This window comes from Thamnophis sirtalis, unplaced genomic scaffold (genome assembly GCF_051295495.1).
Source record: "Thamnophis sirtalis isolate CommonGarterSnake01/CBP01778 unplaced genomic scaffold, rThaSir2_p1.2 scaffold_1, whole genome shotgun sequence".
NCBI lineage: Eukaryota > Metazoa > Chordata > Lepidosauria > Squamata > Natricidae > Thamnophis > Thamnophis sirtalis.
Genome location: NW_028261381.1, coordinates 141,683,922 through 142,232,608, shown reverse-complemented (window position 1 = coordinate 142,232,608; position 548,687 = coordinate 141,683,922). Strand labels below are relative to the sequence as shown.

At 38.8% G+C, this 548,687-nt stretch overlaps 8 protein-coding genes and 1 long non-coding RNA gene across 21 annotated transcripts; 4 read left to right on the top strand and 5 right to left on the bottom strand.

Annotated features, from left to right (window-relative positions):
- Positions 1–4,141: 4,141 nt before the first annotated feature.
- Positions 4,142–25,169, bottom strand: SLC25A47 (solute carrier family 25 member 47). The gene is made up of 6 exons (XM_087727921.1): positions 25,000–25,169; positions 11,454–11,497; positions 10,700–10,771; positions 10,080–10,262; positions 9,316–9,592; positions 4,142–4,848 (listed from the first exon to the last, which is right to left on the bottom strand). The coding sequence occupies exons 1-6, from the start codon at positions 25,025–25,027 to the stop codon at positions 4,568–4,570; spliced, it is 885 nt and encodes a 294-aa protein (XP_087584047.1). The 5' UTR covers positions 25,028–25,169; the 3' UTR covers positions 4,142–4,567.
- Positions 25,170–34,498: 9,329 nt separating this feature from the next.
- On the top strand, positions 34,499–49,769 carry SLC25A29 (solute carrier family 25 member 29). The gene is made up of 4 exons (XM_087726353.1): positions 34,499–34,873; positions 39,958–40,001; positions 43,250–43,333; positions 47,414–49,769. The coding sequence occupies exons 1-4, from the start codon at positions 34,840–34,842 to the stop codon at positions 48,170–48,172; spliced, it is 921 nt and encodes a 306-aa protein (XP_087582479.1). The 5' UTR covers positions 34,499–34,839; the 3' UTR covers positions 48,173–49,769.
- A 6,367-nt stretch (positions 49,770–56,136) lies between these two features.
- Positions 56,137–70,880, bottom strand: YY1 (YY1 transcription factor). 2 transcript variants are annotated; one of them, XM_014057044.2, is made up of 5 exons: positions 69,864–70,880; positions 59,899–60,061; positions 59,183–59,243; positions 58,299–58,457; positions 56,137–57,327 (listed from the first exon to the last, which is right to left on the bottom strand). In XM_014057044.2, exons 1-5 carry the CDS (start codon positions 70,576–70,578, stop codon positions 57,145–57,147), a joined length of 1,281 nt encoding a protein of 426 aa, XP_013912519.1. In that variant the 5' UTR covers positions 70,579–70,880; the 3' UTR covers positions 56,137–57,144. The 2 variants fall into 2 exon arrangements, with proteins under 2 accessions (XP_013912519.1, XP_013912520.1); XM_014057045.2 differs by having other exon boundaries at positions 59,899–60,049.
- A 54,935-nt stretch (positions 70,881–125,815) lies between these two features.
- Positions 125,816–155,448, top strand: DEGS2 (delta 4-desaturase, sphingolipid 2). Its single transcript, XM_014059360.2, has 3 exons — positions 125,816–125,962; positions 141,475–142,217; positions 153,097–155,448. The coding sequence occupies exons 1-3, from the start codon at positions 125,881–125,883 to the stop codon at positions 153,241–153,243; spliced, it is 972 nt and encodes a 323-aa protein (XP_013914835.2). The 5' UTR covers positions 125,816–125,880; the 3' UTR covers positions 153,244–155,448.
- Positions 155,449–157,012: 1,564 nt separating this feature from the next.
- EVL (Enah/Vasp-like) lies at positions 157,013–321,555 on the bottom strand. Of its 7 annotated transcripts, none has more exons than XM_087726316.1 (15): positions 321,210–321,555; positions 226,744–226,912; positions 223,684–223,864; positions 184,701–184,764; positions 180,249–180,313; positions 177,787–178,665; positions 168,934–169,151; positions 168,655–168,770; positions 168,033–168,093; positions 165,199–165,262; positions 163,837–163,903; positions 163,673–163,735; positions 161,439–161,505; positions 159,188–159,245; positions 157,013–157,651 (listed from the first exon to the last, which is right to left on the bottom strand). In XM_087726316.1, exons 1-15 carry the CDS (start codon positions 321,212–321,214, stop codon positions 157,614–157,616), a joined length of 2,115 nt encoding a protein of 704 aa, XP_087582442.1. In that variant the 5' UTR covers positions 321,215–321,555; the 3' UTR covers positions 157,013–157,613. The 7 variants fall into 7 exon arrangements, with proteins under 7 accessions (XP_087582442.1, XP_087582424.1, XP_087582430.1 ...); XM_087726298.1 differs by lacking the exon at positions 321,210–321,555 and adding an exon at positions 283,574–283,727; XM_087726304.1 differs by lacking the exon at positions 321,210–321,555 and adding an exon at positions 283,574–283,727 and having other exon boundaries at positions 168,033–168,090.
- Positions 321,556–324,634: 3,079 nt separating this feature from the next.
- EML1 (EMAP like 1) lies at positions 324,635–452,949 on the bottom strand. Of its 5 annotated transcripts, none has more exons than XM_087726292.1 (23): positions 452,706–452,949; positions 368,921–369,103; positions 367,341–367,473; positions 361,205–361,339; positions 358,427–358,455; positions 355,920–355,946; positions 352,650–352,779; positions 351,218–351,367; positions 350,682–350,751; positions 345,455–345,565; positions 344,569–344,664; positions 343,741–343,875; positions 342,517–342,616; positions 340,852–341,006; positions 339,876–340,001; positions 339,057–339,188; positions 335,524–335,591; positions 333,056–333,144; positions 331,059–331,156; positions 330,006–330,093; positions 329,742–329,837; positions 328,894–329,024; positions 324,635–326,773 (listed from the first exon to the last, which is right to left on the bottom strand). In XM_087726292.1, the coding sequence occupies exons 1-23, from the start codon at positions 452,734–452,736 to the stop codon at positions 326,648–326,650; spliced, it is 2,439 nt and encodes an 812-aa protein (XP_087582418.1). In that variant the 5' UTR covers positions 452,737–452,949; the 3' UTR covers positions 324,635–326,647. The 5 variants fall into 5 exon arrangements, with proteins under 5 accessions (XP_087582418.1, XP_087582403.1, XP_087582412.1 ...); XM_087726277.1 differs by lacking the exon at positions 452,706–452,949 and adding an exon at positions 420,188–420,209; XM_087726286.1 differs by lacking the exon at positions 452,706–452,949 and adding an exon at positions 381,430–381,676.
- Positions 452,950–493,353: 40,404 nt separating this feature from the next.
- On the bottom strand, positions 493,354–503,395 carry LOC106543350 (extracellular tyrosine-protein kinase PKDCC). The gene is made up of 7 exons (XM_087726262.1): positions 502,846–503,395; positions 501,027–501,149; positions 500,214–500,485; positions 497,418–497,497; positions 497,205–497,309; positions 495,740–495,916; positions 493,354–493,637 (listed from the first exon to the last, which is right to left on the bottom strand). The coding sequence occupies exons 1-7, from the start codon at positions 503,317–503,319 to the stop codon at positions 493,534–493,536; spliced, it is 1,335 nt and encodes a 444-aa protein (XP_087582388.1). The 5' UTR covers positions 503,320–503,395; the 3' UTR covers positions 493,354–493,533.
- On the top strand, positions 503,301–504,974 carry LOC148049758 (uncharacterized). The gene is made up of 2 exons (XR_015698182.1): positions 503,301–503,395; positions 503,678–504,974. It is a non-coding gene; the product is annotated as an uncharacterized LOC148049758 (long non-coding RNA).
- A 5,662-nt stretch (positions 504,975–510,636) lies between these two features.
- Positions 510,637–537,090, top strand: CYP46A1 (cytochrome P450 family 46 subfamily A member 1). Of its 2 annotated transcripts, none has more exons than XM_087726256.1 (15): positions 510,637–510,873; positions 513,854–513,931; positions 516,251–516,332; positions 518,182–518,255; positions 519,861–519,947; positions 520,527–520,665; positions 521,059–521,169; positions 523,268–523,424; positions 527,028–527,087; positions 527,617–527,689; positions 529,558–529,642; positions 530,422–530,532; positions 531,391–531,479; positions 532,432–532,498; positions 537,031–537,090. In XM_087726256.1, the coding sequence occupies exons 1-15, from the start codon at positions 510,746–510,748 to the stop codon at positions 537,067–537,069; spliced, it is 1,380 nt and encodes a 459-aa protein (XP_087582382.1). In that variant the 5' UTR covers positions 510,637–510,745; the 3' UTR covers positions 537,070–537,090. The 2 variants fall into 2 exon arrangements, with proteins under 2 accessions (XP_087582382.1, XP_087582376.1); XM_087726250.1 differs by lacking the exon at positions 537,031–537,090 and adding an exon at positions 534,127–537,021.
- The last annotated feature ends 11,597 nt before the right edge of the window (positions 537,091–548,687 follow it).

The window sequence follows — 548,687 nt, the reverse complement described above, 5'->3', positions numbered from 1 at the left end:
TTGTAGTAGGCTATATTAGGGTTGTATGATAATAGAATTTTACTTTATTCCAGCTTACTTTTTTCCGCTTGAGTGAAAAAAAGTTACTCTTCAGGAAAATAGAGCATTTATGCATTAAATCTCTCTGCAAAATCCATACATTAATATGCATTGATTTGGGAATTGGTTTTATACCGCCACTCCCCAAGTAGCTGGGAATTGGAATTTGGATTGAGTTTAGTTTTGGTGACAAAAAGAAAATCCCTTGGGAACAAGAGAATGAGTGGAAATGTAAATGACACCAGGACAAATTAATGTGAAGATTACTCTCACCCTTCAAGAGAAGCTGGGTTTTTTTGGGGGGGGGTGTCAATTTTTATAACACAGGACTTGACTCTACTCTTTCTTTCTGTTCAGTTCACTCTTGCTTTTTCGCCATCCAGTTTTGTTCCCTTCCCCCTTCCAAAAAATCAATTCTCTTCTTTTCCCAGTACAACACTTTTCTCTTCAGTCTTATTTTCATGCTAGATATGGAGTTAAATTTATTATTTTGGTTCTTTTTGCTGGAAAGAGAGGAGAATATATGTGTTATATGTGAAAATATGAAAATGTGGAATCCATTTACTATATGAGGTTATTCTGTTAATAGAAAAATTTATCATTTTGTCTCATATTAACTTTTCTGAACTGTAGATTTTGACACACGCTATATATAAGGGTATCATATGCACCTATGTATTTGGCACAAATAATCTTCAGGGCTGCTTTAGCTGCAATTGTCAATCCTAGGCTGACTAGGTAGAGAAGTTGGAAACGTAAAGCACTTCCTTTTTTTCTTTCTTTGTGTGGGATTGTCTAGATTATCTGAAGTTCAGGTTCCTCTTCCTTTGAGTAGGTATGGTACACATTAATACTGCATATATGGAGAAATAACTAGAATTATAAGTTTCTCTAATTACTCATTGTACATCTAAAGTTTGATATCAACAACAGCTTTAGGGCACGAAAAAAATTATGTTGAACATACTATATATAGAGAGAGAGAGAGAGGAAGAGAAAGAAAGAAAAAGAAAAAGAGAGAGAGAGAAGAGGGAGATGGAGGAAGATACAATAGGGAGAGAGAGAGATGGAAAGAATGGATCCAGTGTACATTTGTGCATTTGTATTTTCTTTTTCACTTTTTCTTCAATAGTACAATTGTTAAAAGTCCCACTTAAAAATAACAGAATATTATCATACTTGATCATTTTGTAGAACAACTTCGCAATAAAGACAATTCCTTGGTGATGTACAATAATACTGTAAGATCTTGTGGAACACAATTTCACCATGAATACTAATGGTACATGTGTATATATTTGTTATCAGAATCTTCATACATACATGCATACATACATACAAATACATACACATGCACACATGCAAATAAATCAAAAGCTGTAAAGTTCTTTAAATTTGCTAGTGTGTCTCTTAGTTTATAATCAGCTGCTTACATGATAAGTTATTGTAAATAGCAAACTGTTATACATAGTAAATATGCATGCTGTTCATTCTGGTGGCCTCAATATACTGTAATATTGATATAGCTCCCTAATGCCAAATTCCTTAAAAATATGTAAGTATCACAATAAATTTTACAGTTTATAAAACAGGATTTTGAATTTAATAAGATAGTTAAGATGTACATGGAATCTACTTAAGGGTTTCAAAGTGATTCTTGTAAAGATCCTTGTAAACTGAAAAGCATGAACTTTTTATTTGACATCTTGTGGATTATCACCAAAATCTGTACTGTACATCGAATATTAAATTAGGTAGGTTTTGTTTGGCTGATGTCCTTGCGATTTTCCTATTTCTGAAGACATCTGTGTTGCTTTATTACCAATGAATGGAGCAAAATCAATGCACATTCTTACAATTCAGTATTTGGAGATGCAACCATTTCTATATCACCTGCACATTTTCTGTATCAACTTTTAATAAGCAAGTTCCTTGGTACAGCAGTTCGTGTTCTTATTTATAAGTATAGGTGTAAGTATAATATTTATTATCATTGTACTTAAATACAACGAAATTGGTTTTAACCTCACTGGTGCAAAATTCTAACAGAAACGAAAAAAGAAAGGAAAAAAAAACTAGCGTGTGCATGGAGTGATTGTGGTTGTATTTAAAAGTCTCACAGCCCAAGGATAGAAACTTTATTTGTTTGAATAGAGAGACCTAAAAGGAAAATGTAATAAATAGACACTTCAAATAAGGTTTAAATGGTAGTGTGCAGGGGTGAGTTGTTATAAATAGGAGAAAAACTGTCTTTTAGAAAAATGTAGCACTAGTTGGGGCCTTTTTGAGAGTTCCTTATTCTTTCTCACAATGCCCTTTGCATAGCATAGCTTCAGAACAATGTGGAAAGTATGCTACATAGTACGTTTTATACTGGGGTGCAGAACAGATGTCCTTGCAGGGGTATTGTTATCTCAGGTGATATTCAAGACAATAGTATGGCAATATCAATCCTAGCTTTGTCTACTGTTAAGAGAAAACAGAAGATTTAAAGTAGAATAGAACTTCCCTTTTCTCTTTCTGTAGCACAGATTCTAAAGATGATTTATATGTATTTCTTGGGCAGACAACTGTAGCTGAATCACAATCATAAAAGGAGTGAGTCAAGCATAAAACAAGGAGTAAGTCAAGAGTACATCTTCAAAGCAGAATGAAAAAGGAGATTGACAGGGTTACAATGCTTTCTTCTTCAGGAGCAGTTGATGCTAATAGAGCATTGACAGATACAGAATGCCCTAGGGCAGCATTTCTCAAACTTGGCACTCAACCACTAAGTAGTAAGCACTTAAACTTCCAGAATAATTCCCCAACCAGACACCTTAAAATTGCCAAGGTTAAGAAACATCGCTTAAGGACGTGGATTTCCAACATGAAAATGATGTTCTTGGGATTACAGTATATGAGACTAAAGGCAAAAATAAAAAAAAGTTCACAGCCGATTTTTCCTCACTAGAGTTTTGCCTCCTCATCAGGAGTTGTGGGAATTGTTTTTTACTACTGCACACTATGGCCTGAAAGAGTTGGAAGGACTTTATTGTAGGTATTGTAGTTGGGAAAAGGTCATAAATTCAGGCAAAACATTTTTAAAAACCTGAACTTTTTAGGAAAAGAAAAAGGAACTTTCACTTTTTAAAATCCTACAATATTAATCTGGCATTCTCACGGTCGCAATCTTAATTTTCCCTTTTTGTTAGGTATCTTTTGGATGGAATGGCCAGAATTATTAGAGGGAAGGAAGGAAACTAGTTGTCATCATCTCATAATTAATGAAGTACCGTATTTTTCTGAGTATAAGACACACCTTTTTGCTTCAAAAAAGAGGCTGAAAATCTGGGTGCGCCTTATACATCGAATACAGCATTTTTTGCCTCCCGAAGCCCCTCCCCCTTCACCAAAATGGCCGTGCATACCCTTATGGAGGCTTTCAGAGAGTTTCTGGGGGCTGGGAAGGGCAGAAATGAGCAAAAAAACAGGCCATTTTTTCTAGCCACAAGCAGCACTCTATAAGCCTCCATAAGGCTATGCATGCAATTTTTTTGATGAAAAACAGGCCGTTTTTTGCTCATATTTGGCCCCTCCTCCAGGAGCATTCTGCAAGCCCCCCCCCCCAAGTATACATGCCTTTTTTTTAAAAAAATGGGTCCGTTTTCGTGAAAAGAGCTTGAGAGCTTTGCAGAGTGCAAAAACATTTTTCCTTTTGGAAAGCTCTTTAACTGATTGTTGAGAATTACATTGATCAAGTGCTGTGCCAGCAGAAACAAAGTCTTATGTGCTGTAGATTATCAGTGATTTCCTTCTCCAGCACATGGATAAATAAACCTGGAAACAGCTACCTACCTACCTAGTCTCTCTCTCTCCCTACCTATCTACTGTATTTCTCTATCTCTCCCTCTCTATCCCTCTATCTACCTACCTACATTTTTTAATTTGCTTCTTCAAAAGCTTGGTGCGTCTTATACTCTGGTGCATCTTATACTCTGAAAAATACGGTAGGTAACACAGTCATTGTTGAAATGTATATAAACCCTCCCTCCCCCTTCCAATGATTTTAAAACATAGGTGAAATACATATAAGATTGAAATGTTATCTTATTTTTAACAGTGTCTTTAATCGTCAAAAAGTCCGTTTTAAAAGCATATTTAATAAAAGAAAATACAGTCAGGAATGAGATACAATTCTGACCCTCTTGGATTGATTAAATGAATGTGCTACAGTAAGACTTCAACTTCTACAAGAAGCTCATGCAAGATTAGTAGTTCTAGCAACAAGAACTCACCCTAACTCATCCTTGTTTGTAATTATAATTCATAAAATAAACAAAAGCATCCTAATTTATTCCCCTCATGCTACACAAACACACACACACCAAAAAAAACCTATTGAGAGCATAATACAATTTTAATACATACATCCAATCCCAAAATTTGTAAACATAATTTATCACAAGAGTTTTTTTTGAAAAAGATATTTAAATAAATTGCTTTAAAAATAGGCAACCACTTCTAGAATAATGCTGAAATAAAATCTTCATTTCTCCAAACGTTTCCCAAACCTAAGAACAGCTTCGTAAGTTAAGAATATCATCATATTTGTAGGAAATGCACGAAGCGAGTTTAGCCCAAGGCCTTTAAAAAGAACTCGTACTCCTCCTTCCCTTATGCTGTCTCTGACACAGTGCATTAGTCCAGTATATTTACGCTGCCCATCACCATCTGCTTGCATTCGGGCTTTAATAACATCCATTGGGGTTGCTGTACCCCAGGCAAGAACACCAGCACAGCCTCCAGATAGAAGCACAGCCCACAGGTCTATGAACGTAAGTATAAATATTGTAATGTCAGAGTTTGTTGCGGCAATCAAATCCAGAAAGCACACACAGGTAACTGATTCAGCAGGATTCATTAACTTCTCTTTATATACATAATAACACATGAAGTAATACATACAAGTGGTTCTTCCAATGTGGTAAAGAGAAGAGATTGGTTTCAGTTCCAGCAGCAGACTAGTTTGCAGTTTTCGAACAGACTCAGTGATGCAGAACTAAGCCATGCCCAGCAGAGGTGGGTTGCCCATTTTTTTTACTACTGGTTATGGCGTGCTACACTTCTGCACATGTGCAGAAGCGTCCAGGTAGGTGGGTGGAGCCTCCTGCCACCGCTACTATCAGTTCAGCCGATCTGGGCCAAACTGGCAGCAACCCACATCTAACGCCCAAGCTCCAAAGTATTTCAGCTCCCATTGGCTGAGCTTGTTGCTATGCCTTATTCCAGTTCATGAATATACTCTGACACATAACTTATCATTAATACTCCAAAATTATTAAAAATCCAAATGTTGGTAAAAGAAATGTCCAAAACTTTCTATTAATATTAGTATAAGTTTCTCAGAGAAAGCCATTTTTCCCACTTAACATAGGAGGGTTGCTTATATTGGTTGAAAATAAAGTAGTCAAGTGTGACAAGTTTTTTGTTTTTGTTTTTTATCTTTTTTGAGAGGATGATCTTAAACTCAGTGTCATCTTCCTTTGAGTAAACAAAACATTATGTAAATTAATATAATCCTCATAAAATATCACTTTAGGGCAAAACATGAGCCACTGTGTCTTTTTCCAAGCAAAGAGAAGATCTTCAATCCTTATTACCAAATCAAATTCCATCTAACACACACAGACACATGTACACACATGAAATGTGTGACTACAGAATTTGATGATAGTAGCCTGATATGGCTCTCAAAAAGAAATTAAACAAATTCATGGAGGATATCAGACATTTTTCAAGGGCATGTGGCTGGCCCCTTTGGATTCTGGATATTGGGACAGATCCAGTGGTGGGTTCCAGATCCCATTCCAATTGGTAAGGTTGGAATGGGCCCAGCAGCATCCACATGGACATGCACAGTGCACGTGCACATGTGCATAGTGTGCACATGTGTCTTAGCACCTCTGCGATGCTCCAGCTGATCAGCAGAGTGTCACGCAGGCACTGTACATGCTGTGCGCCGAAGCGCCAAAAGACCAGTAAGGAGTTTGGGCGGGTGGGCCCACCGGAGCACCGTACCAGAATGGTATCCGGTGCGCTGGGCAGGCTCCAGTACCCCCATACCGGACAGGACCGCCTGCAACCCAACACTGGACAGACCCTATAAATAACCATATTTAAACACATCATAGAGTGATCACTTGTAATTAGATCTGAACCTTAAGAAGAATTTGAGATACTTTCCTACATTGACATAACCCTTCATACCATGTATCATATATTAAGCAAAAAACAACAACCACCCAATCCTCTGTAGGTGAACTATTAGATAAAAGGGAATAACTAAAATAAAAAAATGTCATAATGCCTTTTTGACTTGCTTTCCATAGACCATGCCCAAGATGCCTGACATTCCTTTTGTGAAACATAAGATGAGACATTCAAGAAGTTCTCTAGTTCTATTAATCATCATGCTTCCCATTTTTCAAGTATGTGACGGTAGTTTCCCTCCCTCTTCAAATACTACCTACATTTGACTGAGTTTGTTGAAAAATTCCAAATAAGGTTCACTGTGTTCCTCTCATTATGATTTTTATGGTTTTCTGTTCAATTAAGCTACAGGATTGTGTCACAGATTTGAGTAATCTGTTTACAATGTTAGTTCAAATATAGTGCGAGAGCCAGACTATTAAGGTGTTTTTGTTCCCCCTGTGAGGCAACATACTTCAGTGAGTGGAGAAACTGGTATTTTCTTCAAGGCTCAAGCTATTGAAGTTTAACCTTAAATAAAACTTTATTAGAGTTTTGTAATCTGCTATAAGAAGCTGTTAGCCAGAGTATCAGGCTTTCCTCAGTGTTTTGGGATTGCTGGATGGAAATTCTGGTAATTGGTCATTTGTAGGCAACAGATACGAAGAGGGCGGGCTGTAATATTTATTTATTTGTTCATTTATTTGTTTGTTTATAAGCACCCAGATTGACCCTGGGACCCTTCTAGTAAAAGTAATAATAGTGGGAAGCAATCTGAGTCCACAACTTCACATCATACTTCCCATGCAATTTCAGACACAACTCTTACATTATTATTTATTCTTCTTCTGAAATCTGATTGTATTGCTCAAGCAAGCAAGAGTGTTGAACCAAAAGAAAAATCCTTAAGGCAAGCAAAAAAGAAATCTTAACTCTATTTCTTACCATATTGAATAATTATTTTCTATGCCTCGTACTCAGAAAAGCTGATACTCCTATATCCCTTGTAGCTTCCCTTCACTTCCATAGATGAAAGCTTCTTGAACAGTAATACACAAGTCCATTTTTTTACAGTAGACTAATCTCTCCTTAAGACCTAAAATGATTTTAGAAATCACCGCCAGAATTAAGTGGGGACAATGAGGGCTGCTGCCTTAAGATCAGAGGTGGTATTCAGCAGGTTCTCACCAATTCTGGAGAACCAGTAATGGAAATTTTTAGTTTGGAGAACTAGTAAATACCATCTCTGATTGTCCCTCACCCCATCTATTATCAGCCTGCCAAGTCGCAGCTGATTGGGAGGGAATGGGGATTTTGCAGTAATCTTCCCCTGGACTTGAGTTGGGAATGAAGATTTTGCAGTATCCTTCCACTGCCATGCCCACCAAGTGATGCCATGCCCACCAAGCGATGCCCACAGAACTGGTGGTAAAAAAAATGAATCTCACCACTGCTCAAGATTATTATTATTTTTCCTTTTTCCACCTCTTCTTCCCTTGTTTATTGAGTGTATACATATCCTTCACCCCATTCCCTTTCCAGGTAAACAATATTAGGCCAGAAAAAGCTAAACCACTATATGAACACTATTTACTAAACCCCTTCAAACTTTTCTATGCTTGTAAATCATCCATGCTTCGACCATATCTATATATCGCTTCATACAACTTCCTTTTGTTCTCACCAATAAATTTTTAAAAAAGAATAAATCCACAATTTATTTAATCCTTGCACAATTCTTGCTGCTTCAGTAACAGATAGATATGAAAACTTAAAGATACATGTCAATTTTACAATATATTATGAACTTTTGCAAAATATATGCATATTTAATCATTTAAATTTTAAATGCAGAGAATTAGTTACTGTAAATTCAAGAACAAATCTTTTTAAAAAGTCCTTCTTTGCAGGAACAACTGATTTCTGACATCAGAGGACACATCCTCTGTCAAACAGTTTCATAAGAGTTCAAACAGAATTTTGTAACAAGCTCTTTAACGATGTTACACAACCTGTGTAATCTATGTGAAATATCACTAAGATTATTTTACTTTATTTTATATGCAAAGGATCCGCAACATCTACTTATAAAAACCAAGGATCATAGTGAAAAAATGGGACTAAAATTAAATATAAAGAAGATGCATTAAATATAAACAGAGGCATAGTATCAAAATCATGTGAAGTATTAATCCCATTTGATAAAGCTTTAATAAGACCACACCTGGAATACTGCATCCAGTTTTGGTGACCATATTACAAAAAAGATATTGAGACTTTGGAAAAAGTGCAAAGAAGAGCAACTAAGAGGATTAAAGACTAAAACATATGAAGGAAGTTTGCCAGACTTAGGTTTGGCTAATCAAGAGAAAAGAAGGACATGATAGCAGTATTCCAGTATCTGAGAGGCTGCCACAAAGGGGAGGGAATCAATTTATTTTCCAAAGCACCAGAAGGCAGGACAAGAAACAGTGGATGGAAACTAATCAAGGAGAGAAGCAGCCGGAACTCAGGAGAAACTTCCTAACAGTGGGACAATTAACCAGTGGAACAGCTTGCCTTCATCACTGGAGGTTTTTATGAAGAGACTGGAAAGTCACTTGTCTAAAATGGAGGGAGCTGTACTAGACTGGACAGTCATCGTCTGAGGGTCCCTTCCAGCTCTATTCCGATTCTGAAGTTCGCCAATAGACATCCTGAGAAAGTGCTTTGTTTAACTCAATGGAAATAGGGTGTGGGAATTTGCAATATCTGGTATCAGGCAGACGAGCATCTCTACATCTCTATGAAAATATTCCTAGTACAAAAATGTGTGGTCATGTAAACACTGGCAGAGATCTGAGGAAAGACAGCCTGTATTCAAAAGATGAACATATTCACCCTCCAGTATCCTTAACGATACTTTAAAAAGTTTGCATACCACAGGGTGGTAAAGAAAAATGCAAGTTGGAAATGAATATATATCAAGCTATCATGACACAAACAGGCAAGATATACATCTAAAGCTTCTGAAACAGATGATTCCCATTTAATACACATACATACCTGGTTTGTTTTTACCAGTTGGAGTAAGCCAATCACACAGGACAGAGTAGGTGAGAAAATACAGTCCACATGAATGGCAATCCCTGGCCAACAGAGCCAAAGATCCTTTGTACAGACCTCCAAGGCCTTCTTTTTTGACTATTGTCCTCAAACAATGCAAGGAACCTTGATACTTAGGTTGAGAGTCAAAGGGATGAGATGATCCTATCAAGTAATATGGTTCTTTCTGGATCTGTAATCTTACTTTGGCTATTTCTGCAGGTGATATTAGCACAACCTAGAGAATAAAATTAAGAGTTAGAGTTAGAATATGGATTAGAGTTAGGATATATATTAGAATCAAATCTTGCTGCCCAGAACCTGGAAGACCACAGCTCAACTTCATGTATCCTTTTGACCAAAATATATTCTTATATTTTCCAGTCATGTTTGCATTTTGCATATCTGCTCTGAAAATTTTCTGTAACTAGAGGAATAGGCAACATTTTAGTAGCAGGGAGAACCAGCCTAATGTTTCAGGGTTTGTGTGAGAGGTGCATAATGAAAAATTTGAATCGTATAACCTGAGAAGAGCAAGGATTTTTTCTGATTTATTATAGAATGCAGTTTCTCTGCATCTAAACAGTGGGAAACTGCAGAAGGTGGAACCACAGATTGTCCATCTCACATCTAAAGATTTGAAAATAAATAGGATATGCTGACAGATCCTGTTCCATTAGCCCACAGATAGATTTAGCCATGTTATTTTATTTTTTTTAACCTACCCGCACAGCTCCAGTAACACAACCTGCAAATGATATATCCACTTTTGATGGTTTTCTGTCTGTAGAGCCATATCGTAATCTGCAGATACTATAAAGGAAGTTTTTGTAGATTCCAAATGAAAATGATGAAATCAGTGATGCCATTAAAACCGTCATTGACATGCCTTTGAAAAAACCTGGCACCTGAATGGAACAGAAAAGTGAACAAAATGCCTTTATACAATAGAAAAATTAAAAACTTAAGATTCCTTGTAAGGAACTCTAACCCTCACAGCTTCAACCTTAAACTGTCTATGGTGGACCTTACCGCATTCCTAAGAGGTCCATAAAGGGGGCATGCATAAGCGCACCAGCGTGCCTAACGTCCCTGTCCTACTGTCCCCATTTATTTGTATTAATTTCTTTCATTTCTATCCATGTTTATATTTATACCTGCTATCTTGTACATGTTTGACAAACTATTAAATGCAAATTCAAAATGCAAACTTATTGAGTATAGCCTAATACAGGCCTGTCAAACTGGCAGCCCATGGGCCGGATGTATCTTTAAGAGGTAATAAAGCAAAAAAATGGATTCTTTGATCAAGATAGTTAGGGTTATTATTCTTAGTTATACATACCCTTTCATTTCTATATATATCTCTGATACAGTGCCATATTCCACGATACTGTGCTTCTGTCTGAATTCTCACCTATCAAAGCAAGGTGAAGCAATCCATCATACACATCAAATGTATAAACGAAAGTACCAAAATTGGGCATTGTATGAAACATACATTTTGTTTACAAGCAATAAGGACAAGAGCATTGTAATAGTTAAAGGTGCAGAAAATTTGTTTTTGAAGAATAGTAGAACTCTATAGCTCAAGCAGTATTTACGCAACACACCAAACCAGCCAAGAACATTTTAAATTAGCCAACCACATTTTGTCCTAGCATGCTGTGTAAATCTTGGATGGGCAGGGAGGGTTTATAATTCAATGTGATGCATCCATTTATAAATCCAGGATCGTGTATGGGTCAGTTAACCACAAGGAACAGAACTGTAACTGTCTACTATGGTTCTGAAGCACTGACAGAATTAGGAGGATGAACTTTGGAAATCCTTCTGCTAAATTCTTTAACTCATCCTAGAGCTTTTATTTGAAAAAGAACAAAAAAACTGTGTACACAATGAGCTAAACCACTATAGGATTTGTTTGCTTTTGATTTGTCACACTATGTGCACCCACCCACAGTGGATTGTAAAATATAGTTTATTAAGCAAAGCATCAGCTACACAAAGTGCTAACTCAGTCACAAAGAAGAAACCTACACAGTTTCCCCTATGGTAGAGATTATACACAAAATAGTTTAAGAAACTGGCTGACATACCTTTATTGTATCCAATGGATAACCTACTGCAGCACTAACACCACCTGAAACAGGTAATTTGTATGTGAATTTGTTTCGGGAGTATTATAATTAAAGTGTTATAATTAAATAAGCCCACAGAAGATAGACCACATTCTTCAAGCTACCACATTAAAGCTTCCCAAGCCATCCCATGCATGTTCCACATTTACCAAATTCCTCCCTCTTGCTTTGAAATTATTGTTTGTATATACTTTTTGATGGACTATGAAAGTTAAGACTTTTCCCCCACCCAAACCAACAATACAATTTGTACAACAAAATACAATTAGATGTGAGCAGCCCCAAAATGCACTGCAGAATGTGTCTGGGATTGAGCACTCATACTTGGAATACTGCATTCAGTTTGGTCGCCACAATGTAAAAAAAAAAAGATGTGGAGACTTTAGAAAGAGTGCAGAGAAGAGCAACAAAGATGATTAGGGACTGGAGGCTAAAACTTATGAAGAACAGTTGCAGGAACTGGGTATGTCTAGTTTATTGAAAAGAAGGACTAGGGGAGACATGATAGTAGTGTTCCGATATCTCAGGGGTTGCCACAAAAAAGAGGGAGTCAAGCTATTCTCTAAAATACCTGAGGGCAAGACAAGAAGCAATGAATGGGAATTAACCAAGGAGAGAAACAACTTAGAACTAAGGAGAAATTTCCTGGCAATCAGAACAATTAATCAGTGGAACAACTTGCATCCACAAGTTGTGAATGCTCCAGCACTGGAAGTTTCTAAGAAGATGTTGGATAACCATTTGGCTGAAGTGGTGTAGGGTTTCCTGCCTAAACAGGGGGTTGGACTAGATGGCCTCCAATGTCCCTTTCAAACTCTGTTATTCTATTCTATTCTAAAAGTTACTGCAGCCACATTGTGAAGATTGTTTTGTCTTACATTTATCATGCATTGAGCTTATATTCATAACTCTGAAACTGAGTTGAGAAAGGAGAAAAAATATACTATGTGGATGAATGTCCTCGGATTGGAGAAGCAATATATACATCACCTTGAATTCCTGGTGGAAAGGGAAATCTTAACAAAGAAACCAGAAAATGCTATGCATTTTACTAGAAGTAAATACTGGTGCTTAATAAATATGAAAAAATGGTGGGAAGGCAGACATCTTGCGGTAGTTCATTCATAAAATTAAAATATTAGAAATACAAAAAGATCCAGCAATCAAGAATTTCAATGTAAAATTTCAGTTCTGTTTTTTTCTTGTCTGGATTTTGTAAAGCTCTTTTCTCTTTAGCTGCTGTTCCTTTGCTTTTATTTTGCAGGATCCTCCCACTTTTCCCCCCTGCAGTATTCTATTAGACAGTCTCAGCAGAATATTGTCAGAGAAATAAAAATATATCTAAGCTTTTAGGTGTGACTCTTGATTCTGCATGTTGATTTTATGTGTCCTGTAAATATTTAGCATATGAAGAAATGTTAAATAACCAGGACTTCTTTCAAAACATTTCTCTAGGAAATTAATGTTCTATATCCACAGTGAAGAATGCACCCATAACTTTCCTAATTCAGTTTGTGGAATTAAAACATATTAAAGAGGGTGGATGGATGGGTACTTGATATCACAGCGACACGATCTTGGGGCTCCAGGATTGCTGTCGATATCTCTGTTCCTGGATGGTCCTTTTGGACCTAAACAGTGGGAACAGTGATAGAGAAGAGCATGTCCTGCTGATTTCAGGGACATCACAAAGTCCCTGATTGATCCAGGAGAAATCTCTTTTTGCCAGCTACAAGAGAAGCAGCCAAAATGGCTGCAGAAGGTTGGGACAAGCCCCTGAAACAGAAGCAGTACAGGAAAGACAGTGTGTCGAAATGGAAAAATGCAAAGAATTTTCTTAGAAATTCAAAAAGTTTTAATAATTACAGAGAGAATTGAAAAGAGACTTGAAATTATAGATCAAAATACAGAAAGAATGGGGACAGTGATGAAGTTTGAGGACAGAGCTCAAAAAATCACAGAGACATATGAAAGTGGTAAGAAAATTGTTGACACTGACAGGAAACTGAGAGTGGAGGGAAATGATAAGTGTGAAATATGGAAAGGAGAGATGGATCAACTGGAACTTTATTTCAGATGTCAGAACATAGATGAAGAAAGGAGAAAAAATTTGGCAGAAATAATGAGAGTAATCTTGGCAGAAGCACTAATGATAACAAAAGTTAAGCTGATAAAAGGAGCAGATAGAGGGTTTCAAATGCATATAAGACATGCAATGAAGAACAAGTTTTTAAGAGAAGTCCACATAAGACTTATCAAGAAAACACTTAGAATACAGACTTTACAAATGGCAAGAGATATTGGACTACACTATTTCTGGAATGATACAAGATGATGAAATGAAATGTCACAATAAAATTTAGTTAAATGTAGTTACATTTTGAGTGCTATATACAACGTAATAATAGCTATAATCAAATAAATGATTAATAATGATAACAAAGCATTTATATATACTAGATTGAAAATATGAAATTTTATACAAACTGAAAGTGAGGATTATGGAGATGATGTTGAAAAGCCTTTTCATAAAAGATAAACAATTCTATATAGAATAGAATATATAGATGTAATATCATTGGATGATTTCAGGATGATGTAATGAAATGCCATAATGTAAATTTACTTCAAATTTAATATGCCTTATGTTGAAAGGATGTAATAATAGCTAGGCTTAATGGATGTTTAATAATTATAACAATTTGTATACATGTATATGAAATTGATGATACTAATAATGGGGGGAAAACATGGAATTGAAAATTATTAGAGAATGTTATCAATGCTAAAATAATAGAATGACTTAGAATAGGATAAAAAATAACTTTATTATTGGATATATTGAAGATGATATAAGGAATAATTATAATATTAATGGTTATATATTTAGAATACCTTGTCTAAAATGGAGAAACAATGGTGATAATCAAACAAAGGAAGCATAATAACAATGTATACAAAGATATCTTGATTGACAATATGTGGATTTTGATAAAATTCAAGTGATGACTATGGAAAGGATGCAGAAAGACCTTGTAACCAATCGACACACTGTATGTAGTTGAAGAGGCTTTTATGTTATATGTGTTGTGTGTTTGTGTTTGTTTGAAAATAAAAACATTATTTAAAGAGGGTTGATGGTTATTACCTTTGATCGACACCAGCCAGAATGGCCAATGGAGGATGAGAGCTATAGTCTAACAACAGAACCTTCTGCTTAGAGCTCAAGCAAGTTAATTCACTTCTCTATCATAGGTACATTTCCATTTTTCAGTTGATACTTAATGTACCATGCCTTCTAGCAATTATTGGGACTACTCTATTCCTATTGGCTTATTCTGGGGGTGTAGGTGTTTGTGGTTTGTAGTTGATGTTCTAGATATCAATTGACCTTTTCTAATATGCCCTGAATGTCAGTAATTATATAGCTTTTAAACAGTCTCAAGGGATTTTCATACTCCAAATATAGCCACCATCAGACATTTCTATGGCCCAAAATAGTCTCTGGATCTGAAAAATTTGAGCTGCTGCCACAACTGGAGAAGAAAAACAAACAAGTCATACAATCCATGAGCGAATTTTCTATTTTCCATTAACAGTTTAAGTAGGTGTATATTATGAAACATACTAAAACTGTAGTGGTTGAAGTGTTGGATGTAGACTAGGAAGACTTAGGTCTTTATTGCATTCAACTACTGTAAGCACACTAAGGAAGGTCAGGTCAAGAAACCAGTATGGAAGGAATGTGCCTTAATGGTAGCATATCAAAATCTTGAAGGCCTAGTTTTTTTTATGCCCTATCCTATATGAAACAAAATGAAAGCAGAGTTATTTTGTGTTTCTATTTCACATTTTCCTCTTTCTCAGGACTCTGTAACCTTTTCTGCAACTGCCCCCTTTTTGTGTCATTCATTCTGTCCCTGACCACAAGATTAATTATGCATCCTTCACAATTGTAGGCTCATTGGATAATTTGTCACTGTTTTTCACCCAACCTGCCTTATCTGCCTATGGTAGGCATAGAATCAGGGGAGATCTCTTATGTACATTCTCATGGGAAAAGTTGCAATGTACTGTATTTTTCAGACTATAAGGGACACCTTCCACACACACACACCCAAAAAGAGTGTGGAAATGTTGGTGCGTCTTATACACCAAATACAGCCATTTTTGGCCTCCTGAAGCCACAAACCCACATCCCATTTTTGCAAAAAATGAGTCATTTTTTGCAAAAAATGGAGGTATTTTTGCCTTCCCCAGCCCCCAGTAGCACTCTGCAGGCTTCAGCAGAGCTGGGGGAAAGCAAAAACACCTCCGTTTTTGCAAAAAACAGCTTGTTTTCCACTCATTTTTGCCTTCTCCCAGCCCTGCTGAAGCCTGCAGAGTGCTCCTGGGGGCCAGGGAGAACAAAAACCTTTTTTTCTTACTTACCTCTTTGAAATCTTGGTACATTTTATACACCGCTGCATCTTATAGTCCGAAAAATGCAGTAAAATGAGGCTTTAGGACAGATGCTTTTTTATCATAATATCTTAGATACATGCAACAAGAAATCAAATACGTCATTCAGAGAAAAAATAAATTCTGAATCTAATCTTTTCAATTGTCTTTTTTATATGTACATGGTTTTAATTCAGGGTATTCAATGCCAGATAAAGTATTCCTTATACTGTAGTCATTTTTACAGTCATTTGTTCGATGTTCTCTGCTTGAAGAGCTGTTCAATCCATGTCTGGTTTAAGATGAAGACTCATTAGAACAAAGAACATGAATTGTCCATCCGAATTTAGCAAGTGGATAGTAGATTGAGCACAAAGGTTTAGAGCAGTGGTAGTCAACCTTTTTCTAACTACCGCCCACTAATGTATCTTTCTTGATGGGAAAATTTCCTTACCGCCCACCAGTTTTTGCGCAAGTGTGGAACATGAGCATATTTCTTTTTTTCAGACATGGATTCTAAATTTGTTTCACAATTTAACAACTACTTTTACTCTTACATTTTGATCTGCACTCCACACAGTGCTTTTTTCCCTCCTCTTTTCCCTTTTATTACAAACACCAAAAACAATGCTATATTAGGTGCCAATTTTTATTAAGTGTCGCCATCAAAACAAAATTCCTTTTCCTGCTTTCTTCTTCTTTACCTTTCTTATAGTATTTCACTATATCAAGGATCTTTTTTCCCTTTTTTATTTTCTCCTTCTTCCTTTACTTATTTCTTTCTTTTATTTTATAAGATAACAAAACTTAATTTATGAGCCAGACTAAACACTGCTTACTCTCCTCCTTTATTTTATCCCCTTTTCTCTATTTTTCTTCCTTTTGTTAATTTTTTTATCTTTTCCTTTTTATCTCCCTTTTTTTACCTTCCTTAGGGCAATGTACAAAAGTAAGATTGAGCTAGTTAGCCCACTTATTATTATTAGCCAACAATTCTCTCCTGTCTATAACTTTTCTTTCTCCTATTTTGCAACTGCTCTGCTCCGCTTCTGCCTGTCCCTACTATCAGTTTCCACTCCTCCCCTTCCTCTTCCCACGTGTTTCCTTGTTTGCGTGCACGCGCATGTTGGTTTATTGATGTGTGCGCTCATGCCTGCCCACTCGCTTAAAAGGAGGTTTTAACTTCCGAAGTCCCTACCGCCCACCTGGAATCCCGAAACACCCACTAGTGGGCTGTAGGGACCAGTTTGACAACCCATGGTTTAGAGGTTATTTAATATATTTCTAGTTAAGACAGTCTACTATTTTCCACATGTCTATAAACTGAGGTTTGCTATCATTAACACTAAATGTACTATCAATCTGTCAACATGAACCTAAGATTCCTTGTTCATGAATAGGGAACAGAGGGGGGAAGGGGGCCAAATGATAAATATGACTGTGTAATTGTGCAAATGCTGTGACCTACATACTTGCATCAAACATTGGGAAGTACATAAAGTGCATTTGTGTGATCATGTGCATATATCTTCATTTTTGCAATACTGTGGTTTCCTGCAGACATTACTGTCCCTGGGTTTTTTTTAAACATCCTTCCAAATGTAATTTTAGAAATAAACCTAACTCACAACTTTATTTTCACTATGCCAAAGCTCGGGATTTCTAAAATATTCCTTCTTTTTGGAAGTACTTCAGTCATGTTTGTAGTGGTTATATTTTTTCCTAGGCCTCCCTCTTTCAGTTTCTCTACCGAGATAACATACTTTCGTCATCTTATTTCTATCTGTCAATCAAGATGCATTCATGAAAATAGCTCAAATCCTCAGCTGTTCCCAGAGTATATTGTTTACTAGCACTTTCCTTGACTAACTGGAAAGGGGTGACTTGATACTTGCCTCTCCCAGCTGGCCACCATTTTGGAAATATATCCGATTAAAGGTTTCACAGAAAGTGAGTGAATAGACTGGGAAAGAAGAAGTGGAAGAGGTGAGGTTCCTCTTTCCTGTAATCCTTTGGTAATGATGCTTGCAATATAGGACCATAGACTGAAACCTGAACAGACTTCAACTTGTTAAAACAGATTGGTGGGGGTGGGGAGAGAGAGTTAGTCTTACAGTTTGCAGTTTTAACATTCAAAGATTTAGGAGAGTATGTGGGGAAGTACAACAGTTGAGAAGATTTGTTATACCAGCAATACATATCTAATTCTAGCCTATTCACACTTAGAGGGAATTCCTAATGTCAAATAATCAAAATGTAACATTTACTGGACCAGATAAACCAGCTATCTGAGGATCAAAATAACTGCCCCTCAACCACATAACCTGAAGAAATAGAACAGTCTAAAATAACAAACAATTTCACAGTATTTGGAACTCTCACCTAAACTAATAATTACACAAATCAAGCTGCATAGGATAGGTTCTAATTATATAATTTCTCAACAGGAAAAAATGTATTCCTGAATAAAATCATCATAATTATTCTGACTGGTTTTCTACTTCCAAAAACTCAAAAGTGTTTTTTTTTTAAACCAAGGACATATTCATCCTGACCTCCCTTAAGTGTGCTTTTTAATTCTTTGATCAACTTCAAACAACAGCTGCTTAATACAAGTAGTCCTCATTTAGCAACCACAATTGGGATCCACTATTCCGGCACTAAATGAAGCAATTGCTAAGCGAAATCATGACTGTGCTTATCAACTTACTTCAGTTTTTCTTTGTTTTGCACAGCTTTGAGGGTCATAAATGCTATGATTGGTCACAAAATTACTTTTTCATCATCGTCATAACTACAAATGATCACTGTGCAATACAATGAGGACTACCTATATGTTATCAAATGTATTATGAATGGAATCCGAAAAACTCTGTGCTGAGTTCCAGATTAAGAAATCTATACTGGTTGCTTGATATTCATTGCCTCCTTAAACCTCACTGCAGTAAACTGGATAACAAATCACTATTACATTCAGTAAGATTTCAGTAAGATTAGCTTCCTCTCTGCTATGGTCTTTCTCCTTTTGTTTTCTATGTACCTTAGAAAGGACTGTTTGTACTGTATAAAAGCTCATGGGATGATCAAGGACCAGAATTTGTCAAATTCAAGAGGAATGTCTTCTTCAGAAGTTATCTAAATCAGGGGTCCCCAACCCCCAGTGTGTAAACAGGCAGCAGGCAGAGGCATGCCAGAAACTGGTCTGTGCAAATAAGCAAAGCCCCATCCGTGGGATGCAGGCAGTACATGAAACTACACCCCCTCCAGTCCACTGAAAAAGCTCTCTCCACTGAACCGGTCCCTGGTGCACAAGAGGTTGGGTGTGGGGCTGATCTGAATGATATAAATAGAGTTTCCCGCTTAAACTAGAAGAGTTCCAAGGTCCCTTTCAACTCTGCTATTCTGTTATATGTGCAATAAGTATCCAGTAGAGATATTTATTTGGTGCAATCTCCCTTAACAATGCCACTTATTATATAGCAAGGACTGGAAACAGTAATATTTCCAGTTCTGAATATCAGAGCTGTTAGTCTGACATCTGTCTACAGCAGCTTCCCTGAACTCGGCTAACTTACCGTCATCCTTAGCCAACGAAACCAATAGCAAAAGCAGTGAACCTGTTATAAATAGTACCTAGAGGGCATCAGGTTAGGCTGATTTAGAGCAAAGCTGTGCTTTCTCTCTGGCCCATCCCTAGTATAGGCCTGTTACCACTTCCTGGCTGTAAAAAACGAATGCTATCATCTTCTTTTTACTCCCAGCACTTATCCCATGCCTGTGTTTTCCAGCTTCAGTTCACAACTCAAGTTTTCCAACTTGAGCCATCTTAAGCCTTTCAGAGCCAATGTCCCATTCTAGGAGCAGCCCCAGTTTAAATTAGCTTCATGGCCCGCTATGTCCCATGCCTTCCAGCATCTTGTAATTGCCCAGATCAGCCATTTAGCTCAGAGCTGCTAAGCTGTTGCATTCCTGGCATTTTAAAAATAATTTGCAGTTGATCCTGCTGTGACCTTTTAAGTCAAACACTCTTCAAACATAGAAACATATACTCTATTCAACCCTTATAACATGTCCCAGTGGGCATCCTTTTAGCTTCTGATGCCCAGTTGGAGGGAAGGATCCTCCTCCTTCCTGGCCACATTACTGCAATTTTTATTTGCCGTTCAAAAAACTGAGACTTCCATGGTATTTTCTCAGTATGTACCACATTGATACTTTCCAGATAATTGTATTTCCAGATAATATTTTCCCTAGGGAAAATGATATCTTGAATATATTCAGGGGATGAAACTATTGAAACACAGTGGATTTGGATTTTTTGAAAGGTTATCTTTGTTGACAGTCCTCAGTTCTTACGTAACTGTATGGGAAAATTATCTGCGTATTTAAAAGCATTCAAAATTGGAGTTTTCAGTCCTGGAAATCTATCCCTGGTAGCGGGATGGTTTTGAAAAAATAACGGAATAATTAAGATAATAATTAAGAAACAGGTATGAGATAGCCGTGTGCTGCTGCAGCCAAAAATGCTAATACTTTAAAGATCATGTGAAGTGAAAGTACTGCTTTATGTTGCACTGGTGAGGCCACACTTGGAATACTGCATCCAATTCTGGTCACCACAATACAAAAAGATGTTGAGACTCTAGAAAGAATGCAGAAAAGAGTGCCAAAGTAAAAATTCTGCAGTAAAGATATTCATTCTATTCTGTCACAATGTGGCTACATTGCTGGGAGCACAGAAAACTTTCTTTTCCACTAGCAGATCTGCTCAGGTTATAATTGGATTAAATTGTTTCAAATAGAAAATAGAGCTTCATTTTCTTACCTGTATCCAGTGATAGAATCAGCAGCACCAACTATGCTGCTTTTGCAAACAGTTTACAATACATGTTGTTGTTGTTAGTTGCGAAGTCATGTCCAACCCATTGCAACCCCATGGACACCGTTCCTCCAGGCCTTCCTGCCCTCTACCATCCTCTGGAGTCCATTTAAGCTAACGCCTACTGCTTCAGTGATTCCATCCAGCCACCTTATTCTCTGTCACCCCTTCTTCTTTTACCCTCAATTGTTAGGGTAAAGAGCATTAGGCTCTTCTCTCTTTTCTTCTCATTAGGTGGCCACAATATTTGAGTTTCATCTTCAGGATCTGGCCTTCTAAAGAGCAGTCAGGGTCGATCTCCTCTAGGACTGACCAGTTTTATCGCCTTGCAGTCCAAGGGACTCACAGAACTGTTCTATATCAGACTTAGACTGCACTGAGAATGATTAGGTTTATTCTCCTATCTGGGGTTTAAGACTGACCTTGCTTCAACTGCTTTGTAAAATGTTATATAAAGGCCAGACTGATGATTTGCATTACAAGTATCTTTCCACATTCATTTGCATTACAAATATCTTTCCACATTCTGTAATTAATTTAATTTGCATGGTAATCCTAAAGGCAATGGAATATTGCCAATGCAAATATTCTAATCAAAGACAAACTTAGTTTCAACATATATGTCTTCTGTCACTATAAAGTAAAGGAAAAATGTTATAAATATCAGTGATTAAAAAGGCTAAGTCTGAAGTTTATGAATCCTGCCTAGCATGGCTTCTGCATATTTAGAAAAGTATATTTCAGTAAGTTAAAAAGAACTTATGGTCCGTAGGTAACTTGCAAATAAGGTAGACAATGTAGTGTGGTTTAGAACATTATTGTAAATAAAGGTGGGATTAAAAATGTAATAAATAAATAAATGCCATATTTAGCTAAAAGGGGAAGTGAGAAAACTTCTGAACTGGGAAAGATAAGGGACTTTTCTCTTTAAGGGAAACATTACACTGAGTTTAAATTGTTTCATAATGACAAATAGACTTTTTTCTCCTGATATGTAGCCAGAGTTGGTTTTTCTATGTGGTTTTGTAAAACATTTTAGTTAGTTTTTATCCCACTGTTATTTTTATAAATAACTCATGGCAGTAAACATACTGCCAGTGAGATGGGTTGGCCTGAGCAAGAGCAATTGGCCAGCAGGCTCTCATGCATAAGGTGGACCTGGAACTCATAGTCTTTCATTTTCTAGCCTGATGCCTTAACCACTAGACCAAACTGGCATGCCCTATATCAAATATTCCCTCTTTATTTCTTGGGTCACTATCACTTCAACATATATTTTCCTGATTTCACCCAGAAATAAAGTAAACATGGGAAAGGGGATACTTCTTATCTGTCCTAGAATAATCCAAATGAGTCTTTGATATCTGGCATCTGTGGTGGTGCAGTGGTTAGAGTGCAATACTACAAGCTACTTCTGGGCTGCCAGCAGTTTGGCAGTTTAAATGTCACCAGGTTCAAGGTTGACTCAGCCTTCCATCCTTCCAAGATGGGTAAAATGAGGTTGTAGGGGGAAATATGCTAACTCTGTAAACCGCTTAGAGAGGGCTGTAAAACACTGTGATGCAGTATATAAGGCTACGTGCTAAGTACTATCTTTTTGGATGGCACAAAATTCTGGATATATTGGCAACAATTTTTCGTTTCAGTAGGATTCAACACCATTGATCCATCTTGACTGTAAAGTCATAACCCATATAAATATTCAGCTTTGCAAAAAAATAATTCTTTCCAAAAATAAATATTTAAAATATCACCTTGACTTAGCCTTATTGTGTATAAATAAGGAAAGTGAACATATAAAGTTCAACCATAGGTTTTGTTTGGCCTAGTTCTGCATTAAGAACAGGGAGAGTAGAAAAAATCTCCTAACGTTTTCACTCTTCACTCTTTCACATTTTTTAAACATAGACTCTTCTTATCTGCTGAATCATGCAGTCCCAGGAGCACTGAACCATGACATTCTGTAGAGTGCATTAATCAGTACTAAACTGGTAATTTCTCACAGAAAGCCAAAAGAGTGGAGCAAAGGCTAAAAAGTAGCTGCCAGAATCTTGAATAGATTGATCAAGAATATTTCTACTTTTACAGAATTGGTAAAATTCCTCATTTATGCCACCCTCGCCAGAAATCACAGCATCAGATGCATCCCCCCCCACCCCCAATAACTTCTTTACAAATTATAGTGGTAAAAATTAGAAGTAATTAATTCCAGCCTTATTTATAGCACATCCTGATTTCACGGGGACAAAGCAGGACAAATTTCATCATTGTATATTGATGAATGCATTGTACCAATAGACAATGGTGAGGGCAACAAACTTTCATTTGAACTTCAATGGTCAATTGAAATGCAGTTCAATCTTTCAAATGAAAAGAAGCCTCCAGCAGTGAAGAATTAAAAATAAATGTGATGGAATTAATTGGGATGAAACTGAAGTGAATATATTGGGCAAGAGGTATTTTGTATGGAAATGATAGAAAAGTGAAAAATAGTAAAGCTAGAAATGCAGATGATATAATTGGAAGAAGGCTAAAGTAGTCATATTTATAGTTAAGCAATTGGTTTAATATGTGTGATGATTATGCCTAGGCCATTGAAAAAATACTATTATGGTTCCAGTCTATAAAGGAAAAAGTAGCAAGATAGAATGCAATGGGAAAACTGCAAAAAAAAATGAGTTTTCTAAGTATGGATGGCTGAGGAAGGTTTGGGCTGAATTTTGATCAAAAAGGTTATGAGATGAGATGGTGAGCAAAACATGGGAAAATCGGTTTGTGCTTTCTTTGAGCAAGGGAAATGGTCTTTAGCAGGTCATTCAGAAATGTGAGAAAATTTATTGTACTTTTTTTAGTGTAGAAGAAAGCTTATGATAAATCAGGTTGAATTGTAGAATGCTTTCTATTAATATGGAGTTGAAAAATGGTTGCTGAATGTGATATAAGTGGTACATAATGGTGGTAAACCATGAGTGCAAAATAATGTTATACCTAGTGAATGATACAACACTGACCTTGGATTAAGGCAAGGATGTGTGATGTCCCATCACACACACTGTAACACATACTGTAAGATGATGTGAATAAGAAATATAAGGGATAATATTACGAACATGATATTTTCGGGCATGAATGTACATGTATGCAAAAGGTAGTCGAGAAAACCCAAAAAGTTTGCAAGGTTTATTAGATAAATTGTATGAGTCACAATTACTAAAAATTAATATATGGAAGCGTAAGGTAATGGTGATTGTAAAGAGAAATGAAGTGAATGATTGGAAGTTATACATAAACAGTAAAAAAAATAGAGCAGTAAAATGATACAGGGCATCCCCAGTGACACTGGTTTCAAAATGGCAGATGTAACCCACTGTCAAAACCCTCTTTTTTAAAATGTGCCTTGCATACATACAAATAAAAAGGGTTGGGCTTGGATTATTCAGTTGCACCCACTGTTTTGAAGCCAGCTAGCACAGTATGGGGAAATACTTGAAGAAATTTTAAAATATGCAAACGTTATTAGAAAGATGGTAGGCAATATGTAACCTATTGAGAAGAATGAATATTTGTCTAAAGAAGTGATAGTGGCTATGTTTAAGAGCATGCTATGGCCTACTTTGTTAGATAGAAGTAGACTTGAGTATATTAAAAGAAATATAAAATGGAGCGCAGTGAGAATAGGTTGATTAATAAGGATAGAAGGGAAGGTGGGTTTTGAATTATTACAGACAAAATAAAAAATGAGTAAACACTGCAAAAGAAATATGTTCAAGTATCTTGCTCAATTCAGTAAGAATTGACTTGTGAATTAAATATGTATATTTAAAAGAGTAAAGGGCTAAGGGGAGAAACGAAGAAAATAAACATCAGATGGAGTTGATCAGATCCTCAAAAAGAAAGGTGAAAACCTAAAACAAAGAGCAATGTCTGAAGTAATGTATGGTTGTGTTGGAAACAATGCTAGTCTGTAAGATTAGAAAGGAAATACATGGTCATATTAAAGAATCAAATGTAGAAGGACTGTTGGCACTAATCTCAAATCTGCTACTATCTTCAGCTAACTTCTTGTCTGATTAAGTTCTCATTCCTGGATGTTCCAAAACTCTTTAACTCTAATGCAGGGATATGGCCACGATTTCAAAGAACATCTGTCTCTCTTCATCAAAATACCATCATATTATTTGTTACCTCCAATGGCTCCAGCAACGAAGTCCATCTGCACCAAGTCAGCTGCGTTTGCTCCTCCAGGAAAAAATGTTTGAAGAAAATTTTTCTAGAAACGAGGATTCTGGGGGGAGTTCCTGAACAATAGGTGCTGAAGTCAGCAGCAACAGCTCTCTGAACTTCTCTCTGAAGGTGAATTGAAAGAAGTATATCACCAGAATTTGGAAATTGTCCCCGGAACATGAGTAATTCATAACGTCATAGTACCCAGCTGCAATTGTTACAAAGGACAGAGACCTTTCTTCTGGTGCCTTTTGCCCTGCAAACTGAAGTGTTAACTTTGAGTTGAACCAGACCAGATAATGGATACAAAGTCTTTTAACTTAAAAAGTGAAATCCTGCTTCTTAACTTGTTGAATCTGTTGCCCCAGCAGCTGATACAGCCCAGTCTGGTATTCAGATGAAATGGCCCTAAATAAACTTCTCTCTTTCTCCTACCCTCCCTCCCTCTCTCTCTCTCTCCATCCCTCCCTCCCTCCCTCTCCCTCCCTCATAATCTTTTGGGGAGCTTCTGTTGGGCACATGTTTAGAATTCTCTGGGTGCCTGGAATCCAAACTGCTACTTCAGTTATTTCAGTAGTAAGGCTGGGATATACCTTTTTTCTGCAAAATATTCATTCAGTGAAGCCAGTACTAGACCAAGTGAATGGATTACTTGATTTAGTGATTACTGCATTCACTCATAGTTTGAAATTATGGTTTATTGTCTAAGGCACAGTTGGATGGATTTGCACAGTATACTGTGTTATAAACTGCATTTTGTAAACCATAATTGCTTGATTCATACAGTAATTGCTAAATAAGCAAGTAATTCAGATACTTTGCTTTAAAAGACAAATTGCTTTAAGTCAGTCTACTCTAACCTGGTGCCCTCCAGTTTTGTTAGAACCCCAATTACAAGCATGCAGTTATGGATGTTGCAATTCACATTTGGTGGTGAGAAATTTTCCTAGCCTCTTGGTAGGTGTCCAATATATGTAGACAATTCAGTATGAGGCAATTGTCCTGGGAATAATGCTTCAAATCAGAAGGTAAGCTGAGAAAAAGTTAACCAATAGCTTTGTCCAGTTAACACTTAACCATTCTAAGTGAGTGATTAACAAGGTTACTTCTCATTTGGTCCATTTGATTCTGTACCTCTTGCCAAGTATGAATAGAAGTGTCTCATGATATACATTCCTCCTAAGATTCTTGGTTTTGACTGAAGAGTCATTTGAGTTCTTGTGTCCAATGTACCTTACAAGCATCTCTAACCTACTGCATCTAGTTTGTGTCTGTACTCTATAGTCCCCTGATACCTTAGTTAATATACCAGGTGCATATCTTCCAATCACTCTTTCTATAGAAAGAGCTGCAAGTATTGTATTATTAGAAAAAATTGTAACTAGTTTCAGCTCAAATCTACAAGATCAGTGCTTTTAGCTGCTGGAAAAGATGCAAATAAAGTATTTATTTCACTAAGAAGTGATAGAGCCATTGACCAGACAGAGGTTAAAAAATGAGGAATGGCCACCAGGTATAAAGGAAGAATTAACTTTACCAAATCACATGGAACATTCATCTAAGCCAGCTTTCATTTTTTGTTACTAGACAATTTCAGAAAATATAGATAAGGCAGGTTTTCCTTACTGTTCATCCTCAACAGCTCATGAACTTCTATGTGTTCTGGCTTGAATGCCAATTGGATAAAGTCTATGGTGATGAATGAAGACATACCTTGTGGAGTAATCTGGCATTCTTTCATCAAGCTTGAGAAAGTGAATAGGGTCCTTGGTAGTTAGACTGGTATTACTCATGGACTTGATCCATGACTTTTCTGGCTCTTTTGCAGCATTTAACAAATGGATGTAGGAGGTTATTAGCACTTCATTAGAAAGGTTATAGTTACAGTTGTGCTATCTCCTGAAAAAGCATATCCTGGCTATTTTTCTCCTCGTTTTTTCCTCAAATAATTTTTAGCAGGCCTGCTCATGAAACACTGGTTGATCTGTAGATATTTATGTTGGGGCTTATATTGCAAAAGTGGGTCCCTCTTGGCCCTATTAGATTTCTTGATGGTGTTCAGTATCATTGACCATGGAACATTCTGGACTCCTCACAACAGTTGAAAATTGGGGGAATCATTCTTTGGTAGGTTCACTTCCACCTACATGAATGGTTCCAGCAGGAGCAATGATTGAACCCCTATCTTCTTCTAGGTGTGCTAATTTCCTTTATGTTATTTAACATTTATATTCAACCTCTAAGGAAAATCATCCATTGGTTTAGGAAAAAGTTTCATCAACATATAGATAATACCAAGCTATAAATTATCACCTTGAATTGGGGCCAGAAGGCTGTAAAGGTCTGAATGGGGCAAAACAAAGTCAGATTAAACCCTTCCAAGATGGAGTAGTTATTTATTAATGAACATCTCAGAAGTCTAATAACAATATTCTGGTAGTTACTCTTGATGGAGTCATAGTTCCCTTCATTGGGAAAAGTTACTTTATCACTTGCAATTTTCTCATCATGTGTGCCATTTTGAGAATTTGAATAAATGCAAATCTAGATTGTGTTTAAAAACACTTGTAGCTTTCAGCACAAGAAGTATTTTATACACAGGAAATTATAGGTAAACATAATCAGAAAATTGACATGATATTCTATATTTTTCTCAAAGAAAATATAAAATAAACTCAAGGGAAGGGTTGATAATGGAAGGATATACTTGCCAATCATATTCCTCTGTACAATTATTTAAAAGGTTTGAAGAGGATAAAACATTTTATGGTTTTGACAATGTTTTAACAGAAATGCGTAAATACTGGAGAACATTATTGCTACAATGTATAAACTTTTGTGAAAACGTGAACAGAAGAACAAGTGAGAGTGCATGACAAAATGGGCTAAAAATAATTTTGGTTACAATATACCAAAATACATGTATAAATGTATACAATAAATGTATTGAAAGGATTGAAATTTACAGTATGTTTGAAAGAATTTTTAAATAAAATGATATACCGTTGGTATTTGCCATCAGAGAAATTGTCTAGCAAATGTATCTTAAATTTATGTTGGAAATGTGAACAATATGAAGGGACATTTTTTGGGTCTGGTGGATGTGTAAAAATAAAAAATGTGGATATAAAGTATACACTAATTCAGAAGATTTTAAAGACTAATATACAATTGAAACCAGAGGCTTTTATTTTGGGTCTGGACAGACAGAAAAAAGACATGGAACTTTGTTTTTATATATGACAATTGCAGCCAGATTATTATATGCTGATTAAGGTAAAGACATTTACATTTATGGCTGACAGGAAATCCTTTACAAACATTTTGCATGAAAGTGAAAAAATGCACTTGTGACATGTGGTTTTGATGATTAGGGAAAAAAAGTGAAAAAAGTGAACTTTTTTGGAACTATAGAGTAAGAAATAACTTTGCAATTATACTTGTATTTGCTGTAAAGAAAATCAGAATCTGGGCTTCCGGTTTAGGCGTTACCTGCAGGAGTTGTTTTGTTTTTAACAGCTCCGGACCCTTGGCTGCGTTAAGCTGTCTAAACAGCATCCATCAACTGTTTGACAGTTTGATTACCTCTCCTTCGGGCATAGAAGGAGGGGTGAGAAGCTGTGTTTGGGAAATGCTACATTCAACCTCCCCCAGAACATAAATCTGGGGTGTGGAAGGTGTGAGCCGCCCTATGACCCAGTGAATTCTCTGCACCAAGGATTTTTTCTGCCTTTTTGCAGAACGTCCACCCTCAGCTCAATGATTGATTTATACCTGATTCCAACACGGGCAGACAGATACAGGAGAACTTCTAATTGTATGTATTACAGACTTTAACTCCATTTTTTTTTAAAAAAATTCCTTCTGATAAACTTCGTGGCAGAAAGACAAAGACAAAGATGGCACCAAACAGCTTTGTAGGCATGGTTATGCTGTGATATTACATATTTTAACGGAGCTTAATCTATTATAGAGTTCAAGACGGGACTAAGAAATTCCAGATAGTTTATGACTGAAAAAGTGAGGAATGTTATAATCTGTTTAGAGTTAGCCTAACAAAAGAGGAGTTAAAGCTCAAATGAAAGATGATACTAACTTTCTTTAAGTTTATTTTAGAATATCTTTGTTAAAGATTTATACCCTGTATCTGTTCTGGGAAGTCGGTGGGGGGAAGGTTGAGGGGCGATTGTGCTTGGGTGGGGAGGGTGGGGGAGGGGAGATAAATATTTGTAAAAGTCTTTTTTTCCAAAAAAATTCAAAAAAAAAAATCAGAATCTGCTTCTATTTCTTTTTAACTTTTCTTTTTCTTCCCTTGTCTTGTTTCTTTTTCTGTGTTCCTTTTTTATTATTAGGTTTAGTTAGTTTTATCTTTAAAATATTTAATAACATGTATGTATTTAAAAAATCCTCCTTAATCCTTGGTTTCCAGGATGCCAAAATGACATTACTCATTCCGCAATCATCATCTATTAGACTATCATAACATTTTCCATGAGGAGCAGCCTTTGGAGATGATCCAGAAGCTGAGACGGGTAAAAAACAAGGAATCAAAATTATTTTGCTATCACTATATAATTAGATGTTAAAGTTCCTACACAATTTACCAGCCTATGTAAATTATAGAACTGTGTTGATTGTGGTGACCAAATAGAGCAGCGATGGTGAACATTTTTTGGCTCATGTGCCAAAATCGAGGGGAGCACAGGGGGGTTGTGCATGGGTGTGCCACACCCATAGCACAGGGGGTTCGTGCATGGGAGTGCCACACCCATAATGCAATGTGCAACCCCCAGCACACATGAACACATGACAGGCCCTGCCCCCCATTTTTTGCATGCTTTTTTTGCCCTCCCCAGGCTCCAGAGGCTTTCACCTGGGGAGGGCGAAAACAGCCTCCCCCACCCCCGGAGTGCAAAAAAACGGCTCTACAGGAAAACCAGAAGTTCGAGAACGGACTTCCAGTTTGCCTGTAGGGCCAGTTAAGCCCTCTAGAGCCTTGAGGCCTTCCAGAGGCTTCCCTGAAGGCCACAGAGAATGAAAAACGACCCTACGATCAAACCGGAAGTCACTTCCTGTTTGTCCGTAGGGCCATTTTTAGTCCTCCGGAGCCTTCAGAAACCTTCAGGCGGCTTCCCTGAAGGTTCCGGAGGGCTTAACCAGAAGTGACTTCTGGTTTGCTTGTAGGGTCCTTTTTCGTTCTCCGGACCCTTCAGGGAAGCTTCCGGAAGGCCCCTGAAGGCTCCGGAGGGCTTAAACCAACCCTACGAGGAAACCAGAAGTCTGTTCCCGAACTTCCAGTTTGCCCCTAGGGCTAGTTTTTTGCACTCCTGAGGCTTCAGGGAAGTTCCTGAAGCCTCTGGAGGGCCTCAAGGGGAGGGTGTGCCTATAAAGCCTCTGGAGCCTGGGGAGGGTGAAAAATGGCCTCAAAAAAAGGCTAAAGTTAGCAGGCCAGTGTGCTCATTCGTGCTGGCCAGCTGACAGGGCAGCGTCTCCCGTCCCCAGACAAATGGCTCTGTGTGCCACCTGTGGCATGCGTGACATAGGTTCACCATCCCGGACATAGAGGAAACAAATGTAAGATCAATATAATTGAAATGTATACTACATTAAAATTAAGATATAGTTTAAGAGGAATTTCAATGAATGTGTATTTTAAGAGGGATTAACCCCTGATAGGTATTTCACATACAAATGAGAAAAAACAATATTTAAGTCCTTGCCAGAGAGTAGACCTTTGCCTGGTCTTTCCCATTGCTTTCAGAAATTATCAATGCCTTTGAAAATAATGCCATGATATGTTGTATTAGTTGTATAAATATACTTTATATAATAGTATTATAGAAATAAATTATATTTATTTTCTTTTCATGCAGCAAAACATGCACAAATCATGTGAAAAGATAAATAAAGCTCCATCATGAGCAACTCTGGAATAAAATAAGGGATTGCATTTACATTTCACAGATGAATACAAATGTTACTTTGACAAAGAAAAAAAAAGGCATCTGTGATTTACATGACATAAACTAAACAAGTTTATTTGAAAAAGACTCAGGAAGCAACTGTCAAAGTTAGTGATATATAAATTGTCTGCTAGATTATTTCTGGATGTACAAAGCCAAATAAAAGCAGGATTAATGTAAAGGGCTGCAATTTTAGCCAGCTATCTTATAGATCTACTCCTTTCAACTTCCTCATAAATGGAAAATTACTTTAAAATCAACAGTATTCTGGCCTCTGGATTCATGAGTTTATGAAGATTTATGAGCAACTATAAAAGAAAATTGCTTTCTTATCCAGCTTTTTTTCATGCAGACACATAGGAGCAAAGCAGAGATGAAAAATGGGCAGAGAAGCTGCTGTGTGACATGCTATTCCTGGGGACCACGATGCCCACCAGGCTACCACAGAAGGGCATTTGTTGGTTTTACAATTGGTTTCTTTTTTTAAAAAGGCAAGGAAACATCAGTCTGCCAGCCATTGCAAAAGCAGCTGGAGTACCAGCCAAGGCAGCTGCTTCCAAGCAAATCAAAACTATCCTTCTTTTGCTGGGTCATTTGGCATCAGCTCACTGGATACACTTACTCATGGACTGAGCCAGATACAATTGAGCATGTCATACATACGCACTCTCTGCACTCTTTGCATTCACTCTGAAGTGTAGTTTGTATGATTCTGAAACAGTATCTTCTGTATACCCAGCTATGAACTCTTAGCTTATGCTACTCCCGGTTGTGTTCTATAAAAAGTTATACAATGAATCTAAGTTGCCCTAGACTAGTGTCTATGGAGATTCTCAGTCATCCAGGTCATGCTTGCCCCAAAGGTGCTTTTTCAAGAAGCAACTGGGCTTTCTTGTTTTTCTTTGGAGACGTTTTGCTTCTTGTCCAAGAAGAAAGCCCAGTTGAATATAAAGAGATTAAACCTGTTGATGTGTATGGTAATTGATTTGTTCCTGAAAATGAAAAGAATGGAATACTGAAAGAGGAATTAAATGGAGAGGAAATCTATTCCAAAGGTCAAGAAGATAAAATTAAAGAATCTATGGACTTTCTAAAGAAAGAAATTCTATTAACAAAAGCATTGATAACACTGCTGACAATCAAAGAAAGCTGAATAAGGGAACAGAAAGAGAGCATCAAGATTATATGAGAGATCTTATAAGCAAGGAGCTGCTAAGAGGAGTCCATACAAAGCTGATCAAGAAGATGATTAGAGGATTGGTACCACAAATGGGAGAAGATATGAGATTGTTTTGTTATTGGAAAGATACAGGTTGATAGATGGAAGAATATAACTTAAAACTAATTAAACTTAGTGAAATTTAGTGATAATAGATATAGTTAAATAAATAATTGATAATGATAATAATATATACAATGTGTAGTGTTATGATAAGTAATAATTGGATATGAATATTGAATGGTACCCATGAAAGGAAGATTAGAAATCCTTTTGGATTATATACAAAGGTTAATAAAAAGAACTAAGTTAGATACAGTTAAGTTTTGATTATTAGGGGAAAAATGTTATGATACAGGATATAGTCAAATAAAGGAGGGATAATGATGACAACCTATATATAGATATGGGTATAAGGAAACTGGATGAAAATTGCAAATAGTGATTTGGAAAGGAGGATTAGAAAACTTTGTTATTAAATATTCTGGATGTTTAGCTAGAATAGGACATAAGGACTCAGTGTTATTGGAGGATTTTAGAAATATTAAATGAAATGCCAATATGTGGTTATGTATTAAATCTTGGTATATTTTATGATGAAGGACGTTTAAACAATTATAGTCAAATAAAAATGGAGGTATGATAAGGGTAACGTATATAAATATCTGAGTTAAAATACTTGAGTTAATATGAATTATGCTTGATGACTGTGCAAGAGATGCACGAAAGCCTTTTGTAACCAACTGATACACTTTCTACAGTATGTAAAGAAGGAAGATTTTATGTGTTGTGTTTATTTTGAAAATAAAAAATAAAAAAATAATTAAAAAAAGAAAGCCCAGTTGCTTCTTGAAGAAGCACCTTTGGGACATTGAAGAATAGTGTTTTTCAACCTCAGCAACTTTAACTTTCTCCGGTTAGCATGGGGAATTCTGGGAGTTGAAGTCCACGCATCTTAAAGTTGTCAAGGTTAAAAAAATACTCCCTGTTGAGGGGTTTGGGGTTTTGTTTGTGAGACTAACAAAGCTTCCCTCCCAAAATATTAACAGGCAGCATACATCTCAGGTGACGAGCAATGAGTAATACTGGTAGACAAGAACAGATGTTATTGTGAGTTTAACAAAGCTACCCTCCCAAAATATTTACAGGCGACAAGCATTGAGTAATACTGGCAAGCAAGTCTGCATGACAGACATACCCATGGTCAACCATAATTGTTTATTTTATTAATCCTGGGTTCCCAGGACACTGGGCTACAAACTAAAATTCTAATATTTTCCCCCCAAAAAAATTGCTTCATGGCTCAATATGCCACACAAATGCAACCATTACATTCTCCTTGGAAATTCCCAGGGCCACTTTAGTCTCTGAAAACCAAAATCACTTCCGCTTCATTGTGTAACTTTTGTTTTAAATTCAAGCAAAGACAAAAAAATCCATGTGTTTTTAAGAAGGTACAGAAACAAATGATACATATATTCAGTGTCAGTAAACAGATAATAAAATGATAAAATAGACTGATTGCTTATGAAGTTTGAACCACAGAAAACATTGATTCTGGATAGAATAGAATTCTTTATTGGCCAAGTGTGATTGGACACACAAGGAATTCGTCTTTGGTGCATATGCTCTCAATGTACATAAAAAGACAAGATACATTCGTTAAGAATTATAAGGTACAACATAAGGACAAATAATGATAGTCATAGGGTACCGTTGTGCATGTCTATCGACAGGAAGCTTTATTTTTGAGGTTAACGACGAGCACGGACTGGCACATTTGACCTTCCAGCTCATCCCAACTTCTCCTGCCTCCGTCTGTCCTTTCTCGGTTTCCAATCCGCATTAGCTTGGAGGGCGAACGATCTTCTCACCACTACCACCACCACCACTCCCCCCGCGAGCACGAATTGCTGGGCAGGAGCCCCCGCGCCCTCGATGCGTAACTGCCGCGCACCTTCCACTGAACAAGAGCCAGCGCGCCACCCCTAAAGCGGCCTTAAACCCGCCGCAGCAGCTGCCCAGCTTTGCGCAGATGCGTTGCCACAACAGCAGAGGCTGACATTCGCCCGGCTCTAGTAGGCGGCGCTCCCTCCTTCCCCACCACCCGGAGTCTTTTGCAGCCGCTGCCTTCCAAGTCGCAGGATGCCGCCCAGTTGATCGCCCAATGAACGGCCGGAGCGGAGGGCTTCACTGGAAGGGCGTTGTCTCGCAAGCGGCCTCCTATTGGAGGCTGCCTTTTCCCCATAAGGCTCGGTCTCCCCCCCTCCTCTCGCTGGCGTCAGAAATAGAAACGACTCGGTCCAGTTTGGCGACAATCGAGAGAGGAACGCGCCGGCTCGAAGGGCGCCCTGGATTTTCCCTGGCTCGCTGTCAGAACGCAAAGGGAAACCGAGGAGCCAAAGAAAGGACGAGTTTCCCGCATCGCAAAGAGCCTCTGGATTGCTTTCCTCCCTCCGGCCTTGGAGGAAGCCCAGCTCCCTCCTTTATTCCCTAAGAAAACGCGTTACGGTACTCGGAACCACAAGGTGCATCGCAACCCTAAAAAAAAAAAAAAGCCGGAGCAAAGGGCATTTTAAACCCTTCAGGTTTGAAAGCACGCGTCGGGCAACAGCGATCATGGCGCTGGATTTCCTCGCAGGCTGCGTAGGAGGTAAGAAGCGGCGCCCCGAGCGATGGGGAGGATCGAGGTTGACAGAGTTCATGCCACGACGGTGAATGGTTTTGCGTAGATCCGGGGCGGGGGGGGAGGTGGGGGGGAGGCAGCTGCGGCAGGCAGGCGATGGCCACCTCTCCCTCCGCGGCTTGGCGCACTGCAGTGAAGATGCGCTGCCCACCCGCCCGGAGGAGGCCGGGAGGGGTTGCATTCATGCGCAGCCGCTTAGAGAAAAAAAATGGGGGGTTTAGGAAGAGGCAACCCGAAGCCTCCACGCGGAGCGGTGATTTTCGTTTGTGTACTCGATTTGTTCGGATCGGTACGCCTGGAGAGATGCTTCTCTCTCCGCTTCTCCGCTGACCCCATTGTCCCTTTCTGAGATGGGTTGGCTTTCACGCTGCGCAATCGGCGAATGGCTGCTGGGAAACGGGCTGGCTTCGGGTGGGTGGGCTACCTCTCCAGCACAGCCTGGCGAGGCTATTGTGCTAAAGCGGAAACCGGCTCTTCCTCTTTTATCTTCTCCTCTCGACCACTTTCCAGGCCGGAGACTGATTTGGGCTTAGGGCTTGGCCCAAACCCGTAAGGGTCTGTTAGGAGGAAAATCCTGTTGAGTGTAATGGGAACCAAATCCTAGATGTAGTCTTACATATTTAAAGTCACACTAAAAACAAATATATCTGGATTCCCCATTTGTGGGCTGGGGAGAGAGAGCTGAGGTACTTTGAAGGCCAAAGCGGCCCAGAATTAATTTCACCCATCTCCTGATTGCTCTTTTTGCATGATCTCCTCCCACACACACCCCAGAATAAATGGGATACACATTCATTTCTTGAAAACTAAATAAATCCACTGGGGAAGAATAGACAAAAAATAATTCTTACAGGAAAAATTCTTGCTGTTGCTTCCACCAAAGTATACCCAACCAGACTTCTCTCTCCACTGATTGTGGGACCATTTGTATTTTTCTTTTTTTAAGAAATGGGAAGGCTTATTAATTTTCCTACTAAGTGTTTAAGGTCCTTTCAAACTATGATTTTTATTTGTACTGTCTCCGTATAGATTCACAGTACAGTATCTCTCCAGTCCTTTTCATTGTGAAATCACAGGAGAAGCAGCTTCTACTAATCAGTTTATCTGAAGCGGGAGGGTGATGTTAACTCTGAGCCCTGGTACAGAGCAAATGATAAATCAGCTTTTCCTAGCTAGATTTTCTCTTACATTTTATAGATGGGAGGGAAGGGGAGTGTAGAAAACTAAAAAACTTTTTTTAAAAATTTTAATCAGTTTTTTTTTCTTTTCTGACAACTTTCTGGTTTTAGTCATAGCCTCATAGGAATTTTGGAATTTGTTCAAAACATTCAGAAAATACTTTTGTGGGTAAATTAATTTCACTTCCTCATAGTTGTTTTTAATGAAGTCCCAGAACATAAAACAAGGTTGCTTTGTTGTCATGATGATATAAGTAACCTTTTCCAGTGTACTCGCCCTTGTTTTCATTTCTAGCACAGGAGATTTATTTATTTGCTTTCCTCCAAGCTGCAGCTGAAAGTGGCATACATAGTACTCCCTTCTTAAATTTTTCTTGCAAGCAGTCCGCGAGTAGTAGGTTGGACCGAAAGAGACAAAGTCATTTTTGTGCCTTAAATTTGTACTTGAGGCTTTCGGGTTCTAGCCTGTGGTTGCATTGATTCAGAGATGCTGGTAATCTCTAGCCAATTGAATCCTTCCCTTAGTTATTAACTTCTCTATATCATTATATAGACAACCACGCTGTTCTTCAGAAATTCAGCTCCAGCATTTAAGTCATTTAAATGTAACTTAGAAATGGTTTGGCATTTAAGTTAAGTTTTAACATATTTAATGCTGCAGGACACATTTGTGTTTTTAAAAGAAGAACTTAAAATGCTAACTTGTTTTAGGATTTATCCCCGCCTTACTCCCAAAGATAAAGGTGTATGTATGTGAGTAAACTTCCCCTCCAAAGCTTGTCCACATTTCCTATAACAAATGCATACAGTTGTATCAGTTGATTGTAGTGTAAGCAACCCAGATTTGTAGATGGTTGCCTTCCTTTTAGCCTATGTTGGAATTGTTCACAAGATGCAGGAGTCACAAGTGCCTTGCAGGCAGGGTGTATCTGTCCTGCCTCCTACAAAACAGGCTGTCAAGATTTGGGTGGAAAAAATAAGCTCTTCTGAAGAAAAGATAGAAGCAAGATAAGGGGGTGAGGAATGTAGGGGGAGGTGTAATTTACATCTATTCTAGCAAAGAAAGAGAAGGGGGTGGGATTTCCTCCCCCTCCCTTTGTCCAGATAAGGAGTATGGGAGGTTTCATTTGGCACAAAAGGTTTTTCTTTAGCCCAGAGCATCAGAGTAACTGATTTTGTGAAGATAAAAATAAAGGATTGAAATTTTTAATAGGATATTTGTAATCTTTTGGAAAAGGATTTGTATTAGAGCTATGGTGATACTTTGTATTTTATTTTCCATCATTTAAGAATACTATCATACAAGCCATTTCTGTTTGTTTTTTTTCTCATCACACTAGTGGTGGGTAAATTTACAGTTTTGCCTGTACAGAAATACTAACCTGTGCTGGTTTAACTGCTATAGCTGAACATGTAGAGAATGTATCTACAAAACTTACAAGGATGCAAGTGACGTAGTTTTACATATTGAAAAAGTAGCTTCATTGATGGAACAGGGATCATGTGACACTATCCTAGCTTTCTATAGGCCAAATACCCTAAACCTGGGCAGATCAAAGGCAGCATTGGTTCCCTTGGAGCCAAAGGCCTTCTGGTCCTTCTGAAAAGTTTCCAAGATTGGAGCCATTAACTTTGCCACCCTGTCTATTTCCTGCTTCCTCCCCATTGAAACTAATTGATGATAATGTAGAATGAAATTGTTCCCCATCCCTTTCTTACAAATGGAAAATGGGTAGGAAATAAGCTGCCATTTAAGTTCCTTTCTCTTTAAAATGGCAGAAGTACCCTCTAAAGAGTGGAACTTTAAGTTTGCCCCAGGGAGTAAATATTTAGCTTTGTTGAGGAAACCAATCATTTCCAACCCAAGCTTCTATCATATGCAATGAGAATAGGTTTAAGGTTGATGAAACATTTGAAGTTACTGGGTTTTTTTTAACATAGTTTTGGAATAAGTGTGTATTTTCCAGCAAAGCATGGAGTAGGGAAACCTGTTTATTAGACAAAAAAAAGTTTTGGACTGCATGATGGGTGCATATTGGAAGCATGGCTTTCTGCGCTCAGGAATACTTGCCAGATTGAATACTCAGGCTAGTTGTTTTTTTTTCCTTGGGGGAAAAAACTAATTGTTTAGTGAAGAGTTTGAGGTGGCTTTTCCCCTGCTTGATATTTCCCTCACTTCATTTGACTTTTAGCCACATTATATTATTTCAAGTTGCCAGTGATATGCTCTTAAATCATGAAACTTTAAACATGTCTGTCTTTAGCAAACTCGGGTATTCTAGATGAACTAGATGTTATGTGATAAGACAGGAAGTAGTTTGCAGAAGTATAGTAAGGACTTAACATTGTTTTATCCCAGATGTATTGTCCGCAGATGGAATCTACTGTGGTTGTTTTACAGACCCTGTGGCAACATTTCCTGTACATTTTTTCAACTGGGCTTTTGTCAGCTAGAATGAAAAGTGAAGTGTCTGTCATTTGACCTTCTCTAAGTTGTCACCATAGTTTGCTCAGGTGGCTCAGTGGCTAAGACACTGAGTTGTCGATCAGAATGGCTGGCAGTTCGGCGGTTTGAATCCCTAGTGCCCTGTAAAGAGTGAGCTCCCGTTACTTGTCTCACTTTCTGCCAACCTAGCAGTTCGAAAGCAGGTAAAAAAATGCAAGTAGAAAAAATAGGAACCACTTTGGTGGGAAGGTAACAGTGTTCCGTGCGCCTTCGGTGTTTAGTCATGCTGGCCACATGACCATGGGGACGTTTTCAGACATCACTGGCTCTTCGGCTTTGAAATAGAGATGAGCACCATCTCTTAGAGTCAAAAACGACTAGCACATATGTGCGAGGAACCTTTACCTTTAAGTTGCCATTGGGAAACTGCAGCTGACAACAGTTGTGATGGGGCATGCGCTTATGGGCAGGTCTCAATATGTCCATGTAGCACTTCAGTGCACAGGCTGCACTGGTTACCATAAGCTTCCAGGTCCAACTCAAGGTACTTAAGTAAACACCTTATGAAGCTTTTCATGCCATATGGGGCCTGGTTGTTTAAGGGACTGCCTTTCTCCCAGTTACATCTGACAGATTGGGTATGTCCCAGGAGCAATCTTTAAAGCAGTGCCATCTGGTGGGACTCAGGAGGTATGCCTTCCTCTGTCACAAAGGCTGCCTGCCTCCTGGAAATAGCCCACCGCCTCAGGTTTGAGCAGGTTTCACCCTGACTTGTGGTTCTTATAATAGGCCTTGAAGACCTAGTTTTTCCCCCAAAAAATCTTTAGCTTAGGTGGAATATATGACCTGAGTTCAATAGTGCTATTGTTGCAATTGTGGGAATATTGGCTCGCTAGTTACTGCTATTTTTTTTATTTTTTTTTCTTGTGTTAGCATTGATTGATTGATTTACTTGCCATTTTAATGTTATCCTATCCTTTTTATTTTCTATCAGGGTCTGCCCTATTTCACCAACTGTAGATGGATTAGTACCTTGCTCTAAGGCAGGAGTGACAAACTCTCGGCCCACGGGCCAGATGTGTCACACACTGGCCTCACCCATCCCCATTTTAGCAAAGGGGGAAAAAGTTGGGATACGTCACATGATGACGTGACGCAGTGCGTTTGACACCTATACCCTAAGGCAGTGGTTCCCAAACTTGGCAATTTTAAGACTTGTGGACTTCAACTCCCAGAATTCTCCAGCCAGCTCTGTTGGCTGGAGAATTCTGGGAGTTGAAGTCCACAAGTCTTAAAGTTACCCTAAGGTGTATTTAATACCCTAAGGTGTATTTAATGTTTCTATTTTGCAAATTCCTTAAAAGATTCATCTATTTTAAATAAGGCCTCAATTGCATGGTCTCATTGTGCTCTCTTGTTTATTTCAGGTGCTGCTGGTGTACTGGTAGGACATCCATTTGATACAGTTAAGGTGGGTTTCTTTTCACAAGGTTTCTTGGAATATGTTATTAGACTGAAGGCAGTACTTGCCCTTACAAAGAGAATAGGGAAGAGATCTAGATATTTGAGGCCATTTAAGTATAATACCTCCAAGGGACCTTCCAATAGATTGCAGTTATACTAAAACACTGCATCCCATGTTGCATTCAACGTTCCACAGAAATGGAACATTTAGAGTTTCAGATTATATCATCTCTTGTTCAAGGCACTTAAAAAGTCTTCTGATGTATATGTCTTCAACCATATTTTTAATATGACATCTCAATGGCATCTAATAAATCCTAGGTATAATTTTGAGTGTACATAACTCATTTGTATTAAAAATAAAATTTTAAAATGCACTTTCCTTAATCCTGCTTTATCTGGTACACTTATTTTATTTTGCATTTGAAGCAATTAATTTGTTAATTATATTGACCAGATGACTGTTTGCTGCATGATGAAACAGTCTTGCTGATTTAATGTGCTTCTTCCCATCCAAGAAAAGATGTTGTGAGTTTTCAATGACAATTTTTATTTTCTTGTTTAAGACATGGGTGTATATTGACTGCTGTTGGAGAGTTCAGTACTAGATTATTTGTCAAGAAATTTTTTTTAGTTTGGGTAATATTCGCGGCTATAAGGAAGTCAATAATATTCAAAACAGGACTGTGAAATAAGATATTAATAATGGGAGTACAAGGATTCCAAGTTGCAAACATATTTGCATCTTTAATTCAGGGAATTCCTCACTAAAATATATGGGGCTTATTTTGGAATATGAATGTGCAGGGTGAAGCTGTATGCTAAGAATGTAAATTAAAACAAATGGGCTTAAATCCAAGTGTTTCAGCTTGTATGAGAATTACATAACCTTTTTTGAAGAGAAAATATGCTGAATAACACTCTGTAAATAACCTTAAAAAGTAAAGGAATAGTTAGCCATATAAGCCTTGAGAAATGTACCTTCTTGGCTTATAAAGCATTTTCTAATTATTTCATGCTAAGAAATAATCTTTGCTATGGATTCATTCTATTAAATTGCACAGAACTTCTTTTCACATTGTTTCTTATCAGAACAACTAGGTTTTAGGAGTTACACTTACTCCTGCATATATTATAACTAACAGGTTCACAGAATGAGTTGGCACTTCTGAATTGAAATTTATTTTAGTTTAATTGTTTTGGTGTATTTATATTTCACCCATCACCTATCACAAACATGGTATCTGTGGGATGTTTAAGTTGATATTCACTGGCTATCTTAGTTTAAAAACAATTATTGCATCACATACCCTCAAACTGTGTCTGAGGACCAAGTTATATGTATTCTTGAAAACATGTTCAATATATTTGCTTTGTAAGAAAACTCTATCATATTTGGGAGGTTACTTAATTTATCACAAATCGCCGAGAGACTTTTATAATTTGCACAATTTCAACATGGAAACATAAACAATTTCTATAAATACACATACCTATAAAGCATTTATCTTAAATGCTTAGCTGGCTACTGTGTTGTTAAAGGAACAGTGATATGGCTAGTCACACGGAGGAGGGGAAATCTGTTTTGCAGATTTATTTGAAAGCACTGCGGGATTAGCTTTCAAGATAATATGAACAGGATTGTATCATTGCTTTATTATAATCTAATTTATTTTAATTGCTTTTGTTGTTTTATTTTAATAAAACAACTAATTTTACAGAAAGACATTTATTAAATCTTTGTTAAGCCTTACCTAATATGACAGTCTTTTCCTGATGAAGCTTTAATACTGCAGCTAGGCACTATTTTTTCTTGAATGCTATTTTTTTTAAAAAATAAATGTAATGGAATTTAAAGCAAAGTTTAATAACTTTCAAGTAGCTGTAACGATTAGTTTGTGGGACGGGGAGGGTAGGGCTTGTAAAATGGGGAAGATGCTGAGCTGTTTTGGAACCAGCTCTTCAAATGGAGACTCCTGCCCCACTTTGTTGATGTAATGTGTACAATTGCTTTGTTGCTTAACTGCCTTTACTTTTTGAGCTAGGGGCTGTCTTCATTAACAGCAAAAGTGTTACTTTGTTGTAGATGACAGATAAGCCTCATCACGGGAGAGTTACCTAGTAAGTATAGACCAGGTGAACATTCTGTTTCTCTCGGTCTTAATTTTTTCCAACATTTATGATTAGTTCAAAGCAAAAAGTACTTTCCCCCCCTTTTTTTAGTTTTTAAAATGTTTCTACAGTGGAGGGTGTGGGGTATGTAATGCCTTTAAATATAATCTGTATTTCTTTTTAAAGAAAAGTCTAACATTTGCAATTTGTTCCCTAGTGTTTTTCTTTGTCCCCTTTGTGCTTAAAGTTTGTATACCTGTGCTAACAAGCAAAAGCCTCTTAAATTGTGAATTCTGTTTCAGCCTTTCCTTAAATCAGGAACCCATTTTTCATTTTCCCCATACAGCTATGACTGCTTTGTGTTAATGAGTTTTAGGTATTGCTACTGGAATGATTTCTGAGCCCACTCTTGGTATGCTTGTTAGTATTTTGAATTGCCAACATTTGATTGCTACTCACCTTTACAAAATAAGAAGAAAAACTAGGAACCATCTTAATAAAAATGATTTTTTATTAAGAAATAACAAAAACGGAACTCTTATTCTAAAGATGTAATGCTCTTAAGGTTTAAACTATTGTTAGTCTCTGAGATCCTTAAATAGTTTTAAATTATCCAGGTTCCAAATTGTTCCTCCAAACAGGATTTTCTGACCCTGTGTATAGATTGCTGGAATGCATTGTACTAAGATTAGGTAGACTTTTGGCATATTTAAGTTGTGAACCTAAGCTTGTAAAAGTCTTGCAGTTGTGGTTCTATAGAAAAAAATGTAATTCTATGCCTGGAGAACATTTTCACTTACAACTGATACATTTTGAGCTTAGCTATTCATGATTCTATAGATGAGCAACACTTAATTCTTTAGAAGCATCAGATGTACTAATTAAACCAGCAATAACTGAATAGCCAAGTGAGGATTTGCCTCACTGAAGATCTTAATTTAACATCCTAGCAAATGACCATTCCATATAGGATATAACATAAATCTGAGTGGCTCCCAAAACGCAAACTGTGTTCTCTTTAATTTATTGTGGCATCTTGTACATGTACATGTACATAACTACATTTTGTCTATGCACCCAAAGGTACTATCATACTATCAGCTGATTTTTTGCCATGTCAGTAATTTCTAATTGCATTTATAGGTACGTCTTCAAGTTCAAAGTGTGGAGAAGCCACTCTACCGTGGGACTGTACATTGTTTCCAGTCTATCATAAAGCAAGAATCTGTAAGTAACTTCCTGAATGAATGTGCATGATGGGCAATTAAGTGGAGGAGGAGCTATTTAACTAACAGGAATGTGGTCCCCCTTTTATATTATGCTAGTAATACTGGAATTGCAAAACCACCTGATAATTTGAAGGTACCCAGGCCACCTGTCAAGAATGGCCTCGTCCCAGGATATAATAAGAATCATAAACAAATTGCCCAAAGATGTTGTAGCAGTTCAACAAACTACCATTTTGTTTGATTATTTTTGTTGTTGTTAGTTGTGAAGTTGTGTCCGACCCATCGCGACTCCATGGACAACATTCCTCTAGGCCTTCCTGTCCTCTACCATCCTCTGGAGTCCATTGAAGCTCACGCCTACTGCTTCGGTGACTCCATCCTGCTACTTCATTCTCTGTCGTCCCCTTCTTCTTTTGCCCTAAATCTTTCCCAGCATTAGGCTCTTCTCCAGTGAGTTCTTCCTTCTCATTAGGTATTGATTATTTTAGATACAGCTTAATTATTATTGAAAACTATTTAAACCAATATTTATTGCTGAGACTGTTATCCACCAAGATTTTTGTTTGCAACACGTTAAAAAAAATCTAATTAAAAAAATACTGTGTTTTCCCAAAAATAAAACAGAGTCTTATTTTCTTTTGACGTCCAAAATAAGCGCTTGGCTTTATTTTCAGAGAGGCAGCGAGTGTGGTCACTTTATGGCTGCTGCTGTGTTGCAATATTTTCAGGGAGGGATTATTTTAGCGCATGTGCTTAAAAGCGATTGGGCTTATTATCCAGGGAGGTATTATTTTGGGGAAAACAGGGTAGTAATGTAGGAGATTAAAACATTCAGGAACAGCTTGATTTAAATAAAATCCAAGTCAGTGCTATTCTTATTTTTGTAAGATAGACATAGATGAATACATTTTAATTGTATAATTACTATATTTAAATGGATTGATGAATTGATTGTAGATGGTTATACTTCACCCTCCTTGTACCTCAGTTTTCTCTTGCTAGTGGTCACCAAACTGCTTTCTCACAACCTGAAATGATCAAGACCAAGACTTGACTACACTCTTTTAAACTGCTTCTTCTAATAACTAAACTTTAGCAGGGAGTGTCAACAGTTGACCAGCTTTAGTAAGATACAGAAAAACATTTAAAGAAATAAAGACCGAAAGTTAAAAAAAAAGTAGGCCAATGGAAAGTGAATATGCTTAATAAATGGGGAACATTGGGTTTCTTGGGGAAAAAAGGAAGAAAAGAAGACCCCACTTAAAATATTTATATTTCTGTGATTCAACTTATACATGATTATTTGGAAATAAGACATCCTGAGTGTAATAGGACTTACTCTCAAGTAAGTATATTCAGCATTGCCGTGTAAGACACATGGTATCCAGTTGAATACAATAAGACACTGGTATTTGTTATTGTGGGAATGTGAATGTAACATCTCCCTGAGCCTTCTGAAAGCAACTGTGTCCCATGAATGTCCCAGAATCACATAACTGATACTAAGCACAGAACTATGATCTTGGGAAAAGGCGGGGCTCCTTTAAGGCATAGCAGATGGATGCTAGGTACATGTTCAAAATATAAATTCTGAAATATTGTACTCTCACCCTCACTAGAAAAGATCATAGTATAGTACAAAAACATTCATAACAAGCCACAAAACAATACCGGCAGCAGTAGCACTAGTGGCACAGATCTTACTGTGGCTGATAATTTCCAAAGGGCTTCCAGGCTTCACTGTCATCCAAAGCTATGAGATGAGGCCATTCCTCCATAGTTCCATCTATAGAGTTTAGTTTAATGATGCAAATGGGGTGGATGTTTGATAACGTCTCGCAGGTAGTGTATAAATGCAAATTCACTCATACCTAGTTGTAACAGAAGTATTGCTGTGTGGGAATATTGCAGTAACAACTGGCACAAGTTTAGAGTATATCCAGAGAGATGCATATATATCCAGAGATATGCAGTGCTGCTGGTGGCTGTGCTTACTGTGTCTGTGGCTTTCCCATGCAGGGCAGTCCCAGGGAAAGGGAAATCACATGGGCTGCAAGGCTGGGCCAGCGAGCAGACCATGGAGGCCCTGGTGGTGGGCACGGTGATGGATAGCGGCTATCTGGCCTAGAACACGGTGAGCCTTAGAGCCATGCCTGCTGCCTTGGCCCTGCACCCTGGCCATGCGCACAGGAGGTGGCGAATGCCCAGAGGGCAGGGCTGAGATGGCATCTAAGGCTGACCGTGTTCTGGCCCAGATGGTGGCTATCAAATTATAGATTAGTGCCTGGTTGTCCTGGGCCGGCTGAGGCACCAGTCCTTTTCTGTTTCAAGGGCAGCCCCCCACAGGCCAGATCTAGCCACATCTTGAGTTTGACACCCCTGCTGTAGACCATACATGTAATGTGTGCCTGTTTTAGGACAGGATGCTTAATTTCATTAGTATCCATCTCTGCCTCAAAGTTTTGGAAGGGGAAATGCAGAATTGTTTCCATTTATGCCCCCAAACAAATCTTACACAATATTGATGCTTTTCTTGCTACTTTACTATTGATCTCAATTCCTCATTTGCAAGATAAAAATTTTAGGATCCATATAGAAAGGAACCTCCGCTTCCTCATAGCTGTATAAAGATGTGGGTTTGATTCCTAAAGGCAGAAACAGAGTCAGTCAGGTTTGCGCTAATAATAACTCCAGCAGTTAGTAGTAATAATTGTTGATTCATCTCCTGATCATTAATGTTCTCTATTTTGTTAGAATATGGATCCAATCCAAATGAGGGAGGTGGAATTGGTGATAATTTTCTTTGCTCATATTCTGGTATTAAATAAATAGCTGCCAAGTTAAAAAAAATGCAATATTGGGCAGAATTTCCCAACCTTTCTGGGTTGACAGCCTAGGGATCGCAAGGGATACTGTATTTTTCAGAGTATGACGCACCAGAGTATAAGACGCACCAAGGTTTTGAAGAGGCAAATTTAAAGAAAAAGTAGGTAGGTTGATAGAGGGATAGAGAGGGGGAGAGAGAGAGAAATACAGTAGGTAAATAGGGAGAGAGAATAGGTAGGTAGGGAGATGTTTCCAGGTGTATTTATCCATGTGTTGGAGACGGAAATCACTGACAACCTGCAGCACCTTGTTTCTGCTGGCACAGCACTTGATCAATCTAATCCTCATCAATCACTCTAACTAAAGAGCTTTCCGAAAGGAAAAAAAAGTTTTTGCACTCTGCAAACCTCCCAAAAACTGCCCGTTTTTAGTGAAAAGGGCCTGTTTTTTTCAAATAAAAGGCATGAATAGTCTTGTGGGGGGGGGGGAGGTTGAAGAATGCTCCTGGAAGGGATAGGGGGGCAAAAAAGAGCAAAAATGGGCCTGTTTTTTATCAAAAAAATTGCATGCATAGCCTTATGGAGGCTTATAGAGTGCTGCTGGAGGTTGGGGGGGGGGCAAAAAATGGCCCATTTTTGGCTCATTTCTGCCCTCCCCATCTGCCCTCTCCAGCCCCCAGGAGCTCTCTGAAAGCCTCCATAATAGTATGCATGGCAATTTTTGTGAAGGGGGTGGGGCTTCAGGAGGCAAAAAAATGCTGTATTCGATGTATAAGACTCACCCAGATTTTCAGCCTCTTTGAGGGAAAAAGGTATGTCTTATACTCCAAAAAATACAGTAGATGCCTTTATGCATGCATGATGGAAACAGGTTTGGAAACCCCTGATAAAGGGTAAGAAATAGCAGAAAACAGTATCCGCACATTGAAATGTGTGGATTTGGGAATTGTGGGGTATCTTTGGCATTTGGGGATTGCACACAAATATTCAATTGTTTTGCTGCTGAAAAAAAGAGCAGATTCAATTCAATTCATTAGAGTTATAGGCCGCCCAATCCCATCTTTGGGATGTGATTTTGGGGTAGGGCAAGTTGTGCTGCCCCAGTCTAGGAGTGCCATGCCCAAAGGATAATTGAGATCTATCTATTGGTGTGCAAAACGAAACATTTGCAGAATGTTAACAGCTTATTGTATATTGCTTGAGAAAAGTCTTAAAATTCCTATTCATCACCTATTTGTTTCGTTTCCATCTAGGCTCTTGGACTTTATAAAGGTATTGGATCGCCTATGATGGGTCTCACCTTCATTAACGCCCTTGTCTTTGGCGTTCAAGGAAATGCTCTCCGTGCTCTTGGAAAGGACACGCCTGTACATCAGTTCCTTGCAGGTTCAGCAGCAGGCGCCATTCAGTGTGTGATCTGCTGCCCTATGGAACTGGCCAAGACACGGATGCAGCTGCAGGGAACAGGGGAATACAAATTGAAGTCCAAGAACTACAAAAACTCTTTGGACTGCTTGGTGAAGATCTACCGAAAGGAGGGCCTGAAGGGCATCAACAAGGGAATGGTTTCCACGTTTCTGAGGGAGACTCCCAGCTTTGGTTTCTACTTTTTAACCTATGACTGCCTCACAAGGTATCTGGGGTGTGAAGCGGAAGATAGTTACATTGTTCCCAAACTGCTTCTGGCGGGTGGCATGTCTGGCATCGTCTCCTGGCTCTCTACATATCCTGTGGATGTAATCAAATCCCGCCTTCAGGCTGATGGAGTTGGAGGCGTCGTACGGTACCAGGGTATTCTGGACTGCATCAGAAAAAGCTACCGGGCTGAAGGCCCAAAGGTATTCACAAAGGGCCTTACATCCACCTTGCTTCGGGCTTTCCCCGTTAATGCTGCAACATTTGCCACTGTTACAATATTCCTTACATACATGAGATCTGAGGATGGCCAGATCAGAGGTGATTTAAGTGGATGTGAGGCTGGTCCAGTGATCCAACAACCTTCAAGTTTTTAAATTGACTGGAAGATAAAAGTTGTACCTGTTACATGTAAGACGTCATCATTTTTTAAAAAAAGAATATTTGGATACCAAGAGTATAGAGTTTGATCTGTATAAAGCATCTTTTTAAAAATCTCATTTATAAAAGCAGCTTAATGCTTTAGGAAAACTGAGTTGACTCTAGAAACTCGGACAGTAAAAGGATTTGCCATTTCAACGTGTGCTCAAACCACATCTGCTGGATTTTTCCAGTGTAGCCTTGACTTCCAATTCCCACAATCCCAGGGCAGCACATTATTAAGGAAATCCAATGCAGTCATTAGTTGGAAGTCAGTTTCAGCATATTGCAGACAGCTCAAAATGGCTACTACATCTATCAATCCTGATGCTAAATTCCTATTCAGACTTTGTTTCAAACAGGAAGAGAAGAAATGGGGCTTTGAACAGATAATGGAGGCTTGTATGCACAGATGTTACGCCCCTTTCATGTTTATTGGGAGCATAGGACTAGGGCCAGCAGCCTACTTCTCTCAACACACATTAAAAGGCCTGGATGATTCTCTGTTCTGATTATTGCTCAATCTGATCACTCTATTTGATTTAGAGCTGATTATCCTGGTAAATGTAGAGCTAAAAAACCCATTTGTTTCATTTTCCTGCACTTTATCTTAGGGGAGCTTGTGTTTTTCCAAATAATTTATCTTATAATTTGCAACCATCTGATCAGTGGCCCTCCTGATGGGAACTGATGGAGATGAACAACTGGAGAACGACAAGCCTTTCCTTGATTCTATATTTTAACAACCCGTCACAAGTCATTCTGTAGGTGATGTAAGCCAATGTTTTTCAACCTTTTTGTGCAAAGGCACACTTTTTTCATGAAAAAAATCACGAGGCACACCACCATTAGAAAATATTAAAAAAATTTAACTCTGTGCCTATATTGACTATATATAAAGTAATTCTCCCACGGCACACCTTACACTATGTCACGGCACACTAGTGTGCCACGGCACAGTGGTTGAAAAACACTGATGTAAGCTACAATTTTTACCATTCTTGTTAATTAGCAATACTTGTCAGGAAGCCTGTAGCCTCTTCCTGCTAATTGTGAATATTTTAGTGCAGTGTATGAACAGCCTGCTTTTATTATTTGATCAGTATGCAGTAAGATCAGTATCTCAGTCATGCTGTTCAGTATGTAGATGCTTTCCCTCCTATTTTTAGATTATGGTTTGATTTTCTGTGCTAATATCTACATTTGGCTTTTAATTTTTTTTAATGTATGTAGTTGCATCTTGTAAATATTTAAACATATTTTAGTTACTACGTTTTGAGTTGGAAGCTAGAGTATATCTAGCAACATTTTTACAACTCAAAATGTAGGCTATTGTTTTTAGGGTGATGGTGATAGATGTGTTTTAAATTATCATTTCTCCGTTACTGAGGTGTATGCGCATAATTATGAACTATATGTAATAAGATAAAGGATGAAAGTATATTTAAAAGGATTTAACAGAAGTGTGTTTTAGAGAATTCAATGATGAAAACAGAAGTCAAGCTCAGCAGTTTTGGGAAACTTTGGTGAATAAGAGACCTGACCAGCTATTAAGCCTATTGCATAGCATCCTGAAATAAGAATGCTGCAACATTGTCTCACTGACATCAGCAATAATACTAAGTTAATTGGGTTTTATTAACAAATGTTTAAAGTTGCAGTGCTATACACGCTATATACAAATATCATTGGCCTAGTCATAATACCTCTCAAGGTGTGCAAGGTGTACAGTCTGGCCAGTCAAACATCTGTTCCACATCACTAAGTGAAGAATTTCTTTTTACACTAGATCAGAATTTTGGCATCTCCTTTTGTAATAATGAAGTCAGTAGGGGTTGCCTATAAGTATTAAGAAATTTTAATTAGCTTAACCCATTAGCTCAATAGTTTGACATTGAAAGTTTCTGTCCATATCCACCTCACTTAAATATCTGCTCATAATTAATAAAACTTTTGTGAGCAGAAAGAAAACATTTCTTAATTTTATGCCAACATTTTCACATGTACTTGAATTGGATTCAAGTGGGAAGGGGAGTTTGGACATGTATTTTTCCAAACCAGTTGAGGAAAATCAACTTAAACCGATTTGGTGTTGTAATTCAAATTGAAGCCATTCCGCACAGTACAATAGGATTGGGTACAATGTCTGTTCCGGTTAATTTTCTCATAAACTGTCCCACCATAACAATGTAAATGTGCTCATTCAATCGAGTTGGGCAAAAAGATGTGAAATTCCTCAAGTGCAAAGCATGGATTGATTCTGCCACTTACCCATTCAAGAAAAACAGTATGTAATGTGAGATTGCCAAGCAGCAAGAACTCGGTGTAACATTTAGACTGAAACTTAAAAGCAGGATCCAAGACAACATCATAGTATTTTTCATTGCCTCTAAGGCCCCTTGACCATTTGGCACGTATAGTGGGTCATTAAAGAGCCTTATAAATGTTTATAAATTGCAGTTGCAACATTAACTTGGCGCTGTAATATACATTGTTTAAACGCCACATTTCTCACATGCTTTTAAGTACTTCCTATTCTTTTTTCCATTGCTGCCATGAAGAATATGCAAGCCCAATGAAAAAAAAGATACCATTTGCAGATTTAGCTTTGGATCAGAGCCTACATAGTTATGGGTCCAAAACATCGGCTGAAGGCCATTATTATAGCTGTTGAATTGACAAGATGAAGAAAAACAAGCAATGTGATACAGAACAGAGGCTCGAATGTAGAATGTACCTTTGACTAACTGCAGTGGAAGATATTTTTGGGGACAGGTGCAATATGTCTGTTTGAACTCTTTTTAATAAAAATCTAGCCGATTATTTTAATAATAATTCTGCTGGAGAAACCTATAAAACTGGATTGCTGCTTCTATACCATGCAGGTATAGTGGATGTTTTGTCACTACTTGCAGGGACATTCAAATTGAATGTGAAACCCAAGTTGTTTGTTGTGCAACGACACTATCTTTTTTTGTACAGTATTCTGTAATGAATGTACATAAAAGTAATAAATCTTTTTTTTAAAAAACGTAGTTCTTTCTTTGGTGGAACTAAGATCACCTGTACAAAATCAAGGAAAAGCGACTTATGGGCAGTGAAACCCCTCTGGTAAGAATTTACAAAAACTCTTATGGCTCCTGCAAAGTGGAAAACAAACCTAACAAACACATAGTCCAAACGTTAGGTTTGTACTATAAACATAGTCCAAAAATCTAGAAAATTTTCCATCTATCTTTCCCATTTGGCAACTCTTAACCCTTCAATGTTAAATGTTACCCTTGGCCTGCAAAAGATTGCCCACCTTAGTACCAAGCCAAGATCCCTTTATGGTGAAGCATTTTTGTAAATCAAGAGCTAGAAGAGAAACCGTACGTATGCTTTGTTCTTCATGTGGCAATAGTAGGTATCCCAAGATTCTACAAAAGTCTGAGTTTAGACACCAATCTATCACTATGCTATGGGAAGTAAAAGATTTTATATCTTAAAAGATATTTAGCAGGTGTGGATCTAATGGTTGAAGATTATTTGCAGTCTTTTAATTCCTTCCTTTCCTCCAAAATATCCCCTAACAGCATGGGCTGAATAATACAGAATTTCAATACCAAAGTGGCAGAAAATCGGTAGATAAACTGGCACTGGTTTCAAGAGATTTGCTTTTGTGTTACTGGTCTATATATTGCTGAGCAGGAACAAGACAAAACTGCATTACAGAGTTACTGGCTTCTGTTCATTAACCAAATTAGTAACTCATGTCCGGGTTATGTAATCCCACTTGGTACATTCTAAATTCTCGTCATCAAATATTATTTACAGAACATAGCAGGCAATTCAGCAAAAATACATGTGCAATGGAAAGTGCCACTTGCTTTCTCAAGTTTACACAAAGCTACAAATACAGGAATATCACAACATACGGCTCTGCTTGTAGTTTCATACTCATTTTTTGTATGTAAAACAAGTATAAAAGACTTGAGCAATATATTTCTTAATGGGAAATATTTTTCTGGCCACCAACAGGAAACAGTTAATTCCCTCTAGCTAAGATTTCTTCCTGTTCTGTAGAGAAAACTTCCTTCAGTCTCAACTACTGTTTTTAGGTGATTGTGGGTTAGCTCTTCCTTTAGTATATATTCTGATAAACTTGTTGTTACAGGTTAACTGTAACAACAAAAGTTGAAATGAAGATGTATGGAAATGGAAGAACAATGAATAAATTTAGCATAACATAGTAATTGCACCACAATTCTCGACCTCATAATTTTCTCCTAGAGTGGAACCGTATGCTCTAACCTGATGGGAAAGGTAATTTGATAAGGTCAACTTGTGTCCTGCCACCAGAACATCAGAAAAGGGACATACAAAAGGCAGTATTCCTTGGAAAGATCAGTGTCACACTTTACAGTCACACAATGAAAATCCGTCAGAGGATACAGATTTATCTATTTGTTTTGTTTTAGAAAGTATATGGTTCTGCCCTGGAAGCCACCCTACACGTTATTTGCCATTGTTACATCAAAAAGCCATTGATGTAACAATCTCTCTTTAAGAGTGCCGTGAAGCAGGAAGAGTGTTGTCTCTTGCTTGGTGCAACACATCTAATTGTGTATTGGAATATTTGCATTGCCTAACTTCTGCACTGTAAGATTAACAATTATTGGCCTTTTGTCACCCAATGTTAAGTACTCTTATAGTTTTGAACTCATTTAACTCAACCTAAGTGCATTTTGGAGGTAAGGACTTGAGTATCGCAAGGCCAGGTTACACACCTTTATGCTTTTCCCAGGGGTGTCCTTCCTTCATATCCATTCTATTTTTGGGGATTAATCCAGTGGATTTGCCTGTGTTGGGAAAAGGGAGGCTGGGTGATACTGCTTTATTCTTCATAACCACTAGTCTGCAGCACTTCTGGCATCACTGATTACTTCATATACCATGTTTCCCCAAAAATAAGACCAGCATTAGGGCTTATTTTCAGAGAAATACAATTTCAGGGTGACCAGCTGGGCAACTCACCTTCCTGCCGCATACACAAAAGGCAGCAAGAGTGTGGGGGGTGATGTTGTCCAGCAGCAACTGCAGCCCACTGGCCCCTTGGTCGGAGCATTCAGGGGCTGCATAACCCCTGCAGCATAGGTGAGTTACTTACCTGTCCAAGCAACAAACGGCGGCAGAACCACGGGAAGAGGCACGTAATCTGGATGTGCCACACGTCCTGCAAGCAAGCCAAGATGGAATGGGTGGGCAGTTGCGGGAGGCTCATCTTCATGTCTCTCAGCTTGCCTGTGGCCTGCACAGAGCATCCGGATTGCCTGCCTTTACCCCCCCCCCTCCCCATGCCTCTGTCTCCATCTGCTGCCAGTGCCACTATGCAAAGACAAGCCTCCCATGGCCACCCATCTGCTATGGCTCAACTCTTAGCTTTCCTGTGGCCCACACGGCATCTGGATCATTTTCCTCCCTGCCTGCTGGACAGGTAATCAACTCACTCGTGCTGCGCAGGCTGCAGCCCACACGCCTTCACCATCTCCAGTGCTGGCCACACAACCCCAAGCTGATGACAATCTTCACTAGCACTTATATTTGGAGTAAGTCTTATAATAGGCACATGCTTTAAAAATCAGACTAGGTCTTAGTTTTGGAGAAACACAAAATTAAGAGGTAGTGAAGAGGACATGCCATGTTACTTCCCATTGTTTTGCCTATCTGAACCGGAAGCAGACACTTCCATAACTGACCTCAGCTTCCTGGCTGCCTCATTATTCTTAGTACTCTTTCTTGATTCTAGTTGGGAACATTAGAGGAGTCTTCAACTCTTTGTGTGCTAGGAAATCAGTGTCTTAATTGCTGCTATTTGCTCACCTCCTGTAGTGCATTTTTCTTTTGTTCTGGAACTAGACATGTATTTGATTAACCTTACTTTCTTCCCTTTGGCCAGATGGATTTTACCCACCTTCTGGGAGGTTCTCCAACTTAGTCATGAAACTTGCTTGGCTGTGGCCTTCTTGTCGGCATGCCAATCAGCTCCCAGGAACTGTTTCAGAGCATCTGGCCCAGCTTTTTTTCTCAGGTCCCAAAATAGAGCTAACAGGGAAAATCTTCTACAAAGACTGTTCAGATGGTATTCCTTTATGGGACAAGGTGTCATCTTAAGTTTTTCCTTCTAGCTAAAAGTTAATAAGCTTTCAAAATTATCCTCATCTTTTGAAATTCTCAGAACCCTGTATTTAAAAAGCCTACAAAACCTATTGAAATAGATCTGTTCAAGAATTACTACAGAAAAAAGTATACCAAAAGATAGTTACTTTCTACTTCTTAATCTTCCTTAAGAACGATCTATTGGGGTGTTAGGGGGGATATATAGTATGTGTTAGATTTTATAGTAACACGATTGCACTTGTATACTGTTGCTCTTTAATTTCACTGTAAAAATAGGATAAGCTGAATATATTAATAGATAGTAGAAATACACCGAAGGGAGGAGTAGAGGGCTAGAAGAAAAAGGGGTAGAGAGGGTGGGAGAGAGGACGGGAGGGAGGGTGAGAAGGGAGGGAGGGAGTGTACTGAGAGAGAGGAGTGATAGAGGGGGAGGGGAAGTAGGGTAGAGGGGAATGTTGGAGGGAAGAAGGAAAGTTGGAGGGGGGCGAAAGAAAGGGTGTATGGAGGGTCGAAGTGGTACATTGGGTTTGTATTTTGGGGGGTATTGTTGACAAGAGGAATGGCTGTGTTTATTGTTTAATGTTATATGGCCCCGGTTATGCACAGTATATATGTGACTGTACGAATTGAAAATGGAAAATAAACACATTTACTGAAAAAATAAAAAAAAAATAAAAAAAGAACGATCTATTATATTCAGAATCCACTTTTTAATAAAATTAACATTTAATTATAACATCCAGCAAATTTCTACAACCTCCCACCACTTCCACGGCCTGATTCCAAATGATTCAAGTCCCAGTAGTGGGCTGTGGCCCGGGGATTGGGATCCCTGCCATACAGGAAATGCAAGTTCTAAAATTAGGGGCTTTTGTTTGCATTGGACACAACTTTAGCATTTTAGGCAGTAGATTGAACCTATAATTGATAAATGTCTTAGTCATGCCACATTTTATCTCTATTATTTTATGTGTAAGGGCAAGTACCACCATTTGACTTGAACCAACTGCTTAATAGCATTAATTAGATGTCCATCTAGAAGACCATATCCTTTCCACTACAAAAGCAGTAATGTTGCCAGAATTATGGACAAAAGGAAGACAATAAAAATTATCCAAAACATTTTTTTAATATAAAGAACGTATTATTTCCTTAACCCAGAAATTTGGTTGGCTGGTTATAAATTTGGTGGTTTTTTTTAACAATAGACATGCCCTGCATAGAACAGCTATTCTATTGCAATTCAATCCAAAGTATTCTAATGCCAAGTTCCAGCTTTCATCTGAGAACTCTCAATTACATTGATATGTTAGAATTCACAAGCCCAGTGCATCATACCATACAATTGATACCACCTTACCTTGAAGCAACAGCATTCCATGAATTACCCTGTCCCACCGTTCACTGATTGCAGGGAATATGGGTATATTCCACAGTATTTGCTAGGAAATAATGATCTGTTGAAAACATAATCTCCTTTTCTCTTGCAATCATCAGATCTGTTCTTGAAGGTAGAGACCCTGTGGAGCATTATCTGAGAGGTTGAAAGTAAAATAAAAGGAATGGGAAATAACACAGCAAATGTTTGCTTACGTAATCCTGGAAGGAATCCAATAAAACTTGAAATTTTACTTCAGGAAAATCCATTATTATCTGGATAAACCAGAACTCCATACTCTTTTAATGGAATACTATGCAGAAGACAAGCACACTTACATTTTTTTTAAAATTTTAAAAAAATCTAATTGAATGCAAAAACAAGTAAATGTAACTTGAGTTTTATTTATCTTCTAATTTCTGGGAGGTTAAAGAACTATAATTTGTTTTGGACAACAGAAGAAAATAGGCTGTGCTTACAGATAATTTTCTGCCATATTCTTCAGGACCACTGTTTTATTGTTGCCCACTCTATTACACGGGATGTACATATCAGGTGTTGTTAAAAGGTCAGTGCCTGTACAATACATTCTACAACTGAGCACCACTTTCCTTAACTGAACAGGCAAAGAGAAAGTACACGGAACATCAGCATCTGGCAGTATTTTTCCAAAAAAAGAGACTAAAATGGGTTTAAGTTGATTAACACTATTAAATCACATCTAATATTTGTTACTACATGATTTCATTACAGCTATACGATACAATTATACAAAATGTGTTAACATCAAAGAATACAACCAAAAAAAATTTAAGATAGCAAACAAAACCTATATAACTTTTTTTTAATCTTTACAGGAAAATACTTTTGAAGTATGCATGTAACTGCCCATTCTTTTAAAGAAAATCTACTGCAAGCAAAGTTATCAACCTCCAGAAAAAAATCACACATAGCATTACTAAGCATATCCCCAAAAAGTGTACAATATGCACACTTTGAAAATACAAAATTAAAAAATTGTAAGCAACAGGTGAGCATCATATTTATAACAATGTGAAAAGTCCAATTTTAGCACTGTTTGTAGAAAGAACTTTCTTTGATGCAAGTCCATGAATTGTCTGTCTCTTCCAGGTAGGATCACACTTTACAAAAACATCATGCTCTTGAAACCAAATTACAGAGCAAAATGGAGCATTGGAGCAATGCTGCCTTAAAGTTTATTTTGCTACTTTATCAAAAACAAGTCCCTTAGGCATGTAAGGTTCATTTTTTTGTGTGTGTTTTTTAAATTCTTTCCTAGAAACAATATACAAAGGGGAAGCTTATTTATTTTCAACCATTCTCCTGTAAGGTAAAAGATGTTTTGAGTTCAAGAGCTTTCTTCTTGCAGTTTCACTGGTTGTTTTTGGCCTTAGCATGTGTTAAGATATGAGATTTCAGATTAGTTGATTGAGCAAACTTCTTATTACAGCCATCAAAAGGGCACACATAGGGCCTATCTCCAGTATGAATTCGCACATGTGTGCGTAAATTGAAGTCCAGTGAAAAGCGTTTGCCACAGCCTTCAAATGTGCACTGGTGAAAAGAAAACACAAGAAATTAGCAACTTATTTACAGATTTCCACTTGCAATATTAGATTTACATGAAATAAAGGTTCTATTCTATAAATTCCAAATTGGGTCTTTGTTATTTATAAGTAAGTTCCATGAAATTGGAAATGTTCACTTGTGCTGTTGAACAGCAAAGAAATACATAACTATATCATCTTTGCAGAGAGATCACAAGATTTTCTCTGAGATGGTACTACTTTGTATAATTCACTCCAAAGACAGATCTACCTAAAACCCTTTTCAGATATATTTCATCTAAGTCAAAACATGTGAACAAAACTTTTTAAAAAATTCTGATGGTCTATTTATAGTTCCATTTGTTAAAATATTCAGAAAGAATTGAGAATTTCTTTCCTTCTTTTTGCAATATAAAATAGGCAATATTTTTTAAAAATCTTATCAGCCTCATCTTATCTACTATCCCTCACTACATGGGTGATGGCCCATATTTCAGTCGGGGAATTAACAGATATTATTTAGAAAACATTAACTGGAATCTGATATATTTTAAATCATTTGAAACAAAATACTAAATTACCAATGAATTACCAATAAATTACCAATGAAGATTATCATGAACATTTTAACTTCTTACTACAACCATCCAGCTAACATCATCTATGTACATAAGTAAACGTTCAAGTAGCATCTTTTTATTTAAATATTATTTTTTAAAAGCATACTTCAATAGGAGAAATAATAGGAGAGCCAGAACATACTGATTAAAATATACTTTTTAATATTTCTCCAATTATCTTCTAAATACGCAAATTAGTTCTAAACAAATTCCTTTCAGTACTTCAACTGATATTATCTATCATACAATTTATCTAGCTTCAGAAATAAAACAAAAACAGAATACACACCAAAGAGAAACTAACTAGATTCTCATGACAATCTAGATGATTGTCTCATCTAGAATATTTGAAAGTTACCTGAAAAGGTTTTTCTCCAGTATGAACTAATTGATGCCTCTTTAGCTTTGAGCTCTCAACAAAGGCCTTTCCACATTCTGCACAGACGTGTACCCGAGGCCCATGAGTATGTAGATGCTTCCTCATGGCCGAATTATCCCTGAACATCTTTGTGCAGCCCTTCAAAACAAGTAAATTATTTAATTATCAAGGCATCCAAATATCAGAATTATCATCATCTTAATCCATATACACTGACTAGGCTTACAATTATACTGAACCAAAATATGGCTTGATTTTAGTATACTGCAAAGCCCAAGCATGGCCACTGCTGCCTATATGACTTAATTATGTATAAAGGGAGATTTTGCTAGGAAAATAATTCTACTTCCTTGAAAACAGGAATTAGAATTTTTTATATACTACAGCAGTTATGGTGAACCTTTTGGGTTTGGCATTTCAAAAATTTAGAAAATGGCTTACATAACTCTGCTAATGTGCCAGTGCTCCTCAAAGAGAAACATATTCTTTACATTTATTTTTTTTAAAAAAATACAGTCAAATCATGTATGGTGCTATGTATTATACAAAGAAACATTAAGTAACTACAAAAATGAAATGGAAGTATAAAACAAATGCATTTGGGTGGGTGGGTGGGTGTGGAACAATGGAGCATGCTTTTGAAAATAGTTGTCGTGTGATGGTGGCATGTTACCCAAAACATTGTGGTGTGTCACCTTTGACACATCATAGATTTATGATGACTGTAATATGCCATAGGATAAATTTAAACTACACTGCAAAATATTGGCAAAAAAAGTCCAGAACATAAGCAAAACATTTATGAAACTCCTATATTAAAAAGGTTCTTACTGAAATAAATTGCTCAAAATCGCTTCACTCACTTTATGAGGACATGCTATCGTTCTTGGTGCATCATCTTCTTTGATTTTTCTTGGTTTCATTCTTACAAGAAAAAAAGAAACAAACATTGATCGTTGAATAGCAGATATCTTCTGTTATACATCATTATACTATAATGCTATTGCTTCTTGATGAACTGCCTTTAACTGCTTTAATTAAGAAATTTAACAATTTACAATTCAGATTCTATGAGATAAGAAAAAGCTGCCAAGTTTGGTTCAGTTAAAAACTCAGAAGTATACCGAGAGGAACAATATATGATTTGAGGACAGTAGGACTGACGTAGAATTAACTGCAGAAATGGTTACTTAGCAAGTGATTGTAAAACTAGACAGTAGTTTTTGCTTTGATGTGCTTGTTTTAATATTAACCACCTCTTGATGGACATTAAAATCAGATATATAACAGGAAATAATTAAAAGCCTGAGAATTTGAGACCTTTCAAAGACCAACCACAAAGTATCTACCCAACCAGAAGTGCAATCTAGAGACTGGGGCAGCTAGTCCAGCCAGCAAACATTAATATTTAACATCTGTGAATTATTCTGAACCTTCTGTGAATATCAAAGTGATTATCCCTGTATTGAAATTATATCTCTGCATTGAAACAATTCAGCGATTTTAATTGATAACAGAAAAATCACATATTGCTCAAAATAGGAATAATTATTTGTTAAAAGAGTTTTAGAATACCAACCTTGCAAATTCAGCCAATTGTTTAGGATCAGAAAGATCAATCCCAGGTATTCCTCCAGGTGGTAGCTTCTTTCCCGTCATGTATTCAGAGTAGTCAGGAGGGGAGTTCTCACCAATGATCTGTTCTTCCACCACAGTCTCATGGTCAATGTCTTTTTTGTCATCTGCAATAATTAGAGAAAACTGAATTTTGATTTAACATCCACGAAGGACGACACTGATAGTGTGGAAAATGTTTCTTAGACAATGTTTGTACTAAGAAACAAATTCAACTATTTTTTAGACAAAAATACAAAAATTTACACTTAATAAGTTATATATATATATATATATATATATATATATATATATATATATATATATATATATATATATATATATATATATATATATATATATATATATAATCAATCATCCATTTTTAGAAACTAATTTCCTTAAAAGCATGCATTATGAATTATTACATTTAACATTTGATACATAATTATTCCAAATGCACTGTAACTAAAGCGAGACCTCTTTTGCAGAAAAACTTTTTTAAGATATCATAAGAATCTATATATTATAATCTTTGCTATTTATCTTAATTCAATCATGCATTTACAAAGCATTTTCTCCCTTAACTATTCAAAAAAATTTCTGAATACTTGTAATTAACACCAAAAAACCCCAGTCTGGCAAGATATGAATAAAACAACACACACATTCTTACTATAATTAGGCCAACTTAACATCTGTTGCAGTAACTTTTAAAAATATATTTGAGCAAAATTTCTCCGGCAATTTGTCTTCCTTTTATTTTTTATTTTTCAAATAAACATATTTAAAAAATAGTTTCCACTAATAAATTATCAGAAGCTTATATTGCTAAATCAGGTGAAGTTTTCAATCTTTCTTTCAATGAGGACTCAAGTAGCTTAATAAAGACTAAATAATTCCAAATTTATATATTATTTTAATAGATATGCTAGGATAACTAAATTACAAAATTTTGATGTGTGCACGATGTGTTGGTGTAAATAGATAATACAAAATGAGATGACTCTCTGTCCACTACCTTGAAAGATCCAGCAGCAGATTGATAGCTATATAAATTTGTCATAAATATAATTCTATACTGCCCGTAGTTCAGAAAGAAAAATAGTTTGTAGTAGGATGGATGGAGGAAGATTTTAATGGAACACAGTATATAATCAAACAAAGAATATAATCTGACTTTCATTTCCAGCTTTGTTTTGTCCCATTAGGATTTTGTTATTCACTTTGGTTTATAATTATTCAGGATATAGTCACTTAGATCACTAATTTTAAACAGCTGTTTTCCCTCTATTGTGATTGTACAAATAATCAATTTCCTTTAATTCCATATGGATGAGGAGACTAGACATTGTTCCTGGTTCAGTTCTGCTCTCTAGGCAAATGTATAATCCAATTAAATGAGATACAGAACTCATACTAATGTAAATGTTCACATGAAGTATTTACAAATCATATTTACATGGCTGCCACCTGACAGAATGTGACTCTGGGCAGTGTATAACAAAATCATAACAATATTAGAACATAATACCATTAAAAACATTTAAAGTTATTATTAAAAAAACTAAGAGCCACCTCAGCAGAGCACTATTCCTTTTAGACTCAGGCTTGTTTACACAGCCACATTTTGGGGGATTTCTGGAAGGATGGCAGAGAAATGGCCAATCTCACCTGGGGAGGGGATGATATTCCACAGGGCGGATACCACAGTAGAGAAGGCGCACCACCTGGCTCCTGTCAGATGTTAACTCCTTAGTGGATGGGACCCACAACATATCTCTTCTGCTGGATCTAATGGGATGGACAGATGTATCGGGAAGAGGCAGTCTCTCAAATAACCTTGCCTACCATCATTTAGTGTTTTAAATCCACCTTAAATTGGATTCAGAAACTGGCAACCAATACAGCTTGCAGAGCAGAGGTGGAAGGTGGGCCATTCTAGAAGTACACATAACTACATGCACCACTGATTCTCTGCCACCTGAAGCTTCAAGATACACTTCAAGGGTAGCCTTATGTAGAATGCATTACAACAGTCTACTCAGGAAATTACTGGGGAATAACTAACCATGAGTAGAACTTCCCCATCAAGAAACAGGAGCTACTAGAGCACAACATAATTTGCTTAACAACTGCTTTTCCTAGCAATGCAATGTAAGCCGAAGATGACCTGTGGGCTCATATTTCCTGAGAATGGCTCACTCTCCATTTCTCGCTATACCTTCCCATGACCATTTCCACCATAATATTCCCACCTATCCAGTCTCGTGAAAGCCCAAACATTACCCAATCCAACTCATCCGATGCCCAATGCCAGAAGTCTCCTCCTGTCCTACATCCCAAAGAATGAGGGTTAAGTCCCTTGAGACACTACAGTCCTAGCTCTCAGTGCCATCAAGATACAGTCATTCCTTCCCCAGCTGTTCTCATCAGACTCCTCAGGGCTCTCTACCATTCACACACTCTCTGTCTCTTGTTCTCAACCCAGGGGAGATAATTAGTGCCTCCGTGGGAAATAATATTCACCGTCCTTGAGAAATGAGGCTATGCGGCAAGTCACTGACGTTTATTGTCAGAGATTGCATCCTCCTCTGTAGATTTGAACTTTGTCCACAAAAAGAGAACATAAGCAAACTTTCTTTTATGAACAGTTCTCAGACTTGGAGAATGTGTGCTAAAGCTTCTACCAATTTCAATAACCCTACATCTCTTCGCTTTTTAATTGGAGCTTGAAAATGTGGGCATTGACAAAGAAAACTAGAGTCTGAGGCAGAACTGCACGCATTAATCATATTTGACACATGTTGGAGAATTTGGTCTGTTAGGACTTATCAAACTCACTGGTCAAGGATTATTCCTGCATTGCAATGAGAAGATAGGTGGAGGAATAGAGGTAGGGAGGTATAATAGCAAATAGAGAATCCACAGCAAGTAAGTACATATTTAAATTGGAAGAAAGATGCTAAGTTTAATTTTATGCTATGTGGAAGCTGAAGTTGTGAAGTAAAATTCCAATAGGCAGATGGTGGCATATAGATTTCCTATATGTTGTGCTTTGTACAACTTTACCAAGTACAGGAATTCAAATGAAATAATTTCTGGCAGATGGCTATCACACTTCTGCTATAACATATCCAATAAATGGAAGCCAATCCCCTCTCTGGTTAACTGCTCAACTATTAAACTATTATTGCTTTTAGGAGGACTTTGTTTTAAAAAACTTTTTTTAAAACTATCTGCTTTCTTGTAACTTAAATCCATTATTCCATGTTCTACTCTCCATAATGATAAAAGAATAGATCCAGGCCTTCATCTGTATGATATTCCCTGAGATATGTGAATGGCATCATATTCCCATATTCTGTCTTTTCACAAAGCTAAATCTTTTCAGCTACTTCAAAATTCTCTTCAAGGAATTAAAATTTAATTCCCCAATAATCCTCATTAGCATTTTCTGAATTTGTTTAGATTTTCTGAATACTTTCTAAAATTATGATACACAAGTTAAATGTTATTAATATAATGATGAAAGAATACAGAATGCATAGCCTTCTCCTTCATATCTCTCTGCAAATGACTACTACATCTCTAACCACTCTTTTTCATGCAGTTTTCAAGTGACTTTTATTTCTACTTAATTGTCACGAATACTTGACCACAATTAAGTAATTCACTAATCAGAACATCATGGGTGTTTTATCAGATATTCATCTGAAATTAAGATATGTTATAGCAGTCCTATTTCTACTAAAGTGGTTAGCTGGTCAAACAACAATCAATCAGATGTTAATCTCACAAATTTAATCTCACAAGAGCGAGGTAGTCCCATGGCAAGATGGGCAGTAGATAAATTTAATAATAAAAAAATCATGACAAATCTATTCATTGTTCTACATGCATGATTGGAGTGGAGAAATTTGGCTGTAGGACTTTTAGTGCCATCACCTCATGTAAGGTAACATAAATACAATGGTGCAGGAAGTTTAACTAGTTACTAACAATGTTGCAATCTATTTGGCAATCTATGTATGTAAAGTCAGAAAATAGTTATGGCATTTTACAAATCCCTATATTATAACTGATTTGACTGTTTGGGTATCCAAAAGCTACAATGTTTACTGCAAAGTAGTTAATATATTCTAGCAAAATCCAACAAAATCCCAAGCAGGTTCAAGTATCTATGCAGCTTTCCTCAATTTTCATGTTCAAAGCTGATACCTAATTATGAATCTCCCTACACTATGAGGGGATTATAATATAATGTCATATACAATACCAAGCCTAACATGTTTATATGTACTTAACTTAGTGTGACAAATGCATCTTTTACATACACAAAAATATATACTAGGTCTACGCTGGTCTATGCCCATTATGATTTCAACTGAAACAGCCAGTCTTCAATTAACGTTTGCCCTATTTAGTCACCATTCAAACTTACAACTGGCACTGAAAAAAATAATTTTATGAATAATCCTTGAAACTACAATGGATGCAGCATCCCACTACCATATGATCACCATTTACAACCTTCAAAGCTGGCTTCCAACAAGCAGTCAATCAGGAAGCCAGCAGAAATCACAAACTGTGGTTGTATGACATTACATTTAATGACTGTGGTTGATTCACTTAATGGCCATGGCAGAACTTGCAGCACCATCTTCCACTTAATGGCCATGTCGCTCAGCAATGGAGTTGCCAGTCCCAATTGTACTATGTGTATATCAGGTCACTAGAGCATATTCAACAAATAATCATTTTAAAATCATAACATAGTGTTACATACAAAACTCTGGAAGGCCCAGAACATCAAGGGGTAAGCCAGAGCAATCTGCCCTAATTCTAACAGTTGTACAGTGCACCTATTCTGAGCTTGGCAATCTTAAAATAGGACCATGAAAACTCCCAACTAAGTCACAATATTAAGATAAAAGCATGGCCAAATAGACAATACATTTTGCAATTATGATTATATATTCTGAATATTAACAGAATTCTATGAAATCCCTTGATGTAATTATTTGAAAATATAACACTACAGCAATTATATTAGTAATACAGAAATGGTTATAGTGTTTACAAGTTTCTACAATGGGAGCAGTAAAAAAAATAATTTGAAACCAAAGGGAAAGCCCTCTATCCAATAGGATGTCTAGGAAACAGCAGTGTATAAGAGCTAACTATTTCTATATACTGTGTGATCGGAAAATATTTTTTCAAATCAAAGGCCCCATCTCTACCTTATATGGAAACCAAAATGTTCATTGTCATTTTATAATACCCTACACATTTGATCAGAAACCAATATAATATTTGTAATATGCAATGTTCTTTGATTAATTTTAGGATTCATTCAAAATTAGAGCAAGTTAGGGTAGAATAAGTCCAGTATTGCACAGTGAAAATTATACAATATTTTGGTGTGCGTGTTTATTTCTATGATATTTAATAAATCATTAATTTTTAACTTGGGTACAGTCTAGTTTCCATTATTTCATTTTCTGTGTATACAACTACATCATGATAATCTCTCATTAGGCTGGATTCAGACTTAATTCCAATTTAAATCAACAGGATTTGAGTAGTAATTTAGCCCACTGATTTCAACAGAATGAAAACTTAAAACTAATCATACAGTACAATTCTATCTTGGAACATAATGTCTACTTAAAAAATGATCATTTTTCCCATTCCAAATTAAATTTATGGAAAATCCAACATGAAAAATTGAGAGACAATAACGATATGAAAAAATTGGTTGGAAGTAGAGTATGAACTTTGGATCAACAGATGATGAAGATGAATTTGTAACAAACGGTAACATACTTTTAAGTGTTATGGGACAAATATCATCTACCAGATATATAACTTAATGGCAATATTAGTAATTAAGCATTTGTTAACAGTATTAACAAATGCCTTTCAGTTTTTGAGATACCTGAGATACTAGAATAACTTGATAAATCCTTTAAAACAAAAAAAATCTATTGGTTTTTAGAAGTATTTGTCATCAAAAAATCAATTGGATATGCAGATATTAATAAATGAATAAAGAACTAGAAGTTCCTACATTGTCTAGAATAGGGATGTCAAACTTGTGGCCCAAATGCCTCAAGTACTGGCACACCCACCTACCCCCAGTTTAGCGAACGGGAAAAAAGTTGTGATACATCACGTGACATGATGAGTTTGACACCTGTGGTCAACCATCGACATAAGTCTTAACTTCTATAGCAAGACTGTCAATGGACCTCAAATTACAACTAACAGAACAAACAGATAATACTCAGAATTTATTCTCTGTGTAGAAAAGGACTGTCAAAACAGCACTTTGCTGGAGTTGTAGTAAGGATAATACTTCTTTAAAACTTTTTTTCTGTAATGTCCTGTACTTAAGTTTTGGGAGAAAAATGAATGCATTGGAAAGATAAATGCATGGATCTGTTTATTTAATAGATTGAAGACTTGACTGTATTTGCCACTTATGAGTAGATTTCCTATGGACATAGACCCATGATGGCGAACCTGTGGCACGTGTGCCATTTCTGAAGGCATGCAGGTGTTGCTGTTAGCTCCAGTTCACATGCGTGTGCTGGCCAGCTGATTTTAGGCCTTAATTTTCCACTGTTTTTTGCCCTTCCGAGGCTTCAGGAAAGCCTCCTGAAGCCTCCAGAGAGAGAAAAAACAGCCCAATGGGCTACCCGGAAGTCAGCTCCCAAACTTCTGGTTTGCATATTGGACCATTTTTTCGCCCTCCATAGGCTTCTAGAAAGCTTCTGGAGCCTGGGGAGGGTGAAAAACGGACCTACCGAGCCCACCGGAAGTTGGAAAACAGACTGTTTCCAGCCTTCGGAGGGCGTTGGTGGGGAGGCAATTTTTGCCCTCCTCAGGCTCCAAGAAAGCCATGTGCACATGCGTGGGGCAGCGTGGTGGTGGTGGTCATGCGCACATGTGCAGGGGGGCACAGCATGGGGGCATTAAATTATGGGGTGGGGATGTGAGCACGTGCACACTTTTGGCATTTGTGGCGAAAACGGTCAGCCATCACTGACATAGACTTTGTATAGACAAGTATAAATATAGAACTCATTTATATAGTAAGTTAAAATGGTTGTGTGTGTGTGTGTGTGTGTGTGTGTGTGTTTGAACATTTGGATTAGTCAAGTATATAGAATAACTTTTTATTGTTATATGCATTTTATTGTATTTGTCCTTTTTTTTCTTAGAGCATTTTTTATGTATTCTTTCCTTTTGACAATGTTTACATAGTACTTCCATCATTGTTACCATTGTGTTTTGTTCTCAATTAAAAAATAAAAAATAAATTCAAAAGTACAATTCTATGTTTACTCAGCAAAACCTCTGAGCTTGTTGACGTTTTCTGGATTGAGAGGCCCTGTTTACTGTCCTAACCTTGTCACCTGTCATCTGGATTACTACAATGCAATCTACAAGGAACTGCTCTTGAAAAGCATTTGAAAGCTCCAATTGGTGCAGAATGCATCTGCACAGGTATCAATAAATGTTATCAATTATTAAGCACATATAACAACATTGTATCCCTCATTGGTTGCCAGTGTGTTTCTGAGTGTAATTTCATGGTGGTCATTTTAAAAGCCCTTCATGGCTTAAATCGCATGACCTGAGGGTCCATCTTTTCCTAGTTGTTTTTAACCATCCACTTGGACAGGATCCAGATCCTGTTGGTAGCTGGTGGGGCCCAGGAAATGTGCCTTTTCTACTATAGACCCTTCGCCTTAAGGAACATTCTCCCTCCAGAGATTAGAGTGGCCCTGACCCTGCTGATCTTTTTTGCAAAGCATTAAAAGACCTGTTTCTGTGCCAGAGCTTGGGGCACTGAGGGTGTAAAGGGTCCTATCTCATGGCTGTAATAACAACCAACAATATAGTACTATTTTCATTGGCTGCTGTGTGTTTTAGTTGTTATACCTAAGTTTTTAATTTAAGATTATTTGCTACCCAATGTTATTTGCTGAAATCAGTAGTTATACAAATAAATAAATAAAAATAAGCAAACGAAACAGATACGTTTTTCATGGGCAAGTATGCCTTGTGAATTATCAGTTTTTGCTTTCAAAACTAAGCAATTTCATTTAGCTTTAGATGAAACTATTAGTTTCTATTAGAACTATTAGAAACTACTAGTTTCTAAGCAACACAAAACTAGAGCATAAAGCTAATGTGAGCCACAAGGACCTTGGGCCCCTGGATGACATGTATTTGTAACGTAAAAACAGATTAAAAGAATTTCCTTTGCAGAATTTAGTAAGGACATAGGCCTTCAGAAATCCATGAATTTAAAAAAAGAAACTTTTCCCCCTTTTACCATTAATTATTCTATTTCTAGGGATTATATCAACCCATCAATTGTTACATTTTGACTTTTCAAACTATATATTATCTCTGAAACAAAACTAATGAATTTTAAATACTGATCTTAAAAAAATGCTTAAAATATCATAATATAAGCTGTTCTAATCAACCCAGTAGATATAGTGTGCTCAGAAAATAGAATTTCCTCCACTAAATAAGCTGCATTCTTTTTTGTGTTTCTGCTAAACATAAAATGAGAGGCTGAGAGTATGAGAATTCAATGCCTTTTTACACAGCTGGGAATCACAATAAAACTTAATTTTTTAAAATTACCCTTAATTTTATGCACTTAAAAAATATTTTTACATAAAGTCATTTAAGTTCTAAAAACCTGCAGGGTCTTCACAGTTGTCACTCAGCCTACCAAAACAGAGAAAGGGTGCAATGTCTTCCTCCCCTTACTTTACTCCTCATTCTAACCAGAGACAGAGTCGCTATCTAAAGCAGTGGTTCTCAACCTTCCCAATGCCCCGACCCTTTAATACAGTTCCTCATGTTTTGGCGACCCCCCAACCATTGGTCCTAAGACCATCGAAAATATGTGTTTTCCGATGGTCTTAGGAGACCCCTGTTAAAGGGTCATTCGACCCCCCAAAGGGGTCCCGACCCACAGGTTGAGAACCACTGATCTAAAGGTTTGAGGAAAGGAAAGTGGGAGGGGGGAAAAAGGAAGATGCCAGGAGGAAAAGGAAATGAGGAGGAATCTGCGAAGCAAACCGCTGCGAAGGCATGACTGCCGATGGGAAAGGAAAAGGGATATTTAGGAGGGACACCCAAAGGAAGACTTGGTAGAAGAAACCTGCGCGTTGAGAAGACTTAGAAGAAGAAACTATATTGTGAAGCTCGCCAGAAACAGCTGGATAAAACCTTAAGGGGGCGCCAAGAGATGTCGAGCAGAAGCAGCGGTTAAATAAAATCAAATCCGACTCAGTTGCGAGGAGAGACAGTGGGGGTGGGGGGAAGGCAACCGCCGGAGAGGCGAAGGCTGCGCGCGCTGAAGCGACGGCGGCAGGAAGAGCGCCAGAGCCGGCGAACGAGAAAGAAACAGGGAAGCAGGGAAGGCGAAGGAAGGAACGGGCCGCCGAGGTTCGCCGCGCGCCCGCCCCGCCCCCAACCTCCCTCCTCCTCCTCCTCTTCCCTCCCTCCTACTGCAGAAACTACGCCATTGCGGCCTAGTCCAGGAATCAGCCAGTGAGGGAGGGAGGGCGCGCGCGCGCTGTATCCCCTCCCCCCTCTGCCTGTCCCAGCGGCCATCTTGGCGGGGCCGCCGCCATCTTTCTTTCCCTTTCCCCCCCGCCCGAGGGAGCCGGGCAATCAGGCAGGAGCAGCGCAGACCCCGCCATCTTTTCGGGGGAAGCCGCCATACTTGCCCTGGCGAGATGAACATGGCGGCGCCCATCACACACATCCAAACATGGCCTCCCTTCAAAACAAAACGGGGGCAAGAAGCCTGCCGGGCACTGTCCGGGGCTCCCCAGACCTTCCCTAGTCCCCGCCGCAACGTGCCGGACCCGTCCAAGCTGTTCTACTTACCCGAGGCCCACATGGTGACCGAAAACTCCCCCTCCAGGGTCTTGATCTGCACCTGCTTCTGTTCCCATTTCCTGGCGCCGCCGCCCCCTTCGGCTCCGCCGCCGCCTCCCGTCAAATAACTCTTCTTACTGCTCTTCTTGCCGCTCCCGCCGCCTTTCTTCACCCGGCCACCGCCAGAGGAAGAACCTCCGCCCGAGCCGCCTTTACTACCCGCGGCCGCCACGGTGACCAGAGTCTGCTCGATGTACTCATCCTCGCCGGCCGGAGCCGGCACTGGAATGAGAATCTGGTCCTCGAAGCCATCATCGGCCCGCAAACCGTCCGAGTCGTCGCCTCCTACCACCTCCTCGCGCGTCTGCACTAGGATCACCTCCTGATGGTGCGGGTGGTGGTGCAGGTGGAGCTGGCCCCCGCCGGCCCCGACTCCCCCACCACTCGGGTCGCCGTCGGTGACCAGCGGCTGCAAGGCGATCATGGGCGGGTGGTGGTGATGATGGTGGTGGTGGTGGTGGCGGCGGTGGGGCGGGTGATGAGGGCCGCAGTCCTCGCAACACTCGTCGTCCTCTTCATCGTCCTCGTCCTCCTCGCCGCCCACCACAGTAGTCTCAATAGTCTCCACTGGGATGGTCTCCACCTCGATCTCGTGCAGTTCCACGATCTCGGCGGGCATTTCCGAGCCATCTGTGGCAATGTACAGGGTATCTCCTGAGGCCATGGTGGCTGAGCCGCCAGCGGCGGCGGCGGCGGCGGGCCCAAGCCTAGCACAGGGCCTCGAGTCCACTCCTCTGCCCGACGTCGGTGGGACTCAGGCTTCTCTGGCTTTCCTTCCTTCTCTTCCGCCGCCGCCTCCTCCCCCTTCCACACAAACACCACCAGTTCTTCGTTAGGAGGGTGGGAGGGAGGCAAGCAGGCAGCAGCCTCAGCCGCCGCCAAATCCCGCTTGCGCCGCCTCGCGAGACTACCGCCGAGAGATGCAGACACCCTAGGTCTTCCTCACCCGCCATCCACACCCGCGAAGGCCGCGGTAGCCGCCGAGACACGCCCCCTCCTAGCCTTGGGCCAATCGCAACCCTCGGCTCGATTTAAGGACAACGCTCCTCGAGCAAACTCTCCGGCTTCACCAACTGGCAAACGGGCCGGTTACTTCGGGACCGCCCCTTTTCTTCCTGAGCGCGACCTATCACCATGAAGTTGAGCAGATCAGCCCTGCCCCGCCGATTCCACTTAGTTGGCTTCTGGGAGGGAGGGAGGGAGGGAGAGCCGTTGTTCCTGTGGTCACGCCCACTCTTGTAAATGAGCCGTGAGAGAAAGTTCCCGTCGGCGTTGGCGGGTGCCGGTCTCTTCCGCTGCCTTTTGCGCCGGGAGGTTCGGGAATGCGTTTTCTTTTCTCTTCGTGTCCTGAGAGCTTTTGTGGCTGGGTTGATTGGTTTACGTGGGGGAGCAAGACGGGTCGCCTCGGCCTACTTGGGGACTTGAAAAGGGTGAAAGTTAGCTCGTCTTCAGCTTCCTGGTTGTTGTTTTAGGTAGTCGCGAGAGAAAAATGCGGTATCGCCCCTGACGATTTTCTGTCATCTTAAATTTGGTTCGTCCAAATTATTTTATTATTATTTTTCTGCCGGCGGGGCCTGTGGAATCTTGCTTTTCATGATCCCAAACAAACGCAGTCCGGGTTTGCGCAACACCCTACAATGGCTGAGTTTGTGGGTCCTTGGGTTGTGCGAAATGAACAAACGGAGGTTCCTTAATAGACTACAGCTCGGTTAGCGACGATTTACGCGTGGCGCGAAGAAGGAGGTTTCTTTTTCCGTGAAAGAAAAGGGGACTTGAGGTAACGAAGAGACCACCGCCCCTCCCCCCTCCGACCACCCGCAGGACCGGCGCAGGGTTTCCTTATCCTCCCTGTTTTGCTCTTCGGGCTCTTCGTTTCAGGGATCCTCTGAGCTGACGGGGTTCCCACTCTGTTACTCGATGCGTTGCGGTATGGGAGAGGCATGTTTCTTCTAAGCTTTTCATACGGAATGTCATTTTTCCCTTTTGGGTAAAGGGCAATTAATGTTGCAACTTGGCTGGTTACTGTAACGTACATCCCATATCGCTGAGTGCAACTGTCATTAAATGTTTACTCAATGTTTACCTTTACTTTTTGTTGTTGTTGTTGAAACCTTAATAGGAAAATAAGAATAGTATTATGGATGTTCACAGAGTTCAGTTACTTCTAAAATAAGAACGACAACATTAAAAAAATCTAACAAATTAATTTGGCCTATATTACTGTGTGTGTTTAATTTCCAATAAAATCTCAGTGCAATTTCTGTGTCAAGTTTTTGTTTGAAATCTGTGAGTCTTCCGTGCAAATAGTAAGGTAACTGGATGAATATATGTTAAGGAAGACTTAAAGAGATCTTCAGTGAGAGCAAGCTAGAATGTTAGTTTTAAAAAATATATCTCAAAAGAAGACAATGGCAAATAATTCCTCATATTCACAAGAAAGCAAACTAGATGGGCAAAGTCCCTAGGAGCTGAGTTTGACTTCAAGAACATTCTACATTTTTATTTATCTTCCAGAATTGTGAAATAGAAATTTATGCATTATTTCAATCACAGTATTCTCCAGAATATGTTATAAATAGCATTAATATGTAATTCTAATTCAACTCCATAATCAGAATATATAATGAGTAAGATAAAAGGAGAGAACAAAGTTTTAATTTCAGTTCTTACCACCTCTTGCTGGGATAAAATGTTGGTAAATAGTGGAATGTGTGATTGTTAAGGAGAACAGATAGATAGCAGAGACAACAGAGACAATAGAACAGCTGTGTTTTTCTTTCTGTTCTGTGTTATTTAATATTTAAGTGCCTCTAATCATGTCAACCATTAGTAAAGCTCAGAAGAGAAAACTTTCATATCCATCTTTCCTTGTGCTAGCTAACAAAATAAGTTGAAGATTTAGCTGCAAAGTTGTGCCAGGGGCAGCCTGTTAAGTTAACAGCCTAAAAGTATAAGAAATGATGACCTCATTAATTTCAGAAGCAGTTACTGGCCTGTTTGTTCAAGCACTCCTACAGTGTTTGAGCAAGGGGGTGAGGGTAGATATCCTTGAACATAGAGTGGCTAGATGATGAAGGTCACTGGATTTGAGAGAATGCAATATTATGTTCATGTTAAAGACACTATTTACCTAAAATGGGCTCAGGAATGTGCAGTATGGAAAAGGGTTCTCTTACTTTCTCTTGTTTTATTGTGAATGCCCAGAGACATTGTGGAGTCAGAATTGTATACACAAAACACAATCACACAAATATTTCTTTTTATGTAGTTCTACACCTTAGGACACACAGCTCTAACATGCCTCATGTAACTCTTCTGCTGCTATAACGTTTCACACTTTGGCAGTAATTGTTGAGTGAGCACTGAGAAAGTCTATTGAAACTATTTCAAGAGAGATGAACATTGCCTTAATTTCAACTTCCTTAGTATGCATTACCTGATTATGCTTTATCGATTGCCAAACTCCCCTGTTATGTTGTTTTAAAAATAGCTTTGCAAGGATTAATCCTCTCTCTCTTTCTGACTAGAGCTATGAAATGATAATATTTACCCCAGTTTTGGACTATTTTATACGAAATTGATTCTAGTTCTTAATATTTATATGGAGATTGGTTTTCCAGCATATATTAACTAAAAAGGTAAACTGATTCCCTCAGCATACCTATGATTCATTCAACTGTCAGCTTGGCAAATAACTGTACATGAAGGAAGAAATGAACAGTAAGAAATACCGTCAGGGTTCCAAATAACACCCCCCCCCCCAACCAAGTAAGACTCAGAGGTAAACAATTCCTCAAAGATCCATTTTATTAGAGATGTTATATTGGCAAATCTGGAGAAACCTGAATCTGAAAGTTTCCCCACCTAAAAGAAAGTCAAAAGTCCCTTCCCCTACACCCACATGTCCATCACATGATCCAATCAATCCAAAAAACGGGCCTGTTTTCGTGAAAAATGCACCATTTTGGGGGGGTTGCAGAGTGCAATTTTTTTTTAAAAAATCCTCTTTAAAACCTTGCTGCATCTTATACTCTGAAAAATATGGTAAGTGTGGCAGCCCTGAAGATCCAAAAGAAAAGATGGCCTCCAGATCTGACAAATATTGTTTCTCCCTGGAAATAAGACCTATCCAAAAATAGCTCTAGCTTGATTTTCCGATGTGTGCCTAACATTAGCCCTACCCCCAAAATAAGCCCTAGTTAAGACCCTCACCCACTCCATCCCACTGTCTAGCTGTATGAGGTGAGGCCAGGCACCTGTGTAAAAATCAAGCTAGAGTGGGGGTGAGGGGGTGGAGCTGCCCAACAAGCCCCGCATCCGCTTACCTTAGGACTGCCATAATCAGGCCTACATCCTAACACCTGTGGCGTTGCTGCCTGACTTCGGCTGCTTGTGGCTGGAAGGCACATAGCACATTGTACCGGTGCCACTGCTTGCAGACGGACACCATGTGGTGCGTTGCACCATGCCGCCGCTCATGGAAGGATGCATGGTGCATCATGCCAGTACTGCCCCTTGCGTGTGCAATGACAAGATATGCAAGCAGCAGCTCCAGCACAATCCGCCACGTGGCATCTGGCCACGGGTGGCTGCAAACGGCCACAGAAGAAGTCAGGCAGTGGCACAACAAGTTTTGCCTGACTGCAGTGGTTCTAATAGCAATAGCAATAGCAATAGCAGTTAGGCTTATATACCGCTTCATAGGGCTTTCAGCCTCTCTAAGCGGTTTACAGAGTCAGCATATTGCCCCCAACAACAATCCGGGTCCTCATTTTACCCACCTCGGAAGGATGGAAGGCTGAGTCAACCCTGAGCCGGTGAGATTTGAACAGCCGAACTGCAGAACTGCAGTCAGCTGAAGTAGCCTGCAGTGCTGCATTTAACCACTGCGCCACCTTGGCTCTTGGTTCTAAGATAAGCGGGTAAGACATCCCCTCAAAATAAGATTTCATGCTTTTTATATAAAACTGGGTCTTATTTTCAGGGAAACATAATAGTTGTTTGGATGATAAAACTAGATAATTAAGGACAATAAACTAGAACAATTTTTTATATATACGCAGAATAAGGCCATTAATAGCTGTCAGATTCAGAAGCAAGATACTGCTGATTACTAGTTGGCATATAGGGCAAGCATGATTGTTTTGCCTTCCTATTCTAATAGTTGGCTTTTCAGAAGGTGCCAGCTTGGTCCTTGATACAAATGCTACATGCTTCATTGTGATCAATTTTTGAATATTAGGGCTGCTTTTTTGAATGGAAAGTAAGGCAAGATAATTTTACATTTGCTTTTTAAACAAGTGCATTTAACAATGCTTTAGATTTTCCACACTTTAATAAAACAAGTTATATGCCCATTACCTACTTATTTTGGCTTTGAAATAGCACCCTTATAACAGAAATCTCAAGATAATGTAATTTATATTTTACAGGTATACTCATTCAACAAATTGTGCATGTTTTTTTTTCATAACAGAGTTAACTTTACAACTTGGATGTAGAGAATTCCAATATTAGTTCTACAGGTATCTAAATTGCCCAATAAAAGCTACAAAGGTGTATAACAAACTTGGACAAGCAAGTATTTTCTTTGGAATTGTATCCCATATTTTTGGACAAGAGAAAGCATGAAAGTTTCATACTGCTATGGAGGAGTATGAACAAAAACTACACTTTCTTTGAACACACTATGATTTGATAATCAGAAATTCAACATTTGGAAGATATACCTGCTGATCATTTTACTGCAACTGCTGATTTGGCTTTCAGTGGTTTACTTCTTTTGGTCCCTGACTTGATTCACAAATCACATATGGAAACCTAAAATTCAACCATTTGTTATGGGAGCCAATTTAAAAAGTCCCAGTCACTACGTTGACGGGGTAACAAAGTAGAATATGGAGTTCTCCTACACAAGAAATGAAGTGAAGAGAAAGGCAGAGTAGAAATAATTTCTACCGTATTAGTAACTGGTAGCGGAAGAACTATATTTCTTTTGCTGAATTTTTGTTGTCCTCAGAACTATCACTCCATCGCATAACAAGGCAGGCATCAAATGAGTCATTTCCCGCTGCTTCTCTTGTGAAATCCGTTTCTCCTTTTGCTTTGTTCTTCCCAGCTGGTTTCCTAGCATCCATTGCAAGAAAGCAGCCCCTCCCCCCAGTTTTCCAGTTCCATGGAGTGATCAGCCTGTGAGATCAGAAGACTCTTTCCCCCTGCTTTTCTTCCCTTTCCTCCTCCTGCTCAACTGGAGCCCTTTTTGGTACTGGTACTGACTCAATCCTCCCAATACTCTTTCCATAAAATAGAGGCCGATTTCTCCAGCTTCCTTTCTCACTAAAGCAGCCTGCAGTCTTGGAATAGCACTGCTTATGTCAGGTTTCCGAAAGATGCCCTAATTGATTCATGAGCCTCAAGCCAAGTTTCAAAAGAAAACCAGTCATTTATTAGGGGCACCATTTCGGCAATACCCTAATGCAATCAGATCTAAACCTCATTTGAATTATGGCTGAACTTTGCTCCTGTTCTTTCCCTCCCCTCAGTCTGTGTTATAAATCATGTTCTCCAACGAGGTGCACCCCTCACAACTCTGCTGTAGTAATCTGAGATCTGGCTCTAGCTGAAGGTATGTGTGGAATGCGCTCCTCCCTTTCCTCACCATGGCAACTTTATGAGTTGACAGCTTACACTTTTCCTTAGGGAGAGTACCCATCTCTCCCCCATGTCTTTTTGGTATAATGGAAGGCAAATAATCCTGCAAAGCAGTGGTCAAGAATGAAGGTGGGTGAATATATGCCACACATATACATGCCACAGCATGTATATGGCCAAGAGGAGCAGGAGAGCCCTCCCCATCCCTACTCTGACTTTGGTGTGATATGCTTCAGAAGACTCAGAGAGGATAGGTTGTGCTGGAAGAAAGTGAAAATGCTACTTTGAAGGGGGACACAAAAAAATGGTAATGGAAACCAGCTTCCCAAGTACACATAGGGCAGTTTGAAGGGGACATTGTATAGTCACGACATCAACAGGGGACTTGTGGAGCATCTTCACATTGTGACATTAAGATGAATCCTAAGCTGAAATGCTTGTTGCAGGGACCAAGGCATTGATGATAATAAAATCATTAATTAGCACAACATATGGATCTAATCAGTGATGGGATTCAAATAATTTAACAACCAGTTCTCTGCCCTAATGATTTCTTCCAACAACCAGTTCACCAAACTGCTGAGAAAGTTAATAACCGTTTCCCCAAAATGGTCCAAACTGGCTGAATCCCACCACTGGATCTAATTACTATTTCAGGAGTAAACAAAATTGATGGTCTACATTTTTATAAATATAATTCTGGAGCACTCTGGTAATATTTTTTTCTGAAGACTTTCCTTTTTAGCATTAAATTTCTTAATTTAGCATCTTAATTTGATCCAAATTCATTTTAAGGTGCTAATCACGGGTGGGTTCCTGCCAGTTCTAGCCTCTTCTATAGAAGAGGTTCCACAAATCTACAGTGCCATTTAGAACCGGTTCCAGCTCTTCCCCCCCCGCCGTCCGCACATCATCAAGATGAAGAGCGAGAGGAGGAATTCTGGGAGTTGAAGTCCACAAGTCTTAAAGCTGTCAAGTTTGGACACCCCTGGGTTTTTTTTCTAAAGGATTAGGGGTGCAAGGGTCTTGTAACTTGACAGCTTTAAGACTTGCACACTTTAATGCCACAGTTACTGAGCCAACATGACTGGAGGAGGAATTCTGGGAGTTGAAGTCCACAAGTCTTAAAGCTGTCAAGTTTGAACATCCCTGGTTTTTTTTTCTAAAGGGTTAGGGGTGCAAGGGTCTTGTAACTTGACAGCTTTAGGACTTGCATGCTTCAAATGCCAGAGTTTCTGAGCCAACATTTTGGTTACTAAGCAAGAGCATTGTTAAGTGACTTTCACCACATTTTACAAGTTGGCCACACCCACCCAGTCACATGGCTGGCAAGCCACTCCTACCTGGTCACATGGCCGGCAAGCCACTCCCTCAAAGCTTGCCACACCTACAGAAGAGGTTCTAAAACGTTTTGAAACCCACTACTGCTGCTAATAGAAAATATTAGCTTTGAACCATATCAAAGATTATATATATACAATTGCATTCCTACTTCCGCTATTTCTGTTTACAATGACTTATGGTGTCTGCTGGCATAATTCAGCCATCAAAGATATGATATAAAACTCATCCTTTGTACTGTTGTATTAGCAAAATGACACCAGTTTTTTAACACTGCTAAAAAGGTACAAAAAATTTAAGAATATTTTGCAATGCTGAAAAGCTGTTCAAATTAGAAAAAGTCCCATATACTGTCTGTCTGTCTCTGTCTTGTCTCTGTACCTACCTACCTGCCTACCTACCTACCTACCTACCTACCTACCTACCAGGGGTGGGTTTCTCGCCCCGTTCCAACCGGTTCAGTTGGAACGGGGCCAGCGGCGTCCTCGGGTACGCGCACAGTGCATGCATGCGTACTAGCGCCTGTGCGATGCTCCAGCTGCTCCTGGAGGATCGCGCAGGCACTGTATGCGTTCTGCGTATGCGTGGGAGTGCAGAACTCATCAAAACTGGGTAAGAAACGCGGGCGGGCGGGTGGATCCTTCGGCGTTCCCGGAAGTTACTTACTTCCAGGTTCGCCGACCAACCGGTTCGCGGGGACTGCCGCGAACCACCTGAAACCCACCCCTGCTACCTACCTATGTACATACATGCATGCATGCATACATACATACATACATACATACATACATACATACATACATACATACATATATATATATATATATATATATATATATATATATATCTGTAAAGTTGGATTACAGAGAAAATTACAAGTAATTCTTGAGTTAGTTCTATTTCTTTTAGGTATTTCATGGCAATACACATATTGGCCCTACACTAGGAGGTCTCATTAAATTTGAACTGACCAGTATATATTCTTATAATTTCTCATATTGTGTTTCCTACCGCATCCTCTCACAAAACTGCATGTGATGTTCAGTCTGAAATGAAAGAAATATGTTTAGGGTGATGAAAATAAAACAGATTTTAAATAAATATTGTGTGATAGATTGACTTAATTGTCTGCAAGAGTGAAACTGCAGCCTTAAACAACATGCATTAACTTGAAAGGAACACAATTAAATTATTTCTTCCTTTTATACTACTAGGAATTACTTCCTTTTATACTAGCCATGCAAATCTGATAAAGATGTGAATATGTAAAGAAATTACCCTAGGTAATTGTTTATATTATTTGTATGGCCACTAATCTCATAACAATATTTGTGGGTGATATACAAGGATTAAAACAATAGCTCCAACCAATGATTCACGGCATCCTAGGTAAGCAATTTATCCCAATCAGAAAAACCATATCAACAGCAAGCCTGGGTCAAATGCCTAAGAAAGCAGCCAGGTCTTCAAAGCTTGACAGCAGGCTAAGAGGGTCAGGGTCAGAGAACAGAACAGAGGGATTCTGTTGTGTAAGGCAGGTGCTGCTATTCAAGAGGCCTAAAGCCCGTGTTCATCCAGATGACATGATAGAAGGGGACCTGGAATATGCCCCTTTGCGAAATCTGGTGAGACAAGCAGAAACAATGGGGGAAGAGAGGGGTCTTGCAAGTAGCTTGGCCCTATGTCACACAGCTTTATATAGGATATAATCAACACTTTGAATATTTGCACTCTCATCCACCCCAAAGTACTTTCTGGAGATCAAAACGGATGTTACGCACATTTGTTAGAAGTTTAGAACTGCAGCTTTCATGGTATTTTAATGACCAGTTGTGATTTAATGCATTTATCGTGGATCCAGCTAAGTTTAAAATGTACTGTAGCTCCTATGAATATATGAGTAAACTGAAAAGTTGACTACATTCGCAGAGTTAGGCAAAATTAAGCGTTTTTTGTGGGGGTGGGAGATACTTTTTTGTTGTTGTTTTGCTGATTTGCACTTGTTGCAGTTAGATTTTTTAATCTATAACATGATTTGTTAGATGAGTGCTGTAAATCATGGTACATGACTTAGAATAGTGTGCTAAATCCAGCTAAGATTGTTTATTCAACAATGGCTAAAGCAAACCATGGCTCACAGAAGTGGGTTGCTCCCGGTTTTGCCCAGTTCAGCCAAACCAATAGTGGCAGTGGCAGGAAGCTCCGTCCACCCACTTGGACTCTTCTGCACATGCGCAGAAGTGTTGCGCATGCGCACAAGTGAACCAGTAGTAAACCAGTTAGCAACCCACCACTGATGGCTCAGCATAAGCTTACCTAACTTTTCCAAGTCAAATATAGACTCTAACTTTGAGTAGGTGAGTCAGGAAGACTCAAGAAAGTAGTAGATAGGAAACAAAATCTAAAATTGATTTCATTTATACTTTATTTAGCTAATATGATTACTTTTGTCATGTAATCAATCCTTTTTTTCCCTTTTTTGTCACAAAAATTGCAATTGGTAATTATTTTTGAAAGTTTCGAAGAACCACTCCTAAGGTGTTCCAAGATAGGTCACATACCAAATTTATTTTACAACTATTTTTATCTTATGATTGGCTGCCTTAACTATTATTATATATAATTATTATATATAAAATAAAATTGTTTTATGTATCCCTATGCTCTTCTTTGACAGAACTACAATTAATAAATTAAACAGCTGCAGCTTGAGGTGCAATTCTGAAAATCGTCTGACAAGTATTATGTACAGACGTGTAATTATCTGACTAAGCTGTAAAACAGCAATGCAATTAAAAAGGTAAGAAATTTGTAGCCAAAAGTGTGTGACTGAAGGATATCAGCTTTTAATAATGAAAATCTGGATTAATATTTTTGGAAATATGCTTTTTTTTTAACTTTATACTTTAAATTTTTTTAATCGCTTTGAGTCAGGGTTGACTTCTGGTGACTGTCTAACTAGTTCCTGCAATTTTCTTGGCAAGATTTACCAAGTATTTTGCCATTGCCTGCTCCCTAGGACCAATGTCCAGACATGGCAAGAAATCATGGCCACCTGCTTTATAACCTGACATGTTTAACCACTGCATGTGGTCCTCCATTTATGAACTCAATTTGGGGCAAAATCTTGGTAATTCAGTGAAATGGTCATTAAATTAGATATCACATCACCACTGCATTCAAGAACTGCAGTCCTGGACCACGGTAGAGAGGAACCAGGCTTCTCACCACACTTAGGAAGCCTGGGGCTCTCTCCACACTTCACCAGGGAGAATGACTGTACAGATGTGACAGGGATTCACCAGCATTTTCCCCACACTTCCAGATGGGAAAACACTAGCAAAAGCTAGTGTTCTAGCATAAAAACTCAAAACTTCAGTAGCAATTTCCTCGGAGCCTTTCTGACCTTTTAGTGAGGAGAGGAAAATGCTAGCCGATGCCAATATTCTGAAATTCTGATGTTCACTAGCATTTTTGCTAGATTTGAGGTCCATTCTTTCAGTGTGTGGAAGGCGACTTCTTGCATGGAGGGGAAGGGAAATCCCTGGGTACACTGGGGAATAATAGACCTTCAATCCAGCATCCTTTCCACTGGCAAATTTCCCTGTCAGCTTTTACCTTGATTTCTGGGGAAACCAGCAGAGAAAATTGCAAATGGCGATCATACGATCACAGATCACTTGACAACTGGTCAAAAATGTGAACAGGTTGCCAAGTGCCAGAAATTCAGTCATTCAACCAGCCTGCCCCTAGTCCCCAAGTTGATGTTTTATAATGTCTGGAGGTGCTTTTACGGACTTTAGTATTTTTTTTTAGTATTTAGTATTTATTAATACTTATAGGCCGCCCTTTTCCCTGAGGGGACTCAGGGCGGCTTACATAAAATGAAGGGAGGGGGTATACAGACAATAGACACAAACAATACATAGAAGTAAAATAGTAAGCAACATTCATTCATCATTCGGGTGGGGGCAATTATCTTTGTCCCCAGGCCTGACGGGCTAGCTAGGTCTTAAGGGCTGTGCGGAAGGTCTGGACGGTGGTGAGGGTACGAATCTCCACGGGGAGATCGTTCCAAAGGGTCGGAGCTACTACTGAAAAGGCTCTCCTCCGTGTAGTTGCCAGTCGGCACTGACTGGCAGATGGAACTCGGAGGAGGCCTAATCTATGTGATCTAATTGGTCGCAGGGAGGTAATTGGCAGGAGGCGGTCTCTCAAGTACGCAGACCCACTACCATGAAGGGCTTTATGAGTGACAAGTAGCACCTTGAAGCGCACCCGGAGATCAACAGGTAGCCAGCGCAGCTCGCGGAGGATAGGTGTTATGTGGGTGAACCGAGGTGCACCCACAATCACTCGCGCGGCTGCGTTCTGGACTAGCTGAAGTCGCCGGATGCTCTTCAAGGGCAGCCCCATGTAGAGCACATTGCAGTATTCCAGCCTAGAGGTCACAAGGGCCCGAGTGACTGTTGTGAGAGCCTCCCGGTTCAGGTAGGGTCGCAACTGGCGCACCAGGCGAACCTGGGCAAATGCCCCCCTGGTCACAGCCGTCAGATGATGGTCAAAAGTCAGCTGTGGATCCAGGAGGACTCCCAAGTTGCGAACCCTCTCTGAGGGGTATAAAATTTGACCCCCCAGCCTGAGCGATGGAACACTGATCGAATTATTGGGAGGAAAACACAACAGCCACTCGGTCTTCTCCGGGTTGAGTACAAGCTTGTTAGCCCTCATCCAGTCCATAACGGCCTCAAGACCCCGGTTCATCACGTCCACCGCTTCATTGAGTTGGCACGGGGCGGACAGATACAACTGAGTATCATCCGCATATTGATGGTATCTTATCCCGTGCCTCCGAATGATCTCACCCAGCGAGTAAAGTACCAACTGCAAACAGTTGTTATATGACTCATTATAAGTTAAGAACCACCTGTACACCAAATTGTCTCTTCAATCCTAAATATAAATCCCCAAAATAAATTATGTAGAGATAGTGTTAAACCAGGTGAATGGAGGAGACAGACTCAGGCTTCAGTGACAAACAACAGCTCTTAATTAGACAGCTATTTACAAATACAGCACTGGCCCCTTTGACAGCTAGCCCTTTTATAGGGAGCTGTCACACGGCTCAGCCAATCAGCTTGGAGTATTTTCCCGCCAGATTGGAGGACCTTAGTGGAGCCTGCCATTTGGCTGTCAGTATATAACAGATAGGTTTTAGTAATGGCAAGTAAATCAGGATAAAATGAGAAACAATTGGCCCCAGACTACTCAAAGGTAGTGCTTTACACAACATAGAACTTTTCCTTATATGTGACACTTCGCAGAACACAGCCCTTCTCTCATAATAAAAACTGCCAGCATAAATATGCGTTATCACTTTAATCATACATCCTCCATTCATTGTAGCTGTCTAATATTTTGTACTATAGAAAATAGTAGGCTAAAACTACATTACTCATGGTCTGATTTAGACTTACCACTAGATGTCACACTTTCACAAATTAAACATACAGCCTGGAGCAATCGGTTGCACTTGGCAAAAGAAAACCATTCTCTTTCTCGCTGCTTTGTAGCGTAGAATTGGAAAATACCGTATGTCTGAATCCAGCCTCTTGCTTAGTGCATAAATCCAAGTTAATGCACCCCAGTTTTCATGGATGTACTTTGCTAGTCTTCTACCTGGGTCTCTTACATAGTGGCTATTAGAATTGTTACACGCTGTTCACAGATAGGTTGCTCCCAGTTTTACTACTGGTTCACTTTGTGCGCACTTTGCATGCGCAGAACAATTTACAGTGAACTGTTCAAGAGCGTGCGCTATTAAACAACATGCTGGCAACTGCAGCAGTGATCCAGGAACCAGTTTAGGGTTAGGGTTAGGGTGGCCAGACTGGGTCGCTGCCAGTTCTGCGACCCAGGCCAAAGTACCACTACCAGTTTGGCCAAACTGGTAGCAACTTACCTCTGACTCTCTTGTAGATTACTCCTGTTTTATTTTATCCTGGGCTACCTGGTCTTTTGTTTTACATTAAGATGTTTTCGATGCCTTTTGTTTGTTTGCATGCTATGATGATATTACATGGTTGTAATAGTCTATTGGTTGTTTCTGAAATGTTTTTGAAGTATGTCAGCTTTGCTCCTTTTTGTAGCTTGTGTTGGTTTGTGTGTAGTGGATTGAATGATCAGGCCTTTAGATAAAATTGTATGGAAATCCATGTTGTTGGAAGATGTATAAGTGGTCTACTTTCTTTTTCTGATGTTCTGGTTTTTCTGGTTGATGCAATACATTTGTACTCATCTCAGTTCTGTTCTTACACAGCTCCTCTTGTGGGAAGTTGGGTTGTTACTTTGATAATGGAGCACTTCCTTAGCATGGGTGATTTTTCTATACCCTGTTTCTTTAAAAATAAGACCTCTCAGGATAATAAATCCAATTGGGCTTTTGAGCAAATGCACTAAAATAAGCCTTCCCAAAAAATATTGCAACACAGCAGCAGCCATGAGGTGACTACGTTTGTTGCCTCCAGCAGCTCAAAAATAATAAGACCTCCCCAAAAATAAGGCCAAGTGCTTATTTCGGGATCCAAAGAAAATAAGACCCTGTCTTATTTTCAGGGAAACACGTTAGACTTGTATTCATCAGCAAACAACATCCAGACAAGCAGGGATTAACATCAGGATTTACCACCAGATATATAATCAATTGGTAAACAATCAAGGAGCTATCAACTCAGACGAGCAGTTAAACAGCAGCTAGGAGAAACCAACACCTTTCATCAACATTGAGAGGGGAAGCTACTTTACATAAACAGAAAGCAAACCCCACTCCCTTCTAAGATTGAAGATTTTACCAAGTCTGGTAATGAAATATCTGAAAGCAAACAACCAAGTTCAGAGAACCTTAATTCCAAAGTTGAGAGACTTCTGAGCTACATAATTTTCTATTGATAAACATGTTGATCTATGAAACCTAAGATTCTGGTAGCATCTTTTTCCAGCAAACACATTTTATTCAATTCAATTTTGTTTATGGCCAAAAGACCCCAAAGCAAGTAACAAATACAAATTTGGCATTGGGTAAAACTGTTTAATACATTTTATTAAAAGACCTAAACTTTGTGAGTGACAGAATCCTGGGGGTTTGGGGCCACATTGATCGGAAGTGATCATGCTGATAAAGAACACACAAATTGTAAGCTTACACTTTTGTGCATCTGTAATTGGCCATACAAAATTATGATCTTACACATTAGGCTTTTCTTCATGCAAAGGACCGCATATGCAAATACTTATCAAGTACACATGCAAATACTTATCAGGTCCAACTGGGGGTGAGTTTTTTTCCCCATTGCATTCATTTCCATATTTAAGGTCCACTGATGTAGACAAGTCTTAATTATGATTCAGTACCTCAAGAGTTGCAGAGTTAATCATGGATGTGAAAAAAGAACAAGGCTTTGATTGTTAGAAATAGATGTTAACATTTTTCATTCAAGGTGTTTCCATAAGTGAATGGACATGATAGCCTCTAACTTTTGCCTCGCAATTTCCATTTTAGAATAAAAGCGAGAAATAATCTTTCAGATCACAGTCTTTCCCCCACCATTCTGAGATAGTAACATATGTGACACATATACCCTTTTAAACAATATACATTGGAATAAGCCCTAAAGATACTTACCGTAATTATAATTATTTAACAATAGCTGGAGGCAAAAGAAGTCAATGGTAGTATTGTGAGTTAGCTATCAAAGTTAATCAGAATTGAATGGTGAATATGAATATTAACTATTATATATGGTTACTTGAAAAAAGGGACGCGGTGGCTCAGTGGCTAAGACACAGCTTGTCGATCATAAAGGTCCGCAGTTTGGTGGTTCAAATCCCTAGAGCTGCGAAACGGAGTGAGCTCCTGTTATTTGTCACAGCTTCTGCCAACCTCGTAATTTGAAAGCATATAAAAATGCAAATAGAAAAATAGGAACCACCTTTGGTGGGAAGATAACAGTGCTCCATGTGCCTTCAACGTTTAGTCATGCAGGCCACATGACCATGGCGACGTTTTTGGACAGCGCTGGCTCTTTGGCTTTGAAATGGAGATGCGCACTGCCCCCTAGAGTCAGGAACGACTGCGTGCAAGCAGAACCTTTACCTTTACCTTTATGCTTACTTCAATGTGCTCTGATTAGAAGGATCTTTTCTTTTCAGAGAGGAATGGCTAAGGTCACCCAGCTAGTTTCCATGCTTAAGGCAAGATTAGAGCTTCCTGGTCTTTCTAGCACTTCAGGTTCTTAGTAATATCTATAATGTCTCATGCATCTGTTTGACAATATTCATATCAGTCAGAGAACATAAAATTTACAAATTCAAGCTAAACAGACATTATGTGCTGATAATGATTTTCTTTGAAAGTTCTCCAAGAGTCATTAGGAAGTTTGGTTTGGTTTTGGTTTGATTTATTGTATTTATATGCCGCCCTTCTCCCAAGGACTCAGGGCGGCGTACAACATTAAAAAAACACATATTACAAAAGTTTTAAAAAAAATTAAATAGAATATCCAAAAAACAAACCCAATTAAGATTAACAATAACATTTTTTTTAAAAAAATGATTAAATTAACATTAATTAAGTTAAGCAATCCATGCAATAAACAAATATTCTTACTAAGTGACTTGCACAATTTTGCTGTAATGGTCATATCTTGTGTGAATAAACCCTATCACACTGGTCTATCTGCTTTCTGCATGTATTTCACACAGGGGTGGGTTTCTCGCCCCGTTCCAACCGGTTCGGTTGGAACGAGGCCGGCAGCGTCCTCGCGCACGCACTTGGCGCGCGCGTGCACGTGCGTGGTGCACGCATGCGTACTAGCATCTGCGCAATGCTCCAGCTGCTCCTGGAGGATCGCGCAGGCGCTGTATGCATTCTGCGCATGCGTGGAAGCGCAGAATTCGTAAAAAACGGGTAAGGAGCGGGCGCGGGTGTGTGGGCGCGCGCGGGCGCGGGGGGGGGCTTCGCCGTTCCCGGAAGTTACTTACTTCCGGGTTCGGCGACCAACCAGATCGCAGGGACCGGTGCGAACCGGTCGAAACCCACCCCTGATTTCACATCAACATAAGGCATACATTCCGGTAAGGAAATCAGGAACAAAGAGTAAGAAGGAAATGCAGCATCAGAGGAAATGATTGGTTAGTGATCTGGAGAAAGCACATAAATACTATTATAAAACATTTGTCTTACAGATAATTATCTAGTTCATTTTGTTGCATTGGTCATGATATATTTAAATGTTCAGATTGCCCTACAGCTGGGGTGTCAAGCTCAATTTCACTGAGGGCCGCATCAGATTGTGTTTGACTTTGGGGGGCTGGGGTGGGCATGGCCAGCTCAATATCACTCGTGTCGGGGGTGCCTGTGCTTGCCTGATTGCTCTGCCAGCGAAAATGGGCTCCCAAGCTCCGTTTTCATCTGTTTTTTTAAAAAAAATTATTTACGAACATGTAAATACACATACACAAAACTTAGGCGTACACCACATTTACACAATACAATACGAACAGGAACTTCCTGTTCTTTCTAACAGCAATTGCCAATCGATATTGCTCACCTTATATTATTGCTTTCCCCTTCTATTATATTTCATTTGTATTTCACCATTCTTAACCCTCTTATTTTACTGCTCTGTCTGCTATATTGGCTGATTACCTCTAGTAGGTTTAAACCACTTGGATACATATATATGTTTTAATTCTCCTTAACTACTATTTTTGGGCTTTGTTGTCTTCCTTCATTGATCCTTGTTTCTTTCCTCCATCCACCTATACCATTTATCCCATGTCTGGTAGTATTCTGTTTCTTCTTTTCCCTGGATTTCTTTTGTTAATTTATCCATTTCAGCCCAGTCCATAACCTTTCTTATTATTTCATCTTTGCTTGGAATTAATTTGTTTTTCCATTTCTGGGCAAAGGCAATCCTTGCCGCCATAATTATATATAATATTAAATATTGAATTTCTTTTTTATATTTCACAGTCATTATTCCTAATAAAAAACTTCAGGTTTCCATTCTATTTTAACACCTGTTATTACCTCTAGCCACTTTTTGATCCTTTTCCAAATTTTTTTAGCCTCCTCACAGGTCCACCATAAGTGGTATGTTTCATGTATTGATTCACATTTCCAGCATTTGGGGGAGGTATTTGTTGAGATTTTAGCTAACCTTGTTGGTGCCGGGTGTCATCTGTAAAACATTTTGTACTGATTTTCCTTGTATGCAACTGATAGTATCATATTTAAGTTTGTTCCCCAAAATTTTTCCCATTTATCAATTCAATATTATAGCCAAAGTTCTGTGCCCATTTTATCATTTGTTCTTTCACGATTTGCTCTTCCATTTTATGCTTCAGGAGAAATTTATATATTCTCCCTATCATCTTTCTATCCGAGCTATGAATTATTTTATCCAATTCGTGTGGTTCTGTTTCGATGTCATATATTTTAGTATCATTATTGTGTTTAGTTTTGAGCCGAGGTGGTGCAGTGGTTAAATGCAGCACTGCAGGCTACTTCAGCTGACTGCAGTTCAGCAGTTCGGCTGTTCAAATCTCACTGGCTCAGGGTTGACTCAGCCTTCCATCCTTCCGAGGTGGGTAAAATGAGGACCCGGATTGTTGTTGGGGGCAGTATGCTGACTCTGTAAACCACTTAGAGAGGGCTGAAAGCCCTATGAAGCAGTATATAAGTCTAACTGCTATTGCTATAGTTTTGATTTGCAAATAGGTTTTTTGTTTTGCCAATTCTTCAATTGTTTTTAAATTTCCCTGTCTGTCAATTATGTATCTGCATCTTAGCATTTTATTCATATCTATAAAATTTGGATGAATCGTCCTTTCTGTCAGTGACAGCCAATTCGGGATTTTCACATAGTGGATTTTTTTTTTATTTTGAGCCAGTTTGCAATAATGCTCTTCTAATTAAATGTTTTTGAAAGTATTTGTGTTTTATTTTATTTTTTATCCCATAGGAATGTATGACAACCTGCTTGCAAATCATGGCCTTCTAAGGTCAAAATTCTTTTATTCCTTAGCTCTATCCAATGTTTCATCCATGTTATTGTTACTGCTAATGTGTATAATTCCCAATTTGGTAATGCTAAGCCTCTCCTCTCCTTGCTATCTTGCATTGACTTTAGTTTAATCCTCACTTTTTGTCCTTGCCAAATGAACCTAGCAGTTATTTTGTTTAATTCTTGAAATAAAGTTTTACCCAGGTTAATAGGTGCGGCTTGCAACAAGAATAAGATTCTTGGTAAAATATTCATTTTGACTGTGGCTATATGTCCCATTAGTGATAGCTGAATATCAATACCAGAGGCACTGTGGGACGCTCCTATGCTGTTTCCGGGGCAGCCCCCATGGGCCAGATCTAAGCACCCTGTGGGATGGATCTGGTCCCAGGGCCTTGAGTTTGACATCCCTGCCCTACAGACAATATTAGAAACAATAAGAATATTACCCTATCCAAAGTTTTACAGAGATATAAACTAAGGCTATTAGGGTTGAAGACCATTAAGAAAAGAGACAGAGAGAGAGGGGGGGAGGGAGGGAGGGAGGGAGGAAGGGAAGGGGAGGGAGGTGAGAGAGAAAGAATTTCAGTTAAAACTGGATACACTGAATTTTAAGGGTGTGCTCAACAGTTACTGAGCAAGATGTCAAGTGAAAGAGTTTCTGGTGATAAATAAATGGGAAAATAAAATAGAAAGGGAAAGAAAAAGGCTAGTCTGTTCAAGTTATCAATGTGCTATCTTTATTTTAAAAAATCTTCTATATGCATAAAAGGAGGTGCAAAAATATTGTCAAACAACACAGTTTTAAAAAAATGTCAACATGTTTATTCTCTCATGTTAGATTTGATTTATTTTTAAGGTCACATTCCCACTGAGGTGATGCCATCAACTGAAGAATTCCCTTGTGGCCTCTAAGGGATCACTCAGATTTTTCTCCATGATGATCTATCTCTAACTTGGTCTTTTTGCTCTTTCAATGGTGCACTCATAAACCCTGTATCCGGTCTATCCATCTTTCTGCTGGTTCTCTTCTCTTTCACTTTTCCACCACTGTGTCCTTCACATCAGAGCTGGGTCTTCACATAATGTGTTTGATGTAGGATAATTTGAGCTGATCATTTGTACCTTGAGTGAGAACTCTGCTCTGATTTACTTCATGATCCATTTGTTTTCTTGACTGACCACATTATTCCCAGGAGGCGTCTCCCAAACCAAAGGTCTAAAGCAGGGGTGTCAAACTCGATTTCATTGAGGACTGCACAGGGTTGGGTTTGACCTCGGGGTGGACATGGCTGGAGTGGACGTGGCCAGCTCAACATCACTCATGTCTTTGGCACCTGTGGTGGCCTGGGCAGAGCTGGGGGCAACCATTGTCTCCAGTAAAGGAAGGCAACACCAAGAAGAGCTCCATTTTTTAGTGCAATGCCCTCCTGCAGCCCTCTGCCAGCAAACATAAAGCTCTGTTTTCACTGGCAGAGGCTCTGGGAGCCAGTCCTTCCCTCTTTCCAGGGTGGCCCTCGAACCACATCTAAGCACTTCGTGGCCCAGATCCAGCCCGCAGGCCGTGAGTTTGACACCCTTGGTCTAAAGTATTAATATTTATCATATCCTGCTTTTTCAAAGTCCAATTTTCAGTTCCATAGTGTTAGTGCAGTGGTCCCCAACCCCCGGTCTGTGGAATACCTGGCACCGGGCCGCGTAGCGGCCGGGGGCCATGATCGCTGCAGCGGCCGGGGGCCATGATCGCTGCAGCGGCCGGGGGCCATGACCCACCGCCCCCCTGTGTCCAGCGCCGCCCTTCTCATTCCTTTTCAGCGCTTCAGCGCCATACTGAACTGCGCCTGCGCAAGGCTACGCTACTAGCGCTGCCTACGCTAGCCCTACGTAGCTGCGCAGGCGCTCTTAGTTTTTTTTTTCAGGAATCGGCGTTTAATGCTAAATTAGGCCCATCTTTGCATGAGTTTTTTCAAATGAAAGGATTCCTAAAGGAATTCCTTCATAATCATCCTTAATGGTTTTCTAGGGATAACAAGATTAATGCTGCCAATTGGATTTTAGGTCTCTCTAATTTTTAAAGGTAATCTTCAGCTTTTAGGAGGTAAGGATAATAATGACATATATCCTTACACGCACCACTCAGCCCACTCTAGTAGCCTCCTGGATCTCTTTTGTGTACCAAGAGATAAAGTTGATCTTTTCTCAGAGGTCGTTGTACATTTAGGTGAGGAAAGTATCCACCAGCCTGTGAGGGTGACATCGTGGGGTCACTCAGATGTAAGACCATACGGTGCGGCCGAGAGATGGCTCCCTAGAAACTTGGAGGTGACCCGAGATAGGAAGTGGATCTGGGCTGAAGTTGATGCAGGGGCCGTGGTAGACAGTCTTCACATGGAGAATGCCGTTAACTGAGCCAAAACAATCCAGTCCTCTACTACTGACTGCCTGTCAGTCTCCAAAGCATTCCTTAATCTTGGTGAGATGTTGAAGAAACATCTAATAACCAAATCCCCTGCTAAAAGTTTTCCAGCGAGTAGATCTCTCTGGTTTGATTTTGAAGGCCGGTTGGTGAAATAGAAGTTGAAGGCAGCCATGAGACTCGCTCAGAGGAGCCCTACTGCCAGTGGTGGGTTGCTAACAAGACACTTCGGGTGTCATTGTCTCCTATTACCCCCAGATGGAACCGTCTCGTTGCAGAAAAACAAGCTCAGGGTTCTCATTGATTCACTAGATTCTAGTAACTAGAGTGCTTAGTTAAAGTTTAACTGTTAAAATGTTAAAGTACTTTATATTTATGTAATTGTATTTTATTTTGTAAGGCATGTTTAAATACAATAAAATAAAAGTTGTTTAATCAAAACAATCTGATATATAAACAATCAATGTGTCGTCGCGAACAACGCCCCCCCACTCCTGCGCACGCTCAGCGGGCCACGGTAAAATTATCAAAGGCTGACTGGTCCGCGGCGATAAAAAGGTTGGGGACCACTGATCTATAGGGTGAATAAATAAAGGAAGACTATGCAACGTTGTCCATTTCTTTGCCAATCTGGGTGTTCTGTCTGTACTGTGGCTACCTGGACTCTATATAGGTGTCAGTCCTGCCCCAACCTGGTCCCTTAAACAAGAACAATGATCAACTTCATTAGATATGAACGGTTTACTTTACTAAAGGCCAGGTGGATCATAGTATACCAAAGCCATAAGTTCATGCAGCAAACTTTTCAGGTTAATTTTCCCCATCCAGTTCCTCTCCAATACCTCCTCTTTGCGGGTCCCTTGTTTTCCAATTATCTATATAAATAAAAATGTTCGTTTGTTCAAAATCTTAAATTTCTGAAAGTTCTTCACCGATTGCTTTGAAATTTTGACACAACGTTGCATTCCAATAAGCGTGTGTTTTTATATACCTATATTATATAGATGTCACACCTGTGACAGGTAAAAACATGCTTTTTTGAAAACCAGCACCATCTGTTCGACGTAAAAGGAACACATGCTATACTAAATATTTCACGATTCCATTTCCCCTCCCCTCCCACCGGGCCTTTGCTGTCTGCGGTGGGGCAGTGCCTCCGCCATCCCTTGGCTACCTCCCCCTGCTCTTAAGCCAGCCTCCATCCGCCCAGCCCAGCAGAGCTCCAGAGGAGGCGGAGGCGGAGTGTCTCCTTAGCCCGGCGGGCACTCTCCACCTCCCACCTCACAGCGAGCTAGCTACGGCCTCACCAAGGCGGCTCCAACGGGGTGTCAGTGGTGTCAGCCTGAGGCGCAGCATGGCTGGGGCAGCTGCTGGGTGCCCCGTGAGAATCTCTGCCTCACTGCCACATCGCCAGGGGTGGCTCCTTCCTCCTGCTCCTCTGGGGACACTGGCCACCTCATCTCGCCGCTGCTGCTGAGGAAAGCCGGGTTGGGGGTGGTGGCTGCTGCCTCCTCGTCTCCTCCTCAGCCCGGCCAGGCCGCGCCTGAGGGAGGCATCGTCATCATCGGTGGCGGCGTCGGGCCTTCCTCCCACCGGTCCCATTGCAGCAGCAGCAGCCTGACTCAGAAGCGGAGGCGCGGGAGAGGAAAAAAATGGTGCAGCCCGCGATGCTGCCTCAGCGGGCTGGCAGCAGCAGCAGTAGTGGCACTGACATGCAGGACTTCCCACCTGGCCTGCTGGCCCAGCTGACGCTGCCTCCCCCGGCCTCTGCCGCCGCCTCTGTCTCAGTCTCCTCCTGCCCTCCCAGGGCGCCTCCGCCACAGAGCAGGGCACTGCTCTCGCAGGGAGGAGGAGGCATCGGGGATCTGGCGGATGCCCAGTTGAAGAAGAAGAGCGGCTTTCAGATCACCAGCGTGACCCCGGCGCAGATCTCGGCCAGCCTCAGTTCCAACAGCATCGCCAAAGACACGGAGAGCTACGATGACCTGGATATGGACGAGTCACACACGAGGACTTCTCCTCCGAGATCCTGGATGCCTCGCTCTCCTGGGCCACTGACTCGGGGGAGCCTGAGTGTAGCTCCTCCAAGGAGATGCTCAACAACTTCCAAGAGGCCGACAGCCCTGGCGCCGTCTTCCCCAACCAGCCTCGCCTGGCCCAGCTGCCCCGAGGCCTGACCAACGGCAACACCCACCCGCCACCCCACTCTGACCACGGGGGACATTCCCAGCCTCCCTTCCACACTGGGGCCCCACCGCCCATGTCTGGAGGGGCCCCATCCAGCCTGTCGTTTCGGAGGCTGCCTGTTGTGGGAGCTTGGAGGGTGCCAGGCTGGGGCCTGCAGGAGCATCCTCCATGTGGCTCTTCACTTCCATGCGTGTTCACTTCCATGTGGGGGCCACCTCTGCTGGGGGAACTGTGGCTGGTGCAGTGAGTGGCAGGGCCCGCCAGGTGGGCAAGACCCTCATGAATCTTGCCACTGCTGGCAACGGCATGAGCCTGCCCGGAGGGAACCACCCTGGGAATGTTTCTTTCTTCGCATGCTGTTGGTAAATGTGCCCGGTCCAACGTCTTTCCAGCAATTGAAAATTGTTTCTCACATGAACAATTATATGTTGCTTGTTCTAGAGTTGGTAAACCAGACAATCTCTATATCTGCATAGACAATGGAGCATTGCAAAATTAAACATATTAGAAACTTCTGCTTTCTTTTTTCTTTTTTTTACATTTAACCAGACTGGGCCACAGCAACGCATGGCTGGGTACAGCTAGTATTTGAATAAAATGTTTTGAGAACTGCCTCTTCAACAGTGGGTTGGTTGATGAGCCATTGCATTCCATTCCCAGAGCTTTGACCTTGAACTGGTGTCTCTGAAAGGTATGATGAGTCTTTAGCCTTCTCACTTCCCCTCTGGTTCCCCCCGGCCCATAGTTCATGGCAGAATGGCAGCTAGTGAATGCGAAAGTCAAGCATATGATGGCAGTTCTGACAATAGGTTACTCATGGAATGTTCTGGGACACCCAATTTTCTAAGCAATTCTACAGCTTGATGTGATTGACACATCTATAACCAATGAACCATATTGACTTCTTCTTTTGGGGGGTTATTCTTTGGATTTCTCAACTATCCACTATATATCAGCAGTAATGTCTAATGTTCCTGAGCCTTTTCTAAAGCCAGTTTGAACATCTGGCATCTCTTTTTCCATATATTACTGAAGTCTGTGTTAAGATATGATTTTGCTAGCATGTGAAATTAAGGATATAATGCAATAGTTTACATTTCTCCGGTTTTTTTGGTATTGGCATATACTTTGACCTCTTCCAATCTGTTGGCCACCGTGTCATTCTCTAGATTTGCTAGCACAGCTTGGTTAGAATCTTTACTAATCCTTTTCTCTGTTGCTTGCCATATTTTTGTGGTTAATTAATCAGTTGCTGTACTTTCTGACTTGGTCATGACCAGAGGGCTGATCTAACTTTGTCTTCTACTACTTCATCTTCTAGTTCTGGATGAAATTCCTTATAGACCAGTTGTGGGATTCTTTTTTTTTACTACCGATTCTGTGGGCGTGGCTAGGTGGACATGGCTAGGTGGGCATGTGACTGGGTGGGCTTCCCTAGGTTGTCACGATCCTAGTTCCCCCTACGAGGATTCCCCCATCTGGACTTTTTGCAATCCCCCCAAAGGGTCAAAGGAAACCAGATTCCATACAGCTCTGAACCCTTAAGGCAAACCAAATACAAGTGGTCCTCGCTTAATGGCCGGTTGCTTAGCAAGTGTTCTCATTTACAACTGACCTCCCCAGAGCTACTTGACCTGTTTTTGGAGTTTTGACAGACATGCGCACATGCATACACACACAGAGTTCTGCAGTATTTCTTTATCCAGAGACACTCATTATGATAATCTCTATCTCCATCCTCCTCTCATAGAGATGAGCTAAGCCTACCCATAGGCTTTGCACACTCATTTCTTTTTTTCCAAAGCTGGGAAGTTAAGTAGAAAACCAGGGAGATAAGTAGAAAAACAGAACCTCTACTATGATAGTTCCTTGCATGGTAATCTTCATTTGAAACTCTGATGCATTTTCTTCCCACTCATTTCACATGCATATGCCTATATGCCCATGTCTCACCAAACATGTTGATGTCCTTTTTTAAAACAAGGGGAAACCAAGGGAGATATCCTTTAAGATCCAATCCGTGTTAAAGAGTGTTAAATAACAAGAAAAGAAAGATCTGGACTTGAAAACTTGGAGGAGAAGGGCTTTAAACCAGAAAATTTAATGTTCTACAGAATGAGGAAGGGGAGCCATTTCATTGGTTCATGGCTGCTACGTTTTGCTGTGCTGCACGAAGTGCTTTCCCAGCAAAAACAGCAAAGGGGAGAAACAGACAGCAGCAAACACATGGAGCAGCTCCACATTTTTTCCAAGTGAGCGGCTGTTTCTCTCCTTCACTGTTTTTGCTGGGAATGCGCTTTGTGCAGCACAAGGAAATTAAGCAGCCATGAGCCGCACTTTCCTCTAAGCCTCATTTGAAAAGTGCTGCGGGCGGCAGAGGGAAACAGCATTCAACCTAGATGCTTCTCTCTCCGGGGCAGGGCAAGTGGGCAGGGTGGGTGGGGCCACCCAGAATTTTTACTAACAATTCACCCAAATAAGACTGAACCAGCTGAATCCCACCACTGTTCTAGACTATCTTGAGTGTTGACATTTTAACGTACAATATACACTCTTTCAATGTTCCTTTGATTTCACACCCTGCTAGGAATATCTTCATTTGATTTCACATCACATCCTGCTGGCATTAACTTGGCACATGCTCCTGAAATTCTTTCTTCATCCTCCAAGGAAGAAGACCCACTCAATCATAATGAGGCAGGAGAGCAAGCTTGGAGAGGGCAGGGATGAATATTCCCACCATATCAGTGGTTTTTAAAATTATATTATATGGTAATATTTTTACTAAGTTTTTTATTTTCACATTTTGGGATATTAGGGTGGTTTATTAGCTTGTGTCCTCTAGGCCCGAACTTATATACATTTCACTTGTGAAAAAATTGCTTTTTTCCATATCAGTATAGAGTTAGCTTCCAATATTGGTGTTTTGTTAAGAGCATGGTTTATCTATTTCAAATAACAATAACAATAATAGCAACAAATATTCTACTTCTTGCATTTTTTTTCATTCCACCCTCCTTTAACAATTCAATTCAATTTCAATTTCAATTTAATAAAATTTGTATGCCGCCCACTCCCTTGGGACTCTGGGCGGCTTACAGGCAAGATAAAAGAAGCATTTAAAAATTTAAGATAAAAGATACAGTTATTAAAATTCCACACCATCCATTCTGTCTAAGTGGGGCTGGTATTGATCAACAGCCCCAGGCCTGCCGGAACAGCCAGGTCTTGGTGGCTTTACGGAAGGCCAGGAGAGTGGTAAGGGTCCGGATCTCTACGGGTAGATCGTTCCACAGGGCCGGTGCAGCTACAGAGAAGGCTCTCCCCCGGGGGGTTGCCAGCTGGCATTGTCCGGTCGACAGCACCCGGAGGAGGCCCAACCTGTGCGATCTTGTTGATCGTTGGGAGGTAAGTGGCAGGAGGCGGTCTCTCAGGTAGCCAGGTCCTAAACCATGTAGGGCTTTAAAAGTAATTACTAGCACCTTGAAGCGCGTCCGGAGACCAATGGGGAGCCAGTGCAGCTCGCGGAGGATGGGTGTAACATGGGTGTATCTAGTACACCCAATATCTCTCGCGCGGCTGCATTTTGGACCAACTGCAGTCTTCGAACACTCTTCAGGGGCAGCCCCATGTAGAGCGCATCACAGTAATCCAGTCTTGAGGTGACGAGGGCAACCCTTAGGATAAGAAAAGGTAACTTTCTAAATCACCCAAGAACTTTAAAACTTAGAAATTAGAAGAAAAAGGATGTGGTAATTGCTTGGAACAATGAAAAGGACTGTGTTGCAGATGCCACAGAAGTACAAGTAGTCCTCAACTTACAACAGTTCATTTAATGACAGTTCAGAGTTACCATGGCACTGAAAAAAGTGACTTACGACAATTTTTCACATTTACAACCGTTGCAGCATCCCCACGGTCACATCATCAAAATTCAGACATTTGGCACGTAGTTCATATGTACAACAGTTGCAGCTCATGTGATCAGGTTTTGCAACCTTCTGACAAGCAAAGTCAATGGGAAATCCAGATTCACTTAAGAACCACGTTACTAACTTAACAAATGCAATGATTCATTTTAACAAACATGGCACGAAAAGTCCTAAAATGGGGCAAGCTCACTTAACAAATGTTGGACTTGGGAACATAAATTTTGGGTTCAATCGTGGTCGTAACTCAAGGACTACCTTATGTGGAGTTACTATAATAGGACGTATGGAACAGGATAATGTGACTGAAGAGAACAAGCACTGATCAGATTTAAAGAGGCAAAGAACATGCAGAGTGATTTTAATGAGGGGTAGGGGATTGTTTGGGAAGTGGTCAAGAGGCTAAGCAAGGAAACTTCCATAAAAGTGATGAAATTATTTGGGATGAATACGGGCATATGAGTCAGGAATTTTTCCAGCTTCCTTTTATCTTCCTCTTTCTTCATCGTTGCCATTTGGGAAAGTTCCAGAACTTTTTCAACATAATTTGTTTCAGTGAATGCACGTTAGTAGTTCCAACTTCCTCCAAGGAAGAACCTGTAACTCCTCCCAAGTACGCAGCAGTGGTCCTCAGCCTTTCTGGCTTCATGGACCAGTAGCAGTAGTGGGGGTGATGGTGACAGCAGGGGGAAGGGATAATTTTGCATGCACAACCTAACTCCTATGCATGTGCAAATGCAGCTTCACATGCCTGCCCACCCCTTGTGCAGCCCTGTTTACGACCCTTCTTGCCACAGTTGTTAAGTGAAGCACTGCAGTTGTTAAGTAAATCCGCCTGTTCGCATGACCCCCAGGACACTGCAACGATCATAAATATGAGTGGCTGAATTTTGATCATGTGACTGTAGGAAGTTATCACCCAGCCCTCTCCCAGAAAAAATGAAATATCCTAGGAAATATTGAAAAGGCAGAATATTTCTCTGGATGCGAAAAGGAAGAAACATGTTTTAAAAGACAGAATAGCTGCCTGCAGCTTCCTGCCCATCCTCCTTTTCAATGAACCATTAAAGTTTGAGCTAGTCCACTTTACATAATAAAGAGTTCTCCCCTTCAGCTCCAGAGTGATGGGATTAAGGCATGATAATATTGGCCCTTTACCCAACTCGCCACATAGCATCTGAGAACTCAACCAAACCTGGATTCAAAACGCAGCCTAGAGAGTTGCCCCTGCATGGCCCATGGGAGTCTGACAACCAATCAGAATACAAGATCAAGATCAAAGGCCAGAGAGGGTATAAAACCAGGGACTCAGCTTCTCTTCCTCCCTTCTCTTCTCCACCAACATTGAAGCATGTGATCATCTTTTCTGTTCAGGACTCAAGCCATGTGGTTCTGTCCACCATTAAAACCATCTTTCCAAGCCGCCTCCATGTCTCCAGTGTGTTTTTCCCCACCTGGAGCCGAACCCAGAAGGACATTTCTTCCAACATGACTATGGGAGGGTGAGGAGCTAAGTGTGAAAAATGTTCATAGGTTACTTTTTTTCCGGTTTGCATTGTCACATCCTGCTATTGCATTTGTTAAGAAAATTTCACAACTGTATAGGAAGTTAGAAAAATGAAATATTCTGGGAAATATGAAAAAGGCAAAATATTATATTTCACCCGATGAGAAATGGAGAAACATGTTTTTAGGCAGGAAACAGAAACTCACTCTTAAAGCCACCACCATCCTCAATAGTCCACAGCAGATCCCTGCACTTAAGAGATAAAGAGATAGCTTGGTCTATTCATATGCAAATGCCCTCACCCAAGATCCAACAAAGGTAGGATTAGCCCTCTACCAGGTGGGGTAAAGGCATAGTCCTGTATCCATGCATGATGTTACTATATACCTGATCCAAGGTATTTTCCCCTCTAGTGGAACAGTCTATATACTGAGAGACCTTAGGGAGAACAGTCTTTAAACTGGCTTGATTGAAATCACCTGCAACCACCAGCACTCCATCCGGTTAGGCCTGTTGCTGTTTGCTAATAGCAGTTAACAGGTGACTCATGGTTGTGGTCACATTGGCATCAGGAAGTATACATACAGTACTGCGGTTATTATTACAATATTAAACCCACAAGGCAGATAAACCGGTTGGCTTTTCACTGCTAAATGTTCCAGATCAGGAGAACAGTGAGTGTCCATTATTTTAACATTTGTGCTCCAGTTATTATTTTGTAAACACAAAGGTTTAGGTTTAGGTTTATTAGATTTATATGCCGCCCTTCTCCCAAGGACTCAGGGCGGCATACAACTTTAAAAGAACACATAATACAAAAGTTTTAAAAAATTAAATAGAATATCCCAAACAAACCCAATAAGAATTGACAATAACATTTTTTTAAAAAAAATTGAATTAAAATTAACCATGATCAATAATTTATTTTGTTTTGTTCAGGCCAGGCTGGCTTGTTGGAAAAGCCAACTTTTTAGGGTGCGTCGGAAGGATCGGAGGTCGGGGATTATACGAAGCTCCGGGGGCAGCTCATTCCAGAGGGAAGGCGCTCCCACAGAGAAGGCTCGCCCCCTGGGGGTCACTAGCCGACACTGTCTGGCCGATGGCACCCTGAGGAGGCCCCCTCCCTTCTGCTCTTCCTGGAGATAATGATTCTATCCGCTCGATATACTGAGCGTCCTTGTAATTCGATAGCCTCCCTTTAATACTAAGACTAAGTTTTGTCCCCCTCCCTTCCACCTGGTAAGTACACAGTGTGGAGATACCCGATGGCCGGCCTCTTTGCCCTAGGTCGTTGCTGCCGTATGGTACTCATCTCCAACATGGCCCAGCCCAGGTTGGATAGGAGGGAGTGGCCTCATCTATTGGTAGAGAATAATTTGCCACGGGTGCTCAGGCTATGGCCAAACACATTTGCTCTACCTGTTCTATTTGCCAACAGCACAATGTAGGTCGTTCCACTCCCACCACTTCAGGATTCCATCTACCACCTCGGGGACCCTTTGTGCACATTCAGATGGACTTTATCCAACTACCCAGGAGCCATGGTTGTGATGATTTAATACACATAAAGGCAGATAACAAGGAGCTGGAACCAGAGGCTTGTCTTTACTCAGCAGCAGCCATCTTACAACAACTTCCTGCCCCCAGATCAGATGACTAAACATGTTAACTGTTTCGTAACATACATAAAGAACTGGGCATAACAATTGAACTTGAAATATAACATAAAGCATACACATCATTTAATCTTCCCTCTTAAGTATAAAACATCTAATGTGATACAAAGTCTTTCCATATTTTTGGTTTAATGGCTTGACCATAGCAAGAGAAAGTAACCGCTGTCTCATCAGCAATAGGATTGCTGTCAAGTTGAAAGTCACTCCCAGCATTGTCACATGCTGATACGCTTGCGTTATCCTTGGTGTCCTCGGTAGACTGCATATCCGTGTTGAGGAATTCTGTGCCATCATGCATTTGAGCTTCATTTTCCTTGTTATTTGCTTCTTCTGATGAAGTATCAGCATCAGTGTCTGGATGAAGATGATGCCTGTTTCTTCTCAGTTGCTGTCCACACTTGGTTTCAACTACATATGATTTTGGTGAATTGGCTTCTCTGACAATTCGAGCAGATTCTCATGTTCTCCCAGTGACTCCGTGTCTCACAGCTTGCCCAGCACGCAGTGGACAAAGAGACTTGGTAGATTTATCAAAATACAGTTTTTGCTATCTCATGTTTATGATGCTCTGAGCTGTTACCCGCTCATGTGAGATAAAATGAGGCTGCAATTTATGTGGTGCAATAGGCACTGTGGTCCTCAGTGTTCTCCACATTAGCAGCTGTGCAAGTGAGCATAAATCCTCAATGGCTGTTGCACGGTAGTTTAACAGGCCTAAGTACACATCCTGCCCTGATGATTGTGTTCTCTGTATAATGGATTTGGCTATGCCAACATATTTCTCTGCTAGGCCATTGGCCTGTGGGTGATAAGGGCTTGTGGGTTTGTGCCTGATTCCCCATTCATGCAGGAAGCACTGGAATTCAGCACATGAGAATTGTGGCCCATTGTCAGACACAAGTTCTTCACACACTCCATGTCTTGAAAGTATTGTCTTAAAAGCCCATATGACTGTTAACGCTTTTAGACTTCCCAGCTGCACTAGTTCAAAGTATTTGCTGTAGTAGTCTACTACCATCAGGTAGTGGATGTTTTTAAAATGAAAAATATCTGTAGCCAGTCTCTGCTACGCCTGTGAAGGAGCATTCCAGGGTGTAATAGGTTCTTTCACATTGTTTCTTTGAAATGTCTGGCAGGTGTCACACATCTTCACGAGTGTTTCAGTATCAGAGTCCATATTAGGCCAGTAAACCAAATCCCGTGCTCTGCGCTTGCACAGAGTAATGCCCAAATGTCCCTGGTGAATTTGTTCCATTACTTCTGCCTGCTGTGACTTAGGAATACTGCAACCCAAGGAAAAAACTCCACAGTGCAGAGAAAACTGTTTGATGAGAGGAACCAGTGTGGAGGTGAATCTGTGAATGAATGGGTGACACAGCTGCACTTGCTTGCCAAAGACTGTGCTTTTCATGATGCTGGAGATCTGATTAAAGACCGTATTCTGATGGGCAGTAAGTTTAAGGAAGTTCAGGAAAAATTGCTGCAGGAAGAAGACTTAATTCTTGAGAAAGCCATAAGGATTGCCAGAGCATATGAAATGTCACGAAAGGACATGCAGGTGCTGGAAGGAACACAGCACCAGATCAACGCTATAGAAACTCAAAGCAGTAGATATGGTCGAGGAAGGGAATACAAAGGAACAAAAGGCATCTATGGCACTGGGATGAGTAACAGAGAAGCAGCTTGTGAATATTGTGGAAATATGCACCATAAAAATAGTGTCTGTCCTGCAAGGGGACAGATATGCAAGAAAAGAAGAACACTTTTCCAGGGTATGTAAACTGTCTTCACAATCCGGAAGGTCACAAACACGAGCTGTACATGCCATAGAGGACAATGGTGACAATGCAGTGTCAGACTCAGACTGCTCCCTGATATATCTTGCAGCGGTACAGAAAGCACATCACTCTACAGATGAAGCATATGCAACATTACAGATAGGGGATAACAAAACTCCAGTCACATTCAAAATAGATACTGGAGCACAAGTAAATTGTGTGCTAGTAACCTCTGCCCCCGATCACCCTACTATCTTTGCTCCAGGTGGAAAAAGGTCAGCATGATGACATCTTTGCCCCTCATTGCAGAGTGACTTTATACAAATCATGGAAGCTCAGTGGCACCTGCAGGCCACAGCATGTATTAGGAAAGCCTTAATGCCTGCCATATGGACAATTGTAATTGATTAGGCCTCCTCCGATTAGGCCTCCTCCGAATTCCATCCGCCGGCCAGTGTCGACTGGCGACTACCTGGAGGAGAGCCTTTTCTGTGGCTGCTCCGACCCTCTGGAACGAACTCCCCATGGAGATTCGAACCCTCACCACCGTCCAGGCCTTCCGCAAAGCCCTTAAAACCTGGCTGTTCAGACAGGCCTGGGGCTAAAGAGCTATTGCCCCCGTCTCGAATTGGTATGACTGTTGTGTATTTTAAATTATGTATTGTTTTGTGTCGTTTTAATTTTCTGTTTGTATCCCCCTTCCCTGGTTGAGTTGTGAGCCGCCCTGAGTCCCCTTTGGGGGAAAAGGGCGGCATATAAATAAAATCAACATTCAACATTCAACAATTGTGGTGTTACTGTTAATTAGCATTGCTTTCCATTTTATCAGAGTATTACACCTTTTAGGAAGCAAAAAAACTTCTGTTGTTTCAGTTATACCTAACCCATTTGTCGATGCCACTACACTACTATATCATACACTACGTGATCAACAAGGAATTCCCAGAGCCCCCCTTTAACACCCACTCAGGGACAAGGTCCTAAGGAGGATTTTACGCAAAATACTTACTTGTCGCATATTGAATCCTATCGAGCAGCCCATGGCAACCACCGGTTGTCTAGCTGCTGGATATGTAACTACGTTGGGGGTGAAGATAAGGTTATCTCCATGTTTGCCAGGCCCTTTCCAAATGAGTGGTATAAACAGAGGGTGAAGAATAGCAGATTGAAATTCATTTCAGGCTATTTCCTTCCTCTGGTTATGATGGAGTCAATAGGGAGGAACTACTGATCCCCATCATGGCAATTCCCCTTCTCGACACAGGGAAGGGGAGGTTATTGCTTCGAATCTGCAGGAATTCTCACTACGGACCAGCTCATCACTACTGTCGGATACAGCTCATACACTTTCACTATTAAAGCCTCTGTTGAATGGAGAGTGTTTCCTGGGGACAAAAATGTAAGACCATGTAAATTTGCAATTTCCCATACATATTTGCGCAATGCCAAGTGGTGCATCCCTTCTGAGGGGGACTCCTGCGCATATTCCCCATGGCATGAATATCCTTGTTTTGATCATTGGTTGCTGCACAATAAGATATCCAAAAATGTGGGATGTATCTGCTTCAGAGCAGGGAAATCCAGGGGTGGTCAAAGGGACCATACATTACTGCATGTTGTTGTAACTTCAACTCTACTGTGTGAACATTTGAGATCTGTGAAGATGAGGTTGCCATGAGCCGAAGCACAGGCAATGCATTGCCCCCATCTCTCAGGCCTGTAGCACAAACACGGGATCAGGCAACCATTGAGGAGATTTTGGCCTTTGCACTTTCAAACTTTGTGTTTGGTACTACTGCTCCACAAGGGTCATACTTCATTTGTGGGTACGTAGCATAGCGTTAGTTTCCCCCAGATGGAAAGGCAGGTGCTACATGGGTGCAAGATTTCCTGGCCTTTTGCCTGTGATGGAACCTCAGGACCTTCGCAGATCTAGGTTGTCCCTTCCATTCCCCCAGCATAACATCTTGGCTGATGCCACATCCCTAACCAGTGGGTGGAATACATTTTTTGGCTCGCTTATCTCCCAATTGGGTATCAACATGCTGTGAGAACAATGCAAAAGATTCTCTTTTCTACTCGAATCCACTGCTAATGCCACCGCTTTAGGCTTCGAGATAGTAGGAGCGGAAATTTCTGTGATGAGAACAACTGTTTTGCAAAATAAATTGGCTCTTGATATGATTCTTGCTAAGGAGTGGGGGGTATGCAAGCTCATAGGGTCCTCTTGTTGTGGATATATACCTGACAGAAATCACAGTTTGTTCAACAATATCAACAAACTCTGTCCCTCAGATGCTCAAAGAAACTGAAACAATATTAGAAGACAAAATAACTATGATGGAGCTAACTGAAGCACTTAAGAAACAAAATAACAGAAAGGCCCCAGGCCCAGACAACTTACCAGTAGAATTTTACAAGACATTTCAGGAATCATTGTCCCTCCCACTATTAGAAGTTATGAATGAGGTGATGTCCGAGACCAAGATACCCAAATCATGGTTAGAAGCATATATTACACTTCTGCCAAAAGAGGAGGCTGATCTAACACAAATGAAAAACTACAGACCCATCTCTTTGTTAAATTCGGATTATAAACTATTTGCTTTGATAATAGCAGAACGACTTAAAAAATATCTAAACAGTTTTATCCACCCTGATCAAAATGGGTTTTTACCAAAGAGACAAATTAAAGATAATATGAGAATAATTTTGGACACTTTGGAGTACTATGAGGTGCACCCCGAAAAACAAGTGGCTTTGATGTTCTTAGATGCACAGAAAGCATTTGACAATGTGAACTGGCGATTTATGTTTCTACAACTGGAACAGATGAATTTTGGTAAGAAATTTACCCATACAAACCATATACCACAAACAAACAGCAAAGATAATGATAAATGGAGAACTGACAGATTCTATAGAAATAAAGAGAGGAACGAGACAAGGCTACCCACTATCACCTTTACTTTTTGCCTTAACATTAGAAGTTTTAAATAGAAATATTAGAGTAGAGAAAGAAATAAAAGGAATGGAAATTAAAAAAGAAGAATATAAACTACAAGCATTTGCAGATGATTTAATTTTTATCCTTGAGGACCCATTAAAAACTGCATCAAAATTGATAGAATAGAGGAATATGGAAAAGTAGCAGGCTTGAAAATAAATAAAGATAAAATGAAGATTCTGACAAAGAATATATCATTGAGACAAAAGGAAGAATTGGTGGAAACTTTGGAGATTCAAGTTACAAATAAGGTTAAATATTTGGGGATATATTTAACTGCTAGATGTGGTACACTTAAAGAGAACAACTATCTTAGACTCAAGCAGCAGATTGCGACTGATTTAATGAAATGGGAAAACTTACATTTATCAATGATAGGGAGAATATCTACAATCAAAATGAACATTTAACCCACAATACTATATTTGTTCCAGACAACCCCAATTAGATTGAGGAAAGACTATTTTGATGAACTAAATAAAATAGTGTTGAAATTTATCTGGCAAGGGAAAAAAGCAAGAATAAAATCAAAATTGTTACAAGACACTAGAATAAGAGGAAGATTGGGCCTACCTGACTGGGAATTATATTACCAGGCAACGAACTTGATGTGGGTTAAGGAGTGGATAACATTAAGAAATTCTAGAATATTGACTATAGAAGGACATTATTTGCTGTTGGGATGGCATGCTTTTTTATGGTATAAGGGAACTAAAAAACAGGGTTATTTTAGAAGACATTGTATACGAGAGGCTTTGTTACTAAATTGGGAGAAGATCAAAAGGCAATATTACCTAAAAATTCCAGGCTGGCTATCAACTATTGAAGCTTTTTCATATTCAATAATATATAAAAAGGAACAAACAGTTAGATATAATGAAATATTGAATGGAGAGGGTGACCTTAAATCTATGCAAGAGTTGAAACAGGAGGGAATAGGAATGAATTGGTTTACATATGTGCAAATACAATCTAGATATGATAAAGATCATAAAATGGAAGGTTTCTATGATAAAATGACTGAATTAGATAAAATTTTGACAGGTACTGATGAAAAAGTAATTAAAAATTATATGGACATCTACTAGAGCTTAAGCTAATTGAAGAATAAGTCAAAGAAACCATGATAGCTTGGAGGAAAAACTTTGGACAAGGGATTGAATTAGAGAAATGGCAGAAATTGTGGTCTCAAAATTATAAAATGACAATGTCAACAGCATATAAGGAAAATTTGTATAAGATGTTTTACAGGTGGCATCTACCCCCAACGAGAATAGCAAGAATGTTCAAGAACAAGTCAGAAAAGTGTTGGAAATGTCATCAGACACCAGGCTCATATTATCATATGTGGTGGACTTGCATAGAAGCTAAAAGATACTGGACTAAAATCCACACATGGTTGGAGAAAATGATACAAAAACACATGGACCTTAAACCATTGGGAATTATACCAGAAACATATAACAAAGATTTGAAATATTTGATTGTAAATGTTTGAACAGCAGCTAGAATTGTATTTGTAAAAAATTGTAAAAATGAGAAAATACCAATGCAGGAGGAAGTTATTCAAAAAATAATGGAATGTGCTGAAATGAGTAAATTGACACTTGAAATTACAGAACAAGAAGATGTACAATTTTATAAGATATGGGACTTGTTTTATCAATGGCTAGATAAAAAAACATGGAAATGAAAAATGTTGGAGAAGCTTTTCATATTGTAAGAATAATGGAATACGATAGGTGATACTATAAAACATATTATTATTAAATAGACTAACAATGATGTAATGAAATATTGGTATATACATGAATCGAATATCTAGAACATTTTGTTTAAAATGAAGGAGTAACAATTATAGTTGAACATATGATGTACAATGATAGCAATGTACCTATGTATACTCGATGGATAATCTGTGATTCTATATACAATTGAAAGTAGTGATGCATAAATATAAAATGTTGGAGAATTCTTTCATATTGCAAAAATAATATAATGAAATAGGTGATTATATAAAGACATATTATTATTAAATAGACAAATAAGGATGCAATGGAATATTGATATATATGTGAATCTAGTTTCTAGAATATTTGTTTAAAACGAAGGAATATCAATTGTAACTGAACAATATGATGTGCAATGATAATAATGTATCTACGTAGCTTGATGGATAATCTATGGCCTTATATAGAATTGAAAGTAGTGATGCACAAATGCTTGTAACCTAACAACATGTTATATGTAATTGAAGAGGGTTTTATGTTTCATGTTTTGTGTGTCTTTGTTTGTTTAAAAATAAAAAACTTTTTTCAAAATAAACCCCTCCGTCAGGCCATAATAGACTTTAAAATAGGTCCCATGAACCCTTATGGGTCCTTTACTGAGGAAGGGTTTTCGGGAGTGTTTGGTGGGATTTTTTCTGGGTTAGGAGGAAAGATCCTGCTCTGTCTGATATCTCTTTTGGCCATGGTGTTTCTATCATGCATCATTATTATTGTGCTCAAGCAGTGCGTGTCTACCATTAGAGCAAAGACTTCTCCTACTCCTCTTATGACCGTCACTGATCCTGCAGTGGCTAGTGAGGTGGGGAGTTGCTCCTTGCTTGAAGCTAGCAGGAAGCCTTCCATCAAATCTGTTTCCTCCGAACATTCAAAAAAGTCTGTGCGCACCACACAGGAGGCTAGGGCCTCCCTTGGTGGCCTTGTAGTTTCTAACAACTCTGATTGTGTTACCACAAAGAAGGCCGTTGCTTCCCAGCCAGACCATGCTGGCCATGAAGACAGGTGTTATGCTGCCATGAATGTTTCTAGCCAGATTAAGTAGCCTTAGTTTACTGCACTCTCATATGCACTCTCATTAAGTTGGCCTTTCTGCTTGTAACTATGTAATCTAAGTAGATTCCTCCTTCCTCTTACATGGAGAATGTCTTTATTATTACAGCTGATGTTGTCCTCCAGGAAAACAGGAGGGAGTGTGAGAAAAAAAGATTCCTCCTGTATCTACATTGCTTGATTCTACACCTATGCTCCTGTAATCCTGTGCCTTTATTGGGAGGTTTATAAATTGGCATATTATAGTGTGTGCTAAAACCTGCAGATAAAATTGTAATTCTTATTGTGAAAGCCTTATAATATGCAGTGTAAAATCAGTTTTGTAGTATTTTAAAAATAGACTGTCTGGGGCCAATGTTCCCTCTAATTTTTTTTCAGTGTGAGCGGAAAAGTATAGTGTTTGAGCGGTACATTTTCTTGCCTGAGCACCTGAATTTTTTTCACAGATGTCACCTAAGACAACAACGAAATCAGTGTTATTTGAAACTCAAAGTTATGTTTATTCAAGGGACCCGCTTAATTAAAGTGTTCTATAATATCAGTATGACTTATAATACTGCAAGTCTGCAATATTAAAATACTTGTATAGGGGATCCCCGGGATCCCCCAAAGAGATCAAATCACAACCAGTATGCCACCTTCTTGGTATATTGTTTTTATTTTCATTGAGTTTTTTAAAATGAGCATTATTTCATCCTTTTTTTCTTTATTTTTGATTGGTATCTGCAATTTGTGTTAATTCTGTTCATACATATAATATAAATGAAAAACCCAGCTCTTTTAAAAAATCTTTTAAGTTCTTTCTGGTGCTCTCTTTTAGAATTGGCCAACTAATATTTCTGTTCCCCCAACTAATGCCAGGCAGAGTTAACTGAAAAAGTAATTTTTCATGAAAGGACATTTTCCTACGACTTTTAATTGTTCTTACTGTCAGATTTCTCCTTATTTCCAGCTTGAGTCTCCTTCTGACAAGTTTCCATTGCTTCTTGTCCTGTCCTCAGGTGCTATTGCTGCCGCCTCCTCCTCCTCCTCCAACAGCACCAGCACATTTGCTGCCCAGCACTGCGGCTGAGGTGAAGCCGCCAAAGCTCCCGCTGGCGCCCCCGCAGCGTTGGGCGGAAATCCGGCAGTGCTGTTGGAGGAGGAGGAGGCGAACCAGCCTGCCACCGCTGGCCACCGCCAGCCCCGCCGCTCTTCCCGCCCCCTTCCAAGCCCCACAGTCCAGAGGACGCAGCAGAAGCAGCCCCGAGGCTCCGTTGCTGCTCCCCGCATTTTCTGGATGGGGTCTCGCAGGAAGGAATCCCCTCTCCAAGGGATCCCTGTCCAGAAAGTGCAGGGAGTGGCAGCGGAGCCCCGGGGCTGCTTCTGCTGCATCCGCTGGACTGTGGGGCTGGGAAGGGGGCGGGAAGAGCGGCGGGGCTGGCGGTGGCCGGTGGTGGCAGGCTGGTTTGCCTCCTCCTCCTCCTCCAACAGGCAACAGCACTGCCGGATCCAGTTGTAGCCGCCTGCAAAACGTTTCCTTTACAGAAATCTCTGCGCAGCAGATAGGAACTCTGCGTGGGGCTTTCTTGCAAGGTGCGCGGCTGCGCAGCCGCGCACCTTAGAGGGAACAGTGTCTGGGGCATCAAGTGGACGAGGAAGTGAAAGTGCAGGGAGCACGAAATCTCAGATTGCACATTAAAGTACAGTAAAAGGAGGAAAAAGAGGATGTTAACTCTGATAATATTCCAGGGGAACAGAAGAGATGTGGAAAAGGTATAAAAATGAAGGTTTTGATCATGTCGAGGCCATTGATGGTAGCTGCTCCTCACTGGACAGAGCTGCTATCTCTGACCCATGTAGATGGAAGACTAGCCTTAATATGGTTCAACACCAGTCTCTCAAAACATTTCATGACAACAGATGTTAAAGCTACTGGTCTATAATCATTAAGAGATACCACTACTGTCTGCTTAGGGACTGGCACTATAATGGATTGTAGTTTCAGAAATCCAGCATGGCAGGTTGTGTCCAAAATGTCTGTTGCCTACGCAGAGTTTATTTTGCCTTTTTATACGGGGATCCCTTGGAGAGGGGATTCCTTCCTGCGAGACCCCATCCAGAAAATGCGGGGAGCAGCAACGGAGCCCCGGGGCTGCTTCTGCTGCGTCCTCTGGACTGTGGGGCTTGGAAGGGGGCGGGAAGAGCGGCGGGGCTGGCGGTGGCCAGCGGTGGCAGGCTGGTTTGCCTCCTCCTCCTCCTCCAACAGGCAACAGCACTGCCGGATCCAGTTGTAGCCGCCTGCAAAACGTTTCCTTTACAGAAATCTCTGCGCAGCAGATAGGAACTCTGCGTGGGGCTTTCTTGCAAGGTGCGCGGCTGCGCAGCCGCGCACCTTAGAGGGAACAGTGTCTGGGGCATCAAGTGGACGAGGAAGTGAAAGTGCAGGGAGCACGAAATCTCAGATTGCACATTAAAGTACAGTAAAAGGAGGAAAAAGAGGATGTTAACTCTGATAATATTCCAGGGGAACAGAAGAGATGTGGAAAAGGTATAAAAATGAAGGTTTTGATCATGTCGAGGCCATTGATGGTAGCTGCTCCTCACTGGACAGAGCTGCTATCTCTGACCCATGTAGATGGAAGACTAGCCTTAATATGGTTCAACACCAGTCTCTCAAAACATTTCATGACAACAGATGTTAAAGCTACTGGTCTATAATCATTAAGAGATACCACTACTGTCTGCTTAGGGACTGGCACTATAATGGATTGTAGTTTCAGAAATCCAGCATGGCAGGTTGTGTCCAAAATGTCTGTTGCCTACGCAGAGTTTATTTTGCCTTTTTATACAGTTTCAACAAGCAGAACAGAGCACAGACAGCAATAGTATTATTTTTGGTTTACTCCCTCTTTTTTCCCTTGTGAATCCAGAAGGCCATCCCAGCCAAGGTTGAATCTCACGTAACTCCCTGATACGGCCTGTCTCTGCTCGGTGAGATCATACCGTGTTTCCCTGAAAATAAGACATGCCATGCTAATAAGCCCAATCAGGCTTTTCAGAGCATGTGCCATAATAAGCCCTCCCCCCAAAATAAGCCCACCCCAACTATTTAAGTGCATGCGTAACCGGTCCTGGCCATTACCACTGTACCACCTGTACAGCTTGTGGGGAAAAAAGAGGGCCCACCGCAAAAACAGTGGCAGGTGAAGCAAAGTGCTTCCACCCCTGCCCTTCCCTCCCATGCAAAAAGAGCCCGCCACAAAAAGAGCGGCAGGCCAGCAATGTGATCACCCTCTCCCACCTGTTCCTTCTCACGCAAAAAAACACTGCCCATCCCCACTCCAATGGTAAAGGCAGTCTGCCTGGTTCCTTTCGGCACTGCCCCTTTAGTGGGGGGGGGGAGAAGTGAAGTGCGCCTCTTACCTTTACAGGTCTGTTGCATTCCTTGCCCTTTCGTCCAGTGAATTCTAGTTGAACTCATGAGGTTTTTTTTTACAAGGGGATTCGCTGGATGAAAGGGCAAGGAAGGCAACGGACCTAGAAAGGTAAGAGGCGTGCCTCGCTTCTCCCTCCCCACCTGCCACCCCTGGCTAAAGGGGCAGCAGGGAAAGGAACCAGGCGGCTGCCTTTACCATTGGGGCGAGGTGGGCGGTGTTGGGCCGTGAGACACGCATCTTACCTTTCCAGGTCCATCGTGTTCCTCGCCATTGTGTCCAGGGAAGCCCCTGGTGGGGAAAAAAACCCATCTCACGATTTCAAGAAGTTTGATTGAACTCGCGAGAAGGTTTTTTTTAAACCAGTGGCTTCCCTGAACATAATTTTAGGATTTTTTTTAGGATTTTATTGGGGATTTATATGCCGCCCTTTTCCCTGAGGGGACTCAGGGCGGCTTACAACAATGAAGGGAAGGGAGTGCAAGACAAGACTTAAAAAGAAAAAAATCGTGATTAAAAGATTAAAAGAAAATTAACCATAAAAACACAACATTCACTCAACATTCGGGCGGGGTGAGAGTAATCCTACCCCCAGGCCTGACGGGATAGCCAGATCTTAAGGGCTGTGCGGAAGGCCTAATGGTGAGGAACGCGACGGAACTGGAAAGGTAAAAGGCACACCTCGCTTCTCACCTGCCCCAGAAAATAATAAGCCCTCCCCCTATAATAAGCCCATATTCCGTGGGGCAAAAGAAAATAATAATTATTAAATAATTAAATAATTATTATTTTTGGGGAAACACAGTAGGTTAATAGGTAAAAGACACTGAGATCATGGCAGTTTGCTGCACATGTCTTTACGTAACCTTTCCTCTCATTCATACATCTCACTCTTTTTTGTTTTGTTTGACAAGGCATCGTAGGAGGGGCTAGTAAAAGAATCAATCAAAAAAGGAACATCCTTGCAATTGTTTATACAGGGCATATATACTTGAATCAATGCAGGAGAGGGTTTAGGGCAAAAAGCTGTGATAGATATGCTTTGCAAAGAGAGGGAAGACACTGAATAAAACAGCACCCACCAATCAAAATAGCACAAATGATTACTAAATAACGTAGAACATTTCCCAATAGACCTGTGGCAACCAAGCCTAAAAGCTTTCCCACCAAGATCCTAAAGTATCAATTTTCAAATCAGAGGCCAACTTGTGTAAAATATTGAATTGGTGCTGGATAGTTCTGGATTCAGCTGAAAGATTAAAACAACACATCCCTTCAAAACTTTCACAACCCCATATGCTGGCGAAGGAGCAAATAATCAATAGCAGCACGATTTTGCAAAATAGCTTTACGCAAAGCTTGTAGCTCATGGTTAATGGCTGAAATAGCTAAAGAAGTAGCATTAATTGTTTTTTTACCAAATTACACACAACTACATTAATATTAAAATGAGCGCAAGCAACAAGCGCTGGCACACCAACTATGAATATAGCCAATGCTACATATTGTACTTTATTAACCAAAGTTATCTCAAATCACAAGTGCTATCTAGCGTGACTCCATGTCGAACACGGCTGGAATGAAGTTGCTGTTTAAAAAGCAAAACAGGAATTAACTAGCTAAGGCAACATTGTACTTCACTAATATTAGCAGGAATGTAATTAAAAGTTTCTTGACCATATGTAAAAATCATCCTTGCGGGGGCCAAACATAAGCAAAGTGAAAGAAACTTCCCTCAAAAGCTGTACAATTTAAAGCAATTGCACCAGGGGACAGATCATAAGCAATCACCCTCTAACTAGATATAGTCTTATAGTTAAAGTTTTCATCAAACCAGTGAAGTGTTGAATTACTGCAGACAGGATACAAACAGGAACCAAGCATGTTGAAAGCAAATTTTCCATGTACAATTCAGATAAGCAAGAGACACCAGTGTGGGTGATTTTAGCTAGCTGCACCCATAGATTTTTCTTCAGTCTCTGTTCAAATGAGTTTTTGGGTGAGATAACAGCAGCTATTGCTAAAGGGAAGCAATTAACAATTAAACATAAACAAATGATGACTAAGGAATTGGCAGTTAAAACCACAAAAATGACAGCGCATAAGTTCTTGGGGATTTGTTCCATGTGTCATTGTTTCAGCACTGCTTGCACTTTCGTGGTCAGGTTTTTCACATCACTGGATAGCTGGTCTGACAAGATCGTATTGGCCACTGTGCAGTCTGTAGAGTCACCTTGGTCAGGTGGAACTGGATTTGGGGACTGGTACCATGATATCCTTAGCTTGACGAATGTGCTAGAACCCACAAAGATTTGTAGAAGCAAGCACAGCATATCCTCGTCCCCCTAGAGGGGGAGGCAAAGAAACTTTTTTAACCTGTTCTGTTACCCACACCAAATTAGCCAAATTGGGGTAAGCCAAATTGTTAGGTACCCGAGATCCCTCCTTTTTTATTTCTTTGTGAAGACAGTCCTTAAAGGACCAATTAGTACAGTGTTTCTCAACCTTGGCAACTTGAAGATGTCCGGACTTCAACTCCCAGAATTCCCCAGCCAGCATTTGCTGGGAGTTGAATTCTGGGAGTTGAAGTCCAGACATCTTCAAGTTGTCAAGGTTGAGAAACACTGAATTAGCACATTCCATGATGGCTTGACATGTGGAAGTATAGGTAACCCATGGAACAAGTTGTACAAAATTGTAAAAAAGCCAACAACATATAGGCTGGGCCATTAGCAGTTTTTAAAGAAGAGGGTTTACCTAAAGCAGTAATAGCTGAAAAAAGATGAGAAATAACATGATTAGCTGTTCCTCCTCGTTGAGATGTGGCCCCAAACACTCCCAAATAGGTAAAAATAGATAAATGAATATACTTTCAAAGAACCAGAGAGGAAACATAGGTGACATCCATTTGCCATAGTTGATTAGAGACCAAACCACGGGGATTAACTTCTGTGTCCCCAGAGCGGGTGCCCCAGAACATTTGGAACAAGATGAAACAATCTGCTTGGCCTGGTCTATTGGAATATGGCAAGCTTGTGCCAGCCTCCTGGCTTTCTGATGGAAGAAAGAATGACTGAAGAATGGATCTGAAAAGAGATTAGGTAAAACTTGGACAGCAGCATCTGCTTGACTGTTACCTTCAGAAAGAAGTCCAGGGAGAGGCGAATGACTACATATATGAGAAACAAAATATAAATATTTTCAGTCTTGTAATAATTGCTGCAAAGTTAAAAACAAAAGCCGTGAGATTAGAATTAATCCTGGGTGTGATGTAAGAACCTGGAAGATTTAAAATAAGTTGACACACATAATGAGAGTCACAAATTAAATTAAATGGTTGTTGAGAAAAGATTTAGAAAGCTAAAATAGCAGCAAACAATTCTAAGTGTTGCAAGAACATCTGTATTGTAGAGTAGGAAACTTTCATAAGAGTCTTTATAAGCAATCGCTCCTCTTGTTCACCCTCCATGTGAAAAAACACCGTAACAGCTTGCGAAAGCAGAGAAACGAAAACAATAGGCAAATAGGGAAAAGAAAAGTCATTAAATACGGAAGCCAAGGATCTTTAGGCAAATGATATGAAATACAGCCCACGTAGTCAGTTAAAGCACACTGAAGAGATAAATTATTCTGAAAATAAGGTTGAAAACAAATTTTGGAATAGGAAAAATAATATTAATTAAGTCAGTCCAATTTCTTTCTTTTTATTTTTTTTTATTTTATCCATTTCATATATACATTCACAATTATATGATCTCATAACTGTTATTAATAATATGTATTTATAACAATTTTTCCCTACAGTTGACAATATACTTGAAGATTGCTTTCTTAACATCCCATAAATCCATCTTATCTTACAACGGTCCTACTTCTTCTTCCCTCCCTCCCTCTTTCCTTCCCTCGTTTCTTCTCTCCTACTCCCCTTCCTTCCCTCCTTCTTTCCCTCCCTCCTTCCCCTTCCCTCCTTCTCTCCTTCCCTCCCTCCTTCCTTCCCTCCTTTCTTTTCTCCTTCTCTCCTTTCTTCCCCCCTTCCTTCTCTCCTACATTCCCTCCTTCCTTCCCTCCTTTCTTCTCTCCTTCTCTCCTTCCTTCCCTCCTTCCTTCTCTCCTTCTCTCCTTCCTTCCCTCCTTCCTTCTTTCTTTCCTTCCCTCCCTCCTTCCTTCCCTCCTTCCTACCCCCTTCTTCTCTTTCTTCTCTCCTTCCTTCCTTCCTCCTCTCCTTTCCCTTCTCTCCTTCCCCTTCATCCCCTTTACCCTTCCCCTCTTCTTCCCATTCCTCCCCTCTTTCCTACTCTTACATTCCCTCCCATTCTTCCTCTGCCTTTTCCTTTCTCCTATTCCTCTCTCCTCTCCTTCCTATCTTTCCTTCTACTCTTCCCTCCATCCACTCTATCCGTTGTTGTGTTTACATATTCTCCTCTTCAGGGGATGACCTGGTTCTCTTTTTTTTTTCCTTATTTGAAAGTTATATAAAAAAAGGCAAGATTTACAAAATACAAGATACAAAAATAGATAAAGCTCTTTACATATTTTCATCTCCCATAGCTCATCTCGCCTTACCTAGTATGAGACTAGGTTGCTAATTCCATGCAGGTAGTTATAATGGATTACTTATCAGCTTTTCAAGTTTTTCCAATGTTGTGGTCTAATGGTATTACTCGACGGTGAATTCTCACCTCTAATACATTTCTACTCTCATTTGTCCCTCTGTCTTTGTGTATTGTTTATTTGAGTTGTTGCTTAGATAATTTTAAGTTAGTCAGCTATCTACTTTTATATCTGAATCCTCACTATCTCATCAAGCCATTTGTACAATTTCTCCCAGACTTTGTAAAAGTCTGTGTCTTCTTTATCGTTAATCCGCATTGTCAATCTGTTCATTTCTGCTAATTCTAAGATTTTATTCATCACCATTGTGCTAGTGGGGGCATTTTCACTCTTCCAGCACTGCGCGTAAGCGATCCTTGCTGCCATCAAGATGTGGACGAGAAGGTATTGATTGGTTTTACCTATTTTTTGATCTGTTATCCCTGATAGAAACATTTCCGGCTTAAGACTTAATTTAATTGACATGATTTCATTCAGCCATCTTAGCGTTCGCTTCCAATATGTCTTAGCCACCGGACACGTCCACCACATGTGGTAGTACGTGCCCAGTGTTGTTTTGCATTTCCAGCATTTGGTCGATAATTTTGAGGAAATTTTTGCCAGTCTTGTCGGAGGGAGATGCCAGCGGTAGAACTTTTTGTATGTATTTTCTTTATAGGCCATTGACTTTGTTAATTTCAGGTTCCACTCCCATCTTTTTGGATGTTTCGTAATAGTTTATCATAGTTATCTTCTTTTATAGAAGAGCATTTCGCAGATAGCCAAATCCCTAAGTATTTGACCTTTTTAGTTACCTTTAATTCCATTGCTTTCTCTAGTTCTTTTATCTGTTTTTTAGGAAAGTTCTTTATAATCATTTTTGTTTTTTCCTTATTTATTTTTAATCCGGCCACACACCCAAAGTCCTCAATGTCCTTCATTAATTTCAGTCCTGAGATTAGAGGGTCTTCCACAATAAAGACCATGTCGTCAGCGAAAGCCTGTGTTTTATATTGTTCTTTTTTTATGTTCAAACCCCTAATTTCCTGATTTAATCTTATCTGATTTCGGAGTACCTCTAACGACATAATAAATAGTAATGGGGAGAGCAGACACCCTTGTCTAACACCCTTTCCGATTCGTACCCTCTCTGTTAATTCTCCATTAATTGTAATGTTTGCTAATTGCTGTGAATATATAGTTTCTATAATCTTAATAAATTTGTCGCCGAATTTCATCATTTTTAGTTGTGTGATTAAAAAATTCCAATCTAAGTTATCGAATGCTTTCTGCACATCGACAAAAATTAATGCTAATTGTTTCTCAGATCTTGTTTCATAGAATTCCAAGGTGTTAATTATTATTCTTGTATTGTTCCGAATGTGTCTTTTAGGGAGAAAGCAGTTTTGGTCCGAATGGATGTTTTGATTTAACATTATTTTTAATCTTTCTGCCAAAATTGATATAAAAATTTTGTAATCCGCGATTATCAAGGATATAGGTCTATAGTTTTGAATTTTACTACTATCCACCTCTTCCTTTAGTATTAGGTAATGAAAGCTTCCCCCCATGATTTTGGAACCTTACCGTTTTGTAGTGCCTCATTAAATAATTCTAATAATTTGTCTTCTACGGTATTTTGGAGTTTTTTATAGATTTCCGGCGGAAGGCCATCTGGACCAGGTGTTTTATTGGTTTTTTTTGTTTTTGAATGGCCTTTTCCAATTCCTCTTGTGTAATTTCCTTGTCAAGCATCTCTCTCATCTCCTCCGGCAAGACTGGAAGTTTCTGTTCTATTAGGTATTTTCTGATGTCTTGTTCACTAATTTCGTCCGGTTCATATAGTTTCTTATAGTAGTTCTGTACAATCTTTTTCTTTTCCCCTATTTCCTGTTTCAAGTTCCCCTCCTCGTCCCTCAGTTGTTTAATAGTTCTTTTTGCATCATCTTTTCTTATTTTGTGAGCCAGCCATCTCCCCGTTTTATTTGCGTGTTCAAAATAGTTCTGCTTCATTCTCTTAATGTTTTGTGCTACTTCCTCTTGAGAAATCAGATTTATTTGGTGTTTAATTAACTCTCCTTTTTCCCTGTATTTAATATTGTCTGGCTCTTTCTGAATCAGCAGTTCTATCTCTCTTAATTCTTTGTTCAATGTATTAAGTTTTTCCCTATGCATTTTATTTCTTCTTGCTATATAGGCTATTGATGTTCCCCTCATGACTGCCTTCATCGTATCCCACATGTTTTGTATTGATGTCTGCTCTTTACCGTTTTCTTTGAAAAAGTATCCCAATTCCTTTTCTATTAATTGTACAAATTGTTTCTCCACCTAGGTTTTATCCTTGTCTTTCCTTTCCATTGCCATAAGACTGGATGATGGTCGGCCGACTTGTTTGTTGTTATTTCAATATTTACAGTATCCATAAGGAGTGCTGGGTTTGACCAGACCATATTCATTGTTTGCCAGACATCATAGAGGTCTAGTTCCTTCACCATATTTGCATAGGCAGTCGGTAGTTTCCTTCTAGTACTTTTCTTGTGTATACCCTTGTAATTCATTTTACCATCTACTACTGCGTTGAAGTCCCCTAGAATACATATATTTTGCCACTTTATTTCATTTATCCTCTTGTGTAAATTTACATAGAATCTTTCTTGTTTTTGGTTTGGGGCATAAATTCCAACTAGTAAAAATTTTTTCCCACCATTCGTTATCTCTACCATTAATATTCTACCCTCCTTATCTGCATATATTAATTTTGGGTTCAACCATTCTTTTATATACATCACAATTCTCCTTTTTCTAGTTTGTGCTGACGAACAAAATGCTTTACCTAATTTTGGGCATTTAAACAGGTTATTATATTTCTCTTTAATGTGGGTTTCCTTAAGACAGATTACATCTAACTTTTGTTTCAATAAATCCAACAGTACATGTTTTCTTTTTGATGTTATGTTAAGACCATTTATATTTGCTGATAGTATATTCGTTTCCCAGACCAATTTCTATGACAAACCCAAGGTTATTAATTCAACAACTGCCTATGTTTAACTACGTTTAAGCAAGAAAAAAACTGGAGAAAGAAAATGTTATAACATTTCATACAGTTGTATTTTTTCAGGGCAATCTGCAATCCATAGACACTTAAATAATTTTTTTTATTTCTGAAAGGCAATTAGGTTATATCTTTGGTTTGAGTTTTAATCCACCATCCAATTAAAATATCACCCATATAATGATTTACCAAAGCCAATGGATAACGCTTACGAAAAGGATTCAATTCTGCAACATAGATCTGATACTTTGGGCATTTTGTTTTTAGCTTTGACCATTGATGGAAAGGACCGTGGGAGGTTGCAGACATAACTCTCCCTGGATTATGACATCCCAAATTAGTTCAACAAGAGGCTGTTTCTATGTCTTGACACGCTTTAATCATATCTACCAAATCAGGATCGTTCCCAAGACCAATAATTGCCCTCCAGCATTCAAAAGTAGCATTTTCCTTTGCTAATTTCATCAACAACTTCATCTGACCCTCAGAATTATCTATTTGTTGTTTTAAAGCATCCTGCAATCTGTTAACAAAACCAGGATATGGTTCAGTAGCCTTTTGCCTGATATTATAGAAGGGCTGCTGACGTTTGCCATAAACAGGCACAGACTCTTCCTGAAGAGGGGGAGGGGGAGGGAGGGAAGCAGCAGGTACAGAGAAGACAGACTTTTCCTGACCAGTAGTATAGTCAAACTTTTCCTGAAAAGCGGAGCAAAGAAGGATAGAAGAAAAGCAATCCTTTAAGCCAATTACTTCATGATCTTGTGGAATCAATTTAGGTGGACCGACAGAAAACATATCTAAATAGCCTGTATTGCACAATGGCTAACCTCTATTTGGTGTCACAAAATAGGAGCAAGGGCAAGTTCAAAAACAACCCTTGAAATGGGCAGCCTGTAATTTAAATCAAAACCATACCTTTGAAGAATTTTGGGACTTGTGCTTGCTTGAAATCTGACTGGAAGCGCACAGAAAGTGATATCTGACACCTGAAATTAATTGGCATAGAAAATTGGATACTGTAAATTTCTTTCAAGAACTTTTGTCCGGGGTGCTAAACCTTCATGGTTGAAAGCTCTCTTTTGGGAGCCACTGAAGGAATCCTTCTTCTGCTGCCTTTATCAATGCCTTCCCCTTTGCATCAAAAAAAACTAAAAGCACCCATTGAGTCTCCCTGATCTGATTAATTTTTAACCTTTTGCCTTGTGTTCCACCCATATATTTTGGCAAAAAGGGGGGATTCTAAGACATTAGCACCCACCCATCTCCTAGAAAAATAAAATATTCTGGGAAATAATAAAGGCAGAATATTATATTTTCCTGGATGAGAAATGGAGAAACAGTTTTTAGGCAGGAAACAGACTCACTCTTAAAGCCCCCATCATCCTCAATAGCCCACACATCAGATGTCCGCACTTAAGAACTAAAGAGATAGCTAGGTCTATTCATATGCAGATGCCCTCACCCAAAATGCAACAAAGGTAGAATTAGCCCTCTACCCATCTCACCATATGGCACCTGGGAAGATTACATCACCCAGCAAGGTTCAACCAAGCCTGGGACTCAGGACAGCCTACAGAGTTGTCCCTGCATGGCCCCATGGGAGTCTGACAACCAATCAAAATACAAGCTCAAGTTCAAAGCACAGAGGGGGTATAAAGCTCAGGCAATCTCAGCATCTCTCCCCATTTTTTTCTTCACCCAACGTCTTCAAGGCATGCGATCCTGTCCACTATTAAAACCATCTTGTTTTCAGTGTCTTTCTCTCCACTTGGAACTGAACCCAGAAGGACATTTCTTCCAACATTGCTGACTCAAAGTTGTGGAGTCACCCCAGGTGCCCAGTAATATAAGTAGAATCAAGGAGGTTCCATCTAGTTGAAATAAAGTTGAGATTTTTATAGGTTTTTTAAAAAAGATCTTCTCATTTTGTAGAAGAACATGAACATATTTTTATACATCTGAAAAATATATTTTAACTTGAGAATTCTTACTTATACATGGCATATATAGATTTGGAGATTATGTGAGGGAAAGGAGATCAAGACTACTCCAAATCCACCTAGCTAGATGTGCACCTAAGATAAGATTAGAATTCATGATCTTTCCATTTCTTGTCTGGTGCATTTATCACTACATCCCACTGGCTCTTAATTTTGGCATACTTTCGTAATGCACATCTCTAAAAGATAGGGCCATGCCAATATATGTAACATGCTTGCATTTTCTTCCTTTTTTCAGCCATTTGATGTTCCATAACTGATTCAGAGTGACACTTCTGACTTTGCTTGTATTTTTCATCAACTTTGTAGGGGAAAGGAACAGCATTCAGTTATCAAAGCATAAAGGGAATCTCTGGAATGGCAATTTCCCCCCCTGCCAGACTCAAAGTAATGTCTAACAGGTTTCGAATTCTGTTATGATACATCTTTTTCTCTGTTAATTTTGATGGAGACTTTTCCAGAAAGAGGATTTGCCATATTTTGCTATTGCAAGTAGTGCTGAAATTGACTAATATTGTCTTCACAGCTCTTTGTCATATACCATATTTTTCGGACCATAAGATGCAGCTTTTTCCCCTCAAAAAAGAGGATGAAAATCTGGGTGCATTTTATACACTGAATACAGCATTTTTGGCCTCCCGAAACTCCACCCCCTTTGCAAAAATGGCTGTGTATAGCCTTTAGGAGGTTTCCAGAGTGCTCCTGGGGGCTGGGGAGGGCAAAAATGAGCAAAAACTGGGCTGTTTTTTGCTCATTTTTGCCTCCCAAGCCCCCAGGAGCACTCTATAAGCCTCCTAAAGGCTATGCATGCCCTTTTTGACAAAAAACAGGCCTGGTTTTGTGAAAAATGGTGCATCTTATACTCCAAAAAATATGGTAATTTCCTCCAAGTCTTTAGAGATTCTTAATCATCCAGGTCATGGTTGTCCCAAAGGTGCTTTTCCAAGAGCCAACTGGACTTTCTTGTTTTGTCTTTTGAAGAAGTTTCATTTCTCATTCAAGAAACTTGTTCAGCTCTGACAGAATAGTGGGGAATGGATTTACATTCCTTGAAGACAGCTGGTCATTTGTATCTTTTGGGGGGGGGTCTTTGAAACACTTGGAGGTTTTTCTGCATCCTCAGGGTCACCAGAGAAAAAATAGCAGACTACAAGAACCAGGAACACTACTCAGGTAACCCTGAGGGCACAGAAAAACCTCCAAGTGTTTCAGTAACCCTCTAAAACAGCAGCGTCAAACTCATGTCGTCATGTGACATATCATGACTCCAAACCTTCACTAAATTGGGGATGGGAGTGGCCAGCGTGAGATGCATCCAGCCCATGGGCCATGAGTTTGATACCCCTGCAAGGAATATAAATCCTTCCATTCCCCACTATCCAGTCAGAGCTGAAGAAGCTTCTTTGATGAGAAGCAAAATGTCATCAAAAGGAAAAACAAGAAAGTCCAGTTGTAATGAATCATTTGAAATTTGAACAGACGCCATATTTGTACGCAGTTAGTATTTTCCCTTTAGAGGCTTTAAGGTATTTGCAAGTAAAAACAAGCTGGGAGCTGTACAATCTTATCTGATCTTAGACCAACCCAGCCAAGCAATAAAAGTGTCAAGTTGTAGGGAGCCAAATTACAGTAAATTGGTTTACAGCCCACTTACAGAGAGTCAGAGGAGTTGTTGAAGTAATCTTTCCTTTGTCCATGTAAGTAGCATTTAAAACATTTAAAAAATAGGGTAACCACCGTCCATAAACCCATAAAGAGATCCAATCCGCCGCTAGATTCTTCTGTTCTTTGGTTTCAATTAGCTTAAATTTTTATGCGGACCGTGTCTCTCTGAGTAATAAAATTACCTTACCAGCTGGAAACACTCACGCCATTCTTAGGGGCAACCTGCAGTTTCAGTTAGCTTGCGGCTAATCCAGAAGTCACTGGCAAAGGAGGTTAAATTCCAAGCCCCCAGGGACTTTGCGAACATCTCTGGGGTCACTGGATCTCCTCCAACCTTTCACTGTCTCTCCGGGACAGCTTAGGTTCAAAAATGAACCGTCCAATTCCTTCGGAATAGAGGAATTTCAGGAATAGCCTGAAAATCCGTCTTCTCACTGCTAAGTCCCGCCTTCTTCCCACAATGATTTTTTCTGCACTACAAAAGCTGTCTGACACATACGACAGATTTGAAAGAAAGCTGGATTACTTGCTGTTTTTAACATCAAAATATGAAGAAAAAAGTGAGAATGTTGAATGTTTGAATGTCCCTGAAATACAAACGAAGGATGTCAGAGATGAAGATTTTCAATTTGCTGACATTCCGGGCATCTGGTTTACCTCTGAGGGAGAAAAAGATGGAACGTTTGAAGGGGGGGCAGCTACGCAGAAGATTTACTTCGAAAGACAGAGCGTAGGAGGAATGAGAAGCATTAAAGAATTTATACTTTATGAAATATCATTTGCAAAACTTTTGATACCACTACTGAGAATTAAAGACAAGCTGAAAAGTGCAATAAACGTAGGACAACAACATTATATGAGAGGCACCTTAAGCAAAAAGGTGCAAAAATCTTCTTGTTTGGACTTGCTCATAAAGACGTTTGGAGAACTTGATCCACGAATGGCAACAGGATTAAGGAGGTTTTGTTATTGGAGAGACACAGGCTGATAGATGGAAAATACAATTCAAAATTAGCTAAACCTAATTAATTTTATTTGTAATAGACATAGTTGAATAATAATTGATAATGATAGTAATGTATATAATGTGGAGTTGATATGATAAATAATAATTGGATATGAGAAGGGAAGGTTAGAAATATTTTTGGACCATATACAAAGGTTATTAATCATAATAATTATCACTATTAAAAAATAAAATAAAACTATATACAGTTAAATGTTAACTAATATGGAGAAAATGTTATGATATACAATATAATTACATAAAGAAAGGAGAATGATAATAAACTATATACATGGAGGATGGAATTTTTTGTATTAAATATTATGGATGTTTAGCTAAAACAGGATATGAGGATTTGATGTTAATGGAGGATTTTATAAACAAGTAAATGAAATGCTAGCATGTGGTTATGGATTAAATCTTTGGCATAGTTAAGGATGAAATATGTTTAAACAACTGTAGTTAACTAAAAGTGGAGGTATGATGATATCAATATGGTAAACATTTGAGTTAAGATATTTGAATTAATATGAATTAATGGAAGAGATGCACAAAAACATGTTGTAACCAGCTGATATACTTTTTTATAATATATACCTGTGTTCTTTTTTTTCCCCTGCCTTGTTTTCTGTTTTTTGTCTTTTTTGTGTTTTGATTTTTTTCCCCATTAGTGTGGGTATGTGTTGTTTATGTAACAAAATAAAAAAAATTAATAATAATAATAAAAAAGTCCAGTTGTCTCCTGAAATGTGTCCTTCGGACAATTTCCTACAATTTATACTTATAACGCCAATTCTGCAAACTTACCTTTTTGGTGGATCCCACAAAAGAACCCATAGAAAGCCAAACAAGTTACGTTTTCACATTTTTGCTTCTTAGATGGATTCTTAGGTGGAAAACTGATTAACTGCAACTCCTGCCAGTGGTGGATCAGGAAGCTGAGCGCCATGCTTTGATCGGAGCCAATCTGATAAATGACTGTCCCCTTTGTTATCTTTGACATCTTCCTCAGGAGGATTCCTACAGGATCATCTATCTAGATCCCATATGAATTTTTTCTCCTGTTCTGGACTGTTCATAACATTGTTGTTATAATTTACAACCATGCTAATCTGAAGATTTTTTTTGCAGAAGTCGTTTAAATTGTGGCACACTTCTGCATTCTTCTTGCATCAGAATGGAATTGCTTCATATTTTGAGTATCTAACCTTGTGTTGTCCATCAGCCCAGCTGTTTTTTGCTCACTCCCTGGTCACCTCCTACTAACTCCCCAATCACTTCACTCCACAGTTACCAAGCCCCTCTTGTCTATGGAGCTTCTCAGTCATCCAGGTCATGGTTGTCCCAAAGGTGATTTTTTCCCAGAGCCAAAGAAGCTGCTTCCAGGAGAAGCAAAACGTCTTCAAAGTAAAACCAGAAAGTCCAGTTGCCTCTTGAAAAAAAAGCACCTTTGGGACAAGCATCTTTGTTTGGGTCCCCCCACCCAATGTTCCTCCAGAATTGCTGAGCCCAAGCCCACAGCCTCCTGCTTTGTGCGGGCCAGGACTTAAACGATGGACGTTCACCAACCTGCGCCTAAGGAAGCGGGGGTGGGGGGGATGGTTTCCGATCAGCCGGCAAAGGAGGGCGCCCCGCCGGCTCCCCTGAACGCAAAGGGGGGTGGGGGCTGACTTAGCAAAGTCAGGTTAGCTGGGCGGGCCTGGGAGCTCGGTGGCTGAAGTTCCGTGGGGCGGGGTCTGCCTCCAGGCTGCTCTGGGCTGATATAAGGTGCCTCGCTGGAGCGCGCTTTTCTGTTCAGCACCGGAGACCAATTTGCTTAGTGCGATAGTAGTAAGGATGGGAAACAAGGTCGCCCGCGAGGATTTCGAGTGGGTTTACACCGACCAGCCCCATACGCAACGGAGGAAAGAGATTTTGGGTAAGTCAGGATTGAGGCGCTGGCTTAACGTTTCGAATAAACGAGGTGGAGGCGCTCGTCCACCTTTCTTTCCCCTCTTAAGCGAAAAGAGTTGCCGTTTATTCCCAGTTGGTGGTCGGGTCGATCACTTGGGATGACATAGGAGCGCGGCTGGATTTCTCCCCATTGCTTCTTGTTCTTCCCATCTCCCCTCTCGCGCCCCCCCCCCTGCAAACTCTGAGGTCGAGTTTGTCTTCTGACGCCCGTGAGGAGCCTTAATAATTTCCTCAGCATCAAGGAGAAACTGTTTTGCCACGTCCTGTTGCAGGGCACTTTTGTACTTTCCCAACTAATGCAGAAGCCTGGTTCCTTATTCAATTACTGATCAGCTCCAGACCTGCTTAGTTTGATACCTACGATGGGCTGGGTGCTGCAGGATAATTTTCTTGGTGTGTGTGTGAGTGTGAGAGACAGAGAGGGAGGGAGAATGAGAGAGGGAGGGAGAGGGGGAAGGAGAATGAGAGAGGGAGGGAGGGAAGGAGAGAGAGAGAGAGAGAGAGAGAGAGAGAGAGAGAGAGAGAGAGAGAGAGAGAGAGAGAGAGAGAGAGAGAGACGCACACACTATATGAGACTTTTTCTAACTTGAACAGCTTTGCATTGCAAAAAATTCAATCAACCCCTACAGTGGACATTAAAAAACACAGCTAAAAAGATACTTTTAACTGGTGTAATTTTGCTGATATCACAGTACAAAGGATGGGTTTTATATCATATCATATGCATCGTATGCAAGCAGACAGGGAGGGAGAGAGAGGGAGGGAGAGAGAGGGGGGGGATCTGGGCCATGGAGATAAAATATTTTTAAGGTTTTAAACCAGTTTCCTGCGTAGACTCTGCTTCCTTCACAAATTAATCTTCAACAGGATTGCTCATAACAGGGATCGGATACAAGGGTTTTGTGGGTTTTTCTTGGTGGACTATGGGGTAGGCAAAAGAAGTCGAGTGGGCTCAATGATTCCTCTTTGTTGCAGGCATGCTGAACAACAACTAAACCTGCTATCCTCTGTAATATAATTAAAACAAATAGAAAGGAGTGACGACAGAGTCAGAGGTTGTCAGAGCAAGTTTTTGAAAGAAAGATCCCTAAATGTAGCAAAGCTGATTTATTATCAGATTTTGAAAAAAAGCAAAACAGCATATACATTAACATCTAAGGAACCAATGCCTCATATTTTCTGATTTCCTCCCCTGGCCCATTATTAAAACCATACTTTCCAGTTTAAAATGAACCTAATCCTTTCTCCCTCATTCTATTCTCCCTCTTGTCCCAAAAAAATTCCTTGATACATTTTGGATCCCTAATCCTATCATGTGAGATGGTTACTGGGATCTAGTTTAGCCACACCAAACGGACTAGATGAAACAAGGATGAGGCTTGCTACCTTTTTAAAATAAATAATATTATTTTTATCCAGTCTTCTTCCTCCGATAAGCTTATTTTATGCAGTTCTCTAGCCATGTCTTTTTACTGCACAGCAGTTCTGTGGGATGATTTAGCAGAATAGTCATGGCCACAGGCTAGGGACCCATGATCCTCCTCTGATTACCATCACTTCCTTTATTATTATTATTTTCATAGCAGGTTAAATGACTATGTATTGTGCAAAGTCCTTCCTGAACTGACTCTTTTTATTGGCCGAAGGGAGGATTGTATAAATTCCTTTCACTTACCACCTTTCTTTTTCGTTTACGAAAAATGGTTCTCCTTTGGTTGCAATAAAGGATATTGTGCAAAATTCCTGCCTGCAGCAACTTTGTCAAACCGTATTCTTTCCCAAGGGAAAGAATGTTCTCTTTTAATTTGTTCTCTTTTAATTCCATCTGCCTCATTTAGTAGGCAGAGGCCTGTGTCACATATACTTACTTTGAAATGGGTTGACTTGAATTTAAATTTCTGCATTTAAGGCATACTCTATAGCAGTGTTTCTCAACCTTGGCAAGTTGAGAGTTGAGAGTTGAAGTCCGGACATCTTCAAGTTGCCGAGGTTGAGAAACACTGCTCTATAGCCATCGTGTGTCCAATCACTTTTCTCTCATGGTTCTTGTGGCTAAATCAGAGCCCCTTTTTATTTTTACAGGCTTAAGTAAATGTAGCAGAGTGTCTGTAATTCTGGAAGGTTCCGTCCAGGGGCACGTTGCTGCAGGCATTACTGCTGGTCCGGTGCACGTGCAATTTTGCGCACATGCGCAGTTGCCCATAAATAGGTCTGCGCATGCACAGAAAATTAAAAAATGGGAGGAAAAGGCCACACTGACTGGGGAACCAGTTCGGAGGTATGGCAGGCCTGGGTCGCTACCAGTTCCAGTGATCCAGGCTGACAAACCACTACCAGTTCGGCCAAACTGTCCTGTTTGACTCGTGAAATAAGCTAATTTAGAGTTCTCCAAGTATCTCACACACAATTCTCATCCCCTCTTGTTGACTGGAAGTGGTAGGAGTTTTAATCCACCATCTCTGGAGGGTGATAGGTCAAGGAAGACCAAACTAAGTGCTTAGGGCTGTGCGGGTTGGATGATTGTGTAATACACATGTTCCTTGTTCCGTCCCTTGGGGCGTTTTCTTATATTCCCTTCCCAGCATGGCTAACCTGATAATGAACCCCTGTCAGGAAAGTATATCAGAGGCTCCTCTTTATTTCATCACTTAATCATTAGCTCAGACCAAGAAGCATCTACTCCAAGGTGTAGGGAAAACTTCCTGTGGAGACCGTAACAACCAAGCAGTCACTCTTCCCCAGAATACTTCCTCCCCTTCATCTCAGGTAGTACCTAGTGTTTTTTGCCCTAAACAATTTTGGATAATTTTGAAGTTCTTGAAGTTTTAGGAGATGAGTCTCAGTGGGGCAGTCATTAAAGTGCAGTACTGCAGGCTACTTCTGCTGGCTGCCTGCAATTTGGCAGTTCAAATCTCACCAGGCTCAAGGTTGACTCAGCCTTCCATCTTTCCAAGGTGGGTAAATGCACTTAGCTGCATTTATCCACTTAACAACAGTGGTAAAATGGGATCCAATTCATTTAACAACTGCCTTGCTTAGCAATGGAAATTTTGGGCTCAACTGTAATTGTAAGTTGGGGACTACCTGTATCCCTTTTAAGTTTTCAAAAAACAGTAGCGAAGCAACCTGAAATCTAAAAACTGATTTGAGTTACTCTATTCCCTACATTAAAGGGAACTGGTACAGCATTAGGCTTGACAGCATACGGGTAAGTAATGAATGAGACCTTCAAGTTCAAACTATTTAATAGTAATTTTATTATTTACAATTAAAATGATAAAAACTAATACAAAATAAAGAAAAAAAGACAAAAAAATAGAAAAATAGAAAAGAAAAAATTAAATATAGTAAAGAAAAATAAAACATATACGTATATAGAAATTACTTTCCCATTCATCACAGCAAGTATAAACAATTTTACCATAGTAATTTATCACCTCCTCAACAGATTATTTCTTTCCATGTCTCTTACCTAGAAATAAATCCTTAAAGCCTTGTTCAGTTTGGGTAGCAAAAGTCCATTACTAATTACTAAAGATAATATGTCTATTTTAACCTATATATTTTATTATTGATATTATTTTATATCTTACATAGGGCAGTGTTGTCTAGTGGTTACGCATCAGGCTATAAAATAGGAGACCATGAGTTTTAGTCCTTTCCTTAGCTGTGAAAGCCAGCTGGGTGATTTTGTGCCAGTTAATCTTTCTCAGCCCAACTTGTAGAAAAAATAGAAGGAGGGAAGTGTATTGATATATTTATTAACCTTTTAAATTTTTTTCATTTGATTTTTTTTAATTTCAAAGATAGGATATTACATATAAGAACAATTACAAACTCAGTTTAAAAAAGCGTAAAAATTACAAACAAGGGAAAAAGAAAAAAGGAAAGGAAAAAAGAAGTGTACACAACTGAGGTGGTATTCAGCAGGTTCTGACCAGTTCTGGAGAACTGGTAGCAGAAAGTTTTAGAAGTTCAGAGAACCAGTAAATACCACCTCTGACTGGCTCCGTCCCCATCTATTCTCTGCGTTCTGAGTCCCAGCTAATCGGGAGGGAATGGGGATTTTGCTGTATCCTTGCCGTGCCATGCCCACCAAGCCATGCCCACAGAACCGGTAGTAAAAAAAAGTTTAATCCCACCACTGGCACATAACATACCGTATTTTTCGGCGTATAAGACGCACTGGAGTATAAGACGCACCAAGGTTTTGAAGAGGCAAATTTAAAAAAAAGTAGGTAGGTAGATAGAGGGAGGGAGAGAGAGAGAGAGAGAAATACAATAGGTAGGGAGGGAGAGAGAGAGTAGGTAGGTAGGTAGGTAGAGGGAGGGAGGGATAGAGAGAGAGAGAGAGAGAGAGAAATACAGTAGGTAGGTAGGGAGAGAGAGAGAGAGAGAGAGAGTAGGTAGGTAGGTAGGTAGGTAGGTAGGTAGGTAGGTAGGTAGGTAGGTAGGTAGGTAGATAGATGTTTTCAGGTGTATTTATCCATGTGCTGGAGAAGGAAATTGCTGACAACCTGCAGTACCTAAGACTTGTTTCTGCTGGGCACAGCACTTGATAAATCTAATTCTCATCAATCACTCTAACTAAAGAGCTTTCCAAAAGGGAAAAAAAAGGTTTTGCACTCTGCAAACCTCCCCAAAACGGGCTCGTTTTTTTCAAATAAAAGGCTTGAATAGTCTGGGGAGGGAGGCTTGTAGAGTGCTTCGGGGGGGGGGGGGAGAGCAAAAAAGGGCCCTTTTTTTGTCAAAAAATTGCATGCATAGCCTTATGGAGGCTTATAGAGTGCTGCTGGGAGTTGGGGGGGGGGCAAAAACGGCCCATTTTTTGTTCATTTCTGCCCTCCCCAGCCCCCAGGAGTTCTCTGAAAGCCTCTATAAGGCTAGGCACAACCATTGTTGTGAAGGGCAGGGCAAAAAATGCTGTATTCGATATATAAGTGGCAGCCAGATTTTCAGCCTCTATTTTGAGGGGAAAAAGTGTGTCTTATACTCTGAAAAATGTGGTATATGGAAACAACATTAAACATACATCGTCCACCCTGGTTGAGTGCGGAAAAAGATATCTGAAATAAATGTAATATATTCCTTCCCCCTTAAACAATAGGCTTACAAATAATTATCAATCTTCTCATCTACTGTATACCGTACTTAGTATATTTGATATATGACTATTTTACATCACAGTTATGAAATATCTCAACTATAGAAATCTAATATCTATCAATCAAGTCAACTCAATGTCTGTTAGTTATTAAAAAACCTGTTAACTGGTATACCCCCCCCCCAAAAAAGCTGATCTTCAAAGCCCTCTATTAAGAGTCCATTATTGTATTTAAGTTGCAGAAACTCCACAAATGGTTTCCATTGTCTTACAAAAATTGTCCAAAGTATTATCTCAAAGGAGTGCACTTAGTTTCACCCCCTCTGTCAATTCAGTTAGTTTCACAACCCATTCTTCAACTCTTGGCATTCATTTTTCTTTCCAATGCATGGCATCAATTGTATTTGTTGCAGCTGTGATCATGGCAAAGAAAGTTCCAAATAGTTTTTCTATCGATTTATCCATAATGCCTCAAAGAAAGGCTTCAGGTTTAATTAGTTTATTTATTTTAATTATTTTCTACATAAGCAGTATTGTATTTAGCATCTTTACATGACCACCACATACAATGCAATGCAATGCAATACAATACAATACAATACAATAGCAGAGTTGGAAGGGACCTTGGAGAACTTTTAGTCCAACCCCCTGCCTAGGCAGGAAACCCTACACCACTTGATTATCCAACATCTTCTTAAAAACGTCCAGTGTTGGAGCACTCACAACTTTTGGAGGGAAGCTGACCCCTGATTAATTGTTCTAACTGTCAGGAAGTTTCTCCTCAGTTCTAAGTTGCTTCTCTCCTTGATTAGTTTCCACCCATTGCTTCTTGTTCTACACTCAGGTACCTTGGAGAATAGTTTGATTCCCTCTTCTTTGTGGCAACCCCTGAGATATTGGAGTACTGCTATCATGGCTCCCCTAGTCCTTCTTTCTATTAAACTAAACATACCCAGTTCCTGCAACCGTTCTTCATATGTTTTAGTCTCCAGTCCCCTAAGCATCTTTGTTGCTGTTCTCTGTACTCTTTCTAGAGTGTCCACATCTTTTCTTCATCGTGGTGACCAAAACTGAATGCTCTATTCCACGTGTGGCCTTACCAAGGCATTATAAAATGGTATTAACATTTCACGTGATCTTGATTCTATTCCTCTGTTTATGTAGCCTAGAACTGTATTGGGTTTTTGGCAGCTGCTGCACACTGCTGGCTCATATTTAAATGGTTGTCCACTGGGACTCCAAGATCCCTCTCACAGTTACTACTATTGAGCAAGATACCACCTATACTGTACCTGTGCATTTCATTTTTCTTGTCTAAATGTAGAACCTTACTCTTTTCACCATTGAATTTTATTTTATTAGATAATGCCCAATGTTCAAGTTTGTCAAGATCCTTCTGTATCTTTAGTCTATTTTCTGGAGTGTTGGCTATTCCTACCAGCTTGGTGTCGTCTGCAAATTTGATGAGTTTCCCATTTATTCCCTCATCTAAATCATTGATGAAGATGTTAAACAGTATTGGGCCTAAAACAGAGCCTTGGGGTACTCCACTGCATACTTCCCTCCATGAAGATGCAGTTCCATTGAGGACTACACATTGAGTGTGGTTGGTCAGCCAGTTACGAATCCATCTGGTAGTGATGCTGTCTAACCCACATTCTTCCACTTTATCTAGTAGTAGATTATGGTCTACCTTGTCAAATGCCTTACTGAAGTCCAAGTAAACTATATCGACAGCATTCCTCTGGGCCATTAATTTTGTCACTTTGGCAAAGAATGCAATAAATTAGTCTGGCTTGATCTGTTTTTGACAAACCCATGTTGGCTTTTGCTTATTACTTTGTTTACTTACTAGGTGTTTGCTAATTCGTTGCTTGATTATCTTTTCCAGAATCTTTTCTGGTATTGAGGCCAGGCTGATAAGTGTATAGTTTCCTGAATCTTTCCCCCCCACTTTTTTGAAGTGGGAACCACATAAGCTCTTTTCCAGTCCTCTGGTAGTACCCCGGTGCTCCAGGATCTCTGAAAGATATAGTTCAGTGGTTCTGAGATCTCTTCTGCCAGTTCCTTCAGAATGCTGGGGTGTAATCCATCCTGTCCTGGTGATTTGAACTCGTCTAGGGTGCTCACTTACCATTTTCTTCCCTATTTCAACTTGTGTTCCTAATCTGATTTTTGTGGTGCTGTTTTTGATATGTTGGACTGTTTTATCCCTTTGTGCAAAAAATGAGTTAAATAGTTCTGCTCTCTTCCTGTTGCTTGTCACCTTCTTGCCACTTTCTCCCAGCAATGGACCAATTGTTTCCTTAACCTTTTTCTTGTTTATAACATGTTGGAAAAAGCTTTTTTTGTTATTTTTTACTTTTGTGACAAGCCTTTCTTCATTGTGAGCCTTAGCTTTCCTCACTTCATCTTTACAGGCTCGGGCTATTTGCTGATATTCTGCCTTAGTTTTGTCCCCTTGTTCCACTTTTTATACTTATCCTTTTTGTCTTTCAATTTGTCAGAGAGTTCTTTATGCAGCCATTCTTCCCCTTCTATTTGTCAGGAAGTGATGGGACTGGATGCTATGATCTTAGCTTTTTTAATGTTGAGTTTCAGACCAGTTTTTGCACTCTTCTCTTTCATCTTCATCAAAAGGCTCTTTAATTTACTCTTCACTTTCTGCCATTAAATAGCATCCGAGGTTGTTGATATTTCTCCTGGCAATCTTTACCAAACACAAATATGTTATGCCACCCAAATCTCAAATCTAACCCTTCAAGGTCCAAGAATTTTGAATTTTTCAATGCCTTTTCCCCACTTTTCCAAAGTTTAAATGCCAAAGACTAGATTACAGATTTCATGCTCTGGCATGTTGTTGGTCAAGACAATTATTGGCACTTGTAGTTGGTATGTTTGTAGCCAGCTACCTCCGAGGCTAGGATCTGGCTTTTTATTTCATATCCTACCTAATAGCACAATATAGTTTATCAAGCAATAATTAATTCATGTTTTTCTCTCTGATGCTGAGACTAGCTCACAAGCCCAAGCCTTTTGTTGCCTGCCTGAGCAAAAGCTCAGATAAGCAAATATTGCAATATTGCAATCTCAATATTTTGTCTATGCTATATTTCAGAGGACTTCAAGCTTGGCAGCTTTAAGACTTGTGGACTTCAATTCCCAGAGAATTGGAGAATTGTGGGAGTTGAAGTCCACAAATCTTAAAGTGGCCAAGTTTGGGGACCTCTGCTATATCTCTTTTACCAGATACACAGAGATGAAAAGAGCTTTTCAGGGACTTCTGGCTAAACCTATGCACCATTTTATAGATTATACCAGGGGTGAAGTGCTACTGGTTCTGACCGGTTTGCCCGAACCAGTAGAAAACAAATAGCTTTAAAAAGTGGAAAAAAAAGTTTTCCTGACACTCAGCTGATCTGCGCAATCGTGGGAACCTCACCACACCACTTTTTAAAGATTTTATTTACTACCAATTCTGGCGAATAGGTAGTAAACAAATGCTTTAAAAAGTGAAAAAAAGTTGGCCACACCCACCCAATCACATGACCCCAGCACCAAGCCACGCCCACTAACCAGTGGCAAAAAAAAATAGATTTCACCACTGGATTATACACTAAAAATCACTCAGAATGAGCTTGCATGGCAGATGAGGGACTTACAATTCTCCCTGGCTTTCTCATTCCATTACCAGAAAGCAAAGTACAATAAACATTGAAGAGTGGCAGGGAAACTGGCTTAATGAAGAAGTCACAGTGTTGGATGAAAATTTCCATTCTCCCTGGCTATAGGTCTTGCTGGTTTATGGGAATTTGATTCCAAAAATAGCTAGAAACTTGCAGATTCCAATCCAGCTCGAGATCCAAGATTGGAAATTGCATTTAAGGTAATTGGGGCAAAGAAAGAAGCAATGTTTTATTTTGTTTTATTAGATGTATGATTTATCTCCTTTTAGCTTTCAAACCATTCTGGTAGTTTTGTTGTGACACGAAACCTAGATTATATTAATGCTGCTATTTCTACCTGTGTCATTAAGGTGGTATTCCATTAGAGAAATTCTACTTCGCAAATGTCCTTGAAATGGCTCATATACTGTATAAGAGATAGTATAGTCATTAACTGGTAGGACGTTATGGCAGATTATTTTGTGCACTAAGCTCAGATCGGAATGTACCTACATGAGGACAAGTCATTCTGCACTTTTATAGTTTTTCACCTCATTTTGCATCTTTACAATTTCAATCCTACCCATAAACTGGATGAAAATGGCAGATTTCATTGACCAATTCTTGCTTTTCTCTCCAAGGTCATTTTAAAAAGGGTCAAATATCGTCAAGATTGTTTCTAGAATATACCTTTAAATTTTTTATTCTAACAGTTTGCTGTTACTACTTCTTGTCATAAATAAATAAGATACTTATATGACATTATAAAAAGACATATGTGACTAATAAAATTTAGATAGCTAAGGGAGCTTTCTGGAACTCTAGAACATGATCAACACCATCAAATTAGCTTTGCGTATTTTTCTGCATCTGGAAAAAAACAGGCTGGAGAAGGAGAAAAGGTGCGCCTTTGAAAGCAGGCAAGTTTTCTTTCACTGTTCCAGAAGGAAGGGGTGAGGCAGAATATATCTGAATCACAGGGAGCAGCTTATCACCCAGGACACACTTTGCAGCACATTTTTTCCCCACCATTCAGTTCATTGTGGAAAATGATATTTCATGTTCTTTTATTTTGGGAGGAGATGCACAGTTCTTGATCTTCCTACCCTGACGGCTGGCGACTCCCCGGGGGAGAGCCTTCTCTGTTGCAGCGCCAGTCCAGAGGGAACGATCTCCCCGTGGAGATCCGGACCCTTATTACCTTCCCGGGCTTCCGCAAAGCTGTTAAGTCCTGGTTGCTCCAGCAGGCCGGGGGGCTCTCGTAATATTCAGCCCCCCGGAGATTGTGACTGTTGTATATTTTAATGTTGTTATGTATTATTCCCCTCCCTTGTGTTATTGTAAGCCGCCTGGAGTCCTTCGGGAGTGGGCGGCATACAAATCAATAAAACTATAACTATAACTATGAGGACTTGGTCACAGTAAGCATTTGAGTAATCTGATGGGCTGTGTTAAGAGTATAAAAAATCAGAAAGAAGGAAGGACCACAATTAAGCCTGATTTAATTGAAAATGAAATAAATGAGCTCAACATGATTGTCCCCTCCCCCCGCCCCCGATTTTAATCTTTTCCATTACTTTGGGAATGGCTTTGAAAGGCTGCATTCAAGATTTTGAGGAAGACACATCTTTGTGGGTCTCCCTTTTCAGCAGTTCTTTAGCTACAGTATTTCTCAACCTTGACAACTTTTAAGATGTGCGAAATCTTAAAGATGTGTGAAAGAGAATAGAAACTTAAGAATTTTTAAGAATTTAAGACTAGAATTTAAGAATTCCCATTCTCAGCCAACTGGAGAATTTTGGAAGCTGAAGTCCAGACCTGTTAAAATGGTCAAGGTTGAAAAACACTCAGCACTAAAACCATCCCTGCCTGGGAAAAACAACTTTGCCCCAATTTTGTAGCTACTATACTGCCAGTGAAAAGCAGGTTCCCTCCCCATGTTTAAATAATAGATTAAAAATGACTGGTTTATTACGTGGTGCTGGAATGAACAACTCAAGAAGTCAAATCACCTTCTCACAAAAGGAGGTATTCACACAGGTGCCTTGCTGCCAAGGATTAACCTTTTCTGTTAGCATGTAACCCAATTTATAAACTGGAGTCAAGGTGCTAGTCCTCAGCATAAAATCCTGAGTCTCTGCTAATGGAAGTTTCATCTGGAATAAGTAATTTCCCCTTCCATTTAAAAATGAAACAATTCCAAATGTTTACTGTTCTTCTGGTCTGCTGAGGTGGATTGGGGTAGCTTCCAGATAACCCAGTTCCTTATTGCTGACAAGCATAAAAAATAGGGTGCAGGCTGAAAAGAAGGATTTTTTTCTTAAGCTGTTTGTTATGCCTGTATATACCCGTAATTTGATTGTTCAACCTTGTATGTAGAAATTTAACTTAACTCTCTCTCTGTGTGCACACACAGTTGTATGCCTGTATGTGGGAATGTCTTTATTGTTATTGTTGTTGTTAGTTGCGAAGTCTTTCCTACCCATCGCGACCACATGGACAATATTCCTCCAGGCCAGGGATCAGCAACGGTTCTGGAACCACATGTAGCTTTTTCATCCCTCTGTTGTGGCTCCCTGTCGCTGGTCAGTGCTACAATTTTGAGAGGAGCTTCCAGTTGGGAGGGGAGGAAAGCACAGCACGCCAGGAGGAGACTCTTGGAAAGGGCGGGTTTTCTGGTCAGCTCCATAATTGATAGGGCTTTTGGTTAGGACAGGTAGATGAAAAAGGATGCCACACTAGGAGGAGACTCTATGGTGGGGGAACAGGAATTCCGGTTGGCTTCAGAATTGAATGGGGGGGGGGGCTTCCGGTTAGGATCTTTGTGGCTCTTTGAGTGTTTAAGGTCAACCTCTGCTCCAGGCTTTCCTGTCCTCTACCATCCTCTGGAGTCCATTTAAGCTCACACCTACTGCTTCAGTGACTCCATCCAGCCACCTCATTCTCTGTCATCCCATTTTTCTTTTGCCCTCAATCGTTCCCAGCATTAGGCTCTTCTCCAGTGAGTCTTTCCTTCTCATTAGGTGGCCAAAGTACTTGAGTTTCATCTTCAAGATCTGGCCTTCTAAAGACCAGTCAGGGTTGATCTCTTCTAGGACTGACCGATTTGATCGCCTTGCAGTCCAAAGGACTCGCGGGAATCTTCTCTAGCACCATAGTTCAAAGAATGTCTTTATATAGCCACACAAACACATATACACCTACACACAAATTGGAGATATTTAGAAGATGTTCCTACAAAAAGAAAAGCAATTTGCTACTATTTTCCTGGAACAGTAAGAAATTAGTGGCATTCCAGTAATGTTTAAAAGTAAATGGGAATTTGTGTAAGTTTGATCTCAGATCACAGTGAACTATTTGTTTCTCTAATGGAATATGATAATGACCTTGGAAGATGGGGTGGTGAAGAGAGATGCTGCCTAGGGAACGATCAGATAAAAGGAAAAGGATCCATCTTAACTAAGGCCATAAAAAAAGATGGTGGAGATTTATACTGTTAGACTTACAAGATTATTACATAAATATAGCCTTATATCAGAGGTGGGTTTCTCGCCCCGTTCCAACCGGTTCGGTTCGGTTGGAATGGGGCCAGCGGCGTCCTCGTGCACGCGCACGGTGCACGCATGTGTACTAGCGTCTGTGCGATGCTTCAGCTGCTCCTGGAGGATCGCACAGGCGCTGTATGCGTCCTGTGCATGCGTGGAAGCGCAGAACTCGTCAAAACCAGGTAAGGACTGCGGGCGGGCGGGTGGGCCCTTCGCCGTTCCCGGAAGTTACTTACTTCTGGGTTCGCCGACCAACCGGTTCGTAGGGACCGCTGCGAACCGGTTGAAACCCACCCCTGCCTTATATATATATAAAAAAGGAGAAATAGCTCACCTTATTATATTTCCTGTCTGATTTACTTGAGAGGCTGACAGTTTTCAAACAGTTGATATAAAGTTAGGTTGAGGGATATCCTTTCTTTTCCATTTCTCACAAGGGTCCGTATGCTTCTTCTAGATGTCCCAAAGGTTCCTTTTCAGGAGGCAATTGGACTTTCTGGTTTTTCTTTTAATATGTTTCACTTCTCAATCAAGAAGCTTCTTCAGCTGAGATGAAAAGCGAGAAGTCCAGTTGCCTCTTGAAAAAGCACCTTTGGGACAACCATGATATGGATGACTGAGAATCTCCACAGAAATTCTTTTCTTCTAGATGTTCTTCTTAGCTAACAAACAATCTCTATCAACAAGCTGGGGATGGCTTAATCATATGATGCCTCCCGTTTGAAGGGCAAATAATAGAGTGGGACAGAGATTGGAATCATTGCAAATACATAGCTACATTGAAGTGTAAGCATTAATATTTAATAAATCAAATGGACACCCCACCATTTAAATATTTGTATGTAGGCTGCAGTAGCTTGTTCAAAGACTGAAGTTGCCCTTGGATCATTAAAAGTTGTGCCTGGCTGCCTTCAAGGGGACTTTGGAGCAGCCAGGAGCTTCATGTTGGATGGCAGCCAATGCTCTGAAAAAGGGCAACGCACACTTGGTGCTTGATCATAGTATCTCTCAACTTGATCAAAGTTGGGAAGGGCAGTGACACACATTTAAAAAAAATCAGTTGCATTACTTAATGTTTTATATTGTTCCCACGAGGATAACAAGTAAACCTGTTAGGGCAAAAATATCTCTTAGACTTATAGACCATACTGGTTGGAAATTCTGGGAGTTACAGACCACGAATGTCTGAAGGGTGCTATAATGTCTGCTACAAATTCCCTTGCATAAACTGCCTTGGTATTAGAAATCTTAGTTGAGTACGTTGACAAGAAAACCCATTGGGCATGTCCATGTAGCTTCTAGGGCTCAAGACAAACTTATAAAGCTTAAGCAACAGAGTTGTTCTGTACAAATTGTTCTTGTACAAAGGATCTCAAGCTTAGATACCATCCTAAGAAATCCATCACCAGCCTGGATAGAAGCCAGGGTAGGAAGATCATAAGACTACTTGAATAGTGTGTTTTCTCTGGTCTTAGACACCACTAGAGGGAGCCAGGGCTTAAAATTTCAGTTTCTCAACACAGTACCAGATTTCAGTCCCTAATTCCTACACCATTATTAATGTTGTTGAATAAGCTAACAATTTTGATAACGTGTTCACATATCCACAAGGACTACTTTTTCATAGCCTTAAAGACGGCACAAGTCTCAGGAGCTTGGAGCTTGGATTTGGGAGATCAAGGACTTCTTCTTTTTATAGATAGGCAGAGCTGAAATTCAGCAGTGGAGGCCATTTTTATCGGTCATGCTCTTCCCGTTTTGACAGTTGGGGAAAGAATTGTCATCGAACAAAGACATGAGTGAATACTTTCTTCCAAATGATTCTAAAAGTAATTCTTTGCATCAGAGGAAGGTGACACCAAGGGGCCATTCAGTATATCCTTGAGCTGGCCTTGGTGTTTCTGCTGTCAAATTTGCTTAATCTCTAGCCTTAAGCTAATAATGAAGATGCAATGGCTGGAACAGAATAACTCTTTATTAATTCAGTAACACTTTCACCAAATGAGAATGACAGTAGCCCGCCTGACAGCTATTTATACCATAGCCAATCAGAGGGCTGCGATTCTTCCACCAGCTGGCAGGCATGTCGCAAACATGGCGTGTTCAGTGCGGGCCGTTCTCTGCTAATTGCTGCAAATGGGTGGCGAGGCGGCGATAGGTGGCAGTGGCAATCCCCACCGCCACAATATCCTCTCTATAAGATGCACAGACATTTCCACCCACTTTTTTGGGTGTGTGTGTGCGTCTTATAGTCCAAAAAATATGGTAATTGGATTACAGGATCCTTGTTGGAAAATCCCAAGGAAGGATTTGAAGGCATGTGATAGAGCAATTTTGCTGAGACTAGCAGGATTAGATTCAGCCGTTATTTGACTAGGAGACTGCCTGGGACATGGACTCTTTAACAGAAAGACTGAATGTTACTACGCAATAAGAGAGTTCCTCATATATTCCTCAGGCTTGAAATTTAAGCCTGGATAATCTTGAATTACACCGTCTACATTCCGATCTGAGCTTAGTGCACAAGATAATCTGCCGTAACGTCCTACCAGTTAATGACTACTTTCACTTCAATTGCAATAGCACAAGGGCTTGGGAAAAACAATTTCAGCAATAGAATAGTAAATGTGTGGAACACCCTACCCGATCCTGTTGTTAGTTCCTCTAACCCTCATACCTTTTACCTGTCTACCGTGGACCTTATGCATTTCTTAAGAGGTCCCTAAGTGGGTGTTCATAAACGCACCAGCATGCCTACCATCCCTGTCCTACTGTCCCATTTATATGTACTCTTTTTACGTGTTTATGGCTATGTTTGGCTTATTTTTATCCATTTATTTGTGCCCTTTTTTGTGTGTTTTTCCTACTTGTTTCCTTGTACTTGTTGACAAATTAAAATAAAATAAAATAAAAAAATAAATACCATGAAATGGTGGCCTTGTACTTTGTTGTTGTTTTCTGATTTGTATCAGATGAGCATGCGATTTTTCAAACAAGGTGGTTTACAGTATAACCTCTTTTCTCCTTCCTGTCACATGGGTGTAATTTTGTGGAAGAGACAGTTGGAGGAATAGTGACATGACTTTGCTGGGCTAGATGAGCCTTTTAAAAAAGAATGACTGTTCTCAACTGCCTTTAATGCCCCCTTTCTTTCCTCCCTCAGCCAGATATCCTGCCATCAAGTCTCTAATGGGTTCAGATCCCCATTTAAAATGGATTGTGACAGGAATGGTATTCACTCAGCTTCTTGCCTGCTACCTGGTGAGAAATTTAGCCTGGAAATGGGTTTTCTTCTGGGCTTATAGTTTTGGGGGCTGCATAAACCACTCCTTAACACTAGCCATCCATGACATCTCTCACAACATTGCCTTTGGCAACAAGCAGGTCAAGTGGAATAGGTGGTTTGCAGTCTTTGCCAACTTGCCTGTTGGATTACCTTACTCTGCCTCTTTCAAGAAGTACCACATTGATCATCATCGATACCTTGGCGGAGATGTTTTGGATGTGGACATCCCTACTGATTTTGAGGGCTGGTTCTTCTGTACTCCATTTCGGAAACTAATCTGGATTGTCATCCAGCCATTTGTTTACAGTTTGAGGCCACTATGTGTCAACCCCAAAGCAATTACTGAGATGGAAATATGTAATGCTTTGGTCCAATTCTCCATTGACCTTGCAATCTATTATTTGTGGGGTTGGAAGCCTATTGTTTATTTAATAGCAGGAACATTGCTGTGCATGGGTTTGCACCCTATTTCTGGGCATTTCATAGCAGAGCATTACATGTTTTTGAAAGGACATGAGACATATTCGTACTATGGACCTCTCAACTGGATCACCTTTAATGTTGGCTATCATATGGAACATCATGATTTCCCCAGCATTCCTGGATCTAGGCTACCATTGGTAAGCACTGATATTCCCTCCTTTCAATGTTTCAAATTGTTTTGGTACATTGCTTATTAAACTTCTTCAAAGTCCCTATTATATCATGTGACAGGAAGAATAACAGAATTAAAGCATGCAGAATGAAATAGTAAAAGACAGTTGATAAAGCTTCTGGCACCAAAATATGGTTTGGAATGAGAGGAAAAGTTATAGATATTAATGAAAAATACTGATTATTGGTGTGAAATCAGATGTATGGTAAGTAATGGTTTTTGTTTTTCCACTGGATTATAAATGAAATGTCAAGTCATTGATACTTTCTTCTGTCCATATTTAATGGGAGACAGATAGAGTAAGGTAAAGGTAAAGGTTCCGCTCACACATATGTGCTAGTCATTCCCGACTCTGTGGTGGGTGGGTACTCATCTCTGTTTCAAAGCCGAAGAGCCAGTGGTGTCTGAAGACATCTCTGTGGTCATGTGGCTGGCATGACTAAATGCCAAAGGCACATGGAACGCTGTTACTTTCCCACCAATGTGGTTCCTATTTTTCTACTTGCCTTTTTACATTCTTTCGAACTGCTAGGTTGACAGAAACTGGGACAAGTAACAGGAGCTCACTCCATTATGCGGTGCTAGGGATTCTAACTGCTGAACTGCCAACCTTTCTGATCGACAAGTTCAGTGTCTCAGCCACTGAGCCACTGCGTCCCCTCAGATAGAGTATGAACACATATCAATGTACATACTTTGAGACTTAGGCCAGGAAGTTGTTCTTCCTCCTCATTTGCCTTTACATTTGTCCTCTTCAACCGACAGCTAGTGTTTTTCACCAGGAATTATTGATGAATAATATATTCTCAAATCTGAACTAGTTATATATGCCAGGGCTGCCTTCTAAGATATAAACCTAATTTTATACAAAATTGGATCTGAACTTGTTCTCAATCCTTCGGTGATTCATCTGCACATATTTTTACCCACCCTTCCGAAGGAAAATAGCACACCTCTGCCCTATATTGCATACCAACCCCTGCAAACAACGACATACACACACCCTAGCATGTAATCTCCACACTATTATTTGTATAACCTCTCTTCAAAAGCACCTAACTTTCAAGAATTAAACATTAATTTTTGCTTGTTTTACTAGACAAAAAAAAAAGAATGTTCACATGATTTTTCCATAATTTACAGCACTGTGCAATTACAAAATCATTGCCTAAAGGGCATGTGCCTTGTGCATCTGTGGTCCTGCCCCAAACCCACACAGCATATGCCCTCATATGCTAATAAATGGGGGCTTGGAGCATGGATTCCACAAACAAAGTAAAAATGCATTGTATTGTATTCTATAGGGCCCCTGAGTGTTGTAGACTAATGTATCCTTCATTATACAGTATATATTTCATTGTCAAACATTCTGGTCTGCTTCTTCATGATTAATTTGTAGGTGAATTTAGCTAGCAAGGGAGTCCTTTCTAACTTGAATCACTGTTGCTGTGAGATTTGCGTAAACACCAAATGGTTGCAAGACACTTGGATTGTGATACACAGAGGGGCAGTTCTCTAACTGTGGCACCAGAATGGCCATCTTGCAAATTCTAATATCCTTCCCACTGCTGTGGTGGGCCTGTCAAATTATAAAGGATAGAATAGAATAGAATTCTTTATTGGTCAAATGTGGTTGGACACACAAGGAATTTGTCTTTAGTACATACACTCTCAGCGTACATAAAATACATTCATAAAGAATAATAACATACAACACTTAGTGATAGTCATAGGTTAATAAGCAATCAAATCGTATTACAACAAATAAAACAATGTGAATTGTAAAGATACAAGCAACATGATTATAGTCATAAGTGGGAAGAGCTAGGTACTAGGAAGGAAGAGAAGAAGAATAGTAATACAGTCTTAGTAAATAATTTGACAGTGTTATGGGAATTAGTTGTTTAGCAGAGTGATGGCATTTGGGAAAAAACTGTCCTTGTGTCTAGTTGTTCTAGTGTGCAGTGCACCATAGCATCGTTTTGAGGGTAGAAGGTGAAGCAATTTATGTCCAGGCTGTGAGGGGTCTGACTCTGCAGATATTTTCACAGCCCTCTTTTTGACTCATGCAGTATACAGATCCTCAATGGAAGGCAGGTTGGTAACAATTGTTTTTTCGGCAGTTCTAATTATCCGTCGAAGTCTGTGTCTGTCTTGTTTGGTTGCAGAGCCAAACCAAACAGTTATGAAGGTGCAGATGACAAACTCTATAATTCCAGTGTAGAACTGAACTAAAGCATTTATTCTCCATTTATTTACACAAGCATTTATTCTTGTGAAGTTAATACCCACTATCCTTCCGATAGTCTTAGGATGCTCCCTATCCTGCCATTTGACTTTTGAGGGGCAGTAGGCACAGACCAAGCAAAGAAGGGAGATGCACCAATCCTCCACTTATCAGTTCTCTAGGAATGTTTGGGAATGGTCCAGAGACATTCTTGTAAAAAGAGATAATGCAAAAAATGGATGCTTAGTTTTGCAACATGGCAGCTTTCCATTTAAACTGGTTTAAATGAACCTGTTACATTTATTTTAAAAGTAAACAACTTTAGAAAAAGTAAATACATGAGATAGCAACCTGGAATGTGCCGAGGGAATTGATGATCTCTCTGACATATTGAGAGTTGGTGGGTACTCCTCTGGAAAGCCTGTTACAAACCATTTTTTTCTGATTTTGATTTAACATGTTTGATTTTAAAAATTATTTTGTGAAGACTCTTATCACTCTTAACCATACCTTCAGTTTTGGGTGGGTGGGTCTTAAGACCTGTTATAACATGAATAGCTATAAAAGAAGTTAAACACATGGGCAGGCAGCAGGAAATAACTTCTCCAACATTCCAATAATAAAAAATAATGTGAATATTATTTATGGAGTCAAAGAGGGGACAAAAGCTCAGTTTGCATGCAGTGGAACTACTATCTTACCTTCTGCTGCCTGCCGGCTGCCTGCAATTTGTCAGTTCAAATCTTACCAGCTCAAGGTTGACTCAGCCTTCCATCCTTCTGAGGTGGTTAAAATGAGGACCAAGATTGTTGGGGGAAACAGAGAGAGCTGTAAAGCATTGTGAAGAGATATATAAGTGCTATTGCTATCCCTTCAGACATCTTGTCTTTGGGCAAAACCTTGCCAGATTTTCTCCTCCATCTGTGTTTACAGATTTATGAATAAAGAAATGTGTAAACAAAGGAGGAAAGAGCAATCTAACTTTGATCTAGAATTTTGGTAATGCTTCATCTTCACCCTCCCCTTCATAAGCATTCCTGTTATGGAATGAAAGACCTTAGGAGACAGTGGCAAAGAGAGAAAGACCTTGGGGGACAGTGGCAAAGAGACGCTGCTCAGATAAGAGACAGCATAGCCAGCATCTGGAAGGTGGGGGGAGGGCAAGAGGTTAAGAAGAAATCGGTGATTCCTACAGGTTTAATATTTGTAACAAAATAGGTAACCTATTAAAGAAGTAACTGCTTGATGGGAGACATTCTCATTCATTTAATTAGTGTTCTCACATAAATAGGAACAAACAAATCAATTTTTCCAGAACATAAAAAACATTGAAATCTAGTTAAAAATATAGCTTGGTTTTTTTTTGTATAGAGCACCAAACATCAGGTGACCATTATGTTATTGCTTCAAGGTTACAAATGCAATTCACACACACCCCAAACACATATGCAGACATCCACAAACATTCTTACTGTTTTCATTACACAGAAAAAAGCCCATACTTGCGTAAGATTTGTTTCTATGATTCTTCATAGCATGTTATCTTTTCCCTGTTTCTGTTCCATTTAGTTCTGAACTAAATTAGTTCAATTTAGTCAATGGCTAAAGGGTTACAAGTCTTATCATACTTACCAGCATTGGGGAGGCTATGAATTCACTATGATATCCTTGGCAACATGACCCTCATGTCAGAGCCTAGTTTTTTAGACCCCAGTCTTTTTATAGCTTTCTCAAAAATAAGCTATAAGCAATTTGATATTCCTTAAAAGCGCTTGATTAGACAAATAAGAGGAAGCATAAGCTTAGTCTAGCACTAATGATATTACCTATTTGGATAATGAAACGTCTGCAAGAAAGCAATCAAGGACCCTTCCCCTCCCCAAAAGGAAGCATATGGGTTGATAGAGATATCTAGAATATTTCTGTACCTGGCTTTATAGAATAAGTGAACTGGCTATGTATTTCTGTGGATTATAGTAACTGCAGGTTAAAGTTATCTAATAAACAATAGCAAATAGTGGTTCAGCTTAATAAATCCAATTTATTCAATGTTCTTTGCCATTTACTTCTTTTGAACTCAACTTTTTTCCAGCTCCCTTCTGCAAATTATTTCCCCACTACTGAATCTCATTCTTTGACTTTTATTCATTCTTCTTTAAATTGACTTAAGTTGACATCTATAGGTTGCACTCACTGACCAAGGTCAGATCATTGACCTTGGTGGCTGAGGTTGAAGCTGGACCTCAAGTATCTGGAAAGTCAGTGGAGAGCCTAAGCAAGTCAGGGAGGTGTTACCTGCATCTGTCATTAGAGACTGACTTTGTTTGTATAACTTATTAACCCCGTATTAAGTAAATTAGGGCTTGGGAAACAGGTCCAAATGTCTGAATTTGCACAACACCTAGATGTGGTCAGTAATGATGGTGGCTGCATACAATGCACTGAGCTAGTCAACAGCACTTTAGCTGGTGTGTTATAAAAACTCTACATCTTCTATTTTTAATATGAAATGTACAAAGGCTAGTACTTTAGGAAGGAACCACATTAGGAAATGGTTGTTCCATACTGTTGTTGCTCACCCCCCCCCCGACTCTGCTACAAATCTTTCATTCATCACAGAGGTCCCCCCCCCCCCCCGTGAGTGCATGAAACTCCATTTCTCCAAGTGGTGGGTATATGCCTGAAAACCATCTCCTCTCCCTTCCTCTCTCCCTCCCTCCCTGCTGCCACCGACACTTAAAGGCATAAAGCTTGGGAGCTACTGATGTAGCAGCATGTATAACCTTCTAAACCTTTACTGAATTCCTTCTCAAACGTCACATTTTTCTGTAAGTTGACCCTAAACATAAAAAGATTGTGCTTTGGGGTATGGATACTAATGCCCTCAACCAATTTCTTTGGCTGGGACCTGACACAGAGAGAGAGAAAGAGAAAGAAAGAAAGAAAGAAAGAAAGAAAGAAAGAAAGAAAGAAAGAAAGAAAGAAAGAAAAAAAGAAAAAAGAAAAAAAGAGTGAGAGAGATGAAAAAAAAAGAAATAAAAAGGACAGAGAGACAAAAGGAAGGAAAGAGAGAGAGAGAGAGAGAGAAAGAAAGAAAGAAAGAAAGAAAGAAAGAAAGAAAGAAAGAAAGAAAGAAAACACATGGCTGGCAAGCCACTCCCATCAGGTTACATGGCTGGCAAGCCACTCCCACAAAGGAGGCCACACCCATAGAGTAGGTTCCAAAAAAATTTGAAATCCACCACTGATCCACATGGAACGGTGGTTGCATAACAGCTAAGGTTGCATAACAGCTAAGACTGCATAATAGCTAAGGTTGCTTATGTGGCTAGCTTATTTCTCAGGGCGTCATGCAAATATACTCACCATTTTAAGAATCAAATAATTTGCCAATATAAATCAGAGTTTGTGCTCATTCTCCATGGAGGAAGACAAAGAGCCTGATTGCATTAGAAAAGAATTAATAGAGGTCAGATGTTAAACATTCATAAAACCTTGGAATTCCTTTCTGGGGGACTATTGTTTTGTCTGGCTCACTGCCCCTTAAATTAATAACTTATGTGGTGCTTCAGGATATTGGGTTTGGTCTACAACAATCAGAAAAAACAAGCACAAAAACTTGACAAACTGGGTTACACTCCAGGTAGTGTATACTGATTGGAAACATTAGATTACATTTTATCACCAATTAACTTGACCTTTCACTTGAAGGACAAAAGCCTGTTATGTGTAAAAACATGGAACTGGGTGCAGCAGAAACAGGGGTTGATTGAAGTCTGTGCACTGAATTTAAAGGATAGATTTTAACTTGTACTGTTGTTCTTTGGTATAAATCATGTCTAAAAATCCCCCCCCTTCCCCAATCGTGTGGTTTACTGGAAACTGCATGTACTTATTTTTTTTACAAAGTCCAGAACAGCCCCAGCTTGTCAGCTAGGAGTCAGATTGGGCAAACTGATTTAATCTCCCTTTCTGATTGGCAAAGATAAATAATAAATCTGCAATCACCTTGCTACCATGAAGTATTTGAAAGCAAACATCTTGTGTGTTTTGAGCACTCTACTTAGGCCTGAATCAGGGGTGAAATCCAGCAGGTTCTGACAGGTTCTGGAGAACTGGTAGCAGACATTTTGAGTAGTTCAGACAACTGGTAGCAGAAATTATGAGTAGTTCAGAGAACTGGCAAATGCCACCTCTGGCTGGCCCCAGAGTGGGCTGGGAATGGAGATTTTGCATATCAGTCCCCCGCTACATCCGCCAAGCCACACCAAGCCCACCAAGCCACGCCCTTAGAACCGGTAGTAAAATAATTGAATTTCACCACTGGCCTGAATACCTTTAGCTGTGTGTGGGTTTCAGGTATTAATATTCTCAGCAATGGCTTTGTTGGCTGGAAAATTCTGGAGCCAAAGCTGAGGAAGACTGAGTTAGATGGTACAACTGCATCACTTGATTGGTGCTAAAAAATGTTTGTATCATCTTAAAAAAATATATGAAGAAAGGGAAGCAGAAATGGTCCCTTGCTTTCCCTGAATGGTCCAAGGTAAAACCATCTCCTTGCTTTTTTTCCCCTTACTAATTAAATTACCAGTAATTTATCACACCTTAAGTAAAATGGAAAGGATTAACTTTTCTTCCCCACAATGGCATCCATGGAGGTGGTTAAAACATGGCAGATACAGTATTGCAATCTAAGCTCCACCCCTCATGTTACCTAGGCCTATATGGGGGTGGGGCGGCTTTGGTGATATTGTGATGGCCACAAACTTGTCTGTTTCAACCCCCCTGTGGATGCCACACAATGGTGGGATTCAGCCAGTTTGCACCTATCCAGAGAACAGTTTGTTAACTTGCTAAGCAGTCCAGAAAACTGGTTGTTGGAAGAAATCTCCTTTTGTTTTTTTCCACTTTACAGGGCTAATCCTGTAAGGAAGGCAGGAAGGAAACATGTTGGGGTAGTTTCTAGCCTAATCTTTATTGTCCTGCTTACAGAAACTGCCCCTCCGGTTAACCCTTATTACATTGTAACAACAAGAGCCGAGGTGGCGCAGTGGTTAGGGTGCAGTACTGCAGGCCACTTCAGCTGACTGTTATCTGCAGTTCAGCGGTTCTAATCTCACCGGCTCAAGGTTGACTCAGCCTTCCATCCTTCCGAGGTGGGTGAAATGAGGACCCAGACTGTGGGGACGATATGCTGACTCTGTAAACCGCTTAGAGAGGGCTGAAAGCCCTATGAAGCGGAATATCAGTCTGCTATTGCTATCGCTAACTAAGGCAAAGCACCTATTGATGTGAGTGACATTGAGTTGGCCACACCCACATCCACCTAGTCACATGACCACTGAGCCCCGACTATCTAGCTGGTCATTAGGGCAGAGAACCGGTTGTTAAATTATTTGAATCCCACCACTGATGCCACAGCTTTCATCAAAGGATAAAATAGGACAGAGGGCTGAATAATGTTATGGGTCGAAAATATTACTATGAGTAAGTAGGTAGTAACTGTTTTATCAATTGTGTACATTTTGCCTATCAGAACACTTTGGGATTGTGCTGCTCTGTTAATTGTCTTATTTTCCTATTCAAATTTATTCAGGTAAATTGCCTAGATAGGGTTAGGGGAGAGAAGCTGAAAACTATTGATTTTTTTTTAAAATCATTTTACTCATTCTTGTTTGATCACCTTTTCTCCAAACGCATATCTTTTTATCTTTATCATTCTTTAACTTTTATTTGTCTGACCTCTAGCCCCCTGGACCTCTAGATCCAGTCTGCTTGCATTCCTCAGATCTTTGTCCTCCCTTTCAATCTTCCCATTTTTTTTCCTCAAATTTTTCTCTGCTTTTTTTCTAGTAACTTGTCTCTTCCTTGTTTTACAGAGTGATCCGTCATTCTTTGAATACGCTGAAATAAAATACTTGGCATTAGACTATTGTATAACAAATCATTTATGCTGCATTATGATACAACCTGGAATTTTAATAATACAATATTTTCATAATTTTAAAAAAGTAATAAGAATTCTGTCGGTACCTGAAGTTTATGGAGTTATGACGGGATCTGGTTCCTTTTGTGCTTTTTACACCTTGTAATCCAATATCAGAGCTGGTGTTAGAAGTGAGGCTGAAAGTTGCCATGTGGTTGTAGTTCAAAAGGAAGAAACAGGAGAGACTCTCATGAACAGGTCATCCAAAGTCACAGTTTGTTTTATGTGACAACTCCCCAGGCAGAAGCAAAGAGAAAATTTAAAACATCTGTCCTTGGCAATTTTTCAATGCATAGAATTTTAGAATTTGCTAATGAGAAAGCAGATAAATGTGGATTGTCCACATTTATCTGCTTCATTAGCAAATTCTGAAGTACTCGGGTATGTTTAATTTTCCCACATTCACCAGGTGTTCAGGCTTGCCTGGTGGGCTTTTGTTTGGATATAATCTAGTAATGGTAGAAGTTTGAGGGTTGGGGAAACCTAATACATATGATAGTGTTTCTCAACCTTGGCAACTTGAAGATGTCCGGATTCAACTCCCAGAATTCCCCAGCCAGCATTTGCTGGCTGGGGAATTCTGGGAGTTGAATCCGGACATCTTCAAGTTGCGAAGGTTGAGAAACACTGACATATGATAAAGATTTTATCTGTTGTAGATGGAGGTTTCCTTCCCTTGAAAGAGCAGTCTTATGGTCTCCTTTGACCCTATGCTTTGACTTTGCAGATCAATGTAGTAGCAGCAGGTAGCAATGCTCCATCAATCACACTTTTTCCAGAAAAGATCTGACTATTAATGCTCATTCTCTTGTTACTTCCCAGTTAGGCAGGTCTAATCCTGTACTGGAAGGAGATTCAGAAATATGTCAGATATTTGCTAGTAGCATAGAATAACTATTCTAATTCTAATTGTCAAGGCAGATTAATGGATTAATTTTAGTTTGCTTATTATAATAATAGACAAATCCTTGGATAGATAAGTAGCTAAGTCCAGGGTATGTGCCCTGCTTATCTGCAGGATCCGCTTTCCATAAGTTACAAACTTATACAGTAGTGCCAATAAATCACACTTTATTGCAAGTATTGGAATCAACTAGGGCGAAGGGTTGTTGCTGTTGTTTTGGTTTCCTAGACTGCTCCATCCTTGGCCTGTTCTAAGAAGTAGTAACGAATTAAGGGTACAACCATTTTTATACTCAAATTTTCATCTTCTAAGCATTTTAATATTGGATATTTTTTATTGCTTTGTGGATTTTATAAGCTTTTTTAAATATTGGTTGGTATTATATAATAGCTGGATTTTATTCATAACCATTGTAGTTGGTATTATTGGAGTCTTCAGTTTATAAACAGACAAAACTCCATCACAGATAAAACCATCATGTTAGTAAAGTTATCAGCATATTGTAGGAGTTGCGCCTATCTGAAAGAACATTTTTATGGGCAGCATATAGGAGTCGTAAAGGGATGCGGTGGCTCAGTGGCTAAGACGCTGAGCTTGTCGATCAGAAAGGTCGGCAGTTCGGTTCGAATCCCTAGCACCATGTAATGGCGTGAGCTCCTGTTACTTGTCCCAGCTTCTGCCAACCTAGCAATTCCAAAGCGTGTAAAAATACAAGTAGAAAAAATAGGAACCATCTTTGGTGGGAAGGTAACAGCGCTCCGTGCGCCTTTGGCATTTAGTCATGCAGGCCACATGACTACAGAGGCATCTTTGGACAGTGCTGGCTCTTCGACTTTGAAACAGAGATGAGCACTGCCCCCTAAAGTCGGGAACTACTAGCACATATGTGCAAGTGGAACCTTTACCTATAGGAGGCGTCTGTGAATGCAAATTACTTTCAATTTGAACAAATTTCACTGGATGTTATACCTAGCTAGAAAGCACCTATTCCACCTTGTCTTAATTTTTTATCTGCTCCCTGCCAAAGTCCCTGGTCAATCATGTTACATATCTGTGTATCTATGTATCTAATTTCATCAACCAGGTTAAACGGAGTGTTTCCAGTGCCTTATTGAATGCATTTCTATGTCCAATTCATTATATATCACAACACGCTTGTTAATATAAATTCATAATAAACAGAAACATAATAAATTGGGTTATGCAAATTACTTTTGTATGGAGATTCCATTGAAGACAGAAAAGTCAAGGCATGAATATCTCAAACAGAAAAAAACCTCCCACCCTTCAAATCTCATCTTATTTTTCAGATAAAGTTCAGGTAGTACTTTGGATAGGAACTGAAATTATATAGCAACTATTATTTCTGAGTCAAGTGAACAGTCTAGAACATATTGTGGCATAAGTTTTTAAACTACAATTCACCACAAAGCTATGGGTTGAGTTTAGGATTGCTTTACCTATACATGTGACTCTGAACTTTGTATTTACTGGCATAGAATCAATAAACCAGCAGCTGCACAAACTTGAAGTCTTATGTTATCAACTTTTATACCACCCTCTGTAAATAATTATATCCTAAACAAATGCTGAAAAATACATGGACATGTTTATAGATTCGTTGGATAACTTCTGATAATAAGAGAGATATAAAGTATATACTGATATTAAACAAAGTATTTTGCAGGTAGAAATTATGGATTAATGTTTCCCATTGATTTTAACAGGTAAAGAAAATAGCACCTGAATATTATGACACCCTACCTCAACACCAGTCATGGGTTCATGTTATCTGGGACTTTGTTTTTGATGATAACATCAGTCCTTATTCAAGGGTTAAAAGAAAATATAAATTGGTTTCTGAATCTTCCTAGATGCCAACACCAGCTTTTCTTTCTGGACTTCTGCACCTTGAAAATGTTTCCCTCCAAACATGAATGATGCATTTTATGAAGTGTCTTAGGTAGATGCAGCTGATGTACTTTGCTGAATCCAAAGGATTGTCTTAAATCCAAATATGAAGAAATATTCAAATGAAGCTAATGAAAAACTTTTTTCTTTTCTACTGTGCAATGCAAAACTCAGGGACAGCCAGAGCACAGATGACCCTGAATTAATAGATTTGGAAAGTAGAGAAGAGAAAGGTAGCTATCTCTGTATTTTTTTTACAAATCAAAGTATATGGCTAGGAAGTTCATACAATAGACCTCTATCTCTGTAGATGAGGGCTGTCAAACTCCTGGCATGCGGGCCAGATGTACCCACACCCCTTTTAGTGAAGGGGAAAAAAGTCCCGATATGTCACATGACACTGTAATGACTTGAGTTTGACAACCCTGCTGTAGATAGGAATTTTGCAAGTAGGTGAAGATTGAAGGTCTCCGTGTAATTAACTTTTACGCAATGTGCAAGGATGTGGGAATTCCTCATCTCATACTATTGTGATGGGCAATGGTTCTGAGAACTATAAAAATTATCCATCTAGATAGACCACAGGTGTGGAACAATGACTCCTTTATGACATGAGGACTTCAACTCCAAGAAACCCTGAGCCAGTATGGCTGGCTCAGGAATTCTGCGAGTTGAAGTCTACATGTCATAAAAAGCCATTGTTTCCCATCCCTGATCTAGACAGAAAAATTTGCCAATGCATATGAGTTGCAATAATTAAATCAGACCTCCGCACTGCTGGTTACAAAGTACCCAGCTGTGTATATTTAAAATGATTGAATAGCAGGCACCTCTGTTTATGATTTTTAAGTTATTTAAAGAGAAAGCCCATATGTACCTACTTCGACATATTCTCTAATACAATCATCAAGGTGAATAGGTTAGGATTGCAGCCTAAAATGGATTGAGGCAAGTATATTCTTAATACAGTCATGTGCAAGTATGGCGATAACACAGCCTGAGAGCAATGAATATAGTTTGCGTGCTTCAGTGCTTGGTATTCCTAATTACATGAAGAGCAGTAGTTAATATTGGAAAGACCTCTGGGAAGATGTTTTAAGCAGGGTGAATGATACTGGTTTCGATGGAAAAAAGGCAGACTAATTTATAAGGCAACTTATTTTTACCTAATCTTATTGCATTCTTTGACAAAGTGACAAAATTAGTGGACCAGAGAAATGCCCTCAATATAGTTTACTTGGACTTCAGTAAGGCATTGGATAAGGTAGACCATAACCTACTACTAGATAAAGTAGAAGAATGTGGATTGGACAGCATCACCACCAGATGGATTCATAACTGGCTGACCAACCACTCTCAACGTGTACTACTCAATGGAATTGCATCTACATGGAGGGAAGTAGGCAGTGGAGTACTCCAAGGCTCTGTTTTAGGCCCAGTACTCTTCAACATCTTCATCAATGATTTGGATGAGGGAATAAATGAGGAACTCATCAAATTTGCAGATGATGCCAAGCTGGCAAGAATAGCCAACACTCCAGAAGACAGGCTTAATATACAGAAGGATCTTGACAAACTTGAACATTGGGCACTATCTAATAAAATGAAATTCAATGGTGAAGAGTAAGGTTCTACATTTAGGCAAGAAAAACAAAATGCACAGGTACAGTATAGGTGGTACCTTGCTCAATAGTAGTAACTGTGAGAGGGATCTTGGAGTCCTAGTGGACAACCGTTTAAATATGAGCCAGCTGTGTGCACAGCTGCCAAAAAAACCAACACAGTTCTAGGCTACATAAACAGACAGAGGGATAGAATCAAGATCATGTGAAGTGTTAATACCACTTTATAATGCCTTGGTAAGGCCACACTTGGAATACCGCATTCAATTTTGGTCCCATGATGTAGAAAAGATGTTTAGACTCTAGAAAGAGTGCAGAGAAGAGCAACAAAGATGATTAGGGGATTGGAGACTAAAACATATGCAGAACAGTTGCATGAACTGGGTATGTCTAGTTTAATGAAAAGAAAGACTAGGAGAGACATGATAGCAGTGTTCCAATATCTCAGGAGTTGCCACAAAGAAGGGGGAGTCAAACTATTCTCCAAGGTACCTGAGTGTAGAACAAGAAGCAATGGGTGGAAACTAATCAAGGAGAGAAGCAACTTAGAACTGAGGAGAAATTTCCTGACAGTTAGAATAATTAATCCGTTGGACAGCTTTCCTCCAGAAGTTGTCAATGCCCCAACACTGGAAGTCTTTAAGAAGATGTTGGATAGCTATTTGTCTGAAATGGTATAGGGTTTCCTGCGTAGCCAGGGGATTGGACTAGAAGACCTCCAAGGTCCATTCCAACTCTGGTATTGTATTGTATTGTATTGTATTGTATTGTATTGTATTGTACTGTACTGTATTGTATTGTACTGTATTGTATTATTGTACCTACCCAATTCTCTTTTTAGGCTACTACAAATGTTATTAGTTTCCAGACAGGTTAAGCATGTTTATTCTATTGCAGCAAAAAAGCAACAAAATCTGTGTTACCTTAAAGATGAATGTATTTATTATCACATAATAAATGGACTACAGTCTGCTTCCTCAGATGCATGGTTCATTATTCTGAAATTTATATTATATACTCTTGATATGACAACTCACCCCCCCACCAACAAACAAACAAAAAACACAACCCCAGCAGTCACATAGCTCCTGAAGTGTGAAATTGGAGGTGCTTCCACATTTAAAAAAATCAAAGTTTTCAAAGGAACCAAAAAACTTTATAAAAAAAACCTAGCCAGTGCTCCACTTATTTTTATCTAGTACCCCCACCCCCACCCCCATGTTGTAAGTTATTAAGCAACATGAGATGCACAGTATTATTACTTCTTTCTAATCAGCAATGGATGTTTTATAGTCCAAGGCAGGTAAAGAAATCATATATTCAGGACACAAATGTTAGGCTTGGTCACTGACTTTCCCATCAAGTGAAAGTCGAAGGAGACTTTTGAGGGTCCTGCTCAGGAGAAACCTCCATATAATTTCAAGAGAAAACAGTTTCAAGGATACTACCAAAACTTTTCATGTGGGTTCCACATAACTCTAGTGGTTTGCTCAAGCCAACATACATTTTAAGCCTAAGCAAAGTAAAATAGTTTGCTATTAATTATCACACAGTATTTATGACAAAATATTGGATGATGTGTTATGGGGAGATCTATTCAGTGCAAACTTGTTTTGGGAGAAGAATACTAGTAATTCTGAATATAACCACTATATACAGAAGACATGCTTAAAAATGATGAAAGACATTTTGTCTTTGGAGTTGTTCTATTCTCCAGTCTAGGTCCAGTGATTTGCAGCCATCAATTTTGCAAATTGATATATTTCAATAGCCAGGAGATGTAAACATGAAGATGTGAATTTTCTATTTCTCTAACTGTATTTCTGGTAGCACCACCAGAGGTCAGATAAAGACCTGGGTTTACACAATATGGAAACCATAATAAGATTTCCTTAATTTGGTATAACATCTTGTGTGAATTCGGACAAGTCAATAAACCATGGCTTCATTCAACGTGTAAACATAGTCATAGCCATTTCCTTTGGAATGCCATCGCTGGTCAAGATTGCCAAGTTGGCCATCCCTGTTGTTAATAAGTAGAAAAGTATATATTATGAGCCCAAATCTATTGCAAGAATGAACTGAAAGAAAAGCCAATCAATGCCACAAATGCCACATGGACAATGAACAATTTATTACCAGTATGAGCACAGATGCTGTGATGCACCGATGTACCGTTTTAATATTGTGGTAGTTTTGAGACCAGGGACTTCCTGGCTGACAGCTGGCATCTTCTGGCCTCAACTACTGATGCCATTAATTAGATTCTGTTGGCAAAAAGGTTTTCATTTACACTGCAGACTACCAGTAAAAATCTTTTGAAATCATCTAATAAAAAGCAAATGGATCACATGTTTCCTTATCTACAATATACTAAAAACAAAAATGTCATACATTTAAATAAGCAAATACAAAATACAAAAAGGCTGACCAAATCTGATGTGCATTATCAGATGAATTTTAAAAATCCAGATAAATTTTTAATATTTTCCATTTCAAAGATTTTAAGACTTTTTTCTTTCTTTTTTAAATGAAGCAAATCCAAGGCAGTAGCAAGCTTCAAAGTCTGCTGAGTCTGCTAATAAAAAGGATTTTAAAAACAAAAGATGCTGTCAGGTGTCCTCTTTCACCATTCTGCATGATCTTGGTACACTTAGAAATGAACCATCACTTGTCATGTCCCTTGCAACTTCCAGATGGTCTCGTGGCCATTATGTTGTGCTGATTCGACTCAATTCCTGCCTGATTGCTGAAAAACAACAAGAAGAATCAAATAAGATATAAGCCATGGCTTATTACAAAAGAAAAGATAACCACAATCTCATGCCTAATCTAAAGTCCATCAAATAATTCATGAGAATTGTCTGAAACAGCAGAAGCAGCACAGAAAAAATAAGGTTGAGCAGATTAGCTCCTGGTAAAATTCAGAAGACACAAGCACCTAAGTGGCCTGGAATTTCCTCTCTTGCTGTCTATTACACATCAACTTTATTGGTCTCCAATGTTTGGTATGTTTCCTTAGGGTATGTTTCCTTAGTCTGGTATGTTTCCTTAGTGTAGCAATGCAGAGCAGGTAGTATGTGAGACAAGGCACTCTTCTTCCACACTAGGAAAAGTATCACCTTTATATGCTAGTTGAGTAGAAAGCCTGTCCTGCATTCTGACATCTCAAAACATAGTGACAGCAAATTTACTTCCAGATCACTATTTTATTTTAAATAAGAATTGCCTCCATCACTTTTTATCAAAACCACACCTGCTAATTTTTCAACCCTGTAACATTCCATTCTGGTTTATGCTTTTATAGTTCCCTGATTTCTGAAAAGCCTCTGTATAAACTGTGACATTAATGGTTGCACCTAACTAACCTTAGTTGATTTCAAAAGCTAAGCTTGACTACACCTGGATTACCTGAACAAGAGACCATCAAGAAACTAAAAAAATAAAAAGCATTGGAAGTCAAACCATGTTTGTAATGTCACTGCAGAAAACTGCACAGATATGTCCGTGTAGTCCCCAGGAGTTGATCTTAAACAGATTGAAATTATAATATGGCAGAATATATTTTTACTTCCCTTTATGCCAAATCCTGAGTTCAGTTAACAAGTTGAAAGGCAATCTTTCATTCTGTGTTATCTTGGAGTGGTATCTGTTTTCCTCTCCAACAACCCATATTGAATGTGAGTTTAAGATATGTCTAAAGCTGCTGCAAGAACAAATACAGATCTAGGAGGGAAGCCTGGTTCCATGTTTTGTGAAAGCTAACTGAGCATGTTTAGTTGGTGTGTAAATCATAAAAGGTTTCAGATGAAGCTGGGGAAAAAACCCCACACTGCTTCCAGTGTTTTCTACCTGACTTCTCAGGAAATCTGAGTCTTATAAACTAATCGATAAATCTTACATTTTTTCTTGTGCTAAACTAAAATTGAAGGTTGAAGATTCTCCTATCTACCACTTTCCTAAAAGTGGGCAATGGAAAGAGGGTAGCCAGACAGTCATAGCCGTTAAATGGATATAATCCTGACAGGGTGGACAATGTCTTGCATCTCTCACATACAACAAAGTTAAAGCTTCGTAATCTCCTCACTGGGGATGAGAGACACAACTGTCCCAACATCTGGAATGCAGTTTATTGAGAAAGGGTGTGGTGGATTAAACTGTTGTGCTTGTCTTTGTTGATGAACACCGTTAACCAAATTAACATTTATAAGACAGGAAATGGACTCCATCTTGATCCCTTAGCCCAGGCCAATGAAAAAAAGCTAAGGCCTTCTTAGCTTCTTACCATCAATTATCTCTTCTTTTACTTTGTGTAATTCTTTTACAACTTCCTCCAATATTTCCTACAGAAAGAAAAACAGAAGGCAGTTGAAAAATGCTCTTCGACACTGTAAAGGCCCAAGTCCCTTAAAATGGTAAAAATAAAATTCTCCCAAATATTTCTGTAAATATAATTTGAACTTTTGCACTACACAAATAGAGTTAAAATGCCCTATTCAGAAAGATGATGTACTGAAGTTAAGCAACTTTTAGGTTTACTTGACTTGCATAATAACAAACTGAAAAGTGAGTTCCCTTGGAATTATTTTGGCACAGAAAGCCCACATGATGAATAACTATGCATATGTCAAACACTACAAATAGATGAAGACTTCTTGAACTTGAAAGTAAGAGCCAGCTGAGACAAACCTGGTTTATAGAGAAAACACATATTTTATTGTTGGGGTGGGAAATGCCCTTCACTACACAGAAAATAGAAGACAATCTTGAATTTCATGCTGGCATGTTTTACTGCTTTCTCTTTTTGTACATTTAATGCAGGGTCAGAGGGACACAGATCTTAGCAAATACTTTGCATGCAAAAAAAATAAATAAATTCAGATTCATCCCCTGCTCTCTCTTTGCCTGACATCTGGAGAACTGGTATCAGTACTGAGTTAGATATACCAAAGATCTGACTTCAATACTGTATAAAGCAGGTAGGTTATTTGTGGAACCATAGCACTTAGGAATGGTTTGTTTATTAACTAGGTTGAGAGAATCAGAAAACAATTCATGCATCCACAACTTTTCTCATTTTACTGCCTTCACAGGTCATGAAAATGATTCATTTCTTTGTGAGACAGACATTTCATAGCCAATTCTGCCCAAATGGCCCTCTGAAGAAACATAGCTTAGTTTAGCTAAGGTACATAGCTTGATACAACAACTCCAGGCTCCATTCTTGAATTTTCAGTTAAGCAAGCAGAAATCTTATTGCATTCTTTGATAATGTGACAAAATTAATGGACCAGAAGAATGCCGTCGATATAGTTTACTTGGACTTCAGTAAGGCATTTGATAAGGTAGACCATAACCTACTACTAGATAAAGTAGAAGAATGTGGGTTGGAGAGTATCACCACCAGATGGATTCGTAACTGGCTGACCAACCGCACTCAACGTGTACTCCTCAATGGAACTGCATCTACATGGAGGGATGCAGTATGCAGTGGAGTACCCCAAGGCTCTGTTTTAGGCCCAGTACTCTTCAACATCTTCATCAATGATTTGGATGAGGGAATAAATGGGGAACTCATCAAATTTGCAGATGACACCAAGCTGGCAGGAATAGCCAACACTCCAGAAGATAGGCTTACGATACAGAAGGATCTTGACAAACTTGAACATTGGGCACTATCTAATAAAATGAAATTCAATGGTGAAGAGTTTAGGCAAGAAAAACGAAATGCACAGGTACAGTATAGGTGGTATCTTGCTCAATAGTAGTAACTGTGAGAGGGATCTTGGAGTCCTAGTGGACAACCATTTAAATATGAGCCAGCCATGTGCAGCAGCTGCCAAAAAAGCCAACACAGTTCTAGGCTACATAAACAGAGGAATAGAATCAAGATCACGTGAAGTGTTAATACCATTTTATAATGCCTTGGTAAGGCCACACGTGGAATACAGCATTCAGTTTTGGTCACCACGATGAAGAAAAGATGTGGAGACTCTAGAAAGAGTGCAGAGAAGAGCAACAAAGATGATTAGGGGACTGGAGACTAAAACATATGAAGTACGGTTGCAGGAACTGGGTATGTCTAGTTTAATGAAAAGAAGGACTAGGGGAGACATGATAGCAGTGCTCCAATATCTCAGGGGTTGCCACAAAGAAGAGGGAGTCAAGCTATTCTCCAAGGTACCTGAGTGTAGAACAAGAAGCAATGGGTGGAAACTAATCAAGGAAAGAAGCAACTTAGAACTGAGGAGAAACTTCCTGACAGTTAGAACAATTAATCAGTGGAACAGCTTGCCTCCAGAAGTTGTGAATGCCCCACCACTGGAAGTCTTTAAGAAGATGTTGGATAGCCATTTGTCTGAAACGGCATAGGGTTTCCTGCGTAGGCAAGGGGTTGGACTAGAAAACCTCCAAGGTCCCTTCCAACTCTGCCATTGTATTAAATACTGAACAGAATTGTCATTTTTTCCTGGTTTGAACACCATTAATAAACATTTCTTCTACCAATATTCATCAAGCTAATAATTCCAACTCACTTGTTTCATACGATCAAAATCTAAAGTGTCCATTGCCACATCATTACTGCTGTTTGCTGGCTTCATCCTTGAGAGAGAACAAAAGAAAATAAGAGACAATTCCATGCTGTGTTCCACAGTATTGAGATGTTAGTAATTCCTTAAAAAATGGTATTTTAAAAGCAGGTGGAAGTTCACCATGCAGCTCAACAAAAGTTCATTGTTTGACATTCTGTTATGTTTTCTATATCACTTAATGGTCAGGTAATTTTGCTACACAAGCAGCTTCAAACCCTGCCCAGTGTAAATCACTGAAATATCATTTTAGCTTTGAAAATGCCCCAGGGAAGGGAGAAAGCAAACCAAATTATATTTGTGTACCTGAAGATTTTTTTTATACCTGTAATGCTAATTCAAATAGTTTCCATGGCTACTTTACTTCATATACTGTTATTGCAGTTAATTATTTACTAGATACTGTTTGCAATGGCTTCATTGCCAGGATAACAGCTGGGTAACCTTTCAAAAAATTCTGTTCGTTGTGCAAATCTATCCTTATTTTTCCTTTTAATCATCTTCAATATCACCATCATGTGACAGCAACAGTATCAGTACCACCAATATATATGTAAATTTATGTGCTGAAGAATTATCATCTCTGCACAATGTCTCCTCTTTACTCTAGCCATTTTGGTAACAACTCATTCCAAAGCCTGAGCCATGAGGACATCATGTGGTCAACCCAAGCAATAAATCAGGAACCAGAAGAAGTTCATATGACCTCTTTTTGTCTGATGTAATATGGGAGGCTGAATGATGATTACATGGTAATTACCGGAAAATTATAAGTGAAATGTCGCTATCAATGGACTATTGGCATTTAAGGGCGAATGCGATTTGGACAGTATAGAAAAGGTTATATGCAAATATCTATCTTTTATAGTCTTTCAAACTCAAATAATTCTCTCTCATTCTTTTGGTCAATATTCAAAGGCTATGCAATAGATCAGAAATAAAATATTCATTAACACCCATTGCAGTTTTTTTAAAATTGCAGAAAAGTCAATAAAAACTATTTTGTACAATTTATAATATTTTTTTCTAGTATATGTGTACATATCTGCATTTTTTTTTGCAAACCCTGGAGGCTGAACTAAGAACATCCAGCAAAATATTTCAGACTCGACATCTGGATTAACCAAATGGTTATAGTGCTAAAATTGGATTAACCAGATTTGGCTAAAATCTAAGAGGTACATGCATTAGTTTTGGGAAGGAACCTACCAAATTTCATTATATATTTTTACTTATTACATTTATTAAATATACTACTGTAATATGAAGCATATAGTTTGATGCTTCTCAACTCATGTTTAAAGTTTTTACAGAATAGTCACTAAGGTGATCAGGCATGGAAATACATGATGTGGAAATTTTAATCATCTCTTTTATTATATTGTTATTAGGCAGGTGAGAGAAACAGCTGTTGACAACTAAATGCCTCTCATCTAGTGCAAATCTGATGCTTCAGGGTATAATTTTCACTGTGAGTGCTTCATTTTGGAAGGGGTGCATGGGATGAAAGCAGTTAAACCAAAGCAATCATTATTGGCATTCTGATTTTAATTTGGCCTTCCAAAGCCACTGCATAAAATATTGGGGAAAAAATTTAAAAGCATAATTCAACATCAAATAATGTTTAGTTTGCTGATGTTCTCTAATGTTAAAGTAACATCCCCATATATCTGTGGTGGAATGATCTGTAGGTATGCTGTATCTTTCCATAATGTATTTTCGTTATGTAATTTCTACATCTCATTACTATGTCCTCCTGTTAGATTCCTTTGTGTAACATGTTTTATTTAATTTTTGAACTATTTTTTTTAACAAAACAGTCACAAAATATACTAACAGCAATGATTTTTTTTTCAAACTACACATCAAACTAGACATTATTTTTCCAACAAAGAACAGTGGTTTTTGCTCACTGATTCTGTTGAATTCATTCTCATTTTCATGGTATTTCCATGTAAAAGCGACCCACAATGGATTTTGATTACCTGATTTCAATTATGTAATCCTAATGTAAGCATCACTGACATATAAGCAGCAGAAAGCAAGCAAACAAGCAAACAAACAGAGATGGTGAGTCACATCCAGGCGTATAGCTTGTTAGTTGTTGCATGAAAAGTTACATGTTTTCTGCAAAGGATAAACCAAAACACTACAGAGAAGTCAGGACAGTTTTTCAGTACCTAAAAGATGGCTGAAACTGAACAGGACCTTTAGATTCAGGACTTCTCCCCACTGATGGGTTTCTATGCAATGGAATGAGAGGATACAACATGATCACATCCAGAAGCATCATGCACAGGTCCAATACATGCAGGTGATCCATACATGATGTTCTGCAACTAACCTAGAGAGTAACGAAGTGACCGGTTTTTCCATGGAGTTGCTTCTCTCCCAAAGTTTCTTGCCAGGATCTAGGCAGAGAACAGACAAACAAACAGAAAGCTGTAGAAATTAGATTGTGGAAGAAGAGTTTAGGCAGAGGTATGGGGAGAGGAGATAATTTTTTTATAAGAAACATACTAAGCTACCTAATAAGTTTCTAATAGCAGCAGGTGTACAGGTGGAATAAACCCAAGCAACAGATCCAGATCAACAACAGTTATAAATCTGCTAAATCAGGAATTCTATTAAAAACCTAGAACACTAAAGAAGGATCCTTTCAGCTAATACTGAGGAAATGAATTCTGGAACTTTTAGCAACAGAGTAACATTGCTAACTGAAGTATAAATAAAAATAATATAGCTTATCATTTATGTTATATTCCTTAATTTCACCATCCTTTGTATATATCCAAATCTATGTAGATTCTCTATAACTCATTAGTCCAGCAATTCTGTGGGAAAGATAGCATCAGATGGAAAGAACCATGAGAGTGGTATTTCTCTTTTACCTGGCCTCTGATATTGTTTTGTTTTTTCATGGTCCTATTCTTTTATTTGGCTGGTTCCTTCTCCACATATCTAGAGTGATATGGGACACAACCATGGATAGAAATTCCCACATTGTCACTGTTGGTTGTAAGAAAATGGATTCTCCTTATTCCTGCTCATGTATGCAGGTTCTGTAGAGAAACACATCTTGAATCCAAACTGGAAAATTTAAAACCTTCATTACCTGTGACTGGTTTCATTCAATATATCTTTTTAAAAAATCAAGCAGACCTTCAAATGCAGAATAATATTCTGATGATTTCTCAGCAACAAATTTGCTAAGTCAATATCACTGCAAGAAAGTAATCCACTGTGTTTAGGATATAATCCTGTGTGGTTTTGCATATTCGATTGGAAAGCAATGGTATTTAGGCGTGCTCAAAAAGATTATGTTGACGTATGTGTTGTATATTTAGTTTTTGTCTTAAGATGTGTTAATTTCCAGACCAGACACGAATTGCTGTTGCTAGGCTCACAACTCAAATTTAGTTATAAACCTATTTTAAACTTGCTTGGATAATCCACGACAGGCCGACCACAAATACTGATTCTCACAATATTTTAAGGTAAAAATCAAATCAACTACATTACTGCTTAGCAAGATGTCTGCATACTGTATAAGCACCAAATTACTGAGGCAGACGCTCTTTCAATTATTGAGCAGGGATCTTTTAAAAGATTTCTTAATCTCCTTCACATCCATTTTGCACAATTTAGATTTCAACACAAATACAAATATTGTCAAAGGAAGATTACAAGTACAAGAGTTGAATACCTGAGGAATTCTGCTGTTGGACTGGGCCTCGTGTAACAGGTGTAGGAGAAGTACTAGCGTCTTCCTAAAAGCAAGCAAAAAGTTATCTTAATATTGTGACTGTGGTTTGAAGTATGTATGGTTTATAATATTCCTAGCTCTACAATAGAAACAGAATCTCATTATGTGGCAAAGGAGGTTCTCTTTAACCAGGAAAAGCTATTTATTCATTCAGTCCTTTATTGTCAGCTGTTCTACACCTAGCATCCTATAATCATAATTTACTGAAGTTGGCAAAAATCTAATACTGGTGCTCATATTATTCCTCCTTCCTTCCTTCCTTCCTTCCTTCCTTCCTTCCTTCCTTCCTTCCTTCCTTCCTTCCTTTCCTCCTTCCTCCCTCCCTCCCTCCCTCCCTATTAAATTTGTTTGCCACTCAACTTGCTGTGAGGTGATAGTTGGTGGCTTACATTAAAAGCAATAAAACTACACACACAAAGCATCAGGATAGTGGGAGCCAATCTCACTTCAGGGGACAAGAAGTTCCAAAGGGCTAGAGCAGTGGTGGGATTCAGCCAGTTCGCACCGTTTCAGGAGAACCGGTTGTTAACTTTCTGAGCAGTTTGGTGAGCTGGTTGTTGGAAGAAATCATTAGGGCAGAGAACCGGTTGATAAATTATTTGAACCCCACCACTGGGCCAGAGCTACAGTAAAGAAGCCTCTTTTCCTGGATCCCCAAAGACCCCTTATTATTACATGATCTATGACAGCACAGATGGGATGGGTCAGTTCTATTGGGGTCAGGCTGTTTTTCAAGTAGCCTGGACCCATGCCATGTAGGGTCTTAAAGGTGATAATCAACACCTTGAATAGCAACCGGAAGCAAGCTGAAAGCCAGTGCAGCTCACAGAACAGCAGTGTAACATGGGCTCAAAACCTGAATGTGTACCAATTGTAGCTTCCAAATGCTCTTCCAGGTAGCCCCATGTACAGTGCATTGCAGTAGTTTAGACATGAGATAACCAAATCTTGAATGAGCATAGGGTCTTGTGATACAGGAAAAGCTGCAACCGGCACATAACCCAAAGTTATGCAAAAGCTCTCCCAGCTGGGGTTTCCACCTGCTCTTTAAGCAGAAGTGGCAAGTCCAGGAGGACCCTCAGGTTGCAGTCTGGGTCTGCCTGGGGTAGTGCATCTGCATCCTGAACTAAAGATGTTGAAGTCCTGGATCTTTAAGCTCCACTTTCCCAAGGTTCAGCCAAAACCTGTTATTCCCCCATCCAGGCCTGTGAGAGGGCAGTGACAGCATCACTTGGATCACTAGGGGTGGAGATATAAAGTTCAGTATCATCAGCATATGATTATATCTCAACCCATGATGACAGATGATCTCACCCAGCAGCTTCACATAGTTGTTAAAAAGGAGTGGAGAGAATATCGAGCTCTGTGGCATGCCACAAAAGAGCAGCCATGGGCTGGCTCTCTCATTCCTATTAATACCGATTATGACTGGCCTTGGAGAAAGGAGCCCAACCAGCACAAGACTGTGCTTCCCAGTCACAGTCCCCATTGGCAGTCCAAAAATATAGTAGGGTTGATAGTATTGAAGGCTGCTGAGAAGTCAAGGAGAACAACAAAGCTTGCACTACTCTCATCCTGCTCTCACCAAACCTGTGATCTTCCTTCCTCCCTCCCTCCTTCCCCTCACCCCAGTGTTTAATAATATAACAAATGAAATGTCCACAATAAGCCAACATTTAAGCAATTAGACTCTCCGTGAGTAATGAAAAGATATCATGATAGGAGACAGTATCAACCACCAAAGCTTTCTAGCTCCATCTTTACTACTTATCAAAAGATCAGCAATGTGTCTAGCCTAGTTTCTAGGAACAGACTAGTTCATAATATCCTGGAGAAAGTAGCTTCCTTGTCTTGGCCCCCTTCGCTCTCATGAAAATTACAAGTTGCCTGAAGTTTTCTTTGTAGCAAACATAATGGACAGTTTGATTCAATGGTAAGTATTTTGTGATAAGTCATACAAACTAGCACTTTAAATTGCTCTGGAAACTCAAGAGGGAACAGTGCAGAGTCTGCAATGTAGATGCACTGCTATATGTTTTTGGTGATTAACACTGTCCTGAAAGCAGGAGGGGACTGCATAATATAAGAATTGTGGGTTCTGAATATCTGCAACAGAAGCCCTATGTTGATTAATTAATTAATTGATTATTAATGTACAGCAGGGGTCAGCAACCTGTGGCTCTGGAGCTGCATGTGGCTCTTTCATTCCTCTGCTGCGGTTCTCTGTCGCCGGTCGACTCCACAATTGATAGGGCTTTTGGTTAGGACAGGTAGAAGAAAAAGGACAACACGCTAGGAGGAGACTCTGTGGTGGGTGAACCGGACTTCCGGTCAGCTTCAGAATTGAATGGGGAGCTTCTGGTTAAGACCTTTGTGGCTCTTTAAGTGTTTAAGGTTGCCAATCCCTGATCTACAGAATGAATAATGATGAGGGTGTTTTTGTTGAGAAGTCCTCACTCTCCAGGTAAAGTAACAACAGATACACCAGTAGAACCCGGCAGAGAACCTCCTTGGTATGACTTCCATCTGTTCATCCAACAATAGTGATGAGCCTAGGACTTGGGCTCCTAGAGATACTCATTGTTTCCCCATGAAAGACAACAGTGGGACTGACAGATGTCTAAAGCATTTTTCAATTCCTGATGAGGCAGATTAAATGTTTCAATATTAAATTACGTACAAGAGCAGATAAAGGCTACTCTTCACATATTCTGATAGACATACAAATGACTTCCATGATTCAAATGCCACCGAGTCAGAAGAATTCCACTTACATTTTGGCTTTCCTCTTCTTTTTTGTCCACTGGCTTATCTGACTGAGATGCTGCTTTTCTCCTTAGGACAGAGTGAAAAAGGCTATAAATCAATTCCTTGGAAATATATTTACAACTTACAAATTCAGATATGTTAATTACTCCCAACATAGTTGGAATTATCTGTACAAATAGTGAAGGGGTGCATTCCGAAGTGTGTTGAAGCTGGCTCACACTGGCTTACGAGAGCCAATTGGTTTAAAAAATAATTTTGTGAGATAATTGAGAGCAGAGCTGAGCCTCAACATCTATGTGTCAGTCAGCTGTTTTGTGTCTAGCAGCATGGCATGAGAGCGGCAATGGGGCTGTCAGAACAGGTGGTTAAACATTGAGTTGTATGCCACTGGACATATATAATGAACAACTCACATTGACTAGCAAATAGCTCAAATAAAATCTCCATCTTCTACCTGAACTAACACTAGTGGTCATAATTAAATATATGGTCCTTTGCTTTGGTTAATTTTATATCAAGCGTAGTTTCTCTGGGCGATTTAGCCTGCATGGACCAATTCCTTGTAGTCTTTTTGAAACTGTGGGTAAGAAAAAAGAGATACTGCTTGTCACGATCACCATCACTAACCTTTTTGCCAATAGTTTATTCATTTCCTCCATAAGACCGCCTCCTCCACTACTTGTTCGATTGGCATCACTCTTGGCAGCACCACTGGGACTAGAACCTCCAGATCCATCCTCTGGCTTTTAGGACAGAAGCCAACAATGTAGAGTCCATAAGCATTAATAATTTAACTGTTAGAAAACTCTAAACACCAAAGACATCCATTCATACTTCTTTATATATTAGAATTTCAAGATCCCAATTTTAAGCTTATAATGCTTCTATCACAGCCAAGATCCTTACCCGTTGCACTCTTCTTAGTTTGGCACCAGCCAGAGCCGCTGCTAGTCCTGACATTGATCCGTCATCAATGCTAGATCCTCCACCTGCTGGCAATGGGGGAGGAGGAGGAGGTGCGGTTCCCGTAGGTGGAGGGGGAGGAGGAGGAGGAGGGGGTGGTCCACCAGATGATGTGGGTATTCCAGTGGCAACAGAGGGGTGACCTGGTGGTAGGGTAGGACCTGAAACGAAGAATTGTCATTCAGGAACTGGAATGTATTGTCTTGTTTGCTTTCTTTACTGACAGTTGCTTGGGCCAATAATAGCAGTCAAAATGAAAGCCATCAGAGAGACAGTTTCTAGAATCATCAGAATCTCTCAAGCGATTTTATCACTGCCACACCAACCATAGAGCTTGTTGGGAAATAACTTAGGTCTTCCCTCTTGCCTGTAACAAACAGCTGGCATCTCTCTCTACCATATTTAGTCTGTAGTTGGATGCCTTATTTTAGACTTAGGAATGCTACACCAGGAACGGGATATATCTCAGCATTTTATAAAAAAATAGCAATGTGTAGTAAATTAAAAATAATGCATCTGTGTACATAATAATGTCCAGTAAAACCTACATACCTTGCAGTAATTAAACTGAACATGAGAAGGGGAAAAGAAGGATTCAACATTATATGATAAACTCAAGTTGAGAATTATAGCTACAATATGGGCATTATTTTCAGGTATAATGATGGCTTTGCTTCAGCATTCTTATTCAAGGCTTTTAATCAAAAAATCTCATCTCAAATCTTACATGAAGCTCCATTCTGGAGTACGGCTGTCAACAGTAACATTACACAACTCAATTCAGGTGACATTTTTAAGAGTTCTTTTAAATGCTTCCAAATTGTGTTTCTAATTCTGTTATTTTTTTGGGAACCACATAATTTCTCCAAAAAGAAAAGCTTGACTAAGTACAATTAAATCCTAGTTGAAATTCTATTTTCAAAGGCAAAGAAGTTCTATATGGTTCTTATGCAGGCAGGTGGTTTAAACAGACGACTCAAACACTTTATTGGTGCTTATCCCTATTATTTGTATGTATGATATTGGCATGTTACAAGTGGCAAAGGCCAAATTTACCCCTAACCATTACAATAAATTACCTTTTTCTGTTTCCTATATATTTTAGCAGTTTACATTTAAGTGAATATAGAATTAATTTTTCTAAAATGAGATTAAATCCATTGCCATCAAACTTGTTATATAGTATAGATTTCAAAAGAACCCCATCTCTCAAATATGTTGCTCCTGTAATGGTCACAGTGCCAAAGCAGAGCAGCATCAGTGATAATTGCAGTGGACCTTCGTATAAACTAGCATTTCATTACACAGTTACCTGTGAGAACAAACTGAGCAGTCCAATCATATCTCAGGTGTAACAATATTGGCTCAGGTGTAACACCAAACATGCAGACTTCTTTCCCAGTCTTAATCAAGGACTTTTTCATAAGCCAGTAAGCCTTGTTGAAATTCAATGATTAATTTGATTAATCATAAGGGACTGTTCATTCAAAAGTTTTGACGTTGTTCTTTCAGACAAATTTAGAGATTTAGAGATTTATTAATATTTGTAGGCCGCCCTTTTCCCTGAGGGGACTCAGGGCGGCTCACATAAAACCAGGGAGGGGGAAATACAGACATTGACATAAGAACATATAATAAAATAGTAAACAACATACATTCATCATTCGGGAGGGGCGGCTATCCTTGTCCCCAGGCCTGACGGGCTAGCCAGTTCTTAAGGCTGTGCGGAAGGCCTGGACGGTGGAGAGGGTACGAATCTCCACGGGGAGCTCGTTCCAAAGGGTCGGGGCTACTACTGAGAAGGCCCTCCTCCTTGTAGTTGCCAGCCGGCATTGGCTGGCCGATGGAATACGGAGGAGGCCTAATCTATGTGATCTTATTGGTCGCAGGGAGGTAATTGGCAGAAGGCGGTCTCTCAAGTATCCAGATCCACTACCATGGAGGGCTTTATGGGTGACTAATAACACCTTGAAGCGCATCCGGAGCTCGACAGGTAGCCAGCGCAGCTCGCGGAGGATAGGTGTTATGTGGGTGAACCGAGGTGCACCCACAATCACTCGCGCGGCCGCGTTCTGTACTAGCTGAAGTCGCCGGATGCTCTTCAAGGGCAGCCCCATGTAGAGCACATTGCAGTATTCCAGCCTAGAGGTCACAAGGGCCCGGGTGACTGTTGTGAGAGCCTCCCGATTCAGGTAGGGTCGCAACTGGCGCACCAGGGCAAATGCCCCCCTGGTCACAGCCGTCAAGTGGTGGTCAAACGATAGCTGTGGATCCAGGAGGACTCCCAAGTTGCGAACCCTCTCTGAGGGGTATAGAATTTGACCCCCCAGCCTGAGAGATGGAATATTGGTGGAATCTTTGGGAGGGAAACACAACAGCCACTCGGTCTTTTCTGGGTTGAGCACAAGCTTGTTAACCCTCATCCAGTCCATAACGGCTTCAAGGCCTCGGTTCATCACGTCTGCCGCTTCATTGAGTTGGCACGGGGCGGACAGATACAGTTGAGTATCGTCCGCATATTGATGGTATCTGATCCCGTGCCTGCGGATGATCTCTCCCAGCGGTTTCATGTAGATGTTGAATAGTAGGGGGGACAGGACCGAGCCCTGAGGCACCCCATAAGTTAGGGGCCTAGGGGACGATCTCTGCCCCCCCACTAACACCGACTGCGACCTGTCCGAGAGGTAGGAGGAGAACCACCGCAACACGGTGCCTCCCACCCCCACCTCCCGCAGTCGTCGCAGAAGGATACCATGGTCGATGGTATCGAAAGCCGCCGAGAGGTCAAGGAGGACCAGGATGGAGGAATGTCCTCCATCTCTGGCCCTCCAGAGATCATCGGTCAATGCGACCAAAGCGGTTTCTGTGCTGTAACCGGGTCTGAAGCCTGACTGGAAGGGGTCGAGATAGTTTGCTTCCTCCAAGGACCGTTGGAGCTGGAAGGCCACCACCTTCTCAACAACCTTCCCGAGGAAGGGAAGGTTGGAGACTGGGCGATAGTTATTAAGAACAGCTGGATCCAAAGATGGCTTCTTTAGGAGGGGTCTCACCACCGCCGCTTTCAGTGCGGCGGGGAAGTTCCCCTCCCGAAGAGAGGCGGTCACAACCGCCTGGATCCAGCCTCGTGTCACCTCACTGCTGTTAGTAACCAGCCATGAGGGACACGGATCCAGTACACAGGTGGAGGCACTTACAGCCCTCATGGCCTTGTCCACATCCCCGGGGGTAACATCCTGAAACTCAACCCAGAGGTGTCCTACTTGATCCTCTTGTGCCTCGGCTGGAACTGCGGGGATGGAGTCCAAGTCCGACCGAAACCGAGCAATTTTGTCCGCTAAGAATTGGGCATAATCCTCAGCTCTGCCCTGCAAGGGTTCCCCCGCTTCCCTTTTATTTAATAGGGAGCGGGTTATCCTAAACAGGGCGGCTGGGCGGGACTCAGCGGACGCAACCAAGGTGGCTATATGAGATCTTTTCGCTGCCCTAAGTGCCCTGGTGTATTGTTTTTCAGATACTTCATATATACTGGCTAAATTATCCACATCAAAATAATATAGAGAGGAAAGATTTGTATAATGTTCCTAATTCCCCCCTCCCCCAATAATCTAGATTCAATGTATTTTCTAAAGGTAGAACCAGTTTTCTTGGAGTCTCTGTGTTTTACCACAAGTATCTAAAAACAGCATAGAAGCAAGACATTAGATATGTATACTTCTGATCTGATCCAACAGGGATCTCACCTATATGTAAAATTTTATTCTATTGTATTAGATACAATCTGCATGGTTTCCAATTTATGTAATAGTTTGCTCTTCTTGTTACCAGATTAAAATTGTTTCCAGGTAACAAAGTATATGATACTTCTCTTTTTAAAGTTACAATTTTAGAACACAAACATATTAGCAGGCAGGTTAAGAGAAATATTGAGGAATAATCACTGTAATAGATTCATTGCAAGTCCTTCTCTCTCTAGTTAAGAATAAGTATTTTTCATAATTAGGCTAATAAATAGACTTTGACCTGGCCTTTATAATTAGCTTTTGATTAAGTGTTCTTTCTGTAGGAGATGACCAGGCTGAGCCCGAGTTCAAATATGTCATAAGTCATGCGCACCCACAAGAGATCTAAGTCCATTCTACCTTGCTCATTTCCTTGGACTATTAGTTGGTCAGGTTCGTGTAGAGAGCTTAAATTTACAATAAATCTTTATATTCATTTGAGGTGTCTGAATCTCCTAATTTCCTTGGCGCTTGACACTTTCATTATATTTTGAATAAGTATTTTCGGGTATTAGATGTTATGTTATATCATTGTCACCCTCCATCTTTTTTTCAAAGTAACATAACTTCAGTGTTTCATATAAAAGTAGCCTTACATTAATTTAGCCCTTTAAAACCATTATTACAACCAAGCCAATAATCAATAATTAGCACCCAATACAAATAATCATTAAGAAAAAATTAAGAGTTTTTAACTTATTTCAGAAGCCTGTCCTTATTATAATGAATTGGGCAAAATCTAGTATATTAAAAACTTATACCAAAAATCCCAATCTTCAAAAGTGGTATAATAATACATGTGCAGAATTATATTTTATAAATATTTTTAAGGTTAAACTGAAATCAGTATCAGGCTTTAATCAGCATATTCTCGTAGTTAAGCCTGCTGTTCATCTAAAAAAGAAATTAGTAATTTCCAGTAAGCATCATAAAAAAGTTATCATATGCTCAGTATATTTTGCAAGGTAAAGGTTCCCCTCACATATATGTGCTAGTCATTCCCGACTCTAGAGGGTGGTGCTCATTTCCATTTCAAAGCCGAAGAGCCAGCACTGTCCAAAGATGTTTCTGTAGTCATGCGGCTGGCATGACTCAATGCTGAAGGCGTATGGAATGCTGTTACCTTCTCACCAAAAGTGGTTCCTATTTTTTCTACTTGCATTTTTACGTGCTTTCGAACTGCTAGGTTGGCAAAAGCTGGGACAAGTAATGGGAGCTCACTCTGTTACGCGGTGCTAGGGATTTGAACTGCTGAACTGCCCAGCTTTCTGATTGACAAGCTCAGTGTCTTAGCTAGTGATATATTGTCAATATAAGGCTTAGTAATGCTTTAAAAAAACAGCGGGCAAGAAACAAAAGTGAGGATTTAAAGCATGTTTCATTCCATATTGAATTATCTTCCAGAGCTCTTGAGTTTTATGACCTTAATGTATGAAGAAGTATCTATTTTGATTATTGCATTTCGAGTAGTTTTTTTTAAAGAAATAATTCTGTTGAGTAACAATTACCTATTTTGCATTCAACCATCAATTCTCCCTTCTGCATAAATATACTTTTCCCAAGTGAACTACCTGTACTTTCATTTTATTAGGATTTCTTCTTGCTTCAGTTTAGCTTTTTATTGTCATAAAATAACATGCAATTTTAATCTACATTTTGGAAACCATTTCTAAATTCAAGGCTATGGCAATATTTGAATTTGTAAAGTATTCTTCATTTTCCTATCCAAGACTCTCATAAAACAGGAGTTAACAGTACTGTATTCAGCTGTCACATTAAAACGACAAGAAACTACCTCACAAAGTGTCCATTCCAATTTCAGTAATGGTTGCCTATAATATGAGTAGGACTGTTTGACTAATGATAGTTCACAACTATTCTAGCAGAATCAGCATAGACAGCAATTTTTATCAGGGATGTGGAACCTTTTGGTGGCCAAGAGCAGCTGCATATAACATCTTGATGGCAACTTATAAAGTAAGCAGAACCACATCACAAATATGTACAGGATTGGGTCTGGGCTTTTCTTCCTTTTTAAATTGTGATATGCCTGAACATTTTTTAGTGCAAGCACAAGTAATTTACAGCACAAGGCTTGCATATGGTACCTAAACATCTTTAATTCAAGCCTGGAAATGGTACCAATTGGGTCACTGAATTACAATATTGCATTTACCAAACAACTGTAGCAATAATTCCTATAATTCTGAAGCTAAAAACAAACAATAATGTATACCATAAAATAGGCTTGGAGTAGTGAAACAGAGAAAGATTTCTACAGCTTTGAAACACATTCTGTAAAAAGAAGGAACATTTCTGCTCATGCCAACTCTCTCCTCTTTGTTATACCTGCTATTGTCCTAGTGACCTATTAAAAAAATAAGTGCATTTCTTTGCTACTAAAATGTTGGTTTCTCCGCTTTAAAGTGTCCAGATTACAACACATTATAGACACAAATATATAATATACAAATATAATACTCTTGTCAGATTTTTCAGCTACCAATCACAGATCTACCTTTATGACATCTTAACTATAATTATTTCCTGTCTTCTATGCTCTTTCATTGAAAACGTTTTGATCATTTAATAGAAATTAGGGCACTAAACCAGTAATTTCCCAACCCTGATATATTCCACATACATCACTTTCAACGGCTCAAATAGCATAGCCATTACTAAACTTAGAATCTACCAAGTGTAGAAAAGGTTGCCCTAAAATAATCATGATTTTACATGACATCATTTACAGCATTCTCTAGATCAGTGGTTCTCAACCTTCCCAATGCCACGATCCTTTAATACAGTTCCTCATTGTTGTGGTGACCCCCAACCATAAAATTATTTTTGTTGCTACTTCATAACTGTAATTTTGCTACTGTTATGAATTGTGATGTAAATATCTGATATGCAGGATGTATTTTCATTATTACAAATTGAACATAATTAAAGCATAGTGATTAATCTGCCAATCTTGGTTTAGGAGAAGATCAGCCAGGCTGGGATTTTCCAAGATAAAACAACCTCCCTGCCTGCCTCCAGCAGCAGTTTGTGGTTTACATGAGTTTCACTTTATTAAGTTTACTTTTTTTACATTCTGTTCCCCCAACCCACCCAGTTTTTTTCTCTTTTTTCTTTTCTTTTTCTTTCTTTCTTTCCATTCCTCCCTCTTTTCTTCTTTCTTTCCATTCCTCCCTCCCCTTTTTTCTTTCTTTCCATTCCTCCTTCCCTTTTTTTCTTTCTTTCTTTCCATTCCTCCCTCCCTTTTCTTCTTTCTTTCTTTCCATTCCTCCCCCTTTTCTTCTTTCTTTCCATTCCTCCCTCTCTTTTCTTTTCTTTCTTTCCATTCCTCCCTCCCTTTTCTTCTTTCTTTCTTTCTTTCTTTCTTTCTTTCTTTCCATTCCTCCCCCTTTTCTTCTTTCTTTCCATTCCTCCCTCTCTTTTCTTTTCTTTCTTTCTTTCCATTCCTCCCTCCCTTTTCTTCTTTCTTTCTTTCCATTCCTCCTTTTCTTCTTTCTTTCCATTCCTCCCTCCCCTTTTTTCTTTCTTTCCATTCCTCCTTCCCTTTTTTTCTTTCTTTCTTTCCATTCCTCCCTCCCTTTTCTTCTTTCTTTCTTTCTTTCTTTCTTTCTTTCTTTCTTTCTTTCCATTCCTCCCCCTTTTCTTCTTTCTTTCCATTCCTCCCTCTCTTTTCTTTTCTTTCTTTCTTTCCATTCCTCCCTCCCTTTTCTTCTTTCTTTCTTTCCATTCCTCCCTCTTTTCTTCTTTCTTTCCATTCCTCCCTCCCCTTTTTTCTTTCTTTCCATTCCTCCTTCCCTTTTTTTCTTTCTTTCTTTCCATTCCTCCCTCCCTTTTCTTCTTTCTTTCTTTCCATTCCTCCCCCTTTTCTTCTTTCTTTCCATTCCTCCCTCTCTTTTCTTTTCTTTCTTTCCATTCCTCCCTCCCTTTTCTTCTTTCTTTCTTTCTTTCTTTCTTTCCATTCCTCCCCCTTTTCTTCTTTCTTTCCATTCCTCCCTCTCTTTTCTTTTCTTTCTTTCTTTCCATTCCTCCCTCCCTTTTCTTCTTTCTTTCTTTCCATTCCTCCCCCTTTTCTTCTTTCTTTCCATTCCTCCCTCTCTTTTCTTCCTTTTTCCTTCTTCCTTTCTTAAACACAGATTAAGAAGTTGCTCTTTAAATGGGATTTTAAATGGAGGCTTAAGCTACATCGAACTGTGCTTCCATCCCAAGTGGAATTCCTCGGGATGGAAGGAATGGGTGGGCAGGACCTGTCCTACCCTCCGGCCTCTCCTGCCAGCCCTTCCTGGGGGCCAAAAAGCCTTTGAGCTCAGTTTAGGCTGCAGTACAGGACCGGCAGTGGGGATGACAAAGGCAGCGTCCAGGCCCAAGGCGGCTTGAATCCCGGCATGCGCCTGCCTGGATGAGAGCCCATCCCGCCGGCTGAAGCGGGTGGCCCAACTGCCCCCCCCGGTCTCCTGCTCTCTGTGTGCCTTTGAGCCCCTGTGCAGGCAGCTGGGCTGAAGCAGCACTGCCGACCATGCTCGCTTCGGATGTCCGCCAGAGCCGAGGCTGATCCGCCACCCAGAAGAACCCGTCTCTCTGCTCTTTCAGCGCCTCGGCCTTTTCCTGGCATAGAGACCGGGCGGGGCGGCATCTAGGTTGTGCCCGGAGCTGGGAGGAGGCTGCTTCACACCCGGTCCTCTTTATGCACCTGCCACTTCACTACGTGCTCCTGAGCATGGGCGACACCTGTGGAGGTGGATGGTCTTAGGCGAATCCTGTGAAAGGGACGTTCGACCTCCAAAGGGGTCACAACCCACAGGTTGAGAACCACTGCTCTAGATGGTAGTTTATATCATGAATTCATCATAAGCACCTAAAGGGTTACTAAAAGACTGAATGGAAAACAGGTTTTTTTAACCATTGAAGACTGTGTTTTGCTATATAAATATATATTTATTTAAAACATATGTGTTAAAAAAGGAAATGCATCTACATATTTTCAAGTGCAAGTACTTACTCATGTGGGAAAAGGTAGATGAAGCCATGTAAGAAGGAGTCCTCTTGGACAAATTCATCTCAGAAAAAGCAGCATAATGAGGGTGTAATGAAACAAAGTGTGACATAGATGGATAGAGCTGGTGTGGAGAATGAGGCAACTGTTGGGAGGGCCAAGAAAAAGCCTGGATAAAGGACCCAGGTGGGCTGGTCACAACAGGTAAATGTGAAATGGGCACTGCTTCTAAATAGGAGAAAAAAGATTGATCTTTTCTCTTTGGCTGCATCCTAGAGGAGCTTAGAGGAATTTGTGTAACTAAACAATCTTCATGTCGGCCGTTCAGACCTGACTGAGGTACATTTGCTGAGGCATCTTGGACCACTGCATCTGTAGGCCCCTGGAGTCTGCCATTCTGGGCAGCAATCACAGGAAGGACTACTGGAATATGGGGCTGCAGAATCAGCCCCTTCTGTATAGGGGATGTAAAGGTCAGAGGAGGAGAAGCAGCTTGAGGAGAATATGACAGGGAAGAACATCTTATGGACTGATGTGGGGAAGCAGAGGCAAGAGGTGGAGATAAAGAGATTTCCTTGGTGCTTCGTGTAACAGTTCTGTAACCTGGCCAAGTTGGTGGAAAGGAAGGGCCAGGAGATGGTGGGAATTCAGAGGGAGAATACTGATGGCTACGCAGAGGGGATTCCCGGACCCTATGAGCAGATCTGAAAGAGGCCTTGCTATCAGGTTCAGGGACAGCAGATGCTGATGAGACTGCTTTGGCATAAGGAGGAGGAGGAGGAACAATTGCACCAGTGGAAGTAGAAGCATTGTAGTTACTGTAGTCAGGAGGAGGAGACTGGCAGTGAAAAGGGGAAGAAGACACTTTAATCTGAATGGTGGAGACTATAAAGAACAGAAAAGGGAAAAAGAATAATATGGGTTGGCACTGAGGAATGACAGAAAGCATCATGGTTAGAAGACAGGGGGAAAAGGGAATGAAACAAAAAATAAATCAAAATGATCCCAATGCTTAATAGTTAAAAAAGATTAGTGAAGATACAGGTATCATGGTTATTCAGAAGAAGCCAGAAAAGCTGCTAATTTGTTTAGTTTAGAGCCAACAGAAGACACAGCACTGAACTGCCCTGTGATTAGTAGACTTTAAACTTTACAACCAATTTTATTAAAAACCCACTTTCAAGACCCTACCCATCTAACATAGACTCTTATTTGCCAAACTTGTTTCTATTTGTTGTATTCACATACCACTTTTTATATTGTGCTTCCTTACTTATATTGTACCTGTATCCTTCTTCGTTATGATTTACAGGGTGACCCATAGAATCTTTTCCCAATATTAATTACATCTACATCTGTTTTGCAGTAGTATTGCTAAAGTACCCAATAAAGTTGATTGGGCCAAAGCAATCATTAACTTATGTATCATACTCTTCTTCACTCGAGCTCCCAAAATTCCCTATTATTATTTATCAGTGGCCACAATGACTGGCAATTCTGGCACCTATTTCCAATATACCTGATACCTCTATGGGGAAGACAAACCTGGACTATCCCTGTGATCTCAGTGGTGGAATTCTATGCCCCGTGTGGATTATCTCTTAACTACAGATGATACCCTTCTGTTCAGAGAAGCAGTAATTCACAACCAATTATGATTAGGCATATTGCAAACCATGTTGCACCACGTTAAAGTTCTTTTGCATGTTGTTAAATTTTGGGGCTGCTATGTCTGTGTAGTTGCCACATCTATACATAAACTTCAATAACAAATCTATTGCAGAAACCAAGTAAGTGAGGACTATAATGCATAGCTGACTAATTTTGGTCAGTTCCCATGCTGAAGAGGTATCTCTATAGAGAGTGAATGCAACTTCATTCTTCCCATAAGATCTCCCAAACTACATAATTATGGGAGCATGGACAATGTGGGAAGCAGCAGATTGGTACAGACATAGAAAAACTAATTTTCAATTTAAAACAACCTGTTGTTTTGTGAGAAAGACAAAAGAACAATCACAATCACACTATATAAAAAATTAAAGAGAATTTTCAGACATACAAAATTAAGAATCTTGGGGTACAAAGTGAACTCTCTCTTGTTATTTGTGCTATGTTTCTATGTGAAATAAAGATAGAATGTGAGAATGTAATCATTATGAGCTTTCTATTTGCACTTTGGGTAATTTCAAGCAAAATTGATTTAATTCCTAACAGTAAAAACACCCTAACAAAAATTAGAAAGAATAATTTAAAAAACCCACTACCTGCTGCATTGCATTTCAATGCAAAAACACCCCTGTATGCATTATGTATGAATTTAGTAACTGAAACCACAGAATAATTGTAGCAACAGACGAGAAGCCAAACTTTTTCAATAAAAGCACAAGGAACAGCCAGAAGTTAATAGGGAAAATCAAGGGGTGGGGAAGTAGTTCTCTCTTGGCTTCCAAAAGCATGATACATGCCTGTGGTAGAGGTTCTTCTTTCCAGGGATTCTTGGCGTTGCTGCTGCTGCTGCTCCATCGCTTGCCTATAATAAAAAGGTTTAAAAAGAACCCAACTTTAGTTCCCCAAATGCATTTGAGAATCCACTTATCACAAGGAGGGTCCAATTGGGAGATATAAAAAAAAATCTCTGTGCAGTCATTGGACAATAAAGAACGTTTGATTTCTATTCAATGATCCAGCTCAAACGAAGCTAGATTTCTGAAAAACATTAGTTATCTGAAGAAGAAAGCAAGAAACTTACTTCTTTTCATGGTCAGATCTCTAATTTGTATCTTGCCTGGCAAGCCAGAATTTTTTATATTCTATTTTAATTTTATTTAAAATAAAATAAATACAAACTACAAACACAAAACTTCATTTTTTTTCTTTTTAAAAAATCCCCCCAAAATCTACAATGTACAATCAAGACATTAAAAACAGGCATTAAAAAAAGAACACCTACATACATATTATCCTTTCTAGAGGAATAGCAATAGCAATAGCATTTAGACTTACATAATGCTTTGCAATGCTTTACAGCCCTCTCTAAGCGGTTTACAGAGTCAGCCTATTTGGGTCATTTTACTGACCTCGGAAGGATGGAAGGCTGAGTCAATCTTGAGCCAGTCAGGATTGAAAGCCTGGCAGTCAGCAGAATTAGTCTGCAATACTGCATTCTAACCACTGTGCCACCACAGAATACTGTTTAATACATTATAACAATATTAACCTAATATTATTATTAGGTAAGCCAGGTTTATAAGCCAAGATCACTGATTTATGATATTGGCTTGCTAAAAGAAAAAACATCCCTGGAGTCCACTTAAGTCTTAAGGATATTTTTAGCTCAGGCCTTCTTCCCAATTGTAAGAACAGCCAAGTAGGGGTGATCAAGCAGCCCATACCAGCATACCTGCTTGTTCATGATAAACCAGAAATCTGAATTGTACTTGCCCACTGCAATGTTAGTAGTGATTCAACGTATATTCAATAGTACATGAGGTTATGACTTATCAAGAAGCATTACGCATGTACGGAATGGAAAACTGCCTTTATTGAAGATATATATTATGGAATCTATGTTTTTAGCCATAGCCTGGCTATGAGATATTATGGTATTTGCTGTTCCTTCAACACCAATTCTACAATATCATCACCAGATCTATGAAATACTAATTATATTTATTGCAAGGACTGTTTTAGCAAGTGGAAGAAAAAGTATCATCTCTGCCCAGCAAAAGTCCCTTCAGAAAGAATGTGTACGTTTGCACTGTATGTATGTTCTCACTAGATGGAATTATTCTTTTGCCCTGTGCCAATTGCCTGGCTCCTGTTGTAGTGATGTCCTGGCATGATTAAGAGGATAGGAAAGAATGGAGGTCTGCCACCATGCCACGTAGGAAACTGTTGAATATTCTTTATACACTTGGTTATATTTCACACTTCCCCCACACCACCTTCTGGAATTCCTCCCCCCGCCCCCCAATCCTGGAAAAATGTCCACAAATAGAAATGCAAAAAGAAGTGTAGGGGATGAGAAACAGCAGCAATTTATTTTTATTCCATTTATGAAGAAGGAGAGGGGATTATTATTATTTACTATTAGTAGGGCATAGAATTGGTGAAATTAAGAGAATGCTCAGATACAATTTAGCTTTGAACAGGCAGAAAATGAGCACTGATTGGATGGCAGTTCTATGTGCTCAGCTATTGTCCCAAAAGAGCAAACAATAATTGGCTGAGAAGCTGCGAGAGCTCTAGACATGCAAATATAGAAACACAACTGCTCTTTTAACATATTGATGATTAAATAGCTCTGCAAATAATCAAGACATACTTGAACAGTATTACAGGATCACAGCACTAGACACAGTCATCTCCCTTTAGTTGCTGTGCTAAGTTACACAAAATTTAAAAAAAGATACTTCAATTTTCAAACTTACACCCTCATCCCCTTGTGGTAACTTGGTTTACTGGAAAAGAAAGTTAAGTGTGCATTCAACTGTTTTCAATAAGACAGTGATTCAGAGTTATGCTAACTTCACTGATACTACACATACCAAATGTTTAGTGACAGCTAATTTTATATTAGCTATTTTAAATAGATACACATGTTAGGATCACCTTTTGTCTCTAACGGGCCCATCAGTTCTAGTAGCATGGTCATGCTTTACATCTTATCAATTGAAGAGTTTGACCTGGCATGTCCCAGAAAGCATGGCTCCCTGTAGCAGGACCTGCTATTTGGAATACAATTCTTCCTACCATCGTATTAGCTCCAATTTGGCTGGCTTTCTGCAAAGCCCTTAAGATCTGGTTGTTCTCTCAGATGTGGGATTGATAATTGGCAATCTTCTGAGCTATGTGAATTTATCATCTGGCTGATTAGGTTATTTGGATGTTGTGGGTATTTCCATCACTAGGGGTTTTTAAGAAGAGATTGGACAGCTGTTTGTCTGAAATGGTATAGAGTGTCTGCTTGAGCAGGGGAATGGATTAGAAGACCTTCAAAGTTCCCTCCAATTCTGTAATTCTGGTTATTTCTGGTTTTTTAATATATATTTGCTTTTGTATTTATGTTCTCATTGTGTTGCTTTCTATGAGATAGATGACCCAATAAATCTAATAAATAAATGCATACATAGAGTGCTATAAGTTTTTCTAGCTTAAGAGCAATATGACTATGACAGAAAATTGTCATTTAAAATTTTTGTAGTAGGGTTTTCCACATATAGATTTTTTTTTTAGTAATTCTAGTGAGCTTGCATTAGTGTCTTAAATATCCAAGATTGTGTGCTAGGATTTATATAATTAAAGTTGCATGAATTCTAAAATATAATTCTTGTAAAAATGATGGACAAATCTCAACTATGTGAAATTACTTTCAGAAAAATAGTGCCATTTGAATTTTAAAAAACAATGCAAATCATTATCTTCCCATACTTCAAATATTTCATCTTGGTTGCAAGCTAGCTCATCAAGATATCTTACTGTCAGCTTTCCAAATAACAACCCCAATGAAAGAAGACTCAGAGGTTTGAAGTTCCTCAAAGTTCCACTTTATTAGGGATATCATATTGGCACATCTGGGAAAACCCGAATCTGAAAGCTTCCGGGTTGTCCCCACCCAAAGGAAAGTCAATGTCCCCACATGTCCATCACCCACATGTCCATCACGTGGTCCAATCACTCCACCATCCCAACTGGAGATGCCTCCCAGTCACACCACTCCAGGTGTAGACTGAATTGTCCTTGACTCCCAGAGAAAAGAATGTTGTTATGGCTATTTATCTCTACCACTCCGTGCAATCTCCCCTTCCCAGTTTCCCACAGCTCTAAGTATGGCAGCCCTGAAGATCCCAAGTAAAAGATGGCTTCAAGGGCTGACACTTACATGGAATCTCATTTGTCCCTCAGAGGTTTTATGGCCAACTTCTCAAATTCTATTAACTGTGAATCATCTTCACTCAAGGATAGAAAGTGATACAAGCAGTCCTTGAGTTATGACCAGTTGGGACCAGAATTTCTATTGCTAAGAAATGCAATCATAAAGCACAATGTCATATGACAGTATCACTTAGTGACAGCAGTCCTGGCATTCCCCATTCCCATGGTTATGCCTAATGAAATTCTAGTCAAGGGCACCCACCTCCCAAATCCAAACCATTCTTGGCTTGGTCTCTCAAAGCCCCATGCTTTGGTTCTTCCAAGGTCAGAGAATGCCTCTCCTTCAACTGCTTATTCCATTCCCTTCCCCTTATCTCTGCTTGTTTGGCCAATCTGCCATTTGCCTATGGGTTGGTAAGCAGCCCCAGAACTGTGTGGCTCTGAAGCTACTTGCCACACTACCATTCATTGTTTCTTGCAATTTGCCTTTGTGGGTGAAGAAACACTGTTTTGCTTCTTTTTCCTTAGGAGTCAATTTCAATTGATTGTCCTATGGCCTTCTGCTGTGGGTGTCCTAGAGTTTTACTCTTTTGTTTTTCCTATTTATCATCTATAGCAACTCCTGGGAGAGGTAATCAGACACCATAGGTTGATATTTGATGATATTCAGTTGTACATCAAAATCCAAGGTTAACAAGAAATGCAGTCAGACTGTGAAGTTCTCAGTGGGAAGAGCAGATATTTGCTTGCAATCTTCTATCAGAAGTTGGAGAGTGACCTGCCAGGAACGCTCTAGCAAAACTAAACCTAAACAGTGCATTGGACTAGATGACCTTATGGGTTATTCTAACTATCTTTTACCATTGTCTTCAATAACTGAATGTGCAACTATGTATTTTTCACAAATAAAGGCAAATGTATTATCTAAACAAATCCCCTAATGACTGAATTCAACATGTAAGTTTAAATATTAGGCAACAATTTGGCTTCTGTTTATTTTTAAAATGAAAATCTGAATATTTCTGTAGATTTTGGTTCCTTACCTTCTCTGAATTTCAATTTCATCTGGAGAGGGTCCATTTTGAACCTGGCGCTGGGTTGTGGGACCTAGAAGACAGTAAAACAGCTTCATGGTTATCAATATAATGTAGTCAATGGTGGTAAGGATCTGAAAAATTGGTTATTCAAAGAAGTGTGATTAACATCCAGTGGCTGGTTTCAGTGTCAATGGACCTTGGGATTTACTGCTGTTAGATTTATAATTGCTTATAAAATTGCTTATAAATGAAGAATCTCTTGCAATCAAAAAGAAGTGCTGCCATAAACATCAGTAGTATGAAACAAAACATACTAGAAGGAAATCTAATTCAGAATAGAATTATAAATTAGGAGAAACAGGAGAGGAAAACTGGGAAGAGATGATTGACCAGGAGGACCATGCTACAAATTTCTATATCTGGAATCCACACTCCAGCCTATATATTACTCCTGAAGCCACTTTAGTAGAAATCAACAATTTTCATAGATTTTGTTTAAGCCACATTTCAAACACCATGCTCCAGGCGAATGTTTTCATTTAACATGCAAGTTTTTAACTATTCAACCAGCAATCACTATGTGGGATGATTAGCATTATAACGAAGAAGATGTACCAGGGAATTTAATTCATTTACATGATTGATAGCAATAGCACTTAGACTTATATACTGCTTCAGAGTGCTTTACAGCTCTCTCTAAGTGATTTACAGGGTCAGCATATTGCCCTAAACAATCTGGGTCCTCATTTCACCAACCTCGGAAGGATGGAAGACGGAATCAACCTTGAGCCAGTAAGAATCAAAATGCCCTGGCAGCCAGCATAAGTAGCCTGCCACTGTGGTGCAGTCTAACCACTGCACCACCAGGGCTCTTAGATGCCCTAAAACAGTGATGGCGAACCTTTGGCATGCGTGCCACAGGTAACACGCTGAGCCATATCTGTCAGCACATGAGCCGTAAGCTCCAGCGCACATTTGCATGGCGGCCAGCTGATTTTCGGCCTTCCAGAGGGCCGGGGGAGGCCATTTTTGCCCTTCCAGGGTCCGAAGGCTTTCCTGCAGCCTGGGGAGGGCGAAAACAGCCTCCCTTGTCCCCCTGGAGGAAATACCAAGATCATTTTGGATGTGAGCAGGGGTTGTGCACACATGTGCATGTGGGGACGCACTTTGCATTATGGGTGCCGGCACACGCAAGCGCTATCATGCACATGCACTTTTGGCACCCAACAACAAAAAGGTTAGCTATCACAAAACAAAACAAACACAAAACAAATCTTCTGGAACTATAGGTAGTCCTTGACTAACAACTGTTTGTTTAATGACCATTCAAAAATACAACAGCACTGAAAAAAGTGACATGACCATTTTTCACACTTACGATCATTTCAGCTTCCCCATAATCATGTGATCAAAATTTGGATGCTTGGCAACTGGTTCATATTTATGACCGTCGTAGTGTCCTGGGATCCTGTGACCCCTTCTGCAACCTTCTGATCAGCAAAGTCAATGGGGAAGCCAGATTCACTTAACAAGCATGTTACTAACTTAACAACTGTGGTGATTTGTTTAACAACTGTGGCAAGAAATTTCGCAAAATGGAACAAACTCACTTAACAAATATTTCCCTTAACAACGGTTATAGGACTGGGCTCAGTTGTGGTCATAAGTCAAAGACTATCTGTACTGGTCTCAAGAAGAATTCCCTTTTCCTGCAAGCAATTAACAACTTTATGCTGACTCTGTAAACCGCTTAGAGAGGGCTGTAAAGCACTATAAAGTGGTATATAAGTCTAAGTGTTATTGGTATTGCTACTTATATCAAGCCTACAATGAAAAATGAAAAACTTAAATTTTCATTCTTTGCCTGCATATCTGCATTTTTACCAATTGGATATTAAGAGAGTCATATATAAAAGTCATAAGTGCCTTAATTAGGCACTTTTATACTTGCATCCATATACACAAAGAAGTATGGTGGACTGGTTTGGACACAATGCATGTTGGTTTTTTGCAATGTGCCTTTCACTCACGTTCTGTCCTTTGCATCAGTGGTCAAATTACTAAGACTAAAAAAAAAAGTTAAGAACTGAATCATAGATGGAAATTGGTTTAATCTCTTAGGTGTATATTGAACCTGCTCAAATATAATATTTGGGGGAGGGGCAACATGTTGGGGAAGACTATGCTAGACTCAAAGTCACCAAGATGATAGCAAGAATAAAGAACTTGAGGCCTTCCATAACTTGTTGCATTATAACTTCTGACAGTTCATGAATATCTACTATAAGGAATGAAGTTAAAGAGGCAGGAATAGGAGGCCCCGGGCTAGGAACGTTATGACAACATGGCATCAAAACACTAAAACAACAACTATACCTAATCCATTAAAATAACACCTATAAGCCTTTTGTCAAATAATCTGAATAAGAGGATCAGTGCTGGAAGAGCTATTTCATGCTGGGTCAGATGAAAGTTAGTATCTGGAGGACCAGAAGCTCTACTCTCCTCCAGTGTATTATCAAACTTGGTACTATTCAGATAGGAATTATTATTAGTTGCTAAGAAAGTCTGTAGATAACGAAAAGAGCCTGAAATGAGAAAAGAGGTAACACAAAACTATTTCAAAGACTAAGCTAGCCAAGAGAGAGGTGAGATTTGGCCCAAATTCATAAATATTTAAGAATACAGAATGCACACCCATCTTTAATATCATCCTTCATGGAATTATTACCATCATAAGCACTTTGCACGTGCTAATACAAATACTGTGTTTTGTTAGTTTTACAGTATTCAAGAGAGTAACAAAATTATAGAACTCTTCATAATCATTCTGGCAAACCAAATATGCCATTTTCAAATGTCCTAGAACAGGGCTGTCAAACTTGTGCTAGCCACGCTCACGCCTGGTTTAGCGAAGGGGGAAAAGTCCCAATACGTCATGTGATGCCGCTGGGATGATGTGAGTTTGACACCCCTGCCCTAGAACAGAGGATTAGTTTTCTTTCTTTGTAATCCTAAACAAAATAAAAATAAAAATGTAGTCATTGTAAACAGATACAATTCATCCTGCGTCTAACAATTGTTTAACACTATTGTTTAATTTTAATTAACCAGAATGTTTTCTGGTTCTTGCAACTACTGACTACAGAAATTTTGTTTGCTCATGTTATCTGATTGCCAATTTTGTACTTGTGCTCTCTCAACATTCATGCACAAATTCAGTGAATGGAATTATTTTTAGCAACAGCCAGATTTCATATACATATGATCAGTCTGAGACAAATCAGTTCCTGCTTTGGGAACTAATTACATGTTACACACCAATTTGTGCAACTCAAACTTAAAACCTTGTGGTTTTAAATGAAAAAGAGTTTTGGAAAAAATAAGACCAGAGAAATAGAGGCAAATGTTATTTTTGTTTTCCTCTCCTAAACACTATTTCTCCCAAACATCCATATGTGTAAAATCTTGCTGGGGAGAAGAAACAACATGATGGCAAAGACTTAAGAACTGTTTCTATTTCAAACCACCCCCATATTTTCTCTCTCTAAAAAAGATGCCTTAGTTTTGCTATTTCAGTATTTAGAAAGAGTTATTTTTTATTTTGCAGAAGAGTAGAACTGTGAAAGAAAGAGAAGACAAGAAAACAAAAAGAGACTACAATTTACAGGAAAAAAATTAAAAATAGATGTGGAACAAATGCATCAATTTCTTTTTAAAAAGACAAACATGGGCAGTGGAAACAAAAACAGAATCCAACTGGTTTTTTTAAAATTAACAATGTTCTGAAAAAAATGAAATGATGTGCTCATATATGAAAATGAAGATATACAATTAGGAGTTGCAATTGCTTCTCTTTAAAAAAAGGAAGACAAATGAGCGGTAGGAAGAACTGCTCGACTTACAACAGTTCATTTAGTGACTGCTCAGTTACAACAGTACTGAAAAAAATGACTTGTGACCATTTTTTACACTTACAACCATTGCAGCATCCCCATGATCATGAGATCGAATTCAGACATTTGGCAAAAGACTCATATTTATGACAGTTGCAGTGTCCCAGAGTCACGTGAAACATCCAGCCCCGCGGAAATTGTGAATGTTGCAGTTTTGTTTTTAAAGTGTTGTCTTGTCTAGTCTTTCCCCTTCCCTTGTCTATTGTGAGCCGCCCGGAGTCCTTCGGGAGTGGGCGGCATACAAGACAAATAAATACAAATACAAATACGTGATCAACTTTTGTGATGTTCTGACGAGCAAAATCAATGGGGAAGTCAGAATCACTTAACAATTGTTACCAATTTGACAATTGCAGTGATTCACTTAACAACTGTAGCAAGAAAAGTTGTAAAATGGGACAAAATTTACTTAACAAATTTAGCAACAGAGATTTGGGGCTCAATTGTCATCATAAGACCAGGATTACCTGTATTCACTGTTTTTTTTTTTAAAGAGAGCCAGGCCAAAGAAACAAATGCAAGCTTCAACAGGAATCAGTAAGCTGCCCTATGTTTTCCTTCTGATATATAGGAAGTTGGGAAAAGCTGTAATAAGCACAATCTGTCAAAATTCTTCATCTGCCTCGTGATTCTGGATGAAGTACAACTTTACAAAGCAATACCTTGTCTCAAATCCCCCATTTATTAATGGACTGACTTGGAAACACAGAATTGGAAGAGGCGGTTTAGACCACTACACAAAACCTTCTTCAATGCAAGAATGTAAATTAAACATTCTGACAAACTCTATCTATCCTCTGCTTAAATATATCAGCAGAGGTGGAATCTGCTGCTTTCCCAGGTAACCTGTTCAGGATTATGTTGCTTGGTTCAATTTAATGGTTAAAATAATAATAATAAAGACTAATTAATTATTACTCTGCATCCTAATTTTTTATGGCCCTGGTCCAGGAAGGTAAGGCTTCTTGTCTGTAGTTTGATTAGCAATGCAACTTCTGAAAGAATTGAAATATCTAGTTGTGCCTAATGTCCCTGTCCTAATGTCCCCATATATTTGTACCCATTTCCTGGTTTTTATTCATGTTTATTCTTATTCCTGTTATCCTGTACATGAGTGACAAACTAAATAAAAAATAAAAATACATGGGGGAGTTGCTTTACAATAAAACACCAACATTTTGCTTAAGTAACCTTTGTCAATTTTCTGCACATTCTTTCAGAACAACAACCAAAATAAGTTATGTTTGGAGTTTTCCTTTAGTTAATGAATATTCGTCTAGATACTACTTGTCTAGAGAATTGTTTTAATCATTTTAGAGCCTAATGTTTCTGATGTACTAATTTTAAAATGCGCTCACAGATTTGTTCTTAATAGTGTCTGGCAAACGAGTGATAGTAGAACAAGAGACTATGGCTGAACAGATAATTAAGCAAAACAGTTTTATTCATTTCCTGATTAGACAAACTATTTCCTTGAAATACAGTTTAATATCATCCTTGGATCCCCAAAGTTCTTGAAGATTTGAGCTCCCTGGTAATCTGCCATGTATTTATTTTTGGAAGGTACAGACACAAACAGAATAAGTAGAAATGTCTTTTATCCTTACAGGAAGCTAATTATGATGCAGCTACAGGACCATAATTGTTACTGATGTAACATTCTAAACCTAAATATTTCCTACTTCTATGTCTACTAGCTGGTCCACGGACTTATGGTTATTAATCCAAAGGTTTATTTATAAATAAGCTTTCTCTTCTGTAACACAGCCTCTGAGTTAACTTGATACACAATCTCCTTCAAAACATGGCTGTTTTTGTAACTACTTCTAAGACTCCCTTTTAACTTTCACTTTCATTCCTCTTTCCTTGCACAGCAGCTCCAGTTCTGCTTCACTCTCTCTTGGAGATTCCTTTTCATCTGCTGGGAGTGAGGCTTGGCTTCCTCACTTGTTTTCTTTGTGCAAGACCGTTTCTTCTTTCTTCCAGGCTGCTTGCAGCTGCCTCTGCTTGTCTTCTCTCCTTTGGCAGTTCAGCTGGTTTTCTGCTTTGCTGTCCCAAGGCACCTCTTTCCTTGGTCTTCGTTCATCCTCCCTCCAAAACTACAGTGTTAGGACTTAGACAAACATATTCCAGCTCTAGCAGCAACACCTCATTTCAACTCTCTTCATCTTTCATCTGCAGGAGATCTTTTTGATCAGTAACGGAGTGCAAAGACTCTTATGACTTCTAGAATGATTGCCCCTTCCAGAAGCTCTGTTTCTAAGCAAATAATAAAATAAAACCACAAACAAAACAGGGCTGAATTGTTCTATTTTCTACATTTTAGAAAACTACCCACACTGTGGTATCACAAACAATTAATCAGTGGAACAACTTGCCTTCAGAAGTTGTGAATGCTCCAACATTGGATAACCATTTGTCTGAAGCAGTATAGGATTTCCTGCCTAAGCAGGGGGTTGGACAAGAAAACTTCCAAGGTCCCTTCCAACTTTGTTATTCTATTCTATTTATTCTAAATAGACTGCAACAGTTTCTATCATATATTTCACCTCAGATGCTTCTTCCCTTTTAAAAAATAGTATTTATTGAATTTTCCAACATTTAAAAGACAAAACACAAAATGACACTTATAACAGCTTTTCCATATCAGTATCAATATCTTTTGTAATAGTCCTATTTACAAAAAATCTATCTCCATTTCACTATCCTAAATTATATCCTTATTATTAAGCCTCAGATGCTTTTTCATTTTTATTCCAAATTAGTGATAATTAGTGATGAAGAAAGGTGTATAGGGAAAGGACAGAAGGAACATTTTCCTCAATGTTCGCCCTATGGAGAAGGTGATCAGCCAGGAACAGTACTGGGAGAGAATGGGAGGCTGTTTACATCTACTGCCATTCCAGCTTGGCTGGGCACCCCCTCCTCCCGCTCCCTTCGGCTTGGCCCCTCCTTTCGGTGAATTCTCCCCCCCACCTGGTTGCTGCTGCTGCAGGGCCTTCTATAGGGCCTTCTGCTGTTCGACATCTGACTCTTTTTTGAGCGCGGCTTCTGGACTGCATTTCCATCTGGCACGGCCACTGCTACTTGATACCACCCTGGACTTCTGGCCTCAGAGAGCGCCACCATTAGATGAGCGGGGGTACTGCAGTATGCGAGAAAGCCCCCTGCTTCCTTCAACTACTCTGGACTTTCTGGATTTTCCCAGAATCTGTCTGTTGCAGAGCCATCTGCTGAGAACTATTTGGCTCTCCCTGAACTCGCACTTTAACAATTTTGCGCTACTTTTATTCTTCTTATTTCCTTCTTTTTTTTCTCTCCCTTTTTCTTCTATCTTTAGTATGTTGAGTATATGGGATTGTATGTAAGTGTGTGAGTGACCCACTTTTATTGTTATTACTGTTGCATTTGTGTATTTTAATAATTACGTGGGGACTGGTTGTGTGAGTGTTTGAGTATGCTTGGCTCGGAGGACCTGCTAGGGAAGGCGGGGGGTACCGGGGTGATTGGGGGGACTACGGCCACGGGAGTGGGTCGGAGCATTGCGGTCGTGACAGGGAGAGGCAGATACGGCGGGGACCTTAGGGCTAGCCATTACCGGGGAAGGAGGGTTCGCTACATTACAGAGATCCCTCCTTCCGGCCCTTTGAGTCCCACTCCAAGACCAGATGGCGCGAGTACCCAGGACCCTGGTCTCAGGCTGCTGTTGCTAAATGCCAGGTCTGTTATTCACAAGGCTCCCCTCGTCCGGGACTTAATTGTTGACGAGAGGGCAGACCTGGCATGTATTACTGAAACCTGGCTGGGCACAGAAGGAGGAGTCCCCCTTGTAGAGATGTGCCCAGAGGGATTTCAGGTGCTTCATCAGCCGAGAGCCCAGGGAAGGGGTGGCGGTGTGGCTATTGTAATCCGGGAGTCTCTGTTACCTCGTAGGGTCCCTGCTCCGGAGCTTGTCGGGTGTGAGTCCCTGCTGATAAAGTTGGACCTCAAGGGTCAAGTGGGTCTGCTGCTAACGTACCTGCCTCCCAACTGCGTTGCAGCATCCCTCCCCTCGCTCCTCGAGTCAGTAGCCGAGCTGGCAGTTGAGTTCCCCAGGCTTATAGTTCTGGGGGACTTCAATTTGCCATCGCTCGGTGAACGCTCTGATGGGGCGCAGGAGTTCATGGCTTCCATGACAGCCATGGGCTTGACCCAGGTAATTCGGGGCCCAACCCATGCAGCGGGTCACATGCTCGACCTCGTATTCCTCTCGGAGCAGTGGATGTGTGATCTTGGTCTGAGGGGTAATGAGATCATACCCCTGTCGTGGTCAGACCATTGCCTACTGAGGCTTGACTTCCGGAGGCCAAACCCCCACCGTAGGGAGGAGGAACCGACCAGGTGGTTCCGCCCCAGGCGACTTATGGACCCATTGAGGTTCCAGACGGAGCTTGGGGCCATTCCTGATACTCTCGCCCACAGTTCGGCGGAGACTCTGGTTGCCGCCTGGCACTCGGCGGCGTCGGAGTCTCTTGATCGGATTGCGCCACTACGGCCCCTCCGGGTCAGTGGATCCCGGAGGCCCCCTTGGTTTACCGAGGAGCTCCGGGAGAAGAAACGCCGGAGGAGATGCCTAGAGCACCAGTGGAGGTCCGATAAGTCCGAGGCGAACCGAGCTCTTCTAACCACCTGCACCAAGGACTACGTTCGAGCATTAAGAACTGCCAAAAGATCATACATTTCTGCCTTGGTTGCGTCCGCCGAGTCACGCCCAGCCGCCCTGTTTAGGATAACCCGCTCCCTCCTTAACAGGAGGGATGCGGGAGACCCCTTGCAGGGTAGGGCTGAGGACTATGCTCAATTCTTGGCGGACAAAATAGCTCGGTTTCGGTCGGACTTGGACTCCACCGCAGTAGATCCAGCCGAGACACAGGAGGACCGCTTGGCAAATCATCTCTGGGTTGAGTTCCAGGATGTTGCCTCTGGGGATGTGGACAAGGCCATTCGAGCTGTAAGTGCCTCCACCTGTATTCTGGACCCGTGTCCCTCCTGGCTGGTTGCCAACAGCAGGGAGGTGACACATGGCTGGATCCAGGCGGTCGTGACCGCCTCCCTTCGGGGGGGGCACTTCCCCGCCGTACTTAAAACGGCGGTGGTGAGACCCCTCCTGAAGAAACCATCCTTGGATCCAGCCATTTTAAACAACTTTCGTCCTGTCTCCAACCTCCCCTTTATCGGGAAGGTTGTTGAGAAGGTGGTGGCCTTCCAGCTTCAACGGGCCTTGGAGGAAGCTAGTTATCTTGACCCCTTCCAGTCCGGCTTCAGACCTGGTTACAGCACAGAAACCGCTTTGGTCGCATTGACCGATGATCTCTGGAGGGCCAGAGATGGAGGCTATGCATCCATCCTGGTTCTCCTCGACCTCTCAGCGGCTTTCGATACCATCGACCATGGTATCCTTCTGCGACGACTGCGGGAGGTGGGAGTGGGAGGCACTGTTTTACAGTGGTTCTCCTCCTACCTCTCGGACAGGTCGCAGTCGGTGTTGGTCGGGGGGCAGAGATCGTCCCTGAGGCCCCTAACATGTGGGGTGCCACAGGGTTCGGTCTTATCCCCCCTACTATTTAACATTTACATGAAACCGCTGGGCGAGATCATTCGGAGGCACGGGATAAAATACCACCAATATGCGGACGATACGCAACTGTATCTGTCCGCCCCGTGCCAACTCAATGAAGCGGTGGACGTGATGAACCAGGGTCTAGAGGCCGTTAGGAACTGGATGAGCGCTAACAAACTGGTACTCAACCCGGACAAGACCGAGTGGCTGTTGTGCTTCCCTCCCAATAATTTGGCGAATGTACCAACACTTAGGCTGGGGGGTCAAATTTTACACCCCTCAGATAGGGTCCGCAACTTAGGAGTCCTCCTGGATCCACAGCTGACTTTTGACCATCAGCTGTCAGCTGTGACCAGGGGGGCATTTGCCCAGGTTCGCCTGGTCCGCCAGTTGCGGCCCTACCTAGACCGGGAGGCTCTCACAACAGTCACTCGAGCCCTTGTGATCTCTAGGCTGGAATACTGCAATGGGCTCTACATGGGGTTGCCCTTGAAGTGCATCCGGCGACTACAGTTAGTCCAGAATGCAGCCGCGCGAGTGATAGTGGGCGCACCGCGATTCGCCCACGTTACACCTGTCCTCCGCGAGCTGCACTGGCTACCTGTTGGTCTCCGGGTGCGCTTCAGGGTACTGATGACCACCTTTAAAGCACTCCATGGTAGTGGATCTGGGTACTTGAGAGACCGCCTCCTGCCGATTACCTCCCTTCGACCAATTCGATCGCACAGACTGGGCCTCCTCCGAATCCCATCTGCCAGTCAATGCCGACTGGCGACCACACGGAGGAGAGCCTTTTCTGTTGCAGCTCCGACCCTGTGGAACGATCTCCCCGCTGAGATCCGTACCCTCACCACCGTCCAGACCTTCCGCGCGGCCCTCAAGATCTGGCTCTCCCAGCAGGCCTGGGGATAGGTTCCTAATTCACCCGCCCGAGTGTTTGATTGTTGAACGAAAGTTGTGTTTTACTATTTTTTCTTTGTTCACATTTTGTTTTGTTTTTGATGTTGCACTTCCCTTCCTTGTGATTGTGAGCCGCCCTGAGTCCCCTCAGGGAAAAGGGCGGCCTATAAATTTTAATAAATTCAATTCAAATTCAATTCAATTCAATGTTCTCCTTTGCTCCAAACCCCTTCCCAGAATTTTTTCTTTGAAAATGAATCTCAAGGCCAGAGTTCTACTTGATACATTTTGCACAAAGGAAGTGTTGCTGATATTGTGTCTAAATGGAAACGTTTTAAAACACACTGAAAGATCAACTGGCTCATATTGAATTATGCTTAATATGTTTTAAAAAGCTAGATTTTAAAGTAGTATGACTAATAAATCAACATTAATGTATAACAAAGGAAAAGGGCCATATAAAATAAGAGAATAATGAAATAAATAGTGTAGTTAGTTATTAAACAATCCTCGTTTTAGTCAGGATTTTTCTCTCCCACCTCTTAATGTTTATTTAATCTAAACAGCATTTAGTCATCATTAATTGGAAAAGAAAGGGCACATTAAAAAGAAGAGATTTTTACCCAAAGTGACATGTATCTGATTCATAATAGAACAATGGCAAGAATCTGGATGCTGCCTGTTGAATTGGCTTGAATTTTCTATAACCTTTAAGAGGAATCCTGAAGTAACGAAATCATGTACCAGAACATTCAGATCCTTCATGAATCAACCAAAAATATGTAAATTGCTTCTAGACATTATCCATGCAGATGCCTATGCGCAAACACCCCCCAACAAACAAACAAACAAAGCATTCCAAGACAGTGAACCTCACCGTAGGTCCATAACTACCCCATCTATGGTAGACATTTCTGCCACCCTAGCAAAATTAGGCTTATTTACTATGGGCAACTCTCACCTTCTATATGAATTTCGAATTTCCCCTTTATCCATCTAATTCCAGATGAACCACCAACAAAGAGAGGACATCTTTTTTATTCAGATGGAAGGGAAAAATACATCAACCTGGTAATTTGAGTGATCTTGGCCATCAGCATCAGACAGATGTTAGTACAAAGGGCAGTACAAACTTTTGAGGAGTCACAAGAAACTTCTTCCTGTGCCAACAACTTCAATCTCTGATCTGCAAGAATACTGTGGCCATAAAGCTGATAAGGAAACCAAAGCACCAACAGGTATATATTTCCTACCTATTTCTCAGCTGTCAATTAAGCTGTCTTGGAATCCTACATACAATCTTTTTTCTTTTCAAAATCTTCTAGAAGACTTTGATACTATTTGATCAGTAAATTCTTGAATAATTTGGTCAATAACTGAGCAATAAACACTGATTTATATTTCCACAGATAATGAAAATAAGTTACTTTTTCTCCTAGCAACCATGCTAATTGTATATTTTTCAAATCAAATAAACATATAATAGTAAAGGATTCTCTTTTGTGTAAAACCTACACACCGGGTTGCATGTGTAAAAATGTACATGCTTTAGTTGTTGGCACTTTATGTGTGGATGATCATATGAAATGTCAGGAAGCAGAACTTACTAATGCAATCCTATCCCCTAAACTCTGAAATTAATGCAATTTTTGTAACTATAATAACTGCTATACAAGGATTCTGTTATAAGGGGAAAAAAGCCAAGCTCTATTTCTCTCAATTAATATTGAAGCACACAGGTCAAATAAAGAAGGAAGGCATAAATGAGACAAATCCAAATATTTTGATACAATGCTCAGATCTCAGCAACTTATCCAATAATAATCTGATCATAGAAAGTCTTAATTATACAGGTAGTTCTCATGTGGCAACTTCCTTGGATAGTGATTGTTCACAAATACAACGGTAATAAATGATAATAATAAAAAAATATTTCTTGATCAATGCATTTACAACAACAAAAGCCTCCTGTGTGAACTTGATTTAAGGCCTGGTCAGTTTCATACAGCAGCTGCCAGTTAGCCAGAGGATTCTAATCAACCAATTAAGGTCACAGAGCTGAGCTTGTTAACTTGCAGTTAGCACTTTTTAGGGATATGCTGTGCTGTGGAGAAAATCAGCTACGGAAGAAATAGCTTGTTTAAGCAATCTCCCTGTCTTGCCAGGGGGCAAAAAAGGGGAGAAAAATGGGTCAAGCACAGGATACCATGTGAGAGAACTTTATTTAAATGAGAAAATTTTATCTAAATGTGTCTTTGCAGCATTTTTTCCCTCAGTCACGTGGTTTGTTTAGGACCATGTTCTTTAGCTACCAATCTGCTGGAATGGATTGCAGTCACTAAATGAGGACTACCTGTATTTAATGAACAATAAAATTCTCTAAATTAGTTTTAGAAAAGAATTTTAATGGAAAGCTCTTTAAAAAAAAAAAGCAATTACAAGATACGATGTAACGTAGTTTAAAATAAACCTCTATACAAGTTGTCCTATATTTGCAGTTACAACAATGATAAAGTAAGTTTATGACCATTCCTCGCATTTACGACATTTTCAGATCTGTAAAGCAAAGGAAAGCTGCAGTAAAATGAAAAGTACAGTTACAGTTTCACTCACCTACACAGCCAAACTGCCAATCTCAATTGTGGTTGCTAAATAAGACCTACCAGCACCATACATATTTCTACTTGTCTTTTTACGTTTTGAGTTTAATATGTACCCAAAGCAGTAATCAGAAATAACAATCACATCTTATAATTTGAGAAAAAAATGCAAAAAGGAAATTCTTCCATTTGCTACTTTAGATCATCATGCCTATGAAGAGTACTGTACTAAACTGAAAAAGTTTTGAAAAAGAAAAAAGTGCAATAATCTCAAACAAAATACACATAACGAATTAAAATAAGGTATCAAACCAGTAATTATAATCAGAAATCAGTTCTGGTACTTTTTCACTGTAATAAATTTGTAAATGTTCATGCCTGATGCAATATTTTCTATGATCATTTAACTTATCTACATTTTGAAAACCAACCAATCAATCAATGAACTCCATCCCAAATTTTTAAAAAAAATTAAAGACCCAATAAGAGATAGCAGTAAGGGGTGCAGTGGCTCAATGGCTAAGACGCTGAGCTTGTTGATCAGAAAGGTTGGCAGTTCAAATCCCTAGTGCCATATAATGGAATGAGTTGCCATTATTTGTCCCAGCTTCTGTCAACCAAGCAGTTCGAAAGCACGTAAAAATGCAAGTAGAAAAATAGGAACCACCTTTGGTGGGAAGATAACAGTGTTCCGTGCGCCTTTGGCATTTAGTCATGCCGGCCACATGACTATGGAGACATCTTCAGACAGAGCTGGCTCTTCAGCTTTGAAACGGAGATGAACATCACCCCTAGAGTCAGGAACGACTAGCACATATATGCGAGGTGAACCTTTAAGAGATAGCAATTAATACCCTTCCATAGGGCTGGGCATGTTCCTTTTTAAAATTAAGCCTCTAAAGCTGGCTCTTCATTAATATTCCGGAAGTAAATACTACAATGGAAATACTACAGTGAGAGGGGCAGTGACTATGAATGAAGGGACTCTTAGAAATATGAACCTAAGATGGGAAGAATTAAGCTCTTATATTAAACAATTCCACTCAAAACTGCACAAGCCTATTTATAGTAATCTATGTACAAAATGTAGGTTTTTCTCCTTCCTGAATGTTAAATATATACAAAAAATATATGAATGTGTATTTGAAAAATGGGCAACTTTTCAGAAAAGTTACGCTTAATCATTCATCAACACCACCACCAATGCAGAGTACAACATGCTAAGAAATGTTACAGAGATTCAAAGCAAATAATATGGCTACTTAGTAGACAAACTTACTTTTAGTCAGTGTTTACTACACTTGAGGAGTCCTCTCCTGCTCCATTTCTTGATATTACTAGACATCACCTAAAAAACCTTCTGTTTTTAGCTATCATCCATTGGAAAAGAAAAGACAGAATAGTCATTTTACATATTATGGCACTAAAAGCATCTCCCCAGGACTATCGACAAGGAAGATTCATTTCAAAGCTTGTAAAGTCCAAGCATAAAGTAGAGAGGATGATTAACAATACTGTCCACTCTTCCCTTTGCAACTGAAATCTGAATATAAGAGACACTAAAAAACACAAAACAGAGAAGTAAAACATTTCCATCACCTACAAGACATTCGGCACAGGATGATGCAGTCACACTGACAGAGGCAGAAGCAGTGGCAAATCCATTCTCTGTTAACCATAATAAAACTTCAGGACAACTTTTTCAAATAAACACCTAGCATCCCTCAATGGCTAGGTTGTACAGGATGAAATCAATACCTTCCCTGCAGCCGTACAGTGGGCCTCTTTCTTTAATTATTTAATCAGAGGCTGCCTTCTGAGTGTAACAGAAGGCTTAAATGTTAGGTTTATAATGTAGCACTCTGTCTAGAAAACAAAAATAAACATGGCTGAAATGGCACTATGGGAAACATTTAAGAGTCCCAGAAGGACAAGATGACTGACCTTTCTCCATATTTTACTTCTCTGGCTACTGAGGAAAGCAGAATATGATAAAGCAGTACTTTTAAAATGGAAGTCCCCGAACAGCTGCTTTGTCTTATCTGTAGCTTTCGAAGGATAGGTATTAAATGAATCGACACATTTCACCTTCTCATACTATAGAATGCATACGACCTCTACATCATCATTGTTATTACCTATTACTATTATATGCTGTCTAGTACCAATTGTGGGTGGTATCTTTCCTTCCACCTTTCCCAGTATTAGAACCCTTTTCAGAGAGCTAGGACATTGCATAAAAGGTCTGAAAGAGGATAATTTGAGCTTGGCCATTGATGCCGCAAGTGAGAACTCTGGAAGGATGTTCAGATCCATTTGTTTGTTTGTACTCTTGGCTGTGCACTATCTTCTCAGGATCTTCCCGAACACCAAATTTCAAAAGCACTAATATTGTTCCTATCCTGCTTTTTCTTTTTTTTTTCTTTTTTTTTCTTTTAATTGAACAAAAACACAAAAAAAGAATCATCCTTCATTACATGTTGTAGAAAGCGTGTCGATTGGTTACAGATAACTTTGGTGCATTTCTTCCACAGTCATTACTTATAGTTCATATTAGATTATACACTTTAAGTCAAAAATCTTTGGATATCTTACTATCAATATACCACAATTCTCATTTGACTACAATTATTTGAACATGCTTTTACCTCAAATCATTCATACTTAAAAACACAACCACATAACGGCATTCATTAGCTATTTCAAAAAAATCCTCCAATAACGTTATAGCATCTTTTAAATAAAAGTCAATTAATAAAGTTTCTAAGCCTCCCCCCCCCTTTTCCAACTCACTAAAATTTATATCCAAGTTACTTTAGCCAATACCATAGCATGTATATATTGTTAAACAATGTCCATTAACATTTCCTTGTTGTTATTATAATTGGCTAAAAATCATTTACTATTTATGCCCCATCTCCTCTCATCAGGGCCCCCCACCCCAAAAAAACCTTACACCTTTATAACAAGATCTAAATGAAAATTTGTTAATAAAACTTATAGGTCTTTTTCCCAAGTCACAATTTATATCCAAATTTCTTTTACTAAATTGTCTCTATCCTGTTTTTTCAATGTCCAACTTTAGCTTCCATAGAGTATCAAAGGGAATACCATGACTTCCACTATTCTGACTTTGCAGCTATGGACACATCACAGCATCTGAACACTTTTCCCAAGGCCCTCATGGGTGCTCTACAAAGCCATAGTCTGCAGCATATTTCTTGATTGCTTGTTGCTTTATGGTTGATCCTAAAAGGCAGAAGCTATCCACCACTTCTGATATCTTCATTACCAATTCTAAGGCTGGTTGTTGTACCTGTAGATATTAATTTGCTCTTATCAAAACATCTCATTGTCCTTATGAGAAACTGGTATGAAACCGTTTTCTTTCTTCATTAATGTTACTTGGAACACACAAGAAGTTTGTATCCCACAGCCAGCAACTGGCCATGCCTTTGATACTATACTTGAGGGCCTTCATCTCCTTTTAGCAAATAATACTGTCAATTTGATTTCTATGTATCTCTGTCTATGTACTTAAGTGTCACTCTGATTGTTTGAAAGTAGTGTCAGCTGTGAAGAAATCACTGGACTGGCAGAAATTGAGGAATAGGTCACCCACTTTCCTAAATCATATAATCTAACTAGTTTCCTCTTTTGAATTTTCAACATTAGCATTCCAGTCTCTAATCATAAGCAGCATATCTTGCTTGCAAGTACTACTGATTTCAAATTGAATTTGATCGTAACACTCATTATCTTCGCTTCTTTTGTACTGATAGTTGGAGCATAAACTTGAATTACCTTCATATTAAAGGAATGTCCACAAGGTCTAATCAATATTATCTAATCAATCATAATAGCTATATCCTTCCTAACAATAAAATTAAAAAAACTAATAAAAGCAACACCCTTCCTTTCCTTTTTTATATCCCCAGTAATAATCAGAGTGATCAATCCTAATCAATCTCAATTTGCTTATGTCTATGATGTCTATCTGTAGTTGTTTCATTTCAATTTTCCAATGTTCATTCTTCTTACATTGCATGTTTCCACTTTGCAGCTTTGGATTTCATTTTCCTGTATGACAGCATCAGCAACTAGATGTCCTGAAGGCTTTAATCTAGTCATATCTTTAAAATCTTCTGTTCTCTGAAAAATCCTCACTTCTTCTTTAGTAGCATGTCGACAGCCTTCCTACCTGAAAGGCCCATCATCTGGCATTTCAACAACAATTTTATATTTTCTATCTACGTGGCTTTTGGTGAAATACAGGAGTGATTTAACAATGCTTTTTCCTTGCCAACTATTGATGCTATCTTCACTAAAGTAATAAACTGCCTCTAGCATCTTCCTATATCACTGCTGCTCAATATAGGTTTCTGCTTGCTTTGGCTGGGCAGCTGGAATGACCTTTATTTGGATAACGCTGCTGGGAATATGAATGAATGAATGAGTGAGTGAATGAATGAATGAATGAATGAATGAATGAATGAATTTATATATACACACCCAATGGTCTTTAGCCATTGTAGGAATATCTCCCCCCCCCCCCATGAGGCAGCACAGAAGGTCTTGATCTTGGTCTCTCTCCCTCTCTCTCCCAAGCAAAAGCTTGTGGGTATATAAATGCCCTTTACTATAGTATCTCTTTCATTCATAGTTCCAAAAAAGAGCTTCTAATGTTTCCAATTATCATTCTGGATTTCCAATTTAACAGATTTTATCTCACAATAAGAAAAATGATCAAAGAAGACAAAATTGTTGCATGCCACATTTACCTGAGTAGAAGCTGACCCAGAATGTCAAGAGGACTGGCTTCAGATGCATTTGCTGCCATTCTACATTATGGAGCCATTTATATTAGTCATTTATGAACCCCATGAGCTGTGCTCATACCATTATATTATTTTCATGTTTCCAGGAGATTGAAATGTATCTTTAAAAGAATATTATCCCCATTTTTCTGTCAAAGGATACAAAACTATTGCATACACATACAAACTTTTGGCATACACAACTAATATCGTTATAATGATCCAATTTATGAATCACTTTGTATTAAATAACTGATACAACAGTTACCTTCTGCCAGAGAAAATAGGAGGAAGGAACTGCTGTATCAGTTGTTTAATATGTCCAACAAACAGTGCAGATGGCTGCAAAGAAAAGAGGTGTTATATTTGTGAGATACAAATAGTTCAGATCAAGTGTCCTTTCAAAACCAGCATCTATCATATTTGCTGCTACTAATTTAGATTTCTTTCTCTTCCTAAATATGTGCTCTCATCTTTATCACTCAACAACACCTGCCATGGTACATGCAAGTCAAGGAGGAAAGCCATCCCAAGCAGTATGCTGATTGTTTTAATTGCTTCTGGACTGAAATCCTTTCATTGCATCATTAGCATGGGACCTAAACAGCTGCCTAAGATAATCTTAAGGCTGCTCTTGCATACAAATGCAATGCATAATTCTGAAATTCTGAAAATAATTCACAAGAAGTACTCTGGACCTCACACAAACTGTAGCACCTTTCTGTTACTAAAACAATCTGATTTTTTCAGGCTTCTGTGTAAGCTTGAGAAAATATGGGGTAGTGTTTTAAGAATCATATTGTGATATATTTATTAAAATTAGTAGCTTTTTCAGGCAGAAGCTTGCAAAAAATTCAGGAGAGAGATACTACATTTGGGGTGGGGGAAAGTTTAATAGCTCTTCTTCTGAAACATTTTCAAAACTTTACACAGCCCTATGGAGTTGTACTGTTAAAAGAGAATGATGGTACTCTCTAAGGAATATGCAAAAGAATTTTAACACACAACTGTCTCACCTAGTTATCAAATGAGCTGAAATATGGTCTAATCATGTACAATAGCAACTGGCTCACTGGTAATTGGAAAGCTTTGAACATGTTATTAAGCTGCCGTCCAAGTGAAAAACCAAATACAATCCAAGTAAAAAATCAATTGTACTTGGTTTAGGTGACATTTGGTTCAACAGCAGTAACTATGAGAGGGATCTAGGAGTCATAGTGGACAACTGAAATATGAGCCAGCAATGTGCTGTAGCTGCCAAAAAAGCCAATCTAATCCTAGGTTGGATTAACAAAGGGGTAATATCAAGGTTATATGAAGTGTTAGTACTGTTTATATTGCCTTGGAATATTGCATCCAGTTTTGTATACACGAAACAAAAATGGTTCTGAGACTTTAGAAAGATTGCAGTGATGAGCAATAAAGATGATTGGAGGCTGGAGGGTAACATATTTGATGAACAGTTGCAAAAATCAGGTATGTCTAGTCTAACTAAGAGAAGGCCTGGGGAGACATGTTAGCTATCTTCCAATATTTGAGGGGCTGTCATAGAGAAGAGGGTGTTAAATCTATTCTCCAAAGCACTTCAGGGCAGGACAAGAGATAATGATGGAAACTTATCAAGGACAAATGCAATCTAGAACTAACGAGAAATTTCTTGATTGTGAGAACAATTAATCAATGGAACAACTTGCCTCCAGAAATTGTGGGTGCTCCATTACTGAGGGTTTTAAAGAAGAGATTGGACAGCTATTTCTCTGGAATAGTATAGGGTCTCCTGCTTGAGCAGGGGCTTGAACTAGAAGACCTCCAATGTTTCTTCTAACTCTGTTATTCTGTATTGTAAGTGAACTAAAAATTAATTTTTGAAGGCAAGTTCTTTTGTCAAAGTTATATTGACTGTCTGATTTAAAAATGTCTCTAAAACTTAGGGGAGAGAGAACTGACGTCGCTATGATACAACGTGCTATTGACATTTCTGCCACTGGGTGGTCCTTTTGGACCTAAACCGTCCCGAAGAGGCGGTAATAGAGAAGAGTATGTCTTGCTGATCTCAGGGACATCGCAAAGTCTCTGATTGATCGAGGAGAAGCCCTTTTTCCTGATGACAGAAACCCACCCCTGAAGCTGCTGAAGTTGAGACAGCTCCAGAACGGAAAGAAAATGGAAGAGAATAGTGTGTCAGATTGGTGAGGAAATTTTATTACTGGAAAAGATATTACCCAAAGAAAATTTAAACTAAATTAAAATTGAAGACAAAAGAAAACAAGCAGCGAAATTAAGCTACATTAAACCAATTACATCATCAGTGACAAGCAGTTCAAAGATCTGTTAGTGGGACCAGAGAATATTGCTTGTTGGCTGACTATTGTTGGACACTGCAGCAAAATGCATCTATATCACTGAATGTACATGAAAATCAGTAGCAAAATGCTTTTAGCCCTGTTGAATTCACACAGCATGTTGGAATCATTATGTGATTAAATACATTACAGTCATTAAAAGTTAATTTAATATTTCTCAAGTTTCCTATAAGACAGTCATTCTAAAATTATATTTGCATTCAGTTTGAATGGGTCTAACATAATCACCAAACATTTTTCAGGAAGCAAAATTTTGGAAAAAAATCATCCAGTGTATTTTCCCCCCTCCAATTTACTTTCCATATTGGGCATAAATTTTCGACCATATCCAGTCTGTAATATCACTCTACAATGCCCTTGATCCATGCCTGATTAAATTTTCTGCGCTATGAACAAAATACTGTGCTTGATCACCCATTTATATAATTCATCAGTATAATGTTCCCACCATCAGTATAATGTTCAATATTATTCATTTGAGATCACATTAACAATTATATTTCATTTGATCATGCAAGTCTTCTCAACTATAGTCTTTTGCAGTGAATGAAATCAATAAGAAAAGATTGCTACAAGGCTGCCTCTATTAAAACATTAGCGTATCCTTATGGGACACATATGCTGTCTTTAAATTTAGTGTGTGAACTGTTGAGACAAACTACTTAGGAAAATGCCAGCCAAGAGATTTCTTGTTCAGTTCTACCTTCTCTGTGGGTTAATTAAAATATTTGGCTAATAACAGAGTCTTGTGTTTGTTCAGATAAGCTATTCATCACTAGATTTGAGTAAAGGCTAAAGAACACTATTTGGCCAGTGTTTTGAGTTTATTCCAATGTGTTGCTCTTATTTTAGAGCTGTATTGGTAAATCATGCAAATATAGTTGCTATTGAGCATTTGCTCTCAGCAAAGGCAGCTTAATAAAGATAGTAATTTCTGCAAAATGGTGCCCATCAAAACAAAAAAGCTCAAAAATTATTCATTTCACATTCATTTTAAACCAGACTCAGAAATATACTTACAAATAGGTTGCTGAAATTGAAACAATTATTCAGTAGTTAGTTGGCTCTTATAGTCATATTCATAGTATTCTATTAAAAGGTTTAAATCTCCTTTGCACTTTCTGAACTATTTTCATATCCTTGAATGAAATTTTATCAGCACTTAAGATGTGTCATCCTTGAGCTATAACAAATTCATCAAGAAGAGACCTTTTCATCCTACTTTTCTTGCTATGTCTTGGAAGTACTTTCTGATTTGTGTCACCTCAAGCTGTACTATGCAATCTGCCTGCTATAATTCATTTTAATGTGGGTAAACACTTCTGCTCCAATTGGCTACTATGCATTTTGGCAAGATTCTCCTTCCCTTCTAGTCATTGGTTGTTGCCCTCCATAACCATTTAATGACACCAATAGAACAGTGACAAACTAAGAGAGAGAGAGGGAGGGAGGGAGGGAGGGAGGGAGAGAGAGAGAGAGAGAGAGAGAGAGAGAGAGAGAGAGAGAGAGAGAGAGAATCACAAACTAATTGATGAAAGACTGACATGATATGGATCTTTTTAAGCCAGGTGAAATTATCTTGAATTCTGCTATTTTCTAGCCCAGGTAATAGGGTAAAGTAGGTTAACCCCTTCCTTCCTTCCCTCCCCATCCATCCATCCATCCATCCATCCATCCATGAATGGTAAACAAGCAGTAAAAATCAACGATCAACAGTCATGTAAATACAGTCTAAACAGCAGAGAAAGTGCTTGAAAATTTGGAAAGTAATTTCTTGAACTGGTTTCATTTTTAGCTTGTCTATGTTTGGCATATAAGCAATTTAAGACTGCAGTGCAGAAAAACGTGGTATCTCTGTGATTCACTGGAATCCTGGAGCTTTAAAAAAGGCTTTGTTACTTTCCCTACCCTGACAGGCATTGACGACTTTTTATGGAATATTTCAGAAATTTCTTTTGAACAGGATATAATAGAGAAAACATTACTGTTGTAAGGAAAGTCAAAATTTGTCAGATTTACAAAGAGCTGGGGGGGGGGGGAGCAGGCAAAAAAATCACCCCAAATGTTTAATAAAATACATAGACAATTGGTGTTTTAATTAAATTGATTGCACTAAAAGGATTGCTTACTTTTCACACTGGAAGCTTACATGTTGGATGAAGTTCTGATAATATTCAGTGACAAAGGTCTGCAAAGCATCAGTTAAAAAGGGATGATTCCCCCAATCCCATGAATTAATGGCAATCCCCCCCCAAAGGAACAAAATAATTCAGGATATGGATAGAACTATTTTATTGATTATGTGAGATTATTCATAGACTGAATGGATAGTCCCAAACCAACTTTAATCTATGAAATAGGGATACTAATTATCTACTTCATAGAGGTAATACACAAAAACCTGTGAAATAAGCAACAAACTAATTTTTGAGTTTATCTTACTTTGTTTTTTAAAAGAAATATTTTAAAGTTCTTGTAATGCTAACAGCAATAATTTAAAATAAGTTTAATAGTAATAATAATAATAGCAATAGACTTATATACCGCTTCATAGGCCTTTCAGGCCTCTCTAAGCGGTTTACAGAGAGTCAGCATATTGCCCCCAACAATCTGGGTCCTCATTTTACCCACCTCGGAAGGATGGAAGGCTGAGTCAACCCTGAGCCGGTGAGATTTGAACCACTGAACTGCTGATCTAGCAGTAGCCTGCAGTGCTGCATTTAACCACTGTGCCACCTTGGCTCTTGTTATAAAACAATATTCACGTGAAGACTGAAAAAATAACACAGTTCATTAAATTACTTTAATTAAATTATTTTACATTAGATTAATGTAAATTAATTGATTTAAATTAATTAAACCATTAATCTAGAAGAGTAAATAATTACTCCTATAGCAAGGGATTTTTTTCCATAAAGGGAAAGATGTTTAGAATTTTAAGGTTTTTGTTAATCTGCTTTCGTTTAAATAAGTATGAACATAGTACATATTTTCATTAATACTATGAGAGTCAATGGAACATGAGCAACTGCTTCATGCCAAGATATAACCATCCTTGGTACTGCCTTCACCAGCCTTCCTTGGCCTATGTGTCCTTCTAGACATGTAGGAACTACAGTTTGACAGTCAATACGGCTGAAAACTGGAGTTAACCTCTAACACACATGAAACATTCTATACATATATGCTTTTTAATTGTGCTGTTAGTGTGTCAGTGAATTCCATCATCTCCAACTTCTTCCATATTTTGTAATTGGAAAGAGAAGGTTGCAATAACTCATGATATTTTCCATTCTCCAGTGTCAATGCATTATGTTTTGCTGGTACTTCAGTACCCGAGAATGATGGTCCCAGAAAAATAAAAATAAAACCTCACAGTCTAGACCAATGTGCCATAAAACCCTAGAGAACCATTAAAACAGACAGACCCTTTTTAAGAAGCAAAAGTTTTCTGAAAAGCTATGTAGTGTTAAAGCAGTTATTAACTTATGCTATCAGGTTAAGAAAAAAAATTCCTGTTCACTTGAAAGCAAGGCACACAAAACAAGTTTATAAAAGGCCTGGGGAAATAGCTCTGTCATGCTTGCTTCAGGCTTTATGCTTTCATGTTATTCTTACAGGGAAGAGAGTGGTGTACTGGGGATAATTTACAACCCAAATTAACCTCAAATAGCCAAAAATAAACTCTGTGGAAATAACTCCTGTGTGCCACTCTTCATTCTTCCAAGCTTGGAGTAGCAGAAAAATAGGGTGATCTAGTTCAGTGAACAAAAAAGTTTTTAAAAATCCTTTCATTTTTCAGGCTGCGCATTAAAAAAACAACTCACAGAAATATTATGATTATAAAGGTTCTGGGAACTTTACTTTGAAAGTAAACATCCAAGCCTGCAACATTATTTTGTTTTCTATTTTCCATTTCACTTCTATTTTTGTTTCCTCTTCTATTCTTTTACTTTTTTTTATTCTTTGAACTTGTATTCTCTTCACACCAAATTGTCCTGCCACTATCTTCCATAGAATGCACATAATAGCCCAAAAAGAATCTGAATCAAATACAATCAATTATTATTCAACATAATTACTAGCTATTCTTTTGTTCCTTTCAATAAATATTATAATTACTATATAAAATGTTCCTATATGGGTTACCTAAAGCATATAAAAAGCTGAAAATGTGAAAATTATTCTGCAGAGAAACAGGATATCTGAACCTGCAAGATACTTTTAGTTGTCCTTATTTTGCAAAGAAGTTACTCCCCACTCTTGTAGAGATGCACACTTGCAAAATGCGGCATGTCCCACCCCTACCCCGATTTAATGCACCAGTAGATAATATTGGCAAGGCCTTGAGTAATTGGCTATGACTATGCTCTTAATGAACAGAAACTGTTACTTACTGTGTGCAGTCAAGCTGATAGTGGCCCAACTCACTCCCTTCAGATGTCCATGCCGAGTCCGTCGGACTGGCATTTTTAAAACATTAGGTTACTTTCCACGTTGCAACATAAAGAGGGACAAGACAACTCTTCCAACTGATCTTTGCGTTGGGCATAGAGGATACTGTCTCCAAATGACACATCCGGAAGAAGGACTTTGCAGCTAAGCAGCCACAGAATCACTCTCCAGCATAACAAGAGAAATCCCTTGCGTAGAAAAGTTCCAAGTGAGGAAAAAAAGAAAGGAGGGGAAGGGAGAGAGAAGAGTAAATCTGGAACACAACCAATAACCCTAAAGACTCCTTGAGATATTTTGGACCTAAAAATCCTCCAATCAGAGACGTGATGACAGGAAAAAGCAGACACATGTCTCCCTCAACCATATATGTCATAGATTAGGCAGACTTTGGAAGGACTGAAACAGGAGATGAGTCTTTGAGACCCATCAACCGGCATCACATGTCACTTGTCAACGTGAATTATAGCAGAGTTCCGAGGTCCTGTTTTGAGAAGTTGAATTAGTGGGTGAAATAACATGCATTAAAAGCTCTTTTTTAAAATATATAATAACACTCACACACACATTTACATAGGGCAATATTACAAGCACTCAGATTTAATTGCTCAGGGATGTCTTAAATACATTTTTCTTGCAAATCTATTACTTTTTCCTGGTTATAAATGCTAGGTTTTTTTAAAAAAACAATCTGATAAAGAATGGAACTAATATAACATTAATCCACCTGAGAACAGCTGACAAATCTAGTGATACAAATTAGGAATCTGTAGCTCATTTTTTGGAATTTGGTACTAACAGAAGATCTTTTCCCCAGTTACTTATTTCCATGGTGACTTTTAATAGATTAACAACAATTAATCTGCAGCAAAATAAATTATGTCCCCAATCAGCAGATGATTTAAGAATTGCTTTTTGCCAAGACAGACTACATGAAAAGTCAAAAAATTATATCATTGTCATCCTCAATTAGCTTCCACTATTTAAATTGCCACTCTGTGTCAAAATGTTATAGGTAATCCACCCAGAAAGTGAAAAATTAATCTACACAGAATCATTCATAATGCACCTTTTCTAAATAAAGTTAAATATACGGGAGCAGGAATCACTGGAGATTAGAAATAAAAAAACATTCTGACACAATCTAACATTGCTTAAAGATATTTTCTGCCAGTTAGGAATTTTAATTATAAAATTCCAGGACAAAAATGAAAATAGGATGCTGTAACCATGTACTTTATTTGGAAGTATGCTTACCTATCTAGAAATTAGGCACTAAAGTCTTAGATAATATCTAGGAGACTTGAAAGAAAGCTGGGTAGACAGCAACCCCAAACATTTACCTTCTGGTAAATTGCCATTGGTGGGCTCCATTTTGACAGTGTATTAATTTCACTGTCTTGGAATTCAGCATGGTACAACTTTTCACTGATGGAGGGACAAATTATAGCATTAGCTTATTCCACCTTAACAAGGGCTTTTATGGTACAATATTTTAGTGATGCAGAAAAGAGGAACTCTGCCAAATACCACACTGTTGCATAGTTCAGAGAGTTTCTGTGCACTCCCTATGATCTCTGAGAATATGCTCCATAATCATGACTCTACATCCATAATTTTAATCCTATCATCTGTGGGTAGGAAGTCAGATGTCAACAATCCATTCCAACTGCTATGAAAAGAGGAATTCCATTGGGGGTTTCAGGGAAAGAACTGGGTCTCTAGTCTTCATAACCTTCTGATTTCCTCAACCCAATCAAAAAGCAGCACCCAATAGAATGGTATTCTTTAGGAATTTTTTAAGTAAAGACAAAAAAAGCCACTTTATTTCTGCCTTACTAATGGAGGCTTGATTGAACATTGGATAAGGGGATTCCTTTGCTTCCAGTTCCCCATTCCTGACACATGCACAAATACACACTTAGTAATGTGATTATTGTTAAAAGGTAGATATTTATCCTTGAGGGTAAATGTTAAAAGGTAGATAAAGATAAATGTTAAAAGGTTAAAATGTTAAAGGTAAACCATTTGATTTTACATTCCAAAGCTTAATCTCACAAAAAGATATCTTCCACACATTCCTTTGAGTTGTATGGAACAACATTGTGTATGGAGCAACATTAGTATAAATGATTAAGTATAAACTCTGCTGTCCCCAGCTGATGTATTGACTAAACCAATTATCCAATCACAGTAGGTTTGATTCAGGCATCTCATTGACATAAACAATAAGAATTAAGTGTTTGTGCTTAATTCTCCTCTATGGAATGAACTGGACTTGTTAAACAAAAATGGAATGTGCCCACCATGGGGTGTTACATAGATTTTCTCTAAAAATAAGCACATCGTACGAAACCCATGTCAAATATAAGAAGACTAAACAAATCCGTACCTATGAGCAATGGGATAGGAAGCTTTACACTACCAAGTCAGACGTTCCAGTCTGGCTGAATTAAGTAACATGATTATCAAATGATAGCCAAAAATGTACTCATGACGGATCAGTTTGTCTTACTGACACCTAAGATTTTAAAATAGACAACTTTTCATCAACAGAATACTGAAAAACATTCTTAATCACCTGACTTACCAGGATCTTATTTTAGTATCATTTGTTCCCATGTACTATGATATTACTACAATGGTAGACAGTTTTGTTTTCTCTTTATTTTTAAATTTGTATAGGCTATAGCAATAGCAGTTAGACTTATATACCGCTTCATAGGGCTTTCAGCCCTCTCTAAGCGGTTTACAGACTAAGCATATCGCCCCCAACAACAATCCGGGTCCTCATTTTACCCACCTCGGAAGGATGGAAGGCTGAGTCAACCTTGAGCCGGTGAGATTTGAACAGCCGAACTGGAGAACTGCAGTCAGCTGAAGTAGCCTGCAGTGCTGCATTTAACCACTGCACCACCTCGGCTCTCTAGGCTGTCAAGTCTCAATATTTGCTCAACCCACAAATATTTATAATTCAATAAAATTATTAAATCCCAATTACAAATTCTAAAATTGTGAAATGTTCTAGAAGACCAATGTCAAGGTTCCAAGTAACATCCTCAATGAAGGCAAGAAGTTCCTCAAAGTTCCATTTTATTAGACATGTCATATTGGCACTTCTGGGAAAACCTGAATCTGGAAGCTTCCGGTTTCCCCCACTCAAAAGAAAGTCAAAGTCCCTTTCCCCTGCTCCCACATGTCCATCACATGATCGAATCAATCCACCATCCCAAATGGAGATGCCTCCCAGTCACGCCACTCCAGGTGCAGGCTGAATCATCCTTGACTTCCAGAGAAAAGAATGTTGTTTGTTTGTTGATTTTATTTATATGCCGCCCTTTTCCCCAAAGGGGACTCAGGGCGGCTCACAACTCAACCAGGGAAGGGGGATACAAACAAGAATTTAAACGATATAAAAAACAATGCATAATTAAAACACAACAGTCATACCAATTCTAGGCGGGGGCAACAGTTCTTTAGCCCCAGGCCTGTCAGAACAGCCAGGTTTTAAGGGCTTTGCAGAAGGCCTGGAGGGTGGTGAGGGTTCGAATCTCCACGGGGAGTTCGTTCCAGAGGGTCGGAGCAGCCACAGAGAAGACTCTCCTCTGAGTAGTCGCCAGTCGACATTGGCCGGCGGATGGAATTCGCAGGAGGCCTAATGTTGTTATGGTTATTTATCTCTTTCACTCCTTGCTATCCCCTCTCCCAGTTTCCTACAGCTCTAAGTGTGGCAGCCCTGAAGATCCAAAGAAAAAGATGGAAAGTGTCAGCTTCAGTGACAAATTATTACATAATCTGGATTCAGTTTCAGAATTAGTTACTGATATTATGTAGGATCTGCAAGACACGTGCCATTGAATGGATGCAGATGGTACTGCATCTAACCTGGGCCCAAACTATGTAAGGCAGTAGTTCTCAAATTTTTCTTCACCCAGACGCCTTCCTTTAAATATCTTTTGTGGTAACTGATCATGGTCACAGACCCCCCAAGACTTAATATTTAAATCACAACATTTCTTCAAGCCTTTGCAAACCCTCTGTGAGCACATTGTGCTCCCCCTCAGAGGCCACAGGTTGAGAACCACTGATGTAAGGTATTATATAGGAAAATTAGTACCTTGAATTGAGACCAGAAAGGAAATGGCAAGTAGTATAACAATTTAAAACACAGTTGTGATATGGTATACTCTGGAACACCACCACTACCACTCCTGTGCTTCCTTCTAAGACGTATAAAGGTTTTGTTCTATGAACATTGAATTGCAATAATGCATCAAAAAAATTATTTGAATATGCCTAATCAATGCTATGTTTCTTACTTCTAGCAAAGGATACAATTTTTTTAAATCAATCAATACTGAAAATGCTCCCTTTTCCCAAATGTAATTTGTCTAGTCAGCATTAAAAACAGATCCCCAAATCTGAAGAAGAAACACAACCTTATTCAGTGCAGGCCTATTTTCAAAAAGTCAGCCTCTGGAATTGACAATTCTGTCTTATCCAGATTTAGCTTCAAATTGTTTTCTTACATTCAGTTCTTTATAACCAACTCTCTTTGAATATCCTAATAAGCCAGGATAAGGGGAAGACAGTGGAATAAAGAGATATGAGAACGTTATCCAAGGGACAAAGAATGGCATTAATCGAGGCTTCTCAAACTGTTCGTAGTGGAGCTCTGTTTATACCACAGTGCCTGTTGGAAGTTCCAAGATCCCTGCCATCTTGCCAACAATATTTAAAAAGTCTTATTGTTCAGTTCTGTGGAGATGCAGTCGAAGGCAAAATACCCCCGTCTCTTTTCTATCCAAGTCTATAAACAGGTCTTATAACATGCCTATTTATTATCCATAATATTTACCTATATATTTACCTATGTCATTGTCAAATATCACTTACCAAGCTTCATGCTAAGTTTCAGATTAAACTATCCTCACTCTGAATTTTCAGGCAATACTACAGAGAATCAGAAAGACATAGATACAAATAGGCATGCAATATTTCTACCTGTGCAAATTAAGAAGCCCTATATATATAAAAAAACATGTTTTCATTTAACATGGAATCTTAACTATATACTTTATGGACTATATACTGGGTCTCTGCCTCCCCACTATTTGAACCCATGGCCATGTAGTTACTTATTTACTAGACTTGAAGGCTTCTGCCACCTGTCTCTTCTATGTAATGATGTAATGTAATGTAATGTAATGTAATGTAATGTAATGTAATGTAATGTAATGTAATAGAATAGAATAGAATAGAATAGAATAGAATAGAATAGAATAGGCTTTATTGACACTTTGAATGTACACTAATCGGCATACATTAAAATGAAATTACATTGCATACAGCGCTCAAAGGGTCTCCAGCTCTAGCTTTTTCTGCTGTGAGAATCAGGGATCCCCTTCTTACCACGTTCCATTCTTAAACATCTTCTATGTACCATGGAGTATGACAGACTCTGACATGGGTTAGAGGTCATTTAGGAGCTTATCAAACAACTGAGATACTGTCTCATTTCATGTCTCTGCCAGATAATTAATATGGTGGGTGGCCAAATCTGAAAAACATTCCATAGAAACACTCTAGAATACACCTGGATCCCCATTTGCTTCCATGAGACATATCATACACTTTTGACAAAATACCTCAAATTTAATAGTAGCAAGGCATTTCTATAATCTCCATTTAAGATTCACTTTCTCCCAAGACAGACGAAGAATAAAATGTGTCCCGTAAATAGATACAGAAATGACATGGATGAAACCCATGCAGTGCAAGGAATCTTGACCCAAACCTGACAGATGTTATAGTTTTCTTAATTGAAGGTGGACCTAGTATTTAACAGAAACAGATCATCATGAAAACCTGTGATTGTTTGACCCCAAATCAGTTGACAAGGCAGATTTAGAAATTATTATGAATTGTTAGATCAAGACATTAGTGGTGAAATCAAGTCTTGCGTTTCCAGTATTCTGGCAACTTGAATGGTCAGTTCTCACTGCCTCAGGGTGTATGTGCTTAAGTTTCCCCCCTCCAAATTGAGAAAACCAACGTTATTTGATGTAGTGATTAAGGTTGTGAATTCTAGTCCTGATTTAGGCATGAAAGCTGGCTGGGTGACTTTGGGTCAGTCATTCTCTCAGCCCAACTCATATCACAAGGTTGTTGTGTGGAAAATAACAAAAGAAAGAAGTATTATATACAGCATGTTTGCTGTCTTGAGTTTCTTATAAAATAATAAAAAAAATGGGATTTAAAAATTAGATAATTTTTTCATAAATTTTTTTATCTAAAAATAAATAAATCAGAAACAAAGAAGGAAAGAAGGATTGGTTACTGTGTGTTTATTTAAACCCAGCTGGCATCACTGCTTTGTATAGTGTGTTCTCACTGACATCATTTCCCAAGGCAGAAGTCTTCCTTTATTCTGTTCTCTTTTAATTGGAGACTGAACTTAACACAGCAAAAATAACTTGGGAGATTTAAATAATCGGAATAAAAATATCGTGGCAGCTCTGAAATCTGAATTCCCTTCATGCAAACTGTGTGCTCTACTTCAGCTAATGGGATAAACTGTTCTGATTTTTAGGATATTAGAAGGTCTGTCTGTCTGTTTCTCTCTCTCTCTCTCTCTCTCTCTCTTCCCCCCCTCTCCCTCCCTCCATCCCTGGAATTGAATATGAATATGAATGGACTATTATCTCTAAATTCTAAGATATTTCTAAAATACATTTCAAAATCTACTGTATTGAAATATGCACTTATAAATCCAGATGATATTAAATTCACGTTATTGCTACCTGTTCTTTTTAAATTTGAATACACTGGAAAGTGAATTACGGTAGATCTTCTATCTGCAAAGTATGAACATTGCACTGTTCTTGCATTCAGAATAGATAATTCCCTTCCTATCAGTTTCTTGTATCAGTAGGAATTAGAAACTATTTAAACTGATTTAAATTTGCATTCTAAGAATAGAGCAGATTAAAAGAAACAAGAGGAAAAAGAGAGCTGTTTCAAATTGTGAATTACGGTTGATGAATCAAGAGCTCCTTTGAGACTAGATTTGAAGGAATCTCTTTTAGTACATTACCTAAATGCTTAGCTGTGTCTGCCCATCCATGAACCTAAAGACAGAGCAAAGTAACACACTTCCTCTTATATCTATTAATTGAAAATGGATGTTTAGAAGCAAAATTAGTATCAGCAGCTCTATATTGTCCTCACAAAAACAGGGATCAGGAGCAAAGAGCAATATTAATTCCATTTTGGAATGCTCCATTTGAGAGAGCACAAGCTAGATGTCACTTACCCTTCCAATGATTTCTTCAGCTTCAACCTCAATAATACATAGGCAAACAATAGATACAAACTCAAGGTAAACCGCTCCAAACTCGATTGCAGAAAATACAACTTCAGCAACAGAGTGGTCAATGCCTGGAATCCTCTAACCCCCACAGCTTCAACCTTAGTCTGTCTACCGTGGACCTCACCCCGTTCCTAAGAGGTCCATAAAAGGGGGTGTGCATAAGAGCATCATCGTGCCTACTGTCCCTGTCCTACTGTCCCCATTTACTTGTACTCATTTCTTATTCATGTCCATGTTTATACTTACACCTGTTATCTAGTACATGTTCAACAAATTAAATAAATAGATGAGGAGAGATAACAGAAAGGAGAGTTCCAAATGTACCAAGCAAGAAGAGAGAATATAAGGGTTTTTAATGAGAACACAACTGTTTAAATTAACACATTCTTGTAGGACAAAATTGTTTTTTAGGGTTAAAACATCTTAAGCCAAGGTGTCTAATCTATTTTAACACCTGTGGACTTCAATTCCCAAAATTCTTCAGCCAGCATGACAAAACCACCTCTAAGCAGGAGAATGCAGCTCGTTCAGAGCTAAAGATCATTGTTTGGCCCTCAGACCCAAATCATCCAGCCTCGGAGGAATCCCATCTGAGTCTGTTCCTCCCAGTTCAGGTCCTGACAGCTTCTAGGCAGTGCACCAGCACTTCTGCCATTGTTTGTTTATGCAGAACCAAACTGGGCACAGCAAAGTGATCTCCTAATGGTGCAGCACATTTCTGCAGCCCAGATCTCATAGTCTTCACTATAAATAGTACTGTACAGTATGCCTTTGTAGAGGAATAGGGGTCATTTTGCCTGAAGCAGAAGCAAGAATAATGGTTGTTGAGATATTGTAGCACAGCAGGTGGAGAAATGAAAGTGTTTGTTGCTCTGATTACAGAGGAGATCAAAGCAGGGCAGTTGAAGGAACAACTATGGAGAATGTTGAGTCACTGCAGGACGTTTATCCAGAGGGCATGTGGTTGCCTTTCAAGAGGGCCATATTCTTCCCCCTTGCTCTCAGTCTGAGTTTGCATCAATATAGACTTTTCTAACCTGCCAAGCTGCTAATCTGTTGGACTTTATGGGACATACCAAATGCAAATTATGGAAATTAACTATCTTCTTGACTTCTATGTATGGACTGCATCAAATAATAATAACTAGGTGACCGATGACTCACTGCTTCATCCTTTCAGAGATATTTTCTTACCTAAACAGAGGAACACAAAGTCCATGGGTGGACAAAAAAAGCAGCGGGAGCAGGTATGACTTCTGAAATTTCATCATCTTTGCAACTGACTTTCCTTATGGGAAACTGGCAGGGAGTATCAGACATTTTCCTTCCTTACTCCCTGCTCCCTCCCTCCCCCAGATTCCTGCCAGTTTTCCCATTTATTTTGCTTATGAGAATCTTGCAGCAAGAAAGCTAGTCGAGAAACCAGCAGAAAGTTGTAAGAGTGGATGTGTGGCCAGGTGCAGATCCAGAAGAGTGTGTGGTGTTCATGGGGAGTTGTGGGACATACTATGCTAGTTGGGGAGGGCACATTGGAGATGGTATAGATTGGGAAGGGTGCCTGGGGATGCACAAGAGGTGCTGTGCAGTTTAGGAATGAGGACACATGGGGACAGTGAGTTATAAAAGGTACATAGGTGTTTTCAAGAGATGTTGCACCGATCAGAGCAGGCACATGGGGGAAGCATGGGTCAGAGAGGATGTGTGGGATTGCAAGAGGAGCTGTGTGGGTTTGAAAAGGCACGTAGAGAATGATTTGGGTCAAGGAGGTTGAGGGGAGGTGCACAAGAGGTGTTCCATGAGTCAGGGAAGACTTCCTTCCTTCCTATTCTACCTTCTCTCCCCTCCCGCTTTCCTTCCCAGCAGGAAGAATACCATAAAGTATCAAAGTATGAAAATTGAAATAGAAAGGTTATGGCATAAATCATAATAAATTATTGCAAGAGCTACCATTTAGTCTAAAAACCTTTCTAAGTACATTTAGGTACATTTAGACTTCAATTGCATATGCACACAACTGGAAATAACCTACTAAATTCAGAATGACATGCTTATGTATAAATGTATAGAGGGCTACACTTTTTTTATGAATTATTCATTTCATAAAGGCTTTTACTTTTCAATCTTATACATGCCTACTTAGAAATGAATCACTGGATTCATTGGGCTTATCTTTATGTATGTGTGTTTAGGGTTACACTGTAATCTTCCTTTTGTAGTCAAACAAACAAGATTGATTACCCAGCAGCATTCAAGTTAGTTGCAGTTTAGGCTGCATTCCTATATTGCACTCGGGCATTGTTTCTTCAACTATGACTTACTAAATAAACCACTGTTTGAAGTTACATCACAGACTAAGTCACAAATAAAGCTTTACGATCCAGAATTGTTGCTTGACATAATATACTGTGCATAATAATCTTAAAGAGGAACATTCATCATTGTTTCCTTAGTATTTATGAACTTTTTAAAACTTTACTCATGGAATTCTTGATTGTTTAAGGAGAAGATAATCTATTAAAACTTTCTTTTCATTTTATTCCAGTGCAATTTCTTACATTACCTAATTAAATACTGTCCACAATGAGAGAAGAAAAAAGATAAAAGACAAAATGAAATGAAATAAATTGCATCAAAAAAACTCTAGTTTATGATAATTATTAAGTAAGGGTGTTTACTATTTTACAAAGATTCTTTCATCCTATTTAAGTGCATGGAAAAGATCACTTTTACAGATTGTATGAAAAAGAAAAGTTTCAACCACTCATTCATCACTGTAATGATTCTCATGATTCTCAAAACTAAAAACCAATGTTTTCAACGTTGCCTTTTTAAAATTGCAAGTTTCTTAATGCTTCTGCTGCTAGGAAACATATTCATGTTATTAGGAATAGTTATAATATATAGACTATTGCCATATTTATTATTTTAGAAACAGAAAATTGAAAGCAGAAGCAGAAAATTGAGAGCAGAAAACGACCTAATGGTCCATTGTATTGGTCCTTTGCTAAGTTGACATTTGTTTACTTTCTCTAAAACTAATTTTGGAAAAAAGACAATGACAGAAAATGATCTCATACAACTGGTCAAAAGCAGCAAATGTCAAGAACAAGAAATGTATGGTTTGTTTTGTTAAAAAAAAAAAAAGATTTAACCAGTTATAGTGAACTGAAATATTTAAGAAATTATGAAGCACATTTAATTTTATGTTGGTGTGTCCTGATCAAACAATGTTTTTTAAATGTCAGAGAATTTATGCTGCATTTTGTTCTTTGGGCAATATGAAATAAAATACTGTAATCTCCAATTGTGTTACCATTTGCTTCACAAGATCTTGCTACATTTAGTAAACCTGACTATGATACAAGTTTTCATTTTCAGACACGTAAATATGTTAGCATGAGAACTCTGTTTCTTTAACAGAAATGCAGTTATCAAGTTGTTTTAAATCTTATTTAGCAGTATAAATTAAAATGTAAAAGAGGGATGAATCTGTTTTGGAACACAGAGGGGAGGGGGGGGGACCAAACCTTATCTCTGCCAGCATTCTAGTCCAAGTTGAAGTGTCTGTACTTACAGTACTTTACCATAAGGGGGAAATAAAATTGTTTAAATGTAACTTGCTTCTGTATATGAAAAGGAGAGCTGGTTAAAGTCTGCTAATGTCAAACAAGATTCTGTCTTTAAATGATGGGAGGTTTTTTTTTTTAAAAAAAATTAAAAGTGCTTTCTGTTGTCCATTTTTATTTTCCAATTTTATTTGTTTTTCCTCCTGCTGCTTGTGTTTCTCTTTCCTATCCTATTTTTTTTTACTCTCTACCTATTTTCTTTTCCCATTTTTCACTTCTTTTTAAAATTACTTCCAATTTGCTCTTTGCTCCTCCATTGCCAAAGGCAAATTCATTGAAACTCTCATAACATTTATATCATTTATATGATTTCTAAATAAAAGAAAATGTTTAGAATCAATGTCTGGTAGGATCAATTTGAAATAGTTAACAAAGTCATACTGTTCAAATAGGGGGCACAAAAACCTCTTCACTAAAGCTTTTTTTTAAAGTAAAAAAAAGCAATGATGTTCATCTTAAAAGAAATTTCCTGTGGGCTGCCCCCAGGTAAATCACCCATTAGTACAGCAATTATGTATTGTATTTTTCACATATTGCTATTTTAAATTTTGAGGACTGCTTACAACCAGAGGCTTGGAATTATACTGCAACACTTCATGTGGTCAACTTTAATGTGCCTCCCAATACATCATAATTACATAAAAACTATGATGCAACAGAGAAAAGTAATCTAAATCCAACTATAAAGGATCAATACAGGTGATCGCCAACTTACTAGGCAATTGAGCCCAAAATTTCTATTGCTAAGTGAAACAGTTACGTTATTGTTTTTACAATCTTTCTTGCCACAATTGTTAAGTGAATCATTGCAGTTGTTAAATTAATAACATTCCTGTTAAGTGAGTTTGTCTTCCCCACTGACTTTGCTTGTCAGAAGGTCGCAAAAGGTGATCACATAACCCCAGGACACTGCAACCATCATAAGAGTCAGTTGCCAAGTGTCTAAATTCTGATCATGTGACTATGGGGATTGTGAAGTACCCGTGGGTCGCTCATGAAGCCAATGTTGAGAAAAGACACGGACACGAGCCTTCTCGGGATGAGGCGACCCAGATTGGGGTCTGGAAGCCCCTTTTATTGAGATAGGACAAAGGCAGGAGGAGCAATCAGCATGTGATTTAAGACAGCCTGTCAAACTACAATTGCTAATCTACTGCTCAGGGAAGTTCTGTCTATATATGGTCAAATCCTGGGCGTCGTTGGGTAAGGCACATCTAGAGTGAACTATCAGGATGTTATGTTCTTTTAGGAGTTTGTTTTTTCCTGTGTGGTTCAGCGTGGCTGTGCATGCCCTGTTATGCACTGGGCCATGGGTGACCACCACACCTACACAAGGAGTTATATGACAACAGGGGATACTGCAACAATTGTAGGTGTGGAAAACGGTCATAAGTCACTTTTTCAGTGCTGCTGTAACTTTGAATGGTCAGCAAATGAACTGCTATATGTTGAGGACTATCTGTATTTACTGTCTGGGAAAGTGTGTCAGCGCAGTAGGAAAAAAAAAACTTAGTTTATGTTAAAGCTGCAATACCAATGCCATCTTTATATAAAGAGGACTCATCTTTATTGATGAGACAGTTGATGTCACAAGGCTTGTGCTTAGCTTCTATTTTAACAGCTATGCTGTCACATGAATAGAACTGAAGAGCAAGGAAAAAAGCTCAGGATTTTAATGCCCTCCAAATGACATTTTAAAAAACGTCTTTCCCAAAGGTTTTACTATGGACTTTGTGCTTCTTCTAGTATAGACTAATAAGAAATTCAATGGAATTGTCCAGCAGAGAAATGCTGGGATGGATTGATTAAATTAGCATAAGTATTTGATTTAATGGTTCAAGATACTTATTCATTAAAGACTGAGAGTATTTCCTTAGGGAATCTAAACAAAAAAATAAATAAAACTGATGAAGATAATACTAATGGTTAAAAAAAATGGCCAGCACTATCCCCAGGTACTCAATGATCTCCCAAAAACACCCTGCTCCAAAAATATTCTGTGACATCTAAAACAAATGGAACCAGGTGACAGCAGATACAGTGTTAATTTGCCCTTTTTTCATCCTATACCCCTGAGCAGACCAATTAATCAATTAATTACACTTTATGCTGCCAAATTAATTCAGATTCATGGTAGTCATACAGGTGGGTGTCTGGGTGTAATAAGCAATTTACTGCCAAACATTCAAGATGATCTATGTAAAGTAAATCCCACAAACACCTCAACATAAAGTACTGGGTTTGATTTATGAAGAAAGCGAATGTTCAAAATAGGATAAAATAATAATCTGAGTTTAGGAAATACATATGGACATTTTTTCATCTTTGAGAAGACTCAATCATGTTGACTTAGTGATAACCAAATAAATGGGAAAAGCTCTACACACTGATATTTTTACATATTTTTGTTCATTTCATGCATTTGCTAAAAATGTGCCTAGTAGCAAGGGTATCCATTGCATTTAGCTTTTGAAAAAAATAGAATAAATTGCTAAGATTTATTCTAACTTAACTATTAAGCTATATGGCATGGGAAGAGAAATCTTGAATGCATGTGAAAAGCAACAAGTAAACACCTTGGTCAACCACATGTTGACATTTCTTTTAGGATAAAAACATACAGAGAGTAAGGAAGATGATCTTCTTGGGGATATGCAGAAATTCTAGCCTAGTAAAAAGGGCCAAAATATTCTTTTTAATTCCAGAATGGACGTGACTCAGACAAACACCCTTCTGATTTATTAAATTATAAGAAGGAAGAAGAGCTATAGCACAATCTGCACCACAAGATTCTACTGTTACAGTCAATATCAATAAAAGTAATTGTAAACAACCTGTGGAATTAATTTCATAGTCTGGTCTAACTAATGGGGTTGACAAGGCAAAGCTGAACATCACATGGCAAACTCATGTCTCACATAGATCTTGCACAGGTGGATTAAAACAAGAAAAAGAAAAGTATCACATTTCTTCATAATAATGGAAACAGTAAAATTTCAGCTATGAAAAATGTTTGGATTATTTGTTTTATGAGCATCCATATCCCCCACCCCCACCCCATGGGGCAGAGACAGCTAGTAGCATGCACTACTGCTAGCAGTAGTGTTCTCTTACAATTTAACAGAAAAATGTATATTTTAAAAATACCAAGGTTTTTGCCTTCATCTGCTTTCAAAAATGGGCAGATATTGCACTCTGCATGAGCCATGTATCCTGATTCTAATATGTACTACTATATATCAGACTACAATTTGCTAACAGAGGTGGTGATGGTGGACCTGATAATCATAATTATTTGTCTTACCTCCATCTTGCTGAGAGTTCATGATATTTAGGGCAAATAGCATTGCATTTGAAAATGTGGTTGCCTCTTCTTTACTAGCAAAGTTCAGTCCATAAACCTGCCGTGCGTCACGCCACTGGTGGAATGTTGGCGTTGCCTGATTGTACTTCAATCCTTTCACAATTGAATAATTAATCACTACCTGAAATTGAAATAGAAGAAATGAGCAGTCACTAAAAACATATGCTTTAATCTGATGCCATTATTTTCACACAATGTTTTTACTACTATAAATAGTGCATAATTTTATTATCTAGTTTTATGAATGGGTTAAAATTAGCTGCATCAGAAGTACAAATAGCCTAAAAGGAAGCACAACAACCTACTAAGATAATAATGAATCAGCAGATAATTCTAATAATTAGCAGAAAAAAATACACATAAACCCATGTATCATCTTAACATTATTATATCGTCAGGTGTTATATAACTTGTTTTTCTTTTTATGTAAGAGTTTATTTTCTTTTTGAAATAAATTTTGTTTCCCCTCCCCCCCAAATATATTTCCAGAAAAGCAGAAAATAAATATTAAAAGATATTTTCCCCTCCGGGGAAAAGGGCGGCATATAAGTGCAATAAATTCAATTCAATTCAAATTCAATATTGCATCAGATTGCTCTATCTTTTCATTTAGCCCAGTATTGTTTGTTCTCCTATGAGCTCAAATATGAAGAAATCTTTCTCAACACCTGTTATCTGATCCTTTTAACTGCAGATCCTAGGGATTATAGCTTGAACCCCACCACACGTAAAGCTAATATTTATAACTGAACTAGGGCTTATCTCAACCGTGACTGCTAGAGTCACCAATAGTGAGACTCCAGAGTCTATACAACTCTTTGTTTTGCCCTGCCCTCACAGCTCAGACTCCTAATCCCCCCTCCCCATATCATAAATGTTGCTCTTTTCAGTCTAGGTCTGCTTCCTCCTCAGATCCAAATGCCTAAATCAGTTTGGAAATAATGTACATTCTGCAAGGATGTATCAGCAATGTAATCTGAAAGTAGGGAGTCTGCCATGAGCCCTCTTGCTACAGTCCAATCAATTATGCACATTGTCCCCTTGCCTGGCCTCTGTGAGGGCAGTGGGGTGGTTAAAATGGCCTGCCCCACTTCCCCAGGCACCTAATAAATCCAAGAGATTTCCTGGGGACACCTAGGAATTTTTCCAGCCTTCAAGTAACTGTTTTCTGGGATTCAACAAGGACATTAAACATAATTGAATACAAGCAGGGTTTCCCAAGTTGCAGATTGAAGGCCTCCCTTTCTGCAAAGCTTCAAGAAATGAAGCAGCTAAAGAGAGAGAGATAGTAATGTTGGCAGAAGATAATCAGTGAGTGCCCATTGTATGAGTATTTAGTGGCATAAAAGGAGTGGAATGTGTTTTTCCCCCACTGCTTTTCCTACGTCTCCAGACTCACATCACATAGTAGCCCTGGTTAAAGAAGCTAATTTCTCTGTTGACCATAATAGTTTTATGGGATTCTTTGAGATAAAATGATTTACATTAATTGAAAATAGACACCAATTGGACAGAATCTTATGAGGTAACGAGGGTAATGTCTAACAAGATTATCTCAGATCCCTTTGAGCTTGTAGAGATCAAGAAACTGAAAACAATCCTCTGTAGCATGATTGGATTTATGCCAATACTGGCTTCCTAAGTAGAATGCATTCAGCAGGATCTAGAAGGTAGGTGATACCACTCTGATGGAAAGAGAGAAACCATTTACTGTAAAGGAGGCGTACTTCCATTCAGCTATATTACAGAACTTCTGCCCAATCTTTTTTTTTTTTAAGAGAAGATGACAGGGATTCATCTACAGAAAATCCTAACAGAAATGGGTCATCTAGATACATTTCAATCATTATGCAGGCCTTGAAGAGAAACAACATTGCTTACTCTAGTGGAATCATCTATGTCAAAGTATATAACTGGACTGTACACCTCCTGGTCCTATTGTACATTTAAGCAGCATTTCATACCATCAATTACAATACTCTTGTAGACTGCCTAAAAAAATTCAAAGAGGCAATGAGGCTTGAGCATTACATAAAGATTAGCTAAGAGATCTTCCAATTTGACTGATGAGCCAAACACAATCCTTTTGGAAACAGAAAGCCCATATAACTTTGATTCATTCCCACTTCGTGTTTAGATTACTGCAATACTTTAAAACGGATCTGCCCTTGAACAACTCAGAAATTGAAACAGAAGTAGCCCAATTTATTTCTGCAAAAAAAAACCACACCAGTTTGGTAGGTTCCACATTATTGAAGTTAGACTACTGATAAGCCAATAGGTTTCCAGCCAATTTGAGCTTTTAACTTTTTAATTCCTACACAGCAGGCATCTATTAGATATGGGGTGTCAAATTTAATTTCATAGAGGGCCACGTCAGGGTTGTGTTTGACCTCACAGGGTGTGTGTGGGGGGCAGAGGCCAGGTCTAAACACCCTGCGAGTTCATTGAAACATCTTGTTTATGAAGATGTGGAGAGCTTCAACTTGCTTGCCTTTTGAAAACCATTAAGGTGATAGGGTTCAAAGAGCAAATGATAACTATAGAAGATTATTATGTTAACAAGAGTTTTCTTCTAAAACAAGCTGTCTCGTGGGGTTTGAAGTAGAACAATATGTATAAATAAGTCATTCAAGCAAATGGGAGGGGGGAGTATAAAGCTTGGGACATACAACATGCTTTATTTATACAATATCCTACATATAAAAGCTGGCATCTCATGGTAATGCTGGAATTATCTGAAACCCTGGAGAATTTATTGCAATCACTTGGGACAGTTCTGTGTTAAATGGAGCAACAGCCTCCACTTCAGCATAAGGCGTCCTTTGCTCAGCATAAATTATGTATTTCAACCACAGAGGAAAGAATGTACTCTTAAAATAAAAAAGTTTATATATACATTCACACACTAATATACTTTTTTCTAAGACACAGAACAACCACTGTTCTTTGAATTCTATTTTAGAACCTGTATGGTTGAAAGGCTGGAAAAAGACTCACTTGTTGATCTTGAAGTTTAACTCCAACTACTCTAAATGTGTTGCAGGCCGTGTTGTGATAGATGTTGATTCGGCTGAAGCCCTGTTGTCCAGGCTTTATTGGCACCCATTTCTTACTGGTATCGTCATAAACCATAACTGATGCCCGGGCTTGGCATATACTCTGTTCACTGAAAAATAAATCAATAAGAATAAACAGTAAATCAAAGACAAGCACAAGATCTGTGATACATTTTATAATCTGAACTAGCAGTGCTTCAGAATGTTAAGACATTTGCGTTTTAAATGAAATGATTCAATTCAAACTTCACCAATGGAAATCTGAACATTATCTTGTAGTCTCTACATTTTACGTTTTGGATAAAATGCATAGAAGAATACACTGTCAGTGGAAAACAAATATTTTCAGGTTTAAATGCAAATTCATTTTTGTTTTTCCAATGATGACTAAAACAAATGTGTATGAAGCAGACTTATGAGCACATGAAAATGAAAGGAGACTGATTCACACATTCTCTCTAGTCTGTAAGACAAAGTATTTAAAAATGACTGTATGCATACAAAATACATACTATATGCTAGAATAGGATCCCTACCCAATTCCATGCCTTCAGAGATTTCTATAATGCTGGCCTAATTGTACTGGTTTGTACTATCAGAGGGGAAAAATGATCTTGCCTACTGCTTGTAGTTTTTTTAGAGAACTCTCATGTAGAAAAAAACTCTGTTTCATAGGTTTATCTGAAGTCCAGGACTTGATCAACCTCCATTTTCTTACAAGCCATTCATCCTTACTTAAACATTATGAGTTCCAAGGGAAGTGTTAAGAAGACTGTTCACCGCAGAACTTCTCTTTATAGGATTTAAGAATTTGAGTTCACCTGCCAGTAGAACAAATGGAATGGCAGACTAGATTGTTTTTGCCCTTCCAGTTCCCAAAGATCACCAAAGAAATTTTGGAGCTACGGTGCAAATGAAGAAAAGTACAGAAAGTCCTATTGCACAAATACCAGTTTGTGTACATCCATCACACAAATTGTATGAAAAGCATTTTTTTAAATTGCTGCCAGCTAAATCAAAGAAATTTAACCTCATTTAATTATACACATATAAAAAAAGTAATTTAACAATTTAAATTATCACACCTCATAGACATAAAAACCAACCAAAACAATTCTTAGCCAATCTTCTATATAGAAACTTCATTTTGTTTTGTTTTTTTAAATGAAAAAAGACTTTTTATGTGAAATAAGATATTTCTTGTACTACACTACTGACGTCAGTGCCTTAAATAGCAATAGTGAATACTTGTTAAGCAAACTATTAACAGTAATTCTAAGCAGAGAAATAAAAGGACAACTATTTTTTTCCTTTTCTTGTTCTATAACTTTCTTCCTAATCTACTTTTTAGGCTAAGAATGTTTTTAAAAAAACAATGAAAAGTGCTACAGTTAAGATTAAAAGCACTTTAAGTTATAATCCTCTTATACTGTATTTGACATAGAGATTGCATTCTAGGATAGAAGAATGCAATCATAAAATAATTCTAAAAATAGAAAAGTAAATGTTGATCAATATAAAAGTGTGACTAGAATTCCAATTTAATCTAGTGGAGTTGTTGGTAGGAGACCTGGAACAGCTAATCTAGCAAAACTACAATTAATGCTCTGCAATGTATACGGGAGAGACTTGAACATTGGGGCCAGAACATTTTTATTTGTTTTGTTACTACATTTGAGCACAAAGGTAGCCAAATTGGCCAACACTACAAAAATTTATCACAAGAGGAAAATAAAATATACAACGAAGAGCTCCAAAAATATTTATCCAAACTATATGAATGAATGAGTGCCAGATGTCAAATGTGGTTCCACGCAGAGTAATGTACATCAGCAGAAAAAAATTCAAACTTCATACATTAATGAATGGGTTGAAAGTTGCTGGCAGTTGGGAGCAGCTGATCGGGGAAAGTATTCTTGAGTCATGGTAAATAAGTCAAAGAAAATATCAACTTAGAATGTAACCGGGAGGAAACAAAATTTGGAGATTTTAAAATAAAGCTATTGCAATCCTCTTAGCTAAATCATAGTGACTATATTGGAATATTGTCTACATATCTAAAAGAGTATATTATAGAGAATGAAAAGCCCCCCTACCCAAAAGACACATTAGCGCGCGCACACACACACATACACACACACGAATATATATCATTAAACAATGTATAATTTCATTGTACAATTGCAGTGATGGCTACCAATTTAGAATATTTTTAAAAGGGCCTGGAAGATTTGGCTATCAGGGGCTAGTAGTCTAAAGAGCTGTTTACCACTCCCTTAAATATTGACTGCTATATTCAAATAGCAAGAAAAGATTATCACTCTCCGGTTAACATCACAGGGCATCGGGAAAGCATCTGGTTTGGCAATGTGGGCACAGAATGCCATCCTGATGGGTCACTGGTGTTTAAGATGACACTTATGTTCTTATAGTGCTACAAATGTGGAGTTTATAATGGATAAGCCATGTCATTACGTACTGCTGGGTTCTAATTTCAGATTTAAAAAACCTCTTGTTTTTCTTTTATAACTCAACCCAGGCAAGACTGTATATACAAGTTATTACCAGACTCACAACACTAGAATGCCTTTTTACATTTCAATTTCTCCTCTGCTAAATTCTCATGATAAAAGTCTAAAAGCCTGTTTCTACACTGCTTCAGGAGCTCCCACTCTCACGCTAATATTTATGCTAATATTTATTTAAAAGCTCACAATAGATGGTAGGATTATATCATGAAATTATGACAGTCCTTCTATCAATACATGTCATGATTACTCACATCGTGAGTATTCTCAAATTAAATTACCTTTTGAACAAATCATATTCCATACAACACCATAAACACCCATATCAATAAGAAAAATTCAGAACATTATCCTGGCAAATATTTCTTTGCATACTGGGGGAAATGATATTTTTATTATCTGCCATACTCTGATGCAGGGGTGTCAAACTCAAGGCCCGGGAGCCACATCCGACCCATGGGATGCTTAGATCTGGCTCACCGGGCTGCCCTAGAAACAGCAAAGGACCAGCCCGCAGTGCCTTGGTCAGTGAAAATGGAGCTCAGGAGGGCTGCTTATGGCCCTCCCAGGCTTTATTATCAGCTGCAATGGCCTCCTGCTGCCCACTAGCAGTGAAAATAGCAGTAGACTTATATACCGCTTCATAGGCCTTTCAGGCCTCTCTAAGCGGTTTACAGAGAGTCAGCATATTGCCCCCAACAATCTGGGTCCTCATTTTACCCACCTCGGAAGGATGGAAGGCTGAGTCAACCCTGAGCCGGTGAGATTTGAACCGCTGACCTGCTGATCTAGCAGTAGCCTGCAGTGCTGCATTTAACCACTGCGCCACCTTGGCTCTGGAGCTCAGGGGTGGCATGTATAGCCTCCATGAGCTCCATTTTCACTGGCAGAGGGCAGCAGGATGCCATCACTACTAAAAATGGGGCTCTGGAGTCTGTTTTCGCTGGCAGAGTGACTGGGCCCCAACAAACATCCCTGACACGAGTGAGGACAAGCTGGCCATGCCTACCCTGGACATGCCCACCTCATCCCCAAGGTCAAACACAATTCTGATGTGGCTCTCAGTGAAATTGAGTTTGACTCTAATGCTATAGAAAAGCCAGTATAGTACAGAAGTCAAAGTGTTGAGCAATGACTGATGATATCCTAGTTCAAGTCTACATTGGAAGCCTTTCCAAAAGAAAAGGGTCAGAGAGCTATGCATGCCTGTATATTGCATTTCCTACTACTAGGCTCAATAGTGGCAGATAAAGGAAAGTTTTTCTTCATGCTGAATAATGGAAAAAGGTCCTCACACACGACGACTCCTTTCTTTCCTTTTAAAAATCCTGATAGCAGTTAGACTTATATACCGCTTCATAGGGCTTTCAGCCCTCTCTAAGCGGTTTACAGAGTCAGCATATCGCCCCCAACAATCCGGGTCTTCATTTTACCCCCCTCGGAAGGATGGAAAGCTGAGTCAACCCTGAGCCGGTGAGATTTGAACAGCTGAACTGCAGAACTGCAGTCAGCTGAAGTAGCCTGCAGTGCTGCATTTAACCACTGCGCCACCTCGGCTCTGATCATATAATCTCTTGACAAAGACTCCTATCATGGTGTCTATACTAATCAATACTTGCCATCCAAGTTGGTCCTATATAAATGTGTTGGGTATCAATCCCCCAGAATTCACAAAGTAGATAGAGCTATCAAAAGTGATAGGAAAATATCTCCATTTTTTTTAGTTCATGTATATTTGTATTAATGGCAAAAAAAAATCTGTGATGGTTAGAAGGAATTATATTCTTGAAGCTTATGTTTGCAGTTGTGAGCTTTCTATTCTAATTACTGGATTTCTGGTTTCTACCCTGTTTTCCCCAAAATAAGACCTCCCCAGATAATAAGCCCAATTGGACTCTTGAGTGCATGCGCTAAATAAGCACTCCACCAAAAATAAGTCCTCCCCCAAAATATTGCAACATAAGCAATAGCCATGAAGTAACCATGCTTGCCGCCTCCTGCACCTCAAAAATAATAATACCTCCCTGAAAATAGGGCCAAACGCTTATTTGGGGGAATCAAAAGAAAATAAGGCCCTGTTATTTTCTTTTGGAAACACAGTAGTATACCAAGCAGCTAAATTCCAACTTTTGAACTACTAAAGGTCTTATGGGTATGTGTAATTCTCAGGAAGAAGCCAACCAAGTACTTAGAACATATTTCTCCTAAATCACAAACTTGGCAAGAATCATCTTGGTGTAGAAAAAGGAAACAGTGAAGGATTCCTCTGGAAATGATCCAAAATACAGACATTTAACAATATATATTTTGTACTACATTGCATGATTAATGATGACTGCTGGGATTACAATTTTTGTTTTAAGTAAGTGACAGTTTTTAGAAACACATGGCACTTTAAGCACAATCAATCTTACCCAGTCTAATTTCTTTGGGGACTGAATGAGACATTACGGTAGATGGTAAGATTGCTGCAAAAAAGCTGCCCTGTATTGCTGCTTTGAGATGTCTGGGGGTTTGTATAAAATGATGTAATATCATTCAGCAATGATTTTCCTAAGTCCCAGTGAATTTGAAGAAAGGCAATGAAATTGTGTACCAAAATAATGTGATGCCACACAAAGGGGAGAAGGAGGAAGAGCTGGGGCTGATGGTTTGTGTAGCAGCTATAGATCTGCTTTCACATCTGGCAGGAAATGAGTCACAGCATCATAATTCTCATTCATTTTGAGCAAAAGATGTTCCTGGTGGATTGCACCCCAACCCTCATCATTTTAGACCAAATTATAACACCAAAACACAAAAGTATTTTGCCCAAGTTTGTAATTCAGTATATCACTGTGGCATGCAAAACTTTGGTTCAGTTACCATAGGATATAAATAACATTGTGATAGTTCCATGACTGTAAAAAGTATTGTCTGCTCAAGACTGTACAGAAGAATTCTGACCAGGCAGTAAAGAAATTAATTAAAGTTAAGACAGTTAACAATGTGAAGCAACTTTTTACATTAACTACATGAGGAAAACAGGGTCTTTCTCATACATAGTGCTAGAAAGCTGAAAGACCTTTCTGTATCTTCATATTCTCTCAAGCCTCACAAAGTTCTTCTACAATGACATAAAACCTTTTTCTTCCCTTTGCTTCTGTAAAGCAAAGGTTAGTTAAGTTTATATGATAACAGTTCAGCCTCCTCTGATACAGGGGTGGGCTTCACATAATTTAACAACCGGTTCGCCTAGCAAACTGAAATTGTGAGTGCGTAGCTTCGAAAACAGATTTCTCGGGCAGCCGCGGTGATTAGAGCGTGCTAGATGTGGAAATGAGCTGGGCTGTGAGGGCGGGGCGAGCGAGACAGAGAGTGAGATGTATAGGACGGGATAGCATCGGAGCGGGTGGGTGGGCCCAGCTGATGTTGGAACGACCGGTTCACCTGAACCAGTCTGAGCTGGTAGCAGTCCACCTCTGCTCTAATGTGTTGGTGTCAGCATTTGCAGTCAAATAAAAATTTCCAATATATCTGAAATTTGAGAGAGAGCTTTAAGACTGTGCATTCAGCCTTTCTGGAATGCTTGAAATATAGCAAGTTTTGATCTTAGATGATCAGGAAGTGGATGTCCTTAAAAAAAATTTTTTAATGCAAATAACTGAAAGAGATTCTGAAAAGTAGAAACAGGCATCCCAAAAAAACATAAAGCCATCCAAGGGAAGGACTGAAATAATAGCCCCTCCCCCACAATGACAAGCTGCTCCACTATTAACTGAACAAATGAACTGCAATTATCTCCAACTTAGCTCCTGACGTATACAAAGAAGAATAATTTTTAGAATTATTTCCTTACTCTGTTAGATTCCACTGCTCTGATTTTGTTATTTAGAGACTTAATAGTTTTTTCTTATTTTCCTTTTGTTAAATAAGTCCTGTTTTTTTTAATATCTCAGTAACTTGCATATTTGTTTTTCTTATACAAGATCAAGAGACCTGGTATGGTGGAGGCATCTTCATGTTATTTTGAGAGCTCACAAGTTGTGCACATATGTCTATATTACCATCACCACTACCAAGGGTGTTTTATTTATTTTGTTCATTAGATTTTTTAACCCACCTTTGTTACGGAATAAGTAAACCAAGGCACCAAATATCCATAATTCTCTTCTTCATCCTTTTATTTTCCTCACAAAAACATCCACATGGGATGGATTTGGTTGAGAAGAGCGACTGAACTAAAGTCATCCAGCTGGCTTTCTCATGCTTATGGCAGGACTGGAACTCTCGTCTCCTGGTTTCTAAGACAGCACCTTTAACCGTCACAACAAACTGGCTCTCCAATATCCCTCATCATTCCCCCTGCTCCACCATACTCCAAAGCAGTGTTCCCTGAACCTTTTAACTTGAAGATCTGTGGACTTCAACTCCCACAATTCCCAAGCCAGCATATTGGCTGGTGAATTCTATGTGTTGAAATCCACACATCTTAAAGTTGCTAAGGTTGAGAAACACTGTTCCAGAGAAACAAAAAAATCTGTCCCAGAAGACCAACAGGATTCTCAAAGTTTTCTGTAATGTCTCATTCATCAAAGCCTCCTGGGAAACAGTCCTGAATAGACATATAGTTTCATGTTTTTTCTTCAAGCAGAAAAAAAAAAGAATGAAAGCCAAGAAAAAAAAATCACATTAAACAATATGCAAGCAGATATTGGTATTGAAGAGGATGAGACAATTTATCATTCTAGTTCTCTCTAACCTATGTCAACAGACAAGTTCCAAATTACGTATCTGTAATATTAGTCCAAACACAGCTGAACCACAATACCTGCTTATAAGCAAAATAGATCACACTAGTCACACAGAACTTCAGCAGTGCATTCTACAGCTGGGGAAGCTATGGGAAAAAATGAGTTTTTTCTTTACTATAGCTGACAATAAGCAGATCTAATTCCTGTTGGTTAACCAGTTTTTTTTTTTTAACTAATGCATGTGAAGGCAGTAATATCCTCCCCCCCCCCCAAGCCAACAGGAAATCACAAACCTATAGTTCTGACTTTACTAGAATGATTTGGCTAAAGCTAATGTAAACTTCATTTAGTATGGCTGTTTAAGGAAAAAAAACTGAGATTATACAGGATGTACGACTGACCTATGTTACCTAGTATGATAGAGGTAAGAAGCCGCATGCCTGTTGCTGCAATCCACTTACTCTGAAGAGATAATATATTAAACAGTTAATTAAAATAAAATTAGTTATTGCAAATTTTAGGAAAATATATGATAATGTAAGATTAATGTAAAGCAAGATTGGTTTTATTGAAAAAATTTAATCACAGAGCAAAGTAATGGAACTTTAAAATAACTTCACATATCAGAGGTAATCTGCCTTTTAATGCCACTTGCCCAAGTAAATGGATGGTGTTCAGCCTATTTAGAACCTGAATGGGATTTCCTAGTAATACCTGGGCTAACAAAGAGGTCAAAAACAAGACAAAACACAAGATGTAAGGCAAACTATAACTGTGTAGCTGACAAGAAAGCTATGTGGACATGAAATCACCACAAGTCAAGCTTGACTTGAACAAAACTTTATAAGAAGCTACCAAATGCCAGGAATAGCCACACTCCAGAAGATAGGCTAAAGATACAGAAGGATCTTGGCACTATCTAATAAAATGAAATTCAATGGTGAAAAGAGTAAGGTTCTACATTTAGGCAAGAAAAACGAAATGCACACGTACAGTATAGGTGGTACCTTGCTCAACAGTAGTAACTGTGAAAGGGATCTTGGAGTCCTAGTGGACAACCATTTAAATATGAACCAGTAGTGTGCAGCAGCTGCCAAAAAAGCCAACACAGTTCTAGGCTGCGTAAATAGAGGGATTGAATCAAGATCACGTGAAGTGTTAATACCACTTTATAATGCCTTGGTAAGGCCACACTTGGAATACTGCATTCAGTTCTGGTTGCCACGATGTAGAAAAGATATGGAGACTCTGGAAAGAGTGCAGAGAAGAGCAACAAAGATGGTTAGGGGACTGGAGACTAAAACATATGAAGAACGGTTGCAGGAACTGGATATGTTTAGTTTAAGAGAAAGAAGGACTAGGGGAGACATGATAGCAGTGTTCCAATATCTCAGGGGTTGCCACAAAGAAGGGGGAATCAAACTATTCTCCAAGGCACCTGAGGATAGAACAAGAAGCAATGGGTGGAAACTAATCAAGGAGAGAAGCAACTTAGAACTGAGGAGAAATTTCCTGACAGTTAGAACAATTAATCAGTGGAACAGCTTGCCTCCAGAATGCTCCAACACTGCAAGTCTTTAAGAAGATGTTGGATAGCCATCTGTCTGAAACGGTATAGGGTTTCCTGCCTAGGCAGGGGGTTGGACTAGAAGACCTCCAAGGTCCCTTCCAACTCTGCTATTGTATTATTGTATTAAATGTTATCTGGCCCAAATAATTGCTTTGACTTGACATAATGCATATGTACTGTATAGTTTTTCTTCAAGTTCAATTGTTAACTCTGTTTGCATGCTCTAATTTTTGAAAATATAGTTAGACAATTTTGAAAACTCACACTCTTTGGAACACTTCAGTTTGTGCCTGGAAATATCTATAAGGTGCTAAATGAAAAGTTTAATTCTACTGTCCTAAAATGGTACATAACATGTGTGTAAATATAGATTGTTTTGCAAATAGCTTTTGAAAGTTTAAATTCTCATATTTCAATGATTTTGAGATGGACCTTACCAGTAAACCAATTCAGAGAACAGCTTTCAGCAACCTTTCTGTTACACACAGCTACTTAACACCAAACTGTTTCTAAAGTGACAGTGGATTTGAAAAAGTATAGAAGATACTTTTGAGTTATTGAGGAATTTGAACTATCACTACAATAGATTTCACATCAGAACCAAGTACATATTAGGAAATTGCATGATGAAAAGAGACAAAAGATGTATCAGTACATGATTAAAAAAAAAGTCCAAAGTGATTTTCTTCTTTTTAAAAACATTATGAGTAAATACATTACATATTCAATAGCCGACTTCCTCACTAAATCTGAAAAATCTGCAAAATAGGACCTCAAAACACTTGAAGTATTACTTGAAGCCATACTCAGCATTATAATGTAGAAATCCAAAGGTTATTGACATAGATGTGCAGTGAATCAAAATGTATTTTATACTGACTTTCAAGACTGTTTACACTTCAAAATAAATTTAACTTTATTTTTGAACCTCAAACTGATATGCTAAAGAAAATTACTGGACTGATAGTAACTGATTCAAAGAAGATTCAAATGTGGTAGGAATATACAGTACTGAAATTGTATATGGCAGGGATGCTGAATTATTTTAGAAGATAATCCCTATTTACAGGAATCTCTAATGCTGGAAGATGAAAGTTAGATCTGATCATTACCAAGTCAGAAGGTTAAAGAAGCTGATGTAACACTGATAGAAATTTTATGGAAAAAATAAAAGAAGACTCAGCAACCATTCAAAACCACAATGGGACTGAAAAAATGACTTATTACCAGTATTCACACTTACGGCCATCAAAACGTCCCCATGGTCAGAGAATCAAAATATGGGCACTTGGCAACCAGCATGAATTTACAATAGTTTTCACATCATTCATGTGTTCATCATCTTCCCAGCAAGCTTCTGACAAGCAAAGTTCATGTGGGAAACTGGATTAACTTAACAATCGAGTGATTTACATAACAATTACAGTGATTCGCTTAATAACTGTGGCAGAAAGGTCGTAAAATCAGATGCAGACTCACTTAACAGCTACCTTCCTTAGCAATGGAAATTCTGGTAGCAATTGTGGTCCTAAGTAGAGGATTACTTGTAATCAACCTATGCTAGAAAATCTGGAGAATGTTACAGTGGCCAACAGATTGGAAGAGGACAACATGCACACCAATACTAAAGAAAGGCAACTGGACTTTCTTGGTTTCTTTTCCTTAAAAACATTTCACTTCTCATCCAAGAAGCTTCTTCAGTTGTGACTGAATGAATGGTGGGGAATAGAAGAATGATGGGGAATAGAATGGTAAGGAATAGAATAGTGTGGAATACTTCTATTCCCCACCATTCAATCAGAACTGGAGAAGCTTCTTGGATGAGAATTCCTATTTTTCTGAGCACATTTCATATTTTGACATAATTGACACAATCAGATGTCTTCCTAAAATCAACGAAGTCCATACTGGCTTCCTCTTGGTATTCTTTGGTTTTGTCAATTATCCAGCATGCATCCAAAATAATGTTTCATGTTCTTCTACCTTTTCTAAAGATGTCAGCTCTTTAGAAAAGGTGGAAGAATATGAAATATTATTTAGGGCTCCAATCTGTATCAGATGTCCCTTGGTTTTATTTTGCGTATCTGTGAAATTAAGGATATTGTATGATAGTTTGCACAATGTCTATGGAGATTCTCAATCATCCAGGTCATGGTTGTCCCAAAGGTACTTTTCAAAGACAATTTTTTGGTGGGGGTGGGGGGTTTCCTTCCCATGCAAAACCTATAAACATGACAGGAAGTCACAGTGCAGACAGAATGTGGCAAAATAGATTGGGTCCAGGCTGGCAAAGGAATGAGACAAAGGTGTATACGCTCCTATTATTTATTCAACTTGCATGTGGAAAATATATTAAGGGAGCAAGATTGAAGGAAGCTGAGAAGGATTTTAAAAACTGAAGAAAATAAACAACAACCTGCACTACACTGATAGCACCAATAACTGAAAATGCAAATGATTACAAAGCTCTTGTAACAAAAGTCAAGAGCACAATGATAAATTGGGACCAAAAATAAAAACTCACTTATGATAACAGATAAAGCAACCAGTCTACACAATTAACAAAGAAGATACTGAAGTGACAGGCAGCTTCTGCCTTTTAAGAATTGCCTATCACTGTGATTGCGAACCTATGGCACACGTGACACAGATGGCACACAGAGCCCTCTCTGCAAGCATACCAGCCGCCACCCTAGCCCAGTTCCACTGTGCATGCATGTGCGCCTCCCGCCAGCCAGCCAGACTTTGGGTCTCTGCTGTGCATGCACGAGGGCACATGCAGGGGACACCCCGAATCTCGTTTTGGACCTGGAAGGCCTCCTGCACCAACCTGGAAGCCAAAACGGGCCACAGAGGAGTGGGCCATGCATGGAGGACACACGTGCATGTGCAGGGGGAATGCACAGGGCACATGCACAGGGGTGCATGCATGGGGGGCACTCACATTTCATTTTGGGGTTTTGGGCTTACGCTTTGGGCACTTGGCACCAAAAACATTAACCATCACTGGCCTATGAGCACTAAGGGAACCAGCAAGAAATTTGGAGATGTATATTATGCTGGAAAAAGAAGAAAAGATGAGAATAACCAGCATCAATATGGATGGACTCAATTACAGTATTAAGAGGTGCACCATTGGAAGACCTGAAGAGCCAGGTTGGGGGCAGATGCTTTTAGGTAAATTCAACTTAGTATCCTGTAAGAATTCACATCAACTTGTTGGTTCATAATCAATAAATCAATCATGACGCAAATTCAGTCCATGAAAAACTAACAGTTGATTCAAAATTTTATAGAGGAATGTTCCAAAGAGTGGACTTCTTTCTTCCAATTCTCAACATCAGTGCTTATTCTAGACTTAACTATGTACAAGGGAAAACCAGGTAGTCACAGTGGTTCGTTCCCCAAAGTGAACAATAAATAAACAAATCTAAATCTAAATCTAAATCTAAACAAACTTACAAACATTTATTGTTATTTCAAGGAATATGAGAAGTAAAGCTCTTTGCTTTGCTATACTGTCTGTGTCTCTTTTGTAACTGGAACATTTAATTCTAAATGCATATTTATATTGTGGAGACAGAGTAGAACGGAATGGAAAGCAGGATCAAGATGATATCTTGATTTCTTCCTTTCCCTTTGCAGTATGGATGAATCCACGTTCAAATTCTACCTCAATAACTTCATTGAGTTCTGCGAAGAGTCACTTCAAATCAGGGGTGGGTTGCTGCTGATCCTAGCCGGTCCTTGCGGACCGGTTGGTCAACGGACCCGGAAGTAAGTTCCGGAACGCCTGCCCCGCCCCTGGCCCTATATACCCGGCTCAGAAAAGCAATTGCGGGAAGGTCATTTGGTGGTGCTGCTTTGTCTTTCATAGCCGGGTCGCGCTCCCTTGTCTTTCAAGCCGCCTCATTTCCAGTGGGGGGGGGGATTGATCTTTTTTGCCCCTCTCCATGGATCTCCTTCCCAATTGGAAATGAGGTGGCTATGAAAGACAAGGCAGCGTGACCCGCTCGGCATGTAGAAACAGCAAAAGAAGGAACAGGAGGGGAATTCCAAGCAGGGCTTTTCAAACTGCCGAACACCTCTCCTGTCCCTTTCTTTTGCTGTTTGAACAAGCCGTGCGGGTTGTGCTCCCTTTTCTTTCACAGCCACCTCATTTCCAATTGGGGGAGGGGGAAGAAATCATTTTTTCCATCCCTCTCCATGGATCCCCACCCCAATTGGAAACGAGGTGGCTATGAAATACAAGGGAGTGCGACCCGCACTGCATGTACAGACAGCAAAAGAAGGAACAGGAGAGGAGTTCCAAGCGGGGCTTTTCAAACAGCCGAACTCCTCTCTTTTCCCTTCTTTTGCTGTTTGAACAAGCTGCGCGGGTTGCACTCCCTTGTCCCAGCTGCCCCGCTGCCTGCGCGCACCTATGTTTTCCAAGGCATGGAGCGATTCGGGAGCCCATCCATCACCCCCATGGTAAACATAAGCACGCACGCACAGCCTGCACAATTACAGCCCTGGAGAGTGGAGACTCTTGGAAGGATGCCAGAGGCAGCAGGACAGCCGGGTCCCTCGCCCTCAGAGGGAGGAAGGGCCAGTTGGGAGAGGGGCTTTGGTCCTGCTGCCTCTAATGGACGAAGCTTTATTGGCCCGCAGCAAAGATTCTGTCCCTCATCCTGAAGCCTTCAGAACTTGTTCTCATTCGCCCGGGTTTGTGTAGAGGCTTCACTCTCCGGGCCTGTAATTATGCAGGCTGTGTGTGCGCACATATGTTTTCCACGGGGGTCACAGATGGACTTTGGAGTTGCTCCACAGCGTGGGGCCATGGCTGGAACATGAGGAACGTGAGAGGGACCAGCGGGGCCTCATCCTTCTGAAGAGGACCACTGTTCCCTCTAAGCTGCGCGGCCGCACACGTGGCAACAAAACACCGTGCAGCAGTTTCCATCTGCCGCGCAGTGGTTTTTGTGAGATGCCTTCCACCATAATAGGAGAGGAGAGCCAGCCTGGAGACAGCAATCAGTTCTAGATCCACAAGGCAGAAAGTAAGTAGCTCAGAGAAGGGGTGTGGGGGTTGGGAGAAGGCACAGGACGGGCTCCCAGCAGCGGCTGCTCAGATTTGCCAGAGAGGGAGAGAGGGAGGGAGAGAGAGAGAATCCCTCCTTCCTTTAGCCCAACACTCTTGCTGGCATCCTGGCCGGATGAGAGGGACTGCAGAGGGTCTCCTCGAGTCTAGGGCAGCGAGTCATTCGATGGGAAAGTTGCCTCTTGGAAGGAATGACCCGGATTGGCTCCTGCTTCATCTCTCCTGCTTCGTCTCTCCTGCCTCTTTGCTTCTCCGTTCGGCCTTTGGGTGGCAGATCGAAAGCGGAAGCCAATCTGGGTCATTTCTTTCAAGAGGCAACTTTCCTATCGAATGACTCGCTGCCCTAGACTCTAGGAGACCCTCTGCAGTCCCTCTCATCTGGCTGGGATGCCAGCGAGAGTGTTGGGCTGAAGGAAGGAGGGATTCTCTCTCATTCTCATTCTCTCTCTCTCTCTCTCTCGAGTTAATTGGTGGGCAGACTTAGCACTTTGTTAAGTTTGTTTCTCTGTGTGTTGTGCATAATATATACATGTCTCCATGGATGCAATTGTGCAAGCATTTTTTTTCCTCTTTAAAAGAATTTTTGGATTTCTCCTCACCAAACCTTTAAGACTGAAAGAGTTAGAGTTGAAATATAAAGAGATTGTCAATTGCTATACTGTTAGATTGGTAGGCAATTATGGACTATCTTGATTATATCCTCCTTAGAAAGAATATGCTACTGTATGGTTGAGAAAAAGACCAACTTCATTCCATGGAAACCAAACAAAGTTCATATGGAGGGTTTCTTTCTACGATGGGCTTCTTGGGTCAACAGTGAATATCAGTTATCAAAAATGTAGGTAAAAAGTTAAGCAGGCAATAGGCAATTACAAAAAGGGAAGCCAACTTTCTGAATTCTGTTTCTTTGACTTAGTGACATAAATAGTAGACTAATGTTCTGAAAACGTGACCTAAATTTCTATATATTTTAAATAGCTGTAAAGCTATGCTGAAAATGTTGTTGTCAAGGTATTGTGATAAATTCAATTAAAAGAAGGAAATTCTTGATGAACTTAAGGAGGAATGAGAGTATTGGATAGTAAATGGACAAATAAAATTAGCAATCAAAGAGAATATTTGCACCTCAGGGTTGAAATGAGATGTTCTCTCTTCCTCTTTCCTCTTCCTCTCTTCTCTCTCTGTCTCTCTCATCCTCTTTCTCTTTGTCTCTCTTCTCTTTCTCTCTTTCTTTTCCATTCTTCTGTCACTTTTCTCTCCTCTCTCCTCTTTGTCTCTTTCTGTCTCATCCTTTCTCTTTGTCTCTCTTTCTCTCTCCTTCTTTCCCACTCTTCTGTCACTTTCTCTCTCCTTCTGTGTCTCTTTCTGTCCCTCTTCCCTCTTTTTTCTTCCTCTCTTCCTCTCTCCTACTCTTTTATCACTTTCTCTCTACCGCCCAACCTGTCCCCATACTTATCTTCGACTGATCATGTTTGCAATAATTTACCTTCTTTTCTAAATAGGCACAGTTCCCTTACCAGACCCTCGCTCACTCAAACACACACACACACACACACACACACACACACACTCATGCACAAAACCATTTTTCTCCATTCCAATTCAGATCCTATAAATCAATTGCTCTGTGAAACATCTGTGAAAAAAATTCAGGTGCTCAGAAATGAAAATGTGCCGCTCAAACACTATACTTTTCCGCACACACTGAAAAAAAATTAGAGGGAACATTGAAGGGGACCTGTCCCCAAAGAGGGCAGATGTGGTGGCATTAGTCTTGGGATGTTCTGCGGAGCCCCCCAGGGAAGAACGCCGTTGCTAGGTACTTCTAACCATATATTTTGCTCCCTTGTCTGCAGAATGCTGCAAAAAACCATGAATACTGGCCAGTTGTTGAGTAATTCAAATGTGATTGGAACACTAAAAAAGGTGACCACAGTATGTGTGTGTCTGTTTCTGTGTCTATTTGTGTGTGTGTGATAGAGACAGACAGGCAGACAGAGGCACAGAGAGATAGAGGGAATGAGAGACAGACATAGAGGAAGAGAGGAGAGAGATACACAGAGAGAGAGACAGACACAGAGAGAGAATCACATAGAGCGACACAGAGGGAGGGAGGGAGGGAAAGGCAAAGAGCCACGCACACACACACAAACAGACAGACAGACAGACTCACACAAAGAAAGAAAGGAAGAAATAAATAAATAAAAAAAGAAAAAAGAAAGAAAAAGAGTGAGAGAGATGAAAGAAAAAAAGAAAAAAGGGACAGAGAGACAAAAGGAAGGGTAGAGAGAGAGAGAACACATGGCCAGTAAGCCACTCCCACCAGGTCACATGGTCGGCAAGCCACTCCCACAAAGGAGGCAACACCCACAGAGTAGGTTCCAAAAATTTTTGAAATCCACCACTGCTTCAAATGGTTCCTTGTAGTAATCTCAGCCACTATATATTTTCCCATTTAGAGTGATTATGAGATAGCCAAGATAGCATCAGAAATGTAGGGACTCCAGCTGCAATATCTACAAGCCTATAAACATATCTCTATCCTCTTGCTTAGAAGAAAGGGGTAACTAAGACAGAATGCCATTTGTATACATATCAAAGGAGGACCTGCAGTTATTGAGAGGAGAAGGAAAGAGCTAATCTCAAGATCTTGCAGGTTAGATAACTCAAAGGCCACATAATTATCATCTACCCAGATAATTTTTTTGCTTACTATTTAACAGTATGGTAAAGAAGTGGTGATTTTTTAAAGCAAAGACTTTAAATATATAACATTAAGGAAGAGATGTTATTTTTCACAGTGTCACAAATAAACACTGACATGGAAAGTAGCATTAAAGAAATAGTTCTGTAAATATATTTGATTAACTAGAATAGCAAGTTAAATCTGTTTAGAATTGATTATCGGAATTCAGAATTAGTAATGTTGCAAATTTGTAGGAATTCTATATGCAACTTGCATGACATGTTCAACAGCACATGGCAAAATAATTTCATAGATTTAAACAGAATGGCATTCAATTCAGATCGTACAATAAAGATAGTTTAAGAAAACATTTTTTTAAAAAATCATTAAGATTCATTAAAATGAGAAAGGTAGATAACTAGGTAGGCACATTAACTAACAAGTAAGATTTAATCTTCAACCATCTGAAGACTGAAAAAAATCACTCTGTAATGATAAATAAGTCTAAATTTACTTTTGGGCTGATGATTTCAGATTTGAATTCTTACTTATCATAATACAGAGTATTCTTCTTCAAAGAAATGGTATTTCATTCTTAGCAGGCTTGTCAAAATCTTACCTTGCTGCCATCACAGAAATTACTCAATGTATTTTTGGAGAAAATCAGAGTTCTAATGATTTGTCCAGTACAAATATTGCATTACAGCATGCAGTTTCAATTTGCAAAGGAGAAGTACACATTAACAGTTAGAACCAAGCCAACTGTTTTAACTTTATAGAGTCATAACTAAACAGGAAAAGGAAGCTTTACCAAAAAAAAAAAAAGCATACATACAGGAAACAATTTGTGCTTTTCGATTTAAAAAACACACCCAATGATTGATCAAAAGACATGAATTGTAAAAAGATACGAGACTCTTAAAATATCAACTTCATGTTCAGAAGATGGCATAATGGTAAGGGCAGAGGTTACAAAAAAACTATTACTATGTATAGCAGTCAGTTGAACTGTTTTTCTGTAAGATTTATATTGCACACTCCCCTCCTCCCAAGAACTCAAGAAAGCATATAGACTAAATAGGCTGGTCTGATAAATTTAAGCTTATCAGTGAGTTTACATGGCTATCCCTGGATTAAACTGAGTCACCTCTGTTGTCATCCAACATTCTAACCTTTTGCAGCAATTTAGAACAAATCGTGCAGTACTGTGACCCACAGCATGATCAGCTTTCTCTAAGTCCTCTTAATAAATAAAAGGATTCTGGTTAAACAAACACTATCCAAAAGGTGTGCTGTATCATGTCTTTATTGAAAAAAATGCAGAAACAATATTCACTGTTTTTGTTGGAAAAGGATATGAAGTTCTGGAATAATCATATAACAGTTAGAAAGGAGCTTGGAGGTCTCCTAATTCAACCTCCTGCTCAAGCAGGATACCCTATATCACTTCAGACAAATAGTTGTCCAATCTCTCCTTAAAATCTTTCAGTGTTATAGCACTCACAACTTCTGGATGCAAGTTGTTCCACTGACCAATTGTTCTGTCAGGAAATTTCTCCTTAGTTCTAGTTTGCTCCTTTCCTGGATTGGTTTCCATCCATTGCTTCTTGTCCTGACTTCAAGGGCTTTGGAGAATACATTGACCCTCTCTTCCTTGTAGCAGCCCTTTAAGATAATGGAACACTTCTATCATGTCATCCCTAGTCCTTTTCATTAAACTAGACATGACCTTCAGTCGTCTAATTAACTCTGTTGCTCTTCTCTGCAGTCTTTCTAGGGTCTCAATATCTTTTTTATAGTGTGGCAACCAAAACTAGATGCAATATTCCAAGCGTGGTCTTCCCACGGCATTATAAAGTGATATTAACACATCACATGCTCTTGATTCTATCCCTCTGTTAATGCAGCCAAGGACTGCATGGGCTTTTTTGGCACCTGCAGTACACTGCTGGCTCATATTTAAGTGATTGTCCCCTAGGACTCCAAGATCTCTCTTACAGTTACTACTATCAACCAATTCTCTTAAAGGGACAAATTTGAATTTGATGTTCCAATTAAATTAGAATGTTATGGCATGATTTGAAATACAGGCAAATATCTATGAATTGAATGAGGAAAACCTCCAAGCCAATGGGGGACATTGATCAATAGGTACAGGAAAGATAAGACTGAATGTATTGCTGCTAAATAATTGCTACTAGTTACTAAATGTAAAATTTTATAACAAATCAAGATACTGATTGTTGGCTCAATAATAAGAACGATACAGTACACTGTTCAATCAAAGTCACTTAAGATTTAGATGAAGTTCTAATGTGGATCTTGCAAATTATATATAGTTTTAAAGGGTTCAAAAACTTTGTTTCACCACCATAGCACATGACAACTTTCTAAATTCTTCCTGTTGTTATCACTGAGATCAGCAAAGCACGAAAATGAGCACTGTTTTTAGAACTAGGTTAGAGAGCTTTGACATGCAGTGAGATCTAATTTACAAGAATGCCTTTTTTTTAAAAATGGAGGGGGCTTCCCTAAATCATTAGTAGCTCAGCTTGTTTTTGTCAGCTCCTGTTCCTGACTATCCTCTTCAATAGTACGGCCAAATATATTTATTTATAAAACAACAACCCTGAGACCCCAAGTGTCCAACTGCTCTAGCAGATTTGGCCTATTAGTAAAAGCCTTTAACAATTCACACTTAAGTGTTTCACACTTAATATGTGAGTGCAGCAAAATTGCACAAACTGATTACAAAGCTAGACAAGGGCCAAGTTGCTAAATTAGTCCACTGGTCATTATGAAGAAAATATTCCCTACCTGTATCCGAAATATCATTGGAACATAAAGTGGAAAAGGTTTGATTTGATTTGATTTATTGCATTTCTATGCCGCCCTATTCCCAGAGGGACTCAGGGCGGCTCACAAACCAAAGTAAGGGGGGGAAATACAAACAGGAGGAAAAACAACGGACAAACAACTACAAACAATTAAAAAAAAACACTCAACAACCACACAATTCGAGCGGGGCGGGGAATCCGTCAGCCCCAGGCCTGTCGGAACAACCAGGTTTTAAGGGCTTTGCGGAAAGCCTGAATGGTGGTGAGGGTCCGAATCTCCACAGGGAGCTCGTTCCAGAGGGCCGGAGCAGCCACAGAGAAGGCCCTCCTCCGGGTGGTAGCCAATCGGCATTGGCCAGTAGATGGAATTCGGAAGAGGCCTAATCTGTGGGATCTAATAGGTCTGTTGGAGGTAATTGGCAGCAGGAAGTCTCTCAAGTACCCAGGTCCAATACCATGAAGGGCTTTATAAGTGACGACTAGCACCTTGAAGCGTATCCAAAGACCAATAGGCAGCCAGTGCAGCTCGCGGAGGATAGGTGTGACGTGGGTGTACCGGGGTGCACCCACAATCGCTCGCATGGCTGCATTCTGGACAAGCTGAAGTCTCCGAATGCTCTTCAAGGGCTGCCCCATGTAGAGCGCATTGCAGTCGTCCAGTCTTGAGGTCACAAGGGCACAAGGTTACCAGAAATGAGAAGGTGAAGATCTTGTGGAACTTTCAAATACAGACAGATCGTTATTTGGAACACAACACACCAGATATCATGGTTGTTGAGGGCCGAAGCATACAGTTTATTGACATTGCAGTACCAGGAGATGCCAGAGTCAAAGAAAAAGAATTGGAAAAAATCATGAAATATCGCAACTTTGCCATTGAAACTACATGGTTATGGATGAAACATGTAACAGTGATACCTATTGTTATCGGGGCACTTGGCATCATGTCCAAGAATTTTACAAAACACATCAAAAAATTGCAGCTTCTTGCAATACCACCAGCAGAACTGCAAAAAACCGCACTACTCAGAACATCATATGTTTTAAGAAGGTACTTGGTTGATACCTAGGATGCTGGCAGCAACCCATATCAACCATTACACCAGTCAATGGTATTTGTGGTGCATTTTTGAATGTTCAGTTGTCTGAGTTTCATGTTTAATGAATAAAGTATATAACAATAATAACAGTAATAAATAATAAATTATTTATTATATTATATTGTGCTGGCCAGCTGACTTCGGTCTTCTTTTGAGGCCATTTTTCGCTCTCTGGAGGCTTCCCTGAAACCAGCCCTACAGCCAAATCAGAAGTTTGGGAACAGACTTCCGGTTTGCTCGTAGGGTCATTTTTCGCCTTTCGAAGCATTCAGGGAAGCCTCCCAAAGGCTCCGGATGGCAAAAAATGGTCCTACGGATAAACCGGAAGTGACTTAGCTGTAGGTTTTTTGCGCCCCGGAGCCTTCAGGAAAACTCCTAAAGCCTCTGGAGGGCCTCGGGGGGGGGGAGGCTCTTTTTGCCCTCCCCAGGCTCCTAGAAAGCCTCTGGAGCCCGGAAAGGGCAAAAAAAGAGCGCCAAAAGTGGGGGGGGGGAGCACTGGTCACGCACACATGCATGCAGAGGGAGGAAGCATTCACATGTGTGGCACGCCCATGCACAACCCCCCTGCGCTCCCCCCACTTTTGGCATGTGATCCAAAAAAGGTTCGCAATTACTGACCTAGAAAATCAGAATAATACAGTTATATACTGTTTTCAAAAATACAACTCAAGATTTGTAGAGCAATATATATTTTGACAGCTGACCCACAAGATTCTTTCATTACCATTTCAACTGGCCCACTTAGGTGTTAAATATAGTTTGGAGCTTCAAGATGTGGGAGAGGTCACTGAGAAATATAAAAAGAGAGACCCTGCAGTGAAAATGGCTATGGATTTAACAATTGTAAGCCAACCACTGGGCTTAAATGTTCTGCTCATCTATCAAGAAATACAAATGAAATTGTTCAACACTTATTTTGAATTGCTATATTTCTGACAGAAAATAAGGATATCAACCAATGAAGCAAATTATTTTGAAGTCTGTTACCATATATCAACCTCCAAAAACAATATGGTAAATAAAACTATCTATGGGACAAATTCACCCAAGGCTTAACATGATAATAATGTTCAGTTCCAAAAACATAGCAAGATCAAGATTCCAGGGCTTTTGGCCTTCTATGGCTGTGAATGAACAATCATAGCAACTTGGATATTGCATTAGACAGTATTACCCTAACAGTTTAACTCAGTGGGAGGCTGAAAATATACTCTCAGTAAATTGTTGATGTGGATAATGAATCCTAACCCCATACTGAGCAGCAATGAAACAATTTATAGACCATATGGAAGAAAATATTCTGCCAATTGGTATACAAAATGGAGTTTCAAAGTCCATTGCACTAGTATCAATGCCTTTTTCACTGTTTATTCTATTGTTCCATTACTTTTGGAACAGTTATGTTTACACTTCATTTCTTCGTTTTTATTGTTGCAAGCTGCCTAGAGCAGTCCAAGGGCAAAATAGGCAGCAAATAAATTTGACAAATAAATAAATGTAGCATAAATACCATGTCACAGATACAATACTTATGTTGAAATGCATTTATCTTCTTCCAAAATATCTAAAATATTTTATAAATATTTTTACACACATCCACAAAAGAATTTGGAGCTCCAAGTGTCTGAGACATTTTACAGCATATATAAAATATTTCAAATGAGGAATAAAATAGGCTGAACATAGGAGTGGTAGAAGAAAAGAACCAGGCTGGTTACACAATTCACACAGAGATCACCCACAGTGAATAAACAAGAAACCCTTGGATCAGGAAGGAGGAAGGCTTCTCACATTTATTCCCCAATTCACCTATTTAAAGGAGAGGCTGGGTAAATCTAGGAAGACAATTTGTAGCATAAGCTAAATTAAGAGGCAACTAAGCAGTTTAAGATTTTGAGAAGAACCAAAAAAGCAGCAAAACGTATTCTGTAGATCTAGTGAATATAAACTAAAAGGATAAGGCATAACAATGAATCAACTGTGGCATGCCCCTTGCAGTTTGCAAAACACTGTTAAAAAATAAAACTAATAAAACTAAATAAAACTAAAAAATACAACTAAAAAAGGATCTAGCTTCTTGGGTTAATGTGCTCATTTTCCTAAAATCACCTAATGTCAAGTGGAAAGGATCAAGATCACACATAAATTGCAGTTCAGAAGATTTAGTGATCAAGCATATACAGCATGTAAGAATCTGGTTAATTAATGATCAGCACTAAATTGGCGCTAGATAAAAGGTAATGGAATTGGGGGAGGAGACTGGACTTGGAATTTTTGTGGACAAGGGCATGTAATGATTCTAGGCTAAGTCTTGACTCTGCCCCCAGGCTCTGCCTGCTCTTCTCTTACACCAGAGGTGTCAAACTCAATGCCCGCGGGCCAGGTCTTGCCCTCGGGGTGCTTAAATCTGGCCTGGGGGCTGGCCTGGAAATATTAAAAGACCAGCCTACAGTGCCTTTGGCAGCTAAAACCTTGCCCTGTTTTGGTCAGCAGAGTGCTGTATGAAGCCATTCAGGCTGAAAACAGGGTGCAGGAGGGTTGCGCACAGCCCCCTGTACCCCGCTTTGGCCAGCAGGAGGCATCCGTCCCATCCAGTCCTCCTGGCCAGCCCGTGGAGAAGTACAATGCTGATCTGGCCCTCGAAGACATCAAGTTTGACACCCCTTTCTTACACTAAATTACATTTCTGCAATCCAACAAGAACACACCAGCAAAGTACAACTAATGGTGGTTTTTCCTACCAAGCTGGCTAGAAATAGTTTCAAGAAGTACTTTCACAGCTATCCTATGTTATTACATTAGCTGAGCTATCTCCAAAAACCAAACTCAGAGCTAAGCCCTAATAACTTTCCTGTGCACTCTCCTGCTTGAACTTCAAAAAAGGATATATAATTGATTTGTTATCATCAGAAAGATGCTCTTTTGCCTGCACAAAATCAACTTCACCACTATAAAGAGAATCCAGATCAAGCCAAGCCATCCAATTTACAAAACCTGCTTGGATAGTTAATAGCTTAATAGATGAAAATACTGGCCTACCAGGCCTTTTTCAAGTCCAACTGAGAAGCTACTTTTTAAAAATCACACTTTTTTGCAGCTAGATATATTTCTGTTTTTTTCTTCTTCTGATATTTCTATTTCCTTGCTTGCCCATTTCAGTTTTTTCTTTGGGAAGGTTCAGCATTTTCTAATACTCAAACATTGAACCTCACCAGGTAAATCTGCAGCAGAAAATATGTATTCTTGTGAAATGGAAATAATATGCATGAAAAACACCTTGCCTGGCACCAATTTTAATCGACCTGCTCATTTCCTGATAGTGAATGAAATTATCTTATTCCCAGTTAGGGAATAACATATAGATATTGCTGTATTCAACAGTAGTGGGATTCAATTTTTTTTACTATTGGTTCTGTGGGCGTGGCAGGGCTTGGTGGGCGTGGCAGGGAAAGGATACTGTAAAATCTCCAGTCTCTCTCCACTCTAGGGGAAGGTTACTGCAAAATCCCCATTCCCTTCCAATTAGCTGGGACTCGGGAGGCAGAGAATAGATGGGGGCAAGTCCAGTCAGAGGTTCTCCGAAATACTCAAAATTTCTGCTACTGGTTCTCCAGAACTGGTCAGATTATATCAATTATATATCCTTTTTTGAAGTTCAAGCAGGAGAGTGCATAGGTAAGTTATTAGGGCTTAGCTCTGCTGAATTTCACCTCTGATACTGAAACACTCTGTAAAGCAGGGGAAATGTATCATGAAGGAATCCCTGAACTACTCATTTCTAACATCTGTTTCTGTTTTTTAAAACAAAAACATAATTTATTGGTAAGTATCAAATAAGATTATTTCTAAACAATACGTCATAGGTAGTGTAAATTTTAATCTAATTTCAACTTGATTTACAATTAATTAAATCAATTAATTTTATTATAATGCTTTTAATTTAGTAAGGATTTCAGCATAGATTTCAATGTGCTTTTCAACTGACGTTATTTCCTGTTAGATTCTTGTACTTCAGCTTCAAATCCTTATATATTTTGATTTACAGCAGCTTTAAGGCAAAAGGCACTTTTGTTTTTCTAAGGTATACATTTTGAAACCAGAAAAGGCTATCTCTTGCAGAGTAATCCTGTTTGAAAGGTTTACTATTGTTGTGTACATGTTTGTGTGCAATTTAACATTTACTAATGAAACTAGATGAGGGAATAATGCTGCTGAATTTCAACATCAGAACATTCAAGAAATGATTTGGCAAAATGCATCCTTTTGATGTAGATAATGGCCCAGGTTTATACCACGGAAAGCAGTAGCTGACCTACTGCTCTAATTAGGCTGGCAAACATTTTGACATTTATGCTGTGGAGAGGAGACAATGTTTATCGCTTGAGGGAAGACTTTCAGTTCTTCTAACAATCACAGAATCTCTTGCATTGCATGCTGTGGCCTTTAAGTGTCCGAATGCTCAGTGAATGTGTCCTGAATTTACTGATTAAAAAAGAAGACTTATTCTGCAGGAGGAACACTATATAAGCAATATTATTTCAGCCACCTTGCACCTGATGTTAAATTTCATATATATATTCATTCTATCTATCATCTATCTATCATCTATATATCATCTATCTATCTATCTATCTATCTATCTATCTATCTATCTATCTATCTATCTATCTATCTATCTATCTATCTATCTGTCTATCATCTATCTATCTATCTATCTATCTATCTATCTATCTATCTATCTATCTATCTATCATCTATCTCCCGCTCCCTCTATCTATCCATCCATCCATCCATCCATCCATCCATCCATCCATCCATCCATCCATCCATCCATCCATCCATCCATCCATCCATCTATCTAAACAGACAAAATAATTCTTTAGACCCGACCTGTACCTAGCTCTGTCTCGTTCTTCCCCAGCTAGGATCCATGTATCTCTTATTCATCCAAGCCTCTGTAATGGCACTCAGGACAATGATTAAAAACTGAGGTGTTCCACAGAATGTTCTAGAATATTCCTATTTTTAATACTTATAACGGAATTGTTAATAATTTTCATATTTTGTAAAAAGCAGGGAGTTGCTTAGGTTATAACACAGCGATGGCAAACCTTTTTTGGCTCGCATGCCATAAGGGGGGCAGCGCAGGGGGGTTGTGCGTGGGCATGCCACACCCGTAATGCAATGCACAACTCCCCCAGTGCGCATGAGCGCATGAGCGCATGAGGCACCCCCCCATTTTTTGCATGCTTTTTTTACCCTCCCCAGACTCCAGAGGCTTTATAGGAGCCTGGGGAGGGCGAAAACAGCCTGCCCCCTCCCCCCCCCGGAGGCTTCAGGGACCTTCAGGAGGCATCCCTGAAGCCTCCGGAGGGCTTAAACCAACCCAACAAGTAAACCAGAAGTCGGTTCCCAAACTTCCAGTTTGCCCATAGGGCCGTTCTTTTGTGCTCCAGAGGGCCTCTGGGGGGGGGGGAAGGCTCTTTTCGCCCTCCCCAGGCTCCTATAAAGCCTCTGGAGCCTGGGAAGGGCGAAAAATGCCTTTTAAAAAGGCTGAATTTGCGTGCCCTGACAAATGGCTCCACGTGCTACCTGTGGCATGCGTGCCACAGCTTCACTATCCCGGTTATAACAGATATAAATAAGTAAGTAGAATAAAGAAAAAAGTAGATAAAAAGAAAAAGGGGCAGGGGGAAAAAGCATATTTGAAGAACATTAATTCAGAATGATAGAAGTAACCTGTAATTGCCTAATTGAGAAGGCAGGACATCCATATGTTTCAAGCATTTCCTTTAATGTTGCACTGTCATTTATTCTATGCTTGCTAGCTATTAAACAAGTCCACTTTAATTAAATATAGTTTCATAGCAATATTATTCTTCATAAATCTTTGTGCATATTTGGTCAAATCAGAATGAAAATATTATTAATGACCAAGGTACTGTGCTTAAAAGTATTTAAGTGTTAATTATAAATTACATATGTGTAAGCATATAACCAATATTCATGTGCCATAAACAGGGCTTTGGATTTTTCCTAGTTTTCGTGTCAAATTCAGAGAAACTTTATTGAATTACTTCTTTCTGGGTAGACTCCTTTTTTGCCAGTTCCACAAAATGTTGCTTAGCCCTAAATTCTATATCATTTTGAAGGAGTATATGAATCAATATTGACTTCTGCTTAGATTATTGTATACTGTCAGAAATTAGTTATTGTCTAGCCTAGTAAATTGTAACCTTAATACTGGATGGCATTACTGCAAATGTTATCTCACTGCTGCGTCTCACTTTTATTCTTGGCTTCAAAGCTAGGCACATTCTTCAAAACATAGAAGAAATTGTTACATGGGAGTAGCAGGCCACCAAACTAGGGAGTTTTCCTGGCTCATAAATCCTTAAAGCATTCTGACCAAAAACAACTTGGCAAAGGGAGGCTGCCACCTCCTACACAAGGCTATAGGAATACTCCACAGATAAGGTAGACAGAGACAGGACAGGTTTAATTAATCCCAGCAAGAATTTACAATTCTTTACTGGGGTAAAAAACTGTTACCTAGTCATTCAAAAATACTATGTGTGCATACACATACATTACCTTCTTGCTTCTTTCTTCTTCTTTTCAGAATAAACCCATATTAATTTCTATGCTGTGCTTCATACTTTTCTGAGTCAAAGTTTCCAGCACCTTTCTCTTCTGATTCACAGTTGGGGAGAAATTGGTTAACAGCTGCGGGATCAGCTATTAACCAATTTCTCCCCAACAGGCCACATTTTCCATGAACAAAAAAAAGGCAGTTGACTATAAAATAGATATCTTCAACAATGCACATGTTATAACAGTTTAGTAAAATAATCCTAATATATTTACAAGCACAAATCTAAAATTATTAAAAATTATGCAAACTGTCTGTATATACATGTATGTTAGGAAAAGACCCAAGAAAGCATAATTGTAACAGATAGTTTATTTATTAATGAGTCTTACAATTAAGACATGTTGGCACATCTGTGGGAATCCCGAATCTGAAACTTCCTGGGTTCCCACCCAGTTGAAAGTTCATGATCGTATCCCCACACCCATAAATCCATCACATGGTCCAATCTTCTTCAGCTATGCTGGCATTTCCACCCATCTAGTTCCGGTCAGATGCAGAGGTATGGAGACAAAAGATGACCTTGGGCTTCTAGAAAGGAATGACAACAACACATTCCACACTTCTACTCCTTCCTATTCCCCCTCGCAATTACTACACTAATGAAACAGCATAATGAAATAATAGTGTGTGTGGCAGGCCAAAGATCCTAAAAGGAATATAACTGCAGGCCTGACACTTATATTATGTGATGCCATCATCTACTTAAGCCTAGTTCAGGGATCTGCTACCTTAAACACACAAAGAGCCATTTGGACCTGTTTCCCATCGAGAACACTGGGAGCCACAGAATCTGGGTGGGCGTGGCCAAGATGATGCCACTCACTTCCACCCAGACACATGAACCCCCCCTAGCCATGCCTACCCAGCCGGTCATTAGGGCAGAGAATGGTTGTTAAAAAACACAGGGGACATAGTGAAGCACACTAAATTTTACTGTACTGTGCAAGGCGCTATGAGAAGCGACAACAGCAAATGTATGAGACGAAGGTGTGCAAAGGCAAGTGCAGAGGCACTTCGCTCGCGCACTAAGGCTCCTGCCATTGTCACCACCATGAGGGGGTGACAGCTTTTTCATCCCTCTGCTGCGACAGGGAGCCGCAGCAGAGAGATGAAAGAGTCGCATGTGGCTCTGGAGCCGTGGGTTGCCAACACCTGGCCTAGTTCAAATACTAGTTTACTGGGTTTTCACAACACACTAAACCACAAACTATGGTTAATAAACCACATTATCTAGATTTATATAGCATACAATATTACAAACAACAACCCATATTTTAGTATATCATGGTATGTGAACCAGGCAACTAAATCTATGCAAACATTTTTAAAAATCAAAGCATTCACTTTAGAAGCAATGTGTTAAGATAAGACAATTAAAATAGACCATGTTTTAAGAAAACTCTAGGCAAAAGAATACAGGTAGTCCTTGATCTGCAACCACAATTGGGACCAGAATGTCCCTTGCTAAGCATGATAGTTGTTAAGTGAGTCATTCTTGCAGGGGGCATGAGGTGTGTGTGCATGCACATGCGCAGGCAGAGGGGCGTGTGTGCCTGGTTGCACACATGCGCAGAGACAGGGTGCATGCATGGCAGTTGCACATGCATTACATTTTGGGGGGTTGTGCACTTTGGGCACTCAGTCCAGAAAAGATTAGCCATCATTGGGTTATACCAATAGTGAATTAGTAGTTACAGCTGATTTATACACTAGACCGCAATGCTGGATTTACACCAATATTAAACATAATATGATTTGTTAGCCTAACATGCTGGTATGAATTCAGCCATTTTGATATGCAATTCTCATGGCAGCAAGTTATATGAAACATTGGAACTGTGGCTGATTCAACAAATTATAGTTAGGAAAATGATAATATTTGAAGATCATGCAATTATTAAAATTAAAACAAAAAAGGGGAGTGGTGGAGGAGAGAGATTGGCTAGAAATCTCTCCAGTTCATATATTTTACCACACACGAAACATAAGCAGCAAGAACAGTTTAGGACATAAGCCAGGCAGCTGGATCTACAATGTTCTTGGATGTTTGTCAAACTTTCATGCCTCTTATGTTAGGAGATACAGATGGAATATTGGGGTTTCACACAGAAACTGTATAAAAAGAATATAAACAAAGAATATATTTAGTTCAGGGATGTACATGTGCCTGGAAAGCCTGAGACAATTAGATCTATTCTTTTTTCTTTTTAGAACTGAATGCCAGTAAGATTTCAAAATGTTAGAATTGTGTTCAAATAGTTATTTGTGTACTCCGTCTTTGAGTCATGTCATATCCTTTAACTTGTTACATGCATCTTTTCATTACTAACCTGCTGTCCATGCTCATTTCCCTTAGCCAAAATTGATAAGTAACTCCACCAACTGGATGAAGATTTCAGATTCATATTTTCATAGTAACTTAATGGAGGGGCATTATCAGCTCTTAGCATCTTTGAGTAACTGTAATCCTAACACCCCTGTAAAATCTTCTGCAACTACCCAACTCAGTACAGTTTTGAAAAATCGGTTACAATTTAGTGTTTCAAGTAGCACTGGTAGTCAGGGATAAGAAGTCTATTTAATTTTTCACAGTGCCCATGAGGTGCTACCATTCGTGAGCAATGTGGTAATTAAAACATGTTAACTGCTACCAATCAGGGTTGCATGGATCACTTCTGCCAGATAACTCTCAGGGCACAGCGATGAACCAACAGGCTAATTGAAGGAAAAATTATCCAGAGTCTTCTTAAAGCCAGTCTCTGCCTTGCTTGTTGGGTAAACTAAATTGTTTCTAATAAATCAATAAATTTCTTCACAGACAAGGTCTGCAATTTAATTGTCACAGCAAAGCTTATCACCCTTTCTTATTCCATCTCTATACATACCAGTGGACAATTTCTTTCCACTCTGACAGCAGTGACTGTAGGTAATTGCTTTCTTACCCAACTTAGACTGCAAGTAGCCACATAGTAGAGGAGCTTCGGGTTAGAAGAGGAACATTCATTTTCAGTTATCTTTATTTGAGCCTTGCTGGAATCACAATGTAATTCTTAACCATGGTTTGCTAAATTAGTGATCACATACTGGCATAATGTTACCATACTGAGACAAAGTCATATAAACCAGATTGTTTGAAGGATCCCAACTAGCTGAATAATGCCATAATGAAGTCCAAATTATATTCTTAATATAATTATAATGTTCAAGTCAAGTCAATGCTTATTACAGACAAGACCAGAGCAAATCATTAAAACATTGTTTATTAAAAAAATAGAACAATACATTAATAATAATCGGTATAAATGTACAATTCCAAATTCAATTCAGGTCTCTTGTTTTAGACAGTCCTCTCCCACAAGTTGTGATGAGACCTTGTCATTTGAGGAACAAATTTTTAAAACTAAAACAAAGATAATCTTAGGAGTTATTTCTTAGGTAAGATAAATATAAAACTCATCTCAGTGAAATTTTCAGGAAAGTAGAATTAGTTCAGTAAAGTAAAATTCACAGCAGGAGAGATTGTTGATTCAATCTTACCAGATCACATGGACTAAGAAAATTGAGGTATAAATAATGCCCATCTATAACTGGGATTCATAAAATCTATAGAAGTAAGCTGCTGGAGGCATTGTCTGTAATTGTTTAAGAGGCTGACAAAATTTAACTTTTGACTTAAATTGTTCTGAAATTCTACGTTGGAGATCCTTTGTTTTATAACCTCTTTCATCTTCTCTGATCACAGATGCAAAAGATACAAGGGTAAAAAGGCTACATAAATTCAGTTTGTTTTGATGGTTTTTCACTGTGTAACTCTAAAGTTATTAGTAACTCTGATATTAGTAGAGGCAACGCAACTGGTGCAAAATTAAGCCTCAGCCAGACAGTCAAGATAGTTAACCAAACATTGGGTTCAATTTTGAGTAATCTGATTCTAGTTTAGAGGAATGCATCTGGAGGACTGAAAAATAAAAAAAATTCAAGGAAGCAGAGCTTCATATAATAATTCTGAGGTTGATTTTGCAACAAAACATTTCTCTTCATCAATCTTGGAAAACAACTCTTATAAAGTTTAAGTTTTTAGCTTGTTTGTGGATGTCTATATGCCATTTATGGCTCTTAGTCCTGTTTGGAAGTGGGGATTGATTTTTTTTGACCATTAATAATTAGCTGCTTCTCTTGGCAATGATGGCCTCAAGAGCTCTCCTGAGTCCAATCAGAGTCAATGACAAGGTGACAGCATCATCTGCATAAAGCAAAATAGAAAAATCTTTGCCAGGCATATTGATCTATTCCCTCCAGACATTTAATAAAGAAATTTATAGGACTATAGAGGAGAAATATATCCTGTTTTATTCTCTTTGGCACTGTAATTAGATCAGAGCGCTTCCAATAGCATCTTACTCTGCTTCTTGTATTATCACACATTTTATGTATCAGAAGCAACCATTTGCCGGTAGTAGAATTCTCCAGCTTTTCCCACTCTCAAGTCTGATTGAAAGGCTGCCTCAAAATAGAACCCAAAAGCTGCAAAGCTTATAATAAACTGTATCACACATGGAGAAAGTTCTCAAAAGAAAGAATATACACTTTTTTTATCTTAGCAGAAAATTCTTCCTTTTTTCCATTAATATATACATAACAGACAGCAATCATTTCATTGTTTAATAAATCATATGATTCAAGTTAACTTCTAAAGAACTAACTCTACAGTACAATGTTGGGCACACTGTGCATTGGTGATGTAAATTAGTGGGATAATTGTATTATCTTTATGAATGTCTTGTTATCTTCACTTTGTTGCAAAGATTGCCTAGTCTCTCCATGAAAATTCCCAATAAATAGTTTGTCATCATTTCACAAACGTGAAGGATTCAAAAACTTCATTCTTTACTTAGAAAAGCAATGTATAACATAGACTGAAGAGCTGTACCAAGAAAAAGCAACTCTGCTACATCTCAATACTTATCAGTATTAAGAAGTATTAAAAATTAATACTTAATTTTTTGTCAACCCTGAAACTCACCTGACCGAGGCTATTTTGATGCTTCAGTGGGGAACAATATACTTGGATTGCAAAGTAGCATCTAGATTAGAAATTCTGGTTTCCCAAAAATAGCTTAAACTTGCTTGGAATAAAACTCAAGTTGACATACTATGTGGAGATAGTGGGGGTTATACTTTCACATTTGTAAGATTCTTTTAATCTTTTAAAGTTGTTAAATCTTGTTAATCTTGTAGCTTTTAAAAAAAAAACAGAATTGACTCATCTGGTCATGTTTCCTGTCTGGTCTACCTAATATGGTTGACATTAATCTTGCAAGTCTGAAGGTAAAAATCTCCCCTCCGCTGCATCTCATATACAGTCTAAGAAACTAGACATGATCTCTTCGGCCCACTATCCAGCTGTAAATTATGCTGTCTCTTATCTGACCATTCCCTTGTAGCATCCCTTTGTAGCTCCCAAGGTCTTTCCCACATTAGACATTACAGACAAAAATGTAGAAACTGACCTACACTATTCTTATTGCTGGAAAGGAAAATTGCATATTTCGTGGGTAAAACTAAAATTGGAAATGTGCTGTACATTGCCTCTTGTTTTTCTAAATGAAAACCCTGATTGATCAAAGCCATAGTGATGATCATGTGTTATGGAAGAGTTCAAATGCAACTGTAAATTGTAAAGAGTATGAATTATCAAAGTTAATTAACAGTTAATTTAGAATTAACAACTAGGAAACTGTCAACGTTTTAGATTAAATCAAATCCACAAATGCTAGAGATTGTGGCTCTGATCAGATCAACTGACACATAGAGATAAACATAATTTAAAAGATATAACCAAAAGTCAAAGAAGGCATCAAACACCCCACAACTCATCTTTCCCAGCAAAACAATCAAGGGAAGAAACAATACTTTAATCAAGAAAGAACTCATATCACAACAGAGACTGGCAAGGAAAGCTACAATATATACAGTATAAGCAATCTGCAAACTTCACTTTCCAGTGCAATGATGATATTATCTAGACTAGTAATGAGAAGTCTGTAAGAAAACAACCAAGATCAGATAACATCAGAAGCTCAATAAAATATTATATACTATAGTTATGTACTGCATGGAGTGAGTAGACACTGAATGAGGAAGGATTTACTAATCAAGTATGTAACAATATTATTCATTCTAATAATTTTGGTAGAAGAGCCAAAGGGGGCGCATTTGTTAAAATGCTGTACTACAGGCTAACTCACTGCTCACTCCAGGAGTTCAATTCTGAACCACTCAAGGTTAACTCATCCTTGCATCCTTCCAAGGTTAGTAAAATAAGGACCCAGGTTGTTGGGGGCAATATGCTAATCTGTAAACCACTTAGAGAGGCTGTAAAGTACTATAAGTCTACATGCTATGTAAGTCTACATGCTATTGCTATAAGTTGAGCTATGCCCCACTGAATTTTACAGCATTCTCTGGAAATCTTCAAAGCTCCTGAATAATCAGCTTTTGTTCTCTCTTACTTCTGAGACAAATGAAAAAATCCATAATTTGATGGTATTTGGTTTCTTATTAGATAAATTGACCTTCTAGCTTGTATTTAATACAGCTCAGTTCAAGGAATAATCTTCAAATGAAATTTTCCTGGATAGGTTTGTGGAGAAAAAAAGCTTTTCTTGGAAAAAATATCTGGTGTCATAAAGAAACAGACTATTTAGACTTCCAAATCTATTGTTAATATATTCAAACTTTTCATTGTAATTGTTCCCCTGGTATCAGGAGGGACGTTTTGAAAAGCAGCAAAATATACTGAAATGCATGTTCTAAAACAGACTGCGTGGTGAAAGGAGAAGGAAACTAGAAATTTATTTGATCTACATTTTGTGAAAGGAGAAAAAATTAACTCAGAACACCATACAGGAAATTTGAGGGGAGCGGGGGCAGGAAACAAGTTTGAAGCAGAGAAAGCATATCCTCACTGTCTGGCATTGTCTTTCTCAATTATTGGCCAGTTTAACTGATCAATTAACAGCTTCCCTTTAGACGTTATGGGTGCTTCATAACTGGAGTTTTTTAAGTAGAGACTGGACAGTCACTTTTCTAAGTGGTATAGGATCTCCTGCTTGAGCAGGGGGCTGGACTAGAAGACCTCCAAGGTCCCTTCCAGCTCTATTCTGATGTTTGATGAATTATTGGCTAAACCTGTATTTTACAAGCTTCAAACTGCCAACCCACAAACAATGCCATTGTTTCTGGTCTGGTCATCTTCAACTCTTCAATATATATACATACATAAGTATATATGTATTTTTTCTGGGTAAGCAATATTTTGCAAAAAAAAATTCTGCATTTTGCAGAAAATGAATGAGAATTTTAATAGAAATTCATGATATGCATGATAGAGAAAATAAAAAAGAATGACAGGTAAATGTAGTCTACTACTGTACATTATTTTCCTCCTGTCTTTTTCTCTTTGCCCTCTGGCTGGTCTCCTCCCTCCCCCCGCCCTCCATTTCTGCTCTTCTTGGTCAGTCTCAAACTCAAATACGCAAACACTTTCCACCCTATTCCTGCACAGATTCCTGGCCAAGCCACTGTCGATTTACTTGGTGCTGCCTGCTCCTCTAGGGATCTGCGCAGGAATGTGGAGAAGGAGAATATTCGTGCCTGTATAAAAGACAAAGCAGAGGTGAGTTTGAGAACAAAGAGAAGTGCAGAAAAGGAGAAACAGCATGGAGGTTTAGCATTCTTGGATTTCAGTAGGTGCCAGAGTGGAAAGGCAACAGTAATGTAAAGAGCACAAATTGCCCCAGGTAGCTTGGGAAGAATCTGCGAAGTTCTCTGTGTGTGTGTGTGTGTGTGTGTGTGTGTGTGTGTGTGTGTGTATTTGTGTGTGTGTGTGTGTTTCTCCACTCTGACATTAAGAAATCCAAATGGAAAGCGTTGACCGTCTGGGGAAATCTACAGAGAAGATTTCAAAAGGTAATCACATACTTGCAGGATACTTAGCAACCGGTTTTAAGTGCAAAAGTGTCAGAATATTCATGAACTGGCAGAGTTATGGTAACAGGTCAGCCAATGAAGCTTATTTGGAAACAGAAACTTAAGTAAGAAGTCTGGGTGTGGCTTAGCTGTATTAAGCTCTGAAACCAATCTCTCCTCTGTCTGTGTTTTGCCTGTAACTACTACCACGTTTGAAAATCCACTATTGGTATTGTACATTTACTCATGTGTTATTATGTATATAAAGAAGTTAACGGCTCCTGCTGAATCAGTTATCTGTGTGTGCTTCTGGATGTGATTTCTGCAACAAACTCTGGGCCCAGATGACAATCACATGATGACAGTGTGGTGTGTGTGTATGCATGCGTATGCAACATTTTGTGATGATTGGAAGTATGGGTAGCCCTTGACTTACAACAGTTCAATTAATGACCATTCCAAGTTACAACGGTACTGAAATAAAGTGACTTAGGATCATTTTTCACACTTAATGATCGTTGCAGCATCCCCAGTGTCACATGAATAAAATTCAGATGCTTGGCAACTGACTCATAACAGTTGCAGTTCTCATTCTCTCCTTCCAGCTCTTTTTCATTTCTCTCTCTCTCTTTCTTCCCTTTTCTCTTTCATCTCTTCCCTTTTCTCTTTCATCTCTTTCTTGTGCATGCCCTCCTGGGCCGGGATCACGGTGGTGGGGACAGCGAATCCTTCCGTTGCCGCCACTGAGAAGTCAGTAGCTGGCTGCGCTGTGCAGGAGAGCCACGGGGCGCAGGAGACTCCTCAGCACCAGACTCAGGTCAGCGCCAACCACAGTCCCCTTTGTGTTGGCTCAGGAAAGAGCCAGAGCAGCCATCTCTGGATGCAGAGAGGGAAGACTTCCAGAGCCCTGCGCAAGGAGAGCCCTGCACAGCACAGGAGAACTGGAGCTCTTCCCTCCCTGCACCCAACCAGCTGCTGCTGCTGCTCTCCATTTCTCTCCTTCCTGAGCCAACACGAAGGGGACCGCGGCTCACGCTGATCTGAGTCTGGCACTGAGGAGTCTTCTACGTAGCGTGGCTCCCCTGCGCTTGTCTGCCTTCAGCAAGAGAAGCAGCAGAAGCCCTCCTACTGGCGCAAGGTTTTGATCTTACCTCCTCCGGCTGTGTGCGCAGTGATCCCACCTTGCAGACTTCCAACCAGTAACCCCCCCTCCTCCCCCTCCCGTGTCCCAAGTCTGGTCTCCCTTCCTTTCTTCTCTGTTTGGTTTCCAGCTAACTATCTCCCACTCAGATCACAGCGGAACTAAGCAGAGCCGGCTCAGTGGAGCCAGGCTTGTACTGGGGGGAGAGGGGGAAAGCGATTTCAGGTGGAGACTCAGCGGCCACCACCGCCTCTCCTCAGCCATTGCCCTTCCCACTTCCCAAGCCTCCCCCTTTGATGCAGCTCAACCCCAGGGAAGGCGCGCACCCTGTAGGAGATCCCAGGCAGGAACAGTCACTGAAAAACACCCGCATGGAAGGCCGGCCGAACTGGCCTGCTGGGAAGCCCATCAGTCTCCTGGCACTTCTCCTTCCGCTGCGCGGGGAACCCGAGATGCTCCCTTAGGGCCGATTTCTTGCCAGCCTCTCTGCGGGAGGCTCCTCGACAACCTCTGTGAAAAGGACATTCGACCCCTAAAGGGGTCACGACCCACAGGTTGAGAACCGCTGATCTACCAGAATGCCCAGATCTTTCTCACAAGCACTTTTGCAAAAAAAAGGATCCCATGTTAAATAAAAATAATAATTCCAGAATAGAAGAGTGAGTTTTCAGTACACGAAAACGTCAACAAAATAAAATATGAACATTTTATCAGATCTACAGCATAATACAGAACATTGTAAGTTTTTATTCAACAAGTACAAAGGAACTGCCTGAGGGATTCTGGCTCTGGCTTAATTTTTTACCCATCCCTACTTTAATGTTCTTTTATAGTCTGAAATGGAAGAATGGAAGGCAAGGAAATAGAAATGGAGTCCATCAAGATGTTAGATGGGTTCCAAGAAAACTGATTTGGATGGAGGCAGGATTTATTACCAAAGTAATAAATAAATATTCATAACAGATGTCTGTTTAAGACCTCTGGATTGGGGGAAAACAAGAAGAGAATGAACCAAGAAACCTCTTGTTGTTACTTCCTAAAATTCCGACATATCCAGAGAATAGAGGATTGCTAACATCTCAGCACTGTTAAGAGTTGACAGAAGAAATGTTTATTAACTTTCCTACAAGTCTGCTGAAACTATGTTTCACTGTCTATATGGGGTTTTGGTATCAATCCCAGATTAGTGCCACAGTGTTCCCACACTGTCGAGGTATCAGATGACTAAGCTAATTTACTTCAGACTCAGGGGTGGGTTTCAACTGGTACGGACCGGTATGGCAGTACTGGATGGTGAAATTTAGCGTGCTTTCCCGTACCCATTGGTCAGGAGGCAAAAATCTGGCACACCTTTCTGAACTGTTAGTAATGGCAGCCTGGCCACACCCCCAAACCAGTTCCCTGTTGCCACTGCCATTGTTTTTTGGCTGGAAAAGGAAGTAAAGAGAAACAGTCCTGTTGCCAAGGTATGCAACAGGGGGGAAAAGAAATTCCAACTTCAGCCTCTTGGTGCGGCTTTGTGAGGCTTTGGGTGAAGGTGGGAGGGAGATTGAGCAGCAGGTTGAGTGAGGGGTGCATTTTTCTCTTTTCCCAGCCTCCAGAAGCACTCTGCAGGCTTCAGCAGGGCTGGGGGAAGGGGAAAAGACCCCTGTTTTTGCAAAAAACGGGTGAACAATAGACCATTTTTCGCACAAACAGAGGCGTTTTCCCCTTCTACCAGCTCTGCTGAAGCCTGCAGAGTGTTCCTAGGGGCCAGGGAGGAGTACAAAAACATTTTTTTCTCACTGGATAGTTTGCAGGCACTCCCTTAGCAGCCCCCACCCGCTGTCAAAACTTTTTGCCACTGTTTTGGTGGGCATAGCTTGGTGAGGGGGCCATGTGACTGAGTATGCATGAGTGACATCAAGTTGGTCACTCTGACTCTGTCACCTGCCCCCCAACTAGCCATGGCCACAAAACCGGTAGTAAAAAAATTTGAAACCCACTCCTGCCCTGCATTTACCTGATGAAAGGGCTGCGTGGAGACTCCTGGGAGGTAAGGGCAGGCCACTCCTTCCAGCTACCGGTTCAGCGAACCAGATGTAAAATTAGCATCTGGTTCGTCCAAACTAGTCCGAACCGGCTAAATCACTGATTAAATAATCAGAAGTTTAAGGCACCTTTGATGAGGATAACTGCACACCATCTTAGGATGGGTTCTGATAGTTTGGGAAATTATGACAATGATTACATAGAAGTGCCATGAACTGCAGCAGTGAGCTTATTGTCTTGAACTGGCAGATGCAAATAGGGCGGTTCATGGCTGCTGCTACTTCTGCCTATATCTTGTATCTATCTCTGCATGAACTGCTCTTACCAGAGAAGATGTCATACACACAAATGCTCTCAGTGCAATTTTACACTTGCTACTGCAGAATACAGACAACTAGGATCACGGTACACCATCCTCATTTCCCTTTTTTGTGAAGGCAAGATGTCTCAATAAACTTATTTATCCCTTAAAGAAGCCTCTCAATGGTTAAATATCTGCAAAACATTTGTGGTTTAAATCACATCTGCTATGAGTTATTGTATTATGAACTCTCCAGCATGCAAAAATAAGCTCTTCTTTGCCAAAAGCTCAGCCACACATTTGACAGATTTTTTTTAAACCACCAGTGACTGCTATATTGTACCTTACATTGTATGCTCTGAATAACTGTTGTCAAACGTATTATTTAACTGATGACTTCATTCTTCTCCTGGGAATAATCCAGTTACAGTTATTTACCACCCAACACATGGCTATGGGTACAGCTTTTGAACCTTCAGTATTAATCCTAGCACTGCTTTTCTTTCATAAACTTAGTAAATTTATTAATTTTAGAGTTAGAAGTTTCTTGAAGCACATGTTTTTCATATAAATCAACATGTACATCAATAGTGCTATATTAACAAGACACTATCATAACTGCTGTGCCGTTATTCATTCTTTTGGATATTCTTTCATGCTGAACAAAGACTGCTGGAGGATGAGCCCAAGGGAGGGGTCAACAGTGCTTTGCACCCACAAGAGATCTAAGTCTGACCCACCTTGAGTTCCATTGGTTCTTATCTACCACCAATTTGCTTTGACTGTTAGTAGTTCAGATTCTTATAGAGAGTTTAAGCTTGCAATAAAACTTTATATTCATTTGAATTGCCTGGATTTCCTTATTTCCTTGGCTCTTGACAATCACTGTTGGCTAGCAATAGTTAATAATTTCATTCAAATGTATGCAAAATTCTGGATTCAATTTTCAACTTTCAACTGAAATGGAAGGGAATAGACTTATGAACAATTGCTTGAGAAACTAATGCATTTAGAAAACAGAACCATCCATTAATTTAATCATATAGGAATTGGCATGTACACATATATTTTATGGTAATAATATTTAATGAATATTTCAGATTAATTTAAATATGTAAACATAGTCTTGAAAAACTATTCAAGCAATTATTATAATCACATCCACAAAACTGTATCAAGAGTTGAAAATAAACTCAATCAATCTTATTGAATTTAAAGACAGTATAGTATCCAGTGAATGCATTATTTTACATCAATTGTTCTGGATTTGTTATCTGTTCTATATTTATATTTATTCTTTAGCATCCAAAGTCTCAAACAATACCATTGTCTGCTTTACAAAAACAATGTGCTTTGCCCCCATATCCTCCTACATATGTCCTTGGGCAGATTTACAGGTTTTATTTTTCATATGCTAGACAAGAGCATGATAAGACTTTGCTTTTAAAGCAGAAGCAGTGATGTTGTATTATTTTGGCAGAACTGAAATATTCTATATTTCTGAAAACATTCAACACCATTTGTTTGCATGCAAAAATGCAATTGCCTTAAATTCTATAACCTTGTACTGTACTTATCAGTACAATGACATTCATTGAACCTGAGATTTTTAAAATGCTTTTTTGCATACATTTTGACTTGTTCAAAATGTAAATATATTGTTTTAACTACCATGTCAGTTATAAAAGACACAAGGAACCTAGCAAATAGTTAAAAATTTAAAAATCCCCATAAACCATTCACTTGCTGACTGAAAATCTAAAAGCAGCTGTCACACTTTTATGCCAAGCTAAGTGTGTGATAATGGATGAAGTTTCAAATTGCTTTTTTTCTTTGCGTGGAACTTGTGACTTGTTATGGAACAATGGGTTGGAAGGAATCAAGCACGCAGTTGAGAACAAAAAACCTTGAAGATTTTGCAATTTTTATCTTTTTGCAGTATGTAAGGTTTACTTATATATACGCGGAACAGAAAAGGAACCATGTGATCCATTCTTGATATATGAAGCATTTTGTTAAGAAAACTCTTCAAATGCAAACTTTTACACATGATATATACACAATCATATACAGAACTGAAACCTCAAATAATAGATATTTGATCTAGAAATTAGACATTATAATACAGAAAGTCCTCAACTTTTGACACCTGGGACTTAAATCTTGATCATAGAGTGAGGTGGTTATTAAGTGAGACACCCATGTGATTGCTTTGCTCCAAGTCTGCAATAGCAATAGCATTTAGATTTATATACTGCTTCGCAGTGCTTTTACAGCCCTCTCTAAATAGTTTACAGAATACCCAAAATCTGGCTCCGCATTTTACCCACTTTAGAAGGATTGAAGGCTGAGTCAACCTTGAGCCTGGTGAGATTCAATCAGCCAAATTGCAGGCACCCGGCAGGCAGCAGAAGTAGCCTACAGTACTGCAGTCTAACCACTGTGCCACCATGGCTCTTACAGCAATCCTGGAACTACTGGTTGCGGCTAAGTGATATCCAGAGTGGATGGCCCAAATGGGTGGCCCAGAAAATTGCCTGCTGAAGGATCCCACCTCTGTGCAAAGCTGAAATCTTCCTGGCAGGCAGCTCTTAAGAACAAAAGATTGCCTGCTGAAGGAGTTCAGCTGTGTGAAGCTATAACCCACCTGACAGGCAGCCTTCTGCTTTCAAATGTTTCTTCCAAAGGATTTCAGATCTCCTCCTTGCACAGAGGGGAAATCCTTCAAGAGGCTGCAGGAACAGAGCTGAAATTCCAAAAATTACAGCTCTATTCCTGCAGTCTGCAAAAGGATTTCCCTTCCCTTCGGGGGGGGGGGGGGGAATCCTTCATGAAGCTGCAGAAACAGAACTGGAATTTCAGAATTTCAGCTTTATTCCTGTAGCCATGTGAAGGATTTTAGTTCCCTTCCGTCCCCTTGCATTGGGAAGTCATTTACTTACTTTCCATTGGGAAAGCCAGCAGAAAATATTGCAAATGGTGGTCACATGATTGCAGGTTCCTTGGCAACTGGTTGTAAATACAAGCTGAAATCTAATCATGTGACTATAAATTTTATGAATGTGTGTGCAACATTTTATTATGGCCAAGATTGTCATAATTAGTCATTAAATGACCAGTCATAAGTTAAGGACTACCTGCATTCCAGTTAGGATGTCAATAACCCTGAATAAAAACAACACACCCTACTAAAAATAGTGCTTTTATACTGTTACTAATAAATTTAACAGAAGGATTTAACACTGATTATTTATTCTGTTATATATTATATTGTTCCTATATCAGTCTTAGAGTGGAAGCATGACTAGATCTGTACTGGCAGGGAAGTTTAATGTAACATTCAAACATATTTAAAACTTTAACATTCATTTATATTAGAATACCTGACAACATTTTAACACAACACTTGCTAGGCTCGCCACCTGCTCTATTTCAAGAAAAAATTATTTAGTCCTATGATTTAGTGTTTATTTGCAAATGCAAATCCTTTCTTAATTTAGATTCTAGCAAGGGGAAAACAAAGATGCTGACAGCAACTATAATAATAATTTTTGCATGCCCTAAAAAACCGCAATCATAAATATGTTTCCAAGGAATGGCCTTATGAAAAGAGTTAGTAGGAGATGATGGTTTTATAGTCTGATCCTAGTTGGATACTCTAGAACAGGGCTGCCAAACTCAAGGCCCGCAGGCTGGACCTGGCCCACGAAGTACTTAGATCTGGCCCACGGAGCTGCTCTGTGAACACCAAAGGACCGGCCCATGGTGCCTCTACCATGTGTGGCCCTCCCGAGCTCCGTTTTCACTGGCAGAGGGTTGCAGGAAGGAGATGCAGCCGAAAACGGAGCTTGGGAGCCTGTATTCACTGGCAGGGTGCTTGGGCCACCGCGTTTAGAATGTTCTAGTACCATTGATGGAAATTTTCAAGAAAGGGTTGGACTTTGTAATGATATTAAATCTCCTGGCATAAACAGGGAGGTGGACTAGAAGACCCCCAAGGTTCCAGCCCTATGATTCTATAAAATTCATCATATTGTCAAATATTTATTTCTGAAAGCTGTTAATTGTCTCTGTATTCATATGTCATTTTTATATACTCTCCTTTCAACAATCAATTATAGTTTCCATAGGGTCAGCTGGATTGCAAAGGGCTTTCACAATTTCTCACATTGTTAATTAAATTGCTGTTACACTTTCTCTGAATGTTACATGATTTGAAACTATATTCGTTGGCTGCAAACAGAATGATTGGTTTCCCAAATGATAGGAAAGCAGAGGATAGTCTAGTTATTTTTCCCATCACTTTTCAAATAATAGGTGTATATATGTTTTAACAGTGGTAGGAAGAAGCACAACTTCTAGGGATAAGCAAAGATAGATTTATAAAGTTTTTCATAATTTCATAATTCAATAAATTCATAATTAGTGTTATTGGTATATTGATATTATATTATTATCTCTTTTATTCATTAAACATGAAATTCAGTTAACTGAACATTTAAAGATATATCACAAATATCATTAAGACATTATTGTTGTTGTTGCTGTACGCAGGGGTGGAATTGAAAAGTTTTAGCAACCAGTTCTCTTCCTAGTTGCTGGATGGACGTGGCCATGAGGATGTGGCCTACTTGGCCTCCTGCATCATGGCAGGGGAGGGCTTTTGGCCCTCCCCAGGCTTTGGAAGCTTTGAGAAAAGCTTTTTTCTCAAGCCTCTGGGACGGTGAAACGGCCTCTCCTGGGGCTCTGGAGGCCCTCCAGAGACCTCAGACACAAGCCTGTTTCCAGACTTCCAGAACTTTTGGGAGGCCCATTTTTCACCCTTCCCAGCTCTAGAGGCTTTCCTTTAGTCTTCGGGGTGAAAATGGCTTCCCCCAGACTCCGGAGGCCAAAAACAGGTCCATTTCTGGACTTCAGGAAGGCCCATTTTTTACTCTCCCAGAGCCTCCACATAGACCCTGCACTTACCTGGCATGATGAATGGGCTGCGCAGAGACTCCTGGGAGGGCTGGGCTGGGCTGGGCAGGGCCAGCAGTCCTTACAACTATCAATTCGGTGAATGATATGCAAAATTAGCATCTGGTTTGCTCAAACCGATCCAAACCGGTTGAATCCCACTCCTGGTTGTATGGTACTATTACTTAGCTAGGAGACCACAAAGCTATTGTAGAACTGGTTGTAGAACTGGTTGTATGGTACTATTACTTAGCTAGGAGACCACAAAGCTATTGTAGAACAGTAATCTGGCTGCCAATTTACCAACTCTGTTTTGGGATATGCTTGTGTAACTTGGGAAGGTTAAGGAACAAAGGAACACAGGAAGGTGAGCTGGGATTGCACCAGAAAGAAAGTTGAGTCACTCTTTCCGCAGCATCATTCAAGGCCCCCTCCTTTCCTCTGAGCCACCTCACAAATGGGCATCACAACCGGGAAGCTTCAGAGCCAGCAAGAATCGATCTGCCTGCATGGAGCACCAACTCATCTATCCACTGAAGTGGTACCTATTTATCTATTCACATAAAACACGCTTTCAAAATGTTAGGTGGACAGAATCTGAGGTCAGTGATGGGAACTCAGCCCACTATGCAGTGCTAGGACTTGAACCACTGGAGCAGAGACCATCTCCAATGCCATTAAGCCACTGCGTCTCTTGCTACAACAATAATAAAGATACAAAGGCACAATTGACAGAGAAAACAAAATAAAGGGCAGAGGTTTTGAAAACAAGTTAAAGAGCATCAAGGTCACATATGCTTGTGTAGGTAATATGCAATAAAACCTTATTCAACACGGCAGTAAGAAGTGAATGAAGACAATATTAAGTAGGAAGTATAGCTTTACTTCCTGAAGTACAAATTTCTTTGTATAAAATTTCAGTTAGTATCTTTTGGGCAGTGTTGAGATTCAGGGTTTAGTCACTATGGAATTTGATAAATTTTGTTGTTCAATTGCTAAGCTATGTCTGTCTTTTTGCAACCTCATGGACCACAGCATGCCAGGTTCCCTGTCCTCCACCATTTCCTTCAGTCTGCCCAAACTCATGCACACTGCATCAATGACACTGTCCAGTTATCACATCCTCTGCCATCCCCTTCTCCTTTTGCTTTCAACCTTTCCCAACATCAGGGTCTTTTCCAATAGATCCTCTCTTTTCATTTGGTGGCCAAAGTATTTGAGCTTCTGCTTCAGTATCTGTTCTTCTAAAGGACAGTCAGATGATTTCATTCATAAATTGATAGATGGATGGATGGATGAATGGATGGATGATAGACAGACAGACAAATAAAATGTGCAAATCAGAAACTTGTGTTGAACAAGAAGTGAATCAGATCACAGCTGCTCAGAATAACCAACCAGAATCCAGCAAAAATAAAAATCCAATCACAGGGATAAACACTCCAAAAATGACCAGTCAAAAGCCAACAAAAACAAAGAACCAATCAGGATTCAACACCACTAAAAATACATCAGAATTGGGCACAAAGAACCAAACAGAAACAGCACCCACCAACCTGCACCGTTCAGAAACCAACTCAGAGATCAATTGGTAGTCAGGTTATGAGAGTACGAATAGTTCTCAGTCAGTGACAGGTTATTTTACAACAGTTTGAAGTTACAACAATCTCAAAAAAGTTATTTATAACTTGTCCTCAAATTTACAACACATACCACATATTATGAACATACAATAATATTTTGGGCTTTTGGCAAATGGCTGGCATCTACAATTGGAAAAAATGGCAAAAAGTGACCATCGGATATTCTGGATTCATTTAACAATCGTGTGGTTCATTTAATGACATGACTTACTTAACAACCATTGGTCACCATGGTGATTCACTTAATGGCTGCAATGACTTACAACCAAAATCCTAGCCTCAGTTGTGGTGTAAGTCAAAGACAACCTGTATAAAGACAAGAACCCAATCAGTCCCTGCTTGTGGCCAACATAGCAGACCATTTTGCCTCTGAAAATGCCAGCTACAGTCGCTGGTGAAATATGAAGAAATCTGTTGCTAGACCCCAATGACTAAACTCCCAGGGAGCAGGCAATACATTCTAGAGGGAAGCCCAAAATAAGAGACTCCGCCATTCTGAAGTAAACAGGGGAGAGAGGAAGAGGTTCAGCATAGCCACACACTAGAATATTTCAGGGTACGTTTATTCAATCAAAAGGTTATAGCTTTAGTCTGGCAAGATTCTGTATATGAGGTGTAAGTAAATTAAAAAAATAGACTCAATTGGATTCCACTTTGTCATTTTTTGAGTTTGAGCCCGACATCAATCTTGCCAGACTCATACTCCCTAATAAAGGGGAGGAAAATTTTCAAGCATGGCTACAGTGCACCTATAACTCCACAGCAGCTTTCAGCAGCCTAACTATACCAACAGCAGGTGAACATGAAGATCATTAATTCACAAGCTGTTGTAATACAGTGGTTGCAGCAGGTTGGGCATAATGTTCAGCAGCCTGCAGTCATTCCTGCAGCAGTGGTGAAGCCAATGCTTGTGTGCCCCCATGGAAGCATACCAGAGAAATATGGAGGAGTCATATACCAAATTTCTGGCTCAGTGTGAAATGTTGATTAACAGCAGACCACACCAGAGTGATTTTTTATTAAGCTTACTGAAGAGGTCAGCAGCAAAATGAATGACTCCAATGATAGAAAGCAACGACCTGATATTAGACAACTACCAAAACTTCATCAAGAGATTTAGAGACTGCCAGCAGGCACAAGACAAAGAGGGTAAGCAAGAATATTTTTCTTACTTTATCACAATAACCTTCGAATTAGGGTGCTAGGAAGCTATAGAAATTCCCTTCCCACTCCACGGGGGGGGGGGGTTACTGCAAAACCCCACCCCACCCCACCCCGATCAGCTGGGACTCAAGAGGCAGAGAATGACAGTTGGTCTTACATGAGTCTTACATATTTTAGGAGGGTCGCAGGATGAGACAGGATTGGGTCATGTCCAATTGACCTCGAGACAGAGTTAAACTGAAGCCACGCCTCTGTGCTCCTTGCTTCTGGCTCCCAGTTTCAACGAGTCCTTCCTCTGAAAAACACCTAAAAGTACATCACAAGGGAACACTCCCTACCCCCTGGGCACACCCCCATCGGACCAATCCTAGGGAGGGACCTGGCTCATCCTGCAACCCTTCTAAAACAACAGTTCAGGTAAGACCAACTGTCATTTTCCAAAGTAAGTCGCAGGATGAGCCAGGATTGGGACATACCCAAGTTAACGTCTCTCAGAGGGGGCACTATTGTCCTGGGTCCCTTATGTACTATCACCTGTTGTAAAACCCTGTGATCAAAGGACACCTCTATGATAGTGGAAGAGGATACCACTTTTCCCAGGGAGGATGGGTGAAAGGAAACAAACAAACATATCAGACTTCCTGATATGCTCTGTACACCTCAGGTAGATGTGTAGGGCGTGCTTGACATCCAGTCAGTGCCAAAGACGTTTCCTATCCTGGGAAGGTACCGGGGAAAAATCAGGTAAGACTACCTCCTGGGACCTGTGAAAGAGGGAATTTACCTTGGGAATGAAGGTCGGGTCTAGTTGCAGGACAACCCGATTGTCATGGAAGGTGCATAGGTCCGACCTGGAGGATAAGGACCCCAGTTCGGAGATGCAGCTGGCTGATGTGATTGCCACCAGGAACACCACCTTTAAAGTCATCAACTTCTGGCTGACTGTCTTCAGCAGTTCGAACAGTTCGCCCATCATAGCTTGGAGGACCATGGAAAGGCTCAACGTGGGGAACCTGTGCACTACTGGGGGGTGAAGGTTGCTCATGCCCCTCAGGAACCTCCTAACCAGTGGGAGCTGAGAAAGTGGCTGGTTCCCCTCCCACAAAATAACCGTAGACACGGCAGCTACCTGTCTCCTAAGTGTGCCATGTTGGAGGAACTCCAAGACCTGAGGTACTGAGGCGACGCAGGGATCCGACCCTGACACATAGCACCACGATACAAAGGACCCCCAGGTGGAATCATAAATTCTAGTAGTGGAACTTCTATATGCGGCCTCAATGATGGAGAGAGCTGGGCGTCCCTCAGATGTTCCCACTCAATCTCCTCCCCCCCTTGCCAGTTCTCCACCATCCGGCTGAGGGGCCAATAGGAGCCTAATGGGTGACATGCTATCCCAGGGAATCCCTGTGATGCAACGTATCCCCTTGGTAAGGGCCTTGATCCATAGTGGAAGGAGGAGGGGAAGGGGAAATGTCTCCAACAAATTCCCTGATAGAATCAGGAGACTCCCTCCCAGAGACAGGCCTGGAACACACCCCAGGGACGATCTAGATCTCATGAGTCAGGGGGTTAAGCCTCCCCATCTACTCAGCCCTCGACACTTGCTTCTCCAGGGCCCTATGCCTCCATTCCTCATCCCTCTGCATAACCTTGGAGGGCTTCTCTTCTTTTGCCTAACAGAGGCTGTGGGCCTGGTACGGACCCTGGAGGTCCCCTCCCCTGGGGATAAGGGTGGGGAATCAGGCCTCTTGCTGTCATCAGCCATCTTCGCAGCCTCCCTGCACCAGAGTAATCCAGATGGCTGCACAGTTTCAGCCCTTCTGGCTTCACAATTCAGCTCCTCAGGGGCACTCACACTCCATCCTGGTGCTGCAAGCCTTCCGAAATGCCGTTACGCTATTTCTGCAAACAGGCGATCGCCGCGGCTGCCAGCAGCACCATGTGGCCCGCTGCACAGCTCCAAGGTGCTCCACGCCACTCTCCACAGCTCTGACTCAGTCCTGGGTCTCCAAAAGCCTGCTGTTGCTGTCACTGCCAAAAAAAAGTGCCCCAAGGCTATCAGAGGTGAATCCAAGGCTCTGCAGCAGCCTCCACCTCTGCAACACTTGGCTGGCAAAATGAGGCCAAAATGGCCACCACAATGGTGTCCAGACCCAAGAAACCCCATCAGAAAATTATAAAGTCCCTTATCAGTGGCTGGGAGCAGCCACACCCAGGGAAGACAGCTGATGAAAATCAGAAGAGGAAGGCAGGTGAAGAGGGGAAGGCAGGGAGGAGTAGGATGCAGGATGAATCTGGATTATAAAAGCTATTGCCAGGAGCCAAAAGCAACTCGTTCTTCTCAGGTCAGACAAAGTTGAAACTGGGAGCCAGAAGCAAGGATCACTTGTTTAACTCTGTCCCGAGGCCAATTAGACATAACAATACCCAATCCTGGCTCCTCCTGCGACTTACTCCAGAAAATAGATGGAGGCAGGGCCAGTGAGAGGTGGTATTTACCTGTTCTCTGTTCTCTGAACTACTCAAAATTTCCGCTACCGGTTCTCCAGAACTGGCCAGAACCTGATGAATACCACCTCTGAACTGGAGCAATCTCCTTTCTCTCTCCAGATTACAAACATCATCAGGCACAAACTTTTACATTCCATTTGGTGCCGCTAGAGCAGGGTTGTCAAACTCGTGGATGCATCATGCGCTGTTCGCCCCCACCCCCAGTTTAGTGAAGGGGAAAAAAGCCATGATACATCATGTGATGCTGTGACCCCTGCTCTAGAAAGCATCCAGTTAGAGGTGGGGTGGAAGTGCCTACTAAGTATGCTGATTGTGCAGATGTCTTTGGAGAGAAGGAAGCCACCACACTTCTACCTCTTAGGAAGTGTGATTGCACAACTGACCTGAAGCCTGGAACAAAGAATTTCAGCCAAGAGACAATATCCTATGTCCAACAAGGAACTAAATTTTTTAAAGGATTACTTAGAGGTGAATCTTTAAAAGGGATTTACTAGATCATTGACATTTTCAGCCTCTGTTCCAATCTTTTTCCGTCCAAAGAAACCAGACACACAAGCATCTTCCTCCCAGAGAAAAGGGATTCCCTTTTACACCATCTATACAGGGATTTCAATAACATCTGGAATCATTACTCACTTCCTCTACTTCAGGTTATTTGGATCAGCTGCAAAACACCTGCATCTTTACTAAGCTAGACCTGAGGAATGTTTACAATTTCATTCAGGTAAAAGAGAGTCATGAGTATTTCACTGCCTTCGAAGTTGCAGAAAATTTGAATATTTTTGTGATGCCATTTGATCTAGCAAATTGTGAGCTGGTATTCTCCAGATTCACGAATCATGTTTTTTTCTGACATAGTAAGTACATGATGATTTATTTGGATGACATTTTAATATATTCCAAAGATGTAACTTCTCTTATTAGGTATACCAGAAATGTTTTGCAGGGTTTGATGGACAATAAGCTTTTTGCCAAGTTGGAAAAGTGTGCATTTGATCTACAGCAGTTAGTCTAGTATGTGTGTTATAAGAGTTGCAGATGGACCCAGCTACGGTATAGCAGTTTTATCTGGGCACACTCCCTGGGGGGGTGGGGGTGGCAGCAATTCCTGAGCTTTGCTAATTTTTTGTCAGACATCAGGACAATTTGTAAGGTTGCAGCACAGAAGATTTACTTATTCAAACCTATACACAAGAATCTAGTCAACTAATGGTTCGCACTAAATTGGTGGTAGATAAAGTTTAATTGAATTCAAGAAGAGGCATCTCTTGTGGAGATACAAGGACTCTAAACTGATGACAAGTTTAACTCTGCCTAGCAGCTCTCTTCTATACTTTTACGGGAAGTTCATTTCTAATTCTGCAGACAAAGTTAAACCTCCTTCACAATTCTTAAAAAAAAAGGAAAGAAATTTGCTTGGATGCCACATGAACAATTGCCATTCCAAGATTTAAAACAACTCTTTGCCTTCCAATCCCTCCTCCACTACCTAGATGCCCTCCAATCCGGTGCTTTGGATGCTGCTGTCAAAGCTATACTACTCCAGGCTATGAAAGTAGGGGGAGGGGAGTTATTACTATGCATCTTCTTTTCTCACATGCTCTCGAACACAGACAGAAACTAGGATATATTTAACAACAACTGTTGGCAATCAAGGCAGCTTTTCAGGAAAAGAGATGGTGGCTGGAAAGGGCACAATTTCCTATATAAGGTTGCACAGACCACAAGAACTTGGAACTGATGCAAAATTCAGTCTCATATCCCCAGGCAGATGGAGTCAATTTTAATCTCATTTTGATTTCCATATAATTTATTTACCTGGTTCCTGAAACATGCCATGAAATGCACTCTCACATAAACCAGAATAATCTTGGTTCAGAAGCCTTTTTCTTATGCTACTCTTTTACAACCTCACAACCCTGCAAGGATTACAAAGCAAAGAGGTTGTGGGAAGGACAACAACCTGAAGATCTATTTGTAAGAATCAAGAGGGAAATAGCTGCAGGACCTGTATACAAGGCCCCAGATAGATGACCTCTGGGGGATCAACAAAGTACTGTATCTCGGTTTTCAGTGGACGGAGGCAGCTCTGGCCTAGTGGATGCCTTTATGTTCCCCTTCCTTTATGGGAGGAACTGTTGCAGCATTGTCATCATAACAATGAAATAGCTGTGCATGAAAGAGTTTTTAAAACCCTCCACAGAACTCTTGAAGATTACTGATGGCCAAAAATCTCTGCTATAAAATGCTACATTGCATTTTTCCATGTCTGCTGCCACTCAAAGCCACTTTTGGGAAACAGCCTTTAAACACACCTACCCTGCTTGGAATACGATCTGTGGTGGGATCCAAATAATTTAACAACCGGTTCTCTGCTCTAATGATTTCTTCCAACAACCAGTTCACCCAACTGCTTAGAAAGTTAACGACCGGTTCTCCTGAAGTGGTGTGAACTGGCTGAATCCCACCACTGGATACAGTATTAATGCATTTAATCATCATCACCAGTGCAAGGTTATATATCTATTTTAGTAATAGTCGATCGTTTCACCAAGATGTTCCATTTATACCATGTAGGGAACTCCCAACCCACAGACTACGGCACAGCTCTTTTTAGACAACATAATTAGATAGAGGAGTGCAATGGCTCAGCAGTTGAAGATACTAACCTTGTCAGCTGGAAAGCTACAGACTGGATTCAAGTCCTGAGCACCATGCAATGGGGGAGCTCCTGTTATCTGCCCCAGCTCCTGCCCACCTAGCAGTTTGAAAGCATGCAAATGTGAGTAAATAAATAGGTACCACTTTGGTGAGAAGGCCACAGTGTTTCATGTCCCTTGGTGTACAGTCATACTAGCCACATCATCACAGAAATGTCTTCAGACAATGCTGGCTCCCTCAGCTAAAAAACAGAGGTGACCACTGCCCCCTAGAGTCGTACATGATTGGACAGAGAAAACGTTTATCTTCACCTATTTAGATATAGAGGAACATATTTTCATATAATAACAAATAGAGGAAGTCAATTCACTTTTGGATTTTGGAGAACTCTTTTCCAGTTATTAAAAGTACAGATTCACTTGTCTTCAGCCCACCATCTTCCTACTAATGGAGCGGGGGAGAAAATTAGCCAGGTAATGCAATAGTATGTAAGATATTACAGCACTTACAGCCAAGATACCTGGCTGGCACTTCTCCCTTTAGCAGTATTTGCATGCAACAATTCTGTGCACACTCGTCAAGTGGCATGTCACCATTTCAAACAATGTATGGAATCCACCCAAGGGTTTTATCAACAACCACTCAGTAAGGATCTGTTCCTAGCACAGTTTCTCAGGGAACAGCAAACAGCTCATGACCTATTAAAAGAACAATTGCTCAGGGCAAAAACAGTGTACAAGAAAGTAGCAGATACTCATATGCAAGAGGGGCCACTGATTTCAAAGATGGACATAATATGGCTTTCTACTACTTCAACCAGACCATCAAAGAAGTTGGATTCTAATTTTTTGAGACCATTTATCACCATGCAGCAGGTAAACCCAATATTTTCACTTGCAACTACTGCTTTTGATGAAAGTCCACTCCTGACTAATCAAGGAAGTCCCTCCAAGTACTCTGTGATCCCAGGATTCCTCCACTCCTACTCCTGGTTGTGAATAGGAAATAAGAATATGAGGTGGAAACAATCTTGGTTTCAAGGAAAAGAAGAAACAGGATTCAGCATTTGTTACAGTGGAAAGGCTACTAAGAGACAGAGCATTTGTGGGAAAATGCACTCCAAAATTGGTGCACTCTTTCATCGGTGTTTCCCTGACAAGTTATGGCCTCACTAACTCCCTGATTTTTCAGGTGTGCCAAAGCAATAGGAGGAGTTCATGAGTGGAGTGGGAGATTACTCACAGGGGGCCCAAGGGAAAGGGGAAACAAGGGCCAGACCTTCCTGGCCCTCAACTTTAGACATTCAGTTCCCAAATGAATGGGGGAGAGGCTTTTCCCCTCTAATCCTAAGCCTGTTTTGCAAGACAGGCCATTTGACTTGAAGGATATGGCCTCTATTTGGACTTATGTGATTGTCAAATACATTAATTTTCAGTTTCATTTCTATTTTATATAGAAACGGCCACTGAATGAACAAAATCAACAATTTCAAAGTGATGGAGACAATGCCATGTAAAAGAAGAAGCAGAAAGAATTCATTAAAGGACACCATAATTTAATGTCTGTACAATAACCGTAGGTATGAACCGATGTTATCTGCTTTAAAATAAATGTGGTGTATTAGTTATTTGATTCATTAAACAATCTGCTTTCAATGTTTCTTATTTCATAGAAACATTCACATCATCGAATGCTAGATTACCACAAAAAAATCAGAGATCAGAATGAAATCCGTTAGCTTATTAAGATGGAAAATTGAAGAGTGTACATCAAGCTGCAGAGTAGGCAGATATAATAACCTCATTTGGAAGCTAGGCAAATGCTTTGGATAATCTTTACATTGTGAATATCCAGAGAGTCAGGAAACTCTACAACCCTTAGCTAACACGATAATCAACTTGAAGCAACATTGTAATATCTTAGACATATAATGGCACTGGTTCCTTCAACTTATAAAAGCATTCCACTTTAGTGATCTTAATCCAATATTTTCATTTCTATCAGCCACACCTGTAATTGTTATAAAAAAAATTTTTTTAAATGACCTTATAGTCATTCCTGAATACATTTCAAATGAACAAATTTGTCGTCTAGAAGCCAGGCACAAAGAAACTAAGCCCAGTTTACACACATCTTCATAAATCATAAAGGTAAAGGTTCCCCCGCATATGCATGCTCATCATTTCTGGCTCTAGGGGCAATACTCATCTCTATTTCTAAGCCGAAGAGCCAGTGCTGTCCAAAGATGTCTCCATGGTTATATGGCCGGCATGGCTTAATGCCAAAGGCACAAAGTGGTCCCTATTTTTCTACTTGCATTTTTACATGCTTTCAAACTGCTAGGTTGGCAGAAGCTGGGACAAGTAACGGGAGCTCACTCCATTATGCAGCACTAGGGATTCGAACCGCTGAACTGCCAACCTTCTGATCGACAAGTTCAGCGTCTTAGCCACTGTGTCCCTCAGAAATCATACATACCTCCAATTATATTTTGGTTTTATGTGACTTCAACCTTGCACCTTAAGGGCTATTTTCTATCCCAGCAATTAGTTTTCCAATTAAAGGCAACACAACTGAAGGCCAATCAACAATATTGAGAACTAGTCAAAGGGGGAAGGATGGGTGTTTCTTAACCTAATTTCCAACTCTTCTTTTTCTGAATGCTTAACTCGATCAGTTCAACTAGAGCAAGGGTAGTCAACCTATTTATACCTACCACCCACTTTTGTATCTCTGTTAGTAGTAAAATTTTCTAACCGCCCACCGGTTCCATATTAATGGTGATTTATGAAGTAGGAAAGTAACTTTACTCTATAAAATTTATAAAGCAGAGTTATAGCAAACCCCTACTGCCCACCATGAAAGCTGGAAAACAGACTAGTGGGCAGTAGGGACCAGGTTGACTACCACTGAACTAGAGGATGACTGCATAACTAAAGAAGATGGTAGTGCTCTTGATATTCATAGATTTATTTGTCACTTTAAAATATTACAAAATATTATATCATAATTAGGCATTTTATTTTATTTGATATAATTCTCATCTGAATTCCACATATTTTCAACTCTTGGAGGTGGAGTCACGGAAAATATAATCCCACACATTTGAAATGTAACAAATTGGAAAAGGCTGTCCCATGTAAGGACAGAAGAAAGATCCCTCTCTAAAATTTGCAATGAGAAGGAAAATGGAAAAATAAAAGGGTAAATGAATGATATACATTGATTTCAATTACATCTTCATGAATATTTGGTAAAGATTGTTTTCAATAATATCAATCCTATTTAAAATGCTGTTTATGCATTTTAGCAAATAACATTTTCATTCTTAATTATGTTTAATTTGAATTAGTAATTGTACAAGTTAGAAGGAATTCTTCATTCTGGCTGATAAAGAATTCTTTGTACTTTAAAAACTTTCACATTCTTGCAGAAGTGTAAAAATATAATCATGACACCAAATGAATGAAAAAAATACTAAGCTGATGACCATAATGATATCAATGCTAGTTGCTTGTAGTTGCTTGTCGTACCTTCTAAAGACACCCAACTCCATTTTATTACCAATTTAGAATAATGGGGACAGGTTTTTATATCACCTCAACTATGTCCAGATGATATGGATGATGCTGGGTGACGCTACTAGTAGTTACTGAATAAATGAGGTACTATTTAAAATAAACCTTTGTAATTTTAAAAAATGGCATGCTACTTGGTCAAAGGCAACGAGGTAAATGCTAATCTTGTTTGAAGCTATCAGCAGGTAATAATGTGTTTTTGTCTTCTATAGAGAGTTTATTTTATCCAACAGACTGATTTGAGTATCATGATAAAAACCACTTTTGTATCACTGGGTCTTCATCTGTGCATGATGACAACACAAAAATACAGTAGGGTTGGTGTCTTTTTTCTCTATTTGCAGTGTAACTTGGTGATAGTAATTGGCCCTCTTCAAGGTTTGCTAGCACTCTCCTAACAATGCAGTTACAATACAGCACTACACCGATTTCTTGTAAAATCCTTCTGTTATCAAGATGTTAATTTTCCTGTTTTTATTAAATAGCACATGTTTCTTCTTGTTTTTTATCCAAAGCTCCACAAATACCAATGACATACTTTCAGGAATTAAGAATTAGCTATGATCAATAATCTGCTAAGGATGTGAGACAAGAGCAAAGATATCACCAATATTATACCTGACATCAAATTATGTTAATCATACTATCATAAGTAAAGTCCACTACTTCCCTCTTAGACTTGTGTTCAGTTGAACAATCTTGCTTCTCCTATGCAAAAAGACACCAAGTTAGCTTTTTACATAATGCCATAATAAAATGACATTATGACAAAATAAAATATAAGCAACATGGAAATGTTCATTATTGTTACCGGTAAGTTTCAACAAGAAATGAATGAATACATCTTAAACAGTAAGTTTAAAAAACCCTAAATATTATAAAGAGTAATACATCCCTACATTATTGAGTTGTAGATTAAGAATAACATTGAGATTTTATAATTAAATAGGCATTTTAAAGACTGAATAGTTATCCAAAGGTGCCATCACAAAAAGAAAACACTTTTTACATTTTTTCCACTTTAAATATACATTAAATATACAGTACTTTATATTTTTGCACAAAATCAATCCCTGCAGTGGTGTCTAAAGCATTTTATTTTTTACTAAATGGTATCAATGAAATCCTGCAGCAATGAAACCACCAGAAGCAGACATGTATGTGGTGCAGAAGCTCCCCAGTTTATTCCTACATGTGATCCAAGCATATTTTACTCCTTAACTCTCATAATCTGCATTCTTTACAGGGGAGAAGCATTTCTCATATACCAAAGATAGCAAAGATGCTTTTTATTTTTCCTGACAGAACACCATCTTTTTATAACTCTAGATTACACTTGCAGCTTCAGGCAGCAGCAGTGACAAAATTCCAGTAAGGCTTAAGGAGCTATTAGTCATCTATGTACTTCATCATGCAGTTAGCTATTGTTTACCTGCATCTCATCTTTGACACACCCACCTCCCAAACAGTACGGAAGAGCTGCAATTCTTAGATGAAGGCAAAAATCCCTCTTGCGCTTTGGAAGCCTTTTGCAACCGTAAAAGCAGTCTGACATTATCCAACGGAAATATTCCAGGAACAAAAAAGCCAAGCATGCTGATGTATGAAACACAGCCTACCTGAATTCTTCAAATGCATACATGGCCTAGGAAACAGGACAGAGGCCTTGAAGTCCGCAAGATAACCTTGATAAGTCTCAGGAGAAACATTTAGCTGGCCAAGCCACAGGCATCACCAAGAGCAGCAGGCTGTAAAGATTCTGGAAGAAAAGGGGCTGCAGATATTGGCCTGCAGCCTGCAGCTCAACCAGCTGCTGACAAGCAGCAGCTCGCAGGGAAAGGCGATAGAATACCATGTGATCATTCCAGCAAGTCTGATTAATGCAGCATACTCTAATAATACAGGCTGATATCTTTATTATTCAAGCCAATCCTTGCCATACTTACTAAAACCTGAAACACGCAACACTTAGCATCTCTCGTTTTATGTTGAGAAGTGGGGAGGGTTGCATTTTTTTTTAAATGAAAAAAATGCATTTATTCACAGAAAAGAAAAATGTGGAATCAAAGAAGATATTGTTTCAACAGGATTCACTGGAGTTTCACAAACTAAAACTGTGGAATAGGATTTTATTTGTATTTTTTATCATAGCGATTCTATGTTTTTTAAAAAGGGCAATAAATCCTACCTAACGTATTATGTAAAATGCTTAAATCTGCATACAATTGCATGGATAGGCAACTCCAGATAGGGCTGGAAAAATTAGTCTGAGCCCCTGAAGAGTTGCAGTCCCACAGCACCCTAATAGTTTATTTTGTTGAGAAACAACACTAGAAGATTCAATTTCACCCATCTCTGAAACTGGGAGTGATGTTTAGGGAGAATAGTAACTACAGTCCAATAGTTATGGGGTCACGTTTGAGAACCAACACATCCATCAGGATTAAATAACCAGATGCCTTCAAAATAAATTGGTCTGGAATTTTCATAATTATTTAGCATTTAGCATTGATTCAGAGGAGTCAGAGATCTCAGTTGATAACAGGCAGATCCAATATTTTCAGGAAACCAAATTAGCAAGAGTTTAGGTGGAAGACACAAATCAGCACTCTGGAGTAAACTATCTAATGGCTATTGATAGCTCATATGGACATTCCCTACAGTTGTACCTCATCAGCTAATATTCAAGGATGTGTTTCTAAATCTGGAAGTAAGGTATAACAGAAAGAGTTATCATATTTGAACTCTCCCATCTCTTGCAAAAAGAGAGAGAGAGAAAGATAAGGGGGTAATCTGTCTAAAGCAGCTTCCACCTGAGTTGGAAGATAATACAAAGTTTTGGTTTCCAGGGAAGCACACGCATGCATGCATATATGCAAAGGTGTCTCCCCCTCCCAAACCCAGGAGAGTTGTACTATAAGTATAAAGACAGTCCCTGCACTATTTCCAACATACCAGAGGTGGGTTCCTACTGGTTTGGCCAAATAAGTAGTAACTTGGCCTGCCACGCCCCTGAACCAGTTCTCTTGGCGATGCTGTAGGCGCTGCCATCTTATTTTTTGCTTCTGTGCATGCGCAGAAGCATTTTTCTTAGTACTGCACATACGTACATAGCGTGCATCAAGCGTGCACATCCCTGAGCGAACCGGCAGCAGCAGCAGCCGGAACCTACTCCTGCAACATACCTAGCCAAGGCATGGCTGCTCGATTGCTCTCATGCTGGACTGAAACTGGGGAGGTGACACCTGAACAGGGTAGAGATCAAACATCTAGTCAGAAGACTGCTCTACCTTCCCCCCCTTCAGCAAAGGCAAAATCTGATTTCTTCTATGCAAATCTGGCACACTACAGTATTAGTGTAGTCAAATGAACATCTTTCATTCTCAAAACTCAAGGCAATGTATCTGAGGGGAACAGTTGAGAAATAATTCAACATAGCCCAGGCTTGACTCATACGAACCCTGGGGGCCGTGAGGTGAATCAATCAGTAGCAGCCACTCCTGCAACATATTGTTGCATCAAAGTAATGAGCTTCCAGATCAGAGAAAGCAAAATCAGAATATCACCACAGTGTTGTTTTTTTCCTCACGACTAAGCGAACCTGCTCTTTCCAAAGCTCTACAAGCCCTTTAAAAAGAAGGAATGCCAGATATTTTGCTATTTTTAGTTTTCTAGGGAGCTCAATGTCTAAAACAAAGATTTGTCTAGAAAATCCCAGATGTGTGGCAACCCCACAGACATCATGCATTATCTTCCATTAATTTGTTCAAGCTGCACGAGTAGATTAAAATGGCTGGAGCTATAGTGAGACCTTCTTTGCCTTTCTGCTCCTGCCTCCCTCAATGCAATTTTTTTTAAAGGCTGTGGCTATCAAAAATCACAAAAATGTGTGGTTAATTGGCAAGATTCACATAACATGCTATTTTACTGTAATATAAAATAGGGTCTGTGGTTCAAGACATTGTCTTGCCATGTTATGCGAGCCAAATCATTGTATGCACAGAAACTGTGAATGTTTAACATATGTTTATGTTAATGAAATGTTTTAAATGCAACAGAATCAGAACAGACCAACTAGTGTGATTTGAAAAGGGCCAAACCAGCAGAGTCACATTTTGAAAAAAGCAACGCTGACTGAGGGAAGTCGAAAGGAATTGAATTGAATTGAAATATGCATCAGGCAAAAGCTTGTCTGCCTAGCAACAATACAAGGAGCAATGTGGAACATTCTAGTTTAGCAGACAACATATAGTCAGGGGAACAAACTTTCAAACATGAGCAGCATTCATTATTAAAAGCATGGCTTTTAAAAAAGAAGCAGGAGGTCTGTTAAAAAAACCTTATTTCTTTGCAAGATATTTAAAAAGTCAAGGTATTGCAATGTGCAGAAAAAGAGCAAAAAGGAAAAGACTGTCTAGGAAATCATTTGGGGAATATCTCCCAAAATACCAACTGTACCCAAAAAGCTTTGAAAGATGCTGGTTTTCATATTATATCTCCATCAATCCTAAAACTACTTCCTTTGAAGTCAACAGAATGGCCCATTGAAAGGTTTAAGGTTGCAACCCTGTCACATTTTTTGACAATGTTCATTGAACTTTATTTAAAAAAATATCTACATGCAGTTTTGAAATTGATTTATATTTTTTTAATTGTCACATATTCTGACCAAGGAATTTTGTAAGTTCTCTCTCACACAAATAGACAGATATCATCTAATCACTATAATAATTCAGATATGCAATCCCTTAAAGAGACGTCTTTAGGAGACTGTTGGCTTTCCAAATTTATGCTCAAGTTCCTAAGTGAATAACCAACTCAAAAGAAGCAATGGGAAATTTGCTACTTTACTTCAGCTAAGAACTGGACTTCTACCTGAGAGAAAAAATGGTTTTGCATCAATAATACTTAAATATTCTTTATTTATCCTTACTTATAGATATGAATGAACATTCCAGATTTTTATAAATAACATTTCCTGTAAATACCCATTAATGACATGGAATTATTTCAAGATATTACAAAAAAAAGGCTCTATTTCATCAAATATTATGTTCCATAAAATTCTAGCCCCTAACAAATTAAGATAATATAAACATAGACTGCAAAATGATGTTGTCAGCCAGGCAACCAGCTACTGATTTTAAAATATAATGGTGCACCAAACTTCATATAAAATGGCATTTGAGCACAAAACTATACAGGTAAAACTCAAAAAATTAGAATATCGGGCAAAAGTTCATTTATTTCAGTAATGCAACTTAAAAGGTGAAACTAATATATGAGATAGACTCATTACATGCAAAGCAAGATAGTTCAAGCCGTGATGTGTCATAATTGGGATGATTATGGCTTACAGCTCATGAAAACCCCAAATCTACAATCTCAGAAAATTAGAATATTACATGCAATCAATAAAACAAGGATTGTACATAGAACAATATCAGACCTCTGAAAAGTATAAGCATTCATATGTACTCAGTACTTGGTTTGGGCCCCTTTTGCAGCAATTACTGCCTCAATGTGGCGTGGCATGGAAGCTATCAGCCTGTGACACTGCTGAGGTGTTATGGAAGACCAGGATGCTTCAATAGCGGCCTTCAGCTCTTCTGCATTGTTTGGTCTCATGTCTCTCATCTTTCTCTTGGAAATGTCCCATAGATTCTCTATGGGGTTCAGATCAGGCGAGTTTGCTGGCCAATCAAGCACAGTAATCCCATGGTCATTGAGCCAGGTTTTGGTGCTTTGGGCAGTGTGGGCAAGTGCCAAGTTCTGCTGGAAAATGAAATCAGCATCCCCATAAAGCTCATCTGCAGAAGGAAGCATGAAGTGCTCCAAAATCTCTTGGTAGACGGCTGCGTTGACCATGGACTTAATGAAGCACAGTCTACCAACAGATGACATGGCTCCCCAAATCAACACAGACTGTGGAAACTTCACACTGGACTTCAAGCATCTTGCAGTGTGTGCCTCTCCATTCTTCCTCCATACTCTGGTTCCTTGGTTTCCAAATGAGATGCAAAAGTTGCTCTCATCAGAAAAGAGGACTTTGGACCACTGAGCAACAGACCAGGTCTGTTTTCCTTTAGCCCAGGTAAGACACTTCTGACGTTGTTTGTTGTTCAGGAGCAGCTTGACAAGAGGAATATGATATTTGAAGCCCATGTCCAGGATCCGTCTGTGTGTGGTGGCTCTTGATGCACTGACTCCAGCCTCAGTCCACTCCTTGTGAAAGTCCCCAACACTTTTTAATGGCCTTTTCCTGACAATCCACTGCGGTCATCCCTGCTGCTTGTGCACCTTTTTCTTCCACACTTTCTCCTTCCACATAACTTTCTATTAATGTGCACTTTGGGAACATTCAACTTCTTTTGCAATTACCTTTTGGGCTTTCCCTCCTTATGGAGGGTGTCAATGATGGTTTTCTGCACAACTGTCAGGTCAACAGTCTTTCCCAAGATTGTGATTCGTACTGAACCAGACTGAGAGACCATTTAAAGGTCAGGAACCCTTGGCAGGTGTTATGGCTTAATTAGCTGATTAGAGTGGGACACTTTGAGCCTAGAATGCACCTTTTCACAATATTCTAATTTTCTGAGATTGTGGATTTGGGATTTTCATGAGCTGCAAGCCATAATCATCACAATTATGACAAATCACGGCATGAACTATCTTGCTTTGCATGTAATGAGTCTATCTCATATATTAGTTTCACCTTTTAAGTTGCGTTACTGGAATAAATGAACTTTTGCACGATATTCTAATTTTCGAGTTTCACCTGTATGTCCAAAAACATAGATTTGTATTTCATCATTTTGCTGTTGAAATTTGTGACTAGCTATACTCAGAATTGAATCTGTTTTAAGATAAAGTACAGGATTTCTTCAATTCCAAATGTGTGCTCTGCATTTAAATGATTGATACATTAAACAGAATAATACATTAATTAAATGTACTAAAATGTTTTATTTTTTACTCTTTCAAAAAATCACTTTCATCAAAATGTTTTAGTAAGTCTAAAAACATTTTCACTTAACTATACTTAAAATCACTACCTTCTGAATCATCTATTTCTTTTTTCTTTTTAGTCATTCACCAATTTCTTCTTCTATCTTTTTCTTCCCAATGTTCTCAGACATCATACCAGGCTCATCACCAAATCAGTTTTCCAAATACTCAACCAATGGCATCTGCAGTGATGGTTATTGGCTCCAAAATGGCAGGCAATATTTTTACATGCATGTAATGGATGTGATGCACATTTAAAAGTTTTCATGTCTGATTACGCCTTCCATTTTGAAGCCAGTAAGAATCAATGTGATTTCCTCTGTACTTTACCACCTTCAGATCCTTTCAGATACAACACAGCCAAATTAGAATGTTTAATGCAAACCAGAACGATGGTTTGTCAGCTGCAAAGCAAAGAATTCAAAGCTTTAATACAGATATGTCTCAGCTTGATCTTTTAATTTTTCTCCCTAACTTTTCAAAATTAATAGATTCATGGGGTTCACTTAATGGTTTTGGCATATAAGCTCATATTCCTCTGCAGCTTAAAAAAAAATCCGATGGTTCCCAGGTTAGATTTTCAGCTATTGCATATTCAGCACTTCATATTACAGGTCTGACTCAACTTGTATCAGGCAAGCATAATGCAGTTTAATTATTATTTTACTTCAAAATAATATATACAGAGCTATGGTTTTATCACTAAGCAATGAAGTCATTTGTGATGGAACTACAAATTTCCAATTTGTATGATTTATAAATATTTCCAAAGGGATATTTTCTGATACAATGAATTAATGATATTCTTAGCAATTAATAAATACTCTTCGGAGTATTAGCTACTCTTATGATATTTTCCAATCTGAAATAGAATAGCACAACTCTAGTTCCACAACAAAGAAAACATTAGGTATTCCAGGATGACCAAGATGTGTTTTCACCAAGAGACAATAACAAATCCCACACAATTTGCTATTTTTTACCTAACTGTTGCTACAGGCTAGCAGGTCAGATTGTTATATACTGTTTGCTACAAAAAAAGACTCATCAAATTTTAACTCCTTGTGAAAACAACTCCTCCATCCCCCCCACTCCTCCTCCATCATCATCATCATCAATAATCATCACCATCCTGCCTTCTTGCCCAAAAGGGACAAAATAGATAAAATATAATTACAATTGGGCTTTAAAAATATACATTGATTCTTCCCAGGTTAATTTGACGTGTCAAATTAATTTCAATTTTAGTTATAGGAAAACTGTATAAAGCAAGTTAGAAGAAATGTGATCTTATCAAATAATTCAAGCAGCCTGTTGTAGAGTTCAAATGCATGAACATTCCATAGTTTAATTTCAATTGCACATTTTCACAGCAGGATCAAGAGCAACCCTGGACTCAAGGTTAAGTAATGTCAATCATTAACAAAAGCATAACTATAATTTGTCAGCATTCATTATTATTATTATAGCATGAATAGGTAAAGGTAAAGGTTCCCATCACACATATGTGCTAGTCGTCCTAACTCTAGGGGCTGGTGCTCATCTCCGTTTCAAAGCCGAAGAGACAGCGCTATCCAAAGATGTCTCCATGGTCATGTGGCTGGATGACTAAACGCCGAAGGCACATGGAATGCTGTTACCTTCCCACCAAAGGTGGCTCCTATTTTTCTACTTGCTTTTTTACATGCTTTCGAACTGCTAGATTGGCAGAAGCTGGGACAAGTAACGGGAGCTCACTCCATTACGTGATGCTAGGGATTCGAACTATTGAACTGCAAAACCTTTCTGATCGACAAGTTTAGCATCTTAGCCAGTGAGCCATAGCATCCCTTTATAGCATGAATAGATTATGTAATAAGACATTTACCCAATAAGTCAAAATCAGCAAAATTGTTTGTAAGCAGAATTTATGTAATGTTTAAATATCACCAGTTCATGAAGTGTGCATATGCATACACATGTGTCCTAGATGCCCTGGTCAATTCAGTGGCTACCACGAACTTCATGGACAAGGTGTTTGTGACTAAGTATGCCGTCCCTCTGTGTTTGGTGGATGCACCGATGCTGGCCGAGACCATTGACGGCCGGGTGCTTCTGTCTGGGCCTATCAAGGCCGCCACACAGCCCTTGCGCCTGGTCATCAGGGATCACGAGGAGGCTATACAGTTTTACATTGCCTTGGGCCTGCATTTCCCCGTGGTCCTGGCCTTGGCCTGGCTGCGGGCGCACGACCAACAGATTAATTGGTCCCAGAACCTAGTCACGTTTCTGTCCCTGCAATGTGTTGACCACACCCATCACGTCTGGGCAGGCCAAGTGCTGAGTTCGCCCAGGGTGTCCTTGCCGCCGGACTTAGCGGAGTTCGTGGACGTATTCAGTGAGCAGGAGGTGGACCAACTGCATGGCCTACTCGATCGGGTCATGTCGGACCATGGGATGCAGTTCACGGCCCAGTTCTGGAAAGGGCTGATGGAGGCTCTGGACATGTTTGTCCTCGGCGCACCATTCTGAAACCGATGGGTGGGACGGAGAAGGTGATTGGGATCTTGGAGCAATACCTGTGCTGTTTTACCCACCGGCCAGCAAAGAAGTTGGACCACCAATAACTTGGGCCGTTTCTGGTGGAGGCTGTCATCAACCTGGTGGCCTATTGCCTGACCTTGCCATGCTCTATGCGAGTGCACCCCGTGTTCTGTCACTCGCTCCTGGTCCCTGAGTGGTCAGCTTGTCCTCTCTGCCCACTGTCTCCACCCCAGCCGTTACCGTGTGAGGCGGAGAAGCAGCTTATGCATGAAGTGGCCCAGATCCAGGACTCGAGATGGCTAAAGGGATGATTCCAGTACTTGGTAGACTGGAAGGACGATGGGCCGAATGGGGGGACTTGGGTCAATGCAACGGACATGCATGCCCCCGCTTTGGTGCGGGCCTACCATGCACAATGTCCCTCGAGGCCGCACCCGAAGCATCAGACCCGGGGGAAGGGCCCTGCGGTGAGGGATGTTGTGGCCCAGCAGGATCCAGTTGAGCTGCTGATGGACTCGGATAGTGAGGAACCATATGAGTCTGCCCTGGACAATGTGGAGGACCCTGGGCAGAGTTCAGACTCAGAGCAGGGACCAGAGAGGCTGGTTGGCCACCAGGAGGCGCCTGAGGCATGGAGCAGTGGGGAGGATCAAAGGCAGTTTGTCCCTGATGCTAGATTGAGAAGGGCTGAGAAACCGAAGCAGCAACTCTGTAGGAAGACTTACAGAAGATGATTAAGCACAGGTGGTTGTTGATTGGCCCCTCCCAAATGAGATTATAGGTGAGGCATTGGGAGGGGACATTTGCAGAAACAACTGTTCGAATTAGTAGTTAAGAAAATCTATCTGTGTATTCTAGCCATGTCTGTTTTTTGGGACTATCTGCGTTGCTTCATTTGAACTATCTGGGTTGCTGCAGAGATACTCTATTGAACGTGAGTTGCCTGGGCCCTCAGCCAAAGGATTCGTCATCTCAGTAAATTAAACAGTGGCAAACAGCCAAGCCTGTGTTCTGGTTTATTCACAGGCCGGTGGGTCAGAACAGTTAATCATGATTTGATAATTAGAAATTATCATTAATATGTGAAACATTGCCAAGACAATCTCAACCTTACACGGGAAAAGACCTGACTACAACAAGACCAGCATACCTACACCCGTGAAGAGGGATATGAAAAAACCACCAAATCCAAAATAAAAGCCTCTCCCATCAGTGAAGAGATCCAGCAAAGAATCATCCCCAGAGAGAAATCTTCCAGATGCCCCAAACTCTATGGCCTCCCCGAGATACACAAAGAAGGAACACGACTCAGAGCCATAATTAGCTCTATAGGCTCACCTCTACAGAACCTTGCAAAATTCCTCGCCAAACAACTCCAACCTTACACAGAATCCATCACCTCACACGTACAAAACTCACTCCACTTCATAGAAACAATAAAGAAACAAAACCTACAACCCAGCGACCTACTCATGAGTTTCGATGTCATATCCCTCTTCACTCAAGTGCCTATAAAAAAAGCCTTGACAGCTATCCAGAACAAACACATCCTGGACCTGACCAACCACTGCCTAACCAACACATACTTCATCCATAGATACAAACAGATAGAAGGAGCACCCATGGGATCACCCCTCTCACCCGTCATCGCAAACTTATACATGGAAAATTTTGAAACTAACACCTTAGATAAATCTGAACACAAACCCAAATTCTGGCTTAGATATGTTGATGACACTTTCGTGATTTGGCCACATGGGAAAGAAAAACTGAAGAACTTCCTCACACATCTCAACAGCCTACACCCCAAAATACAATTCACCATGGAAATAGAAGCAAACAACCAACTTCCCTTTCTTGACATCCTAATCTACAAAAAAACCTAATGGCTCCCTAGGACACACCATCTACCGGAAAAACACACATACCAACCACTACCTAAACACCCAATCCCATCACCACTCTGCACAGATCAACTCTGTAGCCAAGACCCTCATCTCCAGAACCAAATGCCTAGCCAACAAAGATCACCTGAAAACTGAATTACACACTCTCACAAATGTATTAATTTCCAACGGATTCCAAAGAAAAACAATTACCAACCTAATCCAAAGGAGACTCCCCCAAAAACCAAGATACAAAACAGGACAATGGCATCGCCCTCCTCCCTTACATCAAAGGCACCACAGATAAAATCAGCAAAATTCTCCACAAACACAATATCAAGACAGCCTTCAACACTGACCAAAAAATAGCCAACATCTTAAGAAACCCCAAAGGCAAAATCCAGCTAGAAAACCAAGAAGTCTACGAAATACCATGCAAAATCTGCACTGCAACATACATAGGACAAACGAACAGGAGAATAAATGCACACATCGCAGCACACAAGAATGCAGTAAGAAAAAAAGAAAAAACTTCCTCCCCTTTCCAGCACCTTAAAACTACAGGACATGAAATTAATTTTGAAGGAACCAGGTTAATCTCCAAAACTGAACACTTCAACAAGAGAATAATTAGGGAAGCTATTGAAATAGAGAAACACCCCCACAACATGAATAAACGTGACGATACCTCCCACCTACCAGATATCTGGAAACCAGCCTTAGTCAACAAACGAGCCCCACCCATGACCCAGGGCATTACAACGCGAAACAACAATAGACACACAGCCAGCACCAATCAGCACCAATATTCCAATCATGATACAACCACACAACCAATCATTCCACTTACTGAAACAAAGCCAGCACTCCACACACCACCACCAAGATTTATAGAAAGACGGCAGCTCCGATCACACTAAGCCCAAAACCCAGCCGGAAGATGGTGAGTGAGACTTCGCTGAAATGTTGCAAAGACAAGCTCAATCTTACACGGGAAAAGACCTGAATACAACAACATATATGTATGTATGTATGTATGTATGTATGTATGTATGTATGTATGTATGCATGTATGTATGCATATATATATATATATATATATATGTATGTATGTATGTATGTATGTATGCATGCATGTACGTATGTATGTATATACGTACATATGTATGTATGTATGTATGTATGTATATACGTACGTATGTATATACACTGCTGTACAACACTCATGGATCCACAAATTGTGGCCTACCCAAAATGAGAAAGAATATCTTGCAGTAATATAAACATGTGGATGGTTTTTAAAGTGTCTTTATGGCTTGAAACCTATGTAGAGACTATGTAGAAACCTATGTAGAGACTATGATTCATTGCTTCCTTTGATAAAATTAAGTTTTAAATTGAGTACCAGTAAGAAGCTGAGGTCTCTTTTCTGTTCATGAGCCATAACCTTCATGTTCAATGCCATCTAGGCAAAATAACTTTGTAGCAACATATACTCTATTTGTCTGCCTTGTTTTATTTGTTTGTTTCTATGTAATAATCATGCTGTATCTTTTGTCTGAGACCTTGGAGGCAAGTTTGAGCCCAAGTATTTTCTCAAGCTATGATAAGCTGAGTGTTTGGGAACCACTGCCAAGTTCTTATCAGTGAGCTGGACATCAAACTATAAAACAAATTGAAATTTCTCTCTTCACTGTCTACTTCCGATTGATGTTTTTCAAATTGTATATTAATAGCAGTAGATAGCAATAGCAGTAGACTTATATACCGCTTCATAGGCCTTACAGGCCTCTCTAAGCGGTTTACAGAGAGTCAGCATATTGCCCCCAACAATCTGGGTCCTCATTTTACCCACCTCGGAAGGATGGAAGGCTGAGTCAACCCTGAGCCGGTGAGATTTGAACCGCTGACCTGTTGATCTAGCAGTAGCCTGCAGTGTTGCATTTAACCACTGCGCCACCTTGGCTCCTTAAATTAAATTACCCTGTTGGACCCACTTCTCTGGGCAATAGCTTTTTTAAAATGGCTTGCCATCATAGTTACATGGCATGTCTATTTCACTCAATCTATTCTTTAGATGACAGAAAGACTTACAGTATCATCCAGAATAATTTTTGCGTAATAAAACTGTTATTCTTGTTGAAATGCTGTAAAAAGTACTGGAAAAACTTTAGGAAGGGCAGCATTAAATGCAGTGAATGTGCAAAGCCATCTGTTCAGTGTGCCAAAATCAAAGTCTTATCGCTTTTGCAGCAACCAGAATCTTTTCAGTGAAAAGATTCCGTAAAGTTCTTTTAGTAAAAGTAAGGTTCTAGATTTAGGCAAGAAAAACAAAATGCACTGGTATAGTATAGGTGGCACCTTGCTCAGTAGTAGTAACTGTGAGAAGGGTCTTGGAATCCTAGTGGACAACCATTTAAATATGAGCCAGAAGTGTGCAGCAGCTGCCAAAAAAGACAACACAGTTCTAGGCTGCATAAACTGAGGGATAGAATCAAGATCACGTGAAGTGTTAATACCACTTTATTAAGGCCACACTTGGAATACTGCATTCAACTTTGGTCACCACAATGTAAAAAAGATGTGGAGACTCTAGAAAGAGTTCAGAGAAGAGCAACAAAGATGATTAGTGGACTGGAGTCTAAAACAAATGAAGAACTGTTACAGGAACTGGGTATGTCTAGTTTAATGAAAAGAAGGACTAGGGAAGACATGATAGCAGTGTTCCAATCTCTCAGGGGCTGCCACAAAGAAGAGGGAGTCAAGCTATTCTTCAAAACACCTGAGGGTAGGACAAGAAGCAATAGCAATAGTTAGGCTTATATACCGCTTCATAGGGCTTTCAGCCCTCTCTAAGCCCTCTCTAAGCGGTTTACAGAGTCAGCATATTGCCCCCAACAACAATCTGGGTCCTCATTTTACCCACCTCGGAAGGATGGAAGGCTGAGTCTTTGAGCCTGGTGGGATTTGAACAGCCAAACTGCTGAACTGCAGTGCTGCATTTAACCACTGCGCCACCTCGGCTCCTCCGAAGCAATGGGTGGAAACAAATCAATGAGAGAAGCAACTTCAGAAGTTAAAAAGTGGAAGTTTTTAAGAAGATATTGGCTAAACATTTGTCTGAAGTGGTGTAGGGTTTCCTGCATAAGCAGGTGGTTGGACTAGAAGACCTCCAAGATCCCTTCCATCTCTGTTATTCTATATTCTAAGAATCAATGTGGTTTACCCAGTGGTGGACTTCAAAATTTTTAGCAAGGGGTTCTCTGCCTAGTTGCTTGGTGGGCGTGGCCATGGTGGGCATGGCCTAGTCAGCTTCCTGCACCACGACAGGAGGGTCATTTTGCCTTCCCTGGGGTCCAGAGGAATTCCTCAAGCCTCTGGGAGGGTGAAAATGGCTTCCCCAGGCTCCAGAGGCCCATTTTATGCCCTCCCTGAGCCTCCCCACATGCCTTGCACTTACCTGCATCCAAAACGGGCCATGTGGGGACTCCTGGGAGAGGTGGGGAGAGTGGGCAGGACCAGCCAGGAGTGGGATTTGCAGGTTCTCCAAACTGCACAGAATCTTAGCTAGAGGTTTTCCTGAACCCCTCTGAACCCCCAGCAGCCCACCCCTGGGTTTACACCAGTGCCAGACAGACATTGGAAGAAAATTAGAACTAATACTGTGTTTCCCCAAAAATAAGACAGGGTGTTATTTTCTTTTGGCCCCCGAAATAAGCACTTGGCCTTATTTTCAGGGAGGTCTTATTATTTTTGAGGTGCAGGAGGCAGTGAGCGTGGTCACCTCATGGTTGCAATAGTTTCGGGGAAGGTTTATTTTAGCACATGCACTCAAAAGCCCAATTGGGCTTATTATGTGGTGAGGTTTTATTTTTGGGGAAACGGGGCAGTTGTTTACCTGCAGTTTGTAAGTATTTGACGGTCATATGCTATTTTTCTAGACATCTTAAGATTTTCACCATGATCAATTTTACAAGATCTACTGCCACTGATTTCTTAAAAAGCATAATAACTGTGATAGGGATGCCTTAATGAGTCAAAGAAGAAACTAAATGGAAACTTTAAAACCATTTTCTCGCATTGTATGGCCGGTCTTTGAGATTGGTCATTTCCTTTCTATATACATGTACTACATGTATATAGTACTACACATACTTCCTCTTTCAAGAAGCTATCGCCTGCTGTTTCCACTTTAATTCTGTGCCTACACTGATTTTTCCACCCTCTTGCCAGTCCAGAAGTATCAAAACCTATTCTAGGAAACTATGTACATAGCAACTTGCCATATCTTTTAAAACGATAGATGGTTTCTTTTTCTTCAAGAAGTCAAAACATTAAAAAGATACGACAGTGAAGCCAAGAATAACTTTCCATATTAGGAAACAAATGTTTAACAGTACAACTGTTATAGTCTTTTAAAATGCCTTTCACTCACGGGGAAAAAAATTACTGTTTAGAAATATCTCTTCTACTGGTATTCTTCATGTGGGAAATATAAGGGGGCAGAGGGGTGAGCCAAACAGTGTCATACCAAATTGTTCTAAAACTTCTATGAATCTTAAAATTTAATCTTTAATCTTTGTATCAATGTTTAGACTGAATTGAGTTCTTTTGTCTTGTTTGAATATGATGTTAAAATCCCATAAAAGTGCTCATTCATTTATGTATAACATACCAAGCAAAATGCCAGGCAAAAGATGTAACCAAATCATAACACAAATCCTACACATGAAAACATATATAATTCCACAAACAAGTCTCTCTTGAAGGGCCAACATGCTGAATTTTGGGTTCATGTGATAAGTTATGTTGCAATTTAAAATCTATTATGTAGAATTTATTCTAAGCAAATAAGAACTGAGGAGAAATTTCCTGAGTTAGAACAATTAATCAGTGGAACAACTTGCCTCCAGAAGCTGTGAATGTTCCAACACTGGAAGTTTTCAAGATGTTGGATCACCATTTGTCTGAAGTGGTATAGGGTTTCCTGTCTAGGCAGAGGGTTGGACTAGAAGACCTCCAAGGTCCCTTCCAAATTTGTGTATTTGTGTGTACATGCTGATTGTGTATGAACTAAGTCATTGATTTCTCTGTTGTTATTTCTTTGTATACCACTTCTATACTACTCTATTTTTTCATACAAAAGATAGCAAAATAGATGCAATTAGGAAAGCGACCAAAGACCACTATTTGACACTAAAAGTTGTTAGAATAAAATGATGTTCACTGCTTTGAGAAATGCAAGCATGGTGGGGGCTTCCCTGACTTCAGTAGGCAAGGCGTTCTATAATGTGGGGCTTACCACTGAAAAGGCATGCCTCCAGGTTAGCCTTACATGGGGTGGTGATATGAGACAGTTTCTCCCAGGATGAACACACAGTGCAGAGTAACTCTGGAAAGATGGCATTGAAGGTACATTTACGGCCTTTTAAGTTAAACTGAGCATAGACGCCTACTGATCACCAATGAAATTTCTTCAACACAGGCGCCACTCTACTGAATTTATTTCCTGCAGTCAATAGCTGGGTTGCTACAATTTAGATCAATTGCAGCGTCTGAGTCAACTTTAATGGCATTTTCATGTAAACTTTGCTGCAGTAGTCTAATAGTTGATGAAACACAAATCACTGTTGCAAATGGTAATTCTGAGGCCAGAAGGACCCCTAATTTGTATACCTGAATTTTCAGGAGGAGGGCAAACCCATATGAGTCAATGGAAGGGGCAAGACCTAATCAGATCACTCATCTACAAACAACAGCTCCATTTCAAATCTTCCATCAGCACCTTGGCCTGGCATGGGATGATTTGTAACATGACAAAATACTGAAATATCTCATCCCCAACATGGCATATGCCCTCTTCTAGTAGTTTCACCTAGATATGCAGGAGCATAGAACACAACACAATAGGACAGCCATTGGATCTTCTCTCCTGTACACTGACTGGTATCATACATTCATGTAGGAGATAAACCACTGAAATCACCTCCAACTCCAACTTTAACCTTAAGCCCAATCTGTCCAAGAAGATGCTGTTATTGATATTATCAAACTTCATTCAAATAACTTCCAGTGCAGGTATGTCAGACTGAAGATTGCTCTGTCCAATAACCATAGCATAAATCAAGGAATAGGTGAATTGGAACCTCTCCAGATGACAGGAGATTGCCCATCTGAGCTCTCCAGGGCTGCTCCTCACAAGGAGATTGCAGAGCAGTAATCTTCCAAGGATTCACAACTTGCCTGCAACCACAGTGAAGATTTTTAAAAGGCATTAATTTCACAAACCTCACCTGACTTTCAGAAAAACAAGTTTGAAAATGCTGGATAAGTCTGCCTCCAATCCTGGATAAAAGAAAATTTGTGTCATAAACTTAAAAATTTAAAGAATGTGAAATAAATAGTAAAGAGCCGAGGTGGCGCAGTGGTTAAATGCAGCACTGCAGGCTACTTCAGCTGACTGCAGTTCTGCAGTTCGGCTGTTCAAATCTCACCGGCTCAGGGTTGACTCAGCCTTCCATCCTTCCGAGATGGGTAAAATGAGGACCCGGATTGTATGCTGACTCTGTAAACCACTTAGAGAGGGCTGAAAGCCCTATGAAGCGGTATATAAGTCTAACTGCTATTGCTATTGCTATTGCTATTGCTAAAAAGTTGAGAATTTTGATCTCATAAAGTTATAAACAGACTAAGAGTCCAAATAAAACTGGAATATTGCAACAATTTACAACAGAATATTAGGATTAATTACAAAGTACAAACAGCTCCTCGTGGGAAAGAGATCCTATCTGTTTTTTTACCAGAGAAAACGAAGGTAAGCAATTTTATGGACCCTAGAGAGTACTAAAAAATTTAGATAAAGGTTTACAAGCCTCTAAAATGTTGCAAAATAATACTATATAACAATGAAAATAGTGAAAGAACTGTTTGAAGAATGAAATTAAAAAAATACTTCTAAGGATTTGTTTATAGATAAGATATGAGATATGGAATGCAGAGGTATTTCTAACTTTAAAGAGGATGATGAGTTACTAAATTTGTTGATACTTGTGATGAAGGATGCTTTTTCTCCATCCCTATTCCTTCTACGGGCTGAGAAATCTCTTATCTATCTGCTTTCCAGGCAGTGGCTCTTCCTCTTGTCTTCCAAGACTATTCTTACAGCTCTTACATCACTTCTATGATGTCACCATGTTATAAACCATGTCCAGAAGCAACAGAAAATGTATCTCTCCCACCAAAAATACGAGGTTGTACATTTAAAAAAACAAAAACAGTGATACCAATGTGCTTTTTGCAATGCACTACATACATATATTATGTATGTAAAACTAAGAGCACCAGTTTGGTATAATAGTAGTAAAAGCACCAGCTAGAAAACAGAAGATTGAGAGTTCTACTACCCCTTAGGCATGAAAGCCAGCTAAGTAACTTTGAGTAAGTTACTCTCTCTCTCTCTCATGATGTCAGACTCAGGTAACAAGCCACTCAATCAATTCCTGTCACAAGCAATAGATCAATATTTGGCTGATCAAAAAAAAAAGGTGGGTCCTGTGCTTGTGAGAAAATGCTAGAAAGGAAGGAAAATATATGGAAAATTGATCTCAAGCTTTTTGTTATAATTGGTTGGAAAAAAGGGTGAGTGGGGGTTATACTGAAACTCTTTGGACTTCAATATACAACGCTTCCTTGACAGTAGCAGTGACACAAGATTTTATGAATTCAATTGGTTTAATTCAGATAGTTTCCAAGCCAAGCACATAATATCATAAATCTTTTCTCTTTTTCCCTTCTTCCTAGACATTTTGGAATTTGTGGATTTAATGATAAACTGCACTTTTTTCTTGCTTGTTTGTTTTTTATGGTTTTGAAATTTAATAAAATCATATTTAAAAAAAGAAAACAGCAACAAGTAAAAGCCAGGTGAATGAATGAGAGAACAAGTCTTTCCCTGTTTCATTTCATCATCATAACAAGGTCTCTGATGAGGATGGGTGGGCTCTTAAGTGCTCTAGATCCCTTGTGTTACACTGATCAATATAATGATGCTTAGAAGGACATAGGTACCCAGTGACATTTTTCAACAACAGTTCCCTTAGTGACCATTCAAAATTACAATGCACTGAAAAAAGTGACTTATGACCATTTTTTATATGTACAACTCTTACGGCGTCCCCAAGGTCATATGATCAAAATTCACATTGAATATTTTCTGTTAGAATATTTTATTTTCATTTCCATGACATATAATCACATGTATATTATTACATTGACAATATCATGTTGTAAAAGAAGACAATATACATGTGCAATCATACTACTTTAAAATCAAACCTGGAATAATTCCCTCCCCCACCCTCCCCCCCAAACCCCCAAAACTTACCCCCTCCCGACTTTCCAGAACCCGTACACCATATAGATATTTAACAACCACAGTCTAAGATATATTGATAAAAAATAAAAGTAAGAAATTAATAACCTCTTTACATTGAACTTAGCTCCTCCTTGCTAAATTAACTTTAAACAGTTGAAATCATTCCTAATCTTAAGCATAGGCTATCTGGAATTTCTTAGTTGCATATTTATTTTGTATATAATCGATCCATTTTTTCCCAGTCTCGTTTGTATCTCTCATTTGAATGATCTTTAAGATATGCAGATATTTTCGCCATCTCGGCTAAATTTGTGACTTTCAGTGTCCATTCTTGGATTGTAGGCAAATCTTCCTTCTTCCAGTATTGCGCAACCAACAGTCTCGCTGCAGTTATTAAATGCAAGATCAGATTAACCTCTACCACTGTACAATCAGTAATTATACCTAACAAAAATAAGAATATTTATGACCATTGCATTATCTTGGGGCATGTGATCATCTTTTGCGACCTTATGATAAGCAAAGTCAATCTGGGGAAGCCAGATTCACATAACAACTGTGGCAAGAATGGAGCAATACACACTTAACAAATGTCTCACTTAACAACAGACATTTTGGGCTCAATTGTGGTTGTAAGTCAAGGACTATCTATACTTTATTCCAAATTCATGGAGGGGACTAAAGTAAAAAAAGTGATTTAAACCACTGTATGATCTGTGCAAAATGTATCATCTTCTCTGTTTCAGCAAATATCAAATTTTCTCATTCACCTTATTTGTGTGATGAGAAATACAGTTATCTGTAGTAAATGTCTTACTTTGCCTTCCACAATATCAGAAAATGATTTTTTTAAAATCAATTACTTAGCAACCCATTCCCATGTAGTAAGAAATTAGCAACCCATTCCCATGTAGTAAGAAATTATTCAAATATTATTCAAATATATTTTTAAAAATGTATATTATGGATCATGACTGAAAAAAGTTATTCCCATTTTTCACTGTTTTGAATGTATCACTCCCACATATAAAAATGTGCATCAGAAGCAGCATACAAATAATTAATTAAAATTAAAAAATAGCTGCCCTCATACTTTAATTAATATGACTTTCCTCAAAAAGACTTTGAAATAATACCTGATAATTTACCATCATTTACTGTCAGAGATGAAATGTGGCATTAGATTTTCATGCAATTGATTTTAATGCCAGGGAGAACAATAATTATAATAATCTATTCCAGCACAGACATTGTTTCATAACAAAAGTCAGGTTGAAAATATTTCAGAGGTGTATCAAAAGTTCCATTTCTGCTAATCACAAAAGCTTAAAAATAGCCACACTGGTTGAATTCATCAAATGAACTATGTTATGTTTAGCCATAACAAGTCCATTGAAATACAATGCTATGATGGTTAATCAATTAATAGTAAAGCCAAGTGACAAGGCCTTTAATACATTCTGAGCCTCAGAGCTGTGTACATACTGTATTTTTCGGATTATAAGACGCAACTGAATATAAGACTCACCAAGATTTTCAAGAGGTAAATTTTTTTAAAAAGTTTTTGCACTCTGCAAGCCTCCCAAATCATCTGCATGCCTTTTTTTTGTGAAAAACAGGGCATGCAGAGAGTTTGAGAGGCCTGCAAAGTGCTCCTGGGGGCTGGGAGGGGAGCAAAAATGAGCAAAAATAGCCCATTTCTCATGAAAATGAGCCCATTTTTTGCAAAAAAAAAAAAAAAAAAAGAGCATGCATATGCTTTGGGAAGCTTGTAGAGTGCTCCTGGGGCTGGGGGGGAGGGAAACAAAAAGCCCCTTTTCACTCATTTTTGCCCTCCCCTGGCCCCAGGAGCACTTTGCAGACCTCCCAAAGCCTATGGACATTCATTTTTGTGAAGGGGACGGGGTTTCAGGAGGCCAAAAATGTTATATTCGGTATATAAGATGCATCCAGATTTTCACCCTCTTTTGGGGAGGGAAAAGGTGTGTCTTATACTCCGAAAAATACGGCATATTTTTAAATCTTTTTGAAATGTCAATAGGGTTGGGGCCTCTCTAATTTCTAAAGGGAACCTCAACTCCAAACCCTGGCTTGAACTCTGCCTGAAAGGATCTAGTTCAGCGGCATCTGATCTTTTGAACAACAGAGACCAGTTCTGTGGAGAGAGGTTTTTCTGCTGAGTGGAGGGGCGTGGGTTTGCATGCTGCCTGCATCCTGCAGATCGGGCTTCACTTGTTTGTGTGGCTTGGTTTCTGGCCCAGTGCCGGTCCATCAGGGGTTGGGGACCCTTGATCTAGATTATCCACTTCATCCAAAATCCTCTGCAGCTGTCAGGGAATATTGGAAACTGGACAAAAACTGTTTAGCTTCATTGGGTCGAGCAATAGTCCTTTCAGGAGAGGGTGCATCACAGCCTCTTTAAGAAACAAATAAATGCAATAAATTAAATATAAAGAAAATAAGTTATTTTATCCGTCAATGCCAAAAAAAGGGCAATAAAACAAAAACCCCTCCAGTTTTCAACAATAGGAAGAGTGAATCAAGGTGGAATTAAATGCAATGTAAGAATAATATTTTCTTGGCTTTTTAAAAATCCCTGTACTTGAATGCCAAATCAATGTTTTAACTTCTAGAACTTATGTTATAGCACTAGCTAATTTCATTATTGCTCTCAGTAATATAGTTCAATTCTGACCAAAGAAAATTCCATTTCAGAGGACTATTCACTTCTGAGCAGCCCAGAAACCAAATATAGCCACTTGGTCATTAACAGTTCTTTTACATCTAAGACAATTTATTGACAATAACAGGTGCTTATTCTCATTTCTTTTGCAATTACTTTACCATGGATTTTTTAATATGTTCTTTAAAAGGCCTGTTGCTGCCTCTCAATGGCAACTTTTGTAATAGTTTATTAGCAAGCATATCCACAGACAAATGCCATATTCTGTTGGATTGCCAGGTATGAAAAACTAAAAGGCATTCAAGTTTTCAAAGTTCAGTTCAAGGATACATACATACATATATACATACATACATGTATACATATATATATATATATATATATATATATATATATATATATACATACATACATACATACATACATACATACATACATGTGTGTGTGTGTATATATATATATATATATATATATATATATATATATATATATATATATATATATATATATATATATATATATATATATATATATATATATATATATCACCCATCACAGGGAATAATTAAAAAACAAACACATCTCAATTCTTTATTTTAATAATGTTTATATTACCCAAAATGATTACCTTAGTATAGGCTCTATCCAACTACTTCAAAATTACTGGCCATATTCAACCGTCAGAGATAGAAAATTTTCCAAAGTTAATTTTTCAGTAGTTAATTTTATTGAAAAAAATTTTTTTATTCCACAATCAGAAATACTAGTTAGCATTTAATTATTTACCTGTATATATATATATATATATATATATATATATATATATATATATATATATATATATATATATATATATATATATATATATATATATATATATATATGTCATCCTATGTCAACATATTCATGACAGTTTTCCATACAGCATAACTACAAACAGTTAAGTAAATCACAAAATTAAATACCAAAGACAATGTAGAATGTCAGCCCATCAGAATAGTTTTTACTGCTTGAGAAAGTTGAGCAAAGTGAGAGCACCATAACCCAGTGGCCAAGGTGTTCCACAGCATGGGGAAAGTAGGAAGGCTTTCCAGTCTTCTGAAGTAAATAGATGACCAGAGTGGGTAAGAAAAAAAATCCTAAAACCAGTACCTTGAACTGGGCCTGCAAGCTTATCAACAATCAATGCAGCTATAGAGCTCTGGTGTAATGTTATGAAATCTACTGCTCCATGTTGAGCCTAGCATTTGGGGTCACATACAGTTTTCAAGTCACTTTTAGGGGCACTGTCATGTGAAGTATGTTGCAGTAAACTAAGCAAAAGCAAGGTTGCAAAAGCTACATGAGTTTCCTCTCCAGTCATTGTTTCCATTTGCTGTCAAGCAGGAGCAATAAAACCAGGAAGACTTCAGAGATGCAGATCTGTTCCTTCAATGGGACTGAGACTCCACTGAGAATTAACTTTGCAGTCATAATCAAGCCACTTTCATCACACAACAACAGCAGCTGGGATTTCATTAAAGTTTGTTTTGACATTTAAGTAGACTTCAACCTACAACCACAATTGATCCAAAAATTTCTGTTGCTAAGTGACTTTTGCCCCATTTTACGACCTTTCTTGCCACAATTGTTAAATGAATCGCTGCAGTTGTTAAGTTAGTAACATGATTAAGAGAATCTGGCTTCCCCATTGACTTTGCTTGTCAGAAGGTCACAAAAGGTGGTAGCATGATCCATGGGACAAAAGGTGGTAGCATTATCCATGGGTAGCATGATCCATGGGACTGCAATCTTCAACAATATGAGTCAGTTGTCAAGCATCTGAATTTTGATCATGTGAACATGGGGATGCTAAAAGTGTGAAAAACAGTCATAAGTCACTTTTTCCAGTGCTCTTGTAATTTGAAATGGTCACTAAATAAATTGTTATAATTTGAGGACTACCTGTATCTTGTTCCTTATTCATCAAATCATTGATACATTATCACCTGTATAAGGTGATAATGTATTGTGATCATATATTGATCCATATATTGATAACTTTATCTCAAACAATTAAGAACTTTCCCCAAGATTTCATGTACTGTAGATGTTGGGAGTCACCCAGAGTTTGATATAAAATAGGCAACTGTATATATATTTTAAATAAATAAGTGTTAAGTACAACGAGGGACAGAATTAGGCCTTGTGACACTCTACATGGAGCCAGATCATTCCTCTCCTTCATACACTGTATTCTGCTTAGGAAGTAGCAGAAGTAATGCAAAACAGTGCTTCCTACACCCAAATATCACTAGAGTTCCTGAAAGACATGATGGCTGATGGTCCAGAATGCTACCAAAAGGTCTAATAAAATAAGAAGAGGTATAATCCAGATTTCCAGGTACCAACACAGATGATGTCTCTTCTGCTACATACATTTCCAGTTTCTTAATTTCTACAATCTTAAGAGGTTCTCAAAGCAATGCAAAGACAGTATCAGAATCATCTCACAAGACTACATCCATAAGGTAACTAATCCAGAGCAATTGTTAGCAACTTTGTCAGCAAAGAATTTCACATGTCAGATCTGCCTCCTGAAAGATATTGTTTAAAGTGATACATCTTCAAATAAAGAACACCAATGGGCACAAGTCTGCAGAAACAATGAGTCTGAAGAGATAATCATGGTTTTCCATTTTTATCATCGTGCTATATTTCTGAATATGGATATACAATCATGTTTAGTCAGATTCTTTGTTTTTTTTCCACTGTTGTCCTCAGTGTCTAGTCATCAGCTTTATTCTGTGCCCCTGTCACCTCCAAATTCAAAACACAAATAGATTCATGGCACAAAACACTCAGGAAACCATTAATAATATAATAACAATACTACTAGTGGTAAATAGGATTCAAAGTATAGGCAATATTAGTTAATATCAGCGTTTCAATGTTTAATAATTTGTTAGATTATTCCAAATATATGAAAGAAATCAGATGATTTTCCTATACAAACTAGAAATTTTCTAATTTGCAATTACTCTCTCCCTAACAACACAATTGCATTCAAATTTCCTGAAAAACCAAGGTCTCTATCTAACTGGAGACTTGGCTTCCTAGAAGTCTTTGTGCAAACATTTCTGGAAAGTATATAGGACAGAGCTTTCTAAAGCCAAAGAAAAGGAATCCACCCCCTCCAGTGAGATGATAATCTTTAACCACAAATTGACCATTGTCTTACCTGAAGGGTTGCTTTTAGGGTGCTGCGAAGGAGAGTCCAAGTAAGGGTTAAATACAGCCAATCTGCAGAGAACTGAATTGAAACTTTAAGCCACGCCTCTGGTGCTGACTATCTTCAGATTTTTCAATGAAGGCATGGAACTGTTGCACACTGAGAAGTTCAACAATAAGTCTAAGAACCATATCCAACGTAAGAACAAATCCAACTGGAACTTCAGAATTCTGCACGGAAAACAGCGGAATTAGACCCAGGGTGGGGTTGGACTCTTCTTCGCAGCACCCTGAAAACGACCCTTCAGGTAAGACAATGGTCATTTTCCAGGGCACTGCTCTGGAGAGTCCAAGCAAGGGACATACCCAAGCTAAATGTCACTAGGGCGGAAAGCAGTCGCGTTCAGGGTCTCTCCGCTGGTATGAATGCCCTGGAGAACTCGCCTCCCAAAAGCCCCTTCCACCGAAGCAAACTTATCCAACTTGTAATTCTGAACAAACAGAGTTAATGAAGTCCAAGTAGCCGCCCTGCAAATCTCCTCGATCGGCATCTGCGTCGCCCAGGCCGTCGTGGTGGCAGCGCCGCTAGTAGAATGTGCCATGATGTGGCTGGGCACAGGTTTGGACTGAAAAATGTGAGCAAGGGTAATGCAGGCTCTCAATCACCATCCAATGGTAGAGGAGGAAACCTTGCGGCCTTGGAAAGCTGGTTGGAAAGAAACAAAGAGCAATTCGGAATGTCGAAACACAGGCGTGCGCTTGACATATTTCTGGAGCATCCTATGGACATCGAGCATGTGCCACCGCTTCTTCCTCACGTGCCTGGGATGAAGACAAAAATCCAAGAGAATGACCTCTTGGGCCCAGTGAAACCAGGAGTTGATCTTAGGGATGAACATTGGGTCCAGCCTGAGGGCCACCTTGTCCTGTTGTATCAAACACAAGTCCTCCCGAACCGATAGGGCTGACAGCTCTGAGATACACCGCACAGAAGTAATGGCAATCAAAAAGGCGGTCTTAAAGGTAAATGGTTAAGGCTGGCCGACCGAAGTGGTTCAAATGGTGGACCAATCAAGGCACAGAGGACTACATTGAGGTCCCATGAGGGGTATCTGTGGACCACTGGGGGGCTCAGATTGGTTGCACCCCTCAGAAAGCTACGGATAGTAGCAACTATTCCAATGCCTGTCCCAGGGGTTTGGCTGTCTGCTGCTGGTCGACCTGTTCACCACCCTGGCCAACACGCACCTTCCCAGGTTCTTCACGAGGTTTCACGATCCACAAGCCTGTAGGACTCTTTCTTTGAGGCTCACTACCTGCTCCGGGGACAGGAAGACCTGGCACACGACGGTGTCGATGATGGCGCCCAGATGCTGCAAACTTGTTGTTGGTTGAAGATGACTTTTCTCCATATTTACGGAGAAGCCATGGTCCTGGAGGACCTTCATGGTGTACCTCAAGTCTTGAATAGCCTGCTGTGGCAATGACGACTGGATGAAGATGTCGTATAGGTAGCAATGGAGCCACACTGGAAGAGATCTGAGGGAGGCTGCCACTGCTGCAAGGATCTTTGTAAACATCCTGGGGGCCAATGAGAGGCCAAACAGCAAGGCCAGGTACTGGTAGTGGCAGCCAGCATAAACGAATCTCAGGAACCTGTGGTGAGCTTTGCGAATGGGGATGTGGGGGTAGGCCTCTTTGAGATCTATGGAGGATAAGGTGTTTCCTGGCCTGATGCAGCCCAAGATGGACTGCAGAGATTGCATCATGAATCGCCGGTAAATTATGTGATAGTTTAATCCCCTCCACCCCCCGGAGCTTTTGTGGACCAGGAACAGAATGGAGTAAAAGCCGGTTCCTTCCTGAACTGGTGGAACCGGTTCTATGGCTCTGATGTCCCTGAGATGCCAGATCTCCTGTGCCATGAGAGCCCTTTGGATGGGACACCAGGGAGTGGGACAATGGATAAAATGACGGGGGAGAGGGGAGAGAAACTTTAAGGTCAGATCCAAGCGGATTGTCTATAGGACCCACTGGTCTGACGTGATCTGCTCCCACTGGGCTTGGAACAATTGGAGACGCCCTTGTATGGGAGCTATCCGGTTGTGGTCACTTATCTTTTGAAAGGTCGGGAACCAGACCCCCCTCAAAAGGGACGCCTGGAGAAATTCTGCTGGCGACCTGTCACAAAATGGTTAATGGTCCTGGGACCTGTCAGCCTGCTGAGAGTATGGCCGATGGAAGGGAGCGGAGCTGGTGGAAGGCTCCGTGTTCCAAAAGGACTGCCTCCTTTAGGTCAGACTTCTTAGTGACCGATGGCATTACCTTCTTTTTGTCCTTGTTTTCCACAAGGACCCGGTCCAGGACGTCCCCGAAAACTTGTCCCCTTTAAAGGGGGCAGAAAAAAGCTTCCACTTGGAACACATATCGACGTTCCAGTGCCTGAGCCACAAGAGGCGATGAGTAGTGATATTGGACGCCAACACCCTGGATGCAAATTTGGCAGCGCTCAGGGTGGCGTCAGTGGTATACTCAGTAGCCGCCACGATCTTATTGACATCCTGCCTTAGTTTGGTATCTTCTGGCGGAAGTTTGGTGAGCAACTGTCTCAACCAGAGAAGGGCGGCCCTAGAAAGGAAGGATGCAGAGGCGGACGTTTTGATCGCCCAAGCAGGGGCCTGATGAGTTTTATGGCAGGCATTCTCTGTTTTCTTGTCCTCTGCCTTGAGTTCCTCCAGTAAATCAGGGGGCAGCACAGAGGATGAGGTAAGAGCTGCCACAGGAGGATAAATGGGAGGTAATTGAAGTAAGTCTTCCAGACTGGCATCTACCATGTACAACTTTTTATCATTACCACTGGGAGTAGCAAGGATGGCTGGTTGCGCCCATTGCTTTTGTACCACATTCAGAAAAAGCTTGGGAACTGGCACTCTCTCTTGGTCCGATAAAGGCTCCTCAAAGGGATCCCCAAGCAGGTGAATCTGGATTGTTAGTTGCCTGATCTGGATGGGTAGACCTTAAGTGGGTTGAGACCTTTGCCTTATTGAAGATGATTTTGAAGTTGGCAAGCTTAAACAAACCGGAAAAGACAGGCTTTTCTGAGGCAACACCTTCGTTCCCTGAAAACTCAGGTTCCGGCCTAGGTAGAATGTCCTCCTCCTCCCAGTCAGAATCCTTGCTGGCCAGAGAGGAATGTGGATACTGAGAAGGCTGGGTCAAGGACGCTTCCCTAGGGTGTCTTGGGACTGGAGATGTCGGGTCTTGCACGGGTCCTTGTCCCGCTGCAGCATGCCCGCCTCTATGCCCTGGGATATAGCCCTGTTAATGACATCTTGCATTTCTGCTGAAAGGTTAGGGCCCTGGTCCTCGACGGGTCGAACCCCTGGAATGGGTTGGGTGGCCGGTTGTTGAAGCGCCAAGGGGCCCATGGGAACTGGTCCTTCCTCCAGGTCTGAAGGACAGGCAAAGAGATTGGCCTGGTCAGCCAATGAGGTACCTGGCAAGGGAAGCAGTGGGAGAGAACTCCTGACCTTCCTCATCACTATCAGAAATAGACTGCCCCTGATCTGGTTGAACCCCCATGGAGGGGTCCACTGGAGACACCAACTGGGAGGTTTGGGCCTGCTGCTGAGCCTTGGAAAAGTGCTTCTCTAAGGCCTTTTGGTGATGGATGGTATCCCTATCCAGGCCTGATCCCTGCTTGGGTCCCGGCCTAGAATAGGGTTTGCTGTCCCTGATGGCCTCCCGGGCAGCCTTGCCAGCTTGCCTGGAGAATGCTCTGGAAGAGGGCCCAAACTGCTCTGAATTCTCAGGGATCTGATCTGCCATGGCTGAAACATTGGGGTCAAACTGAAACAGGCAGGGACTACCTCCACTCACCATCTTCACAGTTGCAGACTGTGGACCCAAGCGCTCAGAAGAGAGACACAGAAGGCCACCAAGATCAGTTTCAGCCAAGCAGGATTCCGGTGCGAGCGTTAACAGCTCCCAGCACCTTGCAGGTCAGATAATGGAAGGCGACCTATGTAAGCCACAATCCTTTGCCACACCAAGCTGATAGTTTTACAAGGCTAGGAGTTAAATCGCCAGCGAAAACCAGACAAAGAGCCTCCACGCAGCGACCTGCAATGAGTCAGGAGACCAGGCAGCTGCAGCAATGTGCTCAGAAAGCGAAACTGGCTAAACAAAATGGTGACCGGAACTTCCAGTTTCCCAAAATGGTCGCCACACCAGTCATGCAGCCCAAAATGGCCATTGGAACTAGATAGGAGCCCTGAAGAACCGAGCCGAATCGGTGGCAACAAAACCTTCAGCGGGGATCCCTACCGCAGCGGAGGTGCTGCGACAGCGCTGGTGTCGGCACTCCGACAACAGCTGCCTGTAGCCCTATGGTGCCCGAGCGAGCCCAGGACACCAGGAGGACCAAGAGATGAGCAAATAGCCAATTAAAAGCAAAGGAATTTTTCTGTCACCAAGCCTGTTCGTAAAGGACACAATTAAAGAAATTTTTTTCCTACTTTTAACTCTAGGAGAGTCCAAGCAATCTGTAGAACTGAAGAGAAACTCGAAAGCGTGTCCACTGGGCTAGCTGAATTGAAAAAAAGTGGAAATAGTCAGCACTAGAGGCGTGGCTTAAAGTTTCAATTCAGTTCTGGGCAGATTGGCTGTATTTAACCCTTGCTTGGACTCTCCAGAACAGCGCCCTGGAAAATTGGAACTTCTGTGCCTTCAGATGCATATACTGGCAAAACCAGACTTTGCATCAGTTATGTTAATTCAATTAAGAAGCATATTATGAATATAACAATAAAAAACTCTCCAGCATAATCATGGAGAATGAAGTTTAGCCAGTTTTGCTTACCATAGCTTTCTATCTTAAATAAAGAAATAAATATTAACATCACACAGAAGATCACGAGCCATTTCTACCATCTAAAGCAGTAGATACAAAATAAAGGAAGGGATATTCCTATTGAATCCAAAGAAAAAGAAATTCAATTAGTAGGAATAGTTTCGTAGTGGAAAAAATTACCAGGAGAAGTGGTCAATTTCTCTTTCCTAGGTAAGTTTCAGCAAAGGCTAGGCAGACATGTTTTAGTTTTAGAGGGGACTTGACCTGATGTCCTAATTAGCTTCTTTTTTCTGTTATATTTTAGCAAACCCCTTCTGAAAAATTTGCCCAGAAAACTGCAGGAACTTGTCTAGGTAGTCTCCGAGAATCAGACATAATAGAACAGAAGGAGGGGGGGGGGGGAAATGAAGCTATCTTGTAATACAAATATCAAATTAAAAATGATAATTAGGCCTGGGAAAGGGAGATAAAGAATTAAACCTACCTCCGTTTTCACATTCTTAAGAGCTGCTGATGTCTCCTAAATTTGTTATTTAAATAACGAAAAATGTTCAGATAGATGGGGTCACTGCTTTACATTAGAACCAACATACTTTCAATGTAGGGGACTCTTCAAGTTAAGTCTGGCCTTACAGCCAAGCACAAACACCAACCAGAACTGGAGGCAGAGCAGAAGCCTGAAGTTGCAAGGGACTTGTTCAGAATGCTTTGGATCCTGCTCTAATCCAATTGCAATTAGATTCTGGTCCCAATCTCCTACATACTATATTTCAAAGGACTGCATGCCATAAGAGCTACAGTAAAGAGGAGAAAAAATCATACCAACCATCATTTGTCTAAAATAAAACAGTAAATCAGAGGAGTACAGGATTTACTGAGTGACTTTATCAAACCAGAAGTCACTTGTGATTAGATCACATCAATGGTTTTGATCTAAGCTTCCCAAGAGCATGAAGCAAACTCCTTGTCCGACAAAAATTCCTTGTATTAATTCTGTGAATTCTGCTCATTCACATCCAACAAAGTCTTTCAAGGAAGGATTTACAGCCACAGACCTTATCTGGTTTGGAGAGCTGCCAGGCAAATATCTGCAAAACTTGGCAAGGAGTCTCGTAGTCACAAACCAATTAAGCAAACTTAATTATCTCCTGCAAACTCCACTCTCCTTTCGCTCCTCTTTTATTTCCTCTGGGACGGGCCATTCATTATCCACCTATGGCCTTACTCCCAAGTCGACCCCTGTTCAACTGTTCCCTTCATCTGGAAACTCTGCGCATGCACACACTGGGAACAGGCTCCAGCTGTTTGTCTGCCTCACTGATGTCTGACTCTGAAAATTGGCATACAGCCCTGGTCCCCTCTCTGCCTCTGACACAGATCCCTTCCCCAGACTCCAGGACTGGCCCATGTTCCTCCCCAACCTCCCCACTGTCCAAATCTGCTGCCAGCTCTGCTGGCTGCTTAGTGGACCACAACATTTTCAAAGTGTGGTCTGGAGACCAATGGGATCTCTGAGAAGATTTCAGGGCATCTGCAAAGTGGAGTAAATAATTTTAAATTAATATTTAATGCACAAATCAAAGCTCTCTGGGGTCCTAAATATTTTTTAAGAAAGTAAAGGGAAAGTAAAGATTGGGCTGAAAGAAATGATTGGTCCAAGTTACCCAGCCAGCTTTCATGCATAAGGCAGGTCATAGTTTCTGGCTTCTAGGCCAGCATTTTAATTTTTGCACTAGACTATGATTGTTTGGCCTCTTATTTTGAAAAAAACTATTTTATAAGCTGGTTTGTAAAACCTAATAACTGATTTAAATTATGGAAAAGATTTTTGTTTCATCCCTTACACTTTCATCTTAAGTCTTGACATTCAATTCTACTGTACTGTACTCAGAAAAGTGTAATGTTGTTTCTTTTAAAATCCCTTGCCTTCAACTTATCCATCTGAATTTTTGCAATGGGTATTCCCAACACCAAGGCAAAACTTTATCACATTCTGTTTCTACACACACACACACATTGTACAGTTCCAAAAGCTTGGTTCCTTTTAAATCCAACAGTTTTAAAGGTATAGAGCACAAAAATCAATTTATATAAAAACTGGAACTCTTTCTCCCTAGGAAGGGTCTGGTTTTCCAGAATATCCCATTCTAATACTGCACAAATGTTTCAAACATTTATGTTTAATCCACATGAATAAACATACTATGAAAAACTTCACTATGAATTCAGTTTTTAAGTGAAAATGAACTACCTTTGACATGATCCAGCTTTGACTAAGTAACTTTGGAGTTCTTGATTTAACTCCAATACTGATTGGGTGGCCTCTGCACAGGTTTAGTAAAAGGAAAGGAAAAAATAAGAACATATTTATTTTAATTAAAGACAAATACCAGGAAACAATGTGCAATTAAGAATCAATACCTGGTAGCTTTTTTTCATTGCAGTTTGCCACAGTTTAAGTCTACTGAGTATTAATTCACATAGTGTAGTTGCACTGCTTTTGTTATCTGAATATGTACTCAGAAACATGTTGCCAAATATTAAGTGAACTGTCTGTTTACACAGCAGGGAGCTAAATCCATGCCAAGATGTTTCTTCCCAGGGCTTTTTGGCACCTCCGTTACCTCAAGTATTTTGCTTGTTTGCCACTGTTGCGGATGATCTTTGCTCTTCTTTATACACGCTGTTTATTCTTTTTGCATTGTTTGCACATTCTCCTGTTTTTTAAAGTTACTATATAATGTTTATTATTCAGGGTTATTTTTCAAGTTTTCACTTATGTTTTATCTTTTTTAAGCCACCCAAACCATTAAGGGAGCGGATGACATACCAACACTTTAAATAAAGGCATATTGAAGCAATCCATCTCCCCCATCACTACAAAATGCTTAGCATTCACAAACAAGATGCAAAAATATTCTAGCTTGTCTCATATGTTATCATTTTAATAGTCAACTCAAGATTTACAAGGGTGATGGACAAGCTTTTGAGTTTCCAACATTTCTCCCTAGAGTAAGACCTTGAAAATTAAAAAAAAAACCCACATTTATTATTTTGGAAATGTATTGGCCTAATGATGATATTTCATTAAGGTTTTCCTCTTGTGGTCCAACAGGCTATGGGTTTTTTAAAGAATGTAATTTTTAATGATGGTAGACTTGGATGGCAAGTAGACAGACAAGGCATTTTGTTCATTAATCAGAAGTATAAGAGTTGAGCACCAAGCACCCAGGTTTACAAATATTTATATCGTGAAATTATAATAATCTACAATTGATTTCTAATGCAACTTACAGCAAATCAATTCAAAGATCATGCTGAATCATACTTTGTTGGAATATAAACAGGAAACCTTTCTTACCAGCAAATTGCCTATATAATATTACCTGGCAATAGACCATAGAGCTCTTTCATTGGAGCACTTTAATGTTTGCCCTCTGCTGTGCTGAAAGGAATATATAATAATATTCCCTTTGTAAAGAAACTATATAGGGTTTTTTATCTTAATGTCATTCTGCTATATTTTACCTTCCTCTTCAAACATATCTCCAACTCTGCTATTGCAGTCCCACACCCAGAACTCTCTTTAGAGACTAAAATTGCAATTGCATACTCACTAATTTGGTAGTAAGTTGTAAACAGATATCCACAATAGTATACAAAATCCAAGTAGAGATCTCTGTCTTTGGAGCCTTGAAATAAGATCTCACAATCAAAATGTGAAGATTTGGTACATCTAGCATCCTAAGTTATAATCTGTTTTATTTGGTTTTTGGCACAGTATATGTGCAATCCTAACCACTGTAGTTTGTTCAATAAACTATAGTTTAATATGTTTAGTTCAATGAATGAGAAAAGTAAAGTTCTACATTTTGGCAAGAAAAACCAAATGCACAGGTATAGAATAGGAGGTACCTGGCTCAATAGGAGTAACTGCGAGAGGGATCTTGGACTCCTAGTGGACAATTACTTAAATATAAGCCAGCAGTGTGCTGCAGCTTCCAAAAAAGCCATCACAGTCTTAGGCTGGATTTACAGAGGGTAGAATCAAGATCAAGTGAAGTGTTAGTAGCGCTTTATAAAGTTTTGGTAAAAATCACACAATAGTGCATTCAGTTGTGGGTGCCATGATATAAAAAAGATGTTGAGGCTCTAGAAAGAGTGCAGAGAAGAGCAACAAAGATTAGGAGACTGGGGGCTAAAACATATGAAGAATGGTTGCAGAAATTGGTTATGTTTAGTTTAATGAAAAGAAGGACTAGCAGTGTTAGATAGCAGTGTTCCAATATCTAAGAGTCTGTCACAAAGAAGAAGGTGTCAACCTATTCTCCAAAGCTCATGAAGGCAGGACAAAAAGCAATGGATGGAAAATAATCAAGGAGAGAACCAACTTAGAACTAAGGAGAAAATCCTGATAGAATAATTAATCAGCGGAAAGACTTGCCTCCAGAAATTATGGGTTCTCCAACACTGGATATTTTTAAGAAGAGATTGGACAACTCTTTGCTGAAATGGTATAGGATTTCCAGCTTGAGCAGAAGGTTAGACCCAAAAACCTCCAAGGTCCCTTCCAACTCTGTTATTCTGTTAATATATCATGGCTTAGCATTGTAGGAACTCAGTCCAGGTCCATCATCTTTTACTGTATGTTTAAAAAAAAAACAGTTTGGTTTTTGCCTTCACACAGTGTATCATTCTCAGTAAGGATGAAGTTAAAACACTGCCTTCTCTGTGTATGCCAGGAGATCTAGGAGAGGAAAACAGTTGGTGGCAACTACAGACAATGCCTGGCTATCAAGGCTTGCCAAGATTGTGAACCCTCTGTCAACATTACAGAGCCAGCTTTAGAGTCTATAAAAAGAAGAGAAAGCCTTCACATGCACGAATATAAGAGGTCAGCTATTTTGTGATCAGATAAAACAAGGTTTGACTCCTATGCACTAAGTAAGCCAACCTTCAGTGGATGCTCATGAAAATAATAAATATTTTCCTTTCCCTACCAAATGACTTTTTAAGCATTCTGCTGACCATCACCCCTAGAAGACATGGGTAAAATGAAACCTTTGAGAGGCAGCCTAATTAGCTCATGTACTGTCAGAGGTAGCAAAAGACAAGACTTACATATTACACATACATATGTAGTCTATGGAGTTCCATATCAGTACACTATTTTCTGGGTTGCCTGCAGCTTTTAATAAACTCTGGCATACTCTGTCATACCAATGTAAGTAATGATGGGCAATCATGCCAAAACATACCATCTACTCACATGATATCTATTCATCCAATTGAAGGACTGAGACACAATGATACTTCAGTGTCCTTTATTCCTGGAATGTCCAGTTCCTGTCTAATAAATAACCTGTGACTAGCAAGCAGCTGCAGAACATTCTGACATTTTAGAATGTGCTCCCATCATAGTCGTAATTATGTCTTGGGAATCAACTAAAGGGGTACAAATTCAACAGAGGCAAAAACCTTCTCCTGCCATTTCATTTTTATCTTGACCCAAGAGGCTTCCATATAAATTTTGAAGTGCCACAAACAGTGGCAATTATACCAGTTGCATGGAGTTTGCATTTTAAACCCAAAGCTTCAAAAATAACCCCATTCCAGAGTTTTTCCTAAAGGTACATGCTTAGATAATGCGGGGGGGGGGGAGAGAATGTTGGGTTCACCCGTTTATACAAGTGGCAAACTCTCAAAACAACAACAATAACAAACAGGATTTTTGTGCCATTTATTCTCTGTCTGCTAAGAAAAAAAGGCAGAGACTGTAGGGCCATTGGCAAGAAAAATAACAATAACATAAATCCATAAACAAGCACATGTATAAGCAAATAAAGACCACCATCATTATATATAAGACCTTAATTACAGACCTCAATATAGACTCTGGACCAGAAATCCACAGTGGCACATCTTTTCTTAATAGTCCCATCTCTTCCTATGCGGTATCATTGCTTCCAATAGAAGAGAACATACTGTAGGTAGCTCAGTATATCAATGCTGCCTGTTGACGTGGTTTTTTTTCCCACTGCACCCAATCTGCCCCATAGTTCAAGAAGATATTCAGTACATCAGGAGGTTGTATACAGATTGCCCTAGTAACTGTTTATATTTCCAGAAAGCAGCATTGGAAAAATAATGAGATGATCAGAAGATTAGCAGCATTTGAGGGATCATCATTTAGTTCAATTCTAGAACCTATACCTTTTGCTTTGGTACCTAACAATATCTACCTAAATTGGTCCTGCAAGATATATATAGTATATAAAGCGTAAACTACATATCTATTCTCAAATACGAAGGAAAATTCAGGATTTACACTACAGTCTGCAGAGAAACAGATACACGACTTCAATGAATTACCTTCCAAGAGATAAAGGAAGGAGTCTTAGCACTGTCAGTTAATGCATGGCAACAGTGATGAAGGAAAGGCACACCCACATTCATGGCAACAGAAAGAAGCAGTACATTTTCCCTGCCTCTGTTGCCATGCATATATTCTGAACCATATGAACCATTCAGTAATGGTTATTTGGAGTATAAAAGCCTATTTTCATTGTTCCCTTCTCTCCCGCTCCCTATGTAACAGCCGATTGATAAAACAATTTACGTATGCTGAGCAATACTAAAATCACATGCATAAAGAACAGAGAGGTCTCTTTATTAATTACATACACAAAGAGCTCTTTCCCACAACTCAGTTTAATGCTTTGCTCCCATCTGAGAATCATCAGAAACCTAAACTTTAAAGCCTTTCCCACTGTTAATTCTAACTGCCTCTGTTCTGGCTTATAGTCAGAAGACAATGTTCTCATTTCCCATTTAAGGAAGGCTGCTTTCTCCTTCCCATTTCTTAATATTATCAGCTGGAAGGAAACCATATATCAATCACAACATTGATCCACCTAATGATAGGTTTGACGCATGACTAAATAGTAAGTTTAGCCATCTCTCAGAACGTGCCCTCCACTTTCACCTGCAATCTCTTCAAGTCTGTAGAGGATGGGATGGGAACAGCTTCCTATAGCCCAGACCTGCTATAGGCCAATTAGTGCAATTAGTTCAAAACAGCAGCTTGGTGGGGATTACAAAAGCCCACTCTTTTCTGCTGTTTGTGATGTACCTCCGCCACCCTGGAAGAAGAACATGGAATTTGTTTTTTGAAAGCAATCAAAACATTAGGTGGAAGAAGTGGGAGACAGATGTGCTAAGAAATTCAAATAGAGATCTAATCTTTTATTATCCTTATGCAATTCCATCCTCACCAATGCTGGTCAACTATTATTTGGGCTGTTCCAAACTGGGGTTGATAAAGAAACCTAATATTTACAATCCTGCTTCCCCATGGACCACCTCACAGAACCATCAACCAAATTGTTGTCTCCATGCACAGCTAGTTAGATGCTCAAGAAAACAAAACATTCGATAGTTAGCACTGATTTGTTTATCTAAAAGCATGCTATGTGGTTATTTTATTTTGGGCTAAACAGGACATATGATCTTCCTGATTACAACACGGCATGCGAACAACTAATTATAGTTTGTTCAACAAGTTAAATTTTAAAAAAATACTAAATTATTGTTAGTATAAACTCAGGCAAACTGCCATACTAGCTTCATGATAGACTATGCTAAACCACTCACAAGCATTGCATCCATCTTCTCATTTGGTGAAAGTCTGAAGGACCCAATAATCTTTCCTTCACCGAAGGGAAGAAACTACACAAAATGACATGGTTTACATTTCTAGGACAGGCTCCAAGCCTGACGCCCACTTGGAAGTCATTCCTCTTTAATGCCAGCTGCCATGATTTTGTTGCTATTCTTTGAGGCCAATGTATTTCCACTATGTGCACTCACAGTAAAGCTGAACTACCTGAAGGGGAAATACACTGTTTCCCCAACTCTGAACAATACCCATCTTCCAAAGGATTGGGTTTTGCGCTAAGCGCATGAAGGACTTTAGTTTTGAGAACATGAACATATATGTGATCAGATGCAACTCACAACAAATGTAAGTTTTCAAGGTGGCAACAGACCAGGAAAAAAACCCCACCACTTTTTCAACAGCTCTGCAGAAATCACCAAGAAATCTAAGTAAAGGTTTGCCCCATACCACAGAGAAAGAAGCTTGGCCATCCCCAAATGCTCGACAAATTCTAGAGAGCTGTGTGAACCTGTCACACCTGCAAAAGGCATCACTTGGTAGGGCCTTTAGATTTACCCTACGGAGACTTTAATGAACTAGAGAAGACAACTCACAAGATGCAGGTGTCACCCCCACCATACCCTGCTGGCCACGGGGATGCCACAAAGGATTCTTTTTGTCTCTCACAGCTGCGGATCCCGCCCGCTATTAAAGGGCACAGGAGCAATGGCTAATTAAAAAGAGAGAGAGTTGGCAGTTCTATTCATGTTCTCCATGGAAGCGGATACAGAAGGCTCAATTCCGCCTAGACTGAAGCTCTCTGGAAATTCTAGGCCAGAGGCGAAGAGGAGACTGCAATGCACACGTGTCCTTGCTAGAGGCAGACCCAAGAATCCCGCTCTTACACCGCTCCGCGCATACTCCTCTGAAGGACAGAAACCGGCATTACTTGCACCTGCCCGCTGCCAGGTGAAAGCGCCAGCCCGCCCTTCCCCGAGGAAGAGGAGGGGGAGAAGAAGAAAGAGAGCTCGAGCACCCGCGCCTCAGGCTCGGCCGACTCACCTCATTTTCCCCGCAGCTGAGCTTTGCGCAGCCGTTTCTAGCCAGCCGCCTTTCCCCTCACCGCACAGCGGGAAGTTTCCCCGCCCCGGCCCGGGATTCGGCGACGCTCCTGCAGCAAAAAAAAAAAAAAAAAAAAAAGCGGCGGCAGCAGCTGCTACTCTGGCTGTCAGATGCTCAATGGAGGAGCGCCCGAGAGGAGGAAGAAAAGCCCGCCGAGCGCTGCCGACTTCGCTCTTGCATCTGCTCTTCAATTCTGCCGCCTCGCTCGGCTCCTCCGGCCCGCAGGCAGTGACATCTTCTTACCTCCCCACCACCGGCCAAGGGCGCTAGCTGGGGAGCCGCTCCTCGGTGCCTGGCAGCTGGTCCAGGGCCCCGGCCATCTCCCCCCGCCGTTTTCCCGGGATGTGGCGAGGCAAGAGTGGGCGTGGGACAAATCGCTGGCGAGGGAGGAGGAGAGGGAGGAGGAGGCGGCGCACAAAGCCCGCGGGGCTCTGCTGCCCACTGCTGCCGAGAGACACTTCCGCCAGCCTGTCTGCCGCTGCTGCAGCTCTCACGAGCACCGCGGACCAGGCAAGTCCATCCAGGCACGCGCAAAGGGGAGAACGCACGCGGAACGTTTCTGCAACACACACAAACACCGGCAAGCGCGCACGCGCCTGTCGCTACGAGCAAGGTGCGGGCGCCTTTCCGCTTCGCTTTGTAGGACTGTGCCGGTTGCTTCTTTTAAAAAGGAGTCGCCGCTCCGCCGCTGGTATTTTCGGTGCAATTAATGTAGAATCGTAGGGTACCCTGTTCAGTGTATTTTATGTCTGCGGAAACTTTCGTGGGCTCTTACCGTTGTTTTATTCCTTAAACCAAGGATTGAAATTCAGCAGGTTCTGGAGAATCTTTTGAGTTCAGAGAATCGGAAAATACCACCTCTGATTGGCCCCCGTGGGGAGGGAATGGAGATTTCGCAGTATTCTTCCCCTGCCACGCCCACCAAGCCACACCCACAGAGCCGGTAGTGAAAATTTTTGACTTTCACCACTGCTTAAAACCGATACAAAATGTGATGCTGTGTGTATACTGTGTAGCTTTCTCCAGTCTGCCTGTCTTGTGCTTTACCAGTTGGTATGTGATTTACCTCAAAACCAAACACTATAGCTGGGAAGCCATTGGAGCTGAAGTCGCTTCAAAATCAGTAGTTCCAGTCAGTAAAGGTTATTTCTTTGCCCTGAGCATTGAACAAAATAGATCCCAAACATTTTAATAGCAGTAGTGGACCCTACGTGCTGAGATGTAATTACAAACTTCAAGCATTAAAATGCAGCAATTTGTATTTCCAATGGTTGTTATCTGGTTGAGTTAAAATGTCCTGAATTGGTAAGTGTGTGTACTATGTGTGTATATATAATGTATACAATTCACTGATGCTTTTGGCAGAAAAGGAGAACAAAGTATTCTTTCAGTTTAACGGGTTTATTCTTGTATGTCAGGGGAAATGACTCTTTTAAGATGTGGTAGCAGTTGGTGTTAGTGAAGAAAGTGTTTCCATTTGCTGAATGGAAGAGTCTCTTCTAAGTAGCTGCTACATAGGATCAAAGAAGAAATGTGGAATCAGGTGACATCTGGCCCAAGCCTTTAAAGTGCCACAAGAACATGCCTACACAGTCTATAACATAATTCCAGAGATCATAAAAGATGACAGTCTGTAGCTCAGAAGACTTCAAAAATATTTTACTCAATTAAGGAAAAAAAAACATGAAATGCAGAATTCAGAGGGGTGCAAAAGAATGTCTGGAGGAAGGGTGTCAAAGATTTGTGAAATATGCCATTTTTGTGAGTATGAAAATCAAACACAATGTAGTGACATGTGGATTTCTATCTCTCAAACCATGTGCATGCCCAGTGTCATTCTCATGCCAAAGCTACTTTGGTGCTCTTAGGTCACTATAAATTGAGCAGTTTTAAAGGCACTACATATTTTAAAGGTACAATACTTAATAAACAGACCAAACTGTCCCTGATATTTTTGCAGCATGCCTAAAATCAACAGCTGGCCAGGAAAAAGGCTCTTGTAGCAATTTTTAATACTGATTCCATCCTCCTTATTTGATTCCATTTTCTGGATTGGTTTGATTGGAAAATCAAAGGCAACTCCGAAGGGGTCCAGAAGATCTCTGGAAACTAAGTGATGCACATTGAGGCAAACTCTGCCCTTTATGTAAATACTGGTAAGGTCTCAGCTTCTAAGGTCATTGTCTTGAGGATAGAGATAGAAGAAGGAACTGCCATATTGTAGTATTCTCATACCAATCTATGATACAGCTACATCTGATCACTACATTTCAAAAGGAATAGAATAGTTTGAAAAAGGGCAAAAAAAAGTAACACTGATATGTACAATTATTTTCCATGGCATGGTGAAAGTACACAGCTTTTTTCTCCTCCCCAAAAAGGCCATCCAATAAAGGCTCTTTAGAAGACAAGAAGAACAAAGTATTTCTTCACACGACATATAATTAAGGTGTCAAATTCATCACATGGCATGGTAATGGCCACTCACTTAGATGGTTTGATACATCCATGGAGGAGAAATCTATTAAATATTAGCGGTCTCTTCTACTAATTACAAAGGAATACCAGTTGCAAAGGAACAGAGTTGGAAGGCCTCTGTTCTTTCTTGAGAGCACCCACAGGAAAATGAGTGGCCACTGTGAAAAACAGTATGGTGGACCATATTGATTCTATGGATTGAGCCACTATTACACTGATAGTAGAATTTAACAAATCGTGAGCTTGATCTTTTGCAATCCTAAGTAAAAAACATCCTGACAAGACTTTTGTTTTTATAGTATTAGATTAAAACAAAACAAAACAAAACAAAAACACTATAGTCATTTATAATGTACACCTACAAAGAGTAAGACCCTCCTACAATCCTGAATCAATTTGATGGAACCAGATATGGGAGCTTTCAGGGGTAGAACAGAAATTACTCAGAGGTGATAACCAGGGCTCACATCCTGCTAATCTGAGTAAATGCATTGTTATAATTTTAATATCCATTGAAAAATGTTTATTAAAAACTATTTGAAAGAGAGTATATGAAAAAATGTTTTACGGCAGTTATTTTAACTTCATATTTTTCAGTATATTTTCCTAATTTTAGAATTGTTCTGATTTTTCTCTAGTTTTGATTTCTAAAGTATTGTTATTTTATCTAGCACTGATTTTGTTAAAAGTTTTACTGAGTTTAGATGTTTTTATATAAATTTTCTGTTATTGTAGTATTCACTGCAATTTATTTCAAGTGCTTAGACACATGATGCAACAATAAATTCTATGAATTTTGTTTATAGGAATCCAGCACTAATGGTCTGATTTCATATTCTCTGAATAAAATATAATAATTACAAATACAAAGGCAAAGTTCATGCAGATTCAAAATGCTTTGGAAAGTTATATTCTTGTATAATATATTAAAAGTTTCATTGTCAAATTCAGCTCATATTGCAAGGTATAATTTTAATCAAAGCAGTATATTGATGATTATAGGTGTCCTGCAATTCCAATGTAGCATGTTGGAAACGTAATATAGAAGGCTATCAATTTATTAAAACTTCAACCTCTAAAAACTGGAGCTTAATGTTCCCTTTCCACTTGAGGAAAAAAGCCCTTTATTATTTAGCCTTGTAGAGCCTGCTTATAATTTGGTTCATTTCAAATATTTAGATAGATTCCCCAATACAAACAGTAATTTTCAATTGGTTAAACCAGGAGTGTCAAACTCATGGGCCATGGGCTAGTCGCATCACGTGCTGGCCACGCCTACCCGCATTTTAGCGAAGGGGAGGTCACAATTCGTGAGTTTGACACCCCTGGGTTAAACAAAACATGTTACGGGCATATGAGCTATTTTACACTATTACTAGTTTTACTTCATTGCAAAATGCAGTATCTTCTTGTACTATAAGTACCAATCCATGAAAAACTCAAGAGCAAAAAAGGGTGAAATTGTTCATTATTATACAGGGCATTCCCAAACTTTATTTTGTCAAGTGGTTGCATTATATGATTTGACGTCAGAGGTCCTCTGCAATGGGATACAGACCTCTTCAACTGAATACTGCTTCACAGACACCTCTAAAAACATAGCAAACATATTTGTCCCAGGGAACCAGATTTTTTTTCTTAATGGTTCACATGTTTATTTTCCCATTTCCTCTGCTGGTTTATAGTAAGCTTAAAAAGATCTCTTTATACATGATCTACTGAGTCTTAAAATACAAATATACAATATCCATAAGCAAAAGACAAGTAAAGCTTTGAATGACTCACTATTTCTTAGGAACTTCTAACAGTTTTATACACGTATAAACATTCATGCTGATCAACATACAGAATGATTTCCTCTATCAACCAAACATCTGAGAAGGGATCAGACAGGTCATTATTTGTAAGAAATGTTCATTAATTTTTAATCCTTCAATTTAAGTTGGAGCTGTAATTCCTGCTCCCATATTCAAGTTAAACCTGTGGTAGTCCACATTTAGGGTTACCACATCTGTGCTGTAAAAATCTACATAAGACCGTTGTTCTTACATTCCCTTCCATTCAGCTAGATGGCAGAAAAAATATTTCAGCTCCTTGCTGCCATCTGGTGTTTATCTGGATTTCTGCAGCATAGATACAGTAGTATAATGTAATACAAGTATAATTATGTATAATTTCAGAGACAATGAAATCAAAGCACAATCCAACAATGTTAATCTTACTGAACTTAATTCTTTAGTTGCAAATCAATGAAAATTCTAATCTTCACATTTATTCTTTTAAAGGATTTATAACTCTAGTAGCAAATTGGCCAGAAATGTTGTTTGAACCTTATATTTCATTTCACAGGCAAACCTATGAAGGTTCCACTGAAATGAACAACACAGAACAGCAGTGTTTAATGGTTGTTCACTTATCTCACCTTGGTCTAAAATTTCTGTCTGCTTTCTTCACTGTTTATTAGAAATAGATGTACCATCATTTATGCAATCATTGATATTCTGACAATGTAGTTAGACAGTACAAAGCTGATAAACAATAAAACAGCGAAGCAGCCATGTGTAATAGTAGAATAAGCTTTTTGGTGACTATTTCATATATTTTTTTCATTTATATTGCATAAATATTCAAGCCATGACTTCATTTTAAACTTGAATTTCTTCATATAATATACAACAAAGAGATGATAATTGTTTTTTGAAGTGATGCTTAATGAATAACCAAAATAATTATGGTAAGTAGCCAAGGACTTAACTTTCCTGAGGTTTGTAAGAATTTCAAAATCACAGTGGCTAGGCTAGACAGTAACCATACTGTTAAATTTTCAATATACATTTTGTACAGAACTTTGATGCAAGGCCAGTTCTTGTTTGCACATATAGCTTCATGCAAGGATTCTCCTAAATAACTCGCCATTGCATAATGCTAGTATCTTTTCCACCTGTAGAGATGAGATGAGTATCTTCATATAGAAAATCTACATTGGTTACATGACTGCTATGCCCACCATACACATGACTTGGAGCCTGAAAGACATTAATAAAAAGGCACATTCAGTAATACAGTCATAACTGGTAAAGGGAACAACAAAACCTGTCAGTTATAGCTAATAATTAGAGGCCAATTTAAGAGAAATCATGCCATGTTGTTCAGCAGGTGATACCACCTATCTGACCTTGACTCAGCTCGGAAGCTAAGCAAGACCAGGCCCGATGGGCAACTACCAGGGAACATCAGGGATGAAAGTTAGACTGGGAAATAAACACACAAGAAAAAGGGAACAAACCACTTTTATAGTCTGGCATTATTTTTGCTTCAATCAGCCATGCCAGGAAAGTACATCACTATGTTTATGGCTAAAATCTACACTTCCTTGATAGATGCACATTGGAGATTTGCTATGGCTGCTGCAGCCACCATTTTTCTTTTTTTGGTGCCTTCAAGTCACTGTTGACTCCTGGCAACTGCTTAGACAAGCCCTGCAGTTCTCTTGGCAAGATTTCAAAAGTGGTTTGTGCCTACTTGCTATGGTTCAGAAAAAAGAGACTGGCCCAAGGTCACCCAACTATCTTTGGGCCTAACGGGGGGCTAGAGCTCAGATTCTCTCTCTTTCTTCTTACCATACCGATGGTATGGTAATAGACCATACCAACTCTCTACCAGGATATTAGTCCAGCATAAAAGGAAGACATAGTACACAGACAAATGGATTTTCCCAAAGTTGCTTTTTCAAGAGGTAACCAGACTTTCTGAAGACATTTCACTTCTCATCCAAGAAGCTTCATCAGCTCTGACATTCCCCACCATCCAATCAGCTGAAGAAGCTTCTTGGATGAGAAGTGAAACGTCTTCAAAGAAAAACCAGAAAGTCTGGTTGCCTCTTGAAAAAGCACCTTTGAGATAATCATGACCTGGATGACTGAGAATCTCCATAGACAGACCAATGCATTGTTTTCAAATGCATTTGCTTCTCACTGCTTCTAATGTGGGAACTCCTCCTTTGATTGGCAACCAGATTATGTAACATAATTTGCATTGGTCCCAGAACAATTTGCTTTAAAAAAAAAACATTACTGCACGCCAGGGCATTAAATGTTTAAATCTAAATTTAAACATTTAAACAAGCTTTCCGTTGGAACGTTGATTTTGTCTCTAATGTTTCAAATCAGTATTCTTACCTATGGCCACTTGTTCACTGATAAGACTAAGAATTAATAAGCCAATTTACATAGTTGCAAGGCCACAGGAATTACATTTATCTTTTTTAATAGAGTAATATATTTCCTAGAAGTGAATACTACATTAAAAATATGAAAATGCACACCATATGTAACATATCAGATTCATTAAGGAATTTTAGGATATATTTTGAAAGCTATAAAAAAATGAAGAAAACCAATTTTATATTTAAAATTGGAGGAATGGTTATAACATTGATGGCCATGGTGGCACAATGACTAGAATGCAGTAGTGCAGGCTAACTCTGCTCACTGCTAGGATTTCAGTTTCTTTGTTCAAGGTTCAGCTCAAGGTTGACTCAGCCTTCCATGCTTCCAAGATCAGTAAAATGTGGATCCAGATTGTTGGGGTTAATATGCTGACTCTGTAAACTGCTTAGAGAGTGCTGTATAAAGCACTATGAACCAGTATCTAAGTCTAAGTGCTATTGCTATTTGGTGTAAGCCCATTTCCTAGTTTGTTTGAGAAGACAGATATCAAATAATTAAGTTATTTCAGGCATGCAACTCTTTTAATGTTTTCTGTTTTGTAATTTATTAAATAAATTGTTCTGTAATTCTTTAGTGAACAGCTTTATCTAAATTAATTAATATCATTTGATAACATTTTAAAATGCTAATGAGGAAACCTATATAGACCAATATATGTATTTACTGAATGACTGTGATATAAATTGTTATAGATATAGTATTATCTAAATCTGCATGAAATTCAATGAAAGAAACAAATGTAATTATAAATGTAATTTCGTATTATATCAAATTATTAAAATATTAACTGAAACAATATTAAATTGATGTTGGCAGAATACAAAAGATACCTTCTTCAAAATATTCAAATCAAATAGTATGAACGCTTTAATCAGAACAACTTATGCAAATAGTCTCTAATATAGCTAGTGCCTTACCCTAAACTGTGAACATGGATAAGAAAAGAGATGTACTTTGCCAAAGTCATCACCAGTTGATAATAAATTTATTTCATGTGAGCGACAAAGGGCATTTATATCTGTGCCATCTGAACCTTCTGGCCACACACCTAAAACAAGAAATAATCAATTATATATTCAACTTTTTGAAGATCCCACTTCTTGCCAAAACTACAAATCTATCAGCATTATATTTCTGAACTGCTTAAAATATGACATCAAACAATCCAGATCCCATTTCTTGGCACCTATCAGAATCTGGATCTCCCAGATAAAAACAGAGACTGAAACATATGCTGAGATATAGCACTGGTTTAAATGAAAAAAAAGTTTTGTTAGATAGGTTTAGAAAACATAGACTGTGTAAATATATCATGACTAAACCGTGTATTTTTCAATATATGACAATAGCTAATTTAAATTATATAATATAAGCTAAGGTTTATAAATAATGGTAGTTAGAGTAAGATGGTCCAATACAAAGTCATTATGGCTTAGCACGACGTATGACACCAGACCAAATATGCTGCTGTAAAAAAAGAAAAATGGAATTTATGTTGATTACAATGTAGTAATAACAGTAGTAGTGCTATTAAATTGATCATGTACCCTTAACTATGAAGAATACAAGCATGGAATAGAAACAGATATTAATACTATAGCCAGGAATAATCAATTTTAAAAAATCATACTATAAAACAAGGAGTCTCAAAATTAAAAGAGCCTTAACATGTTATAAGAGATGAATGAAAAGGTATGCCCCCAACATTATAAATATAATAAATTGCCTATAGATGGCAGTACTGAATGTCATATACGGTACTTACCGAAAACATGAAATCCTAGAGTACATGTGTAAGTAGCCCATTCTATATCTCTAGTGGTTTCAACACTTACTACTTGCTTACAAGCTGAAGGAACCCCTATTAAGAATAAAGAATGGGGAATGAAAATAAACGTAACATTAATGATAAAGCTTTAGGACAACACTAACTGAAAACTAAAATACCAAAGATAATCTTCTCTGTAATCGAATCTTGGTACTAAAGAACAAAGTCTGTATTCAAGGCAATATACTATTTGTTACTTACAGTATAGGATTTCATAGTCCCCTGAATTAGACACAAGATACTGAGAGTTAGCAGACCAATCCAAGTGAGTAATGAAACTGGAATGACCCTATGAAGAGATGCATTGTATTAATTCCAACAGCATAACATTATACATAGTTACATCTTGCAACAAACCAGAAGTTGTGGAATGTTTCCAGTAGAGTGACTAAAAAACTAACCCCTTTTTTCACTTTGAAATATCAAAAGAACCAAAAGGTACTCACCCTCCTGGGGCAAACCAGATAGGAAACATGGCCAGATGACTTAATACTATTTGTAAAGCTACAATGACAGAATCTTGCAAGTCTGCAAGTATATTTCTCTCTCACCCACTCGTCTCTTTTGCAGTCCAAAATAAAAAATAAAAAAGGGAGGATATCTCCCATCCACTATCCAACTATGGACTAAGCTGTTTCTTAGCTGACCATTCTCTTGGCAGCATCTTTTTGTCCAGTCTCCCAACATCTTTCTCACAAACCATTATACTTTGACCTAAAAACTTGTATTTGCCTTGAGTATTTACTTTATAATAATCCTGACTGTATAATTTGAATGGGAAATCAGTAACTAATTTTCCAATTTCAAAATTATTTTAATTATTGGTTCATAAATGCAAAAAATTCTTGACTATTTACTCTTTTGTTTTTGAACCCCAAATTATTGTTACTGTCTATCTGGAAGTAATGCAAACAAAAAAATGTCAAAAAACTCACTCTATTCAACTCCTCAATCAGTGCAGGACATCACTAACATTCTATCCTAAAGCCTGAGTAAGAACCATGTTTTTAGGCCTTTTAAAAGGCTAACAAATTTGAAGCGTGTACATTTTAGGGGAGAGATACTGTTCCCCAGGATAGGCACAATTATAAAGAATATTTAATCATTTAAATATACATTAATCTTTCAATAGAATTAATATTTTCAAATATTTTTATTATTCAAATATTTTGCTACTTTCAAGATATTAAATAAATCAACGGGATATTAAATAAATACAAAAATAAGCTTGTATGTAATAAGATTATGACTTACTGAACATTTGCCAATTCTACTATATTTTCTTCCATTGTCACTAACACTGTATATATAAATGCAATTGTCATGAGAGCCTATTGCCAAGAAGTTGCCATCTGCAAAACAGAAACAATAAAACTGTAACCATACTGATGAAGCAGAATTATTACTTGAGCAAGCACTTTTAAAAGATATCTGGAAGAAAGATTACATCTAATAAGGCACTAGCAAAAGATCCCTTTTTCCTACATGAGTTTTTCCATGTTTCAGCTTAAATCTGGCCTTATTTCAGGAAATGAAGACATCTAAGTTTATCAATTGATATAAATCATTTCAATGACATTTTCTTTGTTTTTGTAAAGCACCCTAACGATGCTGGCTTCATAATAAGCTACCCGATACTGTAATACAAAAAGCTGTAATTTATTAACAGCTTCATTAGGCATTCTTCATTAGGCATTTCTTATTCGCAGCCATCTTTTTTGCTTTCTTTATCTGCTTCTGAACTTTGCCCATGTTCCTGTCCTCCCTTCAGTCTGTGTCATAAATCACATTATCCAATAGTTTCATTCATCTCAACCCAGCTACTGTAATCTGAGATCCGGCTCTGCCAACTCTCTGCATGGAATGTCAACAGAGAGTTGACAGTTATATTCACTCCTTAAAGATTTACAAAGGTTTTTAGACTTATGGGGTATGGTGTTGAGCTGTGATGATTTCTTTTTAAAAACATATTCTTAGCTGATTTTTTTAATCATAGGATTTGTTTAATTTTATTATTCATATTTTGTACAAGGAATTGTATTATAGATACTGCCCTTGAGGAACCCACCATAATACAATTTGAGGTTTTTATGGTTATCATATTAGGATTATAATATACTAATAGCATATATTTCACCAAGAGCTTTTATTCAAGCTTAGAAAATTTAAGACCTGCTTAGCTGCTTGAGGGGCAATCTGTATTTTTGCTATTATGATATTTATTAATAAGATTTTTATATTGTATGTTTTATTTATTCTTATTTATTCTGGTTTGCTCCCCATAGTCACCATTGGTGAGCTGGACAGCTATATACAATTAATTAATTGGTTACTTATATTTCATTCAGATCAATGAATGAAAACAGCAATACTTGGTGGTTTGGATCATAAGGGATGAATGCACAAGTCAACTGCGCTGAGTCAACATAGAAAGTAAGCTTTCAGCATGGTCCACCAGTGACAAATGGGCAAAAGACATATAGTCATAGCAGCAATTGGATACTGAGGTATCTGGTTTCCAAAAGTGATTAGGATATGCCCTGGCAAGCTTCTCATTACTACAAGGAAATATGATTAAATTCTATTAAAATTCTATTTGCTTATTTATTTAGATAATTTATATAGCTGCCCACTCACTTTCAGTGATTCTAAGTGAAAAATATAAACCCAATATACAAAGAGTAAAAACAATACACCCCCCACCCCCTAATCTCTCCTGGCGACAAGCAATCAAACAAGACACTCTGGGTTCCATCCCACTCTAGGTTCCGCAATAAGCCTGCGGCTTATAAAAAAACCATATTTTATGTCACTTCAAGCTATCCAGCTCTACCTCCAGAGAATTCTAGCATAAAGTTCATCTTAGGTTAGGACAAATCTGATGCATATGGATTTTTGATACAACACTTCATTATTCTACTATTTTCAAAGGGATTCTAGTAACATGGTACAAGAGCTTAGACACCACACTTAAATCAAAAGAAGTCACGGTAGCTTCATTATGCCAAAATGAAATGATACAAACTTGCAATTGATGAAAAAAGTAAGAAATGTTTGTTTCAATTGAAATGATATTCTGATTAAACAAATCAAAATATATTCACTATTAACTTTTTTATATTTCCAGATATTCTGAGCAGCAGAAACAAGAATGGCAAAACTGTTATTTATGGAGATTAATAACTATGTTATGAAAATTCTTTTTTGATTAACCAACTGATTAAATGTTGCCAAATTAAACAACTCCAAACCTGGTGAGTAACACATTGTGGACAGCTGTTCATTTCCATCTGTATGTACAGTGACCAAATCCTTTGTTTCAGTATCAAACACAAACCACCTGTTAATAAAAACATTAAGAGGAAAAGTTGTTTCATAGGAAAGCTGCTGAATCAGATCAAAAATAGCAGTTCAGCCTGTATAACTTTGTATTCTCCGTATAAATAGTTCCTGTTGGTTTACATGGGATATAAGTATTACTCTAAATATTAAAGGATGACAGATATAATTTTAGCATAAAAACTAAATTAACTAAAAGTTGTAAATAAATAAACTGAAAAAGGGAAGAGCTCTATTTCAACCCCAGAGGCTATTTATTTTGTGATATAGATCCCATTAGAGAAAGTCAAATTAGTTTTTAATGCTAAAGTATCCATGGCTTAAACTACAAAAAGTAGCCCAATAGTACGGAATAGACTATACACAACATGAGCCTAAACAACATACTGTATATTTTTATACATCGTTATGAACATCCTGAGTTGAACACAGGATGCAGCTAACAACCAAAGAGTCAGTTTCAAACAGGGTAACCTGGGTCCCTCCAGGAAGCATCACTCAATGTCCATGCTGTGGAATCCTGGAATATCTATATATCTGAAGCATGTCCCACAGCTACCATATAAAAAGCCAATTACGAAGGCTCTATTAGGGGACTGGAACAAACAATTGAAAAAACTTATCCTCAGCAGTCAAATAACTGAGCAAACCCTAGTACAGGTAATCCTCAATTTACAACAGTTCACTTAGTGATCATTCAAAGTCACAATGACACTAAAAAAACTGACATAACCATTTTTCACACTTATGCTCATTGCAGCATCCCCATGGTCATATGATTTACATTCGGATGCTTGGCAACTTACTCACATTTATGAAAGTTGCAGTGTCCCGGGGTCACTCTTTGGCGACCTTCTGCCAAGCAAAGTAATTGGGGAAACCAGATTCACTTAAAAACCATGTTATTAATTTAACAACTGCAGTGATTCATTTAACAAATGTGGCCCTAGATTAGAGGTCTCCAACCTCTGTTCCATGGCCTGGCATTGGTCCATGGCCTGTTAGGCAGTGGTCCTTCACCTGAAGGTAAACGGTGGGCGAGTGCGCAAAACTGAAACCACCACCCCCTCAGATCCGTGGAAAAATTGTTCTTCTATGAAACTGGTCCTGGTGCCAAAATGGCTTGGGACCACTGCCCTAGATGAGCCTAGCATAGGGACCATAAGATCATTTTGCTAATGAAAAACTGCCCAAACTAGGTATAATCAACCTCATATGATATTAGTATATTGATAGGATTCAACATTGAGTCACATACCAAACAGCTCTAAAAAGGTTCTTTGAGTTGGGTTTAGCTTGATTAAATGAAAATGTCTTTGCTGTGAGTAGATCATAAAGGAATTCATTGCATCACATCTGCTTTTGTAGTTGCACAATTTTTGCCATCTTTTGTTCTACTTTACCACTATATTGCTTTTTATGTTTTATTTGTGAACTGCCTAGGCTAGGTGGGAGTTTTGCTGGTATACAAATATCTTGTATTCCTTGGCTTTGAACATGAGATCAAATGTTATTTCAGAATGTCAAATACTTAAAATCTGAAATATCAACAATTCAGGATGGGGACATGCAAAAATAATTACTATTAATTACTATTACAATCATTACCATTCTTCCTTCCCTGTCTTAACTCATATACAATGGTCAATCTTTATATGAGTTTGGATCAAATTTAACTGTAAATAACATTTGACAGTCAGGATATAACCTCACTTTTACTTCGTGTGAATACAAATAATCCTCAATTTATAACAACTGGGAGCAGCATTTCTGTTGCAGGTGATTGTTAAGTGAGCTGTGTTTGATTTTGCAAGCTTTTTTTGCCATGGATGTTAGCAAATTATCGCAGTGAATTATGTGTTCATTAATTGAATCCAGCTTCCCACACTGACTTTGTCAGAAGCCGGCTGGGAAAGTTTTAAATAGCAGTAGACTTATATACCGCTTCATAGGCCTTTCAGGCCTCTCTAAGCGGTTTACAGAGAGTCAGCATATTGCCCCCAACAATCTGGGTCCTCATTTTACCCACCTCGGAAGGATGGAAGGCTGAGTCAACCCTGAGCCGGTGAGATTTGAACCGCTGACCTGCTGATCTAGCAGTAGCCTGCAGTGCTGCATTTAACCACTGCGCCACCTTGGCTCATGGTAATCATGGTACTCCAGGATACTGCAACTGTTACAAATACATCATACTTGATTTTAAATCATGTGACTGTGGGGATGCTGGGACAGTCAGAAGTAAAAGGAACAGCTATAAGTCACTATTTTCAGTGCTGCTGCAATTTTCAACAGACGCTGAACAAAAGGCTGTAGGTTGAAGACTACCTGCATTTAATGCCTAAGAAAACCCATTATCTGAGGCAATATATTTAAGACTTACCTTCCTGTGAGTGTTCCTACTGCAACTACAGATCCTGAAGGATGAAAACCAGAAGACTGTGCTGCATCCTACAATGTTCCAAAAGAATTATATTTGTTCAATTATAGCCATTCAAACATTTATATATAAAGCAAATTGTTACGAAACACAGTTTATGTGCTCTTATTCTTGTTTTAAATAATTCTTCTCTAGTGTTAACAACTCACTTTACTTGGCATGTCACCTGGGAAAGGTAAAGGAATACAACCTGAGCCAGACGGGAAATGGATTATTCCATATATTCCAGAAAGAAGTGCCTCAAAGCCATAAAATAATTTTGTAATATGAAGTTTGAAGCATAATTTAAATATTCATATTGAACTGTGGCATTGAAAATAAGATTTTCCTGATACAGCATACTCTCAGAGAAGAATATGTAATAAATTTTAGCGATCACCAATAATATGAATAAAGTTCCTAAGACATTAAATCATTAATATGTAAGGACTTGACTAATAATGTGAAATCATTTTTGTTGAATGTGAAACTTCTGAAAGATATTTATGTAACAGAATTATGCATTATTATTATTTTTTTTAAAGGATATTAAGGTCAATATACTAAAATGAAGCCTAAATGATGCTAGGATTCCAGAACTGAATATTTGTATCGAGAACTTTGCAAAATCAAATAAACCCTTGAGCTAACTTGGAAGAGAAAATTGGAGCCATATAGGATACTGTTCCTACTCTGTTCCAGTCCTGGAGGCTGTTAAAGGGGCTGGAAGAGGGCATATAGGCTCCAACTAAATCCTGGCAAGACTGAGTTTGGGTTTTAGGGCTTTCTGGATCTTGGACTTTACCATCTTTGGTACCAAACAGACTCTGTGAAACAGTGGTGGGTTTCAAAAATTTTCGAACCTACTCTGTGGCCTCTTTTGTGGGAGTGGCTTGCCGGCCATGTGACCTGGTGGGAGTGGCTTGCCGGCCATGTGTTTTCTTTCTCTCGCTCTCTCGCTCTCTTTCCTTCCTTTTGTCTCTGTCCCTTTTTCCTTTTTTTTCTTTCATATCTCTCTTTCTTTCTTTCTTTCTTTCTTTCTTTCTTTCTTTATTTATTTATTTATTTATTTATTTATTTATTTATTTATTTTTTCTTTTCTTTCTCTGTGAGTCTATCTGTGTGTGTCTGTGTGTTTCAAAAATTTTTGGAACCTTTTCTGTAGGTGTGGCCTGCTTTCCGGGTCTACTGGTGGAACCTTTTCTAACTGGTTCGGTAGATTTGACAAACCGGTTCTACCGAACTGGTGCGAACTGATAGCAACCCACCTCTGCTGTGAAATCTAAATGTCTTCCTGGACTCAACTCCTGTTTAAAGAATAGGCGGCAGTAAGAACTAGGAGGTTACACAGCTTCATATTGTGCACCAGTTGTGCCTATTCCTGAATCAAGCAGCTCAATGTTACTCATACCCTGGTCATCTACTGTCACTCTTATGAGGTAAACCAAAATGACATTCAAGCCAGAAACACTTTACCCTATAACTAATGTAATAAGAAAATAATTCCATGAATGAAGTAGAAAATATAAGGGATTGCTTGGATCTTCTTGGAAAAAATAAATTTAATCCAATTTAATTTATTTTGCCTGAATTTCTGCCCATTGTTATAACAAGAAGTTGCCAAGTAAAGTCACACAATGAAACTATACAAAAAAGAACAAAGAAGTAACTGTAGATTGTGTTATATCCAATAAAATAAAAAATAAAATAAAACAATAAAACAAAACAAAGCATACAATAAAATAAATATTTTTTTTAATCTGGGGCCCTAGTTAGACTTCATACACTTATAACTAAATTCATATGGTTTTGCTCTATATTGACTTTGGGCTGTATCTTACATTAATGAAGGATATTGAGGGGGGGAGGCATTGCTTTTTATTTTTTTTATATTGGGTTTTTATCTTTATAAACCACCTGGAGTTACTAAGGGTGAATTGGGCTGCCTTATAAATAAACAAATAAATACCACAAATACATTTTATTTTATGCAAATAAAGTAACAGTCATTTTTATGTTTCCAAAACATACTCATGACATTCCCTCTATTTCAAGTGCTTAGGTTGCCATGACAGTACCATCCACACAAAAGAGAGCCTATTAGCAGATGCAGGAAAATCCACAATTTAGCTAAGTAGAAAAAAAACCTCAAAAACTGAGCATACATAAATAATCCAGATAGACTATTAATCACCATGGTGGCACTAGTTAGCAGCCTGACTAAACTGGTCAACATAGAAATACTGTGTTCTCTTTCTTTCTTTCTTTCTTTCTTTCTTTCTTTCTTTCTTTCTTTCTTTCTTTTTAATGTATATAAATTCACTATAGGCACCAGGCTGGAAAGCAGGAGACTGTGACTAAGTCTTAGCTATGAAAGTCAGCTGGTGACTTTGGGCCAGTCACTCTTCTCAGCCCAACCCACCTCACAGGGTTCTTGTTCTTGGGAAAAGAAGTGGAGGAAAGTATGTTGGATGTGTTTGCCACCTTGAGTTACTTATAAAAATAATAAATGCAGGATACAAATAAATAAATAAATAAATCTATCAACGATCATAGTTACCTAATTATTAGTTAAGCACTAAACTATGAATACTTAACAGTTTTTTTCAGCATTCAGAATAAAATAAACTGAAATACGTTAAACATGATTTTTACAATTAGCTGACTTGTCTCAGAAGTGAACACTCAGGACGTATATGAAGTTTGGATGAATGCCTGTAGAGTATTGCTGTGGATGATATTTCAAATGTTAAGAGTCTTTTAAGTTGAAGCATGCCATTCTTGAAATTAAAAACTTGTCATGTTATGAAATCCTCAGCATGTTACATGACAGTTGTCCATAAAGTGTTGGCCTTATGCTCTACAAGGGTATCTAACAGACTATCCAAATTGATTGGAAAGTCATTATTATATGGAAAAATTGAATGAACCATTTCTGTCAAATCTTTCTAACTGTGAACAGAGTGAGAGTGCACCACAATACAAGATTTGTCAATTCTCCTTGCTAAAGTCTCTAGTAGAGGGAAATGGGGAGAGGCGATTCTTCTCTCATTCAGACAGTGAATACCTGGAAAACTTTCTGTATTACATGATGAAAAATGGCTTAATTTGTCACAAGCAGCATGAAACAAATTGTATGAATGGGAAGCTTTGATATTATGTAAGTGAAGCAGCTGTCTGAATGGGAATTTATAGGATTTATATGAAAATGATTCTAGAGGTGAATGCATGAGTTGGTGGATATATAATGTATATTGAGATGAATTAACATTGTATTGAGATGAATGTCATGTGAATATCCAAGAAAGGACACAGTGAAATACATAATAGCAATGATTCTGTTCTTGCCTACTTTGAGTAGTGATTCTCCTTTGATTTGCTTGTCCAAAGTGAATACAGCTGATAGTTCTAAAAATATTCCCGATTTCTCACTTAATAATTTGTTATAAAGGCAAAATTATATTTTAACTCCACCCCATTTTTTTTTTAAAAAGTACCTCTATAGTTTTGTTCCAGATTGGACGATGACTGATCGCATCCCAGAGCATAATGTGTTTGTCTTGTCCACATGTAAAAAACTGAGGTTTGGTCGGATGAGCTGCTAGTCCCCAAAGTTCATCAGTATGGCCCTGAATGAACATAGAAACGTTTCTTTGGAAGATGAACAATAATTTGCATAACATCATTAAGCCAGAAATCCTATCAAAACATTACATAAATAAGGTATTTGATGATGCATATTATGTTTAATTTCACTTGGTTTTACACACATATGCAAGCTAGTATACAATCCAGGCACAAACCACTTAGATTATATCTCGGCCAAAGGTTACATTTGAAATTAACATTTAAATATAATGCTAATTTAGCCATGCATAATTAGTCTACTTGTTTGGGTAAAAAGAAATAATCCTGGCTTGTCTGTATGCAGTAATCTATAATTTCAAGGTTCAAATATCATGCTAATTTATTTATGCATAATTAATTTACTGCTTTGTATAAAGGAAGGCTTAGGCCTTCTGTGTTTAGTAATCCAGGATTATTGTCTTTAAATGAAGTGCAGATAATTCCACATCTGGTCCTTTTATTGGTAATACTAGAGAAAAACAGCTTTAAAAATCTATTCTGTTCCCTGTCTGTAAAACTGTAAATTGGGGTTACATGGACTTTCTACAAAATTGCTACGTATTTAGTAAGTTCTTATCTCATCTGCAATGTTCAGGTTTATTATGCAGCATTTTTCTAAAAAATAATAAATTTACATGTTTTGAAAACATGGGTCTTAGAAGAAGATTATGGTAAAAAATAATAACTACCTGGGTAATGGGAGAAAAGTCTCCTGACAAAGAACCTTGGAGCACAAAGTTTCGAGTGGTTCCTATTAAAACAATGTCACCTTTCCCTTCTGCTATTGTTCTTATAGGACCAAACTGCTCCAGAATCTGTTTTAGAAAAAAATGAAATAGTTAAATTGACTGTGTATATAATTATTTTTCAAGTGTACAAACCTATTGTGCTTATATAAAGATATGAAAGAGATGGGTAAGATACTAGTTGAGTTGAATCAGTTACTTCTTTTGGGAAGCAAGACAGAAGTAACTTTTGTTAGAAGAAGCAGAACACAATGAAGTTGAGACCAGTTTTTTAGTTTGAAACAAAGCCTTTTTAAGAGTTCCACAAGCACGGCTGAGGACCCCTCCTATTCTTTCCTAAGAAACAGAATTTACACTGAAGAAAAGATGAGAGATTAATAGTCACTCTCAGTCACAAATCCAAAGTAGTTACGACCAAATGTAATAAATGCATAATTTTTACATTTTCCAAGAAAAACCATCTGTTTGTCCAGACTGCATTTTATTCACCAGCTTCCAAGATCTATAGAGAGAGTTGATGGGTCTATGGAACTATGATAAGCATTCCCCCACAAATAAAGAGGATAATTCTTTAGAAAATATAGTCTCTTAATTCAATCATTCAAGGGTGCAACGGCAAAATAGGTACTTATATCTTTGGATGCAAAGTGCCATTAAAAATACAGTATATTTCAAAGGATAGGAATATGTAGGGCAAATTTGTAGGATAAGCATCAAAAGATATGACCTCTTCAAAACAGGTGAGTTATGGGATTTATCAAAAGTTATCAATATATGTACTTAGAATACAGATATTGGTAATGAAAATCACACTAATATTTTTAGAGGAAATAAGGAAAAGTGCCTCAAGTGGTAAAACGATGAACATACTTTAAAACAAAAATATTATCAGGGAAGTTTTAAAGCCTGAAGTTATTACCTCAGTTTTGTGAAGTTTCTGATAATTCCTATTCCAAGATATCAACTTTCTGTCCTTTCCACCTCCAGACACAAGGGTGCCATCTCGTAACATACAAAGGGCAAATATACCCCCTTCATGAGCTCCTTGAATTGCAGTGCTTATTCTGTTGGTACCTGGAAAGAAGAGGACAGAAGCTCACTAAAAATAATATTTTATTGGTTTATTCATTTAGCTTTTCCTTTGCTAAAAGAAATACAGTGTGGTGGCCACTATAATTTCTCTCTAGTCAGGAACTTTAAAGAAATGTTAACATTTTGAGAAGAAAAAATATTAAGTTAGCAGGGTTGGGTTTCTAACATCCTAGATCTCCTCTTAGGACTTTCTTTAAAAAACAGATTTTTATGACTTATATGAAACAAAACAGGGTTGGAGCAACTCTAATTTCAAATAATAGGCTTTTCCAAAGAAATGGAACGCAATAGAAAAGGCTCAACAGTTTGTTCCTTGCACTTAAGACTCCCTAAAGGAGTGGGCCTTGAGTGGTTATCCTATTTAATAGCAATAGCACTTAGATTTATATAACGCTGACATAACGCTTTACAGCATTCAGGGTGGCTTACAAATGTCAGCATATTGCCCCAACAATCGGTTCCTCATTTTATCAACCTTGGAAGGCTGCATCAAGCTTGAGCCTGTCAGGATCAAATTCCTGGCTGTGGGCAGAGTTAGCCTGCAATAATGCAGTCTAACCATTGCAACAGCTCAATCTCTTACAACTTATTTACAAACTTCACAGCATCCCCCATCCATGTGATCACCATTGCAGACAATATGTATATTTGTCTTGTTCCAGACATGCGGTTGTTTTTTTGTTTTTTCCTCCATTGTGGAGATGAAAGATTGGAGAAACTGATTGCAAGAAAGTAAGCTGTTTGCTCTAATACAGTATATACTGAAAACAATGAAATTGTGCTGGCCACAAATACGCTATAGAAACAGTTTATAGTATTCTTTTGAAATTTCTTTGTTTCCAATGTCTTTGTTTTGCAGGGATGGGTGGGGGGAGCAAGAAATTTGTATAGGCAATTCATCTGCCTGACCTATCCTGCTGCTGGTGCAATTGCACTGCTTTGGACATGTAGAAAGCAAACAGTCTCATCTGAGGAAATCTCTTTCTCTTCAATTTCTCTCCCGGGGTGTGTGTGTGTGTGTGTCATGTAAAGGAAAAATTGCCTACAGAAATTGGTCAATTCCAACCATCACCCTTTTGCAAAGCAAAGAGATTGGAGAGAAAGAGATTTCAAGAGTTATTTGTCCTTTTACACATTAAGAACAATGCTATTGTGTCTAGTCAATCTAGGACTAGAAGTTGTAGATGCACTATGAAAATATCTGAAAGTACTCTATTGAAATATTTTCCTCTGATCTACAGAAAATGGGGTGGGTGGGTTGTTTTTTTTATAAACCAAGCAATTTATGTAGGTAACCTATACTTTCTTTCCATAATATAATATAAGCCTAATATAATCCTATTTAGTATTTTGAAAAATAACATTTTGCATAAAAATAGGATTAAAATATGTCTCAAAGATCATTCCCCAAAGTCTTACCTTCTATTTTGTGCCCATGTCTAAAGAGATTTCTAAAGTTATTTATTATTATGCAAGTTCATTCTTTTCTTACCCTTTCCCCATATTAAAATATTTCCACTTGAATCTCCTGTGATTGTATCTCCATTTTCAGAAAATGTCACACACAAGACAAACTTTGGCTTTTCTTGTTTCTACATGATAAAATAGAATATCAATGAGCAATATACTTTTATTATATATTTCATATATTCTGTTCAGTTATCAATGTATTAACAATTTTTTAAAAAACACTGCTTTCCTCGATAATGAAGAAAAATAAATAAATACAGTAATCTTTCAAAGAATAATGCCTTGTGTTCATTGTTTAAAAGTGAGAAAGTTGTATTACAATCTTATTGTTTAAAAGTGAGAAAGTTGTATTACAATCTTAATGTAGTAGCACAACTGTATAAGTATAGGCATACATGATATGAATAGCCTATATTGTATATATGCTTTCTCTCCCTTGGTCTTGACTTGATGCTTCTAGAAAGCAATATAGTATCAACAGCCATTGTCTATCAGCTAAGATGCTTGAAAGATAATTGGTGATATAAATTTGACAAAAAAGTGTATGAACAAGTGTGATAAAACCAAAATATCTCTTTAGTAGATGATGCGAAATATTAGCTCAGGAAAATGGCAAGGAAATAGACAGAGAAAGAGAGAACCTCCACTTTAAGATTTATCAAGCAAAAGAGAAAAGAAATAATAAAAGATATAGTATGACAATGTGCATAATGCGATTCTATTAAGCACAGAAAGATTACTAAAATAAGAAAGTGATCGTGATCAACAGTAGCAAAAGCAATATCTTAATAGTGCAATCATCAAATAGCCATGTTTTTAATAATATAGTAATTTGAACTCTTTAAAATTATTCTTAATTATGTAGGTAACTCTAGTTTTGAGTTTTAATTATTCTTAGCTATGTAGGTAACAGGAATAAAACAAACTTCACTTAATCATGATTAAGTGGATAGTTAATACTTAATACTTTAAAATAATTAAATTACTGATTTTATGGTTTCTAACGAGAAATATCATTTTGCTGGGATTTAAAAAAGAAAAAAGAAATAAAAGCATACAGTAAGATGAAGGTTGCTAGGGAGTTCAGAATACAAAAGAAATAAAGAAATGAATTTGTCGGTTTACGACTTTGTGTTTCTAAAGAAACAGCACGACAGCAGAGCAAAACTGGGAGATAGAATATTAACATTCCTCTAATGATACTCTGGCTGCAAGGGGAAAAAAGAAATGAACATAAACATTGTACCTCAAATAATCCCTGCTTTTTGATAAGAGAATTCCCTTCAATCGTCCAAAAATAAAGATGAGATTTTCCACATGTAACTATTATGTTAGTGTCTGTAGGGTGAAAATCAGCGGCAAATACTGCTTCATTAGAGCACTAGAAGAAGAAGAAAATACTTTAAATTTGCAAATAGAAGTAATAATTTTAATATTAAGTTATAAGAACTTGTTTGATACCATATTAGTGCACTGTAACTTTCATATTTAAATTAAAACAAATAAACACAAAATACTTCATGAAAAGGTTTGAAAAATGTGTCATGTCTTAAAAGAACATAACTTTTACGTATACAGTCTACTTACACGTACAAATGAATAAGGATTGTTTAAAGATTTATAATGATTTTTCATACATGAATCTTAAGTTATTGGATTGTTGTAAGTGTTGGGTTTTACACCAAAAAAGATAAATCTGCACCTTAAATATTTATAAGATAAATCTGCACCTTATACGGTCCCATAAGGTCCTGGCACAGTTTAGAAATGAGAGCTATGAATAGTGCTGTTTTCTTCATTTCCAATTTATCCATACAGAACAAGTTTGTTATGATTTCTTCCACTAATAAGTAAGCCTTATTACAGATGTACAGAAGAGGCAGGATATTTTCTCCCATAGCATTCATTTATAATGGATACATTTAAACAGGAAAACAATTTAATAGCAGGACTAGTGGTCACATCAACATCAACAAGAAGTTGGAATGAAGGCGAAATATTATGGATATTTTTTTTACCACACACACACAAAAATACCTTCTGGTCTCAAGTACAACACACAAAAGCAAAATACCTTGACCTCTGCAACTTTTTCTTCCCTCTGCCAGTCCCATACTGAAAGCACATGGTCATTGGAGTCATCCACTGAGCACAGGTTACTGCCCCCATTCTGAAATAAAGTATGAGGTACTCCATCATCCCTCATTTGTTTGCTATTTCAAAACCAAGCACTCATCTTCCAGTTACAGTTTTGCACTTAGGATATTATGAATACTTTGCCTGAAAAAATGGTGTATCTTGAGAATGTTGAGATCAAATTGCTTAAACAACTATGTATTTGAATGTAAAACCCACACTGTGTGAATTCTAAAACAAATGAAATAATCTGACCCTCTTTCTGCATTCAGCTAATTCCAGCTTGTCTTCCAGTTGAGCAGTTGAGTTTTTCTACTGAGAAAAACACAATGGAATAAGGGACAGAGAGGCTTGTTTTCTTCATCTAAATGTTTCTCATATCCCAAAATAAAAGTAAAGAAATGGGAAAAATATACAGATAGTTATTTAGTGATATTATGTAACAACATTTATATCTATAAATATGTTTGAAAACTATGTTCTTATACTTAAAACTTCCTTAATTAAGTAAAGATTTCAATCAAACAAAACTAATTCATATTGTTCAGATAGAATATCTAGAAACAAATAGTATTATATACCATCCATTGTAAAATCTATACAACCCACACTTAAGTTACCCAAGAATGCATTTCGTTACAAAAGAAGAATTTCCAGCAGTCTCAACATAGTCCAGTTGCCTTTTGAAAAAGCACCTTTGAGACAACTATGATCTGGATGACTGAGAATCTCCATAGACATCCAGCAGTCTTAATTTAGAAAAACTTATAATTGGCCCTGAAAAGCTTACAAAGCAAATTAAATATACATTAAATATTACTCACTGATTTAGAAAATGCAATGCATGTAACAGCTCGATCAAAGAATCCCATGCCAATTACATGTAGTGTATTCAAAGTAACGGAATCCCAAATGCGGACATGAGGCAGCAATTGCTGTGAAAATGAGCAAACAAAAATAGATGCTTTAAGAGCAGAGTTCAGAACATAAACAATTTTCAACATCCTGAATGGAATGAACAACATTTTGAGTTTGCAGAAACACAGGTAAGAAAATAAGATGCTCTATTTTCTATGGTCAAATTATTACAGCAATTTGTTACTTGAATATTTTAACAACAGTCATTATTCTGTTTGAAGTCATCAGCTCAGCTCAGGGCAAATGACAGGTACTTTGAACAACAGTCCACTCTATACTCTATGTATCTATTAAGGTACAATAATTAACTATGGGCATAATGCTGCTAAAAGGTTTAGGATACCTGCCCATGTAGAACTGCACTGATCTGGCATTGGCATATAAGCTGTGCCACATGGCAAAATGTCCACTGTATGAGCTGCTCTGCACATTTGGAAGCAGTCTATTTTCCCTTGGGTAGAAACTCTTCCTTCATTCTTCCTCCTATTCTCTGCACATCAAGATCCCAGTAGATTTCATAGACAACCTTATTCATGAACACAGATTCAATATTTTAGTCAATGTCACAATCCCTGTTTAAAAAAATTCCTGGCTTAATTCTACCTGCTTATATAAACCATATGTTTTGAACTTTTATCTTAACCCATCTCTGGCCAGTTATTGTTGTTATTAGTATATGGTGTTGCCACAGTAGCCAGGAGACCACAATACTACTGCATAGTAGTGGCTTGGATTGCCAAGGTACCAGCCCTGTTACAGGAAATTCTTGTGCGCTTCCCAAAGTGTGCCACACACAAGGATGAGCTGGCTTCACACCAAAGAGAAAGATAAGCTGCACTTCTTGCAGTGTCACCCAAGGCCCCCTCCTTTCACAGAGCTGTCTTGCAAATGGGCGCCACAACTGGGAAGGGTCAGAACCATCAGGAATCAGACTGCCTGTACAGAGCATCAGCTCGTCTCCCCACCAAAATGTTACTTATCTGTTTGAAAGCATTTTCATTTGTATAGAACATGCTCTCAAACTGTTATGTGGACAGAAGCTGAGATAAATGACAGGCGCTCACCCTGACATGCAGTGCCAGGGCTTGAACCACTGGAGCTGAGACCATCTCCAGTATCATTAAGCCACCGAGCCACCGCACTCTCCTGACCAGTGAGTTCAAACAAATCTATACTGTGATGCTATGGTTCCATACCATCATCACTACTTTTAATAGAAATGTATATGCTAGAAGAATGTCATCTTGATGTTTTGCACTTTTTCTTCGTAACAACTAATTTTTTTGCAAAACATATGAAATGAAACATATACATATAGTCAAAAAATGGAGGCAATGTTTACAACTTTATTTTCCCTGTTTTTGTGTAGAGCAGTAATGGGGTTATTTGGTTATTCCATGAACCAACGTAGTTGGAGAGGAAGGCACTGACTGAGGATTTCTGTATTTTCCTATTGGTCAGCTTCAGAGACCACTAATCACCTCATGATACTCTCATGTTTTCAATGATCTAGTGTCATAGACACTAAAACAATTATATTCAAATTATTTGGAAAATGGAAAGTGGTAACAGTGCTACAGTTCAAATGACAGAGTCCACAATTAGTGCTATAAATTTGTTAGAGGTCTTAATTGAAATCACTCTTTTAAGCTTAGGGTTTCATTTGAAGTGCAGATATTAGAGTTATGGAGTGTTTGAGATTGAAGGCAAAAAGATGCTTTAGAATGCATGAAGAGTAACACCTATTTGCAAATCTGGCTATCCCGTCAGGCCTGGGGCTAAAGATTGTAATCCATCCCCACCCGAATGGTATGAATGTTGTGTTCTTTTTAATTATGTATTGTGCTTATGTGTCATTGTTTGTATCCCCTTTCCCTATGAGTTGTAAGCCGCCCTGAGTCCCCCCCCCCAGGGAAAAGGGCGGCCTATAAATAAACTTTTCCAATTCCAATTTCCAATTCTAAATCTTTAATCAAGCACATTCTTTTTTCAGAATTGTAAATTGGTGCTACCCTCCCATATGCACTGAAGCAATTCAAAGTCCTAATGGGAATAAAGCAAATGGATTATCAAATAAATCAACCCAAAGTTCTCATGTAAGGCACAAACGACCAGGCCCAAAATCACTCTACTTCGAACACATCATGTAAAGACTTTGCTCTTTGGAAAAGACTTTAATGTTAGGGAAGCTGGAAGAGAACAGTATGGCCAAGCAGAAAGATGGATAAAGTCAATTACAATGGTGATGAATGCATCATTGGAAGTCCTGAAGGACCATGTTAGGGGCAACTGTCATGAGAAAAAATTATATGTGGTTGCTATAACTTGCTAGCACATAATCAATCCAAAAATCCCAAAAGTCTAATTTTGAAAAATATTCCAAGTATATACATGAAGAATTATCAATATTCTAAAATTATTTTTTTTAAATCTAAAATTTTGGTGCTTGAATTCTTGGGAAGAGAGAAGGGTCCCTGGTTTTTTTGGAGGGCACTGGGGGCGGGGATATGAGTTGTCTAAAATTAATAGGAGTCTATTTGAGTTCATAAATATATGAAAGGTGTGTCCCTTTCTATAATATGAACAATCTGAAGTTTTATATAAACACTTTCTCTAATTTCTTATTACAGTAAAACTAATTATATATACTTTTTGTGTGGAGAGGCACCTTCAAGTCAGTGTTGACTCTTGACAAATACCTGGACATGTGGCTTGCCATTCTTATCTGTAAATTGTATAAAATCTTGAAATGATACAATATATTTTTAAAAATTGAATAATCTTATAATTAAAACTTAGTCATAAACAAATATGTTTACAAATTATAATTAACTGCAGATCCAATATGCATTTGGAGAACCCTTGTATTTGACATATAAACATATTTTCATATATTATATACATGCAATGCATTTACAGGACCACTAGAGAGCAATCTTTGTAAATTTAAGTCTCAATTACAACTTGCACAGGAGACAGAAAATATTTATATGTTGATGACTGAAGTTAGTGCAGTGGGCTAATTCACCAGATTACAGGTAGTTTATTTGACTGATAACTTGCCTTACATTTAGAAGCTCAACTTACACATACAGACCACCTTCTCCTTATTTTATCCCACAACATATCTGAAGTTAGTTGTGTGAAAACACATTGTTCATTATGTTAAAGCTTATGTATATCAGAAAGGAGGCCTGGCATAGGTTTTTAATTTAATTTTTTAAATTAATGACAGAAGAACTATATTAAAAGACCAAATTTAGGATATGAATACATCTTTTTAAACATTTTCAAGGAAACTATTATAATACAGTATGTTTAAATAAATGAAAACTATATACATTGTATCAAATTTAAGAATTAATCCCATGTTATGTAATTAAAATGACCAATCAGATAGCTATGGAAAGCCCATAAGTAGAATATAAGTATAATGGCATCCCTTGAATGAGCAGCAGGCTGGCACGCACGTGCCCGAGTGCCTGTTGGCCCGCCGCAGGCATGCACATGTTCAGCCAGTCACTCAAGTGGCCCAATTCCAAATAGGCCACAACCTGGTGGTGGGCCATGGCCTGGATGTCAGTGATCCTTGATATACACTATATTGCCAAAAGTATTCGCTCACCTGCCTTTACTCGAATATGAACTTACTGTAAGTGACATCCCATTCCTAATCCATAGGGTTCAATATGACGTCGGTCCACCTTTTGCAGCAATAACAGCTTCAACTCTTCTGGGAAGACTGTCCACAAGGTTTAGGAGTGTGTTTATGGGAATTTTGGACCATTCTTCCAGAAGCACATTTGTGAGATCACACACTGATATTGGACAAGTTTATGTGGCTGAGTTGCTGTCGTTCCCAAACACTTCCACGTAATACAGCTGACAGTTGACTGTGGAATATTTAGGAGTGAGGAAATTTCACGACTGGATTTGTTGCACAGGGGGCATCCTATCACAGGTCCTCCCTGGAATTCAAAGAGCTCCTGAGAGCGACCCGTTCTTTCACAAATGTTTGTAAAAACAGTCTGCATGCCTAGATACTTGATTTTATACACCTGTGGCCATGGAAGTGATTGGAACACCTGATTCTGATTATTTGGATGGGTGAGTGAATACTTTTGGCAATATAGTGTAGATGACACTTCATCATAATAAAAAAGGATCAATTAGAGAACACCTATAGAACCATCAACAACATTTGCAAAGGACTCCAGTTAACAGAGAAGAAGAACTCACTACCCTTCCTGGACATCCTCACCAGCAGAGACCACAAAGGCAAACAAGAAACACAAATGTAAAGAAAAACCATCCAAGTGCTCCACTGTCAAAGCAACAACCCAACCTCCCACAAGAGAAGCTGCATAAGAACTTTATTTAGATGAGCACAAACTCATTGCAGCAATCCTGAACAGCAGAAAACAGAGCATATATACAACATATTTCAACAAAATGGATAGCCATGCAACTTTATCGAAGTATCTGATCACTCAACCCAATATAGCACAACCAAGCCCTAAAAAGAATAACACTGCCATACATCAAGAACATTTCAGAAACAGTAAACAGCACAACCAAAGATCACTCCCCACAAATACTGACAGGGCAAGCCACTAGAATATAATAGTTTGAATAATGAAACATCTGCAAGAAAACAACCAAGTTCAGAAAGCACCAAGGACCCCTCATTTCAAACCGGAACTATAAATATTCTCCTTTAATGGGATCTGAAAGCTTCATTTTGATACAAATTATTCTCATACCAAATAATGCTATAGATTGGAACTATCATATAAATGAATAGGCTGGATACTGAATTCAAAATAATTTACAAGCATGTCTCTAATGTTTAGAAAATTTATGAAACTTTACGAAATGTCCAAATAAAAATTATAACAAGGCATAGACATTTAAGCAAAGGCAACACTGATACATTTTTAGACTGAAAATATATTTGGAGTATGAAGCCTAGAAGCAATTTCAACTTCTTTCATATATTTTATTAACCAATTAGTATCTTATTCACTAACACAAATATTAGGAATTTATTTCAACAGTTGCTCTATATTAATATTAAAACACTCCTAGCACAGGGCAAGAACAATTTCATTTTAAGGAAATAAAATACCTTACTTTTCCATCTTTAGATGTTCCTGCAACCTGACCAGTTGCTATGGTAATCCTGTCAGGATGTACTGCTAGGCTGCCCCCAAAAAAGGTAGGGAGAGAGGAAACACATATTTATTAAATAAAAAAATAAAAGCATTTTTATAACATAAATAAAACAACGAAACACTTTTTACTTCATATTTCGTAAAAATTTATTGAGGTGCACCAGAAACATTCTTATTTTATTGTATATCTTATCTAACGTTAAATGCTATACATACATGCATGCATACATACATACATACATACATACATATGAAACATTCTTATTTTATTGTATATCTTATCTAACATTAAATGCTACACACACACACACACACACACATTCTAACCAGTGAATCCAGGGTCACCATCATTTCTAAGACAATTTCATTCATAGCCCCAGACATTTGGTGCTAAGCCTGCCATTATGTTTTCTTTATCAGAAATAAACTAAAAGATATATCTTTGAAAGTTTTATTCTGATTTTTTTTTTCAAACTTCCTTTTTCCATGGCTTACCACTTCACATCATCATTGTGACCAATGTAATGTCTCTGGAGTTGTTCTTCAACATTATACAATACAACCACAGATGCAATGAAGTAAACAGTTTCTCCGGTTGGTAAGAGGTACAGATTATTGCGACAATCTCGACCTCTATAACCATAGCTGGCATCTTAGTTAAGATATAACAACTGAACATTAGAAGTGACAATAATGTGGAATTCTAGGACCATTGAGTGCATACAGTAAGGCTCTCTGGCTGCTTGACACTTTATCAATTATTCCAAAGGAAAAACTCTGATAGTAGCACTTGTTAATGACTACATCTATGATTAAAATTCTAGTTCCAAGTTTTAAGAGAATACATTTCCCTTCAAGAAGGTAGATACTTTTGTAGTATGTTGTATATTTTTCACATTTCATGGCATGTTATCATAGGTGCTGTTTCTAAGATTACCAACTTTCTATTAGAAAAATTATGAGTTGGAAGATTTGAAACAATTGAAAATTGTTTGCTTGCATGGGTATAATTTTACATACTGCAGAACATTCTCCTTCTCCCACTTAAAATCAAATATCCCTCAGCTAATAGGAGGAGATTCTTCCCAAAGGAAAATTTGCAGCTCTTTTAATCTGCATACTTGGTACTAGGTACTAGAACCAAAAGTTCTAAAGCAACGTATATAGCACAATAGCCAATAGGCCATATCAAAATAAAGAAAATAACATTAATAAGATCATATGTAAAAGTAAAATAAAACACAGATTAAAAAAGAATAAAATGATGAAAATCATATGAAAATCATATTAAATAGCTAATTTTTAAATGCTTAAATATTAAAACAATTAAAATTAGACTAAAAGCCAAACAACATGAAATCAAGAATGGTTTTCAACAGTATTTTAACTAAAATAAAAATCTATATTTAACTTGTACAAAAAAGAAATTGACTTCTGCTTGTAACTTGAAATATTAACAGTAATAATTAAAAGAAGGTATCCAGCATAGCTAATGTTTTTGATTAGTATATGATCTTTGTGCTTGTACTGAGAATCTGGATAGTTTTTAAAAAAATAATTGGGTTTTTAATTAAAAATAGTATGGAAATATTATACATTCTCTTTACTATGCAACTAGAAACATACAACTTCCCTATATTATAATAGTAATTACAGCACCCTATTTTTATTATGCATCTAACTTACTAACCTGATAGATTTAAATACACCCCTTCAGGATGCATTAGACTGAAAATGTGAGATTATTGATAATATATAGATGAGAAACTTCATAACATCAATATTTATTGTGTTCTTTCTATGACAATATACTAGTCCCTTGAATTTAGATGCCTACTATGCTTGATCACATTTAAAGACGTACTTTAAAAATAGAGTATCAGAAATAAGCATTATTTAGTTGAAGTGTGTCCATAAAGAAGGATACACCCATTCCAGTTTAAGCTTTTTGGATGGTAGTTCTGCCTTCGCTTCCAAATTGTAAGACTCCACTTGATCTTTTGGCATGTACATGGTAACAGGACGTCCACGCAGAAACATTTTAACATATCCTTCCTCTATTGAAAAAATAAATCAAATACATAACAAACATTCATATACAGTATTCTGCCATTTTACTATTTCATGTCTCTAACAAGTTATATGGGAGAAAAGAATAAAAACAACGACCAAAGCTCTTAAATTATTTATGCACACATTTTTTAAAATATTTTTAATACACTGAGACTCCATAATGAATACATATATAATTGGGGGGACAACCTGACTTTCAGAAAGGGAGTGACTTTTTTTCTATTTCTATCCAACTAAGGAATTAACTTAATTATTACAATTAACACAGAAAAGTCACTAAAGTAAATTTTACTTTGAATTAAATTTTCACATATCTGCATATCAGTATCTATAATGTTAATTGTAATGACTTTAAATATAAACTTGGTATTTGATTTGCAATGATTAATGATATATGTACTGAAGATAAAACAGTAAAAGAATTATGTTGATGCACCACGCATGCAACAACATGGCTGGATTTGGAAAATATAGGTAGACCTCATTTAAGTAATTGCCTTGTTTAAAAACTATTCCCAATTACAATAGTGATGAAAAAGTAACTTTGTGACCAATCCTCGCACTTCCAATCTTCACAGGTTTGTTAAGCAAAGGAAAGCTGAAATAAGATAGCAATAGCAATAGCAGTAGACTTATATACCGCTTCATAGGCCTTTCAGGCCTCTCTAAGCGGTTTACAGAGAGTCAGCATATTGCCCCCAACAATCTGGGTCCTCATTTTACCCACCTCGGAAGGATGGAAGGCTGAGTCAACCCTGAGCCGGTGAGATTTGAACCGCTGACCTGCTGATCTAGCAGTAGCCTGCAGTGCTGCTTTTAACCACTGCGCCACCTTGGTATATATAATAAGATAATAAGTGAGCCTGGCTCCTGGAAATCTATAGATGTAGCTAAAGGTCTAGCCTACAGCCCTGTTCCCATCCAAATAACACATAGGACAAAATTTACACATCAGCCAAGGCTGGATAGATGCAGCTGTTTTTCATAAAAGAAAGAAAAATGTGTCTTGACAATAGTGCCAACATACACTTTTTAATATTGATACATGTTAGAGAAATTCTGAAAGCATGAATTCATCAGTAGGTTGTTTGTTTTGAAAATGAATATAAATGGATATTATAAGCTTTGCTATAATAAAACTTCCTGTGTTAGCAAAAACTATAGGATACATTTCTAGACCTAAATCAAGAAATAAATTGAACTGTACTTCTGCACTTAACACTAAAATATATATTGAATTTTTTATTGATTTATGACTATCAATTTCCTAAACACAGAGGTTCACATGGTGCAATAGGACTGGGAGTTTGTTAGTAGGATTCACTGAGCCAGGAATTTTTTTTCTTTCACTTTGTGTTATATTGTGTTGTGGGGATGCACGAAGGGACGCTCAGCCAATCTCGTTGTATACATGTTATACTCTGATAATAAAAGTTTTAATTGAATTGAAAAAGATAGAAAACAGGTTGTGATTTCTGAAACCTGCCCCATCGCGAATGAAACTTTTTTCTGCTATTTTATTTAGCCTTTAACCAAAATTCAATGCTAATTTATTTCAATTCAAATCATAATTAAAGTTCATCTTAAAAAAACTGATTAATAAATAATCTTATAGATAAAAACCACAGTTGAATTTTAAGTTTTAATTAAAGCTAATAAGAGAACTGGTTAGAATTGATACACAAAAAGAAAAAAAAAGGTACAGAGTAAATATAAATTTTTTCTCCATTGTCAGGGATATATGTTTTCAGAAACCATTTCATTTAAGATTAAATTTTAATTTTTTAATTTTTCCAACAGTGTTACTGTTTTATGCTTTATGTCTGTTTAAGTTAATTTTTTTCTAATAACATCTAAGTCCTGAAAAAATGTAAAAAAAATGCATTTTAATGCAAATATCATGAAAACATAGTAAAAACTATAAACTAATACACCAAACGATCACAACATATGAAATTATACTACATTGCCAAAGGCATTATTCTGGTAGATCATTCAGGATGAGGTTGATTTATGTAAAAACAATTCTACAAAACCTATTATTAACTTAAACCAACCATTTTACAGATCATATTCCAGGGATGGATTAAGAATTTGTTACACTTGCTTTCCAGTCCACCCTCTGACAATAGGCAGACTGATCTGAAAAGTGGCATGTCCCATATCAGATAGAAAGAATAACATATGGTAAGCATCTTAGACTATTATAAGACATATAGATTTACAGAGATTAAGCCATTGAATACAAAGTTAAAGAGACAACTGCTGAATGAAGCTTTATTAACTATGTACAATAGTTGTAAAGAGCTCTGAAGAGATAATACTGCTTGTGGTAATCTTAAAATAGCACCTTAATTTACCCAGAAAAGACTGAAAAATTAAATCAACAGATGGCATATTTGGAATGTGGAGTGCCATAAAATTAATAATAAAGATAGAATTTTAGAAAGTTAAGAATATATTTATAAATGAGGCATTAGGAATAAACCATTTATATAACTGCAGGACAAATTTGTTTAGTCTTCACAATGGAAATGCATAATACGTATACATTACTATATAGTTATATATTAATTATTACCAGGCATTTCCAATATTACATAAATGCCATTTAAATATTTACATAATGTATAAAACACAGAAATATATGTTATTCACTTCAACTTGCTTACTGGTGTCATAAATTAAATCTATTGCTCACAAAAGGTAATTTAGATAGTGAATAAGCACTGCAATTCAATCTAAAGCAAAAGGTTGATTTAGGCACATGTTAGGATGGTGTTTGAGTATACTAGAACAGGCACTATCACTGTTTACAGCCAAACTGCAAAGCAACTATTATTACAGAAGATTATGGGATGCTATATAGCTCTCTAACATTTGGGCCTTTTTCTTGGCCATTCATTTAATCAAGAAACCTATATAAACATCCATTAACATTCAGTACTACAATGTTTACAAGCCATTAGGTGTTCTGCAAGAAGCTGGCAAAGAAAAAAGGAAAATTGTTTAATAATATTATAGTCACACAAGGAATAAACTGCCTTTACAGGCTCAAAATGCTTGGCCCTGTTAATAGGCTTGTTTAGAGAGCTATGAGATTTTAGAAGCAAGGTCTACCTACCTGTACAATGTGTCACACGACGCTTCCCTTGTGGTTACAGAGACAGAGATAGAAGTGCTAGATAAAGATGCATTCAAGAACTGTCAGGCTTATCTATATCCCTGCTCTGTGGAGTACCCAGTTGTATTATTCTATGATCAATGCAGGTAATATAATATTCCCTAATTTGCATTCGTATGGATATGAATCAAAAAATCCAAGTACACACTGTATGTAATTTTGTATAGTTTCTGCAGCTTCCATTATCTTTCCAAATATACAATTTATTTTTCCAGATATACTATTTCAAAAAAAAACACACCACACAACCACACAACCAGACTGCAGAGGGGAAAATAATGTCCCAAATTTTGTTATTACTGCTGTACAGCTGAGTAGTATTGGTTCAGTTGATACAAATTAAGGGCTGGCATTCTGTCCAAGATCATTGTAAAAATTAACTATAAAAGAGTAAAACAATAAATTTGGATTGCCTTGTAAAAATAATAGTTCAGGAATTTGATATCCTTTAAAAAAAATCTAATATTTTAAATAGCTCAGAACACTTCAAATGAACTGAAAGCTTTCTGTGAGAGTTTTTATTTGAAAGCCAGATTGAGATTTGTTTTGTCAAATACATGTTCTCGGCCCATATTCCCAGGGTTATCAGAAATTGGGAGAAGATATTTATAGAGAAGGGGAGAGAAGATGAGGGAAAACCTATTTTAACACCACATTCTTCTCTGCCAATTCTGTCCTCAGAATAACTCACTAGGCTAATTTCTAGTTCTGGGGTCAGGATGAGATTGGATTTAAAAATTCAAAAACGGCATTTAGCAGGGAAATTCAAGAGGCACACTCTAGCACCTCCATTCCTTCCCATCAGTTCTATTCTGCATATACTGACTCTGTTTCAGACGCTGACATATGAAGATTTTACACATTTACAAAGGAACAAAGGAACATTTTACACATCCAATTTAAGCACTATCTTCAAAATCATCACCTTTGTCCATATTATTATTGATAATTCAGCTCTACTGTTTATATGGATTACACTGACAGGGTACTACAGTGTGTATAAACTGTCTACATTTTTGGGTTGTGAACTGTTTGCACAGGATTGTGCAGTATCAGCCATAGAATATCCTGCTTTATCAGTTCCTATATTACTACTATAGCAATCAGTGGTGGGTTCCGGATCTCGTTGCAATTGGTACGGTGAAACGGCGTCCGGCATCCACCACATGAACGTGTGCGCGCACACGCGCGCAGCATGCACATACGTCCTTACCTCCTGCGACGCTCCATGACACTCCAGCTGCTCGGCAGAGCGCTGTGCAGGCATCGTATGCTCCGTGCGCGGAAGCGCTGAAGAGCTCAAATACAGGTAAGGAGGGTGGGCAGGGAGGTCCTCTGGAGCCGGTGCTCTTGGCAGGCACCGGTATGCCAGTACCGGGGCGTACCGCCTGCAACCCACCACTGATAGCAATCCATAGTGTAGTGGAAATCCATAGTGAACAAAGTCATTGAGATAAGACATATAGTTTTGGTATGTTGCATGAACACAGCAATTGTGCTCCATTAACCCAATTTATTATATTTGGAACTGCAGCATTCTATTAAGGAAATGTTCACCACATCAAGACATATTATTCGGAGGGAAAGACTGATGAATATTAAAATTATTGAACAAACAATACAATAGCAGAGTTGGAAGGGACCTTGGAGGTCTTCTAATCCAACCCCCTGCCTAGGCAGGAAACCCTATACTGTTTCAGACAAATGGCTATCCAACATCTTCTTAAAGACTTCCAGTGTTAGGGCATTCACAATTTCTGGAGGCAAACTGTTCCACTGATTAATTGTTCTAACTGTCAGGAAATTTCTCCCCAGTAGGAAGTTGCTTCTCTCCTTGATTAGTTTCCACCCATTGCTTATTGTTCTACACTCAGGTGCCTTGGAGAATAGTTTGACTCCCTCTACTTTGTGGCAACACCTGAGATATTGGAACACTGCTATCATGTCTTCCCTAGTCCTTCTTTTCATTTAAATAGACATACCCAGTTCCTGCAACTGTTCTTCATATATTCTCCAGTCCCCTAATATCTTTGTTGCTCTTCTCTGCACTCTTTCTAGAGTCTCCACATCTTTTCTACATCGTGGCGACCAAAACTGAATGTACTATTCCAAGTGTGGCCTTACCAAGGCATTATAAAGTAGTATTAACACTTCACGTGATCTTGATTCTATCTCTCTGTTTATGTAGCCTTCTGTATACTTTTTTAAGATGGTAGAAATATAAATAGCAAATAAAAAGTGTAAGCTTATAAACTTAATATAATAAAGTAGTTTGTTAAAGTGTGAACTTTACTGCAATTCAGTAATCACTACAATGAAATGTTATGATTTAGCAGCCAAAGTATGATAATTCTGCTAACCAATCATTTAGAGAAAGTCTTTCATATTCTTTATTAGAACAAAAGTTATATATTTTTATGAAACAATAAAGAAAAGAAAACAATTACCTGCACTGAACATTGGCTCCTTGGGCTTGCTGTAAAAACAATCAAGAAAGATTCTTGTAAATAACATTGACCCCATACATCCTTCCTTCCAAACATCCTGTCCTTGACTACCCCTTGTACTTTTGACTAATTCTTCTCCTTTGATATCATCATTCATTCTAAATCTCTCTCTTCAACTAATATATCTAATTTCTACTCTGCTGCAATCATATAACTTTCAGAGACTGACTGAGTATATAAAAAGTTACAATATCCAAATCTGAAACAAAAGTAACAGTAAAGAATAACTTTTTTTCCCTTTGTTCCAAAAAAGGGGAAAAGAAATGGCAATGGCATCATGTATAATTTAAGAAAATTATCTCTAAGACAGTTTGATTTTCAACGTTTTCCAAAAAACCCTCACCTAGTACCTGTCATGAAGCTGTTCCAAAGCATCCCCACTACACTACAGAAGCCAGAACCAACTGGCTTCAGAGCCCTGAAATTCTTGAAAACATGAGACTTTAATAAATAACTTTTCCCCTAGATGTTTCAATAGGTTATATCAATGCTAATTGAAATGCACAGTCTTGTAGTTATCCAGGAGCCAAGACACAAGCAGCTTTATAGATCAAAACTAGCACTTTTTAAGTTGTACCAACAAACCAATCAGCAACAGTGCAGGGTCTACAGAATTGGCATTATGTGTTCCTATTGTTGATTGCTAATAAATGTGCAGACTGCCACAATTATAGTTCCAAGTAGTCTTTAAGTGAAGCCTCAAAGACTATTTGGAATTATATGGTGATAGAGGACCTGGCTATAATGTCTATGCGGTAAATTGAGAATGAATTCTTATAGCTGGATCCTCCATTACTATATAAGATCAAAGAGGCCCACGAGTTGCAGCTGGGTATAGTCTCCATGGCTTCCACCTGCTGTTCAAACAGAAGCAGTGAGTCAAGAACTCCTACCCGCAAGTCATGAGTCTGGTTCCTTCACAAGCAGTACTTGCTCATCAAGAAATAAACACACTGAAGTACAAATAGTAACTCTATCTTACTTGGATTCAATTCCAGCCTGTACCTTTGGTTGCTCACAGCCTCTAGACTTTGCTGAAGTACAATAACAGCTATTCCTTACAGACTGGGGTAGCAATATTATAATTGGATACCATCAGCAAACTGATGATACTGTACTCAAAACTCTCTATAATTTCAACCAATAACTTCATAGATATGTTATACATTGCTACCCCAGGCTGTAAGTGATATCTGTTATTGTCCTTTAGCAGGGGAGAAATGACTGACCCTTTAAGCATTCACATTGGGGGCCACTGAACCAATATCTCTTCCCCCAATACACAGATTGAAACTATTTACCAAGAAAGGAGCAGAATAATTGTGAAACAATATATCCTATCCCTAAAACCCACAGGTGATCTAAAAAGGTAGAACTGTCAATGATATCAAAGGTTGCTGAAACACCCAGCAAGACCAGGATATTGATACACTACCTCCTTCCAGATCTTGGCACGGGTCGTTGAAGAGATTGACTAATGATTGCTTTGGTCAATATCCAGGCTGAACCCAGATTAAGAAAGGGCTTGCGTAGCTCAATGAAGCGATGAGCTATGCCGTGCAGGCCCATCCAAGACGGAGAGATCATAGCAGAGAACTCTGATAAAACGTGTTCCATTGGAGAAGGAAATGGCAACCACTCTGGTATCTTTGCCATGAAAACCCCATGGACAGTACCAAAAGGACAGGAAGTCCTGGAGGAATGTTGTCGCGATGGGTCGGACACAACTTTGCAACTAACAACAATAATGCTCCCTTTCACTGTAACTCTGATTCTTCCACAACATTCTAAAACTTGCTTATATTTTTAGATTCTCTTACCCTGACTATTTTAAGCTTCTGACCAATTCTGGTTGCACTATAGTAATTTCTTCCATTCAAGCAATGCTATTGAAATAATAAATATTCACTTTTATATCCTACACAGGGATTCATTTTTGGTCCAAAACTGGCATTTTGCATCTATTTTTAATTTCATAGCTGAAATACTCATTATATGAGCATTTCAATTTTTTTTCTTTAAATTCCTCCACAACAAGTTTGTTTAGTTACTTGCAAGTTCTTCAAATAGTCACTTGAAAATTTTCATGGGCTACATGCCCTTTTGCAGAACCCGTTTAGAACTTTCTAGAGTTCACAGTTCAAGAAACAGACATAGCAGGGATAATGAGAACACTCTTCGTTGTAATAAGGGAGAATTAATAGTATCTTAAAAATCTGAAAGTTTGGCAGAACAAGAAAAAGAAGCAGGATCTTAATTTACTTATCATAGAAAACCCATCATGGACTGAAAAGAACAGAAGATTTTTTTCCCTTCAAATGATTACCTGCTAGATCAAGGCCAGTTGCCATTTCATCTAACTGAACCACAGAAAGGGGGAATCTTACCATTAAGTGCCTTATAGTCACTCTCTAACTCTAGAATTCAGAAGAGTTGATAAGGTAGAATTAAAAGTGTGTTAATCTTATGTTAATTTTAAAATTGTTAATTTAAGATCATAATCTACACATATAAACATATTTAGTTATGATGGTTAAAGACAAGCTGAAGGAATTTCACGAAAGTCATGGATAGTGGAGTAGGGCTTCCACCAAACAATATTGAAATTCTAGGAGGCTCTCCACAATGCCTAAATTACAAAGACCACAATGAAGAAATATCCTCTTTTAACCTGCTGAGTCACAAATAAATGTAATTTAGAAATTCTGCTTTTCATACCAGTCACTGTTCTTTTTACCACTAGATGAACTGCTTGTGGATCCAGCTCGATTGCGATTGCCTTTGGAATCACCGTAACTTTCCCTCCGACCACCAGGAGAAACACCTTCAGTTGAATTGGTTCTTTTAATAGTGCTAATAGAAAATAATAATATTGTAATGCTCTGAAATGAGGTTATTAGAAGGCTACTATCATAGCTTCCCACACTTCTATTTTCTCAAAGCTAATCATATTCAATTCCTTTATTTTTTTTCACAGAATTTAGTATATAAATCTCCTTATAATTTTCAATGCATGCTTTTGAACTTGTTTTTATTTTTTCTGATTCTTTCTTGAAATGTGATATCTAAAACTGAACATCATAATTGAGGTGGAATCATATTCAATTAAAAAACTATTATTCCAAAATGTTTTTGCACATAGTATTACAAAGCATCCCACATTCTATCTTCGTACATTTGATTTTCATTTTCTAAGTTAAGAAATTTAGATTTGTCTTGTTGTACTGTGATTGAAACTCTTCCTTTGATGAAGAACAATAGGTGAAATAATGTTTAAGCATGATTTTTGACTATGTGCCCACTTAAATAACATACCATCCAACTCAATAGTTAATTAACTTGCTAATCAGCATGTCAAGCAAATATCAGTGTAGAAACAAAAGAAACAAAATTAAACCCTTCTAAATGTGAAATTACTCTGAGGGATGTATGAGAATTTACTTGAACAATTTTTCTCTTTTGCACTGATTTTTTTAACTACTGCCAAATAATGAAAAAGCTGATTTTATAAAGAATGACCATTGGCTGACCTGAAGAGTCCTTTTCTCTGCACTGCGGGAGAATCCAAGCAATGGGTTATATTAGTCTGGTTGCCCTAGGACTGAGGAATCTTTTTCATTGGCCACGCCTCCTGGTGCTCCTCAACACTAGATTTTTGATGAGTTCTGGAACCAGTGACGGCTTGAAGATGCACTGATGTAGTAGAAGGAAGTCCCATTTGACTTGATGGCTTCGAATCCCTGGACCCGAAGACCCAGGGTGGGTTGGACTCTCCCACAGTGCACAGAAAAGAACCCTTCAGGTAAGCCAATGGTCATTTTCCTGTGCACTGCTTGGAGAGTCCAAACAATGGGACATACCCAAGTTATATGTTACTAGGGCGGGAAGAAGGTCTGTCCTGGGATTTGGTCATGGAAACAACCCCCTGGAGAACCTGCCTGCCGAATGATGCCTTGGTTGAGGCAAACACGTCCAGTTTATAGTTTCTGACAAAGGGCGATGGGGATGACCACGTAGCCGCTCTGCAGATGTCGTCTATAGAGGCCTGGGTTGCCCAGGCCGTGGTGGTGGCTGCGCTCCTTGTAGAATGAGCGGTGATGTGTCGAGGTACTGCTCTGGACTGGTGTTCATATGCAGCTGCAATACATGATCTCAGCCACCTGCCGATGGTAGAAGATGTTACTTTCTTTCCCATGGACCCGGCTGGAATGACACAAAGAGGGCCTTCGATCTAAGGAATTCTGTTGTCCTTTTGATTTATCTCCGCAGGGCTCATCTGACATCTAGCGTGTGCCAGACACGTTCCCTTGGGTGCCTGGGGCGCGGGGAAAACTTTGGTAAGATTACCTCTTGCGCCCTATGGAACCAGGTGTTAATCTTTGAGATGAAGGCAGTACAACTCTATCACGGATCGACAAGACCGCCAGTTCTGATATGTGCCTCGCAGATGTTATTCGATAACAAAAAACCTGTCTTTAGGGTGAGGTTTTGAAGTGAAGTAGTGTGCAGAAGTTCAAAGGGAGCTGAAGTGAGAGCCTGTAGGACCACCGATAACTGCCAGGTTGGGTACCAGTGAACCACGGAGGGTGTAAGTTGGAGGCACCCTTGAGGAAGCACCGAACCCTAGGTATCTTGCTGAGAGGCTGGGCCGGAGTCCCAGACCAAATGGTAGATAATGCAGCTACCTGGCGTCAGAGGGTGCTGGGAGCAAGTCTCTTGTCGAGGTCCTCCTGCAGAAAGTCCAATACATGGCAAACAGGTATTGTGACCGGATCAAGGTGGAAGTTGTCACACCATTTGGCGAAGGTGGACCATGTGGAATAGTAAATTCTGGTCGTCGACAGTCGCCTGGATGGTACGTATCACCTCCTCCGACAGGCCATCCCTCCTCAGGAGGTCCCCCTCAAGTACCAGACGGCCAACTGGAGCCACTGGGGATCTGGATGGACGATGACCCCCTGGCTGAGGGAGACCTGGCCCTAAGGGATTTGCCATGGGCTGGACACCGACAGGCTGACGAAGTCAGCGTACCAGGGCCTCCGGGGCTAGTGAGCTGCCACCAGCAGCACCTCCGCCCTCTCCGCAATGACTTTGCGGATTACTTGTGGTAGAGCGGGAGTAGGGGAAAAGCATACAACAGTTCTTGAAGTCACCTGCAGAGAAGGGCATCCGTCCCCTCCGCTCCCGGCAAGTGGAAGCGGCAGAAGAACCGTTGGTGCTGCATGTTCTCGCGGGTGGCAAACAAGTCGACTATTGGAGTGCCAAACCTTTTGGACAGCTGGCGGAACAGGACCGGGTACAGTTGCCACTCTGCATTGTCTATGGTGGTCCTGCTCAACCAGTCTGACAAGGTGTTGTCCACCCCAAGATGTGGTTGCAGTGTATGGATTCGACGTAACACTCCGCCACCCGCCCAGGGCCTCTGCCTCTGCCATGAGCTTCCTGGACCTCAAACTGCCCTGACAATTTATGTGCGCTTTGTGGCCACATTGTCTGTCATTAAGAGTACATGTTGATGCAAAATGGCCTGTTGAAAATGACGCAGGGTGAGTCTCGCTGCCCGCAGCTCTAGGAAGTTGATGTTGCAAGCCGTTTTGGCTGGAGACCATTTGCCCTGAGTCACGCAATGTTTCATTTATGCACCCCAGCCAGCCAGGCTGGCGTCCATCGTGATGACCACTCTAGTTGGCTCCTTTAAGAGATGACCTTTGAGAAGAGCTGCTGCTCGCCACCATCTGAGGGGCCTCTTCATGGCCGGAGAAAGGCGGACCTCCATGGGGGAGTTGCTTCTGTTGGTTCTCTGATGAGGTAGGAGGAACCACTGCAACTCCCGGGAATGGAGACATACCCAGGGAACAACTGAGATACACAAAATCATCTTCCCTAGCAGTTGCGAGAGGAGCAGCACCGGAACTTGCCTCAACCCCTGAACCTTGTGGGCTAGGGAGACTAAGCTGTCTATCTTGTCCTGGGAGAGGAACACCCTGCAGTTGGAGGTGTCTATCACCGCCCCCAGGTGGAGGAGTTTGGTGGTTGGAGAGATGACTCTTTTCCAGGTTCAAGGAGAACCTGTGGTTCTGGAGAGACCTCATGGTGACCTGGAAGTACCGCAAGGCTTGTTTCCTGGATAACGACTGGATGAAAATGTTGTCCAAGTAACATTGTAGCCTTACAGGCCTGCGCCTGAGGTGCGCTGCGACTACTGACAGAATTTTTGTGAAGGTCCTGGCTGCCGACGACAGGCCAAATGGCAGAGCCATGTATTGATAGTGTCGGCCGGCATAAAAGAACTGCAGGAAACTTCGGTGTTGTGGCCAAATTGGGATGTGTAAATAAGCCTCCTTTAAGTCGATGGACGTTAGGAGGTCTCCTGGACAAATCCCTGCAAGGATGGTTTGCAGGGATTGCATCTTGAATTTCCTGTATGCTATGTAATGGTTCAGGTTCTTGAGGTCCAAGATTGCCCTCCACCCCCCTGAGCTCTTGGGGACCAGGAAGAGGATAGAATAGAATCCCCTCCCTTCCTGGTCGGACTATGACATTGATCTCTATGACATTGATCTCCAGGAGATGGTTTATCTCCTGGGTCATAAGATCCCTCTTGAGAGGGCAAGAGGGGGGGGCATCTTATGAAGTTCCTTGGGGATGTGACAGGAACTCCAGTGAGAGTCCCTCCCTAATGGTCTGCAGGACCCAAGCATCCTCCATGGTCTGTTCCCATTGGGAGACGAACAGATGAAGGTGTCCCCCTATGGGAGGTGACCTATGGTGGTCACTTAGATTTGCAGAAGGGCCTGTTGGAAGCGCCACCATGGCTGGGTCTCCGGTAGGAGAATTGTTATCTGCCCCTGTCCCGAAAGGACTGTCCTGGGGCCTATCTGTGGAGGTCTGATTGAAGGATTGATTGTTGAAAGTCAAACTGAAGGAGGAGTCATTAGACCAAAAGTTCTGCCTCCTATAATAGGGATTGGTCTTGCGATCCTGCTTTTTAGTAAGAGTAGGAAGAACCTTACGTTTGTCTTTAGATTCGATCCGGAAAGGATCTAAGACCTCCCAAACAATTTTGACCCCTTGAAAGGAGCAGAAGCAAGCTTCCATTTAGCCTTCAGGTTGGCTTGCCAGTGGTGAAGCCACAGGAGACGCTGGAGGTAACATTAGAAGCTAAAGCCCGAGAGGCGAATTTTGCCTGCATTAAGCGAGGCGTCAGGCAAGTACTGGGATGCTGTGATGATTTTGGTGACATCCTGGCCGAGATGCTTGTCTCCCGCCGGACGTTTAGCCTGCAGCTCCTGAAGCCAAATTATGGAAGCCCTGTTAAAGAAGGAGGCAGAAGAAGACGCCTTAATGGCCCAGACTGCCACTTGATGGGTCTTGTGGCAGGCCTTTTCCGTCTTATCTTCTGCCTTGAGGCCTTCCATGAGGTCAGCCGGGAGAACAGAGTTGGATGTAAGGGCTGCTATCGGGGTGTGTGCGTCTATGGAGGGTAGTGTCAATACAGCCTCCAGAGTAGCTTTTTGCCCCCACTGGGGGCAGCTAGGGAACCAGGCTGGACCATTGCCACTGGACTACGTCCATAAAGAGACTCCGTACTGGAACAAGATCCTGTGAAGGAGCCTGGACTTTAAACATGCTATCATTATGGTTGGAAACGGCCATCTCTGAGTACCCTGGCAGCTGAAATGTATCTGTAACTACTGTCAATTTTCTTTGTTTCAATTGCAACTGCATACTCAGATACTGTCATTAAAATTCTTCATCTTGATTATTGTCACAGTAAACAAATTTATTGGGAATATCCAGTGAGATATTAGAATCATGAGATAATGGTTATTGAACAACAGAGATGTTTGCCATTTCCTCAATTAGTAGAAATAGAAAAATTTGCAAACATAAACCCACAGTGACAACATACCTAGCAAACAAGTTATCACTGGAAGAGAGCATGGTAAAATGGAAAACTGCTCAGAATTCCAGCGAAGGGAGAATGCTTACACATTCCAAAGTGGCCAATAGGTGTCAGGCTTTCCCTGTTTCCTAGAAGTCACCTGAGCACACTCTTAAATGATTCCACTGGCAATCACATCTGAATCTATTCACCCTGCCACTATTATCGGTTAACAAGGAACACATCACTCTTTTACAGTTTAGTTGCAGTTCCAACATACTTTTCCTCCTAAGAAACTGAAGTATACCTAATCCAAATTCTTTGTGATAATGTTATTCTCAAAATAAAGAGCAGTTGGTGGGTTTTAACTATAATTTGAAAATAGCTTGTAATTTTACCTATCAAAATCTGATAAAATACAGTACAAATGTTTTCTGTAAAACTATTTGAAGTAAAAAAAATAGGTACAAAACTATAAAAAAAACATTGAGGAAAAATATAGACTAGAATAACAGAGTTGGAAGGGACCTTTGAGATCTTCTGGTCCAACCCGTTGCTCAGGCATGGGAAGGGGCAGAGCACGAGCGAGGGAAGCATGTGCACACACGTGGACACTCATATTTGTAAACTGTTAGGGAAGGTAAGTGAATTCCTCCACTGATGTTAGCATCATTAATTTTATTATGGTTTTTATTATGAAATATGTTATCTAGGGTACTCGATAGTGAAAGAATTAAACACAAACAAAATATCTGAAAATATACTAATACATTACCTCATTGATATAATGATTCTTATTAATTCTTTTACCATGTTTATTATATAACATTTTAGAAGATAGTCAGAAAATGAGTTAAGATTGGTACTAAGCCATTAACCAAAAATATTACTAAGAGGAAAACACTTAGAATAGTAATTTTAAAACTAAAGATAAGCAGCATATTAACATATGTTACAAATTGATAATACCTTTTTGCTGCTGGTGATACAATTTCTTTCCTGGTTCCTGATGGAGAAGGTAGAGAACCACTAGATTTCTTTGGTAAGACAGTTCCATTATTGACAGTAGTCTTTAAAGGCAGTGTTTGAATTAATGGTCTTGCTGTGAATTGAAAACAAATAAACAAATAAATAAAAGCTGAAATTTACAAGTTCAGAAGTGCACACAATACTTGAAGTAAGACCTAATTATTGCAAAATAAAGTGGAAAGATGACTACTCATTATTTGGAAAGTTCTCTTGTGGCAAGTGGATATATATATTCAATTTGTAATTTATTACTACTAGAAGATCCTTTTCCACAACTGAATCTGCCATTCTATATCTGTGCATTTCTTTCTTTTTTCTAAATAAAACACTGCATTTTTAAGAAGTTGGTTTGCTATTTTCAAACAATTTCTTTGATTTATTGAGACCATTTCATTTTTTTAATATTCTAAACTCTTAATGAATCCATCCCATTGTATCATCTGCAAATCTGATAACTTCTCCATCTGTGTTATTAATAAGAAATGCTGAAGTATTTCTTCAGCCCAAGACTGAATTTCTAGTATTTTCACTCAATCCTCTACATCATTTTTATATAAAATCACTGAGCACAATCTTTGACAATAATTTGCAAGCTAAGTATCTAGTTAACTATCTCACCTTCAATTCAAATCTGATTGACCTGCTAATCAAAATTTCTTGATTGTCTTGTTAAATTATAAATATATAACATTTCCACAATATATTAAGAAATAAATAAATCCAAAATATGAAGATTAGATTGACAAGATATGTTCTTCAAGATTCCATACTAAATTTATTATTGGCTCTAAAGTTTCCTATTAATGTTAGACAGATTGACCTTGTTGTTCCTTGGTGTCTGTTGTTCCTGTTCTAGAAAGTAAAAACAATATTTACTTGCATCTTATTAATATGGAAATTCACTCTTTTATCAGATTTTCAGAAAATCTCATCAGAGCCTATACCATATTACTTCTGGCCTGAAAATTGGAATTTATACAGGGCTGCAGGTAAGGAAATTTCACAACTGATGTTTTGTTATTTGTTATAAACTGTTATAAACTGTGGCAAAAACTGGTTAAATGGTCAACTTGCCCATCTTCGATATGGAAGTATAAAGAGACTTTGAGAAACAAATAATTTTCCTAAACCTATAAAATAAAATGTAGGATAGCACCAGATACATAAAATATGTCATTCCATAAAAGTTAACATGTTTAGATGTTTTATCAGATATACAAGATAATGAAAAAGTTCAGGTGTTGTTTTCTGCCATGATATATAAATATTTGGAATAAAATATTGCAAAAACACAGAAAAATTTGAGATACTTTAACTTAAACATTCTTTTCATTCATTAACACAACCAAAAATTAAACACATTAGCTAATATTAATAAAAAAGCAGAAATATGAATAGAATGAATTTCTATTGAATGAATACAAGAAATATTCTCAGATAATTCCATTTATCTTATCATAACTGGTTAAAAATATTTTCAATGTAACATTTGCAGGTGAATTTGAATTGGAAGTTAATACCTTTGGTAGGTCCTTTCCTGTTCTGCATGGCCTGTTGCTCCTCAGTAATATTTAAACGTCTAACGACATCTGCCAGAGCGGACTTGAGCAACTGAATGTCATCTTCCTGCATCTGAACACGTTGTTCAAGTGAAGCTATGCGGTCTGTCACCTCCATGCTGCTGGCAGCAGAAGCACTGTCATCTAAAAATACATATATATTTTATTATTATTATTTCATTTAAAACATTTATATTGCTGCTTATCATCTTAAAGAACTTTGGACTTACCTCAATTAAAAGTTGAAACCCCAAACCTTACTTTGAAGTCTTGTTACATTATGCTTGCTTCAAGCAGTGGTGGAATTCAAATTTTTTTACTACCAGTTCTGTGGGCATGGGTTGGTGGGTGTGGCAGGAGAAGTATACTGTAAAATCTCCATTCCCTGTCCACTCCAGGGGAAGGATACTGCAAAATCCCTATTCCTTCCCAATCAGCTGGGACTCCGGAGGCAAAGAATAGATGGGCGGGGCCAGTCAGACATGGTATTTACCGGTTGTCTGAACTACTCAAAATTTCCGCTACTGGTTCTCTAGAACTGGTCAGAACCTGTTGAATACCACTTCTGGCTTCAAACTAAATATTGATAGATCTGCAGCCTAAACATAATTGTAAAAGCTATCTGAAGAAATCTATTCTCTCAAAACAAACAGAGAAAGGTACAGGTATGTTGTTGCTTTTATTAGAAAACAATCACTCCTGTCAAAATGGAATTCAAATAATTATCCTTTAAATTGAAACATTCTGCCAGTAATTCATGGAGAATATAATTTACCCTTCCCTCTGCAGGTTTGTATATGTGGTCAAAATATAATTCAAAAAGGTGCAGAAAGGTGATTTTCTCCCATTAACTATAGATATCTTCATATAAATTGTGTGATCCAGATAAACCTGGACAAACAAAAAATACTACAGAGGCTATTTCCTGGCATATTTGTTATAGACTAAAAAGCAGGATCTTTATATTAATTCTTGCCAAGAAAACTGCAGGGAGCCTCTGAGAATTGGAACAATAAAATGGAAAGGGGGGGGGATATTTAGTTCATCACGGATTCCCATATGCTTGCACAAAATGCTCAGTGTAAGTGGAAATACTCATCACACCATTCTCTTTCTTATTGTAATTAATATGTGATGTCATTGGAAACATTCCTCCTCACAGTGTTTAGTTAAGCACTATGAACAATTAAATAGGAAGGTAAGCGGGGAAGGTTAAACCCATCTTTTAATTGAACTGAGCAAGATCTGAAGAAATACAAACCACATATAGTCCTTAGTTCTGGAAGTGCCAGAATTTCCAATGCTAAGCAACGTAAAGCACAACATTACATGACCGCCTTGATTACCAGTGAAAATTCAAACACTTCCAGTTGTCATCATTAAGCAAATCACTGTAGGTCATTAAAAGCAAGGATGTCATGTGGTTTCCATTTGCATTAATTTTGCTTCTGGGAAGTTGACAAAGAAGGTTGCAACTGGAGATCACATGACTGAAAGATCATGATAATTGCTGAGCTTCCAGATCGTGATCATTTGAGTGCAATGGCTGCAAATATGAGAACTGTCAAAACCAAGCCCAAAGATACCCAACACGACCCAAGGAAAATAACTTAAAATTTATCATTAATCATCGGTGTTACATAATATACCATAAAACATAGTTCTCAAAATCAAGTGTTCAATTACAATACAATGAAATATGGATTAAAACACTGCTGTCAGGATCTGACTGAAATTAGGAATGAAGATGGCCTAAGGCAGAGTTCCCCAACCTTTCTGACTTTTTCCATTTTGTTAGAACAAAACGCCTTTATGCATGTATGTGCATGTTCGAACAGGGCCAGGTGCATGCAACGCAAATGGGACCATAAGCACGCGCTCAATGCAAATGGGGCTGGAAGCGCGCGCACGACGCTCACCATGACACTAGCACAAGTGGTGTATGTGCACACAGGCGAGTGCAGTAACCAGCCACTCATGTGGCCCAGTAGTGGGCTGCAGCCCACAGGTTGAGGACTCCTGGCCTAAGCCTACATGAGATAAGGAATATGAATATATAACACATGTACATGCACGCACACAAATGAACTTAAAGATATGTACATATTGATATGCATTGATCGTATTTTGGAAACCGTAAGCAATTTAAACAGAATTGTACATCTTATCTTTGATTTGTACTTGTCCAGTTCGTTCTTGTAAATTCAAGCCCCTGCTCTGGAGATTATTGAATTTAAAAGCAGTAGAAAAATGGAAGCAGCAAAGCTTGAAACAAAAGAAAATTTCCAGCTCCTAGTTTTCAAACAAAGTTAGGTCATCCCAGAATTTTTATATTTCCTTCTAATTATAGATGCTGATGTTGCATATTCTCTACTTTTGTGTGTGGGGAAGGCCTGTGAAGCTTAACCACAATTATCTCATAAACTAAGTCAGTCTCTAACTAAGCAATTTCTGCTGTAAACTCCAGAGTCTCCATAACAAAACGTGGAACAGTTTGTTTTTCTAGCAATGCTAGCTGGAAGCAAAAAATATTCCCTAGTTTTGTCAGGACTGTAGATCATATGATTATGAATAGACAGACATCAAACAGTTCCTTGATATGCAGCTGCACAGCATATACTGTATACATTTGGAAGCTATAGCTGTGCAGTTTTCTGGATTTTTAAGGTGTCCAACTACTCAGTTGGTAAAGCTTTATGTTTTTCAATTAACCTTGCTTTTTCACCATAAAACATGATTGCGATAACCAAATTATATTTTTTAAATAACTACATGGGATTTCAGTCGTCAGAAATCTATTTTGAGCAAATAGATAATTGAAGAAAGAGGAATTTGAAAAGAATTATAGTAATATGAGATAAAAATGTTTGATTTGGAAAAACTTTATTCAAGGTTTATTTTTTATTTTTGAGAAAGGTAAGCAGTTATTCTAATGTCATACTTAGTCATATTATTTGTAGTAGCACAATTGTGAGTATAGATATATTTTGCTTTATTTTCTGCACTTAGTTTAAATAATGAAAGTATCTTGCAAACATTAAAATGCAGCACACAGAAAATACAAATTAAGCATCAGAAACAATTAAGGCAAACTATTCAAAACTAACTTCTGTATCATTATCAGTCCCAATAAGTGAGTGAACTTGGCAACCTTTGTGTTCAGAAATAAATCAGGAATGGATCTGGATAGTATTTGAATGAGAAATAACCAAACTGCTAGGGCTAATGGCTAAATTGTAGGTCAGAAATTTTCACATTTAATTGTGAAAAAGTACTTGGCAGTTTGAACGTTGTGCAGGTTTGCAACTCCCTAAAGTAGCATTGCCTTTTCTCAGAATTTTTTTTTTGAAGATTTACAAATAGTAGATTCTACCTTTTGAAGAACTTTTGTACATCCTTACTAAATATTTCTGAATAACAGAGTGGCAGTTCTGTAGTTTTGCCAAGAAAAAATGTGTAGATGCATCTAATCAAAGCTGAGTTTGTCTTAAGATTATTCATATAGTTACCTCATTAAGACTGATGCAGTTTGGTCACTGTTCATTGATAAGGTTTTGAGGAAAGAAATTGCTACTAACTGCTAGTTAAGTTGCTGCCCACTTCCATAATACCGGAGAAAGTCAAGTTTCAGAGGGAGACAGTGATAAGTGTCTGGAAAGTAGCAAACCTCTTTCTGTATACTGCCTTATTATCTTAGTGAAAATCAATTCCTGCCACTAACTGCATGTAAAACACAATATTACCAGGCATCCAAGGTCCTTTCCAACCCAATGATTACGAGATAAATTTTAAAATGCTTAACCTTGTGTTTCATGAATTAGGATTATCTTCTTATATGGCTTTGTATGATAAAGACATAATACTGAACAAAAAGCATCCACACATGGATATTGCAATGAAATGTATGTTCAGAATCAAAAAGTGTTTTATATTTATCAATTTTTTATTAATATATTTGATTATTTTGTCTCCATTGGAAGAATGTTATAACCCATTATTATATTATGTTAACATATTTTAAAATTTATTAATTTTATTGCTTGTTTTTGTTTTCATTCATTTTCATTGATATCTTTATAGTCAAAGGATTTTTTAAATAGTTTTCTAATAACAAACTTGTGCAAAGGGCTAATAGCATACAACAGATATATTAAGTATAAAATACAGAAATGTCTCATTATGGAATGTAGTTGAAAAGAAATTCAACTGTGAATAAAATAACATTCAGAATCTTAAATTAAAGTATTGGATCCTAAAACTCAAACTGATATTCAAGGAACTATATTCAAGGGCAGCGGGGCAATGCCCAAAGGGAATTTCGACATAGGCGACAACGAAGCAAGTTTTGCATGAACTCCCGGGGACAAACTGGTAAGAAACGGGCCACTCTTTTTAAGTGTCTATTACGATAAACCATCACCCAAAACTACTAGAAACTAGAGTCAGGAGTTAATGCCACCGAAAAGGCTCCTCTGATACCGTAATAGAAGAGGAGAGAAAAACAGTTCTGGTGTTTTTAGAGCAGTGTCTCTCAACCCTAGCAACTTGAAGATGTCTGGATTTCAACTCCCAGATTTCCCCTGGCAGTATTCCCTGGCTGGTGAATTCTGGGAGTTGAAGTCCAGACATCTTCAAGTTGCCAAGATTGGGAAACATTGCATTCTGCTAAATGACTTAAAACCAGACATTGGGAAACTGGTATCGCTTCATCAAGCCCATCCATCACATTAAGAATTTACTGAACAGTGAAGTAGTTACTAAATTTTACTGAGTTTACTACATTACTAGTTACTAAGGTTCTTGATAAATGACTATCAGACTTTGAAAACCTGGTATCACTGGATCATGTTCAACAATTTTATTGAATTAACATTAACTAAAAAGGTTTTTAAATTGGATTTTGAATAAATGTGCAATTAATTGTTATAGTTTTGAATTTTACTGTTACTATCTTCCTTCCGTTGTGCAAACCACCCAGTCACATGACCCCCCCAGCCACACCTACCAAGCCACACCCACAGAACTGGTAGTAAATGGGGATGGTGGACTGAAAAAGTTTGGGAACCACTGCACTACTTTCTTCCTTCTTTTAAATATACATAAGTCGATAAGTATATGTACCCTATCATTATACTGCATTTAAATTTTGTAGACTTAATTATATTTTGATGTACATTTTATATTTCTTTATAGTTTTATGGTTCATTAATAATGATCCATGATAATATCTATGTGGTTAATGATTGTTAATAAAAAATTCTCAGTTCTGTAGTGTATGATAGCAATATTTTCAATCTTCAAAGAGATGGAGCTTAAACGTTTTCCAGAATAACTGACTTTAGGTTATCTAGTTGTATCAGAAAACTACAAGGCCCTGGAAGGCATAAAATCTGGACAAAAGGAAAGAATTAGCAATACTCAATGAACTTGAATTCTGAGGTGTGATTGAAGCATGATGAGAAACCTAGAAAACTTGGTGAACATCTAAGCTTCAGGTAATATTATTTTGAATGTGTTTTGACTTTCATTTAGAAAAACAAACAACATGAACACATTTATTAGTCAGTTAAACTCATCTCTATGCTACTCTATGTATCTTTCTATATACATATACAGACACTGAACAGGTTTTCTGAAGAACGGGGGTTTATTTAAAAACAAAATCTAAAGAGATTTGCAATTTTAGCAAACCTGAATCCTCAGTCTTCTATAATGTCAATTTATATCTAAGGATTCCACAACATTACAACAGCTCAACTAGTGACAATGGGAAACCACGTGACAGTATTTTTCGAAAAGTGGCACTAAAACCAACTTATTTATCTATCACTGAATCCCTTAAATCTTGTTCTAACAAAATGAAAAAAGCACCGTTTTTACCTAACATGCGTAGTGTGCATTTTTATGATTATGTTCTTAGAAACTACCATAATAATACTGGCATGGATCAAGGGTAAGAATTTAATGTACCATGGAATCAGATGGTCATCTAATTTATCAATGTTATGTAAATAGTTGCATATTTGTTATGCAAATGGTTGTGTAAAGTATCATTTTTTTCTCATATGTTATGGAATAAAAACATATTCCATTTATATTTATGGAATAATTTAGCTCCTTAACTTACATAGTCCTTAACAACCATTCATTCAGTGACCAGTCAAAGGTACAATGAATAAATGGTACTAACACCTGGTCCTCAGTTATGGCTGCCAGTCACATGATCAAATCTCAAGCAGTTAGCAACACTACACTTACAACAGCAAGGGTATTTCAATCCCTCCCACTTGCCCATCACCCACCATTGCTATGCACCAACAGTATCAAGATCAAGGTAAGTGATAGTACTGCTCTATACCACATTGGTAAGGCCATCTGGAATAGAGTCAGAGATGGGTTGCTCCTGGGTCAGCCCGAATTGGGTGAACCAGTAGTAGTGATGGCAGGAGGCTCTGCCCACCTGCCCAGGCACTTCTGCGCATGTGCAAAGCCTCATGTATGAGCACAAGCGAACCGGTAGTAAAACCAATGGAAATCCACCTATCAAGTCCTTCCCAAGGATCTTATTGTTATTATTTTATGAATTTGTTATGAATGGCATATTGAAATATTCTTCATTTTCGCTCATTAGAGATTTCATGTATATGTCTGAAAGATCGTCAAAGATTTTGAAAGATGTTGAAGTTCTTCGGCTAATTAACTAGTCTTTATAAGGCATTTGTGATAGTTGAAGTCTGAGACCCTTGTTTAGTGGCTGTGCAAAATAATTGGAAAGCCACATCAAAGTTTGTGGCCTGAGGTTAGCCAAATTTGGCCCAGGTATTTCTTAAAAAATATTTCCTACAGTTTATGTGTAGTCTATGGAGATTCTCAGTCATACAGGTCAAAGTTGCCCCATAGTTGCTTTTTCAAGAGGCAACTGGACTTTTCTTGTTTTTCTTTGAAGACATTTCGCTTCTTATCCAAGAAGCTTCTTCAGCTCTGACTGGATGGTGGGGAATGGAAGGATTTATACTCCTTGCAGAGAAGAGGTATAGATAGGAGATTGCTACGTCACACAGATATTGGATACCATGAAAGCAGCAAGTCTAGGTTATTTAATTTTGTTACTGCTACCTGTTTTTGTGCCTAGATTGGCAAAATATGGGATTTCTGTTTTGCATGTCAAAATAACTTGTGACTCATCTAGGTAAGTGATGGCATAAGGGGGCGAAAATGTCACTATATTTAAGGTGGTTAAAATGTGGTTGGAGATTCCATTCAATAACAGAGGGTAAGTAGAATAACTAGGCAGCAGAAGAAACAGGCAATAGGAAATAAATGTTTAAGAATTGCTAAAAGTCATCATCTGGTGGACCTATCATCCAGAAATGTATTTTTATATCAAGATGGCCAATTAACTATGTTACTTTGGAACATGCATTTTATGCCAAGTCATATTGTTTATTCATTTATTAGATTTCATACTTGCTGCAATCCTGAATGTTTTGAAATTTCCAATAATGAAGACAGAGAAATCAAATATTCATAGTACAAATTACAAATTATAAAAAATGCTGTTACAATAATCATCATCAGTCATGTAATGTAATGTAATTAGTTTTTAGAAGGTAATAACTCACTCAAGCATTAAACTGTTCCAAAATATAAGTGTTGTCATAGAAAAGAAGCACCTAGACTTCCATTAGTATAGGGAATTGGGGGATTCACAGTAGTTTCTCCCCGGAGGCGGGGGGGGGGGATGATGGGTCAATTCAATCTGAAATCAGTACTCCTGGGATTACTTTAGTGCAGAATAGTATGGGGGCTTTAATGATCAGCAATTTGCATTGGCACCTACTTCCAAAAAGAGCCAATAATAACCTCCTGGAACCAGCCTTCAAACCATTCCTAGCCTCATGGAGAAGCCAGAAGGAGCATGTCTCCAAGATACTAGTGGTGAGAACACACTAACCAGCACTATTCATTAGCAAAAGCCTGAGCAATATCATTAGTAATAAATAGCACAGATTATATCATCAAACTTCCATCTATATCAAGGCCACACCAGTGTATAAGGAATAATTAGTTGTTATTTAATACTATTTCCTAAGGGCATTCCTCTCTGTTTCCATTAATGCTATTCCAAGACATATTTTGATTCTTTTAACTTGATGTTGACTGACAGTAATTGTTGATAAACTGAAATTATGTGCTGTCAGCAAGAAATTTTGCTACTAAATTCATATTAGGCTCAGGGCAAAACATTTCTAGTCTTAACTTCTTCCTCAGGTTCTAATTAGACTCCTCCTCAAATGCTTTTAATTCTTCACTGTCCCAATTTGGTACTAGAAAATTGTTATAATTATTAGAAACATTAAGATTGAATATTCAATGACACATTAAATCTTTGTAAGTTGATCTAGTTTAAGTTGTTTATAATGTAAGTTGTTTAGAATCATAATATTCTTTTCTTTTTAGTGCTTTTTCATCAATGGTTCTTAATTTTCATATTACTTTTTTTATCTTGTCCTTTCCCAAGCTCCAATTCCTGTTTATATTCCCTATATTAGAATTAAAAATAATGACAACATACTCCACAGAGCTAAAATAAAACATTTAAGACACTTACAGTACTATTTTAATCACCACCTTATCCCTATCCCTGAAGTGAATCAGTTTAATCAGCCTAATTTAACCCGGGGAGATCATGTATAGCAGTCAGTCTCCACTGGACTAAGGAGTCATTTAATGTGGTGGTTATGCCTTGGATATCTAATTACATGATTGCAAAGAGGCAAAAGTGAGCTTTCATGTACGTCCACTTCACAGATTGGGCCCCAAATTACCTGGATCAAGTCTGTGACAGAATAGAACAGCTAAGCCTTGTTTGCATGTCACATGATCTCCCAGACAGATAAAGGAAATAAAATAATCTAGTAAAGCATTTAGCGGGGGTTGGTACGGTTTCTCACACGCATAGTACTCTAAAGGCAAGTTGGGCAAAAGATCGAATAGGTTAAGAAGAAAAATCTATTGTTGGAGTTGGGAAGGAGAATATGATCACTGGCAAACTAAGTGGGATCTATCATCTATCTATCTGACTGTCTGTCCATCCCTCCGTTACCCAAGAAGCGAAACATCTTCAAATAAAAACAAGAAAATCCAGTTTCCCCCTGAAAAAACACCTTTGGGAAACCATGACCTGGTTGACTGAGAATCTCTGTAGACATTTAAATGCAGTGGCAGGAGCAGGGAAACACTTTCTGTGTATTTGGCTTAAGCCAAGTGCCATATTTATAACTAATTTTGTAGACCCAAAAGAGATGGGATAGAAGAATCTCTTCTTCATTTGTAATATTTTAAAAGAAACTAATACGTTACTAAAATTGCTTATACTTGTGATAGGGGAAATCATTCCTTTTATATTTCTTTTATATACTGTATTTCTCTTTTTCTTTCATTTCTATTTCATTTCTATTCTTTTCTTTTTTTTAGTTGGTATGAGTTTCTATTGCTGCAATTGCAATTTTTAATAAAATTACTATTAAAGTATGTTCTGATATTTGATGTTATGAATAAATATAAATTTGATTGGCAAGCAGGTGCACATGCTGAAGTTTGGAGGGATGGATCCTGAAAATCAGCTCAAAACAGTGCCTGGGAAATGTCATTGTTACCAGAATAACATCCAAAATGGTCCCGAGCACCTTAAAGTTCTGAAGAACCTTAAAGTCATCCAAGATCAAGCTGCTTAGGAAAAGATTCTGCCACACATCAGGCAACTGATACACCAGAAAGACCCCAACTTTGTTTTTCTAACTTACAGATATTTATACAAGTTGTCTTCGACTACCGTAGTTCTGTTTATTAGTTATTCCCTCCAATTTTAGTCAGTTATAAATTGAGAAGCTTTCTCCCACCTTTATCCAAGTTATTAAAAATATGAAAAACAGGTCCCAGGCCTGATCCTTGTAGAAGTCTACTTGATGCTTCTGTCAAATTTGATAAGACACCATTGATTAGCATTCTTTGAGTATTAATGGCTTTACAAAGCACCAACTGATATATATGCTTGCTATGAGATCCAGAAAATGTTTAACTACCTTGCTAATTAGCATGACATAGAATACTTGTTAAATGTTTGGCTAGGTGACTATTTCCTAATCCTGGTCTAATGAATAAGCCATAGCAAGTTTGTTCACAATGCTATGCCATGACACAGAGTGTCTAATTTGGCTCAGCAAAAGCTATATGAATCCAAGCACTGTGGTTTATGACTTAAAGCAGTATGTTAATTCATCCAATTGTAGCTAAGACAACAAAATGTTTTCGGAAGTATGTGGTTTTTCATGTCTGACTTGAATAGATTTTTATCCTATCTGGCTGGAAGTTTCCAGTTGGTGATGTTGAGGCCAATCCTGTTTATTTTTGTGGCCACTGTGCTGTGGGATTTATATACTTTTTAATATCAAGATTAAGTTTTGTGCTTGGGTTGTACTTTGAAGAAGGGTCAGGCTAACAGCTTGCAGATATTTTGCAAGTCTACATTACTTCTGAAGATTTTATTCTAAATATACTACCTTCAAAATTCTTTTCACTTCAAAATAAAGTCTAACAAACCTTAAGACTTTATGGCCAGAACACCTGAAAAGAACCCATTTCTCATTAGCCACTATGCAATTTATGAATCTTCATTAGATGACACTATCAAGAATAAGTAGCAAGGCACGATCTTTATTGTAGCAGAATCCTGATTGTGGAATTAATCCCCTAAACAGAATAAGCAACATTCCATTTACTTGCTCAATATCTAGAGGCATTTGTGCTCTGACCTTACTGAACTATCTAACCAACATGGTCAATAGTGAAAGAAGGTAGAAGTTTACTTCTACAATATCTGAAGAGTCCAGGTTTTTCTAACTTCTGCAAAAAAGTTATCCTAATAAAGTTAAATTCACACGGGAAAGGGCACAGATGAATTTCTATTGAAAACAATAGACATATAGTTTACCTATCCAAAACTATAATTTACTGATCTTAACTTTACTGATTTTAAATATCTCTACAGACTGAAATGAAACAATGAAAAAGAGATGCAAACCCAATATTTAATTTCCACAACGGTATAAAAATTGCTTTAAATAATCCCAACTTTTAGCTGATTTAAAAGAGTAATTTTCTGGTTTTCTATCATTGCCAAAAATAGAGTCTAAGTAAGTCCAATATAAATAAGTAAATAAATAAATCTTACTTTTACAAACACAAATATAAATAATATGTGAACTACACTGTAAACTATTTTAATTTCTTCAGGCAAAGGAATTTATACTCTAATCACAAAGATTTTCTAAGTGAACAGCAAAACCATTCTGTATATATTCACATGTAACTCCTATTAGTCAATACTGAGTTAAGATGTTTACAAATTGTTTAAATTCCATTTTTAAAAGATTCTATTGTCCAACTGACAAACTACATTAATATATTATCCAATTAGCCCAATACAGGAAGGGTCTTCTGTCTTAAATGTTTATTACAAAAGTTTCCTGTAAATCAAACTGCATTTTGTTACATCACCATCCCAAACACCATTTGGTTTAATATACTTTTAAAGAAGCAGGACAGAAACTACACAGCTTGGAACCAACATATTTTCCATCTCAAGACTTTTGTTTACTTTAAAAATAACTGTACAAGAAGCCATAAATCTTTCATGCAGTGCAGTATGGCAACGAACAAAACTCACCATCCGAATTACATAAAACTTCAAAGACCATCTTTTAATACGATTCACAAACACATATACACACATTCTTTACAACTGTGAATGTTTGCCTTGCTTATTTAAGAACTAAAGACCGTGAAACAAGGGAACACGTCAATCAAGCCAGCATTTAATCGCGGGGCGGTTCCTAGAAGTTAAACTCAGGAATAAAAACTGCTTTCCTCCCTCCATACACACAGAAGGTGACGTTGTTGTTGTTTTACTTTCTTTTCCATAATCTTCACGATCCTCTATCAGGCACCCGTCAATGCAATCCTGTAGTGGGAATATCTCCGGAGGCAGGCACAGCTCTTTGCTCTCTCCCTCGCCTTCTGGTGAAGCTAACTAAAACACCCAGCGTTTCTTTCGGTCAGGCAGAAGATCGTGGCGGTGAAGCCAATGCTGGTTCTCCCCCTTAATCTAAAACTAAAGATCAACAGAGAGAAAGCCCCGAAAAGGCCCCATCCTTTCTCCAAGTAGGAAAGCTGGGAGCTTGACGGGGGCGGTTCTCCTTGCCAGCTTCTCCGGCACATCCATCCCACTTGCCAAGTCAGCCCATCTTCGCCAGGCAAAAAAAGCGAAGCCCCCCCGCCCCGGCCGCTCGACTTCAGGGCGATGCCCACCCACCACCAGTACGACCACCACCCCAGCGGCCCTTGGTTTCGGGTCCTCGCTCCTCGGGCGCGCATGCACGCTTCGCTCTCTTTTACTTTCCTCCCCTTACCATTGCAGAACTGCAGAAGCGAGGAAGTGTCATAGAGGCTGCTGTAGCTGGAGAATCCGTCCTCCATCATCATCCCGAAGCCAATTTCGCGCCCCTCTTCGGCCCGCTTGGGATCCTCGGCCCCCCCAGCCCTAGTCCAAATCGCTCCTTCCAGCCTCTCTTCCCTCCTTTTCCCCACCCGCTCGCGTCAAACTCGAGCTGCTCTTCTCTGCTCCTTCGGGCGCCCGGTTCCCTCACCCACACAGTGCAACAGCGGAGGAAAGGCTGAGGCGGCTGGGGCTGGGGCCGGCCTGCCGCCTGCCTCTGCCAGTTGCCATGACAACGCATTCACTCCACCGTGGCTTGGGCCGCCGCCGCCGCTTTTCTCCTCTGCTGGAAGGGGAGGGGGAAAGAATGGGGCTGCCTCTCCGGGTCTTGTGAGTGCGTGTGTGGGGAGGGGGGAGTTAGGCATAATAAAAGTCGCCTGTTGTCTAAAAAGCTAAGTTGTGGTCGGCGACGTTACTCTTTGCGACTTGCAAGAAACAGGGACCACGTTTCCTTCTACCCTGCCGTTCCATGGGAGACGAGCCTTTCGTTCCAAATTTAGGTTGCCATCCATTTCTTCCCGAAGGTAATAGCCAAGCTCGTTGGGAGATGAAAAGGGTGACTGCATAAAGCATATCTGAGGGTCCTAGGCACAGATAAAGAGGTGACCTCGCCGGCACCCAGCCTTTAATCACGCTTCCAACCTTGACACCACAGCACGGCTAAGAGGTACATGCAAACTACCCGGGTGGTGGTCCGAAGGCTGTTCGATCCACAAATAGGGCGCGCTTTTAAGGAGACCCCCTCTTCTGTAAGGGCAAGGGTCAAAATAGCCGACGCGAAGTTTTAAAAAGAGGGAATGTGTGGGAGATTCTCTGGAATGGGCTCTTCCCTGCTCCCTCCCTCCACCAAGTGAAACAGTTAAAAAGAAGAAGAGGCAATCCCTGGGACACGAAGTACAGCGGCTGCCCGCATGCATGTGCTGCAATGCAGAAGATGCTGTCAAAAGGGTTCCATCTAAATACGAAAGCGCAATTAGAAAAAAACGGGGCTCCCAAGCATGTGCAGAATGCCTCTGCACCGCTCCCAGCACTTATCAGGAATTACTGCCTCCCTATTGAGAGAAACCATAAATTCCAACAGCCTTCACCCCTGACACATCATTTTGTACATTGATCTTCCTGATAAGAAGCAGAAACAACCTTTCCGGTTTTTTAGCGACTGCAAATGACGCCTTTCTCAGCCTGCAGCTCTTTGCCCCGCCCTGTCATGGGAAGGCTGTTCCTTCCAGCCCCTCCCCCGCCTTCAAAAAGAAGGACTCGGGAGCGAGAAGCCTGAACAAACGGGAAAGAAATGTGGCGATTATTTGTGGAAAGTCCGGGAAACCGCGGGAGGCCCAACAGAGAGAAAGTGAAAGGAGAAAAAAAAGGGGGGGGGAAGATTCTGGCGAAAAAAAATCTGGCACAACCGCAAGATTACCGAGGGCGGAGCGATGCAATCAATAAACATTATTGGAGGGAAAGCAGTCATTTCTGATGTTGGTCGAAGAACAGAATGCGTTGCCTGTTGCTTCTGAAAATCTGGGAGATGCTAGGCAATCCCCCCCTCCTTTAAAATGCTTCTGAAACTGGCCCTTAAGACTCGTCTAGTTTTCGCCTCCATCCAAGAAAGTCCGAAATAATTAAAAGGGCCTTGCGGTTAAAGAAATGGGCTTCAACTTGCAAACCGTGCCGTGCAAACCCAAATGCTTTTACTTAGCAGCGTAATCGGCCTTATTGCAGCTTTAATTAATGCTAAAAAGGAAACCTGTAATTAGCGACATGAAGAGCTGGAAGAAATCCAAAATTATTTTAAAACGACTTTTTACCAATAAAAGTTCTGTATAGAGTATTTAGTATACAGTAATCGTCCATAGGAAGTAAATTTTTTTCAGAGTTTGAAACAGCCTGATGCACATAACAATTTTTAAAAAATCAAGAATTGTATAGATGCATATATTGAATGTATGTGCAACAACTTTAGTAGAAAGTCCCATTAAATTTAGTGTTCCTTATTCCAAATATAAAGATTCTAGTCTTGCTTATTTTTATAGTATTTATTTGTATCCTGCTTTTATTATTTTTACATGAAAATACTCAAGATAACTTAAGACGGTGTACATATCCAGGACACCTTCCTCCTATTTTCCCCACAACAACCCTGTGAGGTAAATTGGGCCGGCTGAGACAATGACTGACCCAAGGTCACCAGCTGGCTTTCCTGGCTACATATGTGAAAGTCTGTAACTTCACACAAGGAAGTAAACTCGGGTATTTCTGGATAAATTTCCCAGGACTGTATATATTGGGCTATATAAAAGTTGAGAGTTATTAAACTGCTAAAACTATTCAACTTTACAGTGTATGGTAATAGGGAATGGAAATCCTGGCCAGCGTCCAAACTGCTGGAAGAAACCAAAGTAACTTGTACAATAAAGTAAAATAAACTTCACCCCTCTTTAAGAACACTGATATATTCTGGATATATCAAGCAACATATCTTAATCAAACATTCTGCTAAACTGATATATTTCATCATAATTGAATAATCTACAATTGTTTGGATTTGCACAATACAATAATTCATAAAATGACTTATAACAGTATCTGAGTTTAGACAGTAAATCAGAATAAAAGAAGTTACACAATGTCTTATAAATTGTTGTAAAAAGTCTACCTAGCAGCCCTGGCATGTATTGTAATGAGAAGAGACCATTTAAACATTTTTATTTTTTAATAATTTCCTGGTTTCTTTTTTCAAAATTAAAGGTCAAAGAGGGAAGGATACATTTTACGTGTACATGAGCTTTCTGATTTCTGCCATTTGCAAAACTTATCTTTTTCTAATCAAAAACATTTTATATTGTAAGTTTCATGAGGCTGAGGCTTAGTCCCGTTGTTGGATTGTAGCCTTCAGGTCTTTGAAATATAGTATAATAAATATATTTTTTGATTCTGTTTAATCGTGTCAGATTCTTGGAAACTGTTTGGACTTTTTCAGAAGTGGTTTTTGCCATTGCCTCCTTCCTAGGACTGAGAGAAATTGACTGGCTCAAGGTCATCCAGCTGGCTTTGTGTCTTAAGATGGGACTAGAACTCACAATCTCCCAGTTTCTAGATTGATGCCTTATTCACTGCACTAAACTGGCACTTATTTCTGTAGTTTGTTTAGATCTCAATCAGCATTTTGTGAATCAATCAAACCATTCCCCTCAACACCCTTTGTTACTCTTAACTGCATAAAAAAACAAAACTACTCCATTTCCAGAGGTACATAGCTAGTTTTATATTTTTGTGGGTTAATCCTGTAATGTATTCATCTTAACCATATTTGATGTCATGCCAACCAGTATAGATCACAGTGTTGAAAAACAATGAAGATACAATTCAGCCCTACTTCACACCAATACATACAAGGAAGTCTTGGGACATTTCACCATTAACATGAACAGAATTTAATGATTCTTCTTATAGCTGTTGCAGGAGACATCCTATTTTAGTGGACATGGCTTCTGCAGTAATAGTGACTGTTTGTCCATAACTTTTTTGAACTCAGCCAAGGTACCACATGCTCTAATATCTCATTATATTTTTATTATTTTTCTGTGGAGTCTAGAGTTCTGAATTTTGTAGACTAGGTAAGATTTGCAAGGGCAAATAAGAATTCATTTATTCATAAATCATTGCCAAAACAAAATAAGCAGTTGACTAGCCAAAATCTCTGTATCTGAGAGAGAAATAGGGAGAGATACAGAGAGGCAGACAGACAAAGAGAAAGAAGGAAAGATTGATTCACAGTTCTGAATATTTGTTAGGATGCTGGCCACAGGAGAACAGCTAATGCATGGTGAAATGACAAATCTTTTCAGGGTCTTTAGGCAAGAACATGTCATTATTTTTAATTGTTTTAATGCAAAACCAAGCTGCTCATTTTGGCTCCTAACTGAGCTATAAGCTGATTCAACTATCTATAGTACCATGGTTTTTTAAAAGGTCATGGAAAGTTTTGTATTAGAATCATTCCTGTCATCTGTGTAACAGAATTTAGCAAAAATAGGAAATATCTGTGTCTAAGATAGTGATATTGAAAGAAAGGGATGGGGGGAAGACCCAACAAACTAAATGTGTCAGTTGTGGTAGTTTAAGCATGGCCCTTTTGTAATACATGCCACATTTATGTGTGCATAAAACAGGTGAGGCATCATTTGTGTCTCTGTAACTATCAACTCTACTATTTTGACATATTCTTCTGTGGATACTGGCAGTCTGAGATCTTAAAATGCAGTGCCAGATCAATGGCTCCTCTATATTAAGATTGGTCAACCTACTAAATCCCTACGTTATGAAGCTTCAAAGCATATAACAAACTATCAAATAATTATAGATAGGCTTAGTGCAGCTATTTTACTTTTTAAAAAAGGTGAGCATTCTGAACTTTATATCCTTGACTGAAATGAAAGGGACAAAATAAAATTGGTCCACTGCCATCATAAGATTATCTAACCTGACTTTGTATTATCATGTCACCCATAGGATACCTTCAGTTTAACCTTTTTTTATGTCTTTGAACATTCTTGGAGCAAGCAGAACTAACTATGTTGGCCCCCTTCTTCAGTGATGGAAAGCTATAAGCTTTGTTCAAGCTATTTCATATCAAAACTCATAACAACTTGTCTAGATTGGTCTGAATCCTACCCTGCTTCTCTGCTTATATTCTGCTTCTTACTTGTTTGCTACCCTTTAAAATCAATATACCAAGAATATTAAAGTAAATACAATTGAAAGCAAATTTAATTAACATCCATGTCATTTTCCGTAATAAGGAGAGGGACCAACAGCAAAGCATGATTGGAAAAAAATAGACCCTATTTTATTTCTATTATTAAAAGGCAAAATGGGAACTTTAATCACTCTATAAATGCCACCTAAGACAAAAGGGATAAACAACTAAAAAATCTTATGATCTGAGAATGCAAAATTTAAAAAATAATGATGAAAAAGAACCAGGTCACAAAAAAGTTATACAGGCCTGACATCAAGCTGTCAGCAAGCCTGCCTCAGAGATTATGAATAGAGATTATGAATAGAGATCTTTGTATATACATTGTTTAAATATTCTCATCAGCCTTAACTATACCCAATCTTTAAATACCATTATATTACTGCTAAAAATTCACCATATATATTATATATGTTATTTTATATACGTTGGGACTAGATCGTACATCACAGTTGGTTTTGGTGCTATTATCTTATATTTTAATACAAACTTTTGCTTTTCATGTATGCTAGGACATCATATTAAGGTTGGAGAGAAGGGCTTAATTATAAAAACATCTGGGCACAGTGGATCACTCAAAGTAATATAATGCACAACAGATGCACTGAAAGTATATTGCAGATGCTAATCAAGCCTTGATTTAGTCATTGTCTGAATGGCTGATTAGGTAGATAACCTATGTATATAACATTAAATTCTCAGGAAGAAAGATGAGAAATACACATAAGGTTTATGTTAGGCTTATAATAATAACATTTACTATTTATATTTATAGACATATGCTAGGTCTATGGATAAATCCAGGAATAAAAGATATTTCACCTGAGGTATAAAGAAAGTAACGGGAAATGTTCTCTGTTCATAATCTGAGAACCATTAAATCTGGTTTATAGGCTGCCAACTGGCCTTTGCTTTCAAAAATGAAATATTAATATGATAGATGTACTATTGAATAGAAAAAGCATATAAACAAATCTAATCTATTTTTGAAATCATGTACAGAAAACTTATCTAATTAACTTGTGCACATTTTAGTACTTTATTTTGGAGGTAGAATGGCTTTTATGTTTTAGTCTTTGAATGTCAGTATATAATATTATCAAATTTTGGAACCAAGATAAGCAAAAGGAGAAATATTCTAGTAATGTCATTGCTTGGATTGCTTGATGCATTGTAATTTTGTTAGACTACTAAAGCACAAAATGAAATAGAGAAATAATATGCTTAAAAGTATGCACAGCAGTGTAATAGATTTGGAAGCATTTTAATGGATCTCTGAGAACTAGGAAACAACCACTAAAATATCTTACCATTAAGCATTATTCAGTCAACAATGGCTTTGATGGATTTGTACAAATCCAAATTAGTTTATATGAAAAAATATATCAGAAGCCATCTGACTGAAACCACATCCCTTTGAAAGACATAAAATGGGAGATTATTATCTTTGAGCCATAAAAAAAATGGGACAATCTACTTTTTGTTCGTGTCACTTTCAAGCACACTGAAATTCTTTATTCCATTCTTTTTTCACATACCCAGTAATTTAAGCAGTCTACATTCACATTTAAATAAATATTTTGAAGTACATTTTCTCTTAATGTATATATTTAAAAACATGGCATTTCTAAAATACACATTATAAGCAACACATCAATAAAATATTAAAAATTTTAAAAGTATAATAAAGATAATAAATGAAATTACAGAAGTTTTTTCTTTAAAAGAATAATCTAATCTGGGTATTTACATGTTTGTAATCTTAATATAGATATTATTTTCAAATTCCATTTTAATAATTTTTCTAAAAGAACATTTGCATGGATGAAGTTAATTTATTATAAGATGTTTTATTAATAATCTAAAACGCAGTCCAAAATGAGTAAAACTATCCTTCAAGGATTCTTAAAATTCTTTTGATTATTTGTTGTGGTATTAATTTTTATACCAATGCTATTTTCTATGTTTTTTTAAATAATGCTGATGCAAAGCAAAAGATTAGTAATCATAAATCTGGCAAACATCAATAAACATTAAATAAATGTTATATCTATATCTATCTATCTATCTATCTATCTATCTATCTATCTATCTATCTATCTATCTATCTATCTATCTATCGGGGAAATGGATAATAAACATTAGAGCAGATTGCCCAAGGTAGTTGTAAAATGTGAAATTTCCTCAAAAAGTTTCAATCACAAGTAGCCATTATCAAAAGAGATGATTATATTAATTAATTTGATTTCAATAACAGCTATGCAACATTTTAGATGAGAATTATGATTGATTTTTATGACAAGCCTAATATTCATAGATAGCTGTACTCTTATATGCCTCTTAGGCTGGGACATCTGTCTAAAACTTAGTGTCCCCTAGACATACAGTGTTGGACTTTACCTCCCTAAATTCCCATCTAGTATGCTCAAACTTTTAGAATTCAAGGAGTTGAAATGTAATACATCTGGAGCACATCAAATTCCAGAAGAATTGAATGAAAAGCCACTGCTGGCTACCATAGCCTCCAAATTAAAATATATTCAGTGCAAAACATTAAACCACGAATAATGCTGAGATATTTTGTCAACCCAAAGAGAGTTCTCAAAGTCTATTGCGAAATGATTAAGAATCATTTCCATGTCTTAGAATGAGTGCATAATTGATTCTGATTTGTAAGGCAAAAGGGATTTTGCTCCTACCATCTTCTTCAGAACTCATATGCTCTGAGCATCTGAATACTAAATGTGCTTCTTAATATTTTCCCTCATTATTCTCAACCATGTTGCAAGAGGACTGACTATCAAAACTACTATGTACTGCATATCAAAAGATATTCTTCTGCATTTTGACATCAAAAGCATAATAATTCATTCTGCAGAAACCTTCCCATAGGCATTGTATAATGTGACTAATATGTAATGTAATATGTAATGTTAGTACTAAGTTCAGTGTATGCTCTAAGATATTGTAAATGCAAATTAATACTTTAAAATGGTTAAATACTTGAAGCTAAATACAGTAAACATCCTCATCATATCACTTAGGCTATCACAATCTGATTATAAATTAAGAAATGGAATTTGCATATAGATTTACAATTTTTGTAGTTCATATAATCATCAGAACTTTTGTGAGTTATTTCAACAGTGGCACTATGATAAACATGTTTTAGTAAGTATTTATAGAGCATATTTCCTCCACATGATGCCTTTGTATGAATGGGAAGTACATTTCTTAAAAATCTGAGCAAGAATGGAAACAAGATGACCTACAGTTGTGCTGCAAATAGAATTACCAGACTCTGATCATGCTGTTTGAGCATTCATCCAATTTCCAAGTGCAATCCAACATGCTAGTCACTAACTTTAAAAACCCAAATAGCTAAAAGACCACCTTTCCCTAATCAGGTATACCAGTGGTTCTCAACCTTCCCAATGCCGCGACCCTTTAATATAGTTCCTCCACCATAAAATTGGTGACTCGGTTCCTAAGACCATCGAAAATATGTGTTTTCCGATAGTCTTAGGTGACCCCTATGAAAGGGTCGTTCGACCCCCAAAGGGGTCCTGACCCACAGGCTGAGAACCACTGAGGTATACCCATTTGGTCTGGGTAGTCAGAACTGTTTATGCGCAGTGACATAAGGAATACAAAGGCAGATGTTCTTGTAATGGTTCTCCTCCTATGGAGAAGCTTATTTTCTGAGTGGGACATAGCCCCCACTATTTTGGCTCTTCAAAATTCTGTCAAGACTTGCTTTTTTCAGGATTACAGAGAGGATTCAGCCAGTTCTCGCCAGTTCGGGCAAACTGGTAGTGGCGGCTGTGGGAGGCTCCGCCCACCCACCCTGACATAATGTGCTAGCACTCTGCATGCGCAGAAGGTGGTGCGCATGAGCAGACAAGGCGCTTGCAAGCAAAGAAAGAGAGTGCGCGTGCGTACTCACGTTTGTGAACCAGTAGGGAAGGTAAGTGAATCTCACCTCTGGATTACATCCCTCAATGTTGTTGAGCTATAGTTATACCTACATATTGTAGAGTCCAGTTGGACTGAGGTGGTATATACATTTTATAACTGAATTCTGAGAATAGCAGTTCCAACAAATACCAAGGGTATTTTTTAAAAAAGCTCTGATATGTTACAAAGACATATATAATGAGTAGAAAGATAGGTTCCTGTACCATCTCCTTTCAAGAATCTATTAAGTCCAGAATCACACATGGGGTAGATTATTTTAAGAAAGCTGCAGAATGTAAGTACATAAAAGAATTAGGGGCAAAAAAAAAGGAAGAAAGCTACTTCTTTGTACCTTCTGGTCTGATTAGCACAAGCTCTCCCAAAGCATGAGATCCTGGGCTACACACTCATTCCGTCCTTATTCCATCTTCTAAGATTATTTTGCCTGATGTGGGCAGCATAATCATGCAGCAAACTGCTAAACTAAGGACTGCAATCCTCTATAAATACTTCTTCAAAAATAAGGCCCTTTTTAGCCATTGTAACTAATTTGGATAGCAATAGCACTTGGATTTATATACCGCTCCTTAGTGATTTTACAGCCCTCTCTAAGCAGTTTACAGAGTCAGCATTCCCCCCACCCCCAACAATCTGGGTCATCATTTTACCCACTTTGGAAGGATGGATGGCTGAGTCAACTCTGAGCCTGGTGAGATTTGAACTGCTGAACTGCAGCTAGCAATCAGTTGAAGTAGTCTGCAGTACTGCATTCTAAACACTGTGCTACCTCTACTCGAATAAATATACATAGGATTACACTTTGGCTTTATATTTCATTTTTTCTTTTTGCCTGAATTAACTTATGTATCCAATAATCATCTTTGTTATAATTCTAAGATCATTACATTTCACTACCTTCTTATAACATGTTTAATTAAATAAACTAATAAGAGGGAATGAATTGTGAAACAAACTTATGAAGGAAGAATGAATGGGTCAAGAGCAGGACTAGTCAAGACTAAGGAAGTTGTGGTTGGATAAAGTTTATAAGAGTCTGAAAAGAAATTTAAAGAATAAATAATAATGTATGAAATGATATAGATATGGTGTAAACAAGGATAAACAGTATGCAGAGGTATGCTGAAAGATTTACTACAATGTTATTTTCTTTTTATGTCATGCTTTTAATTTGTTTGGGGTTTCTGGTTTCTTATTCCTTTTTGTGCACTTTGCTTAACATTACTTATCCCAAAAGAGAATAGTGGGATAGTATATCTGTATATTTCTTTAAGTTTAAAGCTTAATTTACATTTTCTGCTATTATGGAAACTGAGAAAATTGGTTAACTTTGTAACCAGGGTATGTGTGTTTTGTGAATCTAACGACTATATGGCTATAGTTACAATTTCTAAAAAATTCTTATGCAAATCAATCCCAAGTAAGCAACACTTTTTAAAAGCAGCATGAAATGATAGATGATCAGTCATTAAATTGACAAGCAACCACCACAAACTCAGTAATAAGGATTATACTGGTTGATAAAAAGTATTTTTCATTTTCTTACATTACTGTAAATTACATTTTCTCATCAAGACACAATGCAATTATGGTAAATAGGGACATCTCAAGGGAACAGCTGCACATTTGGTTAAATTATCAATCGGCACCATAAATTATACAACACGAACACATTTATATGCTGTAAATCCACCACTGTGAGCACACATTATCCATTTGCATTGAGCAATCCATTTTAAAATGTTGTTATTCAGATCCCTCAGGTTCTAAAAGGAAACACATTATCTCATATAATACAGTATGTTATGTTGAATTGCCTTTACTTAAAAGAATAAATGGTAATAATCAACAACAATCAGCTAGGAAATTGAAAGTGCACTCTCCTTTATTTGTTGTTACAAAAGTGTTGCTATGCCATCCCAATAAGTTGTCTAATCTATTTACATATCGCAGCTGCCATTTTTTATTATGAATGTAAACATACATTTCAAATCAATACATTGGACTTCAAGGCCAGGAGTGGCAGCTGTTGGGTGGAAGACAGTGGTGGCATTCAAAATTTTTTACTACCAGTTCTGTTGGTGTGGCTTGGTAGGCATGGCATGGTGGGCGTGACAGGGGAAGGATACTGTAAAATCTCCATTCCCTCCCCACTCTAGGGGAAGGTTACTGCAAAATCCCCATTCCCTCCCAATCAGCTAGAACGCAGGAGGCAGAGAATAGATGGGGGTGGGGCCAGTCACAGGTGATATTTACTGGTTCTCCAAACTAGTCAAAATTTCCGCTACCAGTTCTCCAGAACTGATCAGAACCTGCTGAATACCACCTCTGGTGGAAGAGGTATGCCATAGCCTATGAAACATGATGCTATTGGGTTAAGGATAGCTACTGCCTGGTATGGGGGGCTGCGAGCAACTTACCAAAACATCTTGCAATCTTCCTGGATAGCTTTCCCATTGACTTTTTGTGGGAAGCCTGCTGGGAAGTTTGAGAATAGTGATCATGTGACTATGAGACACTGTAATTGTAAGTATGAGCCGGTTACCAAGCTCACAATCCTGTCATTGTGCGGGTGCTGGGATAGCCAGAACTTCGAGGACCCATCATAAGTACCACGCATTCACCACAGTCATAACTTTGAAGGTTCATTGAATAAGTAGTCATTAAATTAGGACTACCTGTAATTCTCTGAGGAAACTATTTGTGATCCTGACATTTCACTGTTTTGCTACTGTGCCTTGGCAAGTGCTTAAACATAGCATCTTGCCATATAGGACAGTAGTTGTGGAACTGTTTCTTCTTTCAGTTGACTGTTAACTAAAGTTTCTATACAGATAATTCTGGATGCAAACAGTATGAGAGGGAGAGACACACACAGAGAGAGACAGAGACAGAGATTTGAAAACAGTGACTAGGCCATGTGTGCTTCTGCAACCTATTAATTCTCCAAGCGATTAACACAGAATTGCATAAATACATAAAAGTGACTTTTAAGATATTCCCAATTTCACTGGATGAATTAAGACAGATATGAGACCATTTCTTTTGGTGGGAACTTACCTTGAGACAACCATAACTTTGTAGCTGAATTAAGGAATGTCTCAGCAATGACCACAGGGACATTTATAGTAATTACAGTAAGATTACTGTAATAGACCCTAAGCATTCCTCCTTTTTAGTCTCATAGTTTCCCCTATGGTATACATTTTGGATTTTTTTTGTCCTCAAAATCATGGTAGCAGCATTCAGGCTGGTAGTGATGGTGCACCAACAGCGTCATCATGAAGTACGTGAGAAGATAATTAACATACAAGTTTTTCAATAGGCTCTACTCTATTGCCTTTCAGATGTGCTGGGACTGTGAGGACCAAAATTGCAAACCACCCTGAGAAAGGTACAATTCCAGGAGCTCTCATTTGAAAACTCTGGAGGGCATTAAGCCTCTTTCTGATAACTTTCTTCCAATATGCTTTAGATACTGAACTTCTCCTTTAGATTTCCATTCCAGGACTACCTGGATGTATGCATGGATTCATGTGACTGTTTGTAGGTTTTGAACAAATACTAAATCTAACTAACATTTCAGAGGATGGTGTCATGGGAAAGAGCCAAGGTGGCTCAGTGGTTAAATGCAGCACTACAGGCTACTTCAGCTGACTGCAGTTCTGCAGTTCGGCTGTTCAAATGTCACCGGCTCAGGGTTGACTCAGCCTTCCAGCCTTCTGAGGTGGGTAAAATGAGGACCCGGATTGTTGTTTGGGGGCAATATGCTGACTCTGTAAACCGCTTAGAGAGGGCTGAAAGCCCTATGAAGCGGTATATAAGTCTAACTGCTATTGCTATTGCTAACTGCTAAAAATGAAATACTATGTCACTAGTTTTACAAACTGAGCAGGCACTTTTCCTCATATTGGCCTCAAATTCTAAAAAAAAGCAAAGTAGTATTTGTACCTGGTTGTATATTTTAAACAATATTCCTTCTCTGCTTGAATGTCATCTTTCATGGTGTGTTGGTACAGCTGTTCAAAATATCCTCCTTTAAGGATTTATGTATTCATGATTAACAATTTCACAAAGAGTAGCATCTTTTTCTATTCTCCCACCTTTGCAATTATAAACATGGATTACCATCAATACTCCACAAATTAAGGTGCATTTGCAAGATGAATTAATGTGGATTAGTTAATTCTGTCATGTATTCCAGTCTCTCTTTTGTTCACACAGTCAAACTGGTTAACATGCAGTAATGGCTGGACTATCCTTTGAATCTGGCCAAGCTCCAAAGAAATAATAAGCACACAAAGCCAGAACTTTGTTTGATGTTGGTCCCAGAGCTGTTCATGCTGCCACTTGTGAATTAAACAGCAGCTTGTTTCAGCAGCAGTGACTGCTGTGTCAACCTCAACACAGAAAGCTTCAATTGTATGTAGTTTTCTGATCCCACTCTTTTTAAAAAATCTGAATATTCCTTCAAATTTATCTGAAAACCTTGGATTAATAATATTAAAGTACATCACATTGCTTCTGGCAATATCAGAATATAAAAGGAACCTTAGTCATGGAAGTGTCTCCTATCCTAACCCGTCTTCTAATTTTGGAAGTCTTGAATTACCCATTATCCTATTGAGCAAGAACTGGAACATATTTTTAGTCAGTCTTCCATGTTTGATTCCTAATTTGGATCAGTGATGTGTTCCTTACCTGTTCTAAAGTTGTCTCAGAAATAGAAGCCACTAGCTCCAATACAGAAATAATTTGGACCAATTCAGAAAAAAGCAAAATCTCTGCTTGAGCCATAAATGCCTCTCACCCAACTCTCCATAGCATTAGACTAGACTAGGCTAGACTAGGCTAGTCTAGACTACTACACTACACTATTTTTCCTGCCTTTATTATTTGTATTATTAAATAAATGAATATTATTATTTAAGACAGAAAACATATGTAATAGTCCTTCTCCCTCCCTCCCCCTCCCCTTCCTCCGTGTGTTTGTGTGTGTGTGTGCACACACAGAGACACCATACACCATCAACCTTCCACTTCTACTTAGATCATAGGGGAAAATCTAGAAACAGGTAGTCATTAACTTATAACAGTTTGTTTATTGGTTTTTTGAAGTTACAACACTATTGATAAGTGTCTTATGACTATTTTTACAACATCTATTGCAACTTCCCCATAGACACATGATCAAAATTCATGTCCTTGGCAACTGACTCATATTTATGATGGTTACAGTATTCTGGAGTCATATGATCACCTTTTGAGAACTTCTGACAAGCAAAGTCAAGGGGGAAGCTAGATTCACACCTTCCAGGTTGTTCCCTTGGTGATAGCCTTCCTGAAAGTGTGAATATTGTCCTTTTTCAGAAGACCATTGTGGATCAACTGAGCCTATTTTGGAAGCAAATTTATTAATTAATTTATGGTATTTTTTATCTGAAAGTCAAACTATAGTGTCAGTGAAATTTGCAAGCACAGCACAGCAGGGACATGCAGTCAGGGGAGGCGGGACCTCACCAGTGTCACAAGGAAAAGAAAATAAATTTTAAAATAATTAAAAAGGCTAAGGTAGTTGCTGCCAGACTCCAGAGTCACAGTGACTCTGAGTCTGCTTAGTGCTAACTGTAGGGGGAGGAGAGAACTATGGGCCTCCTTTGCATAAGGAATTTTTCGCCTTTTAACCCTTGCTCAGAGTTAAGCAAGGGTTAAAAGGCGAAAAATTCCTTATGCAAAGGAGGCACGTGATTTTCCCGCCTCCTGATCTGGGAGCAGCAAATCATGCCTTGCTTAAGTAAGTTGGTTTTTTATTTAATTTTTTACATTTTCATCATGGCGGGCGGACAAGAGGAGAGTTGAAATCCACAGCTGGAAAAGGTATGTGGATCGGACGGAGGGAGGGGGGATTCAAAATTATTGTAATTTAATTTGTAATGTTTTATTGTGAGGAATTTGTGTGTGTGTGTGTGTGTGTTTGTGTTTGTGTGTTTCTTCACAGCAGTGAGGTCGGAGGAGGGGGGGTGAGGCGGCGGAGCGCGGCAGGGACATTCTCGCCGCTGTGTCCAACAGGCCAGGCATCTCGTGTTTATGGTGGACATAAACGCAAGACGCCTGGCCTGTTGGACACAGCAGTGGGGGGGGAGGAATGGGCTGGGTGGCTGGGGAGGGGGGAATCATGACCGTTTTCATTGTGCATCACTGTGCTGCAGTGATGTGCGGTGAGCTTCATGGCCGGTGAGGCAAGCGCGAAAGCCCCGCCGAAGCCCCAGCGGCAGCAGGGCTTTAAAGTGGCAGCAGAGCCCCGGCGGCAGGACTTTAAAGTCCTGGCGCCGTCCGCCATAGTCCCGCTATATGGCGGACGGCGCTGGGATTTTAAATTCCTGCCATCAGAGTCCTGCTGCCACTTTAAAGCCCTGCTGCCACCAGGGCTTCGGCAGGGCTTTCGCACTTGCCTCACCGGCCATGAGGCTCACCACATGTCACTGCAGCACAGTGATGCACAATGAAAACTATTATATCAGAGGTGGATTGCTCCCGGTTCAGCCTGGATCAGGTGAACTGGTAGTAATGGTGGTGGGAGGTTCCACTCACCTGCTTGGATGTTCTGCGCATGCATAGAAGCATCACGCACATGCGCCCGAACCGTAGTAAAAAAAAATTGCAACCCACCACTGGATTAGATACATAGTTTTTCTATGTAGACCTATATCATGCTCTATTGGGGATTTGGAGAGGTGATAAATTCTGTATTTGTTCTGTTACTCCTTTTATAGACCTCAAGGAAATCACTCTATATACCTCAAGTGATTATTAAAGTCACTGTTGTTCTACAATTTACTTTATAATTTTGGAAAATAATTAAAAATAAGCAAATAATAGAATCCAGTGTCCCCACACATCTCTTCTTTTTTAAACAAGATGACAGTTGATTACATGTATTTATCCATTATACTGTTGTGTTGTCTGATCATATGAATAATTTGCTTATGTTAGGGTACCACATGCATGAACATGTTTTATTAGATATGATTGATTGAAAATAGCCTCCTCACACTCCCATACCACTAATAATTTAGCATAAATAAAATGCAAAAGAAGAAATGGTGATTATGAGCTGAAGCTCAGGCACTCTGTCCAGATCCAACTGCAGTGCATCTAATTCCCTTGCTATAGTAGGATGTGTCTGATTTCTTTTAGCTTTATTATATTTAGCAAAAAAAAACAACCCAACATGTTTAAAAGATTGTAAATATAAATTACTAGCTTAATAAGTGTCAACTTTATTTCAGGCAAACAGAGGAGTTCAACATTTAAATTTTTCTAGCTCTGGTCACCAAAGAGGTTATTTATTCAAAGATTTTTGTGAATGGCCTTTATTTTTCCCCAGAGTTCTGCTATTTTAAATTTTATTTGGCTTCCACCCAAAAATGACAAATCAAGCAAAGTCTTAGGATTACAAAGAACTCATACTGTATGAATCACCATTTGCAATTGACATACTGTAGAGTGTGAACTTACAGGAAACAATATAATTAGGTGGAACTGAGAAGCTGAGAAGCTTCTAACCTTATTATGCTCCTCCCTGCATGAACAAATTAGGATGTTTCCTGAAAATATCATATTCATTAATGTTATAGTAATGTAATGTCATAATCATTTGCAAACAGAAGTTCAAAAGGACTGTGCAATGATCTCCTAAAATGGATTTTGGAAGAATATTAAGAAGAATTACAAATATGCATTGGCAAACAGCCAGCTACAGTACATCAGGATAGCATGCATTATATCTTACAGAATAGTGGTTTAACTGCCAAGAATAGAAGAAAAAAAACACACAGAACAGCTGTGAGATCAAAAGGCTAAGGAGGAATGCTAGCTTGATATGAAATCAGCAGATATGAGCATTTCTCCCCCTCAAAATGAGCTTTGAACAATTGAAGTAAAACGTGAGAAGCAGCTTCCCTATAGCTCTTGTACTAAAAAAAATATGATTTCATAATGATACTGTGAACACCTGCACAGAGATGCTCAATGAACACTCTGGTTCGAACTGCTGTGAGCAAGATCAAGGAGATCTCTTGCAACAGTGTGCTTGCCTTGATCTTGCAATGCATCAGTTCTTTGTCCTTTTTTCTCCACTCCCAAAGGCAAAAATTATACGCATAATATCAGGTTCTTGATGAGAATTCTGAGGTTTGTGGTCATAGTCCTCAGCTGGCAATAATAGTTTTTGGAGAGCCAAGATCTCTGGATGCTAACCTCTTTCTCATTCCCAAAGGTATGGGCTTCATGACAAGAAGGAGAGCAGGTGGTAAAGGAAATTCTGTTTTATTTCTATTATTGTTATCAATTTAATTTCTGTAGCCACTCAGTTCAACAAGTGACTTTAGACAATGTACATTATATCAATGCCCTGGGTCAATTTTTCTCTAATAATAAGTTGAAAACAATCATGAACACGTATTTTATTTCTTTTTATCCTTCAACTTCATAAAAATTTACTCCAATCATCTGATGAAATGGTTTGATCCATGTAGTATGATGAAATAATGAAATTGAATATTATCAAAAGTATCACAAATTTCTTAGGTTTTCCCCCCCTCACTTAGACAACTCAGAAAACAGCCAGTTTGAAAAAAAACATCATAACAAGAGCTTGCAATAATATAGTAATGTCTCTAGCAGAATATTAAGCTTGCTATTTGTTCCATATTTTTTTAAGTTTTTTTATTGTTTTAATTGAACAAAAACACAAAAGAAGAATCATCCTTTATTACATCTTGTAGAAAGGGTGTCGATTGGTTACAAATACATTTCGTGCGTTTCTTACACAATCATTACTTATACTTCATTCATATTGAATTGTACATTTTAATCAAAAATCTTTATGTATTTTACTATCAATGTACCTCAATTCTCATTTAACTACAATTATTTAAACGTGCTTTTATCTGAAATCATTTGTATTTAAAGACACAACCACCTACTGGCATTCATTTGCAATTTCAATAAACCTCCAATAACATTACACATATTCTGGGGAAAAAATCAATTAATATCTAATATCCCCCCCCCTTTTTCCCCCAACTCACTATTTAAAGCTTGTATCCAATTTGCTTTTACCAATACAACACATGTATATATCATTAAACATTATCTATTAACATTTCCTTGTTATTGTTGTAGTTAGCTAAAAATTATTTACTATTTATATCACAACTCCTCTCATCAGACCCAAAAGAAATTACACCTTTATAACAAGATCTAAACAAAAATTTATTAATAAAATTTATAGGTCTTTTCCCCAAGTCCCAATTTACAATTTATATCCAAATTACTTTTACTAGTTAAGGTTATCATTTCATTATTGTTATTGTACTTAATTATATGTTAACAAATAAACATTTAATAACAATCTAAAACAATCTGCAAAATACTAAAATTCCTACTCATTAATCACCCAAAATTAACTAACTTTTTATCATCAACTTTCATTATCAACCTGTATCTTTCCAGTGGCAAAGCAGTAATAGAGGGGGGGGAAATCAATCCGTTCACTTTAAGAGGAAAAACAGGAAACATTACGGTCACTTCAATCCACAAAATATCATTACAAAGGGAAAAAACCAAAAACTTTCCAAAGTAGTCCCATAAAAATTAAATTCGCTGCTTTATTCTTTTACTTAAATCTTTTAAAAAAAAATTCTTTGGGCAATTTTTCTCAGAATAGAAAAAAAACCTCACCAGATGGACTCACTTTCACTTCCTTCCTTCCGGAGCTGCCTCCGACTTCGTCAGCCTAGGGCTGCCTGTTTGCCGCCGGCTTGAAGTGCTTCTCTTGGGTCAATCAGGGACTTTGCGATGTTGCTGAGACCAGCAAGGCTTTGTCTTCCTGTCTACTGTTTCTACGGGACAGTTTAGGTCCAATTGGACCATCCAGTGGCAAAAGTGTCAACGGCGGTCTCGGACTGTCGAGACCGCACATTGTATTGTCGCAACGTTGGCTCCTCCCCGCTACTTATTCCATATTTCAAGAAATGGTTCTATATTTAGAATTGAAATGCAGAATTCCTTCTCAGTTTAGTAATAACTGATTATTTTTGGCCTTGAGATACATCTAATTGGTGAAAAATAACTTTTATTTAATTTATAGGAGATCCAGAACTATGTTTTGTTCAACATTATATTTCTGGATTCTTATCCTTCTTTTTATGGAATACCATCCAATTAAGTTACTAATTAAAAGCACCATCAAAATTAGTAACATAACTAGTCATCATGATTAAAACACATTAACATCAACATAACTTAATTATGATTAGCAACAGCTCTTAGACTTATATACTGCTCTATAGTGCTTTACAGCCCTCTCTAAGCAGTTTACAGATTCAGCATCTTGCCTCCAATAATCTGGATTCTCATTTTTCCCACCTCAGAAGGATGGAAAGTCGAGTCAACCTTGAGCCAGTCAGGATCAACCTTCTGGCAGTCGGCAGAATTAGCCTTCCATACTGCACTTAAACTGCACCACCATGGCTCTTAACCAAATAACCAAAACCTAATGGTTCTCAACAATATTACAAGCAATTTGTTTATAAAAATAGAATGTAAATATACACATTAAATCCATTTAATATATAGCAGTCTAATAAATGTTTATTCAAAGTTTAATAAAATTTATGTGATTTATTAAAAATTATTTATTCTCATATTTATATGTCATCCACCTCAGAAACATGATTCTGGGCAGTTTATAAAAAAATAACACTCTATAAAACTTATTATTTTTTAAAGAATCAGAAGGGCTTGGGAGAACATTTAGATGTTACACATGATATAGCCACCTCATTAAATCCCAATTCCCATGAAATCCAAGCCTGTTGACATTACCAGGTTTTAAGGGACTTCTGGAAGGACATCAAGTCTTACAAATCTTATAAAAGATCCTTATTTAGAACTCTTCAGCCTTTTCTAATTTTGTGATCATTTTTAATTTTACCTCTATTTTGTACATCATATTTCCCAGCCTCCCTTTCTTCGAATTGTCACTGGCCCAAATAAGAGGTGGTATTCAGCCAGTTCTGACAGGTTCTGGAGAGCCGGTGGTGAAAATTTTGAGTAGTTTGGAGAACCGGCAAATAAGCTGGCGCCGCCCCTGCTGCCTCCCAGCTGATCTTCTTTTGTTGCCCTGAACAGGAGAACGGAGCTGGAAAGCAGGTTAGTGGAGTGGTGAGAGAATAGGGATTTTGTAGTATCCTTCTCCTGCCACACATACAAAGCCACGCCATGCCCACAAGGCCACACCCACAGAACCAGTAGTAAATCCCACCACTGGCCCAAAGGTGTATTTCCTCCAGCAATTACATTTCCCTGAAGAGCATTTTCCTCAGACCTTGTCCCTGAAGGTAGATTGCTCACCCAAGGAACTAATTTAGACATTAGATAAAAATGTATATTCTTTGTAACATTCTCAGAATGATACTTTCCCAGAAATCAAGCCAGAAAGACATATAAATGGGTGGTGCAATATGAACAGGTTTTTTAAAGTTACCATTGAAACTATCAATATTTTCTCATGTTAGTTTATTCAACTGTGTAGTTTAGGTTTACTTTACTGTGCACCATATCAGGATAAAATAGGAGGAGAATGCTCATGGTATAAAGCAATATTAACTATTGCCTTTAAACAACTTAATTTCTTAGTTTAGAGTAGATAATATTTTTTTTTAGAATTGGAGAGATGACAAAGCTAGTTCTGGCAAACATGTACTGCAATTTTTGTTCCAGAAAATTAGCAAGATTCCATTGAAATGCATGTAGTCTGCTCAAACTAATTCAAATTAAACTTGTACTCTTAACTAAATTGGAACATTGTGGAAGTTGATGGGAGAGATAATACATTAAAAGATTGAGAAATGTACTTCAATGTAAACAGGAATTGTAATGGGCCAGGATCCAGCCTTTGGGAGTGAGCAATCTGGGCTCACTGAAACTTTGGTTTAACTCTTTTTTTTTTCTTTTTTACCAGTCAGTCACTATAGCAATAGGAAAATATTATGATATATAGAAATTATGGGGTTATGACTCAGAACAAGCAGAAAAAGAATTCATAGTTTCCACAGGGCAAATTGTTTAGCCCTGAAACATGTACAGTTGCACTGTCTCCTCTGATTCTCAAAGGCTCTTCGGGCCTTAGAAAGACAGTCTTTTATAAATTTTTAGGTGTTAAGATGTCACCAAACCCTTCACTGTTTTTGCTGTAAGAAAGAAACAACTCTACTCTCCCAAAAGAATTTTAAGTCTTAGAATTAAATCATTTATTCTTTCTTTCAGGTAAAAATAAACAGGCAAAAGAATCCTGTAAAATTATAAAGCCTTTTATACTGTAATTAAATATTTAAAAAGGTAATTATAGGTTTTTTTTTAAGTCTAAAAGATATATGGAGTGTATTTGTATGTGTTAAAAATTATGTAGATGACAAGCAAAAATATAAAGATCACAGGGTTTTTTATTATTATTGCAAGGGTTTCTGGAACTCATAAATTCTACCTCCTGCTCTTTGCTTTAGCAGATCCTGCACCAGATGGAACTATGGACTAGATCAATGGACCCCAATCTTTTGGGCATCAGGGACCGGTTCTGTAGAGAAATGTATTTCCGTGGTCTGGAAATGGCGTGGTTTTGAATACTGCCTGCATCCCGTGGATGGGGCTTCACTTGTTTGCACAGCCTGCTTGCTGGCATGCCACGGACTACTGCCAGTCCATGGACTGGGGATTGGTCTACACAATTTCTGAGTTGTCTTCCATCTCAATGATTCTATGATTTATTGTAAGAATATTGCAACTGCATCATCTTTGAAGAAAGCATGATCTAATTCTACCTAGATATTAACTAAGTTGTTGCTTTTCTTGTTCAGAGTTAGGTAATCCACCATTCATTTTAACTTGTCCAACAATAGGTTGTGCTAACAAGGCAGCACAATTTATCCAAGCATAGCTCTCTGCTATTTCAATGGTTAGTTTGCCTTTAATGCTGCAATTTGATTGTGTCCTCAGTTGTTTCTATCCATATTCAGCTTAAGCTCCTCCTGCTGTCATTTTCTCATACCTGCACATGATCAGTACAGGTAGTTCTACTCATAACAGTCATAAAACAAGTCATATATGTGACCCAACCAATTTTACAAAATTTTTTGGAGTGGTCATTAAGCAAACCACCAGTTATTAAGTGAACACATTGTTCACTACCAATGTTTTTACCAGACGTATATGGTGGATTTTGGCAAAACCATGGTAAATTACAGTCATGTGATTGTGGGATACTGCAAACAGCTATAAATGTGAGCTAGTTGCTGAGCACCCAAAATGTACTAATGTGACCACAGGGGGTAGAGGCAGCCCTTAGAACTTTGGAACCTGGTCCTGAGAACCGATTTTGGCGGGAAGGATGGCACCTGTCAGAACTTTGAGCGTGTTATTGACCCAGGTGGTCAAAGCAAGTCAGGCGTCTAGGGAGTCCTTTATTTCTCTCTCTTCCAGCAAACCCTCTCCAACAACCAGTAAGATTCTACCCCCACGCTTCCCTGAAGGCAGCCATTGCAAACAACAACCCCTATAGTACAAATAAAATCCACAGAGTAAGAGCACGGTCACAGAGGACAAGGCCCAGAGTTCCAATTCCAGTCTACAAAGCAGAGTCCAGGCAATGGCAGTCTTCAGAGCAAAGAAAACGTCCAAGGCAAGAAGCAGTTCCAAAGGCACAGTGAAGCAAAGGCCAAAAGCAGTCCACAGATGGGCTAGCCAAGACAAAAGGCAAAGAGCAATCTTCCAAGCAAGGCAAGACCAGAGGATTGCAAACCAAAGCAAACAATTGTTCCTGGGAAAGACTAAGTACCCACGGCTTCTCCTTAAGTTTCTCCAAGTGTTCCTTGTGAAGAGGCAACCTTCTCCCGCATAGTCTTGCAGCCCTTCTCTGTAGGCAACTGTACCTCATCAGAAGAGATCTGCCTATCAGCACCGCTGCCTATCAGCAGCTGACCCTTTTCTGTGTCGGTGCCGACAGGAGCTCTCCATCTGGTCAACCACTTTTCCCAATGACTGAGGGACCGGGACAGCATTGTCCTCAGCCCTTGGCCTCTCCAAACATGCCAAGGGAGATGTGCCATCCCTGTCAGATGGTCCCAATTCCAACTCCTCCTCCTCCGAATCAGGCTCCAACGAGGCCATGACAGAACGATTGCTAAGTGATCAATTGTAAGTTGAGGACAACCTATACAATGATTTCAGTGAGTAACTTCAGTGTTGATAACAGGTACATTACCAATCATGAAAAAACTTTCTAAACCTAGGTAAGAATCATAAAAACAAAGGTACTTGATCTCCCAACTATTTTCTCTTACTGGGAAAAAGTAAGGCAGTATTCCTGGTCTTGGCTCTGCTGTAATCCGAGGCCCAGTCATCTGGTGAGTGAAACAGAATTAAATCAGTTCTGCAAGTTGTCTTTGGCCCTGTTACTTTCTCTCTTTTCTACTGTTATTCCTATGACCCTTTTGGATTCCAAACAGAACCTCCCTGGAATCAGCAAAGAACATACCAAAACATGACTGGGAATCACATAAGATTTCATTAGGAAACAAATATCTTCCATACAGAGTGACCAATCAGCATCCAGAATCCAACTAACTTTGTGCTTGTTGTACTCAGATAAAATAAATGCACAGTACATAAAACAGTTTAAAATACAAATAAAGATAGGAGAAACCAGGGTACAACCTTTGAATTGGGCAGGGTTTCAAACAATACTCTTTCTCATGAAGTCTGAAGAAACCCTTTTTTAGAATCATGGCATGCTTCAGCTCTGATACCTACAGATGCAGAAAACCAGGATCTTAAGCGCGATACCATTCAGTTTGAAAGATGTACAGTTTCTATTTTTTGATATATACTAATCTTGCAGATCTACAATGGGATGTCAGAGTTTCCTCCTCCGCCCCAAAAAATTAGCAGAAATCCCACTTTAAATACTTTTCATTAACCCATTCACTCCCCAGCTTTCAGCCACAATGTTTTGTGGTTCTGTATAGCATATTTCAAATCCTTGGTCCCATATTAATGTTCTTTTTTGCCATTCCTTTCTTTCTACAAACTGGTTTTTCTGGAACCACTATGAAAAGGCACATATACATTGTTTAAAGGGCTGTCTAGAATTATATCCTTAGAGAAATATGTATGTGTTGATTAATTACAACTTATCGTCATCATCATAAGGAGGTAGAGAAATGGTGCCATGCTAGTACATTGGGAATAGACTGTTTGGATGAACCTCTAAGTTGAAGAGTTCTTAAGGTTCTTCCATGTAAGAATCTGATATCTCACCCAGCTCCCTCTTATCTCAGTGCTTGTCAGCTCTTTGAAATGGCCAGTTCGAGAAATTGATGTCACAAATTTGACTGGAACTGCCTGATTGCATTTTTTTTTCTTCCCTCCTGTCCTTCTTATACCTAGTGAGTTAAGTGGAGCTACTCTGAATTTCCTCCTTTTTTGTTTTTTGTTTCCTGGTCCTGAAGCACATTTTATATGCATTGTTATAACTATTTCTTGTGCAGTTTGCAGCTTCACCAAAGTCCTATCTATGGGTTGGTAGCAATATTGAAGAATTTTGCCATTTCCACTTTCTGGGTAAAAGTCAATATTCTCTCATGATGATCTCCAATCCAAATACTAACTACATCCAATTCTGCTCAGCTTTTTTGAGATCAGCTAAGGTCCATACAGTGTTGCTATCTGCCATGATATTTAGAAATATAATATAATAGACTAATGAAGATGTTAAATTTGGACATATGTTCAAGTCCCTCTTTGGCCCAGAATTCACCGGGTGAGTTTGAGCATTGAGTGGGTTTGAGCTAGTTCCCCACTTTTTCTTCACCCATTTCATACATTTTATTTTATTTTATTGATTGTTGATTGATTGACTTAGGCCATCCAACTCCATCACAACACTAGTAGTATACAATAATAAGATCATTGCTACAAATATTTTAGTGGGGATAAAATATGTGGAGATATACATTTGCTCTGAAGAGAAGACAGAATATCAGTGCATTAATTTAAGAAAATCATGCCTAATAAGCATTGAAAGCTTTTATCTACCAGAAACATTGTTTGCACCCTTTCAGTTCTCTTCTTCAGTCACAACTTTGGAAAGATTCCAAAACTCTGCAAGATTCATAGCCTGTGGCAAAACTCTTTGTTCTCTAGCTTATTTGTTCATCGGCCTTCCAAATTTCTTTTGTGCTACACACAAAATCTTTTCTCCAAAAGTCACTGAGGCCTACAGACATGGGGCCTGATGGCAGAAAATTATAAAGGCATCTTTTTACCTCAGCAGCTCCAATTGTCAGGCCTGTTGCCCAGCAACATGAAATTCTAGTACAAAAAGTACAGCTTCATTAATCTTTTACAATATTTCCCCCCACTAATTAGTAAATAATTAATGCTGATTTGGGGACTTAGATGCAACATGTCCATTGGAATTTTGACAGGAAGAAAAGTATTTACAAGAAATTCACCCATTCACCCCTTTTGTTATATATTTGAGTCATAGTGGCACAGATTATGCATTACAAAGGCTTAGACTATAAATTAATATTAAAAACCAAGGAATAGAAATTTTGAACTTATTTTAGAAAAATAAAGTACAATCTTAAAGACTAATTTGGTTTTGTGGAACACAGGTATCCTATAATATGTTCCTTAGTCTTTAAAATACCATAGGGATGTTATTTTGCTGTAACAAACTCAGCACTCCCAAAAATAAATGAACACAACTCTATCATCTATTTTGCTCTCTTCCCCCAAAATGCATTTATTGTTGTTGAAGTAAGTTATTTTTAAAACATTCTTGACACTTTTTAGTGCTTCCCCCTTCATCACAAGAAGAATAAACAATTACAATTTTAACAATTTATCATCTTCTCTTAAAATACAACGATCTCTTCATCCCATATCTCATCTCTTATCTATAATCAGATCCTTAAAACCTCATCATTCATGAACAGAAGTCCATTAAGAAATATTAAAAATAATATCTGTTTTAATCTTGATCAAATAGCTCACTTTTTATTCCTTCTCTTTAATAATCTTAATCTCCAATTCCTTCAAATAATGTCCTAGATTTTGAAAAATCTCTTCATTCAGTCCTGCAAAATTCCATTAATTGTTACTAGAAATAACAACAAATCTCTTATTTATGATCAAATAAATCCAATGTATATTCTTTCCCTTTATTTTTTTTAACAATTTTAATCCTTCAAATAATGTCCTAGAACTTGCTTTCATTTTTTCTTTGTTGCTTCTTACAAAACCCATCAAAATTTAATTTAATTCAATTTAATGCTTTTGTAAACTGAATATCAGAAAGTTATTGAAGTCATTATTTTAGTTTGCCATTTATATATGTCTTTTAATTATTAAAACATCAACCAGTTTCACTTGGATATCCAGTGTAACATTTTCTTGCAGCCTGTCATTTTTAAATCTACTTTCGGATCAGTCCAATCTTACTTGGTAAAACTTGTTCTTCTTTAGCATTTGAATGCAGTTTTTTATTTCTGAAAATGTTTTGTTCTTTCTTTACTATATTCTTATTTTTTCTTATTTTTTTTCTCTGCACTGTTTTTTTTTCATTTTTGTAGTTTGTATTAGTATTGATCTGTATTACTGTAATGTTTAATAAAAAATTTACATTAAAAATGTTCTAGTGCAAAAGATTAGCAAATTTTCTTCTACAAAATCTTCCCAAATATGAATTGCTAGTGTTACTTTTCACAAGAAATCTGGTACCATTACTGTACTGTCAGCTGGGTGGTCTAGGGTAGTCATTTTCCCTCAGCCCTAAGAAGTCATCAGTGGCAAAGTACTCCTGAAAAACTTGTGAAGAAAACTCCATGGACTTCTCTAGGCAGTGTCTCAGAATCAGACATGATTGAATTGGGGAGAAAAATAATCTTGATTTCTATGCCCTCCATAGTCTGTTTAAGTATATCAAAATCAACAGGTCTAGTCAGTTCTGTTTAAATTAAACTAGAGATCCTCACGGCATTTAGAGGGACTATAATTTAATCAGAATTACAGTTCCAAAACAGATTGCAATTCCAAAACAACTTCAATTGAGGATTTGCATACAGAATTTTAGAGATTACACATAATCTTCAGTTTTTTGAAAAACAAGCTTTACACCTGAACCAAAACAAAAAATATATTTGATTTAAACTTAAGTCAAACCTTCAAAAATGATTAAATAGTTAAAATGATCATCCTTGTGTATTTACTAATTTCCCAATTGTATTGTCTATGATAAACAGCAATGAACATTTGAAATTAAAAAGACAGAGAAAATCAAAGTAATTTTCATGAAAATAAGGGTTTTGAAAGTGAGTGAAGATAGTTAAACAAGAAACCTTCAACCATGTAGATGGAATAAAAAATAATGACAAGTTCAGGGACGAAGGAGAATTTTTTTAGATATTTGTTTGAGAATACTTTCAGAGTTGAAACAAATACTGCAGAATGTTCATATCCAGAAAAAACAGCAAAAGAGAGTCATACATTCTGTGAGAATGTAAAAAGTTGTACAGCAGCAGCTGTAAATGTTTTGTTTGAAGAAATAAAATGAAATTCAATGGTGAAAAGAGTAAGGTTCTACATTTAGGCAACACAAACAAAATCCACAGGTACCGTATATATGGTACCTTGCTCAACAGTAGTAACTGTGAAAGGGATCTTGGAGTCCTAGTGGACAACCATTTAAATATGAGCCAGCAGTGTGCAGCAGCTGCCAAAAAAGCCAACACAGTTCTAGGCTGCATAAACAGAGGAATAGAATCAAGATCACGTGAAGTGTTAATACCATTTTATAATGCCTTGGTAAGGCCACACTTGGAATTCCATTTTGGTCGCCACAGTGTAAAAAAGATGTGGAGACTCTAAAAAGAGTGCAGAGAAGAGCAACAAAGATGATTAGGGGACTGGAGACTAAAACACATGAAGAACAGTTGCAGGAACTGGGTATGTTTAGTTTAAGAGAAAGAAGGACTAGGGGAGACATGATAGCAGTGTTCCAATATCTCAGGGGTTGCCACAAAGAAGAGGGAGTCAAACTATTCTCCAAGGCACCTGAGGGTAGAACAAGAAGCAATGGGTGGAAACTAATCAAGGAGACAAGCAACTTCCTACTGAGGAGAAATTTCCTGACAGTTAGAACAATTAATCAGTGGAACAGCTTGCCTCCAGAAGTTGTGAATGCCCCAACACTGGAAGTCTTTAAGAAGATGTTGGATAGCCATTTGTATGAAATGGTATAGGGTTTCCTGCCTAGGCAGGGGGTTGGACTAGAAGACCTCCAAGGTCCCTTCCAACTCTGCTATTGTGTTGTATTGTAAATATTAAAATATGGTTTTAATTTGCTTATGGACCTGCTATGCAATTTGCTTAAATGTGTGAAAATTGCACCTATGTCTGGCGATCGGAAGAAAGTCATTAATTGTTCCTCTGTTCAGAAAGAAAGGTAGTAAGAATGAATGCAAAAATGAATGCAGATTAGTTTGTTAAGTGTTTTGGGAAATGTATTTAGTAAATTTCTGATTAAGAATAAGAGATGGTAACAAGTACTTTTGGGGAAGTGCAGTGCAGCTTTATGGTGGTTATAGAGCAGATTTTTGTTTTTGACAAATATACAAATGTGGAAAAGAAAGGGTATTGTATGTTGCTGATTTGGAGAAAACACACAATAAAATAAATACCATAGGTTTAATTATAGGTTATTTTTCACGATATGCATTTGAATATCAGTTGCTGAATCTGATAAGAATGACATGTCAGAATAAAACATGCATACAGATAAATAGAATGTTCTACATCAAGGATTCTAGTTTTATATTAAGCAGGGTATAAGGCAGGGATTTGTGATGACCTATTGATTGTTTACTGTATCTATGAATGAATGAATGGATGGATGAATATTTAATTAATGTTAGTTAATGAAGCTATAGTACGTTGAAAATGTTGAAAATGTTTATTTCTGTATATAGATTATAGCATGCAGACTTAGAACCTGAATGATTTCCAGCAAATTTAGATAGAGCATATATGAAGGGCTTTAGTTGGTTGTGTGCAACAGTGATGTCATGTGTTTGTAATTTAGATGCCATGTAGTGATGCCATATGTTTGTAATTATTCAGATGAGTACAAACATACTGCAGTAAGCCAGTATACCAGAAAAAGGAAACAAACTGCCTATACCACATATTCCAACAAAATGGATACCCATGCAACTTTGTAAAAAAGGGAGTGGCTTCTCAACTTACTAAACACAATCAACAGAAGCTACAAAATGGATAACACTGACAATAAAAGCATCTCAGAAACAACCAACAGACCAGTGGTGGGATTCAAATAATGTAACAACCAGTTCTCTGCCCTAATGACCGCTGCATAGGCGTGGCTCAGTGGTCATGTGACTTGCTGAGTATGGCCAACTCAACAACACTCATGTCAATGGGCACTTCGCCTTAGCTGTTGCAATGTAATCACGGTTAACCGGAGAGGCAGTTTCTGTCAGCAGGGCTGGAAACAACACCAGAATCTTACCTTCCTGCCAAACTTACAAGATTAGCCCTGTAAAGTGGAAAAAAATCAAAACAAATTTCTTCCAACAACCGGTTCTCCAAACTGCATAGAAAGTTAACAACCGGTTCTCCCAAATAGTTGCAGACTGGCTGAATCCCACCACTGCAATAGACTATTACAAGCACATGGCATCATCATAGTGCACAAGCCAATTAAAACCCCCCAAAGCATTTCCTGTAAACTAAAAGCTCAAGAAGAAAAAACATACGTTTTAAAAACATCACTTTTAAAAGAATGTTTATCTATCTTTCTTTTGTGGAATTGCTCAAGGCAGCTTTCAGTACATCCAAAGCAATGTCTAGTCCAGCAGTAACATCTGCATCAAGATTGTTGATATTTATTTCTATTTTTTTTTCTATTTTCTTTTTTTTTTTTGAACATTTATAGGCCGCCCTTTTCCCTGAGGGGACTCAGGGCGGCTTACAACAATGGGGGATATTTATTGTGGGTATATACCAATTCATTCAGATTTACAATAATTTACTGTACAATAATCCTTAAATTTAAAATCACACTTAAAAACAAGCAAACAAAAACCAAAAAGCCAGCAGCAATATAATCAGTTAACCAAAAAATCAATGATAGCCATTGGTGCCAAACAATACTATTATCAAATAGTTCTTTGAAAGAGTTGTATTTTGAAAGACTTACAGAATATCACTGGAGCCAACACAAAGACTCAGAAGGGAGGTTGTTACACAGGAAGAAGGCTACAGAAAAAAGCTCTTCCCTTGGACACCCAATCTTCTCCTCTTTTGCATATGGGAAACAGAACATAGACCCAACCAGGAGAACTACAAAGGACAGAACCACTCTACCTAGAAAAAACTATTCTGAAGCTACTTAAGAGCCAAGCATTCATCTGATCAAATAAAAAGAGTTATTATTTGAAGAACTAATGTTAAACAAATTTGTCTATATAAATTTTGGTTTTTATATTAGAAACTCAGTATTGAGAAAATCAGTTCTCTGATCTTATACCATCTTCCCCAATCTGGAGTCCTCCAGATACATTTGTAAATTAAAATCACAACATTCTTGCCAAATTCATATAAAAGGTACCAGGCTAGAAAAAAGGTCTCCCCCCACTCTTCCCCACTCTCTGTGGGAGGGAGAGAGAGAGGTCTACATGTTCCTATTAATTCAGATTCTTTTTCCTTTCTAGTCCTTCAAAATAAATCTTGACATTTATTGCAACTTTGCTATTTTTAAAGAGAGGATTCATTTAACAAAAAATGCTTGTTTTTATTGCAATCTGATCTGAATCATGTTTCCACAAATGGTCCCAAACGTTTTGAAAATATGGTTAATCTTGGGAAATGCAGAATAGACTCTCATTTTTTAAACATACCTATATATTGATCCATGGATCCCTTTATGATAGGTCAGAGGTTGGGAACGATGGCTCTTTTATGACTTGTGGACCTCAACTCTCAGAGTTCCTGAGTCAGCATAATCATAAAGGGGCCATCTTTCCCCATCTCTGATTTAGGGCATCTGCAGATAATAAACTGGAGAGATTTTATTGTATTTATTACATTTCTGGGACAGCCAAAGTCCAGAATAACTTTAAGAAGCTTTCAAATTAAGTAGAAAGAAATATCATAGAAGGAGAGTCAACCTTTTGTAATTCTAACAAGAATGTTAATATTCTTTATTTTTTCTTTTAAATAAGATTTTGGTACAGCCCAGAAGTTCATCCATTTCCTTTGACTACCTTTAATCTCTCAGAATAGACCAGTGGTAGTCAACCTGGTCCCTACCGCCCACTAGCGGGTGTTCCAGCTTTCATGGTGGACGGTAGGGGTTTTGTCCGATACTGAAGCACTTTCCTTTTTTAAAAATTTAATTGACTTTTTAAAATAAATTATAGCATTATTTTAAAATATTTTCATTAGGTTTTCATAAAATTTCCCATGACAATTTAAATTTCTGAAAGTATACTATCTGCATCACCCGCGCATAAGTTTAGTTCATGTTACGTAAGTGAAACTAAATGGCACTATAGTGCAACCGCAAACAAAAGAGCCTCATCTCAGAATAGCTCGTGCATCTCCCCCACACCACCCAGTTGTAACAGACAAGCAGAGCTGGTAGCCGGCGCACCCCCACCCCCAAACCCAATCCTCAATGTGCGAGAAGCATGCGCAGACGACGATACACGGCGCAGGCTCTTTTGTTTGCGGTTGCACTGATCAGTACGCCGTTAGATTTCTGAGAGTGAGTGTGTGCCTACAGCTTCAAACAAAATATTGTGAAATATTGTGAGCCCACGTCTCAAAAAAAGAAATACGCTCATGGCTATTTGCCAGAGTATCTGAAGATGGATTTAATAGAATCTGTTCTAAATAAATAACATCCAATGTGTTTATTGTGTCATAAAACATTATCCAATGAGGCAATGAAGCCAAGTCGATTGCGAGAACATCTTTGTACAAAACATCCAAATGATAAGAACAAGCCCATTGAATATTTTCAGGAAATATATAAAAAATTTCAAAATCGTTCAACAATTGTTGCATCATTTAAGAAACAACATGCAGCGAATGAAGATGGATTAACTGCCACTTATGACATTTCACAATTAATTTCAAAAAGTGGTAAAAGTGATAATATTGGAGAAACTGTAATAATACCTTCTATAAAAGAATTTATTTCAACAGAAATGCATCAGGATATACCTGAAATTTTAAAAGTGTTGCCCCTAAGCAAGAGTACAGTAAAGTGACGAATTGAAGAAATGGCAGTTAATGTTGAAAAAAAACTTATAAGTATTCTTCAAAACTCTTCATTTTCCATGCTGTTGGACAAGTCTACCATTTTCAGATAATAATGCTTTATTGATGGCATATGTACGTTATTTTGATGAAAGCAATACATTACGAGAAGAAATGCTATTCGCAATAAATCTCATTACAAATCTCAGATTTAATTTAATACTGTGAAATCATACTTTACAAAAAATAACATTCCTTTGAATAATATTGTTGCACGCGCTACTGATGGAGCACCATCAATGGTAGGTTGCTATCGTGAATTTGTTGCTTATTTGAAGGAAGAAGTGCCAAATGTTTTATGTATTCATTGTGTGGTGCACAGACAACATCTTGTAGGAAAACATCTAAGTACAAGTCTCCATTCATCATTAACTATAATAATTCGAGCCGTAAGCAAGATCAAATCCAATGCAAACAATGATAGAATGTTTCAACAGCTTTGCCAGGACAATAATGAAGTTTTTATTACGTTACTTTTGCACACAGAAGTTCGGTGGCTGTCAAAGGGTACATCTTTGGCTCGTTTTGTAGCATTATATGATAGTGTCATACAATTTTTTGAAAGTAATAATGAGACCAATCTGTGTCAACAGTTAAAAACAGTAAAGAATGATGCCTTTTATTTGGCAAATATTTTCAAGAGATTTAATGATGTCAATTTGCAGCTTCAAGGAGCTAATAAAACTCTTATGGGTTGCCAAAGTATTGTCTCATTATTTATTGACAAACTTAAACTACTTCATTATAATCTATTGAAGAGAGAATTTCATCAGTTTCCTGAATTATCATCTATAAAAGATGATGTAACTCCAGAGGATATTGACAGATTCAGTAGCCAACTCAGCGAACTTAAATTGGACATGGAAAAACGATTTGAAGATATTTTGAAACTGAAGGTATATGACTGGATGAAAAATCATTTTACCGCAAATATTGAAGAGGCTGATACAACTTCTTGATGCCAAGAAGAACTGTTAGAAATTAGATATGATGAAGAAAGTAAACATAAATTTGATAGTTGTGGATATGAAAACCTATGGCAAAATAAAAATATGCCTATCTTATATCCAAATATGTGGAAAATGATATTCAGTTTCTTGATACCTTTCCTTACCTTATAGCTTGTGGAATCAGGCTTTAGTTTTGTTAATCATATTATGACCAAAGAAAGAAACCGCCTGAATATTTCCGAAAGAGGAGACCTTTTCCTTACAAAAATTGAGCCAGATATCCATTTATTTAATTTTGCAGCATCAGCCTCAAGGATCTCATTAATAATTTAATTAATTAAATGTAATTTCATCAGACTTCATGCTTCTATGTATGCAAAGTATGAATAAAAAAAAGATTTAACTACAGTAAGTTGTTTTATAAAGATTTATTCTGCCAAACTTAGCGAAAGTCTGACATAAAGTATTTGGTAAGTAATTATTATTATATGCTTTAACTTGCTGTAACTCTGCTTTATACATTTTATAAAGTGAAGTTACTTCCCTACTTTATAAATCACCATTACTGTGGAACCGGTGGGCGGTTAGAAAATTTTACTACTAACAAGAGATACAAAAGTGGGCAGTAGGTATGAAAAGGTTGACTACGCCTGGAAATAGACAAAAATGGTTCAACATTCTTACTTTCAATGACTGGAGAACCGGTATGGCAACTGACAGTTATTACATATGTAATCTTCTTAGCGTGGTATCATGCATGATACAGTAACCACAAGGGTACCAATTAATATGAAAGCAGTCAAGCTCACATGCTGTTTTAACCAAGAGAGTGGCTGCATTCAAGCAACTTGTCTGGTATCATACTTTATAGAGATAACTGTAGAAACAACACAGTAATTAATGTGCAAACAGCCAAAGTATTGTATCTGAAAAATTAGGCTGGTGTTGAGAGAATGCATCTCAAAAATCCAACGTTTTGAGGGTAAAAGAAGAAGCCATTTAAAAAAAAAATAAGCATGTAGACAACCCCTTCTGAAAGCTGATTTTGCATACTTGCTTCCCTCCTGCATTTCACATTTGCTGTGGGTTGGCCTGTTTCTTAAAATATTTGAAAGTTTCATGAATAATGGATAAGGAGAGGGATTTATGAATATTCATAATAATCATTGCTTTGTAAGGCAGTAAGCAGACAGAAGTGTTGAAAGCAAACATTTAGTATTCTAAGTCTTAAAATAATTGTTAAATCATCATAGGGAAAGTAGATTTCCCTCACACTTAAACACATTCTCACACATGCAGATGACCATACAAATTGTCTACAATAGTTTCTTTAAAACCTGCTTACAACTATGATAGTTATTAAAAATGATTCTTGGCCATATATTTGGGATGTGGAAAATAGAACTATTGAACACATTCTGGAAATCATTTTCTGAAAATATCATTATAGCTTACTTTTTAATACATAGTTATTCATTCAAATCCATTTCAACCTCTCTTTCCCTCTCTGTTTTCAATAAATCTGTAAGAAACATCTTAATTTATTTTATATGTCACTCAGAATCCATGGTGATTAAAGTATCCAAGTAGATGTTACAGAAGGGATTCAAATATTACCATCATAGTTGTTGGTAATCCAGTTATGCTACCCTGATAATGTCTCATAAAACAAAATCTAAAAAGACCACATTTTCACAGTGGAGTGATATACCATACAAGAGTTGCATCGTTGGCTCTTACTATATAGTAGATTAATTCTATAAGATAAGAAGTCAATAGGAGTCTCTGAGAAAATGGTAAAATTCAGATTCAAATATTAGTCATAATATAACATTGAGTTATATTAAGGCCTTTCAAATAGTTTTTACCTCTCTTAACCCACAAACACATTCATTCAAAACCACTAGTGATTCATTAGCTTGGAAAGATTTCCGAAGTTTTTTTTTAGTTGATTGTAAAAATTACTCAGAAGCTGGGCTTTAATGCAAAAATCCATGATTTTGGAAAATTACTGTTAGTCAGAACACCCACTTGTTAAATTTCTACAACATGTATAACTGGATTATGGGCTGCCCGATGGAATTTATGGAAACTCTAAAATAAAATGAATCCACAAAACCAAGTAAAGCAGAAGTGTTTAAATTTCATCAACCTTCTCATATCTATCATCATTCGGATTTTCAACTCACAACTACTTGTAGGATGAAAAATAGTAGTTGTAGGAGGATATAATTCCCCTAAATTTCTCCATGCTGATGCCAACTCCAGTTGGCCCAACATAGTTTTTTCTTTCTTTTTTCATTCCAAAAAACTCACAGGGATCACTTTGAAATATTTTACTGGTCACAACTATTTCTGGTTTGGGTTATGAACTCAAAATATGTATATTTGCTGACAAAGGTGTTTTATAAAACCTCAGAGGACAGATTTGAATCAGCAATATGAAGAACATTTTCTCCCAAAAATATTTCAGAATTCCTTGAAGCTAAGCATATTCAAGCAGAGAGATGGGATGGGTGCCACAACCAGGCTACTTTGCCAAAGTTCACTAGCTGCATTTCCAATTTTTTTGTATTCCTTGAAAAACTCTGATGAGGAAATGCTAAATTCAAATGAATGTTCTTAGGCTGCCCTTCAGAACTTTGCAATGAGTATTCATGGATTGAAAGTACACTCAATAGATTGGATTGGTGAGGACATGACGATATATCATTAAGTCCCTCACATGTTCACCAGATTTCAGAGTAAGTGCACTGCTTTTCAAATTACTGTATTTCTGAGTCTGCATCTCTTTAAAAGCATCTAGTAGGCCATGCTTGGTTTTCAAAGCAAAGATAAGCTAAGTAAAAGCTTGTTACTACTTGAATAAGAAATCCATAAAGAATATCAGGTTGTGGGAAGCCAAAAAACAATGGCAAACAATAAACCACCCCCATGTTATTGCCTAGAAATCCATATAGGCACATCCAAGAAGACACCGGGAGTCAACATAACTTAGATAGATTTTTACATGAAATATGTATAAATTTTATAAGACTGTATAAACTATTTGGTCACATAATATCTCATCCCCCCATCCCCAAAGGGTCATTTCCTCCTTAGGAATACCATTCCAAATATACTGAAAGAAGAAACTGGCTGGATTGTTTCAAACAGCAAAAACATTTAGACTCATATACCAATACATAGTGCTTTTAGAGTGCTCTCTAAGCAGTTTACAGAATAAGCATATTGCCTCCAACAATCTGGGCCCTCATTTTACTGACCTTGGAAGGATGGAAGGTTGAGCCAGTCAGGATCAAATTCCTGACTGTGAGCAGAGTTAGCCTACAATACTGCATCCTAACCACTGCACCACCATCACTCTTTGGTGTGACATTTCTTGGATTCAGAGATCCAAAAAGCAGGGGTGGGATTCTACCAGTTCGAACCGGTTCAGGCGAATCATTGGTATCTCCAATGATTAGCTGGGAGTGAACTGGTTCAGGCGAATCATTGGTATCTCCAATGATTAGCTGGGAGTGAACTGGTTCGCTCCGATGATCAGGTGGGCCCGTCCGTCCACCCCTTCGCTTTACTGACCTATATCTTCTCAGCTGATTCATGAGGCAGAGCGGATTGCCGCGCCTCAGCTGCGTTACTCCCTAGCAGTAACATGGAAGCTAGGTTTTTTTTAAACTGCACACACGCGCACAGTGTGTTTCACCGAACCAGTTGTTAAACCGGCAGGATCCCACCACTGCCATCAAGGAACATTTGACATCCCTTCACCTTTTTCCCCTAGGTTCTCTCTTTATGAGTCATATATTAGGTATGACAGAGAAAATGACATGATCATTTAGGAACAACAACAAAAGAGTAATTTGCCCCAAATTAAGTTTGCTATTGCCTTAGAATATCTGTACCTGAATGAAGTGCAGCTTTATCAATTGTAACAGGTGTAGGTAACCTTAAGAGAAGATTTTTATTCAGCTTTATTTGTTTGCTTGCTTGATTGCTTGTTTGCTTATAGCATATGATTTTTATTTTATGGGAATATCAAGGTGTTTCCAAGATCTCTAGTTGGCATCTATGGAATCCCAAAATTAATCATATAATTGCCTGTAATGGCCATATGAGAATTCAAATGAGGAATATAAAAATCTTGCAAGACTTTGGTACTCTTCTAATGTGACATTTGATCAGATTTCAACATATTATGAGAGATCATATGACATCTTGATGGTAAGATTGGCAAAATTTTGTCAGAGGGTAAAAAATTGGCCATTTTGCTTCACCTTTTATTCTTCCTGCATAATTATGCAAGTGTCCATTGCCTGAAAACTTAGCTGATTCTAGAAGTTCAACCTTACAGGATTTAGCAAAGCTGAATTAGAGCACTTCATCTGTTCTATGCCTTTGGAAAAATATTTCATATTTATTTATTAATATAGTTCATCAAAATGTCCTCACTCCCTGGAAAGGTCTAGTATTATCTATATTTCAGGAATAAGTTACTCAGAAAAGTGTCCAGACTCCCTCTCTTAAATCTCTCTTGTATGTAGTTGGCCTTTATCACTGTACTGTGAGTTTACTGGAAAAGACAGTGAAGCCTCTTAAATTGCATAGATTAGTCACAGTGTGAACCTAGACTTCCTAAAGCCTTTATGGCCTTTCAGGTAGGCTGGAAATTAGATTTATATAACTAGTAACTGTAACACATGCGTGCTCACGTATATACAGTCACTGACAGAGAAGAAAGTTGCTTTCCCTCTGCATGAATAAACCAAGCAGAAATAAGGTACAGCTAAAAGGCTGTAATAAATGATTTGTTTTTCTCATTGCAGCTTGAAAGTACAGCCGTTTAAAAGCTACAAGAGACTGAAACAAAACCTTTTTTTTTATTAAACAAGATTAAGAAGTTATTATTAGGTAAGTTTGGCACTTGCCCATTTTTCTATTTTTTTTTAATCTTCTAATTATCCTGAAGGGACAGAAAAGCTGTTCTTTGCTTCCAGTTCAAGATATAAAGGGCTCCATCCTCTTTAAATAATGATGCTTAAGAGAAATGGCTTGATGAGTTCACAAAATAACAAAGATTAGATAATGTTATTAAATACCTGCCAGCCCCCTTTCCCTTCATTCCCTGAGCCAGTTCTTCTGATGTAATGTTTTGCAATCAGACTTTGGAATCACTCCCTTGGATGCATGCATTTAAAATCACTTTGAAATATATATATATGTGTGTGTGTGTGTGTGTGTGTGTGTGTGTGTGTGTGTGTGTGTGTGTGTGTGTGTAAAAGCATTTTCATGGAAGGGAAAAGGGAGAAAAGAAATGCAATATATATTTGGAAATGACCCTCTTTTTATCCATCCTACATGGAAATAGCAAATGAAAATGATATTTAGTACAATGTCCTCAAGCCACAAGGTCATCATCTAAGCACCGTTAAAAATATTCAGTAGAGTACGAGTTAAAGAATACTGACATAACAACACATCCATAGCAAAACTACAAGGACAAAGGGAAAAAATGGTGAGACCTGCACAGCATTCAGAAGGTCCAATATTCAGAAGGTCCATTTGAATAGGTTCTTCAGGAATCGATTTCATATTTGTCCCTAATGCTTCAAAAGCTGGAGGTGGGGGATGCCCAGCATTCAAATAATTTTGCGTGAGAGACATCTGTTTCTCTTTTCTTCCTTATATTTGTGTAAGGGTTGCAGTGACAGCTGGCTGAAAATAGACACATCCAAATTAACTGAGCCTCCTTTAAGCCAAAGCATTATTGTGATGTCATGAGAAGCTGCTTAGGATGCCAAGGTCAGTGGAACAGGACAGCACAGTACACACGTTGGACCTGCACTGAGTCAGTTTGAAGGCAGCAGAGAGGATTTATTTGGCTATCCTGTTTTCATTATATCTTTTTTAAAAGCATGATACTAACTGGAAAGATGTATCAATAGAAATGAATGCATATGTCTATTTCATTGTCAGAGCTGCCAATATTTCACCTAAAAAAACTGTAACATCTTTGTCCTATTAAAAATATTATGTTCTGTACTGTTAGAGGGGCTGTTTTTTTATTTTGCTGTACTTTATTTTATAGAAACCTGTCCAACATTGTTGTGAAAGCTAAGATGATGGATTGGTTTTTAGATTGTCTCTCCCCCACCACCACCACGCTTTCTTGAGAGTCTGCACAAAGAGGCCTTTTTAGCACAGCTAATGAGTAATATGAAGATAGACAGAGCTCGGAGAATTTTATTCAATGAAATTTCAGATGTAATCAACCTTCCAATAGCTTTCTGGCAGACTTTCCAAGCTGCTATTGCTGAGTTCTTCACTGTAATCTAATTGTACATATATTAGTAACAGCCAATATGTTGATTAAAGAGCACTGGAAAATATAAGCAAGTTTCATCAAACAGGAATGGTATACAAAATATTACAAATAACTTTATCTGATCACATTTTGTCCTTTTTTTTAATCATTAAAAGCAATTCCCAAAACAGCAACACACTTTTTACCTTTATAAAATTAAAACCAGTTAAACAAACAAAATATTGATAATTAATTATAAACCTCTAAAAAGATACTGAAACTATGAACCACATAAATACCCTGTAACATAGAATCACAATACCAAAACAGGCTAGACAGCCATTGGACTAAAACACAGTACTATCCTCTGGACAAAACCCTGCAGAAAGTGAACAACTGTGGTTCCCATCACAAAGAGCTAGTTAAAAAGGATATGATGGAAAATTGTATCAAAATCACCAAGAGATCCAGGAAGTTGCACTCCCACATCTATTACCCTGTTAAGGACATCAGGGTGTCCAGTCAGCTCTTGGACTAGGCCTGAATCAAAACTTGAATGAATCACATAATATGTTTCTTTCAAGAATGATTGCAGCTGCATAGCCTCTCATTTGGACACCGTCCCTAGAAAGCAAAATTGATAGTTAGGAGGTTTTGATAGAAGAGAATATTTGTAGTTTGGGGTCCCTGTAGGATCCTTGGTAACACAGGTAACACAGATGGTGTTACCTAGTTTAGTAATGAAACATCTTCAAGAAAACCACCAACCTCAGAGATCACTGAGAATCCCACAGCTAGGAAGTGTTAGGAGCCATAGGTTCTGCAGTGGGTTTCTTGAAATCAGTTGTTATGAATAAGAGTCAAGAGACAGTTATAAGGATTTTTCTAATTACACTAATTAGGTTATTGAGATTTATTTTTTAGAGTGTCACAAAACAAATAAGGTATTAGTCAATATGAGAAACTGTCAGTAATGCAAGGAGAAGAAAATGCCACACTGGAAGAATCAATCAGCTGCAAAGTTAATGGTTGAACTAATGTGTCCAATCTACTTGAAGATCTACTTCACTGGAACTTGCTTAAATACCATGCTGGATTCTGAAAGAGATCTAATTCATGTATCTTTTAAGAAGCTATAAGAATAACTAGACAATCCATAATCTGTTGGGTCAGACTTTCAAAGAAATTTCTTTACCTAAACAGAGAAACCCAAAAACCACAGATGGATGAAAAAGCAGTGGGAATGGGAGAAACTTCCCATTGGCTTCTCCACTGAGTTTCTCTGTGGAAAGTTGGCAGGCGGCATCGGAAATGTTCTTTCCTTCCCTCCCTTAATTCTTTCCTTCCATTTTCTGGCCTTATTCCTCCTCCCTTCTTTCCCTTCCTCCCTGTTTCGATTGACAAATGATGCTTAAGTTAATCATTTTTCCATTTATCCCAAATAAATGATGGGTAGCTATTTAACATTAGGATGCATTCTAACCAAATCTATCAACCAACATTATTTGTAGGGTTGTGAAATTTATTTTCATATTTTGTGAATGTTCCTCCACACCAGAATAAAAATGATAATTCTCTGAGGGTCATCATTCTTCAGAAACTTATAAAGATTTTGTTCCTGGTTGGTGTAGTAATGGTTTGTTCAGCAAATGGATGCACTTCACCTGGCAGATTCAACCACAGGACAGGACAATTCTCCTGTTTTGAAATCCCTGCTGGAAGAGCTCTTATTCTTCCCCAGGAGTAGTGGGTGGTAACCATTTACTATCCTGTTCTTGAGTTTTGTAACTGAAGAAAAGTGATAAAATAACATAATCTATGCCTGAATTTAGATAAAATTTAAGGGATGATAGAAATAAACCATTGTTATTGCAGATATCAATTATAGCAAATATTTGGTTTATGTGTGAAGGATTTTCACTGGTAATTCCTGACTCATTTGCATTTTTTTTACTAAAGGAATGTTTCTTTTTAAAAAAAAATAAGCATAAGTCTTAGTTGAAGTGAAATCAGTCTGAGTGGAGTCAGCTGGAATAATACTTTATATTCCATAGCTAACCTGTGGTTTAAACAAAGCAGGCGAAAATAATAGTGTACTGTTGATATTTTCCTGAAGAATCATTCTTTGTGAGATGATGCAAGTCAGAGCATTCCATATGATGAAAAGTTCGATAGAAACTTGCTCCATTCTTTTACATTACAGCAAATGCTTAAGCCCTTGCAAACTGTAATAACAGGCTAAAACTTCAGCCTGTTGAATGAGCGTATCAGGTTCACTAACATAAAAGGAAGTTTCACAGTAGGAGAAGCTTTTTTTAGAGGGCAGATACTTTTACAGCAATGACATATTTTAGCACCCCTAACTAAGCACCTAATGCTAGCAAGCAACAAAATATGGTGACACCGCCTTTAGAATTCAACCAAAAAACAAACAGTTAATGAAAAAGTAAAGATTTGCAACAATATGGGGCAAGGAAACAGGTCTTATAGTTTAAGTATTAGTGTTTTAAAGGCCTAAAAGTTAAGTGGAATCCTCCACTAATTATTAGAATACTAATTGCTCAAGCCAATGGATAGCTATTGTGGCTAATCAAAATGTTGGCAATCCCAAGTGGACAAATCATATAGTAGGGATGGGCTTCTTCCATTATGATATTGCTAAATGGCCATGCTTGTTGCCAAGGGCCATGATGGGGCATATACTGGAATTCAGTCATGTCTTCTTGATAGTCACACTACTTATTTGTAAGACAGAATAGGAAACCTCACCTTCTAAACAAGGCTTTTAGTAAGTTTACAAGCTCAGTGTTGGTTACAATGTTGGCAAATAAACCTATGAAAATATCCAAGGGGCAACTGGGCTTTCTTTTTCCTTGAACAAAATTGAAGAAGCTTCTTGGATGAGAAGTGCAACATTTTCAAGGGAAAAAACAAAGTCCAGTTGCCTTTTGAAATGCACCTTTGGGACAACCATGATCTGGATGATTGAGAATCTTGATAGACATCTATGAAAAATTACTACATTAGAATTTTGTTTCAGTTCAGTCATTTCTAACACCATCCAATGCATTTCAAAAGCTGTGATCTTTTCTGACTTTATGTTTTTGGAGAGAGGAACAAAAGTACCAACTAATTAAATAACTTTGTTAATAGATTGTGTACTGCATTAGATGCAATAAATCTTTTTTTCATCAAAGCACTTGAAACACACCTGATTACTTTAAAAGAAAAATCATTTAGAAAAAAATGATTAGCTAAAGCTACCGTGTGTGCCTAATATGTGACAAGTGTCTGAAATCATTTTTATTTAATTTGCATTGAGCTGCTTTTGCAACTTAATGACCGTATCCTACTTTTTTTGTCTATATCGGCTCCAACATAAAAAAAACCGGAGGTTTATCTGCCCCACTCCCCCTCAATATAGACATTTTAGATTTGGCATGATAGTCTAAAATATCAAATGTTTAAAGGCCAAACAGTGAACTATTTAACCAATGCATAATAAACAAAGAATAGCACTAATAGGGACAATTCTACGTAGCAGCTGCTTTACCCAGAAACCTTTCAAAAATCAATTCAGAGCATTCTGCAGTTGTCCTCATATGCTGTTGCTGTGTCTGCTGCTTATGGACTTTTTCTGAGCAATATGACAGCATAAAGCCTATCAGCAACCTAGAACCCTGCTGCTTCAACTTTGTGCTTAATTTATATTGCAAGGTAATGCCTGTATTGTGGGTACTGCATTGGTTTCTGGTGAATTTCTGAATACAATTCAAAGTGCTGATTTTAAGCTTCAAACCCCTACATGGCTTGGCTTCTACTTATCTTTAGAATTGTATCTTTCAGACAGAATTGTCCTGCCTGCCTTGTCCATTTGGGAGTGCTCCCAGCCATGAGAGAGAAGTGGGAAATTGGAATCAGTGTTTTTCTGTGGTATACAGTAGTTCCCAGGTTGTGGCATAGTCTCCCTACAGAGGCCCATCATACCCCTTTAAAGGTGTAAATGCAGAGCTCTTCCGTCAGACTTTTGAGATCCAGTTGGGACTATTATGAGTTAGAATTTATGTCAGGGTTTTATTTTATGCTCTTAATGATTATTTTAATTGTGATTTAAGTGTATGTCTATTTTAATTGAATTACAAGTCAATAAAAATAAATACATAAATGGCACCCTTCATTCTCTTTAAGAAGACAGTGAAAGGGTGTTATGTCACCTCAAATCCAGTGCAAAGGAGGATGAGGATTTGAGGATGCTGGAGATAGGATTGCAGTAAGAATTCCTTTCAACTGGGAAACACTACTCTCCTAGCTCCACATTTTGGTTATAGGGCTGCTTTCCCAGCAATTTGTCTTGCACAGCACGTTAAGTTTGAAATTAATTGGCTCTACTTGTAGAGGATTGGAAGGACTGCATGACTGGTTGTGTAAATATGATCTTGGCCCTGAAGGAACAGAAGGAGTGAGAAAGAAACTCAATATTGCTCCACCTTGGTTTTCTTTCGTGTAAGAGGGGGGAAAGAGAAACTGTCAGTCTTTCCAAATTCTATTATTATATCCTACAGCTGTAATAGGGAGTTCTAGCAGTTCTTGACTAATCTGTTTCTGGCCTGGCTTGCTTCAAAGGATTGACACAATTATACCATGGCATATGATCATCTAACTGAAGAGGTGCTCTTGGGGTGACAAACTTGGTGCACAGAGTGTTGTTTCTCTTATATTTTTTTATTGTCCTCATATCATTAGCTCATATGAAGAAAAGTACCTATTTACAAAGAGAGAACTCAAAGGAAACCTGAATTGTGTCAAGAATAGAAGTGGAAGTGTAAGACTGTGCCAATTCAGTTTATGTATGCATCTAGCCCGATTCTTTTTCCCATAACATTATAAAAGCTGAAATTCCCAAATCATGTGCCATGAAATAAGTAAATGAGCTTACGAATCTCTCCATCCATGAAAAAAGGATGCTCTCTGACTGTTACACCACTTTCACCTTTCTTTGCCCATTCAGATGGATTGGAGATGGATAATTCAGTCTAAAAAAAGAAGCCCCCTGCCATCATCTGTCTTCAAAGGAATTGCTGACTGCATCTTAGTATGAGTCATACTCTGGACTTGGCTCCTTCCAATTAGGATAAGGGCAGGCAATGTTTTGATTGGCAAGAATTGTAGTAACATGGGAAGAAGGACTGAGAGTCAATGGGAATGGGAACACATCAGTGTATGGCAGGCAGTGAGATTTAAGGCAGCGCTTTGGGGATAGTTTAACTTTTAAAACATTTGTATGTCCATTTTAAAGCTTACACTGCAGTTTCCATCTGTTCTCCAACTTACAGTTTACATTTGCTTGCCAACTAATTGGGGAAGAGGGCTCTGGAAGTTGCAAAGGGTCTTGGGATATACAGGCAGCCCTGGGGGAAACACTTGAATGATGTGATGGTGACCAATCACCAAAATCTGCCACTGCCTCTGTCTCTCTTTCTTTGCATCCTATGTTGCTATTGTTGTGAAAGAGGGGCAGGAAAGGAAGAATACAGGACAGAGACATTTTTTTTAACTCTGCTGCTACACACATTTGCTATTTGTAATCAGCCGGGTAATATTTACAAGATTGTAACAGGTTTACAAAGTAGGGGATTAAGAGAACATTGTCAGGTTGTAAGAAAACATATCCCAGCAAAGAATAAAACTGCAGTATGATATTTCCTACAAGGGAAAAGAAGCACTATAAATGTTCATGTAATGTGTCAGATTTTTTAAAAAAATGAATTCGTAACTGCAAATATCGCAATGACTTGAGTGATTTATTTCATTCTGTTATACCCATTTTACGGCATGTCTTTTCAGTGCCAGTGTTTTCATCTGAATGTTGTCATTTAAAGAATCTGTACCATAGAACCTTCTGCAGTTGTATAATAGTTTCAGCCTCACTGGTTTTTAACAGTTATTTCTGTCAAATCACTTTAGAAAACATGCATAATGTATACAGAACGGTTTGTATTCATTCTAGCTCTAAATGCTTCAAAATCTCTGCCTTTCGCTTCCTACTTTCCACAGCTTCTGGGCAGATATTAAATCAAACGTGACCTAAATGGGTAATTCATTGTTTGCAATATTTGTGTAAATAGCAGGCACGGATCTGCTAATCTGGATTACAACCTTAATGAGCAAATAGGATTTTAACCATACTTCTCTTGCTGTAATTCTGCCTTAAATCAGATCTGTTCTTTTTTACCAGCTGTTTTTAACTGGAAAGCATAATTTCCATTGGGTTCCTTCTAAAACAAACAGCCAGCATGTGAATCAGACTGGATTAGGATCACGGTAACATTGAAGGGTTAAAACATTTTAATTCTCTCCTAAAATTATAATTCTGCTGTCCTGGTGTCTGCTTGTATTCAATTTAAAAAACTGGCAACAGAATTGCTATTTACATAGCATTGCATTTAGCTTGGTCATGCAAAACACACCAAATCAAATATTAGTCCACTATATTACTTGTATAATGCAGACTAAGCTCATATCATTAGAATATGTTTCTATGTTCATCAAGGCAATTTAGTTTAATTTAGTAAATTGTGATTAAACATGCATCTCTTTGAGGGAAATGGGTGGTTCAGAAATGTGAAATATAAATAAATGAATGTAAATGTTAAAATCAAGTTGGTTAGCTTGTGGTTCACTAGATTGTGTGAATTCAAGACATTGGATTAACTAATTAAACCATGGTTAAACCTGTCAAATCTGGGCTGCAAAAGAGTGGAGGTTTCCATATCTCTTTGCCGCCATCTGGTGGTCATCCTAAGTATCATTACTGCTGCGTACAGTAATTGTAGGAGAAGGAATGTCAGAGCCTGGGGGTGGAGTGAAAAAGGGGAATCAGCCTGGAATCACTTTGTAGCTACAAGCGAACTAAGTACCCCCCCCCCCACTCCCATGCTATTGACTCTAGTCTAACTCTAACCAGGTGCTGATCGTTAGTTGAGAAGATTCCCGTGCATAGGCTTCTAGCAATAAATCAGTTTAAGTGAACTTTGACATGTGGACTTGTTCTTTTGTGCCTGACACTAACCATGGCTCAATTAATATTCCGCCTCCCACAAGCATAGGCATTTTTTAGATCACTTCTTTTTTCTTCTGCTGAAGCCAAACCCATATCTTGCAACCTTGTTTAACTTTCCAACCCCCACCCCCAGTACTTTGGTCCTGCAAAGCTTGTGGTTGGTCCATTTGATCACTTGGAAAACTCTTCTCTGCTCTTGGATTCTTTGCCACCATTTCTCCTTTGGAGATTTTTACTGAGCGCCATAATATCTAAGGAACATTTTGGATCTGTACCTGGAGTTCGTATGGCACCTTCTGTAATTTGGTGGTAAATGTAAGAAATGCACGGCGATGAACATGGGGTGTCATCTGGCGGCTCAATAAACAACAGAAAAAACGTTGCATTATTTTTGCTAACATATTGTTGCAAGAGGTGAGATGTGTGTTCAGATTCATCCAGGGATGGGATTTAAATTTTTTAGCAATTGGTTCTCTGCCCAGTTGCTGGGTGGGCGTGGCCATGGGATCATGGTCTAGTCGGCTTCCTGCACCAGGACAGGGGGTGTTTTCACCCTCCCCAGGCTCCGGAGGCTTTCCTCGAGCCTTCTGGAGGGCGAAAACGGCGTCCCCTGGGCCCCGGAGGCCCTCTGGAGGCCACAAATGGGCCCATTTCTGGAGGGCCAGAGATGGAGGCCATGCGTCCATCCTGGTTCTCCTTGACCTCTCAGCGGCTTTCGATACCATCGACCATGGTATCCTTCTGCGACGACTGCGGGAGGTGGGGGTGGGAGGCACTGTTTTGCAGTGGTTCTCCTCCTACCTCTCGGACAGGTCGCAGTCGGTGTTGGTCGGGGGGCAGAGATCGTCCCTGAGGCCCCTAACATGTGGGGTGCCGCAGGGTTCGGTCTTATCCCCCCTACTATTTAACATATACATGAAACCGCTGGGCGAGATCATTCGGAGGCACGGGATAAAATACCACCAATATGCGGACGATACGCAATTGTATCTGTCCGCCCCGTGCCAACTCAATGAAGCGGTGGACGTGATGAACCAGGGCCTTGAGGCCGTTAGGAACTGGATGAGCGCTAACAAACTGGTACTCAACCCGGACAAGACCGAGTGGCTGTTGTGCTTTCCTCCCAAGAATTTGGCCAATGTTCCAACACTTAGGCTGGGGGGTCAAATTTTATACCCCTCAGATAGGGTCCGCAACTTAGGAGTCCTCCTGGATCCACAGCTGACGTTTGACCACCAGTTGTCGGCTGTGACCAGGGGGGCATTTGCCCAGGTTCGCCTGGTCCGTCAGTTGCGGCCCTACCTAAACCGGGAGGCTCTCGCAACAGTCACTCGAGCCCTTGTGATCTCTAGGCTGGAATACTGCAATGGGCTCTACATGGGGTTGCCCCTGAAGTGCATCCGGCGACTGCAGTTAGTCCAGAATGCGGCCGCGCGAGTGATAGTGGGCGCACCGCGGTTCGCCCATGTTACACCCATCCTCCGCGAGCTGCACTGGCTACCTGTTGGTCTCCGGGTGCGCTTCAGGGTATTGATGACCACCTTTAAAGCACTCCATGGTAGTGGATCTGGGTACTTGAGAGACCGTCTTCTGCCGATCACCTCCCTACGACCAATTAGATCGCACAGACTGGGCCTCCTCCGCACTCCATCTGCCAGTCAATGTCGACTGGCGACTACACGGAGGAGAGCCTTTTCTGTTGCAGCTCCGACCCTGTGGAACGACCTCCCCGTTGAGATCCGCACCCTCACCACTATCCAGACTTTCCGCACAGCCCTCAAGACCTGGCTCTCCCAGCAGGCCTGGGGATAGGTTTCTAATTTACCCGCCCGAGTGTTGACTGTTGAATGAAAGGTGTGTTTTACTATTTTTCTTTTTTGCTCACATATTGTTTTCCTTTGATCGTGCACCCCCTCCCCCTTGATTGTAAACCGCCCTGAGTCCCCTCAGGGAAAAGGGCGGTCTATAAATCTCAATAAAATGACAAAAAAAAAAAATGACAAAATGATTTCTGGACTTCTGGTACTTCCAGTAGGCCCGTTTTTCACCCTCCCAGAGCCTCCACGTTGGCCCTAGAATTACCTGGCATGATGAATGGGCCACGTGGAAATTCCTGGGAGGGGAGGGGAGAGGAGGAGTGGGCGGGGTAAGGCAGTCCTTGTAACCACCAGTTCAGCGAACCAGATTAAAATTAACATCCAGTTCACCTGAACCGGCTGAATCCCACCCCTAGATACATCATTCTCCCACTTGGTTTTTCAGTTGGAGAGGTTGGCTTCAGATTGCAGCCTTTGTCTCCCAGTCTGTGGACTGCAAAGCAAAGCAGGACAAAGCACTGTAGAGGAGAAGCAGGATTGGTTTGCTCTGTGTTGGGAGTGGCTTGTAAACCCTGTAGGATTATTCACTGGGCAGACAGGTGGCAGATTAATTAATGCAATGAGGGGAAGGTGGCAAGGCAATGTGGATGTTTAGCAATAACGTTTCCATTATATTAACGTAGGTTAAGTGTGGCTCTAGTCATTTATATTTCAGGATAAAGATATTTTTATTATTGAAGAACCTGCAGTGGGACATTATTTGAACCACCTTCTTAGTGCTCTCCTATTGATGGTTTAGAAATAATCTCTGTAGCTTGGCAGGAAGGAAGGTGACTGCAAGTCAGCTTCAAAATTCTTTAGAGGGATTGGGGAACAGAGAAAATGGTGCATTGGAAGTTCCCCTGTTATGCCTGAGTACAATAAACCTTTGTACAGTTCAAAGATCTTTGTGAATTGCAGCCTATACTTTGATTGCCTAGTTGTGCAAAGGTCTCATTCATTTGTGTGACTTTCACAAAAGGAAACAGGATCAACTGCATAAACAGGCTCTCTGTGTGTCTAACAATAGTACAGACATTCAGTATATAAAAGTTGCGTTTGAGGAGCATCCATCCATTCATTTATCATACTGCATGTCCTTTGAAAATACAGGAATTATATTTATTTATTTTGTACATTCCTCAACCACCCCCTGTCCCATCTTTGTCAGAGTGTATATCTTAACCTTTATATTAACAAATCTGATCTGTATTGGACTGATACCAATGTAATTCTTAAGTTAAATAACTTAACTCTTGCCTCCTCTCCGAAAAGCTGCTAGAGAGGATTTTCTCTATTGTAAGGACTACAAGTGGTCAAAATGTGCTTATTTTTACTTAGGCATATGACATTATTGATGTAGAAAAGAAGCTCACATCTGTATAGTATTCTACAGTGAGTAAACTATTTTAAGTGAGTTTTTAAAATTATAAACATTTAAGTATAGAAATTGGATTCAATATTTCTCTGATGGTACAGATGTATTTTTATTACACTCTACTTTATTGCACCAATTTAACTCCTGTAAATTATGTTGGATTAAGAACACATATTGGAAAGAGGTTGGAAATTGAACCTAATGAGAGTTGTCTTTGTAGTAATGCTAAATAATCATCTTGAAATGACCATAATTAAAGTGTTATATTACCCTCCTGGGAACAGTAGTATAATAATGGACTTGGTTTTATTCCACAATTCTGGATTTATTTATTTATTTTTGGTTGTCACTAGATCTCTCGATGGGATTATGAGTTTATAATACACTACTAGCTTCTTGTAAGAAACTAGTTAATAGCTGAAAAATACTATAATGGGTGAGAATTTCCCCCCTTACATTCATTCACAGCTGGATATTTTTTTTGCTCACTCATGAAGGTTCGCATACATTAGACTGACTTCAAAGAAGTGCTGTGTTCTAGTAGTCTTATTTATATAATTGTTTAATTCATTGGTTCATCTATTGTGCTGAATTAAAGTGCATAAGCTTAGGTGTAAAGAGGCAGTGAATGGAAAATGAGAATGCATTAGTGGTGTTGTGTTTCTTATGCTTAAGCACAACTGATCATGCTTTCATACTTCACCCCCACCCCCCCAAAAAAATAATTCTCACATTTACAGGAAAACTTTATGGAACACCATAAACTTTTCCTGTAAATGTGAGAATTATTTGGGGTGGTGGTGTGCAGTATGAAAGTATGAACAGCTGTGCTGCAGCATAAGAAATACAATGAGACTTAGTATAGTAGCCTGTGATGATGATGTCATGAGAAGCTGATGTTGTATATTGTATACTTTTACACAATAATATTTGCAAATCTCTATAGAGTCATTTTCCACCTAACACTTTTCAACTGGAAAGGTGGAACGACCTGTAATGTAACAAAACACAGCCAGTGAATCCAATATGTCTTTTAATATCCTTTAATAATGCACCCAAGCAAGGAGAGCTAATTTATGAGACATGCATCTAATTGCTTTTATGAGAGCATTGCTTACTTTGGTTCTAAAGGACCTATTAGAAGCCACTACGAAATACATAAACTAGGACCTTGGTGTTTTTATAGTACACTACTTGATTAGATCTGGGAACATAAATCTATGTAAGTTGCAACCACTTGAGCTGTGTTATCTAAAATTTATTTAACTATGTGTTACGTAAAGGACCAACACTGGAAATCTTTGCACCAATTCAGATTCTCCGTGAACATGTCTGATCATGCAGTATCCGCTGATAGTTGATTTCTCCCATTCTTGTTTCTTTGTCTGTATTGCTGCAGCTCCTATAAGAAGACCATTTTCCTACTGAGCAGAGAGAACTCTCCATGGGGCCTTTCAATGTCAGGAGAAGAATGATGGTCTTGACGGCTTAGAGTTTTCTCTTATACTAGTGTTTCATGGCTGATGGAAGTAAAGTTAATAATCAGTTGGTTCAGACTACTTTTGAAAGATTAGGTTTTGATCTGCATGATAAGGTCTCCTGAAGTAGAAGATGCTAATAATTTCTCACAGGTGGGAATAAACAGTGCTGCTTGTTCCCTACTGACTAGGTGGTTTCGTGGCTAAGACACTGAACTTGTTGATCAGAAAGGTCAGCAGTTCGGCGGTTCAAATCCCTAGCACAGGTCTGCATGAGCAAGGGGTTGGACTAGATGACCTCCAAGGTACTTTCCAACTCTCTTACTGTTTACTTGTCCCAGCCCACAAAGAAGGCAATCTCTGCCTGTCCTTTTCCTGTACCATATTGAAAGTAGAAGATTCCAACTTCTTAAGCAGGGTTGTTCCATTTATCTATTGTGCATTGTTTCATTCTAGACAAATATTCCCACTCCATTTGGTTACTTTGCACTATGGCAGGAATGCTTACCCATCTCTGCTCACTGGTTGCTATTTCATCCTGGACTGCTGGACCCTTTTTAAAAAAGATACAGCAGTAAATTATGATAGCTGAGCATATCAACACATGCACCCAGTTATTGGTACAATTATGAAAGATCCAGCTAATCTGCTTATTTGTTTTACACATTCATCTAAGAAAGGTTGGTTTGTGTATTTTTTAAATCAGCTTGTAGGTTTAAAAAGTGAAATAGTAAACAAAACTGGCAAAAATTCCACCAGATTTTGTTGTGACTTTATAACTGTAATCCTTTATTTCTTTTTATTTTTTACTTGTCTATCCATTGACGCATCTGATGGGAAGGTGTTAAATACAAAGCGGAGAAAAACAGAGAAGCTCATACAAAAGTTCTATTAATGGAAGCCTCATGATGTCAGAGAATAGAAAGCAACTTTCCATGGGATGAATAAAGAAGCAGAAGAATTTAACAAGGGACCTGAGTAAGCACTTCTAAGCAGGCAGGTGATCACCTTGGCTATCACAAAGGAAGGGCTAAAGCCCAGAAAGCTTTTAAAGGCTTTACAGCTTTACCGTTGATTTACAATGGTTTGTTTAGTGACTGTTCAAAGTTACAATGGCTCTGAAAAAGTGACTTATGACCATTTTTCAAAGTTATGACTTTTGCAGCATCCCCATGGTCATGTGATGAAAATTCAGACACTTGGCAATTGCTTCTTATTTATGACGGATGCCGTGTTTTGGGGGTCATGCGATCCCCTTTTGCGTCTTTCTGACAAGCAAAGTCAATGGGAAGGCCAGATCCACTTAACAATCACGTTATTAATTTATCCACTGCAGTGATCCACTTGATAATGGTGGCAAAAAAAGTTTCTAAAATGGGACACAGCTCACTTAACAAATGTCTCATTTAACAACAGAAATTTTGGGCTCCGTGGTGGTCATAAACGGAGGACTATCTGTGTTTCTAATGGCTTTGTGTACTGGCATTAAGTGTACAGCGTAAACAACAATGTAGAAAAGACCTGGGGAGTAGAAACAGAGGAATAGCAATGACCCCAACTAACTTTATTTTGGGGATTTCATGCAGATGTGTCCTTATACTGGCCAATTTAACTGTAAAATAGTTATATTCAGTATACCAAATGGAAAATATGAATAATGGAACAAACCACCATCTTTCCTTCCCTTCTATCACTTTGAAGGATTTATCATTATCCTATACTCTTATGTCTGTGAATGGCCTCACCCAATGGCTTCATATAGCATATATGTTAAATAGGATGAGGAAGAGGACCAGACCATCTTGTCCTCTTCCCTCCTAAAATCACTGACTGGAACCAACCCAAGAGAAAGGAGAAAAATTGTGCCTCCCACTCCTAACTCTGAGGAGGGATGAGAAACAATAGAGACACATCACTAGATTTTGACAATGTCTTAGTTTTCCCTAATTCTTTGAAGCTTTGGAACTTAAAGATCTACAGAAATAATGAATACAATGTCCAGCGTGAATATTCTAAAAAATAAATATAGCATTTCACAAATGCTACAGCATATTCTTCACTATAGCATATCTTACCACCAAATACCAATAAAAAATATGTTTTTCTGGAAATTGTTTTGCTTGCAACTAAATAAATACAAATAAATAATTAAAAAGAGGATGCCAATCAAAATATGTGCCTAATATAGATGTCACCACCTTTTTTTCTTTTTGGGAGTGACAGTACTCAGAGTATGGGATTCATAAAAGACTTGCTAAGCAGCCATGATGGAACAGATAAGAGATATTGAACAACACAGAATTTGATGAACCAGCACTTATGTATATATTTTGTAAACAAAAGGTAAAGGAGTCCCTGTGGATTATACACCACTAGTCATTGCTCATCTCCATTTCAAGGTCATTGAGCCATTCCTGTATAAACATATTTCTTCAGTCATGTGGCCAGCATGACATCACAGAGTGCTGTAACCTTCCCACCAATGTGGTACCTATTTATCTATTCATATCTGCATGCTTTCAAACTGCTAGGTTGGCAGGAGCTGGGGCGAGGATGGGAGCTCACCCTGCTGTATGGCGCTGAGGTCTCAAACCTGGGCTGCCAGCTTTCCAGCTGACAAGCCCAGTGTCTTAACCACTGCGCCACCATGTCACCCCAATATTTTATATATTTTGTCAGTATAGACGAGATTTATTCCATAAAATTATCAGAAATGTTGCTGTACAATATTTATTTACTTGGAAATACAGCCCATTGTATATGCATTGTGCTAGTAATTGTTATAATCCAGCTAGCTTTATAAATTATAATCATCTAAAGAGAATAAACAAAGAGAAAATACCATAAATAAAAGCTGAGTTGCAATTGACAAAGAAGACATTTCTCACTAAAACAAAACAGCTTTGCAAAAGAACAAGCATTCAGCAATCTAACCCACAACTTGTCCTCTATTGTTGATTGTAAACTTCATCTCCCCTGATTCTGAAGTTTGGTGTAGCATATAGAGACATCTAGTGGCTGAGCACTCTGTGCACTGATTAATAGTTTCGGAGAGAGTAAAAAAGACAAGACCTCCACAAAGAATGAAAAAAAAATGGGATCTCTAAATCAAGTTTGAGTTCAATATTTATTCATCCCAAGAAAACTGCACCTCATAAACCCCACTGCATGTTCAAACATAAAATTCAAATTTATAGAAATCTTGGTTCACTATAATCTAAAGGAATGTACTGTAGATTTCTGGGCTCAATTCAAATTTATTTGAAGCTATAAATTACAACTCAGGACTTTCATATCTCTTTTTTAAAATGTCCCATAATTGTTCTTAAGATTTGATCATTGTTCCATATAATACATATAATAATGGTTAGAGAACAAAGTGCATGGTTATGTTTCACCCTTGTTTCCCCTTTTTCCAGTAACAAGTTCTACAGCCAATTTCAGTTATATTTGGTGATGGTGTCTATACTCATTTTCAAATATGTTAAATTATACAGAATTGTAGCAGAGTTCTCTTTGCCACGTTGTAGTCACAACCCACTTTTTGGTTATCATCTTGGCAACTAGAGATGACCAGCTTTGGCGTATTGCAAGTGGCAAAATATTCTAACTGCTCTGGAGCATCAGGAAACTCCTTGCTTCAGAAAGCTTCTCTGCTTCAGGTGGTGCACACATGCCTATGTATTTCTGCTGTTCTTGCTATTTCATGGTAGAGAATAAAGTATCTACTATTAACAACCAGATGGAGACACAACTTAATTCATTTTACTCCCGAAGAGAGCAGGTTGATCAAGTCTATATTAGGAAAAACCAGTAAAGAGGGATATTAAGGCCAATTTCAAGTATCAGAGACACTTCTTTTTAAATGTTGCACAGTAACAATAAAATCTTGATTAGCATAGCAAGAAAACTGCTTGCTATAACTTTATTACAAGTGCTAGGCTGCTTATGCACACTCATGTAGTAGGTATACACTTAGGATGCCAATCTTAGGAGAACAAAGTGGTAGTAAGAGTTGTTTCAGTGTCTTCCTTTGGATCGATCAGCTCCAAATATGAAAGTTCTCAACATTTTGTTCTATACATTTTGGCTTGGGGATAAGTCATTGCCTAGTTGCTTTTTGACATAAACTAATATTGCATACTGGTCCTCTCCAGATTTTTAGGAACATATTGATGCAGATAAGTCTATAGTGTATAGTCGCTCTTGAATGGAATTCAGGAGTTGCAATATATGTTATATATTGAAAGTGTGGACAAAGGAGGAAAAACGTATCCATTTGTCTAAATAGTTCCTGTACATAAAATGCATATACTTGTTCTCTCTATGCATGGATACAATTGTTATTCTTCTTAACCAGTGGCCTCCAAGTGTATGCACAGAACTTTGTAGGGATGTGCAATGCTTTAGATTCAGTTTGGAAGAGATGTTTAAAACATGAGAGAACATGAATACAACACCAATCTGCATCTTATTAAAACAGCCATACAGCTGTTCCAGAATCATGCAGCTGCCACATGGGACTTTTCACTGCAGTTGTATGATCCTAAAAACAGAGAAAATTGCTTTAATAGAGACAATATTGCAATTTGTGGTCTCCTGTATCCTGAAACACTTATTCTTAGTCAGATCCAAAGCATTGTACAGCCCTAATATTTTGCTTCTGTGTAGACTCATTTTCATGTTATGCAGAATGGACAAATCTACTCCATTGCTCCTGCTCCTATTCCATTGAACTGCTGTCCCACTTTTCATGCTATGCAGGTTTACAGTAGGTTCCAAAAATAAAAGGTAACGGTTCCCCTTGCATATATGTGGTAGTTGTTCCCGACTCTAGGGGGCAGTGTTTATCCCTGTTTCAAAGCTGAAGAGCCAGTGCTGTCCGAAGATATCTCCATGGTCATGTGGTCATCATGACTTAATGCCGAAGGCTCACGGAACGCTGTTACCTTCCCACCAAATGTGGTCCCTATTTTTCTATTTGCATTTTTATGTGCTTTCGAACTGCTAGTTTGGCAGAAGCTGGAAGAAGTAATGGGAGCTCACTCTATTACGTGGCACTAGGGATTTGAACTGCCAAACTGCTGACCTTTCTAATTGACAAGCTCAGCGTCTTAGCCACTGAGCCACCATGTCATTTTTAGGTTTCATAAATACCTTTAGTTTTATTCATTTAAAGACTAAGCCAATTATAATACTGTAGGTTCACTCATTCAACATAATCTTCACACCCAAAAGTTTTCCGAGTAACATGAGAAACAAAATAGTTTAAATAAATTCCAGAGAAAATACATGGACAGAAATAAATCTTACATAGAATATACAATATGATCTCATCTTATTAGCTATTTCTAACCCCTGGGTTTAGTTCTGTTTTAGTGACTAAAATGCACATTTAGTGTTTTGTTTTCTATTTTAATTATTTTTCTTCAGGATGGTGAAACTGTTGCAAGGGGTGAATTTTAAGCTAAAATATATACCCTGCAGATTTATTAATAATGCCAATTTATACTGTTCTAAGGATTATTTATTGAATAAATTGTTAAAACTGTAAAACAGCAAAATATATTTGTTGCCTTGCCAAAGGAGATGATATTGGAACCTGTTGGTATACAATCTATTTTAGTTATTCTTTCTTCTACTGCCTTTAATTGTTTTATCAACCAACAAAGAATTTATTTATTTTTTTGAGGAGGGAGAAAACTAACATAGGATGCTGCTTTCCCTGGAGGTGTGTTTGAAAAGAAATGTAAAGTTGTTACATATAGAAAGAAATGGATTATGAGGAGGCATTTAAAGATAGAGTGAGTGGCAATGATAGGAATCATAAATGCTATCCTCCTCATTGCTGAAGTCTACACACAAAGATTTATAGCAGTGGTTCTCAACCTGTGGGTCGGGACCCCTTTGGGGGTCAACCGACCCTTTCACAGGGGTCGCCTAAGACCATCGGAAAACACATATTTTCGAAAAAATATGGAAAACATAAAATAATTTTATGGTTGGGGGTCACCACAACATGAGGAACTCTATTAAAGGGTCACGGCATTAGGAAGGTTGAGACCCACTGATTTATAGAATGACAAAGTGAGAGGTGATTTCATGTTAGTCCAAATCACTTACTAAGGTAAATAATTCAACATCAAAACAAGTAATCAAAACAGTTGCATAGTAGTACTGTATGATGCTTCAATCAAACAAATAAAATAAAAAATAGATTCTAGTTGATTTTCTAAATCTATTCTAAGGATCAGACTGATGACAGAAATCAGATTGTAGATGATCCATATACCCCCTTATCCAAATTTGGCTTGAATTATTCCAATGAGAAAATGTCTACTAATATTCCAAATATTTGGCTGCATTGTCACACTTCAAGTTATTTCAAGGAGTTTTGAATGTTCAGTTGAGGTCTGTGCTATAGGTAAATCTTATCAATACTTATCATCTGGAAAATACATTAATAGGAGGTGATAATATTCCCACTCTTCTCTCTAAAGGTACCTTGTACCATGTAAGTTGGCATATAATGTATAGGTTTTATTCAAAACTGTCTTCCCTTGCTTCCTTCTCCTTTGTTTGCGATATTTTTCTTCTATTTTTGAAAACTAGAAGTGACTTTCCTGCTCACAATATGCTATGCCAGCTTCTCAGTTATCTAAAACTCTTTCTGAGATTTTCTTTTTTCTTTCTTTCTTTCTTTCTTTCTTTCTTTCTTTCTTTCTTTCTTTCTGTCTGTCTGTCTGTCTGTCTTTCTTTCTTTCTTTCTTTCTGCAAAAATAAATAAAGGCCTAAAGGATGTTTTATATTGTGTATATCACACAAAATGATCCTAACAAATATGCTCATTTATCATTCCCATTGAATATGATTTTAATGAGGGAAACCCCTGCTTGAGTCTGACTAATGATGTTGCTGATGAAGTGGGTACAATGCATATCTAATATTGTCCTCTCTAATAATAAATGACAGCTTTCTAGAACAGATTTTAGCCCCATATTTCCTTTCTTTTCTGAGTCAAGACAAGGTCATTTCATTGATTACAGCTTTCAGACATCCAAGTTACTTAAAGTCTCTTTTTTTCTGATTGTAAGATCTGAGACAGAATAAAATAAAGAGCTCCCTGAAGTTTCATTTAATATATATATATTTATGTGTGATTTTCAAGTGTAAAAATCTACAACCAGGCTATCCTACGAAATGGTTTTGCTTAGAAAGAAAGCTATTTTCTTTCACTTCTTTGTTGCTGTTGGGGTATTTTTTTACTCAAATGTTATCCTGTAGCAGATGTAGGCTGCATGCTGTGAATTCAAAGGCTTTGTGATCTTTTGTTGCATGCAACACCCATGGATTGTAGGGGTGCTTGTGAAAATGTGTTGTGCAAAGCAAGAGCCTATTTCTGATTTGCCCGCATTCATAAGTCTCAGCAGGGACCCATTTACATTGTGGTAACCCATTTGGATATTAGTCCTACATGCACATTCCTTTGCCTGGATACTCTTTTTACTTACTTTTCATCCTTGCTGCTCAGGAGGTGATGGCAATTTCATTCCTGGCCATTTAGAAAGCTGCTTGGGTTACCCTTTGCTTACACAATTTGCCAAAACAGAATTGATTTTGAGACAAAGACGTTAACAGCTATGTTTTTAAAAAGGAATTTCAGGAGCATCAGATGTCTATTCTTCCTCTGTCCCCTGTCCATCTTAATGTATAATGGTGAAATGAGCACTGTGTGTTTATTTCTATCACAAAGACATCTGCAGTACAAATCTGAATAACAATTAAGTTTGATTGTCATATTTCTTCTAAATATTCAAGGGACTGCAGTTGTCTGTAGACAATTCTATTAGATATCTTGCTTAGATAAAGTTAACAAAAATATGGTTATTGTACCATAGCTCTCAGATTAAAGGGATTTGGTTTAAATTAATCTATCCTACGCATAATTGTGGGGCACTGTGGTTCAGTGGCTAAGATGCTGAGCTTGTCAATCAGAAGCGGCAGCAGTTTGGCGGTTCGAATCCCTAGCGCTGCTTAACGGAGTGAGCTCCTGTTACTTGTCCCAGTTTCTTTCAACCTAGCAGTTCGAAAGCACGTAAAAATGCAAGTAGAAAAATAGGGACCACCTTTGGTGGGAAGGTAACTGTTCTGAGCACCTTCAGCATTTAGTCATGCCGGCCACATGACCACGGAGACATCTTTGGACAGTGCTGGCTCTTTGAAACGGAGATGAGCACTGCCCCTAGAGTTGGGAATGACTAGCACATATGTGCGAACGGAACCTTTACCCTTACCTTATGCATAATTACTCAGAAGATAGTTCAATGGATCTTACTCTCTGCAGTGGGATCAAAAAGTCAAGATGATGACCACACCCATGTAATCAAAGCCCCACCCATTTTTATGTGCACATAAAAAGGGGCAGGGCTTGGATCTATGGTGTGCCCCCATTCTAACTACTTTGATATTCTCTCTGCAGACACCCCTTATGCTCTGGATAAGTGTCAGTTTACAGAACTGCTTTTATTGTTTCTTTCCACTTTTTTCCTAATATTTTTTTCCAAACATTCAACCTCTTTCCTGTAACTTAAATCTGTTATTTTGTATCCTGCTATTTGGGATAATAGACAGTTGGAATTAATGGCCCACCATCTCTCAGCCAACTCAGTGATCTCTCATGGTGCACATAGGTGAGATGGACAGGTATATAAAGTGGAATAATAAAAATAGAAATAAGGGAAGTTATAAACTGCAGTTCAAAGATCTAGAGGATCTTTTTTAAAATAGGTCATTTTTAATCTATTCTACTTCACATTTATATACACAACACATTGGTGCATGTATACAGTATACAGTATATATGTGTGCTTATGATTATTTTTATTCGGTGGCAACAAATAATGGTATCCCCTCCCTCACTGGTTCACTTTTTATGACATATTTTAATTGAACTATCAAAAACAAATTTTATTTATAGGTTAGCTAAAGTAAGTGCAAATAATTTTCCTTTATTTGCACATATATACATTTTACTCTGAAATATGGTACATTGTAATGGCAATTTTTAATAAATTATGTTCTTCAAATACAACAAATAAAGTAGTTCCCTGTACAATTTATTAGAAATTGCCATTGCAATATAGCACATTTTGCAATACAAATATAGGTGTGTTTGTTAATTAAAATTCCACTGAATGGGAAAGTGCTTACAAGTATGACTTCTAGGAGTGGCACTGCAGTCCATTTCAAGTGTTGCAATCTGTTCCTACATTAATTAATAAAACGGCAGAAGAAAAACATGATTATTAAACCATGTGCCAGGCAAAGGGATTTCTCATTTACTTTTCTGATCAGATACAGATATGTCTATATCAAGAATTAGAAAATGTTCCAAATCTGTATTTGCTTCATTATCTATGTATCCACTTAGTTTTATTTGTGACACAATTAAAAATAATACTAAAATTTCAAAATGAATGTTTTGAAATATAATTATCTTAAAATACACTTTTTAGAAATGCATCTTGATTTTTTAAAAAACAAGAACTGCTACAGAACGTTCAGTATGTGTGAAATTTGGGGAGTCTTATCACCTTATGAATCCAGACAATGCAATCATCAAAATTCCTAAAACCTGAACCCCTCAAACAACTCTGAGGTAGCAGAACAAAAAGAAAAAAGGATACAACATTGAACCTTTTATTCTACTACACAGCAGGGGTGGGTTCTGGCAGGCACTACTGCTGGTTCGCTGTGGGTGCGCTGTGCATGCACGCTTCGTGTGCGCTGTGCATGCACGCTTCGTGTGCGCTGTGCATGCACGCTTCGTGTGCACTGTGCATGCTTGATGTGCACCGTGCATGCATGCACAGTGCAATAAAAATTGTTCTGCGCATACGCAGAAGCAAAAAACAAGATGGCGGCACCATAGGCGGTGCCTGGAGAACCAGTTTGGGGGCGTGGCAGGCCTGGGTCACTGCCAGTTCCAGTGACCTAGGCCGCCAGATCACTACCGGTTCAGCCGAACCAGTCCGAACCAGTAGGAACCCACCACTGCTACACAGAATATATATATTCTTTAGTAAAGCAGCTATCTCGTTTCCCCTGTGTGTGTGTGTGTGTGTGTGTGTGCTTGTGTCTCTCTCCCTGAGTATGTATACTGTCCATGTTTATTCGTTTACAGATGCTTCCACTGTTAGTACTTCTGACTTCATAGAGTTAGCAATAGCAATAGTAAAGCACTTATATACAATTCCATAGTGCTTTACAGCACTCTCTGGATGGTTTGCAAATATCAGCATATTGTCCCCAACCAGGGGTGAAATGGTCTGAAGTCTGCTACCGGATCACTTCACGGGATTTCCTGCTTTCTAGTGAATATAAATTGTGTGGCACAGCTGATTGTCGCACAGCTGATCATCGGAACTTTTTTTTTACTTTTTAAAGCATTTTTTTACTGCTGGTTCAGGTGAATAGGTAGTTAAAAATGCTATTTTTTTAAATAAAAGTTCCGACGATCATTCTTTACTACCTGTTGGAATGAATAGGTAGTAAAAGAATGCTATTTTTTAAAAAAAGTTACTATTCACCTGAACCAGTAGTAAAAAATGCTTTCAAAAGTAAAAAAAATAAGTTCCAAGGATCAGCTGTGCAACAATCAGCTGTTTCTAGCAAATATAAATTGCATGACATAGCTGATTGTCACACAGCTGATTACCGGTTCTCCCAAACTGGTAGCATTTTTTTACTATCGGAAGAAACGGTACTCTGTTCGGAAGAAACAGTATTCTGTTTCCCTGAAAATAAGACTTCCATGGATAATAGGCTCAATTAGGATTTTGAGCGCATGTGCTAAAATAAGCCCTCCCTCCAAAATAAGCCCTCCCTGAAAACATTGCCGTACCGGTAGCATTTCACCCCTGCTCCAAACAATCTGGGTCCTCATTTTATCAACCTCAGAGTATAGAAGTCCGGGTCAATCTTGAGCTGGTCAGGATTGAACCCAGGCAGTGGCACAGTTAGCCTGCAATACTGTATTCTAATTACTGTGCCACCAAGGCTCCAGAATTAAAACCATCTTCCAAGGATCAGAAATTTTTACTGATTATCCAAACTGGTTTCTGATAATGTTACTAGGATATTGCCTAGTATGATGGTTCTTGGGTTTTCTTGTAAGGTTACAAAATTTATGTCAACTTACTATAAGTACACTGCTTTACTATATTTACATGATGAATTTTATAACTTGCATTCCTGTTCTTGCAGAGCAATCCTCCTTGCCCTGATGGAGCTATGATCAACCTTAGCAGTCTTCCTGCTACCTGTCAGTAGAAAGCCAGATAGTAAAGACTTCCATTGCAAGCAGTAACAGGGGTTCAAAGTAGTTCAAAGACTGATTTATAATAATCCCCCTCCTGATGAGATTTGGAGGATTAGGAGGCTCCAGAGCTTTTTGTGATCTACCCCAGTCTATTCGCAAGTCTCCCTTCTCCCTTCTGCTGATTCCAGAACTCCAACATGGGGAGAGAAAAGCACTGTGTATTATTATTGTTATTTTTTGTACAATTGTTATATGTGTAAAAAATGCCTACTTTTGCCTTACTTTCCAGGTCTCTATAGGGGGATTGCTGCCTTAGTTACTTGTTTATTTTTTTATACTAATGTCAGAATATTTTGGCATTTCTTCTTCTGCTTCAAATCCTAGGATGTGTTTTTCTACCATCCCATTCTTTTATGTTCTTGTCATCTCCCTACACATTTAATTTTCCATTCAACTTAGAGAAAGCCAGTCACTGCTTTCTATTGAGAGGTTGCCTGCTAAAGAATTGTATATAATTAAAGTTTCTTATAGGAAAAAAATATATTACCAGCTAGTGTCTACTTATTGACTTCCAAACAGGTTGTGGACAGTAGCTCTCCACCCAACATTCTGCCTTTGTTCTACTCCCACTCCACCCAACAAGAACAATTGTGCAGCTGTTCAAATACCTTCCTTGTATAAACTACAAATGGCACAGAAATTATGGCATTTGGTTTATTCTAACTACTGCATAAACTATACTTCCGCGAATTTATTAACATGTCTGGTTTTTACAGAGCCAGTAGTAGTTGAGGGATCAGGCTGCAAAACATGAGACCATGAGATCTAATTCCACTTAGGCACAAAGCCACTTGAGTGACCTTGGGCCAGTCACTTTGTCTCAGCTCCAGGAAAGAGGCAATGGCAAACCATTTCTGAAAAACCTTGCACAGAGAATTGCAGGAATAGTTCAGGCAAATCTCCAAGAATTGGACATGACTAAATGGAAGGGGGGAAAAAAGCTTTTTACAGTAGGTTTTGATGTTGCACTGCAAACTAGATAGTGCTAACTCCTTTACTGTGTCAGACCTGCAATTATATTCCTTTTAGAATTTTGGCCTGCCACACTTTCTCTTATTTCATTATGCTGTTTCTTTAGTATAGTTGATGGGAGGGGAGAATAGACAGGAGTGAGATTGTGGAATGTATTGTTATCATTCTTTTCTAGAAGACCAAGATCATCTTTTGTCTCCGCTCCTTCACATCTGATCGGAAGCAGCTGGGTGGAGACGCTAGCGTGGAAGAAGAAGATTGGACCCTGTGATGGATTGTGGGTGTGGGGACAAGATCATGAACTTTTAACTGGGTGGAATTCTGATGTCATTTCCAGAATTGGGATTAACGCAGATGTGCTAAGATGTCTGCTTTATTAAATTGGAACTTTAAGGATTGTTTTGCCTTGGACTCTGATTTAATTCTACATGATACTTAGAACGCTGACATACTGTATAAGGAGGGAATTTTGAGTCCTTCCATGCTGGAAAAGACTCTGCTTCATTTCTGTACATGTCTTTCTTGCTCACATATCCTTACCAGGAAAGCAGTGGCACTGTGCTGTAAAATTGTAAATAGTATCCTTCTCTACCACGCTACACGTGATCCTTTACTTACCACCATTCATTTAGTGACCATTCAAAGTTACAACTGCATTTCTAAAAAGTGACTTGTACGACTGTTGCAGCATCCCCATGGTCACACGATCAAAATTCAGCTGCTTGGCAACTAGTTCATATCTATGATAGTTGCAGTATCCTGGGGTCATGCGATCACCTTTTGCAACCTTCTGACAAGCAAAATCAATGGGGAAGCCAGATTCATTTAACAACCGTGTTACCAACTTAGCAACTGCAATGGTTCACTTAACATATGAGGCAAGAAAGGTCATAGAATGGGGCAAAACTCAGTTAACAAATGTCTCACTTAGCAACATAAAGGTTGAGCTCCATTGCTGTCATAACTCAAGAACTACCTATATACTATCTGCTTCATGCCTAAATCACTACTCTCCTGCTCTGTCCTCATCACTTCTGACTTCCAATTATCATTAATGTGGCGGCAGCATCTCTCACGCTCAGCAATAGAAAGATAGTCCATTGCACAGCTTGTGAGTCCGTGCTTCTGGCTCCTCAGCCAAATTTTATACAATTTTGAAAACCAATCGACCCATCATACCTACACAGATAGCAGCCTGTTCTGAGGGCTGTTTTGCAAAGCAAACAAATATGTAAGATAACTGCACAGAGAAGATGAGTGGAAGAAAAGATGCTGAAATAGGATGGGGGAAGGGGACAATTAACAGTACCTGTTGTCTGCTACAATGTCCTACCTGGCAATGACTACTTCAGCTTCAATTGCAACAATACAAGGGGAAACAATAGATTTGTTTCTCCGCGTAAGGTAAACCGCTCCAAACTTGATTGCAGAAAATACGACTTCAGCAACAGAGTGGTCAATACTGGAATGCTCTACTGACTGTTGTTACATCCTCAAACCAGTGGTGAAATTCAATTTTTTTTTACTACAGATTGTGTGGGCAAGGCCTGGTGGGAGTGGCATGGGAAGGATACTGCAAAGTCCCCATTCCCTCCCCACTCCTGTGGGAAGGATATTGCAAAATCTCCATTCCCACCCCACTCTGGGGCCAGCCAGAGGTGGCATTTGCTGGTTCTCTGAACTACTCAAAATTTCCGCTACCAGTTGTCCAGAACCTGTGAGAACCTGCTGGATTTCAACTCTGTCTCAAACTCCCATAATTTTAACATTAAACTGTCTAGCGTGAACTCACCACTTCCCTAAGAGGTCTGTAAGGGGGTGTGCATCAGCGCACTAGTGTGCCTCACGTCCCTGTCCTATTGTCCCCAATTTTTTGTACTCATTTCATGTGCTCCTGTCCATGTTTATATTTATACCTGTTATCTCATACATGTTTGACAAACTAACTAAATAAATAAAATAAAATAAAAAAATATTTAAGCTTTGAATTTTTTTGTTTCTTATTCATGAATTCATTGAAAGTTTGCGCCAGAAAATATATATGTAAACTTGGCAAGTGACATGTGCAAAGGCAGAAAAAGTGAGCCTTGTATAACTGAAATAGGTTGAACTTCACTGCTCTCAACTCAGTTACTGGCTGGCTGGATCTAAGACTAGAGATAAACTTTTGCAGAAAGCCCCAGTCTTGAAAATAGGATGTTAAGAATGCTGGGGAATTTCTAAAGAAGGGGTAAAAGCATAAAAGCCAATAAAGTCTGCTTAGAATGGATTGCATATATATGGTCCAGCCCAGCGTTTCTCAACTTCAGCAACTTTAAGACTTTCTGATTCTTATTCAAATTCCAGAATTCTCCAGTCAGCATTAGCTTTGAGCTATGGGGACCCAGCGGTTAGAATGCAGTATTGCAGGCAATTTCTGCTGACTGCGGACTGCCAGCAGTTCAGCAGTTCAATTCTCACTGGCTCAAAGTTGTCTCAGCCTTCCCTCCTTCTGGGGCCAGTAAAATGAGGTTCTAGATTGTTGGGAGCAATATGCTGACTCTGTAAGCAGCTTAGAGAGAGGGCTGCAAAGCACTGCAAAGTGGTATATAAGTTTAAGTGATAGTGCTATTTGTTTGGTTTTATTTCTGTGGGATTTTGTTGCTGATTCTCATTCTGTAAAAGCAGAATGTGGATGTGAGCTGCTACCTCACACTTGCTTGTGCTTGGATACCATTCGGTAAAAATCTGCCGAACTGTGGTGAGAGGGGAAGCTTGGGGAAGCTTGGGGAAAAGTGACACTAATTGCTGTATTCCTCTCCCCTCCCCCCCCCCACGCTGCTTTCTGTATCTCCACTAAATGCTAGTTTGGGGATCACCTGGCTGGGAGAAGAAACTGCATATCAACCTCCTCTTGAAGTGACCATTCTGAAAACACCTTGCTTGAACCTATTTGGTCATTGGGGAGTGGTGGGGCAATGATTTTGGCATGAAATTCTCAGTTCTGCTATGCACTACTGCAATGCACTTGGCTTCTAATATATTTTTCTCAACAAAAGGAGCCAAGGATCATTTCTATTGAGAGGTTTAAATTGCAGCAGGTCTGATAGTGGGCTAACCAACATATTGTTATCACCTATTTCATCTGCTGTACAAGTAGTTCTTGACTTGCAACCATTTGTTTAGTGGCCTTTCGAAGTTACTGAAAAAAGTGACCTATGACTGTTTTTCCCCACTTAGGACCATGGTGGCATCCCCATGGTCATGTGATCAAAATTCAGATGCTTCATATTTATGACAGTTTTACTGTCCCAGGATCATGTGATCACCTTTTGTGATCTTCTGACAAGCAATGTCAATGGAGAAGCCAGGTTGACTTAATAATCATCTTACTAATTTACAACTGCAATGATTAACAACAACTCTGGCAAGAAAGGTTGTAAAATGGGACAAAACCCACTTAACAACTGTCTCACTTAGCAGCAGAAATGTTGGGCTCAATTGTGATCGTAAGGTGAGGACTACCTATAATGTATCTTTGTTCTTTTTGAGGAATTACTAATATTATTGGGGTAAGGTAAAAACAGGTCAGAGTTAATGGGGGGGTTGGAGATGGAAAAAGTAAAATTGCTTTGGAGATTTGAAGCAGACAATATCTGTTAGCCCTCAAAAGGAATATCACAAACAGTTTTTCTTGTTTTCTCGGCTACAAAATTCAAAAGCAGTTGTGTTCCTTAAAGGCCAGGAAATGCATTATTCTTATGACTCTCACTGTATGAGTACAATGCAATATAAATATAACAGGGTCTTGAAAGTACATTTGTAGTATATAATATTTTGGAAAATGTGTAAATCAAAAAGCATGTACATCTGCAAAGATGCAATTTTATCAGCTGACTTGAGAATCTAGATATGTGGCACAGTCTGTACAGAGGTTGTGTTACATTGCTGCTGGTGGTTCTTTTATCTCAGCTGTTGATAATATTCATGCTGTTTTTATTACATGTTTTATTATGTATAGTTTTAATATATTGTTATATATTCATTGTTTTATGTATTAGGTAATACATAATTATAATTGCATTATGTATTATAATTGTATTATAGACATTAAATAAATTGAATACACACACACACACACACAAAATACACAGTAAAATGTCCACAACCTGATTTTCTGGTATATACAACTCTACTAGGTTGAGGGGGAAAATGAGGATTCAGAGAATTAGCATGATGAAAGATTCCTGTTCTCCATTAGATTTCCAGAGGAATCCATAATGACTTGGGATTTCCTGCAGAGAACAACATTATCTCTCTGCTTCTTTTTTCAAGCTCCAGCACAGATGGATTTCCTGCTCCACATGAGTTCTCATTCTCTCTTTCCTTTTGAATAATAGGAAAAATGAATAATATCCAGCCATCATCTATACTTTTACTCACATGTTGGAGAAAGGGATATTGTTTACCAACTATCTTTTGTTAGATTTTATTGCATTACGACTGAAAGCTCAACTTACACAAATCTTATTAACTTCGTTTACACAAAATGATATCCTATGACTAATAGAACCACGGTTTAAAAAATTAACCCAATTGATTTTACACAACAATCTGAGCCATCAATAACCAGCCACATACTGTGTGGTTCCAACCATGGTCCAAATGAAAAAATTAGGCCTGAGGGAGTCATCTTGACTATCACAAAACAATTATGTGTATCAAGCTTCAATAACTATTCAGTATCAAAATACCACACTATGAATATTATGGCTTATACCTGATACTGTATGGATCTAAAGGCAACTCATCAGGAGTGTTTCTGGGTACTGTTTACTGGACCGGGATCTGGATTTTGCAAAGAAAGATTTTGTGCAAACAACTTACGTTTGCACAAAGCTATTCCATACTCTAGGAGGAGGAAGACAGGGCCTGATGTAAATAAAAGCAGCGAGTGAGACTCAACTAACTGGCAGGGAGCTTAATTCACTTCCTGTACAGATCTGAAGCCATGTATGGTAATGCTCTGAGTCAAACCATGCACAAAAATTGCATTAAAGCAATTCATGTATTCATTTAAATACTTTCAGACATCAAGTGTCAGGACATGAAGTGAGGAGACTAGCAGAATCAGACTATGATGAATGTGAGGAAGATTGTTGTTATCGTTTTTAATCCCTTATGCTTTTCCCAGCATAAAATCACTGCAACAGGCAAATGTTCACAGGCATCAATAGAACTACAAATGATTATATGTTTGATTGAAAATCAGGCTTGTCAGATGTTACACCTTTTCTATCCTGCTCTATGGAGTAGGGAGTTGGTCTGTGACAGAAAGCTACTTGAAGAGACTAGAAGCATTTGAAATGTGGATTTACAGGTGACTGTTACGTATAAGCTGGGTTGACAAAATCAAAAACGAAGACATGATAAGCCACCTGGGAAAACCAAGGCAAATCATCAAAACCATTAAAAAGTGAAAGTTAGAATATTTTTGACATGTGATGCAACACCCGGAAAAATACAGCATACTTCACTTAATCCTCCAGGGAAAAATTGAAGGCAAATGTCGTCGAGGCAGAAGAACATCATGGCTTCAAAATCTAAGGGACTGGTTTGGATAAAACTCAGCAACACTTTTCTGTGTGGCTGTTGATAAAAATAGGGTCGCCAACATGATCACCAACATACAATGACGAATATGGCACAAGAAGAAGAAAAATGCAATTATTGCCACAGTAAGGCAAAAACTTTATTTTCCTTATCAATAGTTGCAAAAAATGTACCTGAGGGCCTTTTTTAAAAAGCATCATGCATGTAATCATGATGGCATTTATTTGAATTATAGTCATTGTAAATACTGTTTCTGTCATTTACTGTAACTCCCACCTTCCTGCCTTCTCCCACTTTCCTGATATGACTCATCTCTGCTTAACAAGCAAAAATGCTTCTAATGCATGCGATGTTCTTTTCATTCAGTGCAGAATTTAGAACTGGATATGTTTTGAGATGCCAAAATACATATTTTGAATACAAACACTGCTAAACAAAACTTATTTCTGCATGTCTCTATTGGCAAAATCACTCAGCTCTTGGTAAAACCTTTAGGGCACACTTATTATACTTTGAGAATTATAAATAAGATACAATTGAAGCATAGAACAAAGATTTGCAAATTACTAATGCTGCTAATAATTCCTCAGTTTCCAGTCTCAAAACACTGGCTATAAACAAACCAATGGATGCAAGAATTCTGAGTTCACTTCATTGAAATATTCCCTATTTGGCCATTTATTCCACATTTAAAAACAGCCACTGAATCTGTTCCTTTATTTGTTATCTGTTATTTCAGTCTTCCATTTCCCCTTATATTATGTAAGGTTTATTCTATCTATGGATATAACTTTCTATAGAATAAGAAAATCTTTAACAAGGATTTGAGTGATGGAAGATAACAGACATGAGAAAGCATTTAATATTATGAATCAATGAGTTTTCAAGTCTTCATTCTCTTAATTCTTTACAATGGAAGATATTTGGTGGCCTAATAGTCTCTGGCTATTTCTTCTACTGATTTATAGCATTGACCAATCATTAATTGTGCTGTGACACAATTAGAGCAATAAAGATACAATTGCCGTTATATTGACACAACAATGGTAGGGTGACAGTAGAAGGTGCTGCAAATCACTAGTGAAAAACAATCTGCATTCTAAAATGCCATAATGGACCTCATCACATGCCCAGGAAATAAAGTGACTCCATGATTGCTCAGAATTATTTTATGCAATACTGAAAGAGATCAAAGTTTTGCTCTTTTGCATCTATAGTTATTTTCAAATGAGCTGTTTTATATCACCTTTTCACAAAATGGCTCGGCATTTAGTTGGACTGGATTCCTTTAATGCAATTTCCTTTTTGGAATAGAAACAGTACGGTGCAGTGTTTACAGTGAGGGTTCAGAAGTTTGTGAACATTTATTTTGGCCAATTTCTATGGTGCGTTGCTAAGATTGGCGTAGCCTCCTAACGGTAAAAGAATCTGCTTAGATATACTGGGCTAAGAACTCAACTTCATACTAGAGTGCTCTTCCATCTTTCAGCAAAAATCCCTGTTTCGTTTTCATTCCCGTTTCTGCAAATCTTCGGCAGTTAGGAAATGACAGGAATATATTGCAGCAGGCTGCTATTTCTGCTCCCTGTTCCAGACAGTGCCTCCCAAGGTGATCCTGAGCACAAATCTGGATATTACCATGGCTGAGGAATTATCAATGTATGCTGTCACCATTTTCCCACACACTATTAAATGCCCCTCGCCTAATCCCTCAGCACAGAATTTAATTATTTTTAATAAGCCAAATAACACACACATTTGCTATTCAAAACTTTAAACTAACAAAAACAGAACCTGTCACTTCCACAACACTTTTTCCTGTTATGGCTGTGCAAAAGCTCTGTAGGATGTAAACTGGCTTTGAAACGGAAAATCCTCCCCAAACTCTCACACCTTCTTGTTCTCCCACAGTGACAGGATTAAATGTCTACTTAAGAAGCAGGCCAGTTTTCTATGTATTGCTTTAGCAATCTGAGAATGTGAACTAGGACAGTGTGGTAAATAGAAATCAAGCACCTACCCACAGCCATTCCCTCGCAGTCTGACATCATGCGAAAAGAAGTTTCCTTTAATTCTGCTTAGAGGAGCCGCAGGAGGATAAATACAGAACTCGTTCCGTCATCAGGGCAAGCCGATCAGGAGTTAAGAAAATAGAAGCTGCTCTCTCTCTTCCCCACTCCTTCTTCTTCTTATCTTTCTTCCCAACAGTGTATTTACCCACCCGAAGAGTTTAGAGCAACATATTCTGGCTCTGCCTTCTCATTATGGGATGTAAAGATAAGAATGTGCTTTTGTGCCAAAAGAGCACGCTATTGGTGGATAAATTTGTTGACATCCCTCCCCTTCCAACAGCTTCCTCTGTAACTGGCACATTAAAGGCTAGAAAATGCCATGGAATATTTATGAAAAAGCTTTTAAGCTTATGCTGGGAATCTGAACTCAAATGCCCACTGAAATAATCATGATGCAAAAAGCTTATAGCCAAGGCTTCTTTCCAAGGGATTCCTAGTTATGTAATAAGAACATGTTCCTTATTTTCAGGCACTGGAGAAGCACGAAAGCAGCTCTGGATTTAAAACACTTTTACAAAGTGTGTGGAAATGTCTGGGGCCAGGATATGTTTTTTGAATATATATTTTAAGGAAACAATTCTAATCGTTCCAGAAGGCATTTTCTCTGCTAATTCTCTCTCTTTCTGGATTAAAACAAAGCATGATTTAATCCTGGTTCATGCACCTCATAAAACTGTTAGTCACTGTACTGTGAATAAAAATACAGTTGTGGAATATATCATAGCTTAGAATATATTACAAGCCATGGCTTTCTTTAAAGCAGTTAGATTTACTCAACATGCTAAGCTCAAAGTAAACCAGTGACCGAACAGTGCCCATTTTTTGTTAGGCTTAGATCCAACCATGTTTTTGAGGGCATATCAAGGTTACACTTTGGAAGAAATCAGGGCCGCATAAAAAAGATTTTGAAAAGATAGGGGAAAATATCAAATCGATTTAATATTAATACCGCTACAATTTATTTGCGTAAAGACTCCACTTCCTCCCATCTCAACTGACTCCCAGGTTGAAAACAAAATATGTTATCCCACAGTTGCTGACACACAATATATGCCTGAATGTGACTTCCAAGCAAGCTGATGGGCTTGATTTTGTACAACTATGGCTTATTCTGATAAGTGAAACTGACCAAGTTATTTTACTCCATCCAGGTTTTCACGTAGGAGGTATTTTCCTGGGCACAAAAACTTCCTTCAATTTGTTTTTCTCTGAGAAAATGTGATCACTGAAACAAAATATTTTTTTCCAGTATTTACAAATAAATTCACAAGGTTCTTCTTATTGTATTATTGTTGCTAAGGCTCAGGCTAGCATGGCTGGGAAGGTAGGTGCATTTAAAGACAGCACAGAAATAGACATGCTTAGGGGTCATTTATTTCAATTATATACTTAATTATGGACCAGACTCTGGTAATGAGAAGGCAAGGCAGGATAGCTGCAAAATATAGCTTTGTTTGCGGCTTTAACTTTTGATTGGGAGCCACCCAGTTGGTTATAAATGGGCAGCTATGTAAATGTTTTAAATAAATAAATAAAATGCCTTTTTACTGTTAACAGTACAAATCCTCCATAAGCCATAACTCAAAAAAAACCCCAAACCTTTACATATTTAGAAATACATATTTATGTGGATTTTTAATACAAACTTTAAAAATCACATTATAAATCGGAAAGTAGAAATGAATGACACAAACACCCGTAAAACTGAGATGGGTTAGAAATACAGTGATCCTTCCCTGAATACATGGCCATTTATAAGTCTGCAAGGAGGGATATGTTTTCTTTTATTTACTTATTTAATTTGGTTTCAAGTTTGCTATCACGACTTTAGGTGGTTTACGAAAAAGAAAACATGTTAAAGAAAGGGAATGCAATTGGCTGGAAGACCTACTCTACCCTACTGTGTAACCCAAAGAAAAAATGTCAAAAATGTCCAAAACTGAAGGAGCTAAACCACCACCTTATTCCAAGATCTGGAAGAACAACCAGGATTAGAGCTGTTTATAAAAAACAACAACAACAAAAAACAACAACAGTAAGGTAGGAGCAGTATAGATATCCAGTGGTTTGTTCAGGGGATGTCATTCCAGAGGAGTGATCACCAAGAAGTCATACTTTCTGGGTGACTGAAGATGACATTGCTTGATTGACAGGATCCAGAGCACTCAATGGACAGGTGGAAACATATGGAGACAGGCAGTCCCTCATGGAGCCAAACCTTATGGGAGGAATGGCTATATAGCCCCTTGAACTTTACCAGGAAGTCAACTAGCAACTAATGAAGCTTGCAAAGTCTCTCTCTCTCTCTCTCTCTCTCTCTCTCTCTCTCTCTCTCTCTCTCTCTCTCTCTCTGTGTGTGTGTGTGTGTGTGTGTGTGTGAGTGTGAGTGTGTGTGTGTGTGTGTGTGTACTGTGACACATCCTTCACTGCTTGAGTCATTTGTATCTTCCAAATGGTCTTCGAGAGCCCTGTGGATTCAATTAACGTAATGCAATTGTAAGAGACTAAGTCATGAGGGACTGTCTAAAGGACCTCCCACCTTGAATATTCCAAACAACAGTATTATTAACATCAATATATTGTGGTTGAACTGATACCCAAACATGAACACACACAAACACACATTGGCACCTAGAATTAAGATTAATCAATTAACATGAGGTTTCAGATAGACAAAATTACAGAAGTCTTTAGGCACAAATGGCATTCCAAGTGAAGCCGTCCAAAAAGCCCTCTGGCCCCACCTGTCACCCACACTTTGAGAGGAACTGTGAGGGCCCCAAACTATACATTACTTTTGTTGCCTAAACCATTAGGATCTTGAAATGGTATATAAAAACAAATGTAAAACACTTAGTATTCATTGCCAATATTGATCTGTAGGACAACCCTACAAGGTAAGACTGTTTTATTCTGCTCCGTGTTGATAGATTTAAGAATTGGACAGCTTGCAGGCAGGTGTTCCAACTTCCAGCATTATTTTTCATTGGTTTTGGCCTTCCTTTCTCTCTCTCCCTCCCCCCTTTCTCTCTCTCTCTGATCCCAAATTGCCTTCTTTAGAAAATAAAACTAAAAAGGAAAGCAAAGGTAGGAAGAATTATCTGAATGATATGTAAGGAGAGAGGGAGGAGTAAGGCAAATAAGATTTTGATAATCTGTGCTGTCCAAGTAGTAAACTGTGAAAAGATTTTCTGGTAGAGCTAAAATTTACACTGGGGATTTCCAATTGCATAGTCCAGTCTTGTAACTAGATATGAGTGGGGTTCTAATTTATATTAATTAATTTACTGTATACAAATGAATTAATGTTGCAAAATTTAAAATATTACTGCTGTTGAAATAGGATGGAGAAAAACGAAATGGAGTGTAGCTAAAGAATAATGTTGTCTCTTGTTTAGCGAAGCAATACATGTTCCATCCATACAACCTGTGAAGGGTTACACAGCATTGTACAAATGAATTATGCTAATATATGATTTATACATGATTTCTCCTGTCAGAAGCTTCCATGTTCTTATCTCTGATTAGAACGTTGGCTACATGTTAGGCCTGGGATGAGTGCCTCTCTGATATAGCAGATGAGATGAATAGATCCCCTTCAATCTTCATTTATTAGCTACAACAAAGGTCATATGGAGTGATTGCTTTTGCTAATCAACTGGGCCTGCTTATTAAGTATATACGTGTTTATTTTGATGACGTGAACACATGCCAATCCAGTTCTACATGTCACTCTTTTGCCAAACAGAAAGGGTACACATAAAATTATGTATCATAGAACTTTGTGTGTGTTCATTTCTGATCTATATAAACATATTTGCTTTCTTCCCCACCCTTCTTTTTTCCAAGCTATGGGAAAGGAAAATAGTCACTTCTCACAGGGACCAAAGAGTAAATAATAAGCACACGGGGAAGGAAGCAAATTAAGGAGGAGCTCTTTATCTATTTTAATGCATTTGAATTTCCAGGAAAATTCCAAATTACTGAAGTTGATAAAACAGCCCCTAATTCTTTTCAAATATATGCATTCACCACTTATGTAATATATATATATCTCAATGCAAATTGAGATCTCAGTGAATATAATACAATGGAATGGAATACAATGTCATACAAGTCACAGTTTTAGAGATTAATACTTTTAATTCCTGTATGCCTCAGTTTCATAGTTGACTGATTTCTGTACTGTGATAAAAGTAACAGATACAAATTAAATCCTATTCATCAATATTTGGGGGGGGGAGTAAGGGCCACATACTGTATACCCTTTAAGTAGTCTGGCAAGAGCTACAAAAATTAAATTGATTAGTGTACAAATTACACTAGAATGTGAATACATGTATTCAATAATTCAACATTTCAATTCAGATCCAATTTTTGTCAGGGCTTGGAAAGCTGCACACAAAAACTTTTTAGGTGACATAAAAGATAATGAAAACAGTAAAAAACACAAACCATACATGTCAGAAAAAACATTAATCATGTAGATAAGATTCCATAAGGGTGTCAGAACCCATTCTATCCCACTCCATGGGGAGGCAGAAAGATTTTCAAAGACTTGTTGAACATCGTCACAATAGGAGCCGTACAAATCTTGGGGCGATGTCCCCAAAAATAGGTGCTGAAACAAACAAAAAATACACATTTCCTAGATCCCAACAGATGGCATTGTTTAATAAAAAGAATCAGAGCACGCCCATCTTGCCCAAGTGTAAACTGTTAGACACAGGTGATCCTTTATGTCATAAAGGACTTCATAGATAATAACCATTAATGAAGAACATTTCTTTATTCCTAATATGATCTCCTTTGTAACCAAATGCTTTAACCTCTATTTGCCTTCAATTTGGCAGCACTATAAGTCTTATGTATGGATAGTGACCTTGTTTGAAGATTCCAGCAGGGGAGCAAAGCTGTTGTATATCCTTGATGGAAGATCAGTACACTCCTTTTATCTGGGATGGTTGTCCTCTTCCACCAAGCACAAAGCTTCAGGAAACATGCACATGGAGTGGTGAGGAGAAAGATAACACCCACTTTGCCATCCAGATCATCTGAATAATCCTGGTGATCAATAGGGTGACAGATGTGGTAGCCAGATCACCCCCACATTCCACTGGTGAGTTTAAATTAGAGTCCTGGAAAGAGAATCTCCAGTTGGTGGGACCAGTTTCTGGCCTAGGTCTTGAACTAAGGCCTGACTCATCTGGCACAGAATGCTTGGAGAGATTACTTGAACAGTAATCTCAGATGAGGCCACGATATCCTAGAATTAAATGAATGACGTATGAGAAGAACAAAACAATACCATATGCAGATCAACTTAGTACAAATTTTAATTCGGTGAGCTTGCATATTTATTTATTATGGTTTATCTAGTGCTGCCACTAGACCATTTCTAGGGGGCTGCTGGCAAGCCATTGTATTCTTTTTCTGTCTTCAGGACAGAAGCAAGTAAGCTGCTGCAGTGGAATGGAATGGGGTCCAGAAATGGTTCATTAACCAGAGTAGTCATAACTAAATCCATGACCTGAAGTTCCCTATCAGCAGGGTTGCTAGTCATGCTGGCTGAGAATTATAAAGTAGTAACCCTCATTCAAGGGACGTGGTGGCTCAGTGGCTAAGACACTGAGCTTGTTGATCAGAAAGTTTGGCAGTTTGGCAGTTCAGCAGTTCAAATCCCTAGCGCCACATAAAAGAGTGAGCTCCCGTTACTTGTCCCAGCTTTTGCCAACCTAGCAGTTCGAAAGCATGTAAAAATGCAAGTGGAAAAATAGGAACCATCTTTGGTGGGAAGGTAACAGTGTTCCATTCTCCTTCAGCATTTAGTCATGCCGCCACACGACTATGGAGACGTCTTCGGACAGCGCTAGTCTTCGGCTTTGAAAAGGAGATTAGCACTGCTCCCTAGAGTTGGGAACGACTAGCACATATGTGTGAGGGGAACCTTTACCTTTACTTTAACCCTCATTATCTGGAGGATAACGAAAAGGCTGGACCACATTGTCTGCTATAACGAAGAAGAAAAGAGAAAGGGTAGTTTTGGTCATTAAAATAAATGCCAAAATACCACACAAGAACAATAGTTCAAACAAGGATAGAAATATCCTGAAAACAGTTTTATTATACATGTCTATTCAAAAAGAAACTGCTGATATCAGTTAAGATTTATTTCCAAATAAATAGAGGATTAAAGTTTTAAATATTTATAACCCTTATTTCTTTCTGCTCTAAATATACTATATAGAATCTCAGGTAAACATCACTCTCATACCATAAAATAAAGACAATTTATCAGGGGCTCTGCTCATACTTCATGTTTTGAATAATTTGTTTAAGTGTTTAAAGGAATAATAGATATTCCATCAGATGTAGAAAAGAGTGTTTTCTTAGTGCTAAATAAATAAGTGCATGGGATATGGGATGAAATGAAATAGGGGCGTGTATGAAAGGAGTAATAGATTTCTGCTTTACTTTGCAAGACCAGGTTATTTAAGAATAAGGCAGAACAGTAGCCATGCTTACAGAAAACGTATCTCTTCTCAGATCAAACTATTCAGTAGAAGGATTTAGCTTTTGCCAGTTCAAATAGACAAAATAGGAACAAAATCAAGACATCTATCTTGCAAACCACTTGGTGGGATTACAAAATATTTAATGGAAACTAAATGGGTCAATTTGCAGCAAGTAAAATGAGGTCCATAGAATAAAAAATAATTTGTCTTTGAAAAAAATATATATGAGATATAGCAACATTTGTATATAGAAATCATTGCTTAGTCTGGGGTACAATATCATTACATTGTCCATGAAACAAAGCATAAATACAAGCAATACTCTAAAAGTTGTGGTTTTCACCTTATGATTTTATGTAGCACTTACAGCTGCTATATATACATTTGAATTTAGAAGGATTAATTTGTGTGATGAACAAGACAGCTGCCTCTTTGACTTTCACAAGGAAAATGGACCTGAAGGAACCACTTAGATAAATGGCTCATCAAATTAGCAAGCCATATTTCTCTGGGAAAAAAAATCAATTCATGGAAGAGCATCTGCCCTCTTGAACTTTGTATAATACATAGCACTGACATTATAGAAATAATCAAATAATTTACACAGTTTCTGCTGGCTGGCTCTTTTCCTTTGTCTTCTTGGGTGTATTTTCTCCATAATTGTGACTGGACCTAGATAAAAGATACAAAGAAATGGCAACACAATTCCTATTTCAATTCAGACTTCAATAATAAATTATGTGTTCTTCCAGGAAATAATGAAGGAGAGGATGAAGGAACAGGACTAAAATAGATTGATATATTTTCTGTATATTTCTATGTTCTGGGAATACTACTTTTCTTTGAATGAGTTTAAATTTTCACAGCCAGATGGATTGCATCCGAAAGTGCTGAAGGAACTAACTGATGATCTGATTGAACACAATAATCTTTTAGAAATTCTGGAAAATTAGTAAAGTGCCAAATGATTAAAGGAAAGAAAGAAATGTTAAGACTATAGAAAGAGTGCAGAGAAGACCAACAAAGATGATTAGGAGGCTGGAGGCTGGAGGCCAGAGGTGGGTTCCTACTGGCTCGGCCAAGTAGGTAGTAACTTGGCTGGCCATGCCCCCAAACTGGTTCTATTGGAGCCGCCATAGGCACCACCATCTTGTTTTTTGCTTCTGAGCATGCACAGAAGCAAATTTTTTACTACTGTGCATATGCGCATGGCGCACATCAAGGGCACATCCCACACCTGATCCTGCCAGTTTGACACCGAATAGGCAGTTTGGCTTGTCCCCACCCACTGTGTATCATCACTGTTCGTCCCCCCTGCAATGCCGGCAACCATGCACCATCACCATTTGCTCCCAACACCAACAGCTGTGCACCATCAATGATCGCCCCCCCAATACCAGCAGCTCCTCACCACCGCAGCTCTTGCCCTATCCCCCAGCCTTTCACCAATCATATTGCATGCTGCCACCCCCAGGCCCCTTGGTCACCACCACCACACATGCCATCACTGCCACCCACCACCCAATTGGTTGAGCTCCTTGAACTGCTTAGATTAATGTCTAATCCCTCTCGTCATGGATTGGGAGAAGAATGGAACAATTCTATTCATTAATCTGTAGGTTTTGCATATACTGTACATAAGGTCAAAATATATTTTTGGGCTTTAGATGGACATTCTGAAGAAAGCAATCTTAATATCTTCTGACTATTACTAGCAAACCTTGTGCAATTGACAGATACTTAGTGCAACTTGGCAAATTTGGAACCGAATGATTTGCCAACTTTTTGGCTAATCTTTGCCATAGCCTCCATAAAGCAGACACAAAGGTAAAAGAGAATTATATCCAGCTGGCCCAGATTAACTGATGAGGTTCCAAAGCAAAAGAATTCCTGGAGGAATTAAGAACAGCAGCATTGTGTTCTCAGGAGTTGTAGGCCCTCAGCATTGGTTTACAGGGTGTAACTGCTTCAGAGGTAATTGTGTGTGACCATAAGAAGGACATTCCCCCTGCAATATAAAGAAAGGTGCAACAGCCCTGAGATATAGAGCCACACTGAAGAAATTGGAACTAATATTGAAACAGCACACCTCAGTTACGGATTAACATCAAACAGAATCCCTGGCAGGGAAACTTGCTGATTTGAGTAACTGGATATACTGGGGTCAAATTAGGGCAAGTCCTGTTTAGCAGGAAGATTGCACATTAAGGAATGCATTGAGCATGCTGACCAGTTGTTGTTTTAAGACTCTGCTAACTAATAATAATAATAATATAAAATAGACAAAGTAATAGAAGATAAGAAGCTTTCTTCATCTGGGACAAGCATTTGCCACATAACACCTGTCATATAATGCTCAGACTTAAACTGTTAATAAGAAGGACAAAAAAGTCTGGATAGTGGATGTGGCAGTACCTGCAGACAGCAGAAGAGAAGAGAAAGAACGGAAGAATATAACAAACCGCAAAGGCCTGCAAATAGAAATAGAATGACTGTGGCAAAAGTAAGGAAAGATAGTTCCAATAGTAAGAAGCACCTTGGAAGCACTCCCAAAACAATTGGAGCACACTTGAACACAAAATCACCATCAATCAGTTGCAAAAGATTGTACACGTATATACATACATATATATATACACAACCAGAAATGTACAAATGGAAAGTAAATAAGAAAATTACAAATGACATAAATATTAGGACCATTTCCTGAATAAAACTGATTTGTGGTTCAATGAGCTTCCAATACAATTAAGTGCATTTATCTGTCCATCTGCCTCTCTCAGAAAGATCAAACACACATAACCAACCAAACCAACAAAAAGGTAATAATTTCCCAACACTAGATGTAATTCAAGTTCTGTGAAATGGTTATTGTTGCCATCATCATCATCTTTGGCTCTATTTGTATTAACTTTGGAAAGAAAAATCAGGAATCAGAGAATTTTTCAAATGTTTTTTCCATCTCAGAACTACCACAAGGTGTGTATCTATTAACTTCTTGTTGCTGTATCAGAAGACAATTATTCCAATACTTTTATGCTAAGATATATGTTTCTCCTCAATTTCAGAAAATCCATCTCTCCACCCTTGAAACTCCTTCAGTACAATCATTGCAAGCTGAGACATGTCAGAATAACAGAGTTGGAAGGGACCTTGGAGGTCTTCTAGTCCAACACCCCCCCCCCAGCTGAAGCAGGAAATTCTAAACCAGTGATGGCTAACCTTTTCCCCATCACATGCCAAAAGCGGGGGGAGCGCAAGGGGTCATGTGTGGGCATGCCGACACTCATAATTCCATGCTTGCGACTCCCCACGCACATGCGACTCCCCACCCCCATGCATGCACGTGTAACCCCTGCCTTCCCCCCACTTTTGGCACACAATGGTCCTATTTTTCACCCTCCCCAGGTGCCAGAGGCTTCCTAGGAGTCTGGGGAGGGTGAAAATGGTCTCCTCTGCTCCCCCGGAGGGAAGCCTTCTGAAGCCTCCGGAGGGAGAAAAATGGCCCAACACGCAAACCGGAAGTCTGTTCCCAAATGGCACATGTGCACTGGAGCTGACAGGGCAATGCCTCGCATGCCCTAACAAATGGCTCCATGTGCTACCTGTGGCATGCATACCATAGGTTCGCCATCATGATTCTATATCATTTAAGACAAATGGTTGTCCAAACTCTTCTTAAAAACCTCCAGTGTTGAAGCACACACCACCTTTATCTCTTCTCTTCTGATGTTCTCCAAAGAGGTACATATTTCCACATTAATCCTTTCCCTTCATATTTCTACATTTTGAGTTTGCACTCAATGTGCAGGATTCCATCTACTTACTGTTTACTGAAGCAGCTGCATGGGTTCAAAAAGGCTTCTGTTGTGTTTATGGTAGACAAATATATGCTGTGGGTGGCACTCTTAGCAAAGATTTTTTTCTTATCATGGAGAAATTTGGGAAGTAATTTTTGTCAGGATGAATATACACTCAGATACAATGGAGGAGAGGATCATTAAAAGGATGGTGGAACTGACATCAAACGGCCAGGTTGAGGCCATTTTTTAAAACTATTGATCAATAATTATTCCTCTTTTCTCCCTACCCACAGCAAACATGGTGGAACACCAAAGGCAGAAACTTGCAAAATTCATTTTGAGTGCTTTCTATTCCATAATTTTAAACCTATGTATGGTATCAGTTATAAGGGACTCAGTGGCTCAGTGGCTAAGATGCTGATCTTGTCCATTAGAAAGGTCGGCAGTTTGGTGATTCAAATCCCTAGCGCTGCGTAGCAAAGTGAGCTCCCGTTACTTGTCCCAGCTTCTGCCAACCTAGCAATTTGAAAGCATGTAAAAATGCAAGTAGGAAAATAGGAACCACCTTTGGTGGGAAGGTAACATGATGACAGAGACGTCTTCGGACAGCACTGGTTTTTGGCTGTAAAACAGAGATGAGCACCACCCCGTACAATCGGGAATGACTAACTCATATGTGCGAAGGGAACCTTTATCCTTACCTTATGGTATCAGTTTAGTTTCTCATCTAAAAACATTCAGAGAAGCCGACAGGCAGATACTATGTTTAACTTATGCATGATTTTGTTTTCTCATTCCTGAGCAGTGAAGATTGTTTGGGAGCTAGGACACATTTCTCCTTGCCAAAACTCAACCTCACAACAGCAGTATTTTCTCTGCTTCATTTTTTTCCTCCTTCTGCTGGTCTTTTCAATCCAATATACCCCCTTTTTCCAAAGCAGTAAAATAACTTAGAAAACAATATTTTTCCTGGATACATGAAGCTACAAAATACCTTTGCGGATGTCTCTTTGAGAATCACCTGAAGCCTTATAAAAGGCCCACCCTGTTGGGTTTTTACTATAAGACATGAAATAATAATGTTTTAACCTTTAAGAATAGAGGAATATTTGGGTTTATACATCACACTAGGAGCTTATCAGCACTGCCTTATTGCCTCCTGCCAGAATGGATCAACAACAGTTTGTGGAGGACAGAAATGGATGTCACTGCCCCCTATTAATCCCCCCATTAACTGTCAAAATAACCCCAGGCCTTATTTTTCTGCTCCATTTCTGAAGTACTTCTTTCCAGATCATGTCATTTCAAGTCTGCATACTTCAGTGTGTTGCAGGCTAACCCCAGCAACTCATTGACTGCTTTATAGAGGAAGGAAGACCTCTTCAAGGGAATCAATGCTTACATCATCTCCATGTTTAGAACTACCTTTTCCAATAATGTTGTAATACCGTAGTGGTTATAACATTTGAGTTAAATGGAAGTTTACTGATTTAACCTGGCAGAAATGCTTAATTTTATTTACTATTTACTTTCCCAGATTTTTTTTCTCTTTAGGCCTTTATTTAAGTCCAGCAATGCACCCGACTGAATATCTCAAAAATTGCTGTCGGAGTGTTGATTTGGATAGCTATTTTGGAATTAAGTCATCTATGACCACAGGAACAGAATGGTTAAAATGTTAAGGGATGATATGGCTTAAGTTATTGCTTGATCAGTTTTAAGTTAGGTTATATGAAACTAATGTGTTTGTAAATTGTAGTTTATGGTGAATCATATGTGACCTTGTTGCGATTTATTCAAAACCATGCTCAATCTGTGATTGAATATGATGCTTGAACCCAGACATAATACAGGTAATCCTTATTTATAGACCACAATTGGGACCCACAACATGGTCATTAAGCAAAGTGATCATTAGGTGAAACCGCAACTGTGCTTATGATCTTACCTCAGATTTCCTTGCAAAGGTCACAAATGCAAGGATTGTTCATAAAGTTATGTTAACATCACTGTTTAACTGCAAATGGTTGCTAAGCAAGGCAGTCACCAGATGAGGGCTATGTGTATTTCAGTGACATTTGCAAAACCTGTACCTGAAATAGCCCAATTGCCCACAGCTGCTTTTCAGATTATTTTACTTATTTAGGGCCTATCTTTTATATGCTTGATGTATCTTCTGTTTCTTCAGTGCAATAACAAAAAGTCCCTAGAGTAGCTTGTGATGTTCAGAGACAAGCTATAACCGCATAGTCAAAAATAGCTGGCCTAGTTCTTATTATAGTGCGAAAATGTCTAACCAGGACAATGACTCATTTGTGTTTGGGGGTACAAATATGTACTAAAATATAAACTCAATTGCCTACCCCTCACATATTCATTCTCTCTGCAGAGCTAAGCTGTGAGTAGACGTGCTTGATGGATTATTAATTTTTTTTATGATGTCCTTTTCCATTTGTTCTGCATGGAATTTGTGATGTGGATACAGGGACTGCAGTTCAGAAGATGAGGAGGGAAGCATTGCTCATGTACTTCCCTCCGTGCCATTTCAGAAGTTTGGACAATTATAATTATTTTTAATGAAGAAATTCATTCCTTCCCTTTTTCCCACCACTCATTCATTCAATTTCTATCGTGCCTGGTCAAACTCAAGGTCTGCAGGTGGATCAGGTCTATGGGGTGCTTAAATCTGGTCCATGGGGCTGACCTGGAAACAGCAAAGGACCCTGCCGGTGCCTCTGCCAGCAAAAATGGAGCTCGGGGGGGGGGGTGTCCCACACACACCTCCCATGCCCTGTTTTCAGACGTGATGGCCTCCTGCAGCTCTCTGCTAGTGAAAATGGAGCTTGGATAGGCGACACCCGAGCTCCATTTTCACTGGCAGAGGGCTATAAAAACAAACTAAAAACAAAACAAAAGGAGAAATGTTTCCCCTTTTGCCTTTGAGCATGCAAGAAGGGACAGAAAAGGAGAAAGTAAAAGAGGAAAGACGAAGAAGAAAAAAGAAAGGAAGGGAAGAGAGCAAGGAAGGAAAAATAAGGAAAGAGGGGGAGAAAGGAGAATGAAGAGGGAAGGAAAAAGAAGAGAAGGACAGAAGGGGATTATAATGCAAGTGAGTGAGGGTCTCAGAGTAGCCCTGCCTTAGCACTTAGCCACCACAGGTGCTCACGATATGAGTGGTGTAAGCTGGCATGCCCACCATGGCCACACCCACCATGGGTACATGCCCCCTCCCCCTAGCCCTCCAAGGTCAAACACAACCCTGATGCTTCCCTCAATGACATCAAGTTTGACACCCCTAGTTTAGAAAAGATTTTTTTTCTCTTTTGGTTTTCACATTGATTGCCATGAATTCTTCAGGTTTTCTTTCAATACATTAACTTTACTCATTCCGTTCTTTAGGTTGATCTTATATTTTGAATGCATTCCTTTTAAATCAAATCTTGTTAGCATACTCACCCTTTAATTTCTTTTAAGTTTAATTCATATATTTGACACATGTAGCCTTTTCCACTCACATTGTATTTATTCCTTCTACCACTGCATCTATTCTTAGGACATAGGCTTATATGTATATTTATTCACTGGATCATCCATTAAATTTAATAGATGTGATCCTGTTGTTTATTAAGTTATAGCAAGTACTTAGCAATATTGGTTCTGAATATTAATTCCATTATTTTGTATAGTGTTGTGCCTATTCCAGTCTATTTTACATTAGAAGATTATATCAGGGCACCACAGCTTATCGAGTCCATTTCAGTCCTTGGAAAACATATTCAGATGTTGTGATGTCTATATACTTACAAAGGTCAGGATCATGCAAGCCACATTGTGTCCTCCAGATCTACACACCAAAGTCAGCATTCTTCCACAGTTGCAGAAAAGCAGCAGAGAAGTGCTTTCCAGACTTGGTGGGGGAGTAGTGAGAATGGATGGATTTGAAGGATCTCATAATCTAGCACCAATACATGTCTTAATGTTTGACTCATGTTGTTCTACCACCATGGGAGCAATGCAGAAGTTGTCGGCCCAGTTCTTCTGGGATTGATATTGAAGTTTTTTTTCATGTGGTTAGTTGGCTTCTCTTATAGCCAAGCCCATTTGTCATCTCTTCTTTATGTATACACCTTCATTTTTTTATTTTACCAGGGTTACCAAATGTCTGGCAAAAGAGGGGGAGGAGTCTTCCTTTTTGTCATCATCTGACAGCCATAGACTTAAAATCAAATAGTGTTCAGTTTTTTGAGTATCTAACAAGATCTTTATTCCTGAACAGCTTTTCTCTGCTGTGCAGTGTTTCCCTAATACCTGCTAACCGCAAGTTAACAAGCTCCACTCTGACCTTAATTAGTTAATTAGTCCCCACTGGTGCTGTCTGAAATCGTCAAAACCTTAATCAGTTATACGGCTAAAGGCTTTTCCTCCTAACTGGCTCACAGCTGAAAATAGGACATAAATAGAGAATAACGTGCACCTATATGTTAAGGAAACGTTACAGCTTGCAAATATGTAGGCTCTGATGTTGAGTACAGAAGCATATGTTCAGCTGCAATGCCTTTTAATACCTTTTTATTTCAAGCTGATTAAAAGCGTATAAGAAAAGAAAAGTAGCAATGACCTTGCCTTCTCCAACAGTTAATAATCTTTACTAACTTGTAATAAAGAATGTGCTAAATTTGAATGCTTGCCTACTTTGATGTATTTTTTTTAAATATATGGAACCAAAAAAAAATCAAAAGGTGTTGCTCTTTATTGTGCCATTTTTTAAACCCCTAGAACCCACCGGAAGCCTTGGTTTAAATGGGTTCATAGGAAAAGGAAGAACAGGAAAGTTGTGATTTGATGGAGTTGATTCAATCCTGAGAGATTTTAAAAATAAAATGAATTGCTTTGGGGAAAAGGATGGTTTGTAAGGAAAGAAAACAAAATGGAGAAATTATTTATTTTGATTTATAAGGCTGCCTAAGCACAAGCAACTCAAAGTGGTACACAATAGAGTTAAAACACCATAAAACACCAATATTGGGAATCAACTAATAGTGTCCTAATTGCTATTTATTTAGTTATTTATCTAATAACTAAAGCCACCCCTCTCACAAGCAAGTGACTCACAGTGGCATACAGCAAATTGTTATGAGGCATAAATGAAATTTATTTAAATGTCTGTTTTCAATTTTTCTTTGCTTACTGCTTCTTACTCCCTGTCCTATGCCATTGACAATTCCTATTTTTGTGTAGACAAAATTGTAGAAAATAAATAAAGAGGAAAAAGTCCTTTATTACAATAGTGGTGCTAATAATACTTGCTGACAAGAAGCAGCACAGGATTGGAAATATGCAGAATTAGTATGCAGCTGTTCAGACACAGAAATGAACAGAAGCCTTTGGAGGAGTTCTATCTCTGAATCTAAGTTTTGACTGAGAATCCCACACATGCTAGCCTCAATAACTTTGAGAAATGATGGAATGTATAAATGCTTAAATGTAAAAATATATACATGTGTTTTGCTTCTTGCAATGCTTTTCTGTAGCATTTACAGACCAATCTCATAACATAGATTTGTGATGGCGAACCTATGGCAGCGTGCCACTGGTGGCACGTGGAGCCCTCTCTGTGGGTATGCAAGCCGTTGCCCCAGCTCAGCTTCACTGCACATGCGCACTGGTCTCTCCCCAGCCAGCTGATTTTCAGGTTTCTGCCATGCATGTGCAGGGGGGGGCACATGCAGGCGATGTGCACGCATGTGGGGGATCACGCTCATTTGTGGCGGGGGGGAGAGCATGGGGGCAGTGCTCCCCCCACGCTCTTATCTTTTGTCCCAGGAGGCTTCAGGGAGGCCTGCTAGGCCCAAAATGTGGCGTGAGGGGTTGCGTGCGCATGCAGAGGGGTGGGGGGGTGCGTGTGCACACAGGCATTTTTGGCACATGACAACAAAAAGATTAGCCATTACTGATATAGATCAAGCCAGAATGAGAGCATGCTTAAAAAATGAAAAGGCATTTGATATGACTATACATAGCTCATAGCCAGCATGACAGATAAATGTTAGCAAGATATGTAAGTACTATATGCAGTTATGTAGTAGACATTAGCTCATAAGGGTGTGTCACCCTGAAGGTGGTTAATGGATTAAATAGAAGAACTCGCCTCCACTCTGTTGTATATCTCCCCCACTATCTTAGTTATTTCTTGTTAATTTTAATGTATTTATTGTTTTCATCTTTTAAACTTTTGTACTATAGTTTTATCAGATTACTACCTAAGGGGAAAGATAAGATGATACCTGTCTCTCAACTCCACATGGAGAAATAAGTTCAACTGAATTTCGGTAGTGAAGAGAGAATAGCATCTTTCACTACACTACTAATTAAGAGGAAGAATCCGCAACCTTTCCAAACACTAAATGTTATTACGTAACTTTATATAATAGCATGGGACCTACCTTAATTTAAAAAATAAAAGATAAATCTCATGGAACAATTTTGCATGAGAACGTCAAAATCTTTCAAATGGTTCCAAGAGAACTTAGGTGGTCAGGAGTCTTGGGAAACACACACATGCAACCTTTGTTACTACATATACAAGCTGCCTTGAAAATTTCTTTTAATTTTCGTTTAATATCAAGAAAATTAAACCATAGTTAAAATGGTAGATTTGAATAGTACCTTATTTTAATTTTATTTATCTATTTATTATGAAATTCATTTGCCACCCATTGCACTTTTAATCAAGAAACAAGTTTAATAATAGTCCCAAAGATGTTTTTTCAAGAGGCAACGGGACTTTCTGGTTTTTCTTTGAAGACGTTTCACTTCTCCTCCAAGAAGCTTCTACAGCTCTGAAGAAGCTTTTTGGAGGAGAAGCGAAACGTCTTTGAAGAAAAACCAGAAAGTCCAGTTGCCTCTTGAAAAAACATCTTTGGGACAACACCTTGGATGACTGAGAATCTCCATAAAAGTTTAATAATAATTTCCACTAAACATACCTGCCTTGTGTATGGCACAATGCTAAAAATAAATCTCATTAATAAAAACATGTATAACCATTTCTCACATAAATAAAAAGCAATTGATGACAAATAGCACTTTAAAAAAGAGATCTATAAGTATCTAGAATAAAATGTAGCATGCATTAAAAGCAGAAGAGAGCTATTGTGGTTTACTGGTTAAGACAAGAATTCTCAAACTGACTCATGACCCCTGGGAGGCACATGCACATTTGAGGAGATGGGGCAGACCCATCCCTGCTTTGCCTGGACAAACCATTTGTTAACTTGCCCTACCAAAGTGGAGGGGAAAACCCAGACCGTGGCCTGATGGGGCTCTGGTTTTGTGTACATAAGCCTGAGGCCTTAAACAAACAAAGCTGAATCACTATCAGAACTTACTTCTATTCTGCCTGAACAACTTGGTAACTAAATCAGGATTTTCCACATCTGCTGCTATAAAGAGCAAATATTGATCCAAATAAATGCAGAACAAGAAATGAGGCTGGATATTTCAGATCTAAAGCCCAACTTTCAAGAATTAAGCAAAAGTAAGCAAGTTCTTCCCTCCCTGTAAAAACATGGTTTTAAATTTAGTTATTTCATTGTTTATTTCCAGTGAGTTTTTCTTTTATAAAGTTACCAGGTTCTAGCATTGTTTTATTTGAATCATAGATTAAAATGGCAAAGCTTCTGGCATTAATCTAAATACTATGGCAGACCTTTACAAGAAGCAACTGTTTCATAATATGTTCTATGTCCAGTTTATGACTTTCTCTAAAATAAAAACTGACCTTGAACCTTTCTATTGGCCATAATCTACCTGACCAATGTAAAGCAATAGGCCAATCCATTAGTGCAATTAAAGGTAGAAAATTGTAACCATAAAATAATTTATTACTGCTTTGCTAAAAGTAAAATACTAATCATGATGGTGTTTTAAAAGGAAATAGCAACCGAGCTGTATTTGCCCATTACAGAAGAATATGTATAGCTACTGGGAGATTATTATTCCTTTTATGTCTTCCTATTAGAAAAAAATACCACAAAATTCTCTCCACCAAATGTAAAGGCTATTATAGAACTCAAGATCCCTAATTATGCATTTTTAAACTGGCTTTGAAGCCGTAGAATGGAAGATAGATGAGATACCCTCAAGCTCTTTATTAGCCTTTCTCTTCTTTGATGGAAAGAATAATCACCTTAGCCCTACAATGGAATGAATATTCCTAGAGTGGTGCCTTGGCTTCTTTTCCCTCATGTATATCATTTCTGTCAATGAAGGATGGCATAATGTGATGAATAATTGAAAATCATGCTTCAGGTTACAGGAATCTCCTCCCCAAATATAGGAATAGAAATCTAGAATATTATGAAAGTACAGTATGTGGAACAAATTGAGCGTGACTGGGGGAGGGGGGCATGGGGAGAAGTGATTTATGAGAAAAGTAAGGTAGATTATTTTTTATTAAGCATTAATGGGGATATACTGTGGCTTCAAGGCCCCTCAAAAGATACACAATTCCTTTCATTTTATTGAAGTGTGTCACAGAAGGTCTTGTTGGGGCTGAGAAATAATTAAAGGAATTAGTTTGATGAAGACTGATCAGTTTGCCAGAAGAAACCAAGAAGTTAAATCCTTATTCCAAATGTTGTTAGTAACTAACTGCAGCTTAAAAAGTCAGGAGAAACAGGATCCCAGAGATACTAAGGTAAATAGATGCTCAGCTGAGCTTTGGGGGTCAATGGGTGAAATGTAGACTTTTTCAATCCTGATCGCCATTGCTTAGTATGCTTTAATGTGCTGTTATTCTGTAAGAATTATTTATATGTGAATTTTACTTTTGTATCCCTCCCAGAGCCACATGGCTTGAGCTAGGAAGGAAGGGGAAAAAATTCAGAAGCGGAGATAAGTGGAAGTATAGATGCAGTATATAAAAGCATCCACAGAATACATATACTGGGAACAGGAAGGAATGGAACAGAAATTTGGCCTGGGGAAAAAAAGAAGACAAGAGGAAAAGTAGACTAAGACAGATAGCCCACAGAGATAAAGGAAGAACAAACACAACTGAGAAGCCTTTTTTCTGTCTAAAACAAGAGAGAGAGAGAGAGACCACCCATGAAAAGGAAAGAGATTTTTCAGCAGTGCTTTGCAGAGCCAGGTTTCCATGAACTGGAAAGGGGGCAGTTTGGGGTTACAGAGAAATAAAAAGACTCTGTCGGCAACACCCAGCCGTGAGACAGAGAAAGAGAAAAGGGAGAAAGACACAGGTCAGCAGGTTTTTTATCCAGGAGGAAAGCGCCTAGTATAGCAATTGGGGAAGGATCAAGACTGGCAGGAGATTTCAAGGGCAAGAGAGAAATAAGAGATAAAGGTGGACAGAAGGGACCCAAGTAAGGATCAGGCGGGGCGAAGTGAGAATATTGCTGTCAATTTTGAAACATAGGAGCAATGCCTGACTTGTCTAAATATACATTCTGCCTTTAAGATGCAGTGTGCCAAGGAGCTCAGTCCAGACACGAGAGAAAATGAAATCCTGAGTCGGTGAACTACTAGCACACCTAGAGTTGTGCAATTCTCCCTTTCACAACTCCTTGTTTAGAATTTTTCCTCTGCTTTTATATTATGATCTGCATATTGTCACTCTTTTTTTAATGCATACAGGAACACTGTTCTTGCTTGTTCACAACTAGAGTTTTGATTTCTTAATGGACTCCCAAGGAAGAGAAAAGAAGATTAAGTGCTTCCCCACCCCTTGCAACATTTGGGCACTGGTGCCAGGCTTTGCATGAAGTGAATTGCAAAAGAGCTGGAAAGATTCCTCTTAGGAAATCTATGGAAAGCCATCTTCTCCAGCAGAAGGCAGCTTCTCCTTTAAAAGAGTGGCCACTGAGATTTCCTTAGGTCTTGGCATACACTAATTTGCTACTACTTACATAATTACATTTTCATAACTATTAATATAGTAAGACTACTAATGACAATATGAATAATAACTGGGTTTTTTAATAAAAATGAGGGAAAAACACACATAAACATTAGCAAGGAGCTTTTTGGACCTGCCTCTGGCCTGAGAGAAAAGAGAGCTACCCCTTTTAGTCTTCCAGAAGACTGTGAAGATCTGTCTTTTCCCCAAATATTGGGCTAGGATAGAGTTGAACATCAAGGATGATTGGTCTGGCACCTGGTGGGGGGGAGGATGCTTTTGTTTTTAATGATGGGTTTTTAATGGATTGTTATGAATTGCCTAGAGCAAGGATGTCAAACTGGTGGCCCAGTGGCCGGAGGTGTCATGCACAGGCCATGCCCATCCCAGCTCCGCAAAGAGGAAAAACCTCACAAAACGTCATGTCGAGGTGGGTTGCTGCCAGTTCAGCCAAACCAATAGTGGCCCAGAACAGCTGAGAGCGAACCAGTATGGTGGTTATTTTGGCTGGCCCACTGGCCGGTCTGCCCTCTATAATTGTTTTTATGGCAAAAGGCAAAATGCGCACATGCACACAGCATGCGATGCCTATGTGAGCCCCGATAATCAGCTGGTTGTCGCAGGGGCAGTGGATTGCGCATGTGCATGCACGAACGGAACACACACTTGCGATCAGCAAACCAGTAGTGATGGTAAGTGCAACCCACCACTGGGTCACATGATGATAATGTAATACCACGAGTTTGACACCTGTGGCCTAGAGTCATTGTATGAGATAGGCACCCATATAAATCCTATAAATAAATAGGTATGGTAAGTAACTATGATTCTGGATGATCCTTTTCCCTCCTTGAATGACCAGTTATATATAGAAGTGGCAGTTTGCTTCACAGCCGTGACCAAATCAGAGGGATTCTTACTTGAATACATTGACAGTAGAATGCCTTAGGACTGGACTATTTTCTTTTTTCATGCTGCTAGCATTTTTTCCCCATACAGCTGGCACAGCACAACTACATTTCTCTTTGGGAAGAGGCCAAGCCACCTGCAACATCAGCAGAAATATTTACTCTGCAAAGAGCTGACAACTAAGAGATTATCAAGGAAGCCCAATATGTAAAAAAAAAGCATAAATAACAAAGTAGTCAATAAATATGAAAAGGTTTGATCTTTTCTCAGCACCAGGAAAATATCCTGGGAGACTTGCCTGTGCATGTTAATGTATGTATTCATTAGATTTATATTACACCTTTTGTACAGGTGCTCAAGGCAGTATACATCACACCTTTCTTTGTATCACTCCATGTATGCACAACCCTGTGAAGTAAGTCCTTAGAAAAGGTGTGACTGATCGAAAATTGATTTCAATGACCGAAGGTGGAGCCATTCTCCACTCCTAGCCCAGGCACTTAAATGCATTCTTTACAACTTTTAACAAATGTTCACCATTTTGCAATAAAAATGTTTCTTCCACTTTTCATATCTACCAATGTGTAAAAGCAAAAGAAATAATGACAGTAGCTGTATTTGAATGTTATGAGCTTGATGAGGACTTTAATTACCTCATGATCTCTGGAGAAACAAGCTCTGCCAGAGGGGGCCTTTTGAGAAATTCCTGACCAGTCTCATTGACATTGTTTTTACAGACGGTGGAAGATAACAATTAACTGTGACTTGATACTAACCAATAATGAAGACAAATTCAAGGAAATGGAAGTAGCAGAAACAATAGTGGGAAATTGTGGTGCAATACCAGAGTTCTTGATTTTAAGGTAAAGTTAGCTGAACGCAGTTAGACTTGCATTTTTTACTTCAAGAAAGCAAAACAAACTCAAAACAATGGTAAGATTCTGTGGCAGCAGTAGTTAGTGAGAAAGATGGTTTAAGATAAGTAAGAATTCCTAAAGAAGAACTTAGTTAAATCAGTTACAAACAATTCCACTGTAAACAACAATAAGAAGAATAGAAGAAGCCAATGTGACTGCAAAATAATGTGGTACGGATCTGAAAAGAAATGACATATATAGGACATGGAAAATTGAAACCTAGAAATTATATGACCATGGGGATGTTGCCATGGTTATCAGCGTGAAAAACAGTCATTAAGTCACTTTTTCAATGCCGTTATAACTTCAAACGGTCATTAAACAAACTGTTGTAAGTCAAGGACTACCTGTAGCAAATAATTTTCCAGCGAAAACTATTTTTCACTGTTTTTTTATTAATTATTTTTAAAAATAAAGTCTCCTTTGATAAGGCACTAATAAACTGATCAATCTCAAATAATTTGGATTAATGAAGATTGCACTGGATTCTCATATAGACTGAGCCCAGATGATGGAATTTGATTTGTTCAGTAATATACATAAGTCATGTTGCTGAAGACTATTCTTATATAAGAAATTCAGAAGAAGGCCAGGATCAGACAGAATTAATCTGTGCTATTTTCAAGGAGAGAAAAGAAGCAGCTATGTGCTCCATTTTCGTTCAAGTCATTCCATAATGTCTAATAGATTACATCTTGTTAATAAATACTGCTGAATAAGCATAAGAAAATAAAATCCATTTATCACTTTACATGTTCTCCATCTCTCCATATCCATCAGTACCTTCTATGGATTCCACTATGAAGTTGTGCATTTAAGGAGACAGGAAGCAGGTTGATATACAAGACTTTTTTAAGAAAAGAAAAGTCACACAGGCTTAAAATAATGTTAATTTATTTGACTTTTATTTGTGAGAAACTACTATGTTCATCCCTGCAATGGTCAGCACTACGTCCATTTTGAGACAATATACTGCAAGGAAGTGCAGCATGCAGATACAAACTCAAGGTAAACCATTCCAAACTCGATTGCAGAAAATATGACTTCAGCAACGGAGTGGTCAATGCCTGCAATGCACTACCTGACTCTGTTGTTACATCCCCAAACCCCCATAATTTTAACTGTTGACTATCGACCTCACCCCATTCCTAAGATGTCTGTAAGGGACGTGCATAAGCGCACTGGTTTGCCTACCGTCCCTGTCCTACTGTCTCCATTTATTCATACCCATTTACCGAGTTCATATTTATGTTTATACTTACCGGTATACCTGTTATCTTTTACATGTTTGACAAACTAAAGAAATGAAATGAAATGAAATGCTGGCTGGAAAATTCTGGGAGTTGAAGTCTACCTATCTTAATTTTTTTTTTTAATTTAGAGTATTTATTAGACATTTATAGGCCGCCCTTTTCCCTGAGGGGACTCAGGGCGGCTTACAATCAAAAAGGAAGGGAGTGTAGGACAATACAAAAAGAAATGTGCACAAAAGTAATTTAAACAGTAAAACTCAACATTCACTCAGCATTCGGGAGGGGCAAAAATAAACTTATCCCCAGGCCTGATGGGCTAACCAGTTCTTGAGGGCTGTGCGGAAGGCCTGGACGGTGGTGAGGGTACGAATCTCCACGGGGAGATTGTTCCATAGTGTCGGAGCCGCAACAGAGAAGGCTCTCCTCCGAGTAGTTGCCAGTCGGCACTGACTGGCGGATGGAATACGGAGGAGGCCAACTCTATGCGATCTGATGGGACGCAGGGAGGTAATTGGCAGAAGGCGGTCTCTCAAATAGCCAGATCCACTACCATGGAGCGCTTTATAGGTGGTGAGTAGGACCTTGAAGTGCACCCGGAGATCGACAGGTAGCCAGTGCAGCTCACGGAGGATCGGTGTTATGTGGGCGAACCGTGGTGCGCCCACGATCACTCGCGCGGCCGCATTCTGGACTAGCTGAAGTCTCCGGATGCTCTTCAAGGGCAGCCCCATGTAGAGCACATTACAGTATTCCAGCCTGGAGATCACAAGGGCTCGAGTGACTGTTGTGAGGGCCTCCCGATTCAGGTAGGGCCGCAACTGGCACACCAGGCGAACCTGGGCAAATGCCCCCCTGGTCACAGCTGAGAGATGGTGGTCAAAAGTTAGCTGTGGATCCAGGAGGACTCCCAAGTTGCGAGCCCTTTCTGAGGGGTGTAAGTTTTGTCCCCCCAGCCTGAGTGATGGTATGTTGGTCAAATTTTTGGGAGGAAAACACAACAGCCACTCGGTCTTGTCTGGGTTGAGTATCAGCTTGTTTGCTCTCATCCAGTCTTTAACGGCTTCTAGACCCCAGTTCATCACGTCCACCGCTTCATTGAGTTGGCACGGGGCGGACAGATACAACTGTGTATCGTCCGCATATTGGTGGTATTTTATCCCGTGCCTTCGGATGATCTCGCCCAGCGGTTTCATGTAAATGTTAAATAGTAGGGGGGATAGGACCGACCCCTGCGGCACCCCATAAGTTAGGGGCCTCAGGGACGATCTCTGCCCCCCCACCAACACCGACTGCGACCTGTCCGAGAGATAGGAGGAGAACCACTGCAAAATTGCTAAGATTGAGAAACACTGATATAAATGACATCACATGGCAGTTAGGCTGCTGGCAGAATTTTTGCTGCTGACATTTGCTAAAATTGGCTGAAGAATTTATCTTCCGGAACAAATCTATTGAAATGATTCTTCCATTTTCTCTGCCTCCAACTATGGACAAGAATTTTGTATGCTGTGTTAAGTTTCTGAAGCATTTGCCTTTTCCTGTGCTTTCCTGCTGGAGGCGATGGGTGCCTGCTGGAAGGGATAGTAGCCTCTCACATATTATGAGAGTAAACATTTTTTAACATTATTCTAAGCCTACATGGCTGCCATGCCTCCATAGAGTTCATTGCCCTTTTAAAATGCACTTTTATTTCTTGAAGAACACTCAAATGTCTATATTGCTTTCCCCTCTCTGGAGAAAATACTACCAGCATTTTTGGCTTTAGATAAACACAATCCACTGCTAGTTTATATTAATTAAATATGGCATTGATTGGCTACTGCCTGGGAATGTAAAATGGCCCAAAAACAATCAGTTGTGAAAAATTAATATCAGTATTTGACAACAACTTACAAAGTAACTGTCAAAAATGACACTGAAGAGAAAGGCCATCCATCTAACTTGATGTTACCTCAGCAAATGCCCAATTTACAATTCTCATTCAGAGGAAACTGTCTAGTTTTCATGATTAATTCATTTTTCTGAGATTGGTAAGCCCCCACTCTTTACTCTGCAATACCCTTCTAAATCTGTAAAATAATTACAATTGATAATGGAGATATAAATCTCAATATACTTGACATTGCCTCTAAGAAGTAAAAATAATACCGTACTCCTTTACAAAACAGGGAACAGAGGACAATTTGAAAAGAGATAAAACTGCCTGCAAAAATATAAACAGCAAAGGTAATGGGCACATAAATCATCAAATCCAATCCTGCAGTGAAGGTTGTTCCCACTGCTTTCTAGTGTTTCCCCACACACACAAAAAACTAAATAACTGCCAATTTGCCACTAATTAAGTGATTAAAGAAACACCACTACAGACAGTGGTGAGAATCAATATTTTTTACTACCCATTCAGTGGGCGTGGCTCAGCAGGCATGGCAGAGGAAGGATACTGTAAAATATCCATTTCCTCCCAATTAGCTTGGACTCGGGAGGTAGAAAATAAAGGGGGTGGGGCCAGTCTAAGGTGGTATTTACCGGTTCTCCGAACTACTCAAAATTTCTACTACCACTTCTCCAGAACTGGTCAAAACCTGCTGAATACCACCTCTGACTACATATATGCAATATCTAGAGCAGGATTGTCAAACTCCTGGTCCACGGACAAGGTGAGTCATGCACTGGTCATACCTATGCCTGGTTTAGTGAAGGGGGAAAAAGTCCTGATACATCACATGATGCCACCATGACAACGTGAGCTTGACACCCCCGATCTAGAGGATTTCTGCTGCAGTTTATTATTCAAACAATTGTCAGCCTATTTAGTCCAATAAGATCTGTTTAACTCCTGAGGATCCTATGTTAACGTGGAAGTGTTATTAAGGGTAGCTTTGTAGGAAGTCAGTATAGGTAGTCCTCAAATTACAACTGTTCATTTAGCAACCATTTGAAGTTGCAACTGCACTGGGAAAAGTGACTTGCAGTTGGTCCTTACAGTTACAACCATTGCTGCATCTCCATGCTCATGTGATCAAAATTCAGGCATTTGGTGACTGATATTTATAACAGTTGCAGTGTCCTGGGATTTTCCTAGCCAGCTTCTGACAGGCAGTCAGTGGAGGAACCTGAATTCGCTTAATGACTGTGATTCACTTAAGAACTGCAGTGATTCACTTCACAACCATGGCAAAAAGATCATAAAATTGGCACGACTAAGCTTTGCTGAGCCACAAAAAAAAAATCTGGTTCCAATTATAGTCATAGGTTGAGATGGGGAAAGGCAAAAAAAGCTTCTATAAATGCCAGTTTATTTGGAAAGACATGCCGTTAAATAAATGGCAGGTGTTGGGAGGAATGAGTGGAGGTAGCATCAGGACATGATGTAGGACAGAGCTAGCATGTCTCATGCAATCAACTAAGCACCTTTCCATCAAGTTTCTTGACCAGATAAAATGGAGACCACTGTTCCTGTAATGCTATATAGGAATGACCTTGGGGAACAGGGAAGAGTCATGACCAGGAGAATGGAGGGAGGTGGGCAGGGATAAGAGGTAGCTTAGCCCACAGAAGGAATGTGGGAATGGCAAATGTTTCAGAAGAGACAGAATAAAGTGAGGTGTGCTTCTTGCTGTGGTACATAGGACAATTATACCAATACTTTTATGCCAAGACACCTGTTTCTTCTCAACTTCAGAAAATCAATCTCTCCACTCTTGAAATTCCTTCAGTACAATCATTGCAAGCTGAGACATGTCAGAATAACAGAATTGGAAGGCACCTTGGAGGTCTTCTAGTCCAGTGGTCCCCAACCCCCGGTCCGCGGACTGGTGCCGGGCCGTGGAGTACCTGGCACCGGGCCGCGCAGCGGCCGGGGGCCATGATCGCTCTTTTAAATCCGCTCCTCTTAAATGCATTTCTCTCCCCCCCCCCCTTTGGTCCCACCCTCGGCTCTCTCTCCCTCCCTCCCTCGCCGTCTCCTCCCTTCTCTCTCCCCCCCCTCCCGCACCAATCCATCGCCAGGGAAAGAGAGAGTGAGAGAGGAGAGAGAGAGGGAGAGAGGGAGGGAGTCAAGAAAACTGTTCCGGCCGCCGCTGAAATGACTCAGTAACTTTTGTGCTTGGATCTGCTTTTTCAAACCTCCCCCAATCATCATCGCCTTCCTTCCCGCCCTGCCGCGCTTGGTCTGGCTCTTTTCTTTTTTTGCTCTCTCCTCGGCTTTTCCTGCTTTCTCCCTGCAATTTTGTCACCCAGATGCATGCTGTGGTTCGCGAGTGCGGCTCGGTTTTATGTGTCCGCTTCTCTCCCTTTCTCTCCACACACCCCCCACCTCCATTTAATTATTTTTTTTTAAAAGAAAGAAAACAGTAGTTCTGCCAATTGCAAAAAAAAAAGTGTGTGCGCGTGCATATCTGCCGGCGGGTGTGTGTTTGTGTGGTGTGTCTGTGTGTATGCGCGCGCGGAGAGAGACTGGTTGGAAAGGAAGGACAGGACTGGCGGTGTGTGTTTCTGCAGCCCCTCCAGTGGAGGCTGCACTAGCCGTCAGATCTGGTGTTTTTTTTTTCCCCTCTCCTTTTTCCGGCAGGTCGTTTTAATCCTTGCTAATTACTTTCTGTTCTTCGCTTGCCAGCTTCCTTCCCACCCTCCTTCCTCCTCCTCCCCCCCCCGCCAGGTGCGCTTCCTCGCTTTTACTCCCAAACAGTTATATATTTAAATATATATTTATTTTCTCTCTCTCCACGGCATTCGCGCGCGCGCGCTCTGTTCTTTGCCCGCCGAATGTGGTGGGGAGGGGGAGGGCGGGCAGAAAGGTTGGTCCGGGTTGAGGGTTCAGGATGGTCTTTGAGGAACATAAGTCTGTCCGGGTGGGGGGGGCATATTAAAGCACTTTATATTTATGTAATTGTATTTTATTTTGTAAGGCATGTTTAAATACAATAAAATAAAAGTTGTTTAATCAAAACAATCTGATATATAAACAATCAATGTGTCGTCGCGAACAACGCTCTCCTACCCCTGCGCGCGCTCAGCGGGCCACGGTAAAATTATCAAAGGCTGACTGGTCCGCGGCGATAAAAAGGTTGGGGACCACTGTTCTAGTCCATCCCCCTGTCAGGCAGGAAACCCTATACCATTTCAGACAAACGGTTGTCCAATTTCTGCTTTAAAACTTCCAGTGTTGGAGCATTCAACACTCCAACTTTTGGAGACAAGTTGTTCCACTGATTAATGGATTAATCCAGTAATGATTAATGGGTTAATGACACTCTCTAGTTTCTTGGATGGAAAGATGTCAAGCAGGGAGTGGGGAAGGGGGAAATGTACTTTCAAACTTACAAAATTCTTACAACAGAGATAGTTCATCTGGGCATGCTTCCTGTCTGGCTTACCTCGCAAGGCGGATGCATTGCCGATGGTAGATACACTTTAAGTGCTAATTTGATCTGCTTCTATATATAAGGGGCACAATCTTATAACGTATTTCAAGCTGAATTTAAGTTTGATATACTGTATACTTAGTTTTGTTATTTCTTTATGTGTGCTAATCACTAGATGATTACATACCATGTGACCTAAAAATGAGAGGAAGCACTACTGGCTGTATTACTTTCCTTTCTGGAAAAGAATACAAAACATTTGGACACCAGAGGCAGTAGAAATGATCACGCATCAGCTCCAGATTTCTCTTAAGGGATTGGGGAGTAGAAATGGCATGTTGTAGAAGTGCTTTTCTGTTTTTAAAAGATTGTGTTCTCCTCTGCGCATATAGAAGCCAGTATTGCATGTGCATGCTATACAAAGTAAGTAAAATAAACAACTGATCAGTAGAGATGGAATTTAAGGACCGTCTAATCATCTCTAAATAAACCACTCTGTACATAGGACAGAAATTTGTCTAGGTTGAGTTGAACAGAATGAGTGGTAGCTCCAAATGGGTGTATTAAAAGTTATTCTGTGAATGTGTGATTCAATGGGATTGGTATTAGAATAGCCACCATTGCTATGTTTGGCTCCTAATATTTTAAGGGAGGGAAAAATACCTTGCTCTTTGCTTTTTTTTATTCCATGTATAATGTTATCCATCATCAATTGGAGTGCTTTTCCTCTTTCAACATAGGATGTGATTGGATGAGCTAACAAAACTCTTTCCACTGCTATAATTTGTGTGCATTTGTATTTTCCAACATTAACCTAATGTGAATAACAACATTCGCTTGGTAATAATATTGATACTTTGAGTCTCTTGCAAGGAAAAAGAAACCTTACTCATCATATATTGGGGGGAGGGGGGGACAATCTTGTGTGCCAAAGATGTTCTTCCATTAGTTTGCTTGAACATTTTTATTGCTGGGCCTGGTGAAGTCACAGGCAGTCCAAAAACCCAAGAAAGTGACCCTACTGTTTTTTTCTGCTTGCCCTACATCCTAAATCATTGTCACCAGTATAAAAGCAGCAGACCAGGCAACGTATAATTAGGATAGGCGCTAATAGCAAGAATGGCCATCTGCCAAACCATGTGCCTCCTTTCATCTGCACAGTTTTGTATTTAAAGAAACAGAAAACATTAATTACATTTTTATAATTAGGTACTTTTAACGCCACAATTTGCTAAGCGGTTTCTAAACTTTTCCCCTAATCTTAAAAAAAAAAAAAGAGTATGTTTTGTTTCCCTTTTTTTTAGTTAATTGCTTCAGCAAAATCCTAGGTAGGAGACAAGGAAGGTCCCTCTGAATTTCTAATACCCATCCACCCAAGGTTAGTATTTGCCACAAGAAAGAATGCAATATCCATCATTGATATATTAGAACCTTAAGAAGAGGAATATCACTCTTTCCTCCCTCGCTCCCTCCCCCCTCTCCATCTCTTCCCCCCCAGATGTTGTAATAATGCAAAACATTGTTTTAAAGTATTCAAAAGAAATATAATCTAGGCATGAAAAATAAATAGTTGTCTCCCACAATTGGTTAATTGTGGGACATTAGCTTCTCAATAGGACGCAGTGGCTCAGTAGCTAAGACGCTGAGCTTGTCGATCAGAAAGGTCAGTGGTTCTAATCCCTAGTGCTGTGTAACGGAGTGAGCTCCTGTTACTTGTCCCAGCTTCTGCCAACCTAGCAGTTTGAAAGCATATAAAAATGCAAGTAGAAAATAAGGACCACATTGGTGAGAAGGTAACAGTGTTCCATGCACTTTGGCGTTTAGTCATGCTGACCACATGACCATGGAGACGTCTTTGGACAGCTCTGGCTCTTCGGCTTTGAAAAGGAGATGAGCACCGCCCCTAGAGTTGGGAATGTCTAGCACATGTGTGCAACGGGAAGCTTTACCTTTACTGCTCAATAATTATGATGTAGAATTCTTCTTTCTTACAGAACAATGGGAGGAGTCTTGCAGGAATGTGTGGAGGAATTTGTCAGCATCTTTCAGACAAAATCACTAGGATTTGCTTACAATTGAATTCTGGTCTTGTTTCAGGTCCAGAGGAAATTCCTGGGATAGAATCCTGCCTGGTTATTTGAGAAGGTTTGAACCTGTTGGACCCAAGGAAATGGACATGGTCCTTAGAATTGTGAGTTCTTAGGACTAGCACTTTATATCCTGCCTCTCCTGGCCTATGATAATAGCCTGGGGATGTATGTGCCATGTGAGTGGATTTTAACAGTGGTTAATTGTTCTTTAAATGAGTGGGTTGTGGGGTTCCACAGGGTTTGAATGGGGGGGGGCTTCAATTTAACCTTGGAAAGACTGTTTAGTATTGTGGGGCATACCGTGTTTCCCTGAAAATAAGACAGGGTCTTATTTTTGATTATTTTTGAGCTGCAGGGGGCAGTGAGTGTGGTCACCTCATGGCTTCTGCTGTGTTGCAATATTTTTGGGGAGGGCTTATTTTTTGGGGAGGGCTTATTTTTTGGGGAGGGCTTATTTTAGTGCATGTGCTCAAAAGCCCAATTGGGCTTATTATCTAGGGAGGTCTTATTTTCAGAGAAACAGGGTATTAGTTCTAGAACTATGATATCTTTAGTGCAGGATGGGGTGGCACTACTCCAGATAGACTCAATGTGCAATCTGGGGGTGGGGGGGTTCCTCCTTGACTCGCAACTCCCTGCTTGAAGAGCAGATGGCAACTGTGGCTTTGCACAGCTTCACGTTATACACCAATTGCTCCCTCTCTAGTATTGGCAGGATCTACTCACAATCACTCATCCCCTGTCACATCCAGATTGCACTACTGCAATACCGTCTACATGGAGCTGCCCTTGAAAACTATCTGGTGATTCAACTAATTCAGAAGAACACAGATTACATCTCTATTCCACACTCTGCAGTGGTTGCCAGTCTGCTTTCAGGTCCAATTCAAGATGCTGGTTTTAACCTTTAAGCTGTTCATAGTGTGGACTGGTTCATCTGAAGCAGCATTTCTCCCTGATTTCACCAACCTATCCCATTAGATCTGCAGAGAAGGCATGTTTCAGTTACCATCTGCCAAGGACCTATATTTGGTGGGTCCAGCAGATGAGTCGTCTCTGCTGTGACACTCTATGGAACATTCCTCCCAAGTCAGGTTAGCTCCATCCCTGTTTTCATTACAGAATTCCCTCAAGACCTGGTTAAGTCACCAGACCTGGAGGTCCAGGGAACCTGAGGCATTCTTATTGGCTCTTTGTGGTTGATCTTTAACTCCCTCTCTGGTGGTTTGTGTATTTTAAAATTTGTATAATGACATCTGTATATTTATAATAGTTTTTAATATATATATTTGTTGTTTTACTGATTATTGTATGCTGACCCGGGTCTCTTCTTGTGAGATGACATATAAACACAATAAACAAACAAATAACAGATCTGCAAATGATAATGTCCACTAGCATTTTTAGTACAGTACAATTTCAACGTAATTCTTGCTGTGTGCTAGGGAGACTGCAATTGTGATATTTTATGCACATTGAAAAAAAATGCAAATTAGCCATAATTAACTCAGTTGTAATTGTATAGTATGTATAGAAAGCAGGAAATATTTAACTCAACAGTGGAAGTAAAATACAAACCCGACAGAAATGTAATACCTTTATTATGAGCAATCAAAATATCCCATTCCAGTCATGAATAAAGAATTCACATTTTCCTTCTTCAGGGTGGGTATTATGTAAAATGCATATGAAGGGGAGAAAGAAGAAAAAAATACTATCAAATAGACTTACTGGAGAGAGAGAAATGAAGGCTATTATAACAACAACACAAAAGAGAATGATTTTCAGATAGCAAAATAACTTCCATATTTAGATTTGAACTGTAATGAACTAAGGACATATTCTATTCAACATAACTGATTTCAATTTAGTTTTCAGTCTAAGAAAGAACTTCATTTTGAGAAACCAGTAACATTTGTCTTGTCACTATTGTACAAATAATTAATCAAATATGACAAAACAAAGCTCCTCCCTCCCCTCCCTCTCTGTCTTTCCTCAAGTTTCCTCTCCCCCCCCACTGCTATCTAATGTGTTGGTGAAGATCTAGAATTGGCCAAGTTCCTAAGCACTCTTTTGACATAGCAGCTTAGTTTTGGAAAATAGGAAGCGGAAATTTTGAGTAGTTCGGAGAACCGATAAATACCATCTCTGATGGCCCTGCCCTCATTTATTCTCTGCACCCCGAGTCCCAGCTGATTGGGAGGAAATGGGGACTTTGCAGTAACCTTTCCCTAGAAAGGGGAGGGAATAGAGATTTTACAGAATCCTTCCCCTGCCGCGCCCACCAAGTCACACACTCATACAGGTAGTAAATTTTTTTGAATCCCACCACTGATAGACATCAAGTTAAAATGTTCCACTGATGATAATCATAATTGGACTCAAAGGGGGAAAATCACAAGGAATTGGTTTGCTGTTACAAAGTTTAAAAATCCAGGTTGCTTGGTTGGATTGATGGATTTTTTTAAAAACCTTGGCTGCAGTCCTACACAACATGTTTTAAGAATGCAGTTAAAACACTTAGGATAGATGGATGCAAGCCAACATCAACATCAAAGGCTTGGCATTCATTTAAAGACCAAGGAATATTACGTAAGAAATGCTATTTGTTTAATATATGTAGTCATATTTAAATCCACTATAATTTTAGTTTTTTATTTCTCCCCAAGTAGTTAACCTTGAAAATGTGAGAGTTTATAGATGCAGCCTTCTCCAGTCCAATGTCTTCCAAATACATTGCATTTCAAATTCTACTTGTACCTGGTTGGATCTTATATCAAGATGGTCAGTTAAGATAGTAGCTTTGGTGTTTGCCTGCTGGTTTGTGACAATTAAATAATTATTTGCAGCCTTTCATGCATCTGATCCTGCCATGAATATATGAGCTGGAGAAATGTTTTTGTACACCAAAACATACACTAAAATGTATGTTTTGGTATATTTCCAAAGGAACTTGATCACACAGCTCCTCTAGTAAAGTTAACTGCTGACCAAGGTTGTAATTGAGCTACCTCCCTAAAAAGTACTTGCTCCCTAAACATCTTGACTTTATTATCCCTTTCTTAGGCCTATGATCATTTCACTTCTATTTCTTAAAAATAACGTTAAAGCATGTTGTTTGCTGTTGTTGCATCATCTCTGTTCCTGTAATTAACAGTAGAAAACATATTCGTTTAATAAGTATTTTAATTTTTATCTAAACATTTTGTCCACATGTTTTCCTACTCATATTTTTCCAAGGATCTAACAAAATTGCTGTTACTTTTCTTCTGCCACATACAATTTTCATTGCAGCTGATGCCTTATAGCCGTGATGGTGAACCTGTGGCACGTGTGCCCCAAAGTGGCATGTGGAGCCATATGGCCTGGCAGGCGCAGCGTCATCTGTTCCTCTTCAGGGTTTCTGATGCGCACGTGCACGCAACAATCAGCGGGCCTTTGTGCATGCTTATCGGTGCTTGTGCATGTGTGGCAGTAACTGGAAACCGGGAGTTCATTTTCTGGCGTGTGCATGTTCCCTGGGCAGCTCCTGATCATGGCCCAGACAAGAAAAAGACCCAAAACAAGATGGATCTACAACATCAGCAAGTATTTCGGGCCCAACTGGGAAAAGAAAATGCAGGACCGTATTGGTTAGTAACGTGTGGAAGAGGCCTTCATCCTGCAGTGGAGAGAGAGAGAGGGAGAGGGAGTGTGTGTGTGTGTGTGTACGTGTGTGTGTGTGTGTGAGAGAGAGAGAGAGAGAAATGGTATACTATTTTCTTCACTACTGGTTTGGTAGTGGGAGCATGGGTGCCTGCGCGCTCACTTCGCTCTCCCTTGGCATTTCTGGGCCTGCACAGAACCTTTTGGGCATATGCAGAAGGTCTATGATGATGTCTGGGGGGGGGGGGGGGTGGAGCTTTGCGGCGCTGCCACAACCGGTTCACCCAAAACGGTGCGAACCAGCAGAATACCACCTCTGGTGTGTGGGCAGCTCACAGTATAAGTTTTTTAAAATGCTAAAACAATTTTTAAAATGAATAGAAAAAGCTAAAGGCTAAAAATCAAGATGAGGGATGGCCTATGGATGGGAATCTTCTGTCAACCATCCTCAAAGTAATAGGCACTTGTCGGGCCTCCACAACAAATAGCAGAGGCACATTTCTAAGCTCTTCTGGAAGGTCAGGATTGTAGGGACAGTCCTCACCTACGATGGAAAGAGATGAAAAGGCTCTTCTGCTAGACTCACAAGCTGAAATTCTTTGGCTGACAGGATCTGAAATTGGCCCTTTCCGCTGGAACAAGTGGGGCAGGTTAGTCCTGGATGAGACCATTCCTCAGACACCCTGGATATTATGGCTTTAAGCAACATATAACTCCAGAAATAAAGTGAGATTTCTATTAGATGTGTAGTTTGGTGGTTGTCAACACTATTTGAATGGTTAAAATGAAATGTGAAAGCCAGGGACTCTGAAAGGAATTCTTAAAAATAGGAGAATGTGCATTAAAATAGAAAATGTCATTCAGTATAAGCAAGAGAAGAAAAGTAAAGTAATGCACATGGAGACAAAATACATCTTCATACTGTGTATATATATGTTGATGAGATCTGAGCTCCTGGGGCCTGAAAAGACAATATAAGGGCTGTGATGGATAGTTGAATGTAAATACTAACTCAGTGTGGGGGCCTTTTGTTAAAAGCAAATTCTATCCTGGGGTTAGAAAAGAAAATTTAAATAAAATTACCACCTGTCATTTTTAGCATTCATTTTATTGATATTCCTCATCTCAGAATGAGCCCCAACATAATCCCTTTATAGAAACAGATGAAACAGTCTTTATCTGGAATATTTCTATCACAATGACACCTCACTATGACCTTATAAAGCTGCAATGATAAAAAGACAAAGACAGGGCAATTCTACTTTAAGAGAAAGTTATATCTTGAGATTTGTTTAGTTTAGGGGGAAGAAAGACAACTTGAGAGCAAAGAACTTAAATGTGTAGATTATGTATGGTAGGGAAAGAGTAGTTGTAGAAAGATTTTCTCTTTTTTACTACTAGGGGTTTTTCTGAAGTCAAATACGTCAGATGGGTGATGATATCCATCTTGACATCTTTAAAAAGGGGAATGAATAATTTCTTATGAGAAATTCAACATCAGGAATGACTCTAGTCACAGTCTGTTCTGTACTGTTTTCAGGCGCAAAGCCATTATATTCTGAATATTACTAGATATAGCTATTATTTTATGCTCAGTTTATGGGCACCAATACTTGAAAAAAAATGGTGCTTCAAGTTTCCTTAGGGGCATCCTCAACAAAACACCCTAATAACAGTGGATCGGTAGGAAAATATCGCTGAACAATATCTCTGAATGCAAACATGGTTCAAACAAGTACCTACTTTTAACATAAAGCATTTTCTTCCCTTCTTTAAATCGGAGAATCCACTTGGCAATCTACTGTGATTCTATAGTTTATAGAAAGATTTGTTTATGTATTTATTCAATTTGTACAGCCACCCAGCCCATAGATGTGACTTTGGGGGGGGGGGTTGTCTCTTGTTGCAAATTGGCAATCATGAAGTTTTTGCAAACCCATCAGATATTTCCAGCCTATGACATAACTAATCCAATTAGCTGCTTGGAAACAATGGCTCAGTTAGCATAAATTTTATAGCTGCCCCAAATTCAATCATTCAATTCATACACCTGGAAATGGAGTCAGACACCACAGAGGGACTTTCTTTGGCTGCTATCTGAATCCTTGAAGAGTTCAGGACTGAGCAGATATTTGAAGAGAATGTCCAAATTCATTAAAGATCATGAATTCATATCAAAGATCAAGATAAAGAAGCAGTGTTTGTCGGACAAGCAGTCAATGCGGAAGCCAGAGTCACTTATCAACTGTTACTGACTTAACAACTGAGGTGATTCACTTAACAACTGTGGCAAGAAAGCTCATAAAATAGGGCAAAAATCACATCTGTTTCCCTTAGCAACAGTAGTGTTGGGCTCAATTGTGGTCGTAAGTTGAAGACTACCTGTATCATTTTATATTTTAAAATGGACACGACAAAGATAAATTTAGAAGAAATGTGAAATGTTTACTATCTGAAAGTATTATAGAGTGCCTGGTGCTTTTACAATTGCAGTCAATTTTCATGGGAACTAAGTTGCTGAAAGCATTCAAGATAATAGGTGAGTATTCCCCATATAGCATTTGGCTGACCTCCCGTATTGAGGATATATTGCTGATTTTATCTTCCAAGGTCCAAAGGTAGGAAAGATAAGCCATTATCTCTTACTCATCCAAAGCAGCTGGCATCAGAAGAGAAATCTTTTGTTCCTCTGTCTGTTTTTCTATTGCAAACCCCAACTTGGAGAGGTCGCCATTAAAACCAGATCTGTCAGCTTTATTCTCCTGCCTAATATTATTAGTACTCATGGCTTCTTTTCTAAAAAGAATTGCTTTTTGAACACTTTTGCACAGCAAGGTTGCATTATAATGGTAAAGAAGGGGTGTGCAACTGTGGTTAATGAGGCCTTAACACACATCAACTATTCAAATACTGCATTGGTGCAAACTTCTGATTACTTACAGAGAGTCGCCACAGAATGTCAACTTCTGCCTCCAAAGGATCAAAATATGTATTTCAGAATCATAAGTCAAGTCAACATGGATGGTATAGGCAAGTTTATAGGAACATCCTTCTATTATTAAATTGAGCCAAATTATTATAATGCAATAGCAAGCGTGTGTAACAGCATACACACACTACCCAGTAAAATGCAGCTGAAGGATGCTGCAGTTATTTAAATTTTACTGGTAGTTTGTGTAAGAGCAAGCAGCATTATTATAGGAACTGTGAGGACTTGTTTCTTTTGCTTCTGAACCCTTTTTATCCTTCAAGATACTTTTCCCATGCCTGGAAGAGGTTGTTTTGTTTATTCCACACCCATGAAAAAGCAGTAGGAGCAGAGATTTAGAACTTCTGCCGTGTAATAATTTGCCTCTTAAATCAATCAGTGCCTCAGTCTTACCCTTAATCAACTGGAAAAATGTATTTTTCATATCATAGTAGGATATGAGAATTTCTGGAAAATATGTTAACCACCTAAGAATTTTGATCTTCTAAAAACATTGTTCTAGAATGGATATGATTTGGGATCCAGTTGTGCAATAGAGGTTTCTTATATTCAACATGTGTGAACATAGAAATGCTCCTGTGCTAGTTAAATGAAAACTTTCAAAAATGCCTACATCTTAAACTCATGTTGCGTCATCATAATATCTTGTGATTTAGGGAATATTGCTGTGAGGCTAAGCTTTCTTCCATGATGCCCAGATAGTCTCAGCACAGACTTGGGCAGTAAGCCACACTTGAACCTATGCACAAACCATACTTTAGGTTATATGCAGCTTGTGATGAATGTTTTGCCAACTGGGCTTGTAATTTAGCATGAGATCTTTCCTGACTGCTCTATACATCTGTATTTCCATTGATGCTCCTATCAATCACATCTAAACCTTTCATCTTAGTTAAAAGGTACGTTCTTGTACACCTGTATTTCCTTAATAGTTAATAGATTGAAGTTCAGTAGCAGTTTTTTCCAAGAACCATAATTTATGGTTGGTGTGCTCCACCTTGCTTTGATTAGACAATGTTATTTGTGAGGACTCTAGAAGCACACCTTATCTGTAATAGATCCTGCCCTCTGACATGAAGTTCCCCACCAAGATCTGGATGGCCCCCACTCTAGTGTTGACTCTCTATCAAGGCCTTTGGTAAAGGAAAGAAGCAACCTACAACTAAGGAGAAATTTCCTGACAATTAGAATAATTAATCAGTGGAACAACTTTCCTTCAGAACTTGTGAATTCTCCAACAATGGAAGTTTTTAAGAAGAGATTGGACAACCATTTGTCTGAAATGGTATAGTGTTTCTTGCCTGAGTAGAGTTGGACTAAAAGACCTCCAAGGTCCCTTCCAACTCTGCTATTCTATTCCATTCCATTCTATTCCATTCTATTCCATTCTATTCCATTCTAGTGTGAGACTCCCTCGTTTCATTGTACTTCCTATCTTTATTTTTTATTCTACTTCCATAATTATTATGAGCTGCCCAGAATCATTGAAAATCAGGTGCATTTAATGAACATTATTAAATAAAATTATGAATTGAAAGGATGATAAATGAACCAGCTAATTTTTCCTTGAAGCTAGAATTTTCATGTTAACAATTGAAAGTAGTTTTAATGCTGTCTTAAAAATGTTACTTATTAAATACAAAAAGATTAAAGGGACAACAATCCAATGGGAAAAAATGTATTTTTAAAAAATCTCAATAGATATGCATACATGTTATTGAACATTTTGCTCAGCAAGATTTCTTTCACTGAAAGTAATACTGAACAACCTCCAAGATTGGTATGAAACTTTAAACATATCACACTTAATCACACTGAATTGAAATAATCAAAGTAAATATTATATAAAATTATGCCTCCATCTCTTCTTTTTGTGGCTGCATTATTCAATAAAAATAGGTTCAAGCTATTTCTTTAAGGTTTGAAACTGGAAAAAGTTAATTTAGCCAGAATAAATGCTGGAAATTTAAATAATCAGATGCAAAGTCCCTTAAAATATCTTTTGTTAGGGAAATTGGGGTAAATGAAAACAGTGATTTGGAAATATTTATCCTTCAAAGGTATCATCAGAACTTTTAATGAAAGGTTTAACTCTCTCTCCTCAGGGTCAGTTTAAATTAGATAAACATTCCTGCCAGACAGAAAGGAAATAAAAGAGGCTGAGCACAATTCAAATTTTAATTTGGCTTCTGGCAAGATGTAAGGATGGGGTGGTCAAAGGAATTTGCTGCCTGAGTGTTGTTAAAAGGTAAAGATTTCTGGTTTACAGATGTTTAAAAAAATCTCTCTTGAGAGTTGTCAAGAGTGTTTCCTTATGCAGAAGGAAATGGGTGCAATTAAAATGACATATTAAAACCTGAACCTTTCTGAGTACCAGAATAATGTTGCTGAAAATGATAAATTGTTACTTAGAAGTTTGCAAATCAGTTGCCACTCATTCAAAGATCTACCCGAAAACCCTCCTGTGTGTGTTTGCACGTGGTTCAACCATATCTAATAAACTTAAACATTACAAAAGCAGCCAGTTTGATGTAATGGTTAAGGCACCAGGTTAGGAACCAGGAATTTTATTCCCGCCTCAGGCACACAGCTAGCTGGATTACCTTGGGCCAGTCATTCTCTCAGCCCTAGGAAGGAGGTAATAACAGATCACTTCTGAAAAACTTTGCCAAGAAAACTGCAGGGACTTGTCCAGCGAGTCTCTGAGAGTTGGACACAATTGAATGGAAGAAAAAATAAATATTAAAAAAACATATTACATCCAGAAACAAATATCTTCCCCAAACTGTACAGTAAGAATGTCAAGCATATATCGACATTAATTTGTACTTCCTGGACTAACAGCTGTCCAGAGTCATTGGAAGATGGGTGGCATACATTTAATAAATTATAATACACAGATTAATCGGGTTTCTTCTCAATAGCACATTTCTTAGTTATAAAACAATGTATAATGTCTATATTAAGGGAAATTGTGTCTATAAAAATGCATATATTAAAGAAAACTTATATTAATGTGTCCCTGAAGGACAATTCCATACAAAAATAAATGCTTATGTGCTTTTTCTTTTTTAAAACATATAAAAAATTAGAAACACAAGATTTAATATATATAAAGCCGATTCATCCAATCAGAGTGGTGGCTGAAATTAAGACTTGCAGAGTTGTAAGTATGAAACAGCTTAGAAAATGCCCCGGGTTGGATAAGTTCTTAAATAAAGAGATGTGATTATTGAAATAGTTGTTCACATAAAATGTAAATAATACATTATCTACATAAAATGTAGATAATGGCTTCACAGCAGAAATAATGTAATCCATTGGTGTTGATCGCATCAGTCCCAGTAACAATGCCAAGTTGTCTCCAGCATCTCAATCAAAGGCTTCCTCTTGAAAATGCAGATCGTTTAACATAAACCTCCATGGTGCTACCTGGAATTAAGTAGGTCAAATTGCTTTGAAAAATAGCAAGAGGACGCCCTGAAGGGGAGAAGAAGAATTGAAATGCTGTGAAAGAGGACTAAGACTATTGACAACAGTATATAAAATCATCCCTACACAGGTTAAGATTAAATGATACAATGGAAATGTTATTGTACTCCAGAAATGCGTTAGTTCCTGGTCACCACAGGATTCCTGTATTCCTATACAGTACACATACACCCAATAAGGGCCAAAACATGTCCCATACCATACTCTAAAGTCCTATAATGTAAATTTCTCTTCTGGCCATGAAGGTGGAGAGAGGAAGGATAGGAAGAAATTGATAAAAGTAATTCAATAACATAGTGCTGTGATTATCAAGGGGGCAGCTAGAGTGTATAAAGTATGCCACAGAATCAATCAACATCTTCAGGGCATATTTAACACATACTGAAGCTTAGTGGGTGTTGTCATCCAAAACATCTGGAAACATTGGGAAAAGCTGCCTTATGCTTTAAAACTGTTTAAAAACAACCTTGCCCACCCTGATGCTTTCTAGTGACCTAAAATTCCCTTTATCTTCAACCAGCTGTGTTCTATATGTAAATGATGGGATATGGAATCCAGCATATCTGGCAGACTCCAGGTTGGGAAAATCTTTAGACTTACTTCCTTTCCTTTTCCTTGCTAATTTGTATACAGGAATTTATTAAATAAAAATAATCTGGTGGCAACATCTGGTTGTCTGGGCTTGGAAATTAAACAAGGCCAGTTCCAATTAGCACTTGGATGGGAAAACACCAGGGAGCACTTGGCCTTCAGGCTAAGCTATTGGATCAGATTATATCTCAAAAGGAAACACTGAAAAATCACCTCTACTCTGCCCTAAATGCATGCCTATATTCATATAGCCATCACGAGTTTAAACATTCAAGCCTTTTTTTTGTCCTATAGTGTGATATAGTACCAATAAAGAAGAATATTTATAGTTCAGGGTTGAAATGAGGGGCCCTTGGTGCTCTCTGGGTTTGGTTGTTTTCTTGCGGTTATTTCATTACCCCAATTAGGTAACATCATCATTCGATGGAAGATTGTAATCAATGTTAATTAAAGGACATGTTGCTTTGGAGATATAAAGATTATTATCATAAATATTATAAGAGAAGTTCTTATTTTTAGAACTTTTAACTTGGATAACCAAGGTATCCAAGTTAGTATCCAAGGAGAGAAGCAACTTAGAACTGAGGAGAAATTTCCTGGCAGTTAAAACAATTAATCAGTGGAACAGCTTGCCTCCAGAAGTTGTGAATGCCCCAACACTGGAAGTCTTTAAGAAGATGTTGGATGGCCATTTGTCTGAAATTGGTGTAGGGTTTCCTGCCTAGGCAGGGGGTTGGACTAGAAGACCTCCAAGATCCCTTCCAACTCTGCTATTGTATTGTATTTTATACAAAAGTTTGTATACAACATGAATCACTTATTCTGCCTTTGGTAGTTACAAAATAATTTAATCAGAGAGTAAAACAGTTTCAATTGGGGAGGGAGGGAGGGGATTTGATGTAGCTTCATGATTCAAAATATGCATCTCAGTATAGCATATCTCAAATCTGTGCCTGATGGTAGAGGAAAAAAATAATTAAAAATGTATTCTTCAAAAGCTAACAAACTTCGGTTTAAGCAAGAGCAAAATCTGTGAAGCTGATAAAACAGATGAAGCCAACTCATTAAAAAGCTATTTACCTTGAATGTTTTGAATGGTCACTTGCCCCAAAGTAGAACTAAAATAAAAGGATGTGGAAATATCCCTTGCACCTTTTTATGTTTGGTATTTATAAAGCTGTTCATGGTTCTGCAAAGATTTTAGTAATTGCTTTTATTTAAAAATGCTGGTAACCTATTTTGAATCAGAAAATCTGCCTTGTTAGAATTCCTGATTATGGTCAGAGCTGTATGCATATGAATGCCCTTTCAAACATTGCAGAAAATATGTGAAGATCTTTGGAAGCAGCTGGTAGTGTTACACTGACATGAACATTTCTTTCCTCCAGAGTTTAAATTTACTCGAATCCAAGTAAAAACATGCCTATATCTTCTGTGAATCTTCTATGGATTTTTGAGGGAAAGGCCTAGGTGGTGTTCATAATGCCATCTATTCTCACCTGTCCATGTTCTCTGTGAAGTGATGATAAAATGTTGGCACTGTGGATGGTAACTGCAAATGGAGGCAGCTTCCTCTACGTTATGAACAGACAACATGCATCTCAAAGGGCTATACGAAGGCCAACATTTATAGTCCTCTGTATCCATACTGTGGAATCCCTTTGCAACAAAATATTCTGGGGGGAGGGGAAAAAAGATAAAGGATTACTACTATATACCTGTTGGAAACTCAGAAGTATTTAAGAAATGAGAAAAATGTAAAGGATGTTTTAAATTTTTTACTCCCAACCAAAATTTATCTTCCCAGGCATGTCTAGCAAAACAATCATAAATCTTGTCTCTCTTACACATACCAGAAGTACTCTTTATTAGCAGTGTAAATCCATAACATTTAACTCTTATCTCTTTGGATAGCCTTCATGCCATCCTTGACTCTATTTTTTTCATTTAGAAGCGTATAGAATTTATTACACGAAAAAGCAAGCAGTCCTGCCAGAATTTTCAAGCTCTATCAATATCTCCCCCATTTTAAAAGCATTTCAAAAGAAATCAATAATGAAATAATGAAACTGACATAAGCATACCACCTAAAAACTAGACCGTTCAGAATATAAGCCATTACTCAATCCATGGATATATGAAATAGAAATGGGGCTATGACCACAAACTCCATACTCTAATGTTGCAATAGACCATCTTTGGAGTCTAAGATGCATTTGGAAAGTTGAAGATTATAATGGGTGTACTTATAAAAATGGCTGCGATGGGAAATCTGCCTATTCATAAAATATCCACCATGGTCAGGAAAATCTTTACCACAAGTGAATTAGCTTCCGCTCTCCCAAAGCTCTCTAATATCCCAGGAAAACACCGGAGCCTAAAAGCATTGTCACGAATAGTCAAAGTTTTTCTTTATAAAATGTCATTTCCTTATATATTGGTTTTATTTAAAAATTTTAAAATATCATCTGGGGCAGGAGCTCAGGGGGCATTAAGTGAGGAGCCTAGGGTGTTCATGCCAATCAGATTGCCAATCTCAACTGCTATAGTTATATGCACAATATTATCTTAAAAGGGAATCAAGCATGTAGGCTTGGCTGCTCTGAAGTTGATTGACTTTTCAGATGTATATTGTATAAATAATAATAGAGGAATACGGCTGATAGACTCATTAGTGTCAGCACAGGCATGCCCTCACTACCCATTATAGGTGTATTAATGCATGAGAGTTGTTCAAAAGAAAAGCACCCAAAATGAAGTAAATTCTACTCAATGCAGTCAGCGGTCCCTTTGTTGGGAAAGCTAATTTTATCAAAATCTCAATGGCTCAAGTCTCAAAGGGATTTAGATTGACCCAGCTACGTCTTCCATTGATTACAATGGGCTTTAAATTAAGCACATTTTAACTGAGTCAGGTCCTTGGGCATTTAGTCTGAACTTACTCGCTAGTTATGAGATCCATACCTTTTAAGTGAGAAGGCTTCTTCTGCAGATAAAGTCCTGACTTGTACAAATGCAAAACTTTTTGGAAAGCTTGTAAAGTTTCATTCACTCCATATCGTAAATCACCTACATGCAGAGGGGAGAGAAATGTTTTAAGGCGAAAAATACTATAAAGCAGTTCTTCTTCATATAAACATTTTAAACGTATCTTTAATATTTTGAACTAGCACGTACCGGTGGCATTCAAGATGTCCTTCAAAATTGGTTGCAAAGCAATGGGTGCAGTATAAGGTAAGAGATAAGTGAAGAAATACCTAAAAAAAAAAAATCGAAGCCTTACGTATTAAAACAGAAATCTTCCAAATTTTAGTGAAGACTGATAACAAAAACCCTAAATCTTATAACTTTTAACAAATTGAAACTGAAGCTTCTTGGCTAGAGCTGAATTCAGAACAGAAAAATATATCTTATCCTACTTTACATCAACAATGGCTTTTTATTTATTTTTATCGATACGTTTGTTCCACCCCAAAATTAAACTCATAAATTAACGTTGTTTTTCAAATATCTTTGTTATTGAAATGATGCTTCCAGTTTTGTCCATAAGCCTCCCAGAAGTGAATTGGAACATATTCAAAATATCCCATTTGTAAACACCATTTGCTCAGTTTTTGCGCCTGAGAATTTAATGAGATAAGAGAGGCATCAGTCCATGTGACTTGGCAAGAGAAAATTCATTAACTAATTCAAAGAAACTCACCAATACACTAATTTTAAAGAACTGCCTGAATCTTTGATCCCACTCTCATGAGCTAATTATGGCAAAGTCACCTGCAGGATTTACATATCATGTTAAGCCATAACACACCTTGGCTTATTTATTTATTCAATTTATACGAATTCACTAATTGCCATCTAACTCACTAATTGTCACTCTGGAGATAAAAGAGAAAAAAATATATTCAATGAAAAACAACCATTATCAAACCAATCTTGTCCAACATCCTGGCCAAATGCCAGGGGAGGCCTTTGAGTTTTTAAGCCTTTATAAAGCCTTTATAAAAGACCAGCAGTCTATCATGTATAATATATGAATCCAGCCAAGAAATCGTGTTTTAAATAGACATACATTGCAAGTGTCTCTCAACCTTAGTTTCCCAGGGGATAATCAACTTTCTCCAACCTGGTGTTCTCCATATATTAGCTGCTCTGAGAATGAGCTGTGCTACTATTCATTTTCTAATAAGGTCAGTCATGCGGGAAGAAGGCTCAAGAGCCTCTTTCACATAAGCGCTACTAGTTTTATCTCAGGAAAATTTTGAACAATGTTCTACAGGTAGTCCTTGACTTCCAACAGCTTCTTTAGTGAATATTTAAAGTTACAATGGCACTGAAAAATGTGATTTATGACCATTTTCACACTTACAATCTTTGCAGTATCCCCATGATACAATACAATACAATACAATAGCAGAGTTGGAAGGGACCTTGGAGGTCTTCTAGTCCAACCCCCTGCCTAGGCAGGAAACCCTATACCGTTTCAGACAAATGGCTATCCAACATCTTCTTAAATACTTCCAGTGTTGGGGCATTCACAACTTCTGGAGGCAAGCTGTTCTATTGATTAATTGTTCTAACTGTCAGGAAATTTCTCCTCAGTTCTAAGTTGCTTCTCTCCTTGATTAGTTTCCACCCATTGCTTCTTGTCCTGTCCTCAGGTGCTTTGGAGAATAGTTTGACTCCCTCTTCTTTGTGGCAGCCCCTGAGATATTGGAATACTGCTATCATGTCACCCCTAGACCTTCTTTTCATTAAACTAGACATACCCAGTTCCTGCAACCGTTCTTCATATGTTTTAGTCTCCAGTCCCCTAAGCATCTTTGTTGCTGTTCTCCGTACTCTTTCTAGAGTCTCCACATCTTTTTTCCATTGGGGCAACCAAAACTGAATGCAGTATTCCAAGTGTGGCCTTACCAAGGCATTATAAAGTGGTATTAACACTTCACGTGATCTTGTTTCTATCCCTCTGTTTATGCAGCCTAGAACTGTGTTGGCTTTTTTGGCAGCTATTGCACACTGCTGGCTCATATTTAAATGGTTGTCCACTGGGACTCCAAGATCCCTTTCACAGTTACTACTGTTGAGCAAGGTATCACCTATACTGTACCTGTGCATTTTGTTTTTCTTGCCTAAATGTAGAACCTTACTCTTTTTACCACTGAATTTTATGTGATCCTAATTCAGATGCATAGCATATTTATGACCATTGCTCGGTCCCAGGGTTATGTGATCCCCTTTTATGACCTTCGCACAAGCAAAGTCAATGGGGAAGCCAGATTCATTTAACAACTGGGTTACTAACTTATCAACTGCAGTAATTCATTTAACAACTGCAGTAAGAAAGGTCATAAAATGAGGCAAAACTCAACTTAATAAATGTCTCAACGGAAATTTTGGGCTCCATTGTGGTCGTAAGTCAAGGACTATCTGTATCCATACTAATTAATGCAAAGAACACTTTTTCGGATCTGTGTCTGCTATAACGTACATTCTTAGTTTGTTCCTAGTAAGGTTAGCAGACACTTGTTAGTACTACCTGTTTGCCTGGATCTAAGCATTCCTCTAAGTTTGTCCAGTATGTTATTCCCCAAGACTGATGAATTTTCAAAAGCAAACCAAAAGTAGCTTAATATGTGATTTCAGGGGAAAAAGCATTTATGAATGATAACCATAACTTTAGTCGAAATACTTCTATGCACCAGGTACTAATGTTTAAAGAATTATAGTAATGTAGAATAACTTCCTCTAAATTAGCACTTTCCAGATGTATTGAGTAAAAGATCCAGAGTTCCAGAAACACTGGTTTTCATAGCTAGAATTCTGAGGATTGCAAATACCAGAAAGACAGTAGTTGGAAAAGTCTGACAAAAAAGGAAACTACTAAAGGAAACTACGTAAAGGAAATTACTAAAAATAAATGGCATGTGTGATTATGTTCTTCAGCTCTTCTTTTAAATGTGTCCAACTTACCTGTATGCATTGAAAAGATTCCGTTTCTCATTTATTTCTTTGCAGTTCCCATGGCTGGCACATTTGAGAAAGAAGGTTTTTGTGGGGAATTTGAGAATGCAATCTTGATCTGTTTTGCAAGACAGCTCCTCAGTGCTCACATCATCCAGGTCTGTAACTTTCAGGAGCCCATTCACCATAACAAATTGTCTTGGTTGGAAATCTAGAAGAGCAATGGAACCTAGAGGAGAATTTGCCAAGTAATTGAGCATTTCTACCAGATCCAGACAAATCTGAAAGAGAGATGGTAAACAAATAAAGAGGTTTTCTTACATTATAACATCAGCAGTCTACTTTTCTTTCTTCCTACTATTTTGCAGCTTAATGCACAATTCATTGGAATTACAGCATGCCATCTGCTATGGCAAAAACGTAAGCTCTTCGTGTATATGTTCATCTAATGTAAACATGTAATGGAATTAGTCAATTTCCCCATAAATATACATTCTAAGTTGAACAGACTACTAGTAGTATACTGTAGATAAGTTGCCTTTGAAACAGTCCAGAAATGTCCGTGCAGAGAATTTTCTCCTGCCAAAATATGTTTACAGATATATTGACACTGATGTGTTACAATACAAAAATCTTCCAGGCCCAAAGATTTATATGAGCTAGAATGTCTGCAGGAATGGCACATCTATAGGATTTACACAGAAGTTTAACATCATATTTTTAAGAGCAAAGATCTTCCCCAGACCCTTCCTTCTATCATGGAATGATTCAGGATTGGGTTTATCACTACTGATAAAACCCGCTTTGTCTTTGTCTCCTTACTTTAAATCGCTCTTCCCAAGGGAGCTGCAGAAGCTGAATCATCTCCAAAGGGCTTCCAAGCTCCAACATGGAAACCACTTTCATTTCTGGATATAGGCTATTATTATAGCATTTTCCATGCAGCTGTCAGGAGAAAAACAGAATGAAGTATTAATACAGATGCAAAATATAGAAATTATTCTTAGAAAAAAAACAAATATATTTTGCTAATGGTAAGAAAGGCCAAATGAAGACTTGTTTAAAAACTCAATTGCTCTTGCTACAGTAAATGTATGCCTTACATAGTTGAACCCAAGCATGGTGGTAGAAGTTATAATTTATCAAGTTAATTCATCTGCATCTTGAAATTGAGGGTTTATACCTGCCAGATAACTCTTTATTCTTACTTATGTTTATTTACCACAAAATCAAGCAAGAGTAATTTTCTTTCAAAGAGAAAATTGCTTTTTGTGGGTTTCCTCCAATTACAAGTTCTGTAGGGTCATAAACAGTAATCGGACCAAGAAAGTGACAGGTAACCATGGGAGAGGAAACATCTTGAAGGCTGCTTGCACCAGAGCCCCAGGAGCCAAACTGGGCTGCCCGAAGAAAACTTACAAGCAAGGCATATAAGCATGAAAATTTTCCCATTGCTGTTTCCCAACATATAGTATTCCAGAATGGAACCCTGTGACCCTCCAAGAATTTAAATATGATATTTTTCATTATTGTTCTTTTTTTTTTTTGACAACGGTATGGCAATGGTTTGTCTCTGCCTTTCTCTGACATGCTCTTGTCCACTTCTTAGTCTAACCAACAGTCCTAAAATTCCCATATGGTCGTCAATCCAAGAACTCAATAAGGCCAACCATGCTCAGTTTCCAAGACCTGCCAAGAATCAGCACAGCACTTTTAAAGGCTGGGGATGTCCAGGCATCACAAGAATAACAATGCCAGCAGCATCAACCAGCACCTTCAGTGGGAGGGATGCAGCACACTTGCAGATTATCAACATCTCAAGACTTGCAGATTCATCACCACTGTGATACTCAAGAGGTTAGGCAGATATTTGTGAAACATGGCCACCAAAAGCCTAACTCACCATTGATTTCACTAATCATCTTTAAAATCATTAAACTAAACTGCCTTCATATTTTAGAGTAGCAAATTTCTGGAGATTACAAGGCGCATGTTGAAGTACTTGAATAATATAGCAGCAATCCTGCATTTTACCCCAAATATACATTGTCACCTCCAACAAATCCATTAAGTTTTTTCAGTTGATCAGTCATTACCTGACTGATTTTATGTGTGTTGTACCTAAACCTACAACAGATCCCCATTAAACTAATCAAAGGAATTTCAGAATAGGCATGCTTGTTGCAGTGCCCACAAAACAATTCACAAAATAAAATATAACTGTAACATTTCCTCCTAAAAACTAGGATTGGCCCACACTCAAAACAAGAATGTTTGCGTGGCCACATCTTAAAATCTGGACATGTGATAATCAGTGGACTCATTAATTTTATTTAAAAATTTATATGCTACTCTCTGCCATAAGTACTCAACTTATATTGATATCCATTACCAGTATGACAATGAGCTACACTAATCGGGGATATGAAAGTAGGATTGGGCTATTACCTCACATTGTGTAAAGATCAATAATCTTGGATTAAGCACGTTCAACCATCACGTGGTTGAAAGTGGGAAGAAGGGCAATTAGTAAAATATCTTAAGAAAGGTATAGCATTTACAACTATCCAAAACATCCAGTTAGGCTCCTAAGCTGGATCTCCTGCCTTTCTTTCCGAGCGCGCAGGCGGGTACTACGTGCCTTGATGATCCCTTCGTGATCCAGAGTCTGCAACAGGATGGTCTCCTTCAACAGCTTGTAAGCAGCGAGCTGGAAACAACCTTCCGCGTGGCCGTAGCGTTGAACACAGCGACTCACGTCGCTGCCTGCCCAGTGCACGGATTTCAGGGCGATTTCCTCGCCACCGGGCGACAAAACTGCTCTCAACACCAACTTCGTGATGCCAGCGCCTACCACGCCCACATCGCTCAGGCCGCTCAGTTGCGCGCAACCCAAAGGCTCTGCGACCTCTGCGCGCCTTGCGGCGGACGGAGAAGCGCGCGCTTGGGCAGAGGCTGCCAGGCAATTCAGGTCTTGCTGCCGCTGTTCCAGCTCCCTCATCAAATCCAGAGGCGGCTGGGAATCGAAGAGCCTCCAGGGGCCCGAGAGAACAAGGGCCACGGTCAGCAGAACGGGCGAGATCAAGAGCGCAAGGAGCGCCTCAGGACCCGGCATGGCGAAGAAGGAACGATGCAACGCACTGGCGAGCAGCTGGCCCGAGTATAAGGCTGAGTTTGGTGAAAGGAGAAAGGTGAGGCTTCAGACAAGGAGGCGGGTTTCCAGCAAGGAACTGCCCACCTCTCAGACTGGCCTTGCAAATGATCGGGTAGAAAGCAAGATTGCAAAAGTAAGAGGTCTCCGCCCCCAAATTATGCACATACGCGATTTGGAGGACACACACTCTCTCTCTCTCTCCCTCTCTCCCTCCCTCTCTCCCCTCCCTCCCTCCATCCCTCTCCCTCTCTCTCTCCCTCTCCCCCCTCGGGGCGGGGGATGGGAGGCGAACCCAAACCACCTTTTTTCTTTTCTCCAGTGACAAGGTGTAATGGTGCGACGACTGTTCCAAGAGGGGATTTGGCTTGGCTACGAGGTTCACATGGATTAATTGCAAATATCACTTGAAGATGACCCCCGACATCCAGTGGTGAACGGTGGCCCATCGCCTATCTTGTCAACCCTCCGGAATAAAGCCTCCAATTTTTTTTTTTTTCAAGCAATGCCTTTTGATCGACCACTTCACACATGCTGGTTTTGAAAAGCTTGGGTTATAAGTATTAAACAAGGGCATTTGGGAGTGCTCTTCGTCCCCTCCCCTTTTAATTTTACAGTTGTTGCTGGAGGGATGAGAATATAGGAAAACCTTCATCTAGGGAGGGGAAAAAAACACTTCAAAGTGTTGCAGAAAAAATTATGCTACTTACTTTGAAATGTTTGCCACAAACATTTCAAGGTTATTAGAGCTCCTGCTTGTTATTGAAGGTATAGATCTGTCGAAAGGTGTGTGCATAAAGCCAACCTCTAGCAAACTACAGTTTAGAAGCTCAGTCTGCCTTGGAGAACAAGCTATGGTTCTTGGTGTAAGGACGGTATGCAAATCAAATAACTAGTAAAATAGAGTGCAAATGCAGAATATGAAGAAAGGATATGAAGCCTGTCCTATCCCATAGCTGTGGCGAAGGCTTCCAAGACATTCTGAGAGTCCACAATTTTTGTCTGTGGGATAAGACTGGTACCCCATTGTTGTGGTACTTTGGTATCCCTCAGGTTTCATCATACTTTAAAAAGTAACGGGGTAAATCTCTTTCATTCCATTGCCATTTTTAATGCTAGGATTTTGGAATTATTTAAACAAAACGTTTTAGGGTGTTTTGAACAATATCAATGGATGTATATTGCACTCATGTTTTTGAGATAATACAGGATTAGGAACAGTCTTTGGGCTGTGTTTTACCCCATAGTGAAATGCCCTCTTAAACTGGCTTTGTTTAAGAGAATATGTTTTAGTTAAAGCATTTTAGAATTTGTTTTTATGGATTTTCCAAAATATTCACCCATTGTATTATTACGGTATTTTGGGGAGTATTCTAAAGTCTAATTTGCATGAAGATCCTTTAGTTTTATTAATAATGTTGTGCCTATTTTTATTTATATACACTTATAATAAATACCTGATGATTAATTTCCAATTGCACTGCTCAGAATGCTTTAAACTGGGGATGCATTCTTAACATTCTGTCAAGGATTACAGTTACAATTGTACAAATGAAAATTACTTCTGTGAAGCTTTTACTTTTTCTTACAATAAATTTCAAGCATTTGGAACTAGGAAAGGCTTTTCTTTTTATTTCAAAAGAATAGGGATTCTCAAGATGCTATTTCTTGCAGTTTTCTGAATATATGAAGTGTGAAGATAGATAAGTGGAAGAAATACAGTATAAGAATTTACATATGAATTTAAAGGCACTGAGATCTATCAGTATGATTTGCCATATTTTAAGACATCTACAGCATTCCTGTTATATTTTTATTCGACTTTTCTTGTACCCTTCCTAGAAAACATTGCATTAGTCTCTTATGCATATGAATGAAATCTGCTTTTACAATTGGGATTTTTTTCTGAACATGTAACTAAGTTCCTATCATTACAATTATTACATTATTCAAACATATGGAAGAAAAACATTCCTTCGTTAATATTGGAAAATATTATTAGAGAACTATTATAAAGACTCCCTACATTTGTGCACCTGGGCTTTAAGTGGACTGTGACAATCTGGCATTATATTGGCAATGAGAAATAAGTCATTGAACATATTTCTCTGGAAATATATTCTGTAATTTATTCTTCCACTGACTGTAACAAGTCTTAAAAGATCTCCTTTCATTCCAAATTGATTTTAAATGCAGGTTGCTGCTCTGGAATGATAAACATATTTTTAATTTACAAATACTGCTACTTAAAAATCTTTCAGATATCAAATGAATATGGAAAGACCAAATCAAACTCCCACATGCTTGGCAACAGAACTCTAGGTATCTTTTGCATAGATTAGGATTAACTACCCCTTTCCCAACAACAGGGAAGGTTTGTTTTCCCCATGGATAGGTACTCTTTGTAGAGATCCATATCTTCCTTGATAACGTTTCCAGGTTTGTCCTGAAAGAGCAACTTAGTTCAGAAATGAGATACAGCGAGAAGGTAAAACAGAATAATTACTTTAAAAAGGAAAGAGTCATGAGATGGCCTGTCTATCTGCCCACCCATTTAAATCTTGACAAAATTTGGTTGGGCTCAGATGAGACCTTCCTACAATTTGTTATCCATTGCACTTGCCTTACCCATTGTCATCCTTTGGCCATAGTATGGACATTTGGCACATAACATGGAATCCTCATACTGTGAACTTTTCCATTCCAACTAGTGGGTGCTGTTAAGAAAGTGGGTGGGGAACTACACCACAGGATAAATACATTGTGCTATAGATTAAACTCAGCAGCTGTTCAGTTGCATCATAGAATGTAATTACTAGACCAGTTTACTGTGTTGTAATCCAAGATTTTTAAATAATAACTCTGACTTGCCTACACACTTCTTAACTATCTTGAAAAGCCTTTGACTTCAATAAGCCATGTGATTCCACACATGTAATGATTTTGGATCACAAAGTTTTTATGGAACTGCATTGAACAAAGTACAGAGGGGTAGCTGCATATATGGACTAGATACGAATACGACAAGACATAGGGGTGTTCCAGATGATGCTCCAGGGAGGTCCACTAGACCTAAGATCTAAATGAAAAGGAGTTAAACTGCACCATCCAGATGCTTTAGCTTCTGGACTGTCATCAAGATCTACTTTTAAAAAAACCTCTCACATTCAATCTTGCCTGAGGTCAAATGGCTACCAGCTGGCTTCTACATTCTCTTTGTTCTCCAGTTCCTGCTGAGAGTTGCATCCTTGTGTTTTCCTAGTGAGACAACTACTTCTCCTTTTGTGTGGAACCTACTGTTGTCCAGGTAACCAGTCCTGCCACAATAATTTAACCATTAAGTTTCTTTGCTACAACCACCTGCCACTAACTCCCAAGACTGGTTAAACTTAGCAAATGATCACCTGGTATTATGTCAAGAAAGCAAAGTAAACAGTATAGGACTGATTTTTAAGTTAACATGTTAACTTAATATTTATTTTAATATTTACTAATAAGAATCTCTTCAAATATATATATATCATATTGAAATTATCTGTTTTGTCCTTATGTGTGGTTAAAATACAGATTGAGAATTCTCTGCTGTTTGTATCAATGATCATGGTTCTGCACATTGGCCAGGCCATCAGGTAAAAAGGGGGATGGAATAATAATCAGTAGCATAACGGTTTAAATTCTCAGTGTGGTGGTCAGGAATTTGTTACAGCAAGATTTTCCTTAGTGACGTTCATGATTCAAGTGTTGAATTTTTATTTTACAGAAAAAAAAATAAGGGAGACTAATATAGATTTATTTCAAGTTATTTAACTCTTGTCAGCCATACCCTTTCTGGGATTCAAACCCAGGTGGAAGCAGTATGTTCCATCCCATAGTTGGGTAGACCAGGTTCCCCTGATAAACCAGTCTCACGGAAAAAACACTTAATTCAAGATTCAAGATAATTTTTAAAAAGTATTTTACATACCATAAATAAAAGCCAATTGTTGCAATACCATGCCATCTTGTATCTCATCATAGATTCCACAACATCAGCAGAGCAAAAAAGCCTACTGTTTAATAAGTAACTAGGTCAAAAGCTTGTTTATTGGAAGCAATAGCAGTAATGATAATGTAGTTTAAAGATTCAGAGTACACGAATTAATATCCGTTTCTCTAACCAGAAGATTACAGTTTATAGGCCAATTAAATTTGTAGAAAACCAAACAAGGATTTGATCCTTCTGTTAACTTTTGCAAGGAAACTCTAACAGTGGTTACTTATGTTGAAATAAATGTGAGTGGAAGTGAGTACTGCATTTCCCTCCCATCTCTTTCAGATTGTAGCTTCTGGAGTAAAATCTTAAAATGCTCCCATGTAGCTTAGAATGACTGTTCCGGCCAAATTTCAATTATCTCTGCAGTGTGGTTGGGATAAAATAATTTGTACTTAATGAACTACTGAACTACTGATAGGAGCCAAGGTGGCGCAGTGGTTAGGGTGCAGTACTGCAGGCCACTTCAGCTGACTGTTATCTGCAGTTCGGCTGTTCAAATCTCACCGGCTCAAGGTTGACTCAGCCTTCCATCCTTCCGAGGTGGGTGAAATGAGGACCCAGACTGTGGGGGCAATATGCTGACTCTGTAAACTGCTTAGAGAAGGCTGAAAGCCCTATGAAGCGATATATAAGTGTAATTGCTATTGCTATAAACTTTAATGAACTACAAGCAAGCATCGAGTAGTGGCTTCTGAATAAATAGGCTGGTGCTTGCCTAAAATAATGAATGAATGAACAAATGAATGAATTCTTATACTTCTAAAAGGAATGGTGGTGGTATCTCTGCTCCAATGAGGTCATGGAGGACATCTTACAGAAAATATTCAGGGTTCAGAAAGCAGATATATCTGAAAATGGAAAGGACTTTCTGGAACACATCTCATTCCTACTGATGAGACTAAATCAAGTATGTCATTTTTAAAAATTCAACACTAGAATAATTATCATAATGGCAGAGTTGAATTGCCTACATTTAAAATAATGAATTTGGGCAGTTTCTTCAATAAAGGTGAATGTTATAGAAAAAGTAGATACCTTTTTCCATCTTCCTCAGTAGAATTTAGGATTATCCAATGAAATTGAATGGCAAAAGAATCAAGACTAATAATGCTTATTTGGCAAAGTACTTAAATGGCAGAATTTATTATCACAGTACCATGACAACAGCTATTGCATATTCATGAAATATCTATCTATCTATCTATCTATCTATCTATCTATCTATCTATCTATCTATCTATCTATCTATCTATCTATCTATCTATCATCTATCATCTATCTATCATCTAGCCATCCATCCCCAATATATTTATTTGCAACAGAAAAATGAACAGGTTTGTGCAACTTTAGTTAATAAAAATTTGCAAATAATTTGTTACCATCTGCTACTTAACTCATTCCAAAATGAGTATTTTGTTTCTTTAGGGAATGGAATAGTAGTTGGAATAGTAGCAAATGGAAAGCATAATTGAAATTTTACCTTCCATCAACATGATAGCAACTCTTTAAAGTTTGGGTAGAATTGTAGGAGGTAAGAAAGAGGGGCTATAAAAGTGAGTCTATAGAGTAAAAAATAACTACAGAAAATAAAAATGGAAATCTCTATAAATGGATTGCAAGAATGTAAAAAGTCAGCATTATACTAATTCTCATAAAAATAACAGAATGGCAGCAATTGTTTACTAATTGCTTATGATTTAGAAAATGTTTAAACACATTATAGTGCAATTGTGGCTCGGAAATCCTTTCTATGTTTCCAAATTTCAAAACTGATGAGGATTGCTACTTGTAATTGCACTAAGAATCCTCTTGAAAACAGTATAAGACTGCAATCCTGGGTAATTTGTAGGAAAAAACTATCCAGGACAATCTCTTGATCTGTCATTTGAATTTCCTTTGTAAATTTTAAAACCACAGACTACTGGTACTGTATTTGTAAATCCAGAGAAACATGCTTTTCTAAATCATTCTCTTGGCCTGAGAGTTGTAAATCCATTTTGAATACCATATCTATCTTTACAGATAAAATTTGGTCTACATCTCACATTTCTTCAATAACATATTTTGGACACACTCTATCCATAGAAAAAATCACCACACATGACTTTGTTGATATTGTATTTATTATTTTCTGATTCCATTGCTCAAGTCTCCTTCAGTATTTTTATTGTACAGTATTAACCATCTTGCAGGCCTGCATATGTTTCTACCTAAAATCTATAGTTCCACCTAGTGTCCAGTTTTTGGAATCATTGCTTATCCTATCAAATTCAAAACAGAAACTATTTCCCACAAGAAGCTTTTTGTAGTTTATAATTAATTCCAAAAAAATTATTGTAAAAGTTTTAATATTCCAATTTTATCCAGACTCATAGCCTATTATAACTTTCTAAGATCAAAATGGTCACCACAATGTAAAAAAGATGTGGAGACTCTAGAAAGAGTGCAAAGAAGAGCAACGAAGATGAGTAGGGGACTGGAGGTAAAACATAGAAAAACAGTTGCAGGAACTGGGTATGTCTAGTTTGATGAAAAGAAGGACTAGGGGTGACACGATAGCAGTATTCCAATATCTCAGGGGCTGCCACAAAGAAGAGGGAGTCAAGCTATTCTCCAAAACACCTGAAGGCAGGACAAGAAGCAATGGGTGGAAACTAATCAAGGAGAGAAGCAACTTAGAACCAAGAACTCTCCTGACAGTTAAAACAATCAGTGGAATTGCCTCCAGAAGTTGTAAATGCTCCAACACTGGAAGTTTTTAAGAAACGGTTGGATAATCTTTTGTCTGAAGTGATGTATAGTTTCCTGCCTAAGCAGAAGTTTGGACTAGAAGACTTACAACTATTCTATTCTATTCTATTCTATTCCTATTCCTAGTGAATTTAGGGGTTAAGAACCTCCAGTAAGTGGACGAATAAGGATGTATCAGCATGTCAATATCAAGTGCATGCGGAGTCTTCTCGTATGGATCCAGAGTAGTTGAGCCGTAAGCCTTAATTTAAATCAATTTAATTATTGCTAAAATTTAACAATAACACAAACCTAATAAGGCACACCGAAGAAACAGAAGCACACATATTGGTCCCCGATTGAGTTGGTATTCATAACGACCGCTTGCTGAAAATAAGCAGTAAGCTCCCAGTGGCCAATAGGAAACACAGGCGTGACCTCATGACATAAAACTACATTTCCCAGAAGGCAAGACTATTACCCGAGAGGCAGTCCCTTCTTAAAGAAACAGTATTTAATTCCTAGACTAACAATACCCTTTAGACAGCACAGTTCCCGTCCAGGGAAAGGGGAAAGCTGCCGCACAATCGTTAGCGCGTTTGTCCCAATTCGCGTTCGCCGTCTATTATGGAAGCGATGTGGATCTTTTGCCAACTCTTGCTGGCTGTGCCGCTTTTGCTGTTGGGCCTCTACTGTTGCTACATTAAAGTAGTTCATGTAAAGTACGATTACATCCCCGGCGCCCCAAGGGCGAGGTAAGAGCAGCTGCGGACGGCAGGGTTGATACTCGCTCAGCTCCCTGAACCTTCCCCAAGGCTTTGAAATTTACCCCTCCGTCTACAAGCTCGGGAAGGCAGACTCCCCCCCACGTGGATTGGCTAACTGACAACCCGTAGTCGGCTGCTGTAATTCAAGAGTTGCGCGCTGTGCAGCACCACCACGTTGATCACTGAAAACAGTAAGAGTTGAAAGGGTTTTTGGAGGTCATCTAGTCCAATCCCCTGTTCACGCAGACGACCAGTACTAGGGATTCGAACCGCCGAACTGCCGACCTTTCTGATCGACAGGTTCAGTGTCTTAGCCACTGAGCTTGTCTTAATATTCTCTGAGCCTTGATACTTGGCTGTTTTCTGGCAGACATTTTACTACCCAAACAGTGGAACGGCTTTCCTTTTTATCGGAGGCTTTTAAGAAGAGTCTGGACAGCCACTTGTCTGAAACGGTATAGGGTCCTTGCCTGAGCAAAGGGTTGGACTAGAAGATCTCTAAGGTCCCTTCCAATTATGTTGTCTCAAAGGTGCTTTTTCAGGAGACAACTGCACTTTCTTGCCCCCCCCCCCCTTGATGATGTTTCTTTATCCAAGGAGCTTCTTCAGCTCTGACTGGATTCAATCATCCAGTCAGAGCTGCTTGGATGAGAAGCAAAACATTTCAAAAGAAAAAAAAAAACCAAATAAGAAAGTCCAGTTGCTTACTAAAAAGCATCTTTGGGAAACCTTCATTGAGAATCTTTTGTAGACTTTCCAACTTTGATACTCTATTATTATTATTATTTATTATAGTCTAGTGCATGTGATGCTAGACACTACCATTGATGATGCTACTTAATTTGGGTAATAAAACATCTGCAAGAAAACCTCAGAGAGCATCAAAGACCCCTCATTTCAACCATGAGCTCTGAATATTCTCCTTTAATGAAAATCCAGAAGCAAAATCCATCCGCATCACTCCTCTCTGCATCTTTATGGTCTCCCTACAGGAGCACCCTTTGCAGGTTATTCAGAAAAGTTACTCTATTTCCACACTCCACTCATTTCTCCCACTTTTTTTCTTTTGCACATTTTGATAACCAACATTCATCTGCTAGCAGATGTTATAGCCTTGCCTCAAATGTCCAGAAGTATTCATTTATGTACAAAATCAAAGAATATTTTCAGATTGTTTCACTCTGCTTTTTGCTTTGTGGACGATCATTTTTAGTCTTATATTATGAAATATAAAACAGATGTGGTGTAGGCGTTAAAGCACTAGGCTAGAAACTGGAGACTGAGTTCTCATCCCACCTCAGGCACAAAATCAGCTGAATAGTTGTCAGTTTCTTTCAGCTGATAAGAAGGAGCTCAGGAAAAACCACTTCTGAAATCTTGCCAAGAAAACTGTTCAGTTGCCAGGAAGACCGGCCAGCAGGTTCTACGCAGGCACGGAGTGTTGGAAAATGGCCTGAAAAAAAACGGCCTGAAAATGGCCCAAAAAACAGCCCAAAATGCCCCCAAAACAGGCATGTGCGTGCTGATCAGCTGGTCTTCGGATTTTCGGTGCTCTGACATGCGTACACATGCACAGGCATGCACATGCATTACAGTTTAGGCTCCTGGTGCCGAAAAGGTTCGCCTGCACTAGGAAAATACATTAAGGAAAAATTAGACAATTGCTTACTTATTTTAATCACTTTTTGTTTGTTTGGAAGCTTTCACTATAACCCACTGGATTTTTTTTCCTGTGATGAAAGAAACGTCCTTCTAGGTCAGCTCCAAGAGGGGAAAAAGACACTGGAGACATGGTGTCTTGGAAAGATGGTTTATTGGTGGACAGGGCCACATGGCTTGAGTCCTGAACAGAAAAGATGATCACATGCTTCAATGTTGGTGGAGAAAAGAGAAGGAAGGACTGAGATGCTGAGTCCCTGGTTTTATGCCCTCTCTGGCCTTTGATCTTGAGCTTGTATTCTGATTGGTTGTCAGACTCCCATGGGGCCATGCAGGGGCAGGGGCAACTCTCTAGGCTGCATTTTGAATCCAGGTTTCGTTGAGTTCTCAGATGCCATGTGGTGAGCTGGGTAAAATGCCAATATTATCATGCCTTAATCCCATTCCCCTGGAGCTGAAGTAGATAACTCTTTATTATGTAAAGGGTCTAGCTTGGCCTTCTTAATGGCCCATTGACAAAGTAGGGATGGGCAGGAAGCTACAGGCAGCTATTCTGTCTCTTAAAACATGTTTCTTTTCACACCCAGAGAAATATTCTGCCTTTTCAACATTTCCTAGGATATTTCATTATTTCAGGGAGAGAGCTGGGTGGTAACTTCTTATACCTGATAAAAATTTCTATTTCACCTTTTACTCTTCTGATCAGAAACAACTTCCAGAATCCATATGGTAGCTTCTTTGTTTAAAACACCATGGCATGGACCTCTCCAGACAAAATCTGGTAGTTGGGTGTTCTTTTAAAATTGAAGCAGCAAGGAATTTGTTGAAGCTGGAACTGATCAACCAAAAAGCAAGAGCCATCACCATTTGCATCCTTAGATTATGAAGTGATTCACAAGCAGCATATTTTAGGAACTGATTTGAAACTATTTCTTTAGCAAACTAGTTGCCTATTAAGTACCATTGTCTGGTGACAGAACCCATTGATTGTATTCTTTCTTGACTTCTGGGGATAGAATGGATCTTCATGTGCTCTAACATGGGCTTTATTGTTTGCATTTTTCTACGTTCTTTTTCCTGGGGCTCCTCCCCATGTAAAGCTGCTTGCCTGCAGTTCCATCTTTTTCTGTGGGGAAAAAAATGTACCATGTCTGTCTTGTTATGCATTTTACTGTGAAATAGCTTTATGGAACTTAATAACAATCTCCATTCTGCCCTTCTTTCTCTTGCAGTATTTTCTTGTTTGATTGCAATGTATACATTTAAAACCTTGGCTTTCTCTCCCCCCCCCCCTCCCCAAATATTACAGTTTTTTCTTTGGTCACTTGCCAATCTTGTGGAGAATGTGGAAAAATGAGAAAATGATTCATGATCTCTTTCTAAACTGGTAAGTTCTTTTTGAAAAAAATCACATCGCTTGAAATTATTTTATTATTTTTATATTATTTTGAATTACACTAATTGAGATCCATGCTGCTTCTTCATAGATCTCAATTACCTGTATTTTGAGTTCTAAGCCTCCATTTGGATTTGTTAAACCTGCATTTATAAAATAGTAAAAATAGTATATAAAAATAGTATATAAAAATAGTAATTTAGAAAAATCATAATCAATAATCACCTGATAAAATGAAATACAGGTAGTCCTCAACTTACAACACTGCATTTTGTGACCGTTTGAAGTTTACAACGGCACTGAAAAAAAGTGACTTATGACTGTTTTTCACACAACCGTTGCAGCATCCCGATGGTCATGTGATCAAAATTCAGGCCCTTGGCTATTTATATATATGACAGTTGAAGTGTCCTGGGGTCATATGACCTCCTGACAAGCAAAGCCAATAGGGAAGCCAGATTCACTTAATAACTGTGATACCAAATTAATCACTGTAGTGCAGTGTTTCTCAACCTGGCTGGGGAATTCTGGGAGTTGAAGTCCACAGGACTTAAAGTCACCAAGGTTGAGAAACACTGCTATAGTGATTCAGTTAACAATTGTAGCAAGAAAAGTTGTATAATGGAGCAAAACTCACTTAACAACTGTATTGCTTAACAATACACATTTTGGGCTCAGTTGTAGACGTAAGTCGAGGACTACCAGTACTAATAAAAAATATCCTGGGATTTGACTGGAAGTTCCTCAGCAAGACAGACGGGGGAGGTGAGAGCTCTGGAGAGCCTCACATGAACTCTGTCTGACAAACCGATGCCGAGATCCTTTTGGATCAGATCAGAACCTCCCTAGGGGTGGTGGTGAAGAAGGGGCAGCGTCTCATCAGACCCAGAGGAAGTGCAACAGGTCTCTTGTAGGTCGGAGATTTGCCCTCTGAATCAGTGTCGGGGAGGCAGCATGGCAACATGGCTGCCCAAGAAGCTGCTGGCTTCTGGCCAAAGCATCTGAGCAGGAGCGTGCAGGAGATAGGATGTAAAGCCTGGTAAGAAGATTTAATTAACCAACAGACATAAATCAGAATTTGGAAAAGGCAAAGAACCTTGTGAGTATAAATAATATTGATGGACAGATCGGGATTTTGGCAGAAAGAAAGAAGGGGGAAAAATGGAGAACTACTTGCTTTAAACAATTTGGAGACAGAAAGGAGAAAACAGAGAAGTGACCAACCCATTCAAACACAAACTTTGAAATTGGATTTGGATTTGAAAAGATTGTGTCTTTAAAAGAGATTAACTGATAATTGTGATAATTCGGAATTTTACAAAGAAATGGAAGAATAGCAATAGCAATAGCAGTTAGACTTATATACCGCTTCATAGGGCTTTCAGCCCTCTCTAAGCGGTTTACAGAGTCAGCATATTGCCCTCAACAACAATCCGGGATTGTTATTTAAAGACAATTAAAGGTAAGCTAAGTTAAGATATGGAAAAATGGAAGGGGAATATGAAATATACTTATAATGGAAAATTATTGAGATTATAAAGACAAAACTACAAATTTGGGGTGTGTAATGATGTATAACTATCTAAATATAATGATAAGAATAGCTGGGAATTGTAACCAGGTCTATATCCCAGCCAAAAATAGGTGGGGGCGGGGTGTTAAGAATATAATTACTATATATGTATACTTTTTTTCCTTCTTTCAAAAAAGGAGGAGGATATATGTTAAAATTAAAGATGCATATTGAAATAGAGTTATAAATACCATCAATATAAAACGGAGCTCGCTCAGAGGCTGAAATATACCAAGTAAATGAGATGAAGAATGTGAAGTAGAGGAGAGAGGTAAGGGAAGAAGAGAGGGTTAGGAAGGGGGGTGAATAGGAGGAGAGAAAGAAGGAGTGGAAAGGGTAGAGAGGAGAAGGAGGGAGGAAGGGGAAGTAGAGAAGATAAGGATGATAGAGGGAAGAAAGGAGGTAGGGAGGAGGAGGAGAGAGGGAGTAGAAAGTGATGGATAGGGTATAAATATGGTGTATGGAGAGCAGAAGAGCCAATAATAGTTTTTTGGGGTTGGTGATAAGATGAATTGATGTAAACATTTAACAATATAATATAATTCTGGTTATGTAACAGTATACATGTGGTTATTTGTTATGAAAATGAAAAAATAAAAAACTTTTAAAAAAATCATCTTTAAAGAAATTGTCATCCTTAAAAAAACAATACTTGAATGTGATGTAATTTAGTGTTTCAGGATTTATATATAAATACTAAAAAATCTTTTTGCTAACTAACATTTTTGCATTCATAGGGCTGAGAAATATGGACCAGTTGTACGTTTTAATGCTTTTCATAGAGTCGCGTTACTAATATTAAGTCCTGAAGGAGTGAAGGTATGTGAAAGTTGAGCATTCTTTTGCCGTTTGCTTCAAAACTGATATGACAGGCATAAGTACTCTGCAGTCAGGGTTGTTACTGTTAATTGAATCCCAAGTTAAGCAAGGCAAATTCCTGACAGCTTCTCATAACCAAAGTCAGTAAGTGAGACTTCCATAGAGTGTGCAAGAGATGTACTGTAGTTTGGAAGGAGCAGCAGGAATGCAGGTGGTGCAGGAGTGATGTGAGGGTCAGAGAGGTACTGAGAGTGTAAGGCTTATACAAAAGGCACAAGAAAGGCTGTTCAGGGGTGTGAGGAAGAAACCAAAAGGGTGGAGGAGGATGGAGGGCAGTCTGTGAAGGTGCACCAGAGACTCAGGGTTTGTGGGTGCGGGTCGGGAAAAGTGTGAGGGAAGTGTGGATAAGGCCAGGGTGCGTGCAAGGGAGTGCATGAGAGGCACTGGTTGGGGAGGGTGCATGAGGATTTGAGGATTTGAGAGGGATGTGTGTGTGTGTGTGTGTGTGTGTGTGTGTGTGTTATATTTGTGCTGATAAATAAATAAAGGGAGACTAGTATAGATCTATTTCAAGCTATTTAGCTCTCATCAGCTAGCCATACCCTTACTGGGATTCAAACCTGGGCTGATTGCATATCAGGCAGAGATGTTAACCACTAAGCCACAGCCTGTCCTCTGTTATCAGCTTGAGCCAGGGAGAAAGGTATATATTTAAAGTCACAGCCCCTGGTATGCCCCAATTATGGGAGGAAGCTAACTGCTTTCATTATCTGTCAATCGGCTCGTCACAAGAGTCCATCACGACAGAAACCCAATATTTTTACTGTTGCCTTTGTTATATTTGTGTTTCTTTTTGTGCTGATAAATAAATAAAGAGAGACTAGTATAGATCTATTTCAAGCTAAATAGCTTGAAATAGATCTATACTAGTCTCTCTTTATTTATTTATCAGCACAAAAAGAAACATATATATATATATATATATATATATATATATATATATATATATATATATATATATATATATATATATATATATATATATATATATATATATATATATATATATATATATATATATATATATATATATATATATATATATATATATATATATATATAGGTCTCTAGTTGTTCGGGTTTTCTCCCGCGTAGAATTGGAGATGTCTTGGCGACGTTTCGACGAAGTCTCATTCGTCATCTTCAGGCTGCTTCAGACTACTTCAGGTTTGGTGTCTCCAGGAGTACTCTACGCGGGAGAAAACCCGAACAACTAGAGACCTACATACTAACACCCGCGAAAACCTCAGAAAACATATATATATATATATATATATATATATGTATGTATGTGTGTGTGTGTGTGTGTGTGTGTGTGTGTGTGTGTGTGTGTGTGTGTATGTATGTATGTATGTATGTATGTATGTATGTATGTATGTGTATATATATATATTTAAAGTCACAACCCCTGGTATGCCCCAATTATGGGAGGAAGCTAATTGCTTCCATTCTCTGTCCCTCGGCTCGTCACAAGAGACCATCCAGACAGAAAGCCCAATATTTTACTGTTGCCTTTGCTAAGGCAACAGTAAATACTACAGCACAAATACTACACACACACACATATATGGAGCGGGGAGATCTAGCGGTGAAGCTCTCACCTCACAATAGGAGGCTATGAGTTCAATCCTAGGTAGAGGCAGATATTTCTCTGGGCACAATGAGATTATATCTGCTGGACAAAACTCCACATTGGCTACAGGAAGGCCATACGGCCAGTAAACATTCTGCTAGCTCCATTCTGTTGCCCACGCTCAGTAAAGGACTTACCAGAAGAATTTAATTTTAGGAATACCTGATGTCACCACAGTATTCAAAGGACCCAAAGATATTTAGCCGACTTTGCAACGTGTTTGGTGTAAGGTAAGCTAAAGCAAAATTATATATGACATTAAAATGCATTAATGGTTGATCAGGAAAATCTTCTAATTCCCAAGATTGCTCTGTCAATATATTTTACCTATAGCAAAAGTCTTCAATAAAAATTATTTAAATTGGAATTATTATTTAATCTCAGTGTGAATTACTGAAGTACATTATATTGATGAAAAACAAATTCTAAAGTGCTGGTTTACCTGGGAAATTTCACCCAACAATAAGGTGAAACCAAGGCCCTGAGCAGGCAGACTAAGGCCTCTAAATATTGGATCAATAAGGCACTATAGAAGATTGTCATGATCAGCAGCATTCAAAATTGTGAACTTATTTCTGTTGACTCAGTAAAACGGATTCATCTCTTATTTTCCAGTGAAAGTTTTGTACTGTATGTATTGTCCATCCAGATTCGTTCTGTTCCTGACTTGAAATGAATTAAGATAAAAGATAAAGATCTTTTATCTTTATTTATGTTATTGTAATTTCTTTGATTGTTGTGAACCACCCTTAGTCATTAAGAGTTGAGCAGCATACGAGTTTAATAAATGATTTCCATTGACACCCACTACTGCCAAATTGCAATTATTACTATGGCTTCCACTTAATGTTAGTTTGTGTTGTAACCTGCTGGCGGCCAGCGGAGCTGACAACAGAGTCTGACAGTGAGGAAGTTGGGGCGGAACATGGGCCAGTCCTTGGGGATGAGGAAAGCTCTGCGTCAGAGGCAGAGAAGGAGTTAGACAGCAGTGAGGCAGAGGAACCAAGCCGAGGTGGCGCAGTGGTTAGAGTGCAGCACTGCAGGCCACTTCAGCTGACTGCCAGCTGCAGTTCGGCGGTTCAAATCTCACCGGCTCAGCGTTGACTCAGCCTTCCATCCTTCCGAGGTGGGTAAAATGAGGACCCGGATTGTTGTTGGGGGCAATATGCTGACTCTGTAAACCGCTTAGAGCGGGCTGAAAGCCCTATGAAGCGGTATATAAGTCTAACTTAAAAAAACAAAACAGCTGGAGCCTGTTTTCAGTGTGCACATGCGCAGAGCTGCCAGAAGACAAGAACAACTAAGAAAGCAGAGTCGACTTGGGCATAAAGCCACACCTTGGAGGTGATTGGCCCCTCCCATAGGAAACAAAAGAGGAGTGAACAGGGTGTGGGCTTTTGCAGGAAACAATTTGTTTGGTCGTTTCCAGAGTGGAAAGTTCTGTTTGTGATTATAAGGGACTCTGTGTCAAGTGTTGCCTTGCCCTGCATTTGGAAACTAGTTATATGGCAGCTCTCCAAGCGAGATAAGGTTCATGTTAATAAATATTCCTCTGAAAGACTGTTTGCTAAGCCTTGCTGACTGTGAATGAAAAGAATTCACAGTTGTGTAAATAAAAGATGTTTTGATGGGACCCAGGCTTTGCTTCATGTTTTTGAGGAGGCCTAGGTCAGAACAATTTGCCAGATTATGCTGAAAGGAAGCCAGCATGTAAAAAGGAAATTAAACTCCTTGGCATACCATTTTTGCCCCAAACATGATTTTTGGGCAGAATAGGTTATTGAAACTGGTGAAAAGCACTACGTACAAGATTATTTTTTCCTCTCCTTTTTCAGATTTTTAGGGAATGGCTTGGAAACCGATCTTGACTACAATCATTGGCACAAACAACGAAAAATTATAGACTCAGCATTCAGTCGAAAGTAAGGGGGGGAAAATGTCTTGGAATAGGTTGATATTTTTTAAGAGATGTCATTTCAAATAGAATTAATCACTGTACATAATTCTGGCTAGAGAATTCTTTTATTCTCATATTGTATTCCTCTGTTCCTGTATGATTAAATCTATGTGAATATTCAAATACATAAATGTTGTAGGAGGGTAGATAAGATGGGAGATATTTGTATATTAGTTTATTTATTTAATGGACACAAGGATATCCTTGTGTCCTTTATTAAGTGAAATTGCAATATATGCATCTCTGGAGATTCTCAGTCATCCAGGTCATGGTTGTCCCAAAGGTGTTTCAAGAAGCAACTGAACTTTCTGGTGTTTTTTTTTTAAGACATTTCATTTCTCATCCAAGAAGCTTCCTCAGCTCTTCAAAACCTCTTCAACCCCCCCCCCCAAAAAAGTCCAAATGTGTCTTCAAAAAAACACCTTTGGAGTATATGTGTAATTATGTGTACATTATGTCTTATCTCTCTTGACTTGAGTTATAAATCTCTCTTTCTGTACACAAGAAAAGCTCTTTTGAAAGCAACATATCTTTCATTGCACAGTTACTTGATTGGTTTTATGGAGATCTTTAATGACCAAGCAGAAGACCTCATGAAAGTGCTGAATGAAAAAGCAGATGGAGAGATGGAAGTGGATATGATGAGCCTGTTCAGACGGTTGACCCTGGACATCATTGCAAAGGCAAATGAATTCCTTTTTCCCAGTAAAATAAGAAAATATCTCTAATGGCCAGTGCATGGCCATAATCAAAAGCTTCACAATATGGTTGTGACAATATGGTTCACAAAAAAGCAAAGGTCTGGGGAAGATTCATGTTTTACCTCACTAGGTAGTTTTATCTGAATGCAGCTTTGCAATTGGTTGCAAATAGCTAGCATCTGGTAAGGTAGGTAGGCACTGTTTACAAAAATGCATGCCATATTATATATATAGCTTGTTTTTCTATATCCTTTGCTTAGTTGCAGAGTTTTACATTACTGTATTGAACTATTGCTGTCTAAGGTTGCTATTCTCAGAAGCAAGCAACTATAAACAAAGATATCTCACCCTGCTCATTTTTCTCAATATTATCAGGTGGCATTTGGCCTGGAACTAAACACTCTACACTGTGACCAAACACCTTTTCCTCATGCATTTACCATGGTCATGAAGGGGGTGAGCAAGGCACGAAATCCATTTTTCCAGGTCAGTACAGACTTTTCTCTTCCCCTTTTCAAAGCTGTCTTGTTGTTGGTCAAATGTAGATGTGGCCTTCACTCAATATTTTGGCCTTTACTTGTCCATAATGCAATCAGCATAAGTCTCCAATCAGAAATTCCATCAGTGAGAGCCAAGAAATACTGTTGTCTATTTTGCTAGAGCAGGTTGTTTTGATCAGTTCCTTGCTGAATGGTGAAGCTGATACTCTATGCAATTGCCGTATTTTTCGGAGTATAAGACGCACCCTTTTCCCTCAAAAAAGAGAGTGAAAACCTGGGTGCGTCTTATACACTGAATGCATCATTTTTAACCTCCCGAAACCCTACCCCATTCACAAAAATGGACGTGCAGAGTGTTTGGAAAGCCTGCAAAGTGCTCCTGGAGGCTGGGGAGGGCAAAAACAAGCGAAAAAAGGGGCTGTTTTTTGCTTGCTTTTGTCCCAGTCTCCAGGAGCACTTTGCAGGCCTCTCAAACTCTCTGCATGCCCTGCTTTTCACAAAAAATGCAGTGTACAGAGAGTTTGGGGTGTCTGCAGAGTGCAAAAACTTTTTTTAAAATTTACCTCTTCAAAATCTTGGTGTGTCTTATACTCCAGTGCGTCTTAAAATACAGTATATTACCAGTCCTGTTACACCTAGGGTTGGCTTTGCTTGCTAGAAAGGCACATCTGGGAGGTGCCACCTTAGAGAAATTAGGCTAGCTGCACTGTAGTAAAAATGGAGAACAAAACTTGTTAAGTTCATGATTGAAGATATATAATCAAAAATAGCAGTCTTCCAATATTTCAGGGGCTGCCAGAGAGGGAATTAACCTATTCTCCAAACTACCTGAGGGCCACACAAGAAGTAATGTTTGGAAATTTATCAAAGAGAGATCCAACCTAGAACTAAGGAGAAATTTCTTCACAGAACAATTAAATCAGTGGAACGGCTTGCCTTCAGAAGTTGTGGGTGCTCCGTCACTGGAGATTTTTAAGAAGAGATTGAATAGCCATTTGTCCAGAATGGTATAGGGTCTTCTACTTGAGCAGAGGGTTGGACTAGAATATCTTAAAGGGCCCTTCCAACTCTGTTATACTGTTACTGTAAGTGTGTGCTTTTGTATTTATGGAGTAAGAGAGGATATGATATCAGAACTGCAAGGGAGGCAGTTGCAGTATAAAGTGAAGGAGAGTTCACAGACTAAGAAAATTTTTTTATTCTGATCTAGCAACAAGCACATTGTAACTCAAAGATTTGGCCAGTATTTTGGGGTGAATTGCGGTCTGATTGATTATGTCCTATCAAGTCATTGCTGATTCTTAATGATCATATTGAACAGTGGTTCTCAACCTTCCCAATGCCATGACCCTTTAATACAGTTCCTCATGTTGTGGTGACCCTCAACCATCAAATTGGTGTCTCGGTTCCTAAGACTGTCGAAAATATGTGTTTTCCGATGGTCTTAGGCGACCCCTGTGAAAGGGTCGTTCGACCCCCAAAAGGGTCCCGATCCACAGGTTGAGAACCACTGATATAGAAAGATTGTGATGATGTTCCTGAGTTAGCCTTTCAGTTCTTCCAATGATGCCCCCCATCGGCACTATAATTGAGTCTATTAACTTTGATGCTGGTCCTCCTTTTCTTCCCTTTCCTTTTCCCAGATTTATAGCCTTCCTAAGAGAGCTACATTTTTGCATAATGAGGATCTGGCTGGACTGGAAATGTATCTAAATTAATTATGTGTGATTGGTCCAGACACAGACTATCTGATGTATGCACAAAATAGTTTGCACGCCGAATGCTTTGGACGTATCTAATAAGAAACAAAGAATGGGAAAACAAGAGTGTAGAAAATTGTGTACGGGAAGCATTTATATGTCCAGGTCTACAAATCCCCATCCTATATTAAAATTATGTATTTATAAAGTTCTGTAATGCAGTCACTATTTCTGACTAGGTAATGTTTTGTGGGAATTGTCTGTTTTTCCTTAACCAGAATTTAACCATGTGTTTAGACTTTAGCAATCACAATTCATGCTGACAGTCTCTTAATAATAATGTTAAAGAATGCGCCCTCATGATGATTTTTGTTATTTCCTTAGTATCTGCCGGGGAATAGAAAAGAGATACAGGAGGTTCGTGAAAGTCTCAGATTGCTACGTCGCACTGGAAAGGAGTGTATCACACAAAGGCGGAAGGCCATCCAGAATGACGAACCTGTCCCGTTAGATATTCTCACCCAGATATTGAAGAGTGCAGGTAGACAATTGTTTTCTGGAAGAAGCTTAATAACTATGCATTTGTCACTTCATGTAATTTCATTTTTCTAGAGAAAACTGCAATGCATTGGGTTCACATTCTATCTAGAACAGTGTTTCTCAACCTTGGCAACTTGAAGATGTCCGGACTTCAACTCCCAGAATTCCCCAGCCAGCAAATGCTGGCTGGGGAATTCTGGGAGTTGAAGTCCAGACATCTTCAAGTTGCCAAGGTTGAGAAACACTGATCTAGAAGCTTACAGGTGCTGCGCCACAGGCTCCCAAACAATACCTCTTTGGAAGAAACTCATTTTATGGATGGATTATACCATGAGAATTTCTTCTTTGAAAGACAATTAACCAGTAGCAGAAAACCTGAGATCCAGGAAAAGCAGCTCAATTCACTAAGTGAACCAAACAACGATGTTCGGACCAAAGGAAAGTTATAAAGAAAATTCAAAATGCATGATTGGGGAGATCACGTAAACAAGCAAACCAGCTGAGTATGAGGAACAAACAGGGTGAATTAGAAATTCAAGAAAATGAGGGTAGATATGATATTGCTGCCATTACGGAAACCTGGTGGAATGAAACCCACAAATGGAACATACAACCAGGTGACTCGTTGGGGGCGTTTTTTACCCTCCCCAGCCTCCCAAGGCTTTCCTGAAGGCTGGGGAGAGCGAAAAACGGCCCCAACAGGCCAACCAGAAGTTCGGGAACAAACTTCCAGTTTGCCCATTGGGCCTGTTTTTCGCCCTCCCCAGCCTCCGAAGGCTTTCCTGAAGCCTGGGGAGGAGGAAAATGGCCTCCCCCGGACCTCCGAAAAATCAGCTGGCCAGCATGTGCATGTCTGCCAGAGCTGACGACTGGCGTACCAGCAAATATGGCTCCCTGTGCCACCTGTGGCATGCTTGCCATAGGTTCGCCATCACGGCTTATGGGGAAGAGGGAAAAAAAACCCTATTATATACTTTCTCAGTTTTTCAAACATTCATGGGAATAGAGAGATCTACTGTTTTGCTTAGTGCAGAATTGTTTACATACTTGCTACTTTTCCAACTTTACAATACATGAATATTTCTGTCGCAAAAGTTGAACAGATCTGTTGCCTTCAATTTTTGATCAGTTGATGGTCGCTGGAGGCTGGCTCAAGCAGCCAAACATTTAGTTGTGCCACCAATTCAGTCACAGGATGATTTGGTGAAACAAACTCACATGGTGAAACATTCACGGATTTAAATATATATATGTTCCGAAGGAAGAAATCGAAAAAAGCAGGATGCTGCAAGAAGAAAGATGGAAAGGTAGCAGCAGAATAGCTGGCACAAGAGATCATCACCATTTTGTGCCAGTTGATTCAAATATGATTTCTGTCAGCAAAGTTTCAAATGACACAATTAACTTTGCGATCAAAATGTCCAATACCATCTATCCGAATTTAAAATTGGCTGACATATAGTATTTCCCGGTTGTTATTTTGCCTGCATTTATGCCAAAAAATGGTGTGTAGGCAACATCGTGGAAATTTCAATTGAACAAAATAATGCGTTGGTAACATTTATGCATCCACGAGACTCTGCTCATTCATTTTATTGGCCTGAAAAACAAGATGTTTGTTGGGTTCCAGAACCACATCTTATCTGTGTGCTTTCAGCAGCTTCAGTTACATCGTCAGAATCAATTCCCAGAAGTGACGCTAAAGAACATGGCACGTAAATTCAATAATAAATAAGCAATTGTTGGAATTTGGCAGTTCATATAAACAGTATGGACTTCAGCTTGGGAACCATATAATTTACCCATTTTAGGCTTGGGAACCTAGGATAAGCTGCCCAATTGGTGGCTTGGGAACTGGACACATACACACACAAGACTTTTGAACCTCGAGGAAGAAACCAAACTACAGGCTTGGGATCCTAAACCAAGAAACACACCTGTGGCTGGTATTGCACGGCTGTTGGGCGTGCCCCCTATGGTGATGGGGTTGCTGGGTCAAGTGCCTAAACTGGTAGTGACAAAGTCACAATGGACCAATGCAATATAATAGCACTAATGATGTCTATATAAAACAAACAAGACGAAACAGTAATAGAATGCATGTGACGTTGCCATACAACTTCCTCAACGTTGTCCCTATTTTTAGGCTTTATATATCAGCAATGAAAAACCAATCCAACCTTTTAGGGAGTTTGAAACATGGTCTTTCCAAAGAGAATGATTTAACAGAGTTTCCAGACGGTCTTTTTTTGTAAAAATGTGATGAACATACTGGCATTTTTACAAAAACTGTAAACTTTGCACTAAATTGTGAACTATTGGAAAGTAGTAGGAGAATGAAATTTTATATTCAAAAACCTTGTGTTGCTAAGTTATTATGGACAAAGTTTCATGTTTCTCATACCTTTCCTTCCAAAGATATAAAAAGTCAAACAACCTTTTTTTGAGCCCTAGTCATTTTCAGCCAACTTTGCTCTAACTTATCTAGATGGAGATCGCTCATGAGAATGTTTTTATTATTTTGTGTAATGGAGCAGTGCAAGTTGTACAAGATGGCCAAGATTTGTTTCTCTCAACAAAATATTTCCAGAGATATTCTGCCTCAAAGTTTCTGAATCCTCAGGGTCATACTGTAAAAGGCTGCAATATGGGGTCAAACAAATGACTCTCTCCGCAAGTATTGCATCGGCAAATGTAACACTTTAACAATGTTCATTGGGGATGTGTGTGCAAGTTCACACCATATTTCATTGAAATCTGTGATGGTCGAACTGGGCACTTTTCTGAAATCAGACCACTTGACATGGAATGACCCTTTAATAAGATTGCATTTTTGTAAATTATTTTGAGAATTATTTTCTGCTTGAGTATATTGCATCTGGAATTAGAATAATAGGAATTAGAATAATAAATAGAACTGGTTTTATGCATTCTTTTAATATCTCTTCCCTTTTGTTCATCTGATATTTTTTTGAGTAGCCCAATTGTTTTGGCCCCCCTCCGTCCGGTAATGAACGCAGACACAGGCTTAGCTGTTTGCCACTCTTTATTCACAGCAATTATAATCCTGTTGGCTGAAAGCCCAGACACGACTCACTGGCAAGACGTTGGCAGCAACCCAGACTCCAACAGACACGGGAACACAAAGCAGACCAGACAAGGAGTTCTCCAGATTATTACGAACGGTTGTGTCCTGCAAAAGGACTCCTCCCAAAGACTCTTCTTATATACTCTCTTGGCAGGGGCCAAGCCACAACCACCTGGACTTGATTATCTCTTATGAGTCTGTCTCCGTAACTGCTGCCTCCGTTTCTCCGCCCTCCGTTGCCTGGCATCAGGGACAAACTCCCTTTGATCTTCCCCACTGCTCCATGCCTCAGGCACCTCCTGGTGGCCAACCAGCATCCCTGCCCAGGGTCCTCCACATCTTCCAAAGCAGACTCATAGGTTTTCTCGCTATCGGAGTCCATCAGCAGCTCCAATGGCTCCTGCTGGGCCACAACACCCAATTATACTTCCAATAGGTGTTGTATTTTTTAAATGCTGCTAAACTTGTATTGATATTCTTTAGTAGCTTTCTTCTTTCCTTTCTTGTCTGTAACAGATCAGGAGGAATCTGATGATGAAAATATGGTAGACAACTTTGTCACCTTTTTTGTGGCAGGTTTGTAAATCTTTTAATTTACAGCTATTCCAATTTAACAAACAAAATGTCTTCCACGTGTATTTCAGTATGCTGTATATACTTATGAATTGGTGGGAATATGGACAGTAGTTGGCTTGCAAAAGTAAGCTTTTGATTAGAGGCACTAACTTGAAATAAAATGAGCATGCTTGGGATAAAACAACTTTGGTTGGGCTTGTGACATAGTGGCCAAAAGAGCAGTACTACTCTTAATGTAAGCAGCAATGCTGCATGTGGCAGAGGTTCAACTAAGTTGCTCCACAATGGTCCTAATTACTAGAAATCACATAGTGGGAGTTCTTTGCCTTCGAGTCAGTTTTTACTCTTAACACAACTTTAACCCAATTTTTGAGTTAAGAGATTGTATTATCAATGTCATAAACTAACCATTCCTGGCAATAGTGTTGTCACTCCACTGGAAATGTTTTAAGTTGGAGTACTCTTATAATTTGATTACTTTTAAACTATACCTTTATTTTTTCAGTTAATAAATTGTTATTTTCCATAGGTCACGAGACCACTGCCAGTCAATTATCTTTTACTATCATGGAATTAGCACGGCAGCCAGAAATAGTTGCAAAGTAAGTATGTTGTTGTACTATTTATTTTTTTGAAATTGTATATGATTATATTTTTTTCACAGACTGATTATTTTTTTAAAAAGGTTTGGAGCCAATTCAGGCTGCCCTTTGGGTTGTTTAGAATCCCTTACTCCTTTCGTCCTACACATGCTTTGCTTTCTGATTGTTGTGATTTGTTGAAAATTGATTACATTTGGAAAGACATACATAGTCTTCATCAGCAACACAACTATTGGATACATATCTGTGTGGAAGGATGAATTGCCCTGGAACATAAAAAATGTCATGTGAAACAGTGTTTCCCCCTCCCCCCTGTCAAGGTCTGATGTCAGGTAGGCATATAAAATTGACTATCTGGGCTACTGTATTTTCAGTGATAGAACAAAGGGGGGGGAGTTAAAACTTCTTAGAATCACTGCAGTCTGGTATGCAGACTTTGAAACTATAAGAAGCCAAATAAGATAAACCATAAAATAGGGGATGTATTTATGTTTGGTAGCAGATGAGTGTGTGCACGTGCACTATATTTGTGTGAGCAGCATGCACGCTTGCCAGTTGCCCACGCAGAACTATCCCGTCCCCCTTGCTGGTCTGCAAAGCCGGAAACATTGAGGAACTCTGCTCTAGAGGAGCTAAATCCACAGAAATCGCAGAGCAGAGAGATTGGAGAAGAAGGGATTCTAAGAGAGCAAGCAGACACACAATGGGCTGTTTGTATAATGGAGTCCGGACTGCTGATGCCACCACTTTCCCTTCAATGTGTATCTTTCATTGTGTGCCTTCCATTGTGTGTCTGCTTGCTCTCTTGCAATCCCTGCCCCTTCAGTGAATGTAGATAGAAGCATTGGCTTCTTGCCACTTATGCCAGTGTCAGAAGCAGCATTCCACAAGACCCAACAATGCTGGGCCAGGGCTTAGCCTTCCATACCGCCATCACATCAGACTAAGCTGACACCAGGTTTCTCTCGTGCATATATTCAACAACTCACACACATACAGACAAACAGTGTGGGCTACATCCACTCTGGGATAGTACATACTGCAGGTGTGTGTGTGTGTATGTGTGTGTGTATAACTGCCAATTCCAGGAGACTATAAAGTGATCTTATACACACACACACACTGCCAAACACCAGCAGAGTATAAATTGATCCCTTATAAAATAAAGGAAAAGGTATGTGAATATGTAAATCTGGTTTGTGTATTTTTTGGTTAATCCTTGGCATAAAGCAGGTTATCCTCGTGATCAACCCAATTTTGCCACCTTTTTTGTGATGAATATTAGTTAAACGTTGTAGTTACAAAGTGACTGCCATGGTCATTTAGTGAACACCACAGTTGTTAAACAAAGTACTGGTTTGCTATGGGCACAGTTTTGCCAAAAACCAGAAGCAAATCCATCATAAAATGCGGCCACATGGCCAGGGGAAACTGGGACACCTTTACAAGTGACTGTAAAGGTGTCCCAGTTGCCCAGTGCCCAAAGCTTAGTCGTGTGACCACTGGAGGACCCTGACCATCAGAATTTGGAATCTGGGTCATAAGTAGCCCCAAGGTAGATCTGTTTGCCTTTGTTCTTATGCACTCCTCCTCTCTGACAGTCTGCATGAGAGCACAGAACTATGAAGGTAATTAACTATTTTGAACCTTGAAAGGGAGTGGTGGATATGCAGGTATTTACTTATTCACTTGCCTACTTACTGTATGTGTAGACCACCCCAGTCATGAGACTCCAAGCTCTGTACAACAATGAAAACAAATACTGTCATAAATGACTGCTAGTCTCATCAAATAAAGCCTTATCCACCCATTCACAATTTGTCAGTGGGTTTTGTCTAAACCACGTTTCTTCTGCCCTTGCATTTTAGACTTCAGGCTGAAGTCGATGAAGTTATTGGTGTGAAGAGAGACATTGCCTACCAAGATCTGAGGAAACTGGAATATTTAACACAGGTACACTTGAATAATAAACCTATAGTTAGTCCAAGATTTTGACCCTGCCTTTCTGTGCTTTTGTCCCGATAGTAAGAGTGATAAATTTGTTTCTGAAAGAAATTTGCAAAAATGGCTTTTGGCATCATTAAATGCCATGGCAAAGACATACTGGGATTTTGATCCTGTGAAATCTCTATGAGAACATCTAATCACAAAGTGAAATCTTCTTACCCAGTGCTCACCTTTAAAACAATAAGTACATTGTTTTTGCTTAGAATGTTAGATATACATTGTATTGGGACATTATTTTTACGATTATTATTATTATTATTTAGATTTAATATAAGTGCCCACTCCAGTGCACCCTGGGCAGCTTATCAAAAATATTGTAGTAAATTAAAACAATTAAGAACATTAAAGAAAACAAGACAGCCTGGACCAAAAATAACCATTAAAAGCAAAGCATGATGATTCCTTCACCCTTAAACACATTTACCTTAGACCTAGAACCACAATTTTCAGGGCTTTATGGAAGTCCAGAGAAAGGACAGCTTATATTTCGGGGTGGGGGATGCTATTCAGCATTTACCAGGTGGAACCTGGAGCACACCCACTTCAAAAGTATATAGTTTAATGTGTTTCTGTAGGATTATGGTTTTAATTCTTGTAATTTTGCATGATTCCATTTACTGAATTTTACCTGGCCTTCAGATTACTTTTAGTGAAAAGTGGGCAAACAGTTGCAGGATCTTTATGCAATATCATACCAACTATTAAAAGCTGGCTCTTACTTACAGGTCCTCAAAGAAATCCTACGGTTATACCCACCAGTTTCAGGCACTATGCGCTGGACAGAGAAGAAAAATGTAATTGAAGGAATTGAAATTCCAGCAAACACCACCCTATTTGTGAGTCTGTGCAGTCTTCTGCCATATATTCCACTTAAATGATAAAGAGTAGAAAGCAAATGTTATGAATAGATGACTGCTCAATTGTCTACTAATGTCACAAATTGATTTTACATCTAGATTAGGCTCAAATCCATAGTGTTGGAAGGGAATTTTAGAACATTGAATCCAGCTCCTGGCTTGCTGAAGGGATGGTTGTCTAGCCATCTTTGAATACATCTAGTGAAAGGGAGGCTATAACTGCTCTGGAATATTGATGAATTTTTTCCCCCAAAATTCAATTGGAATCTCCCTTCCTATAATACAAACCCATGTCCCACATTTTGTAGAGGACAACCTTGACTTTTTTGTTGTGACTTCCTTTCACAGTGAAGAGCCATAATGGTGCAGTTGTTAGAATGCAGTATTGCAGGCTAATTCTACTGATTGCCAGCAGTTCGATTCTGACTGGCTCAAGGTTGACTCATCTTTCCATCCTCCCGAGGTTGGTAAAATGAGGTTCCAGATTGTTGGGGGCAATATGCTGACTCTGTAAACCGCTTAGGGAGTGCTGCAAAGCACTTTGAAGCAGTGTATAAGTCTAAATGTTATTGCTATTTTTTTCAGATTGAATACTACTATGATTTATTTGTGAGTTTATTAATTTGTGCACACATACATACACAGGCAGACAGACAGAGTTTCCAAGGACAAGATAATCTTGAAATGAAAATAGCAGCAAGGATTTGTTTAAGACTAGTCCAAAGGCAAGCATTAGAAATTCATTAAAATATGAATTTTCCCGCACCTGTGAACAGCCCGAGTTATTTTCAGGTGACTTTATATTTATCTCTGCCAATGTCCCTCTTCCCTTGACAGTTCAATACCTATATCATGGGACGCATGGATAGATACTTCAAGGATGCTCTAACCTTTGATCCTGATCGATTTAGCAAAGGCAAATCAAGGTGACCTCTGTTTTTAAAATCTTTTAATGTTTGAAATGTTGCAAAATTATCAGAAACTTTTGTGTACAAATCTAACTATTTCTAGAGTCAAGCAGAAAATACCATAAACCTCCTGGAACAAAAGAAAGGATTTTCAAACAGGTTGCTCTAACTTTCTCCAGTAAACATGCCTTTCCTGCATAAGTAATATGAATCGTCATTTGTTTAATGAAATCACTTGATGCTGTCTACTGGAGCTCGATGAAGCCCTGTTCAGTATATAGGAAGGCACGTATAAGTCTTTGGGAATAGTAAGATCATTTGATGATAATGTGTGCCATTTATACCAAGTGTTCCACATCTAAGTTGGTGAAAGACATTGAGACGTGTGCTTTACTACAGCAGTCCCCAACCTTTGCCTCTTGATGGCCTGGTGGTGGGGAGGGAGATGGGTCCCTGGTCACCTGAGCGGCGGGCTGGCACACAGCACACATGAGACATGCGCATGCGTGCGCTGCTCAACCTGCGCAAGTTGAGCTGTATGCACATGTACATGTGTGCGGTCTGCCGCAAATAGGCCACAGCCCAGGGGTTGGGAACCCCTCTTTACTAGTTATTTAAGAATTACTGATGGAAATTAGTTTGGGAGGCCTGCTCATCTCTTAAGATTACAAGTCTCAGTATTGACAACATTCTGAAACATACTGTAGTCATTTCCTAAAACTGAAAATGAGGCTGCTGTTAAAAGTGAGGTAGTAGATAAAATTAGTTTCTAATCCTAATGACTATGCAGTACTTTCTTCGAGAAATAAAAAATGTAAATATGATTATCCTCACTGCGCAGAAAGCAGAAATAATAGTATTCTTAAAAAATGAAGGGGTGTTCTATAAAACTATATTTCTAAACAGTTCTAGTATCCTTAGATGAATAGCACAACCTAAAAACTTTTCTGCTTCATGTGGTTTCTTCTAGACCTTATTTTTCCTATTTTCCATTTTCGCTGGGACCTCGTTCATGTATTGGACAGTTATTTTCTCAGGTGAGTAAGATACTTGCTTTAAGAATGTCTGTTCCAGTACTAGTATTTGTTCCAGTGGTGGGATTCAAAAATTTTTACTACCGGTTCTGTGGTCATGGCTTGGTGGGCATGGCAGGAGAAGGATACTGTAAAATCTCCATTCCCTCCAGATCAGCTGGGACTCAGGAGGCAGAGAATAGATGGGCCAGTTCAGAATTGATATTTACTGGTTCTACAAACTACTCACTTTCCGCTACCAGTTCTCCAGAACTGGCCAGAACCTGCTGAATACCACCTCTGATTTGTTCCTTTTAAAAGAGAGGTGGAGAACTTGCATATGCTCCTGATCCATTCTTCCAGTCTCTAGTGCAGGTATCCCCAACCTGTGGGCCATGGTCCACTAGTGGGCTGTGAAAGGTTTGCAACCAGGCCATGAAAACAGCTGGCAAGCACGTGCATGCACACACACATCCTCACTTGTATGAGCAGCAGGTGAGTGAGCGCACACACATTTGATTTGTGTGAGCGGCATGCACCCTTGCCAGCCACTGATGCAGTATATCCCCTGTCCACCCTGCCAGTCCACATAGCCAGAAACATTGAGGAACTCTACTCTAAAGCATTTAAATCTACAAAAATGGCAGAGAGATTGGAGAAGAAGGGGTTAAAAGAGAGTAAGCAGGCACATAATGGGCTGTTTGTATAATGGAGTGAGGACTGCTGATGCCACCACTTTCCTTCCAATTTGTGCCTTCCATTGTGTGACTGCTTACTCTCTTGCAATCCCTGCCTCTTCAGTGAATGTAGATAGAAGCATTGGCTTCTTGCTAATTATGCAAGTGCCAGGAGAAGCATTCCACAGAGTGCTGGAGTGGAGAAGCTGAATCTTTAGGAGGCAAAGAAAAACTGAAGGTGTAAAACTTACTAGTCATCAATTGTGAGCAGCTGCCAGCCAGATATCCCAGCATTGACGTGACCATTTCTAGGAAAGTGGAGAAAAGAAAAGCAGCCACCAATTATGACCATTAAATAAGGACTATAGGTACTGTAGTGTGCTTTCCTTTTCCCCATTCCCCAGGTATTGTATTCCTTTTAAAGCAGTGTTTCTCAACCTTGGCAACTTGAAGATGTCCGGACTTCAACTCCCAGAATTCCCCAGCCAAAACACTGCTTTAAAGAAACAAAGGGAATGTAAATTCCCTTTTTAGAACAGGGTTGTAAAAAATTAAGAGAGATTGTCAATATCTATTTCAGTTTTCTGTGAGTCTCAGTCTCTGTTTTGAATGGACCTCATCATTGAAGCCTGGATTGGTCAGATTAACATGCATCTCTTCAGTTTTTGAATTGGGGTTTTAAAAAACTTTATATGTAATTAAAAATTATGAAAGAGGTCAAAATCTAAAGAAGTATTTATTTGATAAATAAAAGACTGGAAGATTAGAGCAGGCATTGAAATCTGTGGCATTCCAGATATTGGTTAAACTCCTTGCAGTCCCCACCAATATGGCCAACAGTAAGGGTTAGGGGAAGCTCTCATCCATGGGCTAATGATTAGTCCCTGAATGAAGAAGTCAAAGTGTGTGTGTTTGTGTGTAAAAGTATTAAATCTTTCTTCTTCTTCTTCTTTTGGTTTTTTGTTTTCATGCAAGATGGAAGTTAAAGTGCTGATGGCCAAATTTCTGCAGAGGTTTGAATTTGAGCTGGTTCCACCACAGAGCTTTAAAATTCTAGATATGGGAACTTTGAGGCCACTTGATGGTGTAACATGCAGACTGAAACCACGGCATCATTTTAATTTTTAAAAAGAGGACATGTTGTCATTTATGTTCACAATATTTTTTAAACTGAACCAGGGTGTGTTAAAGAGCATTTCAAACAGCAGTTGAAAAACTGCTTACGATGTTTACATTTGGGTTCACCTGACTACTTTAGATTGTAAAATATAATCTTTATTGTCATTGTACTTAAATACAAGGAAAGTGGTAGTAGTTGATTCTCTGTAGCCTGATCATTTATCCAATCCTGTCACTGTTGCTGTTTCAATTGCTCTTAATAATCAATCAGTGGAACAACTTGACTCCAGAAGTTGTGAATGCTCCAACACTGGACGTTTTTAAGATGATGTTGGATAACCATTTGTCTGAAGTGGTGTAGGGTTTCCTGTCTAGGCAGGGGGTTGGACTAGAAGACCTCCAAGGTCCCTTCCAACTCTGTTATTCTATTCTATTCTATTCAAGACTGCCTACATGCAAGAGACAAGACAAATAGATGCTTAGAATTAGACTTGGAAAGTACCTTGAGCATCATCTAGACCAGGGGTGTCAAAGTTGCATTGTCACAGTGGCGTCATATGATGTATCAGGACTCCCTCCCCCTTTGCTAAACCGGGCTTGGGCATGGCCAGCGCATGACACATCCGGGCTGCAGGTTTGACAGCCCTGATCTAGACCAATCACTTGCTCAATACAAAATCCACTGCAGTATCTTTAATAGATGACCATGGGAGATGGCACTGACGTTGCAACGATAAGACGTGCGATTTGGAAGCTCCAAGATCGCCATCGATATCTCTGTCGCTGGATGGTCCTTTTGGGCCTAAACCGTCCCGTAGAGACGGTGATAGAGAAGGGCACATCCTGCTGATCCTGGGGACATCGCAAAGTCCTTGGTAGATCCAGGAGAAGCCCTTTTTTCCGCCAACAAAGAAGCAGCCATTGAAGCTGCTGAAAGTTGGGACAGCTCCAGAAATGGAAGACAAGCAGGAGAGAAAGTGTGCCAAATTGGTGAGATAATTTTTACTATTAGATGAGAAAATACCCCCCAAATTAAAAGTAAAGTTAAAATTGAAAACAGAAGAGGTCAAGCAGCGAGATTAAGTCTGACTCAAACTTAGTGTGTTATTTTTCTTTAATCCTTTTTCTGCTGGAATTTCTACAAAAAACTTATTTTTTAAACTGGACTGATTTTATTTTTATTTTTTTTAAAAAGATTTTCATTCTTTTCCCCTTTTCAACGCCCTATAATATTTATTTATTAATTTTTCTCTTTCCTGGAATATAAAGAATATAAAGAGGGAAGTGAAAATAGATGAAAAGAAGTAACACTGCCACTTGGAGGCTTGGAAACATTGTTTTTCTTCTCTACGTTTGAGCATTTGATAATCTTGTGCAAAGTAAGAGATGGTATTACACTTCAAGGACTTTGAGTTTGTTTATTGAAAATGATAGTGGGAAGAGCGTGGATGTTTATACAGGTGCTTCTCTGGTTACTATCAGAGTGAAAAGCTTGGAGTGGAAAAAAAGATTGTACTGAACTTGGAAAGAGAACAGTTAACTTTGTTTGGAAAAGAGCCTTGGATTTTACATAGTGGCAGTGTGTACTATTGGAAGAAAAAGATCAATACAGACGATGTTGCAACAGGGAAAATAAAAGGAAGTGACATTGCAGATGATTATGCAAGAAATTCAAAAAATACAAGTAAGAACAGAGAGCATTGAAAAGAGATTGGAGATTATTGAACAAAGAACAGAAAAAATAGATGAAAAAATTGAGAATATTCACCAAACAATGATGAAATATGAGAACATATCTCAAAAAACGGAAGAAAAAGATGAACAAAGAGATTAAAAAAAAAATTGGAGATATTGACAGCAGAATGAGTGCGGTTGAAAAAGATAAGAGTGGAATATTGGAATGGGAGATCGACAGACAAGAATTTTACTTCAGATTCCAGAATATAGAAGAAAGGGGAGAAAATTTGGCAGAAGTAATGATATAAATTCTGGTAGAAGCATTGGTGATAACTAAAGGGAAGATGATGGAAGGAATGGATGAGGGGTTTCGAGCCTTCACAAGACACGCAGTGAAATATAAGTTGCCAAGAGATGTCCATATAAGATTTACTAAAAAAGCAATTAGAATATAAATGCCACAAATGGCAAGAAATAAAAGATTGCACTACTATTGGATGGATACAGGATGATGTAATGAAATGTTATAATAAAAAATAATTTGAATTTATTTAAAGTTAGAATATTTTGTATAAAATAAAGTAATAATAGTTATACTAAAATAAATGATTAATAATGATATACATATATATATTAGATTGATAATATGAGATTTTATATAATTTGTAAGTGAGGACTATGGAGAGGATGCATAAAAGTTTGGTAAATAAAGATAAATAATTTTATAAAACATGGGACTTATCAATGGTTAGACAAAGAATTTTATAAAGATGTATTACTACTGGATGGACTTAGGATGATGTAATGAAATGTCATAATTTAAATATACAATTTAGAATATTTCACATAAAATGAAGTAATGATAATTATAGTCAAATAAATGTATAATAATTATAATAATTGCATACATATATATCAGATTGATAATATGAGATTCTATATAAATTGTAAGTGAAGACTATGGGGAGAATGTACAAAAAAGTTTTGTAACCAATCAACACACTACAAAATTGGAAGATGTTTTTATGTTTTATGTTTGTACTTATTTGTTAAAAATAAAAAAATGTTTTTTTAAAAAAATAGATGACCATGCTTTTGGCAATGAACTTAACCTTCATGTGACGGCTTGTTCCTAGAACTGATGTCTAATACTACGTTATCATACTTGGAAATGCCCAATAGGCAAGGAAAGTGGCAAAACCTGGGGAAATTTCTTAGATTTGTAAGAATATAATTTCGTAGAATTGGAAGAATGAAATATGGAGATATTTCTATTTGAATTCTGCTGTGGAATATGCATAGGGCTACATTATACATCTAGGAAATAAGATATGACAGAGGTGACTACTTAAACCACTAAATCATGAACATTTTTTATGTTGTTAAGTCTTTTAATTGCTCTTTTATTGTTCCTTTGTCCACATCACAATTAACGCATCATTTCTTAGCTTTCTGATTTAATATTTGCATAAACGATGTAAGGGTTTTGATTATATGATTGTGTTCTGATATTTATTCCTTAATATTTCTAAAGTATCAGACATATGTATGGGGAGGGGGATCATATTGCGCTCTACATGGGGCTGCCCCTGAAAAGTGTTCGGAGACTACAATTGGTCCAGAATGCAGCCGCGCGAGCGATACTGGGTGTACCGAGATACACCCATGTTACACCTATCCTCCGCGAGCTGCACTGGCTCCCTATTGGTCTCCGAACACGCTTCAAGGTGCTGGTTATTACCTTTAAAACCCTACATGGCCTAGGACCTGGATATCTCCATGACCGCCTCCTGCCACATACCTCCCAGTGTCCGATAAGATCTCACAGGATGGGCCTTCTCTGGGTGCTGTCGACTACACAATGTCGTCTGGCGGCTCCTCGGAGGAGAGCCTTCTCTGTAACTGCCCCGGCCCTATGGAATGATCTACCCCCTGAGATCCGGACCCTCCCCACTCTCTCGGCCTTCCGAAAGTCTACTAAGACCTGGCTATTCCGGCAGGCCTGGGGCTGCTGATCCTTGATTGAGTTCCAGCCCCACTAAGATTGAGTGCATGTTGTGTTCTTTTAACTTGCTTTGTCTTTGTATTTTAAATTTTTTAGTATTTTTAAATTGTTTTTATGTAAGCCGCCCGGAGTCCTTCGGGATTGGGCGGCATACAAATTCATTAAATCTTGAATCTTCAAATATGTATTTGCATCAGAAAACAAAAACAAAGCAAACAAAGCACTGGTTGCAACAGAAAACAAGGAATAAAAATGTTTTTAATATAAATATCCATAATTTAAGCCAAAAGTAATATTTATATTAAAAAGTAATATAATGTAAACCAAATATAAGACTACCTTCATCAGTCAGTAAGACTATTCCGTAATTGTTCTAACTATAAATCAGGACTCTGGAGAGAGAGTAGCATATTGTTCCAAAGATTAAATATAATTTAGTGTCAGAGGTGGGTTTACTAGCGGTTTGGGCACGCTCCCGTGTGCACTCACACATATGCGCAGAAGCGTCCAGGTGAGTGGGTGGAGCCTCCCACTGCCACTACTACTGGTTTGGCTGATCCAGGCCGATCTGGCAGCAACTCACCTCTGTGTAATGTGTTATACAAAATGCATAGTTAATAAACATCCTCGTCCATAAAATATCCTCATCCATACTTTGAAATTATGGTTGAACATTTTAAATATCAGAACTGTTCCAAATACAGAGAAGTAAATTAAAGTGGTTTGTCTCTAACACAAAGCATATGTTGTGTAGTTGGCCTATTCATTTGGCTATTTTGTTTGGTTATGGACTAAAATGTTTCAGATGGAGAGTGCTCCAACTGTATCATTCTGTTTTAAACTGATACGGCTGCAAGTTGCTCTGATTGTAGGTTGGGTGGGTAGCTTTTAAATTCTCCATTTCTGGCGACTAGAAAAAGAGAGATAGTCTTTTTGTCGGGTTAGGCTGCCAGAAGTGGGGTGGAGGGATAAGGATATCTGGTGGAAGTTTAGGAATGAAGCAGTGGTTATACAGAAGCAAGTGGCACAGAGGGAGGGAACCATTTTGGGACAGATGACAGTTAATAGTCTACTCAAAAACAATAGCTGCAAGGTATTCTTTGAACTGGGGCTTCTGAGATGCTGTATCTAATATTAAGTGCCAGATTGACTGCCTGTTCCCAGGGAAGACTCCTTAATTTTAGTAACTAAAAAAGCTATTATACTTTCCAGCTGTACGTCCAGCATTATCTCAGCCCCACTTTGTGCTCTCCCTGTTAGAGGGCTCCGATAGGAGCCATAGCCACCCTGTAGGGGTGGTGGAGTAAAGGGTGGTTGAGGAGAACCACATCTCTCCTCCTTGACTCAGAAAATCCCCCTTATCCAAAGATGAACAACAAAAATGGCTGCCATGAAGCTGGGGACAGTTTGAATACCTAAGACAGTGCAGTAGCAAAGAGACGGTGAATGGTATGCGAACTGGGTAAGAGAATACTTTTTGTTGAAATCTGGCCTCAAAGAATCTAAGGCGAATATATATTTAGAACTATTTGTCAAAGTGGTGAAGAAGCACTTTGAAAAAATACCAGAAAATTTAAGAAGAGGAATTTTTAAAATATATATATATAGAGAGAGAAAATAGAACTCTCAAAGTAAAAAGATGTGGTAATGAGAAGGCATTTTAAAATGCTGGAAATTATGGACCTAAAATCTTTTATTAATACTGCTTACCTGTTGGAATTATAATTTAAAATAATTAAAATTGGACTTGCCAGCAACATTGCAGAGAGGTTGAAGCAGAGAGTGCCATCTGCTGGTGAGAGGGAAACTATGCAAGCTTGAGAATAATCCATCTGAAAGACTGAAAATATTTACTGGATTACTTACTCACTGGATTATATGTCTCTAATACTATTAGAGATTTGAATATTAAATAAGAACCTTAGTTAAAAGACCCCTGAATGTTATTGAATGTATAAAAGTGACTTGAAGAGGCGTGGACAATCCTCTAGTGTATGTAAAATTGATTTGACTGATTATTGATGAGATATTAAAAATTGTTATGTGGCAAGCTCTATTTTGAATCAATGATTCCTGGACAACTGGTTAAAAAGGAGACCTATTAAACAAAATAAGATGCAACACAAGGCGAAAGTGAGTGGAGTTTTAAATGGAATGGAGCCGATGTTTCAAAGTATTAAGGAGTACAGGAACAACATAAGCCGACAAAGGCAAAATATTTGATTGCATAGACCAAAAACTGGAAAATAATATACAAGGAACAATGAGCAAAGACCAGGGCAATGAGGAAAGAAAGGAGCCATCAGAAAGAATGGAGGGGAAAGTAGAAATGAGAAACCAGCAAAAAGAAGACAACAAAGAGGAGACATTACCAAAATTAATAGTAATTAAGGAATTAAAACAGGAGGAAAATATTTTAAAAAATTTAAAAAGGGAATGGGAGAAACAGGAAGATATCTGGGGAGAGATAGGAGCTAGAACAGATAGCTTTAAAACTAGACAATGGGAAAGGGTAGAGAGGGAAGAAAAAGTTAGATAGCATAGTCAGAATATAGTTCTAGAAGTAGATGGAGTAAAAGACTTAAGAGAAGAATATGGGAGGCAAGCCAAAAAAAAAAAAGACCGAATGGGGGCAAGAGATAATGGATAAAAAAAAGAGCAAGTAAAAGATCTTCCATGAATACATTTAAATGAAAACATGTACTAATATTAGAATTATATAGGCTGGATAATTATTTTTTATGTAGTATGACAGACATTAGGATAATATTTTAAGATAGATATGAAGAGTGAAATATGGGAATTATGAATGAGAATTAAGCATTAATTAGAAAATTAGAGATTGAATGATAGTATTATTAAATATGCTTAAAAATATGATTAGCAGTGAAATGCTAAAATTAAACAATAGTTGATTAGATAATAAAAGTATATTTTAATGTAAATGTGTATCGATAGTAGAATCACACAGATTGGATGATTGGAAAGAACATAAATAGATATACTTTAATTGTTTAAATGATTGTGGTCGTACTAGAACTGTACATTGAGACATTGGATAATGAAAGAATAAAGGGATAGAAATAGAGATAGAAATAAGAGGGGAATAAGAGTGTGAGTGTGGTACATATATATATACATACATACATACATACATACATACATACATACATACATACATACATACATACATGTTCTGGCCCCCCTCTGTCCGGTAATGAATGCAGACACAGGCTTAGCTGTTAGCTACTTAACCACTCTTTATTCACAGCAACTATAATCCTGTTGGCTGAAAGCCCAAACACGACTCACTGGCAAGAAGTTGGCAGCAACCCAGACTCCAACAGACACGGGAACACAGGGCAGACCAGACAAGGAGTTCTCCAGATTACTACGAATGGTTGTGTCCTACAAAAGGACTCCTCCCAAAGTCTCTTCTTATATACTCTCTTGGGAGGGGCCAACCACCTGGGCTTGATTATCTCTTATGAGTCTGTCTCTGTAACTGCTGCCACCGTTTCTCTGCCCTATGTTGCCTGGCGTCAGGGACAAACTCCCTTTGATCTTCCCCTCTGCTCCATGCCTCAGGCACCTCCTGGTGGCCAACCAGCCTCTCTGGTCCCTGCTCTGAGTCAGAACCCTGCCCAGGGTCCTCCACGTCTTCCATAGTAGATTCATAGGTTTCCTCGCTATCAGAGTCCATTGGCAGCTCCAACAGCTCCTGTTGGGCCACAACACACATATATATACTTTAAGATATATGAAAGAACAAGAGGGAGGATTAGAAACTCAAGGGCAGTAGTATAAGGTATGTGTAAACAATGTGAAAAAAATAAAATGAAATGTAATAACCAAGTAATAATAATATGTCTATTTGTATCAAAATGTATGATACCCAGGTATCACATTATTCACGCATTGATATGTATAAAAATATTTTTAAAAACTTGATTGAAAAATTAAAAAGCTATTATACTTTTATTTTTTTAATTTATTTTTAAATCTTGAAGCCAGGGTTTATCCTTCCATGCCACCATCACACCAGATTACGCTGACACACTTATCTCTTTTCCACATGGGAAATTCCACTACAATCTTGCCACCCCACTTGAAAACTTTCCACAGAACTTGCCTTTCTACTAGCCATCGCCTTCTTGTCCATTGGCCTCTACTCATCGATGCTCCATTGGCACGAGCTCCCTGCCTGGAGTAGCCTGGAGTGCCAAGAGGCAAGCTGCAAGGAAATCAAGGAATCCTGAGCTGGCTAGCTCATCTGCAACACGCATTTCCCAAAGATATCCACTAACCTCAAGCAGTAACACTGAACTTGAGCAACCCTGGCCAAATTCCACTGGCTTCCTCCAGTGAATATCTGCCGGTTTCCTTTCATTCCGCATCATAAGGATATTTAGCTGCATTCAGGCTGCCACTGGACCTAACAAAGCTGGGCCCAAGGCTTATCCTCCCATGCTGCATCAGACTAAGCTGCCACCAGGCTTAGTCGTGCACCACATACACGTTTGACAAATCACACACATACACAGAAGCACACTGTGGGCTACATCCATTGTGGGATGGTCCACACCACTCCGTCACAGTCTCAGTCACACTTCATCCATTTAGAATCATGTCCCGGTTTCCATTCATGGATTTCCACACAGTGTCCATTGGCCATCTTCGCCAGGTCCGTCTTCCAGACCTCAGCCTGCTTCAGTGCAAGGGATGAGAGGGCTTCAACCCAAAAAATCCCCCTCCCTCTTATCCACAATCAACGACATCCACCCACCTCAGTCCGAAACACGGCACCTTTGCAACCCCTGCCAAATTCCCTCAACTACCTCCAATGAATATCCACCGGTTGCCTTTCATTCTGCATCATAAGGATGCTTAGCTCCATTCATGGTGCCACAAGACTCAACAATGCTGGACAAGGGCTTATATTTCCATGCCATCCACACACCAGCTTCTCTTTTGCACCACAAACACATTCAACACTTATACGCATACACCTGATCACACTGCGGGCTACATCCACTTTGGGATGGTCTACATCGTCCATCTGCACTCTCAGTCCTTTCATTTCATTCATTTTTCATTTACTTTATTTGTATGCCGCCCTTTTCCCTGAGGGGACTCAGGGCGGCTCACAATTCAGGGGGAGGGAAGGACAAACAAGTTACAAACATCCATCCATCACAAACATCCAAACATCCGTTACAAACATCCTACTCCATCCATTCAGAATCATGGCCTGGCTTCCATTCATGGATTTCCACACAGAGTCCATTGGCCAGCATTCGCTAGTTTTATTTTCCAGACACCAGCCTGCTCCAGTCCATGCAGATCAGAGGGCTACATGCTGTAAAAGAGCTGTCCCACTCAGCAAGTCCTCCAGGGAACTTGCCTTTCCAGCCTGTATCCTCTGCTCCACCGTTGGGCTCCTCTGGGTTGACTTTAGTTGTTGAGGAAGTTCCAGTCTGAAGAAACTGACAGTATCTGAATGCACCCTCTGCAAAGAAAAGACATTAAACATAGAGATCGTACCAAGACTGGTTTGGCTAAGTGCTGTATGTAAAGTGGGCCTTTAATTCTGTGAGCTGTCAATGGCCCTGACTGTGACCCGAACAGACACAATCATGTCATGAAGGGGAACAGATACCGGTCTGTATATGGAGTTTGGCTTAATAACAACATCAGTCTAGGCACCAGGCTCTGTTTCTCTTTTCCAAAGCTGTTCCATGGCCGTGCTCGGTGGGCGATTGGAACAGGAAACTGTCCCAAGGGCCTTCTGGGGGGTTTTAGTCAGTGGCCTTGAGCTTTAGGAGCCAGATTACCCTTAAAGTGAAAGATGGAGGACATAAAAGCAAGCGGATGAAAGGGGATGCACTTGGGTGATCTTTCACTCGAGGACATTTGCTAGGTCAACCTTGCAAAAAGTTCCTCATGTGCCGCACCACCTTCCTGACACCTCATCAATCAATCAACGAAATGGCTGTATATAGGCTGCCATCCCAGGGACTGTGGAAGGCCTCTGTTCTTCCATCCAACTGTGTTCCTTCGCGCCTATAGAAAGGATTGCCTGATTCCTTCCAGGACACAACGGTATTTTCTCTAACTAAATGGGGGAATAATTCCATACACTTCTTTGCAACCTTTCAAGAGAATTGAGAGAAGAGATGGGGGGCGGGGTGGGGTGGGGGGTAAACACAGTGGAAGGAAACCATGTGATGACAGCCTATTAGCTACAATTTTGCTATCCCACTCAAAAACTTTCCACAGAACTTGCCTTTCTACTAGCCATTGCCTGCTTGTCCATTGGCCTCTACTCATCGATGCTCCATTGGCGCGAGCTCCCTGCCTGGAGTAGCTTGGAGTGCCAAGAGGCAGGCTGCAAGGAAATCAAGGAACCCTGAGCAGGCTAGCGCAACTGCAACATACATTTCCCAAAGACATCCACCAACCTCGGACAGTAACACTCTACTTGAGGAAACCCTGCCAAATTCCACTGGCTTCCTCCGTTTCCTTTCATTCTGCATCATACAGATGCTTAATTGAATTCAGGCCGCCACTGGACCTAATGAAGCTGGGCCCAAGGCTTATCCTTCCATGCTGCCATCGCATCAGACTAAGCTGCCACCAGGCTTAGTCTTGCACCACCTACACATTTGACAAATCACATACATACACAGAAGCACACTGCGGGCTACATCCGCTCTGGGATGGTCCACACCATCCATCCACACTCTCAGTCACACTCCATCCATTTACAATCATGCCCCGGCTTCCATTCACGGATTTCCACACAACATCCATTGGCCAGCATTCTCTAGTTCTATTTTCCGGACATCAGCCTGCTCCAGTCCATGTGGATCAGAGGGCTACACACTGCAAAAGAGCTGTCCCACTCAGCAAATCCTCCAGGGAACTTGCCTTTCCAGCCTGTATCCTTTGCTCCTCCTTTGGGCTCCTCTGGGTTGACTTTAGTAGTCGAGGAAGTTCCAGTTTGAAGAAACTGGCAGTATCTGAATGCACCCTCTGCAAAGAAAGGACATTAATCATAGAGATCGTACCAAGACTGGTTTGGCTGGGGCTGTATATAAAGTGGGCCTTTAATTCTGTGACCTGTCAATAGCCCTGACTGTGACCCGAACAGACACAATCATGTCATGAAAGGCAACAGATACTGGCCTGTACATCGAGTTTGGCATAATAATATGTCTGGGGGCCAGGCTCTGTCTCTCTTTTCCAAAGCTGTTCCAAGGCTTCCCAAGTCTTTTTATTTAATTTCAGTGATGAAAATGGTTTGGTACACAGAGCAGGTGGGAATTGCTTGACTATGGCCTGTCAGCTACAATCTTGCCAATCTCGCATTCTGAAAGTTTCTGACAAACTGGACTTCGTTCCAGCAGTCCCCTTCTTGACATTGCCCTCTACTCATTGATGCTCAGTTTCTCTGTCTTTTCCTCCTGGAAAAGGGAATCACAGTCATAAAAATACTTGATTATTATGACATGCATACCAAAATAAAACAAGAAGCAAATGAAGAATCCAATATTGTACTATCCTTACAACCTAAGCCATAGGGGATGTTGGATTTGAAGTAGGAAAATATTTTTTTTCACCAAACATAAAGATAGTTGTAGAACCTGTTATGTATAGAATTCTAATCTGAATAACTAAACCTAGAAATCCAATCCCTGCAAATTTTCATACTTTGCTTTTTTATAATTCCTTGGGTACCCTTAAAAACATAAAAAAAATACATAAGGACACCACACGGTATAAACATTTCTCTCCGATAGATTATGCAGCACACTAAGGGAAACATAGTTATTAGAAAAGAAGAATTATGGATATTAATAGTGTCATGAGAAAAAAAATCAAATGTTTATAAACCCTTAGTTTTTTATGTCAGGGTTTAATAGAATGGATTTTGAAATTGAGCAAATTTTTTAGAATGTTTCCCCTTTCCTTCATATTTATATGCACTTCTCCAATGAACTGTAATAAATAGTACCAATATTAACATCTTGTTTTGATTTTTATAGTCTGCTTAAATCAACTCACTAATGAAATCCTGAACTTCTCATTCATGCCAATTGAAAACTCTATTTACTGATATGTTCTCCTTTTCTCTAGTATTTTTCTTTTCTTTTTCCTTTTCTATTTTTGTATTCTGCCTCCCCTCCCCTCAAAATTTCTTAATCATGAAAGAGTAATTCTAGAAGGTAACAATTACTTCTAAAAGTAATTCTGGGACACTCTAGAACAACAACAAAGATGATTAGGGGATGGAAGGATAAAATATATGAAGAACAGTTGCAGGAACTGGATACGTTTAGTTTAATGAAAAGAAGGACTAGGAGAGACATGATAGCAGAGTTCCAATATCTCAGGGGTTGCCACAAAGAAGAGAGAGTCAAACTATTCTCCAAGGCACCTGAGGATAGAACAATAAGCAATGGGTGGAAACTAATCAAGGAGAGAAGTAACTTAGAACTGAGGAGAAATTTCATGACGGTTTCAACAATTAATCAGTGGAACAGCTTGCCTCCAGAAGTTGTTAATGCTCCAACACTGTTTTTAGTGTTTTTAAAAAGATGTTGGATAACCATATAGGTATAGGGTTTCCTGCCTTGGACTAGAAGACCTCCAAGGTGCCTTCCAATTCTGTTATTCTATTCTATTCTATTTATTCTATTCTAATTAGAATAAAAAAACAAATTGTTCTCCATCCCTACCCAGGATATCTCTTGGTGCTCATATCATCATCCTTCAAGAGGGGAATTTCACTGTGTAGATGTAGGATCTGCTTTCCTTGGGTTTATGCCCATCATTGTGACTTAGTGTCAGTTGAGTGTCACTGCTTAGGTCATAAACGAAGCTTTCCCTGACAATGAATGATCAGCTTTAAGGCTCTCATTTCTTGTTGAAACTGTCACTCCAGTCAACCTTCCAAAGGCAACTCTCACCAAATTCCTATTTTTCTCCATCTGGGGGAATCTTTGGAGGGATTTGCCTCCCACTGGAGAAGTTTTGTCCTGCCCCTGGAGATTAAAGGAGATTTCGGGGAATGGGGTCTGTAGGAAGGAAAGAGGGCACTTTGGTCAGGACTATGCTTTTACTGTCTTTGCTCTTCATGAAGAACCTGCAAGAGATTGCATCTTGTCTTTGCTTCAGCTACCTTGGGGCGGGAGGACTCATTATTATTCTTGGCATCCTCAATTGAGAACTGAAGCTTCTTTCCAAATCCTTATGAAGCTGCCTATGCTTCTCTTAGCAGCTCCTCCAATATATTCTCCTCTAGGATGAGGAGGTCCCATGAAACCTCTACATGGGCCACTTCCTCTTGTACATGGATCTTAGTATTTCAACCACTTACCTCCTTTTATTCTGGCCTGCTCCATTCTATTCTTAATGCCATTCCTTAAGTGTCTTCGAGCCTACAGCTTTTAGTTTTGGTTTCATTTTGGTGCAGTTTAATGCTGTCCTATATTGTTGTTTTGCAAAGGACTATTAACATAATAGGCATTGGTTGTGTTTATAAACTGTGAACTCTAGAAATAGATTACAGTGCTTCTCATGTATCTCCCTTTAATGTATTCCAGTCATAGACCAGAATACACACATAAAATCTATACTAATTCCTAGAGGCAACATAAAGGATTCAGGATACAATAAGAAATTAAAGTTTTTAAAAAAGTTAAAATAGCTTCCCCATATCTCTTATCTGACCATTCCAAGGGTGGGTTGCTCTCGGCATTACTGCTGGTTCGGTGTGTGCAAAAATCGATGTAAACTGGCTAATAAGTGGCTCGGCAAATAAAGATCAATTTTCCCCCTTTTAATATTTTCATGAAAGACTTGAATTGGTTCAATTTCCAATTCACCATATGTGTTTAAAGGCATCTGACAATGACAAGGAGCCACATTGTTCCTCTTAAAGGGAAATTAAAAAGCATAATTAAGATTCCCAAAATACAAGACTCATAAGACATGTCATCACTAGATCTTTTTAAAAAGTAATAAAATGTGGTGGTTGTTATGACTGCTATATAGCCACTCATGGGAAGAATGTAACAGGCAGCTCCAACTGTGGCTTGTTTAGCGTGTTGTATGGAGAGGAATTCAATCATTATTTCTCACTGGCTTGTTCATCTCAGAACAAACCAGAGTCCCTGGCTTACATGACATGCTAAATAAACCATAATCCACTGATCGTGTCCATTTATAAGGTAAAGGTAAAGATTCCCCTCCCACATATGTTCTAGTTGTTCCCAACTCTAGGGGGTGCTGTCCATCTCCATTTCAAAGCTGAAGAGCCAGCACTGTCCGAAGATGTCTCCATGGTCATGTGGCCGGGATGACTAAACGACAAAAGCGCATGGAACATTGCTGCCTTCCCACCAGAGGTGGTCCTTATTCTTCTACTTGCATTTTTTACGTCCTTTCAAACTGCTAGGTTAGCAGAAGCTGGGACAAGTAACAGGAGCTCACTCCGTTAAGCAGTGCTAGGGATTCTAACCATCGAACTGCCGACCTTTCTGATCAACAAGCTCAGCGTCTTAGCCACTGAACCACCCTATATCCATTTATAGAGAAAGCCAATTGCTATTTTTATACTCATAACAGCTGTTACAAAAATGAAGAAAAGTGGAATTTCATTGATAACTTACTTTCATGTTAAATGATGGCATATTTTCATAAAAGAAAATCATTGGGAATGATACTGTAA

Excerpts from the sequence above, each read along its gene's own strand:
- SLC25A47 (XM_087727921.1), bottom strand. The coding sequence starts at position 25,027 with ATGGACTTCGTTGCTGGAGCCATTGGAG. Across the intron at positions 11,498-24,999 it reads CGTTGCTGGAGCCATTGGAG|GTGGTGTTAGTGCTGCAGTA; the intron begins GTAACAAATAAT and ends TACCTGTTTCAG. Across the intron at positions 9,593-10,079 it reads GTGTTACTGGAGCTGTGCGG|GTTGTGCTAATATCACCTGC; the intron begins GTAGGTTAAAAA and ends TTTATTCTCTAG.
- SLC25A29 (XM_087726353.1), top strand. The coding sequence starts at position 34,840 with ATGGCGCTGGATTTCCTCGCAGGCTGCGTAGGAG. Across the intron at positions 34,874-39,957 it reads CCTCGCAGGCTGCGTAGGAG|GTGCTGCTGGTGTACTGGTA; the intron begins GTAAGAAGCGGC and ends TGTTTATTTCAG. Across the intron at positions 43,334-47,413 it reads CTATCATAAAGCAAGAATCT|GCTCTTGGACTTTATAAAGG; the intron begins GTAAGTAACTTC and ends GTTTCCATCTAG.
- YY1 (XM_014057044.2), bottom strand. The coding sequence starts at position 70,578 with ATGGCCTCAGGAGATACCCTGTACATTGCCACAGATGGCTCGGAAATG. Across the intron at positions 59,244-59,898 it reads CAATTGGCTGAATTTGCAAG|AATGAAACCAAGAAAAATCA; the intron begins GTTGGTATTCTA and ends TTTTCTTGTAAG. Across the intron at positions 58,458-59,182 it reads CGATAGCATGTCCTCATAAA|GGCTGCACAAAGATGTTCAG; the intron begins GTGAGTGAAGCG and ends CTTGTTTTGAAG.
- DEGS2 (XM_014059360.2), top strand. The coding sequence starts at position 125,881 with ATGGGAAACAAGGTCGCCCGCGAGGATTTCGAGTGGGTTTACACCGAC. Across the intron at positions 125,963-141,474 it reads ACGGAGGAAAGAGATTTTGG|CCAGATATCCTGCCATCAAG; the intron begins GTAAGTCAGGAT and ends TTCCTCCCTCAG. Across the intron at positions 142,218-153,096 it reads CTGGATCTAGGCTACCATTG|GTAAAGAAAATAGCACCTGA; the intron begins GTAAGCACTGAT and ends TGATTTTAACAG.
- EVL (XM_087726298.1), bottom strand. The coding sequence starts at position 283,596 with ATGTATGCATTTGAAGAATTCAG. Across the intron at positions 163,904-165,198 it reads CCAACAGCAGAATTCCTCAG|ATCCTGGCAAGAAACTTTGG; the intron begins GTATTCAACTCT and ends TTCTCTGCCTAG. Across the intron at positions 161,506-163,672 it reads CAGTTTCAGCCATCTTTTAG|GATGAAGCCAGCAAACAGCA; the intron begins GTACTGAAAAAC and ends TTCTCTCTCAAG.
- EML1 (XM_087726286.1), bottom strand. The coding sequence starts at position 381,502 with ATGATGATGGAGGACGGATTCTCCAGCTACAGCAGCCTCTATGACACT. Across the intron at positions 341,007-342,516 it reads TATTTTAATATGGGGAAAGG|GTACCAACAGAATAAGCACT; the intron begins GTAAGAAAAGAA and ends TCTTCTTTCCAG. Across the intron at positions 330,094-331,058 it reads GTAGAATTGGCAAATGTTCA|GGTCATTCCAGTTTCATTAC; the intron begins GTAAGTCATAAT and ends ATCTCTTCATAG.
- LOC106543350 (XM_087726262.1), bottom strand. The coding sequence starts at position 503,319 with ATGCCGGGTCCTGAGGCGCTCCTTGCGCTCTTGATCTCGCCCGTTCTG. Across the intron at positions 501,150-502,845 it reads ATCACGAAGGGATCATCAAG|CTGCATGGAAAATGCTATAA; the intron begins GCACGTAGTACC and ends TTCTCCTGACAG. Across the intron at positions 493,638-495,739 it reads TTCACAGAGAACATGGACAG|GGCGTCCTCTTGCTATTTTT; the intron begins GTGAGAATAGAT and ends TCTCCCCTTCAG.
- CYP46A1 (XM_087726250.1), top strand. The coding sequence starts at position 510,746 with ATGGAAGCGATGTGGATCTTTTGCCAACTCTTGCTGGCTGTGCCGCTT. Across the intron at positions 510,874-513,853 it reads CCCGGCGCCCCAAGGGCGAG|TTTTTTCTTTGGTCACTTGC; the intron begins GTAAGAGCAGCT and ends CAAATATTACAG. Across the intron at positions 529,643-530,421 it reads AACTGGAATATTTAACACAG|GTCCTCAAAGAAATCCTACG; the intron begins GTACACTTGAAT and ends TCTTACTTACAG.